At 43.9% G+C, this 520227-nt stretch overlaps 1 protein-coding gene across 21 annotated transcripts; it reads left to right on the top strand.

The window, feature by feature from the left end:
- The first annotated feature begins 95141 nt into the window (after window positions 1-95141).
- MAGI1 (membrane associated guanylate kinase, WW and PDZ domain containing 1) lies at window positions 95142-460994 on the top strand. 21 transcript variants are annotated; one of them, XM_076346599.1, is made up of 25 exons: window positions 95142-95480; window positions 284236-284352; window positions 368007-368126; window positions 380369-380575; window positions 383508-383718; window positions 387288-387370; window positions 390666-390704; window positions 395212-395269; window positions 397613-397701; window positions 398760-398852; window positions 402638-402820; window positions 403920-404540; window positions 421420-421451; window positions 428969-429185; window positions 435170-435247; window positions 437982-438073; window positions 439556-439748; window positions 443012-443305; window positions 446592-446795; window positions 451741-451831; window positions 451953-452016; window positions 453006-453149; window positions 454349-454487; window positions 456467-456555; window positions 458130-458256. In XM_076346599.1, the coding sequence occupies exons 1-25, from the start codon at window positions 95195-95197 to the stop codon at window positions 458184-458186; spliced, it is 3801 nt and encodes a 1266-aa protein (XP_076202714.1). In that variant the 5' UTR covers window positions 95142-95194; the 3' UTR covers window positions 458187-458256. The 21 variants fall into 21 exon arrangements, with proteins under 21 accessions (XP_076202714.1, XP_076202715.1, XP_076202720.1 ...); XM_076346604.1 differs by having other exon boundaries at window positions 95143-95480; window positions 390669-390704; XM_076346598.1 differs by having other exon boundaries at window positions 95143-95480; window positions 453003-453149.
- Window positions 460995-520227: the final 59233 nt, after the last annotated feature.

Genomic DNA, 520227 nt, shown 5'->3' with positions numbered 1-520227 from the left:
GGTGATTTAGTGCCTTCCTCTGTTTAAAAAAAGAGGATTAACAGACTTGGACTCTTCCAAAGGCTGCAGCCAGTGTTAACGAAACACGAGGTGGGTTGTCCCCTCCTAGGAGAACGAGTGGGTGCAACATTAGTGCTGGACCCACTGTCCCTCCCCTTCCAACCAGTTTGGACCAGCAGGAGACCAAGGCCATCCTGGTGGAGGCCCAGCATGACCCCTCGGGCTATTTTGCTGGACCTTTGTAAGGAAAGACTCAATTAAAATTGGATTTCCTTGAATTTCATGTTTTTGGAGAGCTGGACACCGACCCCTCCCTGCTCCACAGTGATGGATGGATCCTCCATCCCGATGCTGTGGCCCAGGACTGCCCTGCAGCAAGGGTGGCCCTGGCCCCTAGGAGAGGTGTGTGGCTCCAGCTCAAGGGTGGCCCTCACCTCCGCTGCTCAGCTCCATCAGCCTCCCGGCATAAATAAATTGCAATTGTTTTTGTACAGACAAGGAGCAATATTTTAGAAAATTAGTTCATTGCCAGCTGTTTGCTCAGCTCAGAGTTTTTATCAGTTAAATTCCTTCTCTGGCTCCCAGGGAGCACCGCTGATGGGAAGTGCTTGCAATGACATATAGAACAGCCACCACGGCTGAAATGATCCACCTAGTGGGAGATGCTACTGAAGAAAGGAGCTTAAGGGTTTATTTGAACAGCTGAACTTCGGCATGTAAACTACAGCTATTTTTTAAATGTAAACTGTAAAAATAATACAGTTTGCTTTAAAAAAACGTGCTGTGTGTTTGGTGCTGTGTACTTGATATAAATAATTTTTAGTATCATTTAATTCAAAGAAAAATCTTTCTCAATCTGTTTTGGCTACTCAGAGAAGGACAAAGAAACCAAAGTACGTGAATGACAGCGTAGAGACAGGGAGCAGAGGGCTGGAGGGAGTACAGGCTCTCATAAGGACTAGCTGCTGGGGCACATGTTGCCTGCCCAAAAACTGCACATCCCTTTTTGCCACCACTCCACACTGCTGCCTATGTCCTGTAAGACTGCATGAAGTCCTGCTTCATTTTCCCCTTCTGCAGGGCGAGGGATAGCAGTGGAGCAGATGGAGGTGACTGCTCCATGGAGAGTCCCATCCCTAAATCCAAAACAGAGACAGGGTGTGCGTGCTGCTCTGTCCCTAAGGAGGAGGTCAGCAGTGAGGGAGAAAGGCTGCCTAACCTCAGTCTTCCTTTTCTATTTTCTAGTAACTGAGTCACCAATTGCAAGCCAAACCCACAGCGATGCCCCTGGAGGGAAGTGAAACAGCAGCTCCAGAAGAGCAGGTAACGGGGCTTTGTCTGCACCCAGCTCGATTCGGCAGGTTGTCCATACACCACAGGGGTCTGCTCACAAAACCCAAACTACGCAGCATTATTTGTATGGGTGAATGGCTTTGACAGCTTGGTAGCTCCGCTACCTCTTTCCAGAAGACTCACCGTGTCTCCAGCAAGCAGAGTTCTCTGAGGGGACACATGTAGCTCTTCCACTGGCTGAGGACCCATGGGCTGGCATTGCCCAGCTGAGCTATCAGCACCCTGCAGACCCAGCTCTCCTCCTTGCTGCCATGCTGTAGCTCATCACTTTAGCTGTCAAAATGCTGCTGTTGCTGACAGAGACAAAAGTAGCTGTGTTACTCAGCGACTGGGTATTTTGCAGGGCTGCGGTTGCATAACGTTTTCAGCCAGCAGCACCAGCTTTTGAGTGGTCTCTCGGAAGAAACTAAGACAAACAGGGTTGGGCATAGCAGGTTTAAAAATGCAAGACCTGGAAAAGCTGCAGAGGTCCATGCACTGAAAGGGGTTAGAAAGCTCTGCATAAATGTGTTGAGGGACTCGGTGCCCTGTACTGCTGTTGGATGCTCACCTGAAGTCTTACATTAGAGCAGCATCAGTCCAGCATGGATTATACCTCAACCTGGACAAGTGCAAACCTCGTCTGTACGCAATGCTTGATTTTTGGATTATAATCAAGCACAAGAGGTAACTAAAACAATTGTGGGCCTAAATTTCAGGCTAAGGTGTTAATAGTCAAACGAGGCTGGGATTACAGTAATACAAAAGTGAGATAAAACAGGATCCTGGGAGTCTCAGTAGCACCTAAACATTTCCAGGTTCATAAATCCTGTCGACTGCAGAGACTTAACCTTCTTGGGCATTTTAGTCTATCCCTAGAGGCATCTATGTGTATCTGTAGACACCCAAAGCCTTGGACCATTCCTGTAATAGCCACTGAATCCAGCAGCCAAGTCCAAGCCCGATAGTCAGGAGGCGATTTGCCATTGCAAAAAGATGTTGTTTTATCCCAGTAGCACATGACACAGCCACAGTGCTGCTCTTCTGCTTGAGGCTCCCACTGCCTTCTCCCTCCGTGCACCTCTAAATCTTTACTGAGATACTTCAGTCTCATGTCGGTCCTGGCTGTAAGACGTCTTCCGTGTTTTCTTTGACATTGTGGACCACAACCCTTTGGTGAGAGGCAGCTGAGAGGTCCTTCCCAGGAACAGCAGAAGGAGGCTGATGACAAGAAATTCTTGTTCACCCCCTTGTGACTTTCCAGGGCACTCTTCCTTTTCCTTCTGTTTTGCAGTGAGAGAGACTTGCCAGCTCTTCTCCTCTCACTAGGATTATCGGAGCTGGCTTCCGATGTGAAGTTTCCCAACGGTGAAAGTTTCTGATCATTTCTTCGTATCATGCCATCTTGAGACACATTGCCATTCCCAGCCGATAACCTATCATTCGTATTTTGTTGCAGAAAAGCCATTATCTAAGGGAAACACAAAAGCATGAGAACACAGGCTGTTTGTACATGGGGAAGGAGAAGCATATGACATGTGAATTTGCCAGATGTTACCACTCTGAATCTTATTAAAATATGCCCTGTACCGACCATGACTGCGTTATCTGTACGTGGAAGGAGTTGGAAGATAAGAGGCATTTTCACTGACAGCGCTATAGTGGCCTGACCAGGCAGCCTGGGAGCAAATCCCTGACACGGCGTCACAATTTCTTGAAAATGTACAGGCTGTTGGCCTGGGTTTTGCATAGTCCTGACCACTGCTTCATTTGACAGTATCCTTCCTTCGCATCTATTCAGACTGAGACTGTTTTCCAGAAAATTACACCAGCTCCCAATATGTACGTTTGGTTTATAAAGAGACCTGACTTTTGTCCAGCTCAGACGATGCCTCAAGGCATGTTTTAATGCTCTTCTGACAGTGTCTTGTGTTTGTCTAGTTGGAAATATTCCAGGTGATTCAAAAATTACACACTGCTGCTTAAAAGTCTATTCTATGTATATTTCTTTCACACATTTTGGCTTTAGAGGAAGCTGTTTCAATTCTCCATCCCCCCTTTCCTCAGTCCCTCCCATCTCTCACCTAAAAGTGCTGTGGGACATGCTGTGGGGATGGAGAGGTGTAGAAGGGCTTGAGCCCAGCCTGCCCACACTTTGAGCTGGCTTGGTCCACGCTAGGTCAGATGCAGAAGACTAAGAGCCATGTCAGCTCCTCCGTGGCCGCTCCTAAGGCTGTACTTTTTTGTGTGCAGCACCCAGTCAACAGGTAGGGAGAATTAACGTCTGTCCATCCTCCTCCGTTTGCCATCCCAGGGCTAGTGATGCTCTCCAAAAATGGTTCATGTCTACCACCAGCCCAGGCTCTGGCTCAGATTTACAAATCTTTAATGCAGCTGCAAGTTCAGCTCCCTCTTCTAGACAAGACAACTCCACTGCAGAGCATCCACCCTTCTGGTGCAGGCAGGGTCCCTGCAGCTGCCTGTGGGCAAGATGTGCCTGCTCCTGCTTGGAGATGCCAACAGAGCTCTGCATTCAGCTCCCGACTCAAGCGCCTCCAGGGCAGATACTGCAGCTGCCAGACCTCCACCATCCAAGTCTCTTCTTTTTGCAGGGGAAAATCTGAATCTCCCATGCCAAGACTTGAGCCCAAGCTCTTCTGAAGTCTGCAAAGCCAGAGAGTGCCCTTAAGTGGTGCCTGTTTATTCCTTACTGCCTTTTATTCTTTACAGGAAACAATATGGGGAGGCTGTGCCAGAAATACAGATATTGTAATTATTTTTATTATTACAGCGTATGCACAGGAGCTTATTATTTTTAAGTCAGGTCAACTCTGTACCCTGCAGTGCCTCAATTTGGAAGTTCACACTTGAAAGGAGAGAGAATTGCATCCACACTCATCATCCATCCTTGTCGGCAGGCGCGGGGCTGCACTGATGAGCTCTAATCACACACGTGAATCCAAAACAGGGAGAGGCGGCATTCCTCTGTGCACAGAATAATCAACTGTGGTTAAATGCAGTGCTTTAAAGTGATTTGTATCCATTCTTACCCCCACCTTCTCAGTCTAATTAACTCCTCTAATAGAATTAATCAGCACACTAAATATGAGAGTCACTAACAACTAAAAAAAACCATACCACTATCTATTCCAAAATACAATTACACTGACAAACTCAATTACATGCCTCAGTCACTTCTGAAATTACTCTCTGATACTGGACTGTGCGCAGTTTAAGTTTCATTGTTGAAAGAAATCATAAACACTTTCTAAATTGTACAATGTTTACAGAAATACACAGAAGCACAGCTTTTATTACCCATGTGGCAAAATTAATTTGACACATTGAAAGCAAATGAATAGAGCTGGAGGACTCTATTCAGGCAGTATTCTTCCCACTGATACAATTTACACTGGGGGAACATCTAACACATTAACCTTATTAGACTCTGGTGTAGGTAAATAGCATTTCAAAGGGAGGGAGGAGGGATCCGAATCAAAATCCTTTCTGCATTTGAATGAGAAACATCAATTTCTGCATTTCTAACTGTTCATTTAGTACAAAACCTCCTTTCACTAAGTAGATTTTTGCTCTGAAATCGGGAAAACTTTTGCAGCAGGGCCACTCTACAATATGCAATTATGATCTGGGCTTTAGTCTTTTAAGTCTGTGGTGAACTCTTCAGCTGAAAATTCATTCCAATCAGACTTGATAATGCAAGTTTAGCTTAATTTGCAAGTCAGAAGAGGAAGAAAAATGTTGCTTTTTTTTTTTTAATAATCAAGTTTATCAAAGTTCATCTTGATCTGAAGATACAGAGAGGCTTCCTGAACTTTTTCTTTGTCTGGTTGTACGCAACACCTGCTTCTCAGTTTAATTTCTTTTCAAACTATGATACCAGGCAAACAGTAATATTTGTAACCCACGGGATGGAGCCACTCTTGCTTGCAGTTGGCCACAAGTAGATAAAGATTCGAGCTCCAGGCTGGCAAAGTGCGTGTTGAACTTGAAACACCAGTATCCTACTGCAAGCAACAACCTCCCATACTTAGCAAGAGCTTACATCCTTGCAGAATCAGTACAACAAACTGGTTTATACCGGTTGAGCCTAAAAATTACAGTGGCACTTGCCTAGTAGGGATTTCTCATTGCAGTAGAGTATGTTACTGAAGGAACTAAGGCTTGTTGGTCTAAACTCCCTTTAAAAAGAGCCTAGCATTTTGGGGAGCACTCCAGGGAGACAAGGAACATCCTGCTGAGTCTCACTTTCTGCTGAACCTGAGGGAGAACTGGGACTTGTCAAAAGGAGGAGGGACCAGGAGCCCCAGTTTTAACCAGAACATTAGAGGTATTAAACATTGGGAAGATGCATTGAGAGACCTAATACCTGCTCCACAGGCTCTTTCCTTCTGGCACTGGGATGATAGTGGGAAGTTTTCTTTGCACCTGCATGTTTCAGACTGATCCCACATGCTGTGCTCTGCTGATGTCCACCCCCCTGGGCTCCCCCATCCACCCACCCTGGCTCCCCTGCCCTAAACCAGAGGAGAAACCAAAGCATAGTCAAGGAAGGTTGTTAAATGCAAAATGATGATTGGCCTGTGTTAGCGAGAAAGGCTTTCTCCTTCTGTTCCTTAAAAACTATTGATGCTTGTCTCATGCTGGGACAGTAACATTCCAGGGGCAGGACAACAAGGGGAAGGAATCTCCAGAGGAACCAATCCAACACTCTTCTGGGGAATGTTTGTCATATTTTTTGCTTTTTGACATGCTCATTTATTTCACAGCATCCCAGTCACCCATATCCATGCTCTACTCCCCTTCCTGCTAGAGTTCCCTTCATGTGCAGCCTGACAATTCACACCCATCTACTATCCATTGCTCCCTTCCTCTGCTTCAGGTATTTAAAAGTAGCAAAGTATTAAATCGGATTTGATGCTAATCCACATGTTTGCAACCCCATAGCCGCTCCTGTTAGAAGTGCTATAGCATGACCACACAGTTTCATGGCTGAAGATGCGTGTTGGGATAAAGACAAATCAATGGTATGAAACTGAGGCCTCAAGCAAAGGGCTTCTTTTGCTGGAACTCATAATAACTGCAAGAATAAGATTCACTTTCTGAACTAATAGGTTTTATACTTTCATCAGAGGAATATACATCAAACTGAAACCTTTCAGGAAGATTGAAGGTGGGTAGCTATTCCACATCCAGGCACCTTCTTTATTAATTCTGCACATTTCTGCAGTCACCAGCGATGCATTAGATGACACTTGCAAAGGATTACAGACCTGATACAATATTAGATAAAAATTACAAGTGAGAAGCTATTTTACTGCTATTTATTTTCATCAGCTAACCATCGCTCTCCTAAATGCCATTTTAGTTTGGTCGATATTGGCTTTTCAGGCTGCTGAGAAGTTTTGTAATTCTTTTTTGTTCGTAACTTATGTATAGAAATCAATACCAGTTTGCAATTTGTTGAAGGCAAAATGGTCACATTAGGAGTAACATAGGCCTGATTTCTCCTTTCATTCTATTCCCAGTCCCTCAGCAGAGTGAGAATTGGATTCATTTCTCAGTCAATCTATGATATCTAATAATTAAAACCAGTTATTTCCACATCCCGCATGCTTTTTTTTTTTTTATTAACCTCACACTGAAACATAATTGAACAAAGCAAGCAGGAACATGGCTGTGAGTCTTCCTTAACATCACTGGTGTCAAAGGGAATCCTTTCTTTGGTTCAGGGAAAGCTGGAAGAAGCTTCTTCCCCAGCCAGCACATCTAAAATAGCCTGAATATTGGTCAGTGGGCAATGAAGCCAACTAAGTCTCTTCTGCTTCAGTGCTGCTATTGAATTCTTCTGTTCTCGAAAGTTTAACGGCATATGTGGATTTTATTTTTTATAAATATACCTGCAGTAACTGTAAAATAAGCCTTAAAAATTCTGACTTCCCAGAGGAAGAAAAGCAGGTGAAAGGGAATGTCTTGCAGAGCGTTGGGGCTTGACTATGGAAGATACAAATTAAAGTTTCTAGTCCACCTCCTTCAAAGAATAGGCTTGAACTGAAAGCATATTGGAACCCTAACAAAGAATGCGAGTCAATGAGTACTTCATGATTTATGCAAAGTAGAAGATACCAACGTAATCACATATGATAAAATTACCATGGCTTCATGGGTCATAGTTTGTCCATTCCAAATGTGAAATAGGACAACTTCACATAATAGCCTACAAGCTAGGACATTTCCATGGTCTCAGGTGACACTTGCTCATACATCTCCTCCAAACGAAGGAAAAAAAAAAAGAGACTAATACGTTTTTGACATCCAATTGACTCCAGTCATTGAGATACCTAGGGACTGGGTTTCTCTTTTGATCAGAATTTGTGCTCACACCATCTGAAATAGAGATTTCATTGGTTTTCAGGCAGACCAGTAATGGTTAACTGCAAAATTATCAGACTTGAGATCTCCTTTTCTGGAAATCAGCTGGGAATTGGTTACCAGCTTCCAAACCTAACTGCTAAGAGTTCAGCTTTGAATAACATTTCCACATCACAACGGATTCACCTCAAATCTTGTGTTGCAAGGAGCAAACCCCACTGAAACAGCCACAATTTACTGTCACTGCAATGTCAAACATCCATTGAAATCTTTCTGGACTGAGACTACCATCTAGTGTCCTGATGACAGACTGCAGCTTCTTTGGGGGGCAAAAACGTACAATGCACTTGTTTGTTCACTTCTATAATTACATTTTCATAAATAATTCATCTCCTGAGACACATGTACAAATAGGAGAGAGACTGAAGGCCACACAACGCCACCTTACTTTCCCACTTGAATTAGAATATAAAAGTCAACTAGGTTTATGATCTTGGAAAAAAGCACTAAGCTGGTTTAATATTAGCTCTCGCAGGAAGCCTAAGTGGTATGTTTAATTTCCACCTTTTTCTTCCAAAGGTCCAGTAAAATAGATAACACATTAATGCTCTTATTAGCACACCCAGGGATATTCAACAGAGCTGGCACAGATCAAATGTCAAAGCTCAGTGCTTCACTGGGCATCTCTTGCTGCCTTGGGAACATCTTCCAGCTCTCCTTGGAAAAGCTTGTGACAGCTCTGCCAGACCAGCCACACTTTAGGACACTTCACACTTCCAGGTGTGGGGGCGATGAGCATGTTTAGAACCTCTCCAGGTTGCCAGAAGAGTTAGTTTTCCTGTAAGATGCGTCTCCCAAACCAAGAGCCTTCTTGGAGCCCCAGCCCCGCTGCTCAGCTGCCCTGGCTGCTTCAGCAAGGAGCAGGTGACTTCAGCAATATTAACCTCATTAAACAACAGTCTTTGCCTGCTGTGCCCACTCTGCAAAATCGAGTCCAAAGAGATATCAGGTGATCCTCAAGCCCTACAAGGCTGCCTGAAGGGGAAGAGGATTCTGTTCTGGCCAGGTTGCTGCAGGGGAGACTGGAAAATGCAGTGGAAGCCACTGAAACACTGAATGCTTAAAAGAAAAATTAAATGCCTTTTCCAGCTTTTGACTTTTACTGAATTACCATTTACTTTCTATTATACTTTCCAAAATAATTTCAAAACAAAAAACACAATGATAAGTTCCCCTTTGACCTACAAAAACTCTTGTGCCTTTCCACGTGAAGTTGCCTTAAAATCCTCCCATTCCCCCACTTACAGTTTCAATGTGCTGTAACAGCATTTTCAACTAGAAAAATATTGCATTAGGGACTGTTGAAGCAGCTCTGCTTTATTGCAGATATTGAATGAGCTGTGACAGACTGCACCATGCCAGGTTCATTATATGTATCTCTCACTGAAAACACTGTAGTTCAGAGACAGCCTTTAACCCGCTGACAGCAAAGAGAACCATTACATTGCTTTTGATGCTGAAGCCATAATGGTATCTTATTTCTTCAAATTATTGACACAACTTCACAATGTTGTAAGGGGTCTGGACACCCTCAGGCTGCTGTATCAATGCTCTTGAACCTTTTTTAGAGTGCTTGCCTTTCATTTTCAGCATACTTAAAAATATGTTCTGCAGTGGACTGGGAGCAAATCTGAAATTTCTTTTGCAGCTCAGACATCCAAGCTGTAATCCTCAGCACACCTAATCATCCTTCTCAGACTGATAAAGCCATTTGAAAATTAAAACTACTCAGTAATATGGGCCAAAGTGAATTTTGCTACCCCAGGATGAGAGCTGAACCGTTCCTGCCATGAAGAGGTCAGGGTAGAGCAAATGGACATGTCACTAGAGAGCAGAGCCCTCTGCTCCTTCACAGTGGGAGAGAGGAAGCAGATCATTCCTGGTAGAAACCCTCTGCCTGCTCCCTGTGCTAGAGCCAAGACTGGCATATATGTGGGAAATTGGGGCATGGGAGGCTCGGGCTTGTTTCCTGGCCCTGCAGGGGGAAGGAGTGCCCCTGCCTCAGTTTACCCCACCTGGAGAATGGGAAGAGGTGGTTCTGCAAAGTCCCAGGTAGGGACTGCTATAAAAAGGTTGCCACAGATTTCCATCAAAAAGAAATAACATGTAAAAAGACCTGGCTGGTTTCTGTGATCACTATTATGTTTGGTTTAATGCAACTCCAGGATTACCACAGCACCTGCCTCAAATTTTGTCACAGCAAAGGCAACAGGAGAGGCTGTACAACAAGTAGCCTCGTGTTTCTGCAGGAGGGACAGCCTGTCCCCAGACTTGTCCTGTTGCTTTCTTAATGAAATGCATGCCCAAATCTCACCACAGGCCTGAGGAAGCCAATTGCCAGCCAAGACCACAGTGTCAGCAGCAAAACTCTCCGGTCAGCCAGTGTTGAAGAGAATTTTCAAAGCAAAGAGGGGCAGAAGCAATGACCCCTCTCACTTCTGGTCTGGACAGAAATGTGACAACAGGGAGAAATGACTCAGGACTGACATGTAGGCAAGTCCTTCCCTCTAACATTAAACTAACACTGTTGACATCTAAACCTGATGGCTCTTTTCTCTCTCAATGCTACTTGTATGGCAGCACCAGGAAATCCCTTTTAGAGGAAAGTAGTTTTATTGATTTGAGAGAAAACCTTATTTGACAGATTCGTCACCAACATTTTTGCTTGCCACAGGCATCCAGCAACCAGAGGAACACAAGAGGCCATTCACAGACTATTTCCAACAGCCTGGGGTTGATATCAGCAGACTTTTTCCTGTCCTTTCTCTCTCCTTCCTTCCACCTGTTAGTGCCCTTGTTACACAGATCCAAATGAGACCCCACTCCTGCAGCTCCCAAGGCCCCCAGAAGCCACACAGCTGCTCAGGTGAGGCATGCCAGGAGATTACTTCAGATCTTAAAACCAACAGGAGATCTCAGGCTAGTCATTTATGAAAATTGCTACAAAGGAGAGAGAGCACACATTAATCCACCTGTGACAGCAGAACCCCTCTGTGAAACAAAGATGACAATGTGCATGTGCTATACTAAGCAGAAACTACTTCTCTGCACATAGAAATATGCAGTAGAGGTTTTTTCCAGAGCCTTGAACACCCTGCAGGAGGTCTGAGATGACTAATGTTCATGTTTCAGGGTAACTCCAAAGTCACCAGGACCAAACCAGTACTTGCGTTTATCTTTGTTTCCCAGTTTTCATGGATGCCTAAACACAAAGTTGTCTTATACGAGCAACCAAGCACAACCCAAAACTTAAATTGCAGGCCTGGTTGTTAGCAACCTATTAGAACATGGGAAGCCTTTCAACTAAAAAAAAAAAATACTTAGAAAAGGCTTAAGATCAGCTTACTGTGCAAGAAGAAAAGTCAGTGCTGTGAGCAGAGCAGCACCCAGCTCCTTCATACTGAAGGCTAATCACTGCAAGAAACAGAACTTTGCCATATCTTAATCTTGGAAAGCAAAAATAAAGTGAAAGTTCACCTATTTCTAGTCTATTCCATTGCTGTGCTTCAAGAGCAGCATACTACAGCACTAGCACCTCAGCTTAGAAAGCTTTTAGTCCAGAGCAGAAATCACCATAGCTCACACTGGTAAACTCTCCCTGAGTAACTGGGCTCAGCTTTATCTTGTGATGGATCACTGATCCCTTCCTCAGCTGATCCCAATCATCCAGGAGTCAAAGTCAATCACTGACTTGGTTGGGAGAGACAATCCCTTAAAGAGGTAGGTAGGAGAGGCTTGTAGAGGAAGGGCTGTGTCTTCTGCCTTTCTGGAAGGGGAACAGGGCAGGAGAGAAGAAAGGGGCTCAGAAGTCAGCTGGTTACTGGGAAATGGATGCTGAGTTAGGAGAGCAATATGATCTTGGCTGAAGGGAAGGGAAAGCTGGGGAGGACCCTATGAGAAAATAGGATGAAGGGAGGAAGAAAAGAGCAGGAAGGTGGGATGTTTTTTGCTTTATGGTCAAATTTGTTATGTACCTTACTTAAGAAATGCTAAGGATATTGCCAGACTAGAATCACCTGAAGTGAAGATGGGCTGGCTGTAGGGATTCCTATCACACCTAATCTCTACTAAGTTAGCACCCAGTCTAGGCAAGAAGAGTACTGAAATACATCTGTTTGAGCTTTAACAGAGCACTTACTTGATCCAGTTGGACAACCATTAGCAGAGCTGATAACATAGAGGTGAGAGGAGGAACAGTAATATGGTTTGCAAGTTCTCCAAAAAAAGGTATTGGTGGTATGGAGAATTCAGAGACACAGGACCCTAGCAGAGCCCCAGGATCTGTTTCAGCCTGAGAGAACACCAGAGGATGAAGGCTGGAGCAGAGCTAGGGCAGGCCAGGCAGCCCTGGGCTGGGATCAGGACAGCCTGGAGTCCCTGGCCTCAGTGCTCATGTGCTGCATGAGCAGGTTGTTCAGCCTAGAGAAGAGAAGGCTTCGGGGAGACCTTATTGCAGCCTATGGGTACTTAAAGGGGGTTTATAAGAAAGATGGCGACAAACTTTTTAGCAGGGCCTGTTGTGACAGGACAAGGGGGAATGGCTTTAAACTAAGGGGGGTAGACTTAGACTAGATATAAGGAAGACGTTTTTTATGCTGAGGGTGGTGAAGCACTGGCACGGGTTGCCTGGAGAGGTGGTAGATGCCCCATCCCTGGAAACATTCCAGGTCAGGTTGGACGGGGCTCTGAGCAACCTGATCTAGTTGAAGATGTCCCTGCCCACGGCAGGGGGGTTGGACTAGATGACCTTTAGAGGTCCCTTCCAACCCAAACCATTCTATGATTCTATAAACCCAAGGTGCTGGGAAGGGCAGGCAGGAGGATATTGCCATTTCGTCTCCAAGTACAGTTGCTCACCACACTGTAAATACGGTTCAGAACAAGCCACCTTTGTTGATTGACTTGTAAGTTATTTTCTTTAAGCTGCCAAGTGGGATTCAGAAATGCCTTTCTGTGAATTTGCAGCTGGAGGGCTGCTGTTAAGGCTGAACCTCTGTGCATCTCTGGGCTGTGTCTTTGCATTCACTCTTCTGGTGGTGAGTGCTCCCCAGCCTCTTGGGCTCTGCTTTCTGCCTGCCTCACATAGGAGGAACAGATACGGAGAAGCAAAATAGGTAAGCTAAGCACAAAACCAGAGAAGAGGAGGGGGAAAAAAAAGCCCTGGACAAATAGCTACAGCAAGCCATGTTAATTAGGACTGAGAGAGGATCTGCCATGCACCAATGCCAGGTTTCTAAAAGCTGCTATAGGAGAACATAGAACTCTGCTTGAGTCCCCATCCTCTTGCTCTTTTAAGTGGATCCCTGCTGAATAACAGGGCTTAGGCAGGCAGCCGATAGCCAGGCTCAGAAAGTTCCCGCCAGGAATGTAGAGGAATAGGAAAATCAAGTAGCGGCACCTGCTGCCTCAATCACGGTGGGGAGGAACTGGACACATGCCATGGGAGGAGGCATAGAGGCTTCAGTGGTGCTGGGCAGGATGGGACCAGAGTGGGAAGGAGCTTCAGGGATGGAGTAGGAGCGGCACAGGGAGGATACCTTTCTATCAGGGGTGAGGGCTGAGAGCAAGCCAGGCGGTAGTGAAAGGTGTTAGGTGGCCCTGGAGAGCGGGGGACCCTAAAGCTAGCCCTAATATGGGGCGTGGGGATGGAAGTTGTCCATGGGTTGGACATGCTCTTCAATTTCAGCTCCCCTTGTCTTCCTTCTCTTCACAATGATGCACAGCTTTCGAATGGACTAGTTTTGGTTGGATGGAGATGCCAGAAGTGTAATATTTATGACCATGGATATTGCTCTCGCACTCTGGCAACATGCTGTGGCACATCCCTCCAGCCTGTGCCCCCAAAACTAACCCTACTGTCAGTCAAGGGCAATCTACTGAAAGTTTTGAAGCAGGTAGCACCCAGGTCTTGGTCTTTGAGCTCACTATTACTGTGTACTCTTGAGAAAGCCCTTCAGTGACATTACTTAGAGTTTCAAGCACTTTGCCACGCTCTAAATGCTTAAGTGGGAGCTGGATCAGGTCCTCAACATGTTTAAAATAATTGTATCTGAGCTGCAGGGCTTGCTTTAACTTCCATAGTGAAGACTAGGGATAGATAAGAAGAGCAATTATATGTTCCAAGAGTCAGAACTAGGTGTTTTGACATTATGTTTCTTCTGTAATTTTATTTAATAATCCATTGCCCCTCGGTTAATAGCTTTCTCCTTGATTAGCCTGTATAAATCAAAACTTCACGGCTTTATCCCTGACACGCCATATATTCTGAGTTGAGGGTAATGGATTGCGTCGTGGGTTGATGTACTCTGCCTCCTGTTTAGAAAAAGTCCTGCATCAAGGAAACACCTTGGCTTTCAAATTGAGTTGTCAGTATACTGTCAGGATTTAGAGGAGGAAATGCTGAGGATCCTAATAACGTGCAGCCAGCGATTACATAGTCCTGAGCAGAATACGAAGCTGCAGAGGCTCACTTAGTCCGTGCTGTCGGCCTTCTGGGCATCTTGGCTAATGCATGCAACAGCCTCACTCTGCTCTGCATTTGCTGCCTTTCTGCCCCAAATCCTCTGCTCACACTGCCTTCTTTGCGAATGGTAGCTCGCCTTTTTTATCATGGCTGACCCCAAAGAGGTGGCCACAGTAGCCTGTGGGCTATGAGGGCTGCTGCAAACCTGCATCAGGAGGGCACCTATGGCACCTTCCAAACTAGTGCTGTTTGAAATGCTGACTTGTGAGTTTTCGTTGGAGCTGCTGTTTTCCCTAAGGCAGGACGATTGCAGTTCGGGCTCCAAACTTGAGCAGCAAGGAGAGAAGCACTAGTTCCACTCCTGGACTTGATCATTACTTTTCCTACCAAGCTGAACTGCTCCCCTAAAGAAAAGCACTACTTTCCCTGGCCACTAGATGCGGCTCACGCTGCATTGCAATCTTGTTTGGCATCATTCTGTTTGGGTTTTTTGCTGGGCCTGGCTGTTAAAAATGATTTTCCCTTGTTTCTGGGGGTGTGTGTGTGTGTTGGGGGGGGGGTGGGTGTTGAATCTTTATCTTAAACTTCTGTGTTTCACTGCCAAGTCTCTCTCCCCCAAATTTCTGCCCTGCTGCATAAACTGTATCCACTTTGAATGCCAAATCATCACTCCTCCTGTCTCCATATGGAAAGATATTCAGCTGTGATGCTTTGATGGCCTTCTCAGAGCTAATGGGGAGGGAAGAAATCAGGTGCGTGAATAGGGAACACACTGATCTTCAGCCTCAAGCTGAGTACAAAATTTTACACTGAGCTTTCCACTCCCTGTGGTTTCATTTTCCCAAATAGTTTTTATGCTGCAGGTGTTGCATGGCAATGCCACATCTCAGTCGACAGACATCCAGGGGAAGGAGCCTCCAGCTCCCACCTCCCATAGGAAGGAAACCTCAGCACAGGGCACAGCAGCACGCGATGGGGACAGGGAAGGACTAAGAGCTCTGTTCTGGTTTTAAGTCCCACCCTGCCTAACACAGCAGGATGAGAGCGAGTGTCATTGGAGAAACAGGGAGTCTGCAGCCAGCAGCTGCAGCAGTCAGAGCCGTGATTAAAGGCTGTTTGAAGTTTTCTGAGAAGAGCTGGAGGAGAGCAGAAATCATGCTGCCATTGCAAAGATCAGAATCACTGAAAGCTGGGGCTGGATGTCAGAAAGGCAAAAGGGCTAAGGAACCAAAGGAGTGAAGCTGCAGTGGTCCCTTCCCTTCCAATAGCTTCTAAGCTCAGGATTCGTGTGTGGTGCAGGGGTAGCAGTGCTGGTGAAAGGCTGGCTGAGGCTGTGAAACGTCAGCTTTGCCCTGGCCGATTTCTGTGGGAACATAGGGGCTGTGGTGAGGGAGGAGGGTCGTTCCCTCCTCACCTGCCCTAGCACTGCCTCTGAGCAGGTTTTCCAGAATTACATAAAATATTCCCTATTATCCTCTGCTTAAACATGTTTTTCTTCTTGAGGATGTTCTTTGCTTTTCCCCATGCCCTCTTGGTCTCATGCCTTCCACTTCACCTGCTCGGCCCAGGGGCACGGGAGGAGAAACAACATCCCGAGGAACTCTGTGCTCTTTCCCCTTGCACGTTTGAGCCCAGCTCGCTTTGCTTGCTGGGTTTTTAGCTGAACGGTACCTGCATGGAAGATACCCCATCACCCCCGGGTGATGGATGGGTGCCATCCCTGGCCACTGTTGAGGCTGGATCAGCTCTGACTGTCCTGGGACGCAGGACAAACTGCCCTGGCTGTCACTGTAGGATCAATTCCAGCTTAGTAAGTACTGTTTTCTTAAACAATGGGGTTGTTTGCAATTATATTTTTGTAGCTGTGACATATAAGCAGCCAGGGGGCTAGAAATTACCAGCAGTGGCTGTGGGCACTTGCAGAGAACAGTTGGGGAGGAAGACCTATGGGCCTGGTGATTTTATTTTTCTTTGAAGGCAGTGAGATGTTCCTTTTAAGCAATTACCTCCTGGGAGAAGCAGCAAGGTAGCTGCATTATTACTCCTCGTTTGTTTTTTTTTTTTATTTTTAGGAAATCTAAAATAATTTCTTCATAATGCACCGGATGAGATGGCTCAGACCTGCTGTGAAAGAAGCAGAAAGTAATGCTCACAGTTTGTAATATTTCTTTGAGCTTCTGCTTTTGCACTGAAAAATGGGCTTCCTCCCATTAAAATGCTTTTAAATGACAAATCCACAGATGTTCTCTCCAGCTTGCTTGAACATGGTAAACTCAAATTGATGGCTGTGATGGCTGCAGGCTGGCCAGCATCTTCCTCCCTTGCTGTGGGCATGGGGATGGTGCAGGCAGCTCCCTGGGGCCTCTCTGAGGCCAGTGTTGCCGTCCATCGAGCTCTCCTTTCCATCATAGATGGGGCTGAACCAAGGGTAAAGCTTCCTGAGACTGAGCTTTGGGAAGAAGAGGGCAAACGTGTCCTTCAGCATTGCCTGTCTGGAGAGAATTTCACATCCAGACCTGCAGGAAGGGAGGGCAAGCAGCAAACCCTGCCGGCTTTGGGGGAGCTGAGCTTCAGGGCTGGGGACAGCAAATAACTGGGGAAGTGGCTGCAACCGTATCAGTCATCCTGAGCACGTTGGATCAAACCCTGTCCATCGCGGTAGGGGAAGTGGAGCCTGGCTTTTGGGAATCCAGCAGTGCTGGTTTGTGCAGGTGCCACTGGTCCCTCCTGGCAGAGCTGGCTCCCAGCCCAGCACCCAGCCTGTCAGCACAGGGCCATCCTGCATCTCCTCCCTAACAAGAATTTGATTGGTTTCATTTCCCATCGAGGAAAAATACAGCAGAAAAATAGAAGCAGATGTTTTCAGGCAATGTCTAGGGCTCCTGGAGCTTCAAAGAGCTTTTTGATTGCATAGGCTTTAAAAAACATATAAAAGAGTGCCTTTCACTGTATTTTCACTAGGGCAAAACCCTCTTTGAAATTTGTATGAGGAGAGATTGTCAGACTAAGCCAACATGGGGAAAGCCTTATTGCTCACAAACCACATTTAAAATCCTTTTCACTATTTTTTTTTTTTTTCATGTGCTGCCTTGGAGGCATGTTCAGTTCCCAGGCAAAGCAAGGAGGGCTGGCAGCTGGCAGAGGGCTTGCTCCCCGTTGTGGGTCAGGCAGTGCTGAGCTCTGCCCGGTGCCTGCTGGGAGCTGCACCACTCCCCCCTGAATCCAGCAGAGAAATTGCAGCTCTGCCAGGTACTGCATCTTGGTGCTTCTGTCTGCACTTCTTTAACCATCTCCTTTAGACCCACAGGACATTACGGTGACAGGGGGAAGTCCACATTCCTCTGGATGTGAGTGCAGTTTTCATCCTAAATGCAATTGCTGGTACGGCTCTGTTTTGGAGGAGTTGTTTTGTCTCTGTAAGAGCTGGAGGACCTGTTGTTACTGCAGGGAGGACATGAAGACATGTATTTTTCTGCCTCCTGAAGAAATCTAGGAAATCTTTCAGGTTTACGTTTGAAAAACCCCTTTTTCTGACCATTTTGAGAACTTTTCTCCTACCTATATGGTGATCTGAAACAGCTTTGAATGACAGGGAGCAGGCACAGGGCTGCCAAGTAAAAGCCCCATCACCATGCACAAGCAGAGTTGCACAACCATAGGGAAATCCTTTCATCAACTTCAGACCACTCCTCTGTCCCTTCTGCACAAATCCCACCTGCAGCTCTACACATCCTGCACATTGCAGGGGCCTTCCCTGAAGTTGCTTTCAAATGCCTGGTTTTCTCTTCCCATGCCTGATAAGGAGGAAACATTTCTACTTTGATTGCCTTAAGCTTCCACTTCTTGCAAATAATTCTTTAGGAAATGGTATTTTTTTACAAAGTTACCTTCTGAGTGAATTTTATTCTCTAATAACAGAAATTCTATCAAAACTGAGCATCTTTATTTCTTTTCTAGAGGCTTTGGACCATGCTCTCTGCCTTCTCAGAAGGCTCCTGGGAAGGATGCTGCTGAAATGGGTAGCGTGGATGAGCTGTGAACCTGGCCTAGAGCCTGGCGTGGTAGATGCCACCACTGTGCCTCTGTTTGCCATCTCTAAAATGGGGATAATGTTAACATGCCTGTTTCTTTATCCAGACTTGGGGCCCTGTAATGACCCCTACCCCAACAGACATATCAGCAGAGGAAAACACAAGTGACTCTTTAAATTACTGTCTCCTGGCCACCCTCCTTTCTCATTGTTTCTCACCACGCTTCATCTCAGCACCTTCTGAGAGGAGAAGCCTTTCCTGGGGAGCAGATAAGGTCCCTGGGCAGCCCCTGTGCAGCCGGGTCTCACCGGGCAGCCATTGCTCCGGGGAGTGGTGTAGGACAAGGAAAGGGAAGCTGCTCGGCTCAGGCCGTGATCCTTTTGAAGCACACTCAGGATAACCCAGCCCCGGAGCGACACTTCTCTGTTTGGGGAGCTGACTATCATTTCCCTCTCTCCTCTGGGGAGGCCAATAAGCACCATGATGGTATCTGAAAGCAGGGCTTTTGTTCAAGCTCTTTTTCAATGACCTAGTGAGTAAATGAGCTAATGAGTAAACCACTGTAGGCCTTGCTGAAAGCCCTGTGTCCCTAATAAGCCAACTGGAGCGCTGGGGTTGAAAAGTTCAGGTCCAGGATGGCCTTTCTGTCCGTGGCCACCCCAGCAGCATGAGACACCAGCGACCTGAGTCCAAAAAGCTGCTTTTCCACCTGCTTTGGCTCTCCCAGGTGCTTCCTGCTCCCTGGGAAAGGGGCTGCGTTTGGTCCAGGGGTTCCCCAGATGGTTTGCATGCCATGGGGCTGGCACGTGGCAGGGTTGTGCTTGGCCATACATCCTTCTCTCAGCATCATTAGTTTTTGTGCTGTGTACGTGCATCCCATGCAGAGCACATGGGAGCCGGCTGGTCAGGCAGGCCAGCTTTTACCCTGGAGTAAGGTCCTGAGTTTGCCTCGGCCCATGGGAGCCTGTCCCTTGGGTCCCGGGGAGCTTCATACACATGTTGGGTTCAGGGAGTTATTCTTGTATCTCCCTGCTGCCATAGCCAGGAAAATGGACAGAGATCTGCACTGCAGCAAGACTAGGGCTCCCAAAAGCACTCCTGTTTATAAATGTCATGCTATTCTGCAGCCAGCTAAAGGCAGATATTGTATAAATGCTCCCATATGTCTCACAGGGCTTTCCCTGCCCCTTCATGGAGCCACCTGACACAGCTCTCCCACAGCACCAGGGGTCCAGCGAGACCGCAAGCCTTCAACAGCAGATTGCAGCAAAAATGATAGTTTGGAGGTTTTTCACTCTCAGCACAATTTCTCACAAGCATAGGTTTTAATTTGATTTCTTTTTGGCTTGTTTCCTCCTGTGGTGTACACACACATCTTGTAAGCAACAAGGAATTTGGATGTCACTTCTCATTTCCCCTCAGCCGTCCCAATCCAAGTCCTGGTTACCCTTTTTCCCTCAATGTGGAGAAACAGAACAGCATGTTTGGGACCAGCTGTGAAGCTCTCAGCCAAAAGCTGAGTAGGAAATATCTTGGGATGAACACTGGGTAGTATGTGCCATCTCTTACCCAACCACCAGCATATGCACCAGCAGATGATTTTGGGTGCCCAGGGAAAAAGAAGCTGGCTGTGTTAGCTGCCCTTTCTTTCCCTTTTTGTTGCACTCCTGGGGAAGCGCCACCAGCCAGCAAACTCATCCCTCCCCTTCTTCCTAAAGAGGAAGGCTTGCTGGATCAGGCCTGGCCCTCATGTTGTGGATACATCCCTGCCTTCATCTGTGGGCTAGCGCTGTGTCCCCTTCCGTGCAGTGGATTACTGTGCTTTACAGCTGGCCAGTCTGAAACCACGGCATGGTTATTTACTGCTTCACTCCCGAAGTGCGTTCTCCTTGCCCTCCCTCCTGCCCCGTCTCCTTTCCCTCCTGGCAGCTGCCTGCACGCTACATATTTTGCAGCTGGAAGAAGCTGGTAGGAAGCTACACGTACCTGTGCAGAACCATCCCTGGCTGCAGGGGGTTGTTTTGCTGAGGGCAGAGGAGGGAGGACCCAAGGTGAACCATCGCTGAAGATGGCACATGAGCTCTATGGTGCCAGTCTACCTTGAATGAGCTTACACTGCTGAGCATGGGGATTACTCCTATTCCTGCATGAAACATTGCAAAGAAAGCAGAATCCATGTCAGACGTGAAGTCAAAACTCCCAGAAACCTATTAGCAGCTCTTAGGACGTGACCACCGTCCTCTCCTGGTATCCCCCTTGCAGACCTCCCCTGCCGGGAGCAGCTCACTGGCTCTTGGGCTATGCTCTTACTGCAGCCCCTTCTGGGGTGCCTGAGTGAGCTGGGCCAGTATTTCTCAGCCACATGATTTTATATTTTGAGGTTGTAGCAAGTTAAGTAGCCTTGGCTCCCAGGAGTGACCTTCTAGTACCGTGTTTGTCCTGGCTGTGTTTTGGCAGGTCTGGGGGGGGGCTCCGCAGGCAGGACGGGAAGCGCTGAGCAGCTGGGCTGAGCACCATGGCTGGGTACCTGTGCCATGCACACGCCTGGCTTTGCCTGCCACCAGGAGCAAGTAATGCCCAGAAAAACGTTCTCCATAAGAGCTCTCCACTGCAATCTTAAAAGCACGAGGGATGTACAAGGAAATATATTTATAGTGACTAAGCACTGGTACAGGGAGTGCACAAGGTGATTAAAAATATTCTCCTCTCTACCGTGCTTAATAATCTGGAAAAAAACTGGCATATTTTCAGGGACTGCAGAGAGTTTAATATCTGGCTGATGATGCTAATTTAATTACATGCCAGCAGGTGGTGCCCAAGTAGAAAAAGGAAACCGTTTAATACAGTATTCTCACCCGATGTGCAGCTGTGTGTGGCGTTTCATGCCCTGCTCGAGTCATGCTCCAGCCATTCAGACAACATTTAAAAATTCAGTATTGGTGTTTTCTTCTTTTCTGTCTCATCCCATCTCCCCAGGCAGCCCCCAAATCCTCATGGCTTGTGAGAGGGCTGGGAAATACCAGTCAATACCAAGGAAAAGAGTTTTACATGCACACCCAATCCAAAGGGGCCGCTTAGTCCCACTTCAGTTGAAACTGCAGGAGGGGACAGGTCAGTGCAAATGAGTGTCTCATGGTTGGTAGGCTGTAGTTTTTCCCAGCTGCGATCACTGCTTCTAGAGATTTATACCAAAAAAGTGGAAAATAATGAGCTTGGGCCCTGTTGAATGTTTTATGCAGGAGAAAGAAGTGGCTTCTCTTGGCCTCCTTTTAAAAATACAGGGAAAGGGATTTTGTGTCATCCGCTTTCTCCTGCAAAAAAGACATGAACCTACTCAGCTGGTTGCCACTAACAGCACATACTAAGCAGATGCAAAAATATCAGGTTTATGTATTCTGTAGCTGTGGCAAGTTGCTGATCTGAGTGGTTTTTGCAGGTGCTAAAACACAGAACACAGGCACTGCCTCTGCAGGGCTTGCAAGCTCTTTAAAGGAATCTGCAAACCCCTGCAATTCCTTAACTTCAGTGAAAAATGAGAGCGATTTCTCTCTGGATTAGGACAGGAAACTTGTAAAGGGCACTTTCATGATCCTGTTTCCCTGCACTGACAATAGAGAGTGAAGCTCTGCCACTTTGCTGTGGTTGCACTGGCCTGTGTGATACGAAGACGGTCGCACTCAGCCCTGCCTGGGCAATGGGAAAAGCAGGACGATATGCAGGCAGCACCGAGCACCTCCCAGCTGAAAATCAGCCTTGTTAAAATGTAAGCCGGACTCTCAGCAGGAGGCAGTTGCGGTCTCATTACTCCTGAAAACGAAGGCCAAGGTAACTAGGTAATGCCTGGGAGCAACTTTTTCCTCTGATCAATGAGGGTAAAGGGCCTGAGCCCCCCGGGAGTAATCTCTGCTGCAGGAGATTTTCTGCTGGTTGGAAAGCAGAGTCTCTCCTCTCCCTCCTCATGTTGAAATTCCCGACACGAGCAGACAAGCCTGATTAGAGTCAGTATATACTGGTCCTTTAAGAGCAGAGCAGACAGGGAAGACTGTCAGGGAAGAGATTGCTTCCACTGGTAATTTATGCAGTTATTCTCCTTCTTTTCCCCCTATGGAGAACATAAAGCACTTCTGCTAGAGGAGATGAGTCACTTCAGCCATCTGCAGAGATCACCGAACACAGATCACTCTGAGGCCTTAGAGCAGGTTGGGCCCTTTGCTGGCAGTGGCACTACCTGCTTATTAGCCATGTTTATCTCATTGGAGTGGGGATCCCACTCGTTTCATCCTCTAGAGAGCTGAATAAAATAAAAGCCAGAACATTACAGGGTCCAGATGCATATCCTGGGGAGGAGGTGAAAAGACAAGGGTATTAGATGATGAGCTTTTTTGTTTTACTCCTTGGTAAACTGGTTTTCTGATCCTTGCTGAAAATACACAGAGCTCCCATGGATCAAGCCTGGTTCCTGTCAGTGCTGCAGATGGTTATGCTGCTTCTCCTGCTATATTAATGCTGACAGTCATGTATCACTGAGAGGCTTGCAGAAAAGATCCCACGTGTTGTGTGTTTGCACTGGGGAGCCAGTGCAGGAACAGCAGAGAAAGCGCATGAAGGGCTCGTAGGCAATGGTTTGTGCTGCTTTACTGGCACACGTATACATACAGATACCAAGAACATAGTTTCAAAGTTCAGTGGTGAGCCTCATCTTACCCCATGGTGTGCTCTGGACCTCACCGAAACCCCAGGTGCTCCCACTGCTCAGACACTGGACAAGCCCAAATGCAGTCCTGGGCATCCTCTCAAATGCAAAGTGGGCAGTGGGTAGGTGTTACAGAAAAGCAGGGTGGTTGGGTGGCCCCAGAGAGTACCAAATTCCCTCAAGTCACAAGAGTATAAAGCATGTCTCTGGCATGGGGACATCCTTTGTTTCATGCCCAGTCTCCTACAGCCCATTGCAGCATGACCCTCCCCAGCTGGTCCTGGCCTTTCCCCGTCTTACGCAGCACACCCAGTTATTAAATCGGGTCTTGTGCTGTCCCTGCCATTGCTCAGCTGTCAATCCAGGATGTGGCATGTGTGCTTCTGCGTCAGATGGCCACGTGCCGATGGTACCCAGCAGGGAAGGGGACGCCTGCCAGGTGTTCATCTTCAGATCTCCTCTCAGACACCATTGCTTGCGGTGGTAATACACAGGCAATACCTCCAAGGGGATAGTTTAATCATGTCTCAGAAGGTACCCTTTCCACTCCGTTATTTCCCATAGAAACAGAGGCCAAGTGTTACTGCACAAGTCAAGACAACTGCACAGTGTGTTCAGCTTATCTAGGAGATAACATTTTATCAACATGCCAAGAGCTACAACTAATGAGGCACAGAACAGAGGAAGCCAAATGTAGTAACTGGTATGTACCATCTTTCCAAACACTGATAGCAGTACCTTGCAGGGAAGAGCACACAAAGAACTAATGAGTAAATACACAGGAACCAGGCAGAGCCAGCAGCATCCCTAGACATTTGGTCTATTCTTAACAGACCCTACAAATTGCTGTTGTACAGTCAGTAAGAGATTACACAGCATCGCAGTCACCTGTTTTAATTTTTACATAAAATTTAAGGTTTTCTGAACAATCAAAGACTGGGCCTTGAGGGTCCCCAATCCCAAAGAGAGCTGCTGGTGGGGCCATGAGCAGGTTTCTGCTGTCAGCCTGGGTCCTTTTCTTCTCAAGCTTTCCTTGGCCCTGCCAAAGGGTGCCAGCAGGTCCCTTTGTTTGTGGAAATATTAAGGACCATGCAAATGGCCAAAGCATTCACAGGGAGCCAAATCAGTCACTGATACAGGGGGATTAACACATCCCAGAACACCCCACGTGCTTTTGAGAGCAGACATACAGCAAAAGCCTTGACATACTCTGGGAAACTTCTGCTCACTTCAGCCTCTTCTGTGTTCAGTTTTGGGCCCCTCACTACAAGAAGGACATCGAGGTGCTGGAGCGTGTCCAGAGAAGGGCAACGAGGCTGGTGAAGTGTCTGGAGAACAAGTCTTATGAGGAGCGGCTGAGGGAACTGGGGTTGTTTAGCCTGGAGAAAAGGAGGCTGAGGGGAGACCTCATCGCTCTCTACAACTACCTGAAAGGAGGTTTTAGCGAGGTGGGGGTTGGTCTCTTCTCCCAAGTAACTAGTGATAGGACGAGAGGAAATGGCTTCAAGTTGCAGCAGGGGAGGTTTAGATTGGATGTAAGGAAAAATTTCTTTACTGGAAGAGTGGTGAAGCATTGGAACAGGCTGCCCAGGGAAGTGGTGGAGTCCCCATCCCTGGAGGTATTTAAAAGACGTGTAGATGAGGCGCTTAGGGACATGGTTTAGTGGGTGGTGGTGTTGGGTCGGCGGTTGGACTCGATGATCTTAGAGGTCTTTTCCAACCTCAATGATTCTATGATTCTTTGATTCTCCCAGGGCTGCTCAGGAGGAGCAGGGGTTTCCTGAGGGAAAGAAGGGAGCTCCGGTGGGGAGCAGGGGTTACCCATGGGGCTTGGAAGTACAGGCAAGCAGAAGGCCTCAGCCCAAGTGCAGTGTGTCCTTGATAGGCAAGAGGGAAACATCTGTTTCTGTAGGAGACTCCGCTCTTGCCAAGAGCAGGAGGCTCAAGCAAGAGGGAAGAAAGTGTTATGTGGGCAGAGAACTAAAATCTCTTTTGTAATGCATGCCTGATAGAGAATAGGCTTAAGGTTTAAACTTAAGATGGCAGAGCCAAGTCAGGGAAGAACCAGCTCTGTCACACCAATGAAATTCTGGGTGGGCATTTGACTCCTTAAAGCTCCTGGGTTTTTTATTGGTGATGTTATCTAAGAAGAAAAGAAGACGACCCTGATCACCCAGCTATGGCTCCTTTTTTTCTGTTTTTCTGGTTAAGAAAGAAATTATTTTTATTTATTACCATTGACTAAATGCTCTATTTCATTACTGGCTGCCATTTCTCACAAAGAAGTAAAGCTGAACATTAGCCATAATTTAGCAAACTGCTGCAGATTGCAGTGCTGAGGGCAATTAAGCCATGCAAAGCAGTCAGTCCCTTCGCCACCCCCTCCTGCAGCAGGGCTAGGCCTGGTGTTAGATGCCGAATCTCTTCCCAACCTCATAGGGCCAGGAATCAATGCAATCCATGCTTCCCGTATCTGCTCAGCGGAGAGGTTTAGCTCCAACTTTAAAGCAAATGCGCTGTGAAAGGAGAGCTGTATATCTTTTCCAGGCACATTTTACCTTGTCAGTGACTATAGCATTAACATTGGCAGATTCCCAAGCCCTCTCGCCTTTCCAATTTAAATAAAACCAGAACAACAGCGACGCTAGAATGAAAGTCTGCTGCTGTCAGTCTCCCTGGATCGCACTCTTCTGTCAAGGGTCAAATCACAACCCTCCTCCATCCCAAGGCTTCAGGTCACATTTTTGGAAAAATCCAAGCAAATCTTTGCACAATCCGTCACACCTGGACTCAGACTTTTTGTAAGGAATATATTTTGTATTAATATAACACATTTTCAGGGACTTCTTGCCCCCAGGAATTCTTGTTGAGGCCAAGAATTTATTAAGGAGTTTAGAAAAAGAGACATTTATACCCATAGGAAGGATATCCAGGAGAGTAGTCAGCATACACAAGACAGCAGACTTCCAGAAAGGATATAAACTCAGTCAAACATTAATAAACAATAAGCTGCTTTCAGTCTTTGCTGTTTCTTTCCTACCATGCCTGCTGATAGGAGGTAAAAGCTTTCATTCAGGGAATTGGGACAGATGGTTATTGCTCCTAAAAAGAAAGAAGGAACATCAGTTTCTGGTAGAAATTCAGATGTCAGAAACATTTGCAGACAAAACTTACCCTGCTGAAAGTAATAGAAGTTTTGCCTTAGAGATAGCAAAAATCACAGAATCAGAGAGCGGCTGAGGCTGGGAGGCAGCTCTGGAGATTGCTTAGTCCATGCTCAAAGCAGGGTCACCTACAGCAGATTGCCCAGGACCATGTCCCGTTGGGCTTTGAACATCTGCAAGGACAGAGACACCACAGCCTCTCTGGGCAACCGGTTTCAGTGTTCAACCACCCTCACGCTAAGAAAGTTGTTTCTTATGTTTAAGTGGAATTTCCTGTATTTCAGTTTGTGCCCATTGCCTCTTGTTCTTTCACTGGGCACCACTGAGAATAGTCTGGTTCTGTCTTCTTTACTTTCTCCATCAGGTATTTCTACACACTGATAGGATCGCCCTAAGCCTCCTCTTCTCCAGGCTGAGTAGTTCCAGCTCTCTCAGCCTCTCCCCATATATCAGATGCTCCAGTCCCTTCATCATCTTTGTGGCCCTTCATGGGACTCACTCCAGCATGTCCATGTCTCTCTTATACTGGGAAGCCCAGCACTGGACCCAGCTCTCCAGATGTGTCTCACCAGTGTGAACAGAGAGGCAGGAGCACCTCTCTTGACCTGCTGGCAATGCTCTGTCTAAAGCAGTCCAGGAGACTGGCGGCCTTCTTTGCCCCAAGGGGCACGCTGCTGGCCCATGTTCAGCTTGGTGTCCACCAGGACCCCCAGGACCTTCTCTGCAGAGCTGCTTTCCAGCTGATCAGCACCCAGACTGCCCTGGTGCCTGGGGCTATTCCTCCCCAGGCATGGGACTTTGCATTTGTTGGCCCATTTCTCCAGCCTGCCAAGGTCTCTCTGAAGGGCAGCACAACCATCTGGCCTACTACCACCCCTCCCAGTTTTGTATTGCCTGTGAAACGTCTATCCCCTCTCTTCCCTTAAGCTCCCAGCATCCCAAACACCTTCATTTTTCATCAAGGGGGGACATTCTTAATGTGGCTGTGATTGGAAGAGGCTTTCAGCAAACCATTTTGCAGGTGCTGCAGCCCTTGTTCCTCCCACAGACTCATCAGTGTTCCCACGTTTCATCATCCCAGGTCCTCTGAGCTTTGATGTACCTGTCCGACGGAAAAAGAAAACAAGGAAAAGAAGAAGTGCGAGGGCTGTGTAAGCAGAGAGGGAATTTGGAGAGTACCTCTAATGAAGTTATTGCTGAACAAAGCCAAACACCTTTACAAAATGAAAAGATCATTTGTGAAGCTGGCACTGAATCCAGCTTCTAAAATTAGTCCAGATAGGTAGATAGGTAGATAAAACACCAGCCAAGGAAAAGCTGTTAATTGCCAGGACAGGTGACTGCTTTCTCTGCACTGCAAGCCTTAACTGTGGTTAGAGGCAGGAAGAGTTGGATTAAGGGTACCAGAGATGATGTGAACCACCGTCTTGGAACTGAGATGCCAGGAGAATCAAAAGACCTGGTGGTGTATTAATAGCAACAAAAGGGCTTTCAGCCTGCTGGGCCACTTACTGCTTTGATGAGGCTTAGGAAAACTAAGGACGCTTACAATTCTTATTAAAGACGGAGCCATGGAAGGTGAGCTCTTTTGCACAGCATTCAGCCCGGACCACGATTCCCAAAACCTGGCCGTAAGATAAGCTCATGCTTCTCTTCTAGGATTTGGCAATGCAGCTGCTTCCAGTACAAGCAACATGGGTAAGGAGGACCAGATTAGTGACTTGCATGTGAAACCTAATGCTCACAAAGGAAATGGATGGACTCCTGTCATCTTCTACTAATTTATTATTATTTTGCCCGGCCTGGAAATAGGGAGAAAAGCAGATTATTCACTGCTCTGACCCTGCATGGGCCCATTTGCCACCAGGGTCAGCATTAATTCCAGTTTCTAGAAGCAGCAGTAGACTTATATCTAGCCATTAATTAGGGGTAGGATGTGTTTGTTCTGTGTTTTCCACAGATAACACTGAAGTTTTGGGCTTGTCATAGTTTAACCCCAGCCGGCAACTAAGCCCCATGCAGCCGCTCGTGCTCTCCCCCCCTGGTGGGATCGGGGAGAGAATCGGAAGGGTAAAAGTGAGAAAACTCGTGGGTTGAGATAAAGACAGTTTAATAGATAAAGCAAAAGCCACGCACACAAGCAAAGCAAAACAAGGAATTCATTCACTCCTTCCCATGGGCAGGCAGGTGTTCAGCCATCCCCAGGAAAGCAGGGCTCCATCACACGTAACGGTGACTTGGGAAGACAAACGTCATCACTCCGAACATCCCCCCCTTCCTTCTTCTTCCCCAGCTTTATATGCTGAGCATGACGCCATATGGTGTGGAATATCCCTTTGACAGTTGGGGTCAGCTGTCCCGGCTGTGTCCCCTCCCAACTTCTTGTGCCCCCCCAGCCTGCTCACTGGTGGGGTGGGGTGAGGAGCAGAAAAGGCCTTGACTCTGTGTCAGCACTGCTCAGCAATAACGAAAACATCCCTGTGTTATCAACACTGTTTCCAGCACAAATCCAAAACACAGCCCCATACTAGCTGCTATGGAAAAAACTAACTCGACCCCAGCCAAAGCCAGCACAGGGCTATACGAATGAACCCGAGATAAGGCTTGTTGCTGGCCTGCTCTTCACAAGTAAACCATGCTGAAGGGACCTACATCAGCAGTACCAGGTGGGTGGAGTAGAATCATAGCTTCTCCTTGTAGTTCCTGGCCAGAGCAACCAAAAATGAGCTGCTCCTTCCCTCGGGCAGGGTATGTCAGCACTGGGTGAATGCTGAGCTACCGGCTGGTCCACCCCTTAGTCATGCTGCAGGAGGGCTCAGCAATAGCTGTTCTTCAGGATGAAGAGTGAGGTTGAGAGCCAGCTCAGTGAATACTTCCATTTACAGTAACCAAAGGATGAAACTTATATAATAAACTTCCTACAGGTCATTAACTGAAGATAAATGCCACGCAATTATTAATATATCTGATATTTATTATAATGGCACCGATCATAATGAATTAAGTCAGTGTTTAGGTGAGTTATTTCCATAGGTAATTTAGTGTAAGTTAAATTTTCCTTTACCAAATCTGTTTTAGAGCCCATAACTTTATCTTTAATGCATGATGTATCACTTAATGACAGCTTTTGGCTATGCATTAGTGAACTCCAGTTGATACAATATTTCTTCCAGATAATTTTCCTAGTAAAGCAAATACAGCACTTGTACTCAATTTCATGCCAGGTCTTGAAAGAGGGGCTGAGAGTGAAAGTATATGTATATGTTTTTCTATGAAGGAGGTGAAAGTGAATATTTGCAGAGCCTTTAGAGGCATTCCCCCAGCAATGCCTCTGCTTGCACATGGTCAGGGACCAGTGGATTAAAGACCATGGCTGTATAATTGGGCTGAAGATAATTATCCATCAATGTCAGTGGTAGTAGTGCTCATATGCTCTTTTCTGAAATGTAACCACCATGGAGTGAAACCATGAGGATGGTTCTTATGTCTAACAGAGTTTAGGAGAGGCTGAGAGAAGGACAGGGTTGTGTGACCTTCAGAAAACAGAATTAGTTCAAGATTAGTAACCTTATTCACAGCTATCTTCAGTGTAATTAAACTGTGATCAAAAAGGACATCAAGAAGTGATAGAATACTGAAAGTATATCGTTGAAAAAATGACCTCTCTTGCTGACTATTGAACTTTGGTGAGACAGGCCACAAACACCAGCTGGGAGCTAGCTGTGGTATGGAATTGAAAATGAAAACATAAAACTTAAAGAATAATGAAGAGGACACTTGGGATGCACAAGCACACAATAGGTGCAGAGCAAGGGCTTCAAAAGTCCTTGGAGGGCCTTTCTTGGAGCGCATAGAGAAGAAAAGGCACTTTTTCTGTCTCCTGCACACCAATATTTAAGAATACTGATTTGGTTGAACATTTTCTAATGCACTTCAATTTCTTTCCTATCAAGAAAGAAATGTAGTTTAAAAGGACTGCTCAGCTGCAAATGTCTTCTTACAAAGAGATTTAATATTTAATCTTTTTGGAGGAAAAAAAATTAAGCTTTTTAGCCTCTGAAGATACTTTCTAAATCAGAGTGCTGGACCTCCAAATGAAGCTAGTGGAGCTAAGATTTGTACTTGCTGCTGAGCAGCAAATGCCAGCAAGGTAATGTATTTTGTTAGGCCCTGATGACAAGAACAATCTATTAGCAAAGCCGGGAAGGTCAAATGTGACATAATGAAACCTCCCAACATGTCATCTTTTTGCAGCCATAATGCTTCTTTCTGCTTCTGTTCCGGGGATCAGGCACGCGGTGGTGTGCCTGGTGGGGACGGTGCTCATGTTATGTATCCGGAGATGGTGTCAGCCAATCTCGACTCCGCAGGGAACTGCAAGTCCCCTTCCCGTAGTGTCTAATGAATAATAGATATGATGAAAAACGTGTTTCAAAAATTGATCGTGACCATGCTCTGCACTTCAGGGTGGCCAGCCCAGAGGTCGGGTTCAGCTGTTTTACCTGTTTGTTTGACTGCCAGCAAGGCGTCCTTTGACGCTCTCTGCCTCGGAGCAGGTGGGATGCTGCAGATGAATTTTGTGCCTCTGAGCTGCTCCTCTTTCCCTGTACTTGGGCTTTTCAAGGTATCTCGAACCTTTTGCAAAAGGGAATTACCAGCGTCTTGCCATTAATTTGCGTAAGTTCATACAAAGCTCCTGATACCATAATGCCTTTATGGAATCATACTAGTCTTACACAGAAAGCTTATTTCATTAAAAAACCTACATGGGCAATGCCACAAAGATCTTCTCCATGGCTTGAGTTCCCGCTTTGACTCTTCTGCAGAACCACGGCCTCAGTACAGCCCTGACCATGGCTGAGTTATAGGCTCAGCAACAAGGGAGCACATCGTGATGTAGCTACACTTTCAGTATGGAGTCAGACCTAGTTTATCACTGCACTGATGAACCTGCAGTAGCTATGCTGTTTATTGGAGATGCATATCCAAAACAGGTTGTATTTCAATACAAAGACCACCGATCACTGTGGCAGTGGTCTGCACTGCTTCTCTGCAAAATGGTTCGCAAGTGATTTCCTTACAAAAATCTCCCTACCTTCTTGCCTGAAATCTTCTCTCTGAAACGAGCAAGGAGGATTCTACACTGTGGCCCACCATCGTGGTCAGGTTTTTGCTAGGAGTCCTGATCGGCTTTGGGTGTAATAATTAGGATGACTGGACAGTAACACAAATGAACAGTTTTTAACAGTGTAAAACATTTTGAGTTTGCTGCCAGCTGGAGCTCAGCATGTTTAATTAAGGTGTGTGAGCTTGAAGGAGGCTAATCTTTGCTGCTGAGTCTAATTTCTGCTGGTTTATTAGATAATGCAATAAAAGACAGATTGAGACTCCTTTTTTCCTGGTTTCTTTTCCTTGTCACCAGCAGTAGGGGGAGGAGATAAAATCCCTTCACATGAAATCATCTTAACGAAGGACCAGTATCAGTACAATTAACCGGAGGCACAGCTGTACACCTCGCTGCGCACACCCAGGTCCCACTCTCCATTTCCCCAGCGAGGATATTTCCAGAATGACTGCTTGGGCTAAAGTTCATAATTAAAGCTGTAAATCTTGGCTCACTTCTAAATTTGCCTGCACGCAGAGAGAGAGTAGGAGGGAAAAGGAAGAGAGTCTATCTATCTTCCTCCCGGGAAGCCTTGTTTCATAGTATTTTGTAGGTTTTCTTATGCTGGTGGTGCTTATCAGGCTTGCAAAGAGGCAGGTACTGAGAGCACCCCTACATGGAGATTTTTTGGGGACCTAACAACAGTGCTGGCTGATTTCCCTTTTGCAGCAGAGCCCTGCAATACAGTGGAGCCAGATGTCTTCACACAGGGTTCCCGTGCCGGCAGTGAGATTTGGGGGTTGATCGGCGATGTCCTGTTGCCACGAAGCACAAACAAAAGCTTCAAAGTGAAATGCTTTGCTGTGCAATGAATCATCCCCACTGCCGCTCTTAACAGCAGTGCGCTGGGAAGAGCGGGATAGCAGTGGGTCTCCTAGAAAGACCTGATCCCTTAGGAGGTCGGGGGATACTCATGAATGATTGCAGTTTAATTCCAACGAGTAATCTGCTGCCTGTAACGAATAGCTGCAGTTGCATGTGTTTTCAGCACAAAACTGGTGTGCAAATCCCTGCTTTCTTAATTCTGCAGCGTGTACTAGGACTAGACGGAGCACAGCTCCTGCCAGGGATGGCCCCACTCACCCGTCGTGTAACCCAGCGCCTCCCCTGCAGCAGGCAGAGCTCTCACCCAGCCCTGCAAATCCTCCTCTGGAAGTATCTTGACATGCCCCAGTTATTGACAAAATGAAGTACCACAGTGAATACGAGCAGCTAGTGTTTACCACATTTGAGGGTATAATACACTTTCTGATAGACCACCTGAATTTTACATTTTTTTTTTCCCAGAGGAAATGGCATATCTAATTTACCAGAAATATGATCCTCTCTCACATACTTCTGATGGGGTTGCTTGTATGCAAATCCCTCCTTATCGTTTGTCCATAATCTGTCTAAATGTGGCAGAATAAGCGGCTGAGTCATCGCTTGCAGTACACAAAGCAAGACAAAACTGTAGAGCATGTCTATTAATAAACATGATAAATCCATACCTTTGTGAGTAAAAGATGCACATCTCTGCCAAAGAGACAGCCCTTTGTTGAAATAGTGATTTATTGCTATTAAAATTGTGTGATTAGCCAAGCTTGGAAAGCAGACCCAGAAAATCTCACGGCTGCCTACTCACATGATGAGTTTCACCAAGCACGGAAATGCAGGAACATTTTATCAAGTCAGAATTTCAGAGGAAAACATTTAATTCCAAGGTCAGTTCCTGATGACGCATTTGTGGATTTTGAGTCGCAACATTACTACATGATTTATAATGAAGTTGATATTTGAAATGCTAAAAGATTCACACACACACACCAAAAAAAAAGAAAGTCAGAAGAAATGCTGTGATAAAGCCAAATTATATGGTGTCAGTCAGCCATCTGTTGTGCACCGTGGTTTCTAATGATCAAGGTGAAAACTTGGTGGGCTGTAAAAATAGAGAATTACAACATCCACTCTCCCTGCAGTAAATGCTTTAAACATAGTCAACATGAGATAATATACACTGGAATTATCACTGAGTTCAGCTGTGTCGTGAGCAAACCTGGACACCTGATAGCCAAGGTGGGACATTCAGCCAGGAGATATTATTATTTGTGGATGCACCAAGTAGGGCTCTGTAGTGAAGATCTGATGAGTTTTGGAAAGGAAGGGAGAATCCCCTACGTTAGTGTGAAAATTGTCCTCCTCCAAATAACCCCACAGAGCCCTGGAGCGTGCCACGTGCTTTCTGCTAATCGTTATGTACATTAGTAAATGAACTTTCATTTGGAGCGGGTCCTTTATGTGACCACCCACCCTTTGCTGGCTCATTATATTTATCTCAGATATCTCAATAACAAAATAACATGAGTCCATCCAACTTCTCATCTAATTAAAATTTGGTGAAACCTCTTTGGGTGGCTACCTTCATGCTTCCATTTTAAAAGGCTTCAAAGGCAATGTTTTCTTTACTTTTCCTCCTAAAGGATATTTTCCTTGTCACCTGTGCCAGCTCAAAAGAAGATGTGTTTTTTTTACAAAGAGCTCCATCGAAATGGTTGCTCTCGCTCCATCTTCCCACCCGAGCTGAGCTCATCATTATGGTTCCTTCTTTTGAGGGGGTCACTGAGATGATTTGGCCTTGGAGGAGTGAGGCCACCCAGGCTTCAGAGGAAGGAACCAGGGCTTCTTGGGTCATAATGAGCAATCCCAGGCTTTTGTCTTCTCCATTACACCTATGGAGGAGCAGGGAGATACAAACTATGCAGTAATTACCCGTATACATGGCCAGACAAGGAGCGGAGGAGAGCTTTTGTGCAAAGATGAAGCTGTTTTTCATTTGCCTCTTCCATGGATGATCTTTTCTCTTTTTTTACACAGGATGCTCTTTCTCTATGAATATCAGAAACGCAAACAGGAATCCGTATGCCGATTACACGAAGATCATCAAGATGCACTGGATGGATGGTATACTGCTCTTAGAAAAAGATAGTGATGGATCTGCGAGACTGCGTTCATTTGACATGTTGCGAGTCTTGGGGCCAAGGTCAGCAGGTGCAGGTTGGGTCAGATTTCATGAACATAACTGATTAAATCCTGCCAGGCAGCCGCCAGCCAGAATCCTGCAAGAGGATGCTCCTTGTGCCAACTTCCCTGCTTGAAAGCAGACTGCAAAGCATAAATCTGAACCCACAGCTCTGTGATAGATTCAGCCCATTTCATGGGGTTCGGCTCCAGCCGCTGGGAGAGGTTGCAGTCATGGGGTGCTGGGCTCACCATCTGTGCCATCGCCCAAAAAATAACAGATTGTTACTAGTCCAGCCCACGGGCCAGCATCAGCCAAGTTGAAGAGCAGTGAGGAGACCTCAGAGGTGTTAAAGAATTTAGGTCTTAGGCAGAGCAGAGTGACCCAGATTACTGCAACAGGAGTGACCACAGCAGGAGGCCAGCAATTACCTGCTTAATTTGGCTTGGGCACAAGCAAATGAGTGCGGGCTGCTGGCCAGGCAGGGAGGACATCACAGCTGGCGCAGCTGCCCCAGCCTGACCCGCTGGAGGTTAAAAGATGGGGGGAGCCGAGGGTTACTACGGTGCAGGGGCGCTGGGCAGAGGCTGCATCGGTCCTACTGCTCGTGGGCTGATGTACCCCGGGGCTTGGGTGAGGTCCGTGCCAACGTGCCCCGTGACCCAGCGTGCAACAAGGTAATCCCAAAACTCTTTGCTCAGAGTAACAGCTGAGGAAGGATGCTGCACTGGAAGAAAGAGAGAGGCAATTGCTGTTTGATCAGCACAATGCCCCAGGCTCTTGTCCTTGCGGTGTGCTTTGGTTTCATCGTTTCTCCCGATACCCTCCTACGCGGGTGAAATCAGACTGAGGCCATCAAGCAGGGTTTGGCTCTCTGCTCTGATCACTTCTGTCATGCTCCTCGGCATGCCCTGTGCTTACTCCTTCACAGCTTTCAAGACATAAGGCAGTAAGAAGTCATGTCTTACCCCGGGATGTGGTGAGATGGACAGGGGCCTCTCCATTTCTGTCATTGTGGAAGAGCATCCTCCAAGTGCAGCATCCTGGGAACTTAGCACCGCAGTGCCAGGCAGTTTGGAAAGCCTGCAAGATGTTAGATTAAAGGCAGATGCCCCAGGAACAGAGTCTCAAACAATTATGTTACTACTTCAAAAGGAGCTGATTCTGCAACTAATTAACTGTTTTTCAGGTGATAGCTAATTTTTTTTTTTTTTTTTTAATATACCCATGAAAGCATTACTTTGCAAAGGCCCTGAAAATATATCCAGGGTTCATGAGCTGGCAGAGAAAAAGGCTGCCCAAGGTGGGGTTTGCTGGTGAACAACCACTGCACAGAAATGCAGCGGGGCACTATGCTGCTGCAGTTGGTGCTGGCCCTGTGCTGCAGCACAAGAAGGGCTTTGGGCTCAGAGCGGTGCTCAGCCCCATCCATGTGCCCTGAGTTTCCTCTCGGTCTGTGGTGGGGTCATATTTAGTGGCAGACCACCAGCTCCATGGCCAGCAAGCAGCTTGTGGCCAGAGGGCACAGTAGGCACTTGCAGGAAAGCTGAGCTCATTTAGCTGTTTTCTAGTGAGTAGCATTGATGTGGAGTCAGAAGATCCCCCCTGAAATCCAGCAATTATCTGGTATATGGGCCAGCGAGCCAGGTTGCTTCACAGCAGTGAAGCCCAGAGCAAAGCAGTCTCTGAGCAGCTCCGTGCAGCCTTGCAGAGCGGTCCTCCCTGCAGAATAACAGTACAGGCAGTCTCCCAACCAAAAGCCTTAATGATGGAGCTGGTTTTTTAATGGTCCCCTGCACAGCCATTAGTTCTTAAAGGGGATTTACTTTATAGCCAGCTGCTATGAAGATATTTTATCGGTGTAGTAAATACAGAGAGAGGAATGGTGGCTTTTAGTCTTCTAGTTGCTTGTGCTTTCCTGCCCCATAATTCACAACCCTTTGTGTCAGAGGCTAAAATCTATCCCGGTGTATGCTCTGAGGTGTCCCCTTGTTCCCCCCACTTGGCCAGGCCAAAAACCACCCTTAGGTGCTTCCCTCCCACCTGCTTCCCAGGTCTCCTGCTTCTGGGCAGGTGGCTGAGGGACGCGGGGGGCTTGTGAGAGCAGAAGGGCTGCAATGGAAACTGTGAAACAGATGAAAGCAGTGAAATCTCGCACAGCGATCTGTTAGATGGGGATTGGAGGGAACATGAGAAATGCTGCAGTAACAGGCAGAGGCGATCCTTTCCTGAGTGCCTCTAGAGAGGGCACGTGCAACAGCAGGGCTTAAACTCATGTCTTCTTGCTTCATTTTGCTTTGTGGGTGGGCGAGGGCTCGGTCTTTCCACTGCATTTACCCACCGGGGACAAGAAGATGCCTCGCTGCATGGGGATGTACCCAGGCACAATGTACCACAGCAAGTGTGCATCACATGCAGTCCCAGGAGTGCCACCTGCTAATATTAAATGACCATGAGGGCGCTAACAGCAACGCAGCAGCATATGGGCTTTTCTCCCTGCCCATAGGAGGCTTTTCTCCCTCTGTGGCCGTTGTTTGGCACCTCAGCCAGAAAGCTTGGCCCAGGGTGTTTATCGATGTGTGATGGGAAGCAGAGGGAGGGTCCGTAGTTGTTCCCCTTCCCCCAGGGCTTATATGCAGAGACCATGGGACTGGGATCACTGTGGAGGGTCGGTGCCAAGCCTGCAGCTTGGAGTGGCACCAGAGGACTTTGCGAATGACCCACAGATATTGCACAGATGAGGGGAGGCTGAGAGCACAAGCAGAGCTGCAGAAAAATATCTGCCGTGTCTGCCCACTGAGGTGTGAGCCATTAGAATTACACAGGATGTTATTTTCCCTCTTGCAAGTCATGCCTGAAATCTGGTCTCATAAATGAGCTTGTTTTTATTAGAAGGAACTTGCCTTTACTGGGTTATAAATCTGAATGCAAATGCTAATTTTATTGCCCTGCATCTAGAGGATAGCAGAAACACAAACATTACAATCCAGATAGCATGGGCAAAAGCACAGACACCGCGTCCGAGTGTGTTCCTGAGGAATTTCAAGCAGGACATGGGTGCTGCCTCCTCCCTCCCTCCCCGGTCGGCTGCTCTAGAGCTGATGGGGGTGAGCAGGACCTGCCTGGCAGAGCTCACAGCATAAGTCGGAGTTCAACGGTGATGAAAAATCAGTAGTCTTGGGTGGTGTGATCCCATAGTTTAGGTATTTTTTGGAAATTCCTGTGGCACTTGCTTAGGGTCTAGGTTATGGCAATAGGGCGGATTGTCTCTCATATTCCTCTCTGCTGTAGCAGAATCAGCTGTAGCTACTGCAGCTCCTGGGTTCAGGTGCAGAGTGCCGCGTATGAACCTGCACCGAGCACCGTCCCGCTGTGGGGAACGAGCCCGGTGAGGCTCTGGAGGAGGCTGGTGGCATTAGCTGCCTTGCAGCTCTCTGACAAGTTATTTCCTCATGCACAAATTAAGTTGCTCATCTCCTAAATTATTTGTTTGGAACATTTTCTTTGGTGCAGAGCTCTGTTGGAGAGACTCTGGCTATACAAGCAAACAAGAAAATTACGTGATGTCAGGGCGTTGTAAATAGCACAGACTTGCACAGAATAAAAGCTCTTGGAGGTGCCTTGCCTACCTTGCTGAGAGAAATGATTTCAAATGTAGTAGATTACTGTGTCCCCAGTGCTCAAATTACAGCTGAGTCTACAGTAGAAACTCTTCCTGGGAAAGCAATAAGAGTTAAGAGTTTAAATTTTTTGGCCAATACTTCTTTGCTGGCAAAAGAAATTTTATGCTGGCATAGCTGCATTCACATGACTTTTGCTGGCATAGAAATGTCATGAAAAAATGGTATCCCTAAGGAGTGTTGCTGTGCTGGCAAAACTTTTATCTATAACTCAGTCCTGGAGATAATTTGTGACTGTAACTAGAGTCAGTGTATTTTTGCTGGTGTAGCTTATGCCATTTCTTTGAATAAACTAAGCCATCATTTTAGAGTTACCTTGGCAAAGCTTTTCAGTGCAGACAGGACCTATGTGTTGATTAAGAACAGATACACGGGCATGCAACACAAGCATTAGAAATGTATTTTTGTGATGAACACTAAGGACACTGATTAACTCTCCGCTGGCAAGTGTTAAAGCTGTGAAGTTCGCTGACCCTGCTCCCAGGCAGGTACCTCAGCAGATGCCGCAGATCAAAGGAAGGAACAGAGTTGTTCAGTGGCTTTCATTACTGACCATGGCACGCAGCGAAGTGCTGCATTGCCCCATGTGGAAAGTGGCTCAGCCATTAAACAGGGTACAAATTTGTAGTTCTTCTGTCTCTTGGTAATTATTTCCAAGGCTGGTTTAAAGAAATAACTTATTCAAGTGACATTGGTTCTTTCCATATTAACTTGGGAAAAATTAAAAATTGATGTAATCCCTGCAAACATGAACTAAAACAGAAATGGCCTTGAGTGAAGGCACCGTGTTGTCAAACTCCAAAAGCAGCCTGAGGTGTATGGATAAGGTAGGGGCTGGCTGCAGGTTTGCGATGGCCTGATCCTACCCACTCTGTTCAGGGGAAATATTCCTACAGTTTTCAATGAGATGAAGGTGTCCGAGGTGTTATCACCAAGACAGCTTGTTGCTTCTGCATTGTATGTGCTCATGTTGCTCTCTTGCGAAGTGTCTCTTGCACTCAGATCTGTGGCAGCTCGTACATAGGGTGCCTGGCTGGCATGTGTGCGCTCGCTATAGTCTCTCGTTCCCAGCGGGCTCTGGAGACACAGCGTGGTCACGTGGGAGAGCCTGGATGAGCAGACTAGATGAAAATCTGTTCATCTGATGATACAAGCGAATTCAGCTACAAATCGTCAAGTTGTGGTGCTGCAGTGAATTTGTAGTTAGCTGGGCTATGTGTCACTGAGCTACTCTATAAAGGTTTGATTTTCTTTCTGGCATTATAATAGGGCACACTGGATGCATGTTTCAAAGCTGTTTTCACCACCTGAATTCACAATGAGGAAGGTCATCTTTTTCCCACTAATATACCCCTTACAGTTTGGAGATGTGCGTTGATCCGAGAGATGTTGGTCAGTCCAGCTGCAAGACCTGAGCTGGTCTTATAGGGCACTTCTTTTTTTGCTTTGAAGACCTGTGCAAAGGTGCTGAACTCAGCCAGGAGAGAATGATCTGAATGTCCTAGAGACCCATCTACCACTCTGATTATGTAACTCACCCCAGAAACCCAGGAGAAATGATTTACACTTCCATTTGGAGCCTATTTGTAGCTTCTCATCCAGAGGCATGCTTAAGCTGCCTCCTTCCCCATCTGCACTTCAAATGTCTCAGAATGCAAAAGTGTGTGGCGCAGGATCTTCCTCCCAAGAGAGTCCTGAAAGCCATCTTAAGTTATAGTCCTTGCGTGAAGAATGAGTCACTAAGAACCACAACATACTCTGCCTTCTTTGAGTAGTTTTAAGCCAAGTTTTCATAGTATTTTTTTTAACTTAATCTGGAGATTTGAGATGCACTTATTAAAATGATTTCCCTTTAAAACACTGTTTGTGCTCCTCCCCAGACTTTAAATATGTTTGAGGGGAGAGGGTTGGAGCAGATAACTATGACCTGAATACCTCACAGGTTAATAAACTATTGATGACTTGGTATCTTTATGTGGCATTTGTTTCTAAAGCCTGCAGTCAAAACCAGGGCTCCACTGTCCAAGGCAAACATCACACCAGTCCCTGAGAGCTACACGGCTGAGCGACCGCTTCCATCCCCGGGTGCTTTCCCCTTGCTGGAGAGGGGGAGCAGCCATTCCAGCAGCTCCTGACTTGGCTGTTGAAGTGCTCTGCGGCTTCTCCTGCTTATTCCTCCCAAGGAGGTACCAGGTCTGTGTAGGATGGGAAGGACCTGCCTTGCCCTCTGCAGGTGCCCAATTCAGCCCAGTGCTGCCAATGGCTTGTAAGGGGAAGGGCCAAAAACCAAGGACTGAAGCCCACCAGAAAAGCAGTCAGACCACCCTCTCGCTAGATCTGAGCTAGGGCAGGGGAAAAGTCAAGTAATTCCTCCAGCCTCGGAGGCAGGGAGACTTGTGGTCCAGAAGTCCCATCTCCTGCTGGCCTGCTCCATGTGCTAGCCACTGGGCCACATCATCCGTGCATCCGAAATGTCTGCTCGGGGGCGGATGCTTCTCCAAGTTCAGCTGTCTGTTCTCAGCCCTTGTTGGCATAGAAACACCCTTTCCAATTAACCTTCTGCAAAATATACACATGCAGAAATATTCTGCAAACAAATGATCTTCTCTTTTCTTTCTGTCTTTCTTTCTTTCCCTTTTTTTCTTTTTGGCCTGTGAGAATGAGGATTCAGGACAAGTGTGAATCTGGGTCTTTTTAATTTTGGAGCATTTCAGGCTCTCTGCAGACTGTTGCCAGGCTGTGTAGCTGCTCCTTACCGATAGTAACAGGCAGACAAAATACTAAGCAATCAAATTTCCCCTCTCATTCAGCCCTGTCCTCCACGTGTTTTAGAGAAGAGAATGAGAGCTGGGCCTAATAACTATGTAAATTGCTCGAAGCACGAATCAATCAAGTCAGGATTAGTAAACCCAGGGATTTTGAAAGGTTAGGACAGATCCCTTACAAAGAGACCTGAATTGCTGCCAAATGCCCCATCCTATTGGAAAGAGTGAGTCCTGCATGCCTGTCACTGCCCATCAGTGCCAGACTCCTGATGGGCTCATGCTGCCTTTGCCAAAGCTGGAGGAGAAGGTGTCCTGGGCCAGCCTCGTCCCTTGCTGAAACTGCTGAATTCAGAAGTCAGGAGGGCAATCCCCAGACTCCCCACCTCCTCTTCTCCTCCTGCCCATATCCAACCCCTTGGCAAGGCCCATCCCCAAGGAGTAACCATGACATTCCCCTGGAAAGAAAGGGAATATGGTCCTCCTCCGCATACTGGTGGAAAGGAAAAGTGCTGAGCTGCCGAGGCTTGGCCTGAAACCCATCAAGGGAAGGGCTCTCACTGATGAGCAAAGCTGGTTTACTGGAGGGAAGGGAGCAGGTGAACACTTTATGCTTCACCCCAGCATCACGCAGCCTTGTTTGTTCCTGTATCGCATTAGTCACACAGGTCCTCTTTCAGATGAAGGCTGTTCCTGCTCCCAGGATGGATCTGGACACCAGCAATGTCTTCAAGATTCACAAAAAGTTGAACCAGCAGAGCTAAAGTCTAAACAGAGTTTTCCTAGGTCGTTGCTAGGATAACAACATCTTAACCGTGTAGTATCCAGCTGTGCCATTGGCTTGAAGAAGGGAAATAATAAGATGAGATTTGCCAGGGGATACAGAAAACAAGTACGCTATTCTTTTTGCTCCTATGAAGGTCCAGGGAGGCTTGTAGTGTCCCTAAAAGGTGGAACAGAGGAAAAGGTCAGTGAAGAACATGCCTGTGGCATGAAGACTGAAGATGTGTGCAATGAATTTCATGTCAATACATTGTTTTCTAGCTGGTGTTGGGTATAAAAAATATGCATCCAATGTGGCTAGTTACTGACTCTGACAAAACAAAGCATGCTGCACTTTGTGTCCCTGCCCAATTAACTAGCAGAAAATAGGATGCGTGATAGCTTGTGTGGCATGAGGGGCTTGAAATAACATCTAGGCGATGCCAAGATGCAATACACAGAGTGAGTGACAGGCATTTTTAACACGAGTACCTGCAGACAGAGTGCTGACTGTCTGCGGTGCCCACGGTGGGGTGTGAAATTACAACCCATCATGGAGGTACAATGACATTCCAGCACACTGCCATTTTCATTACAGTCTTTGTTCAAAAGATGGATACAGGTGCTGTGTACTGTTCTTGGTATTAAAAAAAGAAAGGGATCTTTTTTTTTTTTTCATATTCTATTCTCATCTTAGCGTTAGCTATCAGAGTGAGCCATCAGTCAGACGGTGCTGGTAGATCTTCATTTTCACTGTATGCTTTCACTCACTTTTGTGACAAAGATTACTAGACTAGAAAATAGCATGCCATTAATCCATTCCACTGGCAATATTAGGACTAAAATGGAACGGGGGAAATGACACAAGATGTGCCTCTCCAATGAACAAAGATAGCAGCATGAGGGAATGAAATGACTCAAAATGAAGCAAAGTTTGGCTGGGAGGTAAAATCCAAGCAATCCATACCATACTGTGTTCACCTGTAGCCCTGCCGTTTGGGTCCATCGTTTGGAGTTTTGGCTCTGTGGTTCTTGTAGCATGCCCAGCACAATGGGGCACCAATCCAGGCTGTGTCCAAGGTGCAAGTGCGCTGTAAATGCTGAAAATAAATCCAGGCTAGTAAGTCTAGGCAGGTATGCCTGTGACTCAATGGGGCTGGAGGATCTAGCACAGCTGTAAAATGCCTCATGGCAGGGTTGAAGGATGTGTGACTATAGGTTGTGTCCTTCCTTCCCCCTTTCCACCAGGGACCTTCTATGATGTTTTTAGCAAGGTTATCTGTGTTTTCTCACTTCCATCCCTTCCAGGGTATCATAAGACAAGAAAGTATGGCATGAAAGTGCAGCATCTTTACTACACAAGAAGCAGTTCAGCCAGCAGCTCTAGTTAGGTGCTACACCAACCCGGTATGTTTAAGGCATGTGGATGAAGTAGACAAAATCTACGTTACAGCGTCCTCAGCAAATGTCACGTCCATCTGGCTTCATGCCTCCTCCAGAAAGGTCAGACGTGTGTTCAGCAGGCTGATTAGGACTGGCTGTCAGCAGGGGCTGGGATAAGGCTCAGGCAGAGCAGGACATGTCAACTATTGTCAGCACGCCCTCTCCCTGTGAAGTCTGCAGCAAAAAGTCTGAGAGCTATAAAATGTCATTCGGCTGTTACCAGCCTGTCACATTAGCTTCCTGATGGTACCCAGTTCTTCTCATCTTTCTGATCTCACAGGTCACTTCTCCTAAATCATTCCTCTAAATACATAAAATGTTGATTCTAATAAATAGGGGGACTGTAAACTTTTGAAGAAGAGGTTTTTTAAGCCTTAGGGCTCATATCAAAAGATATGTGATCCAGGAGATCTTAGGTCCCCCTCCTGAGGTCCAGGAAGAATTAAGGTATGGATTCTAACACCCTAAACAGTTAAAGACTCATTTCCCTCTGAAGGTCCTTCTGCCCATTTAGTCAGTCACACTGCAGTATCCATGTCTCTCTCCTGCTGCTTTTATAAACAGTAATGAGGGAATAATGTTGCTGTCAAATAATAGATCATTTCACTGTATTTGTAGGGAAAAAAACAACCTTTGTAACAGACAATGAGTAATGCCATTGCATTGCAATATACAATGTCTGAGCTAGAGATAAGTGTGGCAGAGAAATTCATGTGTGGGCAGCCCTAAACTACAGCATCAGATCCAAATTCAGCCCAGATGTTCTTCTGTGACTGGGTTGGGATCTTGAGCCCTGGAGATCAAAAGACCTCCAGCTCTGGGGACAGTGGCTGTTGATCCTGCTCCCCCGCTGCTTTCTGCCTTGTGCTGCCTCCTCAGCTGGTGCAAGTCCACTGAATTCAGTGAGGAAACACTAGGAAAATTGAAAAAAGACTTTCCTTTGATTTGCTCATCTGGCCATCTCCTTTGCTATCTGTTGAATTGTAAATACTGGGCGATTTATGGCTTGTATTGCCATCTGCCACTCCAGGAAGAGGTACTTCCCAGCTACCCTTAAACTGCAGCGTTGCCCACCCTGTCTCTATCCAACACCATCCCTAGCCTTGCCCCGTTGGCATTCGAAGTACTGCTGGGTGGGGTCCGCTCCCACCATGCCTGTCTGGAGGAAAGGAGATGCACTGGTGTCCTTAACACGTTCCTTTTCTGGGTGACTGGTAACTGCCTCAGGAGCTGGAGTGACATCCAGAGCTGCAAACTGGGCAACGGGCTCCCTAACCCAGATACTTCGTGCAAAAGCTGAGTTGACTGGCTCTAGTTTGGACATCTGTCATGTCCATCTTCCTCTTGCCGCTCCATTTCCCTGCACTGCAGGAGAACCAGGGGTGCTCAAATTAGGAAGGGATTTTTTGGCAAAGGCTGCACAGCCAAAGTCTTCATGCTTTTTTCTACACGAGATAGGAAGGCCAGCCTAGAAACAGGTGGCAGCAGTGCAAAGTATGTGTATTTTCCTATTTATAGCCCTCTTAATATCAAAACCCAGCCCACCAAATGAGCCACCAGACACCTTTCTCCTTTGCAGATCCTCCTCCAAAGGTAAATCTCTATATACTCATGGGCATGGCTGTTTCCTTCCCTTCCTGTATCTACCTTATTGCATTTTGGCTCTTCACCCACTGGAGTCCAATTCTGAAGTCAGTAAATTTCTTTCTATTAGTGGCCTTTGAATCAACCCCTAGGATGGTACAGTCTCAGAAACAAGTTGGAGCTTCATTCTTTATTTTAATGGATGTAAACTCTAGCAAATTTCTAAACTTTGCTTTTTTAAAACACAGGATGATAAGAAAGGTTCTTAATGGAGACATACCCACATACCTTGCTTACACAAAATCACCCATTATGATCCATTAGTATGTTACCAGAGTGAGGACTGAAGATCTCGATCTTGTGTCACTTCTCATTTCCAGGCTAAACTATAAGCTTCTCTAGAGATAATTTTGTAAACATACATGACAGATTGCTGAGAATGTGTATTCATTGCTTAAATCAGTACATCCGGCAAGCAATCCCAAGCACAGAGCAGGGAAAGGCTAGCAGGTTGTGCTGTTGAAAGCCTTGTGGGATTTCTCCGAGCTCAATGCATTTTATGTCATGTAATTGGTATGCTGGTAGTGGATCTGTGCTAAAGAAATAGGCTTAAACATTTTCAGGCACACTTTCTGTATGTAAATCTTTGCCAGTAATTATCACATGTAACCGAGGAGTTTTGCTAATGATCAAATAAAATGAATGATCCTATTTATTTCTTTCGCTTTGTTCATTATAATGTTTTAGTCTCAAAATCCAATTACAGATAGTTTGGCTCTGTGCTAAGTTTTGCTTCCAACCTCTTTCGTAGGTCCATTCTCAGAACTGTATTTCAGTAATCTGTTGACAACACTGCAGTTTCTTCTGGACCGCTAATTTATAGGCAAGGAAACAAATGGCCCTTGCAGACAGTAGGAGCAGAAGAGTAAGCAAATCAAAAAAGCAGATGGTAAGTAAAGCCACTTAGTGTGATTCAGGTTCTTAAAGAGAATAAGTTCACTGCACTGAGCAATTCCAGTATGTTATGAGAAGCATCTATCCTGAGCAAAAGGTGGGCAATGCACAGTAATGACACCTGATTGAAATTCAGAAGGAAACAGCAATGCAGGCTTTTACAGCAAAAGCTGAGAATCACTGGAGACTGAGCACAAATTATTTTGATGACTAACAACTCTGCTGAAACAAGCAGAGTGTGTTTGGGTTCTTTCTTTCATGAACCAAAAGTCCATGTTCAAGGCTATTTTTTCCCCCTTAAGTGAGGAGCTGTAGGTGAGAAGGGAAAATCCCCCATGAAATCTCGCATCCAAGTTCTCCTGTGCAAACACTCATAGTTTCTTCAGCCACAGGCTTACAGTTAGGGCACGTGCATGGATGAAATAGCAAAGCACTGGGCTGGTAAAACCAAAGAGCAGAGGTCATACCTGTTATGTCTCCAGAGCATCCGAGTCATCTGTTTATTCTAACCTCTTTGCTGTCCAAGTACTCCTGCAATTACCCCTACTCCTTGTGAACAGCCCTACAGTTAAGTAGCCAGGGAGTGAGATGGCAAAGGTGAGCTACCAAAATATTCCCTGCAAACAACCTGTACCCTCTCCTCCCCTTCTGTGCTAAAGAAAGGCTGGAGAGAGACAACAGTGAAATACAGGTGTTAGTAGGAAAAAAAAAGAGTTAGCTGTAGAGAAAGAAGGGAAGTGATGGAGAAATGCAGGTAGTGGAAAATCCTAGAGGGCAGAAGAAGCAGAGGAGGGCATGAGGAGAGACTGCTTCTGGGGTATAACTAGGACAAAATACTTCCTTAATTAGGCAGAAGCACAAGCTTCCAGCCTCAGCATGTCCCAGACATCAGCCCTTGCGATCAGCACATTTCTGTGTATTACAGCACCTTCTTCAAGTCACTGGAGATGTTCCAGCTTTCTACTCATTATCATTATCCTCTCTGAACTGGATGTGGCTGAACTCTGAAATAAGGTAGCCTGTGCTTCTCAGCACAGGGTGGTGAAAAATCATGCCAACAGGTAGAGGTAGGCAGAAATCTCTCACTGGCTCTCGTTTAGGATGGGCACAGTCAAGGATAGGGAGTCTCTGCCGGAGCCTTCTCCTCTTTCCAGCTGCATGCCAGCCTGTGGCACCGCCTCCACCATCCACCCCAGGACAGGCATGGCCCCACTGATTTTAGGAGGTCCTGTGAAGGTGACCTGTCCTTGCAATGCCTGCTAAAAAAGGATTTTTATTCAGCCAGAAAAAGGTGGGACAGCTACATCTCTTTCACTCTTCTAATGAAAAAGGATCTGACAGTGATTTCCTCACTGCCACTCCATGCCTCGCTGCCATTAAGGTCATCCCCAAAATAAAGGCATCAGTAAGGAAGGCACCTAGTGTAATATTTGGACCAGACTCACTTTGCTTTAAACAAGGTTGATGCCAGTTTTTACTGCATTTCTTTAAGACAGTGGGGGGAAAAATGAAGTTTTCCTATCCAGAGAGGCTTGATGAAGCAATACACCTGCAAAGTAGAGGGATGGAAGAGTTTTTCCTTCTTTCTAGTCCCTTCTCAGCTGTGGCAGCACTGCACAAATGCACACACAAGCAAGATTATTCCGTCAGTAGTAGCACTGAACCACCTTGTCCTCGAGGTGTGTTTCCATGTACCACCTATGTCATGTGGAAGAGAATAGGAGAGGTCCAGGTGGGACAGGTGACAGCTGAAAACCTAGGAAGAGCCCTGCAGCAGAAAGTCCCCGAAGAGCAACGGCTGTAGGAAGGCAGTGCGGAGCTGGGCTATTAATGCAGGGTCCCATTTACAGAGACCCCTTTGAAGATGACGGACTGGTAGCCAAGTTGTACAAGTTATATTTTGCCCTAGAAGGAGAGAGAGAGATATTATATGGCAGCCTGCATGTTTCAGCCGGGTAGTTCATATTTTCCTGCACCTTATCAGTCACCCTGGATCAGACAGCCCCCGCCTGTCCCTGCCTTGCTCACTCTTTCAGTTGTGGCAGCAGTTGCTGCGGGTGGCATTTCAACCTCCATATCCATCGATGGTCAACTCCGTGCCTTGATCTGTCACGGGCTCACGGTGAGTATTTTTAGCACCCAGAGCATGGCAGTCCTTGGCAGTAGTAACACAGCTGTCTCATTTCCTGAGCAGCCCTGATGCCCAAGGTAGGTGTTACATTAGTGGTGTGTTTGGTGGCGGTGGCTTGCATGGCCTCGCTTCGATGGGACATCGCTCAACAGCGGTTCTGGCAGTCAGCGTCACTGCCCTTGGCTCTGGGTTGTTCAGGACATCCCCTTTTCCTGCTTGACTTGTCTGTAGCTCAGATCTCTCCAGAGGCTATTGATTTTTTTTCCCCCATTCTCTTCTTTCTCAAGTCCTCCCAAGGCGGGGGATGATTTAAACATTGTTTTTAAAGGTTTATGGTGACACAATTTAAAAATGGCATTGAAGGCTCTGATCTCTTGGCAGGGATGGGAGAACTTGTTTATGGCTTCTGCAGAGAAAAAATATTGGTGTGCTGATCTTCACGATCACTTCCTTCACCACAACGGTTGTTACTCCACGCTGACCACCCTGAATGCAAAGCATTGCTCTTCACTCATGTGGGCAAAACCTGGAGTCCTTGAGGGTCTGAGGTAAAGCTGTAGGATATGATCCAACATTAAACCTATTCTAGTGTTATTACTTAACCAGTTCCTGTGCAGCTACGTTTCCTAGAGCATTTTAGCGGCAAATTCATCAAGTTTAGAGAATCTCAAGGGATCCCAATGGTTTGGCTGTGCAAACAGTGATGGAGAAAATGCTTAAAAGCCTTCCACTGAAGCAAATTCCGTTGGGATTGGACCATGGTCTGGTCCATCTGTCCCAAAGCCCCTTCTATAAATGTGAGTCTGTCCATTGTGGTGGCCTTGTGCATGTATGTCTGTTAATAAAAGATTAGACATTCAACATATCCATACAAGCTAATTCAACCATGTTTAGCACTTCAGAGATGGCCACCAAGGTGTATTTTGCAATCCTGGTAGTAGTTTCTTCCAGCCAAAACTGTGTGCCATACCTGGCCATGGCTACGCTCAGTGCTAGCCACATGATCCCACAGAAGAGGAGAGTACTGCTTTCAAATATCTTGAAAGTATTGAATTATTGCAGAATTTAATGTTCAGTAGATGAAATTACCCTTTCAAGTGACCTCAACTGTAATAAAGAACCAAGACTAGTCAGTGCAATGGTTTTATTGCAGAAAATCACAAAATTATGTACTGTAGCAGCATAAACTTGTCATAAATTACCTTGAGTAATGAACCATGAAAAATACCAAAGGCATGTAAACTGTGTATTTCTGGGGGAGGATACCTGTGGTGGGTAAAATACATACATAGATCCCATAAGAAAATTGTAGCTGTGATTTAGTTGGATTTGTTATTTCCTACTGAGACTCAATCACACTGGGTTGATCACAGCGATGCCTCTGGCAAAATTCCCGTACATATCAGTGAGTGTAGAGTGTCATTGTTATAAATTAGTGGAAATGACCTGTCCGTATCAAAAGGTATGATCAGGTATCAGAACCACCTGCATTTTTTTGGTTCGTGCTTTCTGTGTCCCCTACTTTTGGGGTTTGATTCTGGTTCAGTCATTTAGACCCCGCTTCATTGTCTTAACTCCTGCTATTTCTCCAGAAAATATATAGGGGTAGCTCCATAGCTGATATAAATATGTGCAGTTCCATCACTTCAGCGGAGCTACACTGATTTATATCATGGCTAGGAGATTCTTTGTGAGATTCATCAGCGTAACCGCTTCATGTTAACTGGTATGAGGGAGGATAAAATACACAGTGACTTTAACTTCACTATGAATCACTGTTTTCAGGCAATGGGGCTTCTCACCGAGAGATGCATTCTGCATTAGGAGTACATTTAGCCATTTTTTGAGGACCCTTGTTGGCCAGGTCAGGCTATCCCTTGTATAAGGTGATTTAATCCCTTGTCAAAAGGGCAGGCAACGGTATGACTACCATAAGCTGCAGCTGCAGGGGGTTTTCTTGGGTTGATGTGCATAAGTAGACTCGTAGCCTGACCCAACTGCAAAAGTGTTTCAATGACGATACTGCAAAGCCAAATAGACTGTGATAGAGGGAAGAGGGGAGAGAGGATAACATCCTATTTGTACCTTAAATAGAGCTACATGTGTGGAGAAAGTTCACCACTGAGCAGGAAGGGCAGAGAGCCTAAAAAAAGAGATGCTCTCATCAGCCAGCATGTTGCAGTTGTGCATGAGGATTCTGAAGGGTGGCATGAGGACACCTCTGCAGCCTGTACTCCTGGGTCTTGCTCCGCATCTCCAACTGAGTCATCCATGCACTGAACTCAAAGCGACCCCTGTATAATTAAGGGAAATTCTCCACATACACAGGAGCAGCTGTGCAATGGGTGTCTAGTTTGGAAAGGCCTGCAGGACACCTACTCTCCATGCCACCGCTCACCACAGGCCACAGGTGCTTCCTGCCAGTGCTTTGAAATCGGAGTTGTGTGAGAGCCCAGCTGTAATGTGCCACCAGCAGTGCTGGGGCAGGTGAAGCCCTCGTCAGGGTCCTGGCTGCTGGCGTATAAAATGCACTGAGAGGCTGCAGAGGAGATATTTACTTTCCCATGCCATGGTTGTGTAAATTTGGTGTAAGCCATGGGCAGCATGGAAATTTAGAGGTGCTGGGTGTGCTCAGTTAAAATCCCCATACGACTCCTGCTCTTACCATTACCTGCTGGCGAAGTGCCAGTGAATATTTTTGTGGAGCTAATAGGGCATACAGCCATCTCCCAGCCTGTTCAGACAGTGTGTAATAAAATTCAGAGGGTTGACTCTTGAATTAGTTAACTGAAATGAGAATAATTTTGAATGCAAATATATTGTAATTGATATATTATTTTTATTTGTAAAAGATAAAGAAATGAGTCTGAACTAACATATCAGATTTGAATTATTTCACAGCTGGGTGGATTTGATCCAGTCTATTGAGGAGATTAAGTTCAGCATCAAGTCCAGCATTTTAATTGTTATTAAATATTTGTATAGCAAACAGAAGCCATAGTTGATAGCCAATTGCTAGCATGCTAGTGCTGCATATCTGCAGGAAAATCCCTAGCTGGAAGAGGGCTGTTATCGAACTAGACAAGATGGACAAAAGATGCAGCGGCAGATGGGAATGGAAGTACGGAGGAAGGAAATCACTTGCCCAGGGTGACAGAGGAGGTCTGTGGCAGAGCTGGGGACTGAAATCAGATCTTAAGGACAGCAAGATTGTTCAACTGAGTTTAGCCTAAAATAGTCTCATTTTTTACTACAAAGCTAGCCAATCATCCAAACAATTTTCAATGGATGTGGTAAATTAACAGTTAATTAAGCTCTGGAACAGCTTATGAAGGGATGTGGTAAATTCTGTGCTCATTGTAGTCTCTGAGTTAAGGTTGGATTTCTTTCTCTTAGACATGCTCTGCATCATCCTCAAATTCCTGGATTAAAGCTGGGAAGTGCTGGGTACATTTCAGAGGTCTTTGTTACGTGACAGCTTGAGCTGAGTGACAGTGATGGTTCCTCATGGCCCCCAGATCTATGAACCTGGGGGATCTTCTGAGTCCTGTGCAAGACCCCAACCATGGGCTGTCTAAACTTCCATTTTAAAGAAAGTTCAAATCTTTGACTTCAGGTCAGGGCCATGGCTAAGAGTAACTTGAACTAAATGGGTATAAACTCCCATTTTTCCAATTGTAAATAACTGAAAAAGGAAAGAAAGCTGAAACTGTCTACTTCATCTTTTTTGAGAAGCAGGCAAAAGAATGTAGAATTTATTCCTGTTTTTACTCCCTGTGAAACAACTATTGTAAGTGACCATAAGCAGACAGCAAAGTTTCGGGCTTACTTTATCTTTGATCTTCACCTCACGACTCTGAGGATGAAGTGTGAGAGCAGAGAGGTTGGGACATGGACCAGGCACATCACTGCTGCCTGCTTGCCAGAGAGCCATGAAAAGTATTCTTATTCGTCTCTCTAATCCCCACGGCACATGATGAATTACTGGCATTAATCTGTCTGGCCATAACAGCCTCAGAGCTCACAAGTCATATGTTCATGCCACTGCGTTTTGTAAACATATATTTTAAATATGCATTGATCGGCTATGTACCGTTATTATTTATCAAAATGTTCTCATCTCCTAACACTTAATAACAATAATAAAGATTAATGCTAAGCTCCAACACAGAAAAAGGCTGCACGACTATGTATTTATTTTGCAAGTTTAATTAAGGCTGTTTGTTACAATAAAAATTAATGTTATTGTCTTCCCAAGTGCAGCACAGCCAATATGAAATAACTGGATTTCACGCTGCAGCTATCTGAAATAGCACTGGGCTGGAATCAGTCAAAAGGAGATGATACCCTAGATGCATTTGCGTTTATATCTTTTTGAGTTGATGAATGATAAGAAAACACATTACTGCAATTTTCTTTTGGTGGGGATAAATGGGTGGTCTGAACACTTTGTTTCATCTCTCACTCTGTGAGTGCCACTATGGGTGACCTTAGATAAATCATTTACCCTCTTAGGACTTTGTTTACCCTTCAGGAACTTGTTGGATTGAACCCAAAATTAAAGAAGGGCTTTTAAACTCTAAATGAAAGGGAAAAAAATAATTTACAGATGTATTGTAATTAGTCCTTGACGTTATTTGAAGTAGAGACCTGGTCTTATGATGGGTTGGAAACTGCCAGGCGGTGAGTCAATGCATTTCTCTTTCCTCCAGCAGCACCGTGGTTGAGAGTGATGTTGGCCAACCTGAGCTTCCATGCGAGGGGAGGACACAGGGGTGCTTGCTGTGACTGGGGCAATCAGCACTCCTGTCTGAACCCAACCAAAATCACACGCTGGGCTTGATCGATGCATTAGAGGAGAAGGAGAAAGCTTCTGTCTCTGGAAAGCTGCTCTCCTCCTTTCCCAGCCAAAACTTCTCCTTAAACCCCCAACACTGGTCCCAGCCACTGGGTCTTCTAACGATTCCCCAGAACACCAGCACAACTGTGAGTGGCCGTTGCCCTTGCACGTGGTCTCCTGCCCCTGTGCCAAACCACGGGGTGGTTTTGGACAGCCCCGGCACCCTCTCCTCCATACCCACCCCCGGTAGGACCAACTCTATCCAGTGCCCGGCCAGAGCCAGCCCATGAGGGCTCTCACATGGGAGCTCCCAGCATCTCACCCTCCAGGGGATTTTGAAGGCAGTGGTCTCTGCTTCTGAAGCTTCACAATCAAGAGAAATGGGTAAAAACCCTCACGTTTTCCATATGACTCTGGAACTGAAGTCTCTGGCCTTTACCCTTACAAGAAGCAAATGGCATATCCTGTTACTGCAAATAAGCTTCAAAGTAAGATGTATTTGATTTGCTTTATTTAAATCAATAACTCTCAAATGTACTTTGGATTTGCCGTCTTGATACGCTCACTTGAAATTGGTGTGAGTATATTAGGTTGCAAAGAAGCAAGGACAGTCACAGTAAAGGACACCAGACACAACCTGCCACTTTTCTCTTCCCTTTTTTTCTGTCATGCAATGCAGTGTCTGTATCTCCCAGTCCTTTAGCTTCCCTCAGCGCTACTAGCCCCCTTCCTTCCCAGCGTATTCAGATCTTGAATGCAAATTTGCAGCTATGGTACAGAGTAAGATAATCGGTTTGAAAATGTTTGGCTGGAACTGTTTTCTAAATGCAATGTTCCTCTAGGCAAAACTATCCACTGGCTCCTGAATATCAGCAATCTGAAAAATTTCAGCAGGTCTGGCTTTATCCAGCAGAGGGCAAAGCCACCCGCCGACAGCCTGGGCTGTCCAGGAGCCCCTTTCCTGGCTCCACACCGCTGCTTCCCTTAAAAACAAAATGAAACATCCCCAGACCCCAAGGATGGCGCATGGAAAATGCAGTTTGGAAAACAGGCCCCTTTCGTAGATGGGTCCCTGCACACTTGGTAACTGGGCAGGGTGTTTTCATCATCTGTCATTTATTAGCCTTTCCTCTGTGTGGTTCATAAAGTGTGAGATTAAGGACCCTTTCTGCTGTGAGAGCAGGAAACAGAGATGGCTCTTGCTGGAAAGAGCGTGAGCTGTGAGCAGAGCAGATAAAGGGGGGAAAGCGTGGGGAAGAGCATGGCCAAAGGTCCGCCCAAGGAGGAGCAGCGTGTTTCAGCCCCTCTGCCATAATCTGCCACCTTACAATACCCCGCATTTCACAGCTCTTTATTGCTTATCCTCCCACCCCGGCGGTGTACATGTACATGTACATGTGCCCATTTCTGTACATGAATAACTCACGATCACTGTGTCTGCTCACTGAAAGGGGAGTTTTCAGGGTGAAACTTTCTAGGACCACTGCCGCCGTTCAGATCAACAGGAGCAAATGATGTCCCGCTCACCATAGAAGTGTAGAAATTGGGCTACAATCCATCTACCTCAGTATCCCAGGTCCAGCTATGACCAAGAGCATTAGAGGATGCTCAAGGAAATTGTGCTAGGAGCATGCTGAGAAATTAGCCTACAAAAGGCCTTGTCCTAATCCTAAATTGTCAGGGATCACCTTGCTCTGCACAGCAGAAGATTTTGAGCCTTTCCAAAGCTCTTTGTATAAACTGTTGCTAAAAGTTATTCCTTCCTCAAATCTGCTGAGTTCTTGGCTCAAAAACGAGATCATTTCTATCTGTGTTTTATAAAGTTATGATCAAATTATAATCAAAACACTAACCCCAAGGTATTTCCAGATGCCTTGCCAATAACTAACAGAGACAGTAAATACGATTTGATACATTAGAGCTCCTCCAAGTCTGATTCTCATGGAGATGAAAGCCTTTGGGCAACCGACAATTTAGCTCCTATGCTGCTGACAAAAATCTAATCAGAAATAGGGGTGGGATTCCCAGCGGTTCCTGAGAGATCCTTGCCTGGCTAGGAAACGAGCATTTAGGGTTTCATTTCTGGCAGTTGCCTTTTGGAAAACTAAAACCTGACATTTTAATGCGGGCCCTTCATACAAAAGGAATTTTAGAAAGCAGAGAGATCTGCAAAGCCACACACAAAAAGAGGAGAAGGAGGGAAAATTAGACTGAGGAAACATCTGCTAAAGTTTTCCTGTTATTTCAGGAATGTTTGTATAACTCAAGCATTCCCTAACTCTTTTCGTATCACGGACAACATCTTCGCTAAAAGATTGTCTCGTGTCCCACTCCCCATCACATAACCTCTCTCCCCGCTTGCGTTTGCTTACACAGAAAAGCAATATCAAGAATGTACTTAATGCATCGGAGTTTTGTTTTAACGGGGCTGAGCAGCTGGAGACGAGAAGGGCGTTGCAGCTCGCTGGTCTCTAGCACACTGCTGGCAGCGGCTTTGCCAGCCACAACTGGAGACCCTCTGAATCTCTTCATCTCCTCTTGCAGCTGTTAAAGCACACTGAATTAGGCGGTGCTCCATAACCTAAGACTAAAGCCCTTTACGTCCAGTAGAGAGAAAACACACCCAGAACTGAGGCAGCCTTGTGTTTCTTGTTATAAAGTAATGCAAAAGGCTGGTCTTGTTAACTTTTAGTAGCAGTTGGGTTTAGATCTGTGTATAGAGTGCTGAATACTGGTCTGATTATTGAATTTGTTCAGACCTTGCTGAAATTGTAATAGATGGAGTGCATAACATTTAGGATAAAAGGTAAAAACTCACTTGGATTGTCCTGGTGCCATCATAAATGAATCAATCATCACTTAGCTATTAAGACCCATGCTCGATCAAGCAATTTAGAGCATACTGAAAAGAAGCACTGGCTGATTCAGGTAACAGTATCAGAGCACCGCACAGTTGCCTGCTCATTTGCAGTGAAATATCCTGGAGGTTGGATGGACTTGGATGCACTTCGGTTGCAAAGCTGGAAGAATGTTCCTGCTGAATGTATCTACCTACCTCCAGGTAGACAGAAAATCTCTCTTCTGTCCAAGAAAAAGGAAAAAAAGTAAGGAAAGCTTCAGTCATACACTTCGGTGGTCACCAAGGGATAGGCTGTCCCTCTGGGTGATCTGGTATCTGTTGTCATCTCAGCTTCTGACCTCTCCACTGGTGGTGGCCATGCTGTCACCTGCAATGTGGACACCTGCCCACTGGACTATGGATAGAAAAGACCGAATTGTCTCAGTTTCTTGAGCAGCTTTCTGAAACGACTGCCCTAGGCTGGGTTTGACAGAGTAACGGGGGGTCTTGGTCCTGTAAGGGTTTTCCCCTCCTCCATGCCTGTGCAAGGGACATGACAAAATCCATCCTGTAAGGAAACAGTTTTTTTTTTTCTTGCTCAATCAGAAACATATGATATTAACCTTTGGGGAAAAATACATCAAGTTTTACATTTGCTCCTACAGTAACATTAGGAATTGATTTTAGGACAGACTACAGGAGTACTACTTAGTACTTTAGCAGTACTGTAAAAATAGGTATCAAGTTACTAGTATGGGAATCATTGCCTAGATACCGTAATAGCAGGCAATATAAGAAAACCTTAAATAGACAGTGATTATGTATGTAAGTGAGAGCATGTAATTTAGTGTGGGAATGGCTGGGCTTAACACCTGTATTTAGTCCTTAAGTGTGTTCAGCAAACTAATTTCCAGAAGCCTAAATTAATAAATTGTGTTGGTTTTCTTCTCATTAGACAGACTTGACTCCTTGTTTCCATTACCATTACATGCCAAGTAAGGCATTTCTCTCCCTCGGGCCCAAGGACTGAGTAACAATTTCATGTATAAAGCCCTCGTCAAAAGCTGCCTTTCCTCTGCCCCTCCGTTTCCAAGTGGGAGCAATAAGACGGAGGGAGCTCGTGGCTGAAGCGTCCCATCCAGAGCTGCTCTTGAGATCATGGGCAGTACAGAGGCTGCGGGCATCAGGCTGTCTGGACGAGGAAGAAACTGGGTATCTCTTCCTGTAGGTGCCAAAATACCCTGCTTATATAAAAAAAAAAACCAACTACTAATGCAAACTTATGCCTCCCTTAACTCCCACATGTTTCAAACACCAGAAAACACTGTCTGCTAGTAGTTGTAAGCCTCTTTCTAGCACAGATACTGCCAAAACCCTCCTTCTCTTCATTTTTTTCCCCACTGTGACATTACCTGTGTACTCTCTCACATGCAGACAGGCAATACCTGGCAGATCTCCTCTGCTCACACAGTTGCCGTCCTGCTTCATGTGTAATGTTTAGGCACTGGTTCCTGTTCCAGCCCCGCAAGGAGCTAAATGCTCTTATATTTATCCTGAAGTAGGGTAGTTTGCCATGCCACCAATTTCAAGAAAGCTTCACACAAACCTCAGTGTAACGTGTAGCACAGACACTGCGAATGCCATAAAAATCACTGCAATGTGGGATCAGCCATTTATGTCGTACAGCATAACATAATATAAAATAGCATAACAACTCTCAGTTTCCTTTACGTGCATGTGTATGGGTGTATCAGTGCGCATGACTCTGTATTTCTCTTTAGAAAGCGAGTTCTGTGAACATGAATGGAATAAAAGTAGTAATCCACTGGCTGAATTAGAGCCTTCGGGTAAACAACAGGGAGCCACTGAAGCCAAAAAGAGTTTGCAAAGTTTTCTCCCCATTATACATGTCTGACAGCACTCCTCTGAAAATGAAAGTGTGTGCTAGATACAAAAACCAGTTAGCGAGCATAGAGTAATCCAAATCTTTCATCTAGGAAACATTTTGCTGTATTTATTTTTTCCCCCCAATCAAGCAATCTTTAAGAAGTTGGGTTCTGCTTTCTGTCAGGAGGAAATTAATAACCTCCATTTCTTCTTCCCTGCTTTAGAAAGAAGGTTTGTGTCACTAACAGTTCAGAGAATGCACAGAGGTTTCTGATCAATTTGCAGCTGATGTTTGTTTGCATTGTTTCAGAGTTTGGTCATTTTATTAGATATCCTTCAGATATCACATGAAATATCCTTCAGAGCCCACGGGAGAGCTTGCAGCTTGCCTCTGCAGGGGCTTTGTTCCCCTGGAAAAAGCAAAAACCCTTTAGCAAAGAGCTGAGTGACTATGCAATACCTGTCCACATGTCCTCCTCCAGCTCTTGGCCACTGATCCTAGCAAGCGGTGTGCTTATTGATGTCTTTGAAAGGTGCATCTGGAGTTTTAGCCAGAAAACAGGTTGGATCTTTAGTTCAGTGCACTTGGGGTTATTTACTGCATTGGCCTGAATCAGAGATGAAGGTTTTCAAAAGAAATTGGGATCTGAAAAATAATGGCCCTGCTTATATTCATGGATTATGCCCCAGGAAGTGATTTACTGCACATCAATTTTGAGAGCTGCAGCAGCCCCTCCAGAGGCTGGAGCCCAGACAGGCCAGAAACATGGGAGCAGGAGGAGCTCCGGGATGTGATCCTGGTGGAGACCTGCTGCGGCACCACCCCGCGGGACAGGGTTCTCAATGAGCCTCCTGAGCCCCCTCCATCAGCACCGCATGAATCCAGAGCTGGGGCGCTCACGTGGTGAAGAGGGGATGGTCGTTTACTGTTAGCAAAGCGGACGGATAACTTAAGTCACACTCAGTCGTGAAATGGCGTGAATCACATTGCACACTTCGCCATGAGAAAGCCGTTCAGACAAGCAGGGGGGATAACAGATCAAGAGAGAATTTGGTATTATATCAGTTGTGACAGCTTCAAATTCTGCTAATTGCTATCAATTGTCAGGAAGTTTTATTAGACCAGGATGTCAATTCAAGTTTGGCCATAAAAATGTGTATTTCAACTAAGATAAAAATCAACGGTACCCTTTAAATGTTACAAACACTTTTCTGAATGGGCAGGTTGAACGCTGTGTTATTGAAGCTGCTAATCTAGTACATTACTCGGCGGATGTAAATCATCGCTCGCATGAACACTAACTTCTCAGTTCTTCAGCTAAAGGTAGTATTTTTTCTGGAGGCATATTTGGACACTTTATATTGGTCATTAATAATGCAGAAACTAAACAGCAATTAAAGTGAGAAAGAAATATATGCTCTGGTTTGTAGGACTGCTGGGTAACCGCAGCCGTAGTTAGAGATAACAGATGTGGGTGTTCTGCACTTCAAAAATACACTTCACGTGGTCCTCAGGAAAATGAATGGGCCTAATTTAAATGAAGAGATTCTTCTGTTTTCTGAAATATCATGTGGATTCATTTTATTGACTAATTAGTAAATTAATCCATTGATCCTTAAGCTCTTGGATCAATGAAATACATGCCCAGCAGTGTCTTGGGGCTATCATGGCTGGCTATTAAATTTAGTACAGCGGTGGGCTGGTTTGTTTTTTAATGAATTGCTTTGCTTTGGCTGTAAACAATGAACACTTTCCAGTGTGCATGGAACAAGCTCAGGGATATGAAGGAGACAAACAAATGCTCTTGGCTGCTTGCTGCCACAAGGACAGCCACCTTGCACCTCAGCGTGTGCCATTCTGTCACCGCTCAGCCCACGATGGGCAAAGCTGAGCATGAATCCTCTTTTGGACCTTCAGGATTTTCTTGTTTCCCCTCTCCTGTAGCATGTCCTTGCCACGTGCTTGCCTGTCTTTGCCATTTCAAGCAGTTCCGGGTTTGCTAGGCTGGTTTTTCACAGCAGTTGTGTGATAAGGAGTTAAGTTTTGAAGGGGTTAAGCTGTGTCCTCTTTTCTCTCTCTTGTGGGTGGGAACCGAGCTAGCTGCTTTCTCATGTCATGTAGGACTGAGTGGTTAAACATGACGGGTCAAGTTCTCTGGTCTAACCTAGCTGCTCCTAGCCCAGCTCTGAGAGCAGAGTGGTTGAACTGGTTTTAGGTCACCCTCTTGGCGCTTCTCATTTTGGCTCAGCCTTAGTCTGAGCTCTGGGGAGAGATAAGGGGGTCTTGGAGGCTGCTGGGGCTGCAGGGGCTGCCAGCAGCCTCAGCAACAGTGCTAGGGTGGCAATTCCTGCTCCCCAGGCAAGACGCAGCTGGAGGGGCTGTGAGAGCCCTGGGCAGCGTGCTGCAGGGCTGGGTGCAGGTGAGAGCCCTCAGCCCAGCCAGAGGAGCCTAAGGTGCATATTTCTCACTTCAGGTGTTGTTCCCTGCCCTCCCATCCAGGTCGTAGACATTTTAGTCACATTCGTAAGCCTTTGGTCCGGTTCAGGAGGGCTTGCAGAGCTTGGACCTGTTTTGGATGTGATGCAACTCCGAAGTTTGACATGTCATGGTCTGGGTTCTGGTTTGGACTTGTCTGGAGTGAAACGTTAGGCATTGGAAAGGCATTACGCTCCCTCCAAAAAACCTGAGCCTTCCTCGAGAGCTCCTTTTGTTTCCTGGGTCTCAGCCAAACTTCGGACGTTGCAGGTGTTTTGTCTGCTGTAAGGGTTTTTGCTTCTAAAGGCTGCTCATGGGTAATAAACTTTCTGCCAGCATGAGCATCAGCTTTACTTTGAAAATGCCTGTTTCATTCTTCCTTATTAGTCCACAAAAGACATGATAATCTGCTTTAACACTCTCAGTAAAGAAACCATCATATGGGCTGTGCGCTCGGTCCCCTTGCCTCCAAACCCAGTGCCCTGAAAAAAGGCTGGTTACACCCGTGTCTCCCGGAGACCAGTGTCCCGCAGAGCTGGAGCTAACCCGGGCTCCTAAATTAGAGGGAATTTTACATGCTCTCACTTTTTTTCCTTTTATCACAAACACTACGGAAGTTGGGTGGTCTTAGATCAAGATATGTTGTTTGTTTACATTATTTTCCTGGTGTAAATGTTCAGCTACCTTCTATGTCTTGGCTAGGATGATAAAGTGGGTTTTTTTCCCTGATCTTTTCAAAGATTAGGATCAAAAGTACTTAATGCAGAAGGATGGTTCTCCTTCTGTCTTCAAACAGGAACAGTTTATTTGGAGTTCATAGCTGAAAACTGGATTGTGAATGTCCGTTGAATGCCAAAGTAAAAGCTGCAAATATTTGTACTAAGCAAAAAGAACTGATTTAAAATTAGGCATTTCCATAGGGAAGGAGTCCTGTGGTCTTGCTCGTTGTCCCAGTGGTGTCTGGGAAAGTTCAATGCTCTCACTGTTGTGTTGTATTGGGTAGAATAAAAATGGCCTCATTAGATACAAGCTCCATATGATAAATTATAGATCTAAAAATAGCCATCACATTTAGATGATGTAATGAAACCAATTTTCACTTAGAAGCAAAAGAAAGAGAGGAACTTGATAAGTAACAATTGGATAAGACATCTGCTGAGACTTCTGTGCTGGTTCTGCTAAACATTAAGCACAATTAATTGCCTGTGAAAAATGCCATTTTAACCATCCCCACACCTAGGTGTGCACCAGGATCTGTGCGTGGTCACAGAGTTGCAGAAACCTGGGGGTAACATAGTGAATTTTTGCCGTCAGCTTGATTTTGCAGCCTTTTCTTTTCAGAACAAGGACTGCAAAATCCAAGCTGCCTGTGGATGTCAGCTGGGGCTGATTGCAGGTATTTCTAGTCATGCATCATATTCTGTGGAGCTAAAACACTTCTAGACACTTTTCGATTGAATGTGCCTCCACTGCCAGTGACCTTTAGAGATTTACAGATTCGCTGTCGTGTTGTCATACTTTGCGTGTGATTTACATCCATTGGGGTGTGCTGAGAGAGAGGAGTCAGGAACGGGCAGCTGTGTGGTGTTGGACATCCCGTGCCAAAGATGCAGTTGGAAAATCATGGAGGTAGGCTGGGTGGCCACGGGGAGGGCAGAGAGCCACAATGTGCGTGGTTAGCTGGGACGTGCCTGAGGACAGTGATGGTCCCAGCTAGCAATATGGAGAAAGACTAAATAACTCCTGGATTTTGGAAAAGCTGCTGAGCCAAACTTCCCACCCAGCAGCTTGATACACATTTCCAAAGCAATCTCTTGCACTGAAAAGGGCTAAGGAGCTGTAGACACTTAAGGAATGAAAGCTGCTATTAGGCGTGACAGGTACAGAAACTCGAAACTGAAGAAGCTGCCGCTGGAAGCCCTAAGGTCAAACACAGCTAGTGAGATCTCACATCTCATTCAGGATCCATGTTTCAAACAACTGGTTGTTACTTAGAGCCTCACTGGATGCTTCAGCCGGTTCCTACCATCAGCAGAGGTTCATCATTGCAGCCCCAAATATTAACACGGGATTGGCTTTGGGTGAGATTGTCCATGCTGCTTTTCTAGCATTAATTCATATTAAGATATGCATCAGATGTCACACCAGATACCCAGTTTAATCCTTCTGGCCCCACAGTCATAAATCCTTACCTTATTGGCTGTATGTGAAGTTTTTTGTCTGTGTGCCTCCTGCAAGTAAATGTTTTTGGTATCACTATCAATGTGTATCATTTGCTTCAGCCCTGTGCTCCCATGCTCAGTGTAGGGCATAAATTAGCAAAATTAATTAATGATTCTTTGAGTGCACTAATGCTGCCAGTTCTTTTAATGCCTTCATTTAAATAGGTAGTGCACAAGTAGCATCATAGCCAAGGATGTGAAATGCTTTTTTAAATCTGCTGAAGCAATGGTCGTGGTGTGCATTGTTTATGTGGGTGATGGCAGGCTCCTGCCTTTAAATTCTTACTCAGTCTCCAGCCATTTACTGCAGGCCAGAAGCTGTAATGACTAGGAAAGAAATTTTCTGTTTCAGACAGAGCTATTAAAAGAAAATTATTCTCAAAGTAATTCTTATCTCATGATGGGATTGCTGAATTACTGCGTACTATGGGAAAGGAAATTGCAAATGTGTTGGCTTTTCTTCCCATTAGAACTATTGTTTTATTACAATTGTCATACATGCACGCACACAATTTTTTAAAAATCTTTTTAAAAATGAAACAGTCCTACATTAGGTACCGAACATAAGCTAAAGGTGGCAAAATTAAAGAGCAGACTGCTCAGACAGGTTTGCAACGGTGAGCGGGAATGGCGATTCCTTCCTTTGGCTGTGTAAGCGCACATCCCAGGCACAAGCAAGAGGGAGGCACTAAAGAATAACACCTCTGTACTTCTAGGACTACCCAGAGGGGTAATCCCGCCTAGGAGGGACAATTCAAACAGTGCTGTACACTGACCCCTCTCTTCATCCTACCCCAGATTGTCACCAGGGTGCAAATCCGTAATTAACACGTAGCCATCTAGTGTTGGAGTCTTCAGGTCAGTCCCACAAGCTAATCACGGCGAGAGCTTGCTGTCTCCAGTTAAGGATCCTGGCTGCAAAGGGATATCGGTGCTCATGGTTTTATGCTGTCCCACAGGCCAAAAGGCCTTTTTGGTGCCTTCTTATCCTTGGGTCAGTTTGCGTTTCTGGTCCAGCCTGGTTCCTGTCTCCCACCACCCGACGTGCTGTTCGGTGGGGCCAGGAAACACCTCACTTCCCTTCCCTTGCCCATGCACCCTCAGTGGACGCAGCGGCCCCGTCTGCAGACGTGCAATGCAACTGAGTTGCGTAAGAAGAAACTGTTTTCACCCACCTCTGGTTTTAGACTAAAATACTAAATCTAAACGTGCTTCAAGTTCTATCACAAATGTCCAAGGCAATGGTGAAATAATATGTAGCTTAAAAAAGAAATCAGAAGAAACACTTTTCTTGACCTCTTGGGTACTACAGAACATTATTCCACTAACACCTTCCTGAAGAAGTTGCGCAGGCAGGGCTTTTTAGTGTCGTTCCCAAAGTGTGTAACAGGTGCTTGGGATTTATCAGACGAGAAGCGGCTGTGGGTTCGGCTGAACACAGCCGTGCTGTTGTTCCAGGTGTGCGCAAGCAGCGTACGCAGGCGGCGTACGCTCGCCTGGAGGATGCGGACCCGGGAGTCTGCAGCAGCCATGACACTGAAACCTTTTCCTGTTGACTAAGGGCTTCATCGTCTCTTCTCTTACCTTTAGTTTCCTTCTCCAAAAGCTTCTGCATGATAACAGGACACAAATGTGAAATCAGGAAACTGCCTGATACGCCCCAGTTGACCAATTAATCACTGGTCCATGTGCTTGTGGTGACGGGCGCTGATAAACAGCGGTGCCACTACCCCTTCCCCTTCCGACTGCTTATCTCTTCCAAAACCCCCTCTCTATCAGCTCAGCCCCTCTCCTCCCCAGCGCACCACAGCTCTCCCCGCGGCATTGCAGCAGCCAGCTCAAGGACACAGCCTTGAGTTTCTCTCCAGAGGTCCTCTGCTAAGACGATGGGCCATTCTCATACTATAATGAGCATTTTTGTGCCTAAGCAAACCAACCTCCTATAGGTCTGTATGTGCAGCTGCTTGTTATTGGCTGGGGTGGGATACCCTCCAGGCCTGGGGAGCAGAAACCAGGTGAAGTGAAGTGTGCACCAACCGCTCAGGTCATGTCTCAATCTGCCTGCCGGGGTGAGGACAAGGACCCACGTCGGTATGAAACCTTTTTGCTAACCTGGCTCCTCCTGTAAATGGTGTAGGAACAGGAAACCATTTTCCTCCTCTTTAAAGTTTTGGTGTAATTTGAGAGTCGAGCTCTATACAGATCAGAACACGTTAGTAATGTCTGGAAAGTAATTATGGCATATATTATTATTTTAATATTTACTAAGTGCTGACTGTAATACTTTTATTAAAACTTTAGGGAGGGTGAAATACATACCACAAGGCATGGTGAGATGAAGATAGTCTTCTGAAATCACTCATTTATATTTCAATTTTACAGTCACTTTCCTGTGACCTACTTTTAATCGTATATTGGTTTCTTTGTGTCTTAAATTATGTAAGGTGGCTAATTATTTTAATTTAAAGTTCTTTATGGAAGAATGCAAATAATATTTCTGCCTAGTAAAGGCACACTGTGAACTTCTTATTGAAAAGCAATTTATCAGTGCAAGAGGTTTAACTTTGCTAGAAGCTGGAAGTCTTTCTTTTCACTTACTACAATCATGTAAGAGCAATATGCCAAGAGTTATCAGGAGAAGATCTCTATGTTTAAAAAGGAACTGATGAGACTAAATTCGGCCTCTGGGTTTTTTTTTTTTTTTCTCTACAATGAGGGGAATACGCTAAAGTAACTTTGCAAAATCAAAGAGCAGCATTTTCAATATTCTTCATGTCTGGCAGGTTGGATCGTAGAATCATAGAATCGTTTAGGTTGGAAAAGACCTTTAAGATCATCAAGTCCAACCGTTAACCTAGCACTGCCAAGTCCACCACTAAACCATGTCCCTAAGCACCACATCTACACGTCTTTCAAATACCTCCAGGGATGGTGACTCAACCACTTCCCTGGGCAGCCTGTTCCAATGCTTGACAACCCTTTCGGTGAAGAAATTTTTCCTCATATCCAATCTAAACCTCCCCTGGCACAACTTGAGGCCATTTCCTCTCATCCTATCACTTGTTACTTGGGAGAAGAGACCAACACCCACTTCGCTACAACCTCCTTTCACGTAGTTGTAGAGAGCGATGAGGTCTCCCCTCAGCCTCCTTTTCTCCAGGCTAAACAACCCCAGTTCCCTCAGCCGCTCCTCATAAGACTTGTTCTCCAGACCCCTCACCAGCCTCGTTGCCCTTCTCTGGACACGCTCCAGCACCTCAATGTCCTTCTTGTAGTGAGGGGCCCAAAACTGAACACAGTATTCGAGGTGCGGCCTCACCAGGGCCGAGTACAGGGGCACGATCACTTCCCTACTCCTGCTGGCCACACTATTTCTGATACAGGCCAGGATGCCATTGGCCGCCTTGGCCGCCTGGGCACACTGCCGGCTCATGGTCAGCCGGCTGTCGACCAGCACCCCCAGGTCCTTTTCCGCCAGGCAGCTTTCCAGCCACTCTTCCCCAAGCCTGTAGCGCTGCATGGGGTTGGTGTGGCCGAAGTGCAGGACCCGACACTGAGCCTTGTTGAACATCACACAATTGGCCTCGGCCCATCGATCCAGCCTGTCCAGATCCCTCTGTAGGGCCTTCCTACCCTCGAGCAGATCAACGCTCCCGCCCAACTTGGTGTCGTCTGCAAACTGACTGAGGGTGCACTCGATCCCCTTGTCCAGATCATTGATAAAGATATTAAATAGAACTGGCCCCAAAACTGAGCCCTGGGGAACAACACTTGTGACCGGCCACCAACTGGATTGAACAACATTCACCACAACTCTTTGGGCCCAGCCATCCAGCCAGTTTTTGACCCAGCAAAGAGTACACCCGTCCAAGCCATGAGCAGCCAGTTTTTCCAGGAGAATGCTGTGGGAAATGGGGTCAAAGACTTTGCTAAAGTCCAGGTAGACCACATCCACAGCCTTTCCCTCATCCACTAGGCGGGTCACCTTGTCATAGAAGGAGATCAGGTTAGTCAAGCAGCACCTGCCTTTCACAAACCCATGCTGACTGGGCCTGATCACCTGCTTGTCCTGTACGTGTCGCGTGATGGCACTCAGGATGATCTGCTCCATAACCTTCCCCGGCACCGAGGTCAGGCTGACAGGCCTGTAGTTCCCCGGATCCTCCTTCCGGCCCTCCTTGTAGATGGGCGTCATGTTTGCTAACCTCCAGTCAACTGGGACCTCCCCGGTTAGCCAGGACTGCTGATAAAGGATTGAAAGTGGCTTGGTGAGCACTTCTACCAGCTGCCTCAGTACCCTCAGGTGGATCCCATCTGGCCCCATAGGCTTCTGCATGTCTAAGTGGTGTAGCACGTCGCTAACCATTTCCCCTTGGATTGTGGGGGCATCATTCTGCTCCCCGTCCCTGTCTTCCAGCTCAGCGGGCTGGGTACCCGGAGAACAACTGGTCTCACTATTAAAGACTGAGGCAAAGGCGGCATTAAGTACCTCAGCCTTCTCCTCCTCCTTTGTCACTGTGTTTCCCCCCGCATCCAATAAAGGATGGAGATTCTCCTTAGCCCTCCTTTGGTTGCTAATGTATTTATAGAAACATTTTTTATTGTCTTTTACGGCAGTAGCCAGACTAAGTTCTAGTTGCGCTTTGGCCCTTCTAATTTTCCCCCTGCATAACCTCACGACATCTTTGTAGTCCTCCTGAGTGGCCTGCCCCTTCTTCCAAAGGTCATAAACTCTCCTTCCCCCCCCCCCCCCCCCCCCGAGTTCCAGCCAAAGCTCTCTGTTCAGCCAGGGCAGTCTCCTTCCCCGCCGGCCAATCTTTCGGCACATGGGGACGGCCTGCTCCTGCACCTTTAAAATTTCCTTCTTGAAGAATGTCCAGCCTTCCTGGACTCCTTTGCCCTTCAGGACCATCTCCCAAGGGACTCTGTCAACCAGTCTCCTAAACAGGCCAAAGACTGCCTCCAGAAGTCCAAGGAAGCAGTTCTGCTGCGCCTCCCCTGCCTTACTTCTCCAAGAATCAAAAACTCTATCATTTTGTGATCACTATGCCCAAGACAGCCTCCAACCATCGCATCACCCACAAGTCCTTCTCTGTTCGCAAACAACAGGTCCAGCGGGGCGCCTTCCCTAGTTGGCTCATGCACCAGCTGTGTCAGGAAGTTCTTCCACACACTCCAGGAACCTCCCAGACTGTCTCCTCTCTGCTGCATTGTATTTCCAGCAGACATCTGGTAAGTTGAAGTCCCTTGTGAGAACAAGGGCTAGCGACTGTGAGACTTCTCCCAGCTGCTTATAGAATATTTTGTCTGCCTCTTCATCCTGGTTGGGTGGTCTATAACAGACTCCCACCATGATATCTGCCTTGTTGGCCTTCCCCCTGATTCTTACCCATAAACACTCAACCCTTTTGTCACTATCATTAAGCTCTAGACAATCAAAACACTCCCTAATGTACAGGGCTACCCCACCGCCTCTCCTTCTTTGCCTGTCCCTTCTGAAGAGTTTATAGACATCCATTGCAGCACTCCAGTTGTGCAAGTCATCCCACCATGTTTCCATGATGGCAACTATATCATAGTTTTCCTGCTGCACAGTGGCTTCCAGTTCCTTCTCTTTGTTGCCCATGCTGCGTGCATTGGTGTAGATGTAGCACTTCAGCTGGGCTATTGATCCCGCCACCTTTTTTGGGGGAGAAACCCTAATTCCTACATGACCATTCTCAGGTGTTTCCGTGGTTTCTAACACATCCATAACCCTTGCGTCTTTGCTGCCGCATGGATCTCCATCCCCTACCTCCACTGAGATGGCAGACCAAAGGACCTCGCTAGCACACTGTCCCTCAAACATTGGCATGCCACTCCCAGGCTTATCTCTAGCGAGCCTGGTTTTATTCCTCTCCCCCTTCAAATCAAGTTTAAAGCTCTTTCAATGAGCCCTGCTCATCCTCTTCCAAACAGCCCTGCTGATTGGATAATGTAATCCAATCCAGATTTTCTACTGATTTCTTTTTCTTAAAGCAAACTTATCATAGCCAACCAAGTTAGGTTTAGACTTTTGGAGAATGTGCAGTCTTTTGTCACTTGTCACCTAAAGCAATGGATTTCTTTATTGGAAAAGCATTGGTGATAGTGGTCTAAGTCATTAATTGGCTGTCAAATTGCTTATAAGCATTAGCAAACTTGATTTAGATGCTCCGTGAAGATTTGAGTCACAATGTAGGTGAACCACTGAGGTTACGGTCCTGGAACAAATGTTTGTGCTGCGTCCAGAGTAGTCTTCACCATAACATTTGGTAACTCAAGCAATTGGCCCTTGACTATTTTAATTTAAAACAGGACCACAGACTTGAGAGAAAAACCTATAGCAATATAGTTATATGAATATATGAACTTCGAGACAGCTGAGGGACACAGAAAACACCGAGAAGCTCACAGTCTACAAGAAATGAATGAATAATAGGTGGAGTTCCCCCGACATCTGGATTTCACTACAGTGAAGCGTTGTGGAAACCCGACTAGATTGCAATTGCAGGCTCGTATCCCGTGGCTTTAACTAAAACCCTTTGGTTTTATACTTTGTTTTAATTCCTCGGTTATTAATTGCCAATACAGATAAGATGTCTTAATGCGCATGAGCTCTCCTTCCATTGCATTCCATTAGGAAGATATCATTACATTTCAGCCACACATCATTAAACATTTCAAAATATATCCAGAAAGGCAGTTGTATATACGAGACACATTATTACAGGTAATATATTTTGCTAAGCCGCACAACCCCACAGATAAAGAGGCAGCTTGTGCCCTCGCCACTGACGCAGGCGTGTTCAGGGGTGCAAGCAGCATCCGTCGCCATGCTCCTACTAACGCGCATCGGAGCAGTTAAACGCAGTTAAATACTTTTCCAACCTCTTTTTCTTTGCTTTTCCACCCCCACCCTTCAGACACCGAGGCTGCGCGCCTGCCTTTGCAGGGGAAGAAAACAGATTGCAGTCCGAAAGCCAAAATCCTCAGTCAATACGAGGATAGATGCTTCACCACCAGACCCCTCGTGTAGTTATTTTGTGAGAGTGAAGTTCAAAGGCGGCAAGGTACAAAACCACTACCAACACCCTCGATGCAAGGCAGTGGGGAATTGAGCCCTTAATCCACGTTGGGCTGTCCGGGCAGTGCTCACATTGACAGATTTCTGCTTTCCACTAAATTGATTAGCTTTACAGTGCTGTTTCAGTGGTTGCCTGGGTTTGAGCAAGTCCTGTATCTATTACCAGCCATTCTTCTTATCCTCAGAGAACCTCTCTCAAAGTTCAGTGCAGTGAAGTTTCCCACGAGGTACTATTATTATAGTCAATACAAATATAATAAAAAGCAGCAGGAGAGCAGACAGGCTCCTTACGCTGAACAAGAGCTCGGGAGAGATGTGATTTCTTAGAATATGGTACAGCAAATACACCACTGCCCTCAGATATAAAAATCACCAGGCAGTCAGTACCATATTGAAGGTATTTTATTTTTTTTTCCCAGCACTTGTGCATCTGAGCTTTCTTGGAGACCTTTTCTGCAGCTGTATGTTAGATTATACTTAACATCATTATCATGCTAAAGGTGAGATTTAAGTCTCCATTAAGATTTGAGTCTCCATTAAGAGACTCCTAGCTGGGCACACATGCTAGCATATTAATTTTCCAGACAGTATAGTACCACTGCATTAAGCCACTGAGCAGGCTTGAATAAGGTCCTCCATGAGTCAGAAGATTGCAGGTGGTTCCACGCTGCATGGTGCAGACCCCCCCGGGGGCCAAGGCTCGGTGGTGCAGAACTGATCTGGGTAATTAGAGCAACGGCAGCCTGGGAGGGGTGAGGCTGTAATGGGTGCCCACGTGGAGAGCGTGTTCATACAGTCACAGCACACAGAAGGGACAGAGCACTGGGTTATTGGTAATAACTGAGCAAATTGGCCTTTTTTTAATTATTATTATTATTATTCTTTGAGGGAAGGTGAAGGAAAATTTAGATTTGACTCATTTCTCCTAATCTCCTTTCCTGCAATGGTGAAGTAAACCATCTCTGTTATTGTGAACTTTATGAGATGGCTTATCACCCACTTAAACGCAATCCTTCAGACAGGAGAAGATGTCTACAAATTCTGTTCTTTAAGCATGCTTTGAATCCTGGTGATTTATTCTTTCTCACCCACCCATGCACCTATTTTTTATGTTTCGCCACTTTAAATTGCATTAACACCAGCACTACAGCAGTTTGCTGTGCCCTGTCTGGCTGTGTTAGTCTGTCTGTCCTGCTCTCCTGATCAGAGCTGTGCATCACACCGGCTGCCTGCAGCGAGGCAGTGGTATTTAAAGGAGGTTTTTCTTGAGTCAGTTACTGTAGCTGGATTAAAGAACTGTCATAACTAACACTGCTTATTTTGTCCTGATAGATTTACTGTAAATCTTTTCTAAAAGTCATATTTAGAAGGAGCCTGGTGGCATGTTGTTGCATGTGTCTAGATCTGCAGCCAGTACTAAAACCCAGGGTACTCAGAGGTGGTGCTCTGGGTATAACCAGTGTTGGCACAGTTCTGGGAGGAATTTTCTCCCCTTTCCAACACACACACTATTACACAGCCATCCTTGACTCCGTGGGATAGTCACCTGCATCTGATGGACTGGACATTGACTATGTCTGAGGCAGAAAAACGGGATTTTGATGGGGGAATTATTTGAATGGGGCTATCAGATCCTACTCCATCTGTCTTTAAAAACCCTCTCAATGGCTGTATTACTTCCTTTCTATTTGCAAGTACAGAAAAGCAGCAACAAGAAACCCTCAAACCACATGGAAAAGGAATAGCATCAATGTGTGACAACGCATTCGCAGCCCAGCCCCGATCTATGCAAAGCAGGGCGTTCCCACAGCATACAGCCTGGCCGGGATTAGAGAAAACCCCAGGATTTTTTTCAATCCAAAAGCTGTTACTTGTATTTGATAAATAAACAGTTGCTTTTATATACCAGTGAACAGTGTTAATGATAGCAATAACACCCCAAGCTGCTAGCAAACAAATTGCATGTTGCAAACGGTGGGTAATGAGGGATTTGGGGAGGGGGGATCACAGCTTAATTAACTTTGTCACAGTGCAGCAGCTGAGTTTCGTGAGCCCAAGACAGAGCAGACGTCAAAAAACCCCACGTGTCCCTGAGAGGGCTGCAGGATGCTCATGGTGATGGTACATTTTGTGTGGCTGCGCATCCCCAGGCACCACCACCCATGAGGGACCACAGCAGGACAGAGGGAGTGAGGGGACCCACGGCGGCAGCAGCGTGGAAGGGGAGCGGTGATCCACGGAGAGGTCCTGGGGACAGCAAAGGGAAGAGGAGCATCCTGGAGAAGTCTGAATGTGGCAGGGGTAGAGGCGGGTTACATTTCACTCCTGGTTTGATCACACGGGAAGAATTATGTTGGGATCAGCATCCGTATGGGCAAATGCTGTGTAGTGTGTGCAGCTCCCAAGGAATCAACCCCCAGCCACCGGCAACAAGGAGCAAAATGGGAGGCATTGGTTCGGCAGGAGTTTGGGGTACACACTGTGCCCTGAATGTAGTCTGCTGCTGACAGCATCCTATAAAGGCAGCGCAAATACACAATTTTCAATGGAGCTTTATAATTAAGACTCAATATAGAAAAAACCCCTCAATTCCTCCAGAAAGTCAGAAAACTCCAAACAGAAAGAAAATTCCCCTTCCGAATCCCTCTCTCCCAGAGTAGCTGCTTCATTTAGGTAATTCGGACACCTCTGTTCCCTCTCCGCGGGGTGCTAGTGGATGGAGATGCTTTGCAGAGGGTCTGAGTCCCAGTACACGCAGAGACGTGTGCCGGCTCTCCTGCAGGCACCAACTTTGGGCAAGTGCCTGGGGAGGGAGATTCGGGGAGCCCAGAAACCTCCCTGCTCTTCATTCGCTCTTCATTTCTATGTGTGCTGCTGCAGCGGAAAAAGCCATCAAGCCTCTCGGAGGGAGCAGGGATCGATGCCATGCAGATAAAACCAGCAGCTGGAAAACTTTGGGTGAAAGTGTAATACTGTGAGTGCTTCCAGCTCGGTTTCATTCAAGTCCTGATACCGAGATTTTAGTACGATGCCAATTTTAGCTTGAATTGTCTGACAGCTCCTCTTTGTGAACAGGAGCAGTATTGACAGAACGGTACTTTTTGAAAGAAAAGTGATTTTTTTTTTCTCCCCAGAGAAAATAGACTCCATGTGTAATGGGAAGATGCTGTTTCTTTTCCTTCTGAACTAAGGCTGCTTAAAAAGAAAGCCTGATAGCTGGCTTTCATTACAATCATGGCTTTGAGTTTTCTGGAAAAATAGGTATTAGTTATAGGATCTGAGCGCACACTATTTCGGGGGGGGTCCCCTCGGAGTTACTGCTCAGGTGCCTTCTCCGGGAGGCTGGATGAAACGTATGCCCTGGGCAAGTCCTGGCTAAATCCTGAGGGTCCCAGGCAAGGAAGGATGAATGTCTTTCCATTCTTCATGTGGCTTTCATTAACTATGCTCTTGAGCTGAAGGGGACCATGGTGTATCAAGCGGTGTCAGTGCCATAACGCAGAATTTGACCTGCAAAAGGATGAAGCGGCCCTTCACATGTGCAATGGCAGGACCACAGGAACCATTCCCCCTTCCTGGGCTCTCAAATTCTGCTTCCTAAATACCAGTTTGCTGTCCCCTGGACAGAGGAAATTGTTTATGCTGGGAGAAAACAAACTGACAACCCTAAATTTCTCTGCCAGGCTCCTTTTTCTTCATCATACTTATTTTTTTTTCACGCCCTGCCATTCATGTCATGCCACAATGAGAAGCAATGAGGAAGGAGCTGTTATCAATGAGTCCTGAAATCACATTATGACAGTAAATCACGAAGGCAAGCGTGGCTGTGTCACCTCTGCAACCTGCAGCTTGAAAAGGGTGGGTGGGTGGACACAGTGGCTGCTCAAGACACCTGATTTCCATCTGCCTCATCTGCCTGCGACCTGCGTGCTGCAGGGAACTGTTTCCTTAACGAGAGACAAATCAACGGGAATATTTGACAGTCCCTTGTGTAATGCTCTGAAATACTCTTTCTAAGTGCAAGGAGATCCAGAGATAGAAAAGTTGGTATCATAATGAAAAATGTAATTAAAGTTTTGGTCAGATTGAATCCATTACATCTCTCACAAGTACCCGGTATTGATTTCAGTCTCAACCCCAGGGATATGTAGTCTGATACCTCTGAAATCCCGCAAGCAGGGGCCTAAGCCCGGCATACATGCCATTTGTATGGCTTAAACCCAAGAATATGCTTCCAACCAATTTTAACTCTGTAGGATTCGTATTTTATTGAGCAAACGCAAGTGAATGGAAGCTGTATGCCACAAGGAAGATGGCTTTTGAGACACAATCTGTAAACAGAAAGGAAAGGGCTATTTTGGCTATATTTTTGAATTGGCAGAAAACTGCAGCAGATGATTGCATTATTCAGTGGGTAATGTAATGTTAATGCGGCCTTGTAGCCGGGGGGGAGAGAACTTAAGGTTTAATCATTTTGTAATGCACTTACATTGCCCATTTTGGATTTGTCAGCCGTCATAAATGAACTGCAGTTTTATCCCGGGACTATACATAGAATTACTATTTATATATTTTTCATCTGCAGCTTATGCAGTTTAAACAAAGAAAAGAAAGGAAAGAGCCAGGACGGAGCGAGGGGGGGATGCGTCCTCAGCTCTGCTCCATTCAGAGAATTCCTCAGTGTCTCCATGCAGGAAAATGCTGCCTTCGCTTAAGCCTCGGCTTAGGTGGTTGACATTTTCATTAAAACAACACCCGTTTCCAGCAAGCCATTTAATGTAGTGGAGAGCAAGGCAAGGAAACGCTGCATTTAAAAACACAGCCACATAGGAATGGCAGTTGGTGAACTTCTGCTTTGTGTCTTACGTATTTATCATTCACAAGTGCCAAACTCCAGGAAATCCTCTCCCATGGCATCACTCCTCACCAGTTTTGTTGAAAAACCGTAATATCTTTTTGCATTCTAAATTCCAACTAAAAGCCACCCACGTTACGGCTTTTTGTATACATATGTTAGCAGTTCTCAAACAAAGATGATTCCTCCTTCGACTGCTGAGTCCTGCTGCTTTCTCTGCTGCCTCTCCTCACAGCATCACTGGGAATCTCGTGGCGCGTTGCAGGCTGCCCGAGCGCTGATTAATGTCCTTGCCAAAAAAAAAAAAAAGGGTTTGCAAAAGGATTTGCTGCTCCTATCAGCTCGAAGAAGTATTTGAATGTGTTTGCTTTTTTGGGGCAGCCATTTGAAAAAATCCAAGGGAAACTTGAGAAAGCAGAACATTCTGCCGATCATAAATTTCAAGTATTCCCATTGTCTCATCTTTTAATCAAATTCTTACTCTGGAAGCAATTTCTGTAGGGACTTTTGCCTTGACTGTTCTCTCCACTGCTACATCCTACAGGCCAAAGGATTTCTTTTCTCCAACAATAATAAGCTATGTTTTTTAAGAAGCAAGAATACCCCTGTTTTCATCCATAGCATTTACCTACAAAGAGCATGATAATTTATACAGAAAATGCAGTCTATCCTTCCTGCAGGACAGCCTGATTTATCGACTGTGCATCTGTTTCATATAAAGTGCCCTGAGTAGAACAAAAACCTCCATTCTAGCAAAACCAGGACAGTCTCTTTAGTTTTCAATAGATCATGTTCTACCTGTGGGATACCTTGTTAATGACTATACATTAAATCCAGAGGGGGGTTTCCTTTTCCTTTTTTTTCTTTTCCTTTTTTATTTTTAACTATCCATCACAAATATTCCGAGTTTCTGGGTCCAGCTGAACACCCTTGTTGCCCAGGCAAAACTCCTTTTCATTTCAGAGGGAGTTTGGTGTTAGTAAGCTCACTACATCAAATATCTCATTAGTAACACACATCTCTGCAATGATCCATCTCGGAGTCACCAGGCTTCATAAACCAGCCTGGGAAAACCGTAAGCCAAAATATTCCGTCATTCTGCTTGTAGTTAAGATCTTTGCCTTTACCTACCCAGCTTTTTTTTTTCTATTCAGGATGCAATTCAATGTCACAGGGTGCTCTGGGTTTCCATTAAGGAGCCTAAATTCTGTATCCAGGGAAAATACCTGGGTCCCCACTGTGGGAAATGCCTCCCCAGAGCAGGAGAAGACAGTGGCCTGAGCAGGAGAGCGAAGGAAGCAAAGGGACCAACAGAGTTATGGAGAAGTGGAATGATGTTTCAGCAGAAAATGTGCTCTGTTCCCCCTTCGAGCCTGTCCCTTCCTTGCAGGGATCCCAGCCCCATGCCTCCCCTCCCCAGCCCTTCTCCCTGAGGACAGCCAGCGCAGGGGTGCCGCGGGGCATTGCTCCTCGCTCCTGCGGCAAGCCCCGCTCTTTGCATCTTCAGCACCAGTGCTCCCCAAACCACCTGAAGTTTTAGGAAACTGAAGGATGGGAGGAAATCCACGTTCCCAGTGCAGCTCCACTGAAAAGGTGTGAGCCGCAGCCAAACCGGACCCAAGGGGCCCGTGTCTGTCAAAGGCACTGATGCAAAGCCGAGATCATCGTTTGAAGACTTATATTGATGTAACTGGGAGTGGAAATTGTTTTATTACTGAAGGCATAATTCATGCAGGAAGATGCTTATAGCATCCAAAAGGCTTTAGGCTAGCATTACGATATTGTCAGTGAAGTACAAAGGTGTCTAGGGAAAAGGGAGTAAATTCCTGTAAAATACCAGCACAGTGAGCCGTGGCAGAGCTGGATCTCATTTCCTACCCTGTGAGCTGGATCCCCTATGCATCTACATCCCCCTTCTCCCCCAGCCCTTGTCTGGTGAGCTCCAGCCATGCCGGTGGTTCCTCAGCAGAGCCATGAGGTCTTTCCATGCAGCTGCAGTACCAGGTCCATCTGAAGTCCATCATCCCCCGATGTCCCACCAATTGAGTGGCCCTCCCTGAAGAGGACTCTGGGGAGCTGGAGCTGGAGCACAACGGCTTTGAGATACGTGCTGCCTCTCCTCTTGTGTTTTTCCTGGACGATGGGGGTCTTGATTTCTGACAAAGCCTCGTGTTCCCTCTGTGATATAAATTACAGTGTAAAAATATCACAGATGGGATGAGCTAAGTCCTTGACCTTGTTTCTTTGCTGCAAAAAGCCAGGTGGTGCTTCTGCCAGTTCCTCTATTGCCAGTCAGGAATCAAACAGTTCCCTGTCATTAAATTGCCAGTCCTTTGTCCCTGGGCATAGAGCAAAATAAAGTCACATTTCCAACAGTTTGCCAACTGTTGAGATATGTTGCTATTTCAGTGTTATCTGCAATGTTATTTCCTTTGCCCTGGTGATGTGTCACTGGGCTGCTGGGACCAGACCTTGGGGATGAACCGTGCAGCCTGCACATGAGACTGCTCTAAAAAGCACCTCTTCTCTGCAGGGGACCTGAAGAAGCCCTTGAGCTTGAGGACACCTTGGTTTGCTTGTTCCTCTCCTCCTAGACCCAGGAACGCCCCAGGCTCCACCTCGTCCTGCCACAAGCAACCCAGGACGCCTGGCAGTAGCATGGGATGTCCAAGGTGTCATTTTGGGCTTCTTCCTCCGAGGAACAATTTCCAAAACACTTTGGTCTGTGGCGGAGGTTGTGCCTATGCAGTGTTTTATCAGGAGAGTTTCTGCTTCAGCCTTTTCTCAGCTGTTTTGCCTGCCTTTCTGATGTCTTTGCCAGCCTGGCCAGGACTGAATTTGGCCCCTGATAAACACTTCTCCATTAATCAGAGATTTGCCTCAGTGGCAGGGTTGTTCTGAGGTCTAATTAAGTTTACAATTTCTAATTAAATTGATTTGAGATCCTGGGGTGGAAGGCCTTTTAAGAGCAATCATTTATTAAAAAGTTGGGATTTTTTGCTGCAGCAACCTTTTGTGTTAGACTAATTTTAGCATCCAGAAGTGAAGGATGAGTCATCCTTTCTCAGTCTTTGGCGATGTTGGTTGAAGCTTTTTCTCATTCACCTTAATCAAAGAAGCAATCAAAAATTGCTAATCACCTTTATGAAGGCACTTATGTCAGGGTGAAATATGTGGCAATCATATCCATGGTCAGGAAGCAAATAACATTTGCTCAAAAAGAATAAAAGTGCTGGACCGAGGAGATGTGAGAGACCTGGACTGCAACCCTCATGTCCCTCTTCCTACGGTCATTTTTTCTCCCAACACCCAGACAATTAATAGGTGGTATTCAACAGCGTGTCTCACATTCTGCCACTTTGAACAGGCTGTCATCAACTGCACTGCTGCACATCATCGTTATTCAGATAAAGTTTATAACTTCATTTCTTCAGACTCAATCAACCAAATCAAACATTTCCCATGGAAGATGCGATTAAATGTCATTCAGATGTGGCAGAAAACTTTCAAAATGTTCAAAATTGACCAATTCACTTTTCTTGCCTTCGGATGCCAAAGTTATCTTAAATCTTAATAAACCCTAATCAATGCCTACTTTATGCTTACACATAAAAATGACCCTTTAAGGCCCTCCCTTGGGGGACTTTAAAGGGAGCTTTGGGGTCAGACCAGGTCCTTACTCACATGGTGTTTCCTCCAGGGCCAACTGCACGTTAATTCACTTCTGCCTTCAGAGACTGGGGAACCTTATTGCCTTTGTGCCCTGCTTGTGTTACAGCCTTTTGTCACGGGAAACTGAGCCACCCCCATCGTCATTTTGAGAATCAACCAAAATCTTATCTCCCCAGTCTTCCCTTTGGAGAAATGCTTGGGTTTTGACTGATATCTTATTTAAGATAACTAAGATAATTAAAAGAAGAAAAGAAGAAAAGCAGTGGACTGAGGAGATGCGGGACATGTGGACTGCAACTGTCCTGTCTTGCTTCCCTTGGTCATATTCTGCTTCCAATGTCTGGATAATTAATAGGTGCTGTTTGATGGGTTGTCTCATTTAAGGTAACTAGGAAAACTTGACCTTCTCTAAGGCTCTTGCCTTTAGAGCTCGGTAATACGTAATGGATAAAGGACTGAGAGGGTCATGGATTTTTAACTGGAAGATTTTTTTCCCCAAAAAATAATGTTGAAAATGTCTTTTTCACTTTGAAAAGGCAGGTTTCAATAAAGCTTTTTGAACACTTTGAAATGTTTTCAATGTTTAAGATGAAATTGCTTTCCAGACATCCAGTCTGAACCATCTTCTTCATATTCAAAGGTAAAATAGTTATAAAACAGAATTATAATAAGGCCAGAGAGGAAATGACACATTTCAAACTAATCTAAACAGCTTCAGGATGGAACTTGTCTGAATTTTCTTTCCCTTTTCAGTTTGCATTTCTTAGGTCTCGAGTTAAAACAAAGAAATATTTCAAAATCTTCCAAGTGCAAAAACATTTCCTAGCCCAGCTCTAATTGCTCGATTGAATTACCTGTAGACAGATCACAACTCCCTTCAATTAATCAGTTCCATGAATGCTTTTTTTCCATAATCCCTGACCCATAGCTCATTCATAGACCCGATGTTTGTGCTGATTTAATTAGCCATTTAACTCACGTGGCCTGTGAGTGTTTCCTGTTTGCAGGGACCCTTACTTAAGCTCAGGATTTGCATACAGCTTCTAATTCTCACTTAAAATTCACCCCTTCCAAAAACTTTTTTGCCTCTGACCTCCCATGCTGGGATCCATGTGGGAAGCCGAGGCACTGGGAGCATGAACCCAGCTGGAATGAATTTGTTTAAAAAGCTGAGAGGACTATCACTGAGATCTTTTGGCATTGCTCACCCAGCTCTAATTGCTTCATAAATTTCATGGAGTTAATGCTGACCACTGGGTGCTGGGCTGGTTGTGCATGAGGGATATAAAGGCAGCCCAGGATCCCAGAACCTTATCTCTTGGCACAGGGATAGTGCTAAGGAGGAAGATGAGGAACAGGAGGGACACCTCATGTAAGTGACTCCCGTGTGGTAAGTTGGCAGCCCAGGTGATGTTCCCAGAAGTTGTTGTACGCCCAGTGAGTCTGTGGGGTTTGGTAGGTGCTGTGGTGGTCCTGAAGAGCCTTTCTGCTCCCACAAGCCATAAAGGTGGTAAGAAACTACTTTTTTTTGCCTACTCCTTTGTTCACAAGGGCTGGTTACTCGGAGACTACCAGAACATCAGGGCTGCTGAGGTGTCTCGGTTGTGCTTCAAAAACTGTTGGTTTTGGGGTTGGTTTTTTTGTTTGTTTGTTTGTTTTTTTCACTTAAGCCCGTGTATTTTGTTGCTTGATTAATGCTGGAAAGTTAAGGTTTTGATTCTGTATAAGGGTATCTCTGTCACTCTCTGAAGAGTTAATAAATAAGTTCAGATTTAGGATAAATCTGTAGCTCTCCTGTTCCTTTGCCAGTAGAAGAAATCTGTAAGTATATTAAATCTTTCCCTTGCTGATTACTGCAGGGATTTTTACTGCAAGGTAAATCTGCATTTTACAAGCAGGAATGCCATCTAGATAGATGTTTCTGATATGCATCAAGGGCTATATCTGATAATCTTCCCCTCAATTGAAGGTTATAATGAATATAGGAAAGAACTTGGTCTGCTTCTCTGCACATCCCAGAACATTAATTTTTTTTTTGGTTAAATCAAGATCCTGAAGAACGAAATATTAAAATTGCTTAAGATAAGGCTTAACACCCAATCAGCCAAATTCGCTTTGTACCTCCTTACCTGTTCACCCAGCAATGTGCTGTAATCTGCTTTTGTACATGGATGAGGCTATAACGCACAGAAGAGCGAGGACTGGTGTAATTCACAGAAAGGAAAAATATATCTGCAAAATATCTTGTCTTGGGAAGTTGCCCATGGAGTCAAACAATATATTCATAGTCATATGAAGTTTAACTCTTAAAGAAAAGCTCCAGGTACTGGCTGGGTCCAGAGCCTCGGCTGGTGCAAACAAGGGCTGTTGTGCTGCCTGGGGCCACGTGCAGGCTCTGCCTTCAGTTTGTCCTGTGCTCTGGTCTCAGTTACTGTAAATAAATCCCCAGCAGCCAATTTACAAAATTCACTTTGGAGAGCTCTGGCTTTATTTCTAGCTATTAAACAACAGGGCTGTCATTTGAGAAACTGTGTTATGGATCTGCTCAGAGTGGGTTGCGGTGGGCTGTGCAGTCGATGGTCACACCAGGGCAGTCGCAGAGAGTAAACAGCCTGGCTATATCTCTGTGTGTCACAGAGAGCAATAAAACCCTATCAAGAAGGAATCGCAAGCACCTAATGAGAATCAGATGCAGCGTAATATAGGCCACGGGCATGCTCTTATCCAAATGTGCTGGGAATTATGTACGTAAACAGAGTATAATTTGGTTTTACATCTTATTTTTCATCCTCAACTTCAGAGGGAAATGAGTTAGTTACTGGCAGTGGCATATAGGAAAGCTGCCATTATGTACTCAGCGATTGCTCACACACAACTTGGTGTGATGGAGCTTCCCTTGAGGACTGGGCATTTATCTCCACTCAAGGTGGGCTGGAGCAAACATCACGACGTCCCCTGAGCAAAGCATCCAGCTCTGGCTGGGAGGGAGAAGGGGGACCCTGCATCCGAGCAGCTGCTGACGTGGAAGAGACAAGCTGGGGTCCCTCCCTGCTGGGGCAGGCAGCGGTGGTGTGTGGCTGTGGGTGCTGCTGTCCTGTGCAGCAGCGGGATGTGGGGCTGTCCCTCAACACAGAAGGTCCTGCTGTTGGAGCTGCATCATGGACCGGGTAACAGAGGGGAAGGCTGGCTTTGCAAGGAGGTGCTGGTCTCTTCCTTGGGTGTTGGAGAAAAGGGCTCAGCTCCTCTGAAGCTGTGACTTTGGACTTGGCATTAGGCCTGGAGGAGGAGGATTTCACCTGCTATGCTTCTTGCTGCCGGTGTGCTGGTTGCTGTGCCTGAGGTTCAGCAGGCTGTAGGGCATTAGTGGGAAATTTGCTTCCCACATGAAGAGGTAAGCTACTTCCAGCCTCGCCTCCTCGCACTAGCGATTGCACATATGACTGTGTTTGTTGTGATAAATGCATAAAACCCTGGACTTAATGTATTCACATTTCAAATGCAGAGGGGAAGGAGGCTGTTAGTCAGCCAAGCAGGGCTGGAAGGCAGATGATCTGGGCGTTAAGCCTTGCTTGGCCTTGGTGAGGTATATAAATCTGGGTAAATAACCCCATTCCTTCTCCTTTAAATTGGAAATAGCTCACAGAAAGTCTTTTTAAATCAAACATGTCTTGAGCTGCACCTCTGAGTGTATAAATGGGACTTAACATTGATGAAATGGACCTATGCCTCTTCTCAGGAGGCTACTTGGAGGTTGGCTGACTTGTTTCCAGGACTGTCTCCAGTGTTTGAGGGGGACCAGTCTGACCCCTGCATTGCAGAGGCAAGGACGCTTCACCTGGGGGCCTGGCAGCAAAGGGACTTGTTTTCCCCATGGGTCCAAACCTGCTCGACCTCATTCTTCCCCACCACGTAGCTGGCTTCACAAAACCAGTCCCTGATGCGCACCACAGAGTGGAGAAGAATTGCTGCGACCCAACTGAGAGCTGCGTACCTTCTCATTACCACCAGCCCGAGCTTGCCAGGAAGACTTTCTGCTGAGCAGTGCTGGTGTCCGCGGTGGTGCGGAGCAGTCGGTATCGCTTGGCTGCTTGGAGCAGATCTGCAGCAGTTTCTCACTGGGGAAGTGATGTCCTCAAAGATTTGGCCCTCTGATTACCTGTATCACCCTCAAGGTTTGCCCATGTATTTTGGTTAGAAATCCTTTCCCTTGAACATAGCTGAGCAAGGATGCAGCATTCCAGTGTGCTCTGGCCTGTGATCCAGGTGATTCAGGGACACCACAGGGTACCCGGCCGCCCACTGCCCTGTTACCCAGGGCTCCCTGGGGGAGCTCAGCATCCGGCTCCAGTACAGCCAGACCTGCAACGCTGCAAGTGCTGTATAATCGAGACAGATTTGTGTTAATTACCTATTTACCTGTGAAAACCTTAAGGTTCAGGATTAAGGGCAAGGAAATTATACTCAGGGGATACTTTAATGAGCAGAAAAACCTATACTCTGTCTCAAGTCACTTTTTACATTAAATATATTAAATTAGACATTTAATGTTTTGTGAACTGCAGTTCAGAAACTGTGGGGAAAAATGGTTTATTCCCCCACACACACACTTTCTTAATCAGTGCTTTCAGGTTTGTCTTCCAGTGGTTAATATCATAGCACTTATGCCTACCCTGTCTCACAGGGGAAGCTTAAATCTACAGGGCACTTCTGATTTTATATATATATCTTTTCATTCAGGCAGTTAGTGAACCAGAACTAATGCAAGTGTTTGGCCATTTGGGAGAGGAGGAGAGGGTGAAGGAAAGGAAGGCGGTGTGGGGGCCTTGGGCTCCCTGGGGACTGTCACCCTCCCGGCTCATGGGAGCTGGTCTGACAGGCAGGGTGGTGTGGGGGGAGCTGCCCAGGGCAGGGAGTGTCTCTTCCAGAGGCCATGGCACCATGCAAAACAATAAATGACACTGTTTAGAAGCAATTAGGTAATTATACCTCTCTGCTGTACTCCTGAGTTCAGTTCACAGTCCAAGCTCTTGGGCTAAGGCAGGTGTCACATTGCTCTCTGCAAAGCTAATTTTTTGAAAGGGTCTCTTTCACTACACATTTTTTCCCTCTCTTTATTCTGAGTCCGGGGGCAGGAGAGCTGCTGGCCATCTTTGTGCAGGCTTCTCCTAGGTGTGCTGATTTACTCTGCTGTTCCTAATACCAACAGCTGTAGCCCAAGCTATGCAAGTGTGGTGGTTTAATGCACAGCACTCCCCATTTCAGGGGTAAAGGCATGTGTGATGGTGAGGCTTGGTGTGTGTGAAGAGGCACACTCCCTCACACCGCTGCTGTGGGACAACATCATCAGAAGCAGCTGCACAGGGAGGAAAGAGGTCAGAAATAGTAACCAAGAGGCTGTGTATAGCTTCAGACTGCCTCGTCATTAATCTGAGTGAAGTCACTTAAAAATAACTGTGACCTTCATTCCCCAGCCATTTCCATGAGGCTGTTTAATTGTTGCTGTTCCATGGAAAAGAACCACGGAGTGCATGGGCTGAGTCGTTCTCCAGTGAGCCAGGCTCACAGGGAGAAAGGCTGATGGGGCTTAGACTTGGCACTTTGGAGTCCAGATGACTACTTGGGGGGGGAAAAGGTGCTTATCTGAGTTGGGTGGCTTGCAAAAGGTGGGAGGGCACATCCTCGGGGCCAGCTGTGCATGCTCTCTTGCTTGAGGAAGGCGGGTGTAAGGGAGAGGTGCCCAGAGAGAAGGCAGCAGTGCAATGAGCCTGATGGATGCTCAGCTGCAGGAGGAAGCTTGCAACCACAAAAGCGGGTTTCTCAAATCTGGAAGCTGGGTTTTTAAGCCCAGAAGCAGACTTGTCAGTGGAAACATTTGGGGAACAGCTGGTATGAGCTATCGCTGCTCTTCCTTGTCCATGGGGATGGATTGCATTGCTGTAAATTACTGCGTTGGCAGTGGTCCCTGTTCACACCCCATGCCTTGGTAAAATCATAGGCTGGGAATGGAAGCTGTGGAGCATCAATCCTGGCTTTATGCCACCTGGGAGTCTTCTGTGTGAAGGCAGTCCTTGGGTACCATTTGGGTGAACTTTCTAGGAGTTTTTTACTGCCTGAGAAGCTGGTTGTGAGGGACAAGTGAGTTTGGATCTAGCCCACATGATCTGCATATAGCAGAAATCCGGATACACCCAGAAGGAAAGAAGGGAAATTAGGACAACAGAAGTTGATGGGCTGAAAACTTAATTAACATGTTGAAAAATTTGACCTGAACTCAGGCTCTTTCTCTTTCCCTTTTGCTTTGTCGGTATTGGTTTGGTTTTTGATTTTTAGTATTACTGCTCAGGATAAATTTTGCTCCCAAATTAGGAATAAATTATATCAGCTAAATGTCAGGCTAATGTGTTAATTCTGTTGCAATGCAGTGGAAAAATCATATAACAGGATTCCCCCCCATGTACCTTCCTTCGATTCACTCTGTGGCTCAGCTAATAGTTTTGCAGCCCTGTAGATTTCAAGTAACCGAATAGCAGCCCAAAAGTTTTCTCTTTATTGCATCCATCTGCTGCACTAGGATGGGGAGCAGCTCCTTGTGATACACTTAGAATAACACATCTGCTGCTGTACATTGCAGTACAGGGTCCTGGCCCCTTCTCTTGCTTTCTATGACAAACAAGCAACAGAATTACAAAGCTGTAGTTGCCTTTGTGAGCTCCAGCTCCTTGTGCTGCAGGCTAGATGAAATACCCACACAATCATGGCACCATCCCATATTTATTTAAAAATATTAAACTATTTATAATGGAGAGGTCATCAGCATGCTGCATTCATTAGCAAGGGCTCCAGGGAAGAGACAGCAGTGAGCAAAAAACACAAACAGGCTCTAAACAAAAGAAGGAGTGAAGAAGCATCCTTTTGAAATGTCAGTGCTGAGCAGCAATTAAAACCAGGAAGGCTTAAAATACAGGGAATTTCAATAGTCTGAATACAACAGCCAGCCCTGGCTGCCACGGAACCTATGGTGGGATTCCCATGGATGTAAGGATAGAGGATCAGGTCTGTGCTGCACAGCAAAATGTAAATGGATTTTCTTTATGAAAGGAAGACTCTCTACACTCTGCTTGTGCAGAGAACCAACAGTGGCGAAGGCAGGCACATGGCAGGTCAGGGAGAGAGGCAGGCAGGGTTGGGTTCATGCAAGGGTTGCATGCTGCAGGATGCTGAGCACCTCTCTGAACTGTGGGGTGGCTGCCAAGCTGCACGCAGGTGAGTGTGAGGTCTCTGCCAGGAGCAGGCTGGAAAACCTCACTTGAGGGGAAGAGGCTGCTCTGCATGACGGGGTGTGAGTCCAGCGTCGGGTCAGGTTGCTCAGAAACGGCCATTTGACCTTGTAAAGTGCTCCTGGGCATCGCGGGGCAAGTGGGTGTTAGAGTCAAATGATAAAAGGGGGGAGTGGGGGATGTGCTCTTTCTTGGAAAGTGTTTCTGAGCAAACAGGAACTTGTCCAGTAATTACATTTGAAGTAACTTAATGCTATTGCAGTGATTTTATAGCTCTTAGTCCCCTTCACTCCATCTCCCATTGAAATCTGTTCAGAAGAGCCGTTACACTTTGTGCAAGGGCCGGCCGGTCTCTGCTGACTTTGCATGCAGGCAAAAGCTAACTGTGGTACTGAAGCTCACATTAGGATAATGAATTGGAAGAGGTCAGAAGAGATGAATATTTCATCTTTGGCTTGCCATGCCCTTTCAGAAATTAATTTGCATTGGGCAGTTGCATGGTACTTTTATATTTCCTTTTCTCATCCTTTTTTAAAATAGACATGGATCACATCCAAAACCCAAAGTGCTCAGATGGGCTTTGGAGCTGTCCTTGGCTCTTTATACTTCCCATTTCCCAGGCTGCCTTCTGAAAACATGTCTTTAGAGGTTTCTCACTCAGTTTTTCCCTTACCTGCACAGAGAATTTTCATGTTTTTAGTGACAGCAGAGTTGCAGCCCTTGCAAAGTGGCCAAAACAAAACCCAGAGCTGTGTTTCCCTTCTTTCTCCACCCCAGGGTCTTCCCCCTTCCTGGTTTCTGCCTTTGCTCTTTCTCCCCCTCCCACCCTGAAACTCCACTAAAAGCTTCCCAGCTCTTAGGAGTCCCTGCAGACACAGAGGGAATGATCCTTAATTCCCAATTTCCATCCTACTGCTGGGCTCAGGGTATTTTATTTTAATGTAGAATTTTACAGGAATTCCTATGGGGACTTTTCACGTCCATATTTCCTTGTAGCACTGCTGCTGAATCATCTAGGAACTGAAACTTGCTTGGCTGGAGAGCAATGTGTTTTTTATAAATTATCAACATGCTGAAATTGGCCCTTGTCCAAAGCAAGCCTTCTACTTTGCTAATACGCCTCGAGTCTAATCCCTGTTGTATTGTGGAGGACAAAGACGACTCATCTCCAGCTGGTAAGGCTGGACATAGAGCCTAGTGACACACCCAGGAGATGGAAACTGGGAACATATATGCCAGGAGCAGCGTTATAGCCAACATATTAAAAATGCAAAGACAACTCTGTTGCTTCAGATCTTGTCTCCAGAGAGTCATCGGGGAGCAACAGCTCCCAACAGCAGGCATGAGTTATTCACTGCAGGTCACCCTCTGATGTGCTCCTTTCTCCCAGTTTTGGTCCTCTGCTGGGCAGCGGACTGTGTCTGTCATTTGTACAACACAATTCTGTTTCCATGGATCTGGATCTTCAACTAAAAGCTCATTTGATGTAAGTCAGGAGTGTTGAGACTTAATTCTGCAGCAATAAAAAAGAAATGAGCTTAGCAGTAAAATGGTGCTGAAGGATGTATGGGAAATATGATGTCCATCCATACGTGGTGCTGTATGGATGGATTTCTTGCACAGGGTTTTGCTAAGTGGTCTTGGGGTTGTGGAAAGCCTCCATGACCTCATGCTGAGGACTGGGAGTTGAGCTGTTCCTGCTGTGTGACGGGAGCAATATCCTGATTTATCCCCGCTGCGGTGGCTGCCCCCGACAGGTCTGGCAAGCTGCTGTCGGCAGAACTGTGCAGTGGACTCCTTGACCTCCATTGGGCAGAGCAGGAAGGTGGAGCTGCTTCCTCTTCGAGCCTGCCTGCCAGCGACATGATTCAGATTTTACAGCTAATTGACTGCGCTGATCTTGCTGCCAGAAAGGGGTAATATTCAATGAGTCGCTCGTCTTTCAGTTGCTGCTGTCCAAGACCCTGCATGCACCTTATAAAACCAGACCTGTGATTTAGCTGACTGGTCGCCCAGAGGTCCAGGTTCTCCCACGCCCTCCCCTTCTCATTTTACCTGCTGCTCTGCTTAACCCTCTGTGCCTTGCAAGCACTCCCCTACCTGGGGAGGAGGTGGTGGCTATTTACTGAGTGACCTAGAGTCAAGATGGGATTTGTTGCGATTTCCCCATATCTCTCTGCTTCCAGTTAAAGCCCTGCTCCACAGAGGCAGGGGTTGCTCCACGAGAGGATAATGAACATGGTGGAAATTAATGCCATCGGCCCCTGGTAGCAGGAGGAGCTTGACTCAAAGCCAACTGAAACTCGCTGCAGGCACTGGCTCGAAACGCCATCAGCCCACAGCCCTGTTGTGCTGGGTGCTGTGCATTTTTATGGACAGCCCTGAGCTTGCAGCTGGAGGGCACAATGAGATAAGAAGCCCACGTGGCAGCCAAAAACCTATTAGCGCGTTGCTGAACACGAAACGAGGAAGGAGGCTTGTAAATACCACACCAAGGAGGCTGGCGTGTGCCACGAGGACAGGCTGGCAGTCGTACAAGCCCTAGCGCTGCCGCTCACTTCTTGGTCTGCTCATCTGCCACCCAACTGGAGTTTATTTGTTAACACTTCTTCCCAAAGCTGGCTCCCAGCAGAGCCGCCGCTGAGCCGGCTTTCATCTCTGCGCCTCATTGGAGAGCAATGCCAGGCTGGAGCACGAACGAGTGTATAGCTGACAGCTCCAGGATCTGGCCCTTCATACTTTTGTGATGATGCTAGGAAAATATAGAGAAAACAATGCTGTAGGAATAACTTAGCCCACACATGCTATACAAGAGCTGTTCCCATGATGTTTGCTTAGACCCCGACTAATTTAGCACACAGGACGGGCTGGCAGATTATGCAGCGAGACATGCTAATTTGGGCCTGCGGTTCATGTGAAAGAATGACGAGATGGTCTGGGAGACAATGCGAGCTAATATTAGGACGCCAGGCAGGGAGTCAGGAATCCTAATCCCAACTGCCACTGACCTGCTCCCAGGCCCCGAATCCCTCTTTGGAGCTGCTTGGAGAAAAGGAGCGTCTCCTCTTACGTTTGGCCGAGTTAGCCCTGGGAGCCATTTATCTCAGCCAAGACTTCTGGCTGTTATTATATATAAATAGTAATGATGATCATAATCTTTCCATAGGCAGTATGGCGCTGCAGGGGTAGCGCCTCATATCCGAGATGCTGCTTTTGTTGGACCAAGCTCGTACATGCAGTAGATGCTGCTTTAGCATAAAGATGCTTTTGCGGGACCGGCAAGCAGTAAGTTGATCAGGGACATTTCTGTGAAGATACAGCATCAGACACCGCCATGAATTCTTCCGCTTCAGTGCTTCAAAAAGCAAGACAGGGTTTGTATATCTTCCAAATCACTGAGTGATATCTTGTGGTGTGTTAATTGGCTCTGCTTCTGAGAACATTTATGTGTGTGCTCAGCCTTACACATGTGGCTTGTCTGATGCCTGTAAATTACTCTCATGAGTAAAGAAAAGCCAGTCCCCAGATGGCTGCAGGATCAGGGCCGTGCTGTGTGTTGCTGCCTCGTCTGCTGTGGCTTTTGCCAGAATTGTAATTATGACCCAGAGAGGGACCTCCCAGCTACTCCTCACTGTTGAAGGAAAATCGCATTGATACTGCTCCAGAGGAACTCCTTCCCAAAACCTCAGCTCGTCCCATCATTGTGCCTTATTGCTATTTATTAATATATTTCTTTTAATCTTATTGAGGGTACTTGGGCAAGCTTTTTTGTAAGGATGAAATAAATTCTCTGTCATAGAAATCTTCTCCCCATTTAGAGTTTCTACTGGGTGGGAAGGGATTTCTGCTGTTCATCCTGTATACAGAATTGCTGTTAATATTCTGTGCTTCAGTTCTTTACTTTTGAGGAAAAAAAACCTGCATAGTGGAGCTGGAGGACAAGGTACTGCACTGATTCAATCCCATGTGCCAGTTAGTTTTGGGAAGCTGAGCCTTAGTGGCTAGTTTCGTTTTCAAACCAAATCATGAGATTTACACTTTTAACTAGCTTCACACAAGCTGTTTGAACCAGGCTGTGCTATGGGGAGAGGTGAGTTTTTCCAAGCTTTTTCTTCCTGCTTTTTTTATATATTTAAGCTGTCAAACCTGAACACACATCCATCACAAGGGACTACCATCTTACTCAACACGCAGCATCTTTGAAAGGTTCAGACTTTGACTCTTCTTTATGGTGCCATAAAGACTTACAGTAGAAGCCTTTCCTGATTTAGCTGCCTCCTGCTAGTTTTCAGGTTTTTTAGAGGGAATGAATAGCAGGTTTTATGCATTCAAGATACATAGAGAAAATAGAGAGGAGATAACAGCGAATGGGATGGGGAGGTGGTACTGTGTAGAAAGCAGGGGAAGGACAGGGAAGAGCATCTCCATTAGCCTCAGTAGAGCTGGTGGTGGAGTCTGAGGATGTGGTGTGGCCCTTCGTGTATCTGCAGAGGGAAGAAAGAGGGTAACAAAGGAGGGGAGAATGAGACTCTCGGTCTGAAGTGAGTTTGGGAAAGTGTTGGTGCCTTGGGCAGACGAGTTGAGCTCTCAGCAGAAATGTGAGCCCTTTTCCTTTTTGAGCAGCAGAAGCAGAAAGGGGGAGGTTTATCAGCTGAGACAGATGAATTGGGATAGCTTATCTTAGCAGGGCAGAGCTATTGTCTACTGAAAAGTCTCTGGTAACTCATGTGGAGCCATTAAAATAGCAAAAGAAAAATTCCTAGGGAAGAATGTGCTGTAATATCTACCAGACGAGGGGCAGGAACTTGCTCCTTCTATGACTAGATCAGAGTCAAGAAAGACTAGAAAAGTCAAGACTTCTCTTTCTTGCTCTCTCTTCTCTCTTTCTTGCTCTCTTTCTTTTCAGATTTTTTTCCTCCTTTTTGGAAATAGTAGCTGGAAATGCTCCTATGTGTATGAGACCTCCACTCCAATAAAATCTGCCCGAAATGGATAAAAGTTGAAACATGTGGCAGGCTCAGCTTCCCTTGCAAAGCCAATCTGATCCTTGCTCTAACCAACAGGCTGTGCCCTCTCCCCTCCGCTCTGGACTTCTGGGGAGCTTTCCAAGGCTGGGAGCAGCCTTGCTCCCTCCCTGCCAAAAAGCCGCACCCACAGCAATCATATCCTGGAACAGCAATGGCTTCTGCAGGGAAGACACGCTTGACAGAGACTAATAAACTCAGGAGCGCAAATGCTAATGAAAGTTAATGAGATCTACAACTTTTAATTGTGTTGGATTTTTATTTTTTTTTTTTTTTTTTTAAGAATCTCACTTTTTAAAATGACTGTTGGTTTCACGCTATCTGTAAGACACCCTGAGGCCGGCATCCCCGGGAGGGCGTACCTGCTGCCAGGCAGTCACTGTGTACCCTTGTGCTTCCACCCAATAAGCTCAACAACATCCCAATATACCCAGCCTGTTGTGTTATACTTAAGCCATAGGATATGACAGAACATGTTTTATGGAGCCATTAATTTATGCTGTGGGTGACTTTAACCACCCAAGAAGTATATTAATGGCCCTATAAAATACACCCCAGAGTGTCTTAATATGGTTATGAGATTGATCTTCAGCTTTATATTCCACTGTGCATGATATTATTGAAATAAATTGTAGAGGAAGGTGACACAGGGGATCCCAGTAAGGGGTGAGCTGCCTTTTTCTTCTTAGGATCCCGTGGTCACAGATTCACTCCGGTGAGCGAGCCATGGGATGGGGATCCAGCCACCCTGTGGTGGGAGGCTGGAGATGTCCCACGCAAGGTGCTGCCTTTGGGGATGGAGCTTGCTGGCCCAGCTCTGCGAATGATCTTAGGCAGTACCTGTCCGCGCTGGCTGGTCCATGGCTCTAACCAGAACTGTTTGTGTCCTGACACTTGGGAGGTTTTCTAGAAACACAGGGTTCAATTTGTACCTGGAGTTGGGTCATCAGTTGAAACGCTTGCCAGAGCCAGGACTCAAAGCACATCAGCCCGGCTCTTCCTTGCAGAGAAGAGAGAGCAGTACCAGCTTGTCCAGAAACCCTGGATGCCACACAAAAAATCCTTCTCTGATAAAAGTTAGGTGGGATTACTATGAACAACAATTCCTGTTTGGGAAATACAGCAATACGTGGCTTTCCTACTGACGGATGCTGGTAGCATGAGCATACCAACAGGAAACCTCAACGTCTGAAAGGCTGGACCTTGTTTAAAGTCTCTTTTTCTCCCAAGATCCACATACTTGGACTTTCAAAGCCTGGAGGCCTGTGATGTCAAAGTACTGACGGTTTGGGTTTTAGCTGGAAATTAAGAATAAATTCTGCTGTACTAAATAATCTGTACTTCTGTTTGTAGCCTTAATCATTGTCATCTTTTTTTACGCTCTCTGGTGGGAGCGCACGGCTCTGTACCCACAAATTCTCAGTGACTAGACATGGTTTTTCATCCCCAAACAAGCAAAACTGTGGTTTTCTCTAGTTTTAGTATGAAGTCTGAGAGAATGATTTGATGTTTGGGGGAGCTTTGACCCATTTTAAAATCCAGGACACAGCATGAAATTTCCGAGATGCTTATGAGACCAAGACTGTGGGTCGATATCCTATTTGAAAGAACCATTTTAGCTGCTGTTGTGTGTTTGCAGCGGGGCCCAAAGCACATGGAGCGCCTTCTGAAGGAGGAAGAAAGCACCAGCCCACTCATCCCGACAGATTAGAGGCTGCCGACAGATGGGCCACCAAACCACGGCGACTGTAGACAAAAGAGCAAGGGAATCGGGCTCTGCTTAAAGCTCTGAGCCAGCCCGAGTCAGCTTTTATAGCGCTGTCGTGGGCTGTGAGCTGTTAAGAGTGTGCCGTCCCACGTGAGATGAGGCTGGACCAGCAGCTGCAGATGAGGTAGGATGGCTGCAGCCAGCCTTGCTTGGACAAGGGATGCGCCCGAGCTTCTCCCTGCCCCGTGTTAATGTTCAGCTGTTCCCCAGATGCCCTGTGAAGCTTCATTAATTAATATTTATAAAGCACTTAGAGACCCTTGCAAAAAGGAGGGTATTGTTATTAGAACTGCAGTTGTCAGAGATGAAGACGGTCTGTTAATCATTAAATCAGTTCCCTGCAAAGGCAGGACTGCCGTCCCCTGGGAGAGAGGCCATGCTGCGCAGCTGAAATGCAAAGAGGTTTTTGTAGGGTGTGATGGCCTGACTATCTATCGGGCTGGTGTCAGGGACTCTTCTGGGCAGGAGGAGGCCTGCCACAGGTCACAGGCTCAGCACTGTTAATGGCTAACCATGGGCTTCCTTTAATAGAGGTGGCTGGAGCAGCTACGTCCTGAAATCACCTTCTTGTCGTGGGGTCGGGAATGAGAACAACGAAAAATCTTGGCTATATTTGAGCTGTTATAAGTGATGCCAGCTTCCAGGATCTAGGGCTATCTTGACTAACAGTCAAGGACCTCTGGTCCTTACTGGATGCAACTAGGAGATAAAATGGTGGGAAGTTGGTCACGGAGGAAAACTGAAGGGAAAGTCTTAAAATCAAGAGAAAGTTCTGGCTGAGGTTTGTGGGTTTTGTTAATTACCAGCAAGAACGATTTTGGGAACACAGTGGCCCAGACGTGAGTACGGCATTAGGATTACGACCAGAACAGCTCACACTTGCATTAGTGTTGCAGCATTTGTAAGCAAACAGAAAATGGCCCTTGGAAATCTGTCATCTCATAAATCTCACTAGCAAAATTGTTTTTCTAAATAGTGTTTTTCAAAAATTTTTCCATGAGGCATGAGTAGTTCTGTAAGATCTATTCAGGGCAGACACAGCTCATGTGATACTCACATGGATCCCAGATGAATTCTAGCTGAGCAGGGCTGTCACATAACACATCCCGCAAAATGATGGTGATGGAAATATGTCACACCCAGCTCTCAGCTGTGAACAAAAGTCTCCTTGCGCTGTGAGCTCACACGTGTGACACAACGATCAGCTGGCATGGAGATGAGATGTAAACCATTCCCCGCTAGCCATGCTGCCGCTCCTCAGGGTTCGTGGGCCTCCTGAGCGTCTATTCCTCGGAGGATTTAGCCTGATCACTGGTCCAGTTTTTACTGGTCAGTGTATAGTAAAAAGTGTGCTGTGATCCTAGAAGTGACAAACTGGGTAGTCAGTTACAGAGCCAGTGAAAGCAGACGTAAGGCAGTTACTGCTGCTCAAACGCAGGGGATGAGCACAGCTTTAAGTGTGAAAATTAAGTATCAAAGTTCCAAATGGAAAGAAACCTCTTAGAGAGATGGAAGAAAACAAGGGCTAGACACAGCAGGTTACTCGAATTTCATGAGTCCGCTTCTGCATTTGCCCTTCATACCCAGGAAGGCAGGCTCTGCCCCCGCTCCTTGGGAGGGGCTCAGGTACTTATTCCAACTTTCTGAGCACTGGCAATCCCGTCTGCTTCCCATGGAGACCTGGGCAGAGGTGCCTGAGGCACAGGGGATGGAGCTGACTCACTGCTGTGCTATGTGACATTGGGCAAAGCGTTCTGTTCCCTTGCCTGGAGGTGGTTGTGCCACTCAGGCCAGAGACCGCAGCTTCTGCGGCTGCAGAGCGGCGCCTGCAGCGATGGGGATTTTATGAAATAGCCATATGAGAGATCTCGGCTGGGGGAAATGAGTGATGGGGATGCAGGGTGTGAGGAAGGACAGGCTTCCCTACTTCATCTGGGACAGGTGTAAGGGCAGGGAAAGTACCCCTGCAACCCCTCTGAGGTCTGTGAGCTAAGCCTGGCTGGATCAGCTTGGCCAGCACCGGAGGATGTTAGGCTATCGCACACGGGCTCCCTGAGCCTGCCGGCTCGCCTGCATCACGGATCATTTGGGTACATGCATGGCTTGAAAGGCGTGAGATGAGAAAGCAACGTGGACAGCAGCAAAAGTCTGCGGGCTGTACCGGCAGAGCACGCGTTAGGGCAGCGCAGGGAGCGAGACCAGGCTCTTTGTTTCCCTGTGTCACTTCTCAGTCCCGATTAGCAGCAAAATAGGGCATGCACACATCTGACAACTGAATTCCTTGCTGGAAGGGGTTCGGTCATGCATAAGACTGCTCAAAATGAGGCCTGGCTTTCAGGTTTGGAAGCATGGATCATGACCTGGAAGGGACAGCTGGTACGTGCACGCTTACTTATTTTCCCCTTTTGAGTTTTGCACCAGTTCTGGGTAACTTTGAAGAGTTGTGGCCAAGGGCAAACAAATGGATGCACGTCCCTTTCCCCAGCAGACAGACCTCGCTGTAGGTCTGCCCAGCTTCTAAACAATTACATGGTGAAAATAAAACGTGAGAACATTATTAACATTGCAAATTCAAGCACTAAAAAATTGAGAAGCGGAGAACTAAGGATACGAGCGCGGCTTTAACTCAGCCTTGCGCAAGCTCTTTCATACCATTTTAATAACAGGCTTGTGCAAGTTTTTCCTCGGGACTTGTGCCTCATCGTGTCCTCTCCCGTAACAACCCCCTGGAAAGCACAGGTGAGCAGCGATTCCGGAGCTTTGCAACTTGGAAAATCCTAGAAATCCTCCCGGGAAAGCAGAGGATTACCATCCCTCTTCTCCCGAAACATGAGCATCTCCAGGGGCTGAACTTCTCGAGGAGCTCTCAGTGGAGCCGTATGCGGGGGAGACCCGCCTGCGCTCCCCAGCCCCTTCTCAGAGGGGAATCGTTTCGGCGGCAGGGGTTCGCCCACGCCTCCTCCCGGGGTACGCGAGACTCTTCCCTTCGGAAAAGTTGTCCGCGGGAGCGGGGCCCTTCGAACCGCAGCGCGCACCGGCACCGCGGCCGGAGGGGGACCGGGAGGGGGGGACCGGGGCCGGCCCGGGGCTCGCACGTGGGGCGCGGGGGGGGCCGGGCCGTGCCGGGGGCGGGGAGCGGGCGGGGGCCGGCCCGGGGCGGGGTGTGCGAGGGCGCCTGCGCCGGCGGCGCGGAGCGCGGCGGAGCGGGACGGACCGAAGTCTAACAAAACAAACGGGTCTTTGTATCGCCTTAAAGGCGCCGCGCGCCGCCTCCGCGCCCCGCGCAGCGCCCGCGGAGAGCGGCAGCAAAACTGAACAGCGGCGCGGGAGGGCGAGGACCAGCCGGATTTGCTTTGTCAGCGCTTTTTTTCTTTTTTTTTTTTCTTTTTTTTTTTTTTTTTTTTGATAACACGGGAGAGGGACGGCGCGGAGGGGAGGGCGGGAGGCGGGCGCGCGCCCTCCGCGGGCGCGGAGCCATGCGGGCCGCGCGCGGCCGGAGCGGGGCGCGGCGCCGGCGGTGATGGCTTGAGGGGCCGGCGGCGCGGCGCGGTCTATGGTCGGCGCCCCCTGCGCACCTGCTTACCGCGCTTCCGCGGGCGCGGAGGGCCGCGCAGCACCATGTCGCGCGTCGTCCAGAAGAAGAACCACTGGGCCAGCCGGGTGCGGCAATGCTCGCTCACCCGCGGGCCCGGCGGGCAGCTGGGCTTCGCCCTGCTCGGCGGCGCGGAGCACGGCGAGTTCCCGTACGCGGGCGCGGTGGCGGGGGACGGCGAGGCGGCGCTGAGCGAGGGCGAGCTGCTGCTGGAGGTGGAGGGGGTCCGCGTCTCGGGGCTGCCGCGCTACGACGTGCTGGAAGTGATCCGGAGCTGCAAGGACCCCATCGCGGTGAAAGCCGTCCGACAAGGTGCGAACGGGGCCGGGACGGGTGCGGAGCCGCGGAGGGACGGGGCGGGGGGGACGGGACCCCCTCCGCGCTGCCCACGGCGCCGGGGGGGAGGCGGAGGGCCCCTCCGGCGGTGCCGGGTGGCCAAGGGCGAGTGCGGTACGGAAGGGAGAGGCGAACATTAGCCCTTCGGGGCGACGCAGGACCCCGAAAGGAGTCACACGCTGCGTGTGTCAGTGCGCGTACGTTTGCACACGCTCGTGTGCGCACCTTTACCGTGTGCACTTACGCGCGGGCACCTTATCGTCCTGACTCGGTCTGGAGTCTCCCCGCAGTTTTCTGGCCTGCGTTAAGCCCAGCGAGCAATTGCGTGAGACTTTCCCTGAGGCACGGCGGAGCCTCCAGAGCTCCCTGCGGGGGCACCCACGGGTGTCCGGGGCTGACCCCTGGAGCGGCCGAGGCAGAGCCGCGGCTGGGGGGAATGTGGGGGAGATTCCCTCCTCCAGCAGCTGAGCATCCTTTGGAGCAGCCGCGCTGCCGGGTGATGACTGGAGTCTTGTTCAGAAAGTGCAGCATGTGATTGCCGGCTGTCTGCCTTGGGAAGGGAAAAGCTGTGACCCTCCTGCGAGGGCAGTTCCCCTCGCTGGCTGAAAGGCAGCTCGGGTTTGCTTTTTATCCCCCCCTGGTTTCCCCTAGGTGAGGGCACATCCGTGCTCCCGGCCCTGCAGCGCACAGGTGAAGGCACGCACAGGTAGCTCTCCCGTTTGGCTGGGGAAGAGGATAGGAAGAGTCCTCCCACGCGAGATTAAAAAAAAAAAGCCACTTCACATCCGTGTACGCGCAACAGTCGCTCAACAGGTTAGCGTAACAGGCCTGGCTAATGGGCTTGTAATTTCCAGGGCAGGACTTGAATTTAGTGCCAGGAAACTGTTAGTGTTGCCGCAGCTGCTCTGAGGTTGGTTGGATGGGCAGGATGAGCAGGGCTGCAGCCGGACACCTGCGGGTGTGCGGGGTGGAGGAGCGCCACGGGGTCGGCTCCAAGTGGAGGAAGGAAGGGAAATTTTCTTCGGATCGCCCGAGAGATTCCTTAGGGGAAAGTTTATTTGTCATCCAGACATGTATACATCCCGAAGTTGGGGGTTTTGCTGTGGCTGGCGGTGCGAGAGGGTTTTTATTCTGTACTTGGTTCAACCCAGCTGGTTGCTGCAGACAAAACTTACGGCCGGCTGGCAGGACCGTCACCTGAAGTCTTGTCCCTAGCCTCACCGATAAGCTGAGCCGGAGGGCTGCAGGCACTTCTTTCACAGCCATCCTTCAAACCTCCGGTGGCGGAGCAGATCGCAGCGATGGGGTATCGGAGAGTAGCTGGGCTGTGCTGTGCAGTCCCCCTCCGCCACCTGCTCCCCTTCCGCGGGGGCAATGTCAGCTTAAAAGTGCCCCGGAGCTGATGTACCAAAGCACGGCTACTTGTTAGTCATTTCCAAGAGTCAGTAGAAATATTCCTGCAAACAGTGTCGAACTCCCAACAAAAACAGTTTTCTTTAAACGTGTATTTTCCCTGCTGCGTTTTCTCTGCTTCACTGGGAAGCGGGGAGGGAAACTGAGCCTGCTGGTTTCCCTGCCCAGGCGGGAGGGGGAGAAAAGCATGAAGAAAAGTATGAGGAAATTACGCAGGTTTGGTTGGGTTTTTTTTGTTGTTTTTTTTTTTTTTCACATACTGATTGTTTTAGCAGAAGTCTTAAAATACAGCTTCTGATGTTGCAGTGTGATCGGTGTTGGTGCATGAAGGAAGGTGTGTACAAAAAACCAAAAAAAACCCCAAAACCAAACCAAACCAAAACCAAAACAACCCCCCAAAAAACCCAACACCAACCTAAAAAACAAAAAAAACACCCTAAAACCCCAAACCAAAACAAAAAAACCCACCACAAAAAAACCAACAAAAACCAAACCCCCAAAAACCACCCCCAAACCAACACACCTTCCCAACCAAGCAATTTGTGATTAAACTTTTTGTTATTTTGGAAACGCTAGTTAGTCTAAATAGAAACATGCCATGGGAATATACCAGAAATGACAGAATTTAGTGGTAAATGTGTCTCAGCTCCAGGGTATGGTCAAAAGAAGGGGCAGAGAGCTGAGTTTTAGCATACTGGTTGAGTTTACCTGGAACTTGGGAGGAAAAGGTTCAAAGCCCTGCTTGGAGTCAGGGCAGGCACTTGAGCCTTGGACCATCCTCATCCAGAGGTGAGAACCAAGCCCCTGGTTACTGGGATTGTAGTTCCCCGTGGTTTTTTCCCCATCTTTTTTTTTTTTTTTTTTTTTTAGACAGGAATGTAGACTAGAAATATGTATTTCTTAAAAAAAATCATTTAGTATTTTTGTGGTCTGGAAAGCAGTTCCCTGTGCCTGTCAATGATAGCTTGGTATCTGCACGCTGTTCTGCGCAGAGGGGGAACTCCCTCATGCATTAGGATCATAAGTGTAGAAAAGGAGAGTGTTTTAATTAAAATGCATTACTTCCATGTTGATTAAAAATCTCATTATGAGGATGGGAACCGTCATTCAAGAGGAGGTGTGTGGCACTAGAGCAGATAGCTGAGGAGTGTGAAGATAAGATTGTAAATACATTTTTAACTATGATTCTCCTCCTCTTCCCAGTTCTTAGTGCCTCATCGTCTTGTGCTGAAGTGCTAGGGCAATATTAGCCTGGAATTGTATACGTTTTATTGCCTTGTCTATTTTGTATGACATTTACAAGGCTGGAAAAACAGGAAATTTACTATAAATAAGTCAGTCATCTGCAAGCATGAACAGAGAAAATAACTGTTCTGACCTTGCACGTAGTGGAAGACAAGGGACTAGGCTGTGAAACGTAGGTGGAACAGGCTATGCACAGGCTTTATCATTAAACTAGGGTTTATAGACTTACAGGTCCACACACAATATTTTTTCTTGCTTTTGCAAGTCGTAAGTTTGAATTAGGTTCCCACAAAGTACAAAAAGGGGGAACCTATATGAAGTCGCTTAATTGGAGTAACAGTATTTAATACAGCTCATATGGGGTTTCTTGGTCCTTCGCTTACCCTGTGAGAAAGAGTGAGGAAGGCAAAGAACTTTAACGAAGCTTTCCCTTTCTTTTCCCCATATGCACCCTTTTTTGGTATTATGTTTGAGAAAAAAATATACCACTATAATTGCCTGGTTTTTGGGGAGAGAGAGGAATAATCTGCTGCCATGTGTCTTAGTAACTTTCAGAACTGTCAAATGTGTGAAAAAAAACTCAGTTAACATGTAGTGCTTTTATGACTGACTGTTTCCATCTTACATCTGTGCCTAAATTCTGATGAAATTGGCAATTAACTCCTGTGGAGTTAATAAATGCATTTTTACTATTACTTAGTCTGAGAGTATAGAATTAATACATTGAATTATAGGAGCAATGGTTGCATATTCTTGTGTAAAGCTGGCATTGCCTTAACACAATGATTTCTTGGCTGTATTGTGAATATTGTAGCTTCCTTGAATACACTTCATGTTTTTAGCTCATAAAAATAACTCACTTGGATAAATGGATAATAAAATCGGGCACGCTGTTTCTTCTTATGTATCTCGATTAACAGAGTCCAGCACAACAGAACAAAAGTTTATCATGCCGTTCTTCATAAGGGAAGAATTAAGGCTGTATCTATAAAAAATTGACTGTGTTTTGTTTAAGGCAAGGCGTCTGGGTTTTCTTTCTCCCTCAGTGAGAGATGGGCACATTCAGAGAGATTTCAGATTGCGGCCTTTTTTTTTTTTTTTTCCCCCTGCTCTTTGGTTCGATGACCTGTGCCAAATCATACCCAGCCAGATGCTTGGTATGAGAGACTGTCAAAGCCGACATGTTTGTACACTTATTTTTAAACTGTTTTTCTAGTTCTCAGTTCAATGCTTTGCTTCCCTAAAAAGTCTCTCTCAGGATCCCAAGCTCTAAATGACCAATCGCTTTGAAACCATGAGGTGTTGAGGTCAGTTTATGCAATTAATAAATTTTTATAGTACTTTGCAGCTGGGATGATCCCACAGTAGGGAGGAGTTGTGGGGTTTTTGTGGTTTTTTTTTTTTCTTTAGCCCTGTACAGGGTGAAACAGGAGCAGGTGTGATCCCAAACGCACTGTTTACCCAGCGCTATCAGCTGCATTTGTTTCTTTTCAAACGTTAACTTGACCCTAAGATAAATTCTGAAATACGGTGCAGTGACTCAACGCTTCGATGTCAGGCTGGCATCTGCTATAGGAGGCGATCATGAAATGTTGAGATCGGTTACGTGTACTAATGTGAACAAAACCAGCTTCTTTCAAAAGGTTTGCATGACCTCGTATTTGGACCTTTTCCTTTTCCTTTTCTGAGGGAGCTTGTGAGAGAATTGCTGTCTTGGATTTTTTTTTTTTTTTTGTAGAACATAAAAAAAGAAAGAAAAGTTGGTGCATCTGTAAATTTTTGTGTGTTCAGTAGTTTAGCGAGCACTGGGAAGCAGAGTGTCACTTTGTTAGTGGGTGACACTGAACATCCCGTGCTAAGTGTGTTACGCCGGTGCCTGGCATTGCAGAGACCGAAAGCGAGCGCCGATGCATGCGTGCCTCCCTGAGATGTAGCAGAGCTTGCATTCAGTTTAATGTGCAGGCAGCTGCCTCTGTTGGGCCAGTGAAGGGAGAAGTTTAGGGAGTGAGCTCTTGCTGTTCCTAGTTTACTTCTGCAGCGTCACGCATGAGCTCCAAACAGTGTTTTCCTCTAGTCTTTGCGTAGCCGAGTGCCAGCCACTTGCACGGTGAATTCTGTAAGTCGTTTTTCCATTTGACCCAAATTGTTTTAGGACCCAAGTGGATTTGAAGTGGAGTGGAAGATTTGCCATCCAAAAACTTGGGAGACGTTCATGTATTTTAGATTTATAAGGCCTGTTTTCAACACTGACCCGCTGGGATGAGCGTTGTGCAGGGCTAGTCACTACTGAAACGTAGAACAAAAAAAGGCAGAATCTCTTTTTCACATCACTTCTAATATATTTTGCTACAAGTCAGTAATCTTTCTTTAAAGTAGTGCTGCATTAATAGTCATGAAATGTGTATGTCTGCGTATTAAAATACAGCTGCGAGGAAGACCTTATCTTTACTATGCCTGAATTCACAGTGTAGTACTTGTCAGGATTTAGAATTTGATCCTGCTTGCGGCAAACCAGTCATCCATCCTCTCCAGAGCCATGAGGTAGCACCCCAGAGATGGACGTTAGAGCCTACGTGCCGCATCTTTGCTGTTATAAAAATTTTCAGGAATTAATACGATCCTTTTAATGGCTTGAAATGGGATTATGTTTTCCACAATAAGGTTAATCTTTCCACCCTTTGAGATGGGACTCCAGGCTCCCTCTTTACGGCCAGTCAGATCACAGTGCAATTAAATCACAATTATAGTCTAATTATGAGCAGTCATTCAGCATCATTGCAAAATAAGATGTTAACACCATCCTGTGTGTTGTTTCGGTTTATTTTTTAAGACCAAGTTACAACTCCTGCACGAGTGAATTATTGACCTGCTATTGTGAGATTTAAGATTCATCTTCCGCGTATCTTGTTAGAAATTTAGGAACTTCTTCTAACAGGTTTGAAAGCCAAACCATCAATAGCTCATCGCGTTCCCGTGTTTGCGATTGTCATTTTTCTCTGGTTCAGGCTGCGATCATTCATGGATCTCTCTGTGCTGTTTCTGTATCTCTTTCTTTATCGGGTGCCTGAGAAATCCCCCTACTCCTTCGACAGCGTATGCATGCACAGGGAAAACATTTGCCCAAGGGCAGCTACATTAAGGTGTAAAGATCTGCTGAGTAGCACGTTAGTCGCTGTGCAGAACTGATGGTTTGGGCCAAGGCGTCCCTCGTTCATTAGGTTTCAGCACTGCTCAGTTTGAAGGTAAGGTGGAAACTGAAGATGCTGCTGCCTCAAGGGCTTTTTCTATCTTATTAGCAAGGTCTGAGCTGTGGGCAAGGGTGGGATCCTTGGGACCTCTGTTGAGGTTTTTTAAAATAATTGACCGGGTTTGTTATTTACATTCCCTTACTGTCGTCCAGACACAAGCTATGCTTGCTGGTTATTTCAGGTGTTTGGGTTTTTTTTTACACTTCCTCTGACTTTGAGTGGAACGCATAAATCAAGGCATACGGGTTTTGATCTATGTGTGCTGCAAGTGACTTAAATTTCCTGGTGAAAAGCACGGAGTACTGGTTCTGTGTGAGTAAGTGCCATGAATTTATAGGAGGATTATGAAGAGTTTGAGACAAAACGTTAGCTGAAGGCAGGGATCCTTACTGTGAGCAATCAGTGGTACTCGGAAGGCTGGTACTCAGACCCCTTCATCCCATCTGAGCTCTTTCCAGCTCCGCATCCCAACTTCTGGAGCAGCAAACTTTGGGATCCTCTCGCTCCGTATTTCTGTGGAGTTTTTCTCTAGTTCAGCTGTGGGAAAAAAACCCTTATTTTTTGCCTTTTAGCAACTGAGTATTAAGTGACCTTTTTGCACCAAGGGCGCAGGGGTGGGCCGTCCCCCCTGTGATCTATGAAGATCTTATCCGCTCCCGTTACCCTGTCCCTGGAGGCACCGCTTGCAGGACAGAGAAAACAGCAGCTTTTCGGCGCTGAGTGACAGCGCTGCTGAGCGTGCAAGACCAGCTCCTGCAGAAACATAATTTTTACCGCTATCATCATTTTCTCTGTCTCTCTTGACACTTGATATTTTGTTTTCTTACTTTATATTTCGGTCTCGCGCAACTTGCTTTGGCTTAGCTGTTGTGGTGGGTTGACAGGTGCGGCTCCGAGTCCCACTGGAGCCAGCAGCCCATAGAGATCCACATATTCAGTGCATTTGATGGTTTAAGTTTGGGGTTCCCTGCAAGGATCTGGTGTTGGGAAACAAACCGAAGCCTGGGCTATCATCCAGAATTTGTTTTCTACTGATCTGATAGAGAGCTGTGGAGTGGGCTGCCTGTTTCCAGAGCAGCTTGGCAGCTTTTACATTGGGCTGGTATATTGGCAGATTTGGAATTTTTTTTTTTTCTTTATTTTTCTTTTTTTGCTTTTCCTTCTAGACCAAATAGGTGGGCCAGCATCCTTCTTGGCCCTGCAGAAGCAGCATGGCTCTGGGTAGCTGGGATATTTCTGTTGAGATCCACCCTTCAGTTTCCAAAGGTCAGACACTCCATCCATTCTCCCTCCTGTGACATTTTAAATGGTTTCCAGAGCTATTCCGCTGCTACAGGCTGGAATGATGGCACTGCTCTCTCTGCTAGTCCCTAGTCCTGACTTTGGCATCATTTGTGCTGAACTGTTTTCTGTTAGTAATATTATTTAAACCTACGTAAATTCTTTTTTTTTTAACTGCCCCTAGTAGACCTTGGAGAAACAAAATAGTTTTTTCTTCAGGTCCTGACGTTTTGGGTTACATTTTTACAGACTTGGCTTTTGACTAAGAACAGTTCCTGTTTTTATATGAGAGGGCTTGTATCATAACTTAAAAGAAAAATAAGGTAAAAATATTTATTGGATTTCATTGACTGTCCCCTATTAGACTAAACAATAGCGCTTATTACATGGCGTGAAAATAACGCAAAGTGCCCTGTCTTCATAATGGAACAGGAAGAAAAACAAACAAAGCCTTTGGGATGACTTGCAAAGTGGAACAGATGCCCTTACAATTGGAAGGCATTTGAGTAAGGAATCAGTTTTGCATGGTTTGCTAATCCTTGACTAAAGAGTTCATTGTCTTGGATTATACATCTGTAATTTTGGAGCCCTGAAGTCAGTGCCTCAGTACAATTAGGTTGGGAAGAGACCGACTTTTCTTTCTTCATATCTTTAATCACAGTGGCTTGTTTTTTAAGGGGAAAACCTCAACTCCGGGTTTTTCATTTAGTTATTAACAAAAAGCCTTTGAAAAAGAGGCTGCCTAAAATCCAGCCACTCCCTCAACATAAACAAAGCTGTGCAGATATTGTGTACTTTCAAAAAAAAAAACTTTGATGTTCAACTTCTCTTATTCCAGTGGTGCAGATCCTGCGCTAAGTGGGTGTTAGTCCAAACTGATGACAGACACAGATGTCTCGGATTTTTTTGGATGCATGAGAGAGGGGAAAGTTACCTCCCAAACAGGCTGAACTGGGCAGGTGAGGACCTGGGCTGCAGAATAACTGTGAAAAGACTTTTCTTAAAAACAGCAAGGAACATGCCTGTCCTCCTCCTTTCCCAAAGGTGTGGGCAGAACTCCCGCTTAGCAATTTAAGTGGCAGGGATACAGGAGAATGCTCCTGGGGCTTGGACCTGCAGAGGAACAATTCACCGGAGCCTTGCAGGAAGCCAAGGGTGGCTGGAGGAGAGGGAGAGCGAGCCGGGCAGCCGGAGGTACGTGAAAGATACCAAAAGCATCAGGTTGAGGAAAGGTTTCCCTGTTCACTGCTGGGTTTGTTACGAATGCTGAGGCCATCTCTAAAGGCAGAGGCAGCTGAGTGCTTTCTGCAGGACCAGCCAGGAGCGTGGCTGTCTTTCCAGCTGATGACAGACCTCTGTCCCAGGGCAGTCTAGACAAACATCTTGTTCCGGGCACCCTAAATGCCTACATCGATATATAATATAGGATGCAACTTTGCTATTGAATATCCTGTTGGTACCTAAAATAACTCGCGCTCCTCCAGGCTGTTGCTGGAGGACGGCCCGCACGGCTCCCCTGTGCACTGCGGGGACGGCCGGTGGATGTGTGGCACCGCACAGCCCGGGGGTGGCTTAGCCCCAGTGAGCCTGGGGAGGAGAAGTCTGTGGCTTGGCTGGATTTGGGGACATTGTCGTCTCCAAGCTGAGTCTCCCCTTTGCAGTGCTGGCACTGGTGCTTGGGGAAGGCGCTGCGGGACAGGATGCCTGTTGGGGCTTTGGCAGCCACCCGTCCAGCCCAGGCTTTGTTGTCTCCCTGTCCTAAGGGCGAAAGAGGGATTAGTCTGATGCAAAAAAAAGAATCATGTCCTTCTCTTTTCCTTGGTATGCATTTTTCTTTAAACAATGAAGTGACTAATATAGAATATCTTCTTAATGTGCACCGATTGTGGTTGAGAGGAACAGCAGCAGCCTGTCTGCATGAGCACGTCCAGAGGCTCTGCTGGGTTCACAGTGGGGCACTCTGAGGATCACAGATTCGGTTGTTTTTGAAGAAAATCGGTAAGTTGTTTGTTTACTGGGAGGGGACGGCTTTTTTGTTGTTGTTAGATTGTCTTCTGCCCATACCCCAGCAAATTTTGTGTATTTGTTTTATGTGCAAATATCAAACTTGCTTAGCAATGGTACATAGTGTTTTGTCAACTTTTGTATAGTCTGTGTGCACTACGGAGTCCTCCCTGTCACCTGCCATCTGCTGTTATTAATCAGACTGTTTCCAAATGGAGATCTGAGCTGACAAATACTTTTCTACGTTTACCATAGCTGTATTACCCCGTTTTCTCTTTCTTTTTTTTTTTCTTTTTTTTCTGTTTTTCAAATGAAGATGTATGGACAGGCTGAGATTGTTGACCTAATTTCACATGGAGGTATTTTTGTCTGAACTTAACCATAGTCTATATAAATTCTTCACGTGGCAGGAAGCTTTGTTTAGTATACATGGAGCGAGGCAATTCAACCCCCAATAACTGTCTGTCTCTGGCTTTCTGCGGGAGGCGCAGAACTGCTGTGGGCAAAATCCAGACAGGGCATTGAGGACACCAGGGCTGCGCTGGTCCAAGGGTTGGCTGCTCGGAGAGGTTACGTATATGGGAAAGTTTTATATCTACACACAGCCTGCACCCAGCCTAAGAGGAGGAGCTTGTGAAAATATTGTGTATTACCTATCAAAATAGTTTGAATTCTTGGGTGAGGCTCTTAGAACATGTGACTGGTTTGTATATATGAATATATATATATATATATAATTTTTGCACTTTAGCAAAGTCAAAAGCTGCTTCAATGAAAAGTTCCAGAATCTCCTCCTCTTGTCTCTTTTTTTCCATTTTAGTGGAAACTAATCCCAAGACTCCAGCAGCCCAGGCTGTTAAACAGCCAATGCCATAGATTTCGCCATAAGTGGCAAAATTTATTGTTGGCACAGCTATTTGAAATCTGAAGAGTATGAAACCACCACCGTTGTGGCCAAGAACAGTTCCCATGCCCATTACCTCACCACGGGATGCGTGGGCAGCCTCTGATCCTGTAAAAACATTTAAATTAGCTTCTGTGGTGTTCCCGTGGTGAAACTGTTTCAGCGATACTTGTCCTGTAAATCATCTGCAGGAACACGTTGGGTTTGAAAGTCGGCTCTTTCATGAGACCTCCCTCGCTTTCTGAGCGGGTTATGTGACATGGCTGCTGAGGAAGATCCAGATTCCCTTTTCCTGACAAGTGCAGGGGGCAGCTGCTATCAGACCTTTGTCTGGTCCCTGTGAGTCATTTCGAGAGTGCAGGAGGGAAAACTAGAGCACACCTATAAACGTTATCTCGGAAGGGTGCCCAGTTTCGCCATGCATGCAGGTTTCTGGTATTTTAAAGGCAATAAAGTGGCATTTAGCTCCCCCATTCCAGAGGCAGGTGGCAGTTACTCTTTAACAGAAGGTCATTCCTTTATGAGGGTGGGAGAAGTGGTGAATACTTGGATGCACGATGGCAATCTTTTAAGGCTGATGAAATTTGGGGCCCTCTTGTGCCAGGCAGCGCATGAACCTGAGAGAGTTGTCCCTGCCTGGTTGCTTTGCAGGAGAAGGAGAGTGAGGACTTTAGTCCAAGATCCCAAGTGATGTTTGGAGGGGGGAAGCCAAGCACAAAGGCTGTGTGACTCTGTCGGGATGCTTGTGGCCAGGTCGTGGACCCACAAATATCTCGGCTCCCCATTGCTGTGCTGTGGGGCTCTGCTGCTTCCCAGATCCGCATTAAAACAGGGGAAATGGATAAATTGCTTCAGCTGCAGCAGCTTCTTTCTGCATTGTCAGGCTGTCCTGCTCAGGTGGAGGTTTGGAAATGGTTAAATATTTTTAATGTCTCCATTTAAAATACCCTATAGGTTTTTTACTGTGTGCTTGTAAAATATGTCAAAGGCTGAAATTTTTATCTGCAAAAGAGATGACCTAGGGACTATCCAAGGTGGCTTTTCAATTTTTTTTTTTTTTTGTTGCCAATTTTCCAGTTGCGTTAGTTGATGCTGGAAATACACACATATCAGTTTTTCCAGGAGTTAAATACAGATTTTTTTTTTTTATTTTTTTTATTTTTTTTTACATAGTTCTGATCTGGGATAGGATATCTTGGTTACATCGCAGACTGGTAAGCAGTTAGTGTGTAAATTTGGATCTGCTGAAGCTGTTAGACATGAGAAAAGCCCCAGTAAAAATGAGAGCACTTAAATTTAATCATGTGCTAATGTAACACATCGCAGAGGGCTTTTTCGGTCTGTATGTAAAAGATGCTATAATCGGTGCTGAGGCTTGCCTAAACCAGTGTGGAAATTGCTGTTTGCCTGAAAGCCGGGCAAGTTGTCACAATCCTGAAGAGCTCACTGGTGTTAAAAGGTTGCAGCGGATTAACCAAAATCTATTTCAAATTGATTTGGTGTAGCTGGTGCGTAACTCAGCCTGGTCATCTGTGCCCTGCTTTGGGACTGCCGTGCTTTGTGCCGGTTTGAGTCCCGAGACCGAGTGCGTGAGTTGTCATTGCATCTTGCTGTAACGGTGCTGCCTGCTCTCCCCGAGGATGCTGGGGAAAACAAGGAAACCAAACTGACTCGTCACCGTTAACTCTTATTTTCAGTATTCTTCTCTCATTCGGTACGGCATCTGCCGTAGCGGTAGCTGCCCGGATGGGATCTTGCCCCTGGCTGGGAGTACAAGTATTTTTCCACGGTGCGATTGAGTTAATTGGCAGGGAAGGTTACATCAGCTGCTTGGCTGGAGCTCGTTTCAGGAGGTGCTGGACACAGTAATTCGTTGGTTTATTACTAACAAGGAGTGTTTCTGCTGCCTGTAGCACATCCCTCTTTCCAGGCCTGGGGGCGTGTGTGTGCTCACCAGGAAGATTAAAAACTTTTCTTTAAAAATTTAGGGACTTTTTTTGCCATCTTACAGACTTTAATTAAAGCTGGTGTTCCTCTTTTCCTATATTGATTGCAGATGGAGGTAGATTTTACTGTAACAAACAATAGTCCTGCAGCTGATTTTATACGTACTTGCTGCTGTTCTGCTCCTGTTGCTCTGTTTTTATAAACCTCAGGCATCTTCCCAGCAACCTGTGGGCTGTGTCAGGCAGAGTCTGCTCCTCCCTGAGCTCCCAGCTGAGCACAGCCTTCCCATTAGTGTCACCAACTGATAAACAAAACTTCATCAAGGCCTCTAAAGGACAGACCTTTCATGTATTCAGACACAGCAGCAGCGCTGCTGAATGCCGATAGCTGTCTGAACCAGTGGCAGAAACAGTGGGGAATATTTATTGTGTATTTATTTTTCCTCGAAGTCCCTGATATGGAAGAGACCTCAGCATTATTATGCATTGCAGTGGATCATGTTTGGAGCACTTTTTGCCATAAAACCATTGTTTCTAGCTCAAGTTTAGCAAAAAGATGCTCTCAGACTCATCTCTCTTTCAGATGATATTTCACATTGATGCCTTGTAATATCCAGGTGAGCTTTAAGTTCTAACATTTACAGAAAGTATGTCTGAAGCTTCGCCCTCTTGGAGGTAAATGAGCAATATTCACACTTCTTAGCACCTGCTCACCAAGCTGCCCGAAACCAAGCTAAAAAATACAGAATGGTATTTGCATTGTTTTCCCCTTCTCTCAACTCTGCATTTCCTCTTCAGTGGTCAAATCAAACAGCAGTGACATTTCAAAGTCTTCCTGAATAGCAAAATTAGAAATACTCCTTTTCTAAGAAGTCTGCAAGAGGTAGTTTAAACATTGCATGCAGCCGCTCCAGTAGGAAGTTGTTTAACTTGTCGAAATCTCTCTTTTACTGCAGAACCTCTATTGAAAATGACAAATTGCTTAAAGCAGTTTCCATGTTAGTCTTTAAAAAATTCAGTTTCTTTCCATCCAGAACACGTGGAAGGCATTTGTGCACTTGCCTGACTGTTTCTCTGTCCTAAGGCTCACACTCGATGGCTTTGGACTTCATGTGATTTTCACACTCAGCTGCCTGGCTTTGTTTTCCTCAAATTTCTATTGAATGGGCATTCTGTCCCCCGCCCCCCCCCCCCCCCCCCCCCGCCTCCCCCTACCTTAGCTTAGGCATGAAAAGTCAAATATCTCCCTGGTTCAGACTTTGGAGACCACGGGGAGAGCAGAGGAGGAATGCTCCAAGGTCTTTGCTTTTCAGAAGTGATGTTCAGAGCGTTGCGAAACCCATAATTTAAGCTGGAAAGTCTGTGTCCGCAGCCAAGTCGTTGTAATGTCCTTTAAAAGCATTGAGCGGTGTTAATGCTTCACAGAGTGACAAAACATCTTTTGCTTAAACGTTTTCAACTACTTCTCTGTAGCTGTCACTTTAGCAGAAGGACATATGTGGGCAGGTACCAGATACAGAGCCGTACAGCTGGCTGTAACTGCTGTAAAAGTAAAAATCGTTCAATTGAAAAGGCTTCCCCCCCCCCTTTGTTTTTTTCTTTTTTTTTGTTTTAAAGTACAGAGACTTCAAATTATCATTGTGCTGAAGTGACCCTGCACAGAGCAGCATGCTGCGTGGTATGTATCCTGTGAGGACGTATTGCCAAGCCTTGCACTTGTGAAAGAAGAGGTGCGGAAGAGAAGCAGGCCTGCTTAGCAATGCTCAGTAAATGGCAGGCTCCAAAAATAAGGTGGAGATTATATTTCTGGAGCCTTAACAGGCCGAGATGAGGCTTTCTGTGCTCTTCCTCTCACCTGGAATGAGTTGCACCAGCGTATTAGTTTGCAGAGCTGCTTTTTGGTGGCCCTGCTGAAGCTCCCTTGGCCGGAGACGGGTCCTTCCCTGGGACCATGAGCAGAAGGTCGCGTGCGCGTCCGCTGGCGTCCTCCAAACTTGGCCTAAAGGCAGGCTTTGGGCTGCACCCAGGGCTGTGAAACCGAGGGCACAAATTGTTCCCTTTCTGACTGGAAGGTACTTTGCCCCAAATGGCATCGGATGAAAAGAAATCGGCATTGCCCCATTGCTCTGCTTGAGACAGCCCTGTTGCTCAAGAGGGATGATTACTGAGTTAGACAGCAGTCGGGAGGGGATTTGAGGACAATCCAGATGCTTTTTCTAGAACTTGAAGGCATGTCATATCCTGGCACTTCTATTTTTACCCACTTTTCTTGTAATACTGTTTTTCTTTTATCTGCTATGATCCCTTCATTTTTGGCTGGTTTGGGCTGATGTGATATTTTGACTTTTTTTGTAGCTATTCCTTTGTTGTCTTTTAACATTTTGTTACAGTGTTGTTTTTTTCTCTAAAACGGTACTTAAAAAAAAGTAACAGTTACAAATTTTCTGGGTTTCGTCTTTGTTTTTCTTCCCATGAGCGGTTTTGGAAGTTAACTTGGTGCCAGAATGATGCTGTTTTCTTTGGTGTAGGATGTGTCACTGCAGATTCAGGTGAGCTGTCCTCTCAGTTGCTTTCCTGTTGCAAATACTGGTTAATAGAACCTGTTTTAGAAGACAGCATTAGAAACTGGCACCTGCTGGTAAGAATAACCAGTCCCTGGGAGAGTGTCCTGATCTCTTGTAGGCAGAGGGCAGTTTATGCCTGGAAGCATGGAGGTTTTATATACCTTGTTTATGGTGTGTGTTTGCCTTCTGTGGAATATCGGACGTTGCCTTCAGCTGTTCTTGTTATGTGAAGAAATGTCGGATCCATTTCTGAACCCTGCAGAGCTGCCTGATATCAGGCATAAAATATTTTTTTAATGGATATTAAATCTGCCTTGCTGGCTGTTGCATCTCTGGCTGATAAAACCAGTGCAGCCCAAATACCCTGCAGATACTTATTACAGAACCAACTTTATTTATGTAAGAAAGCGAGGGCTTTAGTCCCTTTCCTCTTGCAATGTATTTGGGTCACTTTCTGCTTGTCCAACAGCCAGCATCGCCACAAGCAGGACTGGGTTGCTGTCGTGTTCCCACAGTTTCATGCCTGTGGTTGATAATTAACCCGTTTCTTTAATAATGGTGCCATATTTACTCTGAAGACCTTTTTTCTTTCCTGCTCGCCAATCGCAATCCAGATTAAATGCAGCCTCATCCCAGCAAAACACTGGAGTTGGTTAATAGTCCACCAGAGGTGTGCTAATAACCCTTGTTACTTCTATGGAGGGAAGTGGCCTCAATGCATTTGGTTTATTTAATATCTTGGGTCAAGAGAATGCACCAAAATGTAGGAGAAAACACCTTTACAATGCAAGTTGAGCACACTGGTGCAGGTACCTGATCAGCAGTGTTTGTAATAATGGGGCAAAGCAATTGGGAAAGCTTTGCTTGCATCGATGTACCAGCAAGACTTTTTTGGGGCGTCTGATTTTTGGAGAATACAGACCCAAATTTGGTTTGAGAGCATTGTCCCGTGCGGAGCTGAGAGGGCAGACGCATGGTCTGTCTCAGCCTCGGTATTTGGAAGAGGCCCCATCCCGCTTTGCGCGCTGGCCCTGCCAGGGCTGCGGCAGCGGTGGCTTTTGTGGGGTGAGTGATGCCAGGGCGCCTGGATGGGGATGCGGTTCCTGGGGCTGCTGCTGGATGTTTGCAAGGTCAGGTCTAATGGCAGCGAAGGCAGCGTCCTGCTACGTCCCGTTTCTGGGGCAGGAGATGGATGAAGGGTGCAGGGCTGTGTGAGCAGGGAAGAGTCCCTCTGCGAACAGGCCGGGCGTACGCTTGCAGGGTTCAGTGTGTTCCTAGGTATGGGTATGGTAAAGCACACGACATAAAAATTAATGAGCACTCATGCAATTTTAACTAGAATAAAAACTGTTGCAAAACTTACATACTGAGTAACACCAAAGCCTATTTTCCTAGGGAGAGATGGGTGTTTGTGGAGCCACTGGGGCTTAAGCTCCTGCATTGCTCCCCTTTCAAAGATGCCATGTTTTGATTTATCTTCCTTCCCCAGAACCTCCTTTTAGCCTTAAAAAAGCAATGCTTATCATCACTGTTGTCAGGAGCCTGTGCAGCAGTTTGAGTTACTGCCTTTCCGTTTCTAGTGCCATGTAAGCAGGCGTAAATCTGTATATTACACCAATTTACATTTGGTGGGATTTGTCCTGACACGTCCTGACTTTTGATTCGTTGTATGAGCAACTTCTTTAATATGGAGCCCTGGGGACAAGACCCAACTGAAAATAAAGTTGTGCAGGTAAAAAGAGAGAGGCATGGGCTGTGCGCCTGTGGTCTGCAACTAAACTAACTGAGGAGTTTAGATTCTACTCTGCATTTCGTCCCGAGTGCTGCACTCCTAACGGCAATGCGAGTTTCTGGCCTGAGCCTTGCCTTAGCCAAGACAGAAGTCGTCTGGTGCGGGCTGAGCGCGGCGTCCAGGATTTCACAGTGGGAAGAGGCCGATAGCTGCAATTCCTCCGCTGCTTGCAGGACGATATTGTCTTGCTTTTCTCATGTGTACTACTTTTATTTAGGTCAGCCTGCCTTTTTGAATTAAAGGATGCATACACATATCACCTTAAGTTATTGTTGGTGTGGCTTTGGGTTGTATTATTATTTTTATTTATTTTTACTCTGCCTAGTGTGCATTTCTTCATTCAGGAACAAGGTGGTTTTAAGCAAAGTGTAAACTGTAAAACCTCCATTAACTCTATCAAGTGATAGCAATGTGCCCCTGCTAACTCTATGAAATACCTTGGCTTGAAAGTTTACTACGTAGGCTTTATGAGATTCGAAGCTTTTTGCACCAGATGAAAGGAAGGCTTTGCTATAAAATCCTGTTCCTTACTAATCTGGCTTTTCTTCAAATATTCTGAAGTTAGATGCAGACTAGCACTGAACTTGCTGTGTGCTTTGTAAACCTGTAAAGGAGAAGTTAGGCGTACGTGTGAATAACTGTGAACGATGCGTTAAATAAATGAAGCAAGAAAACGGTTGCTTGATAGAGACTTCTGTCATTTGGGACTGATTTTTTTGAAGAATCTCATTTCTAATTCTAGATAATGAGATTTTTAAGTATGTATTGAATCTGTTGAAATCAGTAGCTCTAAAGGGCCAGATTTTAAGTGATACTTAAAATATACGGGTTTCTTATGGAGGATGTTATATATATGCACATAGTAGAAATTCATCACTATAGGGTCAGGGATAGATCCCTGTACAGCTAGAAACTTTCGGGGAAGAAACTTAGTGTATTGCCAGTTTTGGGCTAACACTTTATTTTTCTTAGATACTTTTGTAATTCTTTTTATGGGTGCTGAATTACTTCTGTGACACACCACGTTGCAGACAAGGGCAAAAGTTTAGCAATCTGCAGCGCAGAAGGGCTGATTTCATTGCCAGCTGCTGATTCTGGCTGCGCAGCTCTTGTACCAGCCAATTAAACCCACACTTATTACAGCCTTTGCGGTTTGGAAGTGAAGTGTTCCTGCCTTTAACTTGTAGTTTTACAGGATGTTGGTTTAGGCTGGAGGTTTGCAAAGCTTGAAATCTCATATTTTCCTCTGGAGTGTGCTCAAGGGGTAAGGGAGGTGAACAAGGAGAGCTACATGGGGAGTTGCGTACCATGAAATGGGAAGGTGTGCATTTCTCTTTTGACAGCATCGTGAACCTGCAGTCACCTCCTAAGACTTCCATGAAATGCCGTAGTATCTGATGTACCAAGTTGCTGCAAATAGGAATGGCTCCTGCTGCAGTGTCAGTCTTGAAAAAATGTCTAGTGCTGTAAGAAGTGCTGAGCATCCCTTCATGAGCATATTCCTTCAACTCCTCAGGCACAGATTTCTGCCTGCCTCCCTCGTGGGGAATTTCTGCCATGTTTGCAGACCATTCTGGGAAAGCTGCTGGGCAAAGAGGAGGTCCCAGAGGGGGAGGAGGCAGAGATGGAAGAAGAATGTGACCCTCTCAGCCGTTACTGGTGGCTGCGCTATTTTAAAGTCAAACTTAATTTTTAGCTCTTCATAAACAAATCTTTGTGCCAGCTTTTTATATAGCTCTGAAGTCAGTTGTTGTGGCTGCTGCTCCGCGGCTATATCCTCCATGGGTGCCACAGGGAGAAGAGCCGACCTCTCCTTCCCAAAATGCCTCTCGGCACTCGGGAGGACCTTTGGAGAGGTGCTTTGCAGAGGGACAAACCTTCCAGCTCTTCTGAACATTGCGTGACAGCTTCTTTATCCAGGGGTAAATAAATCTAATGGATCGAGTAAGATGCTGGACTCATTGTAGGTTACTATGGGAGCTGGTGTCCTTCATCCCATGACCCAAGGGACCGTCTTTGCCCCCGGTACTTTCATATTTGACCTGGAAATGCATGTTTGCCCTGGAAATGCAGCGTGCAGCACGGGCAGGGAAGCAGCAAGGATCCCATCTCCCAAGAGAGGGCTGGTGATGTTTAGTTTTCTTAGGACGTTATAGCCCTGTTGATTTTAACTTGGAAACCTCAGTGAAAACCACACACGCTGCTGTGAAAATTCATACTTAGTCACAAGTAAACAAGTGATTGAGCCTAGCCTGACTGACTCAGGAAATTCCCTCCAGACCTCACGGGGAGGAGGAGCTTTGCGTTTTTCTTGTCCCATGTTTATTTTTAGTCTCGCCTCTAACATTGCTGATAGTACCATTACAGCCCTGCAGATTAAAGTCCCAGCACGGGGTAGAGTTGAAAGAACGATGCTGCGAAGCAGTCAAAACCTCTAGGATTTTGCAGCTATGTCATGCTACAGGCAATTAATTTAGTCCATTATTTGCCTGCCTGGGTGCAGCTCAGTGCCACAGCTCTGTGCAAGTCTTTGATTTCCTTGTGCATCTCTTCTTGTCAGAGTTGGTGTCTTCAGTGATGACTCTGTCCTTGTGACTTGAAAGTGCCTTGTTTGTGATGCTAATATTTTGGGTGTAACAGCTGTCTTTTTAGGCGCCTTCCTCCCCTGAATATATTTTGCACTTGTTCTGAGGGTATGTTATGTTTTAGAGTGGAAAGAGAAGAGTTTAAGTCCTGCACAGCTCCCATCACTGGTAACCCTTGTCTGAAGCTATCAATAACACCCACAGAGTTTTGGGTGGTGTTGGTGAGGACAGTCTTGACGGCAGCACCCATCTGCAAGACCAGATGATTTACCCAAGAGCTCTCGGCCTTTCAAGGAGGCCCATTTTTTTCCAGGGCTAGCTGTGTTAGTCTGAGTCAACAGAAGAGTCAGTCTGAGTCAACAGATCTTTAAGTCAAATAATGGTGTTTGGGTTTTCTGAGTCGTCTTTTGCTGACAGTTAGTCAAAGTCCCCAGGGATGGCAGAGGATGTTACTCAGGACTGCCTAGTGCTCGAAAACTCTTAGAAGTAGCGGTTTCTGTTAACGGCCGGCATGCAGTCTGGGTTCTATTGCGGCTATTTCAGAGGAAACAGTTTTATCAGAAATGGCTGAACCTAAGGACATTTGTCTTCTGCAGTAATAGAATCTGTACCTGGTCCACAATGAGAGACATGTCGGAGCAGTTACAAATGCTCGCTGGCTGCGGAGGTGGGGAAGTATCACCCTTTTTGTGCCGGACAAGGCTCGGGCAGCAGCAGGCAGCCTGCACCAGGCAGAGCATTGCTGGCAGGGTCTGGCCACCACGGGGTGGGGTAGTGCTAGACCCAAAACCAGGCCATCCAGAGCTGGGCTGCCTCCGCTTGGAGAGATGCTCATCACCTGGCCAACCTGGTTGTCTGCTTCCCTGGCCAGAGCCATCCCCTCTGTGAGGGCTGTGAATTTGAAGGTAGCTGCTTAGCCCTCTCCTGCACCTTGTAGACATACCTTAAGGCATACCCTCAAGTAGTTACTGAGGAGCCTAATTTTGTATTTTAACCCTCCCTAAGACTAGTTTTCCTTAGCTGTGAGCAGGGGAGCTGTTGCAACCTTGCAGAAAGTTGCTGTGTCTCAGGGAGCATGACCAGGAGACAGCCCATGCTTGCTCGGTGGATGTGGTCTGGTCAAAATAAGGTGAAGCAGAGGGCAAAAAAAACCTTGTGGACACTCAGCAGTATCATGCTAACCTATGTCTTGGTAATTGTTAATGAACCTTGTGAGTCTTCTCGTCTTTTGAGTTGATTTGACTTCTGGTAACGTGACTTTAGGGTGAGTGGGAAGGGTTTGCAGGAGGTTCCCAACCAGCATGTACTATTTGGTATTTTCATTAGTGGAAGGGACCGGTTCACAGAGGTGGGAGACGGTGGGAATGCGGGGCTTGGCTGTGCTCAGATGCAGTTCTGCTGCTACCCTGTGTACCCACAATGTCACAGTGCCGTTGGACTGTGGAGGAGGAGGCCGGTCTAACACCAGGAACTTGAAGAACGTGTTTGAAGACTAGACCAACTGCTTTGCTGTTTGGGGTTTTTTCTGTAGACTTCTGCCAAATTTGGGTGCTTAGAGAGCAACTCTTCTTGGCAAGCATCTGCAAGCTCTGATCAGCCTCCTTATAACTGAACACCCTTCAGCAAACCCAGCTTTTTTCCAGATGAACTGGTTGTTGGGTTTGCTTTATTTTTAAACAAAGCAAGATCTCTGGGGACTGGTGCCTGTTGGAGTCTCTCTGCGATAACGTAGAAAGGTTCTCAGTTAAAATGCAGCCGAAGAATAATTTAAAAATACAACAGTGTGAGTAGGGGTGGTTACAGAAACCACGGAAATCTGTTTCTCTACTTGGGAATCTTGGATTAAAGTGTGTTGTTACAAGAAAATCCAAATGACAAGTTTTATTCGGTCTCTATTATTCATGCAGTGAATACCTCTTAAGGTTCTGCAGAAATATGTCCTTTTCCAGACTTACAATGAGTAGACAAACACTATGTGTTTATACCAAATGCTGGAAGATTTACGGGTAACTACTATGTGGTTTGAAGTAACAATATACACAATGTATTGTAAATTATTCCCTTTTTATATTTGGCCTACGTTCAGTATAAGATTAAATGCAAGAATTTATAGGCTTAAAAAAAAAAATCTTTCCAATGCTGAAAGCAAAAAGAATGATCTATAATGAGGCTTTACAGTATATAGTATTATTTAAGGGCAATTTTTAAATTTCCTTAATACATTTTCCATGTAAAAGTACGTATTTTGCACTTCAAATAGGATACTGTTGGTTGCACTTACCAGCAAACAGCGGGGGGATTCTAGTGCCTTAACAGCACAGCAGCTGCTAATTAAAAATATATAATTCTACCCTGATTAGTTTATAATGATTACAATCCCCTTAAATTTGATTATTACCACAGCGTGGTAATCTCTGCCACCCCCTGTTTCATTGTGGGGCCTGTGAGTAACAAAACTAGTCATTAAGAGCTGATAGCTGGTTCCTGAAGGATTGCTTCCCAAACAGAAGAGCGTGGGGGAATAAAGACACCCCGTTCCCATATGTCTTTGGAGGTGCCCAGTTTGAGTTTGTTTTCTCTTTTCTGCTCGGCTGGTGTCGTTTCGGCAGGGGCAGGTTCTGTGGCTGTGCGGGGAAGGGGGAAATCTGGGGAGCTGCAGGCACAAATATTGCGACTCCTGCTCAGAAATCCAGAGCCGCTGCGTGCATCTGGGTGCAACAGGCAAGCAGCGCGTTTTAGTCTTGATGGTAGTGAATTTTCTTCAATGCTGCTTTGGTTGTGATAAGTTTATTCTTGTCTTCTGATTTGAATTTTTTTTTTCTTTTTTTTTTTAAAAACCCACCTGGTCAACTTTGCAAAACATAAAATTTAAGCTTTTCATCCCTAGGATTGCTTTGCTTTCATCTTGTACCCATCTGCTTATCCTTCACCAGTTTTTCTCAAGACATTTTGTAGCTCCTGATAGCAGGGAATGGCCTCTTTCTTTCTTCTGCAGCACCTGGGTGCTTGGGAAATGACATTGTAGGACAGAGCAATAATAAATAACTGCTGCTGGAGAGCAGTTTGGAAACCCTGAGTTCAGGACTGCAGCAAGAGGGGAAAAAATTGCCCAGAGACATGAAAAGAGGCCACGTCAAACGCCCCGTCAGAGAGATGCCCTGATTTGAAAGTACGCTTCTTAGTGTCACTCAGCATTCGTCTCTGACTTGGGGATCTGGTATTAATGGAAGAGCTGAAAGGCCAATTTTTATATACACAGGAGATAATAGAACCTGTCATTTAAAAAAAAAAAAAAATCTCCCAGAGCATAAAAAAGTGACTGCATCAGTGTATTCATTAGTTAAGTGGATAGAGGAAGGCTGGTGCTTGTCCCAGAACAGCGTGCAGATCGTGGCCGCTCGGGGCCGGAGAAGAGCGATGGTGCAGCCGTGCCAGGGCAGGAGTCTGGCTTCTCCGCTGCTCCGGTGGCAGCTCCAGCGGCTCTCCCACTCGGGTGAGTTAGGTCTAAAAATCTGCTGGAGTCCGGAGATGCTGGCTGCCCTTCAGCTCTTGGGTAAGATCTCCACAGCCTGGCTGCGTGTCACACCGGTTCCCAAACTGTGTTGGACAGCAGAGGCGTGCTGGCCAGTGCGAAACGAGTATTTGTCCCAAGATCTGTGCATTGGTAGGGCAGCCAGCTGGGTCGTCTTTTTTTTTTTTTTTTTTAAGCTATTACTTATGAATTACCCTGTATCTCAGATAACAGAGCCTAGGTGCTTTACTGTATAGCTGTCGTATTTCAGAGGTCAGGACGAGGCTGGGGTGCCTCATATGAGATATATGGGGAAAGAGGTGGGGTTTTTTTTTCCCTTAACATTATTCTTATTATTCCCCTTAGCTGTTTGGGGTTTTTTTTGTTTGGTTGTTTCTTTTTTTTTTTAATTTATTGGGATTGACACCAGCTTTTTAGCGCATTTTTAAAAAAGTATATAATTTATGTAAGATTTTAATGCACAGATGTTCGCTTCCAGTTTCATTCCACCACGTACGGACATTTGCATACAGATAAAAGGAAGCGTTTTCTGTGTGTGTAGACAGCTGATAGCTATTCATTAGGTAAAGTCAGCTAACATAATGCTTGTTAATTTTAAAGCTCTCTTGTTGTGGGCAAGGAACCGGAGCTATTGATTAGGGTCAGAGAGATGCAGTTCCTTGCAGCTCTGAAGGATGATCTCTGGTCTGAGGGTTACAAGTCCACAGTCAACTTGTTGGGTAAAAGAGAAAATTTCAGTGTCTTCTCACTTTCCCTTTAGCCTCTGCCTGGGATGTGAGATGGCTGTGCAAAAAGGACAGAGCAATAGAGATTTATGATTCTCTTCAGCGAAGAGGTGACTTGCATTGCCATGACATCTTGTATCTCAGAAGAAGTTAATCACAGCTTTTTCTGTGTTGCTGGGTTATATTGCTTTGAGAAAAAACAGAAACTGCTATGAGCAGTATGAATAGCCGAAACCACAAGTCCCACTGAGATTACAGCCAACTCCTCCTAAAGGAAACAGATTCAACCACCAACATAGTTTTTCATTAGATGATTTTTTTTCTGAGTGAACAAAATACCCCTATTGTGGCATAATTGTTTAGCTTTTGGAGATGTAGGCAGAGTTGCAACTACATGACTGTTTAAAAAAATAATTCAACTTGAGGAGGAGGGGAGGGCAAAGAGACATTTGGCTTTTTATTACATTTTGTAGCATGTTGGAGAATAATGCAGCAGGTTTTAATTTTCTTGGGTTTTGTGCTTTTTGGCTCTGCAAGGAGGGGAAGGAGGAAAGTCTGTCTTCCATTTCAGGACAAATTTAAATCTGATGGACAAAAGTTTTGGCTATCTGATTGAAACCTTTTGTTGCTGAGACTGAATGACTCTACCAGGCTGGCAGGGCTGGAGTGATTTGTGTCTCAGATTCATTGTTTTGAACTGTTAAAATGTATTTACTTGTGGTTAATGGGAAAGTTAATCTTTTCATTATAGCAATATGATAATGGCTAAAAATCAAGCTGAGATGCAAGCGGGGAAAATGCAGTATGGAAAAGCCATGGAAGCGGAGTTCATACCCACGGGTTTAATTTAATTTAAGCATTTTTTAAGCATTTTTTTGTTTTCTGGTATCTTGACCCTTAAGTACCCCAGAAATGTACCCAGTTCTTCAAGATGTGCAAAATGATGGTGGTTTTGATAAACTTAATTAAACAGGAGATGGCTAAGTTTAGCATATTAATGCTTGTCAGCTGGAATTACTTCCACATCTTAGCTGAAGGCCCAGAAATTGGTTTGGCCCATTCTTTCCCCGCCCTTGTATTGACAAAGTACATCGCTCGTCAACAAGAGATGTTACTGTTCCATGCAGATGGGCTTGTCAAAAGGCAACATTTGCTTAGGGGTTTAGGAGGTGCAGACAGTTAGGAATTTAAAAAATGACTGAAGAACTGGGGATCTTGGATCTGTGGTTGTTAGCGCAAAGAAAAGACAAAGGTTTCCAAAAAGTGTTTGAATATCTACCCGCTGGAATCATGATGATTTAAGACGCATCAAACTGGGCTAAGCACAATCAGTTTTAATCCTACAAATCGCAGCTGTGCTCATGTACTGCCTAGGCTAAATGTAGCAACTGTACATTAGGAAATTTTTAAATATAGGATTAGCCAGACAGTATTTCTTTGTAGACTTTTCTCATGGAAATTGTCTGGCTGGTTACACCATGACCACAAAATGTCAGACAATGCAAGGATCTTCTCCCCCTGCCACTTTATTTCCATCTTTCCTCAAAAAGGCAGTTCCTTGGAGTGGTGGCTGTGGTTTGCTCCTTTTTTCCTGGGAAGTTTGTGAGCAAACTCTTGGACTTACTGGTAAAGGGCTTACTAATATCAAATCTTTGCCGGAAAGTTTTCCGGATAAAGTTGTGCATGTTTCAAAATGCCTTTGGAAATTAATAACAAATGAGGGACTGAAATAAATGTCTTGATCTTTTTCAAAAACTGCTGAGCACCTCATGGGTGTTTCCATGGACATTGCTCGGTGGGTGTTTCAGTGGCTGCAAACTGTTGGGCTTGAACACCGTGCCATGAGCCTGCCGAGCACCGGGGCTGCCCGTGGCTCCTCACCGGCCCGTATTTAAGGCCTCTTTTTAGGCAGGATCTCATCAGATTTGGAAAGCACATAGTGTGTAGTAGGCACTCTTGAAAGTAAAGAATGTCTTTGCATCGCTCTGGATTTAAATACTTTCATTTGTTTGGTCTTTAGTGTTTTATTAACCATCTAAACCAATTTAGATTGCAGCTAAAGATTCAGCAGCAAAACCAGATAAACCAGTATGTTTTGCTAAACTGAATATTTGTTGATAGGAAGATACTCCAAGTGCTCCTGCGTGCTCTTGCAGAGAGCTGGGTTGGTGAGGAACGCAGCACGGAGCCCTGGCAAGGCAATGCAAAAGGTAAAACTCCGAAAGAGATGGAAAGCATCCAGAGAAGACATATACTTCAAAAGGAGTAGAATCTAATTAAAATAATCCATCATGAGGAAATGAGCGTGTTTGAGCCTTATTCAGCAAGAGGGAATATAGCTCGAGAAACTGGTACAAGTAAACTTTGTGTAAATTGCAGAGGAAATTAATACAGACAGTTGATTAAAAATGTGAAAGAGCTTTAAATTTAAAACTTTATAAAAAGGACAAATGTCATTCCCATGAGCAAAGACACACCTGTGAAAGCCAAATCAAAATGGAAAATAGATAGCAAGTTACTTGTTTAAAAACAAACAAACCCCCCAAACCTGTTAAAAACAATGAAAAAAATGCAAATTGCTTTTAGAAGATACAAGACGGCTTGCAACTGTTGGTGCAGTGGCCCACGTTTACATGAGATTTTGAAAATTAGTCTGCTGCTGCTGCTTCTGGTCACCGGTGGCTCTGAGCTCCGGAGCGTGAGGACGTGCGTGACCCCAGATTATTTGAGAGCAGCCTTCGTCCCTAGGTCTCTGGCTCCCATGTAGCATGATTTGCTAGAGGGTGGTTGGGATGGAAATTCAGGACTACAAAAAAAGTACTGTTTGACTGAAAAGTACCGGTACTCAGATGATGTTAGGGCATCCTCTCCTGTACCAGCCTGTCCCTCCCTGGCCCTTTCGTGTGGTTCCGTTGGGTGCAGGGGTGCCCGAAGTGCAGAGCAGCCCTTCTGGAGCACGGTCCGGCTGTGCTGCAAGGAGGGACAGTTTGATTTCTGCCTTTTCCCTGTGGTGTCAGCAATTCAGAAGCGTGCACCGAGGAAAAAAAAACTTGAGCGAGGCTGTAAAAACGCTGCTTCCAGGGGCCTGTGGTGAAGTTCAGCCACCCCCGGTCTTGCCTGGAGTAGGAAAGCTGTGTCAGGGTGTGGAGTGGAGCGAGCAGGCGAGCTGTGTCTCAAGGACAGAGCCAGATAACAGAGAGAACTCCGATCCATGCACTTGCAGCAGAAACAATGAGGGTGTTTATATAAATAGAGCTCCCTGCAACTGTGCAAAAATGATAACGCTGCCTCTAATGCTGCTCCGGGTCCACAGACTTCTGGGCTTTGTTATGGCTTGGAGAAGCACCTCTCACAAATTTATTTGTTTTAACTACTATAATTGTGTGAGCGTGCATGGTGTTGGGGGGGGGCTATTAACCATTGCAAAACAAGCAAAGTTGTTTTAATCAGCTCATGTAGCTTTTAAATAGGGGGATTTGCATAACATTTGTTTATGGGTTTTGAGGCAGAAGATTTAAACCTGCTGTGCTTTGAGGTGCAAACAGATCCCCCCCCCGTATCTGCAACAAGATCACTCTTCTCTGAAATGGACCTGATGTGCACATCAGCAGCAGATTGTGGAGGAGCATTTGTCAATGGTCCCAGCATACCAGAGCCAGGTCAAATCTGGAGGCAGAGGCTCAAGAATTAACATGGAAAACGCCTGGGATTTGCCGTAGTGTAGTATATATACCTGTGTGACTAGGGGGTCTGGGTGTGAGACTCCTCACATCCACATCTCGCAGTGTTCCTATCATCACATAGCCTCAGGAGGCATCAGGGAAAGGCTGTTTGCATTGATAAGGAAATGTCAGCATGTATCATCTGCAAATGTGTGTATATTATTTATTTTTATACACACACGCACATATATATATATGAAATCTCTATCCTGTTCCTTGGGAGCCAACTTTTTCTTGTGCTGTATGAGACGGTATTTGTCAAACTGAAGGTAACCGTGATGCAAGTCCCCAAAGCAATAAAAGGAGGTTCAACATGCATGGCTGCTCTGAATGTAATAAACCATGTCTCAGGGCTGCAGGTGTTTCATGGGGAAAGTGGGGGGATGAGTATCTGGGGTTTGTTTTGGGTTTTTTCGTCCAGTTTTTTCATTGCACTCTTTAATATGCGTGCTTGTCAATCTGCAATGTTTTTTTAAGTACATGCTGTAGAAGGAGGATGAAGGTGTCTCCTACAGAAGCTAGGTTTGTCCCTTCGTGTTGCAGAGGCAATTTAAATAGGCTGGAGGGCTGCCCGGAGGAGGACACCCATCACCTGGGGAAGACTAGGTAAGCAAATGCGAGTTGGGCACCTCATGAGCTGTATTCCTGGTAAATCTGGGGGAGAAGGAGGGTTATCTAGTTGTGAATGGCACCATGCTTTGGTTTGGAGAAGCCTAATTACTGTTTGGGAGGTACCATGGGATGTGTGTAACTTGACCCAATGAAATCTCTGTAGCCTTGTGTGTGCGCAAGTACAGCTGAACCTTATACCAATGGCTTGTTGAGCTGAGGGCAGTCTGGTGTCCCAGCTCTTGGGTGATCAGAGAAGATGCAAGATCCTTTCTGTATGGGGACATGTGGGAATTTTACCTCAGGAATACATAGTGCAGATTTTCTGAAGTTGTAACATCGTGGCACCACCAACACTTCACCTAAGGTTTTGTACTGCCTTTACCAAAACTCCTTAAAAGGAAAAGCAGTCAATCAGCCTATTCCCAAATACATAAGTGATGGTCTTCCAGCAGAGCTCGAGTGGTCTCCAAAGGTTATTTGGGCAGGTATCCGTTGGCACACATGGTCCTGTCTCAGGGCAAGGGTCAGATCTCAGGGCAAGATCATCGGTCCCTCCCCAGCTCGGGCATGGGGACTCCCACAGCATCATGTTTGTTATAATTACTTGACTGCAGGTAAATTAGAAAGTTTGCCATGGAACTCGTTCACTGGGGCTGCGGTTTTTTCTTTGCCATCCCATCTTCACCTGCTGTGTTTTCCTTGTTGCCAAACTGGATTCTTACAGGGTGACATTCATCCATCTCGCCCCTGAGGAGTATATTGGGTTAGCTTTTGGGTACCTGCCAGCATTGGAGATAGCTGGGTCAGTCCCAAGCAATCCACTGCAATTTGCATACTGATGAAGGTGGGGCACTGTCTCTCATTTAATGTCGTGAAGTGAAATAAGTGTTTTCCAACTGAGTGACCTGACATGACTTTATAATTAATTTTGTAATTGGTGGAATACATACTTTCTAATGACACCAGTCAGTTGTTGGCCAGGACGCAATGTTGTATTTACTACCAGATTGCTGCCTTTTGACTAAAATCAACAGTTCCACTGTTTGAACGCTGGATGATCCATGACACCATGTTGCCTGTGCCGCAGAATACTATTTAGTTGACTTACAGGGTTTACTCTGAGCTTGTTGGCTAGCCTTGTAAACACCACTTCTCTGCAAAATCATTTGTAGTAGCTGGCAAGCTCAGTGTAATTTTTGTGTGAAATATATATATATATATTTTTTTAACGTTTGCAGGTGTGGCTTTGCCTCCTTCCCAGAGGAAAATCATGTTCTTGTAGTGTTGCGAAGCAGTGTCGTTTCTGCTGTGGGGCACTGTTGTGTGCAGGAAGGACTGTTGATGTTGTAAAGTGTGTGTGTGTATGATTATATCTGTATGTCACATCTCCAACTCTGCCAAGCTGAGAGGCATCTCGTGCCAAGAGCTGCTGAGGGGTCACCAGTAGCTCCTCGGGGTGATGCTCAGTTCAACGCTGAGCATGAAGCAGCCGAGCAGGGCATGGTCATCCTTGTGATGGGTGAGAAAATAAAACAGGCGGGAGAAATTAGTATTGATTTGTTGGATAAAGATTGTTTGGGGGGGGGGGGGGAAGTCGATTTTCTCAGGTGATTTCCAGGTTTTCTGTTTTGTTGACAGCTTCTACTCAAAACTGTTTTTATTTGTAGTATTCATTAACTTTCCCAACAGGGAAACCACTTTGTATTTAGCAAAAGGGTGAGGCAGAAGCACCTTTGAGGAAAATGTTGGTTCCAAGCCATTTTGTTTCAAAGCGGTGCAAGTTCCAGCAGCACTTAGTGATTTTGCTTGCAACGCTCAGCATACGACCTAGGTGATGTGCAGAAACCACTGGGAATGGAGCTACTGGTGCTTATTTTTCCCCCCGGTGACAATTTTGGTTTCGGTGCACATCAAACCACCATCTAAGGGAAGGGGAACAGAGCTGAGAGCTTAAATATTTGCCAAAGATATGCTGTTGCCATGAAAAATGTATTGACTGTTGAAAGGTAAGGGAGGGCGAAGTTAACTCTGGGAAAAATAGCTGGTATTTCAGATTTCAAGGTGTGAGGAAATTCTTATTTTACCTAGTGCTAATTTGTAAATTATAACCAGATGAGTGTAACTGTTGCAATTCAGGAATGACATATACAACACTCTTGATGGATGCTATGCATTTCATTTCAACCACATAACCTGCCTTGGGCTTGTTTTTAACATATCCCTTTGAATTGAACATTTTTCTGGAGGTCTCTCTAACTTTGGGTGGCCTGTGTGGATTGTAACGATCCAGCACGGTGGGGATGAGTAATACGAGAGTCAGTATTATTTCTGAATTTCCTTGTCTTTGAAGACTGAGGTCAGATACTTTGTTCTTTTGGCTGCAGTCAAAGCCTATGGTTTGATTTTTCTTGAATATATGTATGTATTTCAAGCTTTTGCTCTCCCTTAAGTGGTTTGCTGGCCTTTTAGTTTTTTTTTTTTTTCTTCAAGAAAATGAGTTGGAAGAGTCTGTTCGACTCCCAGTTGCTTTCGAAGTCTCACTGGGAGGAATGGGTTGAAGGAGAGCTGTGGTGTTGAGTGACATGGGGACTTCATCCCAGTCGCGTGTTCGAGGTAGCTTTTGCTCCAGCAAAGTGCCCTCTTCCAGCGGTTTGCCAGAAACTCGACAATACTGGGTATTTTACTGTCAAGTAAATGTAAAATACAAGCACCTTTTGTGTGAGGGGGCCCCAGTAATGCCAGTCACCCCAAACCTCGCTTTTACAAACGATGTTTGGCCCAGGCAAGAAACCTCTTACCAAGGAGACCAAGTTCACCTTCTGCTGAGGCACGGCTCTGCTGTGGATTGCCTTGGGAGCAGCCTGCAAAGTGCCCGTCGGAAGAATTGGAGCGCAGTGTTTCTATGGGACTAACGCAAAAGTGTAAAAAAAAAAAAAAAAAAAAAAAAATTGAAGTGTGAGGTGTCTGCAGCAAGATTGTGCAGAGGAGGACGGGACCTCTGTGCGTGTCTGGGGGTCCCGGGCAGAAATGCCGGGGAGGCAGGAGTCTTGCTCTTGCACCTTTTTCTGAGAGGCTGCAATTCCCTTTCACGTTCATTGACCTTTACCCCATCCCTCTCTTAAAAAGACACAGAAATGCAAGTCCGTCACACCAGCATCTGCTTGAATCTGGCCGTGCATCTGTGTCACGCTTGTGAAATCTCGCTCTTAGTTTAAAATGTTTGTATAAACTATCACAGCTTTGGACTAACTGGTTGCTCCTGCCAGACAATCTCAGCCGTACTGCATCTGTGCTTGGCTTGTGTCAGGAAAGCTTGTTTCGAATTAAAAAAAAAAAAGGGGGGGGGGATGGTTGTTGCATTTTGTGTGACAGCTCTTAAATGGGAAATTTCCTTTTCCCCTTCCTTTTTTTTTGATGTTGCATGGTTATGGTCCTGCCAGGCTGGCAACTTCGGTTTAAGGCTGCTTAGGACTTTGCTAGATTTTGCAGTGGGGAAGTTGAGTTTTTTGTGTGACAGTTCTAGGAGACATGTGCCTGTTGGTTTGCAGTCCCCAACCTCCTGGAAATCTCTTAATTGCCCAGATTTAAGCAAAGGTCTGTGGGAAGAAGCTTCTCACAGAAGCTGGTTTTGCTCATCGCTTTACTGCAGTTACATGGCCTTTGATTTTTTTTTAAGAGCGAAACTGAATAAAAAGTTAGTTATGATATTTCATTGGTGTTTCCTCTGCAACAGTTAATTTATTATGTATAAATGCAGTGTTATGTATTCCAGGTAATTTATATAATTACTGTGCCATTAAGCTTGTCTAGTTTGAATCAACAAAATTAAAAAATGTGAAATTCGAGTGTCTGCAGTAGTGGTTGCCTGGTTATATTATATCCTGTATGGGATTCCTGTGTGAGATCCTTCCTTTCTCTTTTTTTGTGTATGAACCTTTAACACCAGCATGAATTGCATTAAAGCTAAATGATTAAACAGGAAAAATATTTTATTGGAATGACATATATGTAAAAAGTGACTTCTTTAGTGATGTTATTAGAATACTTAATATTTTCATTTCCTGGCCTCTGGGAATTTAACTATGCAGCCTTAACGCTGCACTCCAAAGGAAACAGGGAATGGTTTCCCCCTTGTTAATTTGCAGAGCTCCTTGCCACAGGGTATTAATTCAACAATGTCTGAGACGATGCCAGTAATTAAATATACACGAACTGTTGGAGCAACTGAGATTAAGGCAAGAGGCCACCCAAAACAAAACCCAACCCTTTGAAATTAAGAATATTGGACGGGATATGGCTTCGTGCTTCGGGATATAAATCAATGTTAAGCGTGGAGTTGGGAAGAAGGTTTCTCTGGAGCACATTAAGAGGCATTGCTGTCACTACTCCACCCAGTGTCCTGCGCCTCTTCTGGTCCAGCCGGGATGTTCTCGCCTGCCAGCAGTGATGTTTAGCACAGAGCATTGAGGGTTTATAAAAGAGAAAAGAGTCCTCCTTCTTTTCTCCACTTTTGCTGGAGCTATTTGCAGTTCCTTCCTGGATGCTGTTTAATTCCGAGACTCAGTGTTTGGTCATTTGTTACCCCGTCTGTGTTCGTTTGTCCCAGATCCATGGTTTCCACCTAAACAGCGAGACACAATTAGGGACCACAGGAGTGTTGTAGTGCTGGGGGGGTAACCGTCCCAGTTACCGATGGACGGGAAACTCTGCTGAACTGTTTAAAGAATAATAATCTGAAATATATTTTAAATATCTCTGTTTTTATGGGTTTTATGTGGCCATCACTCATCATACTGCTGTGATTCTGCGTAAAATCACAGCAGTGGGAATATTTCTGAGTGTTTTCAGCCAAGGGCTATCAGGCAGCCCAATGTCATGGATGTCCTGAATTCTCCCACACTTCCCTCTCAGCAGTTGTCCAAGACCTGATGGCTCTTACTTCATTTTAAAATCTCTCAAATACGGCGTGTGCCAATCTGCAAGCTTGAATTTAACCTTTTGCCTGAATTGACAGGAGTTGCTGCCTTTATGCTGGGCCAGCGATGCAGATCTGGTGCCTGAGAGTGCAGGGCAGGACCTTTGCTCTCAGGTCAAACATATCACTTCTGAATGGGAGGTATGGTCATGCACTGCAAGTTTGCTCCCGCTTGTTTGGAAGCGTTGTCAAGCTAGGCTTTGCTGAGGTTTAAACATGCTTTTTGACTGTGTTTTGTTTGGAGTTTTTGGATTCGTTAGATTATAAGAACTTGGTGGAAGAAAGTGGGTTGGATTCTAGCTAGCACCAAAAAAACCCCCCAAAACTGTAATCTTTTTTTCTTTATCCAGTGTCTTCCCCAGGCACTGTTTTCTTCAGACTTGGTCTTGGAAAACGTATTTGTCTGCAGGAGTTAAAACTGGTTCATTCAGCCTTTAGGCCTTTCTTTGCTCCATAGTGGTTTTTATCAGTTCCAGTCTGAGAGCACAGTGCCCTTTTGCTTGCGAGAAAATGTGAATTTGTGAAGCTGGGGGGGAAGCGATGTTATTTCCTCTCTGAAGTCATCACCTACAGAGCTGATACTGATGGCATTTTAATAGATGAGGTGCTCCCCATCCAATGTTGTGATAGAAATTCATTGTGTGCAGAATCAGTGAAGTTGGGAAATAAAAAGAAAAAAAAAAAAAGATTGATTTGTGTTGGGAAGAGAGGGAAGGGCAAAATGTAATAAATGGGACTGTTAAACATTCGGTGATTTAATGGGGTCTTGTCGGCCTCTTCTAAGAGCTCTTGGATCCTAATAAAATAATTCAGAAATCTTGGGGATAAACCAGCTGCTCCTCATAAAAGCTCTTGTCCAGCCAAATTGTAGTGAAGGTTTTTTTTTTTTAGAAGTTTGGTTGATTGTATGTTTAATTTTCCTATTTGTATATAGATAAGGGTTTGACTGAAACAGGATTAATCTCAGGAAATGAGGGTGACATAACCATCAGTTTAGGTACAACAGTTTGCCTTTCTAATGTGGATACTTTGCTTCTGTGGAGAATAATTGATCAGGCTTCAGCATCTGAGCAATTGCCTCAGTTTATTATTTAGCTGTGCTGGTTTCTGTGTGCGAAATCTCCCTTTTCCCACAAGTTCCGCCCGTGGAGGCAGCTTTGGGGAAAGAAATTACTTCAGAGCTTTGAAAAAACCAAAGTGCAAACTTTAACAAATTTCATCTTGGCCAAAAGCATTTAATACCAAGAATATTGTAAATGCTTTCTGTTGGAATTACTCCCTCCGGGCTGCGAATCTGGGAGCGATCCAGGCGTTTGCTCCTGACCTTACCCCCTTCCTGGAGATCCGAGTGCGTTGCTCATGAGAGAGCAAGACGGGGGAAGGAGGGGCTGGTAGTGCTGTTGTTTTCCAGAGGAAATGAAGTAATGTCAGTTTTGGTAGGAATTATTATAGGCTCTGCAACGTCTTCAGAAAAGGTGATGCTCCTCAGAAAGGAAAAGCAGCTGACGAGAGGTCTTGAAGGAGCCTTGAACGTTTGCCTGCTTTCTTCTCTATCAGCAGCGCAGACTGGCTGTAGTTTTATATGTGAGTTGGTAGTAGATAATTTTATCACTTAATCCCTTTGTTTACTGGTGGATGGCAAAGACATCCCCTGGGATTAATTTACCAAGGTTACACCTGCAGGAGCAGGACGCAGGGCTGTGAGATCCCTGGGGCATGGGGAAAGTGGCCCTTAGTGTCCTTCCAAACTGTGGTGTGATGTGGTCCCACCTTACCTGGGAGCCTTCAGCCTGTCTCCACTGGAAATCTTGCATAATCTGCATTTTTATGTTATTCTTTAAGAGAATCCTGGTCCCAGCGGGCACTGCTCCATCCCCGGGCACCTGCACGGACCCGTCAGACGGGTTTCCACCTGCGGAGCCCTGTTGCTTCGGCGCTGTTTAAATAGGTAGAACGTTTAAAAACCTTTCAGCCTTGGCAATGGTGTGCAAACAGTGCCGAAGCCAAAGACCGGCCTCCTGCAAACAGCAGCTTTGGGAGCCGTCAGGCATTTTGATATCTGCAGCAGGTCCTCGCTTCTGCTGCAGCAAACATGCTCGTTGGGACTGTGCTGGAGGCTGGGGCTTGCTGGGGAGAGCTTTTCTTCTGCTGGAGATAGCCGTGCTGGCGTTCCCCCAGCCGATGTAAGCCATCAGCTGTCTTTTTTTTTTTTCTTCTTTTTTTTTTTTCCCCCTGTATGTAAAGTTTCAATGTCTGTGGAGCCAGGCGGTGTTACGTACTTGTTTTTTGGGCCTAATAAAAACTTAAAATATTCCTCCCCTGAGCCCCCAGCAGCCAGGCAGCGCGGTGCAGCTCCTAGAAGGGGCTGAGCCTGTGATGGTGCATCTGGGATGTTTGAGTGTTTGGGTCTGTTTGTCCTCAATTTGCTCCAGATCAACCAGGCGTCATTAGCATTTCAATGAGGGCTTGGCCTTTTGATGCAAAGCCTCTGCGTGCCCTGTGGCCTGTGCAGGGGGGACCTTCTGCAGCGCATCACTTGGGAAGGCTCAGGAAAGGTTAACAGAACTGTTTATCCATTTTTTTGTTCCATTTTTTACTTCTTCCTGCCTTTCCTGTTCTTACCCAGCTACTCAGCTATGGGGGGAGAAAAAAACGACAACAGGTTTCCTTGCAATATTGGTTTGAATGTTCTGGAAAACAGGAATTGTGAGTCATCGGTCCCAAATTAACGCTTGTGTGCTCTGACATGTATGAGATGGGTCACCTCTGGAGACAGGAAGAGTGTGGTATTGCGCTCATAACTCTCAAGGCTACAGTTCAGCTTGTGTCGGCTCTTCCGTTTATAAAATTCTCATTGGAGAGGCTTGTAAACACCTCTGTGTACATTAGTCTCACTCTGGAATTGAGGGTTTCAGCCTGGGAGCAGGTTTTAAAAACAAACAGCCCTCTTCTGTTGCTCTTATGCTTTAAAACTCAGCATGTAAAAGTTTCTTTACATGTCCTTGGAGCCTGCAGAGATCAGCAGTTTCTGGAGGAATTTGTTCTGCCGGGTTTCTTTTGCAAAATGTAAATACAAGCCACAGGTTGGAGATGGATTTCTGGATTTTGAGCCTCGAGAGTCTCGTCCTGACCTACTTGCTGGCGTTAGGAACAACGGGTTTCTCTGCATCACCCAGGGAATTTTTGCTAGTTGAAGAACACTGGTCTTTCTTCTTCCCCCCCCCCCCGCCTCCTTTCTTCCTTTCCTGGTGTGCGCCCACCTTTGCTAGACCCTGCCTTCCTCACAGCAAAGGAGGCTGATGCAGATGTGCCGTAATCTCCAGTCCACGTGACCTGGGCTGATGTTAATACTGAGCGTGGGAGCACCCATGGGAGCACCCACAGACACCTTGGGGCTGCTGGGGCTGGAGGAGCGGCACCGCCCTCAGGGTGAGCGCTCGTTTAATCCTCTGATTCACTTAACCCAAAACCATCTCTGGTTGTGTGTAAATGTCCTCTTCTACATGCATCGGTGGAGCCAGAAGCTCCATCCAGCTTTCATTGCCCCCCATGATAAGGAGGTCCGTCAGGGTCCTGTACCGATTTCTGCCCAAATGAAGGGGTTTCTGGGCCGAGCAGAGTTCCCTTTCACTAATACAGTTCTCTCTTGGTAGCTCTGCTCAGCTGCTGTATACTATTGTCAGGTAGTGCTGGCTTTGGCTTTCTTTTTCTCTTTTGGCAGAACAAGAACAGGACAATATTTATACACCTTTTCTGTCCATCGTGAAATCATTATTTTTTCTGTAGTGCTTGTCCTTTGTCACTTTGGTAACCGGGATTAACCAGAAGGGTGTTGATTTAATCAGGTCTTGGAGTCCTAATTGGTTGATATTGTTTAAGGAGCCAAAAAAATCCCCAGAACCTACCTGGGTTAAAAACAAGTATCCCAAGTTAAGATGAAATTCTTCCTTCACTGCAATGTGGGTTGGAAAAATATTTCACCACTACAACTCCTTTCAAGAGGTTGACCTTGGATCGTTAATCTTAAAAATATGCAGTGCAGATGAGGATTTTTTTTTCTAGAGAGGGAAGAAATGCCACATTTCTCAAAGCACCTCCCTAGAACTAGGGGAAACAAACCCAAAACCCAGAGTGGTTGATAAATGGCGTACAGGCTAATCCAGGAGTGACAAGAATTTCATGCCATCAGAATTGCCTTTATTTTGTTAATTTGCTTTTTTTTTTTTTTTGCCCTCCCATTATTCTTGTTGCAATTTGCTATCGATCAATGCGTGCATGTTAGTAAGCGTTTTAATTCAGTGTGAAACGATAAAGCTGAAGCCTTGGAAGTTGAAATGCTCCAGTTTTAGCCTCCACTAATGTACCTTATACCCACGCTTCGTCCTGGCTGCTCAGCTCGGGTGGCCCAAAGCCTTCTGCTGAGCGTTTGGGGTAGTTCACTTCCCGGTATCTCAGAAACTCCTAACGAGGCTGACAATTTAGTATCTGCTGCAGCGCAGCCCGCCGTGTGCTGGGTGGTTAGAGGTGATGGAGGCAGTAACGCTCCCCGGGAGGAAGGGAGGGAGCGGAGCCGTGATGTTTGGCAGGTTGGATCAGTGTCAGGCGAACAGCTCTCTGCCCAGCCCTGCCTCCCGGCAGCGATGATGCCAGCCTCTCAGGAGCGGAGATGGTCACTCAGTCGGGCCATAAAAGGGACTGGAAAGTGCCACTTTGGATGCTGGAGATGGTTTTTGAGGGTTCAGCTGGATTACTGTGGGAACTGCCTCGTCTGCTTTGAAGTGGTGGCGGAGGTGGGTGTGCCGCTGGCCGGCCACATGCAGGGGAGATCTCTCCATCTGAAATGCAGTTTGTGGCGGATGGTTTCAACCATCCAACAAAAACCAGACAGCCCTTGGTCAGGCGAGGGTGCCCTCCCCAGCTTGGCATCTGGACACTCAGCTGTCGCTGCACACTGTTACCAGCACAAACCTGCTTTCATCTCTCCCACTGTTCCCGTTTGTTTCGGTAATCTACTCTTCCTAAATACATTTTCCTATAATTATATTTTTCCTCCCCAACCCTATGTAACAGTCGGCTCTGTTAAAGCAGGAGGGCAGCGCTGGAGGGGTAAAACAGGGTCTGCCTGCGCTCCTGGGCGCAGATGCGGCGGCGAACAGGACACATGGGATATCTGAATGTGTTAAACGCAGGAAGTTAATGGAGAAATAGAGCCGAGTCCAGAAATAAGCATATTGGCAGGAGGAAGGTGATCAGCAGAGGAAACAAAAGCTTTTGAAGCCAGGGCATGAAATAAAGAGGAGAGCTTGCTTGCCGTGGCACGGCTGTGCATTCGGGAGAAGGAAGATGCAGAGTTCCTAGTCCTCCTCCTGGGGAGCGATGTGCGGGGCTGCAGGGCTCAGAGGGGACCGAGGAGAGGCGTGTGGGGCTCCTGGGGCAGGGGCCTGACTCTGCACCGGGCTGCGAGCGGGGGCTGCAAACTTCAAACAGCAGGCAGCCAGCCAGGTGTAGAAATGCTCTTCCTTGGGCTGAGGAGGAGAGAGGTTTGAGCAATAGCTGCTCTCCTCTGGCGCTGGCCGGTGAGCCTTCAGGGCGCGAGTTGTTCTGGTTTTTAATTAAAAAAATGTGTTTCTGTAAATGCTTTTGGAGGGTCAGTATCATTGAAAATATGCTCTTTGTTAAGGTTCTTGCTGATAGTGGAAATTGGAGGTGACTAATTTCTGGAGCGTTTCGTCTTTTATTGGCCGCAGATAAGGAAGGAAGCAGGGCTTGTCACGGCATTTGTCGCTGGGGTGGCAGTTCCCAGATTTTACCCTGTTAAAGTGCATGTCATTTCCAGTTATGCTTTACAAAAGGGTGAGGAAACTTCTGTGTATTTATCAAGTAGTTTTATTTTCCAGTCTTTCTTTCTCAGTTTTGAGAACTATTTTGCGGGACTGAGTTTGCGTGGAAGAACGTGTTCGGTTTTTAATAGATTAAAAAGTACAAATAATCTGGCACCAAAATAGCGATGTGAGACTGGGTTTGACTGAAAATTAGAGCTGTGCTTTGAGTCCCACAGACCGTGGACTTCCACTCGCAATGTATGGCACGAACTGTTGTGTTGGTTGGTGTTATTCCCACTTTATCTTCAGAGAAACTGGGAGGTGGAGAAGACTCGGGTGGTTTTTCTAAATTGGTGTTTCTTTGGAAATGTCCTGACAGGTGATAGAGCTACGACAGCATTTGCTGCTTCTGTTTCTTGATTTTTTTTTTTTATTTAGTATTTGGTAGCTGAGAAGCGCCTTTCCGGAGTGTGTGTGGGCATCAGCTCTGTCCCACTGTGGCAGTGCTGTGGCCAACGAGTCCTCAGGCGTCTGCGTGGTGAGAGACCGCGGCTTGCCGGGAAGCCACAGTGGTGATATTTCGGCGTGTGCTCCTCGTGGGCAGCCATCCCCGGGGTGAGCACTCCGTTTGGGACCCTCATGGCAGCAATCCCTGGTAGGGAGAGTGCTCGCAGGGGGACTGGGGAGCCTGTTGCCGGGGTTGGGGAGGGCATCGTGCAGAAGGACCAATGTGTGGAGCCTCTCATGGGGGTGGTGGTACTCACCCCGGTGTCCCCCACAGAAAGAGATGGGAAGAGATCATCGCTGAGATAATCCGGGGCTCATCTTTGAGTCACTGTGGGTGTTCATGTACGGCAGACACACATGCCTGCAAAGGTGGCTCCCGAGCTGGCGTAGGATACATCAATGCAGGCTCTGGCAGCGACTTCTCTCAAAGCTAGCCTATGGGGACGTTTTTTGGTTTAACGGTGAAAAATACAGTTAAACGGGAGACCTGCCTAAATGCCCTTACATGTGGGGTGTACGTGTTTGCTCTGCTTGGAGCTGTAAGTCCCCAAGTCTTGTTTGTGCGATTGAAGTGCTTGTGGATAAATCACACTAACTGGGACACTGGGCAGAGCACATTTAAATGAACACAGTAAGGAGCTGCATAATTAGGAGCCTTTCAAAAAATACTAAAAAAATTATTAGACTCTCTCTGACCCTAATGGAAAATAGCAAATGCTATTTTTTGCTTGTAGTTTTGCACTTTCAAACTACTTTTTTTCCTATACCAAAACAGAGAAGGTGATGGGTAACGGGAGTCTCTCAAATTCCCTCTTGATTCTGTTCTGTAGAGGCAAAGTTCTGTCAGAAATGTCCAAGTGTAGACAAAGTTGCACCCGCGCGGTCCGTCTGGCAGGGTTGATTCCACTTGGCCGGCCAAGCTATCTGTTGGCAGCCCCGGCCCTGCCCGTCTCTGGCAGCGATGCTGCTGTCTGCTCCCGAAGGTGGGGCTGGAATTCACAACCTGCTGATGAACGTTCACCGTCCTGTCCGAGGAGGAGACAGGTTTGTTGTGTACAGGTACACGAGTGACTGAAGGTCAGCGGCAGAACACTCATTAGAGCTGCTTGGTACTTCTGGCTCCTACTTTATTAGGCTTTGTAAAAATTAACAAAGGCGATCTTGAAGTTTGAATTACACTGCTGGAGATCTGCATATGTGTTCCTTTCCTCCTCTACCAGATCCTAATGATTTCATATATTTTAGTAGGTGAAAATACTGAACTAGCACTTGAATGAGACTTAGAGTTTGAGCCAGAGGGTAGGAATTGTAGCCGTGGGTTAAATTTCATTTTCTCCCCACCTCTTACTGAGGGATTATCTCAGATGCTACAGATGCTGCCAGGAATCTTCTCTAGTGCGTTCCTGCTGAGAAGCAGGATCACAGCTCTCTTCAAGTCAGTGGTGAAACCAAAGTTAATGTGATAGAGTTCCTCAACATTTACCCCACACTTATAAATATTTGATTGTGAAATATGGCACGCACGTATGTAAATATTTGCCTAAATGAAGCTGCCCGAACTTGCTGACGCCAAGGATGGCTTGCCTTCTTGGCTTTGTGCAAGGGTGTTGTGGGAATAGGGTACCTGACACTGAGCGCTTGGCTATGAGAAGGATGATTTATAACACGGAAGAGTTAATTTCTAATGAAAGGGGAAACCTCAAGGGAGAAGGTAGAGAATTTGTAAAACAGAAGTGGTAGAATTTCAGCCCTTGCAAAAATAGGCAACCAATAGAGTGATAAAGAGAAGACGTTAAAACAATGCAGATGCAATTGGAAAAGCTGTGTGGACTGGGTAGACTTAGACATGTTAGAAAACGCCCTGAAGAAAATAAATGAGAAACAGAAAAAGGAAACTTTAAAAGAAAAGAATCTTTTTCTTCCCATCTGTCTTGTGCCAGGTCCCAGTTTGATTTCTGTGCGCACCTGCAACCCTGTTACGGCTAATAAAGGTCTGAGCAGGGAAAGGTCTGCTGGAATGGAAACATTGGGAAATTAGAAATTTTTTTTAATGCTGATGTATTTGGAAGAATGGGTTTAAGTTTTTTAATGTGTGAATGCAGTTCTGAATATATATGGGGTGTTGCACATCTATTAATTGTTTCCACCGTATTATTTCCTGTTTTTAATGCTTGAGGCCTTGTTAAAATGGGTTTTATGGAAATGCTTGTTCACACATTTCTATAAAATGGTCATGCATATAATTGTCCATTTCAAAATGAAGCTAGCAAATTGCAATTTCACGTTGCGGTGTAACAGAAGTCTATTTTTGTTGGGTTTTTTGGTGCGATTTTTTTTTCTTCCTTTTCACTTAGAGCCCCACGCAGCCCCTGCCTTTGTTCTCCTGGCTCACTTGCTCGTTACTGCGTGCGTCTCCAGGTTGCAAGAAACCAGTCAAATGCTGTGGTCATTCATCTCTGAAAGCTTATAATGAGCTTACCAGGAAAGAACTATAAATATATAATCTTGTACCCCTCTTGCATTGCGAGATGCTTCCTCAGGCCATGAATAATTAGGTTGGCCCACCTAAGCTAATTACAAGCTGTCTCCCACCATTCAAAATACCCTCTGGGTAACATTGTTAGGACTCTCTTACCGGGTTAATGGGTTCTCTGTATTCTGAATATTAGGTTGACCTTTACCATCCTGACCAAAAATGCACTGTACGGGACCTTTTGCCATGCCAATTTGTGACTCGTTTGCTATTAAAAGCATCATCTCTCCTCTTCTTTGAATGGTGAGCTCAGAGGGAAAGGGCAAAGCTTGTCTTGATCAGGCACTTTGGATTCCATCCATCAGCCCAACAGTGCAACTGTAAAAACTTATTTGAGAGTCTTTTGAATTGCAAGGTGGAAGCAAGTCCTTAATGTTCCTGGTTGTATTTAGAGCTGCTGCAAAATCTGATCGTTTGTGCTTCTGATGTGATTACCTTTCAAATCTGCTCAGTGTTGTCTGGCAAACTTAACCCACCCGCTTATCTTCAAGAAAACAAATGTACCAGTTATTGCCTACTAGAAAATGCGAGTTGAGCTGTGTGGTTTTTTTTCTTTTCAGTGGGCTTGCTGTGATTTTGTTTTGACAGATTGAGCTGTGTTTCACTTTGCTTTCATTTTTCACCCTGTCAAAAGAATTTTTAGTGCTTTTTTTTTTTTTTCCTTCCCCTGCCTCTTGCTGTCTGTATGGATCAGTGCACTGAAGCAGTGACTCCATCTCCTCTGCACTGCTTGCTTGCAGCTTCCTGTGCTGCAGAGCCTGAGCTGAACCTTCCCGATGGGAAGCTCAGGTCAAGCCTTGGCCATTGCGGTGGGCGGCATCTTCTGCCGTGGACAGGACATGCAGGAGAGGTGGTAGGGCCAGGTGAGCCTCCAAGGGGGGGGAACGTCTTAAGCAGTCTGAAAGTTTTCTTTATTTTTCACTTGACTTGTGCTGTGTTTCTTTCTGACCTGCCCCAGGGAGCGTGTCTTTGGCTGGATCATCTCTGCTGCTCGGGGTCAGCTGTACAAAAATGTTGTTCTGCCTCGGTGTTGCAGAGGACGTGGGACGGTTGCTGTTCTCAGCTGCAGAGCTGGTTTGTTGAAGTTGAGGTGTGTAAGGGTTTAGGGGTTTGACTTCCATTCCTGCCCTTGGCTGAATTACGCCCCTTCACAAGCCCATATTGCAGTTACTGTATTAATCTAGGGAGTCTTCATGCCATTGTCCTGATGCGTTGCCTATATTGGAAGAAAGCAGCTGTTTAACTAAGTCAGTTAGAAAATGATAGGGTTTACATCACGCTCACTTGAATATTGGCACACATAAGCTGACCTGGCGCTGCAGGGTTTAGTGATAAGTGAATGTCTAAGCTCCACTGATTTAAGCAAGGGGAAGCTGAGATGAGGTTTAAGTGTACCACCTTCATAGCAGCGGTTTCTGAATAGTTGCGGTAACAGAGCCTTAGGAGAATCGAGCGTGGGAGATGGTGTACATGCGTTAGTGAAGGTGCGGTCCCTGCCCCTGGGGAGCCTCTGCTCTAAGGGGAGCAGAAGTACAATAACACCTGCAGCTGCCAGCGCTGCAGCACGTGTGCTGCTTGAAAACAAGATGTGCCAGATCCCTCCTGCACTGAGGGCAGCCCAGGCGTCATATATACATCTTGGTTTGTTCTGTTAACCAGGCAAAAGCCCTGCGTTCGTGCAGAGTGTGTGCACGGTGCTTTCCCTAGCCATAAAGGCTGCAGGTCCCTGCCATGCTCCCTGCAGCGGCACGTATGTCTGGTCCCTGTTGGGTCGGTGCTGGGGCTGTCGTGGCACGTTGCTCCTGTGTCTCTCACTGCCCTGGGATGTATCCTCCAGAGACCAGCTATTGCTTCTGTGCCCGCGAGGAACTGAAGTGATCATGATCACATATCAAATCCCTAAGTACTTCCCCCCCCCCCAGCTTGGATTACTTTTTTTTGGATGCAGTTTCCCTTGTTTTATGGGCAGCATGTGCCATTCTTGACTGCTTAATACTTCATTTCTTGAAACCCTTGAGTTCAGTCGCAATGCAGTGACCAGCAGGTCTGGCTATATTGTGAAGTCTCCCAAATTCTCCCTCAGTATCTAGAAGTGTGTGTAGGACAAGCAGAGATTTATTTGTGTAACTGGTCAAATGGAGGTTAGTGTGAAATAAAATACATGCATGTGCTCCTCTCGGCCTCCCCTGACGCTGGGTCGAGGCTGGCTTATTTTTTCTGGGTCTTCCTATTGTTAGAACCTCTCGGGGATCTGGAATTTGGTCCACTTTCTGTCAGTAGTAGTTTACTTTGCTTCTCAGTAAATTCTCCAGGTTTGCAAACCTCCCCCAAGGCTATCGTATGACAGCATCCTTCATGTGATGGGTCTGGTAGTGGGGGGGGGGAAAAATCTACTTTCTTGTAGTCCAAACATATAGCCCTTTCAATTATGTATGAGTGAAGTGTTCAAAGGATGAGAAACCTTTGAAGTCTGCCCAGGTGTCTCTTCTCCCCTCCTACTCCCTACCCTCCCTGGTGCTTTATCGTAGCGGTGGCGTGAATTTGCCATTTCCTGGATGAAACAGAGGGAGAACGACAGGGCGAAACCCAACCAGGGCTATACCAAGACAATACTTCTGGCTCAGGTGGTCCTCAAGCCACAGCCTCTGCCAGGTGGGGTACTCTTCTGGGGAAGCACCACCACACACTCTTCTAGCACTCCTGAAGCAGTCGCTGCTGCTGTTGCTCGAGATGGGACTATGGAGTAGGTGGACCTGTGGTCTGACAAACCACGGCCTTTCTTCATAAACTAAAGGAAGCCAATGCCTTGAAGCAAGACAGTTCAGTGCCTAAGAGACACACAGCTCTGTTAGAGCTCTCTGAATGGCTATGGGCCCGGTTCAGGTTTCGCCTCGAGTACTGACCCTGAAGTGTGCCCAGGTAATTCCCCTCTCCGATGTCCCTACAACTTGGGACCCCAGAATGATAGATATGTCTGGATCTGCTATGTGAGGTGCTTTGGGCAGGGCCTGAGGACAGGCTGAAGTGTGGTCCTGGAGGGGAGCGATTTGAGTCCCAGAAGGTCTCTACCTTCAAAAGATGGACATTCAATGGCACGTGCCCCTCCTGGAGTTGAGCATCCTGGTCCTCTCCTGTCTCCTTAAGTTGCAACCACAGCACTGTCCTTGAGCAGTGAGGTGACACTGGAGAAGGTGGCTTGCCAACGACATGCAAGGGCCAGTGCTAGCATCCTCATCGGTTGATGTGTCCATGGCCAGGGTGCTTGTTACGCAGCTTTTGAAAATGTGACTGTAGTGACTACTGTCTCTTGGACTTCCCAGGCCCAATTCTCTTTGAGTTGTTGGTTGAGAGATTTGCTATCAGAATTCCCTTCCTTGATACTGGAGAGAGGCTGTAGATGAAAGGAAGGTGGTGTTAACAGTGGAAAATAGCTTTTCCTTTCCACTCCTCCCCTGTGAATGTAAAATGCTTCATTCTGCCTGGAGTTTAGCTACAGGTTACATTTAAAGTGTTTGTTGAAGCTGAAAGTGGTTACACTGGTAGCTTAAAAGAAATAAAAGCAGTGACTTGAGATGGCGAGATAGGAGGCAAAGCGGCAGTGAGTTATAACTGACTTATTTATTGCAGCCTTGAGAGCAAGAAGTATTACAGAGGACAAAATTCCTATAATGTTTATATAAAACTGTAAGAAATTGATTACAGCTCAGATATGTTTTGTTGCGTGCTGCTGGGAGAAATCATAAAAGTAACGCAACAAAGTTTTGAACATCGTGTTACTGCTGGTCCATTTGAAAGCCTCATTTGCCACAATGAAAACCTTTAATTTGTTCTTGTCCACTCCAGTTGTGTTCACTTCCAACTTCTGTGCATTGCTGCTTGCAAGATTCAGGTCTTTCAGGCTACAGTCCTTCGGGGTGAATTATTTCTTCTGTTCTCAGCCATTTAAAACAAAAAAAGAGCTCAGGATTGTGCAGAAGTGTGTTTCCCCACAGAGGTGTTTTCTTGTAGTTGTTATTTGTAAGGCAGGACTTGTCCTCTTCTGTCATGCTAAGAGCTTTGGAAAAACCTTTCCTAATGTTCTTCCCAGCTTGTCCCACCCAATGCCATTGTCCCACTGACTGCATGGGGCTTTGCACACCGGCACACGGTGCCCAGCAGCGGCACGGGGAGGGGGCAGCTTTCCTGCAGCCCTCCGCCCACCCTGACGAGACCAAGCCCTGGGCTTGTATTGCTGTCCTGGAGGATGCTGGGGGTCCTCAGTGATGGCTTGGGCCCCCCCTGGCCACCCCCCTTCTTGCAGCCTCGGAGCGAGTACAGGTAACCGATCTTGTAAAGACTCATTTGGGTTTTGGCATTTAAGACATTTTACAGCCAGAATTTCTTCTCTCTTCTCACTGTCCTTCCACCTGCCCAAGGCAGTATGTCATAAATCTCAGCGTCTCTGAGCATCCATAAGCCACCACTGGTAAATGAAGTTACCTTCACCTGTTTACTTTCCGATGCTCTCTTTCAGTGAACGTGCATTAAATTGTTTTTCAGTGGGATCTTCTCTAAAGCAATGGCATCCTATGTCCCTTCAGGAACTGCATGCAGCAGTAGAATGAGAGCCATAAAGATAAAACAACACGGGTTGCTTGTGTCCAGCAAGACTAAAGACTAAAACCAACAATAAAAGAGACACAGGAGTGCTGTCTTCCTGTCTGCCACCTTGCAAGGTTCCTGGTCCCGCTCTGCAGGACTGCTGGAAGGGGTGGTGGAGCAATTCAGGATGGGATGCATGTGGTGATGCCGAGTGATTTGGGGCAGAGACTGCCTGGCAGTTACCGTAGATTGGAGTTCATACCTGAAAACACAGTGCACACAATGCCTTGTCTTCATTTTCGTGGGTAACTTAGAGGTGACTGTAGATGCTCATTTAGCCTTTGCTTACCAGAGATTTGTTTGCAGAACAGGCACGATGGTTTAAGAGGTTATGAAGCCCATCTGCTGTTTGCTAGTGCTGTTTCAAATGAGGAGAGTGTGTGTGGGGGTGAGAGTGCTGACAGACTATTTCAGCACAGGTAAAACGGGTTTGGTCCAAACTGTTAGTCAGCGGTTGAGTTCTTGAGTTGCTGCAGCTGTTTTGAGTTTGCTGCAGCACACATCTGCCTACGTTCTTACGTTTCTTCAAGGAGAAGTCCAGTAAGCTGGACACAGGATTGCTGAGCTGCATGGAAGCAACTCTAAAATTATTAACCTGCTAATTTTAAGCCATTGCATTACTCTGCCACTTGCATCAATGAAAGCGGCTCTTGCCACTTACTTTCTAGCACATGTCTGTGACAGGAGCAATGGAGAGAAGGATTTTAATAGCCATTTCTAGGTTTGCTGATGATAGAGAATGGAAGGAGTCTGGATCTGATGTCCTCTGAGCAATCATCCCACCAGATCTCACAGAAGATGATAGCAGAGAGTAAAGTGCCGAATCCCATTCGGTCTGTTCCCACCAACAAGGAAAATCAATGGAAGAACATCAAAAATAGTAGCGACTGGGGAGGGTGGGCAAAATAATACGGCGCTCAGATGAAAGGAATCAATTCTGTTTGCTTTGACGTTAAGAGAATGGGGTTGGATGAGAATGTGTGTGCTATTGGTTTCAGCCCATCTGGTATTTTGTGGTGTAGTTTTACGCGAAAATGAGGTACAGTCTTAAGTTGCAGGATCTTGGTTATAAGGATATTTTATTTGAAACTTCTTGAACAGTAAAAAGATGGTGCTGTGGAAGGACTGAGATTTTAATGAATCGGTGTCTATAAAGTTGGATTTCTGAGTTTATTTAGATACCAGGAAAAGTGTCTTGACACTTGTTGTTATTTTACTGTTAAGTGCTGAGTGTCTTTGAGCCTTCGCTGGCTGTAGAGGGAACTGCAAGACGTTCAGGACATCTGATACTTCCTATGTACAAGGTCCAACCATGGATTTGAGTGCCTGGCACATCTAGTAAACATCTTGATTCATGTCATGTAAGCTTAGGACAACAAAATTAGAATCAGATGCTGCTTCCCCCCCCCCCGCCCCGTTTCAGTCCTAAGCCAAATGGTTTACTGTGGAATACAGCTGAATCGCTTGCTTTATCTCATAAAATAAATAGGCCTTTGTTCCTCTTTCGGACTGATGTTTTCCTTAGCTCTGTGTTGTGGCTTAGCTATACCCTACCTTCTTTCTTGATCTTTTTGATTTTTCTTGGCGCGCGTGCAGTTATAACGGTCTTGAGTTCAGCCTTCACTAGTAGCTGACAGAGTTGTCATTTCCATGCCACAAGGAGCCGCTACATAGGCAGTGGAGATATACTGATCAATCGTTGCTTTTGCATTGGGTTTTTTGTTTAGTTTTGATATAGTGTGTATCATTTCCCATTTGAAACTGCTTTTATTGCATGGTCGGAAAAACCCTCTTACTTGGCATTGGCAAAGGAAGCAGAGTTTAAAGGAAAGAAAAAAAAAAAACCCTTAATCTGCAGCATTTCATTTAATAAGCAGTATTTTGGGGTTCCTTTTGTTATGTGCTACCTTTTGAACTCTGTAAGCCAGCATGCAGATCTAATTCACAATAGCGTCACTGTGTTAAGCGGCACAAGTAAACACTTTAAATGGGAGGAAGCACCTGCGTATCGCTATTGTCTCTCTTCTTCCATTAGCAAAAGTCTCTGGGCTGGCTCCGTTCAAGCCAAACCTTCCAGTAAGTGGAAATCCACAGGCAGCGGTAGGCAGAAAGCAAACCTCGCTGCCTTCGGGCTGGAGGAGTGAGTGTGCGTCGAAGGACAGCCAGTCATGGAGGGGAGCGTGGGTGTGCGTGTAGGCACCCGCACACGAGTGGGCTACCAAGCGCTTGCACATCTCCTCAGCTTGGACCACGAAAGAGCAGTTTGTCAGGATTACAGAAGTCGGCAAGGTAGGTTCAAGCAAGGCGTGCTGTACCTGAAGCTGTTGGTGGGGCTGGGGAGGCTGATGAACCCTGAGGGCCGTGGTGCTCTCAAGGTACATAATGCTCTGAAATTATCGCTGTCGTCCCACTCGATGGGTTTGTGTAACCAAATGTTTGACTTGATTACTTTGGTGTTGAGTTTATACATTTTTACAGACCAGCACCATTCCTTGGTGAGGAACTGGTTAAGGCGTCATGGTTATAGATACAACCTGTAAGAAGTTTACAAGACAAGCTTTAAAGCTGGAAAAGCTGGCTTGTATAGAAGAGCCTTAAAGGCTAAAATCTTTTTAGTTTACCCAAGATGGGTCAGGAGGTGACTTACGATCTAAAAGTATCCACAAACAGATGATCTTTGCTGGTAGAGAACTTTTGATCGAGGAAACAAAAGCATAAAAAAGTTCAGCGACTTGAAGCTGAATTTGGAGACGTTCAACTTAGAAAATTCTAGGATGGATTTTCTGTCTGCAGTGCTGTGTTAATACTGTGGTCTGTGCCTAACGAGAAGTTGTGGGCAGTGTAGAAATCACTGCATAAAGTGCTTAGTGTTGTATAGGAGATTTTGTTAGAGTAGTGTCACTTTTGGATGTCAAGGCTTTTTAATCTCTACATGTTAGAGATGTTTGGTGCTGTTGTAGTACCTGGAGAGTTGCAACTACATCTCAATTTATTAAGTGTTCGTGTCTTGGAGTTTGAGATACCTTTGGTGAGATGCTAGTAACTATTTTATTAATCCTTCTAACATCAGTTTCCATTTAGGAGAAATTGTCTTTGTGCCCTCTAGTGGAAAAACTATTTATTTGAAGGCTTCCAAATTGGGGGAAGTTCTTGCAAAAAGAGTGGAATGTGTGAGAAAGGCCATAGAGGAGCAGAGCAAGGCTGGAGAGACGAGGGGTCGCAAGAGGCGGACGTGCTCTGTGCTTCCTCTGCTTCGGTCCTCGCAAAACTGTAATGCTAATTACATCCACAGACGTGTAGCTTTTTCGAATAGGGGAGCTAAGGGAATGTGAATAGGCAAAGAAGAGATTATCCACTGCTCCTGTCAGCTGGGCTTGGTGAGATTGTTCTAGATGACTTGAGGAAAACCTGGTCTCGGGAAGCTCTGAACCCTTGGTGATCGCTGCCGATGTTCCCCAGAGATGTGGTGGGGAGGGAAGAGGAGCAGAGCGATGCCCACTCCAGGCCTTCAATGGGAGGCGAAGGGAAGACCCAGAAAATGAAGGATCAGAGAATCTGACCCTGATTCCTCAAAAAAGTTGCAGAGCAATTTACGAACAGCATAGAGGAGGAGGAGGATGGGGTCCAAAAGAAAATCTGACTTATGAAGGAAAAAAAAAAGGGAAATCTGTCCAACTTCCCTCTTTAATGGGATAACCTGTTAGTGCAGGAGAGGGGCTGCTGATGTGACTAAGGCTTAGGAACAGAATTTCAGATCATCTTGGTGAACAGCAAAACCGGTCGGGCACCAACATGATGAGGTATAGGGAAGAGGAAGGTGCGGTGGTGGCTCTGGAGGGAGCAGGAGCTGAATGACTGAATGCAAGAGGAGGAGCAGCAGTGCAGGGTAGTACGTGGTGATGGGGGCTGTTGTGGATCACCAGCTCAAACAAATCAACAGCGTCCCAAGGTTTGAGGAAAGGAGTCAAATCTCTCTCTGAGTCGTCATTTACAGAGGCATTGTGTGTAAGACAAGGCTGATAATTGCTTCCCGCTGCACCGAGGGGTGCTGGGCAGTGCAAGGCAGGAGGGAAACGGTCACACTTGCAAGTCTGGAGAAGAACCGCACAGATGGAAGGCTCGGCAAATGAGGCCAGAGAGGGAAAGCTGAAGGAATTGTATTTGGAAATATAAGCCTGAGTGCAGGCAATGGATTTTCTGACGCATAAAAGATTTCTGTAAAAAGGATGATGATCAGCTTTTAGTACCCTCTGGGGGAAAATACCTTGATTTGCCCGAAAAAAATATTCAAGGTGCGGATTGGTGGGAGAGCTTTTCACTAGGAGGGTAATGAAGCAATAGCAAAGAAATTGTGAATCTGCTTCGCCGGAGGATTTGCGGAGTAGTCAAACTGGTGCTTTTCGCGGATGGTGTGATTTCTCCCCCCCACTGTTGCCTTCTGTCCATCCACCCACCACACAAGGCCTATTTTACTCATTAACCCACCCAGTTGAACTTTTTATTTCTGTTGCTAGAGGTGCTTTCGGGGGCCGAGGGTCAAAACCAGTAGCAGCATTGTAGGCTGTTGCATGGCTTTGGGATATAAATTCTGCTCTCAGTGCAGTCATGAAAACTTCAAGCACAGATGTAGATCACAAGAAATTGCTGCTGTCCCATACATTTTTTCCTTCCCTCTCTCTTTCTTTCTGGAGCTGCTCATTTGGAATATTATGAGAGCAACAGATGTGAATGCGATGGAGTCCCCACGCCTCCTTCCCATCACTGTCATCCTCCCTTTCGTTGTGCTGCACTGTCATTCTTGTTTATTTTGGTTTGAATTATAATTGCAAAAACTGTTACAGCGCTGTTTATTTGCTGCATGTCATGAGTCACTGTTTACATTTGCTGCTGTTTGCATTGCCTCTCCTCTCCCTCTGTCTTATGCTTGCAGCCACAGCTCTCCTCTGAGTGTCTTGGAGCCTCTTCTGTTTTGAGTCTACAATGCTCTGCACTCCTGTAAGTGCAGGGAAAAGCGAGCTGACAGTGAAGACCCAGAATAAGGCTTTTTTCTTTCTTTTTTTTTCTTTTTTTTTTTCTTTTTTCTTTCCCTTTTTCTCCTGGCATTTTGTAAGGGACCTTGTTTGAATGAAAAGATTCCTTGGAGGCTCCTTCCCTGAGATTTCTCTGCTTAATTAGTCTCTATCTTATTTCTGCCAGGCAATGAGATCGATACTGCTTTTTCTGGCTTGCAAATTTCAGGGAAGGGGGGAAAATCATGTTAGAATGACCTTTTTTGAAGTTACTGAGGTGGCCATGCACAATTCCATCATCTGCCATCATACTGGCAGGTGTTAATCCCTTCATGTGCATTGTCACTGGGGTGGAGAGTCAGGCGTCCTGCATGAGACCATAACGCAGGAAGGATTTTGAGGGGCTTTGCTCTCATGGTCTCAGCACAGAAGCAAGTTGTTTTTCTTTGCCATGTCTCAGTTTTCTGGTATGTAAAACGGGGATGAAGTTGTAACATCCAGGCCTAGCTCCCCCTGCCACGGCTCCAGCCATCACCCCTGGATGTTGAAGCACTTCCACCATCACTCGCTAGGTTTATTTTTGGTCCAGGATAATGTTTTGCGATGCATCAAAGCTTTGCATGTCAAGATCACTAAAGCAACCACTCCTAATGCCTTTTTGTATCAGTCATCTCTTGAGACAGCTAAAGCCCAGGAAGCTTGCAGGCGCTCAGTGTTTCAGCCTGAAGGTGAGCAGGAGTTGTTCAAATGCAGCATGTCTCTACCTAATGGCACACAGCAAGGTGGAAGGAAAGGACCATGACCTTGGTGGCTGGCAGGGCGGTGCAAGGGGTGGGCATCGCAACTGGCTTGCCCCAGGGCTGCCCAAGAGAGACTGACTTGTGCCTCAGTTTCCCTACTGAAGGAAAGGGGTCGGTGACTCTTGCAGAGCACTTTGAGCTCTGTGGGTTAGAAATGCTGGGTAAGAGCTTGTTCTCAGCTGGAAAATCCCACTGACTCTTTGTGGGTTTCTCCTGGTTCTTTAGGCTAAATTAAGAACAAAACTCTTCCTCCCAAGCCATTTTAGGAGGCTGAATGGTCTCAGAGGGTTGGCTTTGAAGCTTACAAGCTTGGTGTCTGCTGCTCACACCACCAGCGCAGTTTCTGTCTGAGGCAAAGGCAAACACCCAGGTGCTCTGGGTTGGGGTATCTGACCGCAAGGCCACAGTGTGGCCCCAGTTGCAAGGAGCTGCTGGTCTATCAGGAATTGGGGCCGACCCAACTGGCCTCTGCAAGGGGCTGTGGGTGCTCTGTGTGGATGGGAAAGGGGCGCTCCCAGTTTTCGTGGCCTTGGGCGATCCCTCGTGTCTCCCCTCCTTGCTCCTGGTAAAGCGCCGTCATTGCTAGCCAAGAAAATCGTATAGCTCCTTGTCTTTGAAATCTGAAAGGTAACGTCTTGCAAGTAGCTCCGTATACTTATCAAGGAGAAACAGGCAATTTATTTGTGTCAGCTTAATAGAGCTTTGGCTTACAGAGCTCCGTGTGGGAGAATTAACGACGGGTCCCGAGTCTGTCTCAGATTGTCCACCAGCTCAGCAAATGTTTGATTGTGAATCCACTGTAGAATAGCTCCAAGCTGCTTGTGCCTCAATTAGCAGCCTTGATAGAGAGTAGGCAGGTTTTCAGGTATAAAATGTCCATTTTGACTCTTTAAGTGTTCTCAGGTGGCCCACGGAATGTAAATTTTTTACTCTATTTGTAATTCAAAACCTTTTAATTATCTCCAATTTATAAATCCCTAGTTTGGTACTTGAGTGCCTGTAAGAAAATGCTCATCTTTTAGTGGATAGTAATCAGTGTCAGAGGAAATGGGGAATAGATGGTGTGTTTTAAATGGTGTCAGTTCCAGCAACTGGAATGTATAATTTAAGTCACTTATATTTAATCATCCTTTAAACACTGAATTTCAGCCTCTGCTGCTTGACTCGCAGGAAGCTGACAGCTTTTTAATGCCGCTGTGGTAACATTTGAAATTTCCTTAAGCTGCTGTATGCTGCGACGTGACTCTTTACCGCATGTGTTGGTGCTGCCTCCGCAGCCGATTATCTGAGCCCGGCTGCAGCTGGGTGCAGGGGTTGGGCTCTGCTTCGCCTCCCTGCAGCCCCAATTTCGGAAGTCTCAATTGTTTTACCTTCTTACGGAGCCGTAACATCTGCTGTAAATACCACAACGAATGTAACAGCTGCTGAAGGCGGGATTATGGATCTGGGGTCCATGTGTAACAGCTAAACATATTCTAGCCATTCAGCAGGTTGAAAAATAAAGCGGATAAAGCTGCGTGCATCGTGCTTGGATCTGTGCGGTGGGGATGTCTCCCGCTGGGGTGAGGTTGTGCCAGGTTCAGACTGGGGTCCAGTGCCTAGAAGTGGAAAGCTTGGATTTCCTGCGTTTCAGCAAGGAAAAGGTGCAATGTGGGGTGCAGCAGGTCCCGATCCTGCCTGGGGAGCAGAGCAGCAGTGCCCCTGGGGGCTTGCAGGAGCCCACCGGCTGCAACCAAGATTGTGGGGCTGTTGGAGCTTTGCTGGGTCTGTTGGTGACATGTGCACAAGACACTAACTATTCACTGCAGTGACAGTGTGCATAATTTAAATCTGCATTTTATAGGGGTGCATGTATATGTGTGCATATGTATATGCATATATAAATACATGGACACATGTATAAAGAAGACTAAGCATTTTTAAAAAGCAGATGAGAAGCCCTGTATGTGTTTAGGATCATGTGGGATTCTGGTCCCTGGCTGCCTCCCCTCCGCCCGCTCCCTCGCCCCTGCCCCCACGGGCGGCCTGACTGTGGATGAAATAATTTAATGCAATTCTTGCTCTCAGCGACTGGTTGATGGCATTAGCAGAGGGAGTGGAATTTCATCCGTAAAAAAATACAACTGGGCTGCCGGGGAGTGAGCCCCAGCAGAAGGGGTTAGCAGCAAAGGGCACCCATGCGTTCTCCGTGTAATGCAGAAGTTGGTTGCCTTTATTTGAAATTGCACATTGAGACGGCATTATAACAGACTGTTCGCCTACATGAGAAATAGGTAGTTTTTGTTGTGCCTAGCAGTCCAATTATATCATGTTAAATTAGATGCTGCCACTTTTATTTAGAATAAAACTTGCTTCTCTGTATATGCATGAGAATATTAGCGTTTCAAGCCTACCGAGCTCTACTGAATCTGCACTGGATTTACAAAGGAGCCTGTTAGTGCTCGCGGAGGTTAACAGCAAGGAGGGGGCAGTGGGGAGGAACGTCTTAATGAGACAGAGGAACGTCTTAATGAGACAGGGTGAAGAGTTGATGTGAGGACACGGAGTGCTTGGAGCCACCTTCTGCTGTGGGAAGAATCCGGCTGTCGCTGGAGGAGCGGCAAACTCCTGTAGCAGGCAGCTCGGCGGTCCTGTCGCCGTGAGGAGGAGGAGGTTTCCAAACTGCCTCTTCGAGACTCTCCTGCAGTGTTGGAGGTGGCTCGAATGCAGATCAGGAGATGATGGAGGAGCCTTGGTCCTTTCCTGCCCGCAGCCACCAAGTGAATCAGCTGCAGATTCCCCGGGACTCAGGGGTCTTGGGTCAAGTGGGGCAGGAGGGTGGCAAGTTCAGCCTCAGGTGTGGGAAGGACTTAGCTGCCCTCGTGCGGGACAGCCCAATAAATGGGTGGGAGAACAGCAAATGAGTGTCAGCCGGCGGTCTGTGCCCAGCGCAGCTCGGAGCAGCCTCCAAGCTGCTCCCACCGGAGCTGCTCTGTCAGCTCTGCTCAGGCTGCCATCTGCTTGGGGCTGTGGCCAAAACTGGCCCCTCTGACTTCCACAGAAACCTCTTACAAATACAGAGGCTCAGCACCAGCCGGTGATGCGAGCTGGCCTGGGATTCGCCTTCGATTTGACTCCCTCCCGGCAGTGCTGCCATGCCACCTCTCCCCCTCCTAAATAAGCTAAAAATAATTTTAGCTTATTTAGTGCCCCCCCCTCCCCCTCCAAAATTTAAAGCAATGTTAACTGTTGAAGGGTCTTTTAGCTCTAGGATTTTTCCAGTTTTGTAATGTAAAGGTTCTTTTTTTTTTTTTTTTTGCTTCCTGGGCAAAAACGATGATATGAAAGCCTTTTGCTTAATAAAAGTGCATATTTCTACTTTATCACATGACTCCAGGAGCCGAGTTTTTTTAGAAAACCATCAGATAGGTGTGAAAATCATCAGTCTTGGCAGCATTGAAGTTGTTAAGGAGAAGTTCAGTGCTGTATTTTCTCAGAACTGAGTGTATCGGGACTGGGTAGGTTGCAGCAGTCTGGTGTGCTGAACAGCATGGCTTTTTTAAAGCTCCTAGTACAAGTGCATACGATTATATTTTGAAGTTTATTTTCTGCTGCACTTGGTAAAACTTTATTCACTGCAGTGATTGACTTTTTAAAGGCAAAATCCTGGAGAACTTCAAGTAGCTTCTTTGGGGAAACATGGATTTTGCTCTTTGCCAAGCTGCTGACGTCAACGCTGTGAATGCAGGTACCTAGAGATGCACTGTGCACCTTTGCTGTTCGGGGTGCCTGGAGGTTCCTCATTTTCCTGTCTCTCTGGGTGGCCTCGTCGTCATCACAGCGTGGACTGTCCTGTTGGGTGGCTCTGAGCTGTGCTGCAGTCCCAAAAGCAAGTCCTTGTGCACGCGGCTGGGAGGTTGCCCATGCGGGGACTTTGCGGGGCTGCCTTGGGGGGGGCAGCACCAGGTCGGGAGGTGAAGTAACGGATGGGGTGGTGACAAATGATGCAGATGTGGCTGTATCCAGGATGGTGGGGGTATGTTGGTGAGGATTTATGTTCAGTAAGAAACATAGTGGATGGGGTAGACTGGAGGTACTTAGGGGCAGGCATAATGGGACTGATAAGGTCTGATTTACTGTGAAAAGGTTGGTGGTCTCTTGTGATTATAAATTTTAGCAAAAGAATCAAACTGCTGATGACAAAAAAACCAAACCAAGAAAAACAAAAAGACCCCCAAAACCTTGACATGGCCAAAGTTTTCTCCCAGTGTAACCTATTTCCAGTCCCATATGGGAATCTCTATACTCTGATAAAGCTTCTTTTATGGATTGCTAATTCTGAAGGGCCCTTCCCCAATGTTGGATGCTTTTTTTTTTACTGTGTATGGTCTTCCTTCACTGTACCAGAAATCTTTCTTCCTTGGAATATATTGTACCTGTCTGGCTTGAAAATTTAAAACGTGAACAACCCATGTTGTCCTTTCCAGTATGGACCAGCAGGAGACCAAAGCCATTCTGGTGGAGACTGGCATGTCCTCTTGGGCTACTTTGCTGGGCCTTTGTAAGGAAAGACCGGATTTCAATTGAATGTCTTTGAATTTCCTGTTTTTTGAGAGCTGGACATTGATCCCTCTCTGCTTTGTGGTGAAGCCTGAGGCTGCCTGGTCCTTGCCTGGTACCACCAGATCCTCCATCCCCAACATCACCGCCCAGCAGTGCCCCACGGTGACAGTGACCCTGGCCTCTGGGAGAGGTGTGTGGCTCCTGCTCAGGGCTAAACCTCACCTCCACCGCCCAGCTCCATCAGCCTCCAGGCCAACCTGCTGTTGCCTCTTCAGGTGTGCTAAATTTAATAACCTGTGCTAAATTTCAAAGTAAAATGAACCAGCCTGATATCACAGCTCTTGTGAGCACCAGGGGAGACCTGAAGAAAGGAGAGGGCAGGATCACACCTGTGTTACCTGTGCTTGTGCTGACGGCTTCTGCGTGGGCCCCTGAGGTTGGGGTTCTGGTAACACTGGTCTTCAGTTGTCTTCCTTCAGTGTGACTAGGCTGCTTCTACACCTCCCTGAGTCCCAGCTCAATTAAAAGGGCATATTTGCAGATTGGGAAGACCTGGGGAAATGGCGTCATTTACAAGGCAGATACGCTAAAAGCGGATATTTCTGTAGCTGGACGTGCAAGTCGGCGTGCCAGCTCTGCCCCAGCCGGTGGGGATGTCAGCTGCCGCACAGGCACCTGCGGGAGCCTTGGTACCCGTCCCAGCTGTCTGGCCAGATTGGCACCAGTGTCTGGCATAAATAGTACATTTATAAGAAGTTGGCTGATTTAGGATTTTCACCTGAGGTGCGATATGGATGTGTTGTGGGGATCCTGCTGTGAAATGGGCAGAGCGAGCCCTCCGACTGGGAGAGCGGCGGCCGTTCGGCCAAGCGTGGGTTTTTGTGCTGGAGTGTGGGCTTCATAAGGAGACTATGTGGAAATTGGATTGGATTCTGGTGCAAGATTTCTGGCAACCTTCGACTCCAGGGAAGCAGTAGTCCCTGAACCAAATGTGCGCTTCCAGCTGCGGGAAAGCAGCCTGCTGTTTTCATCCTTCTGCTCATTTCCCTTTCCGATCTATAAGATTTCATGTCTCGGCTCCAGCAGCTTTGGTTATATCGCCGGCACTGTTTGGATACTGGAGAAGACTTTTTTTGACAGTCACTTGGGAGCTGTTCCTTATTTGCCTAAGTTCTGGGTTTACAGTGATGCAAGCAACGTGATACTATTTAGCAGCTATAATAGAGGTCAAGGCCCTGTTGTCTTAGGTATTGTAAAAATGCCTTGTAAAAGGCTGTATGTTATCCAAATGTGCTACAGGCGAGGCAAGCAACAGAAGGAATAAACCAGGCCTTCACAGCTGCTCCTTATAGATGAGAAACTGAGGCACAACCAAACACGCAGGTGTGTTTTGCCAGCACCTGAAATGGGACCCAGATCTCCTGTGTTTTGCTCTAAAGGACTTTTTGTTTGTATGGGTTAATTTAGAATCAGTTGCTAAAACAAGCTATGGCTGCGTGCGCTTTGCTCACTGCTTTATCCCCTTTTGAGTTGAAATGCTTTGAAACGGATCCGGGATAAAGCTCATCCACTGCTGGGACATCTCTAATCTACTTTCAGGGAAGCTTTTTTTTTTTCCCCCCCCCCTGAAACCTGGCTGGGGAGGAACCGGGAGCATGCTCAGTGTCCCACGCCCAGGTATGAAGCAGAGGAGCGCCTGCGATCACACCCTCTGCCAGCAGTTTGTGTGTCTCTGGCTGGGGATCCCAAAACGGAGTGAGTGAGTGAGAGGAGGCGGCAGGTAAGGACTGCTGAGCACGGGCTTGCACGGCGTAACTGAATCCCAGGGCAGGTTTTTTCTTCTCCCTAAGATGCAAGGAAGAGGCTTGAGTAAGAGGGAATGAGTCTGAAAGGAGTTTCTCAAGGTGCACCCCCCGGGCGGCTGCTGCACTCACTGCGGCGGCTCTTTGTTCGCTCCCTCTCCCGAGCCCATCCTTCGGAGCCATCTTGAGAGCTCAGCTTGATTTGGTTTGTTTCTAATTAAGTTCCTGGTCTGCTGGCTGTCAGGGCAGGGTTGCCCATCAGTCAGCCTGGCTTGCGGCACATGTCTGTGCTTGGTGCCAGTGTCAGCGTTGGCTCCAGCTTACATCTTTGGAAATTAAGTTTACAAGCAGCAAGTCTTACCAAGAAAAGCTGTTGGGTTATTTTTTTTTTTCTTTCAAAAAACAAAAAAAAATCCTCTTCAATTTCTTGCTTCTCTGAAAATAGTAAAATTCTTACCCTGGTTGTTGTTAGGTGGCTGCCAGAAAGGGCGGTGCTATAACCCTCTCCCCATGTAGCTAAGAAGTTGTGTGTGTTCTTTACTGTGTTGAATCCTAAATATTTATGTTACAGTTCTGTTTCCTTGCCATGATCTTTACTTCTAGATGTTGTGGTTATAGTTCCTAAATGATTTGAGCTCTAATAAATAATTTATTCTATTTCATATCAACAAGCCAAAATAATAACTTGATCTTTCAGGATATAAATTCCTTTTATTTCTTAAGGTATTGTTTGCTTTTACTATTAAAGTTGTTTACAAGAAATTGTTTTTAAGCGATATATTGTTCACTTGTGTATTTTGAAAGAATAACAACAAAACATTATTGTGCTCCTGATTTCCCTTTGAAAAGGCAAAGTAACCCTCCAAGCAGGGTTGCTTTCCGTGCTGTAATGGTTCTGTGCTCTTTACCATTGTGTTCCTTAAATAAAAAGCACAAGATGATCCTGCCTTACAGAAACCTAACAATTGTTTTTATAAACAGTGTGTGCTCTGATATCTGTTGCGAATAACTAGATTCTTGTTTATAATTGTATCTTCTTAACGAGAATTCAAGTTGTCAGATACTTCCGTGTTTTTGGAACTAATTGTACCATGATTCTAAAAAGCACTTTATGTAATTGAGAGTCATTAACTTCTGATACAATGTGATGTAAACGGAGGAAGTCTGTATTTGAAGGGCTCTCACAGCGCAGATCATCCTGGCAAGGATCACTCTGGACATGCATTTGGTGAATTCCTAAATTCAAAGCCTCCTGTTGCTTGTGGCTTAGCGCAGGAGCAGAGGTATGTACCAGCCTGACCATGGGCACTGGGTGGAGCTCATAAAATTGGGAGGACCTGTGGTTCCCAGAGCTAAGCGGAGGCTTAAATACCTTATTGAACTCAGCCTTAACTTGTTCTCCCTTATTGCCTACACCTCCATGCGCTGGAGATCGTCAAGGGGCCATGGTGGGGGTGGTTGGGTAGACTTTGCTCTTTGCTTTGAAGGGCTGGTGATAAATGTTAGAGTCTGCCCACCCCCAATCACCTTGTTGGGCAATGCAAACGATCCCCTGGTGACTGATGGGAAAGGAGAAGGTTGGCATTTATAGCTCTGACCGAAGCTGCAGGAGAGTGCTCCTAAATGCATAGAAAATGTTTGCAAGATGAGCTTGTTGGGGCAGCGTCCTTCGCAATGCTGTGGGACCGGCGGCAACATGAGCGAAAGCACCCAGCTCTGGGGAGAGGAGAGGGCATGTCTAGCGTGTGCGGTGATGTGAGCAAGAGAGCCAGAGCTGTAAATCCTTCTGAAAGAGTTGCAGGTGCTGGAAACTTTGCCGTAGGCGCTGGAGCTGCAACGGCGTGGGGCACGGTGTGAGGGTGCTGGGGAGAAGGGTGGGTGATGGATGTTCGGCCTGTGTTAGCGCTGCTGCTGCCATGCCTGCCCCTCGCCTCAGGCAGGAATGCGGCAGGAAAGTTGTCTCTCCATCAGACAAAGTGCTGATGTATTTTCATGTCCAAACCTTACTGCCAGGTGTGCTGCTGAGTTTCAAAGGCATTACCCCATCCTAGAAATACCGACTGCTGTTTGCTGCCTGTGCCCTACGCACTTTCTCAGCAGCATCTTTGTGATAGTCCATGGGTGACAAAAGCACCTGAGCTGGGACTGGTTTCCCCACGGGAATCCTCGGGCTGTGGTCAGGGTGCTCGGCTGTTCCTCTGCTGCTGCCACAGCATTGATGCAGCTCTCCCAAGTTGCTCTCCGTGCTTGACTGATGGTGGGAGAACCAGCAGGGTTCAGGGGAAACTTTGGGTTGTCTCGTCCATCCATCCTAGTTACATCCTTTGGAGCGCAGATCCTCCCCTCCCTTCCTTTCTCTCTTGAAGTAACGCTGCTGGAGCCCAAAGGCTTTACCTTCTCTGTGTAGGATCTTCTGACAGCAAAGCTTGCGGGATGCATCCCTGTTGTGTAATGCTCAGTAAATGCTCTAGTTTCTGCAAGCAATCTGAAACCTCCCCGCTATGTTTGCACACCACAGCAGAGGTTTCAGGCCCGGGACGTGGGCTGCCCAGCTCCTCTTAGTCAGCCCTGCGGTGTCTTCCAGGGAGGGCCTTTGAGAAGATGAAGCTGCTTTCTCTTGCTGCTTGCTATCTCCTGTGGCATTATCTATCTCCAAAACTATTTCTCTGTGAATGCGTTTAACGCTAAAACAAAGCCCAACAATAAATGGCCTTCCAAAACTGTACATTTTTAGTCTTCTGATCTCGCTGCCTTTTGTCTCTGGGCTGTTCTGACCTATTCATGTCAAGGGAGCAAAGAATCTGTGAGACTGATAAATTTGTACAGCCCCTGCCTAGTCTAGGAGAAGGTCTAATTTGATCTGACGTTTACTAATCTGCCAAGACTTTCAGTGATTTGTTTTCATACCGAGTTTTATATGCCATAGAGAAACGGGTAAACATATTGCATTGGTAACAACAGCAAGTATGAAGCCAAGTTTTTTTGTATTCATGCACTTGAAAATTCCTTTCTGCTTGCTTTTTATGGGGATTTATTCCTTTTGCTAATTGTCAGGTTGCTAATTTCATTCACCTGGTGAAGTGCTGGCAGAGTATTTGCTGTGAATTATGTGAGGCTTTTTGTTTGGTTTAGTCTTGCATTGCATTCATATTTTCCTAAGTCTGTCACCTTAGCGCGCCAGTGGTAAAAGCGATTCCAAATATCAGATCATTTTTCTACCCAACGCGTATGACTGGTCCAACAGCAGCTGATATAGTGCATAAATATTCTTGAATTTATGTCCTTAAATGGTTTTCACACTATGGTGGGAAGATGCTTGATTGTTTATGTGAGTAAATTAGTGAAATTAGTGTTTATGTAAGGAAATTAGTGAAATAGTGAAATTCTCCAATGCATGGTTTTGGTGTTTGGTTTTTTTTTCTTTTATTTCTTCTTCTGTTTCTTTGTGTATTTTAGGATACCCTGATTAGGTAACGCTAGAAAGAGGTTTTTTTAGATCTGGAATCTGTATTCAGTGAAACCAAGCTAGGAGCTTATTCAAACCCCTGGATTTAGAAAAACTCATTTTACAGTTCTAATCGTTGTATATGAAACCCAGAGGGTGTCAATCCCTTTTTTGTAAATACTGTTACTTTACAGAAATCCATAGTGATAGCATAAATGCGGCACAGGAAAGTTTGTGCACAAGAAAAATTAGTTGTCCTTTTAAGAGAACAAACCGCCACACCCCACCTGCAAAACCTCACACTATTAATTTTGATTTCAAGCCTGAACAATGTATTGCCTGCCACAAAATAAAGCATGGTAACGGAACTGACAATAAAGATGCCCGTACGTGGGGTACCAAATGAAGGTGCTAACTCGGAGTATCCCATCAGTTCAAGTTTGTTTTCATATCGCCACGAGAAGTCTGTTTTGAAGTTGAGACATTGGATTAAGGTTTCCAGGACTGAGTTTCAGGCTCATGGGCAAATGCAGCCCAGCCGGGGGGTACTGCAGTGCTCGGGATTCCCCGTTTCCGAGGTCTCTGCTCTCACCATACCAGTGGCTTCGCCACTTCTTTCAAGGAGAACCCAAATCAGGTACTCGCTGCGTGACCTTATGTCACGTAAGCTTTCATTGCCCAATTTCTGTATCTGTTTCCTTCCTTGCAAACCCTCCAGCTCCTTCCTGGATGGAGGACAGAAGGGAGCACAGTGGGGGCTCTGTTCCCATATGGGAATTAGGTGGTGGTGCCTGAAAAGACACATTAAACCCCGCAATGGGGGGCAGAAACACCTGTATGTCACTCTGCTTTCGTAACTCTAGTAACACCTCTGCAGCCCTCTTATCTGGGGAAGGGGCTCCAGCCACCATAGCCGGCCCCAGGGCCTTGGGGCACAGTCATCTGCGTCCTTGTTTTATTTCTTCAGCTTGTATTTCGTTAACCTTTTACCCTGCTTGCTTTCTGCGGACTAATTTCCAACAGGTACAAGAGCGAACTCGGGGTTTCTGGCCTCCTCTGCACCCCTGTGCACCCAATCAATAGACTCAACCTTTCCAATGGATGCTCGGTGCTCCCGCTGCAGCGCTGGTGGAAGTGCTGAGCTCCTCAGCATCCTCCTCCTCGCTTGCCGCAGCATCCCTGCCCGGGGCTGAGGAGGGACGCCTGCTTTAAAGCAATGCAGAGTGTTTTACAGCCTTGTAACCTAACAGCAATCAGGAAGGAGTTAGTTTTTTCTGGAATTACTAAAACATTAATTGGCTGCCAGTAAACCTGGAGTCGAGCGCAGCTGGCCGTGCGTTTTGTTTGGTTTGGTTTAAAAACTATTTAGGATAAAATCTGTTGACAGCTTAAAGCTGTGTAGCAAACTTTGGTGGGTTTTTCTTTTCATATTCACACCATGAGTAAGTTGGCAGAAGGTTTGGGATGTTCACCAGCTATATTACTCAGTTTTTGGTATCAGCATATTAACTGCACACTTGGCATTTTACAGTTGCAATGACTTTATATTAAGCAATTCCTTTGATAATAATCAGAGGGATTCTGGGTTGAGAGAGAATTCATCATGCCTGGATTCTTTGCTAGGATTTAAAAATAATACCAAGCTTTGAAGACAAAGGTTTTTAGAGAGGCCAACTTGCTTCTCAGAGGGACTTTTAATAACTGACAGGATACTCGTATCTTTAAAACTGTAGGGAAGCTCTGAACCACCTCTGAACTGTAACACCTTTTGCTCCGTTAGGATTTTTGCTATGTGTAAGTCATTCCTTTAAAAAAAAAAAAAAATCTTTTTACTTTCTCTCCTCTGGAAGAGAGATTATTGTCCGTTTTGGCAAATGCTGTGAAGCTGGGTAGGAAAGGTAGCTCTGAGTAGAACTCTCTGCTTTCACCAGTGCTTCTTCTGGCTGATGTCCAGAGTGACAGGGGAGAAGTTTGTGTGTCTGTTTTGGGGGACATGGCCTGTCTTTGCCCAAATATTGTGTAATTAGGAGCGTGGCATCAGCAGGGAATGGTGCCGAAAGCCAGGGTGCCGCGCAGTCAGGTGGAGCACACTCTGCAAGACATGAACGGTCTCACAAAACCAGTCTTAGTAAATACATTTAAATATGTTAATTGACAGTAGTTTTGACTATAAATGGGAGAAGATGGTAACGAAAAGGGGATTCTTTGCTTAATTTCAACTACTGCTGCTGTTTAGGCTTATCAGTCCTGAAACACACGTGCTCCTCCCCCTTACCTTCTTTTATTTATTTGTTAATCCTGTCCGTCAGCTTGTACCAATGAGCTGCTTAAGTGTCTTCACTGCTTAAGTCTTCCCTCTCATTTGCAGAAAGTGTGTGGCTGTGGGTTTTTGGTTTGGAATAGCCCAAGTTTCCAGATCATCTCCAACCATCTGAGGGCTTTCAAACCATATGGCCCAAATCAATGCTGTTAGCTCCCAAACTGTGCCTCAGGAGTCATGAAAGGCTTCGTTTCTGGCATGGTCTCCAAGTCCTAGGTTGGTACGTTGCTTGCTGTGAACCGTGAGGTCCTAGGAACACTGTGGTGGTGCTGTGTGTCTCGGACGTTGATGCTTCTTGGCCAGGACTTGCGTCATCTTGCGGCCCACGACAAGGAGTGGGTGAACTGCAGGTGCAAACCAGCATTGAAATGGAGGTCGGACATCTCGCCTCCTGCAGGCTTGTCTCAACCTCCTGAGGAATTTGGCTCAGGCTGGTGACAGAGGTGGTGTCTGAGACCTCACCCTTTTTAAAAATAAGCCTAGATTGAAGCTTGTGTTCCCATTATTGAGAAGGAATGGTTGCAGCAGGGATGTGGGCTGTTGCACATTGCAGGGCAATCAACAAAGGATTGCTTAAAATAGTAAAGGCTTTTTTTTTTCCTTCGTTTTTTCTCTCCTCCTCCTCCTTTTTTTAATTATTATTATAAATGACCTAGGCAGTGCACTAAAGAGTTTGATCCTGAAAGTCTTAAAAATGCTGGCTCAGGCCCAATCATTTTTATTTGCCAAGGTTAAGTATGATGTGTTTTTTATATGCACCAGAAGAAGCTTATACATGTGTGGCTTGTTTTATGTCTTCAAACATTTGACATATGCAGAAAAATGAACTTGTAACTCTTTGCTCACTGAGGTGCTTTGTAAAAGAATCTAAAACAGAGAGATTCTCCACTTGCTTTCATCACTCTAAATGTTGCCTCATTAGTTCAACTTGATTTGAATCATTAGACCATAAGCTTGTCAAAATTAATCCCCACTTCACCCAGGCAGGATGGGCCTGGGCAGCCCGACTCATCTATTAATGGTAAAGTGGAGCTCTTTCAGTGGTCCGAGTGGCCTTTGGATAAGGCCTTCTGCAAAGGAGGGTTTCTTACATATACCATGATCTTCTTTAAGTACAACTTTCCCACCTGCACAGTTGCAATAGATGTTTTTTGTGAATGTGTATCTCCTAGCAATGAGTTTTTTGGTCAAGGGACCTGGAGGCAATTACCCTGCCATTATCAGAGAGCTTTAACCGCTCTCTGGTGCACCCCAGGTTGCGCCATGGGCCTGCTTATGTCGAACAGCATGAGCAAATATATGGGGAAGAAAGCACCGACAACCCACTTCTCTAGGGGTTTGCTTAGACATGAAGATGGATGTGAAAGTTCTCCAAGCAGATAAAGATCTCCATCCAGGGTCTAGCAGGAAGGACCTGTTCTTTATAAGGAGGAGCGTGTTTGTTGGCCGTGTGTTGTTATCCCAACTGGAGACTCTTTTAAAGGCCAAGAGCATTGCAGGCGTCTTAATTCTTGTGCTCAGGGTTTGTTGTCCTGGGCATTTTTGTTAACTGTTTGCTGAACTAAGGTGACTTTGATACAGTATGTTAAAATAGTCGTCTTTCACAGCCAACTGCTATATCTGGGCGAGCGATCTGGGACGTGTCGCTCTCTCTTCTTCTGGGAAGTCTTTTCTATACAGTAGTACCTTCTTTTATGTCCTTTTTGTTCAAGTATATAAAAATGGGAGATTATGTTCTTATTAGTCCATTCTTCAATAGGTACAGATTAAAAAAGGCCATTTTGTTAAAGCTCTGTTATAATTTTACAAGTACTACATTGTCAGGAAAAAGAATACACTTTTTTTAACGGGGTGGATAATGCTCCGCTGAAGCAATTTATCAAGGGTTACCCCGTGGGTTCCCTGTCGTGGAAGGCGTTAAATCAAGGACTGATGTATAGGGAAATGCTCTAGTTAAAGCAGAAGCCAGGGAGGAATTGACTGATATGATGTGGCCTGTGTTACACAGGGAAATGGGAATAGATCATCTCGGGGTCCCTCGAGGCTATAAATCCATATGAATCTGTTACCTATAAATACTGATAGGAGATTAGACCTGGATGTGTAAAATGTCTCTAATTTCTCTGAGTGACCACGGTGCCATACTGAGTCATTGTTCTGGTCCCGGCTCGGTGTCACCTTGAGAATTAACGGAGTGATTTAATGAGCACTTCTGGATTGCCACCTCCGTGGGTGTTCACCAAAGCTAATGTGGCTTAGCTGGTGAGGGGAGAAGATCAGATGGTCGGAGACTGCGATGTCTCCGCAGAAAAGATTTCACAGTAAGAACTGCCCCCCTCCATTTGTGGGGAAAAAAACCCCAACCTGAAATAATGGACTGTATATTTTATGCTTTTTTCCTAAGGAAAAGTGTCAGTGGTGAGGAATATTATATATTAAAAAAAAAAAAGACGGATTTTTTTGTTAAATGCATTCAACAAAAAAGAAAGCACATACTTGCTCACGTTCCTTAAGAGAAGAAAAACTTAGAGGCTTTCAGGTTTTAATAACCCCTCGCTTTGAATTCCATCCAGTTCTGATTGTAAAATGAATCCTTCATTTTACAGCTGAGTAACGTTGGGAAGCGTTATAAGCCTGCGGCCTGATTCATCCTTCAGTTTAGGGATACTGCACGTGTTTTGTAGGATTACTGAGAATGTGCTTAAGAAAATATTTTTCTAGTTGTGCTTTTGTGTTAGTCGTTGGATTCATACTAAGGGCTATCTTTTCTTTTTATTAGCATTTATATAATCACATTTATTTGTGCTGTGGCCTGTTTTGAAAGTAGTTGCCGGCTAAATGATGGTGTAGCTGTAGTTCATGTGGGAAGCGCCTGCCCATGAATACTAAAGGCTCGTGGAGTGATACTTGTTATATTATGGCTTAATGGAAGCGCTGTGTTTGATCCAATCTATATCACTTTGCTATTAAAAGCGTTGAGAGGGCGCATATAGTTGGATGAGGGAGTGAGAACTTAGTCATGGTTTTTAGAGATGAGGTGCTTAGACGTAGAAACAGATTAAAAAAAAAATGCCTAGAGTTGGTTGCTGACATGGGGATTTACTGTAAGTGTTTTGTTTTTCAGCAATGACTTGATTTCCCCCCCCCCCTTCTCCCTCCAGCTCGGTGTTGATGGGACTCAGCACATCTCAATCTTCTCCACTGAACGTAGAGGCTCGGATATGGGGTCTTCAGCGAGGTGTTTGCTTGCACAGGGGCTGCTGGCAGGGCTGGCAGCAGGGCTGGTTTCTGCCTGTCCCCTTTGTACCCTGGGGGCCCTCCCGCTGTCCGCTGGGCACTCACCTGCGCGTGGCACAGGGGGGGCCGAAGCAAACGGCAAATGCTGCCGAAACCCCGGGGAGCCTGGCTCCCTTTCCATAAAGCCAGGTCAGCAGAGTCGTCCTTAACTTGACTGTTGCTACTGATTAAACGTCCCCCCAGTTTTTTGGCTTTTTTTACGGTGGTGTCGCTGTGCGCTGAATCAGAGCCCTCTTCCTGCGGTTTCTGCCGCCTCCTGCTCCCTGTTCCCAGGCAGAGCGATGCTGCCCGGCGGAGCAAGCGGGGACGGGGGGGAGAAGGGTGCCGCAGGGTGCCTCCAGCATTAGGTGTCTGCTGCACTTGCTCGGTCAGGTCCAGTAAACAGATCTGCGCCCTGTCTTCGAGATACCAATTTTCTTGACCAATGGATTCAAATGTCTGTCTGTCTCTGCTTTACTATCGCTATTTATTGCCTCAGTATTTGTTTGGCAGGAGGTTTTTGTGTTTTAATACCAGCCCTGCAGTCCATTGCCAGGAAATTTAGAACCTGTGAGCGATTTCAAAGGCCATCTGACTCCAGTGCTTCCAGCAGGATTTATGTTTTTGGTGGAGCAGAGTTACAGTGTCATAAGCTTTTTATTTGTTCTTATTATATCATGGGCATCTGCAGACTGTTGAGTCCAGTTCTCTTCAGCTGTTTATGTGCAAATATGTCTCTGATCTTGTGAAAGGAGGTCATTCTTTATTTCCACTGACTGCTGCTCCAAGAGAAAGCCCCCCCAATAAGTCATTAAAAGAAAATGGAATTAGTCGTGCCAAAACTGATGGCTGCAAAATGCGTATGACTGTAATGTTCATATGAAGGCTGAAAAAAGTTCTTGGTTATTTGGAGTATACTCCTAATTCAGTATCCGATCAGGTTTTATTCTGGTAAATCTGGCTTGCTGCGTGCAGTTCAGCTGGCAGCAGAGCCTGGGGCATGTTGCCAGGGGTGCAGTGGGATTCCAGAAAGACTTAATTTCATTTCTAATTGTTGTAAAGAATAATTTATTTAGCAGTTAAGCTCCTACTCTGTTTCCTGCCTGGCCGAAACAGTAGCAAGTTCCCTTACTTCTGAGATTAATTCTAAAATTGTGACTTTCGGTGGAATCTGAAGGTTGCAATATACAAGAATTAAGGTCTGGTCCTTTTGCTTGCAAATGACTTGTGAATTCTGAGTCAGGACTTACTACTTAAACTTATTTCTGGCTGGTTTTAAAGTAAATGTGTTTATTACCGTATGTGCTGTTGTGAATTCTAACAACTGCCAAATGTAACAGAATAACTAGGTTCATTTTTTTGGAGTGCTTCACTGGGGATCTACCTTTTTTCTTTCTGATTTTTCTTTTTTTCTTTCCTCTTTAACCTGACAATAAAATAAAATATCTTTTTCCAACTGGCATGATATGTACTCCCGCAGGAAAATGAAAATACATTTTCTAGGTACTGGTCAGATTTCCTAAGACGGGGCAGTAGGCATTAATGAAGGAGACTGATACTGGGAGGGCAGAGAGAAGAAGTCTCAGGATCTGAGTTGCGGTTGTCCGAAGCGATGCGTGTCTGTGTGTGGGTCCGCGGTGGTCGCTGGGTCACTGTGACACGAAGCGGCTCAGCTGCCGGATTGCCCTGTTACCGTTACTTTATGAAGCAATGCAGTCATGAGATTACTGGGTCATTTTATTTCTGCTTAAAGCTTTAACGTGTTCTGTCTAAGAATATGATGCATCCAAACAAAATCCATTTCTGTGCCATTAATGAAAGGTCTGTAACAGAGTTCAGATCGCTGAGTGATAAAAATCCAATTTTACTCTTCCTCCAAGTTTTAGCCATGTCTTTCAAACATCGTCTGCAGATGTCTTCATCTGTGTGTGTTTGTTGTGTCCTGGACAAGTAACAGAGGTTTCCGTGGGGAAGCAATATCCTTTACAGGGTAATAGAGTTGAATGACTGTATGCTTTTGCTAATACTGCTGCAGAAAAGATGCATATGATTCCCGAGTCCTGAGCTGACAGCACGCCATCGGAGCGTATGCCATACTGGCAGTGTAACCTTAGTTCCTCTCTTCCTAGTATTTTATCTAGTATACATTTGCTTATCCAAATATTACTTTGTTTTTTATAGCTGTCACTTGCTATTCAACTCAGAATAGCAAATGTCAGAGAAGAGTTACAAATAGCACCAGCATTTTCTTCGGTTTATTTATTTGATGGCTCCTCTGTATAGCTGTTTGAAAGGGGAAATATAGAACAGTGGTACGATTTTGTGAGGGCAGTCGAGGATTTGTGTTTTTGTCATCCTAGGCAGTAACCGGCATGTAGCAAAGATGACAAGCTTTGTCCTGGAGAGCTCCATCTTTGTCTTTTGATATGTATTTTTATCCTAGTACTAATCCCACTTTGTACTGGGATTTTAGCATGGCAGGGATGGAGGGGAACCTCTGTTGAGCCACCTCCAACTGGCCCAGAGGCACTGACGGAAATTGCACTAGTGTTTTGAGGCATGAGTCCAAGCAGTCCTCTAATGTGGTCTTAAGGAAGTGCTCCTGGAAACATCCCTTCTGGGTCCTTCGCCAAATGTTTCAAACAGGGAGGTTTTTTTGAAACATAATATAGATTATTTTTGTAAGGAAAGGTAGGTGTTCTGAAATGCATATTTCTCATGTAGTCACCTTGCTCCCCAAGTAGGTTCTCTTACAACATTTTAAAAATGAACCCTACTGTGCTTTACAGCTAGAATGGTGTCAGCTGGCACATTATCCATGAATTCTGGAGATGTTGTTCTTGTTGGGAAGAATATTGGCGTTGACTCAGATATACTGCTGGGTTTTTACTAGGCAGCTTTAAAAGGAGTACTGTAGCATCAACGGATGCTCCACTTTCTGCTGCGAGTAGTTGTCTAATAGTGCTTTGTAGCGTGTAACTGTCCTACACATCTCATCTTGGATACAGCTGTGTAATGCTAATTCTTAAATACAGTGACGTGGTGCTTTAAAAACAAGCATTATTTCAGTTTTCTCGGAGGCAGCAAGATAGATAGGGTATCTTGCGTATTTTTATTGAAGTCAGTGGACTGTTGACGTCACGTTTGTAAGTATTTGAGGCTGGGAAGCAGTTGTATAAAATCCTGAGGAATCCTTCAGTTGTAGGGAGGAGCTGTGGGGGAAACAGGGTGGTCTGGTGGGAGGGGGACTCCAAGCATTGGCCTCCAGGATGGTCTCAGCGAGTCGTTCCACTTCTCTGTGCTTCAGCTCCCCTGTCTATGAAAGGATGATAATGATAGCAGCCAACTTCTTTGAGCTTTGCTCACAGAGATGGCTGTGTCCTTAAAATCTAGACCTATGAAAAGCAAGTTTTGTTTTCATTGTTGCCGTTGCTATGAAATTCTTCTGATGCTATTGCTCCTTTCATAAGCTGGTCCAAAACGACCATATGGGCAAAAGTCTCCCACTCAGTGGCGTGATTTGAACGCCCAGAGATGCCATCCCATGGTCCGGAGCTGGGGTGGCCATGAGTCTGTCCTTGTCTCTGGGACTGTGGGGAAGGACTCTCTGGGGAACCCAAGACAAATTCCAGTGCTTTGGCTGCTATTATTTTTTTTCCTCCCTTCCTCTCCTTCAGTACAATCTGGCTATTAATATCTGTGGAAGTTTAATAAAAACAAAAATACGGATTATTTCACTTACTTCACTTCCACTGTGATTGCCAGCCCGTATCTCCCTCCATTATCCTTTCATCTTCTTTTCAGACTGGCTAATAGTTGCTTAGTGATTACATTTAATGACATGAGAGCCTTTTAGTTTGGATACCCTGCTTTTCCTCCCCTATTGCTTATAGAGGTGTTTAAATTTTTAGCCAGAGCTATGATTTGTCTCCTATATAATTGCATGGAAAGCAACAGTTCACATTCCTAGACAGGCATCCTGAATTTATTTTGATACCATTTCCTTTTTAATGCATTTCCCACACTCAGTTCACCCTGTGCGATCTCTTGATTAGTTTAACTAACTGTGACCCTTTCTGTAGATTTATTTCTTTGCAGTGAACTGCGTATCTTAGCCTGTCTAGTGCGGTCTTTAGTTTCAGAAACTCATGGTAAGCAGGTCGAGATGGAGGAAACTATGGTAAAGGAAATACTTCACCAGATCCTGCTTCATGTAGCTGGAGCGTGCGGTTTCATTGGGACGCTCTCCTTGCATAGGTGCAACTGGTGCCTGGAGCTCTTTGCTGGTGGAGGTGCATCACGGTGCTGGAGCAAAGCAGGTGCTGGCAAAAGCTCTTCGGTGTTGGCTAACTGACCATGCTTGGACAGGATAGAAATGTCACTTAAATTACCCACTTCATCAGTGTTATTGGTGAAAATTTTCAGGATGGATCTCATCCAGGGAGAGAGCCTGATCGCGCATCTCGCCTGCGTGGCCACTGATGGAAGAACATGGCCCTGAGCAGCCCGACTGTGCCAGCACATCTCTCTGGCTGCGGGCAGTGGAGAGGTTTCAGCACAGCGCTGTAAGCTCAGGCTCGTCCTTGTGCTGCTCCACTTATGAGGGGATGGGAAAGGGGGACGGTGTGAACACGCGAGGCACAAAGCCACCACCTCTTGGATGGGAGCTGCAGTATTTTTTGCAGAAAAAACATGCTGTGCGATACAAGGCTGTTAAATGAGAGTCTGGAGTATTGCAAGCCCTATAAGTGTTCAAAACACAGGTCTCTCTTAAGGCTTTTATCTGTCTGCGTGTTTTCTGTTCTGGCACCAAGAAATTTGGAAACTTTAAGAAGAATGTCCAGTCTTAGTGTCTTTGGTGTAGCAGCATCACTGACTCATCACTGCTTAAATACTGGATAAAGCCTTTGTTAGGGAGTGAGGGATTTTTTTGTTAAAAAGCCAGAAGATGTCTATTTTAATCACTGAGTTTGCAGTCCTAGCAGTTGGAACGAAGCAAAATTCAAAGCTTTGGAGAAGTGGCTGGGGGTGTGTGGAATGAATAATGGTCTAATATGAGGCCTCAGCAGGGTGAAAAATGTAAAACTAGCATCTCTTCTGCTGTTGGGTTTTTTTTTTAAGATAAATTCACTAGCAATGAGAAGTATTTTAAATGTTGCTGGTGTTGCTGATAGGAACAGGCCATTAAATTGCTACAGTCGACATTCCTTTGGGTCCTGGTCATAAGCCAAGCTGCCAACTATTTGTAAATTTACTGACAGTCAGTAAGCAGAATACAATATTTAAACTGTCAGAAAACTAATATCCACTCGTTTCAGGGGAACATAGCTCTGCTTCTCTTGGGCTCTGGCTTTTCACAGTGTTTGGTTACTGCTGTTATTTTCTACTTCTCTGAATTCCAAGACTGACCCAGGAAAAAGTAGAGAGGAGATGAAGAAGTGGCTGCCTGCCTTTCCCTGTGCACCCCATTCTTCTTGTCATCCATAGCAGTATCCTGGTCCTTTTTGGCAGAGATGCTCGAGACTGTAGCCAAATTCCCAGGGCTTGGGTTCTCAGTCTTGCCATGGCTTGCAGTGGATGCCGTTCAATCTGAGTTAGCTGTAAATGTGAAAGCAGACATTCACAAGTGCTAACTATATATGATCCGTATGGGTCCCTTCCAATTTGAGATATTCTATGATTCTATATATATATATATATATACGCTAACTTCCTGGGGTGCACACTTGGAGATAGTGGGAAGCAGCTTGAGAAAGCCTAGAAAATACTTTGAACTTATTTATCATACTACTAAAACTTTGTGGGGAAAATGGCAGAATCATTTGTTTGCTGCTCGCTGTTGAAATGCAGACCTGTTATGAATTACCCACGCAAAGATAGCTCTCCGTTCTGAGCCAGTGTTGCGTGAGGAAATCTGTTTTTCTTTACTGTACAGCAATGTTATAGGTTTACCCAGTTGCAGACCTTCATCTGAAATAGCTTTTTGTGTAACTACCTGTGTGGGCATCCATAAAATATAAATCCAGGTGGGTTTTCCCCTTGTCTTGCTGAGCAGTAATCCTCCTGTCCCATCCCAAGGAGTAGCTGAGTTGGCCACAGGGACGGATCTCCCATGGCACAGGTCTCCTCCCCTTCCCGTGTTCTGCTGCAGGGGAGAGCATGTATTTGCCTCTGAGAAGGGATAATTTCACCAGGTACGTGTAGGCTGTGGTCTTGATAAACCCAGAAGGATGAGTTTGAATGTGCTGCTGTGGTGATTAGATTACAGGCAACAGCAAAATAAGAAATTACTTTGTTGTTGTTGTTTAATCTAGAGAAGTTTTTTTTCAGACCTCAGGAAAGCCCCTGTTCCATGTCAGGATTATGCCAAGCCTGAAATGTTTGGACCAAGAGGGGAAAGGGCATGAGAACAGCTCGTTACGGAGTGGTTGGTGACCCCTGCTGAGGGTGTTCACCTGCACGGCCAGATGCCCGGGCTCGAGTTCCCGATTTCAGCCGGGCACTGCAGAGTTGGATCCTTTCCCCTCGTGTGCCAGAGGAATGAGCACACCTCTCTCTGTCCTGTCATTTGCCAGAAATTCTTCTCATAATAAAATCAGGAACTTTCCTCCTCAAAAGCAGCACGCTCCCCTGAGCAGTCCTGGCTTGGGTGAATCATTGTGTTCATAGAAAAAAAAATGTGTTGCAACTCGCTTGAATTCCCCACCGTCTGCGCTGCTGGGGTTCGCCGCATGTAGTGCGTGGGAAAGCGATGCTGTGAATTTCCACTGTCTCCTTTGAAGCTTGGCCCAGACAAAAGATGTAAGAAATTGGAAGGCGGTGTGTGACCTGGAGTATCCTCGAGCTACAGCTGACATTACCTGGGCACCGATAGGCCACTTGTGTGTGCTGTTACTGCTCAAGTGCAAATAAATATAATATCTATCACCATGTGCTGTCAGCGTGTCAGAAATCAAGCCCAAAGCCTGCTATACCAGTAAGTGTTTTACCAATCATTATAGCATTTGTCAACATTATGGGCTGCTGTCTGTGCCAGTAATAAATGCATGGTGTTCCGGCTAGAGTAAATGTTTTTTCCAAGGAGAGGTGTATTTAATGAAGAATGAACAGCACAAGCTTTAAAAGTGGCAAGATCAGTTATTTTTACAAAATGGTTGTAAATGGCACAGGGTAAGGCGGCACAGGCTGTGGAGGGATGCCTCGTCATCTGACCCCAAGCGTGTCCTGGAGCGAGCTGGCTTGGGCACCTCCACTCTTTGGCAGATGTCTTGGCAGATGCCTTTAAATAAAGAAGGCAAGCAACTAGTTGCTAAATAAAACAAGTTGCTAATTTTCTGCGGAGGCACCTGGAGCGCAGAGCAGGGCAGGCAGCAGCCTGAGAGGTAGGGAAGGGGAGCGTGACCCGGAGTCAGCAGTCAGCCTGGTTCACCGTAGCGGCACCCGGGAGAAGCGTCATCACCGGGCGAGCTGCTGAGCCGGGAATTTCGTCTCCTTGCTCTGGGGCAGGGGTGCGAGGGCTGGGCGCCCAGCCGCTGCAGCCAGCAAGGGGATGGGTGTTCAGTAACAGGTTTGGAAAGGAGGAGGGAGCTGCGTAGGCTGTTTGTCTCTTCCTTGGGCTGGAAATGCACGGCTTGACTCTTGGTTTCTGCTTCCTTTATTTCAAAAGGGCAGTTTTGATATGTGCTCAGCTTGCCAGACGGTGGTGTCCACAAAAAGGCCTTGAAAGCACGGGGGAGGGAGGGAGAAGCATGTCCCTGCCTGGGACTTGGGGAAACCTGACTTTCCTAAATTGCTGTCAGCTGTTGGAGAACCGGAGGGCGTAGTCTGGATTATGAAAATTGGGATTGTGCTATTTGTTAAAAATACATATCTCCACCCCACTTCAGGCGGTGAGGCTTTGATATGTGATGGGTAAAGATGACATAGAAGCAATGCTCATTTCAATATTGCCTCAGCTTCTCCTTATGTTGAAAGCCTGGCCCTTTAGGAGTCAGTCACTGTACTTTGCTTTTTAAAGTGTGGCAGGGATCGAACGGTTTGAGTTCAGAGGTGCCCCTCTCGGACACCCCCCCGCAGTTTCAGAGCTTCCACGTGTGCCCTGCGCCCGGGTGCAGAAACACGCGGTCGGTGGGAAACCCTCAGCCCAGGAAAAGACTAGGAACTTCAAATACATGAATCTCTGTTTTTAGCGAAAAGCCTGCGATGGTGGAAGCAAGGCAGGTTACGCAGGAGGGTTTCATCCTGAGCAGCACTTGTTCATTGTTACTTTGCTTCCCTGGGCTTAGGTCTGCAGTTGGGACCATCTTTTGCTCTCTCCTCTCACCATGAGCACCCGGCGGGCAGGGGACCCGCTGCACATGCTTGGGTGCTCGGAGATCACGTACCCTGTTCCATGCATAACAGGCGCAGGGCCTCCTAATTATACTAATGGGAAAAAAATGAGACCTATGTGTGGGAAACTGTAGTAATGGAAAACAGCAGAGACCTACCATGCCATGAGAAATCTGGGTGTGCTCCCGACCTTTGCAGTGAATAACAAGCAAGTGTATGTGGAGTATCTTTGGAGTGAAGCTGCTGCTGAACACCACCAAGGTGGGACATCCAGGGCTGCGGTAGCACACCAGCATCCCACCAGTCCTGAAACCATTTTAAAACAGTTGTAATATCAGAATGCCAGGAGAGAGGAGAAATGAAGAGCCAGGAGCATTTGCTTGAAAGGCAGTGTGATTAAGGATTCAAGTGAAGTAACAAAGCTGTTGGATTTAAAATTAGCTTAATGTAGGGTTTTTTTTTTCCTGAAGAAAAGTTGATGCATTATCTCCCTAACAAATGGCTCATGCTGTAGAAGTGAAGCATGACACCTCCAAATCAGACTGTTTAACTTTATAAATGACAGTGTCACCTATCACCGTGTCAGCAAGATAAAGGGATGATTTTTCAAATGGTTCAAAAGCATTTATTTTTCATCGCATTTTCCCTGTAGTGAATATTCCACTTGTATCCAAAGCATTACTGAAATAGTAGGCTTTCTCTGTAGCCGCTGCCTAGAAGTAATTGTATTACGTATAAATTACGTATACTGTTGTATATAGTGTGTATATATCTAGTATACCCATCTGTATAAGGTGTATATGTATTTAAAATACATTAGATATAGTAAATACTAGATAGTAAGATTATACTTATGCAGGCACTAGAAATCACAGTTACTTTGTTTATATACCCTGCCTGTTATCTGCTAGCCAAAACTCAACACGGGTAACCTTGAGACCTTAATGCAAAGGTGGTCAGAGGCACAGTTACACCCTCTGTGTTGGAAATGGCTCTTTTCCTTCTCTTCTGTACCTCATCCCTCCTACAGTGAGACACTTAAACTCTTAAGGCTTAATAACACAATTCTGGATAGCATCTGTCTTTTGCAAATGTAGTTCTAAAAATATTTACTATTCCCTTTAGGAAAGAACTTTCAAGTCAAGGTTCAGAAGATCCTTTGTTACTGCTCTATGCATATGTTTAATTTATAAAATCTCGCCTAGTTAATGTGGCTTATCAACTTTAGGTCAAGGGGACTGTTAATCATCAAGCCTGACCTGTGTAACCCAAGCCCTTGCATCCCACCCACCCAACCCCATTCCTGGCATTCAGACTTCAGCATTGACCCCCTGGGTCTGAGCAGTGCACTGGAAATGTGGCTGTCCTCCTCACCCAGCTGAACTTCACAGCTTGCTTTTTTTTTTTTCTCCTAAGAGTTTTTTTTCTTTTTTTTTCCTTTCTTTTTTTCTTTGAGATCTGGCTGCAAAGCTTTGTGGTTTCTGAATGTGCTCCAGAAAATCGTAGGAGTACTTAGTTAGGCAAAGCATCGCATCGCTGCTCTCATGTAAAATACCGTTGGGGCGAGGAGGGGGGACGCTGCCTGGACTGCTGTGTTACATTGATCAGCCTCTCTGGGTGACCTTGTAGGACTTGCACACAGGGAGCGGATGAACAGGTTTCACTATTAAAAAAGCAATGTCAGACAGCAGAATTTCCATTCGAAATTAGATTACACATCCGAGTTCATCAGCTCAGCACACTGATGCACCGTTTACGTAAAGTGGTAATCGTGATACCCTCTGTCATAAATTTGAACTTCAACTTTGCAGTGAATCTCTTGAAGTGGCAGTCACGAGACTTCATCGTCAGCTTGGGGAAGGGAGGGAAAGGCAGTCCAAAGTGGTATTTATTTCTCAGCAGTGAGGAGGTCAGGTTTCCAAAGCATCAGTGTTGAGTGTGGTGATGCCTTTTAAATGCGGAGTTGAAAGGGTGATGCAACTTCCAAGCGTTATGCCAAAAAAGGCAGAAGTGTGTCAAGAGAGATGACTGTTGGCGATGTCTAAAGAGAAGAAAGTTGATTTATTTTTTTTCATAGCTTCTGGCTGAGGAACTGATGTGGGAAGGGTTGTAGCGTGGTAGGACTGACTTCTGAGCAGCTCCTGGCAAACCAAAAGTGAACTAGCTTCAGTTAAATTAAAGCAGGGGAAGAGACTATCCATATCCTTTATATAGAAGTGCTCCAAATTGATGAAGGAAAGCGCTGATTTTTTTTTTTTTTTTTCTGTGGCCAACTGTGCTGCCTTAGGTACCTTTTCAATCCCTTTTAATTAAAGGGTGTCTGTCAGCCTTTCTCAAGTGTTGTGTTATCATAAGCCGCGCAAGTAATAGGTACCTGGAGAGAAGACCAAATGCATTTCAGTGCTAAACGAGATTTGCAATCTGCAACAGGTTAGCTGAAACATTTTAGTACCACCCAGGCTGTTGCTGCGGTGACAGTACACTCCAGGAATTGTAGAGGCTTTGCACATCTTGTTTTCACTATGTCCTTTTCCCTGTCTACCCTCATCCCCTTTCAGATACTAAGTTTGCAGCTAGTATAAAGGTCAGCTTCAAAATCTCAGGATTTTAATAATTTTTGACCATGGTCACCACGTGGAAAGGTAAAAAAAGATCTGCTTGCAGGAAACTGCTTGGCTGATCATCTTTTAGCATGTGCAAATAAAAATAAATTAACTTTTTTTTAGTTTAAAAGTCTGAACATTTTTTTTAATTGCACCACTTTGAACCAAACGTTGATTACTGTGGCCTCGCTTAGGAAAAAGTGTTTCACGTTTTTAAAGTGTGTGCGTGTGGTTTTGTACATGCCTGGCTGCCTGCCTGATGCTGCGAACTGCAACAGTGCAGCTCCGTGGTGTTAAAAAAAAAAAAAAGTCTTAGAGGTCTTGTCACTGAGCTCTTTGTTTACATGGGGAAACATCTGTCTGAGAGTTAATGTGCGGTTCGTAACACTGCTGTTAGAGCTGTAAATCCTTCTCATTTCTTCTTAACTGTGATTTGATCATTCTTTTTTCCCCCCTCCTAGTCAATGTGCTGTAGTCAAGTGTTGTAATTAGCGTGTATTAATCTATTGATTGTCACTGTTGTAATACTATGGAATAATAACATGACAAGATTTTATTCGTTCTATAATAAAATGTTTAAATATTGTCACTTTAAATAACATTAAAATAGAGCTTTTGTATGTTGTTTTTATTATCAATTCAGTATGATCGACTAATTGGACTTGTTTTCATTGACACCATTCTTTCCTGTAAACACAAGCTGTTTAAAGATTTAATTTTCATTTTAACTTCTTTGGTAGAAGGTTCCTAACCAGTTGGAGTAGGGGAGGGGGAAGGTTCTTAGGCAGAGTTGTATGCGCTCAGTGTGTGACATACTGAAAATAAATTGCATTTGCTGCTACTTACTCCATCGGTTTGGACAAAATGAAGTGTGTATTTTTTCCTCCCAAATTGATAGCATGCTTTTTAAAACATAAAGTTGTCATCTTGCTTTGTTTGTTTCCCCACCACCACCTCCAGGTTCATAATTTTCATGGCCTGCAGTTCAATTTAAACTCCTGGGCAAAGTATTAGATAAAACCAGTACTTTATATTAGTAACCAATACCCGGAAACACACATGTGGGTGTTTGTTTTTAAAGGATGGATTGGCGTGCTGGGTGTTACCTCATTTAGCATTCTTGTCTGATCTATACCAACTCGCTTCAATAAAGCGTTGTGAAATTGCCCTTACGATGGGGCTCCTGGAAGCTCCAGGAGGGAGTTTGTGTCAGGGGTGGGCTCAGGGGCACCAAACCCTTTATGGACAGTCAGAGATTGTCTTTGGAAACTTAACAGGGAAAGAAACAACTGTCCGTTTTGGCAGTGAGGGGTGCTTGGGCGCCTGCTGTTCATGTCTGTGCAGGCGTTTTGGCCCCTCTTGTCTTGGCTCCTTGTGGCTTTCCTGGAAGAGTAAACAGGCTTCTTGTCTGTGTGCGATGCTGAGGATGTCAAAAGTCCCTTGCTATTTCTTGTGGCAGTTGCTTGGGAAATTTTTGAGCAGTAGGCAAGGCAGCAAAGCCCTTCCCGTGGTAGAAGGGGTCCAAAGGGCCACCGGTGCCGTGACATGAAGAGATGCCAGCAGAGCTCTGCTGTAGGGCATGTTCCATATGCCTAGCCGGGACTTAACAGGTCTATGCTGGGGATTGCAAGATGCCATGCTTCTACAAGGCTTGTAGGGTAAAACACCTTGGCAGACCTCAACCTGAGATGAGGAGGCAGCGGGAGAAAAAGAAAGACTAGGAGGCACCTTTAATTCCCTGCACTGAGCCCAACCTCTTGTTGGCCTCCTGCACGTCCCTAACTGTCCCCAGTGTTTGCAGCCGAAGGTGAGGTGACCTTGCATGGGGAACAGCTCTGGCTGCAAAGAAGGAAGAGTTGGTCGCCGAGTCTGTGAGCCTGCGGGGAAGAAGGGGAGAAGATAAAAGGAGTGTTTTCTGCTGTGACCGGAATATTTGCCTAGTGTAAAATCTTCACAGCGTAAAGCTAAGTGTTTTGGCTGAATCTGCAAGGTGTTCTTGAAATGTGTTAGTGTCTCTCCCTGGGTGCACCTGTGCCCAAACGTTGTTCTCTTGGAGAGTGCTGCCAGTCTTTAAACAGAGCTCTTGCTACGGGCTGCTATATAATAAAGTGGACTGGGAGAAAGAAGTAGTGAGTTTTCCTTCTGAATAAGTACATCCTCCCTGCCTTTTTTAGGAGCACACTTAACACTACTATAAAATGCATAAACCTATTAAATGTCACCTCTGTGGATGGATATGGTGGTGTTTTTTTTTTTTTTTTTTTTTTTTTTTCCCCAGATTGTGTGCTGGGCCCCTCTGAGCTCTCATTCCATAAATCAGTGTGTAATGAGTTGTGTTGCTGTCAGGGGTATCATCTTGCAGTTTGGCAGCGGCTGCAGGCTAACAAATGGTCCCAGTGTGGTAAAGATCATTTGAAGAGAGCAGAAGGTAGGCTCTCATGGAAGTTTTACCAGCAACATCCATCAGCAATTTCATCTTTCTCTCTTATCCCCTTATTATTTGTGTTGGTGTTGTGTTTGTTTTGTGTTTTCAGGAAACAGATTACTCTGATTTCTAGGGAAAAATAAAAACCACCAAAGTTTGGTCAGAAAGCTTTCGCAAATAGTTGGAAAGTCTGAAGTGTGTTGGTCAAGTGCCTGGGCTGTCTCTAATTGCTCTGTCTCCTTGCTACTCCAGGAAATTTTCAGTGATTACTCTGTTCTTGAAAATAATGAAGCTTTTGCCAGGCTTATTTGCCTGTATGGTAGGTAGCAAAATGTCTTCTATTTACAGCTGGGATAGTATGGCTGCTCTTTGCTCAGACGGGGAGGAACAATTTAACTTTAGATGTGAGCCACAAAACTGACTTGCATGCATGCAGAGTTCTGCTGGGGAAGTGTTCAAGTCCAAAAAATGTGCAGTGGGGTTGAGGGAATTCAAGTTACAGAGTCAGGGTTTCCTACATTTTTGCGTATTTTGCTTCCGTACAGACTCTAGTTTCTCTACAGCAGCAACAATAGCGATGACTATTTGGTATAAGAAGGGAGGTGAAATGAGTTTTTAAGTTTGAGCAGTATTGAGGAAAGGCATAGATAAGGAAGGGGATCTTAAATGAACTGTGACATCACACATTTGGAAATATGATAAGGAATAGAGTTTATCAGAGTCTACCTTTCTCTGAAATTACTCGAAGCAATCCAACATAAAAGCAATTATTTCTGTACCCAGGAGTTTGACTATCTCATTTTTCAGTTTCACGGGATCTTCCAAGTAATCACGGCTAACGACATACCTGCAAACCAAGGGCCGTATGTTTCTGCAAAACTCAGATGAATCCAAACCGTAATTATAAGAGGAATACTTCCTTCGGAGAGACTTTTTTTTTTTTTCTTTTTGTCTTCAGGAAATGAAAAGGAAATGATTTCACTTTTGTGTACAGGATTTCAAATGTCAACTTTGTGATGTAATGGGAAAGCTTTCTGGTGGGATTTGGTGTTTCTGGCTCAAGGCTCTTGTGTGAAAAATGGTGCCTTTCCCTGTTAGACCCCTCTTGGCCATGACTATGAAGTTCTTCTGTGGCTTTGTATGGGACCTGTTTTAATGCTAGGGAGATGGTGTGTGCTACGGGAGGGTGGAATTAAGCTTTTAGTCATGCTGTGCCATGTCTTATTTATCAACCGCAATGTGAAACACAAAGTTAAGTTAAAACAGACACAAGCTATATGCTGGGAATCAAAACATGAGCTGAGCCAGTGCCTGGGAGTTTTATGTCTGTGTTTATGAATGGGCAGATTCAGTACATGTATTTCAGATGTCACTATTGTCTTAACAAGTGCCACAAACATAGCAACATCTGGGTGACACCAATGTGTCTGCGTGTGAAACGACAGCGTGCGTATTCAGGGTAAAGCTTGCCCATGAATTTAGCTTAGTCTTTAGTGACCTGTTAGTAGATGCAGTTTTATTACCAGATTTGTTTTCTGAGGATTAAGTGGCATTTGGAGCATGTCAATTTAGTCAACTGACACTTTTGTTAATGATGTGCTTTAGTGAAGCAGTCTGGTCTGAATGGGGGACAGAAATGACAGTTAATTATGTGTAGAAAACATGGGGGGTTGGCTATTGGAAATACATGTAAACAAAAAAAAAACCCAACTCCTTTTTCTGTGCAAGTAACATCTGTAAGTTCAGGGCTGCTGCAATAAGTGAGAGATTAAAGCAAATAGGAGCTTGGAAGGGATTTGTTTTGTGTTTGCAATTGGCTCGTGTCTTGACTTCCTACACTAGGGAGCGGAGCATGGAGCCAGCTGGACAAGAGGGAAAACCAAGCTCTGGGCTGGGACGGCATGCTTTGAAACTCTAGACCAAAGGATGTGAAGACTTACAAGAGGGTGTGCAGGATGGGAAAGCCCTGGGACGCAGCTCGAGGCTGTGCTGCGGGAAGCGTTGCACAATAGAGCTTTCCCTTCGGAGAGATGTGCACTTACAGCCCTGCCTTTGCGCGGTGGCCCATCGAGGGGAATCCCTCTTCTCAGAGACCTGTTAGGGTGCTGCGGCCGCCGAGTCTTGCAGAAGCATGTGAGGCTCCAGCTAAGTTTCTAAAAGTCAGAAAGACTCCATTCATATTCTGGTAGCTGACAATCAACCATATTGCCCGTATATAATGTAATTGCTAGCATATGGGCCGTTTGTCTGACCACAAAAGCTTTTATTCACGTGCTTTAGATTTTTAAAGGTTTGTCATCAGCAGAAATATCACACAGCATGAAGCTTTTTCTTCTTTTGCAGCCACTTAGCTATGTGGCACAGTGATAGAGTGACAAAAGCGTGCCACCATGGATCTAGCTGTGAGCTTGAGCATCTGGGGTGGGGAATACATGCTGATGGCCACCCCCAGGTGAGTAATCAGTAAGTGGCTATTAGACCCATGTGGCTGGGGGGAGAGAAGGAGCTGGGCACGAGGAAGCTGTAGTCTTTTGCACGTCTTTGTTGGAGACCCTGGTGTTCTGTGACTGCGGTTAGGGTCATGCAGTGCACTCGAGTATTCAGATTGCTTATTAAGAATGATATGTGGTGTTGTTACAGGTAGCAAATAATTATGTCCGTAAGACAAAATGTCACTTTGTCATCTCTTACCAGCTTCATTTGTGTATAGGAGAAGTGCCACCATGGTGCGGTATGTTCTGGTCCAATCTATTCATAGTATTCTCCTGTTGTTTGTGTGGATCTTCTGGAGGGGAGGCTTCTGAATATTTTGTAAGACTACGGAAATGTGGCTGTGAAAACACTTGAAAGCACTTATGACTTCTCTCCAAATGATTAACAGATTTCAAATTAACAATATCCTTAACAGCAAAAACATGTACTGCCTTGAATTATGAAGAAGGCTAAACGTATCACACCATCAGCATTAGGTGACTAAAAGCAAACTGTTGTTCTTATACAAAGCTTTTGAAGTTCATAATTTTGTCAACCAATAACATTATATTTTCCAACCTTTTATTTGTTTAAAAGCTGTCTGGACTGCAGAATAAATGTTACCTGCTTGAGCTACGAAGCTGTCGCCCTTGGTGAAGGATAGAGATAGATCTTGTTGGTGCTTCGTTAGCTGCTATGTGAAAGCTTCTTCTTTCGCTTGTCTGAGATGCGGGACTGGAAGAGACCTTATGGTCGTTAGTTCGGATCCCTACAAGCCAGGAAGGATTATGTCATATGTAATGCTGTCAAAGAATTTAATGAAATCATTTTCCTTTTCTCCCCTCAAACGCTCCAAACCTCACTGCCTTGGTGGTTAAAAGCCTTTGTAAGAAACCTTAATCTATGCAGGTCCCTGTGCCAGCGCTGGCGTGTAGGTCCGGCAGTATCCAAAAGCACTGCAAGCTGGTCTATCTCCCTCTCACTTGAACATTCACTGAGAGTGGCATTGGCATTGTAGTGAGTGCTCAGGAAAATGCCAGAAATTATGTCATGCTTTACATCTTTTCCTGTTACTAAGATGGCTTTCCAGCATACATGTTTGTAACTACCCCCGGCCCAGTCCTTCACCTCCCTGCATGGGGGAGGATCGGTGTGGGACCCGGTGAGGCTTTGCCTCGCCTGCTGGCGGTAGTCTCAGGGCAGGTTTGTACGCGTGCATTTCTTGTGGATACGTGCTAGTCGGGCCGCAGTGCTGATTTGTCTTGGCATGGCATTACCTATTCAGCAGTATACAAAAATAGCGTGTATCCTCCTGTTCTCTAACAGGCTGTCACTTTCTAATTGCTATAGAGGCAGCACTTTCAAGAATTTCTGTAATATTTTTTTTTTTCTTAAAAGACAAAACTGTTCACTCTTGAAATATCATTAGTGGAGGCAGGAGAAGAGAGGCTAGTTCGTAAGATCAAAAAAACTTTATCATTTCCTTGGGATAACAACTAAAAGCTGGTGGTTGAGTTGTTGCAGACCAGTTTCTCAGAGATTATTGTGTAATTAATCATGTTATTGAAGAAGGAGAGAAAACAGAAATGGAAACTAGTTAATTGACTTCTTTGCCTCAGCCATCAAAATCCATCAAGGCCTTTTAGGTGCTTATCAACTCTTCCAGGTTATGAGTCTTAAGTGTCACCCTAGCAAGTCTGCTGGTTCCAGATGAATTGGGCTCCGGTAGGTTGGTGCCCAAGACAGGGAATTGGTCTCTATGTTAAATGTCACAAATAAAGTATTATAATGCATCTTCTGAAGGGATCTCAGGAATTCTGCAAGTCTTTTGTTACCAGAGAGGATCAACTTTCCTTCAACCTGTCTGAGCAGCTATTTTTTTAATGTGCCCATTAAAAATCTTTTAAAATAGACATGTGCTTTTAAAATAGACATGCTTTAAAATGCTGTGCTTATTGGTGATGAGAGGCAACAGCCAGAATCTGGAAATTGCGAAATTTGGGCTTGTGTATTTACAATTTCTCTCCATGTGCTTCTCTCTCAATAATCTTGGGTTCTGTTTTGTTGTGATTTTGGGGGCTAATTAACATGGTAAAGACTATTCCTGTAAGTATGCTTGGTTTTTGTAAGTTTTATCTGCTGGTATCTGCACGCAGGCTGCCTGAAAGATTGTATCATTTAATTAAAGAAAGAACAAACAAGAGGATTAATGTAATCTATGGGATGGGGACAGGAGACTGGAAAGGGTCAGGCGAGAGCTAGCACAGGGCCTGCTTGAATGCCTGGTGAAAAACACGCATGGTTCACTGCGTGCTGAAATTGGTAAACAGATATCCTTTAATACTTCTGGCAAATAACGAATGGCAAAGTCTTGGTGTCAAATATGAACGATCTCATTTACATTTAAATAGTTTGGGTTTCCTTGCATGTGTCACGCATAGCATAAAATAATGCTCTATTATTGCAAATATTACTTTTAATGAAAGTAAATACCATCGTCACCAGTGTTAATCTGCTGCACTCAGAAGTCTGTTTCCAAATACTGATTTCTGGTAAATGACCTTTATCAGCATTGTAAGATTTTTATTTGGAAAATGTTTTGTGTGGGAGCCTGGAAATGTTCACTGGTGGTCTGGTTAAATTTTGAATAGCCATCACCATCAATTTGCTCAGTGTCTTACAGACCCATGAAGGATGGGGCATCCTCTCCCTCAAAAATTTAGGGTCTGTGATGACTTGGGGGCCAGCTGGGACTCAGTGGCAAACGCCAACGTGAAGGGGGGGGGGGGGGTCAGCAGATCTCAAAGCTACAGGATGATGACTTCTAGGAACGTCAACATTGTGCAATTCTTGAAACCCCGGTGTGGGTTTCAGTGTGGTGCAGATAGTTAAGAAACCATTCTGGCTTGCAGAGCCAGATGCTGGTCGTCATTTCTCAGCTTGGATTCAAAGCTGGGGACTGAACTTTATCTTCCAAGGGATTTTCTGTTTATGAAATTGTTGCAGCTTACCAGATCTGACTTGGAAATAACTTGCTCATCTACATAATTAAGCTATAAATAGCAGAGTAAATGAACCTGCTTTTTAACTCTGAAGTTGTTATTTTTTATTTAAGTTCAGGAGGCTTATTGCCCAGTATGTGGGTGATTTTCTGAAACCGCTTTCTTTGTCAAAATGATGGTTGTTCACCCTGGGGCTCCGCAGATTCAGGCGCTGTTTGGAAGTAGTGTAAATGATCACTTTAAGTTACTGGAGCCAGTGAGTGACTGTAACAGTTAGGAAAACCTCATCCATTTTTGTATTCTTCCATATTTACTGTGAGGCTGGAAGGTAGAGACAGTCAGGACAAATAGAGATGGTTTTCTGTTGGCATTTTCACTCCCTCTGAAATAAAAATAAAATGTCTGAGTTTGCCAGTTGGCCATAGCTCAGCAAGTTTGTGTTTCGGAGACAATTGTGTCTAGTCGTAATTCCTATGCCCCTAGGCCAATTTTATTGATAATCCAGATAATAGCTTCTGCCATTGAAGCTTTCACTTAATTTATTGCAGAGGAAGTCCTGCTGACTGTTTCTCTAGATGTTTTTTCCTATTTGGGTACTCTCTGACTTTGAGCCAGAATCCTGGCATGGATATTGGAGTAACATGCCTTGTACCGGCTGCTGAGTACCACGCTGCAGTGAGCCGAGAGCAGCTGATACAGGGGTTGGGTTACCAGTCAAGAAAGTTTGTTTGCTGCCTGTCGGGAGTGCTTATCCAAAAAGAGATAAGAAACTTCTGCTTAGTTTTCAGATGAAAATCAGCCATGCACAACAAGAAACAGCTTAAAGTGCCTTGAAACTCAGTCTCTCATGATGCCAGAGTAGCAGATGGCATGTTGTCACCACAGATGAAAATTATGTTAATTAATATATTACAAAACTGACTCCAGTTGAACATTTGTTTTTTATGAGCATGTGATTATCAGCTTTTCTGGAAGATGAATTTTGGGAATATTTGGACCGATTTATTTCTACGATAGTTGAGATAGGCTCCAAAATAGCTTTCTGGAGATCTAATATGCTGTTTGGTTTTGGTGCTGTAATTATAAATGGATCTAAGTCAGCCAGTTGGTGGGGACACGGTTAAAGAACTTAAGGTAAATTAATTTAGAGTTTGTAAATATATTGCACAATTGCTGTAACCTTGTGCAGTGTGCACTCTCATCTGCTGCACACGTGAGCACCTCAGAGACGGCTACGCCATGGCCCTGTCCCAAGTTGCAGCCATTTCCAATATTTATAGCAGCTAATTAATGGAGGGGTGGATTGAGTGAAGATCTGAATTCTTTCTTATTCATGAGCAGAGACCTGGTATGCACTTCTTTTGCCCTAAAGGAAACCTGTAGAAATTCAGGATGTTTTCAGGGGGGTCTTTGCCCACCGTGTAGGTCTCCTGGCTGATACTAAATAACAGACTTTAAGATGGGTGTTTCCTTGGGCAGGTTTCACAAGCCAGGGCCAGCCCACGTTTTTGCTGTTGAAAAATTAGTTTCTGCAAGGCCCAGTACAATCAATATTTCATTTCTGTTCTTCCAAATTATTGAAAGTCTTTTGAAAAAAGTCTTATATGCTGCCGCTCGGAGGCCTTTGTGTGCAACCTAGAAAGCTTTTCTTTTCTTGCCTGTAGGAGCGTGTTGGCTTAGGCTGAAGGGTGATTTTGACAATAGCCGGCACAGATGCTTCAGAAGGTGTAAATCCTCCCCAGTCGGCAGATGCAGATAATCTGTCCCCTACTGTTAGCCACATCCTGATCTCTAACAGATAAAGACTGGCTTAATCCCCAAAGCATGAGCTTTAATATCCTTTACAAAAGCCTCCTCCTAATTCACAAGGCCCTTGCATGGTCCCCCCCCACCCCGTGAAGTCATTGCTGGGTGGCTGAGGGCTGTTCGGGGCTGTCTGAAAGGCAAAGAGGTGTTTGCTGGAAGATGCCAAAGGCTGGTCATGAAACTGCCCCTGCGCTGCTACCAGCTTCCTCTCTGCAATTTGCAGAAGCTGCTGATTTTTATTTACTCCATAGAGGTTTTTTTTTTTTTAAATTATTTTATATTATTTTTTATTCTTCCCCCCTGCCCCCCTCCCTTTGACTTGTCAACTTTCATTTCCTTATGAGAAGAGTTGGTTTCTGGTGACGTGGCCCTTGATCGGGCGGTCCTGCGTGGTCTGATACAGCCCTATTCCTTCACCTCCCTCCTGCAGGAAGTTTTTCTTCTTGTGAAATGGAGAGCGCTACAGCACCAACGTCTTAGCCCGGAGAATGCACTGAGCATTGCTGTCTTTCGTGACTAAACCAACCCTGTCTGGCTGGGAGCTCTTTCCCATCTTGAAAGGCCCGGCTTTGCCTTACTGCAAGCTGGTGCTGGCTGGTGTTGGCAGAAGGCCCTGAAAGCTCTCAGCTGGGCAGGGAAGCCTGGCTGTTTTCCCCGCAGTGATGCATTTCACGCCAAAATGCACATGCTGCCTGGCGAAGAGGGCTTTGCTGCGGCATTTCTGCCGTGTGCTGGGGAAGGAGGTGGCTGCAGTGGGATTCAGCAGGCTCTGCTGCAGTGCGGGTCCCAGTGTGGCGAGTGAAACGCAGCCAGCCGTCAGTGCTGGCATGAAGGGTGGTTTTGCTGACAGTGTGCCGCAATGCTGCTTTTAGTTCAGAAAAGCATCTTGGATGATTTCTGTGAAGAGCCAGCGTTGGTCTGTGCAGGCAGCTCAGTGGCCTTTCTAGCTCTCATTGGCCTCCTCTAAAAGTCTGAGCAAATCTGACTTTGTTTTCCCACCCGTGAAATCAGGTGTGATGCTTTTCCACCCTGCTGTTCGTTCCCTGGGAGGCTCTCAGGTAGCGATGACTTGGGGCATCTCCACGTGCCTAACTCTGTGTGAGCACGAGGTTGACCCTTCCCTGCCTTCCTGCACATTTGCAAAGTGTTTGTGTGGAAATTACAGCAAAATATTTTGGTTTTATTTATCCCTAGTTATTGTAAGGGCAAGATCTTCACATGAATGTAAAAGCACAAGTTTTACAGAGCTGCAAAATACACTGCAAGCGCTTGTTTTAGAAGGACCCGGAGGGAGTAATGAGCTTGTATTGAAGGTTGAGGGGTTTCTATTTTTCTTTTTTTTTTTCCTTTTCTTTTTAGGAAAACATGTTTGTTTTGAGTAAATTGCAAAGGAGACTGAACACTCATGAGAGCTGCTTTTAATTGCTTTGTAGCAAGTGTTATTTTTCTTCACAATCTCACAATTAACCTACTCCCTGTGGTTTCCCAGTGTAAGTTCTGCTGTTGGTACAAATTGATTGTGCCTCTGCCTTTTGTGTTGGGGACAGAGGGGAAATTCGTTCCCAGTGCCTTCAGCTTGCTAGAAATCTCTTCCTGCCAAGATCTGTGAATCCAGGTGGTACTCTGGGTTTATTTAAGGGCTGAGCATTTTTGTATTGTCCTGAATGCTATTTTACTTGCCTCCCTCCCCCCTTCAGTCTTTATTTTTTCTAGAACTTAAATTACAGCTCATATTAGTGATGAACAGGATTATGCAGGTGCAAGTGACTCATTCATAAACCTTGGGTTTCAGTTGCTTGTTACATTCGGGGAAGGAGGGAAGAAAAAAATTCTCTGCCATTTTGAGCTGAAAATGTGAATGCCTGAACTAAACTCAGCGATTCATTATATTTGAAGGAAAGTTTGGACAGGTGTTTATTTGCCTAATTTGAAATTGTCTTTGAATTAGTCTGTGACAGTCTTTATATGAAAACTCTGAGGTTTTATTTTGCTGTCAGTGTCTAATCTGCGCATAATGGCAGTTTGAGTTAGTGAAGAGGTAGCAAATGTGTGTAGTTTGTACAGCTTTCAGTGCCATGAATAGATTTATTTCATACTCGGGCACGCATTCACTTTTAACCCTTGACTCAGAGCAACACATAAGCATGTGCGTAAGCAGTCTCACTGATTGCCGCAGGCTGTGCAGTGGGTGGGTCTGCCAGGGCTCCTGGTAGCGATAAGGACAGTAAAATCCCAACAGAGAATGATGGGGTCTGCATGCAGCTGTGCCAGCATGGACGCACACCTGCCTATGCGCATGCTGCTGGGGTCTTGCTTCATCCCAGCACCAGCGTGGGATGGGTGGCAGGGCCAGGGCCAGGCTCTGCACCATCCATTTTGCCCACAACCTTTCTGCAATGCTGGGTCTCCCTACCTCTTTTTTAAAAGTGCAGAGGTGTGGGAAAATAGTGACATTAGATACTGGTGTCTGTGGTAGCTGTTGGCAAGCGCTGTCTGAACTGGCGAGGCCTGCATGTGTCACTCTCTGCAGACGTGTAGTGGGTTGTTGGAGGCTGTCAGTCATCATGCTTCCCGGGCGGGATGAATCGCAGACGGACACACTGGCAGGGAAACCGTACACGAGCACGGGCACGCAGCAGCCTGCAGGCATGTGCTCACAAGTATCCACAGTTTGCACGCGTGGGGTGTCTTCAGACACATTGAGAAAGAGCAGATATCACTGGAGAGAGGAAAACAAATCTTACGGTCTGAAGGCAAATGGAGAGTGCACGGGAGAAGAAGAAATGATGGCCAGAGGACTTCAGAAATCAGCCAGAAGAGATTTCAGAGAACATGCCCTCAAGCACTGAGAGCAGCTTCCAATGCCAAGAGGCTGCTCAAGACAAGTAAAAAGACAAACCATGGGTAAAGGTTTGGAGCAATATTTAAGTCAGTCAACCAAAGATTTGCAGCTGCAACCAACTATTAATAACAGATGGTTTGATACCAGAACTGGAGATCAAAACCAAAGGTCTACTGATATTGCACCATGTTTTTCTTGTCTTGCTTAGCAAGCCTCGCATGGTAGTTTTGGGGGAGTTTCAAATAAAACATCCAGCCTGCTCCTCAGTTTCACCCTGCAGACAGTGGCAACCCATGTTGCCCACTCGAAGGAGGGCAGAAAGATTCCTGACGACCCTGATGAGACCATGCACAATGACACGATCATCACAGCAGTGTTACGCTATGTCGCTCCTTTATGTGGATCCTGGATGTTTTCTTTTAGTAGTCCCTATAAACGCCTGTGGTCGTAGTCTGTCTCGCCTTAAGATAAGGTTTAATTTATCTTTGTCTGTTTCTTGGGTGCAATTGGTGTCCTTTTCCCTATAATTTTTCACCCCTTCATTTGACAAAGGGATCTCAGGTCTGTGTTTTCATCGCTCTGCCCTCTTGTGTAAGTGGTGAAAAAGATGTGCTGTGGATGTGTACAGATGTACCCCCTCCTCCCCCATGCTTTTGTTGCTAGCAGGGTACTTAAAGGCAGAAAAACAAGTGATCTCATCCTGTTGCAGAGAGAATTGCCTTTATCATCTTTTTTTCTCTATGGGTGTTGTTCTTCCCTTCGCTGTTTTTCTCAAATACGTCTTGACGTAGAACATGTCCATACAGGGATCCTTGGGAAAGTTGAATTAAATTAACTGAAGGTGTGAATTTAAAAAGGATTATTTAAACCTCATTAAGCCTCTGTGTTTGCACACTTTTCAAAACCAAAGTTGCTTTAATTTGATTTCAGTTCACTTCACTTCCTAGGTGGAGTAATCTCAATTTAATTAAGGCAAATTAATTGAGTAAATGTCCAAAGAGAGATTTAATGCCAGGTAGCAAAGGAGCATTCAAGGAAAATGAGTAAAAGGGAAGTTGAGCTTATTCAAAACTAATAAAACCAAAACCTCCTTCCAGTCTGAGATATTGCAAGAATTAGACGTGATCCGTGGCAAACGCTGTAATTGTTACCCTGTAAAGGATACTATCATCAAGTGAAAACCATCTCTTTTGGCTCATATGAGCAAACTCACATCACTCCTTCAATTCTGGGCACCAGCCCAATATTGTGAAAGGGAAAAGTTAGGTGTATTGAATGTCTTATCATTTTACTTTATTCGTTCCTTTAGGAACTAGAGTAGATTTATGCCAAATAATAACCTGTTTGGTTTTGTTTTACCTCCCTGCCTCCTCCATCTCCGTTTCTTACACAGTATTTTTCTGGTGTTTTTTCTTGAGGAGAGCAGAGATTGGGAAGAAGAGGGATGAAAACACATCCCTTCTTTCATGTGAAGGTGCTTATCTCCACCTGTGTATGAGGTGCTCAGCCAAATCTCTCTTCTATCTTGTGTCCAAAGAAATTTGTGTCAGGTCCTTATCTGTCAGTGCTGCAGAAGGTTCAACAGCAGCGACAGTGAGAAAAGTGAAGAGGTGTCATTCATGACAGCAGGAGGGTGAAATCCAGAGGTAGGAAGTTGTGTGGCGTTGGTGGTGCTCGGTGTGACCTTGAGTCTGATTTTTATCATCAGAGAAAAATAGCAATTAATGAAGAAGCTTCTCTGCTGCGGAGACAGGAATTAAGCAGCATTAAACACCAAGATGTTTCATAAAACCTAGGAAAAAGGCGTGATTTACAGTACTAAGACCTTTTACCTCTTTGGAGAGGGTGAAACACAGGCGTGTTAGCTTTGTTCATGCTTGTACTCTCATTGTTAGATTAGTAACTCCAAGCGTATGGATGAGGAGTTCTGTAAGTATTTTCTAGTTTCCTTGTTCTGCCTCTGTGTTGGAACAAATATTTAGCGAACTGGAGCTCATCCTGGGATAAGCCATGCTGGCAGTTTGTTCTTTATCCTCCTATGTTATATTTTTAACGGTGGAAACAGGCTTATGTGGGCTTCTGCTCCCTTGCTCCCTAGCACGCAGTTGGGAAGGTGAAATGGGTAATTTTTTTGGTGTGAGGATTTTGGGTTCTTCCCCATCTCCTTTCTTATAGACCTCCATGCAAAGGGCTTTTCTAAATGGAGCAGAAGTTGTGCCTTCTTCCAAGGCTTCCTCTGCCCCTGAGATGTTTAGGACCTGAGTGCCTGCCTCCACCAGCTTCAGGGACATCTTGTGGTCATTCATAAGCCAAGCCTTGCCTAACAGCACTGTCGCAGGAGGGCAGTTTAGAAGTACAAACTGAATGGTCAGAGGTAGAGAATGTAGGTTCTTGCTGTTTCTTTTATGTAGTGTTCATTAGAAATGTATGATATCAAAGTATTTGTATCTGAAACAGGTTTTTCTTTCTACTTTGTTGCCTGAACAGTTAAACCCAAAATCCAGGTTTCGGCCATCTCTTGGGCATGCTGTGCAAAAAGCACAAATTTGGTTTTACATATCTTTGGGCTGTCAGCTGTGTGAAGAAAGGGAAAAAGGGACACAGTTAACAAATATGTCTATGTAAGAGATGATGTATGCTAAATTCAGAGACTGTTGAAACAGACATTTAACAAGAAAGCAAATATAGTAAAGAGCTTTCGCTTATTCCCCCAAAACATTTTTGATGGATAAGAGTAAGATGTAGGTAAGCTATTGGTTTCTTTAGCAGCAATAAATTACATGATGTACTTAGAAAGCTTAGAAAAAGAATTTATGAATAGAGGCATAGGTATTTAGATTGACTTGTGTTAATAAGGCAAAAGTATATCTTACTTAAGCAATTTATGCTTATATTTTATTCAGGCAACTTATTGCTGTGAAGGGATGATGATACTGGTCCTTAGACACCATTTAAAACTAAAGTAATAGCTAATGAAGGTTAGTAGAAATTAATAATAAATCCGGTTATGTTTGATTTGTGTATCAGTAATACAGGTCAAAGAACTCATGCCATTGGAGAGCTGTCAAGGCAACTATTGGGATTTGATGTTGACTTCTAGCAGATGCAAACCCTATTTCTTTCTTTGAAGTGGAAGCGTCTATATTTTTATGATCAGTCAGAGCCAGCAACCTTATATGTCTGAGTCATAGGACTCAGTTTTTACATGCTAAGCAGGCAAACACAAATGTGAATTTCCTCCTGTGTATGTTCTTCAGTTGACTGATGGTGAACAATTTTCAAAAGGAGATGCTCTTTGGCAGCCAGTCTCTGATCATGGGCTTTTCTGGCGGCTTTAGTAGTCAAATGAAATGGCCAGAGCAGTGAAGAAATACCTGTTGTCCTCATCAGCAGTGTTGCTGCCTTTGCTTGCAGTGTGTTTTCCTTTCTGAAGGATATTCCACCTTGTGCTGGAGCCCTGAGGCTCCTAGGAGAGGCAACATGGTGTTGCATGAGAGTTGCATCAAGCAATAGTGAAAAATTTGTAGTATCAATTAGGAATAGTTAAAAGGAGATATCCAAAGGCATCTCTTGCTGCCCAAACCTATTTTATTCTCACTTTAAATACTCCCCCAAGGTGCCCCCTAACTTTTTAAGCTTTCTTACAGAAAGCTCAGAGCTGGTGGGGTCCTTGGCACATGGTGTAGTCCTTTATCTTGTCCAAAGATACTGTGTACCATTAGTATCTGCTCTCTAGACTTTCACTGCGAAGCAAAACTGTCCTTGTCTTTTTCTTCTTGAGTTACTCCCAACTCTGTAATTGGCTCAATTAAATCATTCATTGTGTGAAGGTGAAGGAGGTGATGTTGGGTGGAGCAGCAGCCTGAATGCTGATGTGCTGTGAGAAAGTAAATTTGTTCTTCAAATGAAGAAAGGGCCTTGAGGAGGACAGACTTGTTGTCTTGATAGTTGACTAATGGGTTTATCTAATGGGGTTCAGCTTATATGTAGTCTGTTGTAGGTATGTTTGTCAGATGTCTAGGACATGGCTTTATTAGTTGAGATGACACTAGAGGTGCATCAAAAGATACTGATTTTAGTCCTCAGAGCCTTTTTTCTTTTTCCTACTACTTCACTGTTACAGCTCCAATTAGAAGCTAATCCTGAGTGTGTGTGTGTTTGGTGTGGTACTAAACTCTCATTTGAGGGCCATTGTTGTAGGGTTTTAATGAACATTTGGAAAAAAAAAAAAAGCTTCAAGCTCCTTGATTAGATCACTGGGCATCATGAAAATCTTCTCAATGACTGAAAAAGTCTTTAACAGGATATTAAGATGGTATTTTTCCTATATAATAAAATATCTTCCAGAACTAGCTGTAAACATCATTTTAGTAATCTTCCTGAACTTCATGGGAATTGTGCCTACTGTTGCGTCAAAAACTGTCTCGGGAAGAGAGGACACTTGTAAAGGGGCTTATCCCTGCCATATGTATAGCTAGAAGGAAGAATACAGAATGAAGCTCTGTCTATTCTAACCCTTGGATATCTATCAGTTTGTTCTCAGCATCTTTCCTTCGAATGGGGTCTCAGCTTTATAGTTTTCATTATTGACTCCTAAAAAGAAAAGTGATGCAGCATTTGTCAGAATATTCTGTGATAATATTAACTTATCTTAAAGAACTTGCTGGTATTAAGGCAAAAACTACTCTGTGGTACTTGGCTTGCGCCATTTTTGAGGCTTTTGCCCTGTCTCAATTCACAGCAGACAGACTAAACTGCTAGGCGTAGAGAATGGTCTCTTGCTATGCTTCAGTAGATGCTCAGTATCTTGAAAAAAAAACTAGGTGACTTTCCATTTCAATTTGTAAGACAATTGAAGAATGGGAACTATATTTAGCAGCTGCTTTTAAACTGTATTTAAATTGTTTTCCTTTGTTCTTGTAGGTACTTTTAGCAGGGAGAGGTCGAGGCACTCTCAGGAACACAGGACAGCAGAAGCTTATGCTCCTGCAGAATCTAAATAAAAAAGGGAGAGATTGGGGCAGATTAGAAGGAGGAGGCAAAGACATGGTGATGGAGAGTGAGATGCCCATAGTTGCACAGCTGATCGCTAGCAGACCTGTCCCAGCTCTCCTGACACCCTTCTCCTTTGGGCTAGATTGTCATGCTTTTGTACTCAAGCTGCTACAAGATTGCTGTTTCAGGGTGATATATACCTTGGCACTGAGCTGGGAGCTGCTAGTGACAATACCTGCTGCCATCTTTTATGCTTATGACGGTACAAAGGGAAAATAGCTTGTGAATAACTGGCTTACATTTTACCTTGTTTTCTACAACTGTGGTGGAGTTCATGAGGGTCTTGATGCGTATGAGGAAGGGGGTATATGTGCATGTGAAAGATGTCAAGCTTATAAGATTGATTGTTTGTTTGTTTTTTGGCCTACTATCAGCTAGACCAGCCTGTAGAAGAGGAAAGGCTGGGCTGGTTTGTAATATGGCATTACCAAATGGATGTGGTTTTCTTTCCTCTCTGCAGCGTCTTGTCTGTTAATGGAAAGAAGCGGTCAATAGGAAGACAGGTGCTGATTGGTGTAAGAGTAGTTGCTATATCTGCTTATTTGGACTTCAGGTTTTGACATTGTTTTTTGTCTTCCCCAGACTGTGCTGACATTTGCAGCTCTTTTTAGAGCGAAAGCTCTAATGACAAGACAGTGAAGCCATTCAAAATAGGAGTTAGTTTATCCTCTCATTTGCTACTGTGAAACCTTCTCATTAGGGTGAATTTCTTATCTCCTGCAAATCAGGTACTGAAATGTTGGTGAGACTGCCTTCTAAGCCTGTTTGCTATACTTTAAATGCAGAGAATGTCTTCACTGTTAAGAACACAGATCATATTGTTTCAAATACAGTCAGTGCCCAAGAACAAACCCAGCTTACCCCACGAACCCTCTTAGAAACTGCTCTCCCTGTTCCCAAAGGATGTAGCCAAGCATCTTTTGTGTCAGTGAGGCTGAGGCTGGGTTGGAAGACCATGCGAGGATGTCAGGAGCCTGGGTACCTCCCAGCTCCTGGAAGCTGAGCTAGCAGAACAGAGTGGGAATTGCATTGCTGTTATATGGGGCTGGTTGACCTTCAGCTGAGTTCTGGCTGAAGCTCAGTGATGTGGTGCTGCTTTTCCATCCTATGCCAATGCTTTAATGAGAAACATTTAAGGAAATATTAAGGAAATAGTTGCAATATTTGTGTCTGCTCTACATGGCATAATCTGCGTTTTGCAAATTCCATAGTGTAGCAAGAGAAAAGTTTTCTCATCCTCAGCTTTGAACTGTGGTACAGTCCATGAATAAGCTTCTATCAAAATTAACAGACAAATGTTAATATTTAGAGCAAACAACCTTTCTTTTTTTTTTCTTAACTCTCTTCTGCTTCTTCATGTAAACTAATTAACGATAAAGGCTTAAAGAAGCACAGTACCGAAGTAACAGTTGTCTTTACATATATTATTGTAATTAAAAAGCTTTTCCTTATGGTCTCTCACATCTAAATCCTTATACAATAGGGTCTCCCTACCACAAGCATTTTCAGAGGTTTCATTAGTTCTCAGTGTACCAGCATTTATCACTTTCTGCGCTTTCTCCTGAAAACTTAGAGGCAGTTAACGTTGTGAATTGCATTGCAGTGCTGTCTATGCTCATTAGGTTTTTTCCAGGCTTGCTTTATGCCTCGGAGATGTGCTGCAGAAAAAACAGCTAGATAAAGAAAGCTATTACAGCACTAATGAATCTGTGCAGCTTGACTGAAAGGTAGCGAAAGCTGGTGGCAACAGGCTGTGGGGTGGGGAAGAGGTTTGGGTCTGACAGTCCATGAAGAGCCTGACCTCATGCAAGTTGGACGTGGCCTCCCTGCCTCATTTCTTTGATTGTAAAACCAAATTAGGATAATCCTGTTAGCAAATAAGAGGGGTGCTGCAAAGACTGCTTTGTACTCCCTTTCATGAAGTGCTTTGCTGACTTCCTCCGAGAGGTGGGATAGAAGTGTCGGTGTGGAAATTGCAAGCTCTTTCCCTTGGAAGGTAGTGGTAGTTGGGGAAGAGGCAAGACTCACTCATTCTACTGCTTCTCTGAATGACTGCTCATAAAGTTGCCTCTTTTTGTGCTGCAGGCACACAGGCCTGTCCTGCTGTCTTGTTCTCCAGAGCTTGATTGAAGTGTATGGAAACCTGATGAGCAAAGGAAATGCTGGTTAGGAGCCCCTGGCCGGCCTGAAGATCAGGACAAGGTGCAGATCAGTAGGTTGCAATTCAGAGCTCTTCCTTAGAGAGGTGTGATCTGAGCGTGCAGCGAGGAGGCTGCGGTCAGCCCTCCTGCATGTGGCAGTTACGGGTAAAGGAAAGGATGTAAAGCCTTGGAGACTTCTCTGCTCTGGTGCAGCATCGGACCCAGTGCCAAAACTTGCAGTCGTTTTGGTGCACATGGTTAAGAGCAGTCCGGTTGACTTGACCCTCCATTTTATGCTTACTGGTTTCCCCTTTGTTTAAGGGAAAATGGTGGTACCAGGTTTGTTATTTGTTAAAGCGTTTCATCTCCAGGACTGCTGTGATTCTTAGTGCCTCTAAGATGCACACTGATTAGGCAGTGATGAATGTAATTCCCTCTGGCATGAAGTACTGGTCAGATACCTGCTGCTGTAATGGGGTCATTTACAAGAAATTGGAAATAGTACAAAAGGGAGAGGTGATTTTTTTTTTCTCTCTCTTTTTTTTTTATTTTAGCCTAAGGCTCTCAGTCAACCAAAAATAGTGTTCAGCTGTAGCCAGCATTTTTCTCTCTCAGATTATTGATGGGGAGGTTCAAGTGGAAGATGCATTCCCTGTAGCAGCCTGTCATTTTGCAGTGCCAGTAGCCGGACTCGAGACTCTATTCTGGCAGCGGAGGACTTATCCTGCTTACCTCCAAGCTAAGCTCACCAGAGGACAAGCAAGTCTTAAGTCTGCCACAGTTCTTTGCGCTACCAATGACTTTGCACAGTCAAAGAAATACTATCTTATCTTTTTTATGTAGTATTGGCGTAATGTACTGGGGTTTGTTGTACGTTTAAGTTTACATGTAGCAGCTCTGAGCAGATAGCTACCATAATAAGACTTTCAAGAGCATTAACCCTTGGAACGGGTAGCTAATTTGGCTCTAGATCAAGAGATGAAAATGCACAGGACTGTCAGAGGGAGAGGGAAAGCTTAATCAGAAGCTGTTTTGATAAAAACATAGTGCTTTTGGCAGAAGTCTTGCTGAGCACGCTGCATCCAGGACACACAGCTTTGTTGTAGTCTTTTATTTCTTTTTCTCTCCAATTGACATTAAACACAATAATTAAAGCAACAGAGATTAACATGTCAAGCCAAGCTTTTCATTTGTTCTCCTTTTTTTTTTTCTTTCTTTCTTTCTTTTTCTGTGAGCTAGTCAATTTTCCCTTAATTCAGCAGATACGTCTTTTAAGGAAGGTTGATTCAACAGCATGTTGGTGGCAGAGGGAGGAAAAAAGTCTTGCTCTCTGTCTGGAACTTCTTCATATAAATACTTTGTACATTAATGAAAGAAAATTATCTTTGTAAGCAGCCTTTCTTCTGGCAATAAGCTTGACATAGCAGGCATTTTGAGGCATTAAGAACAGATTTATTTCCAAATGACCATTCAGACTGTTCAAAAGGATTTTGATTTTTATAATTAGTTTTTCCTGTTTATATGTTTTACTGTCTTTATCTTCTTTGCTTGAGCAAAGGCAGCTTTTAATTTTAACACATGTGCTTGCATTTCTTTGATTTTATTCTGCTTGATATAGTAAATGCATTCAGCCAGTAATGTAATTCTTCTATGGAATTTCTGCCCAAAATGCTCATGGTGGTGTAATAAGTGTTAGTAGATTCCCAGTGAAAACAGTGTTATAACACAACAGCATTCTGATATGAGGAAAAATAAAGCTATTGATCTGTTCCAGAGCAAAAGAATACGTTTGGGGCTGTAGTACCCCACCTCATTATCTTGCAGAGGGAACCTGGGAAGGCTGCAGTGAAAGGAGCCATAGCTCATGGGTTGCTTTTTGTTGCTCCCTCCTTTGAGAGTAGATCTTTTCCTGTGAGCAGGCAATTAGCTTGAAACAGCTATTAGGTACCTAGTGGAAGCATTTTCATTGCATAACACAAAACTGGGCTGCTGCACTTGAGGGGTGCCTGAGGTCAGCCATGCTGTCTTTACAGAGCAGATCTGCTGGTGAGATGTTTCTGTGGGGAAGGGCTGTTGATGTGGTGGGAAGAGAGCTGGTGAAGAAGGCAAAGGCAAAGGTGGTGGTTGGCTGTATGTCAGGACATCATGTGGTCCGGTTTTGCTCCACTTCCAATTTGCCTGCCTAAGCCAGTGGTGAGAGACAGACATCAAAGAAGAACTTGTGAAGCTGCCAGTGAGCTTTGTTTGTCCTACAAGGGTTTTCCATGGGAAGGGGCGAACATCCCCGTGGGTGGTAAGCTGGCATGTGCTCCTGTCGTGTTCCCCTTTGGGGTATAAAGTAGCTGGTGGAGAGCAAGGCTCTGAACTCGCTCAGAGGGCAGAGCAGAGCTGGCAGCCACCACCTCCTGCCTTATGATGTCTATGTGGTTTATTCCATTTCTGTTTTGCTTGGCCAGTCTCACCTGAATGGGCACAGGCCATAACCAGCTCCTGATGGATGTCCTGCTACCAGGCAGTGTTTGAGGGGCTGATGTAAACAGGAGTGGAGGAGGCTGAGTTTTGGCATGCACCATGTTTGCTGGAAGTGAGCACCTGGGCGCTCCCCTCCTGCGGCTCTGTGCAGCCTTGGTATATTATGCAGCATAAAATGGGAGTGCTCCTTTGGCAATCTTCTCTGAGAAAATCAGTGTGCTTGTCTGCTAAGTCCTGGTTAGTGATATGTTAAACTTACGTCCATTAGGCTTCGAATGAATGACCTGTAGCAGAGATGCACATCTTATGTTTTTTTTAATGGTATGTAGCAGGTAGAGTTAAAAAAACCCAGTCTCTCTAACTTGTGTCACATTGCTTTATTATCTGCAAAATGCGCTCTCTTGCTTTGCTGGAAGCCAGAGCATTTGCCAGCCTGGCTTTTGCGTGTCTCTGGGATTTAGTTTCCACTCACAAAGGCTGACTGCTGCTATGCAGACAGAAAACCACAAAACTTTGATTTTAGTTGGCAGTCGTACTTGGACCACTGTAAAAGAGAAAATGTATTTGGACTATGTCTGCCCATAACTCACCCACCCCTCCACACTTTGACTTCTGAGAAGATCAAGGCAAATGCTCTGCTCTGGATTAGAGTTGGTATAGCTTTGAGATGGACCATTTCCCTCTGCAAAGAAGGGGCAGTGAATCTAGGGAAGCTTTGGGATGGTACGTGACTCTGAAAGTGTCTCCAATGCGGCCAAGTTGTTACTGTAACTTCTGGAGGGTGATCTTTAAAGTTTAGCTAGTTTGGGTTCTGATCAACACCTGGCTATAGAGCTTAGTGCAGGCAGTAGCACCTCCTCAGGGAGCTTGGTGACCCCTTTAGCAAGCTGTTTTACAGCTACCTTGGATATATCTCCCAAGAATTGATGCCATTCCTCACTGCAGTGAGAATATACTTGCTCCTCCAGGACTCGTTCCTCTGGGAAATAACGAACTTCTGTCTTTGCTCTTGGCTGTACGTTCTGTCCATGTCAAGCTGTGCAGACTCACCTTTCTGACCCTCCCAATCTGCTCATTTCTCATCTGCTTTGTATGACCAGAATGATCAGAAGCCGTTCAGCTGAGCATGGTCCAAGTTCAGCACAGTTCAAGCAATTACAAAAGGAGGCCTTGTTGTGTTGTTTAACAAAGAAAAAACATTACAGGTGTTTGGGAGGAATCGAGTAGAAGATGCTCTTACGTCTTTATTTGCAGCTCTTTCCAACGGACTGCTTTTCTCAGTTATCTTTTTGCAGTATGAGTTTGGTTTGTTCTTCTGCAGGCTCTTTCAACAAGGGGACTTTCAAATTCATAGCATGTTTTTTGAATGTAAACTGCTCTTTTGCTACACATGCACACGCGTGCATGCACCCATGCTTGCTGTCTTCTGGCGACACTCAACTATTTGTTTTCTTTATAAAGCAAGCTATTTTGTTTTGATCACAATAGTACAATGCACGTGATTGCTGTCGCTTATTGTTGGGAAAGCAGCCATCATTACACTGTTCAACACTTAATACAGAAGAGACTCCCCTTGTAGCCTCTCTGCTTTTTCATTGGAAAGCCTTTTTGGTGGTGGAGTTGTTGCCGTTTTCTGTGTGCTGGCCTCTTGCTCGCACTGCAAAAGCGAGACAGTGGCTCCCTCTGGAGCCAGCACCACTGTGACTCCAGGGACTACTGTCTCTTTAGCGGAATCTGTCATCGTTTTCAGCTAAACATTTCCACTCAAGCAGTGTTTTGTTTTAGCATTAAGGATGCCTGCTGCCTGCCCAGTCTGCATGGGGTGTACTGACAAGATAGTAATTAGTTCAAAAGTTCAAACAAAAGTTGTACAAACAGGACATGGGCTTGATGCTCTACAATTTTTTTTTTTTTTTACACCTATATTTCTCTATCACCTTCCATCCCAGAGGTTTCTACAGAGATTCACATAACATCGTATCTTTTAAACAATATCTAGTACAATATTTCTATGGATAAATTTCACTGAATTTTTCTGGCTGTAAGTGGAAGTACTCCTTGTTGGGGTAGACTAGTACAGCAGCTAGTATGCAACGAGAGCAGTACTGTTGTTACTGTTCATGTGCCTGAGGTCTGTTGAAGTGATACGTTGTTGTGATGGTCCAAATGGTGAATACCATTTGCACTGTTGGGGTTTTTCTGTTTTTTTTAATTCATTATTTAGATAAAGTAGCAATTGTTTGCAAATAAATCCTTGCATCCCTTGCAGGAAAGAAGGGTGAGCAATTATATGGGGCTGTACACCTTGAATTCAGCATAGCTAGGTGTTGCTGTACCGTGTAGGGACCTTAACTGGGCTCCTAACATCAAGGTAATTTTACAGACACATGAGTAGGTGATAATCCTGCCTTGGACAGCTTAAACACGCGTGGCCCACATGAGCTCAGCCTGTGAGCAAAAGCTGGCTTAGAGGATACCCACCAAAGGAGATGGCTGGCGTTTCTGCTGCATATGGGAGGCCTGACAGAAGTCTAGTGGAGCTGGGCTTGTTGCACGGCTGCTCCTGCTGCAAATGGTCCCAAATGTGTTGGGCTGGAGCTAGCTGAGAGGTCTCAGGCTCCCTTGTATCGCTTGTCAGCCCTTTTCCTGACGTGAGCCACTGCCGATCTAGGGCTGAAACAAGTCTGGTTTGAAAGCTTTGATTTTTTTTATAGGTGCAGTGAAGCAGTGCTTCTGCCAGGTCTGCTGCAGACCTGCAGTCTGTAGGCTTAATGGTGAAATAGTTTGTGGTCTCTTAAGCCTGAAAGGAAAGGGGAAACACTGGCAAGCAATTAGGGAGAACACTGGTGGCTGGGGAAGGGGAGAGGTGGCTGGGGGATGTTTGGAGTGTGTAGGTTAGGACTGACGTCTAGGCTTGCTGGGTGTTAGCTAGGTCTCAGGCTTGTAGTCCATGCTGGGAGCAGTTGTGGTCGTCCTGGTGGATGTTTGCCTGTCCAAGAGGTTCCTGGAGCAGATGGGGCAGAGGTGCACTAGGTCTGCTGTGGACAGTCCTATATCCAGCTATTGTTTTCCTTCCAGTCTCTGAAGTGTCACCTCAGATGTCACCGGTGTGCTGCTATGTGCTAGGAGGATAGTGAGCTCCAGGAGAGAGACAGGGCAGGTGGTAACCTCTAAACTATGGCACCATCTTCTGGAGATGGTGGGTAAGCTCTGTAATCATGATGGGTGAATTGTGCTTAATTGTTCTGTTTATTTTCTTTCTGAAGCAAAGCTATTTATTTCCATTCATATACTTTCTGACCTCATAAAACTAAGGAAAACGCTCATCCTTTCTTTTGTGGCATAGGATCCTCTAACCTGGCTGCATACTAGCTCCTGAAGAGCATTCCTTAGCTGCTAAGTGTTTTCCATAGGCATCTATTGGTATGGGAATGACCCACAGAGAAGTGCAGGTTGTGGCATACAGCAATTGAATTCCCTGGGCTCTCTTGTGACAGTTTTCGTTGTGCCCCTGGGTCTGGTGTGGAACAAAGTGTCTTCTGGCAGCCTCAATTTAAGGAATAACTGAGCATCAGCCCTCTATCTTTGCCAGTCAGATGTTGCTTCCCATATCCCTTTGCTGCTAGATAATTTTAGCATTAATAGGACTGTTATATATATTTGGCTTATGTTCATTGTTCTGCCAATATGTGTTTGAATGGCTGCTCTGGTGTCAAGTCCCGCTGAATTCATCAGATTTCCTTGCAAGCTGAATTATAATGGCTGGATTCCTTAGTGTTGTACACAGCAATATTTCAATATAAAGAAAGTCTGACACAAATGCTGAGTTTTTATTATCAACAGGGTTTTTATTATCAACAGGCTTTGTGGAGGCAAGGAGTGGAAAAAAGTCATTGTTAATTGTTTCATTATACATAGTCCTGATGTCAGGCTTGTAGAAATCTGAGAGCGACCGAGAAGAGCAAGTTTCCTTTGAAATGTTTTCAAAAGGTTTATTGGCAGGCAAACTGATGTGGAAAACCCTGAATGGGATGACAATGGAGTAAGGTATTGGAGCCAGTATTGGCTGCTCCCTTTTTGAACAAATGTGTTTGCCAGGGAAAAAAAAAATCAGTTTTCCCTCTAATCAAAAAAGGATAATAACTGGACCTGTGTTTGAATCGTGTGCTTTTAAAATGGTTGAAATAAAATATTCTTTTTCCTTTTAGGTTGAATATACTTCATGTATTCCCCAGCGACTTGTTAAAATAACACGTAATTTTATATTGTGTTGTAAAGGAATACATTTTATTTGTAACATTTTTCATAAAGGTTTGAGGAAATGCTAATATTTATGCTTGTGATATATAGTATTGTGAATAAAGGAAAATATATATCCTTATAGCTTTCAGTGGCTGCATTATAATCCAGTATTTATTAAAGCAGGTGATGGACTGTCTTCTATGTTTAAAAGAATTGTAGCAAAAGAGGTCTGAATATATACAAGTTACTTTTACAGACCTCTAATATGAAATAATGACCTTTCTGCAGATCTACTTTCTCAGCTAATGTGCAGCATTTGGAACAGAAATGCACTTCTGCTCTGTCTGCAGCAGGTTTCCAGCATGATGTTCTTGACAAATGCAGCCCAGAAATAAAGCTGGCAGGGTGGTGTATGTTATTCTGGAGTTTAAGGGAAAGGTGAATGCTTCATTTCCTAGAATATTTTAATATCGGTACTTTTGAGTGCAATTTAACTGCGTGTAAATAATTCGCTTATTAAGAAGAGAAACACAGAGTTGACTTTGTGAGGATTTTGAAATTGCAGCTGACATTTCTAGATGACAGCAGACATGCGAGGTAACTTCACTGTCCACGCAGCACCGGTGCCAGTGAAGAAATGATCAGTCTGTCACGTGAATGTTTGTCCTGTCTCAAGCTTGAGTGTGCTTACTGACATGTCGTGTTTTTTAATCTTTATGCTGGCTCTTCCCTGAGCAATTATCTCCCTCATCCCCAAACCCTTTCTTCCCTCGCCAGAATAACATCTGCTCTTAAGTAGTTGTCTGCTTTAGGTTTTTAAAAAGTGCCCTCTCGTGGTGAGCGGCAGTTTCTGCATGCTGATTTTATTTATTAATTTATTTGTGAAAATCCTTTTACAGAATACAGATGTCATGAATGTCTCTTAGTCCTGTACAGTAGGTAAATGTCTTACGTTCATACAAATAAATATTCCTCTTTGGCTCTTGTCTCATTACAGTGATGGTTTTGCTTAGGCTGGCAGATGTGCCCCTTAATCCCCAAGGGATGGTGGGAAACCCTCAGGGGTTTGGGGTGTTGAGGTGAGAGATGCCAGCAGCCTTGAAAGTTGTGGCCTTTGGTCATTCGCCTTGGTTTTGTGGGATATATTGTATGTAAATGTAAATACTGCAAAGACTGTATCATTGACTCGTTCTGATTGTTCGCATCAGGTATAGTCAGGAGTGAAAACTGAATTTGCAAATCTATTAATTGGATTGCAAAGAAGCATTAATTTACATTGAAAAGAGAGCAACATGCAGGGTGAGATTTTTATGTGCTGCAGGCTGTGTGACCCTACCCCCTCTGAACCTGTGACCAATAGTGCTCCATAATGGCTTGGACCCCAGCTTTTAGGAAATTTGGGCATTTTTCTTTATGAAAGACAAGTTGCATCTTCATAAGTCTTTACTGCTTCACCTCAAAGACACTCATTCAGTTAGAGATATGAATACCAAACAGGATTCTTGGGGCAAAGGAGCAACAGTGTGACTTTAATTTGTGATTTTGAGTAATACTCAAAAGAAAAAAAGTATCTCCTGAATTACAAAGTAATTTTTGTTCTTAAAAGGTCCTATTAAGCAAAACACATGAGCAGCCTGTGCAGTGCAGACATGTTCTTAAGAGCTATGCTAAAGGAGGTTTGAACTACTCAAACTTCTGCTCCAATGTCTTGTACCCAAAACCTGTATCTATAACTTGACTGACTAATCAGAGAAGATACTCATCTAGAATATGACTGTTTCTGATTCAGCAGGCTGAACAGTGAATCATCAGTATTTGAGCCATCAAGCTTGAAACACAAAAGGTAGACAGGAGAAATGTTGATTATTTCAGTCTAGAACAGCTAAAAATACTTCCACTAAGCCTTTCTAGAGGCTAATTGGGACCCTCTAATGTCAATTCAAGATGAATTGAATCGATTTGTTCACACGTAGCTGTAGAGCAAGGCTGTCTGCATTAATACTGGCAACGTCACTGGTTGGTGATGGAAGAGGTCATATCTGCAGTAATGTGTGCTGGAGCATAAATTGAGTAGTTGAGATGAAAGGGAGGCTCAGTAACTTGCTACTGTTGTGGAATTTAAGAAATCTACACTGCTTCCAGCAATCCATTTGGAAGTCAATGGCTGGAAACCAAATGACTGAGAGTGTGTTCCTTGGCCTTAAAGGTGCCTTTGAGTAATTTTTCATGAAGTGATTAGATAAGGGAGGGCGGGGGGGGGGGGGGGGGGAAGCAAGAGATGATTTTTTTTTTTTCTTTTCTACTTTATCTCATGAATTGTACTTGCAAGGCATAATACAACCAGAAGTTCCCTTTTAAGAGGATGTAGTTTAAATGCGAGTATTATAAATTATGTGAGGGCTTCTCAGAAGTTAAGAATAGGGGTGAGAACTAAGAGCCAGACCTGTTTGGAGGCTCAAGTTAGAGATCACATGCTGCCTATTTTAATTCTGACAAGGCTGTAATCATAAAGGATGCTTTGCAAGTCAAAACCTTTATTGCAAACTCAGGGTTAATACCAGCCATAAGCATTGAAGAGAATATTGCGTAGCATGTAACTTGATGAACACGGTTGTGCCTCCCTTTGCCTAAATGTATTTTAAGCATGTGGTTACATCCTGTGTGCCATGCTCTCTTGAAAAGCTGCCCATGTTTAAGTTCTTACTTTCAGGTAAATAGGAGATGAATCAAAATAACTTCTTGGTCTCTGAAAAAAGATGAGCTGCCTGACATTTACTGTGTAGTAAGGGCATGGAGCAAGTCACATGGAGTAGCAGATTTGTGGTGAATTTTTATCTAATAACAACATTTTCCAGCATCTGTATCCTGGAGCCACCCAGGTAGTGGATTTGGGTGAGGTGGATCATGTACCTACCATGTACTGGAAGCCTCATGTATACAGCAATACGGACTTTTTCCTAGAGCGTAAATCTAAGATCATCCTTGCATTAAATTCCTGAAAAAATAGAAGAAAATACTGTTGTGAGTCAGTAAAGTACTTGCTAGTTTTACTGGCGTAAGTGAAGGGATCTGCGTTCTTCCTAGGAATGCAGACTTGTGTGATCTGTGCAGATCTGGGGTCCACATTCGAACAAGGCATTCAAACATCGAGTGGTAACAGGAGAACCTGAAACTGAAAAGGAGGGTTTGTCAGGGGAGATTAAATGACCACTTGTTAACTAATAGCACAAGTGTCTTTCATCTGCTCCTGGCTGTAGGCAACATAGAAACATGGTTTCTATTAAATCAGTGGTTCCACTGAGGGGCACCAGCTTTCATAGTTATCGTCTTCCCCCCCCCCCCCCCCCCCCCCCCCTTGTGTGGTGGGGTTTTTTTTTTCTTTTTCAGTCTGATGGGTGAAGCTGGATTTCATTATTTTAGTGGTATGCATGCCCAAAGTTCTTATGTCCCTGCCAACAAAATTAAATCTTCTTGCAAACTGATACAAACTGATAATTGCAACAGTTGCGGGGTTTTATGTATTAGTTTGTTTTTTAAAACAGCTTAATTGTATACCTTTTAAAAAAAAAAAGATAAATTGAGTTCTGTAGAACTCCTTTATTTGCAGTTTCTTGTGTGGTATATTAGTTCTAAATGAAAATGATGTTGGCCAATGAAATGGGTAATCTCAGTTTTATTTAAAGCTATTCTGCAGATTTCTCAGCTTTTATGGTCTCTATTACTTGTATTACTGTCATATGAGCAATGCAACAATATGTATTTCTGGCATATGGTATTGGGATTTTTTTTTATCTTTTCATTTTGATCTCCCATGAATAAAATGACAAATCTAAATAATATTTTTTATTTCCTTCCCTGGTCCTAGTGATCTAATTTCATCTGTAATAGCTTGTTCTGTATTTTTGCTCTCAGGCTTCTTGCTTTGGCAGTACCATTTGCAACCAAATGAAGGGAGCACCTGATTTTAATGGACGACATAATCCTATGGAGTACTCAGCCAGATTAGATGCTAAAATCTTGCATCCCGGGGGCATAGCTGAAGCCCAGTGATGATCTTGGTGTTGCAGACACCAGTCAGTGCAATGTGCGGAGCGTTCCTGGCTGTACAGTCAGTCTTATGCGTATCTTCCCTCATCTCTTGTGGGACACCTGGAAAAGTCTTTTTCAGTTTTTTGCAATTTTCTACTCAAACACAACACAAAGTACCAGGTGGACATATTTGCAAGTCCAGCTTGAAATAGGCAGATACCTGCTGAAGAAAAGGACTTTCACACGTGATGGTAGAAATCTTTCCCTAAGGTGTGTTTCTCTACATGATCGAGTCCCAACATTAGCTCAGCAAAATAGGTCTTATTTGCCTTGGGTGCCAGTTCATCAAACCATACTAAGTATGTATTTACACTTCTCCCAGCTGAGAAAAGCATTCAAGCGTGTAATTAAGTCCTATCTAAATCGGTGGGATTTAAGTACAGGCTTAAAGTTAAACACATGTCAAAATGCCCTGCTGAACTGGGAAGGGTCGCTGGACGCAGGCTGCAAGGCCCAGCTGTGTTTTCCATTTCGGGCATGCAGGCGTGATGTGAGAAGCCAGGTGTGTAAAAGCAGCCCCTTGCCAACGTGCCCGTGCTGCGTACTCTGCTCTTAGAGCATTCCCAGTGCTGCCAAACCAGCTGTTTATCTGTACGGGTTTTTTTCTGGCCCTTCATCCCTTGTGCCTTGGCCCTGGTGAAATACAATCCCGTAACAGGAGCGGAGCTGGGCCAGCACCACTGCGGTGAAGAGCTTCAGCTGGCACCACCCTGCTGCCCTGGACCCCAGCCCGGAGCTGCGGTGACACCGGAGGGTTTCCTAACGTTGGGCTGGCGGTCGGTTTGCTGCCTTGATGAGGGGTAAAAAGCGAACTAGGGGGTTGCCTGGCTTCGGCTCCATCTGAGTTAATGGTACAGTTGTTTATAAGTATAGCTGTGCAATGCCCTAATACAGGGGTAGCTGTAGTGTGGTAATGCTGCCTTACTGCAGTCCGGCTCTCAGGAGAAGGGGAGTAGGCTATTAGCAATATAAGGCACCTTCCTACCACTATCCCTGTGTTTACATTAGCAGTTATAACTAGTGTAATTGTATTGATTTAAAAAAAATAGATAAAATTAAAAATCGCCCCTCCCTCTGGTATAATTATGCACTGGTTTACGGAGGCCTTTAAATCAAAGTAATTCTTAAAACTAAGGCAGTGTTGTGTTTGATCTTTTGTTATGATTAAAAAGTAGTGGAGTAGGCTCTTAAATAGGGGAGGAGAGTGGAACTTGAAAGCAGCTGTGGGAAATCTGAATCTATGTTTTGGATTTTTTTTTCTCATTCGCTATGATTTAACCCTTCAGTGGACAGCCACGTCGTGGTTTCTAGCTGTGTTCATGAATTTTAGTCCGCTGTTGCTTTTTAAGCTGCAAAGCTTGAGAACCCCATGGGACTAGCTGTCTGGAGCTGGGTGAAAACCATTGCTTTCACAGCAAAGAAGAAAACTCAAGATGGCAACACTACTGCTGTCAAAACAGGATGGCATGTCTGTAATAATTTTCTAGGTGATGCCTGTTTGTCATCCTTTGGGCTATGATTAAATCTGCTCATTACCCCGTTCCTTCTACACATGGGAGTTAAAACAAGGGCAGGATCCTTCACCTCGGCAAGGAGCAAGGCTGCCTTTGCAGAGAAGTGTGCTTTCTTCCTCTCAGTGATGGTGAAAACAAGAATGTGGCCATCATCTACGCTTGCAGTGCTCCCTTTTAATCTTGCCTCTTTTGTTAAGATATTTCAGTAGCACACCTGGTCGAGTGGGCATGTGCCTCCCCACTGGAGTGGGAACCGGTGCTTGACTTCACTCTGCCTTCACACACTGTGTTACTGCTTTGTGTAAGTTATGCGTCACGTGGAGTGGGAAAACCTTCTTGAGAACATGAGGCTCTAAGGAGCATCTTTGACATAGTTTGTGGTTTCTGTTTGCGACAACACGCTTGAAAGGAGCTGAGTTGGTGAGGAGGGAAGGAGTCAAAACAGGTTAATGTGTTGCAAGCTCTAGTGATCATAAAGAGAAGGAAAACTCAAGTGACTGTGCACAACAGCTTACAAGTGGTCTCTATGTTTAATGCATTATGCCTTCTCTCAGCAATGGGGTGTCAAAATGGTGCAAGCCATGAAGATGCTGTTCATTTATATTTGCTCCCTCCAGGCTACAGGGAGTATTGCAATATTTTAGCTTTCTCCCAGCGAGTGGAGTGGCCGTAATGGCAGTGTCACAAGTCCCAGTGTTTGTGAAAAGCTCCAAAATAGCAGGAACTGATGTTTGTTTGTTTTGCTGATACCATCCTCTGATTCAGTAGCCCTATATGCCTGAATGGGAGGGCTCATTCCTTTGCGGATGCTTGGTGGAAATAGCAAATCCATCAACCCCCCCCCCCCCCCCAAATAAGACCTGGCTAGGAACATACTAATGTGTGTGAGTGCCTATTTATTTTTCTTTCCTGTGATTTTTTTTTTTTTCTTTGGGAGTTTGTCTTTTATAAATGCACTCAGCAAATCGTATCATGGTTGCAGTGCACAGAGAAGGAAGAGGAACACTTTCCTTGAATTTCAACAGTAGAACTGGAAACCCTAATAAAAAACAACTTTCATTTCCAGTTGTAAATCAGGAGAGGCAATGAACATGCTGCACGTGATTGCCTTCTGTGGCATTGCTCACAAACGTAAAATTAGGCCTATTCCTTGATGAATTGGGATCCATACCTCTCAGTAATGTTTTATGGGGGGGAAAAATAAAGCCCTTTCTGGCAGATTCATTGTTTGTAACTCCAGGTGTGAGTCATTTTTTCCACAGATTGTTCAAGTGGGTGCAGGTGATCAGCAGGGGTTGCTCTGTCTGCACACAAGGAAAATCTGTGGCGGACATGGAGGCGGGCAGATGGTCCCAGCCAGCGGGACTGCGGTTTGCCCCTCATTTTACAGGTTACTCTTTACATGGAGGAGGTCACCTCGGCTCTCACCTCTGCCTCGTGTGACAGAAAGTTACTGGGTAATGGAGTCCGTCTGTGCCGCGGCGATGGCTATAGCAGGAGTTTGACAGTTTACGGCCTGTCAGAATGCCACAGTCCTGCGAGGTGAATTCTGAGTTTGCAGAAATATAGCACTGCGGATCTGGGGGTTGCTCTTATTCATGATGGTTTATTTGTGTATTGGATTTTAGAGGCAAGGTGTTGGCAGCGGGGGACTGCAGGGGTGGCCTCTGAGGAGGGGCCAGAGCTGCCTCCTGCCAGACACAGCTGGTTCCAGAAGGTTCCCAGGGCCCCACTCCAGGGCACAGCTGGGCCCCTCAGCGCTGCTGGGGGCACCGCTGTGGAAATGTATTTAAGAAAGGGCAAAATGCTGCATGGCAGTGAGGAGAAAACTATGAGAAACAGCGAGGTCAGAGGAGGGGAAGGAGGACCTCCAGGTGCTAGAGCAGCATTTCGCCTCGGCCAGGGGAGACCATGTTGGAGCAGGTATCCACACTGCAGCCCTGTGGTGGGTTGACCTTGTCTGGCTGCCATATGCCGACCCAGCTGCTCTCTTGTTCCCCCTCCTCAACAGGACAAGGGGAGAAAATAAGATGAAGAAGCTTGTGGGTCGAGATAAAGGCAGGGAGATTGCTTACCAATTACTGTCACAGGCAAAACAGACTCAACGTGGTCAAAAATTAATTTAATTATAGCCAATGAAAACACGTGTGGATAGTGAGAAACAAGGACAAATTTAAATGCCTTTCCCCCCACCAGACCCTTTTCCCCAGGCTCAGCTTCACTCTGTCATTCCCAACTCCTCTGTCCCATTCCCCCAGCGGTGCAGGGAGAATGGGGCTGTGGTTGGTCCATCACAGTTCTTCTCTGCCACTCCTTCTTCCTCACGCTTTTCCCTTGCTCCAGCGTGGGTCCTTTCCACGGGCTGCAGTCCTTCAAGAACTGCTCTAGCATGGGTTCATTGCAATGAACCTCCTTGCTGTGCAAGGACTTGCTGTCTGACTTGCTGTCAGACTTGCTGTGCACTCCTATACCTAATGGATGTCTCCCTTTAGGTCAAGTCGCCTCTCATTTTGGAGGAGGAAGCCATCTGCTATATTTGCTGTTGGACTTGGCATTACTGTTGGGCCAGTGCACCCCTCATTAACTATATCCCCACAGCATTAAGAGCAAACAAAAAAAGCTGGAATGTTTCAGGTCTTGTGTTTGAAATAGTTTAATTTTTACCCTACATTTAGATATTAAAATGTTTTTGTATTTTTTAATGACAGTTTCTTCTCAGGGTTTCAGCACTTTTCTTTTATCTACCTTATTCTCATTTTCACCTGTCTTCTGTGCAGCCCTTCCACTCATCAGAGCCCTAATGAGATTTATGAGTGAGGTTAGTTAGCAGGGAATGAAATAAGCGTTACAGGGGTCATTTGTGAGTGGATGAATAGTTTTGACTTCAGATTTCTTTAGCAGCTATTTTGAATTTCAAATCCAAAAAGAGAAGGGATTAAAAAAACCCCCAAAATACAAAACAAAACAAAAACCAAAACCCACCCAAAAACAAAAAACCCCAACAATTTAGAGAGGCTGCAGGAACAGTACAGTTACCTGATCCCTGAGCTGGATCTGCCCATGTGCTGTGAGTCTGGTTCAACCAAGGGGTTGGTGTTTGTGACTGCTCTGTTCTGGACTATTATCTTTCTGAACATAATTAAGATCATACCCTCCCCAAATAAGTAGCAAACTAAAAGGAAATTGTAGATTCAGCTGTTGTCAGTGCCTTGAGTATTTTTTGTTTATTCCCTGCTAGCTAGTATGGAGGTACCTCCCCCCACCCCCCTGAAAACTCTGTGTGGCACAAGACCTTTGAGATCTGGGAATACTCAATAACCTCACCCAGCCTACAGTACCTCCTTTTAGCTAAACTTAACTTGCAGCATAATGTTGAAAATTAGTTTGTTTAATTGTGAATATTACAGTCAGAAGAAAGTGTAGCTCTGTAGTAATTTCAGTCCCTGGAGAATGACCTACCAAGGAGAGCCCCTGCCTGATGAGGTGATTATTTTTTTTCCCCCTTGTTGAAGGAACATTTCTTCTGCTTAATATGGTGGAACTTTAGTTCGCACCCGAGAGATCATGAGAAATTAGTGTCTCAGCAAATACAAGTCTCTCAGTGAGTCATGATCCCTTCATGGTTAGGTGAGGTAAGTTTTGGAGACATCAGAGCCACAGAAGTCCTCTTGAAATAGCATCTTCTCTGTTGTGGGTCTTGTGGATTCTTCCACTGCTGTAAAGAAGCATTTGCCTCTTGTTTTTTGTCTCTTCCCTCAAACGCTACCAGTTGCTCTTGACAACAGAGATTCAGTTGCAGAGACAGGAGATGGGCACTGTCTTCCAGGAGATGTGATGGCTGGCAGCTAGGGATTGCAGGTTTTCCTCTGATGATTAAGATTAATTTTACTGACACTTTCAATGGGTTAGACCTTTTAAAAATGAAAAGATTTTCCATCATATTAGTAAGAGGGAACAGGTAGTGCTTGTCAGACCGTAAGGTGTTTCAGACACCTCTGCACTGACCTCTCCAAAACTGCTTTTCTTTAGATATATTAACATGATGGCTGGCTCTTCCATGTAATTCAGGATGCACACTGTATACCCTCCTTATTATGCCTGCTTATGTATTGTTCAGATTTTTGGTTTGAACTAATGTTGCATTTTACCCATGGGTCCTTTCTTTTGCATTTAATTACATGTTTTTGTGCTAGGTTTTTTCTGAATCACGCTTGCTGTTGTTGTGCTTGCTGCTGTTGCTTGAGGAGGGAGTAAGTCGTACGGGTGTTTAGGCTATGCTCAGATTCTTCTTTTTTAATTTTTTTAAAATAAGTTGAAGCAAGTGCAGAAAAACTTTGCCTTTTCATCTGTCACATGTTCAGCTGTGTCTTGGGGAACTGGTTCCTGCTAATGCGTCCACTGATGCCTCTCAGGGTGAATAATGTGTGATATGTAGCTGAAGGCAACAGCATAAACTCTTTAAATTTGGTTGCGCTCATCAAATTGTCTGTAATTCCCCATCCATTTTTTTTTTAATTTTGCTGACAGGTCTTGATAAAGATGATGATAGTAGAAAGCGAAGGTGCAAGAACTGTATATCTTTACAATTACTAGAATGAGAGGCAGAAGTTTTTTTGCTGTTCATTTATGAACAAATGCCATAATGTTGTTCCTCCTTTATTTTTAAATTTTAACAAACCATCCAAATGGTAGAGGCTTTGTATAAACTATCCTGTGCTGTTATTGACATGAAATAGTGGATTACAACTGTGAGCCATCAACAATTTTAGTTATTTTTGACAATGTGAAGAAAAAAAAAATTTTTTCTGGTATTATGTTACAAGATGCAGTGATCTTGTAATATAATAGCATTGCCATAACTTCATGCATGTTACCCATGGTTATAAACACAAAAATATCCCTGGCGTTGAAATGTCCTGGGGGCAGTGTGTATGTGTGGTAGTATGCTGGGAACCCCAGGGTCCCTTTTCTGTACCCGCAGCTATCTAGGATTGGGAAAAAGTAGTATTTGGCTGATCTTCCTCTCTGTTGCTGCCATGGACTATCCTAATGGTCACGTGTGCATCAGAGACGTGTCTGGCAAGAAGACTCGGACCTTTCCCTGCCCATAGCCACATTTTGTTCTTTGCTGCCTGCAGCTCTTTCACAATCTTGGAAATGCCTCTTCAACCCTCCACGTAACCCAGGAGGAGCTGCTGGCTCAGAGCAAATTTAATACAGTCTGTCTCCACCTAAAGGTGGTGACCTCCACGCAGATACACATTGCAGAGAGGAGCTTGTGTCCAGAGAAGCCCAGGGTCTTCAAAGGAGGTGGTCACAGCTGGAAGCAGAGAGGTTGAGGAGCTGCTGGGGCAGGAGGACCCACAGCTTTCCCGGGGTGGCAGGAAGACCGACGTCCGTAGTCTTGGCACCAAAGCTTGGTGGCTGGGTGCCTGTGCTCGTGGGGTTCTTCTACTTCTGTTTGCTCCATCTCACTGAAAACGTGTAAAGTTTAAAGTCCATTACCTGATTCTGTCATAAAGTCAGGCTTTTCCTGTTCCTTGCTGAATCTTACACTAGGGAGGGGAAAAAGCAGCCCGAACTCGGTAAATATCACTTTAATAACAGTATAATAATAAATAGCACTATAATTTTATATCTACAATTTATGTTCCTTGTATTTTTTAGACTCTGGACCAAGGAAGTATAGTAATAACTGGTGTCAATTTAAATAAAGGAAGGTGATAATCATAACCTTTGAAATAACTGGAACTTTTTATATACTTTGCGAATATATTCTCTGAAAGGTTATGCTAGTGCTTTAGCTAGACACAGAAATTTTAGTGTCTTTCCCCCCATAATTTCTTCAGTGCTATTTTCTCTTTATTAGTGTAATTATTACAGGTTAGCACTGCTATGATTTTCTCTTTTCATGGCTCTGTAGCATGCTATTATTTTCAGGAAGCAAAAAGTAGGTGTCTTTAATAGTACATTACTGTTCTTCAGCCTTTAAATTTCATATAAAAACTAGTTAAGGGGTATGATCCTAGTGTTAAAATCACTCTCTGTGGAATGCAATAAGATGATTTATAACATAAATATAAACCCTTAATAGGCACCCAAAATGGCAACCCCCAGAGATTTAGTGGCACCGATACTAAGCTTTTGATCACTCTAACAGCACGTTCCTAGAATTTTATGCAGTGAAGGAAAATTTATTTCCTTAGCAATGGATCTCTGGGCATCGGCTTGGCTGTGTTTTGTTCTGTTCCCTTGAACTTCAGGTCATTTATTGACAGCATTGGGATGTAGGGATGGCAATTCTGGGAGTTTAGGATGATGGTAACATAAACACTTGGAGTCAGTAATGAAAATTCAGATCAGTTCAGAAGGGACCGAAGGTTTCAATAAAAAAATGGCTTGGTGTCTCTTGCCCACACCTGAGAATTTGTTGCTGCAAGTGGCATCAGTTTGTAACTGAGCAGCTCGAGTTCTTGGAGCTGTGCTGGAGATGACTGTGCTGGAGACGAGTCAGCCTGAAGCCTTAGGGCTGCGATTTTTGGTGCTTAAGGTTTCTGATGGTTCGTCGTGTTTTTCCAACAGCTTTTAGTCACTCTGCCAAAACTTAGGTTGGACCTTGGCAGGTGTGGAAGTCACCGCATCCTGCCACCTTAGTGTAGCTGCTCTTCCCGTGCAAAAGGGAGATGGCAGCCCTGCATGGCTTAACCAGATGTATATACCAGGGCAGTGTTTACTGTCTCCTTCCTCCCCTGTGCTGAAAGATACATGGGAATTTAGTTGCTTTCCCTACCAGGGAAGGATGTGTTTATTGTAAGTTGTTCAAGTTCAGTGACCTTTGTCTGAGGTCCCATTTGGTTGCAGTAAGGCCAGGAGCGTGGGGCCCTTCACAGCAGAGCGATTGCTCTGTTAGCAGCCCCCTGTGAGTAGCGGAGCATCTGCACTGCAGTGAGTTGGGTAAGAATTAATTCCCGAAGGACCTTTCTCTGTGTCCTCTCGTGAGCTTCAATCTAGTAATACAGAGCTGAATCTTTGGTCCGAATCTGATTCATCTCATTACCTTACCTTGGATGCTGAAGAGCAGTACTTGTAGCTGTATTAGTGCTACCTGCTGTGTATAGCTGTGCTCTTTCCCTGTCCGTCTGCCTGGTCCTCTGCAATATGCAGGGTTGGAGACTTTCCCCCCAGGGCAGGAATTTTGCAACCAGCGGGGCAGTGTCGGGGGGGTGGGGGGGTGGGGAAGTCATGGTTTCACAAAATGTTTGGCACTGTTTAATATGAGAATGTTTCAACACCAAACATTTCCAGATTTCATCAGAAATTCAGGTTAACTGACCACATTTGCTGTCAATAGTTACTCAAACAGCTGAGAAACTACTTGCTCTCCAGGCTGCTGGAATATTAATTTGACTGCAGATATGTTAACTTTTGCTGTTTCCCTTTGGCATTTCTTTATTCGCTACCAGTAAACCCCTAACTTGCCTAAGGTTTTGGCACCCTTAGCTAAGGCTTAGTATTTAGATGAGTGTTAGTCTGTACCTAAGGTTGCAGTCATGACTTTTTTTAGCCATGACGTTTTTTAGCCTTTGGAAGAAGTAAATGTTAGGAAAATAATTTCTTCTCTATGCAGCTGTGTTCAGAAAGCTGCTAGTGAAAGCTATTGCTGCTAAAATAACACTGAATCTTTAAACTTAAAGTTCTTCATACTGTTATACACAATATGGTGTTCTTTTAAAGTTTTGAAATAATGTAAAGATTCTTTTTAATCTTTTATTGCCTGCATACCATGAAATCAGAGAGACCTATGAACTTGTTTGGCTGTGGCCACAGTCTTATAGCTAATTGTTAAGATAACACAGCTGCAATGTAGAACCTGCAGGAGTTGTACTCCTCCAAACTGTTTGATGCAAGCAAGCCTAATTGTTTGATATTTTAGTTTTCTATCCCATTTAAATTTCTGATGTTTGTTTCCCCAAGTCCCTGTGTCATAATCATAAAGGCATATCAGAATAATTTCCGTTTTCTTTTAAGAACATTGTTTTTATTACTAGATTTCTGGTATAAACAGTGCATTCATCACCAGGATGTTCTCATATGTTGACTCACCAAAGAAATTAAAAGTGTTTGGGAAAGATCAGCTAAATATTCAGACCTGTCCCTTTCAATTACTTTACAGTTTATATTTTGCAGTATAGCCAAGGCCAGAGTGCATGTATTCGATGTCTAAACGTTTGTTTTACTCTGAAATGAGCAGGAGAGGGAAGTCTTTTTGAAGACCTGCCATTTAGCAGTCAAAGCCAGCTTTTTTATTTCTTCTTTATATGCTGGAAGTGCCTCAGGTGGGATCAGGAGTCTGCTGCTGTGCACTGCAAGTCCTGACCTTGCAGAGACAGGTCTCTCTGGGCCAGACCGAGGGCTGGAGCCAGTTGCCCAGGACTACCTGGCAGCTCGGTGGCAAAGTTGAGAGTTTTCACCAATTTCCCTCTCTGCTGATGTACTGAGCGTGAGCGTCTTGTACGTCAGGCGCAGCGTGGTGTCCGGGGGAGCGCAGTTTGTGGGGCCGATGTCAGCAGGACTGACATGTCTGCACTGAGCTCCTGGGGTCCTCTCGGGGATGGGCCCCTGCAAGTCTCCTCACGCTTCCATGCCAGTAGCGAGGTCAGGGAGAAATACAACCTTTAAAAATCTCTCTGAAAGACTCTTTGCAGAAGTAGTGGCAAATACGAAGGAAGTGCTGGTGCAAGGTTTATTTGTAGCTTTCTCTGGAAAACATTTAGATAATTCCTTGATGGCTATGAGCAATTCTGCCAGCCCAACATCAAGCAGGTAAATAAGTCCCTCTGTTCCTTGTCCCAAATGCATGCATTTTAAATGGGAATGTCACACTTCAGATAGAAGTCCCCAGACTATATCAGGTTTCCCGTGACATTGAAATGGTGCTGTGCAAACAGAGCCACATGTCACTGTAATGCGTTCATGACACCTCTCACTGTGTGTGACGACCTCAGACGCAGCGGCTCAGCGTGTCAGTTAGCAATGCTCTGCAGGAAGGAATGATCCCCTGTATTTAAGGGGGGGGGAGAGAACAAGGCAAAATCTCCCCTCTGCAGGGGAACCAAGAGGTGATGCTGAGAATTAATGACTAGGCTTGGGACATTTCCTAACTCAACATTGGAGCCTGTAAAGTTGAAATAAATTTTGCTTTTCTTTCTAGGTAATGTTGAGCTGAGCCAGCAACGTCTGTGTCAAATTTCCATTAAATATGGTTAAAACCTGTCAGTTTTGAGCCCTCCTGCATAAAACATCTGTAACAGAAACCAGCATTTGAGCCTAACCGAGCCAGGCGAGCAGCATGATCTGTCATTATATTTAAATGTACTGGAGAGACTTTGTGCTTCTCGTGCTCTGTAGCAATGCTGGATCTATATCTGATTATCTCTTTGCTTGTTGTTGTGGGGCTGCATGATGTCCTGCTTATTGGAAGAGAGTGGCCAGCATGCAGGCATTTGGGGGCAGCCAGCAAACACTTGGGAGCACATCTCCGTTTTCTGTTTCATAGCATTAAGAACATCAACAGCTCTTGACGCAATTATGCACAATGACTGCCTGGCATAGCCCCACTCTTCCACAGTGGCCTATGGTAGTTCCTGGGGAGCACTTGGCATTTATGTATGTTAAATATAGTAATTGTGAATTATGAGATTAGTGGGTGAGGGAAGAAGCCATGTGCATTCAGGAAACCCTAATGCAGTTGGTCTCTGGCCTGTACAGGCTGCTGTCATTGTGCACAGCTCTGAGTGACAGGGAGCAGGTCCTTGTGCTCAGGACCCTCTGGTTCATGCTTTAAATCTCTGCTTGCACGTAAAAATCCCCCCTTTCTCTATCCTTACCTATACCAATACTTGAGGTCATCTTGCTCCTGAAGCACATTTCAGGAGCATCTTGCCTGTCCAGTCTTTCCATGAGCGATTGGGTTTGCTGGATACAAGGACAGCTGTGAGAGCTGGTCAGCCCTCCATCTGATGCATGTTCCCCTTGTGCTTTGCATCAAAAACCTGCACATCGCAGCAGCTCGGGGGGAGCTGATAGTTCTCTGTTAGTCTGACCCCCTTGTCCAGGGCCGGATTCAACACAGTCCGAACTGGCAGCGTTATTCCCTCCTCCACCTGCTACTGCTCTCACTGCCCACCAGGGAGCAGGGCTGTTTTCTCTCATCCTTGATTGACTCCTTTGGCAAATTTTTGCAATAACTTCTTAAAGGCTTCCTTTGTGCACTGGATGATGTGGTTTCAGACAGCCCCAAAGATCGCTGGGTCATTTGGATGTAGGCAGTTGTATTTGGATATCATCTGATGCTGCAAACCTGTGGGGAAAATAAAACGCATCGGCTCCAACCTAACAGTATTCAAGGATGTGCCCTGAACTTGGAGAAACTTTGGAGGGCCCTGCAAATGCAGCTTTGTCGGAAAATCTGTTGAAGTATCTTGGCCTGAGTCTCTTCTTGTGTCCTTAAACACAGCAGAGAATTTTGTCTTTGAAGTGCCTCACTTGCAGATACAGATTTAGGCACTTCCAGAAATTCACGTTTAAAGATATGGGGTGCGGGGAGCTCTCCCAAGTTTCCTTTGTAGTGAAGCTGAACTTTTGTCAGTTTAATTAATAAATATGGGATGGTTTCTTCACAGAAAGAAGAGCATAAATACTGCAGAAACAAGTGCCTTACAGATACTTTGGTTAGATTGATGGATACCTATTTCTTTCAACAAGCCAACGCTCTACTCTGAAAGCCCACGGCACGTTTGCATAATTAAAATGCAATTAAAAGCTTTCTGGAGAAGAAACTGCATAGAGTTGATGTGGGGTGAGGGAGGGTTAGAAATCTTTCCCACAGTTCTACCTGAAGAACCCAGGGAGCTGGGATGGCTTGTTTGCAGCTACTAGAAAATCAGATATTTTTCCTGGTCTTTTTGAGGATTTCTTGTTATGTACACCAAAAGCCCAACTCCAGGGTCACTGAAGTTTTCTTCCGTTGTCTCCAATAGCAGAATTGAAGGTATTTTGAGGAGGAAGAGGAAAAAAAGGGGGATACAGTTTTGTGGACCCACATGAGATGGGGCACCACGTGGCTGCTCCTTGTTCTCATAGTTTCGCAGGCATTTGCACTTTGGCTGTTTGACTTGGCTTCACATTGCTTCTTGAAGATGTCAATGAAAAGCTCTGGTGTTTTATTAATGCTTTCTTTTTAGTGTTGCAGGTTTTGTCCCTTGTGGTAGCTTTATACATTAATACCTTTTTTAAATGAGTATAATCAATCTATGACTGCAGCCAAGGACTTCATGGCAACCGTATGGATTCTGTCTAGACCTCTGTGGATTTCAGATCATTCTAGGCTTATAAGTGTGTTCCTATTTACTGCTGAGACTTGCACTGAAACCATTTAATACCTGAGCAGAGCCTCAGGGCTGCAGTTCACATTCAATACCAATTGATCCAGGTGGATAGGGACTGCAGATTGGATGTGAGTGGGACATGAGGGAAAATTAAAATGCTATCTAAAGTTTCCCCTGAATGCTGGTCTGTGATTTGGACCAGTGCCAAGCTTCGTGCGCTGCTTGAGACTTGCCTGTGCATCTCCTACCTGTCCCCTCCTGCCAGGGCTGCGTCTTACAGTTGTGATCAGTGCGTGAAACCCCAGAGCAGGGGAGGGTGCTCCCAGGAACGCGTGCCATGCTGTGGCTCATGTCCCAGAGGGCTTTCCTTGTGGGAAGGAGGACCCTTAGGATGTCTGTGGCTGTTGTGGTTCGGGTGGTAGCCCCTGGGCTGCTCAGGGCGGCCCTCCTTTCTCCTGATGCCCTATGGGGATCAAATGACTTCGGTCTGTAAGTGGGGCGGGGTGTGTGTGTGTAATTATGGAAAGCGTTGTACTCCAGTGAGCTTGTATCTGGTAAGAATGTTAATCACGTCTCTGTATTTGGTATAAATATTTACATCTGAACTGTTTTAATTGGAAACTACTGTTGATTTTAAAAACATTCTACACAAGTGATGCAGCATCTTTGCATGCTTAATAGGAAGAACTGGTTTCATGTGTGATTTAGGGTACTAAATAAAATATTAAGTTATGCAGAATAAAATGTAAATGTATGTTGCTTATTTATGTTTTTCAGGTAAGAAATTGCATTCCGTTAAGCAAGGCTGCCTAAGGGAGTTGACAGATGCTGGCTCTGTGCATTCATTTGTAAGCTACCAAATCATGCAAAGTATTCTAGCCTGTGAAATTAGGAGCTCTGATTGTAAGTAAGGTATTTTATCGCTTCTTAACATGATGAAGAATGTTTAAAAGACAACAGAGGTGAGGAGGGAGATCTCAGTGAATGTGTCTTAGCCTGATTTGCAAATTGCGTAGGCAATCAGCTGTCTTCACAAGAGGAGTTGAGAGTAAAGAATAATTTGGTAAAATTTCTTGCCAAACTCTTTAAGACCTGCCATATCTGAACAGCTAGAAGTCCCAGTGTGGTGGTGAGAGTCCATATGTCATGCTGGCATTTCTCAAAACACTTGGAGAACTACTGCTGCAGCTGGACAAGTGGGTTTCATGCCTGCTGTTCCAGACTGGACATTGTAAATTTCCAGTTTGAACAATTTGCAGAAGCAGGAAAGGTGCCGAACTGATTCGTGAAGGCATTGCTGTTGGGCTAAGATGCCTGTCAAAGCATATACTCTATTCCAAGTGCTATTACTCTGCTTATAGAGCAAGAGCTTGGCTTTCCTGTTGGTACTACACTGGTATGATGCGCACAGGTTATGGAAGCAAAAGCAAAAACAAGTCTTCAATTCTTCTCATGCAAAACAAGCATTTGATTATAAATTTACTGTTAAAAGCCAATGCAGTGCATAGTTTTATGACTTCCAGCAAAAAACTTTTGATAACAGAAGCGTTTACAGTGGTTTGTGTCTTTTTATTAAATTCCTGTTCTGATAGATGACATCAAACAGCAAGAAGTGAATAAGCAATATATTTCTTCCTGTAGCATTTTGAAAACAAAGAATCGTATACTAGTCTTGAAAATTTCTAAAATTTCCCATGAAAAATAACCATGAAGATGCCAATTGTTTCTGTCTGTTTGTATATCATTGTATCAATGTTTCATTTGTGATTAATACTGGTTTCTCCATCATGCTCATCCTATCACATTTTAAAAACAGAAAAACAGGACTAAACACAGCAGGTTTGATTTAAAAAATTGAACCTTTTTTTTTTAAGTCTAATTCAGTCTTCTAATATTTTTAAACTTACCATTATGAATCAGAGGCAAGCTGTGAGTTTTCCTGGTTGCTAACCTTTAAAGTATTTATGTAAAGGCTTGGATCCTGAAATTGTGTAACTATATGAGCATCTTAGTTTTCTTTGGAAGAAGGCAGTTTCTGAATTATGGAAAACTCTGAAATCATCAGGCAGCTTAATTTATCTGTTTCTGAATCCTGTACTTTAGGCCCATTCACTTTATTTTTTTTGGAGCTAGGTGCATGCATTTTGATTGCTTGGGGTTGTCATTAGGACTGCTGAAGAAAGGAAAACCTTCTGAATAACATTCTTGAATTACCAGTTGTTTTCTTACACCATCACGAACATCAGTGAAAAGGCAGGTTGGCTGGCATGTTCACAAGGAATGTTCTCCATGCCAGAATGACTCTAGACCTCAGATTTATCAAATACCAGAATTTGTCACTTACTGAGGGGAAACACAGGGCACAGTCTTGAACAGATTACAGATTTCCTCATTTGGAATATGGCTGCCGAAAAATACTCTCAGATTAGTGCTATGCCAATAATTCAATTTCTATGGTTCAGTGGCCAGAATGAAAAATAGTAAAGAAAAATAGTTCCTGGTCACTATTAATTGAAGATCTTCCTCCCTGCCCCCCCTCCCCCCAGTTTTCTCAGCACAATGAAAATCAAAAAGAATCATTTTGCCATAATGCATCATTCTGTTTTCCCTTTGTAATCCTGTCTGATATTTTGGCGGCTTTCTGAATTAAATTGTTGCTTTTAAATATCCAAACAAAACATTTCTTCCAAATTCTGTTCTTCCATTCCTTCCCTTTGCAAAACTGTTTACTAAATACCATCCAAATTAAAGAACAGTTTTTGGTCCTTCCATAGACCTGCACTTTTTTCAGTGAATTTTGTAGACCAATTTTGCCTGACTACTCCAGACCTTTCTGATATCTCAGATAATCAGATGTACAGATAGATAGTTCTTTAAATAAATGTCACAAGAGGCAGTCTACAGCTCTATTTGTGTTGTATATTCAAGTATTGCCACCCAGTATTTAATCTCCACAACGCTATATTCTCTCCCTGCCTCAAAACCTCATTTTGCGCCCCCCCCCCCCTTTTTTTTTTTTTTTGTGTCCATCGCTGTGGTAAGCAATACAAAAGGCATAAAAATGTTGCTTCCAGTCTCTTTTATAGCTAGGAAGTCTACCAACTGCAATCAATAACTCTGAATTTCTAGGGTAAATTAAATGAAAGCAATATACATGATTCTCCCTCATTACACAGGAGAGGAATGGAAAGCTAGAAACGTGATCTGGTTCTTGTAGATACTTGATGAAAAATAATACAGCTTTGCAGGAAGGTAGCCACCAGGAGTCTAAAATTGCTTCTCTTCGTTACAGCTGCTTGAGATTTGCATTTTTTTTTATCAAGAGACTTTTACAATGAGAGACGTTTTTCCCTCCTAAGTAGTTTATTTGGTAAGACAAGGAGAGAAAAGATTTTGCTTAGACAAACACCAAAGAAACCTTCAAACATTACTTCATAAAGGCAAAGCTACTGTACGTCTTTGCCATGGATACAGTGAGGCACAGGTGCAAGAGAGCTAATTCAAGTCATTAATCCTAATATGACTGCATTTCCTGGCCTTTCAGTGCCAAAAGGGTTGTTTGAACGAGGTCACCATTTTAATTCCAGAAGTAGATAGAGAAACTTGCTCTAAAATTGCAGTGTGGGTCCCTGGTGCTGCAGTGGGCTCCTATAAGGGAGTTCCTGCTCACACTTGTGTAGCCCCCTCCCGCCCCTCTTTTAATACTCCTTTTTTAATCCTATGGTTATGATTATTTTCATCAGCAAAGCACTTTGAGCAAATGCTTAATTTAAAGCATGGCTAGTCTCATGGAAGTCAAATGGGATTTAAACCGATGTGATAGAAGCTCCCACGGCTCAGCATGACCTGGGAGTGCGGAGAGCCTTGGGCAGCACTTGGGTCTCCATCCCACTGCTGCATTGCACCCACTGTCTTGAAAATTGCCCCTTCCCTCTCCGCATCAGAGCAGCAGGGGAGGATGCAATGAACAGCAGCTGAAGCCAAGAAGTAACAGCTCTTTAAAGCTATCAGTGGTAGTGTTTATAGGCTAACCAGGCATGGCTGTAGTAAAGAGAGCAGTTATTGGCCTTTTATACTGGAGAAGCTGTGAGAGTTAGACACAAGTAAAACTCTCGACTAACGTGCTGCCCATCTACTTGGTTGCAATCTGTTCCTTGGCAAACATAGACTTTTGTTGGGTGATAGATGATGGCGTGTTGAGAATGGCTACCAGTCTTTTGGATGATATGGGCGAGCCTTAATTATTCTTAGCTGAACATAAGGCTGGGAAATATTTGGCAGGAAGACGCCTTTGCATTTTAATTAATCAGTGTCTTTTTCCTGGAAACAAAATGAACCTTGTATGCTCAGTTGGCTTCGACAGTGGAGAGCAATGTCCTCAGCTGAGCTCACGTTTTATCATTTAGTTAAAAAATACAGCCCTGGACCTGGGCAAAGAAGGTTATGTGGGGGTTACACGGGTTTGGAAGTTGTCCTGCATCTTAATTTTGATTCCCTGCATGATGCTGTCAGCCAACAGAGATGTCCCTTTAGTATGATAAAGGGGATGGATGTGGGTGTTTTTCTTGCAGAAGTTAAACCCAGATTTATATATCTGGGAAATTGGCTCTCCTACCCAGTTGATGCAGTGTGTGAATTTTCAAACTGTATGCTGTGCTGTAGAGATTCCTCTTGCCTATCCCCTTTCAAACTATTTCCCCAGAAGGAGAAGTGCCAGCGTAATTTTAATATGCATAAACTGTGGAGGCAATGATGATAATTAACAGCAGAGCGCCCAATTTTGAAATACTGTATTTATTATTCCTTATAGTTCTTTTTTAATCACTCTCACTTTTCGTCAGGCTGGGAAAGCTTCTCCCAGACAGAGCTGAGGTTTTCTTGGAGAAAAGGAGAAGGTATGTGATTTGGAGAAACCAGAGCCTAGTCCTGCCCTTCTTGAAGTCGGTTCCAAGGCTGCCATTGATTTTACCAGCACCCAGTCTGAACCCTTGGACTGTAGCTCATCCAAAAATAGTCCAGGCTTCAGGATGACAAAATAAGTAGGATAGAAATAGGTTACCCTGCTTTCACTGTCCATGCTACTGCCTTTAGATTTAACACAGAATTTCATTCCTGCACCAATTTTCACACATACGGTATATTAACATCATTAATTCATTTCTACCATCTTGAAGAATTTAAATCAGCTGGGAAATTTATTCTTCCAATTCAAAACATAATTTAAATCCGTAAGGAATTACAGTTGTTGTTAATGACTCTCACATAATTAATTTCTTTATGAAATAGAATGACTACTTAGTGTCTCAGGTACTAAATGGTCTATATTCTTACAATGCTATTTCAATTTTAATTTAATTAAACTGTAGGATATCTAGTTGAGAAACATTATTAAAAACAATACTTAATGTGAAAGGCAGAGTGATATTATTCTTGCAGCGATAAAGTCTAAATCAGACGAAGTGGAAATCTAAATCAAGTGAAAGACTAGTGCAGAATCTGTAATCTCTGTTTAAAATGTAAGACACTTTGCAGTCAATAACTTAATCTCATTTGTTTTCAGATCAGTCTTATTTTAAAAGTGGCTTTTCTTTCATTGTATTTTGTTATTCTGCGGAGCAAGTCATGGCATCTGAGGTGGCTTGCACAGGGTACCTGATTTTGTTCATTTATCACACTTTTGTACAGCTGTAAATCTATTGGATGAATACTCGGCTGGCCATAAAGTCTCTTAAACTCAATAGATGGCACTGGTTTACACAGTTCTTGCCTGTTGTCTTTGCCAAGGTGATGACTGTTTTGCAAAAGTTTGTGAGAAAAGATTTGAGCTTTTGTAGCAATGGTCTGTACTGTTGTGGGTTACTGTGTTGGGTTGTTTGGTTGGGTTTTTTTTAACAATTGCATTGTAATTCAGTATTTTAGGAACCTATTGCCTTTATAAACATATGCACTGTGTACTACTCATGCTTTTGATGAATATCACATCATTTGGGTTGGAAAGATTCCTGGAAGATTGTGTCGTCCAACCTCTTGCTCAAAGCTGGGACAGCACTGAATTCAGACCAGATTGCTCAGGGCTTTGTCTAATCAGGTCTTGAAAACCTCCGAGGACAGAGATTCTTCAACTTCTCTGGGCTCCTGTTCCAATCCTTAATTATAGTCAGGGTGAGTATATCCGTATATCCAGTCCAGACTGTTGTATCTCATTCTCTCACCACGTACCTCAATGAAGAGCATGGCTGTATTCTCTGTAAGCCCTGCCTAGGTACTTGTTGGCTTCTGTAGGTTCCCCCTAAGTCTTCTCCTTCTCAGGTTAAACTAACTCAGCCCCTCCTCAGAGCTTGTATGCTCCAGCCCCTGACCATCTTGGTGGCCTTGGCTGGACTCACTCAAGCTGATCAATATCTTTCTTGTATTAGGGGGCCCCAAAATTGGAGGCAGCATTCCAGCTGTGGCCTAACGAGTGCCGAGTAAAGGGGATTAATCGCTTCCCTTGATCTACTGGCTTATGCCCATGTTGCTACAGCCCTGGATCCTGGTAGCCTTCACCGCTGCTAGGGCTCACTGTCCACCCGGAGCCCAGGTCCCCGCGCAGCGTTTTTATAGATGTGGACCTAGACAACAGTTTGCAGAACACTGTGTTTTTTGCTAAGAAAGGCAAACACTGCATTAATATCTTAAAACTTTGACTCACGTCTGCTCTCTTGTCAAAAGAGTGAACCACCACCCGTTATTAATTAAAACCAGCCTGCTCCAGCTAGTGGCTAAGACCGAACTCAGGCATATGCGTCTTCTGTTTAAGCAGAAGTTTTAGGCATTCATGTGACTCTCCTGGCATCCTGTTTCTTTTAAAGGCCAAATTCAAACCACTTTCTTGACTCCTTTGAGCTGTGCCTAAAACATTTCCTTTCAGTCAAAAGCTGTCCGACTACTGCTTTCTAGACTGCCTGCACACACGCTGAAAGAGCCGTGTGGAAGCATTAGAGAGTGAATTAGAATGAATTAGAGGAGCCAGGTTTTATAAAGGCTGGAGGAAATGCAATGTAAATGCCAGTGACAGAGAGGAACTGCCAGTTCCTTCAAGCTGAAATCTTGTTTATGTCTTTGTGTGCGTGCTTTTTTCTTCTTCGCAGAACCTACTGCTTCTATGCCCTTCCTCACAGCTCCTTGCTATCTTTGTCGAGAAAGTCACTTGTCTTCACTTGTGGATTATATTTATCTTCATCCAAGCCACCTTTCTCAGTTAATACCAAGTTTTCCACTGCTGACATTGGTGGCACCCTTCCCTCCGTCCTCTCCCATTCCCAACCTGCATAGCCTTTCTTGCCAAGCCAGACCTTGAACCCCAGGCACCACCTCTCTAGCCCATCGGGCACAATTTCATTCTCAGCTCTGTGCCTCCCTCACCCCTTCGATCATGCGTCCTCCTCTTCATTTCAGCTCATTGTTCTGGCTGGTTTTTGGTGCATGTTAGAGCTGGTGCTTTAATCCTCAGGCTGACCCCTCTGCTGTCCTGTCCCCAGCTGTGGCTGCGTGGGGAATTGCCCGGCTCCGCACAGATGGAGCAGCGGTTGCAGGGAAGTCCCAAACAGGTCCCACGGAGCAGCGTTTCCACGTCTGACTGAGAAAGGTTCCCAAGTCTGACTTGCAGGTGCTCAGGCTAGAGCACAGTTGCTGTAGGGCAATGAAGGAAGAAAGGAAGAATCCTGCTGTTCCACACTGACCAGCTGCTGCCTGGTGCACGCAAGCTGCAACTGTTGGAAAGTCCCAAATCCGACTGACCCACAGCGTGAGGACAATAAGAGTCATCTCCATCTAGTTCTGCTGAACCTCAAGGCCTTGGTCCAAATGTACAATTTCCAAGTTAAATATTTGAAATACAATTTTTTTTTTTTGTGAAAATAATGCCTTTTCTCTGATCCCCATTCTTTGTTTTCTTTTATAAATTGGTATTTTATTTTGCTGTGGTTGATACTTGGTTGTATGGCACTGTTGCACTTTCTCTCCGGTCTGCACGGTGTCAAACGCTTTTATTCCTGAGATTATTCAGTGTGTGGAAACATGTTTTATCGGCCATCCTGTCATGTGTGATATGACAGCTACCCAATGTCTTTTTTCCTAGCCTTAGTTCTTTAAGCCTTTTTGTTTTTGCTGAGGCAACACAGAATTATTGCTATTGTTTTCAGTTCCTAAGTAAATGTTTAATGGATCATTTGCATGGCATCTATGCACAAGGACTGAAACTGGTGCAGCCTAATGCAGCCTATTAGCCCTCCCCTCCCAAAGCAGTGTCAAAAGGAGAAAAAAAAACAGATGTCATTTAGACCCCTGACTTTTTAAATAACTTTCTGCTAGAGCTATGAGGTCCAGCTGTTTTCTAGCACTTACCTTTTCTTAATATAATTAGAAGTTTAGACACAGGTTTACTTCACAAACCCAAGCCCCAGATCTTCACACAAAGGCAGCCCAGGATTGGCAGACATTAAAAGCTTGCAGGAGCCAAGCTTTTAATTGATTAATCTTCTGACAGTGCTGCAATGAGAATTGAACCTTTTAAATAGTGCCTTACTACTTTCAAAGTACTCTAAAGCACTTTCTAAAAAAGCTGAGGGTCGATACTGCTTGGCATCACGGCTGTAGGCAAAACCGACAGCTCTTACTCTGTCAGAAGCTGTTCAAATGCCACAACAAATGGCAGAACTTGGGGGTTTTTTGAGGAAGTGTCCTCTGGCCAGGCCACCAGCACACTCTCCTTGGTTTTTTGTTGTTGTTTTTTTTTGGTTTTGTTTTGTTTTGTTTTTTCAGAGCATGCAGCAAAATTTTACTGTAGCCATTCTCTTTGTAGAGCTTTTTTACTCTGAAAGCACTTTAAACCATCACAGTGCCTCTCTGAGCAGGGCAGTTGTTTAGGATTGCCCCTTGGGCCTCCTTTGGGGCATTTTACAGAGGGGAATGCCACTATTATCCTGCCCCTTCTAAGTGTGGCCTTCATTAGGATAAAGCTTAATTTCAGTCTGACTGATGTGCAGCACTTGAGATAGCTGATAGGTTTGACTTCATTGCTGCGAGCATCACAGCCCGTTTTGGTTCACGGGGGGCAACAGCACAGAGCTGTTGCCACTCGGTCTTCCTGTGCATAAGGAGTGTTTTGCTGCAGGTCGCATGGGTTGATCTTCTCCTGCACTTGGAAGCACGTTCTCTGTGTTCTGGGAATTGTTTGATTCCCAGGAGACTGAGCGTGCCAGTGCATCCTCTGCTGTGGCCTGCCCGGGTGCTTGCAGCACTCCTGGAAGTCACCTTTTCTCCATTCATCTTAAATACTCTGGGGCTGTGAAGGCACTGGTAGATAGGACTTGACCAGGTGTAATTTGCACCATGTTCTGTATAATATATATAAAACGTGCCCCAGGTATATGAAGCCTCCCGTAAGCTAATGTGATGATGGCTACCTGGCATGCAGCAAATCTGGATCTGGGAGGAAGAAGTCCTGGGGAGGTGCCAGCACAGATGTGCGTACTGCTGCGGAAACCTCCTCTCCCGCTGACCCACAGCACATGCTGGTTTGCAGAGCCGCAGCGCGGTGGGGAGATCTGTGGGTGCACAGTTAACACCTCGTCCCTTGAGACGTGTGTTTCTGGGTTTGTCTTCGAGTGCGGGGAGGCATCTGACCCTGCCTAAGCCTTTTGCTGTGTTTGGGCAGCTGCTGGAGATGTCTGGGGCTGTCAGTCTCCCTCCAAAGGCTTTCTGGTTGTGGGGTGGCTGTTGGACATGGGAGCTGTAACCCTGTCTCTGCTGTCAAGTCAGTGTGTAGCCTTGGGGCAGACTGTTTAATCTCAGCTTGATCTCCTCTGAAGATCTGACCTTATTTCCCTGCTGTATAATTTTTACAGCCACATGAGGATTGAAGATTAATTAGTTAATGTCTGTGAAGCGCTTTGAGTGTGTTATTTAAGGGTGAAGTATTATTGTAATTCTCTAGGGAAGTGTCACCGTGTTTAATGTGTCTACTGGCATCTGTCCTTCCTTGAAACTTACAATGTATAAATTCTGTTTCAGATCCTTTGATTTCATTATTCATTTTGCCCTAGTTTGGAACTCACTTTTCATTTGATTTGAATTAGAAACATACTTTCTATATGGCAATAGTATGTAAAGTTAATTTCAGCTTTTGGATATGTTACTAGTTTCAGCAGTATTTCTGGGAAATACTACCATAACCGCTCCAGTCTATAGAATTGAGGGACTGCTCTAATTCCTGTGTGTAATTTTCACTGCATGTACTTTTCTAGAATGACTATCTTTTACATTTATTTTCATCCTGATACATCTGCACAATACTTAAAGGGAAACTGTAATGACTCTCAGCAGTGAAGAGGATGCTCAGAAGGATGCTTACCTTTGTTCCCCATATTGACTAAGGAAATACTCAGAAAAACACACAGACACATGCAATGTTTCTTTGGAGAGCTAGCCATTACAATATGAGATGGAAAGCTGGCATTCTTGCCTCTGCCTCTAAAGTAAACTGCTTTATATATTTTTGGCTTCAAGTTTTCTGTCTTATTCCATGCTGAGTTTATCCTGTGACTTTTGCTGTGCTTCTTATCCCTTAATTTCTTGCTCCTTCCTATCTCTAATGCTGTCATCAACTGTTGTTTAGTGGAAAGCTGGCAAATACGTGAACTAATCATCTTTCCTTCTGTCTGAAGTTTTCTCTTCAGGGATCTTTTAGAAGGCAATTTCTTTTCTCTAAATCAAGGTGGCAGAAATCACATAGCCTTCATTTTGCTGATTCCATGCAAGGACATTTGGTATTTTTAAAGCTCTCCCACTTCTTGTTAATAATCTGTCCTACCCTCCAAATAACGTATTCTGTGCATGTCCACTCCAATGACTTATTATACATCTTGCTTTCAGAAGAAACCCTGTAGTTGCTGTCAAATATGTGGCCCTTTAGACAGCTCAGGAATCCTGAGGCAATGGCTGGGCAAATTTCTCTGTAGTCCAAGGCGACCCTTGCTGGGGGCCAGAGCAGAAGGGGACAAAGCCGGACACGCTTCCCCCCCCGGATGTGTATGGGAAGGGTGGGATTAGCCTGGTAGTACAACCAGCAGCACCTGAGTTTTTGTTAGGGTTGCTGGAGGGCACAGGAGCTGTGCCTGGACGCAGTGGTGTTTTCCCATCTGCTGTCTGCAGGCTGTTGTGAAAGGCCCCTAAGGGAAGAATTGCAATTTCGCCATTTGCTCTTGCTCTTTTGGCCTTGGCACCAGCACAGGGACTGTATTTGGCGTGAAAACTGCTTTTCTACACTGCAGCTTGTCACATAAATGGTGGCTTAGGTCTAGAATGGATTAAATATGACTCCACTCCAGCCCCTGTATATTATGTTTATAGATAACTATTTGTTTATCCATATGGGAATTGCTTTCCATTTTTAGCATCTACATAAAAATCCATGCTATATATAAATATGTAGCCTTTATAAGGACCTGAAACTTCTTCCCACAAGCTTTGCTGACACATTTAAAGAAGTGTGTGTGGGGGTGCAATGACACATAAATCCAACATTCAGCATCCTGAAGACCTGCCTTCTGACACAAAGTGCACTCATTCTCACACAGGCCAATTTTTTAATCTGCCAATATACTTTTGAATACTTTGGGGAGGTCTGGAATGACCTAGCAATCTAGATATCTGCCTCATGATTGTAAGTAATGGGAAGACAGATGCCAGCCATTACAGAAGTGTCAACAGAGAAGCATTTGTCTGTATTGCTCACTCTGAAGTTAATGTGCACAGACAAAATTATTGCTTAATTTCATCTGGTAGTGTTGAGAGAAAAACTTGTGTTGGGGGGGGGGGAGGCTTTCCAGTGCTGTTCCTGTGAGATCTGTGCCAGTCCTTCTTTCCTGTCTCCTCTTCAGGAAGGCTGCTCACAAGCTGGTGAGGGGGTTTTGCAGTTACATGGGAGCTGAAGCATGCTGGGCTCTGAACTCAGCATTAATTTTTGCATTGTAGAAGTGCCCGGGAGCTCTCCTGAGTCCAGGACCCTGTGCAGTAGAAGCAGGCAATGAAAAGGCCACGTGTGTCCCACGCAGTTTAGTCTCAGAGTAAGAGAGTGCCAACAATTACAAGACCGTGCTCAGGCTGGCAGGGAAAAGTGAGCGATCACATTGTCCAGCAGAGTGCCTCAGCACCAGCCCAGCCTCTGTCAGTGCATCATCCGTCACAGCATGGGCTCTGTGCTGACACTGGAGAAGGGATGACTTTCGATATTACTATTTCTCCAGGGCTGTCTCATGACGGGTGACGGCAGCTCTTTCATAGCTATACCTCCCCAGTATAAGTCTTACTGCAAACAGTGGCGTGCACTTGGTCAGCCTTCTGGAAATCATCGCCTGTGTTTTCATTTGTAAAAAGAGTGAACTATAACTTCGTATAACTCCTAAACTTGTTTTTTTGCATAGTTATATAAAATACAAATATCCTGAGATAAAAATGCGTGTTTTGGTGTAATCAGTTTCCATAAATATTTCATTGGTGTAATTACCTGCTGCTTTAAATTATTTTCTTGCTTGGCTTGTGCCTGATAAAAATACGAAATCTAATTAATTTCTGGAGTGCCAGTTTGAAATAAGTGTGTGGATGCATTTGTAAAACCTATTAAAAGAAAGAGGGGAAAAAATCAAGTCATGCAGGAAATAAACATCCAATTGTTTTCAGCAACATGAGATGAAATCGAAAAATGCCCTTCCAAATTTGTAAAAATCTCAGCAGTTTACTTGATTAAAAAGGTATTTTGAAATGTAGGTGTTGGAACATACAGAAAGAGAACAAATCAGGTCTGAATACCTTTCCCTTTTTTTCCCCCCTTTCTCATTTTAAAGATTTGTGCTAGAGAGCTGATACGTAATACTGCAGCAGGTCTGAAAAATCTCTCTTAAACCCCTGTAAAAATTGCTGTGATTCTTTTGGATTTAAGGATTTACGGATTTATGGATTTTTTTTACATTGTGTTTTTGCCTTTTTTCCCATCAGCTAATTTCCTTTATTTTTTCAGTAAATGATAGAGCATGCCATAAAGTCAAGATTTTTCTTAATGATTTTAATGACATAAACTACATCAGAGAGATTTCTTCAGAGTGTTTTGCTTCTGTCTGGAGGACTGAACTGAACTGCAGCATATATATGAGTTCTCCATCCTTTGTCCAATTTTTGACGTCTTTTCCCCTTTAATTAGGCTATCCTTTTTGTTCTTACATCCACACCAAAAAACCAGCTGATGTCAGCAGGCTCAGATCACCATGGAGATCTTCCTAAAGTAAAATCTGATAGTAGTTACTGTTGGCCAGTAACAAAGCGTTATGGATCAACAAAAGTCAGGTCCCTGGAATCCCAAATCCTCTTGGGTGTTTCATCCGTCATGGAAAGAAGCTGCAAGTTCATGGGCTGATCCCTGATAAAACCCAACTCTGCAGCTCCCTCTGGAATCGTATGGGTCTGTTTTCCCAGGATGCCCCTGTCTGCACTCTGGGAATAAGTAAGCCATTGCAGAGGATGAAGCAATGTATCCTGCATGAGTACATTGCTTATTAAACTTGCATGAAAACAAGAGATTCTTATGTTGTAAGGGTAGCAAAGAGAGGCTGGGTGTATTAACCTTGAATTTCACCAGGGTGATCTCGGCACTAAGAGCAAATACTGCCATGTGATGAGAGAATAATTGACACGAAAAATGCATATATTTGGGTCTGAATGCAGGCTGCTGCAATGAGTGGTTATTTGCTTACATTGAGCAGGGCTGCTCTGTACTTCAAGGCTCTCTAATGCAAGTACCCAGTGGGTGGCAGTGTACTAGCTTTGGATGAGGCATGTTATTTATTTATTTTTTTTTTAATTCTCCAGCTAGTTTCCATGGTGATGACTGCAGCTTTGATGCCTGTGCAAAAGTGGAGAGGGAAAGAGAAATAAGAGGGCGATATTGTATTAAACTAGGAGTTGACTAACCCGTGGAAGTCACAGTGGTCACAGCAAACAGCAAGTTCTGCCAATAAGAAAGTAGTAGACACAGAAATCATGGATGCCTGAAGAGCCGCTTCCATCAAGCTGTTTTGATGGAGTGGTCTAAAGGCAGCAATAAACCTGAAGGATTTAGGGGGAAGAAATAAGGCAAATTTGTCATGTATTTACATTAGCTGAACTAGAGTCACTGCCGGACTTTTTAGAAGATTTTTGCATTATATGGGTAAAGTTGTGATAAAAATAATAACAATACACAGTAAAATTGAACATGGATTATCCTGCCAGTAGTTTAAAGTGATACATCTAAATAATATTGTGGATTTAAATGCCAGGTCAGAGAGGCATTGGTTTTTATTAACTCATTCAAATTTTCCATTGAATCAATTTTATTTTCTGGTGAAAGAAATAGTTGTCAGGCTTGAAATTTGGATTTGTTAAAACTATATCTGAAATTCTCTTTTGCATACATTGCACCTCCTCTGCAGCAGTAACCTCCTAATTACACAGCAGAGGTCTTGAAATGCATTCACTGCAGTAATTGTCAATACTGTTGACTTTGCACCGTAATCGTTTGTGACTGCTATGAGACGTGGCTGAATTTAATGCCCACAATCTACAGCTTATCAGCCTAGATTGGTCTAGGTCTGTTTTGTGTAAAAGCTGCTGATCAAGGAGAGCTACAGGTCTGTCTGTTTCTCAGACCTGCCTCTTCCTCACTGCTTCAATTCCATCAACTCGTCCCAATCAGCTTGAGCAGAGTCTGTCAGATGGGGAGGGGTCTGCCGACTCTTGCAAGGGGGCAGAAGCTAAAGTCCTAACACACACTGCACCATCTGGAGCTCTGAAACCATGCTATTTGCTTGAAATTTAACTGTGTATCAAAGTTTTGGTTTGTTTTCTTTTTTAAAAAGAAAAAAAGGGAGGGATGTTCAGAGGGATGCTTTACCAGTGCAGCTTGTGGGTGTGTGCGTATGGATCACAGTGGTCTTTCTCCAAGCTTCCCTAGGCTTCCATTAAAACTGCATCCCCAATTCATCATTGGTGATGTCCTATGTTTTCCCAGTTTTTCTGTCTTCCTCCATCATCTCTCATCACCTCTGCCCTCAGGCTCCTTGACCAGCACCCAGACACCAGCAGAAGTCTCCCTACATGCAATTTGATTGTGCCTCACTGAGGATCTCACCAGCCCCTGAAGCGATTCTTCCCTGATATTGCTCAGCTCACCTTCAGACTCCTGCCTTCCACAGCAGATCTGCAACATGTCTGCGTTTCCTCCAAATCTTGCTCAATATGCCACCTCCGGTGGTACAGCGGGAAAACTTGAGCATACCTCACTTCTGTGGTGGTTGGATTTAAAGCTTCATGTCTGATGTTGATTATTTGGTTTTGAGATATAGATACACGTAGTAGGAGTTGCAAAACCTGTGTTGGAAAGAGAGACAGTTTCCTCTGTGACTGCTAGAGGGGCAACATGGATGACAAACCTTGTCTGCAGAAATTGCTGTGTGTGTTAGTGTTTCTTGGTGGTGTGTGGTTTTCTAAAGGATCAAACAGGAGGAAAATCAGCCTTCCTGCAGCTCTGGGTGCATGAGTATGCACAGGAGGTATGCTAGAGTCTCAGTAAATGGCATGTTTGAGCAAGAGATAAAAAGAAAGTAACCAAAGAGATTGCTGGATCTTTTTTCCTTTCTGTGGTTGCTCTGTCTCTGGATGTACCTTTCTCTCTCATTCTCAGTGCGCACACTTCTTTAACGAAAGGTGATCAGCTCTGTTAGTCATATGCTTCCTAGTCCTCAAAGCAGCTCTTCTGTATGGGGGATGTTTGGGTATTGCTGACTATGACTCTTAAATAAGTGATCTTTGTATCAAAGGGTATCCAGACAAGATTAAATATAATTTCCCTCTGTGTTTAATACAGAATATCTAAAGATATTTTTCCTCTGTTCAGTTAAGTTACATTTCAGGGAGGTGACTTGGTTAAATTGACTTCATGGGCATGAAACCTTCATTGTCATTGTGGAAAATCATCTCACTCAGAGGAGTTGTTTTCTGGACTTATACAGGTTCTTGCAAGCTGTTTGAGGGATGCTAAATATATTGCAGCCAAGGAAAGCTGACAAGGATCGTAGCTGCCAAATTTCTAATAGCAACTTTGTAATTTCATTGCTTTTTCAGCAACAAAGAGAAGAAAAATACTGTTAACTTGGCAAAACCTGTTCTTCCGTGTTTCTCAGGATGTGGTAACAATCCTTACTAAAATAACTGAATATAAGTCAGCAAAAATATAACCTGTTTTCAACAAAAATTAAAGCTATGTAACCCTACCAGTATCTAAAATTAGTGTATGACTTTGCTTGTTGAAATACATCACCCTTCTCCAAACGAATTAGACAGACTGAGACTCAAGACTTGAGGGTTAGCAGAGGGCTTAATTAAAACATCATCAGTGTTGTCCCTGCAGAATCAAAATCCTGACACTCTGGTTACTGAAATATATTTGAGCCTTAATTTTAAATGACTAACTTTTACTTTAAAGGGATCATCACTTAGAAACTTAAACATAGCTTTTTTTTCAGAATTGTTGCCTCACATGTGTTTGCAGATCAAAATAATTCTCACCATTTTATTAGTGCCATGATCCCATTTTCAGGTTACTACAATGCATTAAGAGTTTTGGCAAGTTAATGATGCTTACTCCCTTGGCTTTCAAAATGCAGTCTTAATAGTTGAACAAAGTCTTTCGGATTTGCAGCATTCAACCTCCCCAGAGGTCCATGTTTCCCAGAAGGCTGAAGACTGATATCAGTTTGGCTCTAGCCTGTCAAATAAGCCTAAGAAATGCATACCAATCTCAAATGCTAAGCTTCAACAAGAAGTCTTCTTTTTCAGTCTTGGCAAGGAACACTTAAGTCAATAAAAATTTAAAATTAAAAATACCAAAAGAGTCCAACAAGTTCAAGCATTTGGTAGTAAAGAAAAGAGAGCTCAGATGTCCAGGGTTATGATCAGGTTTCCAAACAGGGGACAAGAAATTAATATTAGGGTTGTTTGGCCTATCTTGTTTGTTCTATATTTGTGTAACAGAAGAGCACAGCAATTGGTGTTTGGTGCAGCTTTTGGCTCTCTGTGGTAGAGTTTGGCTGCCTGTACCTAAACCAGGGCTTTGCATAACATGTACGTGCTGTGCAAGGGAGTGTTAAGAAAGATTTCTGTAAGATTTTTGGTGAGTCAAACGCATGAAAAGGAATATGCATTAAATGATAGAAAATATTTCATTTTCAGAAGGCTGCAGTGAATTACGAATAAGCTTAAGTTTGCATATTTTAAGATTTAAGGAGAACTTGTCTCTGTTCTTGATTTTCTTCCTGAATTGAGACTGCCCTATGCATGTTTTTACAGCAGGTCGTGAGAGCCTACCTTTTCTAGGAGCTTTAAAATCAATTTTGTTATTTAACTAACTCAGCTTCCCTGAAATTGTAGGCACCCAATCCGGACACTGCCCTTGACATTTCCGTGTTCTTCATCTGGCACGTTATAGAATCATAGAACAACCCAGGTTGGAAGGGACCTTGAAAGATCATCTGGCCCAACCTTTCATGGGAAAGGGAGCCTAGCTGAGATTATCTAGCACCCTGTCCTATTCCATCTTGAAAACCTCCAGTGATGGGGACTCTACCATGTTCCTGGGGAGGTTGTTCCAGTGAATGATTGTTCTCACTGTAAAAATTTTCTTCTTATATCGACATGAAACTTCTCCCGGAGCAACTTGTACACATTGCCCCTTGTCTTTTCCAACCTCCGTCCTCCCTGTAGCCGTCCCTTTCAGTACTGGAATACTGTGATAAGGTCCCCCCAAGCCTCCTCTTCTCCAGGGAGCAGAGATCCAACTCCTTCAGCCCTGTGCCACTAAATGCATGACATTTATTACAGGTTTTGCTGTGGTAATAGTGGAGGGAGGATATATTTTGTGGGCTTTTGCAGGCAAAATGCTTTATTTCATGGTTACCTGCAATTTCAGGACACTGGATTTGATGTAGGTTGGTGGCCTTCAGCATGATGTTCCTCAAATGATTATGTGGAGATGTGACTATCTTGACTTGCTGTCTAATGCTCTGGGATCGCAAGTGTTATTTTCTATCAGTTCTGTAATTGCCTGAGTATATTCTGTGTCTGCAGTCTGAAATCACATATTCAAAATAAATCAAACGCATTTGGAGTCGCTTCTATCTTCATGATTTGTGGTTAGGGCTATTTTATGAGCTGTGCCAATGTAGTGATTATAATAGAAAGACTTTAAGAAAATAATGACTGTGCCGTATCCTAGGAGTGAATGGCTGAAACTTGAAAGTCAAGTTAAGAATGCCTTATAAAACTGCTCTTGGTTCGCCTCTCACTCAAATGTGAGTAAATTAGGTGTAGTGCCACTCAAGTCAGTGGTTCAGAAGGAATGTAAATGATAGGAGTATGTGGTCCAATATTTCAGGAGATGCCAGTTTAAGGGGTTCAGCTAATTCGCATAGTCTCAGATTCAGATCTCTGAATGTCACTTCAAGATTCTTCCATGTTTTGGATATAACACTTCCCAGTCACTTGCAATTTAAGCAGAAGCCCTAGGCACAGACTACTTAGCAAAAATGACCTATCCATGACTTCTAGAAAATTCAAAAGGGCAAATCTTCTGTGTTAGCTCTAAACATCAACATTGAATGTACTTGATTTTCTGCAATAAAAGCATGTGCGATTGTAAATGAAATGCGCATCAGAGCAGGTTTCCCAGTTTGCTGACCAGATTAAAGGCTGCAAGAAATTTTGAATAGCTCTTGATCGGTAAGGATTTTCTCCCCTTGTAGTCTGAATAAAAGTTTCCATCCAGGGAGGCCTGCTGCCACTTTGATGGCTGCATGTTTAAATTTTTTTACCAAGCATTGGTCTTATTTTTTTGTGTGGCATCAGCTTGAAGCCACCCAAACAATGGATCAGCGACACTACTGAAGACCAACTACGTAAAGTAACATCTTAGCTGGCTATTTTAGTCCCCACAAGCCTGCTAACTGCAAGTGAAAAAGCACAAAACCATGCCTACGTTCATGTCCTGGCTATGCATGCAAGCGAAAGATTTCCTCATGACTTTTACATTAGTGTGCTCTAAACTGCTAAGTCAGAGCTCTTATTTTCCCCTTGAGCTGGCAGCACTTTAATCCACACATTAAGCACACATTTTAAAGCTTGTTGTTTTTGGAAAGATGTTTAGCAACTTCCCTTTCGAATCCAGACATAGAGGTCTCTTTCCAGAATTGATGGCCTGTACTCAAGTGAACTGCTCTGTCTCTGGGCTTTGTGAAAGACTAAGTCTGTGAGTTCAGGGATCACCTTTCTAAATGGGGCCTCATAAAAGGCAAGGTGAAAGGAAGGGCAGCTTGAAGGGGGGAAAAATATAGATGAACCTCAGGAGTTTGGTTTGGCAAGAAACAGTGCAAGTTTGTTGTGCTTTAAAAACTTTTACTGGATTCTCCCCTGTTTTAATTATACCTTATTTTTATTACTTTCATCATGTATTAATATATAAAGCATATGGATGTGGCAGTGTACAACCATGACGTAGTTCCTCGAGCCTTAATTTCTCTTACGCATCCAACCAGAAGTATTAGAGAAGTGATGTCCTTATGGCTTTCCTCACCTCGGCCTGCCAGGCTTATGGTGGTATCCAGCATAGATGGCTCCATACTCACCATATGGGGTGCAGGATTAACAGAGCAAAACCACAACTTTACTCTCCTGAATACTTACAGTCAATGCAATTGTCCAGCCAACACTCACGCCTCTCCCTAATGTTTTATGCTGCGTGCAGAAGGGATGCCCTTCTCATAGGCTGGGGGTGGCAGCTGGGTAGAGCATGTACCAGTGGTCATGGTGGCCATGTTCATGGTCCGTTGTGGGGACCAACACAGTGTTTCTCATCTAGGTGAGAAAGTTGAGTTGTGCTGTAAGGACTTGCCTTGGCCATTGCTTATAGTCCTTCCAAGGCTACCGTGCTTGCTGTGTGCTGGTGGTCACCCTTTTTCACTTGTGACCCATATAATTATGATTGCAGCGGGATTTGCTGCTGTATCTCATTACTGTTTTCTATATGAACATTTCTCAGTAAGGCAGTTTATTTCATTTTACATGTCTGGAAAAAATGACTTGGTTTCTTCAGTATTTCAGTGGACCGTCTGAGTTGTTAGCATTCTTTGAAGGCCTTTCTTACTGGAGTCAGCAATTGCTAGAAACAAGTTTTATACTGTCTTAGGAAATAAACATTTTGGATATTTCATATAAAGGCTTCCTATATTTGCAGTTTAAAAAAAATATCTCTGTGTAGGCAAGGCAAATGCTAAGACATTTTGCTTGCAGTCTGCTGATGGCTTTTGCAAACATAAAAGTATTGCTGTTTCCACTTGGTTGATCAAGTGAGTTATGATGAAATTTAATTTTGCTATGTCATTTAAAATAGTTCCGTAGAGTCAGAATAGCTATTATGATGTAGCCCCATTGCTCATATTTTTGTGCTCTTGGATATATGCGTAATTTCAGAGACTCATCTTTAGTGCTGAGAAGCTGGTGCTTAACTGTAGACAGTACTTGGAAGGGTGTATCTACCATATTCATGGCATGCACCATTTATTTCCTTTCTAACCAGTCATTTTTCAAGGCATGAATACTTTATCTCCATCCAGTGCAGGCACGTGAAATCAGAACACCCCTTCCAAGCTTTCAAATTCATTAAAATAAAGAAAATTTTAATTTGTATCCAGATGTTTGAAGACAAACTCAGACACAAAAAGTATGTGGGAGAAGACTTGTACATGTATAGTTAACTGTGTAATTAATAAGCCAGCGAAATATAGTTAGAATCACTTTCGATTCCAGAAGGGAGACATTTGGATTCAAATTAAATGTTTTTTCTCCAAGTCTCACCTATTTCTTGGGAGAATGCCAAGTGTTTGAATATAAAATTCAGTGTTATCCTTGCATTGCAGTTATGTCAGACTTAGTTTTTCAATATATAGGTGAATGAAGAAAACACCAAAATAAATATGGTGTTACTCCTGTCAACCTAAGTAGCTAGACAAAATTCAGGGTCTTGTCACTTATCACAACCACGAGAACAAATTGCTGATGGAGTCGGATGTATTTTATTGTAATTCAGCTTATATGCAAGTGTGTTCCAAGTTCTACTTTCTGGATGTGTTTTTACCTCTGTTAATCACAGGAACTCATTAAAATTATTTTGGATAACTAAAGATACGGGTTCGGGAAGAGAAATACTGAATTATCCAATCCCTGGCAATCACGTTAATTTGAAAATTTCTTAGTTTGTTCTACAAGTGCAAAAACATGCTGTCTTGATTTTGGAGGGAGGGAGGGTACCATAGCAATACTGTGTTCATGCCAGCCATAATAGTTAATTACTGCCAATTAATGAGAGCTGTCCGAAGGAGAGAGAATTGGGGAATATGTGTCCTGCCAGGCATGTTGCAATCACACTGCTCCTTCTACCCAGGCCAGCTATTGAACCACACTGTACGTTAGATGAGATATCGGCCATCTGTTGAGGTTAGCTAATCTGAAGAACTTGCTGTGAGCCTAAACATGAAGCAGCAAAAAGTGAAGACACTTGCACGGAATTCTGAGGCTTAGCTACATGTTTTCCTTAAAGTCAGATACCAAAAAACAACCTTAAAGTTGTCTTCATTTAGGAGTGAAAGCTTGATGTTGAGCCAAATGGATTGATCTAGCCATTCCAGCAAAGTAAGTGTCTCTCTCACATCTGTATCGTGAATAACAGGGGCTTTATTAGCCACTCCTTTTCCCCTGAACCAGCCAAATTTTCATTCCTAGTTAGAAGGCACTATTGAACTCTTCAGAGGAGCCCACATGAAAGGGATGGGAAGTGTCAGCTAACAGTGATGTTTGCTTGTCGTTTCTTCCTCCTTACTCTCTCCATCTCCAACTGGAGGTCCTGGCCAGACAGGTTTATAATCAACGCAGTTGTTCACTTTTCTAGCTTCTTACAGTGGTGTTTCAGTCTCTTATTACTGTACAGTGACCACCAAAGTCTCATAGCTTCCTCGGTCTGGGCTTTTCAGTGGGTGAGCTTACAGGGCTGGCGCAAAGGCCACTGGAAACGGTGCAACTCAACACAGTTATTGCTGGAGTGCCTGGAGTGGGTCATGCTGAAGCACTGGGGATCTCTTCATACTCTTGTCTGTTTTGCTGCAGAACTGCTGTCAACAATTAAGCTTTCTATAGGGAGCCACAACCCTGCCTATATTGATTTTTCTAAACAGTTGCTCTGTTTTAGTGCCCTTTAAGGGACTATATGTCTTTTTAATTAAAAATAAAGTAAATATCAAACGAGTGATGAGGGGTGCAGTGGGCAGAAAACCAACTGCATATTGACTTTTTGTTCTGGAGGTGGATTCACAGAAACAGCTTCTGAGGAACTCTAGGACATGTAAGTGTTTTACCCTTACTGGCTATCTCATACAGTGACTTCATGGGAAACATACTGGCATGGCTTGGAAATACAGCTGATATTTTACTTTATGCTCTGGAAAATTCAAGAAGTTAAATTCACACGACAGGTTTGGGGTTTTTTTAAGGTCTCAAGACAGTCTTCATTGATACTGTGGTTTCATCCCTGAAACACATTCATTCCACACTTCACCTGTTGTGCATTTGGCTGCATGCTCGTGGCCTGTGATTTTCCATCTCATCAATACAATGTGTGTACTCCCAGTGAGGGGATTATGTTTTTAAGGCACTGGGATGGAGTACGTGATACCAGTGTGGATATTTTCTTAGGAAAGCTTTGTGGAACCTTTGTTGACAATAGGGTTGAGTGTTTATGGGTAAGAATCAGGGGGAAGGCCAACAAGGCAGATATCATGGTGGGAGTCTGTTATAGACCACCCAACCAGGATGAAGAGGCAGACAAAATATTCTATAAGCAGCTGGGAGAAGTCTCACAGTCGCTAGCCCGTGTTCTCACGAGGGACTTCAACTTACCAGATGTCTGCTGGAAATACAATGCAGCAGAGAGGAGACAGTCTGGGAGGTTCCTGGAGTGTGTGGAAGAACTTCCTGACACAGCTGGTGAGTGAGCCAACTAGGGAAGGCGCCCCGCTGGACCTGTTGTTTGTGAACAGCGAAGGACTTGTGGGTGATGCGATGGTTGGAGGCTGTCTTGGGCATAGTGATCACAAAATGATAGAGTTTTCGATTCTCGGAGAAGTAAGGCGGGGAGGGCGCAGCAGAACTGCTTCCTTGGACTTCTGGAGGCAGTCTTTGGCCTGTTTAGGAGACTGGTTGACAGAGTCCCTTGGGAGATGGTCCTGAAGGGCAAAGGAGTCCAGGAAGGCTGGACATTCTTCAAGAAGGAAATTTTAAAGGTGCAGGAGCAGGCCGTCCCCATGTGCCAAAAGATTGGCCGGCGGGGAAGGAGACTGCCCTGGCTGAACAGAGAGCTTTGGCTGGAACTCGGGGGGGTGGGGGGGGGGAAGGAGAGTTTATGACCTTTGGAAGGAGGGGCAGGCCACTCAGGAGGACTACAAAGATGTCGTGAGGTTATGCAGGGGGAAAATTAGAAGGGCCAAAGCGCAACTAGAACTTAGTCTGGCTACTGCCGTAAAAGACAATAAAAAATGTTTCTATAAATACATTAGCAACCAAAGGAGGGCTAAGGAGACTCTCCATCCTTTATTGGATGCGGGGGGAAACACAGTGACAAAGGAGGAGGAGAAGGCTGAGGTACTTAATGCCGCCTTTGCCTCAGTCTTTAATAGTGAGACCAGTTGTTCTCCGGGTACCCAGCCCGCTGAGCTGGAAGACAGGGACGGGGAGCAGAATGATGCCCCCACAATCCAAGGGGAAATGGTTAGCGACGTGCTACACCACTTAGACATGCAGAAGCCTATGGGGCCAGATGGGATCCACCCAAGGGTACTGAGGCAGCTGGTGGAAGTGCTCACCAAGCCACTTTCAATCCTTTATCAGCAGTCCTGGCTAACCGGGGAGGTCCCAGTTGACTGGAGGTTAGCAAACATGACGCCCATCTACAAGGAGGGCCGGAAGGAGGATCCGGGGAACTACAGGCCTGTCAGCCTGACCTCGGTGCCGGGGAAGGTTATGGAGCAGATCATCTTGAGTGCCATCACGCGACACGTACAGGACAAGCAGGTGATCAGGCCCAGTCAGCATGGGTTTGTGAAAGGCAGGTGCTGCTTGACTAACCTGATCTCCTTCTATGACAAGGTGACCCGCCTAGTGGATGAGGGAAAGGCTGTGGATGTGGTCTACCTGAACTTTAGCAAAGCCTTTGACCCCATTTCCCACAGCATTCTCCTGGAAAAACTGGCTGCTCATGGCTTGGACGGGTGTACTCTTTGCTGGGTAAAAAACTGGCTGGATGGCTGGGCCCAAAGAGTTGTGGTGAATGTTGTTCAATCCAGTTGGTGGCTGGTCACAAGTGGTGTTCCCCAGGGCGCAGTTTTGGGGCCAGTTCTATTTAATATCTTTATCAATGATCTGGACAAGGGGATCGAGTGCACCCTCAGTCAGTTTGCAGACGATACCAAGTTGGGTGGGAGCGTTGATCTGCTCGAGGGTAGGAAGGCCCTACAGAGGGATCTGGACAGGCTGGATCGATGGGCCGAGGCCAATTGTGTGATGTTCAACAAGGCTCAGTGTCGGGTCCTGCACTTGGGTCACACCAACCCCATGCAGCGCTACAGGCTTGGGGAAGAGTGGCTGGAAAGCTGCCCAGCAGAAAAGGACCTGGGGGTGTTGGTCGACAGCCGGCTGAACATGAGCCGGCAGTGTGCGCAGGTGGCCAAGAAGGCCAATGGCATCCTGGCTTGTGTCAGAAACAGTGTGGCCAGCAGGAGTAGGGCAGTGATCGTGCCCCTGTACTCGGCCCTGGTGAGGCCGCACCTCGAATACCGTGTTCAGTTTTGGGCCCCTCACTACAAGAAGGACATTGAGGTGCTGGAGCGTGTCCAGAGAAGGGCAACGAAGCCGGTGAAGGGTCTGGAGAACAAGTCTTATGAGGAGCGGCTGAGGGAACTGGGGTTGTTTAGCCTGGAGAAAAGGAGGCTGAGAGGAGACCTCATCGCTCTCTACAACTACGTGAAAGGAGGTTGTAGCGAGGTGGGTGTTGGTCTCTTCTCCCAAGTAACAAGTGATAGGATGAGAGGAAATGGCCTCAAGTTGCGCCGGGGGAAGTTTAGATTGGAGGTGAGGAAAAATTTCTTCACCGAAAGGGTTGTCAAGCATTGGAACAGGCTGCCCATGGAAGTGGTTGAGTCACCATCCCTGGAGGTATTTGAAAGACGTGTAGATGTGGTGCTTAGGGACATGGTTTAGTGGTGGACTTGGCAGTGCTAGGTTAACGGTTGGACTTGATGATCTTAGAGGTCTTTTCCAACCTGAACGATTCTATGATTCTGTAAGTCTTAGTACCCTAATACATTAAGTTTCTGTTAGTATTGTTGTTGTCAGTTTTTAATCCTTTTTCAAAAGAGTACTTCAGAGTATCTTTACATACTAGTAGATATTTAAAAATACTGCTAGAAAAGTGGAGTTTAGATTTATGGCACATTAGGAAGCTGTTCCAAGTTAGAAGTATATGCACAGATAGATACCACAGGATATCTAATAGGAAATTAATTCACAACTATCTTCTCGGTAATTCAGTTGCATAGCAGTAAGGTCAGTTGAAGCTACTGAAGCAAGCTTGTAACACCACTAAAATGCCAGTTCATGAGTTGATTGTAAAATTTTGTGCAGATGTGTCAAGCTTCTATTTGCACAAAAAAACCCCCAACAACCCACCACCACAAAAATCCTTGGTGGCATTTGTTTAGGGATTTGGAGGCATGAAGGAGGTGAAGAAGAAGAGAGATTTCTCTGACTCATTCTGCATGCCTTGTGTTTGGTTCATCATGGGCACCAGTGAAATAATTGAATGAAAAGGAAAGTAAACCCAGTAAATGATCAGTAAATCTCAGTGTGCTCAGGAGAGAGTATCATTATTTCAGAGAAGGATATTGAAGAATGTAGAAATACAGTAACTTTCTGGGGATCACCCAGGTGGCCAGGGCAGAGCTTGGAGCAAAGGCCTACTCTGCAGAGGTCCGCTCTTACATGCTTCTGACTGGACCGCCAAGCAAAAGAAAAGGGAAAAGTGGAATTGGACTTTTAACATTTCCATAGCAAGCACTGATTAGAATTGCTGGCAATAATTTTATGGCAATAAATCTTATTTGACAGTTTTGTTGTGTTGTGGTGGGAGATGGATGGGAAGGAGGATGCAAACAATCAGTTGCTTCATCTAACTAGGCAAGAGCAGGAGACATGAATTTACAGGAAGAACAGTGAAGCTGTTTGGACCACCTAAGTTTCTTAGAACGTAATCCTAGAATTTTCACGTGGAAGAATACCTCTGGCCATTTGCTATAGAAGAAATGAGAAAACTTCCAGGGCAAGCTATGAGGTTTGCCACACCACAGTGTGCTGGTCTGGGTGGTCGGTGTGGTGGGCTGCGCTTAACTCAGCTGTTCTCCAGGCTGGAGATAAATCGCAGAGACAAAGGAAATCTTAATTTCTGTGGTTTAAAGAGTGATTTGAAGAACGATTCCTAAAGTGGATCAATAAAGTAATCTGTTTCAGGTAAATAGGTAGAGGTGAGCAAAAAGGTCCAGGGAAGTACACATCTCTTTCTCAATGCCCTTAACATCTCGGTGGGCCCGGGCAGGCTGAGCATGCTTTGTGCTTACTGAGACTGGGTAGTGTTTTCTCTTTGCTGCTCTTTGTTTGGAGACAGTTTCCTTTAAGGCTGATTTACCAGAGCAACAGTGCGTTGATGCACACATAAGCCTATTTTACAAGGGTAGAAACCAGAAATCTCAGATTACATAGAAAAGAGGAAATTTTTGAAATTCCTTCTGCTCCTGCCCCAAAAAATTTTGTAGGATAGGAGGAGGTTTTGTAGTGGTCTATTAATAAAAATTGCCTTTCTAATTCTGGTTCTGGATCTAATTACCAAATTGAGACAGCATTGTTGTCTGTGCTGCATTGCTGTCTCCTACTTCTCCACAAGCTTATGGTCCACTGGATACAGAGTTGAAGTGAGTATTGTATATTTTTTTTCCTTTGTAAACTATGCTGCTGGGCTGTCCACAGCCACGTGCAAGCATCTTCTAAGAGGAACGCCAAATTATGGATAAAAACTATCCCTTGCTACTGGGCAACACCACTGTTTTTTTCTCTGATTGTTACTGCTTTTGTCTTTGCTGTGTCTTGTGGCATTTAATGCCTTATGAATGCTGGCTTGTGGAGTAGCAGTATTCGTCATGAAATAACGAAGCATGGCCTTCATGGACGTGTCTTTTTGGCAAGACTCTCAGCAGCAGTCTGATCAGGAGCTGGCCTTGCTAAAACTCAGCTTATGACAGAATATTCTCTTTGAAGCATAGCTACTGTAGCATTTGGTATTCAGTGGCTCTGGGCACAGTACATCTAAAGGAGTTCATCCAATATTGATGGTCTTCCAGTAAAATCAGGAGGGGAAAAAAAAAATCCTATTTCGTAAAGCTCATATTTTTAACTTCTCTTCTTGTTCCCTGATCTTGGTCTGAAAGGTCACAAGTCTGAAGACTTAGCAGGGTAAAACACAGCATTAAAGATCTATGCTCTGTCTTTTGTAAATGCAAGTTAATGTTTTCTGACTTGCAGCCTTATGGAGAAAAGAATGAGCCTGTTTCTGAGAGCATTGCTGTATATTGTAAATCAATATAATACTATAGTGTCTGAAAGTTTCTTCAAGGCTGTTTTAGATCAGTCTTGTAGCAGAGAACGTTGGCACTAGAAAGCATGACTGTGCTGCTGCGTTTGAATGTGGTTTTAAAAGGGGTACTCCTGCCTCTCTTTTGGCCACAGAGAAAATGGGTTCGGTTTCCTGATCTGACTGAGAATTAATCTCTTTGGTTTATTGCTGTTGTCTTTTGCACCACTGCTTTGCCATCCCTGCAGAGTTGCAAGTGCCGAGGCAAGGAAGGACCACAGGAAGCTGGAAAGGGCAAGGAAAGGGACCGATGCTTTTGGCAGCCGTGCTGCCCAGATCAGCTTAGGCTGGTTGACGTTTCCACCCTTAGGCTGTCTTCACATGTCCACAGAGGATGAAACTGGTGCTTCTTAAGGAGTTATTTTACTGATCTCCAGGTCAGACCCCATAACTGGCTGTGTGGGGCAGTGCCAGACTGTTGCAAAAGAGACATTGTTTAAGCTGAGCTGATTTATTTTGCATTTTCCAAGAGGCTATAACTTCCTGAGATGCAGTACCTTGCTGAACATACTTCGACCTGTATGAGCAAAAGCAGTTCATAGAGGTGTTGGCAGTGTTACCAATATTTGCTGATGCAGAACAGCTGCCTGGGTACTGGAGGCCTTAACCAGTGTTGTCATCTGGTGTGAAGGTCTTGGACATACGATCCTGGTCTGCGGAGGTACCCTGACACGACTAACTTTAAAGGTGCATTAGCAAGCTTCTTCGTAATCTTTTTCATATGAAATGGCACTAGCTACGCTGTATGTTTTGTATCTACGTGTTTATCTTTAAACCTATTAGACGGGATTTTGCATGGTGTGTATGGGTAGGCTTTATACTTCTTTCCATGTACAAACTCATCTTGGATATCTGAGATAACAAATTTATAATGAGAAACCACTGAAGCCATTCTCTGGCATTAGAGATTCATTCAGTGTTTGTGGCTGAGGCTAACAACAAGAAGGTTGTAATGTTACGGTGCAAACAAATATGGAAATAAGGCTAAAGTTTACTTAAAATTCTCATATGCCATGGAGAGAATGAGTAAATGCGATTTCATTTCTGATATTCTTTATTAGTTTTTCATACACAGTGTGGTGTAGAAGCATTTGTATTTCAATTTTTTTTAATAGAAAAAGCCTTCTTTCATAATCTCTCAGCTCATTATGAATAGCAACCTCTGATCGCAGAAGGCTATTAATTCTTAATTATCTGCTGGTAATTTACTTGTGCATGAATTTAGCAATCCATTAGGTGGTGATTTATTTTTGAGAGAAATATGTAATGAAAAGTTTTAGGATTTGCTTTCCCTCACCCCCCCCTTTTGGCTTGCAGTGGAATTAGCTGATTGATTAGATTACAGGATTTATCCAAACCACACTCTGTGTGTGAGAGATTGTAGTTAAGTACATTAAGAAAATCTGAAGCAAGACACAGATAAATGAAATGGTGTTTTTGATGGCAGTCTCTGAATTAAGCTAGTGGCTGAGAAATTGGAAGTTAAATTAACAAACACTAGAGGATTTGTCTAATTCAGGGATTTCTTTTCTTCCAATCTCTCTTGATTTATGGATGCCTAAAAGTTTTTGAGTGGAAATATAAGTCCTGCACAGCAAAGGAGCTCAGTAGCAGTCAGTTGGTTTTCTTCCATACCGTGGGGCTACATGGAGGATGGACTGAAAACTTTGATCTAATGCTGCGTTTCCACACAACAGGGAGGGATGGAAAGCAAGGCCTGAACCTCTCACTGCCAATTCAGCTTGACTGTTGTGTGAAGCCATGTCCTGCCATCCTCGCTCATGCTGAATGCAAGCAGGGAAAACCTTAACTTGTTTTGCAAATAGTTTTCCAGAAGTAAAGTGTGGGATTTCTCTAAAGCACTCATCTCTGTCCCCATGCTCCTTCTGTTGGGCATAACATTAGTCTCAATTTTCGAAAAGCACCATAGCTTGCTTTCTCCCGTGCCAAGAGCTAAACATTTAATGGTGGGTGTCATCTGGCTGACTTGATACTAGCCTTAAAATTTGTGACCGTGGTTCAGCAGCTGAACTGTGGTAGATCTCTGGCTATGCAACTTCAGGTAATTTAATTTACTGTCACTTGCAGTGGATGGGGTGGGAAGTTAAACCCAGTTACTTCTGTTAATGGTTGTCTTTTCACACCTTATTCTGTGACTTAAAGGCATAACATCACAATTTATGCTTGAGGTACCGGAATATGTTGGGACTTACTGGTTTTCCTCGTGGTTTCATGTGCACCAAATCACACCTCTTTGCTGAGCAGTTCAGTGTAGAAGTTAATTAGTCATTAAAAGAGTTAGTTTCTCTTCTAGCTCAAGTTAGCTTTAGTGGGCTGTCTGGAAACCGACTGCTGTAATGCGATTTTTGCAGAGTGAGCCTGCTCTGTGTGGCTGCTGCTCTTGACAGTGCAGAGCCGAGGGCAGGGGCTGCTTTTTCCTGCCGAATGCCCTGTCCTCTCATGCTAGTTTGCTACTTTTAGCTCTGCTTGAAGGAGTGACAGAGTCTATGGCACATTTGTCACGTCAAAGATTTTGTTAGTAATTGGCCTCAAGTCTGACAAGATAAATAACTCGGAGAAGGAAGAAGATGTCATTAAATCAGTATCATTCACACTCTTCTGCTGTGCTGGACACAGTGGTCCCTAAGAAGAGCACAGAGTGTAGCGCATCCTCACTGATGGCTGAAAATGGCAAAAGATGCTGTTTATGCTCCACATAGGGAATACTTAGGGGTCTGCTCCCTGTGGGCCACAGCTCTGCCTAATTAGTGTGGTTTGTACATGACAGCGAATGGAAGACACCTTTCCGGTGACTTCTGTCCTTCCTGCCACAGCTGGCAGGGCCATGCCCTGGCCACGCTTGTGCAGATCATCCTTCTGCATTGCTGTGACCCTCCGTAATGCCTGTGGGCAGCAGGGCACAAATGATTTCTCCAAACATACCCGAGCCAGAAAGAGGCAGAAACTGAGACCTGAAAAGCATAAGAAAGGCAGATCCAATATCTCTTAAGCAGTCTTCTTTTAAGTGGGGTCTCTTCCGTTTTAATAGCATTTCTAATAGCGGAGCAATAGAGATGTCCTGAGGCAGTTTTGCTGGTCTGTACCTCTGCGTGTACTCGATTATGTCTTGCACCAAGGTTGGGGAAAGCACCAGCACGAGACTGGCGAAGGAGGGTAGTGCTGGCAGAGGTTTCTTGGACCAATTCCTGTGGTTCATTTTCTCTCCCACCAGTGCTGCCAGAAACATTAGCCAGCCCTACTGGTGGCAGCTGCGTGCCCCTTAGAGAAGAGTTTTCAGGTGTCTGGTCAGAAAGATGGAGCTGAGATTCAGAAATTATGTTTTCAGAGAAGCTGTATGCATTCTTCATCAGATTTTGAACTTTGTCTTAATTGTATTTAGCCTGTAAACAAGCTGCTGAAGTTTGGGCAATCTGTAACCTCTCTTCTAAGCCGCTAGTGCTAAGCCACTATCCATCGTATTTAAGAAGTCGTGGCAGTCCAGTGAAGTTTCCACTGACTGGAAAAGGGGACACATAACCCCCATTTTTAAAAAGGGAAAAAAGGAAGAGCCGGGAAACTACAGGCCAGTCAGTCTCATGTCTGTGCCTGGGAAGATCATGGAACAGATCCTCCTGGAAGCTATGCTAAGGCACATGGAGGACAGGGAGGTGATTCGAGACAGCCAGCATGGCTTCACCAAGGGCAAGTCCTGCCTGACTAACCTAGTGGCCTTCTAGGATGGAGTGACTACAGCAGTGGACACGGGAAGGGCCACAGATGTCGACTCTCTGGACCTCTGAAAGGCCTTTGACACGGTCCCCCCCAACATCCTTCTCTCTAAACTGGAGAGGCATGGATTTGATGGGTGGACTGTCCGGTGGGTGAGGAATTGGTTGGATGGTCGCATCCGGAGGGTAGTGGTCAACGGCTCAATGTCCAGATGGAGACTGGTGACAAGTGGCGTCCCGCAGGGGTCCGTATTGGGACCGGTACTGTTTAATATCTTCATCAATGACACAGACAGTGGGATCGAGCGCACCCTCAGGAAGTTTGCTGATGACACCAAGCTGAGTGGTGCGGTCGACACGCCAGAGGAACGGGATGCCATCCAGAGGGACCTGGACAAGCTGGAGAAGTGGGCCTGTGTGAACCTCATGAGGTTTAACAAGGCCAAGTGCAAGGTCCTGCACCTGGGTCAGGGCAACCCCCAGTATCAATACAGGCTGGGGGATGAAGGGATTGAGAGCCGCCCTGCCGAGAAGGACGTGGGGGTACTGGTGGGTGAAAAGCTGGACATGAGCCAGCAATGTGCGCTTGCAGCCCAGAAGGCCAATCGTATCCTGGGCAGCATCCAAAGCAGCGTGGCCAGCAGGTTGAGGGAGGGGATTCTGCCCCTCTGCTCTGCTCTGGTGAGACCCCACCTGGAGTACTGCGTCCAGCTCTGGAGCCCTCAGCATAAGAAAGACACGGACCTGTTGGAGCGGGTCCAGAAGAGGGCCACGAAAATGATCAGGGGGATGGAACACGTCTCCTGTGAAGAAAGGCTGAGAGAGTTGGGGTTGTTCAGCCTAGAGAAGAGAAGGCTTCGGGGAGACCTTCTTGCAGCCTTTCAGTACTTAAAGGGGGCTTTATAAAAAAGATGGCGGCAAACTTTTTAGCAGGTCCTGTTGTGACAGGCCAAGGGGGAATGGCTTTAAACTAAAGGGGGGTAGACTTAGACTAGATATAAGGAAGAAATTTTTTATGCTGACGGTGGTGGAACACTGGCACAGGTTGCCCAGAGAGGTGGTGGATGCCCCATCCCTGGAAACGTTCCAGGTCAGGTTGGAGGGGGCTCTGAGCAACCTGATCTAGTTGAAGATGTCCCTGCTCATGGCAGGGGGGTTGGAGCAGATGACCTTTAGAGGTCCCTTCTGACCCAAACTATTCTATGATTCTCACACCTAGCTATGGTGGCAGGACGCACAGCAGTTGTCTGACACGATGGGCTCTGTCGACTGTTGGCTTCATTGTCGGTGGCTGTGCGTGAGGAGCAATATGAGACGGCAGCCAGGAGCAGGGTCCAGAGGTGCAGGCATGGCGCTGAGCCCAGCCCTGAGGGAGCTGCACACTGGAAGCGCGGCTGGCTTGTTTCTCCCTCCTTGGAGAGGCTGTTTATCAGGATAAATAATGGCTTGCTAGTTTGGGAGAGGGCACTTAATCAGCTATTTCTCCTTAGTTACAGATGTCTTTTCTTCAAAGCCATGTACTCAGCAAAGCACACAGCCAGTGTAGCTGAAATAGCCACAGAACAGCCATCCCAATTGATCACAAGGCTACCAAACAGAAAGTCATTTGTTTCCGGATTCTGAGGAGGGTATTCAGTGAAAACCTGATGGCAGTACATGAAAAATTGCAGTTTATCTTTCAAGCATGCCTAGGGTTGCACAACATTAGCCCTAAATGCGATCTGCGAGCATAGAGCAGTAGCAATTCTGTCTCTCCCATCATTTTCTGGAGGTTGGTAACAGCAAATAGCATATCTTATTTTGACAAAGGAAAGAATTTGACTGTGTATCAGTCTGGAGAAGTCTTAATGAAATCATGGAAAAGATCTGGCAATTTTTTCTTCTCTCAGGACTATGTCAAATGTAACTTGACGATCGCTATGCATCTTATCATAAGCATGCAATGAAAAAGAGTTGGGGGGATTTTAAAGGGGCTTAATCGTCATTTGATTGTTTACAGAGAATTTCTGCAAAGATCTTAAAAAGTTGGGAGTGCTTTAGAAAAGTGTTTAGAAATGGTCAGGTAGGAACCATAGTCCTTAGAGAAGAGAATTTCAGTGGGAGCTCCTGGTATGGTAATCCTGATTTTAAGTCAGATATTACCCTCTGTATGTCCAGCATTCCTTGCCTGTATATTTTCCAAGGTAACTAACTCAGAACCCTAGGGATGGTGCTGGGCTCTGCTGTTTACAAATGAATTTAGAGAGGTGTTCAAGGATGAGGAAGAAGCCCAAAATTTAGCCTGAACTACTTTGCGTATGTTGGCCTTTGAGTTAACAAATTCAAGTTGGGAAAAGACTAAATTTCGTAACAACGACATAATCTCATCTGAGTTTGAAAAATTCCAGTGCAGCATCCTAACTTGCAGTTTAAGGTCTGAAATGTACAGAAGATACCCTGCTTTTATAAGCAAATTCATTTCTATTCCAGTTTCAAACTCAGGGTGATTTACGTCTGGTTTTGAAGTTCAGTGCTGGTGCTTATCATAGGCCTAAGCAAAGACTGTAAGCTGGCAATGAGCGCTTTTGAGCCCTACAGCTCTGCAAAGCAATAAAGGAGAGAGGTATAAAGTGTGTTTTTTCTGAGAAACAGAAATAAATGGTGGAATGAAATATTTCTGTTGATTAATATTTCACTTTGAAATGGATTAGGAAGAAACTGTGAATTATGTATTTTGATTCAATCCACTGCTGCTTAAAATATAATCTTGGTAGAGCTTGCAGTTAGCACTGTGCATTTTAATTTTGTCTTTTTAGTTTTCCAGAACCCAAACTTAATTGTATCCATGTACACATTAATTGTATGTCTCAGTGTTGCATGTTTTTGTATACACCCTTAGATGTTTAACCATTTTTTGTAGCTTATTTGTATATTTGATTTCACTTAAGTTTCTCAGGCTGCTTTAAACTTTCAGCGAGATGCCACACTCCCTTCCAACCACACAACCAAATGAGTGCAGGCATACGCTTCAATGACGGCCAGGTAAAATCAGCAGCATTCGCTACCCTGGAGTTTGCGGATGAAGTTTTTTGTTTCTTGAAAGCATCTGTAGGAGATGGTGGAGCAGAGCTCTCAAGCAAATATACCTTCATTTTAGGCAGGAGTGAGGATGGGGAATTGGCTGTTAGTGGTGGAGGCGGCACCACAGTCTGTCCTGGCCATGCTTCACCGCCCAGCAGGGCTGGAGCATGACTGTGCTGAACACACGGTGCATCAGTGAGCGGATCTGCCTCTGAAAGGTCACCAGCTCAGACAGGCAGAATCTGGAGGAAATAGTATTATCTCCGTTTTACTAAAGCTGAAGGAGATTAACTGTATATGAGAAGTCTGAGGCAGCACTGACTATCAAATCTAGATGTCCTGGTTCATTTATCCAGTTCCTCTAGCAAAAATTATCCTCTGATAAGGCAAAACAGTAGAGTTGTTCATCCCACTGGCAACAAGACAGCATCTTTCCTTTGGAAGAACTGTGTGTTATCCTCAGTGATCAAAAAAGACAGTATAAAACCTTTCTGGTTTAAAATATACTTAAATGAACCGCTAAAGTTCCTTGCCTTAAAAAGCTACTGCCAGAGACCTTGTGTTCAGTGACTGTCAGCAGAAAATGGATGGAAGTTGTAATGTGCAATTCAGTGGCAGATGTAATCACCAGTGGCTAGATCTCCTTTCTTGGAAGCATTTAAATCTTTCATATCTTTTCATTTTACATTAGTATCACTTGCTTTGCCAAATTCATAGGGTGTGCAGATGCAAAATCAGCCATTGTTTTGTCTATCTTATTCAAAGGTTTAGTGGTACTTTATTTAATGTATAATTGATTTAATAATATATGCACTTTAATTTTAAGTGGGCAAAATTGCTATTTTTCCCTTGCACAATTTTCATTAGACAAAATATGAGTAGTTGGTAGCATAAGCCACCCACTGAAACACCTATTTTCTCCAACTGCAACCTTACAAGAGTAAACATGGAAATGGATGCATTTCTGGTTGATTACAATTCCTACAATTCACTGCTGAATGCACACACTCATTAAAAGAAAATTGTTGTTAGTCCAGAAGCTATGCAGCAGATGAGAAATTAAGCAAGACTGAGGTGAAAGGACTGAACAAACAGTATGTAAAATGAAGATGGGCAGTTTCTTTGTGATTAGAACCAGTTACTCAGAGTGGAGATCTGTTGATTCATAGATCTTGACAAATGTGCTTATGGTTCCAATGTAATTAGAAGCTTCTAAATTGAAAAGAGCTGGTACCTAAATGCTGAGGAACATCTTGAATGTTCAAGCTGAGGAAACTTCAGACAGTTGGAATTATTGCACTTTAAGTTAAAAAAGAAATAGTAAATAATTTGTTTTAATAAGGATCATAAGAAAAAGGACAAACACTGAAATCTGAAAAGAATCCTGGAGGACTATAAAATTCATCTGATTTTACTTAGTTTCTAATTTTGCAGCCCAGAATTTTCCAGTGTGTTTCCAGAGCCTCTTTTTTTAGTAATGCAATTTTCAAACATGTTCAACATCCTGCAGCTCCTATTGGCTTCGCTGAGAGCCGCAGTTTTGAAAACTAAAATGTTTTGTTAGACATAGGAAGAGATCTAAACAGGAGAGAACAGAGACTGCAATGATCAGCTGAGAAAGGCTGTGGTGTTTAAGAAATATTGTATTTTTCTGGTGGGGGGCAGGTAAGACAGCAATTGGATTTGAATAAAGAACTCTGATACTTTGCTGTGTAGAACCAAAAAGCCCTTTGAAGGACCTGGTAGCACATGTGACAGCCTCAACGCTTAGTCCTGCAAAAGGCCAGGAAGAGGGTTGGGGTTTGAAATCCATGGGCTGCAGAAGATTCACTTGTAAAAGCAGCAGTACTTTTCACTTCATACTTTGGCACATAATATCCTCCTTGCTGGCACTAATGATGTGGAGACATTTTTCTATCAAATGGTTTCTGACAGTTCAATTGCCAAAAATACTCAAGTGGCAGAATGCAACTGCAATTGCTAACAGTGTGCTTGCCCCAGAGTCTGTAAATTCTCTCATGAAAGCCTAAAAAGCCCATTCACGTTGTCTAGAAATAGCAGCAATAACCATGGTAATAAGTTCTTCTCTTTGTTGCTGTGGTTCAATTCTTTTCATGGGTAGGCTGCAAAAAAGCCATTTGATTTTTCTGTAGCTGCCTCTATAGTAAGGAGATGTTTCTGTTCTCCAGGAACAACAGTGCTACTGAAAGCCCTGCAGTAGCCTAGTTTCCAGATTCTGAAATTTAGATCCCACTTCAGGCAAGGTTGAACCCAGTTTTGTGTTTGGGCTGTGGTCTGGAGGAGACGATGTGTCCCGAAGGCGGGTGCTAAGGAGGGAGGCACGCTGCCCTGGGGAGCAGCATGGCCGAGAGGACAAGGATACTTGCTAAGGATTCCGGTTCTGCCAAAGCCACCAAATGATTTAGTGCACATCACGTCCCTCCTCTGCGACTGCTTACCAGTCTAAAGTGATCCTAATGACTTTTACCATTCTTGTGGTGTTTGTCTGTCCACATACATGTTGTCTGTTTGTGTTGCTCAAGCACGCTCAGAGGTATTCCTTCATTATTCTCTTGAGCTGTAGTGCAGTCCATCCGGAGAACGCGGGATTTGGAAAGTCTTTCCATCTAGAGTAGTTTTACTCAGTTTAATGTGGCCGAATGTGTTGTGATCCTGCAAATTGCTCCTGGGCAGATTTCTGTAGGGAGCACTACGACAATAATAGGATCTATTAAGATGTAAGGTATGTCCATAAAGAGTATCATGAAGGACTGGGACACAGGGAACAAATAAGAAGCAGTTATGTGAGGCAGCCTGTCTGTGCCAAGTTGCTCACATGTGTAAGGGTTTGCAGCATTACGGCTCTAAATCTAGTACTTAGAGACTGCTGTTGAGTCACATGGACAGTGAGCTTTGAAGCTTGTTAGAAGCAAGAAGCATAAATATAGACTTACTCTCTGTGTTATTAAAGACTATTTTATCCTGTAAGATTGTTGTCATGGTATGATGTTTGAACAATTTACAAATGTAGCTTCAGAATGTAAATGCCTTTGCTTTTGTAAGCTCTCCGAATCAGAAGCATTGAAGTTTTCAGCAGCTATTTATCAGAGCACTTTGAATGATACAAGCTTTTGTTTATTTAGCTTGAATTTCTAGGACATTCCAAGAGATAAATACTGGAAATGTCTGTCATTGAACAAACTCAGAATTTATTTTAAAAAACTTACTAGTTTTCAGTGTTGTGAAGTGTCTCAAGAACTTTTGTGGGGAAAAAAAGGGAAAAAAAACCCACAAGAAACAATGTTTACTTTGCAATTAATATTGTATTAGAGGTTATCTCTGGCTAGTAAACGTGCCTGTGAATGTTTTGGGCACTGAGGCCAGCTGGTACAGAATGACCCACATCCATACCATTAAAAGTCTCTTAACCTACAAAACATTCCCATAGGACTGGAAACGGTGCCAACTCTCCTCAAACTGTGCCTGGGACTGCATGGGAAAATGATAGTTGGCACAGACCAAAATTGTGCCAGGGACTCTTCTAACAGCTTAATAGTATAGACAGCCGTGGCCCAGGGCACAGGAGCATCCCTGGGCACTGCTGTGCTGTGAGTTTGGGCACAGCTGGAGTCACAGGTACAGCTGCTAAATTAACTTTCCAATGCTTTTAAGGCAGTGTATAAATAGGGTCGCTTTGTTGCAGAGGGTGTCCCAGAATGACATTGCTGCTTTTGCTGAAAGGAAGATTTCACGTCACTCTTTGAAGAATATTAGTGTGGGTTTTTTTTTTTCTATGTAACTTTGAAACCTACCAGCAGCATTGTCAGATGCAAGTATTTGCTAACATTAAGCTCTAGTTCTTCACAACAGTGAAAATCATTAAATCGACAAAGAGAGATTTCTGTAAGTCTTGAGTTTATTTAGTAAACAGATATTACGCATAGATCACTATGCAACAATGTTCTTTGTCAGTTAAACTAGTGATGTTGTGTGATGTCTGGTCTTATTTTCTCCTTCACACACTTCACCTTTTCCACTCTACCAGTATTTAGACTCCAGCCTCGATTCTTTTCACGTGAGAGCATCTGGGTAGGGAGACCAAGGACAGGTTTGGAGATTTTTAAGGCAAGATGTTAGCAGGGTTGTTAGAGATGTTTCTGCGCTTGCTATGTAAATGACTTAACATTTCATGAATGCAAAGTAAATCAGTTCTCTCATGTTGCTTGGGTTTAATCATTTTTGATTCTTGGTTAGCATACTTCATAACCAAAGCCTGAATTTTTTATTCTGCATTTGTCAATGATGCAACATTCACCTCGTTATGTAGGATGAAGAATTATGTGTGTGGAATTTGGGCTGAGCTATAAGCTTCTAGGAGAGCAAGAAGCTATTAAGACGTCCCGAGACCGTACATAATACAATGTCCTATATTGGGCTCTCTGACAGAGCCGTGTTAATTTATCTCTGTTCTAGCAGATGACAGCTCTGCTTTTCCCATCCCGGGCTTCTCCAAAGCAGTGGAATATTATTTATTTTTCAAGTATATCAAGTAATAGTTTTTTCTAAGTCTTCCTAGACAGGGTCTCGCAGACTTTGTTGTTATGGTTTAATCTAATTTGAATTGACAGTTGGTACCAAATATCAAAAAGCGTTGTGTCTCATAGCAAAACCCAAGGGTGGAGCTAAGTGGAAACAATTTAAAATGAGTCATATCATAGTTAGTCCAATGACTTGGATGTGACTCTAATCTTGGTTTCTTCGCCTTTTTCCAGGTTGCAGAAGAGCAAATCTTCCAGAAGTAGATCTTCTGGATAATGTATCTGTCACATTAAAGCCTTTGCATTTTCTGAAGTATACTATGATTTGCTTCTTTTACAAATTTTCATCACGTGACAGGTATGTGATGAAAATTCTGGATTTGAGATCCAGAAAAGTCACTATTGAACAAAACACTGCCAATAAAATCAGCTTGGAAGATTATTCTATTCATTCACAGCCTGTGATTCTTCTGTGAAATGAACATCTAAACAAACCTAATTATTAAACGCAGACTGAAGATCCCTGTTGGCTTGTTTAAGGTGAAATCTTTACTAGGGGAAGGGAAAAATAACTTTCCATTACTGACCAAGAATACCTATGTGCTCCTAGTCATCTTTATTTCACCCAATCTGCAATTCAAAAAGTTGTATTCAGAAGGCAGAATTTGTGGAGATTAGTACATTTGAGTTCCGTATTCCAAGTGGCTTTAGCAGTATTTAAGTGGACTTCACACTAAGTTTGTGTATTAAAACAAAAATTAAGATTTTTAGATAATGACTCTAATGAAAAGTGATTGCCAAGAAGCTATCAAAGAGATCAAATGTACTTAGAAGTGCCATGAAAAGAGTATTAAATAGAATACCGGTACATGTGTAATGGTGGCCTAGATTCAAATCTGTGGTACTTTTGCTAGTGTAAATGGATGCCATTGCAGTCAAACTTTTGTAGTCTAACTTTAACCTGCTTACCCAGAAACTATAAAGTATTTTTTACCTTTTGTTTTGGAAAAACAGTGGTTATCCTCTTGCAACTGGTAGTGAATTAGAATGACAACCAAAGCATTCCCAGCCGTGCTTCAGTAGGACAAAGCCCCTTGTCCACAATAAAGTGAATGAAATTTGGGAAACTGAGCATTTACAATCCAGAAGTTGACAGTTTGCATTACAGACAAAAAACTGATGCAAGTTTTAGCTAAGGTTGTTACAAGTAAAAATGTCCTTGAGACGGTAGGCTATGAATCAATATCTTCAAAGAGTTTGGATCTGTCTTGGCCTGTTGTTACTTTGAGAAGTGGCCAAATTTGTTCTAGCAAAGGAGAGGGGACGGATGGCTTTTCTTTAAAAATGCCATGCATTTCTGCTACTTTATGTTCAGATAATGTAGAGTTATGCAATCAGGTTAACAGCAGTATAGCAATGCCAGTGTATTAAATACGACTTCTTGATAACTCTCATAAGTTTTTGGGTGACCAAAGCAGGCAGCTGAACTGCCTAGAACTTCACATCTGTGTGGTAAGAAAGATAAATGGGCAGAAATACTGACTTTACAGTAGCAATGAATGTCTCTGGCTGTATTTTCTGGATGGTGCCGTCATCCCCTCTTAATCACAGAGGCAGATGGAGAGTGATTCCTTCCCAGTCATGTAGAGAGGAAAAATGGCAATTTTAATGCCTGTTTTGGGATTATTTTAGTATGCTCCACTTAGAAAGATGAATTTTCTAGTTTTCGACTTTGTCACTGGTTTCTTTTATTTAGTTAGCTATCTAGCCAAGCAAAACCTGGGGTTGTGTGAAAAAGAGAAGACTTCATCTGTACCTTAATTCATTCCCTTCCCTTACCGGACATAGTGTGCCGGTGCCTCTCTGAACATTTTCCCAGTTAGTTGCAGACTGAACCTGGTAACAATGTGGTCGGGTTGGATTCCCGTCCCAGGCAGACAGCTCTGTTTGGCCTCAAGACCCCTGGCTTTGTATGGCTTTCAATCATGAGAAATGCTAAATTGACAGTTACTTTCAAGTTCATGCCATAGCACCAATTCCCTGCTGCTCTACACTGTGTGGTTTCATAGCTGCTCTTTGTATTCAATTTCTTCCGAATGAGCTTCATTTGTTGACAGATTTTGAGATTTTCATGGTTGCCCTCTGCATTTCAGTGCACAGTCCTAGTCTTTGGTCTTGAAATAATTTATAGCATGATGAATCATCATAGTTCTGTGTGATAAAACCACACCGAGAGGATGGAATCTAAATGGAAGAATGTGTTCACAAAATTTTTTTAGAACTGATCTGTGCCCCCAACAGTTCCTAACCGAGTACTCTCTATGACCGCTGGTACCCCTGCTGCTCTCTGCAATGTCTCTTCCAAGGCCAAGAGTGGCAAAAGCGTGTGCTGGTTTTGGCTGGGATAGAGTTAATTTTCTTCACAGTAGCTAGTATGGGACTATGTTTTGGATTTATGCTGAAAACAGTGCTGATAACACAGGGATGTTTTTGTTACTGCTGAGCAGGGCTGACACAGAGTCAAGGCCTTTTCTGCTCCTCACCCCACCCCACCAGCGAGCAGGCTGGGGGGGCACAAGGAGTTGGGAGGGGGCACAGCCGGGACAGCTGACCCCAACTGACCAAAGGGATATTCTACACCATATGGCGTCATGCTCGGCATATAAAGCTGGGGGAAGAAGGAGGAAGGGGGGGATGTTCGGAGTGATGGCGTTTGTCTTCCCAAGTCACCGTTAGGCGTGATGGAGCCCTGCTTTCCTGGGGATGGCTGAACACCTGCCTGCCCATGGGAAGGAGTGAATGAATTCCTTGTTTTGCTTTGCTTGTGTGCGTGGCTTTTGCTTTATCTATTAAACTGTCTTTATCTCAACCCACAAATTTTCTCACTTTTACCCTTCTGATTCTCTCCCCCGTCCCACCGGGGGGGAGTGAGCGAGCGGCTGCGTGGGGCTTAGTTGCCGGCTGGGGTTAAATCATGATGGAGCGCTTGGGTCAGGCATTTGAGTAGCCTCAAGTGGGCTGTTTTCTCTTCCTCTTCTGTCTGCATGCATTCCACATGTCCTTCTGAATCAAAATTTTTCATATATAAAATGATCAGTGCTTCCCTGCCCTACATATAAGAATACATTGCATTAATGTCCACAGTGTACATTACAGATATGACTGCATAAGAGGTTAAAACCACGGCATATGTTAAGATATACACGTGTATATATTAAAAAAAATGGGAGCTTAACATAGTGGTGTTATGAGGTTATTTTGATCAATAAAATAACAGATGTGACTTGAATCCTACAATGTGAAAAAAGTTTCAAACTCGTGTTAGTAATTTTCTGCGTCCTTTTATTAGCGGCATTTTTACTGCAGCTAATAAGGAACTCAAGATGTTCTCAGATCTTGAATAAGTTACAATGAAGAGGATATAAGCTTTTCAGCCATTTTAACCACCTTCTCCAACGTTAAGACTGGAACACATTCATCTTTTGTGCCTCAGCCAGTTTGTATGGTCTGCTGTTTTGTGTTGCTACAGCGGACTTTTTTTGCTTTCTTTTCATTGTTTTATTAGATGGTTCTACTTTGAATTGCCTTTAATTTCAGTGATGCTATTCAGCATGAAAGCTATAATCCTAGAATCGTGCTCTCTTCATAGCAGAACTGATGGGAAATAATTTTGTTCTGCACTTTACATATGGTAATAACAGTAACTCTTGACATTTGCTCTTTGTGGTTATTTTAGGTTCTGTACAGCAAAGAAAACAGGCTATCGGGTATGGTACTGGCCTGTAATGGAACAGTTAGGCTGTTTCTGCTCAGTCACATGAGGATGCACGGCAGTGGTTATTTGGGTTTCTCAGTATCCTTGTTATTCCTGAAATGTCTGCTTATGTTTTGGAGAAGTTAGAACAAATACGAATCTGTCCCCAAAATACGTTTATATCCTCAAGTAGAAGAAAAGGATATAACTGTGTGCCTGTAGCATGCATATATCTGTATATTTGATTCGTAGATATTGCTACTGGTATCATATGAGGCTCAGGGTGCTTAGTACTGCATGAATGATGTTGGAAGATGGCTGGTAGTTCATTGAACTTCTCATCCGAGCAGACAGGAGGGTTTGGTAAAGAAAAGAAAGGCACAGTAAGTTGAAAAGTGGGATAACTTAATTTGGGGTATTTGAAAAATATCCAGTCTCTTTTAGACAAAAAAAAGAAAAGAGAAAAAAAGGGGAAAAAAAAGGGGGGGGGGGGAGCAGGTTAAAAAAAGTGTCCTTTCCATTTAAAGATTGTCTGTCCTCATCATTATGTACTTGTATCTCTCTCACACCTTCTGTCACTTACTTCTGTGATCACTGGGTACTCAAACAGCAAGAACTATTTTTTTCTGAGTTGTGGACCATTTTATCAAGCATTAGCAAGAGGAACATGACATTTGAAGCATACCAGTAAAAGGAGACTTTGTGGTCCTGGAAGGGTCCGTAAGAATAGCAATCACTCACTTGGTAGTCTGGAGCTTTCTAAAAAGCAGCAGGCTTAAGGGCAACCTTGAACCACTGAAGGACCTCAGTGTAGTTAAGGAGTTTATCCATTAGCATTTCTTGCCACTCTGTTCTGTCTAAACTGTAGATACTGAATAAAAAGAACCTTGTCTTGCTAAAACCCCATCCATTCAGTTTTAGATTTCTGAAATATTTTCTCAGTGAAATTATGGAAGTGATGACAAGCCATGCTGTTTTCATCTTTTCTCTTTTCAGTTCCCCCGCAACATTGTGACACATACCATATTTGAAGTATAACTGCAAAAATGTTTCCTGTGATATTTAATTGAGAATCCATTGTGAAATCAGGAATTTGCTTAATACCAAGCCTGCTGCTTTGGTTAGGTGAAGGACTTGGAAGAGGAAGGTGTTGGGTATGATTTTCCTTTTCAGGGCACATAATGCTCAGAATGGCGTTTAATGGGAGCTGAAGGGATGATGGTGAGTTCCTTTGCACAGAACTATTTCAGTCATTTCTAATGATTTACCAGGAAGGAAAAACCAAGGTGGAGTTGGCAAGCTTTATAGAGTTTTAAGCTGTAAAATGCAAAAGAGGAGAAAATCCACTGTGAGGAATTACAAGCAAAAATTTGGAGAAGACACCATCCAGAAACGTATGATTTCCTTGCGCTGACAACCGCAGCAGGCTGCTGTCTTTAATGCAGGCAGCTTACACTGTTGCTCTGATTCTCCTCTAGCTTATGCAGACATAACTCCTTTGACATTAATAAGTTCCTGGAATAGCTGGTAGAAGAACTGAACTGAAACCTGTCAGGTATCTTTTTTCTGGCTTCCCCTTGAACACTTTGTATTCCTTTCGCCCATTTTATGTTCTTTAATGAGGGAACAAAACATGATCCTAAATAAAGTGAGTTAATAGTTTTGTGTATGTTTGCACATGTGCATTTAACAGTCCCAAGTTAGTTCTTTGTCATCGTCCAAGTCAAGTCAACCTTCTCCTGATATTAACAGTTCTTTCTGTTGTACGAGCTGTATTGCTTGCAGTATTGAACAGATTTTTCTTAAAGCAATCAGGCTGAAGTAAAAGGTGAATTCTTGTTAAAACAGGTTGTCGAAGGGATGCAGAAGTGTTCAGAAGCTTCTATTGCATGTATGCTATTGGGCACAGAGAGAATACCTAAATCCATTTGTCTTCTGCTCATAAGAAGATCAAAACAATTTGTTGTGTTGCTTATGGAAACTGAAATGTTTCAGAAAAAAATCATCTATGTGTGTATATGTACATATATAGCAAAAACAGTCAGTTAGATGGTCTGAGAGAGGTGTACAGTTTGTTTACCTTGCATTAATTTGCCCATGGAATAAAGCTAGTGAGAGTAATGGCCTATGCTTTGTGTCCTGCAGTGGTGCTCTGCTTCATGTACTTCTATAAAAAGTATTCAAGCACAGAATTATTCATGGCTGCTGGACAGTAAAGCTGCTCAAATCCTTCCAAAATTAAACCTGGTGGTCAAAATCAGTGACTTTCAAAACGAAATACAAGTACTTCCTTTTGCTTTGGCATGGATATATTTATGTTTAGTGTATCATAACTGTAGTAACATAAAAGTAACTGCTTTTTTATTGGGAAAGCAATGTGACTTTCCTTAGAAGCAGATTTAAATGTGATATTTCATAGATAAGCAATGACACTTGGCAACATTGTTTGATGTGCAATACTCATTTTTGTCCAGAGGACTTATTTCTATTCTGTATCTTCCACTGAGGTATGCATATACGCAGCCCTTTTGTGTGCCGTATTTCTCACTTAAATTCTCCTGCAAAAGCGCTTTGCTACTTTGCCTGGGAAGATAAAGGCATTCTCCGGCAGGAAATCTTAATTCAAATTACAAGATGCATGCTTCTCGCTTCCTTTTCAATAATGTCTGATTCGTTTTTCTTTGTGTTAATGAGTTCCTTAGATCTACCTTTTGATGGAAGATCACAAAGTGAAGAGAGAAATGTTGTTATAAGAACACTGCAGTAATTGTAGCCCTTGTGTCCTGAACTTGATTCTCCCCTTCGCATTTTGACCCTGTGTCAACAGGTCACTGTTGTATTTGCATTTTGACAAATTTCTACTCTATTTTCACTTTGTGCAAATGAATTGTCATAGCCGTGAATGCTTTGCATAAATAGCTTATCATTTCATTAAACTCTGATTTATAGCTATCACACTGGAGTGTTTGTGTTCTTCAGCCCTTCTGTTCAGTAGACACTAATCTGCTAGACAGTATGATTTGATCATTTATCAGGTATGTTTTGCTCTCGGTTTACCTCAGTCAGCTTAACTGCATTCTCAATTGTATTTTGTTTGGCTGTTAATTCCATTCTTTTTTGTCTTTTTCTTTTCTTTTTTTGTTAATTTTAGATGGATGTTTTTGAGTGGCTTTATTCTTTGATTATAGCAAGTGGCATTGCACGTATACAGGTATTGATCGTTATTTGTAGGTGCTCAGGTATGAATGTCCTGTGTCATCCAATAAGCAGAAGATATTAATGTTTCTGCACATGCTGTTGTGTGTTTAAACAATTTGGAAATATAGCAGGAGGACTTTTGTATGTGAGCTCTTGCACAGGTGATGGTGACCTGGAGTTTTAAGCTTGTGTGAGATGGGTAGAAGGACAGCGTGGAGTTTTCCAGAGGAGCTGCTGGCCATGGAAGGAAAGGCTCAGGGCTCTGCTCCCCCCCCGAGTGAAGTGCTGGTGTCACGGGGGTGGCTGGTTCTGGGACAGACCATTGCAAACCCCAAGCAACCTCCACCCCCACCCCCACCCCCCCCCATAAACTGGAGCTGTGAGGAGCCTCAGATCCCATCTGCTTACCTTCTGTTGGGTTTGAGAGGAGCGGTGGTGATTATTAACACCACTCTTCTGTGGTTTATTGGAGTGGTTTCCTCAAACTTTTCATACCTTTAAAACCCACTTCTTACCTTTTTAATCTCTGTAATTCTACACATTGAATATATCGGAGAGTAGTCTGTCGGTCAGATGAGGCTGTGGCCCCTTGGCTTTAGGGGATGTGCTAGCTTTCAGACAGTGAGTGTTCCTGCCCCAGGTGGATTATCCTAATGGTGGCACAATGTGTGTACAGTGCTGTCCTCGTTTTGTCTTGTCCTTCAGTGAATCTAGGCTTGCAACAGAAACACCTTGATGATGAATGTTTTCATATTCTGAACACTGCTTAGGTGGGCATAAAGTTAATCCACTTGATTGAATTTGGAGCTGCTAAAGCAGAATTTTGCATTTTGGACATTTTGCAAAGTAGTAAAAACAAACAAACAAAAAGAACCCCAAAGAGAAAGACCTATGATGCAGTTGTTGTTTAGATGCACACAAGCTTGGCCTTAAAATAGTCATGACATGGAACAGCATAAGGGGAAAAGGATCTTTTATATTGTCATTGCTGTGTCTGCAATTACCCCTGGAGTCCACGAGAGCCAAGTCAAACCTGAGACATTTGCTTCACTTTATCAATGGGTGCAGGATGCCATAGAGGCACATATGCCTTAATGCAGCTATTTTTCCTTTTGCAGTGAAACTAAATTAAAAAGGAATTATCTTGATAAGCCATGCAAGCTCTTTGTTTCTATGTTTTCAGGCAACTTAAGTTTCTCTCCCTGAAATACAGATTTATTTTTTTTGTCAGTGTAGCTCGACTGTCATATCGATTCAAAATTAGAAACCAACCTTCTACTAATTGATATTTCTCTTTCTCGATTTTTGTTAATTATTTTAAATTTCTAACACTATGTATGAAGCTGAAAAAGCCCCCAAAACAAAACCCAACCCAGTTCCTCCTCCTCTTCAAAAAAAAGTGAGAATAAACCTTCAGTTCTTCCCTTTTTCAGACCTGGAAAGATCAGCATTGATACAGCAGGGTGAAACTGCAAAAGAATTAAACCATGTAGCATTACGTGTAAGCGCTGTCTTTTTCAATCCCTACTGATGCTTTTGAAATCACTCTGAACTGGTCAGGCCGTGCATTATGTTTGTTTTAAGTAAAAATCAGCACACTAAGCTCCCTTTGATTTTCCCTAGGAAGCTAGAAAAAACACGAATGTCACTGTGCGTGTTCACCATCTGAGACTTCATCTTTTTCCCCACCTCCTCCCGGGTTACATACACCTTTTTCTTCTAGACACTGAATTCACTAGCTGTTGGGATGCAGATGGGTTAAATGAGAGAAAAGGCAGGCTCCTGCTGCCTGCGCCTTCACACTGACATGAGAACGTGCTGTAGGTAATAAAGGCGTCTTATAAAGAGCTTGAAAAACAGTGGTGTAGCCTTGCACACCATTCTAAGCAGGAGACATTTTAAAACTTTTTAGCAAATGACATAAAAGGAAATTAGAGGAAAAGGTTGCGTATTTGAACACTGGAAATGCAGGGAGTCTGCAAAAGGTTGATGTCTGTTTTCTTCATGCTACTCAGAGAAACAATAATAGCTAAATGGGATATAATTCACTAGTCTGATGCGGCATGTTAAGCACATGAGGAAAAGCAAGCTCCAAGTCCTTTCTCTTTAAATTGCAGATAGAACACATTAATATTCATTTTGGTCTGTGCCATCATCTCATGTTTCAGCCCTCCAGATGATAATTAAGACAATAGAAGATAAAATGTTGTACTGTATAAAATTGTATTCAAACCTTAACAAATAAGAGATTATTCTGTCCAGTAAACAAACCATAATCATCCTGGCACCCTTACGAAGGAGAGCCTAAAATAGAAACTCTACTCTTCATAGGTCATGTAAAATGTCATCATCTCTTTCATTATCTGTACTGTTTGGATGAAAAAATACTGATTAATTTAAAAGAACCTTGGCTTATTTGCTAACAAGGTTATTTTCTTATTGATTGCTAGGAAGTCTAGTTCCTTTGGAAGGGGTTGCAAATTATGAGTAAATCAATTGTCAGCCTGTGTAGACACATCTGCCATTTATGTGCTGGCAGTGTAGGCTTGTGTGTACATGGTGTTTATATAGGAACTTTGGATGTACCTCGTTTGAATGAAACTTCTGGGTGTGGGCAGAGGTGGAAAGGCAGCAACAGGGGAGCATCGTATCATGAAAGGACCGGTCTCCTAAGCTTCTTTTAAAAGCTTAACTATCAAACAGGCAGTGACTTAAAGGAAAGACCAAAACCAAAGACATGTAAAATTAGACCAGTGAATTAATATTTAGGCATATAATTTTAAAACTCCCAGGATAGAAGCGTGCAAAACCACAACATGTCAAAGATGGTAGGTTTACCAGGCCAGCCTGGCTGGACTTGCTCAGAAACAGAAGTGGAGTTTTTCTAGGAAACTGAGGGCCTCACCACAGGGCTTGTTAGCAGGGGAGTGTGACTGGCACAAAGCTGCGGACAATAGTGCAGCTCCTGTCTGGAGGAGACTTGGGATTTTGGGTTCCCTGGGTGAACTGTTCATCTGTGGTTCCTGAATGCCTGTTGTGCCTTATGCTCAAAACTGATCTTATTAAAAAAAAAAACAAAACCAAAACTGTCTTCCGAAGTTCCTCTTTTGTTGTTCTACCCTGATTCAGACTCTAAAAGTGGGACCATGTTCAAGTGGGAACAGTGCATTATTCTGGATTGCTCCTTTGATAAATAGCTATTTCTTTTGCATGCTATTTGTCTGACACCTTTTCTTGCCAAGCTGGGAGGTCCTGACCCAAAGTCCTTTTAAGTCAGCAGAAAAACTCCCAATGACTTAATGAGTGGATGCAGAGCTTTCCAAAGTCCCAAAGTAACATAGGAGCAGAAACCGCAGTGACATTCATTCAGTAGAAATACGAGGCCAATACTGTGCTTCCTTGCACCTCTTGCTAGATCATTTTAGACCTCTCCAAAATATTTTTCCCCTCCAGTAGTAGATGGAGTACAAGGGGCTCCAGTATACCTGTGTTGCTTAAAAAGTCTTTCAACTTTGCAGGACTTTTAGAGCTTTAACTGTGTACTCTCAAAAGCGAGAGAAGCATAAAATGAATTTGAGGCTAAGCTGATTAGAGCTTTCCATTTCCAAATCAGTGTGAGAGACCTCCATCCAAATGCATTTGATTAAGTGGGGCTGAAAAATATTTGTTAGCAAACCAACTGAGAAAGTACAAGGAGAGCTCTCCAAAATAATAAGAATAAAAAGTTGAGGAAGAATTAGTATTTAGACACTCAATGCTGACTTTTATTGCGTTCTATTGCATCTCTTGTTGTCTTTAGCTGGGTCATCAGGACGCTTATCAAAATAACTTAAAAAATAAAGTGGCTGTTGGTTTTAATGGCAATGACAGTAAAGCTGATGTTTAAGCATGCAGATTTCCTGGCAGAATTGCAAATTGGTTAGAACCATGTGAGTCTGGAGAGCCAACACTTACTGGGCAAAAATGGGCATAAAGCATCGTCGGGTCTACTTGCATCCTGCAAAATGGGAAAAATCCCATGAAGCCAAAGCCAGCAGCAAAGCCTGATTAAACATTTCATCTCTGCTTTTCCTGTTAATCTTTCACAAAAGCCATTCATTGTGGATATATGAGAAAGCCACCAAGACTGCCGCTGGAAACAGTAATGTAATGGGAATGAAACCAGTGTTTCTTTCCACTTTGAATTCTGGGAAACTGTTATTTTGACTGCTTCTGGTCTCGTATTTTCCAAGTTAATTGTTTTTAGTGTGAGATGCCTGCAGCTAAGTGGACATGCTTACGCAACGAAGGCCTCACTTGGGCCTAAGTGAGCAGCCAAAAAAGCCTGTATTTCCTTTTCTACCAAACCAGAATCTGTGAAACTTCATTCTGGAGGTGCCAATTTTTGGTGTTTTTGGAACTGAACTGGTGCTTTGTCTCTCTTTTCATTTGCGGTGTGAAGATCTAACCTGGGTATCAATAGCCTTTCATAAGCCACCACTTTTGGATTAGCATGCTAATTTTTATTCCTGCAGTATGTGTTTTCTAAGGATTGTAAGAAGGAGAGAGATGTGAGGCGTGTGGGCAGAAGGCCTTGACTGGACCGAGCTTGGAAACTTATGAACCGGTGGTCAGGATCAGGGTAGCCTGGCAAGCTAAGGCTTGATCTGAAAAGGTGCCATCAGGGCTATGTCTGATTTCTGCAGAAATGTCATGTTCCTGCAGAATGTCTTCATGTTGACAAATGCCGTTTTGTGATCAAAAGCATTCCATGGAAAATGTCTAACCCGCCGTATACTCGAGTTGAGCTTTCCTCTCTTTATTCTAATATTCTATTTTTCACCAAAAGAGACCATGTCCTTTTGATTCTGTTGCAGAGCTGCTCTGCTTTGCATCTAAAGGAGCCATTTGTATGCTGTTCTTTTGTAATTAAAATTCTTATCCCCAAAAATGTGTTTTCCATTAAAAATTCCTGCCCTGCACTAATAAATCTAAATCTTGTAGCTGTTGTCTCTGGAAATATATATTTTGCTAAATGCCACATATAAACATTTATTTCCTGTTTGAGAAAATGTGGTTTTTACCATCTGTAATATTCATATTTGTTTCTTGGGGGGAAAAGTTAGGGTGACAGAAACACGATACAGGCACTCCTAAACACATTAAGAAAACAAGACTTTGTGACCAAGGCAAAAAAAATGTTTGTTACAGAACCTAGTAAGCTTTTTCATGTACATTATTTTTTTATTGCCAAACTTGCTTTATACAAGGTATTAAATTTATGTTGGAGACCAAAGCTATTCAAGTTCATTTGGTTTTTGGTTTTGAATGCGAGTTTTTTGATATTTAAGCTGCTGTCATTGACTGGCCTTTAACGTGGTGGTTACAGAAGAGAAGGGTTGTTCTACGTGGAAGAGACAGTCCCGAGAATCGGAGCATTTTTGTTTTACATGATTATATGTGGAAAAGCTAACAGCAGCGTTGCCCTCATTCATTTTACTCTAGCTGACAATTTGAGTTTTGCCAATAAGATATTGTAGTACTTTATTAAAACTCATAACAGACTGGCCTGCCATAGTTCTTGCTTGCTCCAGCCAACTCATTTATTCTGTCAGTGCTTTAAAACCTTATTTTAGAATTTCATTTCCATTTCCTTCACAAAAGGGAGGCCCACAATGCTGTGTATTGAATTGCTTTTACAACAGAATTGGCACGTTAATGCTTTCCTTTTACCAGTGAGGTTTTCTGAACTTGCGTAGGTTCTTGGTCAACTGAGCAATTGAAAAGATTTAGCTCATTGCATCATTTTGCTCTGAACTCTCTTAAATTGCTGTTGGATCTCCCATTCTTCCAGATCCTTTACCTGCCTGTTCAGCACTGTCTTTCTAAATTAGATTGCCGAGTAATAGCTCAGGACATTATAGAACTAGTTTGAATCAAATCTACTCTAAACTTGAACATATTTTTTCCAAGAAAAACATTCTATCCTGATGTAACATTTTCCAGGGATGAAGAATATCCTCCAACCATCAGAAAACTGTTCCAATGGTAGACTAAAAATAAAACAAAAATAATTGCAGTTAGATTAATTAACCAAAGCTAGTCCAGTTTCTTAGATCTTGTTTTCCCTTTGTCTATAATACGAAATTAAAAAAAGCTGCAGTCACTTTCCCTATAAGCCAGGTTGGTTTTTTAACCAGTGTGACCTTCTTACTCAATTTTTGTGGCTTCATGTGCCTCTTGTAAAGTGTGCTTCAGCAGCTCCCAACTGTTATACATATTTTTCTGTTTAAATGTTACAGATTTAGCTCATAATTATTTTCAGCTTTGAGAGCCTGACTTTCTAAATCACAAAGTGTTGTTGCTTGTGTGCTTCCTTTATGTACTGTATGTTAGTGGTTTGATGTCTCTTCTATACATCCACAAATGTGTAATTATATATTTAAAAAAAAAAAAAAAAAAAGCAGGTCCATCTCAGGTTAAGCTTAATTGTGCACTCTTTGAAAATAACATAGTAGGAACAAGACCTTTACTTGCTACTGTGAGACTACAGCAAGTCTTGTTTCTGGTTTTGTTTCTTGGCAGATCTTGTTTCTGGGCAATTGCTAGAGCAGGTTGGAAAATTAACCTGTAGCCATCCATGTAAATGAATATATTGGAGAGAGAGAGAGAGAAAAAAGAATTTCTTTGGTGAGACACTGGTGCACCTGAGTGTGCATCATCCAGCCATGCCAGAGAATGGGCTGTCAGTCGGCACGTGCTTTGGACAGAGCTTCCAATGGACACATGATTTTTAGCTGGTTTCTTCCAAGAAGGCCAACATTTTCTGTCTGATAGAGATAGTTGTGAGGGAAGAAAAAAAAAAAAGGCAGCATCAAAATTCTAGTGTTCTGACAATGTCTGCTTTTAGTGTGCGTTTATGGCCTGACCATCACAGGTTCTCAGCGTTAGATTTTATGTATTCAGTACCTCTGGAAATCAGGCTGTTAATATTGACATATGCCCGGGAGCCAGTGAGGGCAGAGCGAAAAACAATAAAGCTGTGATTAGTATTCAGAGGTGACCTGGCTGGGCAATGGGAGTTTGTCCCTCCAGCAATCAAGGAAGAACAAGGATGAAAAGGGACTTAGCTTGTCTGCTGAAGGGGTTTGAGGTCATTTAAAAAAAAGCACCAAAAACCACTACCCATGCTTAAATTAAGGAGGAGAGCAAGGAAAAAAAATCCCAAAGAATATGAGTAGCTACTCAAAATTCCTGAATACAGGCATGTATATCACTTTTTTTCCATTTTCTGGAAGAATCAAATGCTGTATTTAGGGAATGGGTTTCAGATTTTGCAAATATTTTCCTAGTGCCATTCTAGAAAACGAGTTTGTTGGCATATTGTTATGTGGGGCTTGTTCTGCTAAAGCATTGTAATGCCGTCTGTTTCTCAAGCTGATTTGGCTTTTACAGCTCAAATATTATATCCTACTTTTAGAACATATGGTAACTCCTTTCAGGAGACGTACAGAGATATGCATCTAATTTCCAGAAACGGATCGTTGCCTTTGAGTGAAAGACTGCAAGTGCTTTTCATCTTGATTTTCCTGTTGTTACTATTCTATCTAGACTTTCTTCTTCACCCCCTGCCCTGCTTCTGCTGCCTCCCGTAAGCCCTCCCTGCATCCCAGAAAAGGAAAGACTCGCTGGCACCTTTGAGTCTGAGCAAAGGAAAAGAAACAACGCTCCCTTATCCAGGTTGCTTCATGCAACGCAGTTTTACAGAGTAAGTGTCAGTGACAAATGCTGTTATGTGGCTCCCATGCAGACTGTGCTTTCCTGATGAAGTACTACCGGAAGATTGGGTTCCTCACGTAGCCCAGTCTGTGTTCATTGATGGAAAGGCTTAGTGGAGACAGGGCATGAGCCACAGCCTGAATCTTTCAGAGCCGCTCATGGAAAGAGGCGGCATCCCATGCCACTCTCTTACAATGATTTCATTCTGCATTCACTTTGGATGTGTAGGAGTTTTTTTCTTTTCTTTCTTACTTCTTTTTTTTTTTTTTAAAAAGCCTACGTGGCAACATCAACGATTCTTGCCACTAATGACTGCTTCGTACTCCTCATTGCTCTTGCTTGCTGGAACACACAGTGCAAAAAGCCCCACACAGCAGTGTCTTTGTGTGCAAGACAAAATGCCTTCCTCGGAGGAATGTCTCTGCTTCCCTAAGTTCACCTCTGGGTCTGGCTTTCTGTAAAGTTTTGCAGAGCTGCGGCTTTGCTCTGGGCACTTGGTTTAAGGTCACTGCCAAGAGGAAGCAGTTATGGACATGACTTTAATGTTACAGCTTGATTGTCAGTCAGTTAACTTAAGCCTCTCGTTCAATGCTGATCTGGCCACAGAACTGTCTAAAGTATTTAGCATGATGCTAATCCAGATTTCATTGAAAACAAGTCTAGAGGATGTTGCATTACTTTGTTCTTTGCACACCTACCTCCCCAAGCTTTCCTGTGAAAACCTTATAGCCTGTGTGGCTATTAATCAGTATTACGGTTTATGTTGGAGATTTTTCATTTTAGTAGGAGAATATTCTGGATTTGTGATCCCAGCAGGTCCCTTCTCTCACTTTGGCTCACCTTGCTCTCTGCTGTCATTCCCAGAGACGACCTGAGAGTCTGGGCTTCCTCCTTGTCTTGTGTTTGTGGATTCTTCAAAGTGAAAAAAGAAAACAAAAAGATGAGGCAAGAGCTTGCAGCATTTCTTGAAAATAGCATGAGGGAAGAAAAGACGACTCCTATGAGTCAATAGCAGAGTAGTAGTGGTTCATCTCCAGCTTTTAGTTAGTTGGGTTCATGACTAACTATGCTGTAGACAAGAAGCACCCTGGCTGGCTCTACATCTGCCAGCACCCATATGGATGCAGTAAAGCCATGTTTCTGAAGCTCCGTGCCTGACCAGTTCAAATGCGTTTAGAGGTATCTATGGCCAACAGTCCTTAATACTGCTGACCTTTCTTTTCCCTCTTCTAGTCATCGTACGTTCTTGTTGCTTGAGCTGCATGCTTTCAGTTACCCATATTTTTGCCTCACATGTATTAGATTTTCCCTCCTTCTAGACTTTCCTGGGGCAGGTACAGTTGCCACTTTCTCTGGAGAAATGTCATCTTTTATTCAGTGTCATGGCGCTATAGGCTCTGTATGGACACAAAAGATATCAAATGCTTTAAGAAGAGAGGAGCAGAAAATGTCCTCATATTCTTCCTCATGCCTTTACTTTAAGGTAGGACCCCTCCGCATGGAAACCCTGCTGCAACTGCAGCAACCTGCAGCAAAGCTGTGCCAAAGATCGACAGAGTCAGGTTTTTCCTTCATCTGGACACAGCTTTAGCAACCCCTAGCAGTTTGTGTCACCCACCAACACTGTGGACAGCTTGACCTGCTCAGACACAGAAGGGATCCAGGACTGTAGATGTAGTTAAACAATGCTCTTTAAAAAAAACAAACTCAAACCTTGGTATTTTGAGGAAGAAAATAATAAAATAGTTTCTTCTTGAGGTAGAAAGATCTGATTTGATTTGATTTCATCTGATTTGATTGGGTCAGAATTAAAGGGAAGGCAGGGACAAGTGACATGATGGTGGCGGTCTGCTACAGGCCACCTGACCAGGAAGACCAAGTGGATGAGGCCCTCTATAAACAGATAGGAGCAGCCTCGTGCTCACAAGCCCTGGTCCTCATGGGGGACTTCAACCACCCCGATATCTGTTGGAGGGACAACACAACAGGGCATAAGCAATCCGGGAGGTTCCTGGAATGCGTCGATGATAACTTCCTTCTCCAAGTGGCAGAGGAGCCAATGAGGAGAGGTGCTATGCTGGACCTTGTTCTCACCAATAAGGAGGGGGCTGGTGGGGAATGTGAAGCTCAAGGGCAGCCTGGGCTGCAGTGACCACAAAATGGTGGAGTTCAAGATCCTTAGGGCACCGAGGAGGGTGCACAGCAAGCTCACTACCCTGGACTTCAGGAGAGCAGACTTTGGCCTCTTCAGGGATCTGCTTGGCAGAGTGCCATGGGACAAAGCCCTGGAGGGAAGAGGGGCCCAAGAAAGCTGGTTCATATTCGAGGATCACCTCCTCCAAGCTCAGGAGCGATGCATCCCAACAAAGAGGAAGTCAGGCAAAACCACCAGGAGGCCTGCATGGAGGAACAAGGAGCTCCTGGACAAACTCCAACACAGAAGGGAAGCCTACAGAGGGTGGAAGCAAGGACAGGTAGCCTGGGAGGAATACAGAGAAATTGTCCGAGCAGCCAGGGATCAGGTTAGGAAAGCTAAAGCCCTGATAGCATTGAATCTGACCAGGGACATCAAGGGCAACAAGAAAAGATTCTATAGGTACGTCGGGGATAAAAGGAAGACTAGGGAAAATGTGGGCCCTCTCTGGAACGAAACGGGAGACCTGGTTACCCGGGACACAGAGAAGGTGGAGGTACTCAGTGACTTTTTTGCCTCGGTCTTCACCGGCAAGTGCTCGAGCCTCACTGCCCAAGCCGCAGAAGGCAAAGGCGTGGACTGGGAGAATGAAGAGCCGCCCGCTGTGGGAGAACATCAGGTTCGAGACCATCTAAGGCAGCTGAAGATGCACAAGTCCATGGGACCCAATGAGATCCATCCGCGGGTCCTGAAGGAACTGGCGGATAAAGTTGCTAAGCCACTATCCATCGTATTTGAGAAGTCGTGGCAGTCCAGTGAAGTTCCCATTGACTGGAAAAGGGGACACATAACCCAACCCCCATTTTTAAAAAGGGAAAAAAGGAAGAGCCGGGAAACTACAGGCCAGTCAGTCTCATGTCTGTGCCTGGGAAGATCATGGAACAGATCATCCTGGAAGCTATGCTAAGGCACACGGAGGACAGGGAGGTGATTCGAGACAGCCAGCATGGCTTCACCAAGGGCAAGTCCTGCCTGACTAACCTAGTGGCCTTCTAGGATGGAGTGACTACAGCAGTGGACACGGGAAGGGCCACAGATGTCGACTCTCTGGACCTCTGAAAGGCCTTTGACACGGTCCCCCCCAACATCCTTCTCTCTAAACTGGAGAGGTATGGATTTGATGGGTGGACTGTCCGGTGGGTGAGGAATTGGTTGGATGGTCGCATCCGGAGGGTAGTGGTCAACGGCTCAATGTCCAGATGGAGATTGGTGATGAGTGGCGTCCCGCAGGGGTCTGTATTGGGACCGGTACTGTTTAATATCTTCATCAATGACACAGACAGTGGGATCGAGCGCACCCTCAGCAAGTTTGCAGATGACACCAAGCTGAGTGGTGTGGTTGACACGCCAGAGGAACGGGATGCCATCCAGAGGGACCTGGACAAGCTGGAGAAGTGGGCCTGTGTGAACCTCATGAGGTTTAACAAGGCCAAGTGCAAGGTCCTGCACCTGGGTCGGGGCAACCCCCAGTATCAATACAGGCTGGGGGATGAAGGGATTGAGAGCCGCCCTGCCGAGAAGGACGTGGGGGTACTGGTGGGTGAAAAGCTGGACATGAGCCAGCAATGTGCGCTCGCAGCCCAGAAGGCCAATCGTATCCTGGGCGGCATCCAAAGCAGCGTGGCCAGCAGGTCGAGGGAGGGGATTCTGCCCCTCTGCTCTGCTCTGGTGAGACCCCACCTGGAGTACTGCGTCCAGCTCTGGAGCCCTCAGCATAAGAAAGACATGGACCTGTTGGAGCGGGTCCAGAGGAGGGCCACGAAAATGATCAGGGGGATGGAACACGTCTCCTGTGAAGAAAGGCTGAGAGAGTTGGGGTTGTTCAGCCTAGAGAAGAGAAGGCTTCGGGGAGACCTTCTTGCAGCCTATCAGTACTTAAAGGGGGCTTTATAAAAAAGATGGCGGCAAACTTTTTAGCAGGTCCTGTTGTGACAGGACAAGGGGGAATGGCTTTAAACTAAAGGGGGGGTCTAAACTAGTCTAAAACTGGTCTAAACTCTATCTAGTCTAAACTTAGACTAGATAGAAGGAAGAAATTTTTGACGCTGAGGGTGGTGAAGCACTGGCACAGGTTGCCCAGAGAGGTGGTGGATGCCCCATCCCTGGAAACGTTCCAGGTCAGGTTGGACGGGGCTCTGAGCAACCTGATCTAGTTGAAGATGTCCCTGCTCATGGCAGGGGGGTTGGACTAGATGACCTTTAGAGGTCCCCTCCAACCCAAACTACTCTATGATTCTATGTTTTCTACCATCATTCATGCAGTAACTCTCGGATGACTGAACTGTACCGATCCAGGCTCTCCTTTGAATCCTCATAAAAAGACAGCTTGAATTGGCAAGTGTTTTAATATTGTAGTGACTTAAAGCTTCACGATGTATTTGTCTGCAGTGATGCTGTAAGACTCTTACTTTCTCCGTTTTTTCTTGTTCTTTAAGAGTATTGTCAGTGTTAGAGTGTCAGACCTATAGGACATCCTGCTGTCAAACTTCATAGTAATCGATAGCTTTCCTGCAGGTACTGTCCATGACTGACTACGCTCCCTTTCCTGGGATGCCATTGTGGCTGTGTGGCCTCCCTCTCTCCCAGGTCAGGGTTGTCCTGGGCTGCAAGGATGTCAGAGGGTGAGGGAAGGTTTCTCCTCCAGGAGCTTCAAGAAATTGAAGGCTGAAACTTGAGGGCACCAGAAGCTTGAAAAGGCCAAAGTGGGAGAAAGGCTGGTCTTTCTGCTGTATTTGCTGGCATTGCTGATCTGAATTCAGCTAAGGGCAAGAGAAGTGTATTTGTCACAAGCATTCAGAATTTTCAGGCCTGGTGTATAAATGATAATATTTTTGCTTTTCAACCTCCAAGCTTGAGTTCTGCGGGGTTTTTTGGCACTTCTCAGCTGAAAGACTATTTGTTTAAATTTACACTAGAAATATGAATCACTATTAATGCACAGAAAATAAGGTGGAGCACTCTGCAAATACAGTAGATTAGATCAGGTGCTCATAGAATAGTTTCACCGGGGATTTATGATCTGTTAAGTGCATTTCTGTAGCAGCAAATGCTGAAGTGCTGGTTCATTCACCCATGAAGATTGAGAGCGATACCAAAAGGTACTGTGCCAAGAAAGCTCTTGCCTGCTCCTGATTCTGAACACGACCTGAAAGTTTTGAGTGAATACATCTCCTTCAGATTCACAACTCACACCTAAAATAATATTTTAAGAAGTTCTGTTAGTAATAAAGTAACAAGTGTTATTCATTCTCCAGACAGGAATTACTAGCTGCACTGAAGTGCTCTCTGCTGATTCAGCAGCTAGGCTGCTGCTGAAGTCTTAACCATGCTCCATCAAAGTTGAGTTTTATTGCTGTGTAGGTAGTTTATCCTGTAACTTTGTGCAATTCTTTATAGCATAACCCTCCAGCTTATCATAATTTCCTTCCACTGGAAGGATTTTGCAGTGGATGTGTCTTTGTTGTTCTGAGAGGGTTTAAAAGCATAAAAATTGGAAAGTATTTTATGTTTTACTTCAGGAAGGTGGCCAAAGGATGGGCAGTCAGTTTGCTTTGGTTGTGGTATGGATTTGTTAGAATAACGGAAACGTCTAGGCTCTGATCTGAGCAGTTCATCTATCTGGAGTCTGGCTATAGCAGGCTGGTACAAATTAAAATAATATACTGATTGGGGCTGGATGTAGCGTTTCCAACAAAAATCGAGTTTGTACCCTCAGACCAGTAGTTTTTGTCAACAGAGACTCTCCAAATTGGTATGGAAGCAATCATTGACAATGACAGACAGGGCTATTGAAGCATTTATGGGGGACATCCAAACATCTGGACTTTATGGGACTGGTTTGTATCCAGCAATAAAAGTTCATTGGTGTGTTTTGTTTGTTTTTAATAGAGGGAAAAAAAGAAGAAAACAGAATTGGAATCAAATCAGGTGTCTGCTGAGCCATGTTAATTGTTAAGCTGAACTCCCATGGCAATGTTTAAATATCTTTTTAGCACACTGAGCCATAAAAGGTTTTTAAGTGTACTTGTGTTAGGAAAATGTAGTAGCAATTAATTTACCAACACGTTGTGGGTGAACAAGGTGCCTTCATTTCATGGGTGGCTGGAAGATAGAACATGCTTAGATTATATTGGATTTAAGAAGCCACATGAATACTTAAGGCTTTTAAACTGGATGTTTTTGCTTTGTGATCTTATTTGAACTCCGGCCAACCATGATGAATGTTTTCTGTCCTACTCTATATCCTCGTGTCTTTGACCTCACAGGAGACATGAAATAACAAACATAGGTACTGGACTTTATTTACTTATTTACTTAGTAGTTAAAACAAGAAAGCAAACAAAACCATGATGTATTTCAGCTCTTCTCCCCAGCACCCCCTTGACAAATGGCTGTTGGAACAGTGTTAAACTGTGACCTTAAAGCCACAGGCGTAATGAAACTGTTATCTGGCAGATGTGACAGACTCATCTTACATAAATCACTCTCTTTTGTCACTACTGGCATATGGCCAATGAATCTTCTAATTATTGAATGGCTTTTATAGCCCCATTATTTATAATCACTTTTGGACAGCAGCTGGAAGGCAAGGATGGGTCGGAATGAAATGATATAGCACAAACTATTATCATTTGTGCAACAACTGCTGGGATTAGGAATATTTGATGATGATGTGGTTACCAGCACAGTCTTGTTAAATGATAAAAATCCACTCAGCCTTCATTTTGTCTTCTAAGATGGGCTGCTGCCTACTGGACCTTGCCATGAAGATGATTATATTAATTGATCCAGAAATAGAATATGAATCTCTTCAGACATTAACAAAATATATGTGTGAGTATCAGGGCCACCTTTACGCCAGGACTTGAGGAAAATCCATTGCAAGCATTAGTAAGACACAGTGGTGATGCCCTGGCACTACTGTTGTGCCAAGTGCTGTACGGAAAAGTTTTAAGAAGTGCCTTCTGCTTCCCAGGAGCCCTGTCTACGTTCCTCTTTTTAGTAAGAATTTAAAAACAGATTTAGAAGTTCTCTTTTGTTACTTTATTAACATTTTAACATTTCTTTAAAAAAAAAAAAAAACTAGGTGGTTTTTTTGAGGGGGATGATGGGTTTAAAACTAGCTTAAGGTAATACACTTTATAATTAAGGGGAACTATTTTGGGTCTAATTATAGATGAATTTGTGTTCAGTCCTGTCTGCTGGGTAGAGCAGCAGCCTCGGAGAAAGGAGCGCGACTGAAGTCACCCAGCCTTTAAGGCCAGTCAACTAAGATTGCAAGTCCACGCACCGCTTTAGAAAATGTGAGCTGTGGGTTCTCTGCTCATGCCTCTAAACGAGTGGGGGTTTTTGTTTTTTGTTTGGTTTGGTTTTTTTTTTCCCCTTATCTGCAGTTCTGCATTTTGTGGCACAGAAATAAAACCCTGCCAACCATGATAACTTATTAATGTTTGTTAAATACCTTCAGATAGAGACCTTCAGATGAAAGACAGTATGTTATAATCAGGGGTTTATACTGCAAATCCAACATGTGCAATCTTTGTCTTTAAAAAATTGAACCCTTCCCTCTTGACGCATACATCAGGGCGGCGAGAGTGAGTCTTAATCCAGATGACTCTATTGCACTTTTATCCCTTTAGTGAGGCCTTTAACCTTTCACTGCTTCATGGCCCTGTTGTTTTGAAATGGTCTTTGTCTGCCCGCAGAGAATCCCTCTGCTAAGACGCCTTTAAATGGAGATCCTGACAAGAGAAGGGGGATTCTGCTGCAATTCAGGAATGGAAAATGGAGTTTTCCGGTTCAGATGCTATCAGTCACTATGAATGTAGCAATTGGTAGCCTTCCCAAAGAAGGATAAAGCAAAAATATATACTAGCGTAAACCTGCTTATAGGAGTGTAATATAGGTCAGAGACCACTGTGTCCCGGGCCTGACCCTGACCCATCTTCGCACAAGCATCTATAGGCTCTGTCAGAGCATAGCTATTTACCAGGATTATCTATGACCATCTCAAAACATAAATGGGATAAAACAGCTGCAGTAATTAATATAAACTATAAAATGATAATTTCCAAATGCATAAAACATGAGTTCAAAATACATCTTCAGAATACACATATTGCACAGTTCTGGCATAGACTATCTACCAGCTGGCAGGAAGGTGCTGTCAGCCCTGCGATGTTCATGCTCAGCTTTTTCTTGAAAAAATTCAGATTTTGCTTGGTCATTTATGCAGTCTGCTTTCTTTATTGGAAGCTCGTATGTCAATAAGGCAAGAAGCTTGTAGCCCCCCAGGTCTGTGCTGCTGCTCGCTGGTGGTAGGGCTCTGGAAGAGATGGATGTTCTTATGCAGCAAAGACAGCATTAGATGATCTGGTATGCATTTTTCTTCCCTGCAGAAACTGGAAATTGTTGCAATAAGCGTCAGAGCATAATTCAAAGCATAGTTTCTCTAGTGACTTTAATATTAGGTAACTGTTGGAGGACAAATATGTGACAGAGGATTGAGGGTTTGAAAGAAGTGTATTTAGAAACAGTCAATATTTTTCATTAAACACAAAAACATCTAGGTTACATATTTACCTCCACAAAATGGACAAGTACATTTTGTTTCTCAGAAACCTGTATGTCAGTAATATATTTTTTTCTATGGAGAGATGTTTTGTTTCCCCCTTGGGGTTTGTTTTTGCTACTAAAATATTGTTGTTATGATGTAATCGTTTGGGAGAACAGTTGACGTACTCTAAAAGGCAGTGTAATAATTAAGAATAATTGAGAAAACCATCCATTCAGTGAGCTGCCCTTTGTTTCATTCAAAGATAAAGAAAAAATTCAGATAATAAGATGGAAACTTCTCAGATTTGGAGTAGTACAATACAGAGAGAAGCAGTGGAAAGTTGGTTCTCTGACTGTATCTTCACATAAGGAAAGGCATTGGTTTCATTCAGTGGGGGGAAAAAAAAAGGAAGGAAACTTGCAACAACAAAATCCAATCTTTGAACAGGTTTTACTTCTAAAACTTTAAAATATGAATTTTGGTGAGTTTAGTAGGGAAGAATTTCTTTTTGCATTTTTAATGTCTGATTTTCTAAAGCTAGATATATCAGCCTAATTTTGATTACAGAAATAACCAGGTAGTTTTTCTGTGTGCAAATAAATGCATTTGCAACATATCCTGGCCAGCAGGAAGGAGGAGCTGAGCACTGGCTTATAAGACCTGTATCCTCTGGTTTGGAAACTGCTGTTTCTGGCTTGTATCTTTTGTTCCTCCCCTGTTACCACTGTAGGATCTCTTTACATGCTTTTAGCAGAGAAGAAAAGAAAGGATCTCAAAAGAGTAAATGTAAGATCCAATCTCTGAGAACAGAGGAGTATTTTGAAGGGTAGTAGTATACTTCTAGTTAACACAGCTCATCTCTAAGGAAACTGGAGCCAGGCATTTTCTTGAGCACAACTTATGCATGGAATTAAGTTTATAAAGGGAGGGCTTTTGCATAAAATCAGGTGGTTCCAGCACCTGCCCTTCAACCCAGCCTGGTGATGGTTGGTGTATGGACAGAAGCCATCAGCAGGTGAGACTCATTTTCAGAGGGAGCGTGCACAAGCCAAGGGGTGCCCCTGAGGATCAGAATGAGTTTTACTGCTACAGTTTGCACACAGGAGGTTGGTGAAATGTCCCTGGCATACCTTTCAGATTCTCAGGAATTGCGGGTGCATACATTTCAGACTCAAAAAAAATTTATCAGGATTTATAAACTTGTGTCTAGTACTAGAATCTACTAAATAATGCCCATATCAAGCACATGTCCTCTCAAGCCTGAGGAGATTTTTGGAAAAGATAATCAGAGTGGATTGAATAATTTCAAATGGTAAAGAATCCAGTATGTTCCAGGGTGGATCCTTTTGGCAGCTTTCTACATGGTGTTAGTTTCTGTCTTCGCTCATTTTCTTCTTCCATGCTCTGGAGTGTGTTGCATGGGGTGAGCCTGCTTTTGTCCGCAGCTGTGGTCTCAGCGGCTCCTGAGCTATCGTCAGGGCTGCAAGAAGCCTTTATTTCTGTCAAGAATTTTCTGGAATTTAGCAACAAAAATGTGGCTTAGCAAGCGTTTGTGGGGTTTTTTTCCTTCTCTTTTCTTTTTTTCTCCCCATTTAAAATAAATGCAATAGAAATAAGCATCACTGTGAGCTCCCTGAGGGGACAAACATGTGAGTGTAAATACTGCTATAGCCCCTATTTTTGCAACTGCCATTTTGGCTAGTGCATTAGTGACTCAGCTGGGAAATCCCAGCTACTGCATAAACCAAATAACCAAACTTTCCAGCGGGGGCTGTAATAGACTGAGATGCTAGATGGAATAGGCACAGAGGGAAGCTAAAAGCAGATATCATCAGTAAATTGCATATTTTCTGTGGTCAAACAAGCCCTAGCTCAGCAGAGCTTTTTCACCTCTAGACATTATTGTGACATAAATCATTGAATCATGAATCACACAGTATTTCAGGAGAAAGCCTAAGTTATATGATACATGCAGCTCAGTGCATTAATTTCTTCACTGGAAGAAATGGAATAAGCCATTGCATTATGTCCAAACTGTTTGTCATATTTGTTCTTTTTGCTATGAGAAACCACGTTGTCTTAATATCTCTTGTTCAAAGAAGAATATGGACTGTTTAATTAAAAGATAAAGAAATGCTTTATTATTTCAGGAGATGCTCTTTTTTTTGTGCCCAGTCTCCCTCTGGAGTGAAACAATGTGGTATGAAATCAAAATTCTGGAGTTTGGAAGGTCAGCTCTGAGATTGGAAAACTGTAGCCCACGGAACTACCAAGCCCTCCACGTGCCTCCTATGTGGGAAACCATTTTTATAGTGTAATAACTGTGACCATTTGTTAGAAAATAGGTTGATAATCTGCTCTTGGAGTGAGGGGTGTTGCTGGGTTACCAACTCAGGGAAGTGTCATGAGCCAGTTTTATCTGCCTTAATTTCAGTTTTGTTGTTTGAGCCATTTCTCTAATGAGCATCTTGGTCTTTAAAAATGTTCCTTCTTTTAATAGCTGGGCCTGCTGCCTAAGCCTTCCTTTCTTCAATAAGAAATTTAATTTAAAAAAAAAAAAAAAAAAAAAGCTGTCTGGAGAACCTAAATACAAATCACCTATTTATTTTTTAGAATTTGACTTAGTATTTCAGACTATGGTTTTTTTGTGTTTAGTTTTGTTTTTAAACTAGCATTTCTGTTAAAATATTCCAGGACTGCATTAGGCAGATAGGCTGTTCCTGCCCATGGTCACGTAATGGTCTGCACTCTTTTTCTCATTTGTCTGGTAACGCTGCTGCCTCCCAGACCCACTGTCCAACCGCGCTCCATTGCAGTATTATTATTCTTGATTTGTTCTGCAGTGGTTCCTAGAAGCTCCAGCCAGGAATCTGCAACTGTGCTGCTATGTTCAGTGTCAACAAGTATTGAGATGATCTCTGCATTACATATTCACAATCCAAAAAATTGTAATGCAAATTATAAAAGACCATAGAAACAGCTGCAGTGGTTCAGCCCAAGGTCCACGTAGCCCAGCATTCTGGCTCTAGCTGTGGCCATAAATAAGATGCCTAGCAAAGGAAAGGAAAAGAACGAGGTACTTGATATTCCCCCACTTCTTTTGCCAGGTCTCCCAGCCACCAGCAATTAATTTTCAGCTCAAGGGATTTCCTACACCCTCTTTTGCAACCCCCAACGGGTCCGTCTTCCAAGTGCTTTTCCAGTTTCCCCTTGAAGCTCCTCAATAAGCTTCTTGCACCGACAGTGCTCTCCACCAAGGAAGTCTCCCACAGCCTGTGTGAACTACTGCCACTGTTGCGTGGTTTTGAACCAAGCTCCCATTAACTTTCATTGGTGTCTCCCAGTCCTTGTGTTGGAGCGGCAGGGAGCAGTCAGTCCTCACCCGCGCTCTGGGCATGTTGGAGACCGATGTCCACAACAGGCTGCAGCATCCCAGCCCACCCTCTTGGTCCTCGTATGGCAACTGCTCCAGGCTTTGATCATCCTAGTTGCGTTTCTCTGAAGCTTTTCCAGTGTTTTTTTTTTCTTTTCTTTTTAGAACAGAAGAGTTTCTATCCCTGTTCTCCGTATGTTCTTGTGGGGTTGTTTTTGCTCTCCAGTCAAATTAATGTCAATGTTATTCCAGACTTGGAAATACTTCATTTCTGGGAAAGACTTCATTAAGTTGCTCCAGTTCATATGTTCTGCTACAAGAAAGGATTTGGTGTTCAGCAACTAGCAACGTTCACTAACAACTATGTTTCTTTTTCTTTGTTGTTTTTTTTTTCTTTTTTCTTTTTTTTGTTGTTGTTTTGTTTTCAACTCATTTATTTTTATTCTCACACACTTCTGAAAGTGTTCAAAACTGAATGGGGAAATAAATAGATTTAAGTGAAATGTGTTGGATATTGTTCTGTTGTTTTTAAGGACTTTGGGTGCTCTTAACTCCTTCAATCAATTCTTTTCTAACTCCTGCTGTGTGCTGGGGTATATACGAGTGCAAAGTATAGCACTTGTTTGATTTTGTGCCATGTTCAGCTATATTAGTACCTCCAATGGGAGCAGCCTTTGCCTTCTGTCTGTCTGCTCAGCTCACCCTCCAGTGAGTTGCAAAAGCAATACTCTACCTTTATTATTTTTCTTCTTTTTTACATCATCTGTCTTTCTCCATTTGCTCAGACAAATAAGTGATAAAAGGGAATGATGATCTGTTTAACACCACAGGAAGAAAGATGCATTATGAGACAAGAGAGACCTCTTGTTTACAGCAAGTTATTTTTGGTAATTGGCCATTTGTAGAGGAAGATGAGCCTCCGCTCGTAAAGTCAGCATGCCATAATTTAGGGGACTCTGAATGGAAGTCTAACATTCGCCTGAATTGGAAATGTTAATTGTGTGCATTTAGAAATAAATAAATGGCTGTTTTTTCTTTGCAGGAAGCAGACTGAACAAAGACCTGAGACATTATCTCAACCAGAGGTTTCAGAAAGGATCGCCAGATCACGATCTGCAGCAGACTATTAGAGATAACCTTTATCGCCATGCTGTGCCTTGTAAGTAACAAAACATTGACCTGGTGGATTACGTGTAGTAGAATTTTTTTTTTTTTTGAGGCAGCCTTCACGTGGTGGTGTGCATGGCTTCGGGGGAGACTCAGTTTTCAGCTTGGGCAGATTTCCATGTGTGACAGCAGATAGGGTTCAGGTAGGGTTGAAAAGGAGAACAGTTCATGCCTGAACTCTGCTTTTTTGATGACCTTTTTGGAACAGCTGATGGTTTGATGCAAGCCTGTGATGCTTACTTCGGAGAAAAAACCCTGAAAAACCAGCCATGAAGTGGGTGCTTGCCTTAGAAATAATCTTCATTAACACCATTATGGTGAATGTTCCTTTATTGGTTTGAAATCTATGACTAAAAAACCTGCTTTTATTTTTATTTCCTTAGCAGAACTTTATTTCTGATGCTTATTTAACTTATGAAATTGAAGAGCATTTTATGGCTGGATGCCATTGTAGCAGGCAACTGCCACTGTTAGAAGGTCATCCTCGATTCAAGTAGGAGATAAGCAGCAAGCGTTAGTGAAGCTGAGAAAGAAATGCTCTTTTTCACTCAAAAAAACAGCCAGGAGGAAAACCGAGAAGTTTGAAGGGTAGTAATCTTTAGAAGTTCAGAATCTTTACCCAAAATGAGACTGTCCTTGGCATTTTGGGAAGATGTATGAAGAGTGGAGAAGGATCCTCCTTCACTGCACCTCTGTTTGGCATTCTCCAGCTGCCAGGAGAGGCTATTCTAAAGAAAAGGTTTTTCTGCTTAACTTTGATGAGCTGCGGGGATAATGGTATGCCTTTCAGATCAGGCTGGGATAAGAATTAGTAAATGTCTTCGTTACAGAATACTGAGATGAGCAGCAAAATATTTTGAAGTTTTCTATCTCAACATGAGTCAGAGGTTGTTTATCCTGGGAGACTTATATAAATATTGAATAATGGTGTTGCCACTTAAAAATGGGTATTTGCCAACAAAGAGCACATAATGGTACGTAGAGTAATAGCCATTTTCAATCTAAGTGTTGCATGCAGGAGAACTGTGTAGGACCGCAGTTAAAATTGTGTGGTAACGCTGACAGATGTTGATTCTTCAGATGGCAGATGCTGTATATCACCATTGAGTTTATTCTCATTTTATCAGTAGAAAGCATGGACCAAATTAGGTTTAAAGTGCTGTGCACGGACATAAAGAATAAATATGGATTATTATTTTCTATTGAACACGTCCATTTTCCATTTTGTCAACGTGAAATATGATTAGTTTTCAATCATCTGACTTGCCAGGCTGCAGGTTTTTAAAGCATACTGCAAAAAGCGCCTTCTAGGAGAGCACGTGCAATGTTAGGCTCGGGAAATGCAATGTCGTGATGCTAATGTCCTTCTGCCTATGTGTTATATTCCAATTTCTAAAGCAGTAAATAAAGCAAATGAGCGAAAGTTCTGTGGAAGCATTTTGTGCGTTACCAAGGTTACATTTTGAAATGCTTTCCTTTGATTCTTTTCTCTGATTTATTGAACTTGATGGTGAGCTAAACTGCTTAGACTCGCTAAAGACTTTTGATTTAAAATTAAGAGCAGTGAAAGTGATTCCTGCCTTTTAGAAATAGCTGGGGGGAAATACGGGTTGTCGATGTATTAATTAGAACATCAGTACTTATGTTCCATTTATGAAACAAATGGAAAATCTGAGAAGTGGAGTTAGTTATTGTGTGTATTCATATTTCCTGAGTTGTAAAGCAGGTAGCATTTAATTTTTTTCCTCATGTACTGTGGGGTTGGTATTAGCAGTAGCTTTTAAGAATGATGCTAATATTCATATGTGAATTTGAATGAGACTGATGCATGCATGGTGGGTTGGGATGCTTTATGGGTCCAGAGATTAATCTAGCTGTACACTCATATTTTTATTCGTTGGTACACGTGACCAGTAAATCCAGAGCCCTGGACCAATCTCTAGTGCTAATGGATTATGAAGTCTTGTATTTTGAAAATGGAATTCCCTGCTGATTATGTGGTAAACACGAACAAGAACACAAGGTCACTTGGACTGAGCATGCTTGGCCTGACAGCTGCTTTTTGTTGCACTAATATAAGGGCTAAATGAAGTCATAATTAGTAAATGCAAAATGGAGAAAGGCGATGTTAACCAGTTCTTCCCCATAAATTCTAGTAAGAATCCCATGTGGTTCAGCTCTGACTAGTTTGGTACAGGCGGTGAGAAAACCCAGAGGGCTTCTGTTTCCCACACAGCCGCGTGCCGGTTGCCTGCTTGACGGACTCAGGAACTGAGTGAAGACACAGCTATAGCTTTTGTGGAAGATAGAGGTCAAGCAGAGGGGAGGAAAGATGCAGAAAGTTTGACTTGACCTCGTTATTTCATATGACGATGACACACTGCTTAAGCATCATTTAGATTTTTACTTTAGAAGTGTTGGTTAAGGGTTTGCTTTATTTTCTGGTGAACAATCGAGCGTAAGAGGGGGGGATGATGTCAGCTCCCAAAGGGGGTATGAGCGTTGCCTAAATGGGTGACACAGGGATGGCTTTCTGAGAGACCAGAGGACTTAATCCCTAAACATGGGAGCTGTCATAAAGAAAATGAGACCTTGAAATGGACCCAAAAGTGAAGTAGTATTGAAAGAAGTAGATGAATCACAGGGTTATTTTTGCAAGCTGAAGTCTTCCCCTACTTCCTCAGTGCCCTCTGCCCCTCCAGCATGCTTCCCCCGAGTCTTTGTACCCTCAACTCCCTGCTCCCCATTGAGCTGATTTTTTTCTGCAAAGATCTGTAGTAAACAACAGCTGTGACAAGCTTCCAGGTGGCCTCCAAGTTTCGTTGTGCTGTCCTGAGTGCTCCGCTGTTAATATCACACCAAACCCACGGGTTTGTTTACAGACCCAAAGCATTCTCCTCTGGAATTTACAACTTCAGCATCCTAATCTAGGACCAAGCCAGAGTAAGGAAGAGAGGCAGGACATGTATTTTATGTGTTTGGATGGTGCATAAGTGCTAATGAAGCCATGCATTTACAATGTACACATCTTTGAAAGAGTTAGTGCAGTTCAGCCACTGAACTAGCTTTTATTGCAGCTGAACCAAGTGTGTGTTATTTCCTTTACTTTCTTCCTGATGCTGATATTTCACTATTAACTTCACATGCTGGGTCAGAGTATTTTTGTTTTCTGCTTAAGAAAAATCAGCACCTTAAACTTGAGCAAAATTATTCTCCTTACATGTTCAGATAAGTAACTATTCTTATTCCTAGCATGTAGGATCCACTGTCAAAACTAGAAAAAACCCTCAAATACATCATCCAGATTAGCAAGATGTTGGTCCAGTCTCAAGCTATCCCCTTTGCCTCGTTTTGTTTTGAAGCACCACATTTTTCCTGTTTTCTGATGTGCCTAATGAAGATCACCAGAAATAATGCTCTATTTGTGGGCTAGTTAATGGCTCCATTGAGCTTGGAGTAGACTGTGAATTGGCAACAATTTCATGATTACTGATTGGCCATGACTGTACCAGAAATGCTTTGACTGATGCAGAGACTTTGTCCACAGCTTATTTCTAGTGCGGATTTTGCTTATTTCTAGTGCTGATTTCACTTATTCCAGCTCAATTTTGTCAGCCTAAGCTCTTAAGAGCAAAAGGGCAGGTTTACCAACTGTGTGGGGCATCTTGCTGGAGCACTTTGTGGCATGTCTGAGTCCACCTCTGCTAACAGAAGTTGATGTGACTTGCATTACCTCTGATTTGGGGGGAGGCTGAGAGTCCGTGATGTAGTTGACATCCTGGCATTTAGGTTTCAGAGAGTGTTTCTTAGGACCAGAACTCCCCCAAACAGGATTGGTGCATGTGAAGATTTACTTAGTGGAAAATGTGGTTAGTTGGAAGTACATGTAAGAATATATCCATTAAATAGGTGTTTCCAAGTAGCCTTACCTTGGGATACCTGTGCAATAGTGTTAATTGAGAAAGATATGCGATAACAACTTACTTTAATGTTATAGTGCAGCAGCATGTCTAAACCACTGTTCACAGAAGGCTGAACAGACAGGATTATCTTCCCCATTTTGAAATGATGGTAGAGGGCATCTGTTTAAAATAAACAAGCAGTACTGGCCATTTGTCCTAGTTGCTTACTCTCAACAACCTGACAGCAGTTTTCTTTTCACGGTGTATCAAGAAGAATCAGAGAGATGATAATATTTCCATAAAAGCTTATCTCAGCATGTGTTTTTTTTCCTCTGAGCACATTTACTTGATTCTCTACCTGTTTGAGTCCTGTGTGACATGCAGAGGCAGCTATGGTGGGTCTGGCATCTGCACCTTTACTCGCCAAAACAGTGTACCTGGTGCAGGCCTGGCTGAAATAACAGATCAGTGATCCCTTTCCTGTTCATGTATATTCTGCATTTGTCTTATTTCAGTATTGTGCAATTCCTTTCTTTGCCAGGCTGTAGTCTTACAAAGCAAAACTCCGGAAAATGCAAGGTCTTTTTGATGGTAGATAAAACGGGGACAATGTAATGGCTAGCCTACAGTTAAGTCTTAGATGTCAGCCTAGACACTCTGTGGCAGTCTTTTTTTTTTTTTTTTTTTTTTCCCTTCCTCTTCTTCCCAAAATTGGCTTTTAAAACCTCAGGAGGTCATAATTCAATAGTTGATTCTCTTTCCCAAAACAAGTACATGCCCTGGGATTAATTGGCTGGAGAGTTTATCGTTAGAGATTTACCACTTTCATTTCTGCTGTCTGTTCTCTCGCCTTCCCAGAGTTTGATCTGTTCCTCTGTCTTCAATTACAGAACAGTGGCTCCAACTGTTGTGGTTAGTCTTATAGGGGAGCGTGGAGCAAAATGGAAAGAAGTGGATAAAAATCAATAGTGTAAACGTCGAGTGATCTGTAAGGAGGCTTAGAAAAAGACAGCGACACCTAGGCACCTGTCTGGCCTGAGCTTTCTCACATTTCAGTGGGAAATTTTAGAGTAAGTTTCTTTATTCCAAGGGATCTGCTGGTGCAAAGGAAAAGTCTCCTTTCTAAGGAAAACCAATAATATTGAACAAGGAAACTTCACAGTATTTATAGGACAAACTTTAGTAAGTGGATGTAGAAGAGCAAATTGAACCTTATTATCTGGATTAAATGTTTTCATGGACAACTGAACTACTGAAGGGTAGTTTAGTTGTTCCAGGAGTCGGATAAGCTGCTACATGCGTAACCACCATCGTCTGCAGCTAATGGAGGACTAGAGAGACTACGTGGGCTGGGGTGTGATGAAACTGCTGTTAAACATGTTAAACATGCAGACTGAGGTGATTTCCCAGGATAGCTTTTAAAGTCCTGTAGCACTGGGTTCCCCATAAGTATTTCTAAACTTCAAAATGAATTGATAGACGGGATATGCAAATGAGCTTACAGAAGGTTCTTTTCTTCAGAATATTGAGTATAATAGTGTATCAGTATACTGGGAAAAATTGTTGAAGTGGAGCAGAAAGACCTTCATGTTACAAATGCATGTGTTTTTACATATGGGGATATTTGAGTCACAATTTCGGTTATTTTTAGTTACTGATTTTCATTAAGGATAAACAGAATCACTGACAGTGCAACATTATTTTTCTTCACAGGCAATAAATCATCAGTTTATGTACACAAATGTTCTCTGAATTCTCAAAAGCTTTCTAGACCTGCAGCCGTATTTATTATCCAAGTACCTTTTGTTGCAGTTCCCTTCCTAGAGGTGTAATTCTGCTTTTGTAATGAGAAAAAGTTGCAGTGTTCATGAAATATTCATTTGAAGGCCCACACTGATAAGGTGATGAACAGCAGACTGATCTTTTTTCTAACACACGAAAAATAATTAATTGTTCTACAAGATTTATGGTAGGAAAAAGTTTTAAATATTTTTCAAATAGTGTCCTTATCACTAGGGTGCAACAAACACGTACCAGCAGTATGTAAAGAGAATTTTTCTCAAGAACATTTGCTTGTGAGTTAATCTAACTCTGAAGAATATGAGGCATATTTTCCATGCCAGCTAATGTACACACATTTACTTTTTCCTGTATTTTCAGCAGGGACTGTATCCTGAGTACAACCAGTGGGTTTAGAAAATCCTTGTAGCTCTGTTCCAGGGAGTGCAGAATTGCAGCAGAGTCCCCTGCAGTTTTCAGGGATAAAATTATTTCACATATTAATGAATCAGATGTGTTTTCACTTTTGAGAGAGAAAAATGCCCTGTTTTGAGCAACAGGGCCGATATTTCTGTAGTTTAGTTCCTTTCTATACACAGTCATCTCTGTTTAATCTAGGAGACTTCAGACCTTTTTTTCCATCTGGTCTGTCCTTTCAGATCAATAGTGCGTTTTGTGCCAGTGGAACTATTGGGTATTTTTTTTTTTTTTTTTTACATTTAGAAATAAAAGCACTTATGATAGCAAATATTGCTCCATCTGCTTACCCATTTGTGAGGAATAGCTTTTTTCTATTTCACTGTACACCCAGTTGAAATTGCATGAGGCACCAGAGAACAGTACAAAGCAGGAGAGCTCAGCCTTATAGGCTCTCCCATTCCACTTGCCAAAGGAGATTTGGGTAAGAAGTGTGGGAAGAGATTACATGGCTAGTTTTCTTTGTTTTCTTTGTTAGTCCCCAGTGTACTTAATTTTGCATTTTTTCATTGCCGTGGCTTTGTACTACGGTAAAGCATCTGCGAGTGGGTATTTAGGTAGTGCAAACAACGTCTGTGCATATGTTTTAAAACGTAAACATTTCTACGGTTGTGAGTCTCTTGGAAAGCAGAAAGTAAATCAGAGCTGAGAGCAGGTACTGCTGTTCGGAGGTTGAAGGGGTGGAGATGAATTACCCCACATTATTTACTTCAAAACTGGCTCTGTCCTGCCATAGTTTTTCATACGATGTCCCAGGGTCCTGATTAGATCTTTCGTGATGGCTGCAGTGTCTCAGCTTTCGATTTCATCAAGGTGGTTTGATTTCTTTTCAACTACCACCATGTATCTGTTCAAAGTTTACAGTGTATTGGTTATGCTACAAGCCTAGAGAATGAGTGTGCCAGGAAAAAGGAACCGTTTAAAATAAGGGAAAATTAAATGTGTAGCTGTTCTTTAACCTGTTCTTCCACTCACATTTGCGTTTGGGATTCACATTTGGTATTTCATGATTAACTCCCTCTAGAAAGCACCCATCGCTCCGTATAGGTATGTTTGTGCTTGGATGTGTTGATTTGCATGGTGGTTTCACAGCTACAAAAGTCCCATGCTACTTTTGTCAAAGATGTCAGTACTTAAAAGAGGACACCTGAAAATCCTATTTACATGATATTATTCTGGTCCAGTGCGGTTCCCGCAATGTAGTGTGAGCAAAACCAGTGGCATTGCAGAGGAGGAAATGCCTGCGTGATTCCCAGTCACATATATTGCTACCGTGACAGTCTCTGAGCCCAGGAGGGCAATGGCAGATGCAAGCTCCTGATGGTTTGATGGGAATGCAGTCTTGCTACATTTCGTCTTCAAACAATTATCCTTTTTTTAACATTACCATGCTTCTTTACATAAAGCGTGCTGTATTTGTCCTCTAAATCCTTTCTCTCTTTATTTCAGCAGAGAGGAGATTAGCCGTGTAATCATTTATAAAACTGTTTAGATTCTGCTAGCTGGTTTTCTTTGGGGAGAGTCATACCCGGTACCTTTACTAGGAATAACTCTGTAAATTAATCATCATTGATTTCCTTCCCCCCCACCCCCAGTGAATAAGAAGGTAGAAAAAATAGAACAAATATTTTTAGTTCTGCCCCTATTGAAGGAGAAATAAATCTTTCCTATTAGTCATAAAGGTCTAGATGTATCCTTTTTTTTTTTATAACATCCTCTTGAATAATTAGAGCTTTGAGTTATGAAGTCAAGACTCCTGGGTCATTGCCAGAACAGATTTGTTTAAGGGGGACACTAGTTCCTTGAATTCCTTTTAAAGGGCTTTGTAATGTCCCAGGCTGCTCTTAATTAGTGATTTAAGAGGGAATACATCTGTTTCACTGAGGATTGTGAAAATTATTATTTAACTGGAAATGTTTAATAAATGGCTCTTTGAAAGGCTAATGTATCTTCAAAATGAGACGTGTATCACAGAGTAATCAGGTGGATAGTGATCTCGCAGTTCTACTTGCCAGGGTCTTTTTGGAGCTGAAGATGGAGAACAACATCAAAGACCCTTGGAAGTGTCATCTGCCATTGAATTTTATTTCATACTTCATCATTCATTCACTACCTGCACTTTTTCTTTAAACTTCAGGTTTTAACACTTCATTTACCAGGGGAAAAAACAGTAGACAAATGTTGATGTTGGTAAAAGGAGGTCTGTAGGAAGAAGCAGTATCGCTTATTAGATAAACTGATGATACTTCATTTTTACCCCAGACCACCGTGGCAACTCAAATACTGCCACTACAGTATGGGTTTTTCTACCAAATTTAAAGCTACTTAATGGGAGATTGTCATATGCTAAAAATGCATAAGTGCATCTTTGCTGGATTAGCAATTTGAACTGGCGTCCCTCAGAACTGAGGGGCTGGGGCAGGTGACGGAGGAAGGAGGAACTCCAAATTAAGAAGCTGCTGCTTTTAGCAAACTCTTCCTTGAATACATGAGGAGATGGATATTTATAAATGCAGCATTACCATCTCCTACTGTTCACAGGTCTTAAATTAGTAATCAAAAACTTGAAACCGGATATTTTGACTTTCATTTACCTGTTAGTTTCTGAGCCCTTACTGCCATCTTCTTTCATATTTTTCTAGGGTGTGGGGTTTTTGGTGTTTTGTTTTGTTCAGAGGGGTCTAATACATGAGAGCTGAAAATACACTTGAATAGTGAGGTTCTTTTCAGCTCTCCTAAATCCAGGTATGTAAGGTTTTGAGAAAAGCAGCAAGTGTTGCAAGACGTGCAAGAACAGTTGAGGAAAACCCAGCAGGACACTAAATGGCAGTGCAGAAGTAGGAACGCTGGACTTGACAGCGGGGCAGAGCTGGACCCGTTTTTTTCAGGAATGTAAACATCCCATAACGTTCATAAATATCTTTCCCATTTCTGCAGTCCCACAATTTTAAATATATATTTTGCTATCTCATTTAGCTTTCTGCAATCCTCTGCAAAACACCCAGTGTTTTCTAGAAGGGAACGGCTGATGAGATGCGGTAGCGCTGCTCCTGTGTAACTAACCACACTGGAGAATCACATTGACAGACATTCTGTAAATTGCCCACATTACAGAACATTGATGATGCCATTAAAATGGTAAATTTAATATTATAGTACTATTAGATTTCTCCCTCATTAACTCTGATCTGATAAACAACCTCCGGCATATTTTGAAGGTAATAGTCACCTTACAATCACTACTGCTCCTCTCTATCTGGCATTTCAAGCTCCTATAGATTTATAGTTCTTCTGTCATCTAATCTGTACTTACTGCTTTCTTTTTTCTTTGAACTTGTGCTTACAAGCAAACCCTTTCTTAGAGGGCCCTGGGCATGCAATTAACATTTCACAGCAAGAATAAAGTCATCCTAAATTCCGTTCCTGGGATTTAGGACAAAATCGGTTTCGGAGAATAAAATGAACCCAATGATCAGACAGGCACGATGCGGACCTCCAGAGGTGTTTTTGTACTGGGCACTTTGTAAGGGTTGGTACAGGGTAGTGCTGGTAGCAGTGGTTGTGTTCTTGGCCTTTGCAAACAGGTATCAGAGCAGCCTCTGCAAAATTTTGCTGGAGATGTAGGTGGTGAAGAGGGGAGCGAGCGGGTGCTGTGGCAGGGGCTGTGATGGGTGCTGAGCACAGCCCTGCCAGGCAGAGCAGCCCTGCTGCAGCGCGCCTGGGAGCTGGAGAAGCTGAAGAAACTTTTTTCAGCTGTGTCTGTCCAGCAGAGACAACTTCCACTCCCAAACATTAATCCTCAAGCAGCAAAACCATGAGCCACAGCTTGACAAAGTAACCTTAGCTCCTCCCGACCGGCAGGGAGGCTTCCGTGAAGGTATCACTTGCCTCCTTGTTTTCCTAAGTGAGTCATGGTTTAATTAGAGCTCTGTCTCAAGGAGGAGGTGGTTGTTATACATCACCTATCACAATGTAAAAGTGGAAAGTGATGCTGAAACGCTGACCCTTAATCTGAAGTGCACCATCTGTGTTTTATTTCCACATCTTGCTGAGTTTACAGTTATTTGAATTCACAGTTTGTTCCCCATTTGCTGTTCCCACATGGTAAGTGAATTGGATCCAAAATGTACTGATGAAAGATTGAGAAGTCTGTTGGAGAAGTTTGTTCCTACCTACAAGAGTGCTCTATCTCACACTTCTTCCACCCTGTGAGTTAAATCCCAGCTGTAAAATCTTGTCTCAAGATGGTCTTCTTTCATGGTGGGAAGTTGAGGTTATTGTAAGGACAAGGACTCCTTTCCCCATCCTGAAGTGATTTATGGTTTGCCTTTGACTTTCTGCTCAAGAAAAGGTAGAGAGTTCTCTCACATCTGACAAAGTATTTGCTTTACTGTTCCTGTAAATTTGTGTGGATGCTTATCTGGTGGTGCTTGGCATTGGAGCACCACTTATTTAATATTTTTTCTTTGTTAGTATGAGCCAAAGTGTTTGATGCTAAAATAAGACTGGGTATAATATAATGAAAGGTGCTATAATTATGATTGTAACGGTTTTCATGGTGCAACTTCAAATTACTGTGATTTTAGAATGGGCAAGCAGCTCAAAACCAGGTTGAATTTCATTTATTCTCCTTTGTTTCTATTTTTTCCACCGACAGCAACCATTTTCTTAAGACATAACTAACTGTAAAAAAGATATAAAATTTAAACATGTCGTATTTCAAAAGCAAGCCATCAAAATGCTGAAGGCTGTATAAACTTAAATACCTTCTTTGGCTTTTGCTGTAGACCACACAAGCTCTGAGAAATTGATTACTCTGGTGCTCGAAGGGGCTTTCATGATACAGAAACAGAGGTTTGCATTGAATTTCTTTCTTTGTGTGTGGGACTTTTTTTTTTTTTTTTTTTTTTGAAAGAGAAAAAACCTTTAAACCCCAGATTAAAAATAAGCCATTTCATTGTTTCGTTTTTCCCCCCTTCTAAATCTTATGAAAGAGTTTTCATAAATGATTGGGGAGCTGCATCTCTGAATAAATGTAAGGTAAAATGCTCCATTTCTTTTTTTAATAAAGAGGCTTTTTTCTGGAATGTCCCATTTAGGTGCTGCCTCATTGAAGTATCATCTGGTGAGAGAGTTTCAGTCTGGCTTGTGCAGATTTTTTTATTTTGTGCACATGAAGAGGAGGGGCGAGGAATTAAGAGTTATTTATTTTCGTATTGCAGTTTTCAAATTTACTGTATCCAGTACTCTAAACCCATCATTATCACAGGCTTTGGAATTCCCATGGGGACTGTGAGCTGACCGAACGCATACCCAAAAAACAGCCTAAGACTGAATGAGGCTGCTGTTGAAAGATCACAAAGGTGAATCTTGAACAAAGAATTTCTATCTTTTCTTTTTAAACAAGAGACACATAATGGGCCAGCACCTTGGGCCACATGGTGTTTTCATGAAAATATTTATGTCCTGTAAAATTAAGACTGTTTTATATATTTATAATCAGGCCATCCTCCTGTTCATGTGTGGCTATTTCTCTTATAAAGGTAATTAATATAAGGCTGGCTATCTCGCAGTGGCATTTTGCCCCTACCCGGTTAGTTCAAACACTTTTGGGGATCGGGTACTTCAGCAAGAGCAGTCGCTGTATTTGAGCTGTTGGGCTTGGTAGTGGAACACAGAGATGATGTTACTTCCTTGCGTTGCCTGGCCCTCACGCACACGTGCTGTAAACTTGTGAGCTGTCGCCTGCGTCCATACCTGTACCGAGCTGCTTTGCAAACGATGGCTGTTAGCTGGTGTGGTTGAAAATGTCTGCTTGTTAGAGCAGCAGCGGTGGGTGCTGTCCCTGCCACGCCTGAGCCCTGGTCCATGGGAGCAGGTGACCAGGGGTGGCCCCACAGCACCCTGTGCCCACCCCACCAGCACCTCCCGCACGGTCCTCGGGATCCGCACGTCCCTGCCTGCCTCGGTGGAGCCGCGTGAGCCCTGGCGAAGCAGCCGTTGAGCTGCGGGGGAGCAGGTTTCCTTGCGAGGCTGGAGTCCCCTGGGATTTCAGTACTGCATCTAAGCAATCCGGTCCTGTGAGATATGTGGAAAGCGTCCAAGACGGACACCTGCTGGCTCTGAAGCAGTCAAGTGCTTTTTCCAAAATATCTTCGGCCCCTGTTCTTGATGTTTACTTTTAAAAAGATACAGGCATGTGTTGGCTGTAAAAGAAAGGGGAAAAAAAAATAAATCATTGCTACTGTCACTGAAATTCCCTGCAGATTTAAAAGGAAGATGAAAGTTGGTACTTTAATAGGAACTCAAAGCCCTTGGGACAAGCACAGCAGAAAACAGAAAGGTGCTCTGTATTCTGTCTGATTGCTTGCAAAAATGAGTGCTCTATCTCCTATGGAGAGACAGACAGAGCTAGAAATACGTATTTGCATAGTTCCCCCATTCTCGTGCCTTGCAAACTAGGACAATACCATTTTGCACTTCCCTGGGCATATTCTCAAACATCAGCTCAGTGAAGGTGACAGAGAAATAAAAAGGGTGAGGGAGAAAGAAGAGAGGGGGGAAAAATCTGCCTCGTGGTATTTCAGATCTCCAGCATACACAGGTGCTTTTTAATCCCTCTGGCCTACATATTCCCCAGCCCCTAGGAATAGAGGAGTCGTGATGTAATGCTCTTTTCCTCACACTCCTAGCTTAAATACAGATGGAAATTGTTGTCATGTGTTAGAAATGTCACCAATAATATAAAAGGCAGGCTTCTGCATTCTCCCTTTTGCACTGTCAGCTGCTGCTGCCAGCTTATTCTTCCCTCTCAAACCTATTGTCATGTGGCAGAAACCCTGATGTAAGTAAGCCCTGTCCTCCCCCTGCTTATGATCCCTGCATTTTTTATTCCCCTCTGCTGCAGTGCTGAGGATCATTACATACCACGACTTAAAGACAAGACCTCACAAAGGAAGGATTAATCTTGTATTTGTGCTTGAATTTCGAAGGACTCAGGCAAGTGAGAATGTTCTGTTGTATTCTCTTCTTTTTTCTTTCCTAGATGCTAACGTAAGAAATGAAAAGCAGCAAATGTGATAAGCTAGGTCTGTGTTTACTGAGCGAACCCAGTGGTTCCTCAGCTGCAGGTTGTGTGTGTAAGGAGAGAGCGGGTTATAACGGGAGGCTGTGGGGTTGGGGAGGGAGCTGCGGAGCGGAGCTCCACAGCCTTAGCCCAGCCTGGGAGGACAGATGGCTAGTGCTGCTTTTTAATTCATCAAGCAGGCTTTACGTGAGGCCCGTTGGCGAGCGGGTGCGCTGCGAAAAGCGGGGTCAATGGGCACGAATAGGCTGAGATCAGGACCAGATGCCTGCCGAACAATGGGGCTTTTGAAAGAAATGCGGGAGGAAGCGTGGCGCTTGCTTTGTACTGCCTCCGCATTGCAGGTTGGAATGGGGCAGCTCCGATTTAATGAAGTGCATTCCTAAACGTGGTCGTCAGCCCGGGCTGGGAGACAAGGGGACATGTCAGAAGGGGGCTTGTGGGGCTGGCGTGGGGGGGGAGCGATCCACTGATGGATCGCCCCGAACAATGCAGTCTTAGTGTTGGATGGGAAAAACCATCAATACATCCCTGTGCATATTAATGCGATACAGCAGGTGTTGCTAAATGTCTGTCCCCGCATTGTTCTCCCGCGGCTCAGCCGAGGAGGGGGCAGGAAGGAGACCTCGCGAGGGATGCACTCGTCTGGGGTAGAAATGTAGCTGCTCCCCAGGCAGCCGCGCATGCCGAAAGTAAAGCAGGAGGTGAGAATCGGCGTGCGTTTCCGCTCCTGGGGTCACAGCGTGGGGAAAGGTGCTGGCCGCTTGTGAGCTAGGCTGGGCAGCGGTCCCTTGTGCTGGCTCTGGCAAGCCAGGAGGGACAGGCTCAGAGAGGCTGGTCACATCTTAAAGGCATAGCAGGGCCAGGAGGGTCGTCTTCTGCAAAACATCCCCTGAAGTAAGCAGGTGTGAAGGCTGGGAAGTGAATCTCCTGAGAGCAGGCTGGGTCACCAGGGCAGAGGGCAAGGAGCGAGGAGGCAGAGATGGTGTCTCAGTTGAAATTCAGCAGTGAGAGAGTTAAAAAGGGCATATTTTTTTTTTTTAGGTTCTCCAGAATTACATCAATTGTGAATGAGTTGCAGAAGCTGTGTGTGAATTGCAATAAACAAGGTGTATAACATGTATAAAACCAAACAAAATACCTATTCCTGCATTTGTGTGTATCCTGCTGCACTGGCTGAACATACCCCTCTCTAAGATAGTTTCTATGTAAGAGAAGTAACATCCCTAAATACAGCCATGTTAGCCAGTGTAATTCTTGAAGGCTTGGGGGGGAGGAGTGTACATAGTCTGTCATTATTATATGTATTTCTTAATAAAAAGACACCCATTTAATTGCTGCCATTGTGTTGTCTGCTCTCCTTGTGATGTGTGACATGCTATACTGTATTTGTCAGCAGAATGAAAGGGGTCTTTGTTCCTTATTCGTATTATGGCACACTGCATCTCTCAGTGAAAATGGAATATTTGCCTTTAGAGCTAACTTAGCTGGTGATCTGTGCCCGCTGTTACACTGGGAAGGGTGTCTGTTTTTTCCCAGGAGTTTCAGAGGAATTTGCAGGCAAGGCTTGTATTATTTTATTTATTTATTTTTACGTATCAGTGTGTTAACAGTGATGAAGAGTGATGAGCTTCATTTGCCCACGGGACAGGTAAAGCATGGCCAGTGGCTGCAGCAGCTTCGCATATTGTGGCTGCCTTTCCGTGTATCCCTTGTCTGTGGATGAATGGCCAAGTCGACCATGAACTAGGATTTAGTCCTTGTGCACCTTTGATCATTTACTGCTGTGTAAACTGCCAACAAGAGTTTAAAAAAATAAACCAAGAGTCTGTAATACGGACAAGTTGTGTGCCTATTCAAAGGTTGGCCAAGACCGCAGATTAATAAAGGCAGTTACTGAACGGCCAGCTATGAGAGTGACTATTTGGGGATGGCAGTAGCACTTGTAGAGCGCTTTCCAGCCACCACCGCCGAGTGTGTAGTGGATTAGGTTACAGTATTGTCTAACATCAACAGCGTTATCAGTTGCTATCTATTTACTGTCCTTTTCATGCTCTAGCTACTTGTGTATCAGTCTGTGTGCATGTAAATGGGAACAGTTTACAGGTGTAGCGGCTGGAATTAGTAGCCAAAAAGGATCCAAATTGAAGGCAGTGCTTGCCCAGACGATTAATAAGACTTCTTCTAACACACTTACATTGCATGAATGTATGGAGCATGTCTTTAAATTGAACTACCATGTTCAGCAGCTTGAGCTTTACATTGTTAATTATGCTTATTTTCTACTCTGCAGTGCACAAGGAAAAATGGGCAAAATGCAAAGTCTAGCTCAGTCCCAGGAGGCTATGGACTGCTGCGAATGGCTTTTCTGTTAGAGGGTCTGGCTCAGTAAAGGGCCAGATTGTGAACCTGTTGCTTGTTGATGTGTGGCTTCTCCTGCAACGTGGGAAATTATATCGAGGAGTAACTTTGCTCCGGAGAGAGCAAGAATTCGTTCAGTGGTGCAGAAGAGCAGGGAGCGTTTTCTCCCTTGCCAGCTTGTTTCCACTCGTCATTGCCTACTGCTAGCTCCTGTCAGATGGAAGCAATGATGTATCCATGTAGATCCAAGAATGATGCTTCACTTCCTACTGGGAAACTGCTGCAGAGCTGGCGAGAAAGAGCACTGGCAGCTGCTCCAGGAGCACTCCAGCTCCTTGCTGTTGAAGTGTTGCAGAGCCAGGTTTTGCCATAACAGCAATAAGCCTTTTCCAGTTGCATTTCTTTCTTTTTTTATACACTGTTCTAATGCAGGTAATCCAACCTGCAATTTGAAGCTTAGAGTATCCTTTTTGCCATTATTGACAACCCCTAGCACAAGTAAGGCTGTCATAGCAGTCAAAGTGTTGCGGAACGAAAAAAGCAACAATGAAAGCCATTAATTCAGCAGCAGAAGCTGATTAAATGGTGCTGGCTTCTTGACTTTGCGTCTGACAGTAATAATACTTACCCTGTGTTTCAGTCATTTAAAAGTTCATATGCTGCAGGTAAGGCTCTTGCCTGCACTTTGAAGCTTGTGGCTAGACGCCTTTCTGCCAGCTTTCCATCCCTTCCAGTGCACTGATTCTTTAAATGGTTATGCAAGAAATGCTTCTGAAATTAATGCACATTAAGTCATTTTGGTCAAGAGGTGCTGGGTGCTGTGGTATTCAATAAAGCTTATTCAAAATGTGGTGCTATTTTCAGTCAAATTCTGCTAAATCCAGTCCTGAAATCCTCTAAATATTTTGCTCTTGAATATTCTGGTAAGCATGATGGCTGGTTCACTGTGTTAATCCTATATGGTCTTTCTGTCTGCAGCTAATCCTGAGCTGTTGTTGCTGTTCTGCATACATGAGTAAGATTCTTTCCCCCTTCCCCTTGATGATATCCAGTAGAATTCCAGCTGACTACTAGAAGATAACAGATCAAATGTCCTACTCCTCTTTTTTCTCCTCCTTAAGTATGAGAGCTGAGTTTCTTCTGCTTGAAAAACAAAACCTGGAGAAGTAGGAAAAATATCCTAGATCTGTTGTGCTCTATCTGAAGGCATGCACTGGCTCTGACTCTGTGCAGGATGTCTTCAGGAATCTCAGCTGTAGACAAATATGGAAGAAAAGACATGTTCAAAGCAAGTTTCCGAATTCACATAGATTTGAGAGAATTTCTATCACAACTTCTCGTTAATTAGAGATGAAGCTGGTAGTGATGGCTATAGTTAATATTGTTCCCCTAAAATAAAGTTATTGGATTTTCCTAGTTTTTCCTTGCACAGTGAAATGCAGGGAGGAACAGTGATTTTTTTTTTTTTTTTTTTTTTAAAAGCTGGACCTACCTGTGGGAGATGTGCTTTGGCAAAATCTGTCGCTTTCTGGTGGAAAAAACTTTTCCTTTGGGACAGTTAGTATCACCTCAAAATGACTACATGTCCATGTTTCAGATTTAGTAGATAAGCTTATGTAAGGAAGGGAGAAAGTTTAACCTTGGGTTGATTCCCCCCACCCCCGCTGATTTCACCCATGGGACAGACATTATATCTCCTTACAGTAAGATTGGCATACTTGCATAATGTATGTTAATATCAATATGCCCTATATCGGCATCGTTGCATGGGATGTATATATTTGGCATGTGTGTGTAATATAAATGCTCACACTTGCATTTAACTGCTAACGTCAAAATGTCATGAACTGGAGAGTCCACAGTAACTTAAGTAAAACCTTTTCTTAAAAGTGACATAATATTCAGTTGATGTAAAATGTCATAATTGCCCACATCTTTCCTTGGAAGAGATTGAATATTTTTTTTCTTTTAAATAGGCTTTCAAAGGATTCATTAAGAAAATGAAATCCAAGAAGAAAAATAGTTGACCCCACGGTTTGAGGCCAGTGATGCAAAATTCCCAACAAAATCACGTGTAAAGTCAGCCTTAAGTGAGCTGTGCCTGAATGACTTTGTTATATATTTTCTGAAAATGTTCAGTATTGAAATGGGGAAAAAAAGGCTAGATGAATAATGTAGTCCTGTCAGCAATTGGAATATGGCTGTGGATGTCACTTGTTGCTTTCCCTACCCAAACAGAGGTAGTGTCCCACCAGGAATCAGCAGTGTTACCACGTTCTTCATTTGCCTGAGGAAACTCTTGATCCATTGTAGATTGGAAATTTTAATTTGTTTTGGGGTTTTTTTTTTGTGTTTTGTTTTCATTAGGATACAACACTGCCTTTAATGCATTTGAAGATGAGATGAGAATCAGGCACACAAAAAATTAAAAGCTCGGAAAGAGCGCTGTTACTGAAATCATGATACATTGGGAAAAAAGTAAAATTGCTCCTCTCTTTTCCCCTGTTTGCACCCTCTCTGGGTACGGGTTTTACTAGAAGCCTTTAGTAGGTTTATTGCTAGCATTGAGAACACTCTGGTGTTGATTTTTTATATTAATTTAAATGAATGGGGAGCAGGCTGAATAACAGTCATGTAGAAGGTGCTATTGGAAATGCACGCTTTGTCAGCACTGCGGTGGTGATTAATAGTGTGTCATTTCTTTGATGGTGCGCTAACAATTTGGCATCAGGATGCAAGCCCTTGATAATGGTGGGGAAGTGGCTGGGAAAAACAAAGTCTCCTCTTCCTCTGTTTCTTACGTGGACCACAAAAAGAGCCTGAGGCTTGAGACATCCCCTGAGACTTGGGTTGTCTGAGGAACCAAAATCCTTTTCTTTAGCAGAGGCTGGGAATGGGCTATAGCAGTGCAAGCTACTTGCACAGTGCTACAGCAATGGCTGGTTAAAGGTGTGTTTTGAACGTAGTTCAGCTGACAAGTGCTAGTGTCCTGGTGTTGACAAGGCAATGTTTTAACGTGATAATCTGTCATCCTAAACTCTTAAGGGAAATCAAGGGTTTACCACATTCAGATGCATGAGCTAAAACTGTCCTTTGCCTTTTCTACACAAAGACTTCAAATTTTTTTTTTTTTTTTTTTTTTTTCTGGTGAAGATGAAGTCAACTCATTTTGAGTCGTAATCAGGAAGTGATTCAGAGCCTGTGCTCATTAAATCCTTCCCTTCACTCCTGGGACTGCCAGCAAGGATGTCGCACATTACCTGCTGATGAGATGATGTTTTTGTGAAAGAGATGAATGCCCCAGAAAGTATTCTCACAGTGCCAAACCACTGGGAAACTGGAAAGGGTCTAGAAAGCCACAGCGAAGCTGGAATTTGAGTACTTGAGCTAGTTTTACCTTCACTCTGTTAAGCAGCTGCTTACCCATTAGAGAGAACTCACCTTCAGTCGTATGTGGTTTGGGGGACAAGAAGGTTGAGCCCTGCTGTTCTCATTATTTGAAGTTTCAGATTTTCTTTGGGTTATTAGGGTACAACACAGAGCATTTAATTCCCCTTATCAGCTCCTTTAGTCATTGTTTGATTGGATGGATCGTTTTCAATTTTTTTCCATTTTTCTCTTTCTTATATTTCATGTATTCTATTGTTTTATTAGTTCAGTGGCCTTTTTGGGTCACTGCAGTCTAAGCATTCTGACTTTTATAAAGGTCTTGGTGACTAAATATTAGTGACCTCTATTCATCTTCCTTGTGCTTCTCCAAGACAGTGCAGTCTGATTTTGAGCTGCACTGTGCTGCAGTATCAGCGAGTTCATCACATTGTGAATCAAAACCCATTTCTTCTCCACAGATGAAGGTGTCCGTTCAGTACATCGCATTGCTGAGTTTCTGCTTCAGTGTTCGGGGTAAATAGGATCCCTGCAAAAGAGGTGGAGGAGAAACTAGCCTGTGGAGCTTCGCCAGCCTAACTAAAATAAAGAAATGTACCGTGACACAATTAAAAGTGCATTGTTGGATTGAGGAGAGTCCTAGGAAAGACTAACAAGCTAAGCACGATTGACTTGAATTTCCAAATTGTGTAAGAGGAAATGGAAAAGTTAGCCTTAACTTCATTAGGGAACTTGTTATACCAACAGAAGTCTTTTTGGAAAATTCAGTCTTGTATTGGTAGGCTCGTATTTTGGGACATTCCTTCTTGGGCACCATCTGTGAGGCATTTCCCTAGCTCGGGCTCTGCCTCTTGGTCAGAGCTGAATGGACATGGGTCTGAGGAGAATTTGGGGTTCCAAGGTTAGGAAATCTCAGAATTGATGCTGCCATAATTTGACCATTTTACGCATTATATTCTGCCATTATCTGGGCAAGTCTCGTCAAATAGACGTGTAACATAAGAGCTTTCCTCATGCTCAAACTTGCTTTCTCCTTCTGGAAACACTCTGCCTCATTTGTTATTCTCTGCTGCACACTAAGTGAAGTGAGAAACGGGTTTTATAAGTGAAATAAGAATGTCCAACATCAGGATGGAAGAATTCTTGAGAAATACCTGCATGCACAAAGAGAAACAAAAACTGTTCAAGCAACCTGGACTGTGGCCTTTGGTAGCTCAGAAGTACTTAATTTGGGAGACACTATTTTAGCAGGCATTTTTTTTCTGTCTAATGTTGTAGGCTTTTTAAAAAGGCAGGGAGGAGCAGAGGAACACCCCAAAATTTCAAAGTCCTACCTTCTTCCCAAAACTGAGAGCAAGCTGTTAAGGAGGGGCAGAGAACAACTATGGGAGATTTCATCCACAGTATTTAAACTTCGGGAAACTTTGAAATGGGAGTCACTGAAAGCAGAAGCTTATAATGGCGTGTGTGAAACGGGCTTTTCAGGTGTTGCTGCTGGCTGCATCTGACACACACAAAGCTTAAATTTTTAAGCAAGGGGAGATTTTAATGCCGCCCAAATGTTGCTTTTATATGTAGAACTCTTTGCATCTCTAGCTGCAAAATGGCACGCTGTCACCATGGGGAGATCTGTAAATTGAAGGGCCTTTCTCTAATAAAAGGTCTGCTTCACTGTAAAGCAGATACTAGGGTTCTATCGTCTTGAAGGGCAAGCTGGTAAATGAAATATTATCATCTCAGTGTGTTCTTTTAGTAAAATATTTAAAAGTGGCTCACTCCTGGTGAATTACCTGCTGACCTGATCCTCTAGCAGCCTTATTAAATAGTTGCCTGTTGTAACATTCTTTGTGAAGTTAAAGCATGTCCCACTGCACTGAGCGCTGTTTCAGATATCCCCATTATAACAAAAAGTCTTTATATAGTAATAGTGCAAACTGACGGCTCTCATGGGTGTTTTCATAATGAGGTTTTATGGTAACTGTTCTCTGATCCCTTTTCTCCTTTTACCATTGTATCAAATTTACTCAATTTTTCTCCATATTCATAGAGCTTAACAAATTTGCTCTTCTAATTCCTCCGATGTTCCAAACACCACCACTTCTGATACAGAATGAGTTTACCGAAACAAATGGTGGCATAAAATAAGGGTATCTTTGCACAGCTCAGCTGCTTGGGCTGGCATGGCTTAATGAGCTTCTGCTCATCAGCTGAGCTGCTGTAGCACTATGTATGCACTCCTTGTCCTGAGTAAATGCAAAATGAAATGAGTTAGTTTAAAATCTTAAACTTTTTGCTATTTAAAAGCTCATACTCTGCTTGGGTGCTGGGGCAGTCTGATGCTGTTGCATGGGCAGTGGTAACTTGATTTCTTTTGGTCATCTGTCTATAACCTGAGAAGAGTTTTAAAAGCAAATAAATATTTCTACTTGCCATATGGTGGTAGGCAGCTGCCCTTGCTGGTACTACTTGAGGTTTGCAATACTGTTACAGCAACAGAAATAATGGGGATGTGACCAGCACCTGAACAAACAATTGCACTTGTGCCTTGGGCTTTGAAACTGTATGCCTTGGATATTCCTGGGTGGAGTGGAAGAAATCTCAAACTCCTTTGATGTCTTTCCTGACCTCATATCTAATTACATTATTTTTTGATAGCTTTCCCTCAGGAGTTCCTTATTTTAAATGCATTTTACAAACATGCATTCAAATGAGTCTGGCACTATTAATTTTTGTAGTCTAGTTATTTTATATTGCTGACCATCCCCTTGGTACTTGAACCTTTTCCTACAGAGTCTTCAGTGCACTTCAAGAGCCTGTGGTCTGTCCTTCTCACTGAAATAGGAAGCGTGATTGGGTTAAAACTTTCTGTTTTTTCTCCCTTGACTCATATGCTTTCTCCCTGTTTGACTATGTTTGGTTTTATTCTGATGCATCTAGGCAATAAGAAACAGAGGTGCTCAGAGACTGCCAGTTCTGGTTCTGCGATTTGTACAGTCGAGTTTGCCAAATCCCATCTTTATGCATTGAGACTTGCGGCAGTGAGAGTTGGCAGCGTGCAGCGGGAGCTGGTGGTCTGGACCACAGCTTTGCAATGGGCCAACAGGTATTGGTGTAGGCTGATGGATATCTCCTAGCTGTGTATTCTCTGGGAGCTTCCTGTCTTTGCCACAGGTTACCTTCATCTCTGCATGCTGCAGGCTTATCTATCTCCAAAACCAAGGGGGACTGAGAAAATGATCTGTCCTAAGATACTGCAAGCTCTGTTACTATGGCTGGGTGCAGTGATTGATCTTTTGCATATCCTTCCACAGTTTATCTCAATCCTGAGAATTATTTTTGCTCTCTGAAGAGCTATTTTGTTAGAGGTGTTGGCTGTGTTTCAAAAAAAAGAGGAAAAAAAAAGATAAATTTCAAGATGTTACACAAAGTAACAGCAAGGAATAATCCTGCTTTCCTGAAAAATGCTGTAGGAGCTGGTGTGGCTGCTCCTGTGGTCTCTGCCGCTGTTTGACACAGCCTACAGACTGCCCAAACTCTGTGCAGCAGTAGGACTAAAACAGCTCCTGTATTCAGAGCTTCTCTAGCTTAAAGTTTTATTTAAAAAGGTTTGTTGGGCTCTGCTTGCAAGCCAATACGTACCACACTATGCTGACTGTGAGGTCCGATACCATCTCAGTAATTAAGTGCCAGCATCCTACAGCACTGTGGGCTTAATAGGCTGCCAGCAGCTTAAATGCCACCTGATATTAAATTCATCAGTCTAACTTTTTTGGCGTTCTGCAGCCGACCCACGGTAACAATGACCATGGCAAGTTATGTATAGACGGTGCCTGCTGCACAGGCACTGCTTGGTTGCTTTAATTGCTGATCTGTTACCTTCCTCAAAAGACAGGAGGAGTGGAGGAGAAGAAAGGCAGCACTATACTTCAAGGCAGGTTTTTGCCCAGCTCCCATCAGTCCATTCTTTCGTAGACTTTTTGAGTTTCCAGTGCATCAGGCTGTGATGACCGGCAAGGCACCCTGGGCAATGGGAAAGGGCGCAGGGTGGCAGGCCAGCCCACAAAACCCGGGTCTGACCGTGATGGAGATGCCCTGTGAGTACCTGCAGTGGGTGCGCAGGGTGCTGGGAGCCGGCTGCGTGAGCAGGGCTGGGCTCTTTCCCCCGTCCCGCACAGGGCGCTCACAGCTGCTGCTAAACTGGCTGCAGCAACAGCTACCTGCTTTTTTGCTGGCTTTTTTGCCGGAATGGCCCAGCTGCTGCAAGGAAGGGAGCAAGAGTGAACGGCCAGGAGGTGGGGGAGGGCCTGGGGCTTGGATTTACTTGTGCTGCTGTGGAGCTGCACTCTTACTGACTGCTCTTTGGGGCAAAAACCTCCATTATTCGGCATTATGTAGAAGACATGGTACTGTAGGGTCCTAGTTGCATTAGAGTTCCTCATGCCCCCCGAAATACAAATAATGGTGAGAATTCATTCCTCTGCCTTATTTTCTCCCATTGTAAGTTGAGGCTAATGATACACTCCGTTTTTTAAAGCTCTTTGGGATCGTTGGATGAAAAGCACTATGTAATTATTAAAAGTGCAGCTTTTATGGTGCTGCCTTTAGAAGGAAGGGAAAAAACCATATTCACTTGGCAAAATATTGTGTTGTAGATGGAGCTTTGGAAATGTGACTTTCATTGTTAAAGCTAAAATTAAAAAGGACAGTTCTGCTGTATATTCTCATACCAAAACCAGGCCTGTGTTGAGGCTGCATAGAAGCTTTCTGTGCCACTGGAAATGTATAAAAAAGAAAAAAAAAAGAGCAAACTGAAACAAAAGAAGGGCTGGTCAAAAATAAAATGAAGTAAAGCCAGTGATGCCTGCGAGTGCCACTTGTTTGTCTTTGGGACTTAGAGATGCTTAGGCAATGTAACATCGAGTTCTTAGCGGTGTATACGCTTCTGGCCACATCGTTTTCATGGCCGTTAAGTTCAAATGCTTGTCTGTTTCCTGAGATGAAAGAAGTGAGAGCTCTCAAAAAAAGAAGCCTGCAAATTCTGAAGCAGCTGTGCTGCATGCAGTTTGCCTGGGAACTATACCTTAAAATACCATTTTTACCTACTTTGAACAGGGCAGAGGCTGATATGAATGCCTCATTGTTTTGTCTCAAGATTGTTTTCCTAGAAAATATCTTTCAAAATATTTATTTTTTTGTAAATGCATGCATATAATTATAGATAAAGGCTAATTTGTGTCTCTGAATATTGTACTGTCAAATGGAAGCTGAGTGGTTTAATACCAAACTGGGACTTCACATTTAAATCATGCCTGTGTGCTTTTTATGATTTTACAATAGAGTCAGTAGCTAATAATCGCCTAAATTGGCTTTCCTAAATAACATGCCAGATTAGATAGTCTAATGGTTTATTTGGAAAATGGGAAGCAAAAATGATACTGCATTGGGTCAAGACTGTCATATTGAAGTTAAGAAGACGACAAAAAACAATGCCACATTTGTCTGCCCATGTGCAGTCAGCCTTGCTGAGCACATGGATTTGCTGATCACCAGAATGCGGGAAAGTTTGATAAATTTGACTAATTCATTGAAAATCTCAAAAAATGTAATGAAAACTAAGAAACAGGTAATTTTTTTGTAGCAACATCCAAACTACAAGGTGAAATTCTTGCTCAAATCATCACAGGGTGTTAGCAATACTCAGACCTTAATTTCCAGTGAAAGCCCACCTGTGTGCAGATTTTTGGAAAATGAGAAGGATGAACTCCTGACATAGTCACCACGATGGGATCATCCAAATCATGGAAAGAAAAAGCTGTGGAAGTCAATTCTTTCAGTCTCAAAATCAATAAAAGCAAAGTGTTTCAGGGAAAAAGTCTGCTTTCCCATGCATTGGGCCAAGTTGTTCATGCTGACCATTTATTTTTTTCTTTGTGATATCAGATGTGGCTAGATCAAACAGCAAACAACTCTGTCCATCACCCAGCTGGAAAAGACTAACGCGCTGCAATATGCAGCTCAGCTAGTATTCATATGGTCAGCCCACATGATAATGATTTAAATGATCATAAAGCTGTTCTTTTTATAATGCAGAATAAAAATTAAAAGAAAAAAAAGTTACTTGGTAGGCTTACTAGTTGCCAAACTTTTCAGAATTCTTTTGCTATGGAACTGTTTAGAAGTTCCTGTGAAATCTGTGTTATTTATTTGTAAGCCCAGATGAAAATGTTCAACTAAATGTGACCCCAATCAGTTAAAACATTTGCAAGTTACAGAACTGCGGCCAAAAGAAAAGTCCTGCTTCTGCCAAAAAAATACTTACTTTTAAAAAAATGTAATTTTACAGGTAGTTAATTTTTAATGCAGACAGGTGTCTTTTTGGTGTTTAAAACCTGGCTTTTATTGGCCAAGAGGTATTGGAAAATGGAATAGCTATGGAGAGCATGTGGAAACTTGTTTTGGAATGAATAAAAATGCAATTTTAGCACTCAGTATTTTTTTGGTGTGCTTACAAATGGCTTTGTGTGGAGAACTGAGGGGAAAATGTTGCCTTTACAGCTCTGATGCATTCCAGCTACGAGTTTTCCAACTATAAATTGTCTTAATTCCCTTCTGATACGTATTTTTGGAGTTTCAGAGAGAACAGTTGCGTTCTGTGGGTATGACAGAGACAGGGCACTTGCATTTGTCCTGGTCCCATTGATTTCAGGTGAGCATTGGATCAGGGCTTTGTGGCTTTAGTGGGGCTATAGATGATGCTTTTGGAGGGAGGAGGAGGAGGGTCTTCAGCTCTAGTGCTGCTGTAGTAACTAACTCACCAGTGTTACAGTTTGGTTCAAGCCACTTGCTACCAGATTTCCTGAGTTGTTCCAGGAGATGAGCATCCTCTGACTTGGGGGATAATCCATCAGTTCATTTATAATGCATGCTCATCAGTTGGGCTTTAATTTGTTTATTTGTTGTGTTACTAATTTGATGGGAAAGATTTCTTTAATGTATGCATGTGGTTATTTGTATAAAGAACTGCTGCTCTGATCCTGGTAGCTGACAGCACTGACCCCTCAGGACAGCACTCTTCACTCTGGAAATACCGGAGCCTTGTAAATAAGGAATTTGCATAACACTAGCTAGAGATTTAAAAGAACAAAGAAAGACTCCTCTTGCCTGTCTCTTGAACCGATTAAGTATCTTGGCTTTGTGTTGTTGCTTTACTACATGCAAAATAGGTCCTGACAAACTTCTGAAGGGATAAGTTGGATTCTTCCAGTCTTGGAAACATCCAGATGCTTTAACCGTTATCTTAAAAGGTACTGCGTTGTTGAAGTTATAGCCGTGATGGAGGAATTACTGGGTGAAACATTCTTTACTTGTCTTGAGAGATCAGACTAGATTGTAATAGTGGTGTTTTCTTGTGGAAAAGATTCTTTATTTTGGATTGTTCTAAACTTGAGTCATAACAGCAAAAAATCCTTATGCATCACAAGAGGGGCCTGTCTCCTAGTTTAACCTCCTCAGCTGGCATAAATCACTGCAGCCTTTTTTCATGTTAGGTCACAGGCTTGGATAAGCATATTTATTCGTATCAAGCCGCTGAATGTTTTGAGGTTCATCTATGACTAACTGAAAGTCTTTAAAAATAGACCAAACATCAGAAAGCTCTTGAAATGTTTTGTGATATAACGTCTACTTCAAATAAATGGGATAGTCTCAATTACCTCTTATAGTTGGTTCATTTTAATGGATTTTTATCCTCTTTTCTTTCCCTGATCAAAACAAATGCAGCTCACCTCTGGTATGAGGTCAGATGGGTGCTTGATGAGATTTGCTAATGCCCATGTTTATAATAACAGGCATGGGCCCACCTGACGTAAAAGGCCTCCTTTGCTCTCATCCCTGCACATCCAGGTCACCTGCTCGTGTGGGGACAGTCCGGGGCAGTGTCGGGACGCTCTGACACATAGTGGGAATCTTACTCTCAACTCTATAAGGAGTGAGGTTTGGTACATGGGTAGCTGTTACCTGTTGAAAAACATCTAATAAAGACTAAGTGAGGGGCCACAAGACCTAGTATAGGACAGCTTTTTAGACGAGGCTCCCCTTTAATTAAGGATCTTCCCCAGCACTAAGCGTGCCGTTTATTTACTGGGATGATGTTTTGAGGATCCCGGTGCCCAGGCTTTCGGTGCCTGTATCGGGATGCCACTTAAACAAGGCTTGTGCTAATGGATCTTGGATCTGAGCCTGTCGGTTCTGGGTTTTTCCTTAATAGAAATGGACACCAGTTTGAACTATAGGTAGCTCACGTGTTTGGGATGCAAGATATAAAGGAGACGCATACTGAACCAGTTTCAGATGAATATGAGGGACAAACAGTCCAGAGCCATTGGCACCTACAGAGGTCCCAAAAGATGTTACTTCTTTTTTTTCTTTTCACTGTATAGGGATGAAAAACGCTCCTCTTAAGTTGCAATTCAGTTGTGTTCTTCTTCATTAATTTAAACCATTTGGTGGGGCAGACAATTTGAAGTGGAAACTGAACACAAGAAGGTCATTGAGCCCTACACTGGGCAAGTAGATTATGGACCACACGCACAGGCTTGAAAACATTTAATTTTAAGAATCTCATTATGTAAAGGGGCACAAAACAATGTAAAAGACTTGGGGCCATGCTTGCAGCTGGCATAGATCAGCATAGCACCATAGGTTTCAGGGTAGCAACACTGATTTCTGCTAGTTGAGATCCTGGCCTTTTAATCTGTCGTCAATCTAATAAAATCGAGCTGCTCTAATTACCACAGTGTCTGTCAGAAATATGTTTGCCTGAAATGATAAAGCTGAGTTGGATCCTGGAGCCCACACAAGTCAGCAAACACTGTGCAAATCTGAGTTAAACCATTTGTTTGCCCACTTAAGGAGAGGTTGTCCACGGTCATGGTATGTGTGGAGAGACAGCGGGGGAGTGAGAGGAACAACTGAAACATATGGCCAAAGTGAGCTGTCTCTTTATTCCAATACATCAGGATAAGACAAGCTGTTGCACCGATGAGAAAGCTTCTTTATATATATACCATATTTCAAGATTAAAACTGGAAGAAATTCAGTACCACTGATCTCACATATATGTTTGAATGAAGGTATAGCAAACTGTTAAACTGAAAGCAGGGAAAAAAGTCCCCGAGCCCAACCTCCCCAAATCCATAATAGCTGCATCATTATGTAAAAGAAAGCAGCAATTCCCTCACCAAAGTGTCCATAAACTGAAACCTTATCAATACTTCCAGATGCTCACTGACTTTATGATACCGTTAAGTTTAATTGCGCTGACATAATGGATTGTATTTGCATGGAACAAGGTATTTTAAGAATCAGGTTTGGGGAGCATGCAAGCACAAGCGAGGGGTGACATAAATTGAGACATGCTCTTCACTGCATCTTAACTGTTAATTTTTGACCTTGTGTTTCTTGAAGAAAAATGTGGAAGCGGCATTTTCCCAGTATCTGTGGCCTCCTGAATGGTCAAATTTGAGAACTTTCTGTATTGCAGCTGCACTTGCTGCAATTTATGCCCTTGCAGTGGCAGTTAATTTAGTTTTTAGTAAGGATCATCAATTTATTATTTAACTTTAAGCCAAGAATTATAATTTTGAGCTCTATTCCTTGGGCTGATCCTCCTCCAGTCAATGGAAAGGAGAGTTTTAGCATTAGTTTCAGGGTGACCAGAAAGGCCAACATCCACTGGCTCTGAAAATCCCAATTTGCGGTGAATCCAGGGAGAAGCTTGGTGCCTGTCTTTGCAGTCTTTTATCAGCAAAAGCTTTCCATCACAAAACCTAATATTTGCAGGTTTTATCAGCTGTCCTACCAGAATAAATTCATCTTGTCCATTCCCATCATCAATTCAATACATCTGCTTTGTTTTATAAAATGTAGCCACCCACAAATGTTGAGGGACCAGTAACATTTGATAGCATCAAGTCGTTTTTAAGAAATTCAGAAAAAAAAGCACCACTCTTCTCTTCTTCCCTCTCCCCCAGAACACTCAGACGCCTACAGGGATTTCTTATGTCCAAACCAAGATACTGCCTTACAGCTAGGAATGAAAAATACTTAGATTTTGTCATCTTTTTTTTTGTTACATGTATAAATAAAGATACCAGCATGACTATGGTGGCTATAGTATGGCTTGCGGTGAGTAACACCAAGCCGCTGTGCCCCGGCTTTGCCTTCGCAGTACCTTCTGAAATGTCCACAATGAAGAAAGCAAAAGCCAGAAAGACCACGTTGTCACTGTAGCACAGTCAACATCCCAGCCCAGAGACAGCAATCCTGTTCTCAGTGCAAGGGAACGGTGCTAGCGAGCGGCCTCCTAACGCAGTCAGGAATTTAAGAGCATAAATTCCAGTCCCCTGAAGCTGCAGATGTTTTGCAAGATGCATGGATGGTTTTTTCCCCTGAATTTTTGTTTGGTTTAAGGTGGTGCTCTTGTGTCTGAAAGTGTTGCTAAACGTGACCTCCCACGACCATATCAAAGGAATTGCCCTTCATGTAATATAAAATAGAAGTGAATCTTTTGTGGAAAATATATATGATTATTTTCAAAGTGAAAAACAGGTTTGTGACAATTTTTAAGTGGGAATAATGGAAAGGCTGAATTCTCCTACTTATTTGCGCATGCAAGTATTGACAACATGACCAAAATCATAATGTATATTTTGGCTTCTGCTGTCGGTTTGATGTCTTGTGTGCTTTTAATAAACATTCAAGGTCCTGCATTCTCATTAAATGGGCATATTTATGTTCTAGCACTCAGTTGGGAAGGAAGGATTGCAACTGTTATTTTATAATGGAGAAATTTGTTTGGCATCAGTGCATACACAAAACAGAGTTCTGCTTTTGGAAAGTATTGACTAAGTGATCAGCTATTGCAATGAATTTGAATAGAATAATGCAAACGAGCAATCTAATTAAAGGACAAAGAAAAATATATACAGTCTATATTGGGATTGCTATCCTGTCTCACCTAAAAGAACGCATTTTCTTTTTCTTCTGTGTTCTCCTAATGGTCCAGCTGTAGTTACTTTCTGACTTACCTGGTATCAATATTCTGCAAAGTACTTTGGGAGCTGTAGTTCACCGAGCACGTTTTTACATACCAGCAGATGTCAAGTATAATCTTTTGGTTCGCGTGCTGGCTGACAGAGCCATGCTATTTCATTTAGCTTTGTTGGAGTGTATTCATTGCTTTTTGATTGGCTTTCAGTTGCAAATCATGCCTTGAAGTACATTTTATTCTGTTTGTTGTACCACATAGGACTACGATGAGCAATTTTTCTCATGACAATAGTTTCACAAATTCAGCAGCCAGGGAAACATGTAGATCACTGGTTATGCACCCACGAAATCTTTTGTTTAGAGTTATGCCATTTGTGTTTGCGAAAGAGTGGAGCAACTTTGTTCAATACTTTCTCTTTATGGAGATATATATAGATATATATATGAGAGAATAAAATATGTAGGCTAACTAGATTGTATAGAGCCAGGAGTGCTTCACAGAGGATTAGTGAAAACAATGGGCTTTTGTTCCATGTTACTCTTTGAGGGCTTTCATCTGAGACAGCTTTTTCTATGCATCATATATGCGATACTTATGCTATATTACTTAAGTATTTTTGGAAGTTGATGGAGTGCTAGCACTGGCCAACAGCTCTCAACAATCCTAGGACCATCACCTGCCAATTCCTTCCTGGAATTGTGTTCCTACATCAAGTACTCTGCTGAGTGTTTTATTTTTTTTTTCCCTCTTGCCTCTCTGAAGTGATAGTTACTGTCAGAAATCTAGACCTACATCAGTCCTGGTTCAGCCTGAGTGTGTGTATGTATAAATATAATACATGTATTTATTTTTTTATTATTTTGAAAGATTCTTGAAAGTGTTTCTAGGAAGTGCATAGCTCTGCTTTTCTTTCTCTGGGTGAAGTATTCCCTTTTATTACCATAAGAAAATCTTCAGTTCTTCTCCATTACTGTGTCATTTAGTCATTATAGGCAGATGAGTTTATCTTCTAAAAAGTGCCTTAAAGATGTTAAAGTGATAGCATTACAATTTAAAACCCTTCTGACACTGTCTATTCCACTACAGCGCTAAATCTTGTCTTCACATGTGAATGAAAATCAAATAAAGCTTTCACTTGCATGACAACTGTTGCAAAATATAAAAAAATGCTCACACTTTCACATAGTAATGACTGTGTCATCTCAGTGAAGTTCAAAGAGCAAACCCTTTTATGCACATAGACAACGTTTGCTTTTGAGATCCATCGCTATTTCCTAGACTTTTGTGGTAAAAAAATAACAAAGGATTTTGTAGTTACCATGCCATTTACCACAGTGTCACTTAAATGATCTTGCTCATTCATACTCTGAAAAAGAAAAGAAAACAACGTTGTCAAAAAAGCCAAAACTTCCTAACTGATGGACCAGAAACAATCTGAGAAGCATGGAAGGGGTTTTTGTTTGGGTTTTTTTTTCCTTCTGTGCATGATGGTGTAGCTGACATCTGCATGGCACCATTTAGGAGGGAAGTAAGAAATGGTGTGTCCATAGTTTCATCTCCAAGTGCCAAAGCTGTAATGAAAGCTGTACAGCAGATGAAGTTTCACAAAAGCAAGATCTCTTCTACAGCATCACAGACTTGAAAGCAGAGCAAAATTTCGTGGTTGAAATGCCATCATCAGTGTTGAAAGTGTCCTCTGTTCTTTTCTTCCAGGTAGACCAAAAGCTAATAACTCCGTGTGCTGGCTAATTCTCTAATATGTGGTGATGGAGAGGGGATAATAGTTCTTTTCTCTTTATTTTTTCCCCTGTAGTTTCTGAAATCTGAGTTTCCGTAGGGTTTTGAGTATGTGCACATGTAATCAATGCTGCGAACAGCCTAGTCCAAGACCTACAGCTCTGTAATAATAGAGGAACAACTGCTGAGTATGACTTGCCTTTTTAATTATCACTTCAATCATGGGTACTCAGCATTTGTAATGGCAATCGATACAATAATCAAGGCATAACTAGGAATCATTGAGTAGAGCAAAATCCATCACATTTACTTAGCCTTTGTGACCCTTGGTAGAAAAATCTGGTTTTTACCGAATTATTGTATCCATGATAATTAAGGCAAAACTGGATAAGAAGGGACGACTTCTGATGCCAGATGCAATCTTTTCTCACCCTGTCTCCCAGGACAGAGAATGCCTAGCCAGCAATGTAATGGGTACTTCATGGGGTACATTTAAATTGAAGGGATTTGATGGGGTTTCCCCCCTCCATGTGCTGTTCCATGGGAATGAGTAGGATCTTTCCTGGCCAGGGGGATGTTGAGGCCGGTCAGACTCGGAGGCAAGCTGGCAGTTTTCAAACTCAATGTCCCTTACCTTCTGCCTCTGCTTATCATCCTTGCAAGGCCGAGCTCCTGCTCTTGCTTTATGTGACATGTACTAATCACATACCTCCTGCTCCCCCGACTCTGGGACCTGCCTGCACCTGGGACCTGCCTGCAGCTTTGAGTAGGACTTGTGCAAGCTGGCTATCTTCTCTGTATGGAGTTTGCTGAAGCTGCAGCTCAGTCCTGAAGGTTGGTTCCTCTGCTCCTGCCATCCCACGTGTAAAATCCTGACCAGACCATGGTTTGTGACGTGGCGTAGGGACCACTGACCTCTCAGGCACTTCTGTTTACAGATTCTGGGCTACAGGTTCCAAAAAATGAAAAGATCTCTTTGGAAATTAATACAAGAGTCCCAATGAATCTGTATCAGTATGTTCTTTCTCATTTTTTCCATTGCCTGAGTCTATTAGCTATATGGTAGCATTTGACTTGCCGTATATTTGTTGTTACTGGCGTGGGGCAACTAAGAAGTGATTTGTTTTTTAGACTTCAGGAAGGATGTTGTCTTCCTTGAAAACCATTTCAGTATCTCTCCATAGAGACAAAAATAAAATGAAGGGGTCAATTCCTATGGCAGTTACTTTGTAGTAGCTCTGTTGGATAAAACTGATTACTTACATGGCCAGTGAACTTGCATTGCTTGTTTGATTTGGGTTGCATTGTATGAACTGAAACAAAAACCACATGCAGACTGCTCTGGAGTGGAAGAATTCTGCTGTCAGTTCAATCTGTTTTCCTTGCTGTTGTTTCCATGTAATGAAAAGATAAATATGCAAACATATTTACTTCATTAATTTTAAACAGTGCCAGGAAAAAGGCTCTGTCTGGGGATGGTGGAAAAATATTGTGAGAATTAGCTCTACATATTTTGCTTTCAGTCAACTCTGTTAATTAGGATCAAAGTACTGCAATTTTTAAAAGTTCTCACTGCCTCTTCCCACACATTTCCATATTTCAAAAAGATGCAGTTAACTAAGTCTGAGATTGTCAGTAAAGCCTATGGGAATGAGGGTTCATGTACTAATAGCTGGGTACCAACACCCCCGAGGCCTCCGAAAATGGTAGGATTAGCTGTGGAGTGAGGGCAGGTTGGGCTGCCTGTCCCTTGGGGTGGCCGTCGGGATGGGAATGGGGCAACCCTTTTCCCACCCGTCCTCCTTGCAGGTTCTCTTCTGTGGGTTGATTGTAGAATCATGGAATCACAGAATCATTAAGGTTGGAAAAGACCTCTAAGATCATCGAGTCCAACCGTCAACCCAGCACCACCATGCCCACTAAACCATGTCCCTAAGCACCTCATCTACACGTCTCTTAAATGCTTCCAGGGATGGTGACTCAACCACTTCCCTGGGCAGCCTGTTCCAATGTTTAACCACGCTTTCAGTAAAGAAATTTTTCCTCACGTCCAATCTAAACCTCCCCTGGCGCAACTTGAGGCCATTATCTCTCGTCCTATCGCTTGTTACTTGGGAGAAGAGACCGACCCCCACCTCGCTACAGCCTCCTTTCAGGTAGTTGTAGAGAGCGATGAGGTCTCCCCTCAGCCTCCTTTTCTGCAGGCTAAACAACCCCAGTTCCCTCAGCCGCTCCTCAGAAGACTTGTTCTCCAGACCCCTCACCAGCCTCGTTGCCCTTCTCTGGACACGCTCCAGCACCTCGACGTCCTTCTTGGAGTGAGGGGCCCAAAACTGAACACAGTATTCGAGGTGCGGCCTCACCAGGGCCAAGTACAGGGGCACAATCACTTCCCTGATTGTGTGTGGTTTCATCTTCACTCTGATAAGTGCTGTGAGATAGCTGCTTTTACAGGTGTGAAAACATCTGGTTTTGCCTTGTAATTAGTAATGGGATACTTGGAGGAAGAAGGAAAAAAGAATAATAAACTGGGTTGGTGCTTTCCACTAGTAGATTGCGGTTTTCCAAATGAGCTCAGTACCAAATGGAGTCCGTAAAGTGGGTGGTTGTCTGAAAAGGAAACTGAGGCACAGAAAGGTGATGTGCAGTCCCCCAAATCCCCAGCAGGCTGGGGACAGAGCTGCCACACCAGAGTCATCACACACGGAGGTGCTCACACTGTGTTTCATCTGGCTTTCCTCTCAAGCATGAAGACATTTCAATTTTAAGCAGGCACATAGTTATAGAAGGATGTTGAGTCAGCTTAGAAGTCATGCTGAGATACATAATTTACCTTTATTTGCACTGATAACACTTAAAATTCTAAATACTATTTTTTCTGTGTTTGGGGGGGATTTATGACTGTAATTTACGTTGCTGTGTTGCTTTTTCTCAGTTCAGATGCAAGGCTTACTAGTTTCATGCTTTGATATATATTTTGCTTCCCAGTTATCGTGCGTTAAAAGACCACAGCATTTGGATTTAAAACATTGTGTGAACTTCTCTGGGTTCATTGCTGGATCTCTGGTGTTCAGACTGTTAGTCAAGGCTTGTTAGAGTTTTGTGTTTAAATGTAAATGCTATGTAACTGTTTATAAATCTAACACAAAATTCTACACGATGGGCATAGATCTGGCCTAATTTAATCACATTGGAAAAGTGGCAGGAGGTGTATTTTACCCCCGTTGCAGAAGTGTGAGCTCTTTTCCCTCTGCTGAGAAGTCCTTGGCACTCTGCTGGTCCATTCTCAGTGAGACAAACTTTGCCTTGCAATTCATGATGGTTGGGTGAGTTATGGCGTGCATCAAATACGTTTCCCTGACTCGAATGACTGACAACAGCGTATCAGAATGGGTCATGGGTGAAGGATCGTTATTACTTAGCTGTAGGTGCCTTGGAGCAGGAACCAGTCTCATTATTCTTTCTTAGTACAGCATCTTCCAGAAAGTGGACCTGGTCTTTAGTTTGGATATAGACCAAATTCTACTGCAGGCTCTTGCTGCTCTGTACTCGCTTCCTCTACTGTTATATGCAACTGGCTGCAGAGCTGTAACTGCATCAGAGGAGAGACAAAGGCACAGAGACAGGCTTTCATTTTGAAAATGAGACGATGGAAAGAGTCTGGCTTTGGTGCCAGAAATCGTCTTCTTTTGCATCTCTTGAAACTTCACATTTATTTGAAGCGATCACATGTTCCACTTTACAAATGGTCGACGGTATTGTCCCCTGCCTTTCTTGGGACACTTGCTGGTGGTCTAGTCTGGCTAGACATGCGTAGCAGCTACCAGCCTTCTCTTCTCTTGTTCTCGCTGCTAGTATCCGTCTTGGGCATAGCTGCTGATACAAAGTACTGTGGTTTGTTGGGGTTTTTTTGGGGGGATGGGGGTTGGGAGGTGTTTAGTGTCTGATAGGGAGATGATTTTCTTGAAAAGTGCACAGCTATTTGGTTAATCCATTTCTGTCTTTGGGTACAGTTTAATGGGAGGCCTGTGGCATTAATCGTTGCAGTTTTCTGCAGTGAAGCTGGGATGCATTTGTATTCAGGTAGAGAATTTCTAGGTGCAGGGAGAGATTTGAGGCTGATTCAGCCCGCATTATAAGCAGCGGGCCATGCGTGCATACCTCCCGTCCGCATCTGGCTTGTGCATTCTCCTCAACTCCTGGGGTCACCAGCCTGGACAGTGGGGCCGAGGCTTCGCAGCAGAGACGTGGTCCCGGCTGACAGCACACTGTGCGTTCAGGAGCCATGGGTCCAAATCTCAGCACTGCCCTTGCTTGGCTGCTTGATTTTAGGAAAATAGCCTCCCTTCCTTTGTGTCCCTTTGTGTTTGTCCTTTGTTAATAAGTAGGAATGCTGTTTGGTTCTTGTATAAAGTCAGTCCTCTATTTAAGGGCTTGCTATTACTTGTTATTTCACCAAAGTGTAAACAAAAAGAATGAGCGCTTGATGTTTGGTAGCAGAATTGAAGAAAATTACCTTTAGGTTGAAACGATAAAAGAAAGAATAAATGTGTATTGCATGTTCCTAACTAATAAAAATTAGAGATGTGGTTTCTAACCCTCAGCTGGATCTCTCCTGTGTTTCAATTAATAACAATAGCTTCCATCACAGAATATTATTTTAAGACAGAATTAAAAGAACCAGTTGCAGGTGGGTCATCAGTCAGTCTGCAGTAACACAGGGTGGGTGGTCAGCCTGTGCCTTCTGAGCGGTTTGCAGCTCCTGAGCAGTTCAAGCACGCTGAATTGCAGTGTACAATGGCCAGTTGAGTTGGGTGGGCGTGGATGCCGGGAGTAATGCAAATCCCCAGCAAGGAGAGGGGAGTTAGTAGGGGGGCTGCCTGCTGAGTCTGGCAGGTCTGCTGGGGCCCATGGGCAGGTTCAGGCTGGCTCTATGGCACAAAGGAGCAGTAGGACACATCATGCCTCTGAACTGCTGATGGGACGTGTCTCGTGGCACGTGTTGTTCGGTACGTAGTTCACAGGTTTGCAAAGCTTAGTCATTGGCAGTGGCATATAGAAAGTCTGGCTGCATTGTACCAAGGCAATGCGTAAACCTGCATTGGAAACCATTGCCTTTATGTGGACCTTATGAGCAAGGTGTGAAGTTGTAGGCATCAGTTGGAAACAAGGAGCTGGGGAGGGGGGCAGTGAGGGATCTGGGAAAGCAAACTAGCTCCCTGATTCATCTGTGCTCAAGGAAGTGTCCTCACTCATGTATGAAGGATCTCAAAATCCCGCTGAGAAGGAGATGTTCTCCCTGGCTGGGGAAACTCACGTGGCTTTCAGCAGCACAGCTTGCGAGGCCACAGTATTTATGGAAAGAGAGCTGGCTCTCATCTTGCAGGAGCGAGCTAAGCTCCCAGTGTTTGAGATCACACAGGTCCAAAAGGGCAGAGTATGCTGCAGCTGGACCACTAGATTGCAAGCTTTTTTACTATTATTATTGTTGTTGTTGTTGTTGATTGAGCCCTGTGCAAGTGAGTAGATTGCTGTCAGGTGTCCTTTACTTATGAGAAGCATCATGCTATCTAAAATTAATGAGATTTTAGAGCTGGTCCGAATGGACATCTTGTCTTGGCAGACTGGAAGCTGTGATCTGAATTGCACTGGTTTAGGTTTAAGTCTAGCCTCCTACAGCACAACTTCGCAGTGGTTATTAAAATGAAATAGTTGAAAATGGGATAAATTGCATCAAGTGCATCCTTTGATGTCAATCAGCTGCATGTCTGAGCCTGGCTCACTTTAACAGCTGGTGTCAGGAGGAGCAGACATGAGGAAGGTGGCATTCCCATGGGTCCATGGATGGAGGAGCTTCTAGTGTGTAATGGCAAGTTGTGGCTGTGGCTGTCGCTTTCTAAAATGCTTGGTTTAGTCTTCTGCTTGTTTGTTTTTAAAGAAGACATGAAGATGGGGGAGGAGTGAGGACAGCTTTGTATTCCTCCTATATTTGTCAGCTTGTGTCTTTCTAAAAATGTCAGACTTAAATTTTAATGTTTCAGTATTGCAGGAAAAATTGTGTCCTGATCATTTTGTCTGCAGGGTTTCCCCTAGAGTTTCATCACCTAATTTTGATTTTAAATTATCCTTTTCTTAGGCCAGTAAAGAGATAGCAAGGGCCAGAATTACAGCTGCGGTAAATCTGTACAGCTCCCTTGGCAGGGAGCAGCCAGCCGCTAGGTTGTTAGTGTGGATGGTGCACACGTACCCATGTCCTGCCAGACCATAAAGCCAGCCAGAATTTTCCAATCCTAGAACACTGAATCAATGCTAGGAAAATGACATAAGGCACAGAAAAGTCCAAACCTCCCTCCCAGCACAGGCATTTGTAGGAGTCGCAAGGACTCCAGGGAATGGTCTTTTGGCTCAGTGCCCCTTTGCTTTCATGCTTTCCTGAACATTTCCAATGTTTCCATCTTCTTCTGTCCAAAACCAGCATTGCCCTGCTTAGGACTCAGCTCTTTCGAAGGGAAACCCAGCTGCTTATGGTCCATCACCTGTGGCCACCTCAGCCCAGGTGCTTTCTTCCCTCGAACTTGTATAAATCTGCGTGGCTGCGTTGACAGCAAGGCCACTTCCACCCCTGAACTTAATGGCATCACTTTATGTCCAAGTATCAATTTGTGTATTGCTGGTGTCAGTTTTCCTTATGTTAAAGAAACGTTAAGCACTGTTAACATAATCATACATGTCACTGGCAGTGAACATACCTTCAGAGGTGCCTCAGCTGCGTGCAATGTGAGCTGCCCTCCAGCTATGCAGAACAAAAGGTTGTGTGTTAACAATATTAATGGCTGCACGCAACCAGTGCAGATGAAATCACGCTTACTTTTAATCAGTCTTCAGGGGTTTCATGTGCTGAGGCTATTTGTTTATAGCAGAGGCCAGTTGTGCCAGAATCTATTAAGCACTGGAAAACTGATTAGTCCTTTTTTTTGCTCATTCCTAATGCGAGAAAAAGAGACACTCCGTGGCAGGGAAGCAAACCTGAAACGGTACTTTGCAGAGCATCTCTGCGTCTGAGCGAGGCTGGGATACAGCAATAAACACCGTGATGAAACTGTAAAAGATCCTTTAGCATCATTGATTCTACTTACATCTAGAAACATCAGGACTGAATGCTGTCTGTGTGGTGCTGTGGGGGAATGCTCTTACTCTTCAGGGGGCTGTGTGTCTCGTAAGGGCGAGAAAGGGATTTTCAGGTATAGGTAAATACAGCATCTCATAATTTGCTTGTGGGTAAAATATTAGTCATTGACCACTTGGGCGAAACACTTCTCTGATTCAGTACAGCAGGCACGCTTTCCTTTAATAGAAAGTTTTATTCGGTACGAAGGTTGTCGTCTTGCTGTTTTCTGATTATTAAAAGTGTCATTTACTATATATCAGCTAGAATCTGCTTAACTGTGATACTTTATGGTATGGGGGATATCTTTTAAAGGTTGTTTTTATTATACAAACCATGGAGAAGTTTAAAACGGAGAAGTTTTAATTTTGAATTTAAGAATTTTCATGCTTCTGCTCTTGCAAAACAAACAAAAAATTCACATTGAAATGTACGAGTGTATCAGACGTCCAAGTAACAGTGTCATAGTGGACTTTTTCAAAACTAGACATTTTCAAGATCCATATTCAACATACTTCTATTTATCAGTAAAAATATTGCTGTTCAGAGGAAGTCACTAGAATACATGCTTCCAGACATTCTATGTAAAAGCAAGAAGGAATATCAAAACATTGTGGGTTGTTTTTTGTTGTGGATTTGTTTTGGGTTTTTTTAAGCTGATAATAGTTCTGCAATCTTATCTGCCTGGGCTCAGTACCAGAGGAACGCATTGAAATTTTAGACCTGGTTTATACAGTGCAGATTAAATGATCTGTTCCTAAAATCAATGAATATGAAGAAAAAAGGAGTGCATAACAATGCATGTAGTTGATTACAGTTTCCAGATGACAGTGAATATTGCTTTTCAGAATTGCGTCTCATTCATGTACCTTTGTGTAGTACCCTGAAAAAAGCAAGATTTGCTCTCCAAGGACACACACATGTATTCCTTGTTTAGCAAGAGTATGGATGTGAAGGACCAGCTTACAGATGAAGCAATGAACTGCGATCTTCCTCTCTGAGATGTTTGTCTGTACTACATTGATCAGGCTTTTACCTTCCTCCTTCCTCTCCTGTCCTGCCTGAAATAAATAAATATAGTGAAGTAAGCATCAAATTAGAATCTGAGAGAAGTTGAGAACCAACCAGTTGTGCTGCGAGCCAGCTTCAAAGCGTGAGGTTGGTTTTTTTCCTCCTTCTGCAACACAGACTCTTATGGATATGGGCTCCAACTGTTTTTCTCTGAAGTCACATTTTCAGGCTGCTTTAAGGCTGCCTCTGTGTTTTTCTCCTCCTTCCTTCCTTTCTACAGAGTCTTGGCCAACCCCAGGACTACATGGTGAGCATTAGCGTTTCGGCAGGAGACTGTGAATGGAGAGGCACACGTGTTATCTGTACCAGGGTGGCACTGCAGCCATCGCTGGTCTGAGGGGGTGCTCCAGGGATGCTGAGCATCCAGGCTTCTGAGTTCCCTGCAGAGAAAGATCTCAAGGGATTTTTTGAGAACTAGATTGATCACTTGTTAAGGGAATGCAAATATGCAAGGGGGAAAATGACTTATAAATCACTTTATCCTGCTCCAAATTATTGTTAAGAAATATTACTTTAAATCCTAGCAATGCTCTAAGCTGTCTTTTAGGAATGAAATGGGACAGTAAAGAATGGACTCTCATTTTCACCTGTTCAAGGTGATGAATTGGACCCTTTTTTTCCCCCTAATGTCCCATGTCCTTCTGCCATCACGGACAATGACAAACTCCTATTGACTAAAATGGGAGAATGGTTTGGCCTTTTATCAAGGCTAAATTCTAATTAAGCATGAAAAATAGGTCTTTGGCTAACTGTACTTTGCATTGCGGCTATCCCACCTGGCCTGCATATCTTTGCGTTGTGCATCCTCAATCTTTTGTTCCTGCTTGAATTTTCACCAGCTTCGTCCCTGTGCTCTGGGGACCTGGAGTCCCTCTGAGATACGGGGCAGTGGATCTTGCTGAAAAGGTGGGGGAAGATGAGGGTACTCACTCCTGCGAGGTGCCAGCTGATCACCGGCAGAGGCACTGGGGGTGCAGCATCCTTCACCTCTCCCGCAGTCATGTCGATTGTGCTCATATTTGCCAAACAAAACAGAAGGGAAGTGCTTCATGTCCTTCTCCTCAGGACTAAAGCTGTCCCCCCATGGCTCTCAGGTGGATGTGTTTGACCCTATCCAGGCCGTGTACTGCCCGCAGTGTGCTGCCCTGGCTGCTTGCGTATTTATGTGAGCAGCAGCTGCAGGTTTGATGGCAGTATAGACTGCCCTTACACTGGATCGTGGATCATACTTCCATATGGGATGAGGGACAGCAATGTGCAGAGCTTATTAAATACTCTGTAATGCAATCCCGAAGTGACCTCAATCCTGCCTCCTCCTTCCTCTCACCTTTCAGGCGAGAGAGGTAATGAGTGAGCAGAGATGAGCGAAGGGGTAGTTCCAAACCTCCCCACTCAGACAGGAGCAAATTAAAGAGCAGCTTATTGCTGACACTGGAAATTGCCGGCAGGCGGAGGAACAGCTTTACCTTTCAGGATTGCTGAAAGCCCTGCTTCCTCCCTGCCCCTCCAGTTCATGTTTTTGTGTTTAATTTCTTCCCCCAAGTTTGAAATGAATTTATAGCCAATTCCAAGAGCTTTCCACACTTCAGTCTTACCTTCATTGAGATGTTTCTTACTGCCTACAGTCACATTTGGACAGTGGTCCTGATTAAAGCTTCATTTGCTTTTGGGTATCACCAGTCTTACAATGTTATGAAGCTGGGAATGGCATAGGAAGCATGAGGTTTGTTTCTTTTCTTTATTATCCCCCACCACCACCCCCCTTTTATTCTCTTCTTTCTTTTCTTAAGCCTCTGAGGAATTTCGGGAGTAAGTTCAAACTTTTCTTTCAGAGCCATAAAAACACTGAGCTCCTTTCCCTTTTTAGAAAAGGAAGAAGGTTTTACGGAGTTTTGTGTTTGTGTGGTTTGTGTGTGATGGCTCCAGTAGCCAGGATTTTAAGCCAGCTACACAACTGGGTGATGTTATGCCACAATGTGTTCCTATTAACCCATTTTTGGATAAACCTGCTTTTTTCTAAAGCGTTAAATACCTTATCAGTGTTTACCTTTGGTTTACGTGGATGGCTTACACTATCTCCTAGTTAAGTGCAAATGCTGACGTGAAATAGTCAGCTGTCACCGATCAGCCAGATTGTTTGGAGAACTCTTCCAATTAACTGTGCTAGTTTGTGGAGAGAGAGTTTAGATAACCAAGAGAAACTGTGTTTATAGGATATATATATATATATATGTCTCTGTGTGTGTATTTATAGCACCCCTCCATATCCATATTTGCTTCCTATGTTGGAGGGGAGGAAAAAGGACACTGTTAGTCCTAAAGATACATTATGGGGAGCAGGGGGGAGAGAGAAGGGCTTAGTCCTTTTCTCCTTTGTGCAACGATAGGAAAATCGAATGGCTTTTATAAATGTTTGTTTTTCGTGTTTGACACTGTGGATCCCACTCAGGAGTGTATTTAAAAGGCATATACCTCTTGTGTGCTGCGTCCACCAGGCTTGCTCCCCACTCCCAAGGATGGCAGACAGTGCGTGCCGTCTGTCACCTCATTAGAGCTTTAGTTCAGTGTGTGTGTTTATTTCTATATGCATATTTTAAGATGGTTCATGGTGGGAAAAGGAGGAGAAAAAAAGGGCTTGTCACATTTTCTTTTTTAAAACAACAAAATTGAAAATCCATGGCTTTGTACAGACCAAGGATGCACTGGCTGTGGTCAGCATCTCTCTCCAGGACCGTATCAGGCTTCATCCAAGGTCTCTGTCTGATGCTTTGTGCTTATTAGATCTGAATGACACTTCATTTGAGAGTGACACTTCATTTTCAGAACTAAGTTGATTTGCAAGATATTACCCATCTTCAGATCTTTGTATTTGGTCTTTTTTTTTTTTCCTCCTCCTTAGGGGGAAAAACATAAAAAAGGAAGGAAGAGGGGAGAAAAAGAAGGCTTTTCCCTTTAAAGTAAACCCATTTTTAGGCTTTGCCTTTTTACCCAGATCTCGGCGCCCTGCTCGGGCGAAGCGAGAGGTCCAGTCAGCGTTTGCCCGCGCTGTTGATTGTCAGGATCATGTGGTTTGCTCCGTGGGTGCTGTGAGAGCCGTGTTTATCCAGGGCCATGTGGAGGTGGGCGGGTGCCTACCCAGGGACAGGGGGACAGGAGAAGCCGGGCTCACACAACAGCCACACTGTGAATAGCCCACATTGACTGACTGAACTGTCTAACCGGACTAATTTGCTGTGCCTGTGGGCTTGATAAAAGAAGCAGCTGCTGGTAAGGGCTTGCTCAGATGCATGTAGATGAGACTGTGGACTGCCAGAAGGATCCAAGCAGATTTTTTTCTTCCTTGCTGCATTTCTTCTGGAATCCCTACCTCCGGCTCCCGTGAAGTTACGTTGATCAGGTAAACTATTTTAGTTCTTCCCTGCCTTTCGTGCTTGCCGGCTGGCGTGCCTGCCCGCTGGATGGATAGCTGAATGAACAGGCTCTGCTGCAGGAGTGGCAGGAACAGCTCCCTTTAGAGCAGACACACATTTTCACTGCTCCCTGCAAGCTGGCAGTCATGAGGCTTTGAAAATTGTGCAGCCATGTTACACAGCCACAATTATTTCCCTTCCTCCCCCTCTCCTCCCCGTTTAATTTTGCTGTGATCTAAATAAGGCTAAGTCTGGTATTTCTCGTTTGCATCTGTCGATGCACCAGCCAGCCATGTTTTTCATGTGATTATGTACACTGTGCAGGTCTTGCTGGGAATGCAAAGATGTTCGCTGTCCTTTCGGTGTCAGGCCCTTTATTTTTTTTTCCAGGAGAACATGTAATTGGAAAAGATCTGTAGCATGCTGCATGGATTTTTTGTGAGCGCTGGGGAAGCAGGCTAGGGGGCTCATTTGGAAGCAGGGAGAAGATGAGAGCTGAAGGCTCCCCACATCCCCTCACCCACCAAATTTGATTGTTTGTATTAAAATAGGTGTTGCCCCATTTTACCCCCCCCAGTCCCTGCCCCCTCCCACATTTGCATCTATTTTTTAAGTGCTGATTGAATAAAGCTATGGCTCAGCTGGAGAAAATGAAGAAGAAAAAAGGATGAAAAGGATGGCCTTTTGTGTTGAGATCTTTTGTGCGGCTCACCCACCCCCCTACAGCTTCCCGGGGTAGTACCAGCAGCCTTTAGTTTAACTGGCTGCTGCCTGCAGAAACAGCCTTGCAGAATTTGGGAGGGGGAAGAGTGGGAGCTCAGATGTGTCTGCCTGCAGTGTGAGAGAGATGTTAAATGGAATTGAGAATCTGCAGACTGGAAAATGCTGCACAATTTAACGGAAAGGGTATTACCTGCAGGGATTAACCCTATTTACTGACAATCGCTTCTCTTTCTGCTTCTTCACTTCACACTTGCTGTGTAATAGCTGTTGAGTTTCTGCAGCAAGAGCCTGGGTGCTTTGGAGCACAGTAGTGATTTTACCTGACATGTTTAAGAAATGCCCTGTAAATGCCTTAAAACCTGAGTGTTTCACTTCTCCTCAAAGGAAGCGTTGGAAGGCATTGTGTTGTCCCTCCCTGCAAGACGTGTTAATCAGCAGGTTACATCTTGTGAACTCCTGCGAGTGAGTTTAGAATTCACTCACTCTGAATATTTTGCCACTTTTCCATACTTGAAGTGCTCCCGTCCCAAATGTATCTTTGTGCAATCGTTCCTGTGAGTATTGCCACTTTTGGGGTCAAGGATGGTTTGCTGTTGTGGGATTAATGGTTCCTGCCGTCTCTGTTACTGGAGGTGCTGGGTCTCTGAAAGAGCCCTGGCATCCCCTTTTACAAAGAAATGCCTTGATGAGAAAGTGTTAATTTATCCCCACATAAAGTGTTAATTTATCCCCACATATACAGATAGATAGGTAGGTAGGTAGGTATATAGATAGATCGATCGATCGATCGATTGATCTATCTATCTAAATGGGAGGGATTTTAAGCTGGTCTTTGCCTTCGTTGTAGAGTGGAGCTTCTCTTTAGTATTAGACCTTAGTTTTAGAGTTTGCCGTTTTACAGACCTAGGGGAGCACAATACCTTGAGCACACTCACCCACTGGAGACCAGAGCACTTATTACAATGGTACTTGTATTACTCTGCTTTCCGTGGATCTCAAGCTCCTCATCTATGGAAACTCATACCTGAATATATAAATTCTGCTTCACAGCATCTCACAGGCTGATTGCTGTTGTCCCCCACAGTCAGAATTGAGCATGTTGCAAATAGCAATGTGCCCATGGACTGTTTGAGTTTATAGATGTGTCTAAGACCTGATTTGCCCTATTTCACTGTAGAGAGCATAATAAGGCTTGCAAGTGGGTCGCTTTGGACACACATCATCCATCCCTGTGCAAAAATGGGGTTGTCATCAACCACATGTTTTCCAGAGTTTCACAGAGAGCGGTGTGGGTCCAGACCTTTCCTGGAGGGGTCCGAACCCTAATCCAGCAGCCTGAGCTTTGTTGTTCTTCCAGGATGCCACTGCCTGATTAATCCCTTTTCTTGTGGGATATGGGCTGAGCAGAGATTGGCTATTGTTGATGTGAATTATGGAGTGGATGAGCATATCATCTGTTGCTTTTAGTGGTATGCACTGTAAAATACTCATAAAGGCAGTTCAAATAAGCTGAAAGAAGATAAATGTGAAGGAACGAAAACACTAAAAATTGCAAAACTTCAAGCTGCATATGGACTGTCTCACCAGAGGGGGATGCTTTGTGGGGATTCAGATGCCTCTAGTAGGATCAGCACACGAAAGCGTATGTCTGACTCAGTTGTCAGTAGGGTCAGGAAAATTTAACTAACAATTTAGTAAACAGCAGCATCATCAAATCCATGGGATAGGAAGTCCCTTTTAAATTCCTTACTTCTGGGTACATTTCCAACTATGATTTTTATCTGTTTTTTTTACTTTTGTTTTTCTCCAGGGTGAAAGCAGGTGAGCCTAGAAAGGAAACAATGAGGTGAACTGGACATACAATATTGCCAACCAAAAATGTAAAATATAAAATTATTAAAAATTTAAAAAGACCTCTTTTTCCCCTATCATCTGCCCTGCAGGCATAATTAGAACTAGGGACCAGATTTCAGATAGAGGAGTGATTTTCAACTTGACGGTGTCCCTTTTAAGCCCTCATTGGTTTGCTTGCCAGCGACTGGTGTCTGGATAGATACATGATTGGAAAAGCACAGTTGCAATATGAGGTGCTGTTTTTCAGCTGTCCTTTCACAGTGTATTTAAAATACTGGTCTTCACGTATCTTCTGAGGTTTTGTAGGACGGTGACATTATCCTACCATTTTATTAGATTTCATTGTAAAAAGGAAAGAAAAAGCTTTTCAAAATATTGGATAGTAATAAGTAAATAAAAAACAAATAAACCCTCCATGCTACTGCCTAAAAAGAGTTTCACCCATGGTGATGATCTGTTGTATAGGTTGTCACTCTACTTAAATTCCACAGCAGAACTGTGGCACCATCTGTTCCCTTTCACTGTGTGCAAAAAATTGTTTCCTTTCATTAGCATTAAGCTGCATAAAGAGACTGGAGATCTAGAAATATCCCAGTCTTTCAGTGACACATACCTTCTTAAGACAGAGTTCATTACAAGCGTCACTTGTATTCCTAAGAGAGAATGGGAGTTTTTGAGTAATATGCTATTAAATGTCTTTGAATAGCAGGAAAAAAACCCTAAAACTCACCCCATCCATACATTGCAATGAAACCAGAAAGCTTTCTGAGATGCGTTAAGATGTTGTTGATGCAGAACAGCCGTCTGTACTATGGCATTCCCTGAAGGCAGTAGGCCTGCTGTATGCCAGGGTTGGTATGGTATCTGGGCTGCCTTGGTGCCTCTGGGGTGCAGTGATTGCCTGGACGTGGGACAGACCCCACTATGCCTGTCCTCAGTGACTGTCAAATTTTAAGTTACTGTCCTCTTTTCGCTAAAAAGTTAGATCAGGGACATCTGCAAAGTCCTAGGATGGACCTCAGTTGTAGAGTTGTGCTTAAAGTTACGCATTTTGTTTTCATTGTCTCTCTTCATTGATCATGCTGTGTTTTAATGTCATTTTAATGCTAGTGCGCTGAACTGTTGGTGATGACACAGAGATGTGTATTCAGCAGTGCCCTGTTGCAGGCTTGTCTTCTGACCGCTCTGTTAGGATGACTTGGTAAATAAATGCGAGGCAGGAGAAATCAGCATCATTCTTCTCTGAAATGCTATCTATATGTAAATCTGTGGTGCCATTTTTTTTCCCTTTAAAAGTTGAAAAGCACTTTCAGTTCCTGTTTAGCGGTTGCTCCCTCTGAATTACATGAAGCAATGACAGAAGTCAGCCAATGCTGTCCTGCGGGAATGAAACCTCTTTTTGTTGTTGGTCCACGAAGCTGTTGCAAATAACATTGGAGATGCAGCGAACGTAGAGCAAAACAAGCCACCAGAATTACACCGCATACCCAGTGGATCGCAATCATAAAATATTAATCAGGCACTGCAGATCTGAGTTGTCATCTCCTCATATGAAACAAGGCACATAGCCCCACTCCGCCCCTTCCTCCCGAAGGTCCCAGAATTAAAATATTTGTTAGTTGTGATTAATAGAGACACCTGACTGAGCCCTTGTTGACAGGAATAGTCTCTCAGCATTTTGGATCAGGTTTAATGACCAAACTTTGGAGCTTGATAAGCACAAGCCTACACTGAGTACTGGAGGGAGTACAACATACTCGGTTTAAGCTTATGCCGACTGGTGAAATTCAGTTCCCTTGGATGTGACTGTGTTGCGCTGTGATTTGAAAAGTGGTTTGCCCAGTTATCTTTTAGTGATTCCTTTTTCCTTTAAACCCCATTAGTTCTTCTCATTTCTCTTTTTCAGCAGTGAGAAGAGCAGTGTTGCTCAGGTGCATTTTGAAACTTCAATTCTGGTGACATCTCCCATTTCAAACCAATTTAATACCACCACAGCTCTTTCTCTACAAGCTGACAGGCTGGGATGAACGAGTCATCAAGATGTAGGAGCTTTGCTTGCTGTGCAGTCACAGGGAAAGACTTCTTTTAGAAGATACGCTCTTTCTCAGATCTGGTGTTGTCAGAGCATCTGGTAATTTCTCACTTGCCCATCTAGTGAGGGCCTGCTAGTTCCTGGTCGAAAGAGCAGCGTGTCCTGAACATGCAGCATGGTTCGGCTGGTTAGTTTATTCCATATAAAGAGATACTTAGGTCTGTGGGATGCTGCTGTGTGTGGCCTGTGTGCTTATAGCTGGAGCTGGCTTGAGCTTTTCTCCACCAGAGACTTCTCTCCACCCAAGCAGCAATTTTCATAAAATGTGTTGGAGCTTGAATAAGTTTGAAATTTTCTCCTGATGCAAAATAAAAGATCTGATTTCACTACTCTCAGATTAATTGGAGAGAATTTGACTACAGCAATATCATGATAATGGTGAAAGAGAAAGCAGATACCTGTAACTGGCTACACTGCGAAAGACCTGGGAGCAACAGGAATCCTTTGCAAAGCAGTCCTGATTTGGGGAAATGCTCCTCTGAATTCTTGCCTAAATCACATTGCTTCAAGTTGTGGTTCTTAATATGAATATGAAAAATATGAAATCTAATTTGTGATCCAGTGTATAAGGAGCTGATTTGAGATAGAGGAGGCAGGACTTGCTGGGATTTGAGGTGCTGGGCTGCAGCATTTGCTCATCACCAAGCAGTTACGCCTGTCCTCCACCACCCTGTGCTGGTGCAGAAATCCCCATGACGAGTCCGGAGGGCAGTCGAGCTTTGTGGCCAAGTGTGTGAGCAAGCTGCATCCCGCCACATCGGTGATGGGTGGGTACCCAGGATCCAGTAGTGTACCAGCCAGTGGGAAAAAAATCGTGGATAGTAGAAGGAGGCTTGAGAAGGGGTAAAGCCGTGATGCTGAAATGTGCCAAATATCCCTAGATTGTACACTGAAAAGAATCAGCTCTTCCCCTTCCCCCCAGCTAGCGTGTGTGGTGTTGTGTCTTGCAGATGTATTGAAAACCTGTGTTAGAGCTGTGAGCAATTAACACATTTCCCAAGGACACATGGAAAGAAACTGAACTTGCATGTGATCTAGTGCAGTTCTGCCTTAAGAGATCTTGGCTATGCCTATGATTTAAAATTGTTTTACTGACACACAACCATATTGAAACGCTGGTGGTGTTCTGGTTGTGTGGAGAGTGTTCATGATGCCAGTGCAGCCTGCTTACCCTCCTTATTCGAGTAAGTTGCTGGGATGCTGTGAAGCTTCCCATTGAAATGGATTCAGACTTTGATTCAAATTCAGACTGGTAGTTTTCACCTTGAAAATTGTGCTTTGCCTTCTCTATAAAGAGATGCTTTCAGAAAAAAAAAGTAATGAGTAGAATTGAATGGGAAACAGTTTTCTTTCCTACAAAGTATTTTAAGATACCTGGAGCAAGAACGTTTTTGTACGTTCAAGACCCATTGCATTTTTTGTTGAAGAAAGATGAGACACAAATGAAAAATAACCCTCACTGCAGCCAAAACACATGCTGGGGAGAGCATGGGAGAACTGCCCTTTAATAAACCGGTTTGGTGCTCTCGCCGCGCTCCTGGAGCATGGAAAGAAAGCACATCCAGTTCCTGCACTGCTCAGTGGAGACCGGGTGCATACAGAAAGGAAAAGGACTGGGTTAACATCTGCATGAGGAGGGAAACAGCAGGCAATGGGGACTCTTGGAGAAGAGGAGAGGGTGGCATGAAAAGAAATAGAGCAATGGTTGTGATCTAGGGAACGTTTTTCAGATAGCGTGGCATGGAAGAGGAATAAAGACAGTGGGCTTTATGGAGGAAGGCTCCCAGCCTTAAGCTTCAGAGATTTGAGATTGATTTGAGATTAAAATTGTGCGATCTGAACATACCAATGACTTTTCTTTGTAATTAGAGCTCCTGATACTCTCTTGGATGCTGTGCGTACACTAAGACCTCATTCAAAACACTTTAGCACAGATTTTAGTACTGTGCTGGATCGGGGCCACCGTGGTAAATACAAATGTTAATGATTTTCCAGGCTCATACTTAAAATTCAGTGGTTGAAGTTTGCAAACTGATTGTGCAGCTTGCCAAATTAGGTCCAATTACTCAAATTTAGATGAGCTTTGCATAAAACGTACAAATGTGTTCAATGCAGTATTCTGCTTAGGTCTGTGATTTCATTTCACCAGGCTTATATTTGCATGAGTTCATTAAAATTGGTTTCATTTCTTTTTTTCCCTAGCATCGCTTTGAAAAAGTGGTATTTAAGCTGGGGAAAAATAGTAAAGAACAGGCTTGTAATTATAAAATGAAGCTAAATGAAGTCATGCAGCACCGCTGTGGTCCGTTCTGTCAAAGAGGGAACTTGAGAGCTCATTACTGAGCCCAAAGTTCAAACTGGCCACTCTCTGTCAAAGGTTTCTAGTATATCAGTCAATTAAATTAGACCTTCTACTGTATGGTTACCCAGTCCCCGTGGTCCAGTTGTTGATTGGTGGGGGAGAAAAACATTTCCACTTCATCAGAACTGCTCTTGGTTTGTATTCTAATTAGTATTTATTTTTCTTATTAAAAATAACAACTTGGACAAGGAAGCGCTGCTCCTCTTCTGTTTGTTAATCCTTTGGAAAAAAAAGCGAGACGTCTCTCAGCCTGAACAAATGAGAAAATCTCCAGACAGACTAAAGGCTTTAATGAGGTTATTACCTCTCTCTAAAGCCACCCGACCCTTTCAAAAAGGTGACAGTCTTGCATCTCCTGGAGCACGGAGGCATGCCTTCTTGTCTTTATTAATGACTTTGTTTATTGCTGTGTAAGGTATCCAAGTGTCAAAATAATATTTATGTTTATTTAGAAGTACCATTTAGTGCTTCAGTAAGTTACGGTTTGTTATTTGGAAATGAATGTATCTAGTTCGTGGTCCAGATGTGGAAAAACACACTTTGCATGCAAAATCACTTTTTAAGAACTGTAATACAGCTATACACACACATACCATATGTGTGTCTGTATTGGCATAAGAATGAACTATCCATGCTGTGAATCAGTACACTTTTAAATAGCAGTTTAAACAATAATCTCCAATGGTCTCAAAGAAGCCCTAATGTTTTAATAAATTGGTAATGAGCTGCTTAAAAAATGTATTATAGTATCTTAACAGCAACTTTGTAATCAAGATTGCAAACCGATTTTCTGTTGCAAGCAGGTTCTGACCTTCTGCTCTTTCCCAGCCTTCTCCAAAGCGTGGTTTTCAATTTGAAATTCCTTGTGCGTGGTGGGGAGAGATTGTTCCACCTCTCCCAATCCCCCATCGTCTAAGGGCGATTGCACAAGGTGTTTGCTTTCATTCTCCTATTTTGTCGAGATACAGCGATTTTGCTTTTGAGAAAGTGTTTGTAGCTGTCAGACAAAGTGGAGTATGTCAGAAATGATTTTGTATAGGAAAAAATATTAGTGTTTGGTTGCCTGCCGTGATGGTTACTCAGGTATTTTTAGAATTGTAGAGTTGTTCACAGGAGGCAAAAATTTGTGACACAATCCTCTCTGACCTCGGTAAACCATGTAAACCTTAGTTACTGCTTTGGTGTTGTAGCTTAAATACCTTTCTGTAGTCCCTTGGCTTGTAAAAAAATAGCCGTGAAAATAGAAACCAATCTCTGGAGAGTCTAGAGTGTCCTATTTCCCCACTACTTCCCAGTGCAGCACTCTCAAAAATCTTTGTGTGCTGGATGTGCCTTTGTTAGCGCAGCCCCTTTCGGGGTAGGTGCTTGTGGGCCATGCACTTCTCTTGATTGGAAATGGGAACAGTAGCTCCATTATTTCTGGAATTATTCCTGGTGAATGCTAACATTTCAGCCGCTTCCTCTGAGTGCCGTGGTGGTGTCAGCGTGAGTTTTAGCATGCGAAGATGTGAGTTGGTGCGGAATGCGGTTATATTTTGTTTCCACATTGTCACAACCAAAACGGGCAAGACAGTCCGGGCAGAAATGTCTAGCACAATTGATTTTCGGTTGCTTTCTCCATGAAAGCTGTTGCTTATTCATTTCATTTGTTTCACTGCTGTATTTCAGAATAAAAGCCGTAGAAAATACAGATCTCCAAGTGATAATTGTGTTAAGTTTCAAGGCTAATCTCAGTGACTGAGCTGTGAAACAGGGTTGTAAGTAAAGGCTGCAGTTATCCTTGGACTATAGTCTTTTATGAACGTTTCAGCATTTTCACTCAGTCTGTCACTTCTAGCAAGGCACTGATTGTATCGGTCTGAGTTGCCTCATGTAAAAAATGATATTGCTAGTTTTTACCTACCTCCCAGAAATTCGGTAAGACTTCACGGGACAAGCGGCGTGCGTTGCCTGCCAGCAGCCCCGTGCCACGGGGCCGCCCGGCTCCCTTCCCACTTCGTGACTGTGCAGAGTCCCGCTTCCCCAGAGCTCAGCAGCGATGATGCATTTGCGCTCAGTGGGAGCCGAGGTATTTGACACCTCTGAAAAATGAGGCTTATATTAAATAGCCTGTTCAAGCACTTTATAAAAATGAACTCTTTAGTCTTCGCCATATAAAACAAGACAGCAAACTGAGGCAGAGGAGGGAAAGCCAGGCAGACAGGCAGCTGCAAAACTCTGGAGCCTTCACGTGTCTGGGCTGAGCTTGTTCTGCCAGGTTGATGCCCTGCTAAAGAAGCAGGGAAGGCAGCAAAGCTAAGCACGCCGCTGGCTGCCAGCAGAAACCAAAGAAAACGGTCACTAAAAAGAACATTTCAGCTGGAGTCTTCTAATCAGAGGTGCTCTGAGGCTTCCCTTTGCCTTTGGAGGTCAGAAGGGGCTGCCATCTGCAGCTGGTCTGGCCAAAATTAATATGACAGAGGGCGATGTGACTTGCAAGCCATCTTTTGTGGTGCATTGAGGTATGGGGGGGAGTTGTGGTCCAGACAGGATGACATCTTCTGGGTGTCACCTCCCTCAGTAGGAACAGTAGGAACTCTCAGCCGCAGGGACGGGGTTGCTATATGTGTCACCCTAACTTCTATCATTGTGTTTTGTGCTATTCCTCCAAGAGAAGGGTGGATTTAAACTTGTGGGAATGAATTAACTCAGGAATCCGTCTCTTGTGACTTCCACCTTGAGATTTACTAAGCCTTACCTAAATTTGTATTGTCAAGACTTGAAATATTTCTTGATCTTCCTATTTAAGTGAGATCCATCAGGGCCATCTGTATTTCCTCCAAAGTTTAAGCAAAAGTAATGCGACCACTTATTGCATTTCCAGAGATAGAGAGAGATGGGCCATTAGTGTTGTGTACTTGCGCTGGCCTAACTCAGAAGACAAAATAATGTGAATGCTTATAGGTTTGTTGAGAAATGAGTTAAATGTTTACATAAAAACTCAATCTGTGAAGCTCTTAGAACGTGGCTTAATGGGCAAAGCACGGGAATTAAACTATGTAGGTGGTGGCTGCAGATACGTGTTTATGACCTTCTTTTGTAACCTTGGGAAGCTTTTCCTTTTCTGTAAAATAGAGATAACAATACATCCCTGTCTTAGTAAAGTGCCTTTAAGTGTGTACTGATCTACAGCCAGCCCAGGATAAGAGCCTTTATCTGCCACGTCAGTTATTCCTATGCTAAGGCTGGCTGCTGGAGGAATAAATAGAACCCGTTCCTCTGTATTGAGTGACTGCCCGAGTTCACGTCTGTTCTATATTTAAGCATGCAGTTATATGTTTTAAGACATACTTCTTTACAAGTTTTGTTATTAATCACATGTGCCTTTCATAGTGTCATTGGGACCATAAAGTTTAAATGCTGGATGCAGAAAGGGGTGAACAAGAAAACCTTTTAACCTGTACATTATTAGGAATCCATTTCAGATGATCCCTGTGGAAATGTTACTGATAGTTTTGTTTCTGAAGGCAGACAGTAACTAGTCATGATTTTCTCCAGAAAGGAAATAATATGAACTGTGCAAAGCCTAATGAAGGGGAAGTGGCTGATTTATTGTGAAAATTTATAGCTTTCTGATGTTGCCTGGTTTTTATGTTAATCTCGTCGTGTGGACTGTGTGTTGGGAATAATTGAGAAACATGGAGGACAGAGTAGGTTTTGTAGTCCATAAATTATTATCTAGTGAGTGTAGGTTATAGCCTTGATCAACAGCAGCACCAGTTTCTTCTAAAACTTTTCCAGAGTTTTAGTCACTTTAACACATCAAGTTATGAGGTATAATAGAGTTCAGAATAGAGTTGTGTCCTATACAAGATCATTTCAAGGCGGGATTCCTTTAAACCTCAACGAGAGAGAACAGGAGGAAGCGAAAAATGAAAGAAAATCCAGCCTATGTATAGTGGAAATTCTCTCATTTGAATTCTGAGCATAGGTTTCTTTAGTTATAACAAAGGTACAATGGCAACGCCACTGCTGTATTTGCTGCTATTGCAGAAACTGGAATGCTACGTAAGACCTTCCATGCTGGGAATGATCAAAAGTCCCCCCAGGTTTTTGGCTCGTCCTTTGGTCTTAAAATGCCTTTTGAAGAGAACATATGTGGAAGAAGTAAGAGCAGAGGACAAGGTGCCAAGGCTTCTGCTGTGGTGCCCAACTGCCACTGAATTTCAGGAGCAGCTGGGTACGGTGGGAGGTGAGCACCTTTGGGCATCCTTTGAGGTGGCTTCCAAAGCTCTTCTCTGCAACTGGCTTTGCTGCAGGTTTGTCATAAAATCCTTTTATTTTCCTCCTGGTCTTCATGAACAGTGAATTATGCGTGATCCATGGGTTATCTCTTCATATTGACTCCAGATTAGAAAGAAGCAGCCATGCTGCTCCTAAGCAGCCATTTTATTGGGGGTTCTGCTGCAGGCTTTTTGAGGGGAGCACTGCAGCATGTACGAAGCTGAAACCCGTGCCTGCAACATCTCTTTCTTTATTAACAGGAATTAACACATAAAAAAGGGACTTTAAAGGTGCATTATGTAAATTAATCCTAGGCTTCAGAGGAAGAGTGGCCTTTCTGTGTTAAATACGCTTTTGCAGAGTAAAATATGTGTTTGTGTGTGAATTGTATAGCAAGTATGTGGTCGTGATAACTGAGATACATTTATCTCATATATTTGAACTCACCATCTCAGCTGGACTTTGAACTTGTGACATCTTCTGCTTAAAAAGAAGAAAAATCTGTCTCTGGCAAAGCAAATTCTTCTTTCCTGCTTTCTACCCTCAAATTAATCTTTTACATGACGTACTTTTAATGTCATGCGGATAGCTGGGAAATCCTCCTTCTTCCTTACAAAATTCAATGTGCCAGAGCTGAGGGCAGGATGGAGTGGATTTACCCTGCACCAAACACAGCTTTTCTAGATGCCAAGATGCTGAGTGTTTAAAAAGGTTTCCTAGAGAGCTTGAGAAACAAGAGCTGTATGTTACTGAAGCATGGAAATTTTTACCTACCCTATGAGAGGCCCACCTCTAGACTTGAGAAAGAACTATTCAATCAGACTTGAAAGCTGTCACACTTAAAAGCTCTCTTTTTTTTAGTGTTTTATTATTTTCTGCTGAGTTTCTATATCAATGCAAAAATATGTTTCAGTACAGTGCATGTATTTTTATTAAACCAGAGTCTAATTTTTCTGTGCACCACTACAGAAGAAGGAAAATCTGCAGAGGGCTTCAGAGACCACTGCTGGGAATGACCACTGTATCTCCAGACGGGCTTTAGCGAATAAGGATTATTTGTGTTTGTATTAGCTGATGAGTCCCATTCATGTTGGTTTTAGCGTGGCTTAAACTTAAAGCTAAAGAAGACAGCTTGTGCATACTGGACAGGAGGTTTAAAGCTGCCTCACTGTTTTTTATTCTTGGTATAGTGTGGAGTAGGCTGGGAGGGGCACCTTAGTCACGGCCCAGAACTGTGCTGGGTGCTGTAGACACTCAGCACGGAATCAATATGCAAGATTAGCAACAACATATGATGCAAACTGATGTAGAAGGGAAGGGACTCTGTGAAACAACCTGTTGGACAGTAGTCGGTGGTCCTGGCACGCTGACAAGCCAGTCGCTGTCCGGGGAGGGTCCTTTGATTTTTGGGCGTCGTCATTGTGGTTTTAACAGAATGTGTGGTACCAATGGCTTCTCGCCATGAATGCCTATCAGCGTTATTGTAACCAGAAGAGAATAGTGTGTAGGAGGACAGAGAAAACACTGCTAAAGGCAGATGGATGGGATAAATTCTCAGTGGATATTCCCTAACATGAAATAGCAATATATGAGAGAAAGGCATACGTTGTCTTAGTAAAATCTCATATTAACTAGTGCTTAATGGTCCCTCTGTTTTGGAAAGAGGAGTTAACAGATTCCACTTCGGTTTTCTCACCATCGCTTGGACTCCCGGTACTTGGAGTCCTTGGACTCCTTTGCAGAAGCAAAGGTAGAAAGAGATTTTGTGCCATCACTCTGCTTTTTCATTCCTTCTGCTTGAGGGAGATTAGGATTTTCTCCACCTCTCACCCTTGGCACTCTTCCATGTTGTTTTTAATTGCAAAGCAATGTGGTGCTTTTTCCTCAGCCGGAAGAATTGGCACATAGTTCTTATGTGTAACTGAGGCAATAAACTGCTGTATTAATCACTTCACACAAGGTAATAAACAATAGCAGAACTGTGCTTTTACCTCTCAGGTTTCTACTAAATAGTCCACCTTCCTGAAGACCTTAGAAGTGGGATCCTGAAACCGGATTTAAGTCTGTGTCTTTCCTATCATCTTCTGCCTGATCTTACACCATTTGAGATACCAAAAATAAATCTCCTTTGCAGGCTAATTCCTAAAATGTGGTCTTATTTGGAAGCAGGGTTGTAGACAAACTTTGTGTCTCATGTACCTAGTAGAGTCTCATTTAGGTGTGGGGAAAAGAACAGTCACTTTGCCATGCTTGTATCCTGAGCCATATGGCTTTTTGTGAAATGTTGCTAGACGCAAGCTACCTTTCTTCTCCAGTAAGATTAGAAGGAAAACTGGGCTAGGATTACCCATCTGGGATGGTTAGAGATGGGATGTGAGAAGCCCTTCAAAATTCCCCTTCTCAACGTTGCTTATTTTGCCAGCAGTACAAAGGGTTCTGTGCACACCACAGCAGATAAAGGGAGTTTGGAAATCAGAGACCCAAACCAGTTTTTCAGAGTCATGTTTTTTGATCTTTTGAGATTGACACTACTTTACTTTCCCTAAACATGCTTGTAAACACCAGTCTGGGAAAGCACTGCAGGAACAAAGATTTCAGAGACACCACGGAAAGGTTGTAGGCTGGTGAGTTCCCCAGCGTGCCGGAGGAGGAGGTTGCACTCTTTCTTCTTTTTCTGCTGGGGGATGGGAGACCCACGTAAAATCTTTGTCAAGAAGATGTTACAGTTAGAAGCAAACAGTCAGATGAACTGCAGAAAGTGAGCACTTGAATGCATTTAGCCCAGTGCAAAGGTAAGATGAAATGAGTTTTCCTCATTTATTTCACCCTACTTAAATTGAGTAGTTGGTCTAAGGAGGACTATGCAGTGAGGTGCTGCAGCACAGCTGGGCTATGGTCAGTGCTAAATGGTGGTAGCTGGATCTGAGCGCTTAAAAATCTCAGAAGAGCTCACGTTTTGTTGTTTCCTTTAATTTTTGAAAGCAACAAAGGTTGCAATGTAAATGCTTGCTGGAATTTAAATACACTTAAGACAGAATAAATACCAGAACAGAGCAATTTTTCAGGTTAACAGTCTTTGCAATATTGGTGGCAATATTTCGGTACAGGGTTCTCTTGCAAGCTAGGCACAAAGCAAGAGTGCTTGAAAAGCAGAAAGCCACAACATTTATAGTGGAGAAGGCTGTAATTTTCCCTAGTGGGACAAGGTGCCCATCAACTAAACAGCTGTTCTGCTCTGCGAAGGACACTGCCAAGGTTGTTAGTGTCTACAAATTGAGTATCTTGCTGATGGTCTTTTGTGAAGTATTTAATTTCTAGATGAAGGAAGGAGGAGTGAATAAATTACTTTATTCCTTGTCAGATCTCTCCTTTGTGAAGTGCAGCCATTATACTCCCAATTTGGGATTGGCTTCCGTGTTTTTTAATTACAAAATTAAAATATAATGATTAAACTTTGCTCAGGAGCAATAGCAATCTCAATTGTTTAACCAAAAAAAAAAAAAGAAAAAAGCCCAAACCCTAAGTTACAACGTGGGTCATGTACATACTAAGTGTATTACAGTATGTTAAAAAACAAGGTCACTTTAGTATTTCAATATTTCAAGGGGGTTCTGCAGCATTTCTGCAGTCTGGTTGTGCTACCACAATTTCCCAGCTGGGCCAATACTGCTGCCATGAGGGAGACAAAATGCCAAAGCTGCATGGAAAACTGTTAAATTATTCAAGGATTGGCTGCCAGAGTAGAATGGGCTTTGGGAAGATTTGCTTATATGAGGAGGCTGCACGATACTTATCTCAATGAATTGGGCAGCCAGAATTGTAACAGGATCAAGAAGTGATCCTGAGCCGATTCTCAAATGCTTTGGGTGTTTTTTCACTGTCAAATTTGACGACTTTTTTTTTAAAGTGTGAAAGAATAATTTCCATTTTCGTGAATATCACTCAAAATGTATGAGCTGTAAGCATAGGGTTGGCTTCTTGAAATCAGGGAACGAAAATTGTATATGCTTATGTGATTTTCCTTTAAAAGACAATGGTGGATAGATTCAAAATACAGAATTCATAAGAGGTTTCTTAATAAACACAGATGCAACCCAGAGGAGAACTTTCCCATTCCAAATTATATCGCTAGGATTTTTTAAAATAAAACTTGACCTACGTTAGCAGTCCCATCTAAAATACCACACCTTGCAGGTGATTTCCATGTGGTTTTATTTTCCAGCAGATTACTGTGCTGATGGCAGAATTTCTTCTTTAATAATGCAACAAAAATGTAAGCAAGCAATGGTAACTCAGCTGCCAAACCATAGCCAGAGGTTCATGGTCGATTCAGTTGATGGAAGAAACCTTGAAATTAGAAGAGACAGCAGAAGGTGTTGCTTCTGTCTTAGGTGGAGAACTGACCTGTAGTATATAATGAAAATGTGACTGGGGACAACCTGCCATACGGCAAGTAGCCAGCATGTCTGGGGCACTGATGAGGGAGGTGCTGGGGAATGTACCAGCCAGCCTGAAAAAACCTATCCAGTTTTGAAGGAGTGTGGAGAGACACAGGAGAAGAGATGGAAGAGGGAGAGGAGGGTGGATGGGCAATCCCAGGGATAGGATGAAGAAGCTGAGGCTGTCAGGTGAAGTACAGAGGAGCTTACGGTGATAACAGCAGCAAGGATGGGTTGACACCAAAATTCAGTGCCACTGAGGAAGCCGGGCTGGTGACACTGGGTTGATGATGCTGGGTTGGTTATGCTCCTGAGGTAGCATTCATCTCACCTGACTGCAGCTGTCTACATCTAAGCTAACGTTCTAGAAGCCCTTTAAGGCCAATGAAGAGAAATTGATGCTCCTGGAGTGCAGCTCAGCTCATCATAAGGTGGTTTTTGGCCTGAGCCGGTGCTCTGGATGAGTGTGTGTGTGTCTCGCCGTTGAGAGCAAAGGGAGTCTGGAGCACTAGCTCAGTTTGAGATGTCTACCTTGTCAGCCTCGAAAGCTAGGTGAGATAGATGCCACCTCCAGGACATGACCCAAGCCCCGCTGCAGGTAATGATAGTTTTTTCTGGTGGACTTTAAGAGACAATAGAGTTCCCCCTTCACAGCAGCAGTACAAAAGAGATTTAAATGGCAGAACAGCAGTAGAAGAGGTTTCCAGCAGATAAGACTGAGCTGCTCCTTGCACGACTGGCTGCTCTGATACAGTCCATTTGGTTAGGTGCACACTGAGTGCTAATAAGATGGCTTGTGTTGCATTATTTCATGAGGTGGTGTCAAAGGCTACCAAAGACCTTATTAGTAGCTGTGGGAGGACTAAGATATATTCTGATTTTGTTTTCTCTTCTCCCGAAGGAAAAGGGTAATTTAGTACTTTTCTCATGGGAACCAAGTGCTGGAATAAACTCCAGGGTCATGAAATCCAGTGACCCTGTTACCTCAGGCAAACACATAATATCATCCCTTTCATAAACTGATCAAATATTTGATCTCAAAGAAACCCAGCAAACTACAGGTTATGCTGACAAAAATAAAACAAGCTTTTGTAGGGGAGAAAGAAGCATTGCTCTATGCCTTTTCCCTTAGCTCTTTTGTTTGTTGTTTTATGCACTGTGGTGTCAGGGCTTTACTGAAGCTGTAAATATAGGTTTTAAGAGAAGATTTGGATTTGTTTAGTATTTGAACATCTTTGTGCTGTCCATGGTAATTCTCACCTATCTCCTTGTGGCTTTGAAATGGCAGTCATGTTTATAAATGGCTTTAAGATAATTGATGAAAGAGATGATTTGCATGAAGAACAAAGTAGTGCTGAAACTTTGGCTGAGACCTATCCACACCTTTCTGGTGCTTGGGGAAATATAACATGAAAAGGGGAAAAGGTTTTTTGTTGTGGTTTTTTTCCCCCCTCCACTTCCACATGCCTTTGTTCCTGCTCGTGGAGGATGCCTATAAAGCGCAACTGCTGTATTCCCAAGCAGACTTTTGAAAAGTAACCAGTTGGTCAAAGGTATAAATAAACGTATCAGGTTAAATAAGTGAAATAAGATCCCAGAATTGATACTCCCCATTATTAGAAATCATCTTTCCTTATTACCCTGGAGAGGCGGCTAGCTGGGTTCAGGGTATGTCCTTGCAAGAGGGCTGGAGTGCAGGTACCTGGCAGCTCCCGCAAAGCACCAGTGGCTTGTGGTAGTACAAGCTGGAAGGTTAAAAATAGACCTAAAAATGAAGCATTTGCTTGAGAAATAGGTGTAAAGATCTACTGAGGGTTTAGGGACGGTCACATAGCTTTCTGTGTGTTTTCTTTTTAACTGTAAAAGAAGTGAGCAGTTGCTCACAATGTAATGAAGAGAAGAACTCATAAAATACAAGGAAATTAGTCAAGTCCTCTATCAATTTTATTTCTTTGAGGTTAGTTACTGTAAATAAGCTTTGTAGAGAATTGCGTACCTCTTCCAAAAACCAAACTGGAAAAAAGCTCTGGGACCGAGAAGCCACCAAACTTTCCCGACACTAATGTTTGAAAGAGCACTGGGGCCGAGAGCTGATGCTGATGAGTTGTGAAGTGCTGCTGCGTGTTTTGGAAAGGCGAGGATGCTTCTCCAGTGGTACGGAGCACCAACACGCCGCAGACGCTGCGAGGGGCGGAGGCAGGGGTGCAGGCGGCAGCCGCACTTTGCAATCTCGCCTTCGCATCCCCCACCGCCTCCAAAACCCTCGCCGCGGCGGGGCTGCCACCGGCATGCCTTTTCCAGGCAGAAGCCCTCCCAGGCGCCAGGTCTGCATTGCCCACTCCTCGCTTGTGAAGGTTTTTCTCGCCTCACGCTTCCTTCTTTGCTTGACATCTCTTTTTGCGTCTGTGTGTTCGGGGTGGACGCAGGGTTGCGGCGGGGCTGCGGTCCCCCTCCCGCTGCCATTTGGCTGTGGTGCTGGCAGTCGCTAGTCGACAGAAGCTGATGATTGATGTCAAGGCTGGGAGCAAACAGCTGCTGATTTGATTATTACTGTTTCATCTCCAAACCTTTTGGAGCATTATGGGAATATTTATTCACCTAGTCACGCTTAATGGCATTTGGTGCAGTACTTCCCCAGGAACAATGAAGGAGTGGTATTGTACAGAGATAGTTTAGAAATTCCCGTTCTTGTTCTTTGTATTTATTTACAGATAGGTGGAGAGAAGCGAAGAAGATCTTGCTGTATGGGGGAGTGGAAAATTTGGCTATTTGACTGGGAGCAGTTACAGACATAGATGTGCAATATGTTAATAAAGTAATTGTGCTATGTTGCTATAAAGAGTATGGCGTCATTATAAAATTCTTGTTTTAATACTGTCATCATAGCAGATGTATAGCATATGAACTAATTTGCATGCAGATAAGGAGGCTCTGACAGCTTGGTAGCATAATTACTGCATAGCATACAGCTCACTAGTGCTGGGAGCTGAAGCTGTTACAGGAGGGATGCTCATGGGACTAATTACATTGGCTTTGTTAAATTTAAAATAGTGTATAGCCAGGAAAGAGACCCCTCTCCTGTGCTCCATGCTGTTGTGTACAATAAGTTACAGAAGCCTTGAACTGCTGCAGCCATTTTAAGCCATGCAAATGCCTGGATCTCAGCACCTCCCAGCATAGCGGAGTAATAGACTTTTACTTAACCGGGGAACCTGTATAAGCTTCCAAATAAAAGGGTTTTAAAACTCTGATACTTCCGTATATTAAAACTCCAGTTAGGTCTTTCTGATAAGTGAACAAAACTGTAGCTGCAGTAACTTTGGTTTAGTATCTGATGAAAGCAGATGCTGAACGTGTGAAAGACTGGTGAATGGATTCTCTCCCCTTTCCCTGGTGTGCCTGTTGCTTTGCTTCACCATACTATGTCTTCGTGATTTGTCTCCACTGAATTTCAAGCATATTTCTGCTTCTTTTTTTTCCTTTGCTTTGACTGTGTCTGCAGTTTTTAAAGATCTTATTATTGAGGATCCTTTATGGATTTCAAAATGTTTAATTCATTACCAGGCCATTAGAAACTGAAGGCATTTTATTTTCCCGGGGAAATCAAGACAGTACCACAGGAGATTATTTTTCGCCCGTTACATTCCCCCCCACTACTGTCAGATTAGCTTGCGGAGAAGGGAGGAATTTGTGAATGCACAGCTGACTTTGATTACGTAAGCTGGAAACTGGCAGTATGGATTTATTTCAATTCCACTAACTTTAAAAAGAAATACGTATTAAATTGGAAGTGCTTTAGGGCATCAGACAAATGGGAAGCCAACCAGAAAGTGTGTATTCCCTCCCTGACCTCTCCTGCGGTGCAGTAGGTGATGCCAGGTAGCTGGGCAGACGGAGCTGCTGGGGTTGCAGGTCACACCAGGGGGAGTGGGATGGTTTTGGTGAGGGAGGTGGGAAGGAGACGGGGACCGGTTTGTACCCAGGGGCTGGGGCTGCCGCGGGCTCTCTGCCATCAGGGAGGGAAGAGGCTGCGCTGCGGGGGCGTGCGGGGCACTGCGATTTCTGGCGCCTTGCTGGGAACGTCCAAGGGGAGCACCCTCCTTCCCACCCTATGGGTGACGCGGCGGTGAGGGACCGGGTTGTCCGATGAGCGAGGGTGATGCTCAAACAGGTACTGTGACAATCTGCTTCGCCCAGCTCCCTGGAGGTTTTATCCCTAACTCGGCAGAGCCCGGCTGTCACACCACGAGGGCCCTCGCTCCGCGTATCCTCACCTGCCGCTCCTCTAACCACAGCGAGCCGGGATGGGGCTCGGCGTGGAGCTGCGCTCCTAGAAAGCAGGCTGGCGGCATCGAGGGACCGCTCAGCCACTAGCTCCTCCGTTCCATTTTATGAGTAAGGATGTTGTGCTCCACTGTCTTAACACATTCACTCCTTCGGGGTAAATGTTGCAAAGCCCCTGTATCTGTTTCCATAATACCCCGTGTTAGACAAATATTTACTTACACCTTTTTTCTTTTATGCTAAATATTTACCCAGGTATTTTGTTTTGCAAAATTCAAGCTCATCCTTGTATGATCTGCTTGCATTTTGTTAATCTGGGAATATTAATAGCCAGCTGGCATTACTGCTAATTTGGAGTTTATGCTGTAGAGTGAATATAGTAATGAATTTTTGGAATGGTTTGTTAATCTTATCAACATTCATTATGCATTTATTAATAGTAATTAGAGCCAATCACAGTGTCGCATTTGGAACTTTTTTTATCAATCAAACAAGCGTTTTTTGAGAAAATTATCATTTAATGGGAAATTTAGTATGCAAATATTTAAAAAATGAGATCTGGTAAGAGAAAGGGGTACAGGAAAACACTGAACCTAATGAACAGTTTTCACCAAAAGTCATGTCTCTTCCTTGCCTTCCCCCCCACCTCCCAAAGCAAAGTAAAAAGAGGAGGAAGGAGGGAAAGAGCCTATCCCTCTTTAAACAAAAATTACTCATTAAAACAGTTTTATTAGGCTTTTTTCCCATATAATATCAGAGATTTCAAGGCAATTTTTGCATGTTATCCAGGCAGTTTTAATGTAGTATCGCATGCATGTTGTGATTTTTTTCTACGTGCCTTCATTTTTGGTGCTGAACTTGAGAATACTGTAAAGGTTTTTGATTTTTAAGAGGTCGGGAAGGAACACAGTTCTTTTGAAAATCAGTGCTCTGTGCTCTCTCGACTGGGTGCCCACTGTCTCAGTCGCATAATCAAACCTTTCCCTGCCGTCTGTGCTGGACACTCCTCCAGGTAACTTTGCAGCGTCCTCTTAGCACAAGTCCTGAATGAGTCCTTTAGATCTCTTGCAATCACATGAACAATAAAAGGAGTAAGAGCATCTCTAAGGATTCATGATTGGAACTTGTTGTTGTTTCCTTACCAACTCTGCTTCTCCGTTTATGCTCTTTAGGCCTGCTGTTGCCACTCAGGAAACAGATTATCCAACACTTCTGCATTTTCTAGCTCAATCAGAGATTCCTCCTGAATCAGCAGTGCTTATTATCTCCAACTGTACATAATTATGGTAGAGAGGTTGCACCACCATAGCTGGATAATGTCAGCATTTCTATTATAGCCCCATGCTTTCAGTATCCTGAAATGTGGCTATAAAAACTCACTTTAGCTTTATAGTCTTTCCAATGGTGAGAGATAAAGTGTATGCAATCAGCCTTTAAGCAGTTAGAGAAACCCAGAACAAAAAATTCCTCTTCGGGATGTCAGTTGTATAAATGCGTTGTTTAACTTGAGCTTTGCTCACTGTCAGGCTGGATAGTGTGCAACAGTCTGCAGATTTTGAACATAAAGCAATAAACATTTATCTCCTGTTTAGAAAGCTTGTAACTAACCGGGGTCGGTTATATTTTTCCAAAAGTATTAAGCATCTGAAGTTAGTGACTAGAGTGGCTGTGAAAAGATCAATAATGCACAAATGCAGAAAGATTTGCAGGTTGGTGCAACAAAGGAAAAAAAAAAATAGTTGTGGGTTCCAGTTTTTAAAATGTAGCAAGTGTGCCAAAATGTAGTGAATATTTACTAAGGGTGAGGAATGACTCTTGCAGAGCTATTCTACCCCGGGAAACATTTGAGCATACATATTTAACAATCTAATAATACAGTTGTATAAAAACTTCTATATATATTTAATCAGTTATGAAAATGGTACTTGACGTGTGAGTCTGTTTTATGAAGGTCAGCTTTTCACAGTTGTTTTTCTTTAAGTTTTTTGTGGCATTTTTAACCCTTTTTCTTGCTGCACAAGCTGCCCTCTTCCTCCTGTTACCCCCAGCCCCATTTGCAACAACATGAATTAAGGGCAGGAGGCTGGCATTGTTAACCTAGGTCCCTGGGGTCTCTGCAGCATGAACTAGCCTGATGTTCTTTCAAACATTCAATATGGTCTTTTTCAAGCAGGAGAAGAGCGTGGGACTTAGTCTCTGTTGAAGAACTCAGATAAGAGTTCTGCCTCATGCTCTGCGGGTTATCATATTCGTACCAGCGGAGCAACCGGTGATGGTTGCAATGCTCTGCCTGAGTTTTGACACTCTTCTAATTATAGCATACAGTGGCATAAACGCCAGAGGTGATAAGGAAGCCCGGACCCATGTGTCAGCAGAGCTTCAAAGGGGTAATGCATTCCTGTTCTGCACCAGTGTTCCTTATTTGTATGTTTGTGGGGACCTAGACTCGTGCAATCATGTCTTGCTTATTTTTACTGAGCTGAGAGGTGAAACAGGCAGAGCAGTGGAGGTTTGTAATTTTGTCAAGGTAATTGAGTATTAACTATTTGTCTTCCCTCTGGGAGATGCACAAGGAGAGAGGCAAGGGCAGGAAGCTGTTCATACGAGACCTTCATAAAACTTGTTGCCTAGAAAGTGATGACAGGTCTTTAGTGCTCTGATGTCCGATGACAAACTCTCTCTGCTTCTGAGCTTGGGCTGTAGGAAATGAGTAACCCCTGTAAAACAGCCTTATTTATAGTGCACAAATTCAGCATTCACAAAATCGGGATGCAGAGCATGTGGCGGTGCACAAAGTAAGGGAGGGACTGCATTGAAGATGAGTTAGAAACGTGCCGCGGGAAGCTCTTGGTGAGTGATGAAGGCTCTTTTTTCCCAGAAGTGATGAGCATAACCCTGGCGTTCTCTTATGCTTTCCTGAGGTGTGAACCCATCATGCAGACCTTGACACGTTCTGCTATTTAATCTTAGCATGTGAACCAAGCTAGCTCTCAGAGAGGGAGGTAACATCAACCTTGCCTTTCCTTCAGGTTCTCTAAGGAGAGGAAAAATAACCTTCCAGGATTTAATCACTAAGAACACCTTCATGTCTGGATGACCTGACAAGTTTAAGTCAGACCTGCTTCTTAATGCAGATAAGTCAGTACAGTCCATCTGACAGATTTGGTCTTCCATTTGCTTTGGTGGTGACAAGAGGTGTGTCTTGAAGCAGAGCATGAGCGTGCAGGAGCTGGCATCTTCTGTAGCCACTACTACTTCGTGGAAGAAGTAGGTAGAAGTGGCATTATGGTCCAGTGCTCCTGCAGCCTGTGTGGGTGGGGTGTTCCCCCCTGGAGTTCTCATCCCTCATTGGTGAGAAGGTTGGGACCTTATCCCAAGGTCCAGGTTATGCATTTGAAAGATAGAATAGCTTGACTCTTATGGATGTGTTAGATATGGGCCAAGGGTACTTTTCTACCAGAAATACCTATAACAAGATGCAATTTCAGTCTCCGGGAGAAACTCACAGAGGTTGTCCACTGCCCTTTGCGCTGGGGTAGAAAGGGCTGAGGAAGGGAGAAATCTAATTTAGCAGAGGTTTAACAACTAACGCTCCAAAAATTTCAGTATGTGTTGGAAGCAGATCTGGCATGACTGGAGTTATACAAAAAGCAGGAAATTTTTCCTTCTGATCTCACCTGTTCCTGTCCAAGAGAGGGACAGAAACCCTGTGTTTGTGAGGGAGGGGGGAATTCCTTGAACTGTTAAGGGAAAAAAAAAACAAACCAAAAAAACCCTTCTAGTATAGTCTCCTGATGTGCTAAGCCAGAAAACTGCAGCCCTGCACAAAGCTGAGCGCTGAAGAGTACAGGCATTTTGGTTCATCCATCTCTGTCTCTCTAAACATGTTCTTTCAGTCGTCTGTTACCACCTTTTATCAGCCTGGACCACGATCATCACACACAGCTGTTTCCAAGGTTATACAGCATATCATTTGAAATTAGTTGGTATTGTTTAAATCCAAACGCAACTACTGAGGACTGCCAGGCTGTGCTGCCCAAAGGGATGCTGTGAGGATGAGCCAGCAGTGGGAGGTGGTGATGTGCAGGCGGACTGGGAGGGCAAGGGGTGCTTGGAGGTGAGGGGGGGGTGGGAGCTGGCTGAGCACGTGGCATCATGCTTATCTGTATGGAAACTCAGCATCTCACAAACTTTTAAACCTTTAATCCGCAGCGTGAATTTATATAAGCCTGCATGTGGAGGTGAGTGTGTGGCTCTGTCTACACTGTTAAGCGTTGATCACAGGTGTGTAAAGGTCCTTGGCTGGATTTGAAGTTGAGTGTTGCTTGTAATCCAGTTGCACAATCTCTTGCCCTTGGCAAGCTGCAGCACCTGCCCTAACAAATCCATAAATACTTGGCTGCTGAGCTCTGTCCTCGAGTGACTGCAGTGTAGATGTGCACTTGGTAAGAACTCATTTAAAAGAGGCATACTCTAAACAGATGAATGAGTTGGCTTGGTTACCTTTAAAAAAAAAAAAATCCTATTCTACCAGCACACTTTACTACAACTCTGACATAATTCTGAACAACTCTGCCCTCCTCCTGAAATTTCTACTACATGATTGCAGTGTTGCCAGCTCTTGTGATTTGCAGACTTAAGAGGAGACCTTGAAGGAGGTCATTTAGTCCATTCTTGTACCTCAAGGCAAGAGTGACTATGCCTAGGCATCATCCCTGAAAGATGTGATAGGGAGAGTTGTTTTTCTGTCCTTAATAGTTTCAAAGAGACTGACCATTAGGACCAACTGTAGCTGCCAGCAGGGATTCTCCACTGATGGTACCTGAACACTGGCGGTGGGTGCACCCATTTAGTTCAAAACTTGCCTTTTTTATGGTGGAACGTGGAGAAGGTGTTGCCCTGAAAGTTATAAAATCAGAATAACTGTATATCTTGAACATCACAGAATTATTTTTAAGTAAGTTGGTCTTTTTTTTTTTTGAGTCTGTCTTGATTTTTAGGAAGGGAAGGAATGAGCTGGTTTGGAAAGTTATGCTGGATTCTTGGACTGCTGATGCTACCAATGTGCCTGTCACAGCCCTTAAAAGAGGTCACTTTCTCTCCTGCAGTAACCTCACCTTCTGCTCTCCTCCAGCCCCAGAGACAAAGCAGTTTTACAGTGTTTTGGCATCAACAAAGCAAATAGCTAGGTTAGGGCTATCCCAGTGTCCGCTACTGCAGAGCCAGTCCTCGAAGCTTGCATCTTTTGATGTTGAACTCTCTTAAAAATCTAACTGTAAGTGTCCCATAGTAGGGTGGAGCTTCGGAAAATCTAGTTTTTACCTAGATATTTAAATATCACCCAAGAAATCTGAAGTCCTTTGCATGGGAACGGTGTATGGGAAAATAGGACGTCATCAAGTAGACGTGTCGCGTCAGCCAGTCCATGAAGTTACTGACCTGTGTCTGTAACACAGAGCATACAAAATAAACTTCTTACTTGCAACTCATTTTTCTTTGCACTACCATTAGGCCTGGGAAGAGGGACAGCAAGTGCTGGATGGCTGAAAATGAATTGCTTTATTAATCCAGTTATATAAATATTGTGACCGTTGCTACCTGACTAGCGTGTATTCCAGTCTGGATTAATTCATTATTATTTGTAAATTCACACATTGTGGTAAATCTGTAGCAATGGTTTCCAAAAAGATTTAAGAGTGTGAGCTAAAGATCATGAAATAGTACCTCAAATAGCCTGTAGGTACCTTCAGCACTTGAGCTTTCATTGGTGTCTTCTGATGGCGGTGTGCATAACTCCTGCTGGTGCTAATGGGAATTGCTTGCACACACCAAGCGGGGAATAGACCGGGAAATCACTTACTTGTCTTTCAGAGACACTGTATCTAGATCTGTGACAAGCAAGAGTCACAACTGGCACCGTGTACTGTGAACCATTTCTGCTGATGTGTGCGCCATGGAAAATGTCCGCTTAGGTTTGCAGTAGCAAGAGACTTTCATTAATCAAAGAAGCTTTCTCAAAGTTAGACTTTTTAAAGTGTGTAAGTTCATCCTTGTGCATTTATCTTGCAGAAAAATTCTGAATCCAAGCTCTCGCTGATCGATAGTTGCATTAATTATGCACAAAAAATTCAATTCTGCCAGCCTCGTTCACTTTGAATGCTGCTTTACCCTGTGAGGAATTGACTTGCCCTATGTAGGTTGGACAAATTCACCTACAGTCTGAACTTCTGTAAAAGTCTCCAGGGAAGGCCAAGTTTCTGTTACTTTCAATAATAAATGAGCTTCCCATTGAGTAAAATGATCCAGGAAATAAGCTTCAGCTCCCTGTATAACGGTTGTGTGGCCTCTAATGGAGAGCTGGGAAGAACCAACAGAGTCGAGGAGACATGAATCTCTCCGAGCTGCAGGTCTTGCAATTCTAAACTCATAGAGTTGGCTCCAAGGAAGCACAAGTGTTAACGACTTTTTATGTATTTTGAAGAATGTCTCAGAGCTGTGATTTTAAAGTATACTTGCTTACAGTCTTGACCTATCTCAAGTAAAGTTCTTGTAGGTGAAAGAGAGCTACAACTGTAAGAGGAGAGGATGGTATTTCTCACAACTCACGGCAATGTTTTCCCCTCACCACGTTTTTTGCCAAATGGATGTTTGGAAATGTTAATAATTGTGTTTTCCTCTTCAACTCTGGAAGTAGCCTAATTTGGCTTAACAGTCAGAAAGAAAAAAAATAATAAAATAATAATTAGTGTGATTCATTAATCTAGAAAGTATAAAGCATAACTTAAACAAATGGCAATAGTGGTAGGAAAAATGCTATAGTGAACATTTCAAACTTTAAATTTTCTGTTGAGGTATGAAGTGACCTGAAAGGAGTGAGTGGCAGTTCATCAAGAGAATGTATATTTCCTTGTGATACTGTTTTATTGGCTCTTTCCAGTTACTAATCTCAGAATTGCTGAAAATATATGGGATAATGGATGACTGCTACACAGAGCTCTAATTTACTTTACTGCACAGTCACTGTGGGAAAGTGCTTTAGCTACTTTGGCTCTTTTGTATTGCCTCGAGTGAGAATTTTACCCATGTGTTTTGCTCTAGAAGTCATCTGTTGTTTTTCAATGTATGCACATAAACAGCTCTCGCTGCTACGCCTAAATATTGAGTCAGCAGTTCCCTCTGATGAAGCCATCACCAAGGACTGTCACATTTATCTCAACAGATCAGCATCACAGAGCTCGTAATGCTATTAACCCCAAAATGTTGTCTGCTAACCACAGAATCGTGGGACACAAGTGACCTTCTGCTCTTTCGCTTCCTAATCGGCTCTGAGCTTGGGCTGCCAGCTTGGCTGCTCTGTGCCTCCGTAACACATCTGAAAAATGGGTGCAATTTCATCTTCCCACCTTGCTGAAGGCGTTTTGAAGGCAAACATAGTGACAAATGGGAGCTGCTCAGATTTTTTGATGGATATTGGACAATTGGGTGTTCATTTTATTTTTATTTTAAATATTTTAAATGCCTGTGATTACATTATGTCACATCCATTGGGCTTTGGTCACCCTCATCCTGCGGTTGCAGAGGTAGCAGGGATTCCTCTCTGGTTCTCTTTTGCCTTTCTGCAATGCTTCCTCGACAGGGTGAGAGAAATGTTTCTTTAAAAAAAATGGTTCCAGTGTCATAGAACAATACACCACCAATCATGCTCTTGAATGTTTGAGCTTTTTTGCAATGTTTCACTTATGACTTCATCTAAGTACACATCTGTATGTCATCGTACTGAGAATTTAGACTCCTAACAGATTAATGAATGGTTAGGCTGGTAATCGAGTCTCTGATTCACCGTGTCTCGTAGATCTACTTGAAATCAGGTAAGATGTCACTAGCCTTTCTGACTGCCATGTTGCTCTGCCACTGGTTGTCACCTTTGTGAGAGCAGACGTGAAGAAAACGTGTGTTGCCCTTCACAGCCCAGCACGTCGGCATGGGCCTCTGGTGAAGCCTGGCAGTCCCGTCCTGGGACATGCAGTGCTGGGAGCTGGGACCACCAGTGCCTGCCAGCCTCGTTGCCTCCACCGGTGTGATGGGCAGCGGGGACCGCACATCACCTTAGATCAGCAGTGTCCCGAGTCAGAACCCCAGATAAGACCAAAACAAAGCTTGTTTCTTTCTTTGATCCACAAAACTTTTATCGCCTCTAGGCTGCTATCCTGCAGAAACTTGAGCACGTGTTTAATGCGAAGCATGGGAATTGGTCTTGAAGCAATTGGGATAGCCTTGAACTAAACAGGTGATTTGCAGCAAGTGCCATTAGCAGTTCTGTATCAGCATCTGTCTGGCAAAGTGGTTTCACCTATGTCGCTCATCTGAAGGACTCGGCACAGCTGTCAAAGGATAAATGCTTCACACTTTGAAAATAAGTGCTGGAGTTTAGGTTTAAACTTTATTTTTTTAGCAAGGTCTTATCTGCTATATATCATCCTTGTCCTGAAAAAAAACATTCTGTCTCTCTGATAATCACTTGAATGTCTTCTAAGTCAAATAACATACAGATACTTTTGAGAGGATCTCATCTTTGTGTTTTTCTAAAGCCTAGATCTGATTGTGTGTTTTCAGGCATTCATTTTCCAGGCGTGTACTGATCTAGTAGCGTGAGAAAGCAGATTTCTGGGAAAACTGTCTTCTCAACACCCCAGATCACATCATCCTCCACCAACCGTGTCTAAGCCGAGGAGGTAATTGTGGTTTTGAGGATTACTTCCTTATCCTCGGTGTGATGCTGACGCAGGTACAAGCTAAAACTGGTGGTGTTTTTGTTTGTCGGGAATTGGAGGCGAGACAAGGAATAGCTCATTTTGTTTGGGCTGCCAGACAGTTGCACGAGGATAATTTTTGTGTGCTGTTTATTTATGTTGGATTCAAACCAGTGACAGTGGGGACCTGGAGATACTCTGGAATTACTCGCCGCAGTGAAAGCGGGAGCTGCTGGTTTTATGGCTCCATGTGGCGTCTCTTGGCTAGTCAATACCAGAAGGGCACTGGTAAACCAGCAAATGAGTTTAAAATGGCATTTAAAATTGGAGCACTTGCAGAAAATGATTTGCAAGAAGCTAATAAAATGACGGAGTGTGTAATGTGATGGAATGATTGTTTTGTGTGAACGCAGAGCTATAAACGCCTACACAGGGACATTTAACAGAGAGAAGGTATAGCTAGAAGTCATCAGATGAAATGAAGCAAAGACCATTTAAGCCAAACGCTATGTCATTGTCCCCAGTTTAAGCACTGGAGTATTTTATAGGGGTGGTGCTTGGCTTCAGAAAGGCAGAGTAAAGCACCCTGTGGGTGTATATCCTATGAAATTCATAGGTGGTGACAGGATTGGGAGGCAAGGTTTTTATTATTTGTGTACAACTGAAAAAGCAATAAAATAAATGGAGAAGCCTGTATGCATTATCAATAGCATGGCAGTTAGCTTCGGACTGCAGAGATGCAGAGTTATGCGCTACCTAACCAGCAGGCTTACTGTACCAAGGAATGTTTTAATTAAAAGTGAGGAAAATGTATTGTAACTCGTGTTTTCGTATTTTATTGCACTTACAAAACTATAAGGATTAATAAGCTCTTTCTGTGTTAGAGCTGGGGGTGTAGAATTTACAGCAAGGGTACTGTAAATAATAAAATATTCTAATAGTTTTTATTTCAGTGAGGTAAGAGAAGAATTAAAATTAATGTATTTGTTTTCTTTTACATTTTAACTCTTCCAATTATCAGTAGAAATTAATCTGAAATTCAAACACCAATCAATTTCTCAACGTTTGGCATTTTTTCAGCATCCTGAGCAGTTACCTGATCACAACATTACAGAAAGTGAACCAGGAGAATGTTTTCAACCAGCTAAAGCGTTAGCAGTCATGAAGAACTAAAGCGTGCTGTGCATACAGAGCTACTGAAAAAAAATACAGAAATTGGTAGCAGTTAAGAACAGGTAAAATTAAGGGACAGGATCTGTAGGGAATAGTGCCTAAATGCACATATTGCTGGGTAGATTTGCTGTCTGTTCTAGTCCTTCCCTTGAGTTTTACAGTAAGTGCATCCATATGGCTTCATAACTGCGTGTTTTTATAATCTGCATACTTCTTGCTATATCTGATATGTTCGCATTTATTGGTCAGTATTGAATATGAAGCTGGAAAACTACTGGTCAGGGAGGATTTGTCAGGGAACAAGACCCATCTGAACCAAGGGTTGGTGAGTGGGCAGAGCCAAAAACTGAAGAGCCACAGGAGACTCGTGGCTTTCTGAGAGTGTGATGAGGTTATCGCAGTTGGAAGTCCATTAGGTTTATAGCATTTCGTGGCCCTGGGCTAGGGGGAGAAAGTATACCGTGGAGACAGTATCTCCAGTGTATGTTGTTCAGGGAAAAAGACTGGTTTGATGTCCTGTGGAAGTGTGATGGAATGGTGTTCTGTTTTTAAAAAAACCCTCTCTCTCAGTCTCTCTTTTCAGTAGACTGGATGTGGTCACTGAAACAAACTTCAGGCAATGCCTCAGAGATAAATGTGTAGGTTTTGTATGACTCTGTCTTTCTATGGTGGAATCTTACAGAGATTAGACTAATGAACTGATCTAGTTTTAGGCACATGCTGTTAGGTGAGGTGTTTTATTAAGACTTTTAACTGCAAATTAAAGGTCTGCTAGAAGGGCAATTAAAGTCAACAGAAAGAGTTTTATATCACACCCAACCAGGGATGACCCACATTGTGTTGTACTTACCTCGGCAGTACAAACAGCTTCGGAAGACAAACAGCAAGAGGGGGTAAGTAATCTTTGTTGAAGCAGTTGAGCTAGCGGACATCAAATAATCTCCTATTTATTACTACAGCTTTAAAGTGCGGAATATCTTTTCATGGACATATGTGCACGTACGTATGCAGGTGTCAAAAGCAAACATTGTTTTTTAATAAAAACTGAATTGAAATACTGCAGGTGTTTGGTCTGTGTTGGATAATCGGTTTATTACAAGCTTAATTACAATATCTGTTCATAGGGCGTGACTGAAGCCCTGAAGTAGAATAGAAAATAGGATACCTTGTTTTGGGGAGATTAAAATTTTTTGTATCCAAGTTTTAAAGAAAAGAAAGAAGTTTCTTCCTTCCAAGAATTGTGGCAGCTTGTGTAGTAATGTCATTGTGGGGAACAAACAGGCAATCTTGCTCCTGGGAAGATGTACTGCTAATCTCACTGAGAGACAAATTTACACATATATGGCTAACAGTAGTTTCTGATGTGGTTTTTTTGTTATTCCTTTGGTTAGAGTAGTCACATACATTGCCCAAACAAGTTTTTTTTGTTTTTTTTTTTTTATTTTAAAAACCCAAGATAAAACTGTCCGTTGTGTTCTTGTTCAGTGTATTTCTGCTTCAAGACTCCACTGCATGTCTTCCACCAAATTGGGAAATTCCTCCAGTACTTCATGGTGGGTGAAAAGGATTGTGCAATGTTTACAAACCCCTTAAGTTTTCCTGAAAAGCCAGTGAACTCAGCTTATCTGACTTGCATGGTTTTCTGTCTCTTTTTGCTCTGTGACTTGGCAATTCATCTTCCGAGGGTTTGCAGTACACTCAGTCCCGAGTGCTGTCTTGGCCCCTCATCTTTCCCAAAGCCCTCTCCTCCCAGTCTTCTGTCTCTAACATTAAGCAAAAGGTTTCAGAGTGTTTTATTTATTGCCTATTCTATTATTCTACTCAAATATGACCTACTCAAAACGTGTACCAAGCCACATGGAGATCCAATAGTTAATGAAAACCAATTTTTAATACTACGCTATCTTAAGCTCAGCCACTCTGCCAGACATGACAGGGAGCTGATGGGTGGTTTGTTTCTCAGCAGCTGAGTGCCTCTACTGACCAGTTCACAGCTTGGTTTTAATGCTAGCCCTTGACTTGTGAAACTCTCAGGCTGGGCTACACCTTCTCTTTGGCAATTTGTAGAAATCAGGTAGCTTTGCAAGTAGCCATGAAAAAGGCAGATATAAAGGAAGATATGTTGTACCTCCAGATAAACTACTTCCTATAATGTGAGAGTATAAATAAGACTGTGAGGTATTTGCTTGAAAGTGCTGTTTGCATGGGAGCGACCCTACATCCCAGGTCTCCTGTGACGTATTTCAAAGTAGATTTTAAGCACTCACACACACCCCGCCCCACCTTTGGCCTGTTGTACTTAATACAGATGTGCATATTTGTATGGAATAGTCATCTTAATCCGCGTTGTGCTTTTCCATAGCTGCTCTGGGCGTGCAGCGTAGAGCGCTGCTGTGCCTCTGCATGGTAAGGCTTGAGATGGCTGATGTGGGGCAGCCCTGAGCAAGCACTACAGGGATCAGGTTAGTTTTGGGTTGAGATAGTCTGGAGTGAATGATCTACAGGATTAAAAATAATCAGCTAATAAGGGTGCTCTGTAATTATCCAGTGTATCTATTTAATTTACCATCTTCAGCTGTAGCCTTTTCCAAGATAGACAAAATTTCTACTGAAAGTAACTATGACAATTTTTACGTAGAAGAAAGGTAGTCCTTTTGAAATAAAGGTGTGTGTCATGGTTGTAGCATTATCTAGACTTCTAAAAATGTATATGTGAGAGAAACTGAATATAAATGCAAGTATATAATCACCCTGTTAATTTACTTTCAGCTAATTTCACTTCCCATAAGTCACATACACACTTACACAAATGGCAATTTTAATTCATTTCTGTGCCAATATTTAAAAGCAGAACACTACAGCTCAATCTTGTTACTACAGCTTTATTGATTTATAAAATTACACTTTATTACACTAATCCATATATTAGAATAAAATTGTGCATAGTTACAGCTAAGGTCTTCTCGCCAAGGAGGTACGTAGTTTGCTTTTTCATCAGTAATTCACAATTTAAATTACTGGATGTCATGCTGTTGAACTCCATGAACGCAGGATTAATGGCAAACTCATTAGTTCATGAAGTTTAATCTTCTTGGTGGGTGTCCCACCTCGTGGGAAATGAGAGGGATTCGGCTGCAGGTGTCTGCTGAGGTAACAGCAATCACTCAAAGAGAGGGATTCAGAAGGCGAGCTGCTGTTATTGCGAACCCAAGAACATATATTATTTATGTTTGATTTGATGCCAGAATACTCTTTTTTTCCTTACGACAAAGCAAATGAATGCTCTGAAGGACACATGAAGAGGTTGGAACTGCATTAGCAACTGCCACACTGCAGTAGTACCATCGGTGGTACTTTCCCAGGTCAGGGAGGTGCTGCTGTATTTGAATATTTGGCATAGATCCTTAAACAGGTCTTTTTTAAGTGGCTTTGTTGGGGAGTGTGGCAGGTTTTGTACCCTTACTTCTTCTAGTCATCAGGTAATTATCAGTTTCTTTTAAATTGATATTACAGTCGAGAGCGAACCCCCTCATGCTGAATTGGCTTTGTGTAGCCACGGCATGGTGTTTCATGACACATACAAATGAGCTTGCAAAGCCCCAACGCAGCAGCAAGTTATTTTTGTCCGTTTTAATCTGTTAGACCCTGATCCTGATCTGTAGGGTTTCCTGAATCCCATTGATTTCTCTAGAATTAGGCTCCTGAAGTCCTTTGAGAGCCTGGGTCTGGCTGATCTTCTGCTATAAACCGGAAACAAACTCACTTTCTCTACCTCAAAATGCTATAAGGATAAATTATGTGTTGAAGATTATCAATGTTCTTATTTGGTCGCAGTGAAGGCCACAGGAATACCAAAATAGATTTAAAAGGGACAAAAATAACTTGCTGCCTGGAGGGTATACAAACTCCGAGCTGTTGCTGCGCGGCTTGGCTGAATCATTTATCCAGGAAGGCTCCAGGCAGTCAGTACATCTTTGAGAAAAAGGCCAGAGAGATGCAACTGGACATGGCGCCTCAGAAAAAGGGAGAGCGGCTTTTACATGCCCTGAGGGTTGACCTGCCATTGCTCGTGTGCGTGGCTGGCACAGTCCTTTGAGCAAGAGGGGATCCTCACAAACTGCTGCTGTGGGATCCAGCTTAGGCCACTTAGTGTTGCTGGAAAGGCTGGTGGGAGCAGAAGGAGATAATGACCTCTTTGTACAAATCCCTTCCATCTCCCCCTGTAGAAGAAAAATGACTTTAGACCACAGCCACGAAATGCGTTTCTCTCTGAAATGTGTCTGTAGAAAGACAGGTTTGTCTTGGCCAGCTGTTTTCTGGGTTTAATCAGTCATTCCTGCTGACCACAGTGACAGAAATTTGCTTTTAGTACTGCAGTTATCTGTGTGGCCAGGAAGAGTCAATCAACATCTGTTCCTGCACATGCATCATTAACAGAGCCGTGAATTAATTTCTAGCGACAGACCACATTCTCCTTTGGACTGAATTTCTACTCCACCACCGAGACACTTTGAATGCTTGTCACGTTCTTGTGGTTTATAGGTATCAAGTCACTGGCTAGAGAAGGGACAGGCAACATTTAAAATCCCAGAATGAGCTTCCTGAGTTTCAAGTTTCAGGAGCAAGTTGTATTTATAAGTCAAGCATGTTTGGTTTGTAACAGACTAGACCGCTCTGAAACTTCCATATCTTCATGTAGTTACAACTATAAATTACCCCTTACTCCTTACCATAGGCAAGTGGGGACACACACGTGTGTAATAGAGAGCATAACAGCGTCCAAATACAATTCCTACAACTGCTGTTGAAAAAACCCAATCAGTAGTCTTAAGTTTGGATAACCCCAGAAGTCAATAAGATGAAGTAGTTCTGTGTACAGTGTTTTCTTACAGGTAGGTTACACTTTAGTTTTTGTTAATGTAGATAAGGCTATTTCTAATACTGTGATGCAGGTAGGTTCTGCCTTAAGCTTGGCTGCTAATCAAGTCTCCTCTTCTGGAGACAGACCAGGTTTTCTGTGTCTTTTCCCTTCTCCACTTGCCATTAGCAGCTATGTGGAGTTTGTCCTGCCTTCCAGTTATCTGGCACCGTAGGTGCCAGATGCAGGAGAGCCAAAGGAGGCTCTCCAAATTATCCTGTGACATGAGGGAAGAAGGTGACCTCTAAACACTGTGCAGAGGGAAGAGGGGCTGTTTTCCTAATATGTTTCTTCCTTGGCAGCTGAAGATTTTTTCAGTGTAGGTGATGAAAGCAGTCTCTTCTTCTTGCTGAATGAAGAAAAAGACCAGTCTTCAAGAGCAATGGCAAGAACAGCATCCTTCCTTCTAACCTGCCTGCAAACAGCCTCTCAGCAAACCCCCGCAACAGTGCTTGGCGTTGCAGCTTTGGGAGTCAGTAGCATCCCTGTACGCTTCACGTTAAAACCTTATTTACTACAGTTCCATTCACCTGTGGTAACCACCAGTGACTTGAGTTTGTATAAAATATGGTTGTAGCAACTATATCATTACTCTGAGCGTACAACTCCCACATTATCTGTCATTTTAAGAGAAGCTGGTCAGTGCAGATGAGAAGCAAATGAGTTGTGGCTTGATCAGCTATATTTTGGTGGCTCACCAGATTATCATTGCCAGCCAGTGGAATCGGATAAGGAGTTTGCAGAAATCATTGCTTTGCAAAGGCGATGTAGGTGTTCTGCACTTGAGAAGTCAACTTCTAAATGACTTGCTAGGGGCTGTTTTGGTGCATGGTAACAGAATTACTGCTCAGGAACTGTTTTTTTTTTTGTTTTAACAAGAAAGTAATTGAAGTGACTACGGCCCCTTTGAAGTCTTTACAATAAGCAAAGATTCTGATTAATTTAGCAGCGGGGCATCAGTGGCTATTAACAGCTTAACATGAGGCCCTGGTAGATTGATAAGGAGCTAAACAGCCCCTGAATCACATATTAACAATCTGGCCATACTATAATTGTGGCTCATGTTGGGTAATTGTCAGCATGGTTGATAGGCAACACAACAGCAGCAGCTATTTGTCTTTTAAATGGGCACTTAAATTATTCAGAATAATAGTTCATAGTCATCAGTACATCTGAGCCACAGTCCAGTTATTCTAGGCATGGATGACAAACTTTAATTTAGTTAGCTTAAGTACAGCACTGGGCTCTGCGTGGGCAAACTCACCTGTGTCTGTAAGCAATTTCTCAGGCGGGGTGTCCAGCCCATGGTGAGATCCCTCTTCTATGGCCCAAGCATTAGTGGTGCATGAATAAACTAGGATGCAGCTAGCTTGGATGTGGTAACCAAACCAACAGCCGGGCAAACGTTTCACCTAGCATCTGAGCCACCCATGTTATATGTAGTTTTACCTCCCCAGACCAAGAGAGAAGGTAAAACCTGCAATGCTCACCTTATTTTTATTTATTTATTTTCTTAAGTCTGCTGTGGTTGCAGAAGGTTTGAGCAATTCCCCTGTGAATTTAATGTCTCTAACTAGTTCTATACGTTGTGGGACATTCTAGCCAAATAATAGTGAAAGTTTATGAACCATTAAATGTGCAGAAGGAGTCGGTAACCACTCGGTTGCTCCTCCAGTTCCTTCTTGTTGCAGCATTAGCAAATCTGAGCTAGTCACACAGTGGGGCATAGCTCAAATTAATTAGTTAAATTGCTATCTAATGGCAATAAGATTTGATGCCACTTAATATTTCAGTGCAAACATGGCAGGCAGGTTAACACATTTAAATATGATTGGCTCGCCTGTTCTAGTGGAGTATCTTAACTCCTGTTTGGGCCATCTACAGCACTCATTGTGCTCAATTAATTCTGCCATTAGCAGTGGTCTGATCTGCTATTAGCTCTGATAAAACGTACAGTCATCTCCATAGCCCTCTCCTTCAGTGATGACCATCCTGTGTTAAGGATGCTGAAATGCAATTTAAAGGGGGAGGGAGGACACACACACACTATGCTTTGTACATAATTAAGTCACATTAATGATGGGAGACTTAATTACAATTTGGAGTTTATCAGCAGAAAGCTCCAACGGTAGCTTGCAGCCTGCGATGGTGTTCGGCTGTGCACACACATGCTGCACAGTAGTCGAGCAGTTGTTTCAGGCTGTGGAAGGGCTCGGGGTGGAAGGTGCTGATTATTCTTAGCGTCCTGTGCCTGAGAAAAGTCATCGAGTTTGCTTACGCGCCTCTTGGTTTTCTTTTCTTTCTCCCTTTCTTTCCGCCCGCCCTCTCCCCCCACCCCCTTGTGAAGCAACCCTTCTGGCTTTGTTGTAAGTGTGGTTTGTAATCATTGTACACATCCCAGATGGTTCATGAAAACTCTTTGAAATGCCATCTGCCAGGCGTGTGTCCAGCCGGCAGCCTGTCATTCTGCTACAAGAAAAACGGAGGCGGGTTTTCCCTTTCCCCTGCCTTTCTGAATTGCATTCACTAACACTTGCTCAGATGTGAAGCAGGATAACAGCCCGAGCATCTGCAAGCCATCTTTGCTCTAGACAGCAACATGGAAACTTGTTGGGTTTTTCGCCTTCGCCCAGATAAGATATCCTAACCAGTGTAGTTTTTATTTTCCCTCTGTTTGTTGCTGGAGACCGACGCGAGGTGACAAATGTTATCTCTGTGATGTAATGTTTTTCTTTTACGCGGTGACTTGGTGTTTCTAATGCACTCAGCGTGTGTTGCAGGCAATCGTGCTGATAGCAAGCACATCTGCGATTTTTCGCCTTGAACATATTCAGGAAATTAAGAACACTGAGATGAAACAAATAGATCCATTAAAATGGCTAGGAGGAATTATGGCAGAGATATAATTGTCATGTCAAATAGGCAGCCAGCACTAGTAAACTGCTGACTGCAATTTCACTGCTATAAAAATTCAGAAGGAAAAAAAAAAGATTAATAAATACTTTCTGTGGGAAGATATAGATAAAGAAAAGAAGGCGGCTTTAAAAGATAAAGTAAAATGAATCCTGAAGTCCCCCGATCTTTGTGTCTCATGAATGCGTGTTGTCAGTTACTGGGAAAAAGTATGTCCCAATCTTTGTCATTCGGCTTGCGTGCCGCATGGCTCAGGGTGATGTTTGACTGATGCATTGGACAAGGCGCACTACAGAGTTTAATTCTCACTTCCATCGTGCTCCAGGCATGGGACAGCTCCAGCACATCCTTGGACATACTTATTGCTGAAGCTTTTCATTCTTCCTCCTTACCTCTTGTAGGCCTGGTTTAGGGGAACCTGGCAGGGGGCAGGAGCCACGATGCCCTGGCGAGGGTCCTCACAGCCTGAACATCGACAGCGATGTTGATGCTCAGGGAGGAGGTGCTGCGTCCAAGCTGTGCCACTTCATCCTGGGTGCCTGCATGCGCCTTGCATGCCAGGGAGGGACCTGCGTGGGCATTGCCCGCTCAGCCTCGCTGCCTGCCTTTAGATAGAAATGCAGACGCTCGGGCAGAGAGAGGCATGTGGTGCAGTTCCAGTATTTCTCTGGTCTAAATCTGTGAAAGACATCTGTCCTCTGTTACAAACTACGTGGTAAAAACCATTGTAGTCTAACTGTAAGGATTCAAGAATACAAAGAATGCAAAATTGAATCCTTTCAAATAGGAAAGAGTAATTCTGCTAGTAGGGTGAAGATATCCATCATCATTTCCATCCCCTTTTTGCTTTTCCTCCTCATTCACACAGCTCCAAGAGAAGGAATGATAGAAAAAGCACAGGAATTTATAGACTATCTGAAGGCTGATGGTAAATAATAAAAAAAGAGGGAGAGTTTCTATTTTGAAACAAGAAATGGAGGATGTTAGAGAAAGTGGATGTCTATCAAGGAAATTAATCTAGTGATAGTCTTTCAAGGGTATCACTCTGTCAAGACTGACCTCTTGAACAGTCTCTCAGATGAATAGGGCATAAGCAGACTTTCCGCTTCCCTGGCACTTGAGGAAAACATTTGCCAGATGCAGGCATGGTAAATTTATGCTCTTTCAACTTCTGAGAGCTGGAATCTTCCCAATTAGTTTCCAGAAGCTCAGCTTCTTTATACTTTCTTCAGTCCTTTTATAGAGGGTTTAAGAAATTGTATGCACTGAGAAGGCACTGCCCAGGGGCCGGAAGAGTCCCACAGAAGTGAGGAATCATGCTTCATTAAATGTTAGGTATGGTTTCCATATCTCTAAAGGTATTATTCCCAAGCCAGCAGATTGGTTGCGGCCACAGCACTCGGACACCTCCAACTCTCTAACGCTGCTCTTTCTTCTAAAGTTCAGTTTCCTGTACCATCTGTAAATCTGTCATTTATATTTAATCTCAGATGTACAGAATCCAGCCATCTCCTAGCCTCCGGAGTCGTGGAAAATAAAGGCTAGTGAACAGAAATTGATCCTAATCAATTAAGCTGTGCTCAGTGACCTAAAATGCAGTGGCCCAAGCCATCTTAGCAAAAAGTCATGAAATGACTCATCTTATACCATGCTTCAAAGGGCTGTAAATTGGTCAGAAGGGAGAAGGGTTTCAGAGCTGGCAGAGTAGCAGTGATCAGAGCCCCGTTCTCCATGGGTACTATTTAAATTGTTGAGTGCTAGAGAGAGATTCAGTGTGAATTATTACTCAAAAGAAAAAGTATTTCTTGAACTGGAATGAGCTTATAGGTGAACTTCCATGAGAAGAGTTTGAAAGTTGTCTCTTTAGTGAGCATGTGTGAACAGTGCATCAAAATTGTCTCGCGGTACTTTTTAACATTGAATAAAAACTAATAGCATAAATAGAGATAAAATATTAAGAAGAAATAAGGGAGAAAAGATCTTTATGATGTGAAAGAATATTTGGTGAGATAAAGTGACACAGAAATAGTGGAAGCTAGAAAGAAGTTGCCTTATCTGAGAATACAGATTGCAATTTTAGTGAAGTTGAAGTATGAGAGACTGTGCTAATGGCAGGAAGGTAGTTGCTGGCATATTCCCAGATACCAAACTCTTCCAGCTGTGTTTCTGCATGTGATATGAGAGATTTCTTTGCCAGAGGGTCTTTCTGGGAATATCAAAAACATTGTTGTTGGGTGGAACAACTGGTACCGCCAGCTCAACCTGTGATCTATGTCTCGTCTTGTTTTTATGTGGATTCCTAACTTCTAGCTGAACTTTAGACACTGCTCTGTGTGTAGCTCACCGAATTGTATTTTAGAGATACTGTTGGATCTTTATGATCATTTTTTATTGTCCCTTTTAAGTCTTGGTAAGAAAACAACTATATTAACGTGCTAATTTTTCCTTTCAGGCACAACCCGTCCTCCAAGAGAAGGAGAAGTGCCTGGTGTGGACTATAACTTTCTGACTGTGGAGGAGTTTCTGGAGTTGGAGCGAAGTGGGACTCTTCTGGAAGTAGGAACTTACGAAGGTATGGAGCTGTGGGCAGTGAAAAAGCACTTCAAATAACCGTGGTAGGACACCAGGCTTGCAAAACCCATGCTTGTCTTAGCCAGCTTGAGTTAGGACCTCACTTTCCATCCTAGTGCTCTACTTCTCTTTTCTCTGGGTACCCTGAGAGAAGGAATTCCAATATTGCTGTGCTTTTGTCTTTTCCCTTCAAGTTAACTACCTCAAAAGATTAACATCCGTACGCCAGGAAAATCCAGTATGAAATCCGGTAAAGAAATAGTGAGGGAAGACAGCTTGGCAGTGAATGAAAATGCATCTTTTCTTTGTATCTGCTATAGCCCATCTCCTTGGTCACTTTTTCTTCCCTCCTGCTGTCTCGCTTTCCCTTCATCTTCCCTAAATACACATCCTTCATCACCCAATTGTGTCTCACTATGCAGCTACATGATGCACTGCTTTTGGCCTTTTTTCTTCTTCTTTACTCTTGGATAATTACTTCTAACTTGGGTCATTGTGTTGACCCTTTTTACAGAACAGCTTTACAAACAACAGCACTGAGACAGCCAAGGAGCACTGAAATGTCACTAGGGTGAAAGCAGGAAAAAGATAGCTTTGAATTCCAGGAAAATGCAAGGCAAATTGGCCATATTTAGATACACAATAGGATTTGTGTAACTAAACCTGCAATCTCTATCTCCTTTAAATTGAAAACTCCTTTTAGGGTGGCTATTTATTTATTTATTTATTTCCCCCCTGGAGAACATTCAACTGTACCTCTTGAGAAGACAATGAAAAGAAACACGTTACAGGTTTGAAAGTCCTTCCAGTGTCCTTCAGTTCATTCATGTCGTATTTCCATTTGCAAGAAGTTAAATGGGTCTTGTTGTAATTACAAGAAGTTGAAAAAGCATTATTCTTGCAGCTGTTAGTAAGTAACATGAAATACATTTAAAACCATGAACTACACACAAATAGCTGATAGTCTTTGAAAAGTAGTCATCAAATATGAACAAAAAAGATTGTGACATGTGGTTTTGGTTTTCAAGCTCTAAAAAAAAGTCCTGAAACACTGTTTGTTTAGTCTGCTTCTTTGAAAACTCTCTGTAAGGTCACCTTTAAACCTCGCACTTATTCCCAACTGCAGACAATTGCAGTGTCAAACCTGGTTTGCATGAAGATGCTAAATGTATAGTTTGGTTTCACTCTTCCACCTCTCAGAGCTGATTAGCTCCATCAGCACCAATGCTAACGTTCCAGCAGCAGCACTTCTCCAAAATGAGCTTTTTCCTCTCCATGTTTCTAATTATAACACTAAATTAGTTTTCTTTGTCATGGTGCTCGAAATAGATCAGCTGAACTGCCTCGCCATTACTTCCTGATCGTACTTGTTCTGGTGACCTTTCCACTTGGAAAGACAAAATGGGTAACTGGCTGTAAGCTGGCTCCTGGGACTTGCTGGGAATTAGTTTTCAGGAAATGCTGTACCCATCTGGGACAGTTATAACATGGTCATTTCATTGCTTATGTGATTATATGCAGTAGCAGCTAAATTGTTTAGATTTCATGGGTTGCTCTTTTGAGTAGCTGAAGATGAGGTTGATTTCTCAGAAGTCTAATGCGTATTTCATTTCTGTGGGTGATAGAAGCGTCTGAACTTTAAAGGAATAATTTGTCAGAAGTGCTGAGAAGCCTCTTTCCCCGTTGACATCAGTGATGCTGGTGCATAGTGGTTCTGGAGAGCTGGCCCATGGAACTAAAAATCAATAAGAATAAAGCAAATAATGATGATGCATGTGTGCACATACGCATCAAGACACATTACTATTTGATTGTAATGTGAAATAAATAAAGTTAATTTTTCACTTACAGCTTCAAGAAATGATTTTGCTGCCTTCCGAGATTTCTTTAATGGCTTTGTTGTACTTTTTTTGGAAATCTTATTTTACAGCTGTATTGATCAAGACAGTGTTGATCTTAATTAGATCTTGGGAGATGGTGTGATTCAGACTCAATGCTGCAATCACCAGCATTTTTGTCTGTAAAAAAACCCCAATCTGCCAAAAAACCCAGACCACAAAGTAAGTTAGACTTCTAATGTCCAAGTCTTTGTTATTGCCCAGCTTTATAGTCTTAGATTAATTATAATTTGTTTTATGCTGCATTTTGCTACCGCCTTTTTTTTTTTGAAAAATGTACCATCATGATGAAGTTGATTATATTTTTGACCCTGCTAGTGATGGTTTATTCTAAACCAGAGGGATGGAACCCAACAAAAGGAAACAATCTTCTATTTCTCTCTGGAGAACAATAAAATAATACCTTTAATGCATGGCTTTTATTATTAATAATGCCACCTATTGTACGGAGTAGGAATCAAACAATTGCAAAAATAGGGTTGCTTTTTATTACAGTGTAATTAGGTGATTTAGAGATGAAGGAAGGGGAATGCTAGGAAATGGAGAGTAGTGATGTCAAATGGGGAAGTTTTCACGTGCCCAGCAGCCACAAGCTCATGCAGGCTGGTGGTTTGGGGTCAGGGTGGTCCTGAGGTGCCTTCTGGCCCTTAATTTCTAAGAATCTGAATGTGGTATGGGGGGGAGATGGATGGATGCTCTGTGTTTTTGTGCTGTGTTTCAGCAGCTGGAGAGGAAGTCTGACCTAAATGATCAGGATAAAGTTCTGGCGTCACTGGATGACATTTGTTTGCCTCTGGAAGGCATAAAGCCACCCAGATACTAGCACTGTCGTTGGGAAGAGCCTTGCAGGAGAACACGTAACACAAGCATTTGTTTAGTAACAGTTACTGAAGAGAACTGGGGAGAAAGATTAAGAAACAGGGAGCCATCAGAAGAGCGGCAATACACAGGACTTTGATGCTGATACGGATACTATTGATTTGGAAAGAATAAAGAACAAGCAGAAGCAAACAGTTGGAAACCATAAAAGAGTAGGAGTGTGCAGCAGGTTTTAAAAGAAAAACCTGGGTTTTGAAAGTGCTTTAATTGCAAAGCAAGAAACTGCAAGCTGAATAGGACAAAAAAGGTGTTGCCTATCTACTGGGCTGCATAATGTGTCATTATTATTTCTTCTGGTGCGCTGCAAATAGGTTCCTCTGGGCAGTTTTTGATTCACATCCCGGTGAATGCAGAGAGGGCATGGCAACTGCTTTTCTGGTCACCTGTCACCTTTCTGGTGTGTTCCGCACCCAAAATGCTCCAAAAATCCTGATCAGGTGGGAGGGGATGTTTGAAAGCCTTAATTCCTGAGGTTTTCAGTTCCAGTTTTAACATGCTGCTTTTTAACCATAAAGCCTATAAAGTTCTTTTTTCCCCTAATGAAAGCTACATGTTGATCCCATGAACCCAGGAGCTGGAGCTGAAATCCTGGAAGACCTGCCCAAAGCTGCGATGCTGCACCAGCATTGGTGGGTTTTGCACCATGTGCATGCTGGTAGAGCTGCACGCAACACGCTCAAGCCAGTTAGTAATTCCCATTGACAATGCTCATTAGGAAGGAAAAATCTTATTAGACTGCACATTATCTAGGCTTTCTAGTGGATAGGAAACCATGATAATTGTAATCTCAGGCATTTATTGACTGATCCTTCAGGGCATAAAATACTGATGGATGCATGGAAGTAATTGTGTAGGTTACTAATTATTTAGCAATTACTTCTGCATTTGAATTGCAGGCTCTCACAGGGACCCCAAGGGAGGTCTGTTTTGAGCAGAACCACAACTTCTAGGTTTTATTCCCATTTCTTCCGCAGCTGCTGAGTGGCCCTGGGCAGATCAGGTAACTGCTCTATACTTCAGGTTACTGGCCTGGAGAATATTAAAACAACACTTACTTCTCTCTTCATTAATATTTCAGCAGATATCCTGTGCCTGCAGATATGTGCTATCACAAATAGGAGGGAGAGACTAGAAGCGATGCTATTTCAGAGGGCCGTGCTGAATGCAGCAGCGGAGATGGGTGGTGTGCAGAGACGCGCGGGGACATTAGCATGGTGGCTGAATTTTAAATGGGGATGGCTGTGTCGCCGGGGTCTGGCGAGGCTGTATTAATGCATGCCTGCCCAGCACTTAGTGATCCTCAGAAGAAAAAGTGCTGCACTTTATAACATGTGAAAGGTTATTACATTATAGTGTATTATTGTCAAGGCATCATCTTTCATTCTCAGGACAAGTGTTATGTGATTGCCAAGAGAAGTAATAAGTAATCTGCATTAGTCTCATGACTAAGATGTAATGGGGTGACTTGCTAACATTTTTAAAGTGTATAAAACTAGTTACTGTAGACAGGGTCTCCAATTGTAGTACTTAATGAGTGTAATAAATTACCTTAATAGTGCAGTTAGAATTTCAGCTGAAGTAGAGAGGTGTATTCAGCAACATGCTTCAAATCAAGATGCCTTTAGCCTAATTTATCTGATGTGCTAGCTCTCCTTGGGTTTCTCTGCAGCAGCCCCACTCCCCCAGCTGCTTTAGCAAAATGGCTGGATTCTCTTTGCTGCTCTTCTGGTGTCTTTGCAGCCTGTGGGTCTGGCCAACTTGGTACAACCTTGAAATGAGAGCTGTGTCTGTGGCATGCAAAACATGGCAGGAAAATTGGGTGAGTAAGGGTGGCAGATGCTGGGGATGCCCATGCAGCGGAACAACATGTTCCACTTAATAAGATAAGATCCGCTTATTAATGTCTCCATACTACAGATTGACTCAATAAATCATAATGGCTCCTTTAGCACCATTATAATGTATCATGTCGAATATCCACTTATTAACATCTGTGCACTGCAGAAAGATTCCTGTTCTATCTTTGGCTGTTATACTCTGCTTTCTTTTTTTTTTTTTTTTTTTTTTTAAACCCACTAGTAAGAAAAAAAGACAACACGTTCTTGTGTATGTACACAATTATCAGTGTTAAACATGAGTGCTGCTATACTAAAGTATCATCTGATAACAATGCTTCATTCTACAAATGGCTAAAGTAGTAGCTAAGTAACTCTCTCTAAAAGCAAATATTCAAATATCTGACAGGGTTTTAGAGTGGTTTTGAATTTCCCGTGGCATCCGTGATTGGCTTCTCTCTGTGCAATTTCAGTAAGAAGTTTTCCAGTGTGAGCTCTGTCTGAAATTGTTCATTAGCAGTCCTGCTTTTCACTGTTTCTCGATGCATCTTAGAAGACAAACCTTAGGGGAAGAGGTTGTTCCCAAACAGCTCTGGCAAAAAAGGATATGATGAGTTGGTTGTTTTTTTCCTAAGTTAGATTTCAGGTTATTTTAAGGCATTATTTACTCTCTAACCACGGTCTGATGTATTGAAGGCTGTTCGTAGTAGTCCATTGATAGATGGCAGCCAGGCACATTTCGGCACTGTTTCTTGGTACTGGATGTGCTCGGGACTGTCTCTAGAATTGGCTACTCCTCGCTGATGTTATCCAGCTCCCTTTGCAGCTGGGCAGCCCTTCTGCTCCAGGAGGCAGCCCAGCCTCTGCAAGCGGTGCCATTTCCCTTCCACTGCAGAGCTCGCCCCGCGCTGCGAGCTGTGATACACATGCCACCGCCTTCCGGAGAGGCAAGGTATTAATGGGACACATCCTTGTGGTGGGGGTATATATATAAATATTTCAGTATTTGCAAGAAGAAGAGTTGTATATTGCTATGGCTTAACATCGCATTTTCTTGATTCCTAAAGCCTTGTGCTAGGTAGGGTGTGTTCCAGCTGCTTCTCCTGTGTTCTCTGTATATCCCATGCACAAGCACATGCTTGGTTATGTTCCCTATGATTTTTTTTGTCTATTTGCATGTGGATATAACAGTTGTTCTAATATAGCTGAGTTCAGGAAACACCCTGAGCTTCCATAGCCATCTCGTGCCCCACACTACCCCAGTCTTACTGCTTATGTGTTACTTTAAGTATCTTTGCTTTGTTTTGGCTCGTTAGAAGTTTTCCATGCAGAAAATGTGCTTGGACGCAGGTGTACATGAGTGTTAACAATAGCATGTGGCAATACCTAGTGATATCTCGACATGGGAAAAATCCGAATAAATGAGATGGATTTGATCTGTAGGTGACTTTCTGCTATGCTGTCATTGCCTCTAAGGACACTAATTGGAGTATATGTTAAATTTCAGACGTAAATTGAAATGTGCATATTGTAACATTTTGATTAATTTAACAAGAAACCCAGACTGATCTGTCAGTTAACCTCACCATTAATAACTGCAAAAATTGACAGAGAATCTATTATTTAAAGCATATTGGATTTGCATATATTGCAGGTTAATTTCTCTGAGATCTCCTTCCTTGCCTATGTTTTGCTTCCGATCCAGATGCTGTATCTGCGGCCGCCTCCCGGTTGCCTGGATACTCTGAATTTCCTCAAGGCAATTGCTAATCAATGTGCAGTTGCAGCTAGGTGAATCCCACAGACAGCAGCCAGATCTGTCATCTAAATGTAGAAATCTGTAGCAGAATGTGATCTGGGAAGAGAACAGACAAAACACTGTAGCAGGAGCTCTGCTCCCAGGAATCAATTCATCCTGTGCTAATCAGACACAAGCACTGTTGCTGGATTAGATGAGCAGAGGCTCTTCTGCTAAAATTAAGGGTCAATTGTTTTGGTTCTTGTACAGTGCAGAGAAGAGCAGCTGCATCTCGGTAAAGAAAACAATTACATTAATAATTACATTTAAAGTCTTCGTGTCAAGGCCTTGCTTAATTTTGCTGCTTATCTCCAAGTCTCTTTCCCAAAATACCCATTTGCATCAATACGGTAAGCTACGAACTGCTTTTTAAAACGTGAGCTGTTAATGGAGTCCTTGTGAACACAGAGTGGTGGCTTTGAAGATCAGATGCACTTCTCGTGCATGCAGGGTCCTCTGTGCTACGCAGAGGCTTTTGAGTTTCTTGGGTTTTTTTATAATTGCAAAACTATGCCTCACAGTAGGCGTCGGTAAATTCAGAACTGCAAGAACTCTGCTCAGTACTTTCCTGAGAGACAAATGCACTCCCAGTCCCAGGCCTAATCTCTTCACACCAGAAAAGCAAGACAAATTCTCCTCCTCCCAAAAAAAGATAATAGCTACAGCAAAGCCAACACCTACAGATTAAAGTAACTGAAATTTACGGTTTAGGACCACATTCTTCAATTGGCATTGTACCGTGAGGATTAATGCTCAAGCTCGTGCTTGACCTTGCACACAGCTCCTCTGCCTTCTTTCAGCTCTCCATGTGGCTCTGCTGCCCTGTCCCCACGCCAGCAGCCTCCATGGTCTCATCTTCCCTCTCTGCAAGGTGAACCACCTACTGTCATATCCATTCCATTTTAGACCCTTTTAGATTGCGTCTCTGTTCTTGTGCATTTCTGCACATTCCAGAAATAGCATCTTGGATGGATGGAGGCCTTTCAACTTGAATTGAATTGAATGGTGATTGACAGAAATTCTTATGGATTAGATTCTTAGTTATTTTACTTAAGGGTAGCTAATTGGTGTATTTTCGTGTATTACATTTCAAATTCCAGGTCACATAAAAAACTTAAGGTTGTCTGTGAATTTACTACCCATCAGGGAAATATTCAATAAGACTGTTTTGTTATTTTGAAATATAAGAAAAGTTTTCCATTACCACTAGCTTTCTAAAACGTAAAAAGAAAGTTCTCTTGGCTGACAGCATTTCTTTAATTTGTAAGCTGCAGGACAGGGTAGAAGCTGCTGTAGATTGCTTTCATTGATTATGATCGCTGCTTGAATTGGCAGAGGAAGAAGTGTTATGACGATGAAAACTTGTCTTATTGTTGTTATTAGCTGTTTCCAAAGTCTAATTACTGTGCGTGATGCTAAAATGTGTAATCTGCTGACACTCTGAGATAAGGAGATGAAAAGAAATCAACTCATTCCAAATAGCTATTCTGGGTTTTTTTCATTATTATTGCTATTTCTGTGCACTCTCCTGAGTGACACTTTAGAGTGCATGGATTAAGTCATGGTTTTGGCTGTAAAAGCTGCCATCAAACTTTGGTTGTGGTTAAATAAGCTTTAAGCACCAAGGGACTGAATAAAATAAGGGTTAGTGAAAGGTGATGACAAGGAATTCAGTTAATGGCACGTGCATCTGCTGAGTGAAGGCATTGTTATTAGCTATTAATTTGGTTGCTGTAGGCAGGATCCAAATGTGACTGAGAAGAGGGTAAAGCGTAGGGGCCCGGTTCCCATAGGAATCTGACATGGGAAAGTGCCGTTTCTGCCATGCTGGATGCTTCAAAGCGGGCATTTCCACAGAAAAGTAGGGGTTTTCCCGCTGTCTTCATCAAGAAATCTCCTTCGTCTGGGAGATGGGCTGCTCTTTTCCAGCGTTGAGACATCACGTTAGGGACACAGTCCTCGGAAGTTTTGCAGAGCTTCACTTGAGCCGTTGAGGGAGCTCTGCACCCTGGGGAGTCCTGCCCTGACTACTGTGCTGCCTTTAGAAAATGTTTTGGGATCCTCTGGGATGACAGATGCTTGTGTATGCACATGTAACATGCTGTTAATAATTAGAGCTGATTGGATATTCAGTACAAATTACACTGGCTATGAAGTTAGCCCCTTCTTTAGGCTTACAAGTGGCTCACAAAACACTGTTAAAGCATATTTTTAAATGTATGTTTTTTCATAAACATTGACAGATTTAATTTGAACAAATGATGTCGAGTCTGAGTGTTTTAAAACTCTTGCTGGGCTGTTCACTGTCAGTTGTTAATGGTGCACGTTTGGATCTCTGAGTCACAGGGTAAATATTTTCTCTTTCTAATTTCTAGGATTAAACATGAGTTTCAATGATAATTTTAAGTGCCAGTCCCTCCTAATGGTGTGTCTGCCCCCACGCCTGGGCCTACGTGCCATGTCTTCAAAAAGAACTGCTTAGAGAAGAGAAATAGGTCTGACTGCATCCAGCAAACATGAGGAAAAGAGAGTATTTCCATTATCTCTCATTCTCCATGTCACCTGGAAGCTGGGTTGGAGCTTTCTTTTGCAGTTTTTCATTATGAGCTGGGTTGTTTCCCAAACCTGTATGTCCTTGTGTGAATCTGAAGGAAGAGCTGTGATTTTTTGGAATATTGACTCAGGCTGAATCTGCCTTCTGTGGAAGAAGAAGAAAAGTTCAGCCCCACTGGCTGCGTTTCTGCAAAACAAAACACATGCAGAGCCGTGCTCAGTTTCAAATTCATATTTGCTCTTTGTATCTGTTCATATATACTTGTAGGGATCCCTCTAAGACAGCACACTGTGTGGGCAGAAAATAATTATTCATTGGTAGTAGTACCAACAACCATGGTCGGTTTGAAAAGTGACTAATGATTTTGGTGTAGGCAAACCTGAAATACTTTAAAGAAGCCTTTTTTTCTGCTGAGGAACAGCTCTCCGTGAACTGTTAGGAACTCCAGCCTTGCTTGTTGCTAGAGGAACTGAAAAGGAACAAAACTCAAAGATATAATCATATATTTCTCTGTAATTGGAGGAGGGATGGTAACATCTGTGCTCTGTTCTTGTCCAGGAGAAATAAAAATCCACACTAGCAACATCTATATATCCCTTTCATTCACTTTGTTGCATCCATCGCAAAAAAGATATAACCATTTACAAAAGGCCTGAAATAAATTTTGCTCAAAATAGTGATGTGCAGTGCCATAAATAAAAGCTGTTCTCACTTATATAGCACACACATGGATACCTCTGCTTAGCAGTTAACATGCTTAGAAAACACACATTTTCTCTGTAAAAACAAACAAACAAAAACCCATAAAAAAACCCTAAACCCAAAGTGGCAGCATTCTTCGGGAGAAATGCCGAAGAGGATGGGATGGGAGCAGGGTTGATTATCCTTTTTCTGCCCACCTACCTTTGTATTTTCCCTTTGCACTCTCTCTCCCCCATTCCTCCTCTTTTTGTATAAAATAGTCCTGCAGTATATAGAGCATAAGAATCATTTCTCTAGCAGCGACTGCAACCTGCTTGAGGAACCTCCATCCCCATTAGAGGCTCTTTCCAGAAGAAGTAATTTCCTTCTCCCTATAAATTATGCATCAATGTACATTTAAGATTCTGAAATGATGAACAGAAGATGAAAGCGTTGCGGAGTGTTGCTGCTCCTATGGAGCTGAATCCACGACATTGTATACAGGCTCGAACACACCTTGTTAAGACAAACCTGCACGTGTTGCTGTCCTAGTACTCCGGCTGTAAAAACGTGGAGATAGGAGCTCCTCCGACTTCTCCAGCCTCAGCTCTGTAAGAAAGACTTTTTCTCCTCCTGGAAGGCAGTGAGTGGGAAAGATAGCAACGTGTGTCCAAACTGGTCTTCCCAGGTGGACTCTGCCAGCCTGAGCCAGGATGATTCCTGGTCTCCCTTGCTCCTGATATGTCCGGAGACCTTCCAGAGTCTCAGGTTGAGATCTGCGAGTGCTGGGGCGTGCGTGATCCCTGTGGCCTTACCCTAAAGCTGACAACACGCACAGCTTCGGGGTTATAAGGGGCTTAGATGCTCTAAAGGGAAAAGCAGTTCAGTCAGCTAAACAGGAGTTGAGATAAACAACTGGTACTTCCAAACTGAAATAAGGATATGTCATTCTGAACCTCGAGTGTGTGATGGCTGAGCAGTATGAAATACGTCGGGTGAGTGGAACTACTGCATCCAGCAGTGGGGCAGGTCAATGCAGAGCTGCTTAGCTAACTTTAAACTCAGTGTCATCGCTCAGTGTATGAATGATGTTGGCTTCTGCAACAAAAATACACGTGCATATGTATAAAAATAAATGAAAAAAAAAATGCTTTTTAGCACAGATGAGGTTTTAAAGTGCCTTTGCACAATCTGCCCTTGGCATGTGGTTTCCATCTAGTGTAACAGGGGTAATAAAGGGGCATGTACGCTTTCTGGGGAATGGATACTAAATATATAACATCATTAGGTACTGAAAAATTGAAAAATGCTTTCAGGTTATACATAGCCTATGGAGATAGATGAAGAATGTAATCAAATGTACATGTATATTTTAGAGAAAAATTTTGTGCTGCTGCCACAGTTGGAGCTGTATGCGTGCACCCCCACATGGGTTTATACAAAGCTATATGGGAGAGCATCCCTTATATTTTGTCATGCCAGAGAGCGTAGGGAGAACTTTTAAGTTCACCCTTGGAATCCGCAGGTGGCAAATGAAAATTAATAATGATTCTTGAAAGGGAAAATTTGGGGAGTTTTATGTAAAACTATTGTATATCACAGATCGTTGTATAAAAAGTAGAAGATGCGCCTTGCAATAGGCCTGAATTCCTATAATGCCCAGTGCTGCGGGAACCGATTCCAGACCTGAGATTCCTGTGGAGGGTTTCAGGGCAAGTCAAGCACTACTGTGCTTTGACACAAGTCAAACACGACTTGTGTTTGAGGTGAAACAGGAACGGTGAAATACCTCTGTGGGGTTCTGGCATCAATGAACCTGCACTTATTCTGTATTTCTTCCACGGTCAATGACAGCAAAGTATCCCAAGCACTTTGCACTGTTTGCATCACATCTAGCGATGGCTGCCAAGGACTGTGCATTTGCGTAACTATGGGTGCGTCTTTGTCCTTTCAAGTTTTGCTTTAAGGTCTGGTTGTTCACTTCTACCCAAGCTGACCCAACTGCTGAGCTTCCTCTTTGAAGAAAGCAGTGCCAAGTGGTACCTTTCCTTTAATCTCCTTTGGCAAAGTTTTCTTTTAGAGAGAGCATAGTTTTTGCTTTTTAAATGCAACATCCACCCTAAAAGAACCTGTGTATTAATGCAGGCCGTCGAGCCTTTCATCACTTATCTGGGTGATGGCAGACATGAATTTTTTATTTTCTGCCGGGCTCACTCCAGATCTGCCACAGCATTGTGTGGGTGCACACATGTAAAAAGGCTACTAATTGAAATTCAGATGTAACGAGATGAAGTTTTGCTATTCACCATGACTGTCTTTTGTTTTAGCCCTTGTATGCTCAGTGCACCTAAACAATGCAACCATTGCTTCTCCTTTTAGATTCAACAAGAACAACTTAAAAGGCAAGAAATATTTCTGTGTCTGCTCTAGGGATGAAATATGCCCCCCCCAAATGGGAATGGTGTGTGTTAGTTTATTTATGTACTTACTTGTGGGGAGAGACAGAGATTTTAATGGAACTGAAAAGAAAATAAAATAGAAATCTTGCTGCTATAAACTGCTCTCTTTTGAAGATGCAAATGTGTTTCTATTGCCTAGGTAACTATTATGGAACGCCCAAGCCTCCCAGCCAGCCCCTCAGTGGGAAAGTGACTTCCCCCGATGCTTTGCAAAACCTGCAGTCTGGCTCCAAGCAGTCGACTCCAAAGCGAACCAAGTCTTACAATGATATGCAAAATGCTGGCATAGTGCATACAGAGAATGAGGAAGAGGATGATGTACCTGAAATGAGCAGTAGCTTCACAGGTAAAACGAAAATATCACAGTCCATCAGTTACGATACATGGGGAAGATTTTTGGAGGGGGATTATTGTGGTTTTTTGTTTTTAATGGGTTTCCTGCAAAGCTGTCAATCCCAGACAGAACTGGCCGACAGCAGCGGGATGGCAGGTGTCTGGGTGTGGACGATAACATGCACAGTTGTGTCTTCTAAAAAGGCCTTGTGGGATTGAGCTTGATGAGAAAAAATGGGGAAAAGCTCAAATCCATTAGTTGCAGAAAGTTCGAGGAAGAGTTGAGCTGTGGTTGACGGTTCCAGTCATTATAAATAGTATGAAATGGCTCGACCAGGATACATTTGAAATTAATTATTGCTCCTTCCAAAATACGCTGCTGTCCTTTCCCCTTCCTTGCATCTAGAGACACCCGTCACATACAAGTACTAGGTCCTCTTCTCCAAGGTACCTTCCAGCAAACCAAGGGCTGCTTGCTGCAGGAATGAGGTCTGAAGCATGGGTGCAAGCTCTCTATTTTTATGAAGGCCTTGTGTCCTGCTGAACAGAGATCTCAATCCCACCATGGCTACCTTCGAGCATTGGCTGAAAGATCACTGGAAACTTTTGCAATCTGAAGTCAAGTGCTGTGCAGGCAGATTCAGAGCAAAATACTATTGGAGATCAGTTGAGTTTCCACGGAAGTGAACTGGAAGTTTGTGAAGCTCTGAGGGGCAAAAGGTCTTCCCCACGTCTGCAATCCTAGTATTTGTTAGCGCTTAGAGCATTACTTCCTCAGCTCAGTTTCAAACACTGAATTCATCTTCCTAGCTCCCTTTTGAGATAGGTACTTAGCAAGCAGCATCATCCACACCTTCAAGCCTTTCACAGCTGCTTGCTGTGGGTGCTCACCATCACTGGTGCTTGGTCCTTTGTCCTCTGGTCACTTCCTACCACCATGACAATTTTCCTTCCCAGCCTCTGATGGGTCATAGGAGCTGTCATGCCAGTTCCTACCTGCCAAAGTCCTGGCTCTAAGAACTGTATAGAGCTTTAAAAGGATTTAGGCTGAGATTTGGCTTTGACCCTCCCTGGGCCAAACTGTGAAATGGCTTTGAGGGTTGCGCTCTGTTACATCTTTCTAACCCAAATCACTCCTGGCTGGCCTAATCCCTCCCGGGCTGGAGTTTCTGTCTCTGCTTACCGGCTCCTTTACAAAGTTTTGCATCTAAGGGTAGTTTCTCACATGTTGTGACATGGCAGCAACCCCAGCCCTTGTCACAGGACATGAATTTGAGAGGAAGCTGGTGGGAGATGCTGTTTGACCTCCTTGATGCCCATCTCAGTTTGGTGCCCCTGAACTGACTCTAGCATCATGTCTCTTCCTTGTTTTCCTTCACAAGATGAAATATTGGAAGGTGCAGCTCATTTGTCACAACGTTATCATACCCTGGCCCCTTGCCTCCATTAAATGGGCACAGAATCAAGAAAAGAGTTATTTCTCGTATACCAAAGTGGTTCCTTATGCTTATTTCACATGTAAGTGTGCTAGCCATATTAAAATGCTCCTGCTTCCTTAGAAGACTTCTCGGTGACTTGTGTTTTCCAGGCTTTGGCATGTTTACACTCGCAGTCTTAAGCTGGCAATGATTCATTCATGCTTCTTTATCTTGTCAGCTTCTACCTAAAAATATCGAATGCCAGGAAGGCTAGAAAGCAGGCAGCTGAGGGTACTAGTATAGTCTAGATCTTTTTCTTCCCTCTTCTCCCAGTTTATTATTTTCAGTATCTTGCCTTTTCGTAAAGGCAGCACACAGACTAGCAATAGCACGAGCTGTGGTTAACGACCCCCCCAAAAGCCAAGGCTGTGGGCTGTGAGTTGAGGATGGCAGTGGTCTCCGGTCGGGAGAGCAGAGGCGAGACCTTGGCTGTGAAGCCCTTTCAGTCCCGCTGCTTGGGGACTTGGCAGAGCGTGACGCTGATCTCTGTCTTTTGCTCAGTGTGTTGCCTGCTGCGTGTACTGGAGACTGGTGGTCTCAGGTGATTTGGAAGTACTGCCGTCGATTTTCAACACCTGCAAGAACCAAACAGTGAAAATCCCTTTGCTAGACACAGGGGTAATTTTAGAATTTATCTGTTGTTGCCAAAACCTCTCTGTGAAGGAGTTAGGGGCCCAGCCCTGGTTTGTGGAGAGCATTTACTGTGATTAGGGGTGGAGGGAATAAGCAGCAGTATTTCATGGATACAGCTCAAAACTGCAGGGATATAAGCATCAGAAATGTTTCCTTAGAGGGAGGAGGGCCAGATACATCATAAAATACCCTTGAGTGACTTTGACTGGAAGGATACAGTGATGAGCCGTGGAATAAGCCTCCTCAGACAGCTAGAACAGGCACTAGTGAGCAGCAACATGTGGACACATGGTGTAGTGCTGACATTCATTTTAATTTTTAATTTAAAAAAACGCCCCACAGTAAAGTCGTTCACCATTAACTTGTTGACTTTGAGCTTCTGGCTGCCTTCTGCACTTGTAAAAATCTCCCCTTTTGATCATTCTTCAAACAGGAAATTTTATTCTCCTAATCCCTGTCCCACAATTGGCACTGCGGGAGTGAACCTGTAAGCCTGCTCAGAAGCCCATTGAACTCATCTACATCAGTAAGCCCTGGCCTCAGACAGCTTGGAAGACTTTGGTACCTCAGCAGGGCCTATTAGAGCGAACACAGTAGCTGATCACAGCTTCTGATTTGTGCTGGCGAGGGTCTGGCTGGCAGAGTGTGTGTGGGCAAAGCAAGCTCCTCCCTGCTGGCAAAAAGGCTGCGGAGTCTCTGCCCTCAGTTCATCTGTTGCTGTGTCTTGCGAATTAAAAAGCAAGGAGAGGAAAACTGTAAGGATAAACCCGGAGAAGCAAATGGGAGGAGAAAAAGACTGATTTTCAATTTTATTTGTGCTTGTTTATTCTACAGCAGAGTCTGGTGACCAAGACGAGCATAATACGCATATCGTAAGAGAGACAGCCCCACCGTCCGCGATTGATAGCCACACCAACGTTCCCACCACGGAACCATCTCAGAACCTCCCTCAATACCTACCTCCTTCTGCCGAGGATAACCTAGGTCCTCTGCCGGAAAACTGGGAGATGGCCTACACCGAGAACGGAGAAGTCTATTTTATAGAGTAAAGCACATTTTTGTTGTTCTAATTCCATCTCTCTCACTCTGGGCATAAGTAAACCTCCATGGATGCATTTTGTGTGTGTATGTGTGCGTATGAAATATTTAGTGTATACAGTTATGTTGCAGATCTGTAAGTCCTTTACCGCTTCTGAAGGGGTTTTGCATTTCCTGATTGGATTAACATCCAAATTACTCCTGAGTTCAAAGGCAGGGGGAATTGCTCGTTTTATGAGGGTAGTTACAAAAGCAACAGACACTTATAAAATATGGGCCAGTTGTTTTCACGGGTGGAATGAAAGCTCCTAATTGAAAGGGCTGAGACTTCATTTCTGGAGCCTGCCTCTGTGCATAATGCAGCAGAGAGGGTTCCTCTGGTCGTGCTCAGGTGGTAGCAGAGCCAGGGAATGGACTTTGTGTGATGTCTTCTCGTCAGAGCAAATGGGCCAAAAGTGTTAACATGCTCCAGTGGTTTACAGAAGGCATAGCTCAGTGCAGAGTAGGCACAGTAAGTTTGGAAAAGCAAGAAGTACCTCGTGCTCTGCAGACTTTGCCTAAGAGCTGAGTGCTGTCAGCAGTTTTATGATGATATTGATTTTTTCATGCCATAAATAATAGTCTCTAATTATACTTGTCTAGATTTATTGAGATAGGAGTAACTTACAAAATGGGACCTGTTAGTGGAAGAGATTTCTTGCCCAAAGTGTAGCTAGGCATTAAAATTCAATTAGCTTTTGAAACTCAAGCCCTTAGCTGCCCAAGTAGAGGAAGGGGGTGAAGAATTGATTTTGGATTTGATGATCTGTTTAATGCGGTCTTGGAAACTGAGATCCTCTGTCTGTGCACCAGAAGCCAGTGGCCAGTTAGTACAGAAGAACCTCCTCTGCTAATTCTGATACTCCGGAGAATCATGCTGGATTAGGGCAGTGAGGGGAGCAGTCCTGCTCCATCATCAGGGAGAGGACTTTTGGACAGGGCCAAGGAAAGGTTCATCAGAGCAGGTTTTCCCCTGGCTGCAGTGGCAGGGGAACACATCAGAGAAGAGTGCCAGAAGATCTGAGGAGCTGGGAGGACTGAGAGCACCACAGCAGCTCTTCACCAGCTGGGAGAGGGCTGCTGTAAAAAAAGCCATTTTCCAGGGCGCTCTCAATTACCTGAAGAGGCTCCACCAACCCCCTAGTGTAAGCCAAAGTCTAGTAGGCACAATGCAAATTCTCATCAGCTGCATATCAGATGAAACTGAAATGTGTTCATTATCCCAAACGCGGTATTCTGCCCCTCATTATGTCCTCAGGGTGCCTCGTTCTTTGACGTACTTTCTGGCTTTAATGTATATAACACAGCCTGAGTAATAGCCCATCCAGCCTGCCATTTTCCTCCCTGGAGGAAGACAGATGATGAGCACTAAATGCTGCCCAAGCAGCTGGTTGCTCCCTTTTTTGTCCCCACATGAGCCCCTGCTGTCCTTCTTTACAGGTGCTTCAGCAAGGGGTTCTGCTGCTGTCAGCAGCTTCCCCAAAACCCATCCCCATCGTTACTGTATTCTCTATGTGCGTGTGTTCTCTTAGCAATGCAGGACTGTAGCACCTTAAATAATTTGTTAGACCTTTTGCAGGAGAATCATATATGTGGTGGAAAAATATAGCCTGCATACACGGCTGTCTGTCTGACATGAAGATCTGGTAGCACACCAACTGCTTCCTTCCCTGCAGTGCAGATTGACCATTTTGAGGATGCATAGGGGGTGATTTTTGTGCAAGAATGTGTTAGTGTGGATGCAGCACTGAATGACTGCAGTTCTATTAATTCTAAGGACACCCTGAGCCTAGAAACAATTTAGTTTGATTTGTATCAAATTAAGAGAGCAAGCTAATGAGCTGTGTGGACCCAAGCTGGCTCAGATGTCTGTACCGTCATCTACAGCGCTTTGGGTTATCAAGTCAGGGTGCTGAAGGGAACAGTATGGGAATATCTGAGCTGCTTGCACAGAACCAGCACAGGTCCAGTGGGGCCAGAGCTGCGTGTCAGATAACCGATCCTGATGGCTTGTAGCTGAAGCAATTTGGCTCCTGAGATGCGTTTCTCTGGTGCTTTAATTGGGATTTTCATTACACAAAGTATCCCAGTCCCTCATTACCCTGCATGTAGATCTATGCGTGTTACAGGTCTAACACAATCCTGTCCCTCTGAGCGTATGATCTAAAAGGTGTTTAGCTAAATTTTCTGTGCCTCAGCAAAGCACACTGTTGTGAGCCTTTGGTGAGTGAGAAAAAGTTGCAAGAAATATGCAAATATTTCATTGCTCTCCTCCCACCGCCCTGTTTCTCAGCTAGCCTACACTTTCTTATTTATAAGTTGGCAGAACCCCTCTGCTTTATTGCTGTTAATTTGCCTGACTTGCTGAATTTCTGCTATTCAGTTTTCTAGTTGGCGATTAATTGCTCTGAAGCACACAAAAGGATTAAATGCATTTGCTCATCCTGCCTTGGGAGGGCTGGATAGTGGGATGTGTAAAACAAGGACCTTTTATTTATGCACTCAGATCCTAGGAGCAGGGCAGTCCCCTCTTCTCGCAGTAAAATACAAGTTTGCTGGTCGGTTGTTAGTTCCTCAGGGATCATAGCCCTCATTACAGCATTTCCAGCTTTGTGAGACTGTTGTGAGGCTAAGGTTAAGTTTGTAAACCTCTCTGAGACCTTGAAGGAGAAGTAAATAGCATTACTACAGTACTGAAACTTAAAACTGTTAAGCAGTGTTAAAGGCTAAGCTAGATAAATGATACCTCAGGGACTGGAGGCTATCTTTGCAGGTTATGTCTAAGATGACATCAGGTTAGATGACCTTTAAAGGTCCCTTCCAACCCAAACTATTCGATGATTCTATAAGAGGCATTATATTACAAGATTGTCTCTGTATGCAAATGAAATGATGGGAGAAAATAGTTTCTAGAAAAATGTATTTTAAGCCTGTTTACTATGCAGCCTTCACTGCTGGGACTAGCGTCGCAATACTGTCAGGGCACTTGCAGAAAGGAAGGGTTGAAAGTAAAGCTGTTCAACTTCCATCAAAGGCTTTGGCAGAACATTTTTATTTGTGTAATTAAAAAGTTTTCACTGGAAATTTTGTTTTTGACTAATGCCTGGGTCAAATCTAGACAAATGTCAAAGGTCTTTTGCAGGAACAAAGGTCACCGCATGGTTTAGGAAGGAAGCGAAACTTCTGTCTTTTCATCAGGAGACAAATGGCTCAGAGACAGCTCCTGGAATTAACAAACAAACCACCAAAGACAAAAGTTTGGAAATTAATATTATAATATTGCAGCTTTCACGTGCACCCTTCCAGTCAGGAATGCTGATCTGTGTATTTTCACTTTCCACCTTTGTGTTTCCAATGCCAAGATTCTTGTGATTTGGTAGACTAGTTTGCAGAACATCAAATCGTAATGCCATTTCTTCTGAAGCAAAAGTATGCCTTCAGGTCTGTTGAATAACAAAGAGGATATATACATTTATGTCACTGATACTTCAGCTCTGCTTTATTAACAAAGGTCATATTTCCATTTCTGGTTTTCAGCCATAACACAAAAACAACATCTTGGCTAGATCCACGGTGCCTGAACAAACAGCAGAAGCCTCTAGAAGAATGTGAAGATGATGGTAAGAGACTGAAAATAGTGAGATAATAATGCGTTTGGTCCATTTCTAGGTGGCTTTCTTCCTTTCCTTTTCCCCTTTCCCATAACCTCTGTTCAGAAATACTCAAAAAAAAAAAAAGTTTATTAGTAAGTGCATAGAGACAATATCCGTTACGCTGTTGTAAAATCACTGTCTGTCTATGTAAGATAGCCATTGAGATGGCAGATCATTTAATAAAAATCAAAGAGGTGCTAGAAGTAAGAGGCCTCTGTTTTTGCAAAGACATTTGATTAGTTGCTGATGCTGAACAAGACTCAAAGCTTTCTAACATGTTCGCTCCTTGGATCGCTGTGTAGGAGGAAGCGACTGAATCTCTGTGTGCTCCATTGTGTTACGCTTCAACCACCTGCTTTACATGAATTTGAAAGAGTTATGTTGTTATTTCCTTGTTTGAGCAGAAATAACTCAATTGCTTCACTTCTACTGTTAAATTCTGACAGTCCGCTTAGTGTTGTGATTGCTGAAAACAAATTCCATTTGAAAGTGTAGATGTTTGCCACTGAAAATTTACACTGATGTAATTTTGTATTCCTTGAGATGTTGGAAATGCAAGCCACTGTCCAATTTAGAGCAGCCAAATGCAGGACTGTTAAAGGAGATTCTTTCCCTGCATCCTTTAGGAGATGCTGGAAGAAAAAGGGAATCATGATCAAAATAACTTAAATGTTTGGGAAAACCTGTGTGGAAATTCTGGTCTACTGACCAGGAAAGCTGATGGTATTATAATGCATAATTTTGGCTAGCACAATGCTATCATGGTAGACATATCTTAAAAATTGAAGGGTTTACTTCGTCAGTGTTGGTGCTGTCCTTGTAAAATTAGTTTTCATAATATGATTAACCTCCTACTGGTGTGAGTCAGCTCAATAAGAGTTATGATTTTACTTCAGAAAAGGATCAACTCGCTTCATCCCTTTTTTACTGGTAGGTTCAAATCTGGCCTCCAGAACTGCTGTTAACTATTTTTGCACATGCAGTTTTTGAACCTCTGCTTCCTTTCACGTGTGAGATTTTGCAGGATGTGAGAATTTGCCTGTGCAGCCTTCGCTGCCACGATGAAGCAGGTCACCAACTTCTTAGTGCACAACGCAGCATGCACCCAGACCGCAAGGATGTGCAAAGCCCAGGCAAAAACCGAGCATACCGAGCTGACGCCTGCTTCAGATCCTTAACAACTGGTGTCGTCTGTCAAGGAGCGAGCAGAGGGAGCTGGATTAATGAAGGCCTTGCTCTGCGCCTAAAAATGGATATGTCAGTGGGTAATCAGAACTGGAACAAAATTAAATAATAGCGTATGCAGGCAAAGCTCCCTCCTCCTTGCAATTAAGCATTGCTGGCAGTTTAGAGAGGAGGTTGCAAAGTCTCAGCACAAGCTTTCCTCTTTCAGAAGGTAGTTTTCCCTGAAGCACAACTTCTGTCCTGGCTTTCTCTCCCAGCAAGACTCCCGCTACGTCGATAGCCCCGGTGATGCCAACAAGCGGCAGGTGCCGCTGTGGGTCAGTGCGCCCCGCGCTGTGCTCTGAGACAGGGCAAGGAGCAGCCGGTAGGATGAGTCAACAGCGGGCGGCCAAGCTCCTCTGTTAAACAGTTTTAAGTCTCCTCGCAGAAGGGAAAGTCTTTCAAACCTCTTGTCTTCTTAGCAATTATAAAACAAGCATTGGGATAATTTATTTAATTGGGATTAGAAACATACAGCTGGGTATTTTTTCGTATTCAATGAAGTTCATAATTTTACAGAGTAGTGGCATTTTTGTTTATCAGTCAGGTCCTTAAAATCAGCTAATTTCATCTTCCCCCACACCCCTTCACTTCATTCACTAAGTTGCTCATTAATGAATATTTTTAACATTCAATAATTAAACCAGTTGCTTCATAGGTACAGCAGTGCACTGCACTGTTTTTCTTGGCTGCTCTGATCTTGCTTTGCACATAAGAATAATTATGTTTTAGAAAACAATGTGAGCACAAAGAAGAGAGAAGGTTATTTTTACTGCATCATAGAAGTTGGACGTTTTTTGGCAAGGCTCACTGTTGGGAGTATTTCCACTGAAGTCAGTGGGACTCCTCGTCTGTTCTGTTTGTTGTGTGTGTCTGCGTGTGAGTTTTCAGGCTCGATCCCATCCTGTTTGTGGTTTTTATAAATGTTAGATGTCGTTTCAGATTTGTTTGGGTGCAGTTGCCTTGTGTTTTTTCTTCGTCAGGATCCATGTCCCTAACAAGTTTTTGGTCGTTTCCAGTTGTTCAGGCTATCAAAGGAAATTGCAATTCATATTTCACGCTAACGGTCCTGAACAACTGGTTTGGTAGAATATATTGCAAACAGGTCATGGAGGTGGTTTTTTAGGTGTCCAAATTTTCAAAAGCAATGCTGTGATGCTACATCTTCTGTTTGCTTCTATCATTCATTTATGTGGCTTATACTTTACTGTGTTAGGTCCAAGATTGTTTTTACCATCTTTGTTCTGGTTTTGTCATAATCTTTCATTTTCAGACTGCATTATTATTATTTATAGGCTAAGCAATACTTTAATCATCTGTGTCACTGTTAACTTATGAATATGGAACAGATAATGATAAATGGAGCAACAGTGAATATTGATGGCTTCATGTGTTTGAAAAATTATGTGATCTTTGTCCCAGGTGCCCCGCTCAAACCGGTGCATTCCTGTATATGCCTCACCAGTGCATCTGTTCTTCGCTGTGGGCCTGCGACTCCAGTTAAACAAGGCGCTTCGCTTCATGTCTATCTTAAATCATCTGAGTAGTTACAGTGAAGTCAATTGGACCTTGTATGCACATAAATTTAGGTACTTTCTTGAAAACCTTGCTACATTAGTTCTTATTTAGATGCAAGGTTTTCCTCTCAGATTTCTTCATTGGTATTCAGCTCTGGCCTGCTGATAGATCCGTGTGTCTACAGAACGGACTGCAAAGGTCGGACCATACAGATCTGAGGGAGAAGCTTCGCTACAGTGAGAACACCACAAATGTATTCCTGTGCCATATCAAACTGTGGCATGGAAGGTAGTCAATTGATACAGATTTTTTGAGAATGCAAGAACGCAGTTCTTTCATTATCTACATCAGATCCATCAATATTCTGATCACTGAAGGGTGATAAATGGGAAGCTTGGGCTCGGTCTATAGAAAATTAGTGCTGGTTCTGCTGTTTGCTGTAGGGAATTTCTTGCTTGGTGCTGGTATCTGAAATTTTCTTTTAATTTTTTCTGTCTCATTTACTGCTCTTCCCTTGGAGAAGAAGGGGTACACACGGAGGAACTGGACAGTGAACTAGGTAAATCATCCATCTCTCGTTTTGATGTTTGACTTCAACTGCACTGTTTTAAGCCTTTAATTACTTTCTCCTTTGTATCATTTTGCATCTTTCAGTTTTTTTATTTCAACAAGCCTAATTTATCAGCAAAACTTCCCTAGCACACAAAGCATTAATATTCCCGTAGCTTCAGATCTACAGTGTTTTTCTTACTGGTTCAGAGTTTGAAGAAACCTGGAGAACCTTAATCTTACAAAGTTTGTTCGAAGTTGCTTCCTCCTGGACCCTGCAGAAGTCAGGGGCTTTTCCATTGGCATCACTGTCTCCAGGAAAAAGCTTATAGATGCCAAAGTTGAAATCAAGTAGCTAATGATGCTTTTTTTCACTGGGGCCAAAGACATTTCCCAGAGAGGGGAAGCAAAGTGTGATTTAGAAAGTTTAAGAATTACATAGGATGCTTCTGCTGAGCTTGTGAATGAAACAGCAGAAAATTTTGCCTCAGCAGGTGATTTTATAAACAGATGATTTTCGATGATGTGGTACACTTTTATTTGCTGCATCTTTTTGTGAAGAATTCTGTCTTGGTATCTAATCTCAGCGGTGCTCATTCTGTTTATGCTGCTGGTGGAGGTAGTTGTTATTTCTGTTCAGCTATGCTCTAGTGCACTTGGAAAGCTGAAAGGCATAAGAGGTTGCATAGGATTTTATTTCCACTAGGTCTATTATTGCTTTTAAAGAGGACTGTATTTACAGTTTATAGGCCTGCGTACTGGAGGATTGTATTACCAGAGAATTAACCTCTGGTTTCTGTAATGACTTGCAAGTGTGTTCTGCTTCCCACTTCTGCGTGATTGGTACGGCATCAGCAGCCAGCAGGTATTGAGTGGACTTTTAACACTACTCCAGGAACTGTTCTTTGGGATAATACGCCTGGAATAATGTTGGAGGCCTAACTTCTTTTAGTGCCAGAATTTGAAAGAAATGACAATTTAAAGAAGAACGCAGTCACTTTAGTGGTACATTAGCATTCATACAAATAATCTACAAATAACAGATGGATGCACGCCAACAACCCGCAAAGATTTCTCATGAAGGTCTTCACAAGGGTGACTTAAAGTAAGAGAGAGTTTAAAGAAAAGCAAATTTAGAGGCAATAATGAAATGGAAATGCTCCCTTCTTTCAGTCTGGTATCAGGATCTAGTGCAAGAAAAGAGCTGAAAAAATAGATGCAGGGAAACTCATGAATTGATAAGCCTGACCCCAGTTCTGCAGGCACTTGCGTACACAAGTGTTTTGCTCGGACATCACAAGATGTTCCCTTTGGTTTAATGCCAATAAGCTTTATTGAGCTCACAGCCCTTCGATATACTGTTGAGATCTGCCAATGTTGCAGTGTAAAGACAGACATTTTCAAATGGCTCAGTTGGTTACAGCAACGTTAGGGAGGGGGCATGAAAACATATGGCCTGTTCACTAACCGTACTCATGATTAATGTAAACTGGTTGTTGCCAGATATTTAGCTTCTTAGTTTATTAACAGTTTCTTTTCTAAACATAAGAAAATCAAAACTTGAAGCATTTGCACAACTTCTTGTTTTCCAAAGAAGTGGATTGAATATGGAGTAATAGATCACCTCTCTTTTAACAGAAGGTTATACAAAGGACACAAAAATTTAATCTTTGGAGTAGAATTTGACGTACACTTGGGCAGATCGTCCTGGACTCACAGGGAGCAGTAAGAGCTCAGTATCCCAAAGTCACCTCCAGCTCCTTTTTAGTGATGCATAGGTGTGACCAAAATCCCTGGTGGCTGGAGAGGTTCTTTTTTAGGAATCCATCCATCCCCTCTGTAGGGTTGGATATTAAACAAGAGCATCTCAGTAGGAATCCATGTATTTATCCCAGACTTAAAAATGTAAAATTGGATATCTGTGCATTGAATTCACGTGCTGACAAATGCTTTGAGACTGCAGTGCTGCATGGAGGTACCAAAATAAAAGCCATATGGCTCACTCGGACTCCTAATGATGCAAAATGTTTTTGGAAATCTTATATTTGTGATAAAATCTAATGCTCTGGGTCATCTTCAGTTTGGCAGGAGAGGTAGAGAAGGGAAATGAATAATTTAAAGCCGCTAAGAAGCCAGACTGTGCAACATGGCTATGGAGAATATTGCCTTTTGCTTTAGAGAAATTTCAGAGGCTTTTAGAAGTTGGAAAGTGCATCTACGTAATCAACAAGTAATGTGCTGAAAGCTGCAGTTTTGTGTATTGTAACTTCTGAAAACATAGAAGTGTGTTCCTTAAATGGAAAGCTGCAGAGATAAAAAACTGGAAAGATTTTGGCACAATACCATTTTTGAGGTTAGGAAAGTGCTGGTTTTCTGACCTTCCATGAAAATTCTTTAAAAGAAAAGAAAAAAATAAAACTTAATACCAAAAATTTTGTGAACAAAAGAAAAGCAAAACATTTTTGTTGGAGATTTAAAAATCAAAACCACTTAGTAGTCCAAAACAGGTAAAAGATATTTAGCAGGAAAAATTGTGGAAAACTCATTTTAAGGCATTTGTGCATTACTTCTCCCTTCCCCCATTCATTTTTTTTTTTCTTTTTCTTCCACTCCAGCTTGGTCTCTTTACCATTCTCTTTCACCGTAGTGCAGAGAATTAAACGGCTGCCACAACTTGTGATTTTCCTGATTGTATGCTAGGTCTTAATTTACTTGCACTGAAATTCTTTAAGCCAGTCCCGCAGTGTTTTCACCATATGGGACTCCTTTGCAAACCTGAGAGTTCCCTTTGCGAAAAGACTTTCAAGATTGGCCTCTAGCTTTCTAACGTTTTCTCACATACACTTGCACAGTGTAAAGGAATATCTGTTTCTGAAGCCTTCATTTCAGATCGATCTGCTGATAAAATTGTGGAGTATTTTCATGCCCAAAAGTTAGCACTGGCTTGCATTTAATTGCTTATGTCTCAAGGAATCCAAAGATGTTAAACCCAATAAGGATAATATAATGATGAGAATGGAAAACCTACCTTATAACTGCAAATAAGGGACATGTGGAGCAAAAACCATGAAAATCGATTTCATCTGATCTCCAGCCAACTCTGAACACAAACATAAACTTTGAGTAATTAGTCCATGTGTGTTTGTATAGATTCTGTTCATCTCCAGTCTGGAGATATTTCTATCCTTATGGCAACATAGCTGAAGTTTATAAATGCAGAACTAGATAGTTACACTTATCCTAATTAATGGGCCATTGTTGATTGTATTGGCTCAGCAGTTGACGCCATGAATGAAAATAAATCTTTGCATTTGATAATAAACAAACATAGAATATTTGCTATCAGTCTTGTCAATTTAGTGATAAATTTTGAGGAATTATTTTGCATGGAGTATTTGAACTTGTGTTATCTGACAACGTTTTTTTTAAATTATTATTATTTTTATTTAAATGAGTGTGCAGAGTCTGTGGGGCAAGGACCACACTTGCACAGTCCATAGCGTGGTGGAGCCTTCTTTCGAGTTGATTCATAGTGTTACACAAACACACCGCTCTATTGTTAATGGTAATAGATTATTTCAGTACCCACAGCCAACGGGAACATTGTGTTTAAATGAGTGGGACAAGGATCAGGCCCTTAAGTGGTACATACAGCTTTAATAACCCTCAGTTGGATGCTGAAGTGATTTTATTACATTCACTAATTATAGTTAAAGTACTATGTGCAGTCTAGAAAATCAACAGGAACAAAAGTGGATACGTTTCCAAATGTTAATTTCATCTTCAGAACTGTTTTTTGTTAATTATGCTAATTAAAAAAGGAAATCTCTGTTACATGTGATTATGGCAATATGTGTTTTTACATTAAGTGCTATGCAGTGAAATACATCTGTGTGTGCCAGCCCCACTTGGGTGGATTCCATATGCTGGGCGTTTATGTTAAACTCACTTTGTCCTGTTTTGAGATGCACTTTTGCTCACGGAGGAGCGATGCAGTGTAGATCCCTAAGAAAGGAGTCAAAAAAACCTTTTTTAAGCAGCGGTGAGCACAAATGGCTCAGCCCTGGTACAGGAGATGAAAGCGGTCTCTCTGTTAGTGTGCTACAATTGCTTGCCGTAATCTCACCCATCTTCATATGCTGGCGTTAAAATGCCTCTGGCCTGTTGCCTGCATTGGCTTCCACTGCAGTGCCTCCATCCAAAGCCATGATGGTCAAACCAGGAGGGTACTTGAGGCACTCCCAGAAAGGAAATTTATTGATCATTTGTTCATTTAATGCAAAAAGCAAATCTAAAATTGACTGGCATGGGCATCTTCCCATTGATTTGCTAAGCCAGCACTGGTGGGACAGGCTATGACATTGGTGCCGTGCTATGCCAACCTCTAAAAGGAGGCTGTGATTGGTCTGAAAAGTGTTCAAAGCGAAGTCTGAGCTGCTGATGAGTTTTGCACGCTGAGCAGGACCTGTCAGAAAAAACTTCATTGGAGGCTTCAGTAATGCTTTTTCTATTTCCAGAGTTGCCTGCTGGTTGGGAGAAAATTGAGGATCCCGTCTATGGTGTCTACTATGTAGAGTAAGTGCTGCTCTCCGGCTGTGGTGTGGCTGTCGGGTGGAGGAACGCTTTTCTCCACAGCGGTCTCTGTGCTTTGTTGGTAGCATCTCATACCGAGGAGGAGGAGACACTGGCCCCTATACAGGCTGGGGGATGCCATAGGGGCTGGGAGAGGGAACTCTGCCTTGCTTGCCCTTCCCCATCCTCTGGTGGGCTCTGGCAGCAGCACCCTGGGGTGGAGGTGGGCTCAAGTGAGACAGGAACACCCTGCGTAAGCTCCAGGGGTGAGCTCAGGGGAGACAGGACCACCCCTGGGTCAGGGCGTGCAGGAGCCCCAGCACCTCACAAAATACTTTTATCTGGAGAACATTAACAAGTCTGCAATTAACTGAGCTCAGTCCCCTTTGTATACCGCTATGATCAACATACGAGTGTGCAAAGCAGACCACCAATTCAGTTACGAGTCAGAAGAGACTCAAAAGGAGGAATGGACGAGCCTGTGTGACCGAACAGCCACAGCAGAGGTTCTTGCGTCAGGCTGTGTTGTTGTGAATAGAATTACAGGTTTAATGGGACTCTCTCTGGAATTAGAACAGCTTCTTCTTTATCTAGATGTCAGATAGCTCCCTTGGGAAACCAGAGATCTGAGTTTTGTTTCATCACGGACCCCATAAAATGAATTTTTAATTATGTGTATACTCCTGTCTGGTAGGATGGCTTATGATAGCCCTCAGAATAGACATGGAATACAGTTTCTGTCTGCTTTGGCTCATTTCTGACCCTACCATCTGTGCCTAGGGACACAAGGTTAGCAAACTGTGTAATTAAGGCTTGACATTTATTTACCAAAGACATCAAGGATATTTTTCAGCTATTAAATGCCATGCGAAGAGGTCTTACAGCATTTTTTCCTGTCACTTTATATATACATGCCCATTAGTTTTGTGGCACTCCTTAGTGATGAAATTAAATAGAAAAGTAACAGCAATGAGACATAAGTTTCTTTTACTTACTATCTATAAGCTAGCAAGACGGTTATAATTTGAGCATTTGTCTCTGTTCCTTCCAATTCAGGCACGCTATTATTGCATAATAGTTTTTATTGAGAAACAACTGTATCATAAAAAAGTTTATATGATTTTTAAAGTAGTTATCATTTTTTCTTAACTTTCTGAAGATATCTTGAAATGGGAAATCTTTTACAGAACTCATTAACTTGTTTTTATTTGAGTAGTTAAATATTTTTCCAGTGATTTAATATTGATCTTTAGGAGAAAAAAATTCTGAACATAACTATCTAGAGTGCTTCTATTGTAAATACTTGAAAAAGTGGTTGGTTGTTCATTCAGGTTTGGGGTTTTGGGGTTTTTTTTTGATAAAGACGTGGGACAAGAGACAATAAAATAGCAAGTTCTTAATGGTAAACTTTGCTTTGAATACAAAGATGGGCTTTAAGCTAATATAATTTTCCAAGGTCTATCTTCTCCTCTGCTGTAGCAAAATCACTACTGAAAAATTGCTCTTGAACAGTTGATGAGCAGCTCATCTCAGCTGCAGCCATCAGCTGCAGAGAGTCCCCAGACCTGCCCCCACCGCCCTGGCATCTGTGGCTGGTGTTTGTCATTTGGTTTCATGAAATGGTTAATCCTCTGCGGAGTGCATTGCTTGTCTGCCGTGTTTGGGGCTCGGCTGCTTTTTTTCCCTTTCCCTGAGCTTGGTGAGAAGTATTGGCTCTAAACATCTCATACAGGTCAAAAGCTGCCTAATGGCCCTCCAAGGAGGGCAGCTGAAGTTTCACCAAATGCTGGTGTCCACTGGGAGTATTTGCTGGTGGCTGATTCTGAATATATTTTGATCCATTTGGAGCCCAGCTTTCCAGCTCATAGCCTGCATCCCCGCAGATATTTTTAAGACACCCTGTTAACAGTGTGCACTCATCAGATAGCTGACAGATGTTACCAGCTGTTGGAGTTTTTGTTTTGGTTTTTTTTTAACTTCAGCGAGCCAGGGAATGACTGCACCTCTGGGAATCTGATTAAAGCAGGGATGATATAGGCCTGTCTTTTAAAATGCAATCAGACAGAGCACCTTTTCTGCTTTAATCTCATTTTTCACAGATAGGCCACTACTTTAATGTATTTGAAGGAATTAGCCATTCCTACTCAAGACATCATATCAATACTGGAATCCGCTTGTTTTCCTAAATATGCTTTTTGGCATCACTAGGTGAGTCTTGCTCCACATACACTGCTGTTGGGTTTGTTTGGTATTTCACTCCTTTCCTCAGAGGAGTTTCATGCCTGGCCGTCATTCCTGCTTGTCACATAAAGGGTTTCCTAATTTATTGCTCTCTTTCATCTCCAGCCACATCAACCGGAAGACACAGTATGAAAACCCAGTTCTTGAAGCAAAGAGGAAGAAACAGCTTGAGCAACAGCAACAGCCACCAGAAGGTTGGCACCACCGAGGGCGTGATGGTTGGGGTTTTCATGAGGGAACGTGCCCTCCCTGGCCTTGGCAGCACCGTGCCAATGTGTTTGTCCTTCCTTCTGTGGCCTTAGCATTTAAAAGCAAAATGATGTGCTCAGGAAAGGTTGCATATGCCCTTCACATAAGATGCAGCAAAGGAGAAAATCTAAACCGTATAACCACTGAAACATAGTAGCTTTCACCCCTGTTAAAGGGGAGAGATTTTTCTTTTAACGTCCTTTATTTCTGGAAAGTTTCTAGGCTTCCCAGGAACAATTAAAACACATGTTTTCCTCTTTAAACTGCTCCATCGAGTTACTCACTGTAGCTGGTGTTGTTCCAGTCTGCACTGGGACTCATAGGCTATCGAAGGGGATGAGGAATGGGCATTTACGTGCGCATTAGAGAAACCCCTCTGCATGAGAGACTTCTTAACCCAAGACCTTTGGGTGTTGTCAAGCTCTAACATCTGAAGTAATTTCATTATTTTAAAACACTTTTTTTTTCTTTTCCTTTTTTCCCCCCTTTTTTTCTTCTTTTTTTTTTTTTTTTTTTCCTTTAAATGCAGCCCAACTGCAGCGAGGGGCCTGTGGCATTTGGGTTTGTTTTGGTACCGTCGTAGCTTTCACACCAAGTTATTTCACAACAGTTATTATCCAAGGGGAAAATAATTTAGGCTTCAACATTCCTCCTGCAGCCCCATTGCCCGCAACATCAGCTCTTCTGCTTAGATGCCTGTGTGCCGTGAGGTATAGATTTCATATAAACGTCGAGACCACTTAGATGCAAATCAAGTCCCAAGTTTGAGTGTGAGATAGGGTGTCCCAGCAGACGGATCAGTTGACCTGGACATAGAGAGTCCTCCAGAATTGGTTTTTGAACATCCCATTCATTTTATTCCCTCTCTCCGTGACTCTCTTTCCTCTCTTGCCATGCTTCTCATGTCTCCTCTGCTTGAACCCCACACTCCCAGTGTGTGTACGTGCAGGACCTCATAGTGCTGTTGTGAAACGAGTAACATCTCCCTCTCTGCCCTCTCTAGAATGGACAGAGGAGTGTCCATCTCTCCCACCACCCGCTGCTCCAAACCATGTTTCAAACAACCAGGAGGCAGTTCGGGAAGCACCAGTGCAAGGTAACAACCTTGTTAAACCAGTTGTAAAAGTGCAACAAGGTTTTTTTCCTGAGAATGAAATTCCCTCAGCCACCAGCAAAAGGAATATCTCCATGACTAGTGTCACACACCAGGGCACGTGCCTGCTTACTTGAATTCACATAGATTTTGAGACTAGTTGTTTCGAGACCACATTTGTTGCCAAATGCAAGAGGCAAATGAGATCGCCTGCAACAAAAAAGGGTTGTGGCTATTCTCTGTATAGCATTCCAACTCTTTAAAAAGGCATGGTGAAAACATGAGTTACAACATCGGTGGGATTTAACAGCAACTGTGGTGGATGCAAATGCAAGTAGGAGGAGACCCTTTTCTATAGAGCTGTATGGATATGCAAGGATTAGACTTTTACACCTTCTAAACTCTACTGAGTTTAGAATGTGGCTCTTATTATAAGATCTAGCGCAGAGATTTCTTTCTGTTCTCATAGGTCAACATTCCCTCCCAAAAAGCAGCACAAAATCTCACCGTGTTGCACTGTGATTAAGACACAGACATACGTTAACATGGTCATGTTCTAGTTTGAGAGCCAAAGCCAATGTCACCCCACGTCTGCATTTGTGGGCAGGTAGATTTTCAAGTTAAAGTAGTTTAAGAGCCCTGGAAACTGGTCAGTGGAAACTGGTCAGTGTGTTTGGGAGCTGTGATGTGCATAGGTTGTCGGCACTGTTTGGCAGGACCTTGGTTTTGGAGAGCTTTGGGTGTCTTGGTTGCATTTGTGACATCTGAGCAGCCAGGCTCTGGTATTGCCATGGATGAGTCTGGCTTGCAACTTTATGGATTTTCCTTTTTGTGTGCTTTGAATCCAAATGAAAATTTGGGGGGGGGTAGGAGCTGGAGGGAACAGCAGAAGAGGGAGATCCTCTGCCATTTGGAGAGCTTTGCAGAGCTACCGGGCCTCCGTGCTGAATCTGACTTTCTGTAGTAACAAAGGGCAAAGAGGCACAGGCACCTTGGCCACATGTTAGGGGCAAATTATATCATGTTTCTGAAAAATCTGAGTTGAAGCTCCTCTGGGAAGCTCTGCATGAGGAGGGAATGATAATAGGTCCAAATACTGCAGACCTACTTTGAAGTTGTACATGTGTACAAGTACTTTGGGCTCTTACAGCCTTATTTATTAGCGTCAATGGTCTGTGTATAGCCAACTGCTCACAGACCAGTTGCTTGTCTTAAATAACTAACCAGACTGGACATGAATCGTTCCTGAATTTGCAGCGTGAGCTGAAACATTGCCAGATCAGGTTGCCAGCAAGGGCAGAGAGTCCTCCTTGTACCTGTTGCAGTACAAGTGCTCTCTGGTTACAAGTGGTTGTAAGTTGGCTTCATCTTTGGCTACATATAAATTGCATAGCAACCGAATGGTATTGCCCGGGTCTGCAGGAACCAGAGGCTGGGGAAGATGAGAGAGGGGGAATCTGGCTGGAGCACGTCATCCTGACAGAACTGAGAGCAGCTGGGGCGGAGGCTGGCCCCGGGAGCTGGGAAATACTCCCATGCTCTGCAGGTCAGCCGTGGTCTCCGAAGGTGAGCCTGGCAAGGGTGCTGCTGTGCCGGGCTGCCTTTCCTGCTGTGAAGAGCCAGGGAGTGCTCTCTGCTGCAGGTGGCAGCAGATCAGCCCTTCCAAAACAGATGTGTGAAGTTTAACAGTATCCAAAGCCCCCAGCACATTCATTCCAGAGGGGTATTAGAGTACATTAGAGTAATCTAGACTTGCAGCAAAGAAAAACGCGGGAGGTCTGGGCATGGTACCCCGACCACCAAGCATCTGGGGTTAGGCATTTTATCAGAGTGCCCCAAAACAGCTGGTCTTCCTCAGGGAGACATCTGTGAATGCCATTTCTGCCTCTTCCACTGTCAGGCTGAAGCGAGGGCTGCCCAAGCATCCATGCATGGCAATGCAAAGGACCTGTCACGCAGGGGATGACGTTAGAAGCCTCACTCAGTTCTCCACCCACTCCCGACTGCCAGCCACAAAATTTTGCAGTAACGTTACAGGAGAGAATTAGCCTGTCTCAGCACCACTCTGAGTGACATGTCCTGGTACCCGCTGATGACTCCTTCTCTCTTTCATTCCTTCCTTTTTCTTTCTCAGTGCTGCTGCCTCTTTTCCCACTCCCCATTTGCAGTAGCTATTTCCAGCTTCCCTGTCCCCCTGCCCTATGCCCAGGCATTTTCGTATCTCCCACTGATGGCACTGCTGGTGGGGACATCGGCACAAGGACCCTTCCTTGTGCCCCTGGCATCGCTCTCCCAGCTGGAGTTTTGTAGATACACTCATTTAAAATGTGATCCCCTCCCAAATGCTCTAGGTGGGACGTAGCCTGTGGTGCTGCTATCCTACAGGGCACCTACAGGGCAACTACAGGGCAAGTTCACCCTGTGTTTGTAGGCAGACGCCAGCAAGCTGTGCTTGTTCTGCTTGTCTTTTGAAGCAGAAATCAGCACAGGACCAAGCCCCGCTGCACACTGCCTCTCAGCCATGTTTGTTACCTGAGACGTTGGGTTGCACTTTGATAGTCTGGGTTTTTTTGCAGCTTGGGGTCTGAGCAGGGCATCTGGCCACGATGTGCTTACCATGTTCCTGTGCTACCCTTTAAAGGCAGAAGACTGCAAGTCCTCACACTGCCCCCTCATGAATAATCTTCAAATATAGGTTTTTTTTCCCCAGTCAAAGGCTTACAAGTCGCAAATCCCCTCACTCTCCCTCAAGGTCTCCTTTCTGAACAGAGGCCCATGGCAATGCTGCCGAAGTTTTTGAAAGTACGCCAGCTCTCCTGGCTGCGATACACACTGCTGATCCTGGAGCTGTCACCAGAGGGCTTAGTGGCACAGTCTTTTCCCCTCTAAGCATTAAAAACAATTAAAAGTGCAAAGGTGTTTAGTGTTGGCACTCTGAAGTACAGCAACTGTGATTCCTCTTCCGAGCCTGTGCAACATGCTTTGCAAGGACGCGCTTTTGTCTTTGGAGCACCTTGCTCCCTCTTAACCGTGCTCCCAGAGAGCATTAACAGCCCTCCAGCACAGCCACTCCGGTCCTGGGCCGCTCTTTGATCCATACTTCACAACGGCAGTGTTTCATCCACAACAGGCAAGGAGCAGAAAGGAAAGAGAAAAGACTTCAAACCGTGTCTGAAGATCAACATCAGTGCCATCCCCTCTTTGACCAGAGGCGGTCACAGGGTGGTAGCGATGGTGGGGCCGGGGGGGTTACGCTAAAGGGTTATGCAGTGTCTTGCCACAGCTCAGAAGTTCCTTTTTGCTTGGCGGGTTGGGAGAAAGCCAAGTGGTGAAAAACATAATGATACTCCCTTCCGCAGAAATTCTTGCTGCAGACTCCTTCTGTAGGAGGCATTTGTGCTGCCCCTGTGCCATCCTTCCTGGGATGGATATAACCACCTCAGGACAGAGATAAGACACATATCTAAGCCAGCATTGCCAGCTTTAATATATTCTGTTCCTTAAAGCAGCATGTTTTCCCCTTTGTAGCCTTGAGGCTTTGGTGTGCACAACCACAGCTAACAAAGCACCAGGTACTAGGGGGTTTGCTTACTTTTTTTACTGCATGATTGGATCCAAGGAGACGGGTGGAGTGCAATGAGATGAGAGGGTGCTGGAGTGAAGTTCAGTCCCGTCCCAGCACACCGCTGTGTTTGTCTGTGTACTTGTTAGAGCGGGGAGGGGCAGAGAAAAAACAGATCAAACACTCTTGCCTGCCTGTTTATAGATTTTCCAAACTTCCTACACAGGAAAACCTTTTTTTACACGAAACCCTTCTGAGTTGAAAGGGAAGTTCATCCACACCAAGCTAAGGAAAAGCAGCAGGGGTTTCGGCTTCACTGTCGTTGGAGGGGATGAGCCGGATGAATTTCTCCAAATAAAAAGTTTGGTGCTTGACGGCCCCGCAGCGTTGGATGGCAAAATGGAAACAGGTACCGATGCTTTAAATCAAAATCCCTACCACCACTTTGGTTTATGTTTTTACAGCTGTTTTTATGTACAATTCATAAAGAACTTCAGTCCTCATCCCTTTTTTGGGGAAAGGCGTTCAACTTTCCAATCAGCAAGCAGGGAAGTGAGATACATTGAGAGATATGTTCAAAATCTTATAGCAAGGCACTTCACGTGCTGGAAATTCATCTCAGGTGTCAAAATACCCAGCTGGGGCTCTGCCAGCTCCTGCTCTCCGCACGCTGACCTGTGGAGAGGAGCCAGTGGTTGTAGGGTCCCGCGTCAGGCTGCGGGTTACTGTGCCCCGCTGTGGCAATGGCTGTGGTATTTTTGTAGGGCTGCATCACTCTGTGGTTTTTGTATCTGTCATGCCGCTCACCCCCTCTCCAAAGCTACTCCCAGGGAATGGGAAGAGAAGTGGGCTAGTTTGCATTTCCCTGTGTGGAGGCACCAAGGGCCAATTTGTTTTGCCAGAGATCAGGCCCAGCAGGATGAAATCATGTTAGGATTCACCCGAGGTCACAACTCCTCACTTGCAGGTGGAGCATCACAACATTAAACATCCCTGTGTTGCAGCCCCAGTGTTAAAAAATTAATCATAACTTAATTGATACCTAGATTTCAGGCCAAAGTATGTCTGAGACAGGACACGTGGCACCATATTTGAGCAGTTGGTATTTGAGAGCCTTCTGTTATAGCTCTCATGTGCTCTCAGTTTTGTTTCTATCATATGTCAGTGAAGCACAGGGTATAACAGTGAGAGTCGGGCTTCGAAATAACCGTTAAATGGGCCATATACCATCATTGGAATTTATTAATTTTTTGCATAAGCCAATTCCATTTTCACTTTCAAAAACGTTTATGTACATAAAGGCTTTATGCAGTGAATCCATCGTGTACAGATAGTTCTTGCTTGCCCAAATGTCACCGCTCCTTTTCCTTGCAAAGGTGCTTAAATGCTACTGTTGACCTGTGAGTGGTACCTGCGGATGCTGCGGATCAGCTCGCAGGCTCTAGTCCTCACCTTCCCAGGGTGCACAAAATGTATGTGTTTGGTATATCTGTCTGTGTCCTCTGCAGGGGACGTCATAGTCAGCGTGAACGATACCTGTGTGCTGGGGCACACTCACGCTCAAGTTGTGAAAATCTTCCAGTCCATCCCCATCGGTGCCAGCGTGGACCTCGAACTGTGCCGAGGCTACCCCCTGCCCTTTGATCCTGATGATCCCAACACGAGCCTGGTTACGTCCGTGGCAATTTTGGACAAAGAGCCGATCATTGTGAATGGGCAAGAAAATTACGACTCCCCGGCGAGCCACAGTAGTAAAACAGGGAAAGTAAATGGCACAAAGGAAGCAAGACCCAGCAGCCCGGCTGAGGTCTCTTCCAACGGACCCCATGGTTACCCCAATGACACGGTCTCTTTGGCATCTTCGATAGCAACACAACCTGAACTCATAACTGTGCATATAGTGAAAGGGCCTATGGGCTTTGGGTTTACTATAGCAGACAGTCCCGGTGGGGGCGGCCAAAGAGTGAAACAAATCGTGGACAGCCCGCGGTGCCGCGGCCTGAAGGAGGGCGATCTTATAGTTGAAGTCAACAAGAAGAATGTGCAGAGCCTCACTCACAACCAGGTGGTGGATATGCTGATTGAATGTCCTAAGGGAAGTGAAGTCACGTTGCTGGTGCAGCGAGGAGGTAAGTCTTCAAAACCGCTTTAAAATATTTCTTCTTGAAATTCAAAAAAAATGCATGTCATGAAAGACCTGCTCTCCTAAATTCTCTGTAGAAATGGTTTATGTCCTGAGGTGTAGGAACTGCCCCAAGTTGGCAGTTGTCAGGTCACGTAGATGGTTAAAATTATTTATCGTTTGATGCTGCACTGGGGGGAATGTGCATGTAGTTCCCATGCGCACGTGCACAACACCCGTCTTCTGGTAATGCACAAAAGGGCAGTACAGTTACACCTTTACTTCCATAACAAACCCTGATCTCATGCTTGTAAAATTTAATTATTTTAAATAGAACATGGACATTTCTTGAGCTGTTCTGGGAGATGGAAGAGGCTGGTAATAACGTTCTGTAATTTGCAGTGTTCAAAATAAGATATCCAATGACTTTTCACTGTGGAAGGGTTACACCTGGGATACAGTTGGGAGCGGAGGAGGGAATTTAAACTCCTCCAAGTTGTAAGCAATTGAAATGTTACTTCTGGACACGTTTATTTGCTGCGCAATCGGGAGCTGAGCTCATTTTCGGTTGCATTGCTGAGAGGCAACCAGCAGGTACAAAAAACACCCTACAGGCAGTATGTCTGCAGCCCACGTGGGAGCATGGATGGTAGGTAACCTGTCAATGGGGTCAGTCCATCCACAGGAACTCTTTCCCCGCACATAGTAAGTATGAAGTAACCTGAGGTAGCACACCCCACCTCACGTAGCACACTTTTACTCTGTGGATTAAAATTACTGGAAGAGTTAGTGTTAAGCTCGCAGGGAAAGTCTATGTCAGCTCTTGAGTGCAAAGTCAAGAGCAGAGGGGTCAGCTCTCCCTCTCTCTGCTCTGGCATTGGCAGCAGGGATCTGAGAGGGGCAAAGCCCCAGCCCCACTTGTGCTCCCTTTCCCATGCAGTGGTTTTTATGGACAACACGCACATTGGTGCTCAGTGCCTCGCAGGGACGAGCGTGCTGCAGAGACGGAGTTAAGCTGACAAGTAGGTGCTGAACGCAGCCCCCAGCCAGCCCTGGGAGGAGCGTTTTATATAAAAGTACTTTTCTGATGCCTTTTCTAAACTGTTTTGATTGTAGTAAGTTAGCAACAAAAGCCAGTCCGTTTTAACGGGGGACAAGCTGCTTTCTGAATTTGCAACTCTGGTTTGTTGTTTTTAAAGACCTATTTCAAGGAATTGAGGACACTGATTCTGCAATGAATAGCAGCTCTGGAGAAAGCACTGCCTTTCTTATACTCCTTCCTTTCCAAGTGCTTACTCTGTTTTTGTATTTTGATATTAAATTAAAAAATAGAGAACAGAATATATTAAGAATTCTCCAATTTTCAAAGTGTGAGTTCCTTAAAGACTTTCAGTACTAGAACGGTTTAAAAAAATGCACTGTGTTCTCATGATTAATATATGTATTATGGAGGAAATATGGTTGGAAGAAAAATAGCAGCTATTATTAATCCTCCTGGAGAGCGTATATATATCTGGTAACACCATACATTAATTATTTGAATTGTGGGTGACATTTAATAACCCTCTGTATGCCTTGAAGGTATAATGAAAAGATTTGATGAGGAAATAAAAGCATAGTTTTAATAAGATAGTAAATAGTTCCCTGGTAATCTTGCTGAATATCTCTCATTTTTTTATTTAATCGAGATACTAACCACATGTTGAGCATTTGCTGTCACCTTCCTGGGTAGATACCATATCAATCTCCTTGAACTGCCTCCCTCCTTTCAAGGTCCTGTCATTTCCATCTCATCGTAGAGCACTTGCAGTTCCAAATTTCACGCTTTCGTGGTACGGGACTCAGAAACTGTGGTGGCCCTGGATCCACGGTTAATCGTTGAAACATGTTTTTCTTCACATCCAGAAGAAAGCTGGACCGAAAGGCACACAAGCTGTGGCACAGAAGCCAAGCAGAATACGGGCAGCGGTAGTAGCCCCAGCATCAAAACTAGTCGGGTTTGTTTAAAGCTTGTAAGATGGAGCTGGCTAAAACACACCTGGCACTCAGCGCTGCTGCACTTGGGTCCTTTCTCCCCTAACTTTACCTCGTGTTACCCTTGCCAAGTCTTCTATCAGAAGTGCCATCCCCAGACAAGGTGCCACTATTTATTTTGGTCCAATTATAGAAATGTATTTGGCTCTGGTGTCTGATAAGCTTCAGGGCTCTTGAAGAAGTTCTTCCTTAGCTTCACTGTCAGTTGTCCTTTCCTGCTCCTCCCTCTGGTGTCCAGTGAAGAAAATGCTCAGATGCTGTCAGGCATCCTTGCATTAGCCTAACATTTGCATTCAGTCAGGCTTTGCACGAAGCGTCCCTGCAACGCTAAGGCTGGTGTTCAGAGCTGTCGAACGGATTTGTCAGAAGTGATTACTAATCAGGCAGAAAAATATCAGAAAGAGATGTGTAATATATGGGAAAAGCTCTGCCAGCTCCAAGCTACTGGTGCACTCCCAACAACGAGATTTAATTGTTAAAATGCACACCTGCAGCCCCTGAGAGCAGCCTGTAAAATATTTACTGTAAAGTGTATTCAGCTGAAGCACTGGCTTATGGGAGCGGATGAGTCTTGCCGTTGCCTTTCAGTGAGGAACAGAAGGGTGATTTCAGGAAGGATGAAGCTGAAATGCCCCCTCTGTGTGCTCGGCTGCTCGCGTGTCATCTGAAAATCATTTGCAGGACTCGTACAAGGTTGGGGCAGGGGGATAAATACATTAAGAGAGGGACAATGTCAGGTCATTGAGATTTTGCTTTCCAGAGGCCCCATAGAAAACTTGCCTTATCTATGTTCTGGTTTAATTTTTTATTTTCCCCTTCCTCCTCCCCTCTCTAGGCCTTTATTGTATTATTGCTGTTGTTTTCCTATTTGACCTATACATAGTGCTGGGTAAAATTCACTAAGCCTATCTCATGGTTTGGACTTCAACACCTGAGGGGTTCAGGAAGGATGAACTCTGAGCAGAGGCAGGGTTCAGAGGAGCTAATTGGGCTGTACACGAGACCAGATCGGAAAAGCTGCTTTTGCTTAGCAAAATGAGTGGACAGAGAGGACAAAATTATTGTCTCTATTAGGTAGGAGAGATACTTAAACCGAAGAGAGATCTTGGCTGAAGAACAACTGGGTGTTGTTCGGCTGTGAGTAATTTAAACTGTAAATAAGAAGAAAGTGCCAACCCATTAGAGCCTGTAAGTCAAACTGGAGGAGGTTTAAAGCCTTTGCTGCCTGAAGGTGAAGTCAGCACATTTGAAGGGGATATGACACGGTGCATGCAGCAGCAGAGGAGACGCTTCATAACCCAGCAGGACCATGGGTGTCTGAAAGTAAACCAGCACTACTGCTTACAAAATGCAGAATTAAGTATATGTTTTTGTCCACGCACTGCACAATGTGATTACACATTTCAGTTATTTTAAAGAATTATTGTTAATAAGGCCACAAAAGGCACACCTTTATTTTGAATATTTGTAGCTGAAAAGGTTCTAGTACTTTTCTCAAAAAAGCAAAGAAAGAAGGTAATAATATTTGACACTTGAAATCCATTTGTCATTGAAGTCTTGTCTATGCACAGTAATAGACTGAAATAAGCAATTCTCAAATACCTCTCCATTCTGCACAGATTCTACTCATAATAAAAGCAACATTTTGTCAGAAAAATTTCCCTGCGTCCCAAGGGACTTTTATTCTGGGAGTTTTGTCTATGCTGGGACAGGTGGGGGGCTGTTTCAGAACAAAGTATTCTGCAAAACTACTGTGCTGTATTTTTTGGAGTCACTAAGATCTAACATTTGTTTCAGTGAGAACGTTTGTGTGTCTTATTGATGTATTTTGTGAATTACCTCAGATCAAAGAGGATTATTTTTTTCCTTTTTTCCCCCATTTTTTTTTAAGGTCAGTCTTCAGTTCAGGTCATCCAGAAATATTGTGGTTGGTTTGTGTTCAGTTACAAAAATTAAGCTGAGCAGTTTTCATGCAGATTGGAATGGAGTTTCCCTTCAAAGCTTTCACAGTTAGTGCTCACTAGCATCTTTATTCACTGGAAGGTCGAAAATAGCATAAACCTTGAGCCTGATCTACGTAATCCCCTGGAAGATGTGTTCCCACTTTGCTCCAGATCAAAGTAAAAGCATGCAGGTGAAGTGTCACCCACATGTCATGTGCAAATCAGTGGAGTTTCTAATAGCTTTCCCTAGTGCCAAATTCACATTAAACTGGGGAATGGAAATCCGTCTTCTGAAAAATATATGATATATATGCTGGAGTTTCAAAACTAAATGTATTTTATGGGAAGAAGAACCAGTACAACATCTACCTGTCTAAATGCCCGTCAGTGGGCACCTGAGTCCTACCTCCCTGTAAAAGCAAAGTCAGTAAATTCCCTGTTCATAGTTCAATTGAATGGAAGGTGTTTGTGGGGAGCGATGAGGTAGGTGGAAGTGGGGAGAGGTCTGTGCCAATAGTCCTGGTCATTTGGTCCTTGACTCAGTGGTCTTAAGAAGGTCCTTGTGATACATATAACTACAACAAAGATTTGCAGCAATGGGACAAAGTTACAAAGCTCTAAAGCAATAAACCTATTAAGTCTCCTTAGCTAGATGGACCTTCCCTTGCTGTTCTGGTGATGCTCTTGGCATGTGAGGGTGCGACACTTCCCACAGAGAGGAGTTAACTCCTCATTCCTGTGCTGAAGGTGCGTGCTAGAGTCAACTGCCCTGGACATGAAGGCTCTTTCTGTAGCCTAAAATAGAAGGACATCTTTTTTCTCTCTCTATTTATCTTGTGTTCATGCCGTTGAAACATCGCATAGTAATATAAAGATACGTGTCTTTTTCTTTACGCTGCTTGCTGCAGCTTCAGGCTCCCCGCAGTCAGGGTAGAGAGAGTCACAAGATCCTTTAGACACAGTGGGAAAACTTTATAAACAATATATTGTAACAACTTATAATTGCAAGCACATTATAACAGTACAATTGAAAACAGATTGCTCTTTCAGATCTAGAGTGTCAAAATACAATGCTCAGGCATAAATGAACAGTGGCATTGAGCATTAAATATCTGAGCTGAGTGAAATCCGCTACTGCTGCAGGTTTCAAAGGACGTCTCTTCACTACTCCATCCTTTCTGCCCCACCACAAACACCTATCAGTCTGAATTTTATAAGCAAAAATACTGTCTTTGTACTTGTTTATTGAGATCCTCTCCCGCCATGGAAATGAAATTTTCCCTTCCTGTCCTTACCAGAAGTGTTGGAAATGGATCATTTAGTGGTAAGAGCCGAACAAAAAAAAAAGCAGTATCTCACAGTGTTGGAATTAGAGCTCCTTTTCAGTTGCTATCCCTAATGATGTAAAACCGTGGTAATTAGAGCTGCAATCAGCTATTCAGTGCAGACTTGAACTCTTTTGAACAAGCCACTCACTTCTGTTTGCCCTTTAGGCTTGCAGTGAAGAGCGAGTTGAAAGTCATGCCACTTAGGCATCTAGCTGCCAGAAAATTTCAAACTGTCTTAGCAGCTGCTGAATTAGGAAAAAAAGTGAGTCCAAACTGCATTTAGGACAAAAATCACAACCTGGGAATCATCTGACGGTTACCACAGAGCATGTTTGCCTGTGCCAAAGCTTCTGGAAGGGGAAGAAAAGTTCACCATTTCCAGCAGTGTTTTCAGTTCCTAATGCAGAGGGAGCAGAGCATTATACTGAGGTCTTTGTCCCGTGTTTGGATCCGTAGGAACCCCCCTGAACCCTATCTCGCTGAGCACAGAGCTGCCAGTACCGATCATCGTGCATGCCACCTTTACGGTTGGTTTTCTTGCTCTACTCCCCAGCCCACCATGTTGTGGCAGCTTCTTCCTTCACCCGGAGCAGTAGCAGATCTAATTCCTCTCTACCATCTGGTGTGCTCAACTGACCTCTACATTTTTTGAAAATGCCATTTCAAGTAACCTCTTTTTTCCTTGCCTTACCTTCTGTCAACCACCACCAGCTACCAAAGCTCCCAGTACCTTCTACTCAGGTATCTCGCATCAAACCTGTTTGTTGAATCTCTAAGCAATTTGTCACTCAGTATAGGTTATTTTGAGCTGTACACTGAAAAATACCTGATATTGTAGTACAGATAATACCATCCAGAAATAACAGGTGGGGGGACATTTTTGATAGCTCATAGGCACCCCTCACTAATTAGTAAATTATATTTAAAAAATCAGAATCATAGTATGCTTAAAGAAATATATTTCCATGTATAATGCCAAGATTTATTTTTCAAGTTCATTACTTTGTATTCCAGGGTTATTACTTTGTAATTCCAGAGTTACGGATTTCCTGATTAAACTGGGAATCTCATTTGGCATTTAAAAATCTGTCTTCAATTGTTTCCTCTTGTTTAGTTTTGTTGCTATTTCCTTTGAAGAGATTTGCCTGGGAAGAAGGGAATCAGATTAGTAAAGTTTGTAAGTTGGTCTACATACTGCATTAGAAATGAAACGAAATGTTTTTAAAATGTTTTGCAATGTTACTTTCCCATTTTCTGAAAATAGACAATCCTAGTAAAAATACGTTGCTAAAACTTATGACTTATGTGCAGGGAAGGAGCAGGTCTGGGGGAACCTTTAGTTGGGAGTAGCTGCATCTTTTTTTCCCAAACCACCAAGTCACTCTTTGTTATTCTCTTCTCTCTGTTAAGTGGAATGATATTCTAACAAGGCCAAAAAAAGCTGATGAGACTTTAAAGCGCGTTTAAAGCAAGTTTGATGTCACATTTACTATTCTCTTACAGCCTTATTCTGATTAGGGACTAGTATATCAAGGAGCAGACACAAAAATCAGTTGAAGTCAGGAAAAGATGAAATAAAGGAAATGTTACACATTTTGATATTTTTAATAAGAAGTTTGAAGTTCATACCCCTTATTAGAATTGCTTATGTGCATGTATTTCAATCCACTGTGCAAGTTAATTTTCCTCTAAACAGCTCCGGAGTGTTAGATACGCCTTTTTGGGGCAACGCTGTGTATTGTTATGCAGCACCATACACTGATCACTGGTAATTGGTTTTGTAAAGCAAGCTAGCAGGAACTTGTTTTCTCTTTGTGATAAAAATAAGCCGAACTTAACATTTAAAATCAGGTCGTCTTATAAATAATGTAGTATTTTGGGATTACGCAGTGTTTTTCTCCTTCAGAGTGCTTTACAGGTGTTAATCTTAGTGACATTAGCCATTTGTTTTTCATGATCTGAATTTGCAAGGTTTGGGATAACTCTGCTTACCAAAAACACGAAGGGGGAAATTTTGGTGATGCTGAAGTTCATGGCAAGGCTCCCATTAGACTCCAGGAGGCAGCAGGGTTTCACCAAGGGTTTGGATGCCTACAAATGCCTGCAGCCACAAAGGGTAATTGTCGGTAGCTTGTTCAGACACCAAATAGTTTGATGTGTGTTACTAATGTTCATACAAATAGTGCATTTGTGGGAACTAATTAATTAGCATTACCAGGTCGTGCTGGAGTTTCTCAATGCAAGGCATCCAGTTGAAATAGTAAGTGAAATTCAAATATCAACCTCAAAAAGCCCAAGCGCTTAAAAATCCTACGTTAAGCTCCCAAAATTCCAGATATAAAAATACCACATCGGAGTTCTTTCTGTCTTTTTATGTCAAGCCTCTAGTATTCATATCCAATTGTCTTTTCTAAACCCTGGGAGACTAAGAAACTCCAAACAAAGCACGTTGTCATATGAGCACTTGATTCCAAAAACAACAGCTTTATAATATTACAGTTCTGATAATAAAGAAGGATCGACATCGCTGGTATGTGGACATTTTAATTGCCTGCAGAATTTCCAGCTCTTGCTGGTGTGACACATGCAAAGTGCTGACACTAATCTGTTAGTCATTTGAGGCACAAGTGTTTTCCCCTCAGCTACCCTTCGTTAACTCCATTTGCACTGATTCTCTTCTAGAAATGAGAAATGAGTAAACAAATGGAGAGATGCCTGTGAAATCTGCTTTTTGGGTCAGCATTAGTTTTACATCAGTTGCCCTGCACTTTTGGGACAGCATGGCCTATCTATGCTATGGGTTGTGTCCCCCAGATATATGTGTCATCTGAGCTCCAGAGTCGCTTGGAAGGGTAAAATAGGATAGAACAGTTGCTGATTCATTGCTTGGCATTTTGTTACACATTTTGCATTAATTTCAAGGGCTGAGATAATTTCCTAAAGTTTTGAGATATTTCACGAAGCGTGCTTTAAGGCCAGGAGGAAACCGGTACTTTAATTATTAAGGAGGTGAACAGTCAACGTATTTGGAATAAAGAAATAATGTCAGTTTTGTGTAATCTCGCATGCTGACAGCACAATAGTGGTGGTGTGCACGTTATGCACACGGCTGCCTTTCTGTGGCAGGGAATCTAGATCTGCTTTAAAATCAGTAAGAAAACCAAAGCATTTGCTGAATGCTGGAAGAAAAAAATGTCTGAAATCTTCCCATCAGGATGTTTTATTGCATGAACCGCCTTATCTTGGAGAAAGCAGTAGGCTCTTAGATGAGAACAAAACAGGCGGTTGCTTAGCAAATGAAAGATGAGAGCTCTGAAATTCTTCCTAAAGGCTTTTTTTTTCTCCCCAGCTTGAGGTTTTGAAAGTTGGCGCTTTTTTCCCCCTTATGTTTTGATGTGGTTTTGGTATTAAATGCTGAAGTGGTATAAGTGGAGCAACTCAAACCCACACAGCGTTGTTTCATATCAAATGTGATGTGATGTAACACAAGGTGGCACAGCAGAACCTAATACTATGCATTAGATAAGGCAGATTTAGCTAGAGATGTGCCTCCCACGTCTTCATCGGGATTTGCACAGCAGGAAATGGAGCAGACTTGGAGCTGTGCAGCAAGGAGTGTTTTATTCCACCCAGTTTTTCCTCCTACCCTTCCATACCGCCTGTGTGGCATTTTGGTGTGCATGTACTTGTAAATAACAAGTTTTTATCAGCCACGTTGCAGGTAGGTGCTGTGGCTGCTCCCCTGATTTGGCATTATAATAACCAGTCATAACAGAATTAATGAGGTATCAGAAATCAAAGAAAGGTCTTTGTTTATCACTGTAATTAAATACATTTGGAGAGTCATTAAAAGCAATAGCAGGTGGGCAAAACTGAGGAAGAAGGATGGCTTTGTAATGGACTAGTCAATGATTTTGTTTTGAGACAGATTGTTTTTAAATATCTATCCTCATGTCTCTAAGTCTCTCTATTCTGAATTTCATTTTTTCCCCCCCATTCTGCATTGGGATTTTAGTTATTCATTTTCATGTGTTTTTTTTTCCTTGGTCAGATGGACTTATTTTTGTGATGGCGATAGTAATTAGGACTATACCAGCTTTAAGACCCTGTTAAAGCTGTGTCTTTTGTGCCAGAAGACCTGCAATGTACCATGAGTTGGACTTGAGAAGTTGGCAGGGCTTGTAGACCAGACAGATTTGGTGGAGGAGGCTGAGCTTCAGGGAGATGACACAGCTGGCTGAGGATGCTGGGGCAGGTCAGGGCCCTGTGGCTGGGGGTACATGAAGGTGATGTTGGTAGGGATGTGGCAGGTAAATATCAGTCCCCAGAAGTTTTGACTCCATCCTTATCCTTAAGGGTTGGTTTCTGAGATGTACAGTTACATACTTGGAAGTATATTGAGTTAACGATTTATTTTAATAGAAAACTGTATTTTAAATCTAATAAAGTTATGTTTTGTGAAAACATCTGCAAAACCATTGTCCTCTAGTAAAGTTTTTCTCTCTTAGTGTGCCATGTGTGCATGTGCACCCCCCAGGTCTGAATCCGGCTAAGCATTCCACAAATATTAGCTTATTATTAAGGGATGTTAATTATTAATAGCATTAATCTGACATCAAACTGATGCCAAGAGGGCCCTATTTGTAGGCGTCCCCTTTGTGCAGGCTGCTCTCCAAATATGAGATACAAGAATCTGCCATAAGCCACACAGGTATGAGCGTGTGGATTTACACCTTGTAACAGTGCTGCGATAAGTCTGAAGACAAACACCCTCACTGAGCAGGAGCAGGATAAATACAGATGTGACAATAGCAAAATATGGTTTCTCCTCTACCAGTGTCCTCCGTGCTGAGCTTGGAGTGGCCCATGAGATTGGCCTTGAGGTGCTGCTGCCCTTCGGTACCCACATGGCCATGCCACAGGACAGCCAGCTGAGGAGAGGGGGTTTGGGACTGGACATCTTCAAAATTGCAGCACGCCCAAAAAACTGTGAGATGTGCTCTAGAAATAAAGCTTGCAAGTCATGGATTTTGTGGGCTTGTGGAAGAGGGTAGGCACCTTCATGCATATCCACACATGTATGCTTATGTATATGAAAAATATATGTATGTGTGTACACACACACATCTATGTAAAAAGATCATGGGGGCGGTTCTAATTACTTTCCAGTTCCAGTGTTTACCTTCTCAAATTCGTGAGGTTTCAGAAATGTAATGTCTATATACATATTTGTTTAAATATTAACAGAGATTTTCATCTCTGGTTTAACCCCAGCCGGCAGCTAAGCCCCACCCAGCCGCTCGCTCACTCCCCCCCGGTGGGATGGGGGAGAGAATCGGAAGGGTGAAAGTGAGAAAACTCGTGGGTTGAGATAAAGACAGTTTAATAGATAAAGCAAAAGCTGCGCACACAAGCAAAGCAAAACAAGGAATTCATTCACTCCTTCCCATGGGCAGGCAGGTGCTCAGCCATCCCCAGGAAAGCAGAGCTCCATCACACGTAACGGTGACTTGGGAAGACAAACACCATCACGCTGAATGTCCCCCCCTTCCTTCTTCTTCCCCCAGCTTTATATGCTGGGCATGACGCCATATGGTGTGGGATATCCCTTGGGTCAGTTGGGGTCAGCTGTCCCGGCTGTGTCCCCTCCCAACTCCTTGTGCCCCCCCAGCCTGCTCACTGGTGGGGTGGGGTGAGGAGCAGAAAAGGCCTTGACTCTGTGTCAGCACTGCTCAGCAGTAACGAAAGCATCCCCGTGTTATCAACACTGTTTTCAGCATAAATCCAAAACAGAGCCCCATACTAGCTACTGTGAAGAAAATTAACTCTATCCCAGCCAAAACCAACATGGCATATGACTCCAACAGCTCGAGCTTTAGGAAAAACTCTTCATTTAATGAGCTTCAAAATAAAAATATTAGAACTGTTGACATGCTTTCAACCATAGGTTAGATGGGTAATTGTCACACTAATTCTCAACCTCTTTATTATCTTACTGTCTTGGCATTACCATCTGTATCTTACTACATAGTTAAATTTATATTTTTGTAGAAATTAGATAGATTTTATTAGCCTATATCTTCTTTATCACTTCTAAAATCAGTTCTGGTTTGAGATGCTGAAAATGTGACTGAGACTTCAATTACGAGGAATTCTTTAGCATCCTGACCAAGAATGAGTAATTGAGGCTAAAACAATTTAACATCTTTAGAGCACCTAGAACTGAAATTCTTGTAATGGTGATAATATACTATGCCTCATTATGTTTTTTGCCAGTGCCAGTGGGTTAATAGTGCCCGAGATGGTCTCTTGACAACATTGCTTTCTTAACATTAACATTGAACGTTAGCATTAGAAACGTGGCATTTTTCACTGTATTTGGTGGTTACCAAACTTGATTTATGGCAGGGCTATATTTCTGCAGTGTAAATTATTCTCTCGCTCAAAGCTTGTATTGCATAGCTAATTTTTTTGCTAGTGCAGTGGCACTCTTGTTATGCAAATCACGATGATGAGCAGAAAAGTTGGGCAGGGACAAGGTAAGGGTTTTCCTCTTGATGGTGCTCCTTATGGCTGTGTGCAGGCTTGCCTCTCTTGCTGCAAATTACTCTGGTATGTTTTCTTGTTCTTTCTCCAGTCTGGAAAAGATCAAGTTCAATCTATTTTTTTAGATAGTGTTTGTCCTTTATTAGAAATTCTTTGGCAATGGATTATACAGAATCAAGGGGATTGCTTTGTCACCACCAACCTCCCCTCCCCTGTCCCCCGGCGGCACTAATGGCCATTAGCGTCAATTATTTAGAGTTGCTTGTTTTTCACACAGAAAGCAGTGATCAATGTGCAATGCCAGATACATGGTTGTGTACCCCCTGACTCCAGTACTTTACCCCTCATCTTTCGAAGTGTCTGTTTTCTTTGATACAGCCTTTGGTTTTTATTCGGCACAGTGTAAGCAGCACTATTTAGAAAGCTTGTTACTTTTATTTTTTTTCCAGGCAGGAATATTTTCTCTGTAAATGTTAACCTTGTGACACAGTCTGAAATGTTTCTTTTCTTGCGTTTTTATTCAGCTCCTGCTAATTTTCAGCTGTTGTGCATTCTGGGCTGCAGACTATGTAATGGCAAAACCAAATGGGTAACCTTTTCACCTAGGCTCACTATGGCTTTTTTTGCTGTTGGACATGGATAGTCCACAGGGTGTCCTGATTGGAAATGTTAAACAATCATGAGAAGTAAAGATCTAGACACAGCTGTTCTTTCCTTTCATGTGCAAAAGCACCCCAAAACTGAAAAATGTTGAGCAGTAGCCACAGACGTCATACGCAATAAATAAGATGATACATCTGGCTTCTAGACTGGCTCTTAGCAATTTCAAGAGCCTTTTCCTATGGGTGGATTGTGCAAACTGGTACTGAATTGTTCCAACTTCAGTTGAAATCCCATTGAAATATGTAGTTCTTTTTCTGTGGTGGAGGGAGAAGTGTTCACGCCAACTGGCCTTCACATAACCGAGCTGTTTGGATGGGTTGGCTGGATGACTCCTGGGGTGCCTAGAGATAGGTCTTCCTTAAGATTCCACTTTTGATCATTTTGATCCACTGTCTCTAAAGCACAAGGCTGTAGAACAGGGCATGATGTGTCTGGTGTCCATCTAGGTAACTTTTGAGCATTTGTGGCCTTCTGAGCTCACACCAGAGTCAGGTCCAGGCTATGGTATGGATTTGTAGTCACGCATCGCATTCTGTATATGCTCAGCAAAACAGAATTTACCATGTGTCATGGTCTTCCCATGTTACTTTGGTTCCATAAAGACAAAAGATTTGAGAAAATGTTCCTGTAAAAATTGAGGACCACTGCATGTTAGAAACAGCAACACTTGGGGTCACAGTTTTGTCCCATGGGTTATTCTATGAAGTCATCGTAGGTAGGGTTAGGGAACTTACAGCTTCCCAGCTCCAAAAGTTTTACCACACAAGCCTGCAAAATTAACACATGCCAAATAATATGAAATAACCTGGGTTGTGGCCTTACTTCATGGACCGCATCACTCACAACATAATACAGTGTCACGCAACAGAAATACTGCTCCTGATGGGTAATGGCATTAAGAGTGCTGAAGTCATGGTACAAAACTTGCTTAATGATTTGCATTTTTTCCCCTATGTTACAAAATGTAGTTGAGCAGATGGATGCAGCCAGCTGTACACAGAGCTTTAGGGAGTACTGGGGAGAAAAGAGAGAGGTTTTTGTTAAGATAAATGTAATAATCTCTGTGATAATTAGTTTAATTTAGATCCCTGCATCTGACTCATTTTTGACTAACCTTGTATGAAGCCTTTCTTGCCTTGCTGACGAGTCTGTGAATTTAGTTTGATTACAGTCCCTTTTTTTGTGCTTGCGGATTGCTCACTGATCACTGATATTTTTCATTAAGCAGTTGCTTTATTACATTGTTATTTAGAGGGGAGTAATTTGTGCTTTCTAATTAATTTAATTCCAGGCATATTTAGTAAGTAGCTACAATGAGCCCATTCAAGGGGTTTTAGGTCATATTGACATTGTTTACCAGATGTGCTCGTTTGTTTTAGAACCCTGTTAACTCTGTGATGACAGCAGCCCCATTCGGTTGCATGACTCTTCCACCGTCCCTAATCTGCATCTCCAAAACTCCCCAAAATTAGAAGATGCATTTCAAGTACTAGTGAGAGATGTCCATAGGCATTAAATCACAGAGGAATTATATTGCTAACAGTGTCGATATAGACTATTACTATTCCATTATCAGATTTGAGGGCAGAGCAGCGGAGTAGCCTTTTGGCTTCTCTTAGTCAGGGATGTGAAAGCCATTACTCCAACCACTAAAAAATTGGACAATGCCGAGGAGATGCAAACTTGGTGTTAAGTCCATGCTTGGCCTATTTACCTCTGAAAAACTTGCAGTGAGGCTTCGGGAGAGAACGGGGCAGCTGGGAGGATGAGCGTACCACGCAAGGCACGGCATGAGCAGTGGCCTGAGCAGTGATGGGACATGGTTGATGTAATCAAAAGGTGAACGTTGTAGTTTATAGTTGTCACCATCCCAAACTCATAGGCGTGGGCAATTGTTTTTGCCAGAAGCTTTTTGATGAAGCTCCGCATTTTCTTGCTAGTGATGCTCCCAGGAGTTGGGGGTTATCCAAGCGCTTTGTGTTCATCGTTGTTAATTACTGTATCCATTCCATCATCTGAGCATGAAAACTACATAGGATACCTATCATTAGCTCATTTGGCCTGTTGCGTCAAAAACTGGGGTTTTAAAATGAGACCCTAATTAGGTGAATAAATAACATTTTTATAGGAAAATGTACAGGCAGGTTATTCCCCTGACTATAAGCTTGTCCCGTGAAAAACTACCAACATTTGTTAACGTGTTCTGCAGTCACTTATTTTGGTAAAAAGTCGATTACTGCTTGTTCTGCAGCAAAGCCTGGCACAGAGCAGTGACACTGTAAGATTCATCAGCCTCTGAAGGAGCCGCCAAACAATGTCCTTGATGTGTTTTCCATTATTTTTCAACAGTTTTCCATCTCTTTTGGATTGTAACAGCCAAAATAAATACCGAACTTTGAAGGAAAGGTTTGTTCAGTAGTTCATACTTAGTAAATTTTAACATTTAATGCTTGTGATGCAATAAACTGAATTCTGGTACAATTTGAACCAACAGCCCAGCTGCATCTCCGCTTTATTTTTTGCAGGGAACGTTTAAATCGCTGTAATACCTTTTCTGGCTCATGTTGGTCTGTTAAGGGTGCGTGCGTGCATGGGGATCTGTTCTACCTAATGATTTAATAGGAAAGAGCATTTCTTGGAAAGGGAGAGTAAACGTGTGTGCATGCATGTGGAAGGGGAGAGAGAGAGAGGGAGAATCTCTATCTGTGTGTTTATCTCTGTGATAAATGATGCCTGTTAAAAATGTGACTTGCCATGAACATTATTAGTGCTTTCTTCTTTAAGCGTGTTACACAAACACAGTCACTGCCAGCAGAAATGAAGCTGTGGTCCTGATTGTTTAGTTCAAACAGTTTTGATGTTTCATTGTCCCTTGATCAATCAGTGCCTGGAGGGGTATCAGCTATTGGCTGGGAATGCATCAGTGACATGCAGAGCACAGATATTCCTCAAAAGCTGAAAATATTTCGTTTAAAATACTCATTACAGTTTGCATCCCAGTCTGTGAGCAGGCAGCGAAGTGAGCTCCGTTCATCATTTTTAATTGTGCATCTTCCCTATTCAGAACTAACATCTCCCAAATTACCTTAAAATGAGCTTCTTCCTGGAGAGATTTGTAATGCACTTGCATCACTTATTTTATTCTCTGTGTAAAAGTTGGACGAGGGCATGGGTTTTAGCATGAACGAAATGCATAAAGTAGAAAACATAATGCGGCATAAATGCCACATAAATCACATCCTAAAGACAAAAGCAGATTTCAAACATCTGAATTACTGAGCACTTAATGTGGAGTGTAATCTTCTCTTTTGGTTTATGTTTGTTTCCTGGAGTGCCACACAGAGCAAAAAATGGAGAGTTCCCTGTCCTCCAGCAGTGGAGGAAAAGGAAGGTGATTTGCAAAATGCCCAGGAAAGAGTTTTTCCTGCGTTGTAGGTAAATCCCTCGGCCAAGTGTCTCCTTTGCTGCTGGGAATTGAGCTATATGCAGAAGTAGTCGATAGAAATCCCACTTGGGTTGTCTTGCTCATCACAGAGCGAGTAAGAGGCTGCTCCAAAATGCAAAGTTGTCCTTGAAAAAACCTTCTCTTGTGCCCTCCCAGTTGTTTCTTCCTTTGCATTGACTGCAACCTGTGTAAGCCCCCCTTCTCCACGCTCCCTAGCATCCCCCCCAAGGGTCAGGACATTTGCAGTGCTGTTTTCAAGCCTCAGCTCTCTGAAATTGTAACTAACAGATAAAATCTCTGGCTTCAATGATTTACACTTACGGTGGACAGGAAGGAAAACGCGTGTTTTCTCAGTAACATTCACGTTTTTAGGGATAAAAGCTTATTCCTCCGCATGCTTTTGTTTTCCTTTGCCCAGCCTGTGCCTCCCGGCTCAAGCCGACGCACGTTTTCCTTTCAAAAATCGATTTCTAGAGAAATACTTTTTAAAAAATCAACCTGTTTCCCCTGCGCCGCCGCGATTGGTCTGATAAAATCGCTGAGCCGATCACGTCAAAAGGAAATAGCCTCGGCTTAATTGTAAGCTAAGTCTCCCGTAATCCAGGGGAGCATTTGAGATTCTGCCCGAGCGCTGGGTTTCGGCAGCCGCTGAGGGCTGTGGGTTTCTCTCCCAGCCTCCCGGCTGCTGCAGCACAAGTCAGCATAGCTAATGCAGATAGAGCTCTCCCCCCGCTCCCGTCTCTCGCTCGCTCTCCCTCTCCCTGTGCTTTGATTCGATATGAACAGACTGGTAACTCCGATGCGAGAGCGAAAGCTGACATAACTCTGCAGATGGCTACATTCGGATGATACACCTAAGGATTTTTCTTTAAGGGAAGGTAACGTTTAGATGCTAATGTTTATTTTTCCCTTGTTGCCATTTTTCAGGACTGCCGGTCCCAAAGAAGAGCCCAAAGTCGGTAAGCACTTTTCAGCTACTATTTTTGTCTGTTTGTCTGCTTTGAAGGAGAAAGGCATGAGTTCGGTTTGTTTTCTTTGTGGGTCTTGATTGTTTTAAGTTGTCTTTCTGTTGCAACCATGATTACCTTGCACAGCTCCTGCTGCATGGGGAGATGAAAGAGGAATGCAGTACGGAAGGGGGACTTGTTTGCAAATAAAGCCTCAAGTTTACAGATCCTCTTCCCTGACAGATGAGCTTCTCTGTCGTTTAACTTACCAAAAAAAAAAAGCTATTGTTTCCTTTTGGAAAGATGGGAGGCTCCACCTTCTTGCCAGATATCAATTCCTGTCGGGTGCTCATAGGCACCAAGCTTTTCCATTTACTCCCTGAGTTTTCTCGAGTACCCTCGGCTGAATTATTAAGAGAATGGGAAAGCATGCACCTTGTTGAGAGAGACAAAGCATGAACGGAGCATGATTACAGTTCCCGGGGAATACAGTTAGCTGTACAGAGTTAATACCGTTAGCTGTCCGAGTGCTTGCTCTGGAGGCATTTTCATACTGGGCAGGATTGTGCTGCAGGTGTGAGATTCCATATTTAAAAAACCCCAAACAACGGAACAGTATTTTCTTGTCCCTTCTTGATCCTGTTTCCATGTAAAGCTGTTACCTGGATGACATGTTAGCTAATAGCATGGAAGCCGTGATCTGAAGTATCGTTAAAGCTCTGTGCATGATATTGTGGAAGAAATTAATGTACTATGCAACAACAACAAAGTGTTTTATTTTTAAAGGAAATTCAATACTTAAAGCCTGAAAGTTAACAGTTATCTGTTGAGAGGGAGGGGGGAAAAGAGATTTATCTCCCAGTAGCTTTGGGGAAGCAGAGCGAGTGAGGTCTTTGCCATGTTGTAAGACGGTGCGAAACTTCACCGGCAGTCCCCGATGGGTGCCAAAAACTGCAGCGGGGTGCAGCCCACCTCGCTGCCAACCTGGGCAGGAGGTTTATGAAGGGGCTGGGCAGAAGGGTCCTGCTTTTAATACGAGTTCTCTGTTCATCCAAAAAGAAAGCCCTGAAATAATTAATGTGATTCTGATGGCTTAGGGCAGTGCTGATTAAAGTCACGTGAGCCCAGGCCTCTACCATTGTCAGCTCACGTTAATGTTGAGAGGCAGAAGTGCGGGGTGTGCTCCCTCGCAGATCACAGGCATGTCAGACCCTGCACGCTCACTTCTGTCATACGCTGAGATTATTTCAGCCTTCGGTAAAACAGAAGCAAGTGTGTAAAATACGTACGCGTCTGGCACGTTTCATTTCTCTGCCTGCACTTTTTTCCCCAGTCGGAGCAGGAGTGGCTGCTCTCGATCCGGACTCCGACTCCTGTCATTAAACCAGCCCCGATCAATGAGTCTCGGTCTGTTCAAAGCGTGGAGGCTCCCATGTGGAGGCTCCCGCTTCGCCACACACGCATTCGGCATCAGGTAAAGGGGGATCCTGCCATGTCAGACACCTCTCTGGTCGGCAGTGATGCACCGTGAAAATCTGAGCAGCATCTAAATCCATGTCGGTGAACAAAGAGACTGCTTGCAAACAGGTGTAGCCTTGCAACAGCAGATTTCTCCCTACTGTTTGCCTTGAGGAGCCAGTCAGCCCTGGGAAAGCAGTCCCATTCCCTCACGTGCCTCTCACAAACCCCTCTCACCTTGCTTTAGGGTCCCTCCAGTAATTTTTACTACGGCCCTAGGCGGTGCTGTTGCCTCTAAAGCGCAGGATTCACAAAAAGCAGAGCCTCCTGTTCCCCCTGCCTGCACACCGGATCATTTGCATTGGCAATTAGCAGCGATGTTTTACACTGCCGCATTGTGCGGCAGCTTTAATGACTGACCGCTCCTTGGAGGGGCAGAGCAGAGTGTGTCGGAGCCGGCACAGCCGCTCCTTCATTCCCAGGCATCGGTGACGTGCACGGGTTGAGCGCAGAAACCTGGAGCAAAGCGCCTTGGGGCACCCGTATGCAGAAGAGGAAACTGTCCTCAGGGCTATCTGGGATGGATTTGCACCAACACCAGAGCTTGCGTGGTCAAGGCGATGGTCAAAAGCATAAAAGCAGCGGTATTGCTTAACACCTTCCTTCCTCGGTTTAGTTGCAGGGCTGGTGCTCGGCTGCGGGGCGAGGGGAGCCTGGCCTTCTTGGCCATGAAGACTCCCACTTGCTCTTGTCCTGGCCAGGGAGAGCCAGGCCTGCCCCGCTGGCGTGCTCCCCGGCTGGGATGCCGTCTCGCTGCGCCCTGCCCCGGCATTTCCCAGGGATGGTTTGCTGCACTTGCAGCCATTAGGTGAATGTGGGTGCTGCTGGCTGAGCTGTGCGCCCGCGGGCTGTCCCCAGCGCTGCACGGCTGGCTACGGGGCTTGGGTTGAACACGCTGCTCGTTTCCCCCGGTCCCTTTGCCTGACGCAGAGGGAATGTTTTCCAGCATTCCTTGATTAATAAATTAGCTACAGTGTAGCTGTAGGACAGTGTACATCCAGGACAGGAGCAGTTGGCCCAATCTTAACTTGTGCTCGTTCTTTGTTTCTTCTGCTGCATCGGGAAAACACGAGCTCAGGTCTCCATCCTCTTCTGCTTCGCTCAGTGCAGTGACGAGCCCTCTCTTGATAGCTCCTATCGTTTCCCAGAGCCCGGACACACTCCTGCCAACAGCTGTCTCTTTCTCAAACAAGCCCTATTTTTAACTATCAGCCCCAATCCCGTATTCCTGAAAGGCCGACTTCGGGCTGTTGGATACCTCCCGGCTGGGAGGAGGTGTTTCAGCCCCTTGGAGAGGTTTGTTAGTGCTGGGGCTGTGACACCGTCTGGGAATATTTTTCTGCCTTGAGCTCAGTTTTCCTGAGCTGTATTTTTCAGCCTGTGTATATCTTCTGATGAGCTTTGCTCTTTTTCTCAGTTTTTAAGGAGAGTTTTTCAACCTCGGTGGATGGGCCAAATTAGTAAAAAAAAAAAAGTTTGCAGCCATACATGAGACCGGGCACTTCTAAGTCCTTTCTTCCCCCTTTCTCCCCACCGAGGATATGCTCACAGCAGCTCTCTGTGCTGCTTGTTTGTTTTCAGTTTCCCATTGATTCTTCTTTAGATGAAAATGGATAATATTTTTGTATTGACCGTCTGGGGATATACATTTTCAGTGTGCAAGTTCTCTAGTATAGCAATTTCCCCTGCAATTATCCTGGTATAACATGGATGAAAACAAACATTTTTTTTTCTTCTTTTTTTTTTCCCATGTTGCTTGCATCAAAATACTCCACAAGGGGGCAAAGATTCCCATTTCCAGCTCAGTTTGCTGTCTCTGCCAGGACCAGCTTTTCCAAAACGCTCTAGAGCACAAAATCTGCAGCTAGATTATCAGAAGACAGGATCACTGCAAGGCGAAGAAAGTGCTAAGCTCTTCCAAAAATCTAATTTTTCTTTTGGGTGTAAATAAATACATTGTCAGCATAGCTGAATTGTGGCCAAAAATGCAATTCCTATGCACAGCCTGTCCCTGACAAGAGGCTTGCCGTGTATTTCGGGTGGATAGGCAGGACTTGGGGCTCTGCTGATGTCCTGTTTTTGTCAGGAGGAGAGGTAGGTTCCATAGCATGAATGTTTGTACAACACATCCCTCTTCATTCAGAGACCATTTTTTTCCCCCCACCTTGAAATGCAGTGGGAGGAAACCACAGCAACTCTTCTCTCTTGCAGTTTAATGCCTGGAGAATCCTGTGCCAAAAAGCTTTGGTGTCCGTTTGTGCCATGGGACACGCTCCCTGCCACCGTCGCCTCTTCTGCTGCGGGTTTCTCTCTGCCTGACACAGACATACACAACTGCTGCTGACAATTAGTGTCCCATCTCTGCCTGCAGCCACCTCTCAGCCGTGTCATGGGCCTCGGTTGTTTTAGCAGTCACTGGACAAAGTAACATTCAATTGCTCTTTCATTTAGCATGAATGACAAACTGGTCTCTGCTATGTGGGTATCTGTAGCATTTTCCAGGCACTTGGAGACTTTTGTAAGCAGTTTTCCTTCTGCCTCCTTTTGAAGCATGACAGCTTCAAGCTCCCTGGCTCACATCGCCTTTGCTGTTTTCTTCCCTCCCTGTAATCAGAGGACGATGTAGTGCTCAGCGTGGGCTCACTCAACCTCTCTGCTGAGGGAAAAGCTGCCTTTCAGTTCAGCAAATGGAGTGCCTGTGGCTGAAAATGGGGTTGCACAGTGGACAGAAGAAATCCTGGAAGGCTGATGTATGCCCAAACCCTGACCGCTGCTGCCCCCTCTTCTGCAGCAATTGCCCCCACAGCTGCACTCGGAAATCTGAGCCACACTGACGTTCCTGTTAACCTCAGCCAGTGGGGAAAGGGCAGCTAGAAGAGACTTTCTTCCCAATAGTACGTTTTCTTCATCTTATGTTTTGCAGGATAAGCACTGCGAAGTTTCAGCAAGGGCATAGGGAAGCTGGCACAGGCCCTGCATCTCAGACCTGGGGCTCGGGTAGGGCACGAGAAGCTCCAGCTTTCCATGTATTTGTTTTGTCATGGCTGTAATACAGTACCAAGGTGATTGTTTTTTCCATCACCTGTATTTAAGCGTGCAGTCTGCCTAAATGGACTCCAGGTAGTCATCGTAGTCTTGATTTCTAGCCGCTTTTGGTCAAGAGTCTTTCTGGCAAGCTATTTATGCTTATCCACAGCTCTGGAGAAGACCATAGACTCTGGAGGGTCAGGGGTGCTCTTGCTGACTTGGGTAGTTCAGTGCCCCATGCTCTTGTAGCTCTTGTCAGAAGTCAACATGATTCAGCTGATCTGCTTTACTTTGCACTGAAAAAACATGATCAGCATCTCGGGGTGAGGTCTGAGCCGCCCGCTCTGCAGCAGTCTGTCACCAAACAGTCCCGTGCTCATCTCATTTAGCTGCTTTCCTGCCTGTGTGTGAGCTGAGTGAGCCGGGCAGTCAGACCCGGACCCAGGAGAATCGGCCCCAAAGCTAGGGATGAGGCAGGAGATAGAGAAGCCATCCTTTCATTGGCATATCATCAGCTCACATCTCTTGGGAAAGCTCCACCTTTGCACCAAGGCACAAACTTCTTCATCTGGGCAGTCCTCATTGCAGGGCGGTCAGACCCCTGCAAGTCCTGCTGCTGCTGATGTGCTGAAGCTGCTAAAAGCTTGTGTAAAAGTTTGGCCTCAAACCTTTTTAGCCTCATCTGGTGATGTGAAAGTCAATTAATATTGTCTTGAATTAATTTAATTACATGTATTCATGTTTTCCATGATTGTGTTCCCCTTTGTCTGCCCCCATCTTCAACTCCTAAGTAGAGATGTTTCAGGCTTTTTAAAGGAGTTATTGTTTGGAAAAACAACTATCCCTCTGAAGAAGTTTTCCCCTATTTCTTGCAAAATGTCTGTGTATTTGCAATTGCAACTCTAGTTTAATTAGGGGTGGGTTTGCTTGAGATACGCTGACACTTCCATTTGCAACCCAAATATGAAACAGAATTCATAGTTTGTTCAATATTTAGACCTTTCATATCATAAAGTGAGAGCACTTTTTAAAGTTCAAACTTTGTTTCTTTTTAAATCAGAAAGTTTTCAGAGAGTTCTCAACATTTCCCCGAGGGCTGAATAAAGCTTCACACTTTAGTCCCTGTACTCCAACTTCTGTAAACCAGCTATTTCCAGTGAAATTGGCCTGAAGTTTCACAGGATGCTTGTAGTTATTTTAGTAGTTTGGCCAAACAAACAAAACAATCCAGATGGGTGGACTGAGAGTTGTAAAGTGTTTTTCTTTTTTTTTTATTTTTAAGTTACAAAGGAGTGATTATCCACAGCATAGAAGTTTTAAAACTGCTTCATTTAAAAACTGAAGGGCTGCATGTGAATTAGCTTCTTTTACTACTTAAAAAGCTAAAAATGTTTGAAATTGGTTCAGATATTTGTATTTGACAGTCTGCAGATGAGTAATCACAGCAGGTATGCTTTGTTCAAAATTGCTTTAAAGGACAAAGGCAATTTCACATTCTAGTTGATCGAGATATTTAAAAAAATGATGGTACAACTCGAATGTAAGGCTGCGAGGTCAAAGTCTTTTGGGCTGTTGGAGCTGGTTTTTTTCTCGGTGTAAACCTAAAAATATGTGCAACTTAAATTATTGTGAAGACTCAAAAAGGGGGCACTTTTGTATGGTGACTTTCTCCTCTGTAATTAATTCAGCCCTGCTATGATGGAGCATTGGCCTCCTGGGGTTTCGCGTTCAGAGTAGAGGAGGGGGTCCCCAGACCTGTGTGCACTTCAGCCCCCCGTGCTGATCTGCTCTGTGTTTGCTGCTGACTTTTCTCCCAAGCCCTGCTTGGTTTTCTATGGAGAAGTCCCTGGAAGCAGAGACTCCTGTTGCAATGTTTTCGGGTACCCCCTGCCAGCAGGAGGCTTTACATTTTTGTCTGAGGCTTCTTGGTACGAGCGGCTGAGCCCTTTTAGCCAGGAAATTGTAGATGTTGTAAAAACAACCCGTAGGATGCTATTTTCCCGGCCGCCCTCTGCGTCACAGCAGCCCCGGGAGCGTGCCAGTTCCCTGTGCCGGAGCAGGTGGGAGATTGGACTCGACCTTGATGCCAACCCAAGGTCATCTCAAAAGAGCACTGAAAAGCATTTGCTGCACAGTTTGGGGAGCTCTTGTTGAGGGAGGATTTTGCTGCATATTGAGTAGTACAAATCCTGGCAATGCAAATGTGACTTGTGCTTCATTTGAGCACACCGTTGTGAATTTGAGTTAAGAATTATGTACCCTGCTTTGCTAAATATTGAGCAGACAGAGCTTTTGGCGTACTGCTTTTGAATTTAGGCGGACGTATTTTTTCCTGTTTTAATATGCTGAATTAAAACAAGGAAATCAAACTGCAGATAGACGTTTTCACATTTGTGAAGGTCTGCTGTAATCCTGTGGATGCTCTGGGAAGCAGAGACGTGAAAGTGGTACTCTGTTGTCCACCCACTTGTGATGTGGGGGTTGCAAGAGCTGCAGAGGAAAAGTGATCTTTCATAGTAAGGGCTGTGCTTGAATCTGTTTCAGAGGGAGTGTTTACGTTTTCACAGTGAAATTTGGTAGTTTTTCCTTTTTCTTGCAGGCTCAAGTTAGACCCTAATGTTATCTGAGTAGAAGGTTGTTGAGTTTTCCTGCCTTAATGTGGAAAAAATAAGTGCACTGAAACTAGTAACCTATAATGAGATTTAGATTTGTTTTATATGTGAGATGGAGAACTGCATATTTTTTTTATGATAAATGACTTTGTTTTGCATATCTCTTTCTGTCAGTCTGCCTATCAAAATCTGTCATCGGGGAATTTAACTGTACCCAGCATTAACTGGTGGCAGCAAAACTGTGATTTATATATTTACTTACGTGCATGCAGAAACCCTGATCAAAGAAGGGAGAAAAATTGATGGAAAACACCCACTCAAAGACCAATAACCGTCTGTTCTCTCTCCTTCCACTCGCTTTCTTCCTTACAGCAACCACTTGAAAGGAAAGACAGCCAAAACAGTTCTCAGCATAGCGTCTCCAGCCACCGCAGCGGGCACACCGCTTCCCCCGTTCACAGCACGCAGGTGCTGCCGGACTACACTGCCGCGGAGCCGCCGGCTGCGGATCAACCGGACAGTTCTGGGCAGAAAAAGCCAGATCCATTCAAAATCTGGGCCCAGTCCAGGAGCATGTATGAAAGCCGACGTGAGTATGAAGCAGGTGTGGTTGCTAAGGCTACGGCTCTGGCAGCTGCTCTCTGTATATTTTCTTTGTGAAGAACTGAATCTTTTAGGTTTATGTTGAAAATATAAGGCTTCAGTTTGTTAATTTGGTATCTGTCAATGATATCTACTTGATAGAGGTGCAGCTTCCTCTCTGATGAGGAATGAATTTAGATCATCTCTAGGAAAGGGCACTTAGACCGAAGCTAACTACGAAAAATCCCTTTAAAATTAAAGACCATCTTTCCCCCTATTTTTTTATTTTGCTTTTAAATTAGGCTGAGGGAGAATTTCCAAGTTTGTTATCCAGATCCTAAACTCCTTTTTGAGGTTAAGACTCGTTGTCTGATATGCATAGGAATTTCAGTAAGGAGGGGAAGTATTTAGTTTGCTGAAATTCGTACCAGATGCTTTCCAGCCTCACCCTGGGGAGGAGAAAATCCAGCTGAGCCATTTTACTTTGACCAGAGTGGACACTTTAACAATACAGATATCAAATGCATATTGTAAGTTGCTTTTATGGCAATTAATAGTCTGCACACTTGGCTAATAGTTCAGCAGGGCTTTGACTCTGCTCCAAGACTATAAATATGGTTTCAATCAGTTTCTTCTCTGCAAACAAAATAAACACGCTGGCTTTGCTTTAATTGCACTGCTGAAGATGATCAAATCTGTAAAAGCTTCTTAAAGAAAGAGTTAGAGTATTAGGTTCATTTTCAAAGCAATAGTTACTTTAGTTACAGAAAAGGGAGCTTTAAAGTCTTGGTGCTGTAAGAGTATCACCTGGAGCTTGATTTTATTGTGCTAACTGGAAATTGGTAAAACCAGTATGAAATGAACGTTACCCCAGAACGAAAAATGGTAGGACTGTTTTTTTTCTGACCAAATGAATCACTTTGAAATCTTATGTCCTGGAAAAATTAAATCATGAGTCACAGTTTCTTGGCTGAAGATGCATCTCTTCGGATTGAATGTCTCAGCAATGCAGTTTGTAGGTGTCTCAGCTTCTGTGTGCTGCTTCCTTCCCCTCCCGGGGATTAGGCGTACTGACCCTGCGGGCTCTTGGGCCAGGTCATGCTGGTCTACAGAGAAGTGCCGTGATGGAACTTGCACGTGCATCTCGTTGAAATAGGAAAAAGGGGCAAGAGCTGAGGGACGGTGACGCTTCAGCCCTGCAGAGCTGCGGGCAGAGCTCCTCCTTCCCCTGCCGGGATGGACAAGGCTGAGGCCGTCCCATGGCGCCGGCATCACCCTTGCTCAGCTCACGTGGTTCCCGTAGGCACTGTGTTGGCATTGCTTCTGACCGCCTGCAGCTACTTAGCTAATTCTAATTAACTGTTTAACTCATACTAATTAGTCATTAGTATCAGCTTAGCAGGCCTAACTCCTGTCTGTCTTTCCCGATAAAACCTGAGGCTGAGCTGGAGAAATCCTGAAGTGCACAGGCAGGCAGTTGCCCTTCTGTGTCCACCTCCAACACCATGTGCTAAATCCTCCCTCTTTCCTCAATGGCTGCAGGTATCTTGTAGAGGTTTTATCCTTGTCTGTGATTAGAGCCCTTCCAGAAGCCTTTTCACTGTCTCTTCACCTGCTGATTTCCCACACCCCATCTCTCCTTGTGCCACAGTCCTCTCTGAGCCTTTTGCTAGACTGGGATCTGCTACGCCCCTTCAGCTTCCCCGTCTCACCTTTCCATGGTCCAGCATCTCTGTAGTGGGGTTGATCCTCTTCTATTGCTTCAGTCCTCATCTCCTGCCTCTTCTACCAGATGAGACCTACCTGTTTGAACATCAGTGCTTTTCTACCACCGTTTAGTCCCATTGCCATTTCCTTCCCAGGAAGATGTTTTCAGAGATTTCTTGGTTTCATAGATAGAGGGGTTTTGGAGAATGGCAGAAGTGTGATACGGTCATGTCTTCTTGTAAGCATGTGCCACTAGAAGTGTCCAAGAGCCTATGAATTTCCAACCCTAAGCTGGAGTTAAACACATTCCCTGGGGATTACCTTCAGTCTTCCCTAGTGACGTGGCTTTGCTGTGCCTAATGAAAGGTGAAGAAAAACAGGAAAGATACAGTCTTAAGTGAAGAAGGCAGTTGGACGTGCTCTGTCTCCTGTCACGGTCTGATCCCAAAGTGTGACTGGTAGTTTTATTTAGAGGTCAGTGGTCAGCTCTTGCTCCTTCCCTCACCAAGCCCTCACCTTTCATCCCTCTCCCCAGTCTCATAAATGGAGACTGTGGTTCACAGCTGAAACCTGGTGCCTCTTCTGCCCTGGGAGCTTGGGGTGAGCCACCATGTTTCTTTCCCTGTGTTTGGTCTGCATGAAAAGTGGGCAATTGGTGGCTGCTCTTTTATGAATGTGAACCATCCCTTTGAGACTCACTTCCCAGTGTTGCCCACAGACCAGATGTGTGGCTCTTGAACCACTTGTAGGGAGCTTTGCTGACATGGAGCACCACAGACTGCAGGATGGGAGAAACCGTTCCCTGGGCCTCCAGTTTCACTGTCTGTCTGCTCCACATGTGCTTTTCTTCGTGTTTTTACCCAGCTGCAGTTCAGTTTAACTCCAGTGCCTCCTTTGGCTGGCGGTGATACAGTCATATCACTGCTTTCTTCTTTGCTTGAGCACATTACCTTTGGCTTTGGGACTGAGGTTAGCATCTCCTCTCCCATGACATCCAAGGCTTTGGGTGCTAGGTGTGAGACTCTCTGCGTCCTTCTGATGAAGACATGAGCAGAACTGAATGCATACCTGATGTACAGCAGGAGGATGCCACCCTAGTGCCAGGGCTGAGATTGGCTGATGCATCCTGTAACTGGGGCTTTTGGTGGGTCCTAGGAGCCCCCGCTGCCTGAGGAGCCCCAGCTCAGCTCTCCCAGCTCTTCCTGCTGCCCAGTCCAGGGCTCGCTCTCCGTTGATTAATGGCATTAAATTTTAATAAACCTGAAAAGGATTATAAAATGTTCTTTTGAGAGGCAGGGTGTTGAATCCCCGACAAGTGGACTGAAAACCAGGAACAACCCTTTGTGCTGAAGTATATGATGAAGTTTAAAAAGACAGAATTAGATTATCTTCAGTGTTTTATTCCGTCCCATTTGTGAAATTGTTGAGTATAAAGAGAACATAGTGCAATTTTTCAAGTGCAGTTGACACCAAAAGATGGATTCATTAGCCCCAGCCCAGACAGAATTTTTTTAAATCTAAAAATAATAACATCAAGAGGTTTCATTCAATATATGAATACATTGTCTGAAGGATGTTTCTAAGAAGTACTGAATCTATAATGACCACCTACTGCCTTTTCACTGGGAGTGCATCCCACTGTTACTAACATTAATAATAATAATGAAGACATGGAAAGCACACAGGCAACATTTTAATTTTTCAGAATTGGTAAAATGTGTTCTTCCTTTCTTTGGGTATTCTTTGAATCAGTATTTCATAAAAAAGGATTATATTTGACTTATGTGACTTGTCTCGCTGAAGCCATTGGTAGAGCAGAATTGGGTTCAAAAGCACCAGATAACCCATAATTTTGTGTAAGCATGTATATTTTGATTTACCCAATGCATCTTAATATCAGGAAGTACTCAGATTCTGCGGAGGAGAGCCACAGACGTTGCCTGTTTAGGGGAAGAAAAAAAAAAAAAAAGAAGAAAAATTAAGCTAGAATTACTAACTCAAAGCTAAGCAATGGCTCCATAACTGTGTCTGGACTCTGGTTGAGTGGCAGCAGATGAGAACTGCAACTTTATTCAACAAATATTGGCTAAAGTTCCTTCACATGCAGCTCCCCTGGGTGAGGGGATCTGGCCTGCAAGGTGCTGAGTGCTTGGGCTGCAGTCCAAGGAAGCTTATTTTCAAGCTGTAAACCCAAAGGGACTTGGATGCTTTAAGGCTAGGGCTGAGCTCAAACGCTCTGGTGCAATCTGGCCCAGAGTCACAATTCTTTGCTGGATTAAGATTTTTGAGAATAGCCGGCTTTAGGTTGAGTAAATCTGAAAACAGATCATCTGGTGGCGATAACAAATGCACTCTTTCCTGGTGCTAAGTTTTAGCTGCCTGAGCTCCTTTTTACGGGTAAAAAGGAGCTGCTAGTGGGAGTCGTGTACATGAATCAGAGAGAAGGACAAACCCTTAATGTTTAAACACTGAAGCGGTTCCAAGATCCAGGGATGACATATGTGAAGAGCACTCGGTGAGAGAAACAGCAACTGAATGGTTTATCAGAGAACCGCAATTCTGAAATCTCGCACTGTTTTATTGAAAATATATTTTTATAATATGCTTTTTATTTTTCAATGTATTATTAAACTTCCTTAAAGATTAATGCAATCTGTTGTCAAATTTTTCTCATGTGGCCTGATTGCTTTGCAAAATACCATATCCTACATATGGCCATCTGTCAAAACAGCAGTGACAAAATGAATTAATCTGAATTGCAGATGTGTTAATGAATCCCTTTGAAGGGCTTAAGCATTTAATTAAAAGTAAAGCAGAACATGATAGATAATTTTTAAAGCTTTTAAAATATTCTAAGTTATCATTAATATTTGAATTTTATTTTCAGGCATACAATTTATTTGGTAGGATTTTCTCTCCCCAAATCTAATTGAAATAATACAAACAAGTCTTGACCCCAGTGTGTAGCGTTCACTCACCAGCAATTACATAGAATTAAAAATATTTGCACAATGATACCAAACATTAGATACTTTCTGCCTAAAATAGAAAAGAAAAACACTCTCAGGAAATTGCAGCCGCCTTCTGATCAGACTGACTTTAAAGATGATAGTTCGTAAAAGCCCCTTGGTAGGGTTATGTCCTTTTATTATATTAATAGGAGACAAACAGTTACAGTTATACACTTGGGCACACAGATGTGTCCATGCCCTTAGAGAATGTCTTGCTAAAAAAGACGGTAGTACTCGCAGCACATTGCGTGAGCAGCAGAGGCTGCTGAGCTGTCACGGAGCTGGGTCGTGGGCAGACTTTGCTGGTGTTTGTCTGGCACCAGCCCGGTCCATGGCTCAGTCGAGGCATCGCGCCTTCCCCAGACCTCAGTGGCAGAACTTGGTCATCTTGTTGAGAACATGCTGAAGCCATCTTTCGAAAGCTTTCTGTGCCACCAGAAGGGTTGATTAAAAGGAAAAGACAGCAAAACTGGAATTCTCCTGCAGTGGGATAGTTTAGAAAACAGGGCTTTCCTGCAAATACGGAATCTCATGAGATTTATGGCTAAATCACAGGACTTTTCAACACTGAAACTCTCCGTCAGCTTCAGTGAGACTATTCACTCGGTTTCAGATTTGTCCTTATATACTTTGCTGAATCTGGGCCTTAAAACTCTTGTACTTTGCCAAGCTATGAGTCATTGAAAGTGCTGCTGCCTCAAATGAGCTAGTGACTAAAGCAAACTCATACTGATTATTTTTGAATCCATCTTTTGTTGAAACTGATAGCACACTGGGCAGAATTTTTTCTTATATAACATGTAAGATAATTGTTAAAGTTTGTATAGGAAAGTTTGATGAAAATGTCCTCTAATTAAGCCCTGTGTTCATTGTTCATCACCATGTATTTAGAATTTCTTTCAACGTTAGAAAAAGATATTTCCATTTGGAAAACTAACTGTGTCATGATGGTGGAAATTTTTTTGTAGAAAAGTATTTTTAAGGTGTTCTCACAGAGGTTCTTCCTCTGAGGAGAAAAAAGAGTTCTTCAAATATATCTGCATGCATGTGCAAAAATGTATAAATTCATATGTGTGTGTGTATTGTATATCCCCATGTACACAGGCATGTACAAATAGATGTGAAAGTTAGTATGTCATAATCCATAGTAGCGATAACCTTAGCAATTTATGCATGAAAGCCTAACATGATCCATACAGTCAAAAATAATTAAATGAACTAACAAGAAAGCAGATACATTAAGCTTTGCAAAATTGTAAAATTAATATTACAGCTATGTCACCTTCGCCTGCAACTGGACTGAGCAAGGGTGAGAGAGAGAGAGAAATCAGTTCCACGAGTTTTGGAGAATGTAAGACTGTGCCGAGAATGTATCTGTGTCTTGTGATGTCTTGTTCTGGTGTCATTGCTGCTCTGTGGCGGGGGGCTCTTCATCACCAAGGGAGTCTGGCAGGGCCGTACGCCAAGGTTAGCCACGAAGGTGCAAAGTACTTGCTTTACTGTGTACTGGCTAGCGGCGGATTTCGTAGGCGGCGGTGGGGGGCATCATGTTCCCATTTCGTTCATGAGTTTGTCCGCGTGGCTCGTCGACGGGGCTGTGGCACTCGCCTCTCCTTCCATTCCTCCTCACAGCCCCAGCAGAACTCTTCTTACCACTTTTGCGACGCTCTCCAAATGGTCTGGTTTAATTCAGGATGAGCAGACTGGCAAGTTTTACCCATTTGGGCTATGTACACGTTTTTTCAGAAAGAGTCAGACACGCCTGAGATCAGGTCAAGGTGCAAAGGTGCAATGAATGACTCCTGGAGGCCATCTTTCATTGGTTTTCAACAGAGTTTCAGCACCACCATGAAATTTTCCCTTTAAGTAAGGGAAGTGGCTCCTCTGAAGCGCTACCGAATAATGGAGAACCTAAAGTAATTCTCCAGTATGGAGAGCCTCAGGGGGTCCCACCTCAGCTGTATGGAAGCACAGAGGTGGATGGGGTTTTCTGGGCTGTGCCAGTGAATCACCGTACTGCAGAATTGGCGCAAAAAGCGGTAAAAGGAGTTTTGTTCGGTTTGTACTCGCGCTGTGTAAATGTGTGTTGTCCGTATGTTTGTTGTATCTGTGTTTCACCTCTCTGTAATCCTTCCAGCGGAAGGAGCGTTACGTGAATGAACTTGCTTCTTTGGGTATAGACTTGTCTTTTTTTGTTGCTTTGGTTTGACACCGCCGTTACACCTCGGCTTGCCGTTATCTCCAGCGGCCGTTAATTGGCTAGCTGGTACCCGAACCAGGAACATAAGGCATCGTTCTGTGAGACTGGAGAGTTGACAAATGGGAAGGTGTTGAGAGATGCCGAGGAAACGGGCCCACGCTGAAGCTCTCTGCAGAAGCCATTTTGCCTCTGACAGATCCAACACGCGTTATTAATTGGTTGGGGCCAGCCTTTGCCAAAAAAGCCTGCGAAGTGCTGGAGAGACGCTTCCGAATGTGTCTGCTCTTCACGCTCCCCCTCGCTGAAGGCAGTGACAAGCACCAATTAATTCGTTGATAAGTTCTGCTGTTGTGCCGCACGTCCGTATGGTGGTGAGCTGCCTTCAGCCAGCTCGCCTGAACAGATGAACCACGCGGGCTTCCAGCGTGTTCATCACCTGATTATTCTGTAATTGTATCTGGACAAAAATTAGCCTCTAGTTCAGTAAGGTAATGTGCACAGGTCTTCAGCTTAGTTTATAACTGCAAGTAATCAAAATGTGAAAATACAATATATAAAACCAGTGGCTATAAACCAGTTTCAATGAAAATGTCAAAGCAGACATCTGTGCCTTAGCACTCACCTGTTCTTTTAATTTTTAGTATTCCCAGGTCTTAAATTCCTATTATATTTTAAACCTCTTGAGTCACTGAAGAGAGAGCATCAGAGCTAGCCAAAAGTCTCAACACTGAAAAGCACCAGATAACTAGACCCAAACCTTTGCGCAACAGGCACCGACAGTGTAAAATGCAATTAGGGCCCAGTCTGACACTCACCGATGTCAATGGAAAACAACTGGTTTATCTGCTCATAGGTACAGAAAACTAGATTAATGTGTAGCATCCCATATCTGAGTATGCACCTATTTGAATTACATTCCTGAACAATATACTTCGATTTCTTTACCAAAGATCTAGGCAGCTGACTTGTAAAGGAACAGCTTTTTTTATCATTAATTATAAATTTTGGGAGGGGATCATTACAAAATTAGTCAATGTTACAGATACTGACCAATAAATATTAAATGAACCTGAAGTTGTCTTCTGATATGATTTAATGTTAGCAATTAATTTTGCATTTTTAAAAAAGGGATGAAAGCAAGCATGAATAAGTTAATATAAAACATTACTGTTCAACCGCACTTCAAGGTTAGTACTTCACTGTATGTAATATTCATTGTAAAAACCTTGCTGGTATTCCATACTAATGAGTAGGTAAGGTTGAGCTTTTTTATGTTTCCAGCTGGTTTTGTCTATTCAGTGGTTTTACAGAGCCCGTACACGAGCGAGTGAGAGTCAGGACAGCTGCTTTGCTTTCAGTGGAGCCCTTCTGTTTTACACCGACTGGGGATCTGTCCCATAGTTATTTAAAGCAGTGTGAGTAGACAGATAGCAAGCTATGCCTCAGAAAGTTAATTAAACGGTAGAAGTCGTAACAAGTGGCTCTTTTGTCTACCATGAAAGAGGAGGCAGCTGTATTGTTTCTGGCAGAGTGATTCTCTGTTGTACACATTTATTTATTGATGATTTGGAAGAGGCTCTTGCACTGGGTAATGACGCTAATATTGATGGAAGGAAATATTGTAGGGATAAACAAATGGCAAGTCACAATTAGACACCTAGAAAGTAGAAACCACCGTGTAATTTTTAGTAGTGATTTAAATAATAATCCTTTAGTATTTAAACCTATAAATGTTCTTAATTATGTCTAAAAATTCAAGACTGCCTCATTTAAAGAGTAAAATTGTGCAGCAGATCCCTCTACATGTACATCAGAGTAATCCTGATTTGGGTGTAAAGGTGTGGGGTTTTGATTAAAAATTACATTTTTCCTTCTTTCCCTTCAGTTCCAGATTACCAAGAGCAGGATATCTTTCTATGGAGAAAGGAAACCGGTTTTGGATTTAGGATTCTAGGTGGAAATGAGCCTGGAGAACCTGTGAGTACATCTAGAAGTGGTATTGTTTTAACTCGCAACATCTTCCAGAATCACGGCAGTAGCATGTACAGATGTGCAGAACTGCACCGTGACATCTCTATTAAAATAACTAGTGGGCTATGTATTTACATCCCGCAATTCCTCCCCACCCTCCCTCCACAAAACAAACCAAAACTCCCATAACTGAAATGGGTTTGGCTTCCCCTGCTGTTCCCTGTTTTTGCGATAGCCCAAATGAAAACACATAGGTCTGAAATTGCCTGGACACTGAGGAAAGGATGTCCTGGTCAGGTTTGCAAGTATTTTGATCTTAGAGTGTCAGGTTTTCTATTTGCTCAATTCCCTCCTTGAATTTGCTTAACTTCTTTACCATAAATCCAGTGCCTGTGGAAGGTGTCCGGCTAAAAACGCGTGGACTTTCATGTGCTGCTCAGGTCAAAGCTACATAGTGGTAGCATAAATTTCCACATATTTCCCTACCAAAATTATTTTGCTCATTTACGGAAAGAGTGGCCATGAATTCCTCTCATGTTAGAGTAACTCCACAGAACTCACTGAAGATAAACCAAGACTGAGTTAGTGGACAGTCGAGTGGTACGGAGCTTGTAAACCCTAGAGGCAACTGAAAGGATAACTCAATCTCAGCCTCCCTGACAAGACCCTCAGTGTCTTTAACCATCTTCCTCGCTGGTCACTGTCTGGTTGAACGCATTTCCCAAGGCTATCTGTCATTAGAGTGAATGGACTGTGTAAAGAAACAAGATGTCAATTTATTACAGTTTCACGATGTGGCTGTATTCACATGGAGCTGCTTTCACAGGAACAACGTTCCTGACCAGCAGACATTTGTCAACAATTTCCCTACTAAACTGAGTCTAAGTAGCAGTGCCCCTTGCTTCCAGCTGTCTGTTGAGCTAGTTCTCATTTATCACTCTTTCTTTCTTTCTTTCTTTCTTTCTTTCTTTCTTTCTTTCTTTCTTTCTTTCTTTCTTTCTTTCTTTCTTTCTTTCTTTCTTTCTTTCTTTCTTTCTTTCTTTCTTTCTTTCTTTCTTTCTTTCTTTCTTTCTTTCTTTCTTTCTTTCTTTCTTTCTCTTTCTTTCTTTCTTTCTTTCTTTCTTTCTTTCTTTCTTTCTTTCTTTCTTTCTTTCTTTCTTTCTTTCTTTCTTTCTTTCTTTCTTTCTTTCTTTCTTTCTTTCTTTCTTTCTTTCTTTCTTTCTTTCTTTCTTTCTTTCTTTCTTTCTTTCTTTCTTTCTTTCTTTCTTTCTTTCTTTCTTTCTTTCTTTCTTTCTTTCTTTCTTTCTTTCTTTCTTTCTTTCTTTCTTTCTTTCTTTCTTTCTTTCTTTCTTTCTTTCTTTCTTTCTTTCTTTCTTTCTTTCTTTCTTTCTTTCTTTCTTTCTTTCTTTCTTTCTTTCTTTCTCTCTCTCTCTCTCTCTCTCTCTCCCCCCCCCCCCCCCCCCTCCCCTATTTGTGCTAATTCATCAGATTTACATCGGTCACATTGTACCGCTGGGTGCTGCTGATGCTGACGGCCGCCTGAGATCAGGTGATGAACTGATCTGCGTGGATGGAACGCCTGTTGTCGGGAAATCGCACCAGCTTGTCGTCCAGCTTATGCAACAGGCAGCCAAACAAGGTCATGTCAATCTGACCGTCAGGCGCAAAGTGGTTTACACAGGTAGGCTGCAGTGTCTCTCTGCAGGGGTAGATTTTCTTGCCAGACTCCATCTGTTCAGCAAACAGTTTAAAGAACAAAAGCTCCTCCTTGTAATACTGGAAAACTCAGGTGATGTGGTGTTATTCTTCCTCTTTTGGCTATTTTTAGTCTTTTTTGTTCTTCATCAAATACAATTCAAATATTTTGTTTCCAGTCAAGACTCTCTCAACCTCAGTTGGCTTCTCCAGTCTTCTTGAAGGTTTCTGATAAAATGGGGAACTGTTCAGTTGCAACATACCATTTTTAGGTGGACTCGCGCAGCAACAGACACTGTGCCTGACTGCCTGTGTCTTCTGTTTTCTTCCCAAAATAAGTGTGCTGCCTGATAGCCACCCTTAAGCTGGGAGTGAAGGAAAAGAGGCTGAAGAGTCCACAGGAGGGGAGGCAAGGGCAGAGAGTCAGTGAGGGCATTGGTGTGTGATGGCTAATGTCCCAGGCACAGGAGAAACTTCAACTGAGGTTGTACCATGTAGTCAACTAACTGCAGGATGCAAAACTGTAAGCGTCACTGGTTCTGGTAGTGCAGGGTGTGCACGTTTGCTGTAACAGAGAGGTTTCTGTGTGCTGCGTTATGCTAGGTGTTGTGCACACGCTGCACAAGTGTGTGGTCTAAATGGACAAAAAAGAAGCTGGCAGAAAGGCAAAGATGCAGAGGGAAGTGACACTGCCTGGTGGCACCCAGATTAGTGACACAAAAATGTTCTGATAGCAAAGAAAATGAAGACACGAGCATGAGCTTTCTAAATGACATGTGAAATGACATGTGACCTTATGCGTAATATTGGAGAGTAACAGTGGGGTGCTGCCTTTTCTTGTGAGTCCCTTTAGGGAGCTTGAGTGTGGGATTCAGTTTAGCTCACTTGTTCAAAAGAAAAGACGTTATATAGCTTTTCAAGTTTAGGCATCAGCAGAAAAATAGGCAGTAAAGTACTTTAATCTTAAAGAGCATCAAAATAACATTCAGGTTGAAAATTAGGCCCACAAGTAGAAGTTAAGACTACAGTACCTCTAAAATAGCTCTGTATTCTTATCCTGGGCTGAGCTCCTTCTGCACAATATTAAATAAATGTTCACTTGTAATTTCTTTCCTTCTTCCCGTTGCGGATTAAATGTTGGGTTATGTCTCCTCTAGTAGCCTCTCTCTCATTCCTTACAAAGAGCTGCCAATGTGAGAGAAGCTTTAGGAGATGAGCTTTGGGAGGAAGGGGAAGGGCAGCTGAATTTCGGTATTGTTTTTGTGTGTAGATTTTCTGTTCAGTTTTACAGCCTCCAGGCTGGAAATTACCATAAAAGATTCAAATTCATGAGAGATCTTGATAAAAACCCTTGATATTTCATTCAGGGGCTTGTTACTCCAGACCGAGCTATTTCTGAATCATTTCAAATGTGGACACTTACTGTAGGATAAATTATTCAGGAGCCCTTCTTTCACCTTATTTGCAGGCTTTTAAATTCCAGCATAACTTTGTAGAGAAGCCTCTTCCTGAATTTTGGTCCCTTGTTCCTCCTCTCATCTATATGCCAGTAGAAGAAGATCGTTCACCTAAATGGGTACTCCATGTCTTGAGATTCATATAGGGGAAAGTTTATACTCCTATATAGTTGGCCCTGACTTGAGCAGAGTGTGAACTAAGCAATTTTTTGAGATTTCTTCAATTCTACATATTTTTAATATGTAGAATACTATATATTTAGTACGTACTTTGAGTATATAAATGCAGACAGGTACTCCTTCCCAAGAATATTTTAAAGTTCTTTTTCTTTGGATCATGGGTTTACAGGTTTAGATTTTGTTTGGCATCCATTTTCTTGTTGTTGCTTTTAAGATCTTCAACTTAATTTTGATTCACCAAATTGGAGAAGTGACCTGATTAGTGGAGGCAGCCATTAGAGACAAGTGCAATATGCAGCTCTCAGCCACGCAAATGGACTGTGGAGAACTGGCTGACTAACAAGAAGTGGAAGCTATTGTGGGCCACAGGCTTTACCCTGAGGTTGGCTCAGGTGAAGAAAAACACTGTGCTGGGATGTAGGCAGGGGGGAGCTCTCCTGATTTCCCAGCAGATGATGGCTTAGCTGCAATATGGTCCAGCACTTCAAGAAAGACGTGTTTGAGTTGGAGAGAGCCCAACTGGAAGGAGTCCAGAGGACCAGTGAGAATAAGGAGAGCTCCAGAAAACATGGTCTGCAAGGAAATATTGTACAAATTGGAATTGTTTAGCCTAAAGCAGAGAAGGGGGAGGAGGTGTTAAACTCCCCAAGACTATAAGAGGCTGTTGCAAAGAGGAAGGGAATAATATGTTCTCCATATGCCTGCTAGATAGAACTAGAAATAATAGCCTTATGTTGCAGCAGGGAAGATTTAAGTTAGATATTGCAACCAATAGATTGCCTGGGGAGATACTTAACAGCAGATTAGACAAACATCTGTCAGGACTGACAGTTAGTATAGTTGGCCCTGACTTGAGCAGAGTGTGAACTAAGCAATTTTTTGAGATTTCTTCAAGCCTTGTGGTAGCTGATTAGATTTTAAACTAATACCACTTCCAACTTCTGTTGCTGTTAAACACTTGTTTAATATTAATGTTAATGTTAATAATGTCTAATCGTTTCCCCCCAGCTGTTCCAGACTGTAGAGATGATAGTTGCTGGTTCTTCCATCCAGAAAAGCTTGGTTTGCAAGTTGTTTTGCTTTAGTATGGGTGGTTATTACTACTTAAGATCATGTTAATCAAGGGCAATCAGTGCTACCCAACTGATAGCATTGAGTTAAAAAGTACACAGGTCTTGAGTGATGGGTATTTGATATTACTCTCTCTCCTCGCGGCTTGTGCACATATGTATGGTTACACATATATAAATGAAGTGGGGTTGTGATATCTAAAGGAGGCACCTCTGAACTAATGTAATCCAGGTTTAAAATGCCACAGAGCATCCAAGCACGCAGCACTGCACTGGCTTAACCGTACTGCTGCTGTAGTTCGAAAGGCTTTGGCTGCATGACGATACACTGGAGAGGATGAGCATGTGTGGTCAGTGCTGTCACCAAACAGAGCTGTTGGTGGTGACATCTGAAAGGAGACAGAGCCCTTGGTCACTCTGGCCATGATTTGTAGATTAAAGCAGGTGATTTGCTTAATTTTTTTACCTTTTTCTCAGTGGATGGCACTTTTCAACCACTAAATGATGCAGCTTGCTCAGACAGTCTTTTTTTAACTCCTCAGTTCCGAAGGCAGAGAATGAAGTCCCGTCCCCAGCCTCTTCCCACCACAGCAGCAACCAGCCGGCCTCGCTGACAGAGGAGAAGCGAACGCCGCAGGGCAGCCAGAACTCCCTCAACACCGTCAGCTCGGGCAGCGGCAGCACCAGTGGCATCGGCAGTGGTGGTGGCGGGGGCAGCGGTGTCGTCAGTGCCGTGGTCCAGCCCTACGATGTGGAAATCCGCCGCGGTGAAAACGAGGGGTTCGGCTTCGTCATCGTCTCGTCGGTGAGCAGGCCAGAGGCTGGGACGACATTCGGTAAGTCTTGGGGTTTTTTCAACGCACCTCGAATGAGATGCAGATTTGAGCACTGCAGCGCAAGGAGGCGAGTGGGGATCTGTTTAATTAAAAGTCATGAGCATGCCCTAATTTATGTAATTAATAGCTTAATCGGAGGCCAAGACTTGGTAGATGTTTGCCTCCTGGGTTTTGTTCAGCACTGAGTTGAGAAAAGCAAAAGGAGAAATCCCAACCTGAAAAGCAAAAATGCCACCAATGGCAATGCCTGATGCTCCCTGAAGCTCCGGCCCTCCCTTCTAGCTGGACACTTTGCTGGGGTTTGCTCTCAGAAGAGCAGCTGGGGATCCCCCCAGTGATGCTGTTTGCTAATGCAGAAATGGAGCAGGTGGAATGAAATATGTCTCCTGATGGTGGAATTGAGCCAGCTGATTTAAAAGCAGTAATGCTTAAACTGATTAACTTCTCTTTGGCAATCAGGGTTATTCTGATCCTCATTATGGAGTGAGCATGCTGATAGCTGGAAAGTTTTAATTAATAGTGCTTGCTGGTGAGACATAAAATGGAGAATCCTGTTAAAAAAACAGGATGATTTTTGACCCAGTCCACCTCTTCCCAAATCCATTTCTTCAGAGGATGTGGAAATGAAGTTCATGCGATGTCACACGTAATATCCTGCCCTAATAGAAGTGGTCATGGTTTCTTTCTGAAGACAGTCCTTTCTGCTAGGCAGACACCCATTTCCAGGTGTTGCTGCAAAAGAGGTGTAATTCTGTCTACAGAGCAAACGAGTCTCATGTTGCAAAGCACAAATAAGCTGGTATTGTAAGTGTGCACAGAACAGCCTGCTCTAGAGCAGTAATGTCACTGCAAGGGGGAAACCAGTCAGAGATGCTTTTTTCTTCCCTTTCCATCTCCTCCAAAAGGGCCAGAGGCAGCATCCACTTATACTTTGTAGGGAAAAACGAAGGTGTTCCCTCCCTGTTAGTCTGTGGCATGTGATAGGGATGGAGGGGGAAAGGAAGGACGGAACGAGTGCCCTGGCCATCATCACACTTCCTCTCAGAGCAGGGTTGTGGCTGGCAGACGAAATATATTGCAGTCTGCCTGTACAGCTTGTTCCTGGGGCACGCAGGTGCATGTGGCAAGAAGTGGCCTTTCCCTCTTTTTTTCCTAGGCTTTTTTCTCCAAAATTTCCTGCCGTTGCCTATTGGCAGTGCCATTGCTAATAAATCAAGGGGGTATCATCTCCTTTGCTGGTATTGATGTAGCACAAGCCATTTCTAACACTTCTGGGCAGTAATGGCAGCAGAGATTTCAAGGGGGAAATATCTAGTATAGACCCGGAGCATCGAGTTCTGTCCGTTCTCAGGTGCTAGGCTACCTCGCACTGTCCTTGCTGCTGGAAACTGCTCTTCCAGAACAGGTATTTTGGTGCCAGAACACAACGGTGTAATGTAATATAGATTAAACTGAACTCAGTCTAAACCAGAGAGAGTGCTTTTATCTTCTGAAAGTATTTGCAAACGTGTGTAAATAACTTTTACTGTATGAAGACTATGCTCTAACTCTTTTCTGCAGAGAAACCTTGACCTGAGGTTGTAAAGAGTTGTGTTTGCTTTAGCCCAAGATACTCACTAACTGGAAGTTTTCTGTGCAGGGGCTCCTCATGGAGATCTGTTGATCTGTGACTGTTTTTCCTTTAATTTTTTTCAAGTGTATTCAGCTTTTTCCTAATACTCTGCATGAGATGTGTTCCCTCTGCTGCGTGGTGCTTGCTTTGGACCTGCTTTGTAGTTTTTTTCTTTCATGGGTAGTATTTAGAGATGGGCCAAACTGGGTCTAAAACCCACTTTGGTCGCTTTGGTGTGGGCTCTGTCACCTGTGTTCAGTGGATTGGATAGAGTAGGAACTCGTACCCTCAAAACAGCTTTTAAACTGGATGGGGCTTTGTATTACCAGAAAGAGAAACTTTCTAACATCACAGTAAGAGAAGAAGAAAAAAAAAAATTCTGTTTGCAACTAATATTAACACTTTCTGCCGGTTTTCATCACATCTTTCCAACCTTGTTCTCTCACCTCACATTCCTTCTCTTAGCCTTTTCTTCTTTATGGTCTTTCTGGTGTTGTCATGTGCGCAGCAATGTATATCTCTAAAACTACTAATCAAATAAAGACTACAGCACGGATGGGAAAGTGCATCTTGAGGGTGAATGTATTGTGGATGCAAAGTATGAGATGACCCCTCTGTACACCTCATGGTTTTAATCACGTGCTGTGTGCCCGAGGGCCTCTTGCCCGTATGAAGAAGCCGTACAAAAGCCCAGTGGATTTATCTGAGTGCAGTTGTGTATCCCCTGTGTCCCAATTCTGCATTCTGTGGACGACCCTGTGTTTTTGGGACAAACAATTGCATTGAACAGGAGGAAAATTTTGTCTCCAAAACACATTCATCCTAAAGTGCTCTTGCTCTGGGTGCCAGACATCTCAATGGGTTTGTGTGTGGTTTTAGAGGTATTTAAATGAGGAGGTCCTTATTCCTTCCCTGCTCCCATCCTGATGCCATCTAAGATCATAAAAGGGGAAGGGTTAACACAGGCTGAGGTGGATGCCTGCACCAAACAGGTTACCTTTGTCAGTCTTGGCCCATCTGTAGTGGTCCTGTACCTTCCCTGGTAGTACCTTTATTCACAATAGAAGAAAACCGTTTCATGTTGCTTCCCCATGCAGCGCTGATAGATTGGGTCTTTGTGGTAGAAAGGGAGTTGCACTCCCTCCTAGGCCTAGAACAATTTTATCTTTCTAAATTGAGAAAGAACAAAACATTGGCAGAAGCTTGAACAGCAGTTGACTAGAGAAAGACTAGAGAGGCTGACACTGATGTAATCCTGGAGGAGGAAGGTTGTGTTTTCTACAAACAGTTTCAATTTTTTTGTTCAAAGATAAAATCAGGATTCGGGTTATGATGGGGCTGCTAAGTGCAGTTGTAGTCTATAAAAATCTTACCATTTATTAACAGAAATCAAGGTGGGGGGAGTTTTGAGTGATTAACAAAACACCTTTTTGTAAAAAAAGTAAAGTATTGTGCACTCATACTAGTTGATTGCCAATGTTTTGAACACTGGCAGCAAAGCTATCCTATAATAACTTTTGCTTGATGCATTAATTAATTAACCCTTAACCTTCTCTTTCCCTTTTCAACCCTTTTTCTCCTTTTCCCCTTCACCATATTCCCACGTATGTAAACAATTAAAAAACCAAACCAAAACAAAACAAAACAAAAACAACCCCCAAACCAATACAAAAGCGGGAAATGCATGTGTGGCCATGCCTCACAAAATAGGTCGGATAATTGAAGGGAGTCCCGCAGACCGCTGTGGCAAGCTGAAAGTAGGCGATCGGATCTTGGCTGTGAATGGGTGCTCCATCACCAACAAGTCGCATTCAGACATCGTCAACCTCATTAAGGAAGCGGGAAACACCGTTACCCTGCGCATCATTCCAGGAGATGGTAAAGTATATGTTTCCTGCTGTCTTATCTGACCCTCTCGCTGGTTTTGTTCCGGGCTTTTTGCATCAGTCGGAGCTGCAAAGTCATGGAGGACTCAATTTCCACTCCCACTTTGGGAATTAGCAGTGAGGGAGGTTGTGAGTCTTCCATAGCTTTATTTTTTGTTTCTTTCTATAGAAATGGGAGTTCTTTTTTTAAACAGGGAGGTGCTGATTCTACATTAAAAAAATAATATTCCATTCTATCATGTTCTTCCACGTATCTCCGTAAAATGATCTTCTGTAAATTTGATGCATATCTCGGTACACTTTGATTTGATTCTTAGGTTAATAATGCAGCTTTAGAATATTTGGGAATCACTTGTTAATATGTGGGATTCCTGAAGCTTTGTATATACACAAGCAGGCTATAGAGTAAAGAGATCACAGAAAGAGATAAACACTTTGTCGTGTTTTGAGCTGATTGAAAAGAAGATTTGTTTTTATTCTGCGTAAGTTGCTCTGGGAGCGAGCTCAGTACATTTTGAAATGACTTTGTTAAATGGCGATGGCTCTGGAGCTGCTGTGTGCTTGCAGCTGATCGTTGTAAGAGTTACCCTAGACAGAATCTCGCTGTTCCAGATCAGAGGGAACGTGCAGGATCCCTAATAATACGCTGACACTTGGTACTGGTTTCAGGTCATTGAACTATTTAATAAAAATAAGGATCTGTGTTATATATCAGTTTCATTAAACTGATCCCTAGCTGTGATGCCAAATAGGAACAGAGCAGAAACGTATGTAAAGTATCTGTAGCAGAACTAAAATTTCTGTGGTTCTAAATTCTAAGTATTTTGTTTGTTCGTTGTCCTGCTCTGCCATGGACGGGTTCATAGTGAGAACTCGTTAGCCAGAAATCTTTCTACACTGCTTTCTTTTTAAGCTGAATCCACGGGTATAAGATTTGATGGCTCAGATACAGTGCTAATGAGCATTTCTTAGAGTTGTACAGGACATTATTTGCATTCAGTTAAATATAGAGAAAGTGTGATTAAGTTTGAAAGAAAGGTTGAGAAGGTATGGCTGAATTGAACCTGGTACCTGTAAAGCAGAATGAAGAAGTTACATGGTGTGATTTCCAGTGAGAAGCATTCGGTCGTTGCTAACTCTCGTACTTTCTAATCTGAAGCATGGATTTCGTTACCCCACAGAGCATGATTATGCTATGTTTAGTTACAGGATATAAATAGGCCAGGATGAGAAATGATCTGGTTATAAATTATTTCTGTTTAGGATGATTTGTTTTGCATAAAGGCTTTATTTTCCTACTGTTTAGTAGCTACCAAGTCAAATGGTGTATGATCCTTTGCTGCTTCCAGGAAATTGAGTGTTCGTGAATAATAAAATGGCTGTGAATCAGGCTAACATCTGAGCTGGCCTGTGCATGCCAGTTTTGGAAGGTAAACTGGGAGAAGAATTGTTCATTACCTGTATTTTGGTATCTGATCAAAATCAAGGAAGGTGAATCTTTGAATAAATAAATAAATATTTTTTGAAAAGGCAAAAATACCTAAGAAATAAATAACTTTTGAATGGTTTAAGATTTTTTTTTTAAGATGAATATAGCCTCCTGACATGAATGCTCAGCCAGTCTTGTTCATGCAAATACGTGTACAAAATACCATGTTAAATTGCTTAGGTTAGAAGGGAAATCTGTACCTGTGACTGACATCAGGTATTCCTGGAGAAGGTGGAAAGCTGTAATTTAGGGAAGGAGTCAACTCTTCTCTCTCATAGCAATGCAGGCTTCGAGTCTTTTTATTTACTGTCCCTTTGAAATTCCAAGTCAGGTTGCCAACTCTGCATAGAATTACCTGGAATTTAATTTCCAAAAGCCAGTAAGACCAGACACTCTCAAAATTGCTGAGAGGTTTGCTCTAAAAAAATGCGATTTAAGAAATTGGTCTCAATGTTGTTTTCTTTTTGCTGTCTTTGAGTACTTTGTTGATTTGTTGTTTTTGTTGCTTTTGGGGTGCTTTTTTGGTAAATATAAATGGTCTAACGGTGCACTTAAAAGGGGGAAAACAGAATAAATCAGAATCCACGCTTCTCAGATAAACATGAAACTAAGGCTCATCACAAGACTCACAATAAACTCACACTGCTAATCTCTTCTAACATTATTAAAACCACCAAGGGTTTTTGCTGTGTAATAAGTCTTGCACCATCTCATTGCCATAGACCACTGCAGGAGTGCATTTGCAATGAAATTACGATGCTTTAACGTACTACCAGCTGATGCAAGGACACAGAGAGCTGAAAAATTACAAGCTTAGATTAGGCATTTAATTGGTGTCTCAGTGTTCTAGGGCAGAACAGGGCAAGGAATCAATGAAATATTTAGGATTTAGAACGTATAATTGTAATTCTACTAGAGATAATTTTTCCTGTAATTGTGTTCTGTTCCCGTTTTGCATGGTGGCTGGCATGCGTCCTGAACCAGTGTCTAAAAAACTAGCAAAATTATGCACAACTCCTGACTCATGGGATAGGGTGGGCTAAAGATAGATACAGTACAGTGGTGTGAAGATTCATCTGTACCAAGATGTGTTGTTGCTCTACTTGGTATTCTTAGTGTGACCTACTAAAGGGTAGGAACCTTGCATTCTCTTTGAAGCCCATCGTCATCTGATCTCCAAGTATTTGTGGAGGTTTTCAGAGGCTTTTGTTCTGGATGAATACAGAACACTTAACCATGTTTTGTGGCCTTCTTATGTTGGAGACAAATTTTAGCATCAAGGCATCATTACAAAATACACAGAATTATTCCTTAAATTCCAACAGTGTAACCACACATAGGGACTTCTCCTTCTCACACAAGCCAGCTGTCAGCGGCACATCCTCACAAGGGCATGTTTTGGTCATGCCTATCCTGAGAGGTGCAGGCAGACCCAGGAGCTTCTCTTGCTTTCTGAGCCACCGGACACAAGCCAGCTCTGGTCTGGAAGATGTTATAGCTCCATATGCTGAGTGTTTGGGCATGTTAACTTGGGCACAGTGCTGCAGGCAAAAGAACTGTGCTCTCATTGCACCCATCTGTTTAAATGGTCTTCTCTTTCTCTTTCCCTTTTCCTGAGTTTCCTTTGACATGCACAGAAGGGAAAAACCTTCACCTCATCTGGATATCTCCACAATTAAAATAAATCCATGAAATAAAATAGGTTCCCAAGACCAAGTAAGCCCATGACCACCACCTCTCCTTAATTCAGGCAAAAAACCTCCCATTTCTGCAATTTTGTATTACAGCTGGACTCTGTTTAATCATGGCAGATTTCTCCATAGTCAATAAAATGAATTGCCGGATGCCTAGAGCTTAAGAGGCAAACAAGGGCAGGGTAGAAGACCTTGTAATTTTATGTTGGAGAGCCAGATGTTTCCACCCGGTTTTCATTGCTGTTGTCTGATGGTGGCTTTTTTTTAAGTGGGATTGGAACTAGAGAAATTCAGTCAAGAAACAAGGTGCATGACCTCAATTTTAGGCAGAATTTTAAATGAGTTCTGGGTTAAGTCTGGTCTTATTGAAGACTATGATAAAGCTCCAAAATGACAAGGGGACCATTTTGCCATGCCATGCTGTGAGGGACACCTAGATAGTCCCTTTTCAGTTGTGCCTACAGCAACGCCCTTCCCAGTTTTGTGAAGCAGGAGAGAGGACCTCTCCTGGAAGCACCTCTTCTGTGCGTAGAGAAATACAGCATTTGCACAGGCTGATGTTGGGCTGAGAGCCCTTTACCATGGCATAAATTGAGTTTTGAAGTTAATCCTCCTCTCTGTATTCTCTTGGTGAACCCTTTTGTAAATGGTACCCAGAGCTGTTGATGCATTTGGTACAGGTGGTTCCACGTCCCTGTGCGCAGCTTTGAGTGCGCAGGCAGCAGTGGGTCGTATTTCAAAGATGGATTTCAGGAAGTTTGGGTTTTAGGCACATTCAATATCACCTTGTGAGGTATTAGATAAAAGCCGCATCTCAATCCTACTGAAGATTGCAGCTTCTGATGGAGGAAGCACTGATAAGCTTATAATCCATGGAATAGTTATTGCTACTATAAAATTAATCCAGTCAACCTACCATATTTGGAGACTTTAATGATTGGAATTCATGTCAATAGACAACAGTCAAAACATTCTTCAGCCCTTCCTCCACAAGTCAGTCTTTGTTCTGAGTGTGTCTAACGGTCAGAGATGTTTCTAATCCAGATTTCCCAATTTTTTAATATTTTTTTTTCTGTTGCCAATTGAGTGGCCTCGGTTTTTTCTTGAGATTAATGAGAGTGCTGATGTATTTGGTTACTGAAAAAACCTCCTCATTTGTGCATTTATTATATAAATATACTATATATTGTATAAATATATATAAATATTTGACTCCCTGCTCTACACTATTTGTGATGGGTAGCTGTGGCAGTTTCTGGTATGCACATTCTTTGCTAATTAACTTTTGCAGTGATGATTAAGCTAAATATGATGCCTTCACTAAAGCCTTGACTTTTTCAAGAACATAGGATACAGCAGCAGCAGTTATATGACAATGTTTCCTAGTTGGTTAGGGGTGCTTAGAAGTTTTTCTCTTACAAAGAAGAAAAACAGATTACACAGTAATTTGGTACATCTGATGAGAGATACCAGAAAAAAGCTGAGCCACGAGCGATAAATCACGTTACGTTTCGATGTGCAACTCAAAAGCCAATATATCTCTGCAACAGAGGTGCTGTACAGTTTCATATACATAATTACTATGACTTAGCTTAGACTTTATCCTGTTAATTTTTGGATTTAAGAAATTTGAGCCAATCTCAAATTCTTTAAAAACAACATAATGATGCTTTCCGGTGAAATGCCTTTGTAAAGTTTTATCAGTGAATAGCCAATGGTTTTCCCTCATAATGAAAAAAAAAATTATTTTGCAGAATCCTCCAATGCTACTTTATTGACCAATGCAGAAAAAATTGCTACAATTACAACCACACATACTCCTCAGCAAATACCACAGGAGACCAGGTCAGATTGTTTTCCTTGAGGAGAGCATATTGACATGCTCTCTCTTTGGTTACTTCTTGATCATCTTCACATCCCATGAGCTGTGTTTTTCCTCTCTCCCTCTTTCTCTCACTCATTACAGCAGGAACAACACCAAACCAAAGCAGGAATCCCAGTTTGATTTCAAACCACCCCAAGCAGCACAGGTAAGGAGTACCTTTCTAATTGTTTTGTTTACCACAGACTGTTGCTTCCAATCTGCTTGAGGGCTGTGTTCAAATATTTCCCTTGAAGGTTCCTACTGGGAAGCTGTTCTCCCTCAGTCTGTTTGCTGAAGAAAGAGGAATTTGCTGATTAGTTTCTTAATATGTGTTGCTGTTGTTTCAGCTGAGAAACATTTCCAACACATTCTCATCAAGACTTTTTGGGAGAACAAAAAAAAGAAAAAAAAAAAAGCTGACATTTTTACGACACTAATAATTTTTGTTTGTTTATTGAATTGTATATTTTGAGGAGCCTCTCCCGAAAGTACTGTTGTGTGCAAATGATAAATTCAGAGGACAAAAAAGAAGAAAACTTAATAAGGGGCAATAGCTGGAGTGTTCCAGCTTTTGCAGACGGCATCTTATTGGAGAGATTATCTATCTCACTGTTAACTTTCCTTGCCACTGGCCATCCCAGAAGTAACCTCTTCCATTAGGGATTTCAAAACATCCCTACGCTAAGAGCATTTGTGAAAAACAATGCACGTACTTCTGAGCTTCTTGCAAAGGAATAGATGAGGTGGTAACAAAAAGGAAAAGCCAGCACCGTGGCATAGACTCGTCCCAGGTACCATTAGACATTTAACTAAAGCCTGGCACGGGAAGTGAGGTTGCCCTAGTCTTCCTTTGCGGTTGGCAGAACGCTAACCGCCCTCCAGAAATGCGCCTTTCTGCCCTGGGCACAGGAGGTGTTGTATACATGGGACATGGCCAAGCCCATTCATCCAAACAGCCCTTTGCAGACCACCGCTGGCACACGGATCTGAGGAAGCAGGAAATCCTGGTCTGTGTGTGAAAACTCAACTGATTTTCTTTTTTTAATTATGAGTAACAAAAATAATAACATTCGTTGGTTGAATAATTTAAAAATGAGAGTAGAGCAGCATTTAACTTTCTGTTCAATTGCGTATATGTTGTCTTCCCTCCAGCAGGACCAAGACTTTTACACTGTTGAGCTGGAAAGAGGAGCCAAAGGGTTTGGCTTTAGCCTGCGAGGTGGCCGGGAGTATAATATGGATCTGTACGTGTTGCGGCTAGCTGAGGATGGTCCAGCTGAGAGATGTGGGAAGATGAGGGTATGCACAAACAGATTTAAAAAACATGCTTCTTTGCAATAAGCTGACTTCCCTGCCTCTCCCCTACAGGCACACCTTCTGCTGTGCCAGCTAAGAGGAAAATTAAATGTTAACTGAAAGGAGCAGAGGTTCCTATTTACTTCTGTCAATGGCTTCTGTCACTCTTTGTATAGAGTCTATAACGGTGTGTGTGCACTGGAAGATTTCACCACCTTGTTCCAACCTGGGTTTCCAAATTCTAATACATAATCTGACTTCTAAAGCCTAACAAAGATACATGTAACAATGAAAATGTAATAGCCGCAATCTTTGCCGGCTTCTTTAAAGCTGGAGCCATGAGTAGAGAATTGGGGTGTCCCAACTGATCCTCTCCTCTGCTGGGCGGTAGAGTGGTGAGGGAGCGTGTATACCGACCTATGGATTGCAAAATTATAGTGTTAATTTTTCATTAGTATTAACTATTAACTTCACATATCATCTAGATTATAAAATTATAACAAGGACGTGTTATAAAATGCCTACAGAAAAATTAAATTGCCGAGTTTTATGTACTCCTTGCTCCTCTCTTAGAGAGTGCTTGATAATTTTACAGCATGTGTCTTTTTCTTCTCCAGATACATCGCACGAAGGGCATTTTCAAAATTCTTTTGCTAGGGCTGGATTTATAGGTCCAAAATTTTTGCTGATGAAAATTAATCAGTGCTGCCCTGTGGAAGCCAATGCTTTGACAAGCTCTTCCAAGCCCTGTTTTCCTATCCTGAGAAATGATTATATTTACAAAAGCAGGTTTACTGGTTCATAGTAGGTATCTATATCCAAGTGAGAAATGGACCTGAAAAAGCTATTTGAACATCCTAGTTACAGCAGACTGTGAAACAAACCACCACTTTGACCAAAGGCTTTACAAATAATCAAACTAAAATAAAATAACACCAGTTCTAACACAGCTCTAGGTATTGAGCAGTTCAGTAATGCAAGGTGGTTTTACAGAACAGCAATGAAATATTTTGATATCTCCCAGGCCCCTGCATACTCTTTTTTGTGGACTGTCACTGGAAGGAGTTGGGCGTATTTAGCTTCACCGGGTGCATAGTTCTTCTTCCACCTCTGCTGTGGCCGTTGTCTTGTGGTGTGCTGGTGGTGGCCCTTGTGGGGGCTTGTTTCCAATCTCAGACTCTTTTCTTTTATTACATTGACAGATCGGTGATGAAATCTTAGAGATCAACGGAGAAACTACCAAGAACATGAAGCATGCTCGGGCCATCGAACTGATTAAAAACGGTGGCCGCAGGGTCCGCCTGTTTCTGAAACGTGGAGATGGCTCTGTCCCAGAATATGGTGGGTCAAACTATGAAAACATTCCTTTCTTCCCTGGCATCACTCCATGAATGATTTGTCTCAAGATCTGAAGCGGGAATTCTTTTTTATTTTCCTTTCTCACCAGTGTCTTACCAACCTTTGCAACATATGGTTAATTGCCTCGCTTGTGCTGAATTTTCTACACATTTCATCCTTTGCTTGCTTCCATGGACTTGGGGCGCAGTGTAAGGCAAGATCATCATAGCAGTATTTTTGGTGATCAGAGAGGAAAACAAAACAAAACAAAACAAACTTATTGTCTTGTCCAGCCAAACAAGGAATGTCATTGAACTGTGCCAAACTGTTTCTCAGCGGCTGAATTGTTGTTTCAAATAGGTCTCTACTTCTAATCAATGCAAAAACTGGGATCCTGAGTTATTATTCTAAAGCAGTGCTTTTTTTTGTTAGGTTTTTCTCTTAGTTCCTGTCTGTTCCATAGACATGAATGCTGAGATGGCTTATGAGATTTTTTGCCTTCCCTTAATATTTATGTAAATATTTATAAAGTTATTTAAGAAAAAGAAGAAAAAAAAAAAAGCTTTACTGCAAAAATATATTGATTTGGCCTCCTGAGCCCTTTTCTCCCCCCTTAAACTGTCTGCTGGTTTCAACTAGTTAATTTGTAAGGTCTGAAAAGGTGAGGAGGTTATGAAAAGGTGCTCTCGTGTCTGTCTTGGGGGAAACATTCAGTCCTCGTTTCTTACTAAGAATTGCATTAGATTTCCTTTTCTTCCTCCGGAGGTTGGATTGCTGGGTGGCTTAACTTAGCACACTATTTAATACTATAATTATGTCTTATTTATTTGAGATAATTGTCAAATATTGTGCCCTCGATGGAGGGCTACTCCCAACCAAAGGTCTTTGAGGTTTCTATAGAAACTGATGATTGAAGGGATGTCCTTTATACTTTCCTCCCCGTATTTGGGTTATTTCTGTGTCAGTAAGTTCTGTGTTTATCATTCACTCCGTGTCCTAAAACCAGAAACAAAACCCTTTGCACAATTTGTGAACTAGATTTTCTTTTCATTTACTGTACCACATTTGAGAGTTTCTGCTCACTCTGCTCATTATTTAACTTAAAATGACCAATTCAGAGTATAACCAACAAACAATTGAAGTGTTTAACAATATGGAGAGGAAGTTGTGTGTTTACACTTCTGTAATATAAATAGCACACCAGAAGGTTCAATGATGGCACTGAAATTCTGTAACGTTCTTTCTACTTTTGTCTTTTCCTATACTCCTTTGGATGTACAGTACTGTATCATATGCTAGACTGCATAAATACCCTGTAAATTAAGTGCTTCACTTCTCAAAGCGTATGTCTGTTGCACTGAGGATGGAAATCCACCACCAATTTTCTTTTGGCTAATGCTAAACCACTAAACGTTCATTCTCCAAGCAAGGATTTAATATACAGGGTTTGCACTACTGTAAAGAATATCCTTGTAACATTTGGGGCTCCTTCCTCTCTTCATTCTGTTCGCTGCAGTCGCAAATGGTTCCTCTAATAATGTTAAGTTCCAATATTTTTCTGACTTGATTGGAACGTGCTTCTCTATGAGGCTGTATATTTTTGTAATGAGTTTTGTACTTATTTTTAATGTTGTGGTCTCTGGTGGACTTTATTTTTCGTTGTTGTTTGATTGTTAATGTTTTTTCTATGACATTCTGTGTCGCTGTTCCAGCTGTCTTTTAGAATGGATGCTCTCGTTGTCTGGGTTATTGAATCACCTCTTAGACGTCTCTTTATGTCACGATAATAACAACTGCTGTCTTTGCAGCCTTATATTTGGGTGAAGCCTAGACAATCTGACTGGAAAAATAAACTTTCTTTATTCTAAGATAAAATATGAAGATTTTTCTTTCTTTCATCTTTATTATAGGGAATCTAAATTTTCTACTTTTCTCTTTCTCTTTCTCTTACTTTTCTTGGTGCTGGGCTCTTCCTTCCTCAGCGATGATACCTCCTAATATCGCTGCATGTATGAGAAATGACAAGCTCGGGGAGTCTTGCTTCTACCTTATGGGCCATAATCAAACTACGGTTTGTAGCTAAAATCAATATTAGGTGTTTTTGTGCTGTGGCCTAATTCCCTCACATTGCTTTCCGCTTCGCTATATTTTATATGTACAGCAATTCATTCCGAGCACCCTGCGTCCCCTGAGTTGTAAGTACACCGCAGGACACGTTTAAACCTCGCTTGTACCTTGTGCGATAGCCAGGTTGCCGCAAGCCACGTGCTTACAGCTACGGAAAAGCGGTGTGGTCCCCAGCTGCTGCCTGAAAATGCTAATAAGCAAAAACGCACACACGTGAGTCACGACACGGGTTTCACCTGGAAATCACAAAAATCATGGCCCATGCACACACCGACCTTCCCAAGCTAAGGAATGGAAATGCCATCAAATGGGAGACGCTTTGCGTGGTGGCAGGAGGAATGAGCGTGAGAGTGTTTGGCTTGGGGGAGGGAAGACAAAAAGGAGAAAACCAGAAAAAAAATCTGTCCCCACAAGCATTTGTGAGGGTTTTCAGTCGTTGCCATCAGGACAGTCCACCTCGAGGTGGGTGTCTCGGTGCGAGCGGCAGGAAGCCTGCAGGAAGCGTAGCTAACGCCAGCCGAGCTGCCGTGCAGAAGTTACTTTAAAAAAGAAAACAATAAGCAAATAAAAGCAACGCTCGCATTAAGTCAGTGCAGCTACTTTAAAGTTTGCCATGTCTATAATGAATCATTCATAAACATCCGTCACAAATGACGTGAGTAATTGTAGCTTAGCTACAGCACAGGGCTGGTTTTTAGTTTTGGGGTTGGTTTTTTTCCTGCTTTGCAGCTTGTCTCGCAGAGGTAGCTCAGCTGTATTTTACCTGAAATACTACAGTAAAATAATGAACTGGAGATTAGGTTTTAATCAGAGCCATCCTACATATTACAATATCTTTCCATTGCTTTGATATGAAAAAATCATAACTTCTGTCATCGTTGTTCGAATCATTGTGGCAAAACCAAAATCTACCCTAGGAGTTTTCATAACATGGTAGAACTAAGGAGATTAAGTAATGTCTTAAATGAAATGGAAATTGCATTATTACAGTCTAATTCTCACACCTTCAAAATGTTATTTTATGAGGTGAAAACTTAATAATCAATTCTATTTTCTGTACATTTTCTGCTATTTGAAACAAGGCCTCCCACACCTGGAAGGCAGTTCTTTCAAAGGACTCAAAAGAAAAATATTGTTTCCTAAAGGCCCTCTTTATTGGAAACTTAAAAAAACAGCCAACAACCCGAACTACAATATTTTTTTTTCCACTGGAAAGAAAGTAGTGTAACCGAAACATTATGAATTGGGCTTGGGGAAAATGTAAAATGCCCCATGACAAGAAGAGCATAAAGATGATATCGGCTTGGACCAAAACACGGCTAACGAACAGAGCAGCACCAGTACTAACCTGTAACTCTCGTTGTTCGCAGTTAAATTAACAAAAGCTTTGGTTAGCCTTCGCTGACTGCTTTAACAGTTGTTTGTTTTTGTCACTAATGAAGTCTGAAGAGTGATAAGTGGTGTCACGGCGCCGCGGAAGGCATCGGTACCAAACGCTTTGCTGTTATTTTCTTTCAGACCCCAGCAGTGACAGGAACAGTCCCGCCACAGGTTCACAAAATGTATCGGAAATGAAACCCGTGCCATCCGACCGACGGCAGCACCCATCATCGGAGTCCAGTTATCCACCAGACCTTCACAAATCATCACAACATGGGGACAAGCGGACTTACGTTAGAGACCTAAAAGGCAGCAGAGAGTTTAGCAGACATCCCAATGAACACCACACTTGGAATGGGACTTCTAAAACCAACGACCACGTGCCAGGCAGGAGGATGGAGAGGTCGCCGGAGAGGAGGCACGAGCGGCAGCCGGAGAGGGCGGTGGTGAATGGGCAGAAGAGGAGGTCTCCCGAAAAGCGGAGGGAAGGGACGAGGAGCGCTGACAACACTCTGGAGAGGCGGGAGCGACACGAGAGGAGGAGAGACCTCTCCCCTGAGAAGCGCAGAGAGCGGTCGCCCAGTCGCCGCCGGCGGTCGCTGGAGAGACTCACGGAGCCGAGGAGGTCACCCGATCGGAGAAGAGAGAGCTCCCTTGACCGGCGGGCCAAGTCGTCCGACCGGCGGAGGGAGAGGTCGCCCGACAGACGGCTCAGGGAGGAGCGAGTCGGCCACCGGGAGAGGGAAGACCCTGGCTGGAAGCACGAGCCGAGCCGCAGGCACCCGCCCGAGCAGCGCAGGCGGCCGTACAAGGAGTGCAGCACCGACCTCAGCATCTGAGGGGCTCCTCCGGGGTCCCCGTCGCCTTCCCCACGCCACGGGAGCGGAGGAGAGAGTGCGGGAGCTGAAACCATCTGGCTTTCGCAGGCGAGGAGACATCCGGCACCTGCTGATCCTACAAACCTTTTATGCAGATGAAATCTTATAACAAAAAAAAAAAACAAACCAAGTGTTGTGCCTGATGTATAATATTAAAGAAAGTATTTTTCAGTGTATTCTTTTTTTTTTAATTACTTGCCAAATGTTGGTCCTAAAGGATTATAAAATTTTGTTTCTACATTCTTTGTAGATTTCTTAAGAATAATTCCTTTATTGGGCTACTTTCCCCCCTCCCCACTATAGTAAACGGGGGTAGCCAGTAATATAATATAGGCAAAGGATTTTATGACCAAGTTTGAATAATTTGATCCAGACTGTTCTCTAGTGACTCACTGCTACGCTGTATGTAGAAAATTTTTTAAGGGTTGGGGGTGGGGAAGGAAGAAAATTGTTCATCTCAGTAGGAATGGAGCGCTCCTGCTGAAGGAATTAAAAAAGAAAGAGACAAATGTTCCTAAAATTGCAAGAACTGTTTGAAGAGACTACTGTTTCAATGAAGGATATTTATAATAGTAATAAATAATAAAAAAAATACCAACCCACACAGCACAAGATGATTTACGATAAGGAATTTCTAGTTTGTTCCATGAACAGTTTATACTTTCAGGCCCCCTCTACAGGATGCGCAAAGGCAGAAAGACTGGTAACCGCCATGCCTGTGTCACACACTAACGTAGACTGTTGATCTCTCATTAGCCTCAGCAACATCTAACGATATTTCATTAAGGCAGCCGCCGCAGCCCTACTCATCTTCTAGATGTATATGGACAGCAACCCGAGCATGCATGGTATTGTTTGTCTGCTTTGAAGCAAGGGGAGGGATCGGGATCCCGGGACAAGGCACAATGCGGTGGGAGCAAAGTCCTCCCTCTCGGAGTAGGTGTGTTCCTTCTGCTCAGGCAAAACCAGTGGGCTTTTCTTATTTTGCCAAATGCCAAAAGCTCTCTCTTCTTCTCGCTCTCTATTTAAGTTTTCTATTTTACTGGTTCATCCTTACTGAGACAAAAGGAGTGCACTTGCTGGGGGAGAAAAAAAAAGGAAAAAAAGAAAAAAAAAGTATCAAAGGAAAAACACAGGCAAAAAGAGGCAATCAGTGGGACAGCCTGGTTGTAGAAGCCTATCCATACTGGTTATATGCTGTAAATTTGAATCTAAGAACAGCAGCAAAAGGGAAACCTGCAAGTTTCTAAGTTGTATTTTTAAATTTGCAAGTTGTGTGGTAAGTCTGCTGTAGTATTGGTATAAGATTTTAATGGATTACTGCCTAGCTGAGCCAAAATGTTTGCCGTTACTGTTGGACCACTGAAGTAAACTGCTGCTTTTTACAGTGCATTGGTGTGTACATGTATACTGTTTCACATTTTCCATATGAACACAAAAACATTGCAAGTCTATCACTGTTGTTGCCATGGTACTGTAAAAACAAAACCAAGAAAGAAGATGGCCTATCATTGTGTGTACAGTTTAAATTGTAATTAATAGAGCCTGTTGGAAAAAAAAACAAAACTGTTGCCTTTTTCTTGTATAAAAGAGGATTTATGACAAAATTTAGCTGTGAGGAATGTGATTAAGTGTTTATATTTCTGAAAATGGAACAAATTGATTCAGGGGATATATTTTAATGTAAACTGAATCAGGTATGTAAAGCTGTTTTAAAATGGGAGACTATATAAGTAATTCTAAAGCTTTTGTTGGTTTGAATATCATTTCTTTTTTCATGGTGGGCCTGCTTATGTATTATTAAGCACTTGTATGCAGTCTATGTTCTTCAATCATCATTTCTTGCAATGTGCTATAGACATAATGCTCTTTTCTGTGTTGATGAAAAGCAGTATTTGGGCCAATCTTTTTTATAAAACACTATGCATATATAAATACTACATTGTTCATAGCTTTATTTGACTTATTGGGTTTATACATAACACTAGTATGAGTAGATGTGGACTTACCCAGTACGAGCCTCTTTCCTTGGAACAGACACTATGTATATGATGTAGCAACAAAGAAGGAGAAAGTCTGTGAATGCTATTTTTATTATCAAATAAAGTTTTCCATACAAAGTGTACATATGAGTGTAGTGATAAGATAAAGGAGGAGCCACACCTTAATGTTACTTACTCATCCCTGTCTAAATTAGTAAACCGTAGGTTACAGTCTCCGAGGGCCATCCATTAAATATGTATTAATCGTCCATTAAATATATATTAATCATTTGACAAGCCTTAAAGCACAGGTTCCCGGTTCTCCAATATAAAATTTTCTTCAGAAGCTAAGGGTTTAGGTGAAGCAGGGTTTGTTACTACGTCTGGGTTTTGTACCACTGGTCCTTCCTAACACATCAGCATGTGCAACAGTGTCAAATCGAGACAAGGCAGCAACTACTCTTATTGCTGTTGTTGGGATTGTCGGTGCCATATATATATGTATCTATATGTGTGTGTGTATACATACATATACATACATATCACCAAGACTACGTCTCCCATCTCCTAGTTCTTGAAATGTGTAAAGATTGTTAACGTAAGGGTTGCAAAACTGTTTACTTTAAATAGATTTTTTTAAATAACTTCTAAACATCGTGTAGTTTATCAGGCCCCACTATTATGTTTTCCCAACGCTTCAGCTAACCTGCTGGGAGTCCAGGCAGGTTGAGAGTCGCCGGTGAATGGTTTGTATTTCCAATCACAGCATCTGCAGAGGGATTTGTCTGATGCAGCCTGAGCCTTCAGGGGTATGGCTGGGTCACTGAGAAAGTGCATGGATATTTTAGGTTTGACTCTTATGTGATGTTCAATGCCTGTTTACTCTGAAATTATATTGTAATGTTATATGTTATATGTTATAATGTTAATGTTATATGTCTGCCATTGTTTAAATTTAGAACGCAATCTGGCCGCTGTTGTTAAAGACAACAAAAAAAGTTTTTACAAATATATTAATGACAAGAAGAGAGCCAAGGAGAATCTCCATCCTTTATTGGATGCAAGGGGGAACATTGTCACTGAGGATGAGGAAAAGGCTGAGGTACTCAATGCCTTCTTTGCCTCAGTCTTTAACAGGCAGACCAGTTATCCTCAGGGTACTCGGCCCCCCGAGCTGGAAGACGGGGACGGCGAGCAGGATGAACCCCCCGTAATCCAGGAGGAAGCAGTCAATGACCTGCTATGCCACCTGGACACTCACAAGTCTATGGGGCCGGATGGGATCCACCCGAGAGTGCTGAGGGAGCTGGCGGAGGTGCTCGCCAAGCCGCTCTCCATCATTTATCAGCAGTCCTGGTTAACGGGGGAGGTTCCGGAAGACTGGAGGCTTGCCAATGTGACGCCCATCCACAAGAAGGGCCGGAAGGAGGATCCGGGGAACTACAGGCCTGTCAGCCTGACCTCGGTGCCGGGGAAGATTATGGAGCGGCTCATCTTGAGGGCGCTCACAAGGCATGAGCGGGACAACCAGGGGATCCGGCCTAGCCAGCACGGGTTCATGAGAGGCAGGTCCTGCTTGACCAACCTGATCTCCTTCTATGACCAGGTGACCCGCCTAGTGGATGAGGGAAAGGCTGTGGATGTGGTCTACCTGGACTTCAGCAAGGCCTTTGACACTGTCTCCCACAGCATTCTCCTAGAGAAGCTGGCGGCTCACGGCTTAGACAGGTGGACTCTGCGCTGGGTCAAAAACTGGCTGGACGGGCGGGCCCAGAGAGTTGTGGTGAATGGAGTTACATCCAGTTGGCGGCCGGTCACAAGCGGTGTTCCCCAGGGCTCAGTACTGGGGCCGGTCTTGTTTAATATCTTTATTGATGATCTGGATGAGGGGATTGAGTGCACCCTCAGTAAGTTTGCAGACGACACCAAGTTGGGTGGGAGTGTTGATCTGCTCGAGGGTAGGAAGGCTCTGCAGAGGGACCTGGACAGGCTGGATGGATGGGCCCAGGCCAACTGTATGAGGTTCAACAAGGCCAAGTGCCGGGTCCTGCACTTCGGCCACAACAACCCCATGCAGCGCTACAGGCTTGGGGAAGAGTGGCTGGAAAGCTGCCTGGCGGAAAAGGACCTGGGGGTGTTGGTCGACAGCCGGCTGAACATGAGCCGGCAGTGTGCCCAGGCGGCCAAGAAGGCCAATGGCATCCTGGCCTGTATCAGAAATAGTGTGGCCAGTAGGAGTAGGGAAGTGATCGTGCCCCTGTACTCGGCACTGGTGAGGCCGCACCTCGAATACTGTGTTCAGTTTTGGGCCCCTCACTACAAGAAGGACGTTGAGGTGCTGGAGCGTGTCCAGAGAAGGGCAACGAGGCTGGTGAGGGGTCTGGAGCACAAGTCTTATGAGGAGCGGCTGAGGGAACTGGGACTGTTCAGCCTGGAGAAAAGGAGGCTGAGGGGAGACCTCATCGCTCTCTACAACTACCTGAAAGGAAGTTGTAGCGAGGTGGGTGTTGGTCTTTTCTCCGAAGTAACAAGCGATAGGACGAGAGGAAATGGCCTCAAGTTGCGGCAGGGGAGGTTTAGATTGGATGTAAGGAAAAATTTCTTTACTGAAAGAGTGGTGAAACATTGGAACAGGCTGCCCAGGGAAGTGGTGGAGTCCCCATCCCTGGAGGTATTTAAAAGACGAGTAGATGAGGCGCTTAGGGACATGGTTTAGTGGGCCTGGTGGTGTTGGGTTGACGGTTGGACTCGATGATCTTAGAGGTCTCTTCCAACCTCAATGATTCTATGATTCTATTCTATGTTGGTTCTGAATTTGTATCTTCTGCTGTTACTACTGTTTGTCCTCTCCTTGTTCGTGTTATAGCATAGTTTAAATGGCCTTAGAGGGCTAATTAGGTGAGTCTCAAGCTTTTGAAGTGTGTCTTCGAAGTGTAGAGTCTCAAGCTGAAGAAGATATTACATAGTTAATACCGAAATTACATTTTACAGAAACATTTAATTTAAAAAACACTGCAAGTTGAAAAAAAAAAAAGTTATTCAAAATGCCTTGTTAGTGGTGGCATCCTTTCTACTGCTTCCAAACCCACTGAGAGCTGGAACCCTGCTCTAAAGCATGAGCATTGCAGCTCCATATTCCATGGTGCAGCCTTATTCACTTTAATTAATTCCAGCCTTACTTCTGACCATAAAATACTTTTCAAAACTTCTAAAAATGAAAAGAAACCCTTTTTTAGATTGTAACTTGGCTCATGTTTTGTCAAAAAATGTTCTACAACTATGAAGCTGCCAAAAAGATGAATTAGAGTGTGTTGCTGATGAAGAACTGAAAAGTTTATGAAGTGGTAAGTGAAAAAGCTCTGCAAATTGATATTGGTTTTGGGTTTGTTTTGGGTTTGAGTTTTACTTCTTTTTTTATCAGTGTTACATGGTCAGGATCCTGTGCCATCGGTGTGCTCAGTCCTGTCATTTGTGTAAGCGTTGATTAATACTTAATCGTGAAAGTTTTTGACTGCAGAGGGGCGGTTCAACCAACATGGAGAACTATGTGGGGTTTGATCTTTTTGGTTAGGGTTGCAAGTAACTTCTAGGTTAGCTGAGCTACGTTTGCTGCCTATATACACTTTCACTCAATTCACTCCCTCTTGAATATTCATTCCTTGGCATTCGAGCCAGTGTTTTACTTAATAGTGATCTTGTGTTAAACCCATCTGCTGTACTATGCTTGTTTTATCACTGGAGTAGTAATTATAGATACAGTTCTCCTCCTCACTTTGATACCTTTTGTTACAACAGGCTTTCAGCTCTGTCTCTTGGCTGACTGTTCTGCTGAAGAACATTATAAATGGCTCATAATATGTTCAGTTTATTTCGCTCTCATAAATAGTACCAGGAAAAGATGTCATTTATGACCCGCTGCTGCCATCCGTAAATGTGTGCCTGTTAGGCCTTTGGGATTGTATTTTCTTAAGATTTATTTTTAAAAAAGGAAGTGTAGGAACTAAAAAAAGTATCCCAAATTACTTAGCAGTTGTTGTAAATCGCGTGAGTCTTGAGATGATGCCAGTTTCTGTTTTGGATGCGATGCTAATCCATCAGCATGGCTTCCTGGGTATATAATGAAGAGGCAGTAGTGTGTCATACAAATGGAAAATTGTGGGGTTTCAGGACAGAGAGGAGTATAAAATATGTGCTGCCACAAGGGCTGCTGCTTAATGCACGTAGAAATTCAGTGGTTGGGATTGACCACGACAGGACAATCTTGCCACACAAACACGAACTTCAAGTCAGAGATTGCTTCTCAGAATTTAAGGCATTTGTATTCTTTTTCCTTACTGCCTTTATTGCCATGAACTCACAGCAAGATAGTGTTGCACGTGTACAACACACTGGGAAAACTTGGCTTCACTTTTTAGGATATCCTCTTCTCTTCCAAATTCCTGTAAGAGGCCTTCAAACCGCATCTTCAAATGAACTCTTGGCAATTAACATACAGGTTGCTGTGATCTGAAATTTACCCTTTAAAATGCTCTTGAAAATAATGGCCATCAAAGTTTTAAAATGCAGTCATTGCTGTGGACACAGAGTTTCTACAATGTTTAAAATCACTGTTTCTTGATATTTCCAGGGCCTGGGCGAGGAAGACAGCACATATGCTCCTTCCCAGGTGGAATCGTGCTAACTGCAGGATTGTTTCTAAAACAAACTAACAAATTATATCAAAATGTAGGAAGTTGTCTGCAGAATTGTGTCTGAATTCTCAATTAAATGCCCATACGCAGCTAAGGCCCTGAGCACCTCCTATCAACTAGGGTATAAATACCATTAGAATCAAGTGAGGTTTATGCATGGGTTCGGGCTGAGGCAGTATTTACCCCCATATTTCAGCAGAATTTAGTGTCCAACTGACTGCATATCTGGGCCTAGAAGCACCAACAGATGAGCTCTGGCAAGTCAGCAGGAAGTAACGCATGCTCCAGCCCTTCCACTTCAAAGTCAAACATCTCGGCATAAACCCATTTCAGTAATAATGTGAACTAAAGTGATGTGCCCTTCGTTGAAGCAGCAGAGATGAACAGCCATCATCTATGTTGCTGGCTGGGCAGGCGAGGAGGCTGTTATCCTCAGCAAATCTTCTTTGGCAGCATGTGAATTGAAAATCCTTGGTTTCAAAGAGTAGTCTGAGCTGTTCAAGATGTTGAAGTTGAAATGGAGGCGGTTTCATCTCTTCAAGGAGTATCAGCTTTAATTTTGCAGCAAATAGTTTCTTAAAAGAGAACTTTTGAGGAGGTTTGCTGCAGCGGGAGGGAGAGAAGAGGAGAAATGGTCTGTGGAGAAATACTTAAGCTGAGTGTTTACTTTGGTCATACTCAAGCAAATCCAAATTGCTGGCATCGAGCCTCGGCCTGGTCTGTTCCTAAGCTGATGTGACTTTAGTGCTGACTGTAAGAAAGAGTCAGGCTTGCATGGAATGGGAATTCCACCTTGCTTATGTGGCTTTTGTAGGCCAGGCTTCATCTCCACCCGTGTCATCTATGACCAGTCTTAAATTTCCTCCTTCTTTCCTTTGCACTTGTCAGAAATTTCAGTCTTCAGATTTTCTGTCTGTCATTAGAGGACTGAGCTTGTGTGACATTACCTTGCATCTGCTGTGAGCTAAGAGCATATGTGTGGATGTATCTGTGGCTGAGCTTATCTGCAGTAATTTGTTGAGTCAGGAAAACTGGGTGGTGAGACTGTCCCTACAAGCTTGGTGACTCCCATAAGTATGAATGAGATTCGTTGAATTAGCTGGCTTGCTTCTTTCTAAGGACAGTCAGAAAAAGGAATGTCTGGGGGAGGAAGTTGGCTGAGGCTCATTCCATATGTGCTAGAGAAAATATTGATTGGATGTGGAAGCAACTTGGAGAGTTTCTTGAGGACTCGGGCTTTTGTTCCACATAAATGAGCAGTTTTTTTCTCATTGTTTCTCAGTAAGATTCTTCTGGATCCTGTTTTTGCTTCTGAGACACCAGTTTGCTTTGGGGACCCACAGGCAACTTCTTTCCTCTCTGTTTGATCCAACAATTGTTGCCACTGCTTTGAAGTGTTGAGTCTGCTGGCAAAGCCTTTGCCTTTGTAACCTTTGAACGGCAGTTGTGTAACACAGGGCTCACTTCCAAGAACACAAGGCAGTTTCTCTGCTGTACAATACAGCACCAGACATGGTCAGCGTGTCCCGCTCCTACTCCTCAGTGGAAACAGAGGTCCTAACCGCAGGTGTGGAAAGCTGAGGAGAGAGCGTCCTCAGACAAAGCCAAGAATCACTCCGAAGGTGCACCAAAGTACCATGTCCAATGGGTTTCCAGATGTGACATAAAAACTAAAAGAAGACGTAAAATCTGTGTGGCTGATTCACAGCACTGAATTCATTATTCTGTGAAATTATTTACTGAATGGTTAGAAGATGTTTAAAGATCCCAGTGCACATCATTTGCGTGGTATTAATAACAGTAACAGAAAGAAAAGACCATAAAAAAAATACATGGCATATGTTTTCTTGTCATGCTTTCCTATATTCTTGTTGAGGATGCATCACACATCTGTTTTCCTTTTCCAGTCCCTTCTCTGGTTAAAAGGATAACTTGATGGGACAGGTGTTTTTAGACAAAGTTCTGGGGATATCAAAAAGAAATCTTCCTGCTGGAACCTCAAAGAAAAAGTCTAAACCAGTTCTTCAGTGGTCCTTGGAAATTATCGTTTTATACTAGTGATACTTGATGTCACTTAATATACATTTGCTACCCTGAAAAAGGTTTAATTCTTGGTAAAAGAAACTGCTAATTGCACCTTTCTAACATGCATGGCACACATTGGCCCAAACAGTTTCTTTTTTTATCTCTGACCAATTAACAGGATTGAAAATTGACTACTGCAGAATTTCCTTGTGCTTTTGAGACAGCTTGGTCTGGAAGTCTTCAGCTTAATTGTGCAATAACAATGCAAAAATATGCAAACTATAAACAGCTCTGAAGTGCTTAACGTGAGAACACACACACAACTTTAATTATCTAGAGCCTGTGGCGAGAGCCTGGAACAAGCCTGCGCTGGGGACCCCATATCTTGCAGGGTGCATCGCTGTCCCGTTGGCTGGTGCCTTCCAGCTGCTGCCCATGAGGCTGGAGCATCTGGGGTTCGGTGGCAGCTGGGCTGCCCTTATTCCAGCACTCAGTGGCTTGAACTGGTGGGCCCACAGCTCTGCATTACTCCCGAGTGCCTGCGTGCATCTCCGGGGCATCCCAGAGCCAGAAGGGGGTTTTGCTCCAAGAAGACGTCCAAGTAAGGAGGACTGCTTCCTTTTGCCGAGAGCAGAGTGATGAACACTGCCATCCCCTGTGACACTGCATCAACTCAAATATTTTATCCTGAAATTCTGCCTATCTTAGAGATTAATCTCTGTATGTAACTATTATTAATATTTATGATGATTGCTTCTGCTATTGCATTGCTTCAGCGTATTGCAAAAATTCATATCCCTCTGCTTACTAAAGATTTCACTCATCAGCCTGACTTCTATTCCAATTATGATTTAATAAAGATAGATCCTTCTTCTGACACAGCTTCATGGCATTTCCAAATTATTTATCCTTTCTATGACTCACATGTGGTTTACAGCCGTGAAGTCTCATGATTTTTGCATCAAAATTTCATCTATAAAAAGGATGCACTCTAATTCAGTCAAAAATAGACACACACTGCCTTCAGGTTTAGATGTGCTTTACTCCCTGCTTCATTGTGAAAAATGATCCATAAGGATAGCTGTTTGGAGGGAAAAGTCAAGCGAATTTCATATTAAAGTACTGAGTAAAGAAACAAGTAGACTGTTGTTGTGAGCTTTGTTAGAAAGTGTATGCACTTCTGTCCAAAATGAGGTTTTATATGTATGTTTTTTCTGCTTTGTGTTATTCCGTTTGCCTTCCTGCCTGGAGTCTTCCATAGCTGCTAATGCCTCATGATTTACATCATTGTCTTGCTGTATCTCTTGATAAAGTGGCATACAGTTGACTCCTTTATTTTCAGCATGCTCTTTGTCTTTATCAACTTTTACTGCACACCATAGCAATTCATTCTTTCTCAGTCTCTGCTTCCTACAAGGTCTTGTACTAAAGGCAGGATGTTGTGAGATTTGGGACTTCATTTATCAGAACAGAATTGCATCAACAGTTTTGCAACAAAATGGAGAAGTTGGGAAAACAGTGAAAAGCTGCACCAGCAGATTTCATACATCAGGGTATTAGCAAAAACTGATTTTCTAATTTTGCTCAAAAACAGAACAACTTTTGTTTGCGTGGAGTCCTGCCAAACCCACATTAATTGTATTTAATTTGATTGCTTGGAGCCCAGATGAAAATGCTTTTCAAATAATTAACTGACTGTAATCATGGAGATCCTGATTCAGAAAAAAACCTTGCTGAAGAAAGCATACAAGCATATGCCTGAGTTCTGTTGAAGTCGAGGGTCGTAATCATTTAATTAAGAGCCTTCCTGAGCAAGGTCGGGAATGTTCACAGGAGTCGTAACGAACAGCATTGTCTCAACCTATGCCAGAAACAACACCACTTGCGGTCTACTGGTTAATGCTTTTCATGGTTCCCTGTCCTTGGCTTTTTTTCTTAACCACTCTGACAAGGATCCCCACGTCCGAGACTTGTTCCACATGCGCTATCAAGTGGCAGTGCCCCTTGTGCAGTATGAGCGCATTCAAAACCTGGTTGTATCTTTGCGTCCCGTTACTGTCCTCTCCCTCCCCAGGAAGTTCCTCTTCATGATGTCTTCCCCACGTTTCTCCACTTGCTCGGCTCTGCAGTGCTCATGTTCTCGAGGATGGAAACTGGCTTTACACTGGGAATATCCATTCCTCTACGTGTGTTGGATGAGAAGAGCATCTCTTCTCTCTCATGATCGCTGGTAGCAAATATTTAGAGGGTTTCTATTTCTTTTTGCCACAGGTTCTTATGGTCCCTATGCTGGGCAATATTCCCCATCTTGCCATGGTATTTCATAGCTCAACCTCAGATGTGTACTCAGACTCATAGGACACATTTACATCTCGGGCCTCACCAGGTCCTGGCCGAGGGGGCTCAATACTAACTGAAGGACGCAGACCAGAACGCTGTGCCGCACGTACCCTTGATAAAGCCCTCTGCACTGTCGGTGAGCACAGTTTTGTACTGAAATTAAGGTGCCAAAAAACAGGCCTACGGAACTGTGCAGGTGATTCAAATAAAATAGTGTTTCCATAGCAATTAAGTAGTTATGTACTACACAAATGGTCTAGCGTTATTAAGGAGTCAGGAAGAGAAGCTGAAATTTGAGTATTTTTTATGGTGGAAGTGAACCAGAAATGCTAAGAGAAAGGCAGATGTTGAAACAAAGATAAAGCCAAGTGCGCAAAAATCCATTTTCTTAAAAATAAAACAGAAAAAGGCCTGTCAGAATGATAGTCAGGGTAGCATTTAGCTCTCAGTGACTGAGTTAAGAACAAAAAGACTGCAGAAATCAAGCAAAATGGAAAGGTAAACAGCTGAAGAGAGATTTCTGCTCAAAAAATAGCAAAAAGTTTTTCAAATTTTTCTTATATTTTGTCAAAATGTTAACCTTTGAAAAATTCCACCTTTCTATAAGCTTGTAAAAAAAAAAAACCCCAAACAAAAACCAGACCCCACAAAAAAAACCCCGGCACACCCTTCAGATGTTACCGTGTTTTTCCTCACACCCATAAGAAGAACTGGCAGTGGAAATGTTTCAATGTAGTATGAATGTTAAAGACAAAGCAGCAGAGAAGTACCTAGGAAATAGAGAAAACCTTGGACTGCTTTTCCCCGCACACTTGTTTTCTTTCTTTGCATATTTAGCAGGGTTAAAACTAGGTCAGACTCTCCCCGGCATGTGCTGAAGCTGCGGCTGTGACATTAGCCTGGAGCTGCCTCTGTCTGCTGTCAGTTTTCAGGACTGGTGTGAGATGTCTGGCGGAGTCGGAGAGCCTGATCTTCCTCTTGCAGACCATGGTGTAAATCAGAGCGACTCTGCGGAGGCAGCGGAGTAAGGCATGGCAAGGGATGGAGAAAGCAGGGGCCAAGTACCTGCAGACACTGCGAGGACCGGAGGGAGACTGATCTTGAAGGCATGGCCAGGAAGGACCAGAAGGGTCTTTTGTGTGAACAATATTCGCCATTAGGACAGGAGGCCTGGATTGCAGCAGGGTTCATGACTTTGGACGGGGGAGGGTTTCACACTCCTCTGCCAGAGAGGCAGCCAAAGGCTTTCTTATTGACATGGACGGGGGGTGGGGGCAAGATGTGTGGGCAGGGACCCTTGCGCCGGGTTAAGTACAAGTCTGCTTGTGCGAATAGAGACAACAGCCTGCCAGACACCTCATCTACCCTTACTGAAGAGAAAACAGAGCAGATATTCTTCCCCGTCTGAAATAATGAGCACATCAGCACACAGCTGCTTGCCACCATTTGGTGGCCTTTTTGCCTGAGCAAGAGCACTGCTGGCAGATCAGGGTGCTCGGTGCCAGTGCGTTAGCATTAGAGGAGATGAAACACTTCGTGCTAAAAAGGCAGCAATTCCTCGTTGAAGTCTGGCTCCCAGCAGTCAGGCTGGGGGGCAGTGAGGTTCACCATCGCAGCGGGAAGGGTCGGCCTCAGGGTTGTTGCCACCAGCGATGGAGGCAGCCCAATTTCAGTGGGACCTGTGGGCCAGAGGTGTGCCAGGGGAGGTTCTGGAGGGAGGAGAAGACAGGACCAGCCTGGCTGCTGGGAGCAGTCCCTTAGTCATTTTCTGCTCCTTGGTTTCTGATCACATCGTCTTACTGGTCTGTCTCACTACCAGCATTCCCTCATGAAAAACTGCCCTGTGTCACCATGTTGTGTGGCACGTCACTCCCTGCACCCGATTACAGCTTTTTTTATACTACAATAGAGTTTAAAGGATGGACCAAAGTCCAGTAACTAAAGTTTGTTGGGTTCTGAAATGAACTCATCTTTACAGGGAAGCGTAAATCCTAATATGCTGACACTGCAGCAATGTATTAGCCCTGACAAATGGACTTCTAACAAATCAGGGTCAATATTGACAAAGTGAGAGATTTCTTTCTTTTTTTATTGTTTAGAAACGCAAAATAAGTCAATGGGAAGGGAGGGCATTCCCCAACACGCCTCAGAGAAACTCCCAAAACAAGTGCACCCTGTAATGGTTGCTTTTTGTAAGAAAAGCTTGGAGGGCACACAGACTTTGGGTCCCAGTCTAGTGAGAATGTACCTGCTCTTTTTTTGATGGGGTATTCTTTTTTATTTTGCCCTTTCTCTAATGTTAATAAATTGAGATTGTGTTTTCAGAAGGAAGGATAATGACAGTACCTCACCCCAGACATGTTGGTCAGGAGGTTGGTGGGGTGGGACGAGCGACACCTACATGAGGTTGCTGTATTCACTGTCTGGAGAATTTCCTTCTCCACATTCACTATGTTAAGTTCTGATCCTAAGGACCTAAAATTAAATAGTGTGAAGACTCCAGTTTTTTTTCATTCCTATCACCCAGGACAAAATGGTGGACTTCTAGAATATCTTGACAATAGTACGATGTAGGGAGGAGGAGGAGGAGCAGGAGGAGGCAGTAAACATCAGAAGAGAGCGATCCAAGTGTCTCCCTTGGTTTTGGCCGAGTTGAGCAGTGAAATGAAGGCAGTATATCAGCCAATACTGTTGTGTAAAGGATGCAAGATGCATCTGTCATGCTTCACAGGCTGCAGAAGCTATTATCCTTTGTGAAAGGCAGAATATTTCACTAGGAATATTTGAACCATCCCTGATCTGCTGGGTGTTGTTGAAATGGGCTCTCAGGCTTAGTATCCAGTCAGCTGCACTGAGCAGGGTCTCTTGCTAAGCCCCTGGGTACAGCAGGGACTTCGACTCCGCAGAGTCCCTCCAAGTAACACACCCTGTGTCGGGGACAATTCACTGGCTCCAGCCCTGTGGCAGGTAGGGGCAATCGGGGCAGGGCAAGGGTGCTGGCAACGATGGCACTGACTCGGAGAACTGACGGTGAAGCTGCCGCAGCTCTCCAAATCGGGGCCCTGCAGAGCAGCCGGCACCGAGCTGAGCAGGAGCTCTTACAGACCTTCCAGCTGAGAGCCAAGCAATGGCCAGCCAAAAGCTGAGGATGCAAAGCTCAGTGCAATCCCACCCAGCTGCAATGCGTGGTTCAGCTCAGGACCAATAAGACAGCTGGCACAGAGGCTGGAGGAGAGTTGCTCATCCACTGCATTTTGTACAAGGGCAGATGTATTTGTCAGCGATAGATGTGACAGTCCTGAGCAGATTCTCACTTCCGAATGTGCTGGTTGCTGTCTTAGAAACTAGACACCTGCAGTATATTTTGTATGCATGCACACACGTATGCAGTCCTCGGTCCCCCCCAGGATTTCCCGCATGCCAAAGAATGTCGTTTTTTTTCCCCGCCATCAAACAAGTGAATCTAATGGGCTCCTTCAATTGAGATTTGAATCCCTCAGATCACCTGCCCTTACCTAAATGCAGTCTGCTCTCCCATGTGCTCCTGGCATCTTGGCAGCCTTTAGCTGTAGCTGCAAGCAGCAGCTCTGACCTGTGGGGTGCCCTTCCCACCTCAACAGTCTGTTCTGATAATGGCTGGTTGTCAGAGTAAGTCCCCTGCGGCTTAGGGGTGTAGGGGGAGATGGCTTGACTCCTTTGGGTGAGGGTGTTTTTCTTTTTTCCCAGGAAGCATGTCACTTGTGGCAGATCAGCACGGTTTGGACCTGGGAAGCAGGCATCAAGCTGAGAAGGAGATCCTCAGCCACTGGGCGTAGAGAAGGAGAAGACAGATGGGCTGCCAAAAACGCCGGTGAGGTCAGTGTGCAGCAAGACCATTGATTGTCCCCGTCACATGCGCTGGTGGCCATCACAGCACACACCCCCCACTGCAGTTCCTTTGGACCTGGGGATGGGAGCATTGGAGGATGCTATAGGCAGTTGTGAATGACAGGGACCCATCCTTACAGAAGAAAGGAGGCTTCCAAAAGCACCAGGAACTTCCGACCCTCTTGGACCTGACCTGCAGACCGTGTCCCTGGGGTGGGTGGCGGAATCCACCGTTGCATTGGGCGTGTGGGGCAGCGTGTTGGAGGCTCCCAGGAACGTTATAATTGAAATTCTCTATCAAGCGCCCGTGTGTTTATCTTGGAGAGCTTGAAAGAATTATGAATCTGCCAAATGCGTATCAGGCTGAGGTGGAGAGCACAAGAACAATCATCACCGCTGTGGCAGGCAATATATTATGGCTGGCTTGCCGGGTTGAAAAGTGAATGCAATTCGTCTTTGTGTTTGCTTTAGTGAGGGATAAGAGACTGTTTTGCTTGCTCAGGTGTTTTGAGTCTTTTAACTCTGCCTTTGTCTTGCTGGGTTTGGGAATTAGCTTCTAAGTGTTTGTGCATTCCTCCTTCTCAAACTGGAGGTTATTTGTGTGTTTGTTCAGAATGAAACAGGTCTGCTGTATGTGATTACTTCACGCTCTCGTTGATTGCTTTGCTGCTGCTGCAGTTTTGGAGGGGAAGTGGCACAAAGAAGCTGAAGTAGCGTTTCTGTTTGAGAGGAACGAGGCACAGAAGTGTGCTGTTTATTTAAGAAGCTGTTGCCATGTTTGTTAAAGCAACATTGGTTTGTATAGGCCTCCTCTTCTGCAGTAAGAGAGGAGGATAAAAAGAAAGCATTCCAGTTCACGTTAAAGGACTCGTAGGCAAAAAAGTCTCCTGAAAGGGAGACAAATAGGTGCAAACAGTGACATTCAGAAAACCATACAGTGGCAAAAATTTTGGCCTTGCTTCTCGAGTAAGCTGTCTTCCTGCTAACGTGGCTATCTGCTTCTGGAACAGAATTAGTTTGCACCTGTCCAGCTCAGAACCAGGGCACGGACCATAAGTCTGTCAGTCCTCATCGATGCAGTCATGCCCTTAGTATGACATTAATGCCAAATGTGCAGCTGGTAATATTTTTTTTGAGAGAATTATTGAGTTTGACACTGACATAGTAAGGATTTTGTAGGATATCTCCAGACTTTGTTCCTGCAGGGAAAAGGAACCATTCCATAATAATTCACCATCCAATTTACCTAGAGACGTCACAAAATATCCCCTCCAAATGGCCTGCATGAGTACTGGATGGGTAGAGGACTTTATTTTTTGTTTCTTAATTCGCTGGGAATAATTCATTGGCTGACAGCTGTGCTTGTGAGATGACTAGGTGCATCCCTCAGAAACAAGCCCTGAAAATCCACTCAGCACCCAATTTGGCCTCACTGCATCTGTGCACTTGTAGTCGCTCTGTTACACAACCTCTGTGCCTCTACCCACAGTCTCTTGACATTCATTTATTCATTTGATTTCAGCTTCACATGTGGCAACCGCTGTCATTTCCATATTACGAAAGGAGGCTGGGAACATGTTGACACAAGGCTTGGGCTTGTGTCTATGCTCAGAGAGCAGATGGGGAAAGCTCCGTACTCATCAAGGAAAAGAGGGTATACGAGGACATCTTCCCGTTGGATGGAGGCTCTGTTGGGAGAGATGATCAGAAGTGGGACTTCTGCTCCATGAGAAAGGTTGGAATAAACATTTTGTCCTATTTTTGCAAAACAAAATTCCAATTTACATGGATGGGAAGAGGCAAGAACATTGCAATGTTCAATAGAAACAACCCAAATGCTCTGATGCTGCTGAGACAGGAATGAGCCTGAAAGACCAAGCAAGAAGTAAATCTTCTTGCTCTGGGTGCTCCAAAGGGCCTGGGATCCAGTTTCCCTTGGTGAGGACTAGAATAAACAGTGGAGCTTTTGAACGTGGCACTCCCAGCTCTGCAAGACAGCTAGGAAACCCCAAAGTCCTCACAAAAGGCAGATCTTCCAGTCTCTCTCCCCTACAGCTTGGTGCCTAGAAATGCCCATTGTGGTATGAGAAATGGACGGCTTGCAGTAGGCACACAAAAAAGATTTAGGAGTGATTTTTGGAGTAAATGGTTTCATGTTTGCCCAGGACTGTGGGGAAATGGACTGGATAGTTCTCACTTGATTTCTGACTGTACTCATCTGTCTAGATAATGCTCTTCTTTTCAGTCTACATGGCCTACATTTGCCTCCCCCATTCCCAATTTGATCTATCAGCTTGACACAAGAAATGTGATGTGGGTACATTTCTCATCTGTATTACAGGATAAAAGCTGCCCTTCTATTTCTACCATTTGGAGAGGCAAGAAAAGGTGTACAAGCCCTCCACAAAAAGGTGAGACCAGCAGGTGCCCTTTCATTTTCTGGGGTTGTCTGCTTGTTCTGGAGGAAGATGGATCTTGGCTGAGAGACAAAAACACAAAACACCTACTGAATAATCTTCTACAAGTGACAAAGGCTGCAATGATAAGGGAAAAGAGAAGCTTCTTGGAGGCAAAATGCAGGTCACCTGGAAACACTGATTTTAGCCTTCGCACATCTTCATTTGACCTTCTGTCACAAAATGGCCAAAGCTCTGAAAGGACTTACTTTATCTCTCCGCAGATAGGAAACCTGCCTCCCTGTAATTTTTATCTAAAGTAGTTATGCTGTAAAAATGTGATGACTGCCTCTGCAGCGCTCGCCTGCTTCTATAATGGGATAATTGCAGATAAAGGTAATGTGGTTTTAATTTCATATCATTATTAGGTTGCTGGTAGGTAAATGTATAGGAGATGGTTTAATAGAGCAATTTGAAATTTCCCATAGCGAGCTGTTGGAAGGACATATCAACCACGAGTGAACGGCACAGACTTAATCGATATTTGCAGAATTGCTAGAGAGGAGATTAGGAGGGGAGGTAAAATGTGATGGCCTGTCCTCAGCTTTGGTCTATTGACAAATGCTCAGGGCTGGGGCTCAGCCTGGGGGGCAGCGCTTCTGCTTCTGCTGTTGAAGCAGGACCCAGGAGCTGTGGCTTCCAGTCCTAGCTCTGCCAGAGACGGTTGTTTCTGAAGTCAAGTAACTCTTGTGCCACCATAAAGTGAGACTAAAATTATTCCCTTGCCTCCTGCTCTGGAAAGGCATGGGTAAGAAATTTTCTTCTTTGAGCACCTGTGGGCATTGGGTGTAGCTGAACTCCCTGTTGATATCTCCTGGGCTGACTAAGGACTAAATCGAGCACCCAGCAAGCTCTGGCTTTGATATTCCCTTCCACCAATGGAGGAAAATTCCTTTTGCTTAATCTGTCTTGCATTGTTTGAGATAAAAGACCAGCTACTATGTTCCTGCTCTCTGCCTGAAACCGTCGAGGCTGGTGAGGAGTAGTCTGGTTGCAGCTGGTCTCTCCTCTGTGGGGTGAGTAGCCTAATCAGGAGAGTAACAGGAGCTATTCCCACACAGGTAGGCACGGCATTAAGAAACTGGCTCTTAGTCCTCCATTCAGTGTGTTTTGTCCACAGCACTTTCTTTACACAAAAGGATTTTTCCCAGCACTGAAAGCACGAGCATTTCTCTATTATTAAACTTCTGCTTCACTCCCCTCATCTGGAAAGAAGGGGATGCAGAACAATGCTGGTTCTCCAGCTCCCTGACATCTCTTTGATTTCCCATATTGTCCAAAAACTCCGTCATCCCAATCAATAGCATACTCAGCCCTTCAGCCATGCAGGGAGCATCAGCTCACTCATTAGTCTTCAGATATTCAATTCTTTATGCTCTTTTTTCTTTCCATTTTTATATCTGGCTTACAGCCATATTCTTCACCTTATGGAAATCCTACCCGGTGTGCTCAGGTCTTAGTGGAAATACATGCTGTTTTCCAAGCAGCTTTCTTTCAATTCATCGCTTCTTAGAATTCAGCCCCTGACTTTCGTACCAGGTAGGATTGCAGCAGCCAAATCCTACCAGATTCGCATGTTAAAGTACTGTATTCTGTGTATGTGGAAATAACTTTAATAGCCCTGAATACGAAGGGAGTACAGATTCTTCTGCCTACAATGGGGTTTTGACTCTGATTAAACTCTTAAAGATAGTGTTATTATCATATTTCTTATGAATGGTTGGAAAGGAACAAATTATTTTTGACTAATATTAGTAAAGAAAGACATTCCTTTATTTATGTTTATGCTTTGTGGCTGAAATATTTGATAACAAATTCCATCTGTCTGTTTAATTAATGCTCACAGCGCAGCGAAGAGGGCTACCCAGCAACAGAGAATATGACATTTGACTTAGCAAATTGAAAAGTCATGATAAAAGGTGATTAATGTTATTTAAAAATGCAATTACCATTTGGCACAAGGCAGGTCTTGGGTCTTCTCTTATTGCCGAGGAGATGCAGGCTGGATGTAAAAGGCACTTGATGCTGCTGGTGCTGGGTGAACTGTAAATGTTTTATGACTTCTCTCACCTTAGAAAAAGTGCAGTGCCAACCTGTCACAGGACCACACTTAATTGCTCTTTGACAACATTTTCATTGTTGCCTGAATATGCACCGCGGCCCTGCCTTCCACCCCCACCCCTGCCCTCAGAGCTCTTAACATTAAAAGCTATTGACGGATGAACTTGTTTTGACTAATCTTGAATCCACTTGAACATTACGGGTTTGAAAGTTCAATGCTGATGTAACTGACTTTACGTCCTGGGGGAAAGCAGGATGCTGGCAGAAGGGGAAGGAATTCCAATGGGAAAAACTGGTGGAAGAGAGGGAAAGGTGGTGAGGAGAAACATCAAGACCCAGCTGGTGGTGGGAAAGGATCAGAGGCACAGCAGAGAATGGAAAATTTAATACAGTATGTGTGTGGAGGCACATATTTGGCTCGTTCCTGAAGCTGTGCTTAGCAGTGAGTTTTCTTCTTGCCTGAAAAGTGACTTAGTTAAGAAAATGAAATCTGTTTTGCAAGGAAAAATGCCAGTTGTATATGTGATGGGCTCAAAAAGGTGATGAACTTGATCCTATGTTCCAGACCATGGAAACTTATTTTTTGACTTTTTAAAGAAATCATCCCCTCCCTCGCCACCTTTTCCCCTCCGCTCTCCTGGCTCAGGCAGATGGGAGAACGGGATTAGCACACAAACACAGCTCTGACGGACATGGGAAAGGCAGTTTGCAACCTGAGGGAACTGAAAAATATCATCAGACACATGCTGGATTATATAAGGTCAGGTGCTGTGTAAGACCGAGCTGATCACTGACAGATGCCGAGAGACCGTCCACTCCTGCAAAGGTCTCCCCTGCAACAGGGCTTGTGTGACCAGGCAGAGGAGGCTCAGGAAAAGTTAAGATTGCATAAAGCAATCTCCCACTGCTTCCAGCATCTCTTCCAGAATGTGAACTCCCTTTCATCACCATTCAGAAGTATTAATATCTGCTCCACTCATTGCATCACATCTGGATGGCTGGCAGCATATAATAGAGGTCAGAAAGGATTGTATTTCTTGGTCTCCACTTCACTGGTCAGGAACTGGCTGGTGTAGATGAGGCATGCTTACAAGATTATAATGGTAATTTGTAAGCCTTTGCTCAAAGCACTGCAACTGAATCTGTTGTACAAGTGAAGCTGATGGCTGAAATCCAAGTCTTTGATAAATCACTTTATTGCTGACCTAATGAGTTCTTCATGACAAGAAGATTTCTGCAGCGGCTCATTCAACAAGCTATTTTCTGTACCGGTGGTCAGGACTGAAGAAATGGTTGCACACAGAACAACTAGGAGGTATGCCACTTTGCAGAGATTAATTGGAGACTCGATTGGTCTCACTGTCAAACACCAGATGTTCTCCCTTTTGTAAAAAAAAAAATTAATAATACTAAAAAAATATGTCCAGACAGTGGCTTAATTTAGATTTACTTCATTAGCTGCTGATGTCACTGCATTCCACCCTATTCAAATAATTGATAAGATTAATGTCTTTCCTTCCCAAGAGACTCATTCTCTCTTTCAAATAATCCTAAAAGCTTGATTGGAGGGGGTGGGGGGCAAAAATCTCTGAACCTGTTTTCCTTCTTGCCTCCTTGCAGAGGAGAGTGTATCAGGGAAGGTCTGGATCCACGTGGCTGGTGGATGGGGGAGCGATGCTACCGCTGCCAGCCCCGTGGGGCTCCTCAGCCCATCGCCCCAGGCAGAAAACAGCCCTCCTACAAGCAGACCTGAAGGTGAGGGACCATCACGGCCCGTAGTGATGCTACCGAGGCTCCGTGGTCCCCACTCGGCATGGGGACGCGAGTCTGCAGCAGCACGTCAAGAGTGAAAACAATATTCTCTGCATTGTGCTTTCAACTACCTAGGTCTTGAAACATTTAGCAAAAGGGGCTGGTGTCTTTTCTCCCTAATTACAGAAGGGAGAACTGAGGTGCGCGGCCGAGATGGCTGCTTAGCTGCTGACTCTGTCCTGTTATTTCACTGTGCCTTTTCTCCTGAGTTCCCTGCAGCAAGGGAGCCCATTCTCTTGCACTGAGGCTTTAAGACTTTAATGTAACAAGCAGATGGAGCTATTTGAGGTCTTTAAAAAATGGTATCTTAGACGACTAATTATCATGAGGTGAGTAATAGCTAATGCTTCTGGGCAGAGCTGTGCCTATAATATCCAGTCGTCACTACATTTGCTAAAAATGAGGGGGAAAAAAAGATAAATTTTGCCTGAGCTGGAACTTTTTCCAGGTCAAGTCTCTTCTTATTTCACTGTTAATCTTGAAGTATTACGTAAAGTTTGGGGCTGCGAAACTTCTGCGAGATTGGATCTGAGATAATTAAAATGAAACCTTTTCTCTCTGGAGACTCCGTGTTGATCTGGGCAGCACAGGGCCATCTCATGGGACTCTCCCAAGGAGACATCTCACCACACTGGCTGCCGGGTGCGCGGTGCGGCGGGGATTTGCTGTCCCTCCTTGGGTGAGGATGCAAAGAGCTCCCCTGAAATCCCTGCAATGCCCCAGCAGGCTCTGCTTAAATAGAAGGTAAAAAGCACTAGTTTAAACAAAGCACATGGTTCTGCACCAACACCAGCCCTCTACAGTGCAATTAAAAGTCGTTGTTCAAGTTGAGTGCCCGGGGCATCTGGAGTGTCAAGGCTGAATTGCCCAGCAGCTGCAGGGGTGGCCATGTTTTTTTGCTGAGATGTTTGACTTACCAGCCATGGAGGCTTCTCTCGTATCCTCCATGCTCCTAGCCTGGATTGCTGACCCTGCAGTCTCCCCCGAAAGCAGACATTTCATTAGCTTTCTCTGCCTCTTTGGGCCGTATTTTTGTGTTTTGTTTTCCTTTTCTTCCCCCAGGAGAGTTCCCGTGTTGGCCACAGTGGCCAAGATTTGGTGTCTCGCTAACATTTTGGTTTTTCCTTTCCTCCCAGGAATTTCCTTGTGCTGCACAAAGACCTCTAATTCTCTGTGGGAGCCTTCGGCAGCCTCCTTCAGGGCTCGGAGGAAGAAGGATGGGGCCATGTGCACCTCCATTAGCCAGCATCCTCCTGGGGCAGTAGTCACCTCTATTTCTGTAGCACCTATAGGAGCTATAGGCCACACACTGCGTAAACGCTGCAGAGGACATGTAAGTGAGAAGGAGGCAAACCCTCCCAGCCGCTCTAATTCAGTGTTGCTCTGTTGACTTGCGACCCAAAGCATGCTAACAAATTGTGTGTGTCAGAGGCAATAAGCGATGTGAAAATAGAAGATCACTGGCTGCCATTTAAAATCATAAAGGGTTTAAAATATTCACCAGGCTTCAGTCAGCTTGCACAGGATGACTTCTTACTTTCATGTGTGGTAATGGACTTGTGCTTGGATGTAAAAGCTTTCCAATAGCCACAATTTTAGTAAGTTCATTCCACAAAGGAGTCTCAAAACCAGACTCATTTTGCCATACTGGCACTTTCATTGTCACATGAACTGTGTGCTTTAACCAACTGTCTAAAGAAAAGTTTATTGATGTCGCAGGCAAGCTCAGGCTGCTGAGACTGGTTTTTTTTTTAAATGGCAAAAATCAGGCTATCCGAGTTCACACCAACAGAGATGGATTTAATTTGGTTATTTGTTTTACTTGCTTTCTGGGCTGACTTCTTGTTTGGTTCATTTTCTTTCTGTTTAACCCTTTGGTAACCTAAGCAGTGGTAATCAATGCTTGACACCTGCACGTCCTTAATTGTATGTTGGCATCTGATTGTAGGAGCAATATACTTGTTGTAATAGCTAGGAGAAGAAAGATGCGTGACATTTTTGGGGGCGGGGGTGGGGTGCGTGCGTGATGAAAATTAGGCAACCAATTCAACTCCCTATTGAAAAATCACGACGTGCGTTATCTGCTATCTCATCGTGCCTGTGCAGAGCTATCAACAGCTGTGATATCACAGCTGTCAACTCATACAGCCTTGCAACTTATGATTAACAGGATTTCCTCTTCAGTTATTAAAGTAATAACGAGAGATACTCTGTGGAAAGCAACAGACTCCACAGCAATTGAATGTACTGTTTCCCTGAGATACATCTCGTCTTATTTTCTGGCAAAAAGCATTAAGCACCACACCTTTAATACCTGTAGTCAGCTGGAGCTTTATGGGCTGCATCTCACCAAACGTGAGCTGAGCAAGATCCCTTGATTTCATTGCAGACTTACACTGAGACTTTGGCTCTGTTTTAGCTATTTAGTGTTTTGTCTCTGGTGGGACCTGGAGTCAGCCAGGGCTCTGGGGTGGACGTGCTGGGACTTTCCTGTGAACTGAGCACAATAAGGACATCAAAGGGGCTTTGAATTATTAAACTGGCCTGGCATTGGATGTCTAGAACATATACTAAATAAGACAACTTTGAAAAGGATAAACTTAGGTCTGATGAATAAATAAAAGGGTTCAGAAACCAATTTCTCCCCAACCTGATATATCCTCAGCAGGACAGACTTTGCCCTTGTGTTAACCTTTGCCTACCACCTTTCTGGGGGCTCCAGCAAGCTCCATGCAGGTCCCTCTGGGTCCCTGATGCACCGTCCTTCCCACCGTGCTCCGCAGGAAGGGCTGGCACCAGCTCCCCACTACTTCCAGGGCTGCCCCAATCCTGCATGCCACATCCCACCCCTTCACCTGGTCCTGCCGTGCTGCCTGGAGCTCCCTGGCTTGGCTGTGGCACCTCCTGGACCACTGCCACCCGGAACAGGCTGGGTGCCTGGCCGGCAGCACGCACCTTCTCCCATCACCTGGGGGAAGACAGATGTCACAAATCTTCTTTTTAAGAGGGCAATGGATCCCACTGTAAGCAATGGGATTATTTCTGAAAGCCCTAAATTTGGCAGTTAGCGTTTAACTAGTCAGTAAGTCATATTTCCTTGTGTGCAGTGAACTTGCTCGTGGCAGTAGTGGTTACCAAGAGCACCTCTGCCTTCTAATTTTACAAAAAAATATCAGCTAGTATAGAATAACACCCAAGAAGGTCAACCAATTCTTTTACAGCCGTTCTTTGGTGTAAACTCCAAAACAACTCATTGCTGTTTAGCCAGGAACTTGATAACGCGATGGAGGTCTGTGTCACAGCTGCGTGTTAGAGAGTCCCCAGACATGGTAAGTCCTTCATCTTGTCCCGGTGGGCTTGTATGATCATCAGCTATTCCTTTTCTGCTGTTTCCTATCTGGAAAATGAAATTACTGCTCCGCCTTGTCTAGCAAGATGCCAGGTGAGCTGGGCCAGAATCTCTGCTGGAGCCAGCTGGACCTAATGTAAATGATAAAGCAAAACTTAAATTTGACATTTTGTGGTCCAGCTCCAGTCTAGCTGTCTGCCTGTCTATCAATGTGCCTGTGTGTATTTGTCTGTCTGTCTATCTATCTTGTCCCATAGCCAACAACTACACAGGTATGTATGAAATTACATTTCAGTCCTGATTCACAGAAGTATTTAGTGCCTCATAAATCCCTCTGCAATTTCATCTTTTTTGCTGGTATTTTTGGTGTAAAGCTGACAAATAAGCAGCAAAATCTTGCATTCACTGGCTGCTGTAATCAACTAGCTATAAGAAGAGGTGGAAAAGTTATTTATATTTTTCAGAGAGAATAATTTTTTTCTCCCCTTCCACATGGCAGGAAAAAATGCTCTGGTAATGTAGGAGCTTAGAATTTCCTTTGAAAGTGCCTCCAGTTGACTTATGAGACAAATGAATGCAGTTCAGTTGTATTAAAAGAATGTTTTATAACCCTTCTATACAATGAAAATGATGCGTGAGGTGTAAATATTCTGGAGTAAAAATTGCATCCATTAAAATTTGTGAAAGAAATAACTAAGGAAAATGATGTTGCAAGCGATTTCTCTCCTGACCTGGGGCTTTGTAGTTCATCAGCCAGCCAGCTTAGTGGTCCGCTCCTGCTTTCCATTCCAGCTTATTTCAGGCCAACATGTCTCAGTGAACAGCTGTGCACTGCGGCTTCTTAGATTAGCACTAAATGGGGTGTTTCCATTGAAGCTATACTTATTTAAGCACTAAGGTCAGAATTCTTCAATATCTGATGTGGCACTTCAGGGACCTTGATGTCCCCGTGCTAATGTCCTGAGGCAGGCTGGCAGTTCCTCTTGGAAATCAAGGAACTCATATCCACATACTGTTCAGGAAATCTTTCTTCATCTTTATAAGGAAGAATTGACTGCTGATTTGACTCCTTGCATGTTAGGTATTTTGGACCTCATAGACACCATTTTTTTTTTTTTTTAAGAACTGCTTTTCCGTTAAGAATGAAGTGAGCATTTCCCATAAATGCTTGTCTTTTGTCCCTTTTCCCTTACCTTGAGAAAAGCTCATCTTCATGTGTTTGTTTACTCATAAGATGAAAAAGTATCTTTTCTTCCTAGTCATCGTGTACGGATCTACAATAAAAATGAGGCATATAAGCCATCAGAGACATAGCTACAGGCAAGAAGCAAAGTGGGCTTAGTGACCTTGATGTGCATGCCATAGTTGTTATGGCAACAGGCAAGTAAAATCACTGTTGCTAAGGCTCAGAGAAATAAAGCAATCTCAGTCACTTAATGGTCATTATTCTCTAGTAACTTAATTTTGAGTTTGCTGCAAGCTAAACTGCAAAATGAGTCAGCAAACGATCTGAAATACTTGGTAGAAATATGAATGAGAGGGGTTTTCTTTTTGGTGCCCTTCCCCTGAGTCCCTCCAGTGATATCGTCAGGAGCAGCCAGAGAGGTTTTCGAGCACCGGGTGAATTGGGGAGATAATTCCCAGTGGTTATTAGGAGCCACGTTGCGACACGAAGTGCAGCCTTGAGGCAGGAGCAGCGGATGGTGATGACCCCCTGGAAGAGCAAGAGGCAGCGTGGCCTGGGCACACCTCCCTTTCTTGTCCAAGAAAGGTGGTTTGCAGCTTGTGAACGACAAATTATAGTACTATTCCCAACAATACTAGAAAGTATAGGTCTTTTCCTCCTCTCCTTATATTGACTTATTTGCTTGGTGGAAAAGTAGGGAGGTGCCATACTTTTATTCTTGCTTGACCAGAGCTAAGATTTGGCTAATCCTCTCAGATGTTTGGGGACAGGACAGAAGTGTAGTTAGACTGGGTGAAAAGTATTTAATTTTATTGGTGATTTTAACAGTTAAAAATAAAGACCCCTTTAAAAACTCTAGCAAGCTAAATGTTGGAAACCAATTTTTTGGGATGAATTTTGTAAACTTTAAACGGGTTTAGGGGTTTTAGCAGAATAGAAAACTGTAAAACTTCAAGAATAAAACAAGTGTACAAATATTGATGCCGGTTTTCACTGAAAATGGCAAAAAATAACCATGAAAAATCTTAATCCCAGTAACATTCATGGAAATTGAGTGCACACAGTGGGAAACTGTAGTCAAATTGCATTTTGCTGTGAAAATGAATATCACCGTATGTTTGGAATATTGCTGTTCCTGAATTCTTTCATAGACCAAAGCCAAACAGAAGATAGTCTTTCCCTAAAATAAATACACAAACCCCCCTATTACAGACACACCACCAAATCCCACAGAAATGTCATTGCAGGCTCTAGTGTCCTGTTCTGTGGTTGTGAATTAGTGAAGATTTTTCCGAAGGCTAATTGCAAACCCCTTTTGATTCCCAGTTAATTTCCAACAAGGCCAGATGTGAATTTGCAGTTCGGGCCTTTATATTGTTCCAGAAAAAGCAGTGTCATTAGGAGCTGAAAGCAGTCATTATGTGTTTGTTGCTCATCAAGCAGAGCAGAATCCCATACAGGCTGAGCTGGATTGCAGCGCTATACATATGTATTCCTTCTTGAAAATGGACACAATCAGGCCATTCATGTATCCTGCCAAGATGCCTCTTGGTTTCAGATGCCCTGGGTGATCGCAGGGAAGACTTGCTTCTGCGTCTGTATACGCTGGCATTTATCAGGATGGTCTCCGCTGAAATCAGCAGTATTTCTCTGAAATGTAGATGAAATTGGAACTGACCTTGAGGATGAAAGCCGGTCCTATGGAAGACATTAGGATAGGTGCCCCCGAATTCATGTGGCTTTGAAAATGTGCCTGGCGCATCTCTGTGATGCTGGGCTGCAGGGATCGAGACAAGTGCTAGGACTCACTATTGCCCTTAGGCATTGCTGCTGGCTCAGCGGTACAGCACCGAGCAGAGGACTTGGGCTGCTTAGCTGAGTTTTGTTAAGGTTGTTCTGCCATAGAAGAGATGTTGCTGCAGACTTGCTTTTCTGGGGTAGCTCTGTCACAGCTGCACGTTTGGCATGAACCCACTTCTGCCTCAGCCCTGAGCGAGTTGGCCAGGGTGGAGGAAGGTGCTGCTTTCCTCTTGCCTGCCAAGGAGGATGCTCTGGGGCTGATCCACCTACTGACCCTGTGAGCCACGCGCTAGCATCCCCCCAGAGCTGGGAACCCAGCGGGCTGGGGAACTGTGTGGCCGTGCAGCTCAGATCCAAGGAGGGTACATATGGAGTCAAGAGGATGTTTGAGAGATGCCACAGTCGCTATTTGAGAAGCTACTGTATGTAATACAGATAAATAAGGGCACCCGTAGTACCATTTTCTTTCAACATTTTAAATCTTATTTGATGCCATAGTCTGCAGAGCCTTTCTCTGGTGTGCTAAGGACTTTGCTAGAATCTGATGTAGGGACTTCAATCCCTCTCTGACTACTCTGTATTGTGCTGGTTTTGGAGTAATCCACGTAGTGACATAAATTGCTAAGGCTCCTCTTATATCCAGTACTCTTTCATCTGCTTCTTTAAAACTCAGACCAGCTGATTGTTGGCAGGGCCTCCAGCAACTACGTGTAATTAAAGTATTCATTAAAAAAAATTGATCATTAAATTAAATGGTTATTGAGAATGTTGTTGCTAAACAGCCAAGCAGATGATTAAGCAAAGCTTTGCATGAATATCCAGAATAGCAAAAACAATGGTGGAAGTTGCCATTCTTCTTGACGCGAACTGCAGTATATTCCCATTCACACTGGAGTTTTCAGCTGTATCATCAGAAGGGGAAGAGCTGCAAGAGATCTGCCCCGCCAGTGTGGTGCTAAGTGGTAAACAAGTTTGCATGGTGATGCCTTGGCGTGACATATGCACACGTTTTCATTGTCTGTAGAACAACATATGGGAATATGAGAGTCTGAAATGGCACATGAAGGTGTCAGTTTGGAAAGAAAAACAGTTGGATTTTTTTTTAAGGGCATTGAAATGTATTTCAGCTAAACTCTTGACTTGATTAATTTTCTGTTTTATTCTTTTCATCTTTGAAAAACCCTTTCCTGATTACTTCCCTATGCGTCCTTCAGCAAGATATCCCCAGCCAATGTGTCTGTCTGCAGCAGGGATTTTGTTTTCCTCATCAGTGGCATCAGAGCTGCTGCATTTGAAGTTTTATGGCATTCTCTGATTTAGTGGGTTTTTTTAATAATGTATTATGCTTAAGACCTACCTCTGCAATTGAAATGTCACTTGGAGTCAGTGTGGCCACTTTTTGGGAGAGCAGGAGCAAGAAAGGTCAAATTTAAAAAAATAAAGAAGGAAAGGTAATGTCCAACTGGTTGGGAAAAGTTGGAGGTGTCTGTGAATACTTGTTCGAACATTCACAGCCTCCCATCATCTTTCCTACAGCATTGCCTTCTGTTGCAGTTAAAAGACACTAGAAATTTTTACCTTACTGTTCCAAACATTGTAATGTATAGAGGGTACAATTATTTTTGTGCATGCTTACAATAAGAGACAGTTATTGCTTGAAAAACCTTCCTCTAAATATAAAAGGAAAAAGCCCCAAAGGTAGCAAAAAAGACGTATCTTCCTACTGCTAGATAATGTGGGCACAGCAACATCACAGACCCAAGCTGTGAAGGGAAGCCTATGGAAGTGGTGGGAGTTTATCCACCATCTTCTGGATCTGTTTGGCTTTTGTAAGGTGTCTGGGCTTGTTCCTTGAAAAATGCTGTCAGATTGCAATAATGCAGTTTCCCTTTGAATATATTGGGAAGCAGCTGCTAAAGCTTCTATGCTACAGATGACATGAGAATCTGGTTGGAGAAACAGTTTATGTTGTTAGTTGTGTTCTGCATGTTCGTGCACATTTAATCAACATCCCTTTTTAGTACCTCACTGCTTTCGTTGTGGGAATGTTTTTGCTGTGTAAGGTGCTAAAAAGGACAGCAGAGACAAATAGAGATTTAATTTTAAAACTGGAATTGGTCTCGAAGTAGCGGAGGAATGCATATAAATCAAGCTGGTAGCATTTTCTGATCATCAGTAACTGCCAACACTATTCTCTGCAATCTCAATTAACAGCGTCCTGTTAAAGGCTCTTGGAGAAAGCTTGTGGCACTTGGGAGTAGTTCAACTGTCTTGTCTATGCCATTTACCAGACAGACTCTGGGTTATTTTACTCGTTTGCCAGGGGTTTGGATTACAGGCAGTGTGAAATATGAAAATGGCATAGAAGTGTTCTCTTAATTATTTGGTGCCTTTGATTAGAGAAAAATGATGCTTTTGTTGATCCCCACTTCCCAAAAGCAGCATTTGGGGAAAAAATGTTCAATTTATCAATTTAATAATAAGAATGCTCTAGCCCCTGGGCTTCACCTCTGCCTGAAAGCATCTCTGACTGGGGAGGGAGCTGTAGTCTATCCCACTGCATCATTCAGTCTAAGGCTTGAAATAGTCACGAAGGGTGTCAGTTCATACCAACCATCATACAGCCTGGAGGTGAACTTGTCTCTCTCTGTTTGTAAATAAGCGTAGATTTTACAAGAGAGATTAATGAAAGAGAAGTATTCCTTTATATGCAATAAAATAATAAAAGGAGGTAATAGACGATGGAAAATACGGAGGTCCTGGGTTTCTGTAAAATTTGCACTATAAACAATTTCCTGAGGAGTGCTTTTGATGGGAAGGTTTAAACAAAGAGGGAAGGGGGAATTGCCTCCTGCTCCCTCGGGTATGATGAGGATAAGACAGCAAACCCTCTCTCCCTCCTCACAAAACATATGGGCAGGAGGTCCCTGAAAATTTCGTGGGTAAGGAAGGGACAATTCGTTTCTCTCTGCTGAAGGTGTAGTGCGTTGGCCACGAGGCCTCAATTGTGCCTTACACCACACAAAGGCTCTGGGGGCTTCAAGAGGCTCAGACCACTTGAACATTGCAGTTACGATGTTAACCTAAACAACCTAAAAATTGCTGCCCTGCTTCTATACCCTCCCCTCGGCAGAGAGCTTGTTAGCCTCAGACCCTGGCTGCTTTGGAGAACTGTCCAGAGAAAAATGTTTGCAGCGTTGGCAATCATGTTAGCAGTGAGTAATCAATCAGCTCCACTCGCGTAAACACAGATAGAGAGCAATTGATTACTTGCAGCTCTGCTAACGATTGCAGTACCAACAGACCCCATGGCTTTAGGACTTTAAACGGACTAAAAATTCATAATTGCTATTTGGATCTGATCACCTTTCATTCTACTCGGAAAGTTAAAAATAAATGAGTTTTTCAGTGCTAGGATGTTTATAAAAACAACCTTCTTTAATGCAATCCATAATCTCTCTCTGGTGAATAACTTGCTGAGTGCAAAGGGGAGCTCCTGATGCTGTTTTCATGTACCTCTGCAGCTATACTGCTGCCGCCTTCTGCATCTGTGCCAAACCTGGCCCGGAGTAAGTGCTACGAAGAGGGGAAAGAGCAGTTTTATGTTTGTGTAACTGGTGTCAGGTTTGACTGGGGAAGGAAATGCTAATGACACTATGAAACCGCGGTCTGCGCTCTCTGATAGTTTGTGCGTATGGATTACCCAGCTGTGCCAGGTTTATGCATAGCATGATTACGCTGGAAGTACTTGGCAAAATTCAAGGGAAATGTTCAGGGAGAAGGAACATCTCCGGAAGGTTTTGCTTGAAGGTCTGAAAACACAATCTGCCCAATTTCCTTCTTGCCTGGCCATTCTGCGGGATGGTGATGTTGTACTGAGCTGCAAGAGAAGGGAATATGGTCAGTTCCTTTCAGTGAGAAAGGAACTGTGAAGTTCCTTTCAGTGCCTGGGAAGATCATGGAACAGATCCTCCTGGAAGCTATGCTAAGGCACACGGAGGACAGGGAGGTGATTCGAGACAGCCAGCAGGGCTTCACCAAGGGCAAGTCCTGCCTGCCTAAGCTAGTGGCCTTCTAGGATGGAGTGACTACATCAGTGGACACGGGAAGGGCTACAGATGTCGTCTCTCTGGACCTCTGTAAGGCCTTTGACATGGTCCCCCCCAACATCCTTCTCTCTAAACTGGAGAGGTATGGATTTGATGGGTGGACTGTCCGGTGGGTGAGGAATTGGTTGGATGGTCGCATCCAGAGGGTAGTGGTCAACGGCTCAATGTGCAGATGGAGATTGGTGACGAGTGGCGTCCCGCAGGGGTCCGTATTGGGACCGGTACTGTTTAATATTTTCATCAATGACACAGACGGTGGGATCGAGCGCACCCTCAGCAAGTTTGCAGACGACACCAAGCTGAGTGATGCGGTCGACACGCCAGAGGAACGGGATGCCATCCAGAGGGACCTGGACAAGCTCGAGAAGTGGGCCTGTGTGAACCTCATGAGGTTTAACAAGGCCAAGTGCAAGGTCCTGCACCTGGGTCAGGGCAACCCCCTGTATCAATACAGGCTGGGGGATGAAGGGATTGAGAGCTGCCCTGCCGAGAAGGACGTGGGGGTACTGGTGGATGAAAAGCTGGACATGAGCCAGCAATGTGCGCTTGCAGCCCAGAAGGCCAATCGTATCCTGGGCAGCATCAAAAGCAGCGTGGCCAGCAGGTCGAGGGAGGGGATTCTGCTCCTCTGCTCCGCTCTGGTGAGACCCCACCTGGAGTACTGCGTCCAGCTCTAGAGCCCTCAGCATAAGAAAGACACAGACCTGTTGGAGCAGGTCCAGAAGAGGGCCACAAAAGTGATCAGGGGGATGGAACACGTCTCCTGTGAAGAAAGGCTGAGAGAGTTGGGGTTGTTCAGCCTAGAGAAGAGAAGGCTTCGGGGAGACCTTCTTGCAGCCTATCAGTACTTAAAGGGGGCTTATAAAAAAGATGGGGACAAACTTTTTAGCAGGTCCTGTTGTGACAGGACAAGGGGGAATGGCTTTAAACTAAAAGGGGGGGTAGACTTAGACTAGATAGAAGGAAGAAATTTTTGACACTGAGGGTGGTGGAACACTGGCCCAGGTTGCCCAGAGAGGTGGTGGATGCCCCATCCCTGGAAACATTCCAGGTCAGGTTGGACGGGGCTCTGAGCAACCTGATCTAGTTGAAGATGTCCCTGCCCATGGCAGGGGGGTTGGACTAGATGACCTTTAGAGGTCCCTTCCAACCCAAACTATTCTATGGTTCTATGAGAAGAAAGACTGTTTTCAAGGGAAACAAATACATTAATATTGTTGTAACCAAGACAGACAGCTGATTTGTTGGCAACTTTTCGAACAATTTTAATGTAATTAAGTCTGCTCTGTGTGACAATAACAATATAGAGATAAAGCAGCTTTATAGGGCTGCATGTATCTTCCTGAACAAGAAGATTACTTGCTTTTTAAATAGTTTCCAATACCTAAAATGACACGACTGGATTGGAGACGAACTTCAAGTAAATTTCCCACCTTCCATTAAGTTTCATTCTGAATCGAGTGCCTGCTCAAAGCAGATATATTTTCACTGCACAGTAGTCTGGATAGTCTCTCTAATCTCTTCCTCCTCTAAATGCAAAATATTTCCCTCTGTAGCTCGGGTCCTGCAGGCTGGTTACTCACCAAGGGAAATCCCAACTTCGGAGGGGCTCATATTGTGAATACCCCGGTGGGGCCGGAGCACCTCAGGTCTGAGAGCAGCAAGATGCCCCTGTGCATAACCAGGGCTCTGCAGACACCCTCTCCCTATTGCTCTTTCTCTCCCCTCCACACAAATTCCTGGTTCATTTTCCCCTGTGGCTGTTTTGACTTGTAGCCTCTTGTTAGCTAGCATTCTTTTTCAGAATGAGCCCTTAAAATCGCTTTTGCAGTGTGAATATGTTGCTTGTTGGTTACAGCTAAGCTGATACATCTTTTGCTAAGTTAAAGTCAAAATACTCTTCAGTGTTCTTTCAATTAACATGGTGTGTTAGTACTGACATCCCAATGACTAAGCGCAGTCAGAGTTTAACTGATTTAATTTAAATGTCTTACAGCAAAGGAATTATCCAGGGTAAATCCGAACCCTGTGTCACTTTGACCAATGCTTTATTGGTTTTGAATGCAAAATTAACTTTTCAAAGTTATGCTTGCCAGCATCCAGACATTTTAACGTCTTTAGATCTTTTAATATTTTTGAAACATTTCATTATTGAAACAAACGTATGAAGAGTATCACAGCTCCTGTATCAAAGGGGACTTCAGTTCTACATGCTTAGGGAGTGGTTCTGCCCTTCTTATCAAGGCTGCATAATGACTCATTCCTCCAAGATTACAATGCTACTCAGCCAGAGAAAAGGAACAAAAAACAGATCCAGAGGGTAAAGTGAAAATAATAGCCTCTTCTGTATCTTGAAGTAAGCCAGAGATTTAGGAAACCATTTTTGTTATGTTGTAAGTGTTTTATGGCTCTGGACTTTTCCATGCAAAAGGTTTCACTGTGCTAACACGGGGTTTTAATGTAAATCATCCTCAGAGCAGACTGTAAATATACACAGTGATGGAGTAAGAGGATGCGCTGGAGAAAAGTACAGTTAAGCACCAAATATGTGAAAAATGCAACTGAGGTGATCAGCAAAATGCTGGAGCGAGGACTTGGCACATAGGGCTGGGAGGCACGGGGACCAGTAGTTTTCCACTGGCACTGCTTAAGGAGGTGTTCGGCCTTGTGCTGTGTTACATGAGTTTGGTACCTCGGTTTCTTGGGCTCTGAGGCAGTGGTTGTGCACGTCTGAGAGATGGCAGCGGACTGGCTTTGGCTTCCGTGTTGGTTTGAAACACTTCTCAAACTGTGCTGTTTCAAATAAGACCTCGCTGCTGAAGCAGATCTCAGGGGCTTCTGCACCTGAGAGTCAATCTGCTTTTTCCTGCTGCATCAGCTGTTCTGGTAGGAGATGCTTCCTCTCCCTGTGCAACTTGTGTCTCTCTTTTTAAGAAAAGCATGTTTCTGCTGGGTGTTAACTTGCAAGAGTTTGCTGTCCTGTTGTGTAGCTGGGACAAGGCACCAGCGTTTTCCTATGAGATAAACCAGTGAATACCAACAGTCAGTGTGTGTGACGGAAGAGACATAGAAGCTGATCATGCTGTCTTTAACTGCTGGTACCTTGTCTCAGCCAGCATTGCACAGTGAGGCAATAGTTACATCACTGTGCTGGGAAAAAGAAAACCCAGTGCAGATAATATTGAAGTTACTTTCTTTGTCACATTTCACAGCACACTCTTAACAGCACCTCCAGTGTTCATACATACATCTTCTAAATGAGCTTTTCTCCTTGGCTGCTCTTCCCCAGGGCATGGGGGAGTGTAACGCCGCATCAAGAAAGAATGTGTATGGTAAGAGTGAGGATGGCTTCTTTTGGGCCCAGCACTCCTCTGGTGCAGTCCTGAAAGAAGAAAAGAGCAGCTATGATTTCATCCAGGAATCTCCCCGGATTTGGGGGAACGAGACTCCCAATGTTGCTTGTGAGCTCTTACTGCCTGAACCAGCTTGCCCTATGACAACATTAAAAAGCAAATTGACTTTTCTCAACAGTCAATTTATCCCTTAATGATGGAGTGTATTGCTGGTGAAGTCCAAAAATCTGACAATTACAGTCATTCTTTAATTGTAACTTGAGTTGTATACTCAAAAGGTTAGTCTGGTGTTTTATGGCTGGCTACTTTATCTTTTAATTAAATGCCCATCAAACCTCTTTGATCTGAGGAACAAGGGCTCATAAGATGCAGAGTCACTGCTCTGCCCAGGTAATTCTCGGTAATCCAGATTGTCTCATCCTGCAGCGTGGAGGTAACTTGAATTGAGGCTGAGGGTTGCTGTTGGGCTCCCGTCTCTGCTGAACTTGTTGATTTGCATTCCGAGAGGATCTTCCAGGAGATAATGGGATTTGTGAGGAAAGTTTATTTTACCGTGTTATCCGCTGAGGGAATAATGTCATCCTCTGAACAAGAGGCAATGCAGGATGGTAATTACTCAGCCAGGTGGAAGAGAGCAGGAAAAGGGGGAGGCACAGCTGCTTAGCCTGACCAGCCCTGGATTGTTCCCTATTATAGAAATGCCATCACAGAGTTTCTTTAAGTAATTCCCTGAGGCTAGGAAATGAGAGAAAATAAACCCCCAGTCCTAGGTTGCAAAAATCATGAGCACAATCGCAGGAAATCATGAAAAGCTTTGACTTCATGAGATAACATTCAGAAAGCTTTGGGTTTCTTTTGAGTGTATTTTCTGAGGCTTTTGGACTCCTAGATCCAAATTTAAAGCTTCTTCTGGCACCCTAAGAAGCAGGATTTTTATTTTTTCTTGAAGTTAAGGGTTTTTCTTGTAATCACCTGAACAGAAAAGCTCAAGAACCCCAAATAACACAAGGTTCATAATAAAATGTTTGCAAGAACCTATCACCCTGAGGCATCCTCTATCTGTTCAGTGGCATCCTTCCTGCTCCGGGCACCATGGCTCACTGCAGCTGTCCCTGGTTTGGATGCTCTGGGCCCTGTGTTAATGCATGTCAAGAAGTCTTTGCTTTGAGCTTCCCTCCCCTCTGATTCAGCGCTGTTTAACTGGCATGTGTGTGTGCCTGTTGCATGCATCTGAGTGGGATGTTGCTGGGAAGCCTGTGTACCCTGGAGGAGCCCCTGGGGACCAAGCAAAGAGGCAGAAAGGAGGAGTGGAATAACAAGAGTACGTGGAGTAGGAAGAGAGGAGAAAGAGAGAACCAGCCACAGCTCAGCAGGGTCCTGGGCAGTGGGGAGCAGGGCTGAGGAGCTCCCAGCAGCCATGGTCTCTGCCCAGTCTATCCCCTCCTTCCTCCTCTTCTTGGCCAGATGTTTCCAACCCCGGCACTATGCTACTTACCCCTGCCTCACCTCCTGGACTTTCTTCGGGCATATCCCCAACTGTGCTTCTAGCAGTTCCCAGGAAATGCCCTCCCTTTCTCCTCACCCTTCATATCTTCCCAGCTTGAGAACTGCTTCATAAAAATGTATATGAGACAGCAGAGCCCAAAACAAGCTTAGGCAGTGACTATTTATACACATAAATATGTGAGTCTGTGTGCCAAGCTGTTCTACAGAAACATATTTATTTTTAAAAAGGAGCTGTCTTATTTACTCATTCCTCAGGATAACTTCTCTCTCCATCAGAGCTCCGCACCCCCTGCCCAGCAGGGCCAGCTCTCTCCTGGAGGAGTCCCTCCAAGGGCCCTTCAACAGGAGCACTTGAGTAACTACCAAACTTCAGTGCATGTCATTTAATGTACATCACAGGTTAGTCTGTAGTGATGCTTCACATCTCCTCTGAGTGCTGACCCAGAAGGTGTACGTAGAGCTACAGAAGAAGGCTGGTTTGATAAATGGCTGATCTGTTTATAAGGTTGCCCCATCGAGTTTAACCATACAGCTTGTGTTGGTGATAACTACCATGGTTGACTTCTACTGCAGCATTATACACTATTTTTGTGCTGTTTGTAACATTCTCTTAGCATTAAGCCTGATGTGTTGGTTTTAATCAGGTTGAGTGTCTTGACCACAAAGTAAATTGACAATCAACTTTGTTCATCCTGAAACAGCTGAAATTCCCTGCAGGTTATCTGCTCTCGTTTGTGTGCAGTGGCCACTGGATCTTCCTCAGCCTCTCAGAAGTAAAGTCACATTTTTCTTGTCCTCGAGAGCTTCCTGGGTTTCTCTTGGTCAACAGGGCAGGACAACAGTCATCACTTACGTGAAGAACTGATTGACTCTATTCACATAAGCATTTGCAAAGCATACCATACATCACAGTAAGTATACCTTAAACGATAGTTAAAACACTTCATTACATTGGTTAATCTTACAGTTAAATCATTCATGTGGGATACTATCACCAGAGGCTATCAAAGGTCAGCTATTTCCTTTTATCTTGAAAGCCAGAGTATGAGTTCACTCATGTCTTAAAAGGACACAAGGTGTCCTAGAACATCGTTTTTGTATAGTTCAGAGGTATTTCAAACTCGACTCACTCCAAAGATAATTGTTCTTATTTCTCCATTAACAGGAACTTTATGCCCTTTTGTGCATGAAAGCAAAGTAATTCTCAGATGAGATCTTAACTGGCTTCTACGATACAAAATGTTCTCTTGCACATTTTGTTGAAACTAACAAACTTTTTGATTAGGCATCAAAAAGCCTCATTGGTTTCTGTTTGTAGACTTCGATAGATATTAGTAGTAAAGATAAACATTTTGATTTAGCCACCACTTCTAGCAAAAACATACTAATACTCCTCCCAATTGCAAGTGGGAATAAAAGCAAAAGTTCTCCTAAAGTCTTAAAACTTGTAGCTAGTCCAGAAAAGCAACTTAATCGATGTTCCCTGACCTTTCCCATCTTTACATTTCAGAGCAGAGAAACTGAGCCTTGAAGAGCTTTATGGCAGCGGGGTGTAAGTGTCCTTTGTGCTGTAGCTTTTCATTGTGAACTCAAATATTAAAACCTGTTTGTGATTCCTTCTGGTATTAAAAGTTAGAGTGACATCTATAATCACTTAACTTTGTCCCTTAAATATAAACTTCCAAGGTATTCTCTACCAAACTCCATGTACAGATTTTGACCTGTCAATTAGCATCCTCGATGCAGCCACACAAAAAGTGTCCAGCATAAACAAAATCAATTCTATTGATTTCTAAGGGAAAGTTCACTTGAGGAATGGCTCACAAAGTCCTAAAAAGCATGATTTCAGTACTAAACATTTCTACGGTCAGGGCTCATTTTCAACAACGCACTGTATGATGTTACTGTGATTTGAGCTAAAGCCTATCAAGACAAATGGGTTTAACCACCACCTTTCATATGACAGCTGTAAGAGACAGTGCACCTGCCCCCACAAAAGGCAAAATGAGTCTTGTTTGGGATTTTGAAAGCCCAGAGCTTGGATGGATGCTCTTTTGCAAAGTGTTTTATGGGTGGATTTGCAGACAGAGAAAGAAACACTGAACCTGGAAATGGTGTATGTTGAGGGGAGCTTAGAAAGGGCTTTGGAGCCACGAGGAGGGGTAATTTTCAGTGGTTTGATCCCTGTTTTTTTCTAAAAAAGCTGGACTTCATGCGGTTGTCACTGCAGTGGAGCTACCTGACCCATCAACTTCCCCTTAAATGAAATAACTTCCAAGGGTCTGAATTGTGTCTAATTACTCAGGTCAGAAGTACAAGCAGTATCAGTGGCTTCTGCCCATCATGCTGCCTGCTCAATCACCAAGGCCTCTGATCCTGTGGAAAGATATTAAAAACCAAGGAAGACAGCAAATGTCATCACATATTTTTCCATGCAGGTGGAGTAATACCAGACCCGACTGCTGATGCACACAAGGGAAGGCTCTGTATTACAAATGCACCTGCAAACGCATGCACTGGAGCCAAGGAGACCTCAGGACAGGCTCTGGGAGAAAAGACCCATGTCCTGCAGACTCCTCTGTGGATCACTCCCCTCAGCTCTTGGCTGAACTGATTTGAGTTTTTGGAGCTGGTAACCACAATTGACTTTACAGATTGTGCTTTAGAAAAGGACTGCTTTTTGGCATGAGTGTTACAACTATAATTCACTGTATAGGTTTTCTCAAATTCTTCCTTTCATAAACGCTACGTCCACTAGCACAATTAAATGAGGTGTCCAGGGTAGAAGAAACAAAGTCCCTTTGAGAACACCTGCCTTTATCCACAAGTGGCAGAAGAAGCCTTTTGATAACTTATTTAGACCTTCCATGCCTGACTTTGAGATGACCAAAGGAAGGTGAGATGAGTATCAACCAACCAATAAAAATGTTGTACTGCTGCCAGTCTGCCCCCCATCCTCATTTCTGGCACAGCTACTGCTGCAAAGGGGTTCTTCATGTCAGTAACCTGTCCCCAGGAACGGGCACATCAATTCTTTAGTGCATGATCAACAGAGCCCTATCTAAGGGACAACATACCCAGGATGGAGGTTTCTTTGCAGACTTTACTAGTTAAGGGTGGCTGGTGGTCTTAAAAGGTTGGCTTATCATTGCACACCATGAACACTTTATTTTCTCGTTGCACACCATGAACACTGTCAGTTGTAGCTACTACTGATTTATAAATGAGCTGACCTCAGAGGAGGAGGGTCTTACATTTCTTTTTGGAAGCATCTTGGTAAATGTCATGCAATTCAAAAGGTCATAAATCCCCAAACTCAGACCCTCCCTGAAAGGCCTGAGTGGAAAGGGAAGCTCCCATCCTCAGTTCCTCAGGAGCCTGCTGCATTCTCCATGAGTTTGCTATGAAAAATAACATAATAGTATAACACTATTTGTATTTAAAAGATGCTTTTTGGAATGAAGCCCAGGAAACCCCCAAGCTCCCCTAGTCAAATGCTTGTCCACTTTTTCACAGATTCTGTGCTCTGTGAAAATGCTTGCATTTTTGTTGTTTATCTTAACGCCTTCTTTTCCTAATTAGGTCTGCACTGTACAGCTTTCAGACTGTCACGTTGTGAGATACAACTGAGATCGTGCATTACACTGCAAAGTCGGTGGCTGCAGCAGTCTGAGGCGGGTGATGGAATCGCTTTAGAGGTTCTGCTTTGATTAGCAGTGGGGTTTAATTGCAATTAGCTGGCATAGCGCCGACTGCAATTTGGCCTGGTCTAAGCAGAACAGCCAGCATCATGTCAGCTAACTCAGCTCTTCACACATGACCACATCCCTAATGAAGACTAGCCCTTTGGTGGACATCTGTCATGAAATTCCCCATCCTTCTCTCCTGCTTTCTCTTACATGCTGCGTTGGACGCAATAATTATAAATGGAGCATGAGTATAGATATTTGCTTATTGATCTGTCTTTTCTAAGGCTCGGGGCACTCGGGCTGTGCTTAGTGAAAAGCTGAACTCGTTAGTGTAAGAGGAAATGGGAATGATGGGTCAAATTTTTGACAGGACTTCCCATCCCTCAGCCCCGCCAAGGTGAGGATGGGATCACTTCTCCTCCCCTGTTATTCCCAGGGGGAGCATGTTCTGTCAAATATGCAATTGCCTAAAAATGTGGGGATCCCTGTTGGCCTGGGGTGTGATATTTCTCTTACATTGCCCTAGCAGCCTGAGTAGTGAGCATGCAGCCCTACACATTGTCATGGCTGTTTGTTCACCGTGCTCCTCATCGTCACAGAAAGTGACCCTTCACTAGTTGACATTAGGTGAGGTTTTTATCATTGAAACCTGCTGCTCTAAGATGTTGATGATGTCTCTCTGTGATTTTCAGAAAACAATTATGTTGGCTTTCCACCTCCCCCCCGCCCCCCCCCCCCCCAATTTTCTTCTGTTTCTGCATTTTATGCAGGCTTTCTGCTCCTAAACTCAACCATCTACTGGTTCAGGCTTGTAAAGGTACTTAGACATTGAAAAAATTCATTAAAATTAGGTGCCTTCTGAAAATATTTCTACACTTCTGTCTTTTCCTTTAAGCTTTTAACTACTGTTAAACATTTGGCCCTTAAATCATGTTTTTGAAACCAAATTGAGCTCAGATGTAGCCTTTCTATTATCTAAAGCCTGTGCCCCACATTTTGGCAAATCAATCATTGCTATTCCTGCTTTGGAGCTGTGGAACAGGCTGTCAACTGATATTAATCAATCTTTGTCATTGCCCGTTTCCAAAAGTCATTAGCATGCTCAGCCTCACATTATATTCTCCAGCAGAAAAATAACACATTGTCAACTGTACTTTGTTATGAGTTACTACACAAGTGACCTTATTGATTGCGCGTATGTAATAGAGGTCTGTATTTACCGAGAAACTTCAAGTTTTTGTGTTTGCCTTTATTGTATTTCCACTTTCTCTTTTTATTTTTTAAATATTACTTTGTTTTCCTTAACAGGCAAAACAGCTGTTTCCAAGGAAATGAAGATAGCTGAGGAGCTGGTATGAACGTTATAAGTAAATGAAGATATCAAGTACATCTGACTGTTGGAACACTAGGAAATGATTAATGACCCTTTAACGCATTAAAAAAAGGTCTGCCAACATACAGCTATTTCTGTTGTCACATAGTAACACTTTAAATTCCTATAAATGTGGCCACGGTGGAGTTGGCATGTGTAAAAATCTTTCTTCTTAGCCACCAAGGCTTTGCGGATGGATTTCTCTTGCTAGTTATTCCTCACGATGCTTGGCAAAAGCTGGCTGTAGGAAGATACCTCCATTCTCTTTTTTCCTTCTTTTTTCAGAGAAGAACAATTCAGTTTAGAAAGGCCTTTGTACCATATTACTTGCCTGGCTTGGTTTTTGTTTCTCTCTACGTGCCGAGGGAAAGAAGTGATGTATCCTCTGTGGGCTGATCCACGCTGTCAGATGCTGTGGTCCCCAGAGCGCGTTGTGGACACCACCCCACGGTGCAGCGAGGGGCTGATCCTCCCCCCAGGAGCTGCAGCCCCATCTCAGCATCCCCATCTCCTGCAAAGCCGCAGGTCTCCCACACCCACGCTCTCTGCCAAGACATTTATATAAGGAAAACCTTCATGGGCTCCTGAGCACAAAAGCAATCCAGTTCTGACGACAGGTCTGAGACCTCAGAAGATGAGGCTGCAGGATCCTTTGCAAGGACTGACGATTAATGTGTATTTCTTCACCATCAGGTGAACATAGAAACTTTAACAGTGTTGAAAGTTAGAGCGTTGCACTAGCGAGGGCTCTCAGGGTCAGCGAATCCCGTCCCCTGCTGCCATAGGCAAGCGCACCATAAAACCCCTTTATAAATGGATCAGTCTTTATATTAAAGCTATCTATTTGCAAAGCTGAATCAGAAGCGGGTCCAGCCCAGGATGCTTATTAATATGTTTCTCATTTCCAGAGTAAATTAATTCTGCGCAATAACAGCAATTTTTGCTCTTCGAACTAGCTTATCAATATTTTCTCAGAGTCCCCATTGTTGGCTGAGATCTCATATGCACTTGGAAAAAATATAAGCACTTGGTGTAGGCAATGGAGCACAAGTTAGATTTCCGGTGGATTTTTTTTTTTTTTTAAACTTCATTGAGTAAAAAAGCCCTACCATACTTAATAAGTAGGTATCCTCACTCCCTTCCGTTTCTAGATTGGCTTAAGGTGTAGTCTCGGGAAAAATACATTACAAACTCAAGTCCTGAGCTGATGAATGCTACTCTTATGGCAGTAAGTTCAAGATCCGAAACAAACTCTTAAGAGTTATTGCTAGCTGGAGACAGCAGCAGGTAATGGGAAGCATTCCAGGGCATTGCTGCTGAAAAACGCTTTCTAGCAGCTGAGGATCCACAAACCCCCATAGTACAGGTTGTAACATCAAGTCACCCTCAACTGGAGAAGAAAATACAATATTAGTCAGGGCTTCAACAGCCCTTCAATATGTCATCAGTTTTATTGGGACTAAATCTCAGTCAGGCAGGTCACCCTGCCGTATTCTCATCCAACGCTGTATTTTGCTTTAACTGGTTTATCAGAAGAATCAATCTCGCTAGTATAATAAGAGTTCTGGTAACTCTGGAAGGAATTTCTGCTTCTGGCTGGTAGAAAAAGAAGAATGCAGAAGTTTTAAATCAGTTCACATAAAGACACCTTAAACTCTGCCCAGTAAAAGCTTCACAACATAATTTGTCTGTCTTTCCTGGGAAATTTTATTATGAATACTTAGTAGGAGATGTCAACACCGAAATATCAAGTTTCCTGGTCAAAAATCTTGTGTCATCTTCTCTTATCTAGGTTTTATTAAGAAAAATGCATGCAGGAGTTTCTGATATACCAGATCCAGCCTGAGTTGGTGACAGTAGTAGACAATTGCCAGCAAACCACTTAGTGCATTTTAATAATGTCTGAAGAGCTTCCCAAATCCTCAGCCACGTTTCTCCCTAACGTAAACATTTTCAATATTTAATTTGGGTGATGCCAAGGGAGACTGCTGTCCTCTTTTTGCCAGCTGAAAAATGGTGAACAGGTCTCTCGAGCGCTGGGGCAAACAGCAGTAATAACCTGCCTCGATGGCGAGGGAGGACAGCTATTGTGATCATCCACTGTCAGCTCCGCTATCACAGCAAGAGGGGTGCAAAGAGTGGATTTCTGAATCCACTTTAGAAGTGTGGGTTTTTTCCACCTATACCTTTGTACTGTAGCAAATGAGCTTCATCCTGTTTCAGCCAGCATAAGCTGGTGTAGCTTCAGTGATTACATATTTCATAGGCCATTGATTGAAGTGCTCTTACAGTCCTTTCCCCTTCTGAATGAATGTTTATTCCCTGAAGGCTTCTTCAAAGGACGCAGGGACAAAGGTTTTAACTTAAGAAAACATTTGTACAGGTCCACATAGGCAGCCTTGGTCTGCACGGCAGGTAAGCACGTACTTAAGCACGTTAGAGATTATGGCGTGAAAACACACAGAGTGTGCAGCTGGATAGGGACAGACTGTTCTAAAATCATTTAGGAAACGATGCAGGATGTCCATGTCTGTATCTTGGCACCTGTTGTATTTTCTTTCCTTTTTTTTTCTTTTTTTTGTCTTCTGCTTATGCCAATAATCCATTAAATAGCAATACCCAAGAATCAGTGTTGTGTCAGAAAAGCACCTTTTCCCTTGTGCCATTATCAGTTTTTCTTTCTTCTCTGTGAGCATCATTCCTTCCTCCTCCAGTGAGCTTCTAATGCCTTTCTGCTTGAATGCTATGGTTACTGCATTGCATTCACTGATTTTTAAAAGTAAGCTTCTTAAATGCCCATTTCTGTCAGGTATTAAGTGCTGTCCAAGGCAGGTCTGATAAATAGTGAAATAAAATCAGACCTGATTTACATCCCTTCTGCAGAAGAAAGAGGTGATATCTGCAGCCATTTGAATGCTGTCGTAGAAGTACAGGGAGAGACCCTGCAGTGCAGACTGCATGACGGTGCACGCTCCTGTGCCTTTGCCTGTCTGTAGCCTCTCTCCATGGGCTGTCCCATCCATTCCAGCTCTGTTTCAGGAGCCTGGGAGGGAGGGCAGTGAGTTGTGCGGGATGCATAGCGGCTGTAACTGGGCCACCAAGGGCCAAGATTGCCTCGGTCAGTGCCTTCAAGTGGGTGAAGCAGTGGATGACTTCAGGGATGGGATGTCTTCTCAAAGGTATAGCAGTATTACTGAGATCTTTATCCCCAGCTGAAATGCTGTATTGCCCATAGGCCTCAAGGGATAATGGACCACTAAATGTGTATCTTGAAAATTTACTCCCTATAGTCTATTGGAGACTGGGTGGAGGGAAAGCTTCTAGCCCCAGACATGCTATTGCCCATGATTACTGAGCTGGCTGTAGTTATTTCTAGGTAAAACATTAATCATAATGGATTGATTTTTTTCTGCTTGGGATATGTGACTCTAAAAAACTAAATTTTAACAGAGCATTAAGTAAATGCTGATTCCTGCCATTAAGCAGTGCTTTAAAAAGGTTTAACACAGCCTGTGTGAGGCAAAGTGCTTTCATAATAGTGCAGTTCTCTATTTGTTATCTTTTCCATTGTTCCTCCACCTTGAGTTGTGGTTATATTGTTATTTTCCTGCCCGGAGTGGATGGGTAGCCTAGACTGTGCGGGACACCCATGGTTTGAGAATGACGAGAAATGGAAACGATTTGACCCCTTGGGATAAAATCCCATGGGCATTGCTTTACAGGGGAACACTGGTTTTGTAGAGTGCCCCTCCCTCCAATTAAAAAAATGAAAAAAAAATTACCTAATAGCAAAGGCCCCTTATGTGTTGAAGCACAAGAGGGCAGTGTTACGTTGAATTGAGTCGCACAAGGGTACGATTAGCATGGGAACACTTTATGGCTGATTAGTTTAGCCTGTTCGCGAAGAGGAAGCGGCAGGGTGAGGCCAGCTCCTACCCGGGGCTGGGCGGTGGAAGAGGCAGCCAAGCTCATAAACCACCTTCTTTGCCTGGTTTAGTGTCAGCTGCCTTGGGACACTGCTGGGCAGGGTATTTTGGGGCACAGGTCTTGCTCTGGGGTCCTGACAGCCACCCTGACCCCCATGGGGGTCCGCTGTGACTTACAGCGCCTGTCTCTGCCCACTGGGATTTCTGCTCCTACCTTGGGCACGGTGGTGCCTTGGTGGCACTTGCCTGAAAGCTCAGCAGAGAAGCTGCTTCATTGTCTGCATCTGGGTTTAACGGGGCAGGAATGCCAATCCTTTATCAAATCCCTCCCCTGGCGTGGCTGGGGGTGAGGTGTCCCAGCTCCCACTGCCTCTGCTGGAGCTGCTGCAGTGTTTGTGCCATGTAACACCACGCAGCACACGTGGGAACAAACCAGGCTGGTCCAACGCAGGGGCTTGCCAGCCCCGTACTGTGTCAGTAAAAGACAACCTCATTCTCAGTCAGTGCCTTTTATGGGGCAATAAAAGAGAAGAAGTTAAAAAAAACCCAAGATGCATGGAAACAGCTGTGAGTGTATAAAACCAAAGGTGTCTTCCCAGGGAGAGGAGGCATGGGGAGAGGAACCTCTCCACAAAACAAGCACCACATCCCCGGCAGGGTACCAGTAACCTCATCTTTCACAGCGTGGTCCTGTTTTACCAGGAACTCTCCGGCCTCTGAGGCTCCTTTGTCAGCCTCTGGTTTTTCACAAATGATCTGAGAGTGTGGGTTATCTCTAACTTTTTCTCTGTTTTCAAGGAAGCATGACATTAAAAGCAAAGGTTTTATGTATAACTGTGGTGGCTAATCTTGAAACACGTATTTCTGCACACGCAAAGTAAGGGTTGAGCATAGAGCTGCATAATTTATTTGTGCCTGGAGGCTGGTTGCTTTTGTGCTCTCTAGTTTTCTGGTGGTTGTATCATGCCTGGGAATGGACTTAAGCCATGGACATGAGCATGGTGCACTGACCCCAAAATGGAGGCCACTAAAGGACTCATCAGCAGTTCATACTGTCTCAGCCAAGCCTGCCAGACTCAGCTGGTGCAAAGTCCTAGGAGATCCCACTGCAGGCTCAAAGCCTCAGGCACCATTTTTTGATGTACACAAAAGACCTTGTTTTAATAGGAATTAATTAGCAGTTTAAATACTTGCAGGGTAGGAAATCCCCCACGGGGTATACTCGTTAAGGTTTCTTTACACATTACCTCCCAGGAGGATGCAGACTTTCCCTTACTTTCCAGCATCCCTCGCTGCTTCAGCAATAATTCCAGTAATTGTGTTACAGCTGCAAAGTACTGCAACTGCAACCGTAAAATCTTTCCAGTGCTCATCCGTTCCCCTGTGTTAGATAGGATTGTGATGGGCAATAATTTATCAAAAAGTCTGAGGTTATAGTGTCACATATTCATGCCCGGGGTGCCGTTAAGCAATGACGAGGTGATAATGTCAGTGTAACCACACATCCTGTTTGCATTATTTATTGCACTCATGAATGACAAATTTGTATTTTAAAATGGCTGAGACATTTATCTGCTGTCTCAAAAAGCCGAATTATGAATGTGGCATAATCTTATCTCTAGGGCAGGCATTCCCTTTTATTATTGGCATTTAATAAGAGAATGTGTAATTAAAGGAAAGTAATTAACCTATTTCTAGGAACTTTGTATCTTGAATAAACAGGCAGCTAATGCAGCTGTAAGTGTGCTGCTGGGAGTCCTGCCTGCTGAAGCCGAAGCCGTCTTCTGAGGCAGGTGGTCTGCATTATAATGAGGGAGAAGACTGCATATGAATGTCTATAAAATGGTACCGCGGCATTGCATTCTCTTTAGGAGTTTTAATTTTGGAGACATTTTGCAAAGGGGTAGTTTCTCCTCCTATGGGGTGACCAGATAGTTGGGGCAGAGGCTGAGGCGAGATGATTCCCGTCTGAACCCTGGCATGGCCTTACCACAGATATAACAGTCTTGGCGATTTGGGAGACCCTCACAAGCGGGGTGACTGAATGGGACAGGAATCCCATTCAGTTTTCCTTGTCCAGTGGCAATCACCAAAGACTCAAGGTGGCCAACCCGTAGAAGCAGTTAAAGAGTTAAGTAACGCTGAGTTATCCTATCAGCAAAAATCAGTGCTTGCAATGCCGGCTGGGTCTCCACTGACACGTGTGCTCTGCGTGGTGTGTGGCTGTCCCGTGCCGCACTTGCTGCAGTGCAGGATGCTTTGCTGGAAGCCGCTGTGCTGTGCAGAGCAGGAGAGGGCAATCACAAAAAAATCCTATGAGTCCTCTGTCACTGTTCCACATTTCCCCCTTTTTGAAAAATGTGACTAGTTCCTATAATTTAAAAAACGCCTCCTGGTAGAGCATTTCATCTTTCAATAGCAGAACATATTGAGGAAGCTGAGAGTGCATCCAGAAAGACAATAGGCATGAGTAGCAGCAAAAGAAATTGCAAGTAGATATATGGGAAAACTTCTTCACAATAGATGCAGTCAAACGCTAGAAAGAGAGACTGTGGGATCCTGGAGATAGTCACATTCTCTGCACGAGGCCCTGAGCAACCTGCTCCACCTTTGAAGTGAGCCCTGCTTGGATCAGGGGTTGGATCAGCGACCTCCAGCGATGCCTCCCAACCAAAACTACTCTGAATCTGGAAGCTGATCAGCTCCCTGACCACTTGAATCATAGAAAGCATTTGTCCAGCTGCCTGGGCAGCCCTGGGGTGGGGGCTATGCCTCTGGGGAAGACAAGGGTGGAGAGCACTGGCTGGAAGGCATATGGCAGCTGTGCCCTACCTGCCCCGAATACAGGTGCGTGCTGTGCTTTTGGTGCTGCCAGGCAGAGCAGCCTTTGGTGCAGTTTATCACAGGGATTCAAGGAAATGATATTCAAGAGTTCGTGCAAATTATGAGGATGCTGGGAAGCTCTTCTGACACCTGATGAGCCACTGCTCTTCTGCTCTAAAAATGCTCTGTATCTGCTTATCCTTTGCGAAGCGACACCAGTACGAATGTGTCTGATTTTGTAAAGTGTGCTTTTTATGTAGGCATTCAAGCTCCTTTGGGCTGCATGATTATGAGAGCTGAGTCTCAGCTCCTGTTTTGCTGTCTTTGTCAGCATTCATAACCATTGCCTGAGAGGCGCTGGGCAGTGGGAATCGAGCCCCAGTGTAGCTCCAGGTGATTGCTTTCCTCTCCTGGAGCCTCCGCACACACTTCATGAAGGTCACCATGCAGAATTGCCATCATCTGGCCCCTCCACTGGATAGCCAGGCAGGTAAGGAAGGCTGTGCCTGTCATTTAAATGGGATGCTGGCTCATCTGAGATTCACAGTCCTGCCACGAGGTTAATTACTTTTCTTTAAATAAATATGGCAGTGAAATCATCCATTCTTTTTTTTGGTATACTGATAGAAAGTTCAAGGAAAGGAAAACTGATATGAATTTACACTTCACAACTGCACTGCTATGCCTGGAAAATACTGGCTCTAGCATAAACCTAGTGCAGATGCAGATAAACCGGAGTCACTGGTGAAGTGACCGTATGGACAGCAGAAGGCTTATCTGCATGGGGGAGCAGCTTGACCAGCAAACCATTCCTGATGTAACCAAAGCCTAACCTGTTCTGCAAGGTGGAGAGGTGGCCATGTCCGGATGAAGGTGCCATAAAGTTCAGACAAACACTCATAACCATCCAGAGGTTTCTTTGCTGTGACTAATCTAAGCTGGGCATGTGTAGAGCGAGGTGATGTGCCAGCACCTTCCTCGGACCCCAACCGCTGCAAGCTGAGCGCGCTTGCACGGGGTGTCAGCCGGCTGGGGATTTGCAGTTGCATAATGGGAAGGAGCATAAATACGAGTCCTGATATTATCTCTGGAGATGGCGTCAGAACTATTTGACACCTTGTCAATTCATAACACATCCGCTTTCAAAATGCTTCACTTGAACCAGGAGCTTTGCATGTGAAATCGCGTTGTGAAATGCGCTCGGAGTAGCTATCCCATGCTTCAGCCATCGAAGGCCGTGCCTGCTACCCAGTTCAGTGTGAAGTGGTCCCCTGTAGTGCTGCGTTTTTGGCTATTTGTTCTGACTTTTCCTAAATGAGGGAATCACTGCAGCTTTCATACTATAGCGGCTCCTCCAGTGCTGGCTCTCGAGACCCTTTCCACTCACCACCTCCATCCAAAAGTCCCCGAGGAGGAAAGCAGTCCCCGAGCTGGTGGCTGGTTCTCCAGCACAGCTGCGGGAACGGCCTCCTGCCTTGCCAAGGAGTGAAAAAGGGAGGGACATTCATTTTTTGCAGTGAGCTCATATTCTGAGAATGGGCCATGGCGGCTCATTGATAACATATGCAGTGCTAGACTATACACAGGCAGGGCTGGGGGGGTTGCTGGGGATTGCCTGCAATCCCAAACAACAAAGCAGGACAGGTTTACAGTGGGGTGACAATGGCGATTGCACCTGCTCGTGCTGCCAAGAGGTCAGATACCAACCAGCCAGATGTTAACACTGAGGGGTTTTAACCAGGCACAGTGCTTTGAAGTTTTTTTCTGAGCTCTGAGTGTATTTTTTTAAAGGCTAAAAGACATTTTGAGTGCTGTGTTGTCTTTGCAGCGTCTGGTCCTGCTGTAGGACATGCCAGTGTCTCAGAATAGAAGGCATATTTTTTTTGTTGAGGTTTAGTTTCTGAATGAGCGAAACATCAAGCAACTGCCATAAAGCTTTTCTCTGAGTAATGTTCTTGTCCTTCTAGATTTGGGTGACTATCTGACACAGTCTATATTGGCTGAAGATTAGAGGGTAGAGGGAGTCCGTGGGTCTGGCTGTAGTTTTCTTCCACCCTGTCCCGGCAAAACAAAGCAAAGACAAACATGACATCCCGCCCCGCGCATTAGGTAGGGGAGCGGTTCGGGGAGTCGGAGGCAGGCGGGCTGGGGGATGCTGGCCTGGGCTGCCCCCGTGGATGGGGTCAGGCTGAGTCTGTCCTCCCTGGCCTCAGTGCACGGGGGAAGGAGAGCGCTGTGGAAACTGCAGCTGTGTCATGCCGGGCGCCGGAGGGATCCTGGCAGAAAGACTGGCAAAGCGCTCCGAGGATTTCCTGGGAAGGACCATACAGTCTTTGGAGGGCTTTTAGGACATCTCAGATTAACGTCCATTGGGAAAGTTGAGATGAAGCTGATCCTTGAGACGAGGGTGTGCTAGAGTCCAGAAATGCTCAGCTGAGATCCTTCCCAGCCTTTTTGCTCCTGTGAATCTCCAACCACGACCTCCTCCCTCTTTCGTGATGTGACTGGGTCTAAGCCCGCGAAGAACCCATGTGCTTCATGGCCTCAGACTCTGTTTTGCAGAGGTGTTACTAGGCTCACCCCGTCCACATTTTTATCTCCCCGTGACTGCACTGCCATACCGAGCATTTGCTTCATGCTCCTCTGGCCCCAGGGGAGGGCAGCCGGGGCAGAGGGATGCTGGGGATGTCGGGAGCTGTGAGTCCATCCCAGAAGCCACCTCCCTCTGCACTTTGGCAGGTAGGCAGTGGTGAAGCCAGGAAAGTAGAGAAGATGGACATGTAAAAAGCCAGACATGCTTTATGCCCAAAGGCCAGACAGAATCAATATGTTCCCACAGAGCATATTGCATCTAATCAGTGTTTTCTGGTGGAAAATTTCTGATGCGCTTGAAACCTAGGCTGGATTTATTTGCAAATGCCTAGTGAGTGATAAGCAGGTGATTTAGCACAACATTTATTTTGCACTGGAAAAAGAAATATATTAAGGCTAGCGTAATTTTTTTTTTCTCTGTGATGTTGGGAACAGTGGCTGCCCAGCAGGTTGTGGCAGAAGCTGTGTCTGCTCTATTTCTGGGCCAATTGTTGTGTTTTTGCTACTGGAGAGGGCAAAAAATAACCACCGTTAATTAGCGTTGGGGAGATGACAGTTCTTGATTTGGAATAAAACCGAAAGTGCTGGCAATTTTTAGGGAAAGCTTTTTCTTGCAAAACAATTGAGATTCACAAGTCACCAGATCACAAATCTAGTGGTGTTTACAGGAAACAGTAATAACCCCCCTTAGCTAGCTGGGAAAAATGCTTCTTTTTTAGCATGCTGTATTCAGCTCCTTCTAGATGAAGAAGTTGAACAGATTTACCAGTAGAATGAAAAGCCTTTCCTTGCTTTTATGCTGGACTGTGTATGCTATTGCAAACTGCTGTTTGTACAGTAAACTAAAGAAAACTTCTGTAGTATGAGGGGTTTAGAGATCCCAGACTTTCATCTTGTCCTAAATCTGCTCAAAATATCCCACATGAAAAAAATGAAGCATTAAAAAAATCACTGCTATGCATAATAAAACCACTACAGAAATTGTTATTTACACAAAAATATGTAAAAATCAAACCAGAGCCAAAAGGACACATTTCAGCTGCGTGGAAGTAAAATGATTTGCTAACTCTCAGATGAAGGCAGAGAGCTGAAACAGAGCAGTTTGCACAAAATATGTCAATATGGTCAAAATGGCAGTTTTTGCTGAAAAGAAAGAAGCAGAAACTTTGCTGGGAAGTTTTCGCCCAGCTCTGAAGCAGGGGGCTTAAGGCAGAACTCACAGTGCCACCACCGCTGGTGCTCGCTTCGCTCTGATCCGTGACATCAGGGAGAGCCAGGAAAAAATCTTTAGTCCGTCTCTTTCCTCCTGCAAGGTTGCTGGTTATAACCGGGAGGGACAGCCCAAAACTTCACCCCAGGGCCTTTCCTGGCCCCTCTGCGAGATGCCCTCCAGGGGTGGTCTCCCTGTGGTGGCCTCACTCATGAGACCTGGCCCATTAGAGTGGTGGCATGCATGGGCCAGGAGGGACAGGGAAGGGGACATCTCCTTTCCCTATTCCCTTTCCTTCCACTGATTGCCCGGCGCCATCCTGCACTGAGCGCCACCTTTGCTTTTCCAGTGAATTAGAGAATCTGGGGGGAGAAGTGCTTGTTTTGTATCTCAAGGTAAGAATTGCACTTGGCATTAGATCTAAGATTAAAAACAAAATATACATCTGCCCTGAGGACAGGCTTTTTCCAGCCTGCTCCATAAAGCTCCTGCATGCTGCTGCGGAGACTCCCGTCCCCTCCACGATTCAGTGAAAACCGTGCATCCTTCTGCAAGAGGGGCATGGCGACTAGAAGTCATTAGCGGCTGCTGTGCCCCAGCCTCATCCGCCAGCCCAGCAGTGCTCAGACCCGCCATGGTTGCAGCTCACTCTTCGGGGTTTGTGTGGCTGTGCAGAGGAGCTTGTTGCCGATGGTCCATCTGGGGTTTCTGGCGAGGGGGTGGAGGGAGGCTTAGCCCACCCACGAGCCCCTCCCTCCTGCTCTCCCACTACCACGATGTGAGGGGTCTCAGTGGCTCCCTAAGAGATGGGGAGAAGTTGGGTCTAGGGCCATGCTGGGGGGCAAGATGTAGCCCCTGTGCACAGTCCCCGCAGGGCAGCATGTGCCCCCACACTGCACAGCCGCCCCAGGGAGCCCAGCTGTGCTCATCCTGCACCAGGGTGTCATTGCAGCAGCAAGGCCACCCAGGGAAAACCAGCCAAACTGGGAGGGCTCAGGTGTTTGATTTCCACCCGAGTCCCAACACCTGCGTGTGAGCCTTGGTCCTGACAGCCTTAGCAAGATGCCTTTGGGAGATGCCCCTTGGTCTGGTGGGAGAAGCTCTCCTCTCCGCAGGCCTTGAAGCGTGCCAGTGCTCGATAAATCTAATTTGGTCCAAATTCACTGCAAGACACCGTCTCTTCAGAAAAGCATGTTTACTTTCCTTCTGGCAGTGACCCAGCAACATGACACTACGACTGCACAGAATTGCAAGTGCGATGTATTAAATTATTGCTGCTCCTTCGACTGACGTGCAGAATGGAAGTTATAACTGATCTGTTTTTCCATGGAAATCTATTGCATTTAAGTGTATCTAATTGAGTAAATCTTATCTGTACACAGGGACTGCTTGTCCTATTGCCTCTCTAGCACCTGGATTGTGTTAAGGTGCCTCATCGTGCCCAGAGTATGTTACCCTTATAGACCCGTGCGTGTATCCCAATTGTAGCAAGTTTTCTGTGACCTTTTTATTCAACCTCCTCTTGGCTGTGCCTACCAAAAAATAAAAACTAAAAGCAGCTCCTCCAGCCTCCATTCTGAGCTCTCAGTTTTGTTGTGGACCCCAGAAGACTCAGTTTTATACCTCTTATTTCAGCCAGGCACTATTCGGCTGATTGCTTTCTGCATAGAGCACGGTCTCTTCTCCCAATTACCACAACTGTTGGAGCTTTAAAGTTGATGATTTTATGTTGTTGGAATACAAATTGATCATTATAAATATTGATAATGACTACTTGACTTTGTAATTAGCCATGTATCTACATTGCATTCAGGAGCTGTTAGTCTTCAATGAACACAATCCAAATAATCCATTTATATTTAAATAAATTGACACGCAATAGCTATCTTAATCAATCTAAATCTAATTCCTATTTAGGAGCCTCTGCTTTGCCACTTATCATTTTTCTTAGGATAGCAGCAGTTGGATTTGGTGGACCACAGGGTTTGCTTGGGATTGGGAGCCCCAGAAGGGCTGAGTGGGAGAACAGGCATTGGTCTGCTCCTCTTGCAGCTTCCCCATCCGCCAGCCACAGGGAAATTCAGATCATGATAGTGGGACTGTAGCATTGGTGGGACAGAGGTTTGTGTCTTCTGACACCTGCATGAATTATTGGATGTCTCCAGCAGTTAATAAGATTCCTTGAATCTGAGATCGTTAAAAATTAACTTTCATTTTTCCATCCATAAAATTTAAAATTATCTGCTAATATTTATGATAGCTTGGTTTAAGTTTGTTAGTCACTTTATTGATTTACTAAGGTAAAGGCTCTCCTAGCTTATTGCCACACCTGATCAAATTCCAGGTAATAGGCGTACGAGGGAGCTTCACAGCAGTCAATGACAATGCGCAGATGAGATGATTGCAGAGAGCTGGGAACTTCAAGCTGAGTTTGCACTACAAAGTTTGGATCCTGTCAGTCCCAGGCAGGTGAGTTTTGTGATTCAATCCCCCACCCATGAAGTGAAGATTATAATTCTCAGGATCTCGAAGCTTCTAATAATTTACCCATTTGGGGCAAATATTTGAATGTGTGTGAGCAAGGAACTGCATATCACACCTGCTAAAAATCAGTTACCAGATTTTACTGGGAGAAGGAATTGCATTTTTTTTCCTTTTTGGACTGTCACCCTTAGTCGTTCCTTGCTCATTTGTGTGGATACTGAAGAGAAGATGACTGTACTGTTTCTGCGGATGAGAGGACCAGTCCTCAGCCGGTGGACACTGCGTGACATTGCTAAAGCCACATTAGCACTCAGGGAGTGAGGATCGCAGTGATGACTTTCTCTTTTTGGAGGTTTGGGTTTTTTCACTAGCAAAAGAGAGGTGCCCTTTTTATTGAGCACTGTCAAAACCTGAGGAAATTATTCGTCCCTAGAGGACCAGAGTAGGTGTGAATATCTCTGCAGTGAACAAAGACTTTGAAACCTCACCAGGGAGTTCCTGAAGGTGATGAAAATACTGTTTTCAACTGTTTTGCAATATGTTTTTATCCCTATGAAGATCCTATCAAAACAATCACACAAAAAACCACATCTTGCTGCAGACTGATCTTATTTCTCTGTGTCTTCTTCTTAGTGAAAATAAATAAAATAATAACAAAAAAAAAAAACCCAGCTTATGATGTCAACAGAGATTGCTAAACCCCGCAGTGCTTGGGGCAGTCAGGGGGCGGCTGGATGTGTTGCACGTTGTGCTGGGTGTGTTGCACACTGTTCCCGGCCCCAGGTGGTCACCGAGAGAAAAGTCAGAAAAAGTAAAGGCAAGAGAAATGGAGGTACCAACATGGATATGGCTGGTAGGTCAGCCCTGCCCGAGACCTGGGTTAGTTGGGATGGCAGGAGACCTGGGGGACATCGCTTTACTAATTACAGGTGTTTGGCTGCAGAGGAGGTTTGTCTGGCTGCGGTGTCCTGGCTGCCGGCTCTGGCTCGGGGACACCCCACCAGATAGATGGAGCTCTGTCCTTCTCCAGAATAAGGGAGGTGCCTTGCTGGGCAATGCTCCCAGCTCCCAGGGACTCCGTAGCATGAGCAGTGCTGGAGTTGCCGGAAAGGAGCCGAAAACCTGCCAAACCTCAGCCAGGATGAGGAGAGAGAGCCTGCGTGGGGCTTCGTTAATAGGGAGCCGTTAGGGGTTGTTGAACAAAAGGACTTGTCCTGCAACGGTACAGTAGGCAGGGAGAGATTGGGTTTATTTGACTGTGTTTCAGCCAGGTCTGATGTTTTTTTTCCCACTTTGAAACTTCCTTTATTCTCATTTGTACTTCCACAAAACAGCTGCGGTGTTTCAGGGCTCCTGGGGTGTTTTTGTGCGCGCAGTGGAGAGGGGTCTGGATTGGGGCTGGGCTGGGTTCACACCGCATGCCAGAAAACTTCCCCCAGCCCCGTCCAGTGAACTTTAAACTTCCTATAGCCCAGGTCAACGCCTAAAATCACTGCAAGGTGCCACAGCAGGAGAGCAGAAAGGGCGAAGGGCAGCGACAGTTTTATACAACTTTTATACAGGTAGAGGGAATTTGTTAGGTGAGAATGGCCACGTGATGCAAGAAGTGGAAAAACCCCAGTGGCTCTGCCAAATTTAACCCTGGCATGGGGGGAGCCTAGGAATAATACATATTTTATACAAGTTTTCATTGTTAGCTTTTCCCAGTCAGATTCTTTATCTGGTGGGGTTTTGTTCACTAAAGCTGTTTGATGTTACCTTTAATTTTCCCCAGTCATTCTTCCTTTCCAATGGCCTGTTGTTGTCCATCCTCATTACCTGGAGTCATTTGGGTGACATCCATTTTTACTTCTTCAAAAAACTCCACTACCTTTGCTAAAGGACGGATCACAGCCTATTTAAAGTCAACAGAAAGACTTCAATGAGCCCCAAACTGGACCTGAAATCGTTGCTTCCTTTCAGGTCTCTCAATATGATATTTGGCTCCTAGCAACCCCCATTTGCAAGCAGTGTTACAGCAATATTATGCTCTTGCTTGTGTGCAGCAACTGGCATCCCAGTGCATCCCGCAGAGCTTTACAAAGCACCCGGCGGTATCAACTCACTCCACTTGCTGTAGGTGTCATTCAGACAGCAGTGTTACACAACAGTCTGAAAAGCAAAGGAAAGTACTGTCCCACAGAGGCTGTAACAGGAGGACAGGGAGTATTGCAGGCTAGATTAATACCCCAGGTGTGACAGAAGTACCCAGAGGATGTTTGGGGATCACCTGTGGTTTTACTGCCTGGAGTATCCCAAATGGGCCTTGTCTCAGAGCTGCACATTGTGCATCGGCTCATCCCAGGTGCAGTCTTCCAGTCGTGCCCTTTGACAGCTAATTTGGTGCCTTTTTCTTCCTTTAATTACAGCAATTCATCATACTCTCTGCCAGTTCATCCTCTCTGATATACCAGGATGATGAATGTCATTTGTTCAGGTAGGACAAGGTAAAGCTTGCCTGCTGGGAGCAGTGATTTTTCCTTAAGGACCTGGCAAATGCCCTCAGCTGAGTGAAGTCTTTGGGTTATTTTAGCTCCCTTCTGCTTCCTTTTCTCCTATTTTTGCATGACCATTACATAGATTCAGTTCCCGATTAGCCAGATTGCATCAGTTGTGGATCTGTTTGGGGAAACTCAAGATCTTCTCTTACCTTCAGCTGTATCAGAAGAGAGCTGCGTGTTGTTCCTGTGGACCAACAGTGTTCATGCGGCTCCATGAGCGGACCATTTCAAATGGGTATTTGTGGTTCAGAACAGCCTGGCCTCCTTAGCTCTTCTTTAAGGATCTCACAATAACAGACATCTCACAGGATTTGGATGAATAACCTCCATTCTAGCGTGTCCTATTTGAAAGTTGCCAGTGACTCTTCCTTGTTTGTTAGTCACTAATTTAAGATCTGAAGGACTTGTTGCTCGTGAAATTGGTGGGGTGATTCAAGGTTATTTAATTGTGGTGTTTCGTGAGAATCTCAGCTTTCATTAGAGAAGGGGAATTAAGTAAATATTTAGTGTGCTAAACAATTCCAAAAAGAAAGCTGAACATAAAAAGCTGCAGGGCCAAAATTCAGAAGGCAAGTTAAGACTCTGCCACCTTTAAAACTGTGTTATAGCTACTATTTTTAGATGTCATGACGTTTTTAATGGACTCCTGAATTTTTAGAGCCTGGAGCAATTCAGTTGGGAAGAATTATAGTTTTAAGCTGCAGCACACCTTTGGAATCTTCCCTGGTTTAGCTGAGAGGGAAGAAGATGCACTAGGGAGCTGAGTATGTGTGTATTTTTTTGTACGCTGCATATATATGTATATTAGCACATCCATTTTACTTTAATTGTATGTGTCTTGCTAACTGGACGGTTTGCAAGGGTCACGTCTATAATCCAAGAAGATAAAAAGTTTAAGAGTATTGGCACAAATATACTGTGCATTTTACTGGTTCAACAGTCGTAATACCTGGATCATATAAAAATAGCTGTTTAACAACAACTCTTTCTCCCACAGCAATTAAGAACCTATGAAAGTTGAAAGATGATGAGCATCATATAATTGGTTTGTGCAGAGTCTAATGAGACTCTATTTTCACAGTAAATAGAATATTCTCTTTCTTGAGAATAAAAAGAATAACTGATGATAAATATTTATAAGTGAATCTTATATTTCTCCCGTCATGGAGTCTTCGTCAACAAACTATACTTTGGAAAAAAGGTACTCATATTAGAAATGCAGCTTATTTAATACTGTTTAGTATTTGTACTGCAGCGGTGGCCAGAAGACCCAATCCAAGATCTCGTGCTTCCCATGCCAAATTGCTGGATGCTCAGGTCAGGCTATAGTGAAAGTCCGGGTAACTCCAACGGCACCCTGGTGTCCAAACCTGTCACCGAAAGGTGTCTGGATGTCTCCCTGTGCAATGCCCCGATGGCCATGGGAGCAGCGTGAAGAGCGCTCAATCATCCATTGAGGCCGTTTCATCTGAGGATAATGGCCCACCACGGCATGAAAGCTGGACACTGCTCCTCATGCCTGCTCTGGGAGCAAATCCTGGAGTAATGCACTGTGAAGCAACAACAGCAATCTCAGGGTTACATACGGCTTTTCTTAGCTACTTGCACAGCTATTTAGTGTGCTTTACCATCAAAGTGGGTTGGACGCTACACAGCACGAGTGGTTTGTACCAGGGCAGCGGGTGTGTGTATCTTGAGCAATGAGTCAGCTACAAGATGTCTTTCAGCAAGTAAAATTTTTCTTCAAAGCTTTGTTCTTTAGTCTGATTGTACACAAGTTTTAACAAAAGACACCCAAACAGTTTCCTCTGCAGACAAAAAAAATATCCTGTTTGGGCTATGCTTCCAACCATCTACATCTTGACGTGAAGCACAACATCCTTGGAGCTGCCGTGCCTGATGGGACAGAGTGAGCTGGGGGTCCCAGGCTCCAGGCACCGTGTCCCCACTCTGCTGCCTGCAAGGTACCCCATGGAAGCATCATGGTTTTGGGGAGAATTCTGGAGTCTAATTCTAAATAATGCATCCTCTAGTCACTGCCTTATTTTATTTCTGCAACTCCACTTAAGGTTCCTTATGTGAGTTTTGGGGGATGCATTTTCTGTAGTAATTCCAGCCACTACTGGAGTGACCACTTGAGAGACGTTTTGGCCATGGCATGAGCTGTGCATGTGCTGACTGAACCTGTTTTGTCAACATGGTTTGTACCATGCACTCACGTAAGATCTCTTGGCCAGCTCAGTTGACATGTGCTACGATAATGGTCTGACTGCAAGTAAAATAATGTGAAGATTATTGATAATTATTGATAATTGAAATTGATATTTCAATTGCTTTTTAAATTGTACTTGCTGAGATCCCTGTGCATGACCTGGGCATTAAAGTATGGATTGTATCTGATTCTGAGAACATATGATTTTGTCTGTTCAATGCATATAATAGCTTATACTTCCATCCTTGGGTAGTCGCCTCCGCTTTAAAGAGTGACCCTAAATTATATTTATGCAATAAATTAATATTCTTTTCTTATGGAGAAAAGATTGCTCCAAGGAATCTGTGTAAGTGCAATTTTCTCTGCTCTTCTTCCATGATCTCGATCATAAATAGGTAGCTATGAGTGCTCATGGGACAGTGCAAGGGCTTCTCACAAGCTGTTGCTTTTACAGCTCTTTTATGGCTAGGGTGTTGAGGAGCTAACAGTTTGAAACAGAACCACTGGTGGTTGTAAATACATCTCTTAATGTGGATATATCTTATTTTTTTTTTCCAGGAAACCAGGTGATGGCAGAACAGAGATTCCTGAAGAACCTGCTTTTGAAGGCAAAGGTGACCTCTTTTCAGCAACATATTAATGGGTATCATGTGGACAGCTGCTGTGACTGCAAGGCAAGTTTCTTTATTTAAGGAGGAAGAATTCACACTTGTTACCAGGGAAAATTTTAAATGCACAAGAAGCATCTCATGTAGTGCAAAATACCACTGCGCTCTTTCCTGAGGCATATGCTTAGATAGGATTTTCTCTAAAGAAAACGAGGGGGGAACATTGCATGCCAGATGTCTTCTTAAACATACTTGCTAAACAAGGTCATGTTAATTCATCTGGGTTCAAAACAATTTCACTTACAGGATCAGGAATTATTATTTCACTGAGACTGAATAAAAGGTGCGAGTCTTAAAAGCAACAAATGAATTTTTTTTTAGTGATACTCTGAATGGAAATTGTATTCTCTTCTCAAAGGAAATCAAATGAAATAAAGCCTTATGAGCGCTGCTGACCTGTACCTCTGCTGAGACCAGGGACATAGGAGAACAGAGAGTGAATGGTTTAACCTCTGTCTACTCTGTTGTTACGGTGAGACTGGAATAGCAAACGCGGCTCTGCCTGCCACATCTCAGAAAGGATATTGCAAAACTGGAAAGGATGCCGGAAAGAGCAATAGTAAAGATACGAGGATGGGAAAATGTGCCTTACGGTGTGAGATTTACAGAGCTCAATCTGTTTGGCTTATCAGAAAGATTTCAGCCTAGATTTTATTACAGGGTTTACCTATCTTCATGAGGAATAAATATTATATAGGTACTATTCCATCCAGTGCCTAAAGGCATAGCAAGAACCAGTGTTCGATAGTTAAACTTAGACCCATTTATGTTTTAAATAGCACAAACATTTTTACTGTTGACATGGTTAGCCACCAAGAAAAGGAAACTTTTAGGTAGTAAATAGTCCATTCTGATGCCTAAAATCATGGCAACGAGTTTCTTGAAAGTATGCAAGCACAAGTTGGCAACCAGTCCCTCTCTGGTGGAGCGACCAGACGTGGGTCTCCAGCCACAGGGGCGATGCCCCGTGCGAGGTCCGAGCACTCAGCTGAGCCGTCCGTGCATCTGTCCGCAGACCGCGGCCGTGTCCAGATGTGCACCCGGTCCGGCTCCGCGCGGGCAGGGTTACAGCAGAGGGTGCTCTCAGCTCGCCTTGGCGGGGCAGCCCACAGCCCTCCGCTGTGGGTCCCCGGGAGAGGCAGAGGAGTTTCCCCTGTAAACTCTCCCAGGAGGAACGAGCTGGCTAATCGAGCCGTGCAGGCGTTTTGTGGTCAGGCTTGTGAAGGCTCTTATGCCTGCGAATTAAATCACTGCGCAAATGCAAGGTCCTTGAGAGCTGTCGCTGCCCGGTTTTTTGGCTGGGAA

The sequence above is a fragment of the Aptenodytes patagonicus genome, chromosome 8, assembly GCF_965638725.1.
Source record: "Aptenodytes patagonicus chromosome 8, bAptPat1.pri.cur, whole genome shotgun sequence".
NCBI classification, from domain to species: domain Eukaryota; kingdom Metazoa; phylum Chordata; class Aves; order Sphenisciformes; family Spheniscidae; genus Aptenodytes; species Aptenodytes patagonicus.
Note: the sequence above shows the minus strand (reverse complement) of the source record. Positions and strands in the feature narration are given on the sequence as shown.

What these genes read in the sequence shown, in the direction of transcription:
- MAGI1 (XM_076346583.1), top strand. Translation starts at nt 95,195, where the DNA reads ATGTCGCGCGTCGTCCAGAAGAAGAACCACTGGGCCAGCCGGGTGCGG. An exon ending in TATGGTGTCTACTATGTAGA is followed by an intron (nt 395,270 to 397,612) that starts GTAAGTGCTGCT and finishes TTTCATCTCCAG; the next exon opens with CCACATCAACCGGAAGACAC. An exon ending in TTCCACGAGTTTTGGAGAAT is followed by an intron (nt 435,248 to 437,981) that starts GTAAGACTGTGC and finishes CTTTCCCTTCAG; the next exon opens with TTCCAGATTACCAAGAGCAG.